A 551155-nucleotide genomic window follows, 5' to 3' on the forward strand; every position below is an offset into this window, starting at 1 on the left:
TCACCAAATGGTGGCAAAGAAGCACATGACAAGATGTTCAATATCATTAGTCATTAGGGAATGCAAATTAAAACTACAATGCAATGTCACTACACACCTATCAGAATGACTAAAATATATAATAATGTCAACACCAGATACCAGTGAGGATGCAGAGAAACTGGATCACACTTAAATTGCTGGCAGGAATATAAAATTATATAGGTATACAGGCTTCCAGGAAGATGGCAGAATAGGATAAGTTGAGTTCACTCCTGCTCTGTAAAACTAAAGAAGTGATAGAAAAATGACTGGGACAGTGGTTCCAGGGTACAAGTGACCAGAAAGGGATTTCTACATTATACAGGAGGACCTAGATGAAAAAGTGGAGTAATTATGACTGAGAGGATAGGGTGAGCATACCAGTTGTGACTACACCTCAGGTGGGAAGTTATGCACTGGCTGGAGTGGGTGCCAAAGGAACAAAACACTCCCACCCTCCCACTTCTGTATCAGCTTGAGAGAACTTCTCAAGTCCACAGCTGGGAGCACCCAGGAGGAACCCAGAAGCCAGTAGACATGGTTTACCTATGCACAGAGACTTGCTGTGGTGCCCAGTGTCCACCTCCCACCCCTGAGATAGACTGCTGTGTGCAGCTGGTTTGGGGCTGAGACTGGGGTGCTTTCACTTGAGAGGAGGAACCCAAAGCTGAGCTGATCTGACAACTGGCTGATGAAAGAGTCATTCTGGGTCCCACTACTTCTATTCTTTCTCCACGGAGGCCTGGAGCGCTCATGGTGTGCATGGGTGGAGAGGCAGAGTGAGGGAGTGTGGCACAGTGCACCACCAGGCACTCCTGGGCTGGTTGTGGACAGAGTTGGTTGAAATACTCAGTCCTACAGCCCAACATCATTCCACCAGGAGCCTGAGGACCGCTAGACTTATCGTGCCTATGAGTGGGTTCTCTGCCGAGGTACATACTGCCCACCCCCTGGTCCCAGGATGGGTGGTTTTTGGCACACCCAGAGAACTATAGTCTGGACTGGATTTTCACCCAACTGGGTTCTGGACCAGCCAGCTGATTTAGTCGGGGTGAAGCAGGCCTGAGGAGAAGGGGTGGCCCAAGACTGCCATCTGCTGGGAAGATGCAGAAAGTGCAGTCTGGCAAACTGCCTTTCTGCCTCGCTTCTTTCTAATAGATCTTCAATTACAGTTCCATCTCCCGCACGAGGTCCTGGCCTTGGTTTGGTACGGAATTACTGACAAACCAAATGCAAAAGGAGATATTCAACGCAAACCCAAGCAACTACATAATCTTAGATGAGCCAGGGAAATCAACATTCAAAATAACCTGATCAAGATAATCAAATACCTCAAATGCAAAAATCACAAAGTATAAGAAGATGTGAGACAATATAGCCTAGCCACTTACTCTTCTATTATTATTATTTTTATTGTGAAATATAACAAATATACAAAAAAATAATAAATTTCCAAGTACATTTTAACAAACAGTTATAGAACAGATTTTAAAGTTTGGTATGGGTTACAGTTCCATGAGTTTTTGTTTTTTCTTCTAGCTGCTCCAAGACACTGGAGACCAACAGAAATATCAATATAGTGATTCAGCAGTCATACCCATTTGTTAAATCCTGTCTTCTCTGTCATACTATATCAAGGACTTTTTTTTTTATCACAATTGACTTTTCTTCCCTTCTTTTTTTTGTGAACAATAACATACATACAACAAAGCCATAAATTTTCAAGCACAGCACCACAATTAGTTGTAGAACATATTTCAGACTTTGACATGGGTTACAACTTCACAATTTTAGGTTTTTACTTCTAGCTGCTCTAAAATACTGGAGACTAAAAGAGATATCAATTTAATAATTCAGCATTCATATTCATTTGTTAAGTCTTATTGTCTATGTATAATTCCACCATCATCTTTGATCTTTCCATACCTTTCACTGGGGTTGTTTGGGCTATGGAAAGTCTAAATTTTTGATATTTTCTAGCCACTTACTCTTGTGATGCTTGAGTAGATAGCAGAAAAGCAGAGCCTACCTATAGATATGCCTAAGAGTTACTTCTAGAGGCTCTCTTTTGTTGCTCAGATGTGGCCTCACCGTCTCTAAGCCCAACTATGCAAGTGAAACCATTGCCCTCCCCCCTACGTGGGACATGACATCCAGGGGTGAAAGTCTCCCTGGTAATGTAGGAGATGACTCCTCCAGCCCTGGCACCATAGGATCAACAATTCCATCCTGACCAAAAGAGGGTGTTCTAGTTTGCTATCTGCCCCAATGCCAGAAACGGAATGGCTTTTTAAAGAGGAGAATTTAATGAGTTGTTAGTTTACAGTTCTACGGCCAAGAAAATGTCCCAATTAAAGCAAGTCTATAGAAATGTCCAATCAAAGACATCTAGGGAAAGATACCTTGGTTCAAGAAGGCTGACAAATTTCAGGGTTTCTCTCTCAAATGAGAAGGCACATGGCAAACACAGTCAGGGCTTCTCTCTCGGCTGGAAGGGCACATGGCAAATATGGCATCATCTACTAGCTTACTCTCCTGGCTTCTGGCTTCTGGCTTCATGAAACTCCCCAGGAGTCGTTTTCCTTCTTCATCTCCAAAGGTTGCTGGCTGGTAGATTCTCTGCTCTGTAGTGTTGCTGTCTCTGAATCTCTCTCTCCAAAATGTTTCCTCTTTTATAGGACTTCAGAAACTAATCAAGACCCACCCAAATGGGTGGAAACATGTCGTCTCTTGATCCAGTTTAACAACCATTCATGACTAAATCACATCAACCAGGGAGATGATCCAATCACAGTTTCAAACATACAGTATTGAATAGAGATTATTCTAACTTTATGAAATGGGATTTATATTAAAACATGGCTTTTCTTAGGGGGCATACTTCCTTTCTAACCAGCACAGAGGGAAAAGAAATTTAGCTAATACAAAGTATCAGTGGCAGAGAGAGTTCAAATAGAGTCTAGAGGTTACTCTGGAGGTTCCTCTTACACAAGCTTCAACTAGACATTGCTACCTATCATAACCTGCCAAACCCCAACCAGGACCATTCTAGTCAATCCTAAAGAACACCTAGTGCAATATATAAGATTCCTAGCATAACTTTCTGGAAACCTACAACCTCCAGATTAGTCCCTGAAACCAGTAAGTTCTGAAACCCAGAGGGCCCAGCCTCTCCAGAACATCGGATAGTTCTATCTTCCTACCCCATATTAGTTACAGACCCTTTCCAACATGAAAAGGTTAGAATGGCCCAAACACCTCTAAAGAGTAGGATAGAAAGATCAAAGGTGATGGTGGAATTATACAGAGAAGATAGGATTTAACAAATGAACATGATTGCTGAATCATTAAATTGATATCTTTTAGTCTCCAGTATCTTAGAGCTGCTAGAAGTAAAAGTCTAAAATTGTGGAATTGTAATCCATACCAAACTCTGAAATCTGTTCTATAACTACTTGTTACAATGTACTTCAAGATGTATTGTTTTTCTAGTATATAAGTTATATTTCACAATAAAAAAAAGTTTTAAAAAAAGTGAGGGAGAGATTAAAATTTTCACAGACAAACAAATGCTGAAAGAATTTCTTAATAAGAGACCAGACCTGTAAGAAATACTAAAGTGAGTTCTGTTGACTGAAAAAAAAACAGACAGGAGAGAGAGGTCTAGAGGAGGGCACAGAATTGAAGATCATTACTAAGGATAAAAAAGAGAGGGGAAAAATATATAGATTTGACAAATAAAAACCAAATGATAAGATGGTAGATTCAAGAACTACTTTCTCAGTAATGACTGAATGTTAACAGACTTAACACAACAATTAAAATATGCCGACTGGCAGAATGGATTAAAAAATATAATCCACCTATATGCTGTTTATAAGAAATGCATATTAGACCCAAGAACACAAATAGATTGAAAGTGAAAGGATGAAAAAAGATGTTCTATGTAAGCTATAACCAAAAAGAAAGCAGGAGTAGCTATTCTAATATCAGATAAAATAGACTTTAAGTGTAAAGATGTCATAAGAGACAAAGAAGGATGCTACATATTAATAAAAGGGACAATTCACCAAGAAGAAATAACAATTTAAAATGTTTATGCTCGCAATCAAGGAGCTCCAAAATACATGAGGCAAACATTGGCAAAACTGAAAGGAACAACAGAGGTTTCAACAATAATAGTGGGAGACTTCAATACATCACTCTCCTCTATAGATAGAACAACCAGATAAAGGATCAAGAAGGAAATAAAGAACCTAAACAATGTGATAAATGAATTGGACCTAACAGACATATACAGATCACTATATCTCAAAACATCAAGATATATATTCTTCTCCAGTGCTCACAGAATGTTCTCCAGGATAGAGCATATGCTAGGGCACAAAACAGGTCTTAATAAATTTTAAAAGACTGAAATTATTCAAAGCACCTTCTCTGACCACAATGGAATGAAGTAGTAATCAATAACTACAAAAGAATCAGAATTTTCACAAATATATGGAGATTAAATAATGCACTCTTAAATGATCAGTGGGGTGAAGAAATTGCAAGAGAAATAAGTAAATATCTGAAGACAAATGAAAATAAGAATACAGCTTATCAGAACTTAGGGATGTAGCAAAGACTGTACTAAGAGGGAAATTTATTGCCCTGAATGATTGTATTTTAAAAAGAAGTGCAAAAATTAAGGACTTAACTGCTCACCTGAAGGAATTAGAGAAAGAACAAAAAAGTAACCTCAGAACAAACAGAAGAAAATAAATAACAAAGATCAAAACAGAAATAAATGAATTGGAGAACAAAAAAAAATAGAATCAATAAAACTAAAGGTGGTTCTTTGAGAAAATCAATAAAATTGATGAACCCTTAGTAAGGTTGACAAAGAAAAAAAGAGAGAAGATACAAATAAATAAAATCAGAACTGAGAGTGGAGTCATTGCCATGGACACTGGAGAAATTTCTTAAAGTCATAAGATGAACAACTACATGCCAACAAACAAGACAACTTACATGAACTAGACAAATTTCTAGAAATTCAGGAACAACCTATCCTGGCTCGAGAAGAAATAGAAGACCTCAACAAATCAATTACAAGTAAAAAGATTCAACCAGTCACAAACATCTTCCTACAAAGAAAAGCCCAGGATCAGATGGTGTCAACGGAGAATTTTACCAAACATTCCAAAAAGAACTAACACCATTTCTGCTCAGACTCTTCCCAAAAAGACTGATGAAAAAGAAACAATACCTAACTCATTTTATAAAGCTAACATCACTCTAATAGCAAAACCAGAAAAAGATACCCCAGGCCAATCTCCCTAATGAATATAGATGAAAAAATTCTCAGAAAGTACTTGCAAATTGAATCCAACAGCGCATTAAAATAGTTGAACACCACAACCAAATGCTGTTTATTCCAGGGATGCAAGGTTGGCTCAACACAAGAAAATAAAACACTGTAACACAACATATTAACAAGTCGAAAGGGAAAAGTCACATAATTATCTCAATTGATGCTTATAGAAGAAAGCATCCAAAAAAATTCAGCATCTTTTTTTGATACAAATGCTTCAAAAGGTAGGAATTGAAGGAAACTTCCTCAATATAATAAAAGGTGTATATGAAAGGGTTCGCGGGTGGTTCAGCAGTAGAGTGCTTGCCTTTCATATGGGAGACCTGGGTTCGATTCCTGGATCATGCACCCCCCACCAAAAAAAAAAAAAAAAAGGCAAATATGAAAAGCCACAGACAGCATCATACTCAACAGTGAGAGACTGTAAGCCTTTCCCCTAAGATTTGGAATGAGACAAGGATGCCCTCTGTCACCACTATTATTATTAACATCATGCTAGGTGTTCTAGCTAGAGCAATCAGGCAAGAAAAAGAAATAAAAGGCATCCAATTTGGAAAGGAAGTAGGAAAACTCCCATTATTTACAGATGACATGACCCTATACTGGAAAATCCTGAGAAACTATGACAAAGCTACATGAACTAGTAAACAAATTCAGAAAAGTGGCAGGATACAAGATTAATGCACAAAAATCAGTAATGCTCCTATACACAAGCATAACCTAACTGAGGAGGCAATTAAGAAAAATATTACATTCACAATAGCAACTAAAAGAATCAAGAATCTAGGAATAAACTTAACCAGGGACATAAAGGACCTGTACCTAGAAAACTATAAAACATTGCTGAAAGAAATCAAAGAAGACCTAAATAGAGAAAAACATTCTGTGTTCATGGATAAGAAGGTTAACTGTCATTAAGATGTATATTCTATCCAAATTGATTTACATATTAAATGCAATACAAGTCAAAATTCCAACAACCTACTTTGAAGATTTGTAAATGCTAATTATCAAATTTATTTGAAAGGGAAAGTGTCCTTGAATAGCCAAAAACTAGCCTCAAAAAGAATGAAGTGGGATTTTAAAGCTTCCTGATTTTAAAGCTTATTATAAATCCACTGTGGTCAAACAGCATGGTACTGGCACAAAGACAGACATATTCTTCAATGGAATTAAACCGAGAGTTTGGAAATAGACCACCAGATCTTCAGTCAATTGATCTTTGACAAGGGCCCCCAAATCCACTGAACTGAACAAAATAGTCTTTTCAATAAATGGGCCTGGGAGAACTGGATATCAATAGCCAAATGAATGAAAGAGGACATCTACCTCACATCCTATACAAAAATGAACTCAAAATGGACCAAAGACCTAAGTTTAAGAGCCAGTACCATAAAACTCCTAAAGGAAAATATAGGGAAATATCTCCAAGACCTAGAAATAGAAGGCTTCTTAGACCTTATACCCAAAGCACAAGCAACAAAAGAAAAAATAGATAAATGGGAACTCCTCAAAATCAAATGCTTCTGTGCCTCAAAGGACTTTGTCAAAAAGGTGAAAAAACTGCCAACTCAATGGGAGAAAATATTTGGAAACCAAATATCTGACAAGGGTTTTACATACAGTATATATTTAAAAATACAACTCAACAACAAAGTAACAAACAACCCAATTATAAAATGGGCAAAAGATATGAATAGACATTTTTCCAAAGAGAAAATATAAATGGTTAAAAAGCACATGAAAAGGTATTCATCATTATTAGCTATAGGGGAAATGTAAATCAAAACCACAATGAGATATCATCTCATATTTACAAAAATGGCTGCCATTAAACAAACAGGAAACTACAAATGTTGGAGAGGATGTGGAGAAATTGGAGCATTTATTCGCTGTTGGTGGGAATGTATAATAGTATATCCGCTGTGGAATACAGTTTGGCAGTTCCTCAGAAAACTAAATATCGCGTTGCCCTATGATCCAGTAATACCACTACTCAGTATATACCCAGAAGAATTGAAAGCGGGGTCATGAACAGGCATTTCCATACCGATGTTCATAGAGGCATTATTCATAATTGCCAAAAGATGGAAACAATCCAAGTGTACATCAAAAGATGAGTGGATGAGTGCGGGCTGCAGTGGCTCAGCAGGCAGAGTTCTCACCTGCCATGCCGGAGACCCGGTTCGATTCCCAGTGCCTGCCCATGCAGATAAAAAAAAAAAGATGAGTGGATGAACAAAATGTGGTATATACATATGATGGAATATTATGCAGGTGTAAGAAGAAATGAGGTCCTGAAGCATATGACAGCATGGATGAACCTTGAGGACATAATGCAGAGTGAAATAAGCCAGGAACAAAAGGATAGATACTATATAATTTCACTATATGAACCCCTTGGAAAATGTAAACTCAGAGTCTTACAATGTATAAATAGGGGACCTAGAGATAGACAGAAGCTAGAGAAGGGGAAATGGTTGCCTAATATGTATAGACTAGTTAATGAGATTGAACTTAAAAGTATGGGAATGCAGATACAACTCAGACTATGATGGGCTGATAAAAGCACTGGAAGAGTACCTTGAGGGTCTGAATAAATATATATATATATGGAACTATTAAACCTTCCCATATGGGAAACCCCAGGTACCTCTCAACTATTGAGGACTCCCAAGAAAATATGCCAAGCTCTTGATTCTGAGGTTTGTCCTTATGGAACTTACTTCTTAGTGGAGAAGCTAAGACTGCCTATAACTAGGCCTAAGAGTTGCTTCCAGGAAATAAATCTCGTTTGTTGCTCAGATTGGCTCTCTCTAAGCCTAACTCTGCAAGGAAAATCATTACCCTCACCCCTGCATAGACATGACATTTGGGGTTGAAGGTCTCCCTGACAATGTGGGACATGACTTCCAGGGATGAGTCTGGTCCTGCAACCATGGGATCAACAACACCTTCCTGATAAAAAGGGGAAAAGAAGTGTAATAAAGAAGGGCATCTGTGGCTAAGAAAGATCAAATAGAGTCAAGAGGCTATTCTAGAGGCTACTCTTAAGCAAGCTTCAGTTAGATAGTTCCAATTGCCATGGTTTACTAAACCCAAATCAACATTACTCCCATTCACTCTTAAGAGTTCTTAAGAACATCCAGGGCTCGAGCTGAAACTCTAAAAAAGTTTCATGCACTAAGTTTCTGTGGTAGTTAGGTTCAGGTGTCCACTTGGCCATGTGGAGGTGCCTAGTTCTGTTGGTATGGACATGAGCCAATGGTACGGGAACCTCATCTGTTGCTGATTACCTCTGCAGTCAGCTAGGAGGCGTGCCTGTTGCAATGAATGATGTTTAATTTAATTGACTGGTGCTTAAATGAGAGAGTTCAATGGAGCACAGCCCAAGCAGCTCAGCATATCTCATCTCAGCACTCACAGCTCAACCCCGGCCTTTGGAGATGCAGAAAGAAATCACCCCAGGGAAAGTTGTTGGAACCCAGAGGCCTGGAGAGAAGGCTAGCAGAGATCACCCTGTGCCTTCCCACATAAGAAAGAATCTCAGTTGAAAGCCACCTTTCCTCTGATGAACTAACGAAATAAATCCCCTTTTATTAAAAACCAATCCATCTCTGGTGTGTTGCATTCTGGTAGCTAGCAAACTAGAAGAGTTTCCTTTCCTGGAACCTATTATTTCCAGAGGACTCCTAAGCCAGATAAATCCTGAAACCAGCCTCTCTAAGATTATCAACTAGTTATATCCCCCATCCTTCAGTGTCAATATGAAAAAGTTAGAACGGGCATTGCCTAAAGAGCCCTGTAGATTGAGAGGATCAAAGGAGAAGGAGGAGTTAGGACAGAGAAAACAGGATTTAATAAATGAGTATGAGTGCTGAATCACTATATTAATATTCTTTCTAGCCTTTAGTGTTTTGGACAGCTAGAAGGAAAAATCTAAAATAGTGGAATGGTAACCCATAACAAACTCTTAAATCTGTTCTATATCTACTTGTTTGTTACAATTTTGAAAATTTGTACAAAGTTGTTACAACTTTGTAACTACTTTGAAAAGTATTGCTTTTTCTTTCTTTTCTTTGTATATATGTTATATTTCACAATAAAAACGTTTTAAAAATGTATCCATTTAAAAATGGATAGAGGTGATGGTAGTTCATCAGTGGGTTTATAAGTAATAGTTCCTTCCATATCGAAGGTTAATATGATTGAAAGGAGTTGTTTAGAGCTATGTACCTCATTCATTAGCCTACAAATATAAATAAATTCTTGCATGAACTACTTCAAAGGTTTAACACTTTTACAAAGAGTTAACAATAGAGGGGTATAAAGGAAAAACTAATTATTGCATGATGTAGTCTATATTTAAAAGGAATGCATTGCTAGTACCAAAACAATACTCGGGGTAAATAATGTATGTGTGGGGGGCAAGAGTTAAATAGAATTTTGGATTTTCTCATTGGTGTTTCTATCTTTTATTTTTCTCTTTGCAGCAATGAAAATTGTCCGAAATTAAGAGTGATGATGATTGTACAACTATTTGAGGATACTGTGAAACACTGATCGTTTATTTTGAATAGAATGTGTGCTATATGCATATATCTCAACAAAATCTGAAGATTCAGAATAAATAAATAAACAGGAAGATTCAAGTGATAGAAAAAATGTAGGGGGAGAGGTATACCTACTCAATGTTGGTAGCGTAGAAGAATGGGGAAACACCTGAAATTGTGGAATTATAACTCATACCATACTTTGAAATTTGTTCAATAACTACTTGTTAAAATGTACTTTAAAATGTATTGCTTTTTTGTATATATGTCATGTTTCACAATAAAAAACTAAAAACAACAAAAGTACATAGCCACTCAAAAAGTTTGGCAATTTCTTTAAAAAACAGAGCATGCACTTCGCATATAACTCAGTCCTGGGCATTTATTCCAGAGAAACAGAAGCTATGCTCATCCCAAAATCTGTACACAGATGTTTACAGTAGCTTTATTCCTAAAAGCCAAATCCAGGTAGTAAAACAAACTCTGGTTTATCCATTATACCATGGAATACCACTTAGCAGTAAAAAGGAGTGGAATATTGATACGCCCAACAACCTGTGTAAATCTCCAAAGACTTATGCTGAGTAGAAAAGGCTGGTTACTGTTACATAGTGTATGTATACCTTTTATATATCCTTCTTGAAATGAAGAAGTTATAATAATGGGGACCAGATTAGTGGTTGCCAGCAATTAAGGAGGGGGTTGAGGCAGAAGGGAGGAGAATGTGACTAAAAGAAGGCAACACGAGGGATGTTTGTGGTGTGGAATGTATCACTGTCCATATCCTAGTTGAGATTTTGCATTATAGTTTTGCAAGATGTTACTATTGAGGGAAACTGGGTAAGAAGTACATGAAATATTATTTATTTATTACAACTGTGTGTGAATCTACAATTACCTCAATATAAAACATTTCATTAAAAAAATGCTCTCTGTGTCTGGGTTGCATCCCATTCCAACTAAATTAGAATATCTGGGGGCGAGAGCCCGGTCTCAGTATTATTTTACAGATCCCCAAGTGATTCCAAAGGGCAGCAAATATGAAAACCACTGAAATAGGCTTCTCAGAAAATTCCAAGAAAGGCTTTAGGAAGAGAAAGGAAAAAGAAAGTTTTCCTAGAGTTGCATCTACAGAGACTTCTCTGCAAAAGGGAATGACATAGAAGCATCCTATTACATTTTGGCCACAACCCCAGTCAATATGAAGTAGAGGCCTTGGCCATTGCTTATTCATCTGTCAAGTCCCTAGCCTTGAAGTTTCACTAATTGAAAGTTTGAGCCTAAAGCCAATAGTATTAACCACTTCATTACTGAATGATTTACCAACATTTTTTAAAAAGTCATTTCATAAATAATGCAATATCTGCCTCTCTGTATCCATTCCAATAATCTGTGTTAGATTTAGCCTGAGAAGGCAAGTTATACAAATGCTACTTGGTGTTCCAGAGTATTCCATAAGGTATTACAGATATGTCATTCTGTTTTAAAACCAACAATCCATCCACACCTGGCTTGCATTTCAGACACTTTAGTATTCACTCCCTTTTTTTTTTTCAAAAAGAATTTTGGAGACACCAGTTAAACTTGCTAGAACAAGCAGCCTCTTAGACTGAACCATAAGGAGAAAGAGGACGAATATTTCCTCTCATTACACCTTTACCCATTTTCATCTTTACAGTGAGCCCTGCTGAGTTTTTTGAGAAGGGTTTTAAAATGTTCCTCAGTTGCATGTTTTCAAGTATTACCATGCCATATTTTTTTTCCCCTAGGACTTCTCCTGGTACTTTTCTTTTAAATTAAAGCGACCATTTAAAATGCATTATCAGTGTAACATTAACATAATGGGAAGAGGTGGCCTTATCAGGTGAGATAATCTGTTTCTGGAGGATGCCATTTTTACTGCATTAAGTGTTTGTTTTCTCGAAGAGATCTGAAGAAAACACATGGAATAACCATGTATATCAAGTGCTCTCTCACACTAAGCCGGTTTTCTGTTTAACTTTTACACTTCAAATATCATAAGTAGTTGTTATATGGGGCCAAACAGAATAGAGAAAAATGAGCCATCTTTAATATATGTTTGTGATTTTCATTTCCATGAAGACTATTTGGGGTAGGATGAAGTTGTTTTCTTTATATGTTAGTGAATGCATGTAAATCCATTTTACCATAAAGAAGAACATAATTCTTTCAGTGCTAAGCAAAATAGAAGGGTAAGGAGTCATTTCGTTCAAGACAGAATCTCTACTGGACTTAAGTGTACACAGACACAGAGCATTAAACTCAGCCAAGAACAACCAATGAAAAAAAAGCTACACACAAAGATTCCCTCCCACCAAATGTAAGGTTTCCACCCAGCAACATCTGGAGATTGTACAGTTCCGATGATTTAAACAGAAGACTGCACTGACAGGAAACCGTACTTGGCCCTGCCTCTCCGTGACTATGGCTTGCTGCTGAACCAAGTCATCTGCTTCTAATTCACAATTCTCCAGCCCCAAGTACCCTCATTTTGCTATCCCAAGGCACAAGGTCATTTTCCCACCTAGGACCTTTGCTCAGGCCATACTTCCTGCCCACAATATGCTTCCCGGGGCTTCTTGCCTGCTGGCTCCCTCTCAGACTTCAGCTTTCAGTTAAAATAATATCCCTCTCCATACTCTTCACTCCAGAGCTATTCTATGGTTTGTCTCCTGTGTCCTAGTCCTCTTTCACTTCCTTTCCTAGCTTTATTCCAGTGCTTGATATCTAATAGATAAATATTTCTGAATTTAATAAATGCTTCTCACTTAAATTTAGAAAGCAGCTATAACACCACTACCTTAACAGAATTTTAGTGACAAATAAAAATCGACTATATTTTTCAGTTGAACAACAGATACATACATACATATGATGACCAAATACTAAGAATTTAAATGCTTAGCTCAAACCATTCAGGATCAGAGGCTGATTTCTAAAGGTGCCCTTCATGCTGCTCACACAGAATTTCGGGCAGCTGGCATGCTGAGCAACCCATGACCCAGACCTGACCACTCTGATTCACAATAACCGCTCCCCATTCTGAATACTTAGAGTATCTATTATCTGTGCCATTCAACCATCCAGGAAGCATCTCTACAGCTTTATGAATCTTACCAACCTCTTCCACCAAATTTTAAGCTCCTGAGGGCAGGGACTATTCTTTTAATAGTAATGGAAAACACTACCGAGGCTTTCCTATATGTTAATCACAGTATCATGTGCTTTCCTGTATGTGCAATTGAATCACGTTTTGGACTCAGACTAACCGTAGAGCCTGCATATGTGCCCCTTTCTTTCTTTTTTTTTTTTGTCATCAAATACTTTGCAGTTTATTTAAGATGTAACTATATGTGTTCTTACCCCTTTCTTAACTTGGATATGAGACATTTAGCTGTTTGCGTGACCTTGGGCAAGTTGCCTCAGTTTCCTCCTCTAGAAGATGGGGATGATAGCAGTACCTACCTCTGAAAGTTCCCGGACAGATTTAGAGTTGATACCTGTAAAATGCTCAGAATGATGCCTGGCACACAGTAGGAAGTCATTAAATGCAAGTTGTTATTCTTATTGCTTATAGGAAGTACCCCCCTCCAGGGAAATCCCTTAGTCCTGGGGTTACAGCAATAGTTCAAAATGGGCTCAAATTCATTTTAACATAAAAGAAGAACGTAATTCTTTCACTGCTAAGGAAAGCATGCAACATTATGATTGGCACATAGGACAGGGAGGGACTCAGCCAATAAGCCTCCAGACCTGGGGCCCTCCTGGTCACTCTCCACTGCTCTGCCACTTTCTCAAGGCCTATCTGAAAATTCTCCCTTTGTCCTAATGGGATTTTTCCCTGCCACAATATTTCACGAAACTGTACTTCTTAGTCAACAGGTTATAGTGCAAATATCAAGTACCCTTTTCCCATAAACATTTTTCTAAGTGTACCTGTTTTCCCCATTTGCTGTTAATTTTTTATTTGACGTTTGGAAATAATTCTGGAAAGGCTCAAACACCTGAATGAAACCAGAGCATTTGGTGCCCCCTGCTGCTTTTTCATAGGAAAGGCAATCGAATGAGAAAAGTTTGATCCACACTGATTGTGAATTTACTTTTGCTTAGAGAGGTCTAAATGAACATTGGAATAAATGCCTTAAATTTGAAATTAGATTCGCGCTTTATCTTTTCTTGAATTCGCCTTTTGATTTTCAGTTATTTGCCTTGTCTTTGCAAAAATGGATTTTTCCTTAATTAAACTTTTCTCATTTACATTCGCTTTCCCTGAATTTGTTTTGTTATTTGAATTTGGGTCTTACTCTCTGCGTTTTCACTTCCGTGAAGCCGCATTTACTTCTAAGCCTGACGCGGGAGAGAGGCAGTGGCTTCAGCTGGCTGACAGTCCGGCCCGAGCTTCTCGCCACCGGATAAGGGTCATGGCCGTCACGCTGACCTCCAGGGTCTTCCCGGGGGTCTTGGCCCCACCGGGTTCTAAGAAGCGGTCAAAGTCCGCCCGGACTGAGGGTACGCGCCAGAGGCCAACGGGACCCAGGCGCAAGGCTTGAGTGACGGGCGAACACAGCCAGTCTGCAAGCGCCTTGGAGACTTGGGTGGCGGCCTGGAGAGTGTCAAGAGCCCCCGGAGCGTACTTTTCCTAGTGGTAGCGCCTAGATGGCTGGTTCGCAAATTGGGACCTAGGCGATCGCAAGGGAAAGATCGCAGCCGCCGAGAACCGACGCGAGGCCAACCCCGAAAGCGGGTCGCATCCAGGAACCAGAACTAACGGCGCCGAGGCCGACCGGGAACAAGAAGGTTGCGGGTAGGTGCTATGGAGACGGTGAGAGTTGTAGGGTCAGCGTTGGTGCTGCTCCAGGGCAACCCGGCGGAGAGGGCGGGTCGCCGGGAGGAAAGCGTGACCTTGGACCCCGGGCTGAGCCGGGTCTGGCTCAGAGCTCTTCCTTTCTCCTCCCTCCTTAACTCCAGCTGAGGACAGACGCGCTGTCTCGGCATCTCTGCACCAGGAAGGCGGAGCTCTTTGAGATCAACATCTGAGTGCAGGGGGAGACAGGGATATCAAAGGGATAGACTATAGCCCTTTGATAAAAGGTTTTGTTTTTAGACAAATTAACTTCCAGTTGTCAGAGTGCCCAGGGCCTACACACTGGTGAGATTGTCTTTGCTTCCCCTCTCCCAGCCTGGGTGCTGTAGTGGTAAGTTTTCTTAGAGTCAAGCTGGAATTGAGGTCTTATTAACGAGGTAGTCTAAGTGTATTAACATCCCTCCTAGGTAGAGTCCTTACGCGCAGCGGTGGTTGGTGGTGTAGGCCTTTGCCACGAAAGCTTTGCCAGGTCCAGCCCTTCCTAAGCTCCTGGCTTTCTTGTAAGACATCTTGTTGCCATGTGTCTTACCCTATCATTTCTGAAAAAAATATTTGTTGGTAGATGTCAGCAAGGAGGACCAGCAAAAATTTTTAATAATGCTATTTTACCAAATTTGTAGAGGTCACTTATGGTATTATAAAAAGAATCCTAACACTGGAAGATCGAGAGGGTTGGGGTCTTTTCTCTTTAAAGATGTAGCCAGTGTGGAGAAGGTAAGGTCCAGCAGGTATTCCTGTGTACAGGATTTGATTTCTAAAACAATGGTTTCCCTAGATCATGATCAAACTGCTACATGTGGTCAAGTACTTTGGGAGAAACAGAGCTTAGGGACTTGTTCCTGTACAGATTAAGTGGGAAAGTAAGAAGTATGGGCTGGAGGGGTCCTGAAAGAAATTAGTGGACATGTATTACCTGTTTATGTACCTTTTCTGGGCACTGTGTTCAATATTTCACATGTGAGGATTAGAAAAGTATCCAAGGATGCTATAAGATAGCTATTGTTTTAGTACCCTTTTACAGAGGAAGAAACTAAGATCCAGAGGAGATAAAGAAACTAGAAGAGATAAGACAGCAGGTAAGGGGTGGAACAATGAGGATTCCAACTCCAGCAGCCCAGCTCCAACCTGTGTTCTTTCTTCTTGCTCCTTTACTTCTGGAGGAGACAAGTCTTAGATAAAGGAGGAAGGGCGCAGAGCTTGAACAAATGTGCTAAGGGGGTGAGGACTGATTTGTATATGTTTGGGTAAACCATCTGGATTTCAGGTTTGGAGAAAATTGGAAAGTCAGCTTAGGCTGTGTTTGGAGGGGGGTGAAAGATTCTATAGATCTGTGGCAGAATCTTGTGGCTCAAAGAGAAAACACTTGCCCTAGATCAGGGTGCTAGGAAATGCCAGTCAGAATTAGAACTAGACTCTCCCTGACTCCCATCTCAGAAGGAATTATCCCAGTTTTAGCACTGAAAGCCCCATTTCCTGGGAAACCCCCAGTCTCAGTTTTAGTTCTGAATATCCCGCTTTCTTGGAAACCCCTAAGTTCTGGTTTTAGCCCTGAAAGTTCCACTTCCTGGAAAACTCTTCCATTTTGGATTTAGCATTAAAAGTCTTGAAATCCTCCAGTGCCAGGCAAACCTGCACTGTTGGCTGGTCTACTCTTCTGCTGGAAATATCTGGGTGGCCTTATCATGAACCCCTAAAAGGCCATAGGTTTGAAGAAAGAGCCTAAGAAAAAAAAAAACTTTGTGGGTAGCCTGAATCCTGAAGTCACGGAATGGAAGATCAAAGAATACTTTGGCAAGTTTGATGTTGGGAAGGTGTGTTATACTCCCCACAAGCAGCTTAAGGCTGCTTTCTTTCTCTCTTTCCTGGCTGATTGGAACTCTTCTCAGCAGGGGCCTTCTTACTGATCCTCTCTGTTTTTTGTGGGCCTCCTCTCCTATGAGTTCCCTTTAGGCTCTGGGGCATGGGAGGCACTACCCTGAGCTTTGCCTGTATTTCCTGGTTGATAACATTGAGCTTCCTATGGATCCAAAGTATAACAAAGAAAAAGGCTCTGTTTTCACCATCTTTAAAGAAGAGGAACCTGTGGGAAATGTCCTGGAGAAGTCCCACACAGCCAGTGGAAGCAAGGTAAGGAGTCCCCAGCCCTGTATGCCTACCTTCCTGCTGCTGGAGAACTTGCCTTTGGTTTTGTGGGGACCTGGTAGCGTGACTGATGATCCCAATTTTAGCACTGAGACTCCCTAGGATATGAAAAGTCCTTGTTTTCAATTATGGGTGTGAAAGTTTGGGGGAACAGTACAAAACCCATACAGTGTCCCCAAAAGGGAGGCTGAACAAAATACTGTCTTTGGTGTCAAATGGATATGGCATAGATTCTGTACCATCTGTAGTTGCCATCACCAATATTTCCCTTGGCTACTGTTATTGGCAACTGTGATTTACAGTTCACAATAATGATTCATCCATTGTTACATCACCCTGAGTGATGTGACTTAAGAGTGCAACATAAGTATGTTGTAATCAATAGCAGTAACAATCTGCTTTTAACTTCACCTGTGGATTAACCCTTGTGCTTTGTTTAAAGTGCTAATTTATGATTGTGCCATGTTTTCTAAGAGATCAGATAAAGAAAATGAGAATGATTATAATACCAATGCCAGCATGACCACATCACCAAAAAAGAAGGCTAAACAACTGTTATTTTGATGACAGATAGAAGAACACATACAGCTGGATTAGGGAGGTAAATACCAAACAAAGCATACTGCACAATATGCAGAACATAATTTGGGATTAAGGATGGTGGAGAAGGGGATGTGAAAGCACCTATGGAGACTGCACCTCACAAGTCCAGGATGAGAAAGACAAATACATCTAAACCAATCAAAAGTTGTTTTGTTTCCCCTGAAGCCAACAATACTCAGTCAAATATAGCATCTCCTGAATTAATTTAGGCATGCCACATGAACAAATGTGTGTCATCATACCATCTCTTACTTGCTCAATGAAACTGAGTATAATTACATTTTCTGACTCAGAGGTTGTAACTAAAATATCCCATGGGTGAACAGAGGGGGAAATTTTGGTAACATATGTGTTGGCTCTTTACAGTATAGCTGATTCTGTCATATGTTACCATCAATCATGGTTTCTACAGTATATCAGCTTCAAGTGATACATCAAATCCTGACAACAAAAGCATGTTCCCTCTAGTTCTTGGGTACTTTGATTTGAAAAATGGAGTGTCAAAATCATCTTCTTGATTTCTATGAAGCTTTTAATGAAATGGCCAAAGTCATAATTTGTTGATATTTTGTCAATACGAACTAGACTTGACTCATCTATCTGTATATTTCTGGAGGGAGGGTGCACCTGTAAATTTTGGCAGAGTCCATGCAGTCTATAAACTTCTTACTAATGAAAATGAAAATATTCTACCTGTTCAGTTTCCTGCACACCTTATATGGAATACTGCTTAAGAGGGGTGTGATTTGTCTAATTGTGATATTGAGACCTTCATAATGAAAATTTTTGGTTATTTTTCAGTTTCCTCAAAATGTATTTCAATACATCTCAGTGAGATTTTTGAGTTTATAGAAATGTAAGAGATAGCCTCGTTAGACATATGCCTACAAGATGTCTGTCATTGCTGCCAGCCATAGAAAAGATGTTAAAATGTTAGACTGCCATAAAATCATATTTTCAAAGTATAGGATAAGAAGAATGTCCTTTTTTGATTTGAAAATGTGTTGTGGATAAGAATGGAGAAAAGTATCTCAAAAGCTGTTTGATGATCTTTGAAAAGGCTATGAACAGTCTAGAAAAGATGAACTGACTGTACCTGAGTTGTTTGATGTTATGTATATGTTGAGTCAAAAACTTTTACAGTGAAAAATTTACTCACTTTTTTGAAATAAGAACACTTCCGGACTGAAAAAATGTCACCAGAGAAGAACAGCCAAATTAAATAGGACTTCCTCAGTTTCTCTACTAAAACTGTAACTTACTTGGAATCCAATTTTGATTTCAGCAGGTCAAATTACCTCTGTGGTTTAAGACCATTTTTCCTGAGGAGATGTTTAACATGATGATATCCAATGTGCTTTGCAGTGTTTTAAAAAAATGGACATTTTAGATATGGAAGGCCTCTATGATGAGTTTACAGTTGTATAAGACCAGCTTGAGAAACAATTATTATGTCAAAGTAAACCTGTAAGTATAAAGTGGGTAGACATTTTTGGAGAACTAGAAACTATTGCCAACAAATCTAAAACCTTCTGTTCCTAGTAAGTAAAATTCTAAGTGTTTCATGTCCAAATACTTTTGCTGAGAGAATATTTAGCTTGATGTCATTGCATTGGACTGACACTAGGAATCAGAGTAATGTTGGCTTGAGAAGAGCAGAACTGCAAGTCAAAGTGAATTTTATATTTGACTCTTCAGTTTCACCATTACATAAAAGAAAAGAAGGATGTCATCAAGGCTGCAGGCAGCTCAGATAAATATTATTTGAAAAGGAAAAAAAATGAGTAAAAATACTTTACTCCATCATGATACAGAAAGAAATGTCACAATTTTTTGTTATATAAAGGAAATATCTGTTTAATTAGTCTTGTTTTATTAGTTATAAATATAATATTTTATATCTTATATATTATAGATCTTATTTTGATTTACCCATTTTTTCATAATATCCATAGCATATTAGTATAGCAATATGTACAAAAATTTAAAAATGAACAATATACATATATTGAAGTGCTTGCTCAAAATTTTTTTATTGATAACCAGAGGCCTAAATAAGTAGCTGTGTGGGATCTGGCAGAAGAGATGCATCACGGCCCTGAATTGGGCTTTTTTTTTTTTAAACCCGTAAGTCCCTTTTGCTTTGGGTTTTTATGGATCAATCTCTCAAAGTCAGGGTGTCCCTGGAAGGACTGATATAAACTGAGTTTCTGAAGATTTACAAATGAGGGCTAGGCACAGGATCTATGGAGCGTTCAACAGAGTATAGAGCAGTTAGTTCTGTTAGGCTGTCTACCTCTTTCCCTCCTTTTCTCTGATTCTACCTAAATACAACGTATGAAAACTCTTATTACTATATATCAGGGTCCTTAATTTCTTATTTGGGGGGGATGGTTCTTAATTTGAGGTCTATAAACCCAGTGATTGTCTGAGGATAGAATTCAGAGGGTCTGAGAACTTGGAGGGAAAAAGAAATTTCTCTTTTCACTAACCTCTAACAAATTTTAGTTTAACATTTCTTTTTTAGTTTAGCATTACTTTCCATTAGAAAGGCAACAGACCACAGGATGATTAGCAGAACCTGTGACTCTTGTCATCACCAAGGATCACAGATGTTACAGATACTTCTGAATATTATTTATGTACATTACTACTTTGAAATTATGGTAATTATCAGACCTATCCCTAGATCATATAACTTAATATGTTAATAAAGAAGTACATCTATTATATCACAGCATTGAATGTTTAATAATTTGGTAACTATTTCAATAAAATTGCCTTCCTTCACAAGCCTTCCTTCACAATCCTGTGTATTTCATTTTATGCATTTCTTCACACTACCAAAGGGGTTGATGGTACATCAAGAGCCTTTCGTGAATAGAACTCTTTGCAAATAGGTAGAGGGGCAAAGGCTTTGCTGCACGCTTGCCACATGCTCCAGCCTTTACAGCAGATGGAGCAAGCAGCATCTTATGATATGAATTGAGTGGAGAATCTCCCTTTACCTAAAAACCCTCTGTGTCCATGTTCTAGTTTACTAGCAGCCGGAATGTGATATACTGGAAACAGAATGGCTTTCAAAAAGGGGCATTTATTAAGTTGCAAGTTTACATGTTCTAAGACTGTGAAAATGTCCCAATTAAAGCAAGACTACAGAAATGTCCAATCTAAGGCATCCAGGGAAAGATACCTTTGGTCCAAGAAGGTTGATGATATTCAGGGTTTCCTCTCAACTGGAAAGTCACATGGCGAACATGGCGACATCTGCTAGCTTACTCTCCAGGCTTCTTGTTTCATAAAGCTCCCCCAGGGCCATTTTCCTTCTTCATCTCCAAAGGTCTCTGGCTACATGGAATCTGTAGCGTTTTCCAAAACGGTTCCCTCTTAAAGGGCTTGAGTAAGTAACCCATGTTGAATGGGTGGAGACACATCTCCATGGAAACCATCTAGTCAAAAGTTACCACTCACAGTTGGGTGGGTCACATCTCCATGGAGACGATCAAAAAAGCTCCCACCCAGGAATACTGAATGAGGATTAAAGAAATTGGGTTGTCTGGAGTTCACAACAGATTCAAACTGGTACATTCCACATGTCCAAGAGTATGGAGTTACCAGAATTTACAAACTTTCTATTTAAATTAGGGAGAAATGCCATGATTGGGAATAAGAATGAAGCTGTTTTCCACTTCTGATACTTCATTGACAGGGGCAGAGAGGATCTGAGAGACCATCTAGTTAGAGACACATACATACAGGCACTGAGGTGTAGGGAGAAGTTACTCAGGGCCAGATCTGTTGAAGACAACGAGGCATTCTGAGAGGGTTTTGGTGTGATTCTGAATAGGGAGAGTATCCTGGGTATCTCGAGGGAGGGAGGGAGGGAGGGAGGGAGGGAGAGAGAGAGAGAGAGAGAGAGAGAGAGAGAGAGAGAGAGAGGGAGGGAGGGAGGGAGGGAGGGAGGGAGGGAGGGAGAGGGAGAGAGGGAGAGAGAGAGAGAGAGAGAGAGAGAGAGAGAGAGAGAGAGGGGAGAGGGAGAGAGGGAGAGGGAGAGAGGGAGAGGGAGAGAGGGAGGGAGGGAGAGGGAGGGAGGGAGAGGGAGAGAGGGAGAGAGAGAGAGAGAGAGAGAGAGAGAGAGAGAGGGAGGGAGGGAGAGAGAGAGAGAGAGAGAGAGAGAGAGAGAGAGAGAGGGAGGGAGGGAGGGAGGGAGAGAGGGAGAGGGAGAGAGAGAGAGAGAGAGAGAGAGAGAGAGAGGGAGAGGGAGGGAGGGAGGGAGAGGGAGAGAGGGAGAGGGAGGGAGAGAGAGAGAGAGAGAGAGAGAGAGAGAGAGAGAGAGAGAGAGAGAGAGAGAGAGGGAGGGAGGGAGGGAGGGAGGGAGGGAGGGAGAGAGGGAGAGGGAGAGAGAGAGAGAGAGAGGGAGAGAGAGAGAGAGAGAGAGAGAGAGAGGGAGGGAGGGAGGGAGGGAGGGAGAGAGGGAGAGGGAGAGAGAGAGAGAGAGAGAGAGAGAGAGAGAGAGAGAGGGAGAGGGAGGGAGGGAGGGAGAGGGAGAGAGGGAGAGAGAGAGAGAGAGAGAGAGAGAGAGAGAGAGAGAGAGAGAGAGAGAGAGAGAGAGAGGAGGCTGGGCTAAGGATGGGCATAGAAGGGAATGGAAAGTAGAGCTGGGAGAACTCAAAGCCAAACTCAAGTTTGAAGTACCACCTCCTCCACTCCACATTCCAGTGGCTTGCCCTTTAACTCTTCCATGAATCTTGAGGAATTTTAACTCCCTAGACTTCTTATAAGGTAGAAACAGTTACAGTAATTTCCTGAAATACCTTTCCCCACTCCACTCCAAAAGCACGTTTAAGCACAAGGAATGGATTTAGTGAACAAAGATTTCACAGGATTTCATGTATATTATTTTTTTTGAGGAATGCTGCTATTATTCCCAGCCACACAGCAGCCTCAGAGCGGCTTAATGAACCCTACATGACAACCTTTTTAAATTTTCTGAAGGGCGGTTATAAGGAAGAGGGTTGGAGTTACTGTGGGTGGCCTAAAAGGCAAAACTGGAGTGTCATTAGTAGACACCTGGAGGCATATTTCCAAGCTTACCTAAGGTTCATTGCTGAGAGTTACATTGGGAGTAGACAAAGTGTAAAGTGCTTTTTAATTCTGGGTTTCTGTAGACGCCTAAATCCAGCAAATCTTCCGCCTGAAATATAAAACCAGTATCTTGATCTCCCAACCACAGCTAGATGTGACCCCACAGATGGGTGTGCTGTAACGAAGGGTGCTTGGGCTTTGCGACTAAGCAAATTTGGATTCTTACTTCTATGCCCCATTTAGGAGCTGAGGCTTTGCAACTTGAGTCCCTCCACTGAAAATAGAAAATGTGTAAATCCATTACCCAAGTCCCGCAAATGTCCCTTATTCACTGTCGGAAAGGATTTGCCTCCTGGGATCCCTGCCACACCCAGCCTCGCCCTCTAAGTATGTGCCAGTCCCGCGCAGTCCACTGGAGGCAGCAGACTCGAACTACTTCCCGGGTCCTGGGACGTCAGGCTGGCGGGGCGGACCTGGGCGGGGCAGGAGCGAAGGAAAGTGTCGCGGAGGCGGGGAGGGCGTGGCGCATGCGCGCCGCTGAGACGACGCGGTCGGGAGGAGCAGCTGCTGCGGAATTGCTAAGCTTAGGAGTCAGTCTCAAGAAGCGGCCGCGGAGCAGAGCTTCCGGGCTACAGGTAAGATGCTTGCCGGCAGCTACCCCCTACTTTCTCTCTTTGCGGCGCGGGAGGTCTCGGGCTGCAGGTGAGCTGTGCATCCCTCACTCGAGACCTCCGGCCATGAATTTTCTTGCATGGGCGCGGAAATAAAAGGGGGCTCTGCTGAGCCGGCGCCTTCAGTCCCACTGCACATCCCTACAGCCAGCAGGTGATTTTGCAGGGGATGGTCCTGCTCTCAGGGATCGCTTCTTTCTTCCTCTCGGGAGTTTCTGTGTTTTTTCCTTCTCGTGGTCCTCAGTATCAAATCTGTCCTCCCTCTTACCTTCCTGGAGCAAGAGAGGGGAGGGAAAGGGAGTGAAGCTCATGCACGGTTACAAAAATACCAGGGTTTTAACCTTTCCAGCACCACCTAGACTTCACTAGAAAATATCTTCCGTGATGCAAGGAGCTCAAAGGTAGATTGTTGATACTTAGCATATGAAAGTGCTTTTTATGTAGTAGTTCACGGAAGATCTCTTAATGAGTTCCCCAAATTTTGAAGAACCTAGGGCTGGGAATAAGGCAGGGCCTTGTCACCTGACTTGGTGCGCAGTGCAGTAAATCGTTTTACTGCATTGCACTCAAGATGCTTTCAAGTTTTTCCAAGTCTGGAGCAACACGTTTATGATGACATTGCTCCCTCCTACTTCCTTGTCAAGGCAAGCAGCCTCTGCTATGAATGCCGCTGTGCAAAAGAAGCAAGAAGAGTACTTGGTCTTTATCTGGTTTTTCACTGTGAGAATAGAAATGCCTTGCGAGGATTGGAATTAGGTTTATTTCACCTCCCTGGGATAACACTCGGTTCACTAAGGAGATTAATGGGCTAGTTGTTTCTTGGCAATGCAGCTGTACTGGAGGATAGAATAATTAAAGAATGTCTTAAGATGGAAGCTGTTCCCTTGGTTTGCTCATTCATTCATCCCTCCAACAAGTATATACTAAGCACCTGCTTTGTGCAGGGCAGTATACTTGGTGCTATGAGGATAACGATCAATTAATCCGGGTTCTAATTAGCTGGGGGGAGAGATAAGCCCAACATAAGTAACTACACTTGGTAGAAGGAAATGGAATACCAAAAGAGGTTGGGAGAAAGAGCTGAGGGTCTTGGAGGAGGGAGAAGAATCAGCACTTCACCCCAGCTGTTGGTTTAAGGAGATTAAATCCCTAAATTACTACCTAAGGATGAATGATCTCTCTCATAAGCTTCGATCTGTACATAAGGGTGTTTCCTGATTGTGTGTTGGGTGTCTCAGACTGAGTATGTTCCAAACAGGTCGCATCATTCCTGCCTCCACCCACACCCCCATTGTGCCAGTGTTTCCTGTCTCAGGGAATAGCACCAGAACTTCCCTGCCCTGGCCAAGTAGTCTAAGCCAGAAGCCTAGAGGTGAGTCATCTCTCACTCATCGCTCTTCCTCCCTCTCCATATCGCGGCCTGTTGAGTCTGACACCTGAACCTTTGTCAGATCCGTCCATGTAACTCCATCCTCACTGCTGTTTCTCCAGGCCAGGCTACCATTATGTCTTGTATAATAAACCACATCGGTTTTCCGGCTTATCTCCCTGCCTCACTTCACTTCAGCCCTCGTTTATGACTGCAGCTAGAAAGTGCTTTCTGAAATTCAAGTTAGGCTGTTATACTCCCTTTATTGATCCCTCATCATTCTTAGGTGGTCTGGCCCTGCCCTTCTCTATTCTTAGGGCTTTTGTTTGCTTCCTTATTGCCTAGCACAAAGAAAGCCCTCAATAAATAGTTATTAAATGGAATTGAGTATGAATATAAGTGACTTTTAATATTATGGTTTGTTTCATTAACTTCCTGAATCGTATATTCTCCTTACTTCAGTTACTTTCTCAGTGTGTTGAAATGGTAATGGTCTTACCCTTATCAGGCTTAAAAATGGGTCTAAGGATGCAAGAGAAGAATAACCATCATTAGTGTAGCAACTCATATTTTTTGAGTGCTTAATATGTGCCAGGCACTGTTCTAAGTGCTTTACAATGTTAACTCACTTAATTTTCACAGCCACTCTATGAGGAAGCTGTTTTTACTATCCCTCTTGTAAAAATGGAAAAAGTTACAGAAAGGTTAAGGAACGTGCCTGATGTTGCATAGCTAGGTTTGAAGCCAAGCCTATATTATGGAATATCATTGGTTCCTTGAAGAAAGGCGGTAAGTAGAGTGAATCTGAGATGCTCATAGGACTCAACATGATAAGTCACTGGATGTAGGTCAGTACCGTGTGGTCACACCATCAGACCAAGCAGAAGTGATTAATCCAGAATTGAAGAACGCTAAAGAACATCAGTTTCATTTGCATGTTAATTTCTTCAGCCAGCTAATTCACTTATCAGAGATAGTATTATGTATAGTGGTGAGGAATGAGGCTTCCCTGACTCTGAAATCTTGGCTCTGCTGTGTGACCTCAGCAGTGTTGCCTGCCTTCTCTGTGCCTCAGGTTCCTTATCTGGAAAATGGGGTTTAATAATGATAATACTTCCTCATGGGGTTGTGATATTGATTTAATGAGTTGATACAGATACATGTAAGGCCAGAAAATGGTGTTAGCTCATGGTAATTCTGAAAAACATTATCATCCTCATTTATTATTATTTGCTTATTCTTCTTTCAGTCAACAAATGGTTTTGAACACAGGTCCTTCCTATATGTTAAATCCCACTGTACCAGTTCTTGGGCACAGATGAGCTCTTTTGTTTTAACTCTTCTTTCTGCAGATGTTGAAGATTTTTCAGTGTTGCCTCCTTTTTGGTGCCATCACCACCTCCTGTGCCTCCAACTCCCTCCCCACAGACCCTTCCTCGCCGAAAGTTCTAGCTTGCACTCTGAAATAAATTCAAAACCCTTTTTCTGTTCTTTGGGATGAATTTGCTACCAATTGTTATAGGGAATAAAAGACTGGTTTAATATAAATGATGGATGACCAGTGAGAAAACTGTAAAAATACACAAGAAATCTCATACATTGTTCCTCATATATGCAAAGATGATTATTTTCCTCATAAAGGAGATACAGATATAAGAATGTTCAGATATAAAAGTACCACCAGGAATCTTAGAATTTAAAAAGCTGTGAGTGGTGGTATGATGGTGGCTTAGTGGCAGAGTTCTCACCTCCCATCCTGGAGACCTGGGTTCGATACATGGTGCCTGTCCATGTAAAAAAAATTATTCTTTTAATTTTTAAAAAATCTGTAAGAAACTTTAGAACTAGTCTCTTCCATTGCCCTCACTTTGGGGCGGGGTGAGATGGGAGGGTAGCCCAAGGACCAACAGACAGCTTAATGACCACTACCCAAATCTGCAGTTGTAGCCAGCACAATTCCTGCTAAATTTTAGAGAATTATGGACAAGATTTTAGTGGGACTTCTTATATCTTGCTATAGTTTTTGACTGTTGCTCTTTTGCACATAGGATTCATTATCATTCAGTTGGCTTTCATGCCAGGGCTTCATTATATTCTTGGTGACTTACCATTGATTAAGCACGAATATCCCTGCCACGACAGAAGAACTGTCTCACCACAAAGCTGGTGACAAAGCACATGTTTAAAGTGAATCTTCGGCTTAACCAAGAAACGATATAACACTATCTTCCTTACCTCTTTTCTGTTCTTTAGTTGGGAGGGAATGAGAGAGATTGGAGGAAATGGGGAGGGGAATATGAAAGAATTATAAGATGAAGTGAAGTTGCAGAAGTCGAGGAATTTAGAAGAGGAAGAAGCAGTTTGCTGCAGACCAGTTCTCTGATGCAGGCTGGAGGGGTTAGGAGATGGGAAGGTGGGTAAGAAGGACAGAAGTCACAGGAGAAGGCTCACTGGGAGTGGGATGTAGTCGGGGTGTGGGGTTGCATAGGTGGAGGAGAAGGAAGACATTCCAGATGGTAGCGTATGGTCTAGTGAGGAGACCCAGCTGACCAGAGCGGAAGTCTTAACCTGGGGAAGTGGAGAGAAATAAACAGCCGAGGGTAAGGCCGGTCTTGGAGACAAAGAAGAATCAACTTGACGTATCCCCCTGTGTGTGCTTGAGGTCGATGAGGATGTGGGGACAGTGGCTGGGTGTTGGGATAGATGAAGATCAAACCTAAGTACTCACCTTTCTTTAGGAGACTTAGAGAAATTACTTTCTGTAATTCTGTGCACTGCATATCGCTTTATGTAAATTTGCTTCCCAAACCTGTTTTATTTTGTCTGATTTGTCTCTTCCCCCTTGCTTTAGAATTGCAAACTTGCCAATGGACCTGCTTGGTTTTGGTTATGCAGCCCTCGTGACATTTGGAAGTATTTTGGGATATAAGCGGAGAGGTAAGCCTGAATCAAATTTTTGAGCAAAAGAACTTGGCAGGGGGTTGGCAGTGGTGCTTGGATCATCTAAAGTCTGTGAATACAACAAGAAGCTAAACATGTCTTTGAGGTAGCTAAGAACTAGTATGGTGAAAGGATACATGGCAGGAAGCAGGCTTTGTAGGGCTGCACACAATGGAGCCTTCCAGTGTGAGGTTTCTGGGCCTCTCCTTGACAATTACATAAATGACTGATTTAATCTCCCCAGGGCCACTTGCTTATTAACAGGTGAGAGGTGCTTGTTTGTTTGTTTAAATAATTTTGGTATTATGTTGATGTTGGGTGCCACAAAGGAAATTTCATGCAATACATGTACTATCATATCTGAAGTCTTTTCATCACTGTCCAAAAGAGCATTAAAAAAAAAATTGATAAAGGGTTTCATGGAGGAAAATGGAAGGTTAAGATTTCATATTTTACTTTTTTTATGGTAGAGCCCTTTATAGTCATGGCGTCTCATGTTCTTGTAGCTTATATTACTGTGTATTTCAGAGAGTGTTATATTGTGACATGGTGAACTTGAGTTTGAGTGGAAAAACCAGGTCTATACAGTTACTTTAGTTTTTTTTTCTTTAAGGGTTGTTAAAAAGTCCAAAGCAAGAAGCACAGTTTTCCTTAGGGGCCAAGAGGCTGAGCAGGTTGGCGGTGAGAATAGATGATGTCCTAAGATTCCTTAGAGCTTGCTGCCATGTAGTTAGATTTTTTTTCTTGGTTTCATTTTCTCTCTCAGCTTGTGTACTGTTGTGGATATGTATTTGATGGGAAAAAATGATGGTTTCAAACCAAGATCTGCAAACAGCTGTTCAAAAGTTGGTGTTTCATAGTCTGCTTTAAAGAAGACTCAGTACCAAATCCTGCTAGGATTGTTAATGAAAAATGCTTTCTCATTGTCAAAGACTTATCTAAAATGACAGAGCAGAAAAAGAATATCTGAACATTTTTGCCTGCCTTTTTTGAGGGGTGGGGAGGAGGGAGTGTGTGTCTGTGCACGTGTGTGCATGTGTGTTTATATGTGTGTCAGAGTGGGTTGGGGCAGGAGGGAGCAGTACAATATATTCCAGCCCAAATTTCTTCCGGTTTTGCCAGCTGGTGGGAACAAATGAAGTTGCATTAGCTATGGGAGCTCTGATTTCAAGGGCTTACTACCCAACTGCATGATCTGGTTCCTTGACCACTGCAAGAGCCCCTCAGTTAGTGATACAAAAACTCCTGGGGATGTTGTGTCTTCACAATGAAGCCCATTTTCTTTCTAGGATAACATGAGTTAAGAGCACAAGTATAAGCATGACTGAGTTCTAATCTTGACACTACCATTCACTAACTAACTTTGGTACTTAGGTGACTTGTTTCAACTTCTTCACTATTCCCCATCTGTTTAGTGGGACTGGTATTATAGTTACCGCCTCACACAGTTGTTAGGATTAAATGAGACTAAGTGTATAACACATGTAGTGCCTGGCATGGAGTAAAGTTTGCTATTCTTATCACTTCTGCTACTGCTCTGCCAGTTCCTAAGTGACAGAATTGAGAGGAGGTCTGTGGGCCAGTGGGCAAAATGCCTTTTTCTAGTTTTGTGCTTGGAATCGTATTCTAGGTTGCTTGTGGCTCCGGTGCCTTAGAACTGTTGTATAAAGTGAGCCAACTCTTTCTGTTTATACTTGGAGCATCCCTAGGCATGAGTCCAGTGCAGCTGGGCCAGGGGACCCATCCAAGGAGCAGTTATTGAGAATAATGTCAGGTATGTTAAAGATGTGCTGTTAAAATGGTGTGTGGTAAGAGGATACAGATAGATCCAAATGCTAAACTAGACCAGCTGCCAGATATAGGTCAACTGATGGGATTTTTCTTGGTATGGGGCTAAAAGAAGGAATATAAAGTGTCCATTGTGGCAGGGCTGGAGATCCAAAGCTGGCACTGAGCCAGCTTTGGCTTCCTTCCCAGATGGGTCTCCAGAGAAGGGTATAAGCAGGAACACACTGTTGATTTTGACGCTTTTTCTGGGCCAGGTAGCATTGAATGGCCAAAGCCAAAGGTGGCCAGAAGGCTTGCCCTGCCTTCTCCTCTACCATTGCTGGGCCTAACCTCACCCCTTCATACTCCAGTTTAGGAAAGAGACACATCAGCCCCTGCAGGGAGAACTAAGGGACAAGAGAGTTCGCAAGGCAGGTTTCCCGTCCTAAGGAGGCCGCAGGAGCACCTAAAGTGGTGCTTTCATGTGCACCTTCCAGCTCATTGGGTAACTCCGCCCACCAAGACTGCGTGCTAACGTGGTGGTTTCCTGAAACATGGCTCACCCAGCTCAGCACCCCAGGAAGGGAAAGGGAGGGGAGGCACTTGGAGGTACCTTGTTCATAGTCCCCACTTTAAGCACTGAGCTTTCCTCAGAATCTTTGCTCCCTTCCATCAGCCGGGACATTCTCATGAGGGAGAGTCCACAGTCCTGGCCCCCCGGTTCTCGTGCACATGCCTGCGGTGAGCCTGCCCTGTCCCTGCAGTTTGCTGTCTGATCTCACTGAAACCCAGGGAGGACATTGCCACTCCCTCTACACTCTCACGAGTCCGTGGAGGGTGGGGGTCCTGGCAGTACAGAAAACTGTGGTGCATACAGATCATAGAAAATCACAGACTACCTAGATTAGAAGACGCCCTAAAGACAACCTAGCAACACGTTTCAGGAAGTGCCTTGGATCTCCTGAACTCTATCCAACTTATCTGTTGTCTCCTGCTGGAGCGTGGCTTATAACCAGGAGCACTCAGTCATGCATTTATTCAGTATTTATCTAGTGCTCACTGTGGACCTGCTGCTGAGCTGGGCCCTGCAAAAATAGCAGTAAAACTCACAAGAGTGGGGGAGACTAACGTGAAATACCTTGGCTGCACATCCAAATTTCTTATGGACATTTAAAAAATAGAGAAACCTTGGCCCTACCCCCAAGGATTTAATTTCGATAGAGTCTAAATAGTAGGATAGGTTCAAGAAGCAAGGATTATGTGGGTCTTGTTCATAGCATCACCAGCATGAAGCCCACTGCCTGGTGCACAGAAAGGGTGTGGCATTTGTCTTAGCGCTCTAGTAGGAGTGTGGATGGCCTGGAGGCTGGAGTGCTCTGGGCGGGGGGAATGGATGATGTGCTGGCTGGGTCAGTGCAGGGGCTCATGAAGCACTTCCCTTTTCTTAGTGTACTCGTCCTTGCTGAGTCCTCATACCTAAGGCTTGAAAGCTTGGTGGTTATTCAGGACAGAACCATCACTTGGTTGTCACTTAGTTTTTGCAGCACCTCTCTCTAAAAAACTAATAATACTTTTGTATCTTATTTTCCATCATTACAACCTCACAGTGAAAAGATGGAGGCGAAGAAAATGGAAAAGAGGCATACAGAAGTCAGACTGGTCACCTAAGATCATGCAAGGACAAACCCACTACAGTGAAGATTTTCTTATCCCCTCAAGCAGTGTTCTAACCCCTGCGTTGCTACTTATTCAGGGTTCCTCTGCCTTATTAGGATTCAGCGTGAAATCATCATTTTTTAATAAACTGTCCATAAATAGGTGTATACTTAATTTGGCTTTGTCCAGTTAAAATGTCCAAGTAGGAATACGTTTGAAGATGCAGCATACTTAAAAGAGATGAAGTAAATTGCTTTCACTTTGGGACTCGCTTTCTGACTTCATCTTGTTTTTTCTTTTTTTCAGGCGGTGTTCCATCTTTGATTGCTGGTCTTTTTGTTGGGTTTTTGGCTGGCTATGGAGCTTACCGTGTCTCCAATGACAGACGAGATATAAAAGTGTCACTGTGTAAGTAATGCATTTTTTACAGTTGTGGAGAATTGAACCTTGGGATAACTTCACTGATAATCTCTACCAAGAATATCAGAAAAATTTAGTCATATGACAAGTGGGCAAATGCAGGTGTTGAGGCTAAACACAGGTCTTGTTCCTTTCTAGGTAGAGCAGATAAAAATGATACTGCTACTAAGCCTTGCAAGTCAGAAGAGTATTCCTGTAAAACTTGTTACTGAAAAAATAAATAAGGAAAAAGCAGTGTATTATTCCAGATTTTCTACTAATTCTCCTAAATGCATATTTAGGATAGTTTTTTGTTGCTTGAAACTACGTTGAAAAAGACAATCTTGCATTATTTTGTTTAATTCGCAAACAGCTTTTAGATCTGGTTCTGCTTTAAGACTTAATCTAGAAAAGCAAAATTCACCCATTTTTAGCTTCTTCCCTTGTTGAGCTTGATAGTGAAATATCCACAGGAAAAAACAAAAAACTGGGTGTATCTAAAGCTCTCAGGACACTCAGCTTTCTTTTGTCTAGCTTGAAATAGGAATACAGTGAAGGTTTAGAAAACAAAGCCAAGAAAATCATCTCTGATTTGATTTTATTCAAAGTGACATTGTGGTATTATGGAAGAAAACACAAATGAATGAAGACAATATTGTCTCAGTTCTATATTTGAGGAAGAAAAAGTGTTCGGTAGTTTTGCTTTACCTATTTTAAATAGGATCTAGAGATATTTTTAATAATGAAATTGCATTAGAAGATAAGAATATATCAGCAAGATACAGAATATTGAGGTTTTAAAATTCATATGCATTTGAATAGTTCATTTCTATTTATTACCAATCATTTTATTTTTCATATTAGTCAGCAGTTTTTCTTTGAAAGCTCTTCTTGAATTGAGACATCAATGCCATAATCTCTTATATAAAACTCTTTTTCTTCATGTTGGTACAGCTCCTAAAAGATTGCCGTAATACTTCCAAATTTAATATCATTACATACTTGTACTTTAGTAAAAACAATCATCCTTCCTCCTTGTATTATTTTATTAATCAGATCTTTTTTAAAATACTGATTCTTTTCCTTACATTCAACTAATTAAACATTTATCACTTGTCTCTTCAAGTTCCAGGTAAACAGTGTAAAGTTGAATAAGACACAGACCTAGTCTTAAAGGAGTCATTTAGATTGACATTTAGATTGGAAAAATGCTTTCTCTTCTGAAGATATCTCAAGAGTGGATTTTAACATGTTCATTTACCCAGAAAGCTCCTTTCTGATGAACTAGTTTATAAACTATTTTAATATAGCACTTTGTTCAAGAGAAGTACAGCTCAGAAGCTATATAAATTATTTGTTATATTCCTTGAAGGAAAAACAGGCTAGGTATGAGAAAGCTGAAATGATATCCGTGCAGTGATTACATGTCTGAAACTCTGGTTTATGACTGGTTTGTTTTTCAGTTGTGGCTTTCTTCCTGGCCACCATTATGGGTGTAAGGTTTAAGAGGTCCAAGAAAATTATGCCAGCTGGGCTAGTTGCAGGTTTAAGGTAAGAAGAGTTATTTTGATCTGTAATTACCTCTGTTATCCTTTTGAAGTACTGAGCTTTTGGCAAAAAAGTTTAAATTTAAAATGTCAAAGTAATTTTTATTTTAGTAAACATTTTTAAACATGACTGTAAAAACCTTGAAACAGCGTGGATTTAGTCAGTCTTTGGTTACATGAACATTTTTATTGGATATGCTTAGTGGTACTATTGTATGTGATCACCTGTACACACACTTTTTGTAATCAAGATCTACCCACCTGGGACAGTAAATGTATTTATTTAAATCTAATAGTCTCTTTTGGAGAGTTGGACAGATTGACAGTCTGCTGCAGTTATTTTGAGTTTTTAAGAGAGAAAAACTTAATATTCCTTAAAAAAATAAATAGAAGGCCTCATATGTCTCTTAATTTGATCTTGCCAGTAATTCTTTCCCTGAGAGTAAGCATATTTTCAAATAAAAATTTAGAGGTAATATTTTTCCATTCCTTGTGGAATTTGCCTTTATATGTTGAAAGCTATTTAAAAAAAGAGTTCATTTTTTGATATATGTTTTCACTTTTGGGAATTTATTCCAAAGAAATAATAAAATGGATACAAAAACTGATATTCATGGCAACTTCATTTCTAATGGAAAAACATAATAAACTGAAAAATTAGAAATAACCTCAAGTTCATCAGGAAGGAAATGTTTCAGTAAGTGTTATACCCATTAATGGGCAGGCATTTCATGCTGTGTTTTCAAAAACTCTTTAGAGACACTGGAAAATCTTAATGACATATTATGAGAGAAAAACAGAATAGAAAATAACCAAATATAATATAATCTCAATTAAAAAAATGTGCGTATAAAAAAGCAAGATAGGAAGGCAATACCTCAAAATGTTCACAGTGTTTATCTCTGGATGATAGGGTAATGAGCAATTTTAATTTTCTTCTTTCTACTTTCATATAGATTTTCTACTATGATGATATAGTGTATTTTTGATTAGGGAAAAAATGCAATTACAAAGAATCACTCTTAGCTACAGATAGCCTAATTCTAAAAATTTGGTGTCGGGAAGCATGAGAAGTGGGATGGGTCACAAGAGGAGAAGAGCCAAGTTAATGAAACGTGGCTGAGATTGTAATAATAACTCCCCCCAAGTGCTCCTAGAGTATTTTTTCAAGCTGCTTTACTTTGCTAGATTTTGAAAGTCTTAGGCTTCTTTCCAAACCTCTCATTCATAAATCCTTATCCCATATTTTCAGAACAGTGAGCTCTGATTTTTATCATACGGTGAGCATTTTTAGGTGGCTAATTCAGTCTTGTTCGGTAAATTGGTATACAGTGACCCTTCCTTTCCTTTTCTTTTCATTTGATCCAGCCTCATGATGATTCTGAGACTTGTCTTATTGCTGATTTGAGAATCCAGAGGAACAAAGAATTGATTTCATGCCATTCCACTGTAGCGGCAGAACATACTCTGTATTTAAAGATAACTTTCAATATGGAATGTCACTTGTTTTATTTTATGTTAGTTACAGAAGTAACACTGATACGTCTAATATGAACACTAGTTTGAGGTGTTGTTTTTTAAACAAAAACTGTTTTCTAATTATCAAGCACTGTTACCATTAGAGGTATTTAATGAGTCATAATATACTGCCTTTCATCTGTGATCTATTTTTATATATGTGACCTTTTTTTTGACAATTCTAAATACTATGTCTCAAGTAAGTTTACACTAAATTACGGTGTATCAGATAATGGAATGCCTTGATGGATATCACAGAATGCTAATTTATGGTATCTATTTGTCATTTGTATTATATTAGAAATTAACTAGAAATCAGATTTTTTTCTATTTTAGTTATTTGTTGCCAGTATTATTTTTTTCCTTTGAAAATTCCATTCTCAGCACACTCTGTGTACTAACAGAATCTTACTTAGTGTTCAAATAAAAGACATTCAGTTTTGAACCTGCTTATTTCATTTTAGTGTCTTTTTTATATATTAAATGATCTTTGACATGTAAATGGTTCAGTTATTGATGAAAGGGGTTGAAAGGGAGAGTTATTTACACCAAAAATCTGTACTTCCTCCAGAGCAGAGGTATTTTTTTTTTCCTCTGAGAAATGGTAATAATCCTGAAACAAAAATGGTTTTGATTCAAAACATCATTTCAGGGCGGGCCACAGTGGTTAAGCAGATAGAGTTCTCGCCTGCTGTGCTGGAGACCCGGGTTCAATTCCCAGTGCCTGCCCAAGCCAAAAAAAAAAAAAAAAAAAAAAAATCACCCTTCTGCAATGAAAAGAAAAAACACATCACTTCATTTTTAGTTATAATCAGTACTTTTGCTATCCTAGGTACTTTTTCTTTCTGTTTTTTTTCTGGCATGGTCCGGCTCCAGGAATTAACCCAGGTCTCTGGCATGGCAGGCAAGAATTCTGCCACTGAGCCACCCTTGCCCACCCTATCCTAGATACTTTTAAGCTGCAGATTGAATGGCAGGAGACCAAAATCCCAGCCCAGTTCTTCCCCTGGCTGGTTGTATAATCTCTGGAGAGTCAGTATTTCTATCTGGGACTCAGATTTTCATCCTTAAGAAGAAATTTGGACTAAATGATCTCCAAGATCCCTTACAACTTTAAAAATGTGCAGTTCTGGTCCTGTTGACTGTGCACAATGGTGTCTCAAACCCTTTCTTCATATGAAATGGTTGTATCAAAAACCGTAGATCACATATATATTGAATATGCAAACCCAGTGGATAAAAGCAGAGTGGATTTGCTTGTGTAAGTCCCCTTATCTTTCCCAACTGACTTTCAAGGAGGTTGCTAAACCGTCAGTGATATATAGTTCATTTTAAGGAATTAAAAATAAAAACCTACCAGTTTAACCAAATAGGAAACCTGTATAGAATCCTATGATATACTTAAAAAATATCTCATTAATCTCAAGTGTGCTAAAGAGGTTGTTACCACAAGCAGGTGTGGGGAAAGCAGTTGCTGGGGTGCTCTGCTTGCCTGCAGGCTGTCAGAGATGATTCAGAAGATCAGATATGGATTGACAAAGCCTTGTACCCAAACTCTGACTATTATAGTAAAGTAGAAACCGCAATGTGAAATTGACCATAGAAACATATACTTTATCTGGTGGTAAAATGTTAATGAATTTAATATATTCATCTGAATATATGTCTACATACATACACACCAAGGGCTGCTATTCACTTAATGATGTTTCTTACATCTGATTATAGTTTAGAATTAATGACATATAGCAATTGATTTTCTTTTGCTAAGTAAAGCTCTCTTGGAGTTTCATGATCCCCATTTTGATTATTGATTGCCACTGCAAAATTCTCTAGTGGTTGAAAGTTTAAGAAACTACTTTGAACCTGGGCTGTGTCCTAGATTTCCCAAAAGGTGGAAGTGGGTTATGGTAATATAAGTGTTTGTTTAAAGAAATCCTTAGTATCCATTTGCTTGCTTATGGTTTTATTCTTTTGCAATGAGTGCAATGCAGAAGAATTCTGATTTGGATGGTTCTGATTAATTGGCATTTCACTGTCTTCAATGAAATGGAAAAGGGTTTCTTTGATTTATAGATGGGTATTAGATAGTTTATTTCCTTCTGCTTTCATTACTTAATTAAAATGACCTTAGTAATATTTGGGGGGGGGCACTGCTACAAATGTAAACTGAAATATTTACTGATTTACTTAGAGCTCTTCACTTGCTAATACTCAGCTACTATAGTGCCCATGTTTTTGAGAAGCATGCCATGTTCAAATCTGAATATGTTTTTCAGAGTCTCAATGGATTCTTCATCCAGTGGGGCTTTCCTCTGGCTCCCAGGCTCGAAGAATTTGTTAATTGTGGAGACGTGGCTGATTCTGGCCTTGAATTCCTAAAATGCAAAAGGGCATTTAACCATGAGGGAACAAACAATATAGCAAATCAAATATAAGTAAAGTATAAATGAGGCACAAGTGTTTATATCCCTACAGCTGGCGGAGGTGGGGAAGGGGCAAAATGGGCTTTTCCAGTGTCGTCGTGGCATTGCTAAGTGATGCTACCCTTGTAGAAAGCAAGTTATCAGTATTTCTCAAGAACCACAAAAGTGTTCAAAGGCTGTAATGAAGTGATCCTGTTTTAAAAATTGTGTCCTAGTGATGTCGTCTTAAATGTGGAAAATCCATGTCCATGAAGGTGCCATTGTAGCATTATTTATAAAAGCAAACACACCAGAGCATCCTGAATGTACAACTACTAAAGGGGATTCCTAATTTTTTCTTAAGTCATAAGCATTTTTCATGTTCTGTCATCCTCAAAAATATAGCAATATATTGAATTATCTGTTCATTCAGATAATCTGAACAGAATTATCTGTTCAAATAAGAAAAGCTTATTTCTTCTGCACCATATGCTCCTTAAGGACATCTTTGTATGCCTAGCATGGGTCTTGGCATAAATAAGTCAATAGGTTCTTAAATGATGATGAGTGATTGAATAGAAAAATAAATGAATGATCCAAATTCATTCTCCCTGCAGTTCCTTGGAGCTATCTGAATAGCATTACCTGTAGCAGAGGGAAGCCTGAGAGGACATTGGATTTGTACTCTTCAGCCATTAAATGACTTCAAAAAGCTGTATTTCAACCCAGCTCAGTTGATTACCCACAAGAAAATCTTGCCCATGGTTTCTTAGTGCCTGTGTGATAGTGGAGAAGGAGAAGGTAGGCATAACCAGCATATAACTTAAAGCCACTATCATTTGGCAGAATGTCATCTAGAAGCTAAAGAACTTGGTTCTGGTCTTGTCTGTACACTGCCTAGTTTTTGAGCTCAAGCAGATCCCATCTTTCTTCTGGAAAGAACCTGGAAGACCTTAAATCCTCCAGATGGATTCTGAATGTAGGAAATGGCCTAATCTCATGTGCTTTTTGTTTCATTTTTCTTTCCCCTCCCAGTGCCTACCCTGTGATCCTCTGTAGAATGATGTCACCTCTACATCCTGGACTTGCTGATCTTCTAGCCGCACATCCACAGTGTCCTTCCTTTCCTCCCACCATCTCGGGTGGGGTCCTTAGCCAAACTGTTCTTATGAAGGTGCTTTGTTTGCAGGGAGAACATCGTTCTCAGAGAGACCCACACCTCCTTTTTGTAAGCGAAGTATCTTCTAACAGGTTTGTCTGTCACTCATCGGTAACTTTGAAAAATATCGATGGATTCACAAAGCGAAAGATCGGAGTAGGAGAACATTAAGGTATGTTCTAGCCCTAAAAATCTCTGTGATTTTATGACACTCAGGCTTGGGCCCAGGAGTCAGAGAGACTTGTGTGTGGGCTCCAGCTTTATTAGTTGTATGCCATTACTTTGCTTTTTTAAGCTCCAGATGCCTCAATGGTATAATGAGGATAGCAGCAGTACCTCTTTCGTGGAATAGCAATGAAGATTAGGTAGAGGTAATGCCCTCAAAGGGATGTTTCATAAGTATCTAATAAAGGATAGTCATTGCTATGATTAGTAGTTGTCACGATATTGCCATGGTTATGATTTCTAACCAGGAGAGGAGTCTGTATACTTCACAGGGTTGAACAACAAAAACTTCTGTCATTGGAAATAGTGGTGTTACACATACATTTCATTGTCAACATTAGGAAGATTGTAAGATAAAAATAACTCATTATATACTGAACACAGATGAATATATTAACAAATACTTTTGAAGGAATTGATATGGAGAAAGCCTGGAGAGTAGAATACTCATGATTCTGAGCCATCTTGGCATAAGGGAACTGAAAACTCATTAAATACAATTTAAGGGAGAAGTACCACCAGGAAGTTAGGGCATTTGTAATCTATGCCAAATACATAAGTAGTAAACAATACGCATCACATGATTAGACTCTAAGATGGTTGATCATAAGTATATTTAAGTGCATGTATTAAATCTTTCACTTATAACCATTGTTTAATTCAGTTTTTACCAAATTCTACAACCTTTTCTTCATCTCTTCCCATGTTTACTGATATTATAATGAATGTACCTGGAGGTCAAAAACACTGACAGCTTAAAAAGGCATCCCACCTTGGTGTCAGGGAGGGATGCCCTAACTATTCACTTATAGCTCATTTTATGCGACATTTTTCAGCTATTAAAAATGCAGAGCCAGAGAAAAATAGTGTTTTATTTAAAAAACAATTTTTTCTTAACTTTTAGAAAATTGCATAGGATTCTGCCAAGCCTTTGTGAACTTCCCTGAGCCCTGGTGCTATCCTGCATTTTCTAGAATCAATATCCATCCTTTTCCTCCAGGCTCACTTATTAGTGTGGGATCCCCTCACCCCACTCCTGTTTATGAGACTGTATTTCACCCCAGACTTAAATCAGGTGACTGAAGTTTTTCTGTCAGCGCCAGAATCACGAGTGCTGCTGAAGTTATGGCATGAAATTTTACAAAAGTAAAATCCAGAAAGATGGTGGAGGAAAGGGTGACAGTGCTTTATAACTGCAACTGAGGGGAGAAATTTGAGCTTTCATAAAGGGTTCTGGGATTCTTCACCCACCACTAAAATTCTCTCTCTATTTTTAATTTATTTTGCTTTTCTCCCCGTTGCTCCAAGTCATAAAACAAGGTCTAAGTTTGTTTTGTACCTTCTCATGGACAGGGAAGAAACTTGTAGTGACTCTTTTTTTTTTTTTTTTTTACATTTTTTTATTAATTAAAAAAAATTAACTAACACAACATTTAGAAATCATTCCATTCTACATATGCAATCAGTAATTCTTAATATCATCACATAGATGTATGATCATCATTTCTTAGTACATGTGCATCGATTTAGAAAAAGAAATATCAAGACAACAGAAAAAGAAATAAAATGATAATATAGAGAAAAAATAAAAATAAAAAATACAAAAATATATAAGAAAAAAATAAATAAAAAACTATAGCTCAGATGCAGCTTCATTCAGTGTTTTAACATAATTACATTACAATTAGGTAGTATTGTGCTGTCCATTTTTTTTTTTTTTAGAAATCATACCATTCTACATATGCAATCAGTAATTCTTAACATCATCACATAGATGCATGATCATCATTTCTTAGTACATTTGCATCGGTTTAGAAGAACTAGCAATACAACCGAAAAAGATATAGAATGTTAATATAGAGAAAAAAAATAAAAGTAATAATAGTAAGAACAAAACAAAACAAAACAAAACAAAAACCTATAGCTCGGATGCAGCTTCATTCAGTGTTTTAACATGATTACTTTACAATTAGGTATTATTGTGCTGCCCATTTTTGAGTTTTTGTATCTAGTCCTGTTGCACAGTCTGTATCCCTTCAGCTCCAATTACCCATTATCTTACCCTGTTTCTAACTTCTGCTGAACTCTGTTACCAATGACATATTCCAAGTTTATTCTCGAGTGTTGATTCACATCATTGGGACCATACAGTATTTGTCTTTTAGTTTTTGGCTTGACTCACTCAGCATAATGTTCTCTAGGTCCATCCATGTTATTACATGCTTCATAAGTTTATCCTGCCTTAAAGCTGCATAATATTCCATCGTATGTATATACCACAGTTTGTTTAGCCACTCGTCTGTTGATGGACATTTTGGCTGTTTCCATCTCTTTGCAATTGTAAATAATGCTGCTATAAACATTAGTGTGCAAATGTCCATTTGAGTTTTTGCCCTTAATTCCTTTGAGTAGATTCCCAGCAATGGTATTGCTGGGTCGTATGGCAATTCTATATTCAGCTTTTTGAGGAACCGCCAAACTGCCTTCCACAGTGGTTGCACCATTTGACATTCCCACCAACAGTGGATAAGTGTGCCTCTTTCACCGCATCCTCTCCAGCACTTGCCATTTTCTGTTTTGTTGATAATGGCCATTCTGGTGGGTGTGAGATGATATCTCATTGTGGTTTTGATTTGCATTTCTCTAATGGCCAGGGACATTGAGCATCTCTTCATGTGCCTTTTGGCCATTTGTATTTCCTCCTCTGAGAGGTGTCTATTCAAGTCTTTTTCCCATTTTGTAATTGGGTTGGCTGTCTTTTTGTTGTTGAGTTGAACAATCTCTTTATAAATTCTGGATACTAGACCTTTATCTGATATGTCGTTTCCAAATATTGATTCCCATTGTGTAGGCTGTCTTTCTACTTTCTTGATGAAGTTCTTTGATGCACAAAAGTGTTTAATTTTGAGGAGTTTCCATTTATTTATTTCCTTCTTCAGTGTTCTTGCTTTAGGTTTAAGGTCCATAAAACTGCCTCCAATTGTAAAATTCATAAGATATCTCCCTACATTTTCCTCTAACTGTTTTATGGTCTTAGACCTAATGTTTAGATCTTTGATCCATTTTGAGTTAACTTTTGTGTAGGGTGTGAGATATGGATCTTCTTTCATTCTTTTGCATATGGATATCCAGTTCTCTAGGCACCATTTATTGAAGAGACTGTTCTGTCCCAGGTGAGTTGGCTTGACTGCTTTATCAAAGATCAAATGTCCATAGATGAGAGGGTCTATATCTGAGCACTCTATTCAATTCCATTGGTCGATATATCTATCTTTATGCCAATACCATGCTGTTTTGACCACTGTGGCTTCATAATATGCCTTAAAGTCAGGCAGTGCAAGACCTCCAGCTTCGTTTTTTTTCCTCAAGATGTTTTTAGCAATTCGGGGCACCCTGCCCTTCCAGATAAATTTGCTTATTGGTTTTTCTATTTCTAAAAAATAAGTTGTGATTGGTATTGCATTGAATCTGTAAATCAATTTAGGTAGGATTGACATCTTAACTATATTTAGTCTTCCAATCCATGAACACGGTATGCCCTTCCATCTATTTAGGTCTTCTGTGATTTCTTTTAGCAGTTTTTTGTAGTTTTCTTTATATAGGTTTTTTGTCTCTTTAGTTAAATTTATTCCTAGGTATTTTATTCTTTTAGTTGCAATTGTAAATGGGATTTGTTTCTTGATTTCCCCCTCCGCTTGCTCATTGCTAGTGTATAGAAATGCTACAGATTTTTGAATGTTGATCTTGTAACCTGCTACTTTGCTGTACACATTTATTAGCTCTAGTAGTTTTGTTGTGGATTTTTCCGGGTTTTCGACGTATAGTATCATATCGTCTGCAAACAGTGATAGTTTTACTTCTTCCTTTCCAATTTTGATGCCTTGTATTTCTTTTTCTTGTCTAATTGCTCTGGCTAGAACCTCCAACACAATATTGAATAATAGTGGTGATAGTGGACATCCTTGTCTTGTTCCTGATCTTAGGGGGAAAGTTTTCAATTTTTCCCCATTGAGGATGATATTAGCTGTGGGTTTTTCATATATTCCCTCTATCATTTTAAGGAAGTTCCCTTGTATTCCTATCCTTTGAAGTGTTTTCAACAGGAAAGGATGTTGAATCTTGTCAAATGCCTTCTCTGCATCATTGAGATGATCATGTGATTTTTCTGCTTTGATTTGTTGATATGGTGTATTACATTAATTGATTTTCTTATGTTGAACCATCCTTGCATACTTGGGATGAATCCTACTTGGTCATGATGTATAATTCTTTTAATGTGTTGTTGGATACGATTTGCTAGAATTTTATTGAGGATTTTTGCATCTATATTCATTAGAGAGATTGGCCTGTAGTTTTCTTTTTTTGTAATATCTTTGCCTGGTTTTGGTATGAGGGTGATGTTGGCTTCATAGAATGAATTAGGTAGTTTTCCCTCCACTTCGATTTTTTTGAAGAGTTTGAGGAGAGTTGGTACTAATTCTTTCTGGAATGTTTGATAGAATTCAGATGTGAAGCCATCTGGTCCTGGACTTTTCTTTTTAGGAAGCTTTTGAATGACTGATTCAATTTCTTTACTTGTGATTGGTTTGTTGAGGTCATCTATGTCTTCTTGAGTCAAAGTTGGTTGTTCATGTCTTTCCAGGAACCCGTCCATTTCCTCTAAATTGTTGTATTTATTAGCATAAAGTTGTTCATAGTATCCTGTTATTACCTCCTTTATTTCTGTGAGGTCAGTAGTTATGTCTCCTCTTCCTGTAGTGACTCTTTTAAGGATATATCCAAGATTCATCTCTCTCTTCCACTTTGGGAGAGTGGAAAGTACATAATCATGTCACTCAGGTCCTTCAAGCCTTCCGCATGCATATCTATCCTAGAGAGAGGCTGATAAGTCAAAAGAGTTTCTGAATAAAGGGAACTATAATTTCTTGGGACTGAGAACCATATTAATCAGTGCCTCAGTTTCACCTGCCTGGTTGTCGGATGTCTCAGTGATCCTTGATTTAACACTAAGTTTTTCTTCCTGCATGTTGTTCCTTTGGAATATTGTGAAAGATCAATCTGGGAGATAAGAAGTTATAGGACCAGATATGAATGATTAGAGGTACCTGCGTATCAACCATGCAAGGCAAATGATTAATTAAAACATGCACAAAGTATTAAAATAATGCTGAAGTGATAAATTGGGTAAAGCTGGTTTTTGGTCATTTAAATGTTGTAATAATAGTGAGACTGTCCATGCCGACACGTGGGGGAAGAGGTTAGCAACGGCCTCTCTACTGCCCAAACTTTCTCCTTCTGGAGTGAAGTTCTCACACGTAGTCAGTGGGCCAACTGGATCCGTTGTAAGTCTACTCCACAAGCTCCCATCGTTGCCGTCCATGTCTCTGTGTCAGATGAACGTAAAGATGGGAACTGTGTTTGACAAGGCCCTGTGGCATAGTGTGAAGACTACTGTTCTGGGAATTGGGAATCCTCAAGTCCTGGTCCAAGGTGAGCCTATTAAGCTTTCTGAACCACAGTTCCTTTAGCTCTAACCTAGGATGGCAGGAGGTGTCTGTGGAAGATTAAAGATGACCTCTCATTCGTTGCTACTCCTCCCATTGAAAATCAGTTTTATTCTCCTGCCCTTGAACCTAGGCAGGCCTTGGGGACTTCTCAGCTAGTAGGATGCAATGGAAGTGATATTTTTGAGACTTCCGAACTGGGACATAAGAAGTCTTATGCTCCCACCTGGGCCTCTAGGGAAGCCAGACACCATGTAAGAAATCCATGGAGAGGACTTGAGGAGAGAGACAGAGGAGGGGAGACGTGTCCAGCCAGGCCCAGCTGGCCCAGCCTTCCAGCCCATATGCCTGGCACATGAATGAAGACCTGCTGGAGAGACTCGGAGAGAGAACACCCCTGCTGAGCCCATCAACTTGTAGAACTGTGAGTTGTAAAGTTCTACAGCAATAGATAACCCAAAGAGTACCCATTCTGATCACTAAGATTGGTGGGGGATCATGTGCTTGGAAGTTTTTAAATGTAAAATTTCTGGTATACACAAAGTTTTATTACAATGATGTACCAATGAAGGCAGCATAAGTAAATTATTCATAAGTGAATCATGAATTCATTTTCAATTTATAAACATTGTGAAAGATCTGTTTAAAAACCATTTTTGCATAAAAAGAACCAGAGCTCCTTGGAGAAAGGCTGACCCCAGGTCTGGGGCAAGTGATGTACAGAATTAGCCTGGATCATCCTGAAACACCAGATAATAAGGAACTTAGAGACCACTTCAGCCAGGCCAGAAGTTCCCAGGAGTTACTTGGCTCCCACTGGGTAAAGGCAGGATGATTTTAGCATTGATAACAATAACTGAAATGAATTGAAACACATCAAAGATGTGTTTAATGTTTAAACACAAATATGCTTAAACTAATGAGTTAATATTGATACAAAAAAGCAGACGCAACTAGTCACTGTTGGAGGATGCAGGTGGAGCTAACTATTTTGAAAATTGATAAACAAAGGCAAAGAATCACATCTATCATGGCTTTCCTATAAATGACCATATCTCTAGGAATTAATTAGTAGATGAGAGGAAGCTCTTCTGTATAGAAAGAAGTATTCCAGATAGTAAATGAGGAAGAAATGACAGAATTATAATATACCCATTTTGCCACCTGTAATGAATTAATGGATCTTGGCACTGGACACCAGTGGCTACTAATATCATAAAGGATAGACAAGCATTTTATGCTTCCTAATGAAGGAATGCACCAGTATCTATCTAGTTTTCAAACTCCTGCAATAATTTACATACTAAGTTGCTGTTTTAAATTTCACATGTAGCTCTACAAGACAAAACTATGTTGCCAGTTTGTAGAAGGGGCTACTAGCTGCAAAAGAACTGGTGTGTGTATGTGAGAATTAACTAATGGTTGGGAGGCTGGATTGGATGCTGGTGTGGCAAAAAACGAATGGGTGGTTTCCATCAGCCAGTTCCAGAATCAGTTTCCCAGGTTAGACTCAGCACACAAGTTCTGAGTCTGGGCTCCTAAGATTTACTCTGTGTGCAGCTCCCATCTAGCGGAGAAAAACACGGATTTGTGAAAAAGTGGTAGATTTCCTTTACTCAAGTGTCTCCTTACCTTATACATGAGAGCTAACTGCTTACACTAAATGTAAAATCAGACAATTGAAGAAACTGAGCAATTGACATGAACTGATCATTTTTACAGCTAAATATTTGCACTTAGGGTTTATTACACTATTGTCTCCTATGGTATGTGTTTATATTTTTTCATAATGAGAAGCTAAAAGAAGAAAAGAATTTTCTGTTAAACTATCAGGAACTATAACTACATATGACTGCTAATCAGCCTAAAATTTAGCTTTTTTAAGTTTTGTTCTAAGCAAGAAGTAATTACTGTACCAAGCTTGTTCCTTCAGGTTCCTTCTACACAAGTTATGTTTTGCAGCTGTGTATCTTAGAATGGCTCTGGTTTCCACCAAATTCATTCCATCAGTTTTACCATAGGCACATGTTTATACATCGGTGTTTCACCTTAAAACGCACAAAGGAAAGTTGGATTATTTACGTCCCTGATAATAATAACTAAGTTTTCTAGGGACTAATCTAAAACAAATATTTCTTCCTTCATTAATACAAAAGTATGTCGAGTACAGGACACAATGCAAGTACTCTGGGACATACAAAGCTTTCCTTCTGACCAAACATGTCCTTTTTGCAATACTTACTTTCTGCTCCTATGGCCACCTTACAAATTTAGAGTCTTATGTCTGAACTACTACAATAATGCCCTGCTAACTGGCCTCCAGAATGGCTCTTCTTATTACCCTGCCTGAATTGTTCTCCCAAAGGAAAACCTTTCCATTGTACCACCACTGCTTAGAAGAGAATAATTTAAGCTCACTGTCCTGGAGTTCAAAGCCATCCTTGAAATTTGCCTCCAGGTACCTTCCCCACATTATCCCTCCCCACCCCCCTACATAACCTTTCCATGCCCTTTCCTGCCCTTTTCTGGCTCTGACTCTCAGGACTCTCACATTTGGGGAACAGCTCTCAGTCTGGGGCTTACTTTTTCAATCTCTCAGGGAATCTTTGCAGAAAAAAAATTTTTTAATGATTTAATTCAAGAGAATGAGTGGATACTTTCCATCTGTCTCTCAATTTCTCTGCCAGTTTTGTCTGTCTCTTTTCTTTGGAAGGGCAACAGTAATGCTAGTCTTGTGCTTTTCCCATTTAATGCTTTCAGTTGAGCCAATTCTCCTCTTCACTGTCTGCCAATTCTCTATATTAACTCCATGCAAGAGCTTCCTGGCTTTTCTGCTTTTGTTACCAGATCTAACTGTAAAGACATTCTCTACTTCATAATTGCATCAGTCAGGGTTTATTTGAGAGACAGAATTATACCCAGTACTTTAGCAAAGAAAATTTAATATAAAAAAATAGTCGATCAGGTCCTGGAGGACTGAGAAGGCAACAAGGAACACTGCAGTATCGTGAAGACAGTAACTTCCAAAAGTGAATATCATCCCTAGAGCTGGAGAAACAGGGCAGATGCTGGAATTACTGCAGTTTAGAAGCTTAGAAGGAGGGCTCCATTTAGTTGCAACTCCAAAAGCTTGTTGAAGATCCAAGCACTACCTTTCCTACATAGAGGTACTGATAGAGAGTGGCTATATAATTGTCTCTGCTCTGATTTAGAATATCTGAGTTTGTGCACCTGTGTGTGACTATGTGTACCTTTAATAGTAATGGGGAGATCATCTCATCTCCTTGGTCCAATGTGACATCAGTAACAAGACTTTTCTCTCACCTTGGATTAACTTCTCAAATTCTTCATGCATTTTAAAAAGTTCTTCTTCAAACTGAAGAACAAAAGAAAGAATATGAGTATGCTGCTATTATCATTTTTATTGTTATTATTATTGTTGATATCATGGAAAAGAGATAGGAAAGGCCTACCACCAATTAAACCAATAATTTATGCAATTATTGAACCCATGCCATCTGTTTCGGGGCCTTATGAAACCAGGGAAGTTTTTATATAAAACTAAAGGAAGGGGTTTATTGAATGTAACTGATTCCATAACATCTCTATTTATTGTGATGCACACACAGCCTGTCGTATGAACTACTTAGACCTCAACCTAGAATGCAAACTACTCCCTTTAATTAGTTCAGACAAGTTACTAACCCAATACTAATTACAGTTTCCTAATCTGAAAGGAAGCTAGTAACTACCCATGGTGGTTAAATGAAATAATGGTAAATAAAGACAAACACTCATGCCTGACTAGATAACATCACTACTGTTGTTTTTTATCAAAACTTTTCACTTGGATGGTGTTCCTTGGTCTTTATTTCCAGTGCTAAAGAACTGAAAATGTTGGATTCCTCATTCCATTATTTATCCTCTTTTTAAACCCAGGAGGCTTAGATAGGGAGAACTTAAATTGCATAAAACCTCTGAAGTTACTTGAAAACAATCTAAGAGTAAATTAACTCAAAAGATCCTTGGTTGCCTATGACTGCCGTGCATGTGGGAAAGCCTTCATTGATTGTTATACCTTCAGATGACATGAGCGAACACACGCTGGAGAGAAACCGTGTGAAAGCCATCTGTGTGGGAAAACCTTTAATAAATGTTATCTTAGACAACATGAGACAATTCACACTGGATAAAGCCTATGAATGTTGCCTGTGGAGAAACCTTCAATCACTATTTTAATCTTAGACCACATGAGAGAACACAAACCTGGAGAGAAACCCACTGAATGCCATACATGTGGCAAGGCCTTTCACTCATTCTTCTACCCTCAGACAATGGGAGAGAACTCAGACTCAAGAGAAATCCATGAATTTCCCTGGTATGCTCAATACCAGGGAAATTACCCGTGATGAATTTTATATCTGTACTCAATATGGGAGTGCCTTAATTTGTAACTTATCCTTTGAATAAAATGAGTGGGTTCCATGAAAAAAAAAAAGAGATCCTTGGTTGCATTATTAAGAAAACATGGATAAAAGTGCCTTTAGTTTTCAGTTTTATTCTTAGATTTTTCTAAGATTTTTCTTCTGGATACTCTTTCTTTAAAATACATCCATAAATTAAACGTGTAAAGTTTGCGCAGTATCTTTTTAATATAAAATTTAAATGCAGTGAGTTTTTCTGTATTATTTTCTAGCATGATTAGAGCTGTAAACACCAGTACATAACTGGAATATATTATTTCCCCCAAAGGGTCTGTGCTACTCACCTTCCAGGAGAAAAAAACAACTGAATAACTAAAATTGTTAAATGTTACAATTTGGAATAATAAAAAAATACCAAGAAAAGATACTTGTACATGATTCCTTGGCCAATCATTCCTGAATATTTAATGTTAAATAGTGTTAAACCGAGGTCAGATCACCATCATTCCAGTGCCTGAAAGACCATCAGCATTAAATCCAACTTCCTCAAATCCAAGAGCAAGAAACATTTCCATCTCCAGGGAATTCTGCCATTTTCATAAGAGGAGGATGATGGATTTTGTAGGAACTTGTAGAAAAACTACTAAATATTGATAAGCTGAAAATATTTTTAAGCTACCCTACCCTTATTGGCCTTTTCTCTAAAACTAAGCAGATACCTAGTAGGCATGTTCTTTTCTTATGATGATGTCTTTTTTTTTTGTAATATTTTTACTGTAAGCCTTAACAAACATACAAACATTTTTGACATACAAACATTTTTGACATACAAGCGTTCTGTACATGGTGTACAATCAATGGCTTAAAGTTCTCGACTGCCATGCCAGAGACCCGGATTCAATTCCTGGTGTCTGCCCATGATAAAAAAAAAAAATCTCTGTGCAGGAGTGTTGGGTGCGAACCATGTCCCCCACAAAAGGTATGTTCAGGTCCCAGCTCCTGGTCCTGTGGGTGCAAACACATTTACAAGCAGGACCTTTAATTAAGTTGTGTCTAAACTAAATGAGCGTGGGCTTCAATCCAACATGGCTGAAGTCCTTAAAAGCAAAGGAAATTGGGCACCCAGACAGAAGCCATGGGGAACAGCCAGGAGCTGGAAATCAGTGGAACCTAGAAGGGAGAGGAGAGGACACTGCCGCGTGCATTGCCGTGTGATGGAAAAGGCAAGGAACCCCAAAGACTGCCACCAGCCAGAAAATACCACACCAGAGGAAGGAATACAAATTATGAGTCAATAATTTGTATTGGTATTTGTTTTAGCAGCTAGAAAACTAAAACAAGGGAGTGGGATTAGGGAGGACAGGGGGTCTTTTTTTTTTCTCCCCCTTGTTCTCTTTTTTTTAATAAAATGAGTTATCTCTGGGTCTGCTTGGCAATGTGGACTACTAATGCTCTCTCTCCGACGCTCCTTACTTCCTGTGTGTTCCAAAACACAAGAAAGTATTATTTCTGTTAGAACCAAGAAAGGTTCACCGAGAAAGTTTCAAATAGAAAGCTAGTATTTTTTTTCCTCTCATATTTTCACCTGCAAAAAATATGCAACAGAGGCAGGCCATGGTGGCTCAGCAGGCAGAGTTCTCGCCTGCCAAGCCAGAGTCCCGGGTTCAATTCCCGGTGACTGCCCATGCAAAAAAAAAAAAAAAAAAAAAAAAAAAAATGCAACAGCCTAATTGTAATAGTGGAACTCCTCTTTTCCAAGTCTTCATTTGATGTTTAAGAAGCCCACAGAGATTAACTAACTTGCTTAAAGTCTCGCAGTCAAACAATGGAAGAGCCGCATTCACTATTTTAGATATCATCTTGGTGAATGTGTAATTTTTATTTAAATAATTATTGTAGGAAGAAATTATATTCCAAAATCAATACCAAATATGAGGAAAGGACTGTATAGGGAGAGTCAAGATATAAAAGAAATTGTTCCAAAAAGCTTTTTTTTTTAAATTTAGAGATGACTTCTGACCTGGGCTGAAGGCAAACATCAATTTATGATTTCAATTTCACTTAGAACTTCTCATGTCAGGAACACCAGGAAAAGATTTATGCCTGGTTTGGCCAGGCTGTAAGGTGGAGCCCTGGGAAGGGCTGGGAAAGAACAGAGCTGTGAGCTCTCAGCAGCAGGCCAGCCCTGCTCCATGCTGAGTGTGAAGCAGCGTGGAACAGCAGGGAACATATCCAATTCCTTAGACTGAAGCAGAAGAAAACAGGACAACGGTGAGTCCTTGGTTTCCTGTTTAACTCTGAAAGAGTTAACCGACAACTGCAAGTCCCTTGTTTCTTATTTAGCTCTAAAGACACCGATGCAAACTGCAAACTTCGTGGGACAAAAATTTCCCCTAAAGCCCCCAAACCTCCCCAAACCAGGGAAACCTCTTAAAACCATAAAACCTTGTACAGTCATGAGCCCAGAGCAAACTTAGTTACTCCTACTGGTCCTCTCGCCTCTAAATTCTTTTAGTTCTGAGACTAGTGAACCTGGCACCATTGCCCTCAGGGCACTGGTTGTAAGACTAGATGGTATATGAGGAATTTTCTAGTAGATTTAGACTGAGCTTCCCCAGATAACACAGAAAGTTTTCCAGAACTTTTTTTTTATTATTTAAATAATGTGCTTTCTTTGATTTTATTTTTTGTTTAAAGTCTTACTCTCTGTGTGAGGTTCTGTGTTTACTACTATGGGGACTCTAAAGGCAACAAAGCACAGCATTTCAGCAAAGTTATATATGGTCGATCATGTTTTTTAACCTTAGAAAATTTGCTAACACTTGTATCATAAAGAAAAATTCGGGAATAGAAATTGACTATGGAGTTTCCTTCTAATTCGATCTATGATCATAAGACACTAAATCAAAAAAAAAAAAAAAAACAAAAAAAACACGAGGAATCAGATGATCCAAGATAGAGCTTCATATGGTTCAGAAGGAGAGAATTTGGTCTTTTATTGTTTGGTAAAAATTCAGTCGTGAGCAGAAGAAATGACAAGTTTTTGTTGTTGTTGCTGTCTTAAATTTTACGCTGAAAACTAATGATCCCTCAAAGAAATTGGAGTGTTTTGTTTTTTTGATAGATATGCTTTGGGATCACATTGTCTCCATTACAGGTTTTATCATTTTTTGTTTGTATCTAACTGTAAAGCAGTAATATATAAAAATTAAGATTTCAGGGGGGCACAAGGGTAGTTCAGTGATAGAATTCTTGCCTGCCATGCAGGAGACCCAGGTTCGATTCCTGGTACGCACTTCCCAAAAACAAACAAGCGAAAAATAAAAAAAAAAAACTAAAATTCAACAAAAGGTGCTGCAATAGCTGGATACTCGCATGGAAAAATAATGAAATATGACCGCGCCATACAGCATACAAAAAAAAGGTTAAGATTTCAAAAATCAATAAAAAAGAATGAACCAGAGTCTATTTCTGTCTTTCTTTGTCTGTGTCTGTGTCTCTCTCTTGTTCTCTCTCTCATCATTATCCATCCCTCATCTAGCAATCTCAACACAGATAAATCTCAAAAATATAATTTTGAATAGAAAGAAGAATATACAAAAGGATAATTTAAGCAAATTATTTCAAATGGCACGTAAGTCAATGCTTTATATTGTTGGATAGACGTTGTTTAAGGGGAGGCAGGGCAGGGTATAGGCAGGGGTATTGGTTCAACTGAATTTTAGCTTTATTAACATTTTATTTTTAGATGAAAATTATATGAATATATCACTTCATATTTTTTAAAAACTAAAGGCAAATACGAAAAAATATTAATATTTGTTAATGCCAGGTGGTAAGAGCATGTTCATTTATTATAATATCCTTTGTATTTTTCTTTACGTATTTTCAAGTTTTTTATTTAAAATAAAAAATAAGGCAAAACAAAGATTTTAGAAAAGGATAATGATGAGCTTTTTTGCATTACTATAGCAGAAGTCCTTAACCTGGGATCCCAAAACAAAGGATATTTTTAAGGAGTTCTAGACCCCTCAAATTACATCTATATATGACTTTTTCTTGAGAACAGTTTTATAGATTTCTTCAGGTTCCCCCAGATTTCTATAAATCTCTGTGCTATCAGATAATATAAAATAGTACATTTCACAGAATAGTTAAATATAAACTGTGTTCTAAGTGGGTGAGAAAAGAGATGAAACAAAATGGAACCACTATGGCTAACAACTGAAAATGGAATCGGGGGTGCATGGGTGGTCCAGTTGTAGAATACTCACCCTCCATGAGGGAGACCCGGATTTGGTTCCTGGACCATGCACCCCACCCCACCCCACCCCCCCACACACACAAAAATGGAATCAGGAGACCATTCCAGAAGTTACTCTTATGCATGTCTCAGCCAGATATCACAAACTGCCAAAATCAAAAGAAATAATTCTGAAGACATCTGGCCACCGTGAAACAACTACAAGATAAAGGTATCAGGAAACTGTCTAACTTGAAATACATTTGAAAAGCCACAAATATGCACTAACATAGTTCTTCACAAGCAATTTCTGTAATCCTCTTTTTCTTTAAAAACACTTGCTTTGAGGCTCCCAAATGGGACACAGTTTGGGTTGCTACCTTAATCTCTACTCCCCAAATTGCCATTCTAAGACCTCATATAAATAGTTGTGTTGCCTTGCAGCTCAGTCTGTAATTTCTTGATTGCTTTCAGATAAGATATTTCATTTCTAGGGACAAATGAACTTGGTGCTTTCTGTCAGGCTTAGAACAGAATATTGGGCATCTTAATGAATACCAAGTCACTGGGAATTTTCATGTAAACCGCAATGTTGCTATCTATAGTTTGAGAAAATTCCCTTTAAGTTTTGGACCTAAGAGATCATTCAGGAGTGATTAAAATTTTTTTGGTATGGGTTATATAACAGATTGCTATATAGTCACACTTAATGTTTATACAGACACAATATCCATTTTTGTAGTATCTTTATAATCTTCAATAACTTAGCTTGTAAATATGTTGAAATCATAATTTTTAAAAAATGAATTTACTGAAGTTTAGTACGGTTATATATTTGGTAGTGAATGATATGTTCTTATGTCAGTACATACCTATTCTACATGTTTAAAGAAAATTATCTGCTCCTTAATATTCTTGAGACAGATATTAAACAAATTTGAGAATAGAATGAAAGGAAGCAGTGTGATCAAATTCCTTCCTTCCTTCCTTCCTTCCTTCCTTCCTTCCTTCCTTCCTTCCTTCCTTCCTTCCTTCCTTCCTCCCTCCCTCCCTCCCTTCCTTCCTTCCTTCCTTCCTTCCTTCCTTCCTTCCTTCCTTCCTTCCTTCCTTCCTTCATCATTGTAGGAAATTATTTGCATCAATTTAGAGAAGCTCAGTATCAACAACCAGTTATCACAGCATTTTGAAACTTACTTAAAAGAACAAAGTAATTCACTCACAGCTCAACTTTAATGGTTAATTTTAATGTCAGTTGTCTAGGCTGTGGTGTCCAGCTGTTTGCTCAAATGCTGGTCTAGATGTTGTGGTGATATTTGTTAATGGGATTAGCATCTGCAATCATTTGACTTTAAGTAAAGGAGATCACCCTCAATAGTATGGATGGGTCTCCTCCAACCAGTTGAAGGTCTTAAAAGCAAGAACTGAGGGGTCCAGGGATCTGAAGAATTCCTGCTTCAAGACTTGACATCACCTTTACCACAATTTCCAGACTGCTTGTTTGCCCTACAAAATTCAGACTTGCCAGACCCCACAATTGCATGGGCCTACTCCTTAGAATGAATCCCTTTACATATATCTAGATTTAGTTATCCTGTTGGATCTGTTTCTCTGGAGAATCCTAACACATCAGCATTTCAGGAGCAGACGGTAAAAATTGCTTTTCTGGTTGGGTATTACGCCAAGAATTTTCTACAGTTGTTCCCTGTGTAAGTGCTCAATGAGCCTAAGACAAAAAATATGAATAAAATCCAGCACTTTACCTGTACTCCAGCTGTGGCTAAGAGCCATGGGATGGTTTCCACTCTGCCTCTTCCACTGAAGTAGCGAAGCTTGGGCTTCCCAGCCATGGTTAAGGATGCCTGAAGAACAAAGATGGCAATCTATCCAGAGGGTGCTTTCGCAATAGTAGAGGCTAAGAGTAAGGAAGGCAGACAGATGCAAGGAGTTCAAGGGTAAGACTCTGACCAGCTTTATCTTATATGTTAGCATTTCCTTTTTCTATACAGACCCTCCTCCCTCCCTTGCCAGGATAAGCCTAGCCTGGAGAAATTGGGTTGGATTAGGTGAGGCTGAAGTTATTTGCTTCCAAATGAATGTAAACATTTTAATCCTGGAAACCTCTGAAACCTAGACACATAATCAAAGAAGATTTTCAATGACATTAGGATTTAAAGCATAATTGCAGAGTTAGCAAAGTGTGTCCTTTCCACATATTCTTTTCCCTTTGAAAATGAAAATATATTTATTAGATACATGATGCATGTTCATTCTGAACAGGTTAAAATATATATATATATATATATATATATAAAATAAAAATAGCCTCCCCCGCACCCCAAGAAAGCCTATGAGGCTTGAAGTATAGGACAGTAGAACTGGGCGGAGTGACAGGCTTTCAACTCTCAAAGGTCTCTTGAGGTAACTGGAGAGGGAATCTCTCTGAAAGTAAGGGCTGCCAAGAGGAGTGGATGGCTTTAAGAGTTGAAGGAATGAGTGTCTTCATGGTGTGAGTGAGAGCTGCTTTATTTTGAGACACATCAAGTCACTTCCTTTCTAAAAAAGCTCTTCTACACATCTGAATGTATAGAAAAAACAAATCTGACAATATAAATGCAGAAAAAAAAAATCGGGAATAGCACCATTTTAGAAACCTGAATGGAAAAAGAAATGATTCGGGGCCAATGGTTTTCAATGCTAAATGCCCATTAGAATAATCTGAGGGGCTTAACACACACTTAACTACCTGAGCCCGGCATCCAGAGATTCTGATTTAGCTGGTCTGGAAGGAATAGGACACTGGCATCAGTGTCTTTTAAAATCTGTCCAGGTTATTCTAATGTGCAGCCAGAGTTGAGAACCGCTGACCTAGGCATGGATTATTAATGACTACTAAAACTATTAAAAGGGAACTCAGTGGATAGAAAGGCTGAAAACTCTAAGCAACTAATATCACCAAAAGTGGGATAAGAAGACACAACGGTCCTTCCTCCTGATGCAATGCAAAAGAGTATAGCACGCTGCCTGTGAAGTAGTCATGCCAAAATAATGGACCAGGATTAAATCAAGCCTTAAAATATTAATTTACAAAAATACAGAAAGCAGAGGAACACTTCAAAGTTGCAATTAGCAAAATCAGCAAAATTTGTCATGTGAAACTCAACAGTCTCACTGTCCAGAAGTCACCCCCAAATCTGCAGCATCAGTATCAGCTGAGAGGTTGTTAAAAATGCAGAATCCCAGGCCCCACTCCAGACCCACTGAATCACAATGTACATTTTAAAAAGATCCTGGAATTTATATGCACACTCAAGTTTGAGAAGCACTCTTCCCCAGGACAAGTGGCTAAAAAATTGCAAAAGGTTCTCTACTTTTATATTTCTATAATAAGGTAAAATTTTAAATTGCATGAAAAACAAAAAGGAAGGGGGAACTGTAGATTAAAGAAATTTAAGAGATACTTCAAATAAATGCAACATATGGACATTTTTTTGGATGCTGATACTAATATGACAACTGTAAATAAATATATATATTTGGGGTAATTTGGACAATGACTGAACATTTAATATTAATGAATTATTGTTCATTTTTTAGGCATTGCAATGGTATTATGGTATTTTTTAAATGCCCTTATCTTTTTAAAACTTTACACTAAAATATTTATGGATGAAATAATATGATGTTGGAATTTGCTTCAAATTAAACCAAGTTATCAGGGGGAGTGGGTGGGATGCAGTACAATTGCTGAGTGACAGGTACATAATATCCATTATATTATTCTCCATACTTTCATAAATATTTGAAATTTCCCAACATTAAAATTATTTTTAGCTGCTCTGCAAAAACTGATACTTATTGTAATGGGTTGAAGTTTCAAGGCTGTGGGGTGGCTTCTGAAACCAGAGGAGATTTGGAACAGTGTTCTTTACAGCTTAAGGGATAGATGCACAGGATGAATGCTCAGCCCAGATGAGCCTCCTGAATTCAGGCTCAAGGATCCCATTTACAGTGGCACATTTCTTTGAGACTAGCCCACCAGCTGGTATAGGGGTGACAACTCCTGCTAATCATGTTTCTGATACATATATCCCCAGCCTACCAACTGATTTGACCAAGTCCATTGAGTCACCTGACTCAAATGAAACCAAGTCTGTCCTCATCCTGAGAATTTAGCATTGGGAACTCTGTATGTGACAGGAACTGAAACATATAAACTCAGGGATTGTGGAACAGCCATATTTTGTCATATGGAATGAGGAAAAGAGAAAGCTAATTGGTTAAAAGCACAAAACAAACCAGTAGATGGAGGACATGAAGAGATTGAAAGAGAGCTCCAAGAACTGTTATTTCAGCATATCATGGTGTCGAACTGGGAAAAGCCTGATGAATCAACTCTTCCTTTGATCAGGGAAGCATGTTATTCATCATGATATCTACCAGGACCTGTACATTCATCAACTGAATGGCTGTGCTACCTTCTCCAAGGTTTACCTACATACCTACATATTTTTTAAACAACAGCAGGTGACGGGGAAACATAGCAAAATAGGGAGCTGCAGAACACACTTCTCCTCCAAAAGCAGCTAGTAGACAGGCATAAACTGTCTGAAACGATGGTTCTGATGCTCCAGAGACCAGGGGAGCATCATAAAGCCTCCAGTAAAGAGGAGAACAGGGAGACAAAGACCCTGAGGCAAAACAAGTGAGTGATTTGCACCATGGCAAGACCAGCACCCATCCCCTGATCAAGAGACAAGCAGCCTTGGGATGGTCTATGGCTGCTGTCCCAGACAGAGAGGGGTCTGGTGGCCTTCCTCTCTGGGAAGGGGGTGAGTGGTGTACAGCTGAGTGCTGTGTGTAACTTCTGATCGGCAAGTTTGCAAAGCTGTGCCCTTTTCATGGGCCTCTGGCCCTGTTTTGAGCATTTAAACACAGGCCTTTCTAAAGCTCTAGAATAAGTTGAAACAGGTGTCAAAGAAGAGTCTTAATTCAAAGCCAAACAATAATAAAACCCTAAGCAAGAGAGAGAAACTGACCATCAGAGTAAACTCATCAAGATAATGAGATGCCTAGACATAAGCAAAAAATTACAAGCCTTACTAAGAAACAGGAAGACATGGCCCAGTCAAAATAACAAAAAGTCAGAGGAGACACAGAATTTGGAACAACTAATAAAAGATGTTGAAACAAATTGCCTAAATTAATTCAAACAAAAAATTCAGCAAATGGTGCTCCAATAAGGGAAACTCACATGGAAAAAGAATGAAATGTGTTCCCTGCCATAGAGCATACAAAAAAATTCTTTTTTATTTAGGGAAAGTTTAAAATATTCACAGATAAGCAAACACTGACAGAGTTCATCAACGAGAGTCCAGCCCTACATGGAATACTAACAGGAGTTTTGCAGGCTAAAGGGAAAAGACAGGAAAGAGAGGTTTGGAGGAGAGAGCAGAAATGAAGATTATAGTAAGTGTAACTAAAAGGGTAAAAAGAGTGAGAAAAATAAGACATAAAAGCCAAGAATAAAATGGATGAGTTAAGTACTGCCTTTACAGTAATAACATTGAATGTTAATAGATTAAATTCCCTTATCAAAATAAACAGATTGGTAGATTGGATTAAAAAATATGATCCATCCATATGCCACCTACAAGAGACTCATCTTAAACCCAAAGACCCAAATAGGTTGAAAGTGAAAGGTTTGAAAAAGTTACTCCATGCAAACAGTAACCAAAAGAACTGTGTAGCTCTATTGTTATAGGGCAAAATAGACTTTAAGTGCAAAGCTCTTTTTTTTTTTTTTTCCGCATGGGCAGGCACCTGGAAACGAAACCGGGTCTCCGGCATGGCAGGCAGGAACTCTGCCTGCTGAGCCACCATGGTCCACCTGCAAAACTCTTTCAAGAGACAAAGGAGGACACTACATATTAATTAAAGGGGCAATCCACCAAAAAGAAATAGCAATCATAAGTATTTTTAGGCACCTAACTTGGGTGTCTAAAAATACATGAGGCAAACTGGCAAAACTGAGGGGAGAAAAAAACATCTCTACAGTAAAGATGGGACTGAGGATGAGTTGGCAGTCTTCTGTGTGGACACGTATCTGTTGCGAACAGTGTCATTCTTCCTGATTCCTTGAGACTCCATAAACGTATGAAATTTAGATGCAATCCTAGAAAAAATATGGTGTATGTGTTGGGGAAGGAAACCAGAAGTGACAGAAACTTAGTCTGAACTCCCTGGGGGAGCGGCACTTCACCATAATTTCTGGGGTTCTGCTGGGTCTCAAAGTTTAGAATCCCAGACAAACAGCCTGGATCGAATTTATTCTGAACACATGAGCAGCAGTGTTTTAATATTTTCTAAAACCAAAAGTATGTTCTGAAAGCAAATGTCTAAATTAGTTGGTCTCAGTTAAATATTTCACATTAGAATGTCTCAACTTTATATTCTATTGGCGGGGTGGGGGGTGGGGCGGGAGGGGGAGTGTTATCTCCTAAAAGTCAGTGAAGCTAGATCATGGCTGAAAAGGTATAATATTCTATAATTCAAAGAATATAAGCTTATATAAAAGTGCAAATCAAAACTAAGATACCCTAATTTATTTGAAATTTGATTTCAAGTATTTCTACTTAACAAAAAAAGACCTATTTATAATTCAAATAAACTTGAAATGAAAGTTTCAGAAATGGAGACCAGGTTGCTGATTTATTTAGACTTACAGTCTTAATAATATGTGCTCATATATCTGTATTTTTTAAATTTTATTTTTTTGCAATCATATATCTGTATTTTTAAAATAAAATTATCCATATTTGTGCCACATAATGATAAATCCCCAGTCTACTCATTCAAATTGTACATGTTATTTGAGATGAGATTATAACAAGTGTCTTTGGCAAATATAACTGAATCAATAAGTTTAATTCATTTTAAAGCATTTGAATTGTGGCTTTGGCTTTCATTAAAGCTATAAACGTATTGTACTCTTTGAAACAATTAGAAATATTTCCAGCATCTGTGACTTAGTATCACACATACAGTTAATACATTCTATAAGAATTGCTGGATTTAAACAACTGACCTTGTTTAAAAGACCCCAAACCCGACTATGAACAATAGGGATTAATAGGATATCATCTTGCAGCAGCTTTTTCCAGCCCTCTCTTTCGTTTCCCAAGTACTTCCAAATGTATATTTTAAGGAAATCATTAAAAGTAGACTTAATAGGCTCCAAGGACACTGATCACAGTTTTCTCCACCTAGGTGCAGAAAAGTAGGGATTAGAGGCAATTACTGGGCATTTATCTCATCCTAGCCAGAAGTACTTAAGCAAAGGCAAAGGGGCTAAGTAGATAATTTCAAAGCGTTTAAGTATGCTTCTGAAGTAAAAAATCAAAGGATATAATCCATTGTTTAAAGTGTATAAGATTAAAAGGAATTAAATATAACTCATACTGCATGCCTTTTAAAACAATATTTATCCTCAGTTTAGGATTCTGGCATCATGCCTCCATGCTACTTTGTCTATTGTAGCTGGATTTTGTAATGTGGATTTTTGCATAATTTTAGAGAAAGAACAAAGACCTAGTAACCTAGCACACAATACATTTTCATGTGTGCTTGAGTATTGAATATGTATTTCCAGGCTTATAGAAAATCTTCCTGTCCTGCTTAGTGCATCAGGTGGGGTTTGCTTCGCTCTCATAAAGATGCCATCATAGGGCATGTTTAGTTGGTCTGATTTGGAAAGGTCTTAGATGAAAGTGTGTCAGCACAGCAGGATTGCCTGGACTAGGGATTATTTCCACTGTTACCTATAGTAAAACTTATACTTTGTGAAACAATCAAATGATAGCTAGATAGATAAACAAGTTAATTTATTTAAACTATATTGGAAAAAAATTAAGCAAAATCAATTCTTTCTTGAAGAAATTCCAGTGACATATTATATATTTATTCAATGTTTCAAAATTATTGAGTAGCATTATTCGCAATAGCCAAAAGGTGAAAGCAACCCAATTGTCTATCGAAAGATGAATAAATAAACAAAATGTGGTATATACATACAATGAAATATTATTCAGTCATGAAAGGAATGAAGTTCTGATACATGCTACAACGTGGATGAACCTGGAAGACGTCATGTTGAGTGAAATAAGCTAGATATAAAAGGGGTAAGGGGGAGGGAATGGGAAGTTAATGCTGCAATTGTATAGTTTCTATTGGGGGAGATAGAAGAGTTTTGGTAATGGAAGGTGGTGTTGATAGTGCAATATTGTGAGTGTAATTAACATCACTGAATTGTACACACAAAAGTGGTTAAAATGGGAAATTTCATGCTGTATATATGCTACCACATAAAACATTTTTTTAGAGTATTTTTTTGGGGTGGAGGTGGGTCCCTCGGCCAGAATCAAGCTCAAGTTTTCCACATGGCAAGTGAGAATTTTACCACTGAACCTGTGCACCCCTTTAATGTGTTGCATTTAATTATTATTGTCTTTTTACTCTTTTTTTTTTTATCACGGGAGAATAGGCACAATGTAAATTTTCCCACCTCTACCACGCCAAGCATATCATTCAATGGGATTAATCACGTTCACAATATTGGAGCACCTTTGCCACCTTCCATTACTGAAACTTTCCCATCTCCCCAAAAAAGAAACCCTAAACACGTTATGAATTAATTACCCATGTTCCCTGTTCCTCACCCCTACCAACTTGTACTCTAATTTCTATCTCTATGAGCTTGCATAGTCTCTGACATTTTCTTTGTAGTTACCAGGGGGCTTAAATTTAACATTCTCGATCTAGAACAACCTCATTTCCTTTGATACCAACTTAACTTTAATAGTATATACTAATTATGTATCTGTAAATCTCCACCCCCCCACCCTTGTGTAGTTCTTGCACAAAGCTGCTTTCCACTTTGAAAAGATTTGGTGAGTTTCTTTACGTAGGAATCTCCCTGAATATTTTTAAGTTGTTCTGTTAAAATGGTTTGGTTGACACTTACTTTCTCAGTGAGCTACACCTGGCAAAGATTAGTCTCAGTTATAGTATTAATTGGCCCCTCTCCTGTATTATGGCAATGTGTTATAATTCGCTTGTTTTACAAATTTTACAGACATACTTGTGCATTAAACTCCAGAAAGATAGTTTAATATAGTTTGGCAAATCCATATGTTATTATTGATTTTCAGGTTTCTCATCAGCCTTTTTCAGTGCAGAAATTAGTTTTTTCTTCAATTCAAGTTATGCTTTCAAATAAATAAAGTGCAAAACTGTATCTTCTAGAATGTTGTGCAAAATCTGTACGGAAGAGTTCTTGGTAGCGGGTGCCTTCGTCTTTGAAGGCCATCAGCTGCTGTTTGGGAGTATGGGGGGTGCGCTTCCCTGAGCTATGATCTCAGTGAGTTCCTAGGTCCCTCTAGTATCTGCCCTTGAGCCATTGAAAGCTAGGAGGAGGTGTTGTGGGGTGCACCAAAAGAGAGACCACACAATTCAAAGAAATCTGCAAGCCAATTTGGAGTCTTTATTAGCCGGCCTGCGACAGCCTCAGAAACCCCCAAGAAGGAAGATTCAGAGAGCAGCCCCGAGAGGTTCTCAAGAGGGGCTTATAAAGGCAAAACCGCAAACCTATCCACAGAAGCAGGAGAGGGGCATTATCTTTTTACAGCCACATCTTGGTTTGCAGCTGTAAGCAAGCAAGCTTATCTACAGAAGCAGGAAAACACCGTTAGCTCTTGTACGGTATATCCCATTCTTTTAGTTTCTTAACAATGATTATTGTTCAATTTTTAACTCTTGGAAACTTTCTGCCCTGGATCTTGTGACTCCGGATAACTTCTTCTTGCTAGGGCCTGATTTATTGCTCCTGACCCCCCACAGAGGGAAAGGTTTCTCAGTGTTGTGAGCCGCTGGTGTGGGTCCCCACCATGCCTTATAGGCATCTTAATCCTACCACCAGCTTATTTCATTAAACTCCTCAGTCACCCTTCCTGAGTAGTCCTTTGACTTCCTGCTAGGACCCTCATTGCTACAATGATCTGTAATTCTTTATTTACATATCTTTTTCTCACTTCAATTATGCATCACTTGAAGATTAGGGTGATAATTTACTCACTTTACATTCCCAGCACCAACCACAATGAGGAAAATCCTACTTATACAGTTCATTTCAGGATAATAAAATATATGTTGTAAAACCGGGAAAGGCTGGGTCTGATGAGGTTGAAAACCTCTGTTCTAGAGCAAGGGAGTAAGAACATATTATTGGAGGGATCTTTAACAGAGATTTCTCTTCCCCATAACTCTTTTGAGTTATCTCAAGCTGAAGAAGAGTCAACAAATGTGTAAAGGGAATTGAGAGCCTCGTGGGAGGTCGTATTGGAGCATCATCTAGGTTGGACTGAGATGACCTAAGACTGAGTCAACTGAATGAGGCTGGCGTCCTATGTATATGCCTGGCCCGGCCCACCCAACCGTGTAGAAGCTCAATCTACAAGAGGGAGCAATCCAGACTAGTGACCCAGGCTTAATTCCACAGAACCTACGTTTCCTGAAGGGCACTAGTATGGGTCCAGTATATGGCTGACACCAGAAATCCCTCCTTCCCAGCCTTTCCAGGACAGAGGCATTCTGCAGTAGAGATTGGAGCAAATGGCTATATTTTCTTATCTGTATTTTAGGATCCTGAGTCTGGGTGATACTAAGAAAGGAAACCTCCTCTTCCTTCCCTCTGCAGTTACAGAGAGTGAGGATACTGCTGCTCAGGGGAACAAGAGGTGGCCTGTGTTTCAACAGAATGTCCTTTGGTCAGAGAGTTTATGGAATAATAGTATCTCCATGTGGCACAAACAGCAGCAAAGAACAGAGATGGCAGCAGAGGACTGATGGGATTTTCTTTTTTTTTTTTTTTCTTTTTGGCATGGGCAGGCACCAGGAACCGAACCCGGTTCCTCGGGCATGGCAGGCAAGCACTCTTACCTGCTGAGCCACCATGGCCCGCCCTGATGGGATTTTCTATTGGTATCAGGGCTACTTGACTCCTTGGGTGGAGTAAGTCCCTAGGGTTGTTTTGATTTAACATGGGAAGGAGACTCCCAAAGCCAAAGAACATTCTTGTTATTCTGAGATGGATGCTTGAGTGCCTTTGTATGAATATTTAAAAGAGATGAGATTTTATTTTTGCTATACCAGGCTAGTGGAGCAGGCTGTAGGGTCACACTTCAAGGGCTCCCTGTTTTCCTCAGGACAAAAGGCAAACTTCTTGCAGTGGCCTCCAAGGTCCATAGAACTTTGAGCCTTGTTCCCTGATCTCACCTCCTTTTTGCTTCTCCCCATCTGATGCCTTAATGCTCCACCCAGACTGCATGATTTCTGTTTCCTTAAACCCACTGTGCTACATCCCTCCCTTATAGGCCTTTGACCTTGCTGACCCCCTGCCTGGACTCTGTCCATCCCCACTCCCACCGCAGTTCCACTCATCTCAATAACCCCAACTCTCTCTTCCCCAGATTTCACCTCAGACCTGACTTCCCTCCCAGGGAAGTTCATTCTGACCGGCAGATTCTGACCAAGTGCCTGATTAGGTAGGTGTCTGGCCAGCACCGTCTCATCCCCTACCATGGCAGGCATGATTTTGGGTTAGAATTACTATTTTTTTGTTTATCTCACTAAAGTAACCACTGTGAGGACTGAGACTGGCTCTTGCTTTCCTACATTATTTCCCAGCCCTGGAAACATTACTCTGTAATCGGCATAAAATAATAATTGGCCCAATAAAAAAATAGAAAAAAGGAATTATCTAAAGGAAAATAGTTTTGTAAGAAAAGGGAAAAAGTTTTATTACTTTTCAGAAAGATACTAAAATACAAAAGGAAAAATTATGTTTGTGTAACTGACAGTGCATATTTCTACTTAACTTTTTTTAGTAAGGTACATGAGATTTTTTTTTAACGGATCAAAGAGCCTTCATAACTTTTTTTTTTAACTTTTATTTTATTTTATTAATTAACAGAAAAAAGAAATTAACCCAACATTTAGAAATCATACCATTCTACATATGCAATCAGTAATTCTTAACATCATCACATAGATGCATGATCATCGTTTCTTAGTACATTTGCATCGGTTTAGAAGAACTAGCAACACAACCGAAAAAGATATAGAATGTCAATACAGAGAGAAAAATAAAAGTAATAATAGTAAAAACAAAACAAAACAAAACAAAACAAAAACCTATAGCTCGGATGCAGCTTCATTCAGTGTTTTAACATGATTACTTTACAATTAGGTATTATTGTGCTGTCCATTTTTGAGTTTTTGTATCTAGTCCTGTTGCACAGTCTGTATCCCTTCAGGTCCAATTACCCATTATCTTACCCTGTTTCTAACTGCTGCTGGACTCTGTTATCAATGACATATTCCAAGTTTATTCTTGAATGTCGATTCACATCATTGGGACCATACAGTATTTGTCTTTTAGTTTTTGGCTAGACTCACTCAGCATAATGTTCTCTAGGTCCATCCATGTTATTACATGCTTCATAAGTTTATCCTGTCTTAAAGCTGCATAATATTCCATCATATGTATATACCACAGTTTGTTTAGCCACTCGTCTGTTGACATAACTTTTTTTTCCTTTTACTATTTTTTTTTTAATCCAAGACACAGCCTGGAGGTGATTGTAATTTTATAATCGATCAAAACCAAAAGGATTGTACTATAACTGAAGCTACACATGGTTGATCTCTAATTAAATTAACACATACGCTTTGGAAAAGTTTGCTCGCTTTACGTTAGCCAGCATCTATGTTTTGATAAGCAATTCACTGCTGAAAAACTACAGAAGATTTGTCATACATATCCTTGTCATGAATTGCTACTTTATTTAAATTTGAAAATCTTCAATATTTCTCCTAAACTTTTCTTATCAATGGGAGGCTTCCTTTGGCTGCCAGGCTGCAGAAACTTCTTCACGGTGGGGAGGTTGCTGATTCGGGTTTTCAGGGCCTGCACACATGAGAAACAGCCTCAGCACAGGGAGCCAGTGAGCCAACCCTTCATGACCACAGCCCAGGAGACCTGAAGCCCTCCAGGCAGAGCCCACCCAACTCCCCTCCCTCTGCACCAGTAAGGAGACTGGGAAATGGATGCCTCATGAAAAATGAAGAAAAAGGAAGGAAATATTGCTCAATAGCGTCTTCCCTGAAGACCCCTTTGTTTAAGACTTCATTTGAATCACACTCTTTCCTATCTTCTTCCTTATGTGTCTTGTACATTCATTACTTTTGTTCAATGCACGGAAGGGTAATGTGTCTGTCTGAAAGTCAGATATCAAGACAGGTTAAAGGTCCAAACAGGAGAAATGGAGAAATCAAGCTGGAACTGAAGGCAGAGAAAATATAAAAGTTAAACTATGGGATATGTTCAAACCAATTTGCTTATTTGTAGAGACTGGGGGATAGGAGAGACTTGAGCAGAGAGATACACAATGACTGAAAGAAGGAGCAGGAAATCAGATGGAAAGAGACCAGCTCAGACAGACTCAAATATGAAAAGAGGACAGACCTGTTATAGAGGGACTCACAGGAAAAATGAGAACAGAAACCAAGGTGGACGAGGGATATGGGGAAATGATGCCCAGTATCTGAGCCTTTTTCATTATAAAATGCATAATATTCTTCTTAGAATACCATCCACTTCAAATTTCTTAGGAATAACAAGGTCTTTCCATGCCTCACAACCAAGGTCTACAAGCATATTTTGGTGCCACAAGGGTGCTGATTGCATGGAGAAGGCTGGGGACTCAGAACACCCCCAGTCCAACAGACCAAATATTAGATTCCAAGAAGGGAAGGCGTGGGGCTGAGAAATAGATCACCTTCAACAAAGGAGAGTTGGTGAGAAAGCTAGCCTCAAGCTCTTCCACATGGTGAAGTTCAACCAGGTGGATGTCAGCCCTGCTCAGCTTGTTGCTAACCAGGTGGTCTTGTCCATGGCTCTTTAACACCTGGTGGTTTGAGGGGATCAGATCATGAACACATGCGTGAGTTCTCTCCCAACTCCCTCAAACCCAACTCTCCTACTTCTGCTGGCCTCTCTGGGGAGTGACAGACCCTCAGCACCTGATACACCATGTTTCTGTCTATCCCAGCCCCTAAATGTGTGCAACCTGAAATTTCAGGCCCTGGCTCTCCACTCTTTCTCTCTTCTCTCTTCCTTGGATAGGATCTCTGTCTCCATGACATCATCATTCGTCACCCCTAAGCAGACTATTTCAGACTCTGCATTTCTCCTCTTGTCTGCTTTCTTCATTTCCTGATCTGAAATAAACCTGTGTCAACTTGAATTCTTCAACTTCCCTGAAACTTTGGCTTTGACTCCAAACTTACCTGTATCTGTCAATTATATTTGATTACATTATAATCTGCAGGCTGAAGTGTTTAAGGGGGAAATGTACTGATGTCTACAAACTACTTTGAAAGTCATCCACAAATAATAGTTTTGATGGACAAAGAGAGGGAAAGATAAAGCAAACAAGATAAAAAGTTAATTTTGTAATCTAGGTGGTGAGTATATATCTATTCATTGTACATTTCCTGCAACATCTCTGTCTGTTTGAAAGTTTTCATAATAAAATGTTGGAGAATGCATGGTTTATTTAAAATAATGCAGCATTTATGGGCATCATAAAAAATAAAGAGAAAAACACACATCAGCCACTCTTGAAGATAAACCCCTGTTAAACATTTGGCAATAATCATTTCGGACTATATATACAGATAAAAGTATATATAGCTATTTTCATTATCCCTCCCCCACCCAGCATGGGACATTCAAGGGTGAAAACAGCATGTGGCATGAATGACTCCTAGAGATGAATCTGGTCCTGGCACCATGGAACTGACAATGCTTTCCAGACCACAGTGGGGGAAGGAAGTAAAATAAGGCATCAGTGAATAAGAGAGATCAGAGTCAAGAGGCTATTCTGGAGGCTACTCTTATGCAAGCTTCAGTTACACAGAACTAATTGCCATGTTTTGCTAAACCCCAACCAACATCATTCTTGTTAACTATTTTTTAAAAAACAATGTTTTTATTATAAACAATGAACAGACATACAGACATTCTTGACATACAGACATTCTTGTCATGGTCCTTTTAAGAACATCTAGGGTTCAAACTGAAGTTCTACATAAGTTTCATACACTGAGTTTGTTTTCCTGGAGCCTATAATTCCCAGAGGGTTCCTACACCAGGTAACCCTGAAACCCAGAGGGACCAGCTTCTCCAGAATTATCAATTAATTACATCCCCCTAACCTTTGGTGTTGACAGTCCTTGTCAAAATGAAAATGCCAGAATGGGCATTGCCCAAAGATGCCTAAAGATTGGGAAAACGATCAAAGGAGAAGGAGGAAGTATTACAGAGAAAACAGGATTTAACAAATGAGTATGGCTGCTGAATCACTATATTAATATTCCTTCTAGCCTCCAGTGTTTTGGAGCAGCTAGAAGGAAAAATCTGAAATAGTGCAATGGTAACCCACAACAAACTCAAAAATCTGTTCTGTAACTACTTGTTGAAGTGTACTTTGAAAATTATTGCTCCTTCTTTGCTTTGTATATATGTTATATTTAATAATAAAAATATTTTAAAGTATATGTAGCTATTTTATCAATAACAGAGTTAATCTCACATGTTATTTTGTAGTATGTCTTTTTCATATATGTTGTCATCAGTTTTTTTCTAATTTCAAATTTTAGGTACACTAAATGTGTAGCAGCCATATAGCTTGAGATCATATGAATGTGCCAAATACTGTCAGTACCACAAGAGATGAGGGTGTATTTCCTTGCTTACTGCTAAATGCATAGCTCCATGAATAGGAATAGGCACACAAGCGATGATGAACATTTGTTGAATAAATAAAAGAATGATACAATTTTTTTTAGATATGACTTTTAAGGTATTAACCCTTTTATTTATACTTTAAGCCCCTAATATCTCATAATCATCTTTTGGTTCATGTTTTCATATTTAGCATGATTTCAGGTGAACTTCAGCTTGGTATGTTCTCCTTTTATATTCAAAGAAAAAATTAAGATATGTACTACATAAATAATGATAAAACTTTATATTCTTAGTTTTAATCTTATATTATTATATTTTATACACATTATATATATCTATATATATTATAATTTAAGTTATGATTCTTGCATGGATTTCCTCAAAAATTTGTGTGGTCTCCAAATCCCGTATAATCTTTTTTTCTTATTATTGTTTGCATCTATTTTGTTCTCTCCACCCTACTCTATTTAGACACTTCTGATCCAAATTCCAGAACACCACAATATTATCTCGATGGACAACTTGCCTCTGGTTTCCCTACACGTGGTGTCAGAATATTCTCTGACATGTTGCTTTTATCATTTTACTTTTTGGATCAAAAGCCCTTGGTGTTCTGAAAGATCTAGTCCAATCTCTAGTGATATCAGGGTGCTATATTAGTAAAAAAGGAAGGCTCATTGGAATTGAAGGTCAGTCCCTAAGGAATATCCAGAAACTGTTTTTCTACTGCCCTCTAAAGTTTTAGTGCCCCTAAACATTGAACTGCTTCCAGTTACCTTTTCAAAGGCAGGAGAATAATAGTTTGTTGTTCCTTCTTTGACCAGAGCCATCTGCTCATCTTTTTGCTCAGGTGTATACACATACAAAGGATCATTTCACTCAAATCTATCCCACCTTTTACATACATATCAATGCTGAAAGACAAAAATGACCCAAACTGTCAAATGCCACCTGCCTTGGATTTTTTTCTCTTAGAGAAGTTGTGGGTTTACAGAACAATCATGCATAAAACACAGGAGTCCTTAGAATGCCCACCTTTCATGCAGGAGACCCGGGTATGATCCCCAGACCATGCACCCCCCCCAAAAACAAACAAACAAACAAAAAACCCCCAAAACACAGGAGTCCTTTATACCACACTATTACTAACGCTTGCATTAGTGTGGATCATTTGTTACAATTGATGACAGCACATTTTTTTATAACTATACTATTAACTGTAGTCCATGGTTTAAAGTTCACTGTTTGTGTAGTGCAGTTCCACGGATTGTTTTTTAAACATTTTGTTTTATAACCATTTATGCAAACCAACATTTCATCTATTAATCACATTCATATGTATTTATATTTCAATGCTTTTAATAATGTTCATATATTGTGCTACCATCACCACTACTCATTACCAAAACATTTCCATCATTCCAAATAGGAACTCTGTACATTTTAAGCCTTAACTTCCCATTCCCTAGCTCCACCCCATCCCCTGGGAACCTAAATTCTAGATTCTGATTCAATGAGTTTGCTTATTCTAATTGTTTCAAATCAGGGAGATCAGACATTTTATGATTAAAATAAGCTTCTGTGTCTGGCTTATTTCACTCAACAGGATATCTTCAAGGTTCAACCCTGTTGTCACATGTGTCAGAACTTCATTCTTTTTTGCAGCTGAACAATATTCTGTGGTGTGTATATACCAAATTTTATTTATCCATCAATCAGTTCATGGACATTTGGATGGCTTCCATCTTTTGGCAATTGCAAATAATGCTGCTATGAACATCAGCATGCAAATATCTGTTCAAGTCTCTGTTTTCAATTCTTTTAGGTGTATGCCTAGTAATAGAATTGCCAGGTCATATGATAGTTCTATACTTAGCTTTTGGAGGAACTGCCAAACTGCCTCCCACAGCTGCTGCACCATTTTACATTGCTACCAGTGTTCCTATTTCTCCACATCCTCTCCAACCATAATACAGCCATTCTAATGTGTGAAATTGTATATCATTGTGGTTTTGCATTTTCCTGATGGCTAATAATATAGAGCATCTTTTCATGTGCTTTGTGGCCATTATCTTCTTTGGCAAGATGCCTATTCAAGTCATTTGTCATCCATTAGCTGCTTTCTTGCAATAACATCCCATTATCAACCTCTATCCTCCAGCAGATGCATTCCTGTAGTAAATTCCCCTAACTCACTATTCGCCCTCTGGCATTTACAACCCTGCATGCCTAAGGCAGTGCTTAAATTTTAATCTTCACCAATGGAAAGCTGCCAACTCCTAATAAACTGCCCCCTGTTTCTGAAAACTAGCCAATAGAGACCTGCTTAAACCTTGCCCTCAACCCCCTAACCCTGAGTCATAAACACCCTATCCCCTGCCACCTCGGTGTGGCTGTTTCTCTCTCTCTTGAAACGCTGCTTTGCCTGAATTTCCTTGTTTCTGGTGAGTTTGCTGAGTTTGCTTTTCAATATATATCTAACATTTTTGTTATACACATGACAAAATATAGGTACAAAGAGCATGGGTAGCCTGAGCTGCCAAAACAGAAACAAATTAATACTGATTCTATACCTAGTATTTATCATCTCTGTTGTAGCTTGTTTGTGCAAGACAGCGTGATTCATGTGGCTGAACAGCTGCACCCAAATAATGTCAACAGAGAGGTTTTGCCTGGTCATTTCCATCATGTCCTTTACCCTCTCTCATCCCATTACATCACCCAGGCCCCCTTGTAGGCCCGATGTTAGTTCTTCCAGTTATTTCCCGTAGAACATGGTTCCAAATCCATCTATGGCTGCCCATTGCATTCCTCAGTATCCAACTAAAAATATCTTCTATATAGGTACAACTGTGTATACAGTTCCAACCAATGCATTTTACAGAGAACACTTTCTTTCTTTTGCTCTGAACTGGGCTTCATGTATGACTTTTTTAATAATAGCTTACTGATATATGACTCACATACCATAATTTTCATCCTTTCAAAAAACACAATTCAATGTTTTTTTATTTTACTCTCATAATTCTGCAAGCATCCCCCTCCTTAATTCCAGAACATTTTCATCACACCAAAAGGAAATGCATCCCCTTGACAGTTAGGTAGTCACCCCCCATTCCTCCATCCTCCCAGCCACTGGCAAATACTAATCTACTTTCTATCTCTGTGGATTTTCTTTGGGGAGTTTGAATAAGTCTGGCTGTGTCATCCTGGTTCAAGATGCCTGAGTCCACCCAGGGCACCAGAGGAGCTGTGGAGCCAGTCCTCTGCTCTATCTTACCTAGTCATCTAGCTGCTCATAAAACTTAAGTTCCTGGTTATCATTCTTATAATTTCTAGAATGTGAGAATCAGATCATTTAGATACTTCTTTCCCCAAAACTTCTCCATAAGACATTTCTCCAATTGACACTCATAAAGGATGAAACACCTGGTACCATGATCACTATCTTCTTGGCTTCCTGTTTCAGCAGTGTTAGGAAATCTCAGTCACTATGCTCTATCCACGGATTGCATCCTCGTATATAATCACACCACCTGAATCAATCCGAAGTTTACAGTTTTCCATTCCTATACGACTTCCATGTACTGGATGGACCTCAGGCCATGGCTCAAGGCCCAGCACACCTGCCATGGTCTTGCTCAGCCTTGGTGCTTCTGCTCCTACTGGCCTCTTTGGCTATAATTCCAGTGTGCCTTGCTCACTCAAGGAAGGACCTAAATTGTTCCTGTGTTATTTGTTGACATAAGTAAAGAAAGCACACTGTACAGGGCTCTCTCCTTTATGTCCTTGCCATAGAGGTTGTATTTGGAGGAGACGTAGTTGAGGATGGCTCTGGTCTGCACCCGCTTCATCCCATCAGTTTCAACCATTGGAACTTCCTGGAACATCAAACTCCCATCTTTGGAAAGAATGAAAAGAAAAAGAAAGTGAAAAGTTTTATGGGCCACACTCTCTCAGTATGAAGAAAGTGTTTGTTGAAGTGACTGAAGACACAAAAACCAATGAAAAATGATAACCTGTTAACTGTTCAAATCACAATAGCATTTTGTTCTTATCTTCCTTATTGTCCCTCTGAGTGCCATTTTCATTTCTAACTTGTTTCTTTTATCTTTTTATTTCCTTCCTAGATCATGGTAGTTCCTTGGTATGTTATGGTTTTGATTTGACCTCATGGATATTGTAGAAAAATTTGAGAGAGGCTGCAACAAGGTTGCCAGCCAAATGTCATTTTAAATGGGCAGTCCCAACAGTAATTCTCACAGTGTTCATACTATTCAAGTTCTTAAGTTCAATTCTGAGAGTGAATCCTATATATGGATTCCATGCTCCCCATATCACACTATGAGGTGGTAAGCACAGAGCGGGCCTGTTTTCCTGACCCCACTCCTGGCAGCCATGCTCTGTTATCTACCTCCTCACCCCCTCACTTACAACTAACTCAACTGCTGGCTTCACTTAAGAGCCTGCAATGTTACTAGGATAATACTTTGTCATAATCTGTAAGAGAAAAGAACTCAAGGTAATGGTTTTAAGTCTTCTCATTCTTTACACCCTAATTGAATGTGTTTGTGTGTTTTCAGCTCATTCATAGTGCAGAAAAGCATGAAAAAGTAAGAAGGCAATATGCACGAGACACTAGGGAATGGTTCTTTAGGATTGACTTCCAGAATTCCAGCCCTTCCTAGCCCTGAAAGAGTTGTCAACCTGCTCAGGGAGCCCTACCCCTTCATTTTAGCCACTTTCCACCCTCTCCTTCAACTCCAGCTTCCACCATACAAACACATATAGGTATTGCCTGATGTTCAAACCTCTGCCCATGATTTCTACTAGATACCCTCATAAGGGGACTTATAGAACGGGTCTTAACATTTCTTAACTTTCCCAAGTGTTCTTGTAGTTTCTATGACTTTTTCTTCAAACTAGAAAGCAGACAGAGAAAAGAGTTCTCATTAGTTCCATCCATGTAATACAACATTCACACTTGAAAGGCCCTGCTGTACCTAACATGGAGAAGGTATTTCTGCACTTGGTAAGGTACACAGAGGAGTCTGATCATGGACATGATTTGGAATCATAAGATAAAGATAAGAGTCTTTATTTTATCTAATGATAAGAGACTTATCTAACGATAAGAAAAAAGGCAAAAGTCACAGCAGCTACTGCTCCTTCTTGTAGGTCTACTTCCCCTCCATCTGTCTCCGCCAATGTGGAAGATTAATTTATGCTTTGGGAGGGGCATGTCATTGAAGGAGAGGATTTTGGAAGTTGTTGTAATCACAAAGCTGTTATATCTCAGGAATAGCCACTCCCTAAAAGTCAGATCAGGATAAGACATTGTCTGTCCCCTGGAATGGGTGTGCTATGGGGGAAGAACCATCAAAGATTTTGCCACCAAGCAGCCTTCACTGTAATTTAATTACCGCATTCCACAGGGACCCCATAAAGAGCAGAAAAAGTCTCACAACTTAGAATTTTCTCTCCTGGAAAATATGGGACACAGTAGATCAATTTCCATTCTGAGGAGAGGAATTAGAGACCCTGGCCTAATTTTATTCTCGTTTTACTTTATTATTATTATTATTTTTGCATATGATTTGACTTCCTGGATTTGAATTTTAGTCGTGTCACTTACAGGCTTTATGACCTGGGATATGTTACTGGAACTCACTGTGCCACAGTATCCTCATCTATAAATGACTGTAATTATAGTACCTGCTCTTTAACTTGTGAGAATTAAATGCCTAAAGCATGTAGAGCATTAGAGCTGTACCATGTTAACATTGTGCTAAAAAAAATGTAATTAGAGTTTTGAAGGGTGACTGTTACTTCATCATGCAAATGCACCATCCATTTTTCCAACATTGCTGAATATTTACATTGTCCTTGATCTATATCCAGTAGGTCAAAACTTGATGTAAATTGCACATCCTCCTGAAACAGGTTCTTTTTGTTGGAACAGCAGGCATTTGAAGCTGTCTCAAGCTGTCCACAGCTCTGAGTGGTTACAGATTTTTAATACAAGTATAAAAACCAATTTTTACTTAATTTTGCCATCGACAAGCAAATATACCAAACTAAAAGTCCAAGGAGAAAGTTGTCAAGAAAATGGATTTGGTATTGCTGTATTTGGCTCTAATCTTGGCTCTGTGTCATAATAACTGTGTGATGTGGACAAAGGCCAACATCTCCAAGGCTTACTTTCCTCATCTGTAAAACGGGGGCAGAACATTCCTTACACACGATATTGCTGTGTGTTTCAATTCAGAGCACAGGACCTGGGCCATAACAAAACAGGTAATAAGCAGTTAGCAGTGACTCTAGTGACTTCTATATTTAAAGGAGTTCTTTCCTTCTGGTTTCATATGAGACCCCAGCCCTCCTCCCTCTATCATTCTCACATTCAGCTTCATTCAGTATACTTACATTACTGTGCTACAATCAGGTGGTGTTGTGCTATCCATTTCTGAATTTTTACGATCAGTCCTGTTGCACAATCTGTATCCCTTCAGCTCCAATTACCCAATGTCTACCCTATTTTTATCTCCTGATATCCTCTGTTCTTAGCTGAAATTCTCCAAGTTCATTCATTAATGTCAGTTCATGTCAGTGAAACCATACAGTATTTTTCCTTTTGTTTATGGCTAATCTCACTCAGCATAATGTCCTTAAGATCCAATCATGTTATTACATGCGTCACGACTTTATTCTGTCTTATAACTGCATAATATTCCATCGTATGTATATACCATAGCTTTCAGCCACTCACCTGTTGATGGACATTTGGGCTGTTTACATCTCTTGCCAATTGCAAATAATGCTGCTATAAACATTGGTGTGCAAATGTCCATTTGTGTCCTTGCCCTCATGTCCTCCAAATAGATACTTAGCAATGGTATTGCTGGATCATATGGCAATTCTATACTTAGTTTCCTGAGAAGCTGCAAAACTGCCTTCCAGTGGTTGTACTATTTTACATTCCCACCAACAGTGGATAAATGTGCCTCTTCTCCACATCCTCTCTAGCACTTGTCATTTCTGGTTTTTTTGTTTGTTTGTTTTTTTGTTGATAATGGCTTTTCTTGTAGGTGTGAGATGATATCTCATTGTAGTTTTGATCTGCATTTCCCTAATAGCCAGGAAAGTTAAGCATGTTTTCATGTGCCTTTTAACAATTTGTATTTCCTTTTCTGAGAAGAGCCTGTTCATGTATTTTGCCCATTTTGTAATTGGGTTGTTTGAATTTTTGTTGTTCAGTTGAACAATCTCTTTATATATTCTGGATACTTGACCCTTACCTCATATGTTGTTTCCAAATACTGACTCCCATTGTAGGCTGCCTTTTCATTTTCTTGACAAAGTTCTTTGATGCACAAAAGTGTTTAATATTGAGGAGTTCCCATTTATCTATTTCTTTCTTCGATGCTCATGCTTTGGGTGTAAGGTCTAGGAAACTGCCTCCTATTACAAGTTTTATAAGACATTTCCCTACATTTTCTTCTAAAAGTTTATGGTCTTAGCTTTAATGTTTAGTTCTTTGATCCATTTTGAGTTAATTTTTGTATAAGGTGTGAGATATAGATCCTCTTTCATTCTTTTGCATATGAATATCCTGTTCTCTAAGCACTATTTATTGAAGAGAATGTTCTGTTCCAGGTTACTACTTGGCTTGACTGTCTTATCAAAGATCAATTGTCTATAGATGGTTTAAGGGATTCTTGATGGTGAAGAAGTTGGGAATTTGGGGTTGTGACTTGCTCAGTGGGACAGAGTTTGCTGTGGTTCTACAGATTGTGAGGAGGTATGTGCAAGCAGTTTATCAAGCCTGCAGTTCAAGACAAACATAAGGGATGGTGGGTGGTCATCAAGAGAGGGTGGTTAACTACGTGGGACATGACTCCCAGGGGTGTGGACCTTCCTGGCAACGTGGGACAGAAATCCTGGAATGAGCTGGGACTCAGCATCAAGGGATTGAGAAAAACTCTAGAATGAGTTAAGACCCAGCATCAAGGGATTCAGAAAACCCTCTCGACCAAAAGGGGGAAGAGTGAAATGAGACAGTGTCAATGGCTGAGAGTTTCCAAACAGAGTCCAGAGGTAATCCTGGAGGTTATTCTTACGCATTAAGTAGATATCACCTTGTTATTCAAGATGTAGTGTAGAGGCTGGAGGAAACTGCCTGAAAATGTAGAGCTGTGTTCCAGTAGCCATGTTTCTTGATGATGATTGCATAATGATATAGCTTTCACAATGTGACTGTGTGATTGTGAAAACCTTGTGTCTGATGCTCCTTTTATCTACTTTGTCAACAGATGAGTAGAACATAAGGAATAAAAATAAATAATAGGGGGAACAAATGTTAAAATAAATTTAATTTGAAATGCTAGTGATCAATCAAAGGGAGGAATAAGGGGTACGGCATATATAATTTTTTTTTCTGTTTTCATTTTATTTTTCTGTTGTCTTTTTATTTCTTTTTCTGAATTGATGCAAATGTTCTAAGAAATTATCATGATGATGAATATGCAACTATGTGATGATATTGTGAATTACTGATTATATATGTAGAATGGAATGATCACATATTAAGAATGTGTTTCTTTTCTGTAATTTTTTTTAAAAAATTAATAAAAAAAAAGTGAGGGTGGTTAAGGGCAGGATGGGGTTGACGAGAGTGTTGTTGATTGTGAAGAGGGGATGGAGAATGTGATGGTCAGCCTTTGGGCACAGAGAACCCAGAAGCCCTGAACAATTAGGCTCGCCCACCCTCCTCTTCAATCATGTGGGAATGGACTGAAGGAAGCCAGGGTTGCTGCAACAGCGCCCCCTACCTCACTCTCCTGTGCTGAACTCAGCCTGCCCAGAGGCTCTGAACTCATACCCTCTTTGAACGGCAAATCTGAAATCTGGACTTTGGTAAAACAGGTTAATTCACTTATACAGAGGAAGCAATCTGGAATGGCATGATTTGGATTTTTTGTTTGCTTGTTTCTTTTCAACATTAAAAAAGGATTTAGCTAAAGTCCCAAACATTCATGCATTCATGGACAATGTGGAATCCCTGGGCTCACACTCTAGAAGACCCCTCCCCCTCTCACCACCTCACCCAGAAGTGAAGTTATTTTTCTGTTCCTATCTGAAGGATAGTATCCTCTGAATCTGACCATGTCTCTCTCCCCAGGAAAACCCTCCCAGAGTTGCTGAGTTCCTTTGATCTGACTAAGAAGTGTATTTCTCAATGACACCTCTTGGGGGCAGCAGACAGCACAGTCATATGGAAACTTGCACCAATTAGTTGTAGAACAGATTTCAGAGTTTGGTATGGGTTACAGTCCCACAATTTTAGATTTTTCCTTCTAGCTGCTCTAAGACACTGGAGACTAAAAGAAATACCAGTATAATGATTCATCAATCTCACATTTTAGCATGTGCAAATTTTTTAGCATGTACAAATACCCCAATCTTTCGGGGTATTTGGGCTGTGCCCATTCTAACTTTTTCTTGTTGGAAAGGGCTGTCAATAATAATATGGAGTTAGGAGATGGAACTAGTTGATGTTCTGGAGACACTGGCCCCTCTGAGTTTCAGAACTTATCTGACCTAGGAACCCATGTGGAGGTTGTAGTTTTCTGGGAAGTAATCATAGTGCATGGAACTTTGTAGAATCTCAGATAAAGCCCTAGGTGTTCTTTAGGGTTGACAGGAATGGTTTTGGTTGGGGTTTGGCAAACCATGATAAGTAGCAATATCTAACTGAAGCTTGTTGCATAAGAGTAGCCTCCAGAGTACCCTCTCAACTCGATTTTTACTCTCTCAGCTACTGATACCCTATTTTGTTACAATTCTCTTCCCCTTTTTAGTCAGGAAGGCATTGTTGATCCCATGGTGCCAGGGCCAGGCTCATCTCTGGAAGTCACATCCCACATTACCAGGGAGACTTTCACTCCTGGATTTCATGTCCCACATAGTGGTGAGGGTAATGGGAGGGGCTGAGGGAGAGAGAGAGAGAGGGAACACTGAAAAACAAAAGAGGGCCTTTGAAGGGGGAAAAATTCAACTTCCCCATTTGCAGAATTCCTGATATTCTCGTAAGCAGTGGAGACAACCAAATCAATACAAATCAATTAGGCTGAGCCCTCGATCTTGGGGTTCGCCCCTATGTAACTTCTCCCTGCAAAAGAGAGGCTAAGCCTACTTGAAATTAGGCCTAAGTGTCACCCCCAGAGAACCTCTTTTGTTGCTCAGATGTGACCTCTCTCTCTAAGCTGATCCAACAAATGAACTCACTGCCCTCCCCCAACCCCCACTACATGGGACATGACTCCCAGGAGTGTAAATTTCCCTGGCAACATGGGACAGAATTCTGGGATGAGCTGGGAAAACCTTCTCGACCAAAAGGGGGAAGAGAGAAATGAGACAAAATAAAGTGTCAGTGACTGAGGGATTTCAAACAGAGTCGAGAGGTTATCCTGGAAGTTATTATTACCCATTATGTAGACATCCCTTTTCAGTCTATGGTATATTGGAGTGGTTAGAGGGAAGAACCTGAAAGTCTAGAGCTGTGTTCCAGTAGCTTTGCTACTTGAAGATGATTGTATAATGATATAGCTTTTACAATGTGATTGTGTGATTGTGAAAACCTTGTGTCTGATGCTCCTTTCATCTACAGTAGGGATAGATGAGTAAAAAACATGGATAACAAATAAACAAATAATAGGGGAAACAAAGGTTTAAAAAAAAGAGGGTCTTTGGAAGTAACTTAGGCATAACTATAAGTAGGCTTAGCCTCTCCGCTACATAAATAAGCTTCACGAGAGGAAGCCTCAAGATCGAGGGCTTGGCCTGTTGACTTGGGTGTCCCTAATATTTGAGACAATGCCAGGGGTTTCCTGGGTATTGTTTGATAGTTCAATAATTTCATATTTTTTCTCCCATTCCTCAAGGGACTTTGCCAATACTTTTTAAATTTTTTGTATGCTGTATGGCAGGGGTCACATTTCATTCTTTTTCCATGTGCGTATCCCCGTATTTTTACCAATACTTTTAAATTATCTGTTCAGCAGATAATTTAACTCTGGGATGTATCTGGGCATTACCTTAAGCTATACAGGATAAAGTCCTTCATTCTTATTCTTCCCTCCCATGTGTTTGGATTGTTAAAAATATCTATTTAGACAGGTTAAGTTAGATTATGTGCTACAGAAAATTTAGGTTGTGGACAAAATAAGCCTCTTTTCCTTTGGTCTCATAGAGTAAGTGAAGTTTTAAAATACAATGTCTTCCTTATCCCTGTACTCTGATTTACCTTAGTCGTGACCTGATCAGCTTGGTTCTTATCTCTACTTCAGGCCTTATCTCTTTTTCAATTTATTTAACAGTTGTATGTGGCAATGTTGACCTTCAGAACTGTAGAACTCCTACCCTGAGTCTTAGGTGTCACACAGATACCCAAAGTTCCAGGGAAATACCCGGTTATACACATGTAAAAACACAACCTCTCAAATTCTAGAAGTAATAATTACAGGTCTGAAGTGCAGCCCCTCTGGAGGGCAGTGTAGCGGTTCCACAGGAGGCTATGGGTGGGGTTGCCATATGATCCTGCAACCCATTGCCAGGTACATACCTGGAAGAACTGATAGCGGGGACACGAATGGACATTTACACACTGGTGTTCATGGCAGCAGTGTTCACCATTCACAACGGATGGAAGTGGCCTAAGGGTACAACGACAGCAGTGAAAGGGGGAATTGTGGTGTTTACATTCAATGGAATACTGAGCTGCTACAAGAAGGAATGAAGTCGTGAGGAATGCAACTAGGTGAATGAACCTTAAGGACTATATGTTGAAGGAAATGTCAGAAACAAAAAAATATTATCATGCCTCACTCATACAGATTAACCATAATATACAAACTCAGAGAATTGAATGCAAGAGCATGAATTATCAGGTTGGGGCCTAATGTAATGGTTCCTAGATTGTAAATTCTTACAGCAGTCACATATGTGTAGGAATTGTAACTGATATTTCTAAATTCTGAGCTATTGAGCTATTTGTATATAACCAAGTCGTTTCCTGAAACTTCAGTTATTTATGTGATACCTGAAACTCAGAGTTAGAGCACTGGAGCTGTGAAAGTCAGCAGTACCCCATTCAGACTTCTTCTAGAGATATGAATGAAGCTGATCTGGATAGGACTAAGATAAGTCAGAATACTGGGTAAAAGATAACATGACCCATATTTTCAAACTTCAAACTCCATGTGTAACTGAAGGGACAGATGTTTATTTGGTGCAAAATTTATATTCTGTGTAGCACATCTAATTTAATTTGCATGGTCAGTGTACTTGAAAACCATAATTACATGGAATCTTGAATAAGACGTGAAATCTTGTTGGTTTGAACAGGTTAGTTTGAAGCCCGGTATATGCCAGAGTAATTTGGGCAGTGAATTCCTCCCCTTGGGGGACTGGAGAGGAAGAAGTAAATATTCAATTCCCCGTCTGGGGAATTCCTGATATTCTCGCAAGCACCAGGGACAACCAATTCAATGGACTGAACCCACAATCTTAGAGTTTGTCCCTATGATGCTTATTCCTGCAAAGCAGACGCTAAGCCTACTGATAATTATGTCGAAAAGTCCCCCCCAGAGACCATCTTTTGTTGCTCAGATGTAGCTTCTGTCTCTAAGCCAATTTGGCAGGTGAGCTCACTGCCCTCTTCCCTACATAAATGTGGCTGAGGGATTTCAAACAGAATCAAGAGGTTATCCTGGAGGTTATTCTTATGCATTATATAGATATCCCTTTTTAGCTTATGGAATGACTGGAGGGAAGTACCTGAAACTGGTGAACTGTGTTCCAGTAGCCTTGATTTTTGAAGAGGACTGTATAATCACATAGTTTTTACAATGTGATTGTGTGATTGTGAAAACCTTGTTTGGTGTTCCTTTTATGTAGAGTATGGACAGATGAGTTTAAAAAAATAAGGAAAATAAATAAGTAAATAATAGGGTGAGATAAAGGGTAAAAATTGGGTAGATTGAAATACTGTGGTTCAATGAGAGGGAGGGCTAAGGTGTCTGGGATGTATGAGTTCCATTTTTTTCTTTCTCTGGAGTGATGCAAATGTCCTAAAAGATAATCATGGTAAAGAATACACAACTATGTGATAATATCATGAGCCACTGCTTGTATAATATAGTTGGACTGTATTTGTGTGGAAATTTTTCATTAAAAATTGAAAAAAAATTACAGCTCTGGACTAAATGTAATCGCTGTAAGAGCTTACAATCTAGCCCCCAATTTTCTTGTAAGTATTTTCTAAATGAGACCATACAGTATTTGCTCTTTTGTTTCTGGCTTATTTTGCATCACATAATGTCCCGTAAGTTCATTCACAATGTTGCATGCCTCTGACTTCATTCCTTTCTGTAGCAGCACAATATTCAACCATGTGTATACGCCACAGTTCACCATTCTACATCTCGGTCAGTGTATCCTTCAGCCAACTCCATCCACTGGACATCACATGTAATGCCCAAAGTCAACAGTCTATCAACACTCAATTTTAGACAATTTTCATTGCTCCCATGAGAAAAATAACTGATAAACACACCTTCACCAAATAGAAAGATCCAAATGTCCCCTTGACTCTTGTCTTCCTCCCTCTCCATTATTTATCCCTAGTACTGCTGTCTAGGGATGTTGATGTCTTCCTGTTAAACATAGCCCATAACATCCAATAGTAGTTTTCCCCTTATACCCTGATATTATAAATTCTTTGTACAAGATTCATATCTTTGAAGTAGTTTATGCAAGAACTTATTTATGTTTGTAGTGTTAATCGGTGGAAAACATGGCTCTATACAACCCTTTTCAATCATGCCCACCTTCAATATAGCAATATTACTTATAGACCCAGTAATGAACTGCCTTTGCTTCTATCCATTCCCTTACATTTAAGTTCAACCTCATTAGCTAACTATTCACCCATCTCTAGCTTCCGTGTATCTCTAGGTTCCTTATATTCTGTATTATAAGCCTCTGAGTTTACCCTAACCATAGTCATAAAAGTGGAATCATACATTATCCATCTTTTTGGCTCTGGCTTATTTCACTCAGCATTATGTCCTCAAGTTTCATCCATCTTGTCGTGTTTCAGGATGTCATTTAGTCTTATTCTGCATAATATTCCATTGTATAAATATATACCACATTTTGTTAATCCCCTCATCTGCTGATGGGCACTCGGATTGATTCCATCTTTTAGTGATTGTGGATAATGCTGCCATGAACAGCAGTGTGCAAATGTCTGTTGGTGTCACAGCTTTCAGCTTTTCTGGGTATAAAGTATGTAATGGCCAGGTTATCTTTCATAGTGGTTGTACCATTATACATTTCCACAGCAGTGCATAAGTATCCCAGTTTCTCCACATCCTCTCCAACATTTATAGTTTTCTGTTCATTTAATAGCAGCCATTCTTATAGGTGTGAGGTGGCATCTCAGTGTAGTCTTGATCTGAGTTTCCCTTACGGTCAATGATAATGAGCATCTCTTGATGTGCTTTTGAGCCATCTGTATTTGCTCTTTGGAAAAATGCCTATTCATATCTTTAACCTATTTTATAATTTGGATCTTAGTTCTTTTGTTGTTGAGTTGTATGATTTCTTTATATTTACAGGATATCAAACCTTTATCCAATAGGTGATTTCCAAATATTTTCTCCCATTGAGTTGCTGCCATTTCACCTTTTTGACAAAGACTTTTGAGGCATAAAAGCATTTGATTTTGATGAGTCCCCATTTTAAAAATGTATCTATTTTTTTTTCATTATTTGTGCTTTGGGTGTGAAGTTTAAGAAGCTACCTCCTATTACTAGTTCGTGAAGATGTTTCCCTCCATTTTCTTCTAGGAATTTTATGGCACTGACACTTACATTTAGGTCTTTGATCCACCTTGAGTTACTTTTTCTATAGGTTGTAAGATAAGGGTCCTCATTCATTCTCTTGTACTGATATCCATTTCTCCCATGCCCATTTATTGAAAAGACTATTTTGTCCCAGTTCAGTGGATTTGGGGGCATGCTGAAGATCAGTTGACCATAGAACACAGTATATGAGCAATGGTCTATTACCACACTCTTGATTCAATTGCATTGGTCAATACTTCCATCCTTGTGCCATTACCATGCTGTTTTGACCACTGTGGCTTTATAATAGGCTTTGAAATCAGGAAGTGTTAATTCTCCCACTTTGCTCTTCTTTTTTAGGTTATTTTTGAGCTATTCAAGGTCTCTTTCCCTTCCAAATGAATTTGGTAATTAGCTTTTCCAAGTCTTCAAGATAGGGTGTTGGAATTTTCATTGGTATTGCATTGAATCTGTCGATCAATTTGGGTAGACTTGACATCTTAACTAACTTTAACCTTCCTATCCATGAGCAGAGAATGTCTTTCTACCTATATAGATCTTCTTTGATTTCTTTTAGCAATGTCATGTAGTTTTCTATATCCAGGTACAAACTATTTTTTTTTTATTAATTAAAAAAAGAATTAACAAAACAATTAGAAATCATTCCAATCTACATGTACAATCAGTAATTCTTAATAACATCACATAGTTGCATATGCATCATTTCTTAGTACATTTGCATCGATTTAGAAAAAGAAATAAAAAGACAACAAAATAAGAATTAAAACAATAATAGAAAGAAAAAAAAAACAAAAAAAAACAAAAACAAAAAACTTATACCTCACATGCAGCTTCATTCACTGTTTTAACATAATTGCATTACAATTGGGTAGTATTGTGCTGTCCATTTCTGAGTTTTTATATCCAGTCCCGTTGTACAGTCTGTATCCCTTCAGCTCCAATTATCCCTTCTCTTTTTTTTTTTTTTAATTAACGGAAAAAAAGAAATTAACCCAACATTTAGAGATCATACCATTCTACATATGCAATCATTAATTCTTAACATCATCACATAGATGCATGATCATCATTTCTTAGTACATTTGCATTGGTTTAGAAGAACTAGCAACATAACCGAAAAAGATATAGAATGTTAATATAGAGAAAAAAATAAAAGTAATAATAGTAAAATCAAAACAAAACAACACAAAACAAAACAAAAACCTATAGCTCAGATGCAGCTTCATTCAGTGTTTTAACATGATTACTTTACAATTAGGTATTATTGTGCTGTCCATTTTTGAGTTTTTGTATCTAGTCCTGTTGCACAGTCTGTATCCCTTCAGCTTCAATTACCCATTGTCTTACCCTGTTTCTAACTCCTGCTGAACTCTGTTACCAATGACATATTTCAAGTTTATTCTCGAATGTCCGTTCACATCAGTGGGACCATACAGTATTTGTCCTTTAGTTTTTGGCTGGATTCACTCAGCATAATATTCTCTAGGTCCATCCATGTTATTACATGGTTCATAAGTTTATCTTGTCTTAAAGCTGCATAATATTCCATCGTATGTATATACCACAGTTTGTTTAGCCACTCTTCTGTTGATGGAGATTTTGGCTGTTTCCATCTCTTTGCAATTGTAAATAATGCTGCTATAAACATTGGTGTGCAAATGTCCGTTTGTGTCTTTGCCCTTAAGTCCTTTGAGTAGATACCTAGCAATGGTATTGCTGGGTCGTATGGCAGTTCTATATTGAGCTTTTTGAGGAACCGCCAAACTGCCTTCCACAGTGGTTGCTGTGGAACCTTTGACATTCCCACCAACAGTGGATAAGTGTGCCTCTTTCTCCGCATCCTCTCCAGCACTTGTCATTTTCTGTTTTGTTGATAATGGCCATTCTGGTGGGTGTGAGATGATATCTCATTGTGGTTTTGATTTGCATTTCTCTAATGGCCAGGGACATTGAGCATCTCTTCATGTGCCTCTTGGCCATCCGTATTTCCTCTTCTGAGAGGTGTCTGTTCAAGTCTTTTTCCCATTTTGTAATTGGGTTGGCTGTCTTTTTGTTGTTGAGATGAACAATCTCTTTATAAATTCTGGATACTAGACCTTTATCTGATATATCATTTCCAAATATTGTCTCCCATTGTGAAGGCTGTCTTTCTACTTTCTTGATGAAGTTCTTTGATGCACAAAAGTGTTTAATTTTGAGGAGTTCCCATTTATTTATTTCCTTCTTCAGTGCTCTTGCTTTAGGTTTAAGGTCCATAAAACCGCCTCCAGTTGTAAGATCCATAAGATATCTCCCAACATTTTCCTCTAACTGTTTTATGGTCTTAGACCTAATGTTTAGATCTTTGATCCATTTTGAGTTAACTTTTGTATAGGGTGTGAGAGATGGGTCTTCTTTCATTCTTTTGCATATGGATATCCAGTTCTCTAGGCACCATTTATTGAAGAGACTGCTCTGTCCCAGGTGAGTTGGCTTGACTGCCTTATCAAAGATCAAATGTCCATAGATGAGAGGGTCTATATCTGAGCACTCTATTCGATTCCATTGGTCGATATATCTATCTTTATGCCAATACCATGCTGTTTTGACCACTGTGGCTTCATAATATGCCTTAAAGTCAGGCAGCGCAAGACCTCCAGCTTCGTTTTTTTTCCTCAAGATGTTTTTAGCAATTCGGGGCACCCTGCCCTTCCAGATAAATTTGCTTATTGGTTTTTCTATTTCTGAAAAATAAGTTGTTGGGATTTTGATTGGTATTGCATTGAATCTGTAAATCAATTTAGGTAGGATTGACATCTTAACTATATTTAGTCTTCCAATCCATGAACACGGTATGCCCTTCCATCTATTTAGGTCTTCTGTGATTTCTTTTAGCAGTTTTTTGTAGTTTTCTTTATATAGGTTTTTTGTCTCTTTAGTTAAATTTATTCCTAGATGGGGGCGGGCCGCGGTGGCTCAGCGGGCAAGAGTGCTTGCCTGCCATGCCGGAGGACCTCGGTTCGATTCCCGGTCCCAGCCCATGTAAAAAACAAACAAACAAACAAAATATAATAAAACAAGAAAATGTTTAAAGATGTTTCCCTTCCTTCCTTCCTTCTCTCTGTCTTTCCTTCCCTTCCTCTCTCTTTAAAAAAAAAAAAAAAAAAAAAAAAAAAAAAAATTTATTCCTAGGTATTTTATTCTTTTAGTTGCAATTGTAAATGGGATTCGTTTCTTGATTTCCCCCTCAGCTTGTTCATTACTAGTGTATAGAAATGCTACAGATTTTTGAATGTTGATCTTGTAATCTGCTACTTTGCTGTACTCATTTATTAGCTCTAGTAGTTTTGTTGTGGATTTTTCCAGGTTTTCGACGTATAGTATCATATCGTCTGCAAACAGTGATAGTTTTACTTCTTCCTTTCCAATTTTGATGCCTTGTATTTCTTTTTCTTGTCTAATTGCTCTGGCTAGAACCTCCAACACAATGTTGAATAATAGTGGTGATAGTGGACATCCTTGTCTTGTTCCTGATCTTAGGGGGAAAGTTTTCAATTTTTCCCCATTGAGGATGATATTAGCTGTGGGTTTTTCATATATTCCCTCTATCATTTTAAGGAAGTTCCCTTGTATTCCTATCTTTTGAAGTGTTTTCAACAGGAAAGGATGTTGAATCTTGTCGAATGCCTTCTCTGCATCAATTGAGATGATCATGTGATTTTTCTGCTTTGATTTGTTGATATGGTGTATTACATTAATTGATTTTCTTATGTTGAACCATCCTTGCATACCTGGGATGAATCCTACTTGGTCATGATGAATAATTCTTTTAATGTGTTGTTGGATACGATTTGCTAGAATTTTATTGAGGATTTTTGCATCTGTATTCATTAGAGAGATTGGTCTGTAGTTTTCTTTTTTTGTAATATCTTTGCCTGGTTTTGGTATGAGGGTGATGTTGGCTTCATAGAATGAATTAGGTAGTTTTCCCTCCACTTCGATTTTTTTGAAGAGTTTGAGGAGAATTGGTACTAATTCTTTCTGGAACGTTTGGTAGAATTCACATGTGAAGCCATCTGGTCCTGGACTTTTCTTTTTAGGAAGCTTTTGAATGACTAATTCAATTTCTTTACTTGTGATTGGTTTGTTGAGGTCATCTATGTCTTCTTGAGTCAAAGTTGGTTGTTCATGTCTTTCCAGGAACCCGTCCATTTCCTCTAAATTGTTGTATTTATTAGCATAAAGTTGTTCATAGTATCCTGTTATTACCTCCTTTATTTCTGTGAGGTCAGTAGTTATGTCTCCTCTTCCATTTCTGATCTTATTTATTTGCATCCTCTCTCTTCTTCTTTTTGTCAATCTTGATAGGGGCCCATCAATCTTATTGATTTTCTCATAGAACCAACTTCTGGTCTTATTGATTTTCTCTACTGTTTTCATATTTTCAATTTCATTTATTTCTGCTCTGATCTTTGTTATTTCTTTCCTTTTGCTTGCTTTGGGATTAGTTTGCTGTTCTTTCTCCAGTTCTTCCAATTGAACAGTTAATTCCTGCATTTTTGCCTTTTCTTCTTTTCTGATATAGGCATTTAGGGCAATAAATTTCCCTCTTAGCACTGCCTTTGCTGCATCCCATAAGTTTTGATATGTTGTGTTTTCATTTTCATTTGCCTCGAGGTATTTACTAATTTCTCTTGCAATTTCTTCTTTGACCCACTCGTTGTTTAAGAGTGTGTTGTTGAGCCTCCAGGTATTTGTGAATTTTCTGGCATTCTGCCTATTATTTTTTTTTTTAATTTTTTTTATTAATTAAAAAAATTAACTAACACAACAATAGAAATCAATCCATTCTACATATGCAATCAGTAATTCTTAATATCATCACATAGGTGTATGGTCATCATTTCTCAGTACATATGCATCGATTTAGAGAAAGAAATAGCACTACAACAGAAAAAGAAATAAAGTGATAACACAGAGAGAAAACACAAATAAAAATAAAAAGTACAAAAATATATAAGAGAAAACAAAACAAAACAAAACAAAACAAAACTATAGATCAGATGCAGCTTCATTCAGCGTTCCAAGATAATTACATTACAATTAGGCAGTATTGTGCTGACCATTTCTTTTTTTTTTTAGACATCATACCATTCTACATATGCAATCAGTAATTCTTAACATCATCACATAGATGCATGATCATCGTTTCTTAGTACATTTGCATCGGTTTAGAAGAACTAGCAGTATAACAGAAAAAGATATAGAATGTTAATATAGAGAAAAAAAATAAAAGTAAAAATAATAAGAACAAAACAAACAAAACAAAACAAAACAAAAACCTATAGCTCGGATGCAGCTTCGTTCAGTATTTTAACATGATTACTTTACAATTAGGTATTATTGTACTGTCCATTTTTGAGTTTTTGTATCTAGTCCTATTGCACCGTCTGTATTCCATCAGCTCTGATTACCCATTATCTTACCCTGTTTCTAACTCCTGCTGAACTCTGTTACCAATGACATATTCCAAGTTTATTCTCGAGTGTCGATTCACATCATTGGGACCATACAGTATTTGTCTTTTAGCTTTTGGCTAGACTCACTCAGCATAATGTTTTCTAGGTCCATCCATGTTATTACATGCTTCATAAGTTTATCCTGTCTTAACGCTGCATAATATTCCATCGTATGTATATACCACAGTTTGTTTAGCCACTCGTCTGTTGATGGACATTTTGGCTGTTTCCATCTCTTTGCAATTGTAAATAACGCTGCTATAAACATTGGTGTGCAAATGTCTGTTTGAGTTTTTGCCCTTAATTCCTTTGAGTAGATTCCCAGCAATGGTATTGCTGGGTCGTATGGCAATTCTATATTCAGCTTTTTGAGGAACCGCCAAACTGCTTTCCACAGTGGTTGCACCATTTGACATTCCCACCAACAGTGGATAAGTGTGCCTCTTTCACCGCATCCTCTCCAGCACTTGTCATTTTCTGTTTTGTTGATAATGGCCATTCTGGTGGGTGTGAGATGATATCTCATTGTGGTTTTGATTTGCATTTCTCTAATGGCCAGGGACATTGAGCATCTCTTCATGTGTCTTTTGGCCATTTGTATTTCCTCCTCTGAGAGGTGTCTATTCAAGTCTTTTTCCCATTTTGTAATTGGGTTGGCTATCTTTTTGTTGTTGAGTTGAACAATCTCATTATAAATTCTGGATACTAGACCTTTATCTGATATGTCGTTTCCAAATATTGATTCCCATTGTGTAGGCTGTCTTTCTACTTTCTTGATGAAGTTCTTTGATGCACAAAAGTGTTTAATTTTGAGGAGTTCCCATTTATTTATTTCCTTCTTCAGTGCTCTTGCTTTAGGTGTAAGGTCCATAAAACCGCCTCCAATTGTAAGATTCATAAGATATCTCCCTACATTTTCCTCTAACTGTTCTATGGTCTTAGACCTAATGTTTAGATCTTTGATCCATTTTGAGTTAACTTTTGTATAGGGTGTGAGAGATGGGTCTTCTTTCATTCTTTTGCATATGGATATCCAGTTCTCTAGGCACCATTTATTGAAGAGACTGCTCTGTCCCAGGTGAGTTGGCTTGACTCCCTTATCAAAGATCAAATGACCATAGATGAGAGGGTCTATATGTGAGCACTCTATTCGATTCCATTGGTCGATATATCTATCTTTATGCCAATACCATGCTGTTTTGACCACTGTGGCTTCATAATATGCCTTAAAGTCTGGCAGCGCAAGACCTCCAGCTTCGTTTTTTTTCCTCAAGATGTTTTTAGCAATTCGGGGCACCCTGCCCTTCCAGATAAATTTGCTTATTGGTTTTTCTATTTCTGAAAAATAAGTTGTTGGGATTTTGATTGGTATTGCATTGAATCTGTAAATCAATTTAGGTAGGATTGACATCTTAACTATATTTAGTCTTCCAATCCATGAACACGGTATGCCCTTCCATCTGTTTAGGTCTTCTGTGATTTCTTTTAGCAGTTTTTTGTACTTTTCTTTGTATAGGTCTTTTGTCTCTTTAGTTAAATTTATTCCTAGGTATTTTATTCTTTTAGTTGCAATTGTAAATGGGATTCGTTTCTTGATTTCCCCCTCCGCTTGTTCATTGCTAGTGTATAGAAATGCTACAGATTTTTGAATGTTGATCTTGTAACCTGCTACTTTGCTGTACTCATTTATTAGCTCTAGTAGTTTTGTTGTGGATTTTTCCGGGTTTTCGACGTATAGTATCATATCGTCTGCAAACAGTGATAGTTTTACTTCTTCCTTTCCAATTTTGATGCCTTGTATTTCTTTTTCTTGTCTAATTGCTCTGGCTAGAACCTCCAACACAATGTTGAATAATAGTGGTGATAGTGGACATCCTTGTCTTGTTCCTGATCTTAGGGGGAACGTTTTCAATTTTTCCCCATTAAGGATGATATTAGCTGTGGGTTTTTCATATATTCCCTCTATCATTTTAAGGAAGTTCCCTTGTATTCCTATCCTTTGAAGTGTTTTCAACAGGAAAGGATGTTGAATCTTGTCAAATGCCTTCTCTGCATCAATTGAGATGATCATGTGATTTTTCTGCTTTAATTTGTTGATATGGTGTATTACATTAATTGATTTTCTTATGTTGAACCATCCTTGCATACCTGGGATGAATCCTACTTGGTCATGATGAATAATTCTTTTAATGTGTTGTTGGATACAATTTGCTAGAATTTTATTGAGGATTTTTGCATCAATATTCATTAGAGAGATCGGCCTGTAGTTTTCTTTTCTTGTAATATCTTTGCCTGGTTTTGGTATGAGGGTAATGTTGGCTTCATAGAATGAGTTAGGTAGTTTTCCCTCCACTTCGATTTTTTTGAAGAGTTTGAGGAGAATTGGTACTAATTCTTTCTGGAATGTTTGATAGAATTCACATGTGAAGCCGTCTGGTCCTGGACTTTTCTTTTTAGGAAGCTTTTGAATGACTGCTTCGATTTCTTTACTTGTGATTGGTTTGTTGAGGTCATCTATGTCTTCTTGAGTCAAAGTTGGTTGTTCATGTCTTTCCAGGAACCCGTCCATTTCCTCTAAATTGTTGTATTTATTAGCGTAAAGTTGTTCATAGTATCCTGTTATTACCTCCTTTATTTCTGTGAGGTCAGTAGTTATGTCTCCTCTTCCATTTCTGATCTTATTTATTTGCATCCTCTCTCTTCTTCTTTTTGTCAATCTTGCTAAGGGCCCATCAATCTTATTGATTTTCTCATAGAACCAACTTCTGGCCTTATTGATTTTCTCTATTGTTTTCATGTTTTCAATTTCATTTATTTGTGCTCTAATCTTTGTTATTTCTTTCCTTTTGCTTGCTTTGGGGTTAGCTTGCTGTTCTTTCTCCAGTTCTTCCAAATGGATAGTTAATTCCTGAATTTTTGCCTTTTCTTCTTTTCTGATATAGGCATTTAGAGCAATAAATTTCCCTCTTAGCACTGCCTTTGCTGCATCCCATAAGTTTTGATATGTTGTGTTTTCATTTTCATTCACCTCGAGGTATTTGCTAATTTCTCTAGCAATTTCTTCTTTGACCCAGTTGTTGTTTAGGAGTGTGTTGTTGAGCCTCCACGTATTTGTGAATTTTCTGGCACTCTGCCTATTATTGATTTCCAACATCATTCCTTTATGGTCCGAGAAAGTGTTGTGTAAGATTTCAATCTTTTTAAATTTGTTAAGACTTGCTTTGTGACCCAGCATATGGTCTATTTTTGAGAATGATCCATGAGCACTTGAGAAAAAGGTGTATCCTGCTGTTGTGGAATGTAATGTCCTATAAATGTCTATTAAGTCTAGTTCATTTATAGTAATATTCAGATTCTCTATTTCTTTGTTGATCTTCTGTCTAGATGTTCTGTCCCTTGATGAGAGTGGTGAGTTGAAGTCTCCAACTATTATAGTATATGAGTCTATTTCCCTTTTCAGTGTTTGCAGTGTATTCCTCACGTATTTTGGGGCATTCTGGTTCGGTTCATAAATATTTATGATTGTTATGTCTTCTTGTTTAATTGTTCCTTTTATTAGTATATAGTGTCCTTCTTTGTCTCTTTTAACTGCTTTACATTTGAAGTCTAACTTGTTGGATATTAGTATAGCCACTCCTGCTCTTTTCTGGTTGTTATTTGCATGAAATATCTTTTCCCAACCTTTCACTTTCAACCTATGTTTATCTTTGGGTCTAAGATGTGTTTCCTGTAGACAGCATATAGAAGGATCCTGTTTTTTAATCCATTCTGCCAATCTATGTCTTTTGATTGGGGAATTCAGTCCATTGACATTTAGTGTTATTACTGTTTGGATAATATTTTCCTCTAACATTTTGCCTTTTGTATTATATATATCATATCTGATTTTCCTTCTTTCTACACTCTTTTCCATATCTCTCTCTTCTGTCTTTTTGTATCTGACTCTAGTGCTCCCTTTAGTATTTCTTGCAGAGCTGGTCTCTTGGTCACAAATTCTCTCAGTGACTTTTTGTCTGAGAATGTTTTAATTTCTCCCTCATTTTTGAAGGATAATTTTGCTGGATATAGGAGTCTTGGTTGGCAGTTTTTCTCTTTTAGTATTTTAAATATATCATCCCACTGTCTTCTAGCCTCCATGGTTTCTGCTGAGAAATCTACACATAGTCTTATTGGGTTTCCCTTGTATGTGATGGATTGTTTTTCTCTTGCTGCTTTCAAGATCCTCTCTTTCTCATTGACCTCTGACATTCTAACTAGTAAGTGTCTTGGAGAACGCCTATTTGGGTCTAATCTCTTTGGGGTGCGCTGCACTTCTTGGATCTGTAATTTTAGGTCTTTCATAAGAGTTGGGAAATTTTCAGTGAAAATTTCTTCCATTAGTTTTTCTCCTCCTTTTCCCTTCTCTTCTCCTTCTGGGACACCCACAACACGTATATTTGTGCGGTTCATATTGTCCTTGAGTTCCCTGATACCCTGTTCAAATTTCTCCATTCTTTTCCCTATAGTTTCTGTTTCTTTTTGGAATTCAGATGTTCCATCCTCCAAATCACTAATTCTATCTTCTGTCTCTTTAAATCTATCATTGTAACTATCCATTATTTTTTCTATGTTTGCTACTTTATCCTTCACTTCCATAAGTTCTGTGATTTGCTTTTTCAGTTTTTCTATTTCTTCTTTATGTTCAGCCCATGTCCTCTTCATGTCCTCCCTCAATTTATTGATTTCATTTTTGAAGAGGTTTTCCATTTCTGTTCGTATATTCAGGATTAGTTGTCTCAGCTCTTGTGTCTCATTTGAGCTATTGGTTTGTTCCTTTGACTGGGCCATATTCTCAATCTTTTGAGCGTGAACAGTTATCTTCTGCTGCTGGCGTCTGGGCATTTATTCAGATTTCTCTGGGTGTTGGACCCAGCAAGGTTGTAAGATTTTTCTGTGAAATCTCTGGGATCTGTTTTTCTTATCTTGCCCAGTACGTGGCGCACGTGGCACACGTTTGTCTCAAGTGTTTGGAATGGGTCTCCCCCAGTCACCGATCTCCGTGGCCTGGGGATTTCAGATCCAAATCTCTCCGTTGGTTCAGGGGCCGCGCGTGGTGGGGGCGTCAGCTGCCGCGGCTTGAGGGGACCCTGTGGCTGGTTGCGGGCCGCAGCGGGCCTGGAGCATTCCCCACCGGACCAGGAAGCCTCCCGTGGGGGGGGGCTTCCGCGGCTTGGATAGCCCTCCTATCTGAGACTCGTATCCGCGGACTCGAAGCAGAGACTCGAAGCCGCCCGCAAAAGAGGGGTGCCACCTGCCTCAGCTTGGGAAACTTGCTTCTCCAATACTCTCAGCCGGCCCGGAAAGGGGGGAGGGAGTAGCTCGGACCACCGCAGCTGCCGCTGATCGGGAAATCGCACGCCGCTCGGGGGTCTCACTGCAGCCGAGTCTCGCAGTCAGTCTAGCCAGCCCAGACTTTGGATAGCCCTCTGATCCGGGACTCGTAGCCGCGGACTTAAAGCCGAGACTCGAAGCCGCCCGCAAAAGAAGGGCGCCGCCTGCCTCGGCTTGGGGAACTTACTTCTCCGATACTCTCAGCCGGCCCGGGAAGGAGGGAGGGATTAGCTCGGACCGCCGCAGCTGCGGCCGCTCGGGGGTCTTGCCGTAGCCAAGTCTCGCAATCAGACTTGCCAGCCCAGACTTTGGATAGCCCTCTGATCCGAGACTTGTAGTCGCGGACTCGAAGCCGCCCGCAAAAGTGTGGCGCCGGCCGCCTTGGCTGGGAAGCTTGTCTCTCCGAGTCTCTCAGCGAGCCCGGGAAGGAGGGAGGAATTAGCTCGGACCGCCGCAGCTGCGGCCGCTTGGGGGTCTCGCCGCAGCCAAGTCTCGCAATCAGACTTGCCAGCCCAGACTTTGGATAGCCCTCTGATCCGAGACTTGTAGTCGCGGACTCGAAGCCGCCCGCAAAAGTGTGGTGCCGGCCGCCTTGGCTGGGAAGCTTGTCTCTCCGAGTCTCTCAGCCAGCCCCGGAAGGAGGGAGGGATTAGCTCGGACCGCCGCAGCTGCGGCCGCTCGGGGGTCTCGCCGCAGCCAAGTCTCGCAATCAGACTTGCCAGCCCAGACTTTGGATAGCCCTCTGATCCGAGACTTATAGTCGCGGACTCGAAGCCGCCCGCAAAAGTGTGGCGCCGGCCGCCTTGGCTGGGAAGCTTGTCTCTCCAAGTCTCTCAGCCAGCCCCGGAAGGAGGGAGGGATTAGCTCAGACCGCCGCAGCTGCGGCTGCTCGGGAAATCGCCCGCCGCTTGGGGATCTCACTCACCGCAGCTGAGTTTCGCAGTCAGACTAGCCAGCCCAGACTTGGTTACACTGTGTGTCCATTCCCTGCTGTAGCCCCGGGAGCTGTTTTGTACTGTCTCTGCCTATTATTGATTTCCAACTTCATTCCTTTATGATCCAAGAAAGTGTTGTGTATGATTTCAATCTTTTTAAATTTGTTAAGACTTGCTTTGTGACCCAGCATATGGTCTATCTTTGAGAATGATCCATGAGCACTTGAGAAAAAGGTGTATCCTGCTGTTGTGGGATGTAATGTCCTATAAATGTCTGTTAAGTCTAGCTCCTTTATAGTAATATTCAGATTCTCTATTTCTTTATTGATCCTCTGTCTAGATGTTCTGTCCATTGATGAGAGTGGGGAATTGAAGTCTCCAACTATTATGGTATTTGTGTCTATTTCCCTTTTCAGTGTTTGCAGTGTATTCCTCGCGTATTTTGGGGCATTCTGGTTCGGTTCATAAATATTTATGATTGTTATGTCTTCTTGTTTAATTGTTCCTTTTATTAGTATATAGTGTCCTTCTTTGTCTCTTTTAACTGTTTTACATTTGAAGTCTAACTTGTTGGATATTAGTATAGCCACTCCTGCTCTTTTCTGGTTGTTATTTGCATGAAATATCTTTTCCCAACCTTTCACTTTCAACCTATGTTTATCTTTGGGTCTAAGATGTGTTTCCTGTAGACAGCATATCGAAGGATCCTGTTTTTTAATCCATTCTGCCAATCTATGTCTTTTGATTGGGGAATTCAGTCCATTAACATTTAGTGTTATTACTGTTTGGATAATATTTTCCTCTGCCATTTTGCCTTTTGTATTATATATATATCATATCTGACTTTCCTTCTTTCTACACTCTTCTCCATACCTCTCTCTTCTGTCTTTTTGTATCTGACTCTAGTGCTCCCTTTAGTATTTCTTGCAGAGCTGGTCTCTTGGTCACAAATTCTCTCAGTGACTTTTTGTCTGAGAATGTTTTAATTTCTCCCTCATTTTTGAAGGACAATTTTGCTGGATATAGGAGTCTTGGTTGGCAGTTTTTCTCTTTTAGTAATTTAAATATATCATCCCACTGTCTTCTAGCCTCCATGGTTTCTGCTGAGAAATCTACACATAGTCTTATTGGGTTTCCCTTGTATGTGATGGATTGTTTTTCTCTTGCTGCTTTCAAGATCCTCTCTTTCTCTTTGACCTCTGACATTCTAACTAGTAAGTGTCTTGGAGAACGCCTATTTGGGTCTAATCTCTTTGGGGTGCGCTGCACTTCTTGGATCTGTAATTTTAGGTCTTTCATAAGAGTTGGGAAATTTTCAGTGAAAATTTCTTCCATTAGTTTTTCTCCTCCTTTTCCCTTCTCTTCTCCTTCTGGGACACCCACAACACGTATATTTGTGCGGTTCATATTGTCCTTGAGTTCCCTGATACCCTGTTCAAATTTTTCCATTCTTTTCCCGATAGTTTCTGTTTCTTTTTGGAATTCAGATGTTCCATCCTCCAAATCACTAATTCTATCTTCTGTCTCTTTGAATCTATCATTGTAGGTATCCATTGTTTTTTCTATCTTTTCTACTTTGTCCTTCACTTCCATAAGTTCTGTGATTTGCTTTTTCAGTTTTTCTATTTCTTCTTTATGTTCAGCCCATGTCCTCTTCATGTCCTCCCTCAATTTATCGATTTCATTTTTGAAGAGGTTTTCCATTTCTGTTCGTATATTTAGCATTAGTTGTCTCAGCTCCTGTATCTCATTTGAACTATTGGTTTGTTCCTTTGACTGGGCCATATTTTCAATTATTTGAGCGTGATCCGTTATCTTCTGTTGGCGTCTGCGCATTTAGACAGATTTCCCTGGGTATTGGATCCAAAAGTTTGGAAGATTTTTCTGTGAAATCTCTGGGTTCTGTTTTTCTTATCCTGCCCAGTAGGTGGCGCTCGTGGCACACGTTTGTCTGCGGGTCCCACCAGTAAAAGGTGCTGTGGGACCTTAAACTTTGGAAAACTCTCGCCGTCCGGGGGGTTCGCTAGCCGAAACGGCTTGAGCCGGCCCGGGGTCCGAACGCAGGGAGGGTTGCTGGTCGCCGCAGCCAGGGAAAGAGCCCGTCCGAATTTCCTAGTCGGCCCTGGGCAACAAGCGTGGCGGGAGGGCGCCAGCGGCAGCGGCCCGCCCGAGAGAGTGCACGTTCCCCGGGAGTCACGGGTTTGGAAGGGGCCTCCCCCACCCGTCACCGTTCTCCGCGGCCTGGGGGTTTCCGATCCAATTCTCTCAGTTGGTCTGGGGGCTGCGCGTGGTGTGGGCGCCAGCCGTCTTTGTTTCAGGGGACCGCCTCTCCAATTCTCCCAGCCGGCCCGGGAAGGGGGAAGGGAGTAACTCCGGCCGCTTGCCACCCCGCCCGGTAAGGCCCGCGCGCCTCGGCGATCTCACCCGAGCTGCTTCTCTCAGCCAGCCAGCCGTTCCAGGATGGGGTACGCTGTCTTTTTTATCTCTGTTGTGGCTTTGGGCGCTTTCTGTATCGTTTCTACTCCCCTAGTAGGTGTCCTGGAGAAGAAACTAAGATCCGCGCGTCTTACTAAGCCGCCATCTTCCAGGAAGTCCCAAACTATTTTTTAAGTATATTTATCTAAATCCAAACTCACATAAGGCCCATACATCATTACTAGTTGATGTTACCAGCTGTTTATTACCTTTCTTTATGGGGATTGTTTTCTTTTGAATGAACAATAATTTATATTTTAATTTTGTCAAACCTGTCAAACTTTTTCTGAATAACTGATGATATTTTAAAGGGGAAACTATTAGCAGGCCATCTAGTGTGGAAGTCTTCTGGCTTATGTGAGAAAAGTGCTTAGATAAAGGATTTTAGATCCACCTTAAGATTATCTAACTCCGAACCTACCTCTACTCCATCTGCAGCCAGGAGCCACTGGGCAGACCCCATTCTGCCTTGTGTTTTGAAGTAGTGAAGCATGGGCTTTTTCCTGTCATGAGAACAGATTTCCTGGCTTTCATGAAACCTAAATGATTGAAAGAACAAATGAATGAGACTACAAAAGCAAGAATGTGTGTGTGTGTGTGTGTTTTAATGTTTGAAAAGGAACAACAAAACAGAAAGGTAGAGTATCTGGCTTCTCCGTGGTAGGGTTGGGAGAATCCCAGGAAGGTCTTTTTGGCTAAAATCTCACCCATTGGTGGCCACTAAATGGTGAAATTGCAACAAACCAGTCTCATCTCCCATTGGTGAAAATGTGGGTATTCTTGGGGGGTCAATAGGTGAGGGTCTGAGGTAAGGATGTATGTGTAGATGCTAGTGGAGGGGGAAAGATCCTAGTGTTCCTTACCCAGTGCTCTTCATACATTACATCTTTAATACCGTAACAGCCTCATGAATTAGTTACTATTATCCTTGTTTTTCTGATGATGGAAATGAAGCTCTGAGAGGTTAAATGACATGTACACAGTCACATACCAGCTAGTGACACATATGGAAATTCACATGTGGGACCAAAAGAGGGCTGGCCTGGATCCCACACAGGTGAAGGCCCTGGGAGCCTATGAAGGGTCATTGTAACCAGAGAAATTCACTGACAGAGACAAAGAGAGGGGTGCAAAATCAGTCTTTAGCTTTTTGGCTATTATGTTGCATTTGATCAAAAGTAGATATCAGGGCTCAGACTTGCTCAAAAGATCCAAATTCTTTCTGCAGACTGAGGATGATAATTCCTTGTTTATTTTGGAATTCTATTTTTTACCTTACAGGGTACATCATATTTTAAATCTATAAAAAGGAAAGTTACTGCATTAATTTTACAGTATATGGAAAAAAGCTAACATTTGTTCAATGTCTCCCACACACTGGGCATTGTCACAAATTTATCTTCATTTAATCCTGCAAAAATCACCTGCAGTGGATTCTGTTATTATCCTCATTTTATACTTGATAATACTGAAGTTTCTAAAGTAACTTGCCCAAAATGGGTGATGGACCTGGGAATCAAGCCCCCTTCTATTTGAGATCAGAGTCTAGGCTTTATATTCTATAGTAGAGGTTTTCAAAATATGCATGGTGACCCTTTAGTGGATTGTGAAATCCATTAATTTTTTAAAATAAAATAGAAGAGAATAGAAAATAAAGAGTGCATTACAAGTAAGAGATTTTCGTTTCAGTAATGTGCATGAATATGTGTACATTATCAGGCGTGTTTAGTGATTACAACTGGTAAGAATTACATTGACTGGTCCAACAAGGTAGCATGGAAGCCCTGCTCTATCCCAGACTGCTTGGGAAGTGGGGACAGAGCAATGAACCACAGGATGCAGCTCAGTAAGTTCTGCATGGGATTTAAGTTTTATTTTGAGTGTGAATAGAAACACCCAGATTCGTTAAAAACAGGAGAGTCATAGGGCCAGGAATAAGGGAGGATCAATAACTTTTTCCTTTCCAAATCCCAGCTCCATTTAGAAAATATTAAGATTATTCCTGAAAAGTGTATGGAGTTTTGGACAAAATATATTTCTCTTGCTCAATGGATATATCTCTGAAAGACTATGTTTAAGAATTTTAGTCTGGAAAATGTTTTAAATAGCCACAGTTTTAAATGTGGAACTGAATATACTAGTATTTAGAAGTAAATAATCTTTTAGAAATGTATTTAATCCACTCACCTGTCTTGGAATTGGGGATTTTGTATATCATGCTTTTTTTTCATGAGAGTTGTAGATGCTAAAATTCAGTTGTACTAAATTGGTAAGAGCATTTCCTTGTTATGGACCAAAGTCCTCAGAGGTAAGTGATAAAAATTATCAAACTAAGTTTACTTAGTCATTGATTGGAATCATATTACAGGGGGCAATGAATTTTTATCCTATGTAATATGTAATGATACTGTTTTCCCTCGTAAACAGCTTTCTTTACATTCAGAATATGCGGTTTTCCAAGGCTGATCAAAACTGGGGCACTGATTATCATAAAACCACGTGCTCTGTCAATAGACACTGAGCACTGGAGTGGGTCAGTGAGCTGCTGGAGCTCACGAATTTGTGTTCCTGATGCACATTCCCTCTCTTAGCCAAGATAACCACCCTCTACGACAACCCTGTGAAACAGCTTCTAATATCCCATTTTAAAAAGGAGGAAACTGAGGTTGATAAAGCAGTGTGCCCACGCTCATTCATTTTGGGAGTGTTGGGCTAGATTAAGCTCCGTCTTCAGATTTCCCATCCAAAATTAAAAAGCTATACCACCTCACACTTAAACAATCTCCCTGCTTTTCTGAAAGCCTTGTTTGTTTTTCCCTTCAGAGTCCATTAGTCAAGTAAAGATTAGAGGGGTCAGGGAGAGAGGGGAACGAGCTCCTTTCCATCAGCAACTTTTGGATGACTTGAATGGGGAAAAAACTAATGAAAGTATGCCTTGCTTTACCTTGATACCCTAAAAAATTGTAAATTCAGTACTAGTATGACCATATGTCAATGCAATAAGAAAGTAGGTTTATTTTGAAAAGGGTGTATCTTATGATATATCTACTAGCAAATTAAAGGAATTAGGTCTCTGGGATGGTCTAATAATAACGCTAATAATAGTGTTTCTTGGCAGAGAGAAGGGAGACTCGGAACAAACGGTCCTGGGTTGGATCTTAATGCCTTCCCTTATGAGGCCCACAAATTTGGGCAGGGTCCTTAATTTCTGAGCCCCAGAGATCGTTTTACCCCCTTTGAGGGCTGCAAAGAAAGTTAAATGAGATAATGTTCATGACATTTATAATAGAGACTCAGAAAACATGAGCTGCCTCCTGCCCCCAGTTCCTAGAAGATGGGAAGTCTGAACACACCGGAGAGTGAAAGGGTCCTCCTGCGTCCATCTGCATTGGCCATGAGCTCTGGGTAAGAATAAAATTTTATATGTCTCTAGAATTTTTTCAGGTAAATCAAATGATTCTTTTTATTTAGCTCCATGGAGAGCTTACTGATGGTCACTAACTAATTAGCCTGGATTCACAAGAGGTTTCAGTGAAGATTCAGGGAGGCCTGGCACATCAGACATAGTCTTAAGTAGCCCCAAGCTTCGGCTGTGGATCTCAGGTTCCTCCCTGGGCAGTACACCTGGACTGCCTTTCTCCTACGCCCCTTCTGTGTACTCTGGAGCACTCCCGTTCCAGGGTCCCTTTGCAGAGATTCCAGCCATGTGTTGGGAGGCCCACTGCTTCTCTCTTAACCTCTCCAAGCTCACAGTGCAAGGGCTAAGTGGTGCTAAGAGCCAACACTTGGTGAAAACAATCCCCCCTCTCCACATTCTGCTTTCTTTCCTGGAAACACAGACACTTCATTGATCCTTTTTTTTTTGCATGGGCAGGCACCAGGAATCGAACTTGGGTCTCTGGCATTTTTCTTTCTTTAATAGTCAATGGAGCATTGCACTTTATTTTACTTTTTAGTTTAGTTTTAAAAAATATATATTTTTATTAATAAAACTCAACACACAAATATACATTCTTAACATACAAACATTCCATACATGGTGTACAATCAATGGCTCACAATATTATCACATAGTTATGTATTCATCACCATGATCATTTTTTTTTTAGCAATTGCATCATTCTAGAAAAAGAAAGAAAAAAGAAAAAGCTCATACATACCAAATTATACATATCAAACCCTTACACAACCTTTACCCCTCTGTCTCATTGATCACTCATATTTCTTTCTACTCAATTTATTTTAACCTTTGTTCCCCCTATTATTTCATTTTTTAATCCATATTTTTAACTCATCTGTACATACCCTAAATAAAAGGAGCATCAGACACAAGGTTTTCACAGCACTGATTCTTCTTTAACACTTTGTTTCTGGTTTACATATAAATGTATGTCCTTCTTTTAAAAAGCCTCATTCTAACTTCCTCAACTAATACTCATTGACCAGTTTCTATGCATCAAGCAATGAGGGCTGTTAGGGAATCCAACTTTGAATCTAATTTGGTCCTTAGATCCAAAGCCCGTAAAGGGGCTTAAATCTAATTGGGAAAATGAGTTGTAGACAGCAGAATGTGTCCAGAGCAGACATTACTTTAATTGGGTGCTGGGAATTCCAACACAAGAGCCATGAAGCTCTTAACCAAGCAGCTAGAGCAAGGCGAGAAGGCTGCCAGGCTCAGAAACCTGTGGCTCCTGCCCCTTCTTGCCCAGGTTGAATTCTGCCTGGCAAGGTTACATCACAGCTCCAGTCTCAGTGGCTTTTTAACCTCTCAGATGTCTGCCTTCTTGTTCTTCAAATTAAGGTCTCACCTCATCCTTGTCTGAGCATTGCTCTCTGTAACATCTTGCAAAGTGCTTTTCTTCATTGCCATTTTAATAGCTTCTCCCACAGGTACTCTGTTTTTTTTCCAGTGGATTCTGTTGTGCACTGGACAGGCCTGACACCAGGCCTTTCATGGATCTCACCCAGCCTCTCAGTTGCTCCTGTACAATAAGGCCTTTCTTTTTTTCTCCACTATAAACATTATGCCAGGGCATTCTTGACTCTCCATAAGTTGCATTCTAAGCTGGACGGTTTTATGTGCTTTATAAAGACTTAATTATAGCTAATTAATTATAACCAGCTATTATCTAGTTCTCCCATCAAGGCTTCCTGAAGTTTTAAGCATGTACGGTCATATGGTCCAGTGGTTGGTTCGTAACCAGGAGAGATTCTGCTCCTTCTCCCCTAGGAGGCAACATCAGGAGACAGTTTTGGTTGTCTCAAACGTGCAGTGGAATGCTATAGCATCAGATAGGTAGAGGCCAAGGATGCATCTAAACATCATCCAATGGTCAGGACAGACCCCACAGCCAGAATTACCCAGCCCAAAATATCAACAGTGCCAAGGTTGAGAAACCCTTCTCCAGCCCATTCTCCAGGTTCGTAATGAATAGACTGAGGCCCAGAGAGAGAATGTGACTTGCCAGCTAACTATTTAAAGGCAAAGAATGAATTAGAATCTAGTTTTCCTGACATCCAAACTCGTTTATTCCATATTATAATAAATCCCAATTTTGAGTTTTCACAGATTTTTATGTACCCCTCAGTGGTCCCACTAAATTGTGAGCTCCCAAAGGGTAGAGAAAAGTGTCTGTCATTTTTTTTTTTGCACAGTTCATTGCCCATAGGAGGTATTAAAATATCAGTAATACTTTGATAAATTGAATTACACTACTAAATACTTTAGTTGTCACACACTTTTCTACAATTTTCTTCTTTGATCCCTCTTGATAAGAATAAATACTATACAGAAATCAAATAATAACATAAAATCATGGTAATGGAACAAGAAATCCTGATTATCAGACCCAACCTTCTGCTTTTTAAACAATTAACAAAGCAATGAGGATATTCCATTGAGCAGATACATAAGGACTAAGCAGATTAAGCAAGAGAAATTTGAAACAAGCAGAGTAAGCAAAAGAAGCTTAATTTGGCAATTCAAAGGATTAGCAAATGATTGGTGAACTGGGAATGTAACAATTCAAGAGAAAAGTATTACTGTCCTTATTTTTGTTCAGTACAGTACATAAATCTAAGTCTCTTACGTTAAAAATGGAAAGGCCTGTATATTTGGATTCACCTGCAATTTCCAGAAAGTTCTTCATAAGAAACTCTCCCTACCTTTTGGGACATAGCAACATTTAAGAAATATTGAAAAGCCAATGACATCGAGATGTGGCAGCAAATCACAAAGTATCTCTTAGCAAGGAAAGAGTTGGTATGTGTTAAGTGCACCACTGAGGAGTAAATTAAGATTGTGTTTGATAGGGGTTGGAAGCTCTTTTTTCTACAGGAAGCAGAGGTTTGAGAGGAAACTGAGGTACGGAAACATCCAGTTGTATGCCCCTTTTGATCTGGTGGGGACCCCAAATGTGTGATCTTGCCAAATTTAGTTCCATGACAATTGTGTTCTGAGTCCTGTCAGCACCAAGTTGCTGCTACTGAGAAAGCAACTTTAGCCTCAGCTGCTATATTCCCTCTGGCACCAGTTTCATTCTCAGCTTGTCTAAAATGGTGCCATCTCTTTTTGCCCCTCATATCATGACATTTTCTCATATCATTATATTCCCATGCCTGAGTTTTCTAAATTCTTCATTTTTACGTTTCCAAGAAGATATATCTAACAACCGCTGAATAAGCAATTCTCCAACAACCTAAGCAAATCACAGAAGTGCAAAATGAATAAGCAACAGAACTTTTGTTATGCTAAAGGCATGTAAAGAGGTATTATTCTAGTGACCAAGATGTGAGGCAATGTATGAAGTTTTGTAAGATCAAGACTAATTTTATTAAAGCCTAGCTCCTATTTGGCTCAGCAACTCAGTACCAATTCTTGATGTTTTTATAGTTGAATGATTCCTGCCCTGTGAAATCATTCACTTAGCTGATTATGATTATGATTTAGCTTACAGTGTTGTGACATTATGCATTTAATATCTGGTTCCCCAGTATTAAGCCCCTTAGGGCAGGGCTTTTGTTTTGTTTGCAGTCAAGTCATCCTAAGTCAGGCATGGCACCTGGCACATAGCAGAAGCTCTACAAATTTATATATATATTTGAAATTTTTAATGGGTCTAGCAGATACAAAAATAGAGAGTAGTATAGCAAACCAAAGTGCCCATCACTCTGCTTCAGCAATTGTCGGTAATCCTTTATCATCTGTGCTCCTTTTACTCCCCCAACCATCAAGCGATTATTTTGAAGTACATCCCAGACAGCATATCACTTCATCCATAAGTAATTTAGTCTGTATTTCTAAAAGAGAAGGACTCTTTCTAAACGTAGCCATACTCTTCAACTCTAACTTAGAATTTTATAATTTTTAATTTCATCAAATAGTCAGTATTTCGGTATCCCCAGTTACCTCACAAAGATTTCTTGATACTTGGTTTATTTGCATTAGAATCCAAGAAGATTCGTGCATTTCATTTGAGTGATATGAATAAATTTTTGATGTAATGGACGAGTGAATACAGACTTCCAGCAGACAAGATTGTGTGGGGTTTTGTAAAGTCATCAAGGTTTGCATGGAGTTGTGAACAGCATCACTGTTTGCTTGTGATGAAGCTCTGGGCCACAGCGGGACCTTGTCCACACATCAGGGACTCACCAAATAGTGGAAAAGACATGCCTCAGCAAAGGAGGCATGTTCAGTGACCTTCAGGTTTTCTGAGAGGTTTGCTGGGTTCTGTGAGAGGGTACAGTGGAGACACCAACTCTCCCTGGGAAGAAACAAGTTAAGAACGAGCTTGCCAGGCAGAGCTAGACCATGTGCCCAGGTAGGAAGGCAAGAGGGCTTGCCATGTTCAGGTTTGATTTGGTTGAAGGCCGCAGTGTGAGGAAGTGTTCCTGTACACAATGGGAGTCACTGAAGGATTTAAAGAAGAATAGCAATATTTATTTTTTCATTCTAGAAAATTCACTGTGGTTATCTGTACAGGCTGTAGTCACTTGGGGCTAGAGGCAGAGAGACCCACTGGGAAATCATTGGGGTGGTGTGAATGGGAAATAATGAGTTCTGACTTCAGGCAGTGGAAAAGGATGGGGTGAGGAGAGATATTTGCAAGGAATTTGGGAGGTAGAGCTGATCGTGGAAGGGCAAGGAAAGAGAGCGCCCAGTATGATTCCGGGTACCAGCTGCCAATACTGCTCTGCTTTGGGTAGGGAACAGAGAGGAGGAAGAACAAGCCCTGGGGCAGGGGGAATCTCATCTCAAGAAGTAGAATTTGAGGGGCCCTGGAGCACCTGGGCTGAGTTAGATTAAGGTGACCTGGGCAGCAAGGAGGAGAAAGATGTAAACCCAGCACGGAGTTGGAGTCAGCTCTGATCTGTAAGAGAGGAAGAGCTCTGGGTTTTCTAGAGGGAGAAAGAAAGAACTGTAACACAGGTCTGTCTCATGCAGGAGGTGGAGAGATTACGTTAACTTCTGCCCCTTGGAACCAGCCCTGAAAACCAGCTAATGCTCTCCAGGGCTACTGACAAGATCAGAGAAGGTGATTTATTCAAAACACTCACCATATAGTATGCACTTACACATATTAGCTCTTTTTCTCCCAAATATACTTCTTAACTAAATAAAACATTTGAATAAGTAGCATTTCAAATATGTATACTGCCGTCCAAAGATCCCCACAGATTGGGAAAAGGGTCAAAGTAGAAGGAGGAGGTATAACACAGAAAATAGGATTTAACAAATGAGTATGACTGCTGAATCATTATATTAATATTCCTTCTAGCCTCCAGTGTTCTGGAGTAGCTAGAAGGAAAAATCTGAGATGGTGGAATAGTAGCCCATGACAAACTCTGCAATCTGTGCTGTAAGTACTTGTTGAAGTGCGCTTTGAAAATGATTGGTTTTTTCTTTCTTTGGTTTGTATTATGTTATATTTTACAATAAAAATGAGAAATAATGAGTTTTATATTTGAATTTTGAAATTTCAAATATAAAAAAATTATATGCTGGCTCATTAAGTGAGTTTCTTAAGGAATATGTGTTTTCATTTATGCATGTTTAGCTATTACCACAAATTCTGGTGCATGATAGGACCTCAGCAAAGATTTGTTGAGTTGATGAGTGAATGGCATGAATTTGCTCAATTGAGTCACACAATAGTCACATGCAACCACGTGGCCAGAGATTAGGCCACAGCCCTGCAGGGGATCAAAGGAAGTCTACACACAGCCCTACCTTCAGGTGCCCGCAGCACCTCTGGAGGAAGAGGCATACATCCTTGAAGAGGGACTGAAGAGGAAGGACTTTTGATTTTTTTATTTTAGCATTTTCAAAACAAAGGTGTATCTTTCAATAGGTGTGTATATTTAAAGTTGCAGGGGTTTTTTTCCACACACATTTATTATTTGCTTTATTATGAATTCAATGATGACTTAGGATCAGGAAGGGCAGTAAGTACTATATAAAGTAAATGTCTCAGGCGACAGGCCAGTGTGAAGTTGGGCGCATTCACTAGCCGATGGCTTGACCTTGGTGATATAGTCTCATTACCCTTTTCAGGAAGCCAGGGTCAAGAATTCAACCCATAGGGTTGTTCAGATTAAAACAAGGTAGACTACCGTGTATGAACATTTTCAGGAGAGGATGTTGTTTTGAATTTGTTGCCAAATTCTGATGGTAGATTATTACCATAACTAAAGTGAAAAAAAAAATCCATGTTAAATGTTGAGATTATCAATATGTATTGAAATATAAGGATATTATCCCTGAAACAGTTTTTACATGTTTCTGGTGAGAAAAGTTTTTTCAGTTCCTAATAAAGAACAGCAGAGGTCTCCCAAATCCATTCCTAGAAGCCAGAAGAATGACTGGAGTGAATAGCTCTAAGGGAAAATAAAATGTGCTTAACTTTATTATAATTTACCTGATGAGCTTATTGATATTTAATTTTTTAATGAGTTAGAGAAGAACTGATTAATGTTTTTCCAGCACCATTCATGACTGAAGATGCTTGACACTCAATGTTTGAAGTCAGTTACCCAATTTATATTGTGGTCCTAAAAGGAAAGAAGGGATCCCTCACTACCTTGCAGTTAAATCCCATTTATGAGTCTGAAGGTCCCTAGGAGTGTTCACACTTTTTGAAAGGAAGCAGATGAAATTACCATACTGAGATTAAGCAAGTCACATTAAATTCTGTCTGCACTTTCCTCAGAAGATACACCCAGAAAAGAAAATATACTTGTAGACCCTCTTGTCTAAAATGTCTCAGGAGATTGTACTGAATTGTTTTCTCTATTTCTACCAGGGATCAAAATTAATTTGTCAATCAGTGTCCTAAATTAGGTGTTATGATAGGATGTCTCCACTGAACCTACCTCTAATGAGGTAGTGGAGGTAGTGAGGTTTGGTGCCTACAAGACTTGTAACCTCTGCCTTGGGATAGTAATTACATTTTTAAAAAAAAAACAGCACTGTTCTTAATGAGTTTAAGTTTTAAGTTTCAAAATAGAAAGCAAGGTGCTAGCTATTTCCTCAAATATTAATACAATTTAAAACAATGGCTTTTTTCCCCATAAAGCCAATGTCTCAGATGGACAGGATGAGACATTTAAACCTGTCTTTTAAGATCACCCTGTATTTATGTGACACCTGAGACTCAGAGTTAAAGCTCTGAAGCTATGAAAGGCAGCATTAACCCCTATAGCAACTGTTTAAAAAGTTGAAAAAATGATCAGACTTCAATTAGAGATAGGGATGAAGCTGATCTGGATAGGATTAAGGTAAACCAGAATACAGGATAAGAGATGATACTGTCCATATTTTAAAACTTCAACTTCTGTGTGAGACCAAGGGAAGAGATCTTTAGTTGGTATAAAACTCATATTTTGTGTAGCACATCATCTAATTTAACTTGTATGGTCAGTTTATTTGAATACCACAATTACATGGAATCTTGAATAAGTGTGAGATGTTGTTGGTTTGTCCAGGTTAATGTGATACCCTGATATATCCCAGAGTAATTTGGGCAGAGATGAAAAATTATTTGCAAAGTCCCCTTGGGGGACTGGGAAGAAAGTAGGAAATATCTAACTTCCTCGTCTGGGGAATTCCTCATATTCTCACAAGCAGTGAGGACAACAATTCAATAGACTGAGCCCTCGATCTTGGGAGTTGTTTCCATGAAATTTATTCCTTCAAAGGAGAAGCTAAGCCTACTTATAATTATGCCTAAGAGTCACCCCCATAGACCGTCTTTTGTTGCTCAAATACGGCCTCTCTTTCTAAGCCAAATTGGCAGGTGAACCGGGACATGACTTCCAGGATGTAAATCTCTCTGGTAATATATGACCTGACTCCCAGGGGTAAGCTGGGACCCAGCATCAAGGGAGTGAGAAAGCCTTCTTGACCAAAAGGGCGAAAGAGAGAAATGAGACAAAATAAAGCTTCTGTGGCTGAGAGATTTCAAACAAAGTCAAGAGGTTAGCCTGGAAATTATTCTTTTGCATTATATAGATTTCCCTTTTTCAGTTTTTGGTGTATTGGAGTGACTGGAGGGAAATACCTGAAACTGTTGATCTATGTTTCAGTAGCCTTGATTCTTAAAGACTATTGCACTGTGACTGTGTGATTGTGAAAACTTGTGTCTGATGTTCCCTTTATCCAGGGTATGGACAGATGAGGAGAAAAAGAAGGACAAAAATAAATAAATAAATAAATAATGGGTGGGGGATAAATGGTAAAAAATAAAGGCTAGATTTAAATACTAGTGGTCAATGAGCAGGAGGGGCAAGGGGTATGGGATGTATGAGTTTTTTCTTTTTCTTATTAGTTCTTTTTCTGTAGTGATGCAAATATTCTAAAAATGATCATGAAGATGAATATACAACTATGTGATAATATTGCAAGCCACTGACTGTATACTTTGATGGACTGTATGTGTGTGAAGATATCTCAATTAAAATATTAAAAATAAAAGACCACCCTGAAGGCTAGTAGTATTGTTGCAGCTTAAAGGACTTCCTGCTTATTCTTCACCCCACGTACCCACCCTGTTTATCAAATCAAATTTCAGGACTTTTTTTTTCTTTTTACAAGAATATAATTCATTTAATCAAATATGTTATAACAAATTATGTTTATTAGGTTATTTCATAGATTAATTGTACAATGGCTACACAACATTTTTAATCAGCTCCTATAAAATTGGTAAAAGTAAATGAATTGGTCATTTTATGGTTGGTCTATGTTGGGGATAAAGGCATGATTACAAATGCGTTGAAACTGTGATTAATTAATATATCTGTAGCTAGAATGTTTTATGGCTAACATTTAGTTCAAATACTTTATAACTGATTTCCATTTTTTAAGGTCAATAAATGAAAATGTTGAAAACATATCTATAACCTTACCATATTAGGATCATACCCCAGAGAAAATAAGTATGGCTTTTCTTGTAAAACTGCTTCCTTCCATTTTTCATCAGATACCAAACCAATGTACCAGTCACTTCCATATTCATCAAAGCAGTTAATCAGTTCTCTCAAGTCTTCTAGTGGACATAAACTTGCTTTATCAGTCATTAGTTTCACAGCATATCTGAATGCTTTCAGTGCCAGCTGACTCAGTTCTGTTTTTACTGTGAGCCAATCCAAAGCAAGAGACCAAGGCAAGACACTATTGTAAACTCTCAACAGAAGACCAGACTAAGAGTCATACCGTCTTTGCCAAATAAACTGAAGTAACAAGTCATTACTATATGGGCATAAAAGTCTTTTAAAACTTTATCATTTGCAATTTCTTCCAGTTCATCTGAGGCCTTTTCTTCTGAATGAAGACATTTCAACCACCTTAAAACAAATTGGTACCAATCTTCTGGAAATAAAGCTCATCTCCTTTATTTTGGAAATAGGCAAACAGTCAGACCTCCACTCTTCAGGTAAGCTTAATAAGCAAGAATGTGAGCAATCAAACTCCATGAGAGGGATGTATACCATGCTTTTTAAAAAAAAAAAACTTTTTTTGTTGTATAGTATAACATATATACAAAGCAAAGAAATAAAAAAGCAATAGTTTTCAAAGCACTCTTCAAAAAGTGGTTACAGGATAGATCCCAGAGTTTGTCATGGGCTACCATACGATCCTCTCGTATTTTTCCTTCTGGCTACTCCAGAATATAGGAGGTTAGAGGGCTTAAATACTTTTTTATCATCACGATCGACTTTTTTCCTTCTTTTTTTGTGAACAATAACATATATACAAAAAGGCTATAAATTTCCAAACACAGCATCACAATTAGTTGTAGAACATATTCCAGACTGACATGGGTTACAATTTCATAATTTTAGGTTTTTACTTCTAGCTGTTCTAAAATACTGGAAACTAAAAGAGATATCAGTTTAATGATTCAGCATTCATATTCATTTGTTAAGTCATATCTTCTATATATAATTCCACCATCACCTTTAATCATTCCATACCACTCATAGGGGTTGTTTGGGCTATGGTAATTCTAAATTTTTTATATTGGAAGGGTCTGTCACTAATATGGGGTAGGAATATGGAACTATCTGATGTTCTGGAGAGGCTGGGCTAGGTGTCAGGACTTATCTGGACCAGGGACCCACCTGGAGGTTGCAGGTTTCTGGAAAGTTACTCTAGTGCCTGGAACCCTTGTGGAATCTTATAAATTGGCCTAGGTGTTCCTTAGGATTGGCCGGAATGGTCTTGGTTGGGGGTTGGCAGGTCATGATAGGTAGCAAGGTCTACCTGAAGCTTGCATAACAGCAACATCCAGAGTAGCCTCTTGACTCTATTTGAACTCTCTCTGCCACAGATACTTTATTAATTACACTTCTTTTCCTCCTTTTGGTCAGGATGTAATTGTTGATCCCATGTTGCCAGGTCTGGATTCATCCCTGGGAGTCATCTCCCACGTCGCCAAGGAGAATTTCACCCCTGGATGTCATGTCCCACTTAGAAGAGAGGGCAATTATTTCACTTGCAGAGTTGGGCTTAGAGAGACTGAGACCCCATCTACGCAACAACAGAGGTCCTCCAGAAGTAACTCTTAGGCATGCCTACAGGTAGTCTAAGCTTCTATGCTACCTACATAAACTTCACAAGAGTAAGCCTCATGATCAAGGGCAATGCCATGCTTTCTTGTTTTCCTTTGTCAACAGCAGGATATCCCAATATAACTGCTTCATAAAGACTATTTTCAGGAACTAGGCTTGTAGAACATTCATCAACCCTCTGAGATTCTACTGATCCTGGAATAGGCAAAAATGTACCTGGGAAAACATCAGTTGATCTTTTTCTTCTTTTCCTTTTTTGATGGTTGGTTCATCATCAAAAATATTATCAACAGACCAATCATCAAAAGTTTCTGAATTTAAACTATCTGTGTCTTCTGGGCATTGGGATTGTGGTGAAGCATTCAAAGCAGGTGGGATTAATAGTGATGTTTTCCCTCTATTTTTAAGTTTCGTGAACATTCTGCTTGCTGGTCCTTTTGGAGCAGTACCAAACAAGTAGCCACACAAGTACTTTCACAAGGTCAACTTTAAATACTTTTAAGTTTTCATGAGACTCAATTATGCCAGACAGTACATTCCTAGCATCAGAATATAGTTTCACAGGCAAAACAGTATAGGATGTTAAGATACTTCCAAAGTGTTTATTAAGGGAACATACTCTTTCATGTGCTTTTTGTTCAAAGGTGCTTTCAAAAACTTCATCAACTCTTCAAGCTTCAGCAGTATGACAGGATGTCTCTTGCAATTCTAACCCCTTGATGTTAAAACAGCAGTAACTGTTTATAGTTACAGCAGTAACTATAGCCTCGTTCTAGAGTGAGTATTCATATTAAACAATCCTGAAAATGGCCCAAGGAATGAGACCCAGATAAGAGGAGACCTAAACTTCCAGCTGTCATTGCAGTTTGCAGTACCACAACCAAACTTGGGACCATTTGGTAGCAGTATACTGTATCTGCACACACAGAGGCTGCTGTGCCTACTACTCCTGGCCAACTCTGAATAGGTCAGGGAAACCCCACCAAGAACACAGGAAGAGTGAAGAGTGTGAATAAGGGAGAAGACAGTAATGCAGAAAAAGCTATAAACAGCAATAAAATGGAGAGAAGACAATGCTGAGTATCCATAAAGTGGTAGTTGATTTTCAATGTTTTTACCCTCTCCATGATGCCCAAAGTACAGTTACAGCAAATTTCAAGTTAGAGGTGAACTGATTCAGACAATCATGCATGATACCAGTCATTGTAAAAGCTCTTGTGACTCTAATGGAGACAGACATGGAGTGGAGCCCTTGTAAGGAACTGTCCAGTGAAAGAAACGCTATCAAAGCAAAAGATGACACTAGAGTTAGCAAAGTCCATTGGATAACACCAATCTTCATGAGTCTTGTTTGCTTCTCTAAGAATACAGCCACAGTTTGAACATCCTTTGGATAGAAAGGGTTGCAGGTATCTCCAAAGATACAGACAATTTGACTTTATCTAAGTATCCACAGTATCATAAATAATACCACCAAAATATAACCAACAATTGCCTATGGACTGCTTTTGGAAATCTTTCAGGACTTTCTTGACCCAAGAGATTTTATAAGAAGAATTTCTCTTTTGAGACTTTCAGTATGCAAATCCAGTTTTCTCAATCTTGTTGCTGATTTCATTGAACTTGCCATCATTGGGTAACTCAGGAAGCCAGGGTAGTTCTTTATGAGTTCTTCTGAGGAACTCTGTGACTAATTTCACTTTGTGTTACTCCTGCAGACCATATTTGCCAAGGTCCTGGCCATCCCCAGACATCTTATAGCCATCCAACAGTGACTGAGCCCCAAACACCTCATAGCTGTTGACCACGTGGACCAGCCTGGAGGGCCTGGGACAAGTGATAGGTCTTATCCAAGTCCTTTGTGAAGACAGCTGCAATGGACTATAATTGTGAGTATGGGCTCTCCTGAGGACTTCTTATATGGTCTTGAATTTCAAGGTCTATGTCATTGGCCCACAGATCTCCTTTGTAATTGCCATGCCATCACATTTGACTCCAAACATGATGGGTGAAATAGCCACAGTTAGTGGCAGCTCTCTCCACCCCCACCAGCACACAACAGCTTTGCCCCCTCTTGCTTTCCACATCCTGCTAAGGTTCTTATTAAATTGAGTTTCACTGCCTGCAGCCCCTATTGGTTCTGGCTGTCAAAACAGTTTCCAACCACTGGAGAGTTGGCCTGGAGGATGCTGTGCTCCACACACCCATATAGGCATCCTCCTGCACAAAGCTCCAGCAGCAGCACTGACCCTGGTGGAAGAACTGGGCAAGATGGGCCTACACTGCAGCTCAGTCTATAGTAGCCTCTGACATAAGATGCTGAGATTTTTCCCCCTGGCTCCAGGGTCACTCTTTTGAGGTTGTGCTCCCTACAATAAGCTGGATGAGGCAGGCAACAAGGGTAGAACCTCGAAATGAGACTTTGTCTACAGCTTTGTGGCACCAGCTGTTGGGCCAAATCCAGGAAAAATAGTGACCACACCAGAAAGTTGGCCTTCTTAATCAATTTAGCCACAAAGAGGGCAGTGATTTGAGTTTGCTCAACCACCTTTGTCACACCCACGTTTCCAGTTGCCAAGTGGCTGGGTCCAGTTTCCATGGTTGCATCAGGAGTGGAAAGTTCCACAAATGATCTGTCCACATACACCCACAGTTCATGGCTCATGAGCTTGACGAAGTCCCCATTGGTTGGAACAGTTTTCCCATGGTGCTGATTGGCCCAGCCTTCATACTACTGAAGACATTTGGAGACCACGTCCAAGTCAGCAGATTGGAGCTGATGTAGAGCTTGCCATTGTCCAAAGTCTCCGAGAAGCTAGGGAGGTGCAGGTCCCTCAGTCAGATCAGCCAGGGCGAGTCCAGCTGCAATGCCAACCAGACAGCCTTCATGGCCTTCTGCATGTCTTCCTTGTCTCCTTCAGCTACCAGACACATGACCTCTCCAGTGGGTGGGTTGACAGTGGAGAATGTTTTCTTGCTGACGGAATCAGGCCATTCATTGTCTATGAAGATCCGGTTGTAGATGAACTCAGGTAATTGGTTGGGGGCCCAAGACTGGCAGTGGCTAGTGAGATGAAAGGCAACATAATGTGGTGGGAGTGCAGTGCAGAGGTAATAGCATTTTAAATTAAAACATGTCAATGTGGGTGGTTTATTTTTCTAAGTTATGGATAGAAGAAACAAATTACCTTGGTCATGCCTTTTTGGTTCTAGGAAAGACCACTAATTTGTTCTATAATAGTTCTCTTTTTCTTAACAATTAATATTTATTTGAAAGAAAACTTTGAATTTCGGGAAGACACAGAAATAACTGATACATACATTAATTTTAAATTTTTCACTAAGCCTTAAGTAGAATATCCCAAATCTTTAGATTTGCCTAAAATTTAATCAGTTCAATTTAACAATCAAGAAATCTAAAGCTACCAATCAGAGCTTATAATTAATGTGAGAGAACTAGGTTAACAAACTTGAAATATGTAATGTGAGTAAAAACAACTTTAAAAAACTTTGTTTAAGTTGTACATTCTAATTGAGGAGATATGTTCAATTTTTTTAGTGTCAACAATAGGTGAATAGGGGATGGTGCAGTGGTGGCTCAGTGGCAGAATTCTCGCCTGTCATCGACCTGAGTTCGATTCCTGGTACCTGCCCATACAAACAAAGGAAAAAAAAATAGGTGAATAGGTATTGTTGCTTTTGCCAGGGAGTTACTGGAAAAAGGCAGTGGATTTTTTTGTGTGATGTGCTCAAAAGACTAATTCCTGAGACTCTGGAGTTTCAAAGAGAGAAAAAGTTTATTACTAGGTATGCAGCAGGAGAGCAGATGGCCTATCAGCATAAAACTCTGTCTCTCTGAACTGCAGTAATTCTGATAGTTCTATAGCACCAAAAGATGGACAGGTTTCAGGATAAGGATCACGGTGACCGCACATAATATAATTAGAGGTAATCTAATTATTGAGTATACTCAGATTGATTACATGCTTAGTCACAGAACATATGTAAGAAAATGGTGGCCTTAGTACGATGATGGGCATGATTTTTAGAATTATAATGAGGTATAGGTGACAGAGGTTAAAGTCCTAAGCTACTGTGTATGTCAAACGAGCCTATCTAGTTTAGATCTAGTCTTTGGTTATCAAGATAAGTTTGGACTTGGGTTGGGTTAGTTCTGTGCTGACCCAGGACCCTTCATTAATAAACATTAGGGGCTGTCTGTAGTGGCTACAAGCTTCTAAAGTTGAAAAACTGGATAAATGAGTACAAGCGAAGGTTAGTCACAAGGTTTTTACAATCACAAGGGCACAAGTTAAAGACTATACAATCATTATCACAGATCACGGGAGCTGAATTACAATCGAAGCTTTCAGGTATTTCCCACTGTGTACTTTAATACACCAGAAAGCAAAAAGGAACATCTATACAAGAATTCAATAATAAAATCATTTCTTAAATCCCAATTCCTCATTTACAACTCCACCCACTCATTTGATAATTATCTACCAATCTTGAGGGATTGCTGAGCAATGGCTCTTCTAACTTCTTCAAGGCTGAAAAAGGGCGTTGTCATTAAGGGCAAGGGGATGAAACTGATTGGTGTCATCTGAAAGACTATTTTTTCTGGGTTTCAAGGCTTATCTGGTATTAGAATAATCCAGAGGATTTAAGCCTCTGAAAAACAAACTTAATATGTAAAATTTTTTGGAGCCCAGGGTAGCTTTCAATGTTTCCAGGAATACAGGTTTACTATACTGTGGCAGTTTGCAATATCACCGCTGAAATTTGCATAATAACCTCTAGTATGACCTCTTGACTTGATTTGTCATCTCTTAGTCATTTAAACTCTATTTCTTTTTGCCCTTTTGGTCAACTAATCCAACAATGCAAGGGCCAGGTTCATCCCTGGGTCTCATATCTCATGTTGCCAGAGCCAGGCTTAACCCTGATTCATGTCCCACAATGCCAAGGCCACGCTCACATCCCTGGATATCATATCCCATGTAGGGGGGAAGGTCAGAGTTTGACTTAGAGACATCACATTTGAGCAACAGCAGAGGTTCTCTGGAGATAACTATTAGACCTTGATTATAAATAGGTTCAGTTTTCTATTACTCAGAAATGAGTTTCATAAGGGCAAAGCTCAAGACTGAGGCCTTGGCTTATTAAATTGGAAGACTCTCTTGCTGAAGAAAATGTCAGAAATTTCCTGGGTGGGGAAGTTTAATAGTTCTATTTTTTTCCTGCCCCTTAAGACTTTTCAAATATTTTTTCATTTTCTGGCCAAAATATGCTGAAATGCATCAGGGTGTAACATTAGCTTGTACATGATATTAAGATTTTGTTCCTTATTCTAGGTTTCATATCAAATAAAGCTGAATTAGGCTGCTTAAATAAACTGACCTAACAGGTTAAATTAGATAGTGTGATACATAAAATTTAAATTTTGGACAAAAATAAACGTTTTTTCCTTGATTTCACACAAAAAGTTAAAGTTTTAAAATATAGCCAATATTTTTTTTACCTTGTATATCGATTTACCTTCGTTTTAACAAGATCAGCATCAGTGACATCTTTAATGGGAGTTTGATCTTTTTAGGGTTTTTTTTTTTTTTTAGCAGGTACTCTACGGACTTATGCTGATTTTCAGAGTTGGAGAACTAAATCTGAGTCTCAGGTGTCACACAGATACTGAAAGTTTCAGGGAACTACTAGGTTACACAAAGAGCACAGCATTTCAAAATTTAAAGGTAATAGTTAAACCTTTAATCTAAGCTCTATCTTTTATAAGAATTTTTAAATAAAGCTACTTTCAGAAGTAAAAACACTAGACAGTTGTTTTACATTAATAAACCATAGCAGAGGTTCTGTTCTGTTTCACTTTTACATATTTACTAGAGTTGTGTTAATTAACAGATACAATAATACATGTGTATTTGTTCTGCTTCTCTTTCAAAGTCATTCCTTGTTACTGATGGAGCTCTGACCTATAGCTGAGCACCTATACTTTTAGAAAAGTATAAGAGCAAAGTAGTGCAGGCACATTTGGCTGTTTCTGTGATCTGTAGTTTTTAAGAATAACTGAAACCATGACCAATAATACTATACCATTATTTATAATCATACAGATTAGTATCAGGATTATAACACGGACAGTGAGAATATTGCCAAATTTTTAGGAATTTTATACAATCTCTAAATATATAAATACAAATACAAAGTTAACTAGCAACAGGATGGAAAATCCCCTTTAAACATTGTAATATTTCCCAAACATCTCCCATGCAATATGTTAAACTATTTTAGCACCATGTGTTTACAAGGTGAAAGAACAAATTCTTTATAACAGTTTTTCCCTTAATAGAGATAAGACTTTTCTGAAATAAAGGATGACAAGGCCAATATAAACATTAACAAGGATATTATTCTGATGTAAAATCTTCGTTTTCTAGATGGAATACTTGGATGATAAAGAAAAAAGCTTAAAAAAAATTTACATTAAGAGAAGGCTAACAATTCACCTTATTTTAACAGGGAAAAAAACCTAAACTTTACTTTAATATGAATACCCAGTTTGACACAAAAGCTTTCCTTTTCTGAAATAAACAGACATTAAATTTTTGGTTAGCATTGACTATGATAGACAGAATTTACTTTTATAAACCTATAACTTTCTATATTCATTCAGGGCTTATAGTCAGTGTACAAACAAAATGTACTTTTAATAAGACAATATGATCATCTTAGTATGGGAAATAATAACTATCTATCCCACCTTTAGTTTTTATTTACCCAGATGGCACATAATGAGAAATAAATCAGATAACAAATTCACAAAGCTTTTTTAGCATGCGTACTTCTTTCCATTAACAGTATTCATGAAGGGGAGAGGAGACAAAGACACTACAAAATAATGGAAGAAGGGAGAAATTTATGCTTGGGTTTAGAACACAACCAGGCATCTATATACTTTATAGTCACATATGAACACAAATGATTACTTTATAATATGCTTAAAATGTTTCAGTCCAATCTATCACTATCTTCAAAGCTCAGAAAGCCCTGAGTTTCAAATATAATATAATATACATATAAGGGGTAAGGTGAGGCGAAGCATGAAGCCTGGCTGGTTGAACTTAGATTTGAAAATTTTAGGCGAGGACAGGGTGGGATCTGAGCGTTCCTATGCCCTTCTTTTAACTATTAAATCTATTTTACTAAAAGGCAATTGGAAAAGTTCTTTGCTTTTTCCAGAGGTAGCGCTTTTGTAACTTTCTGCTGCCTTATGGAAATTCCAGGAGCAGTTTCTTTCTAATGTCCAGGTTTGTTTACAATAATTAAACAAATAAAACTAAGGCTTTTGAATCTTGCTGCCCAGAGAGTTTTGTATTTTTTTTTTACTACAGAAGTACCAATTGATATATTTATATAAAGATGCCTATTTTGGGGAGCGGGGGGTGGGATGGGTGCATGGTCTGGGAACCGAACCTAGGTGTCTTGCATGGAAAGCAAGCATTCTACCACTGAACCACACGTGCACCCCCCAGGATGCCTGTTTTTTAAGCAGTCCAGATAGAGCCCTTTAAGAATTTATTGTTAATTTGCTGTTACCATCCAGAGGTGTGAGAATATACACAGAAAAGGCAGACAGACACAAATAGAAAGCTAGTTATACAGAAACACAAAAATACTTCTGAGAGGGACAAATAAAGGATTGAACATATTATCTGATCCCATCTCTGCCTTTTGCAGAAAAATTTAACTGTAATATGTTTTACTTTAACTGTGGAGGTAATATCCTTCCATAGAGCCTTCTCAGGCCATTTCTCATATTGAGGCTTGATTATATTACAGAAATAAACCCTTTTTCTCAGAGACTTACAATGAAAATCTTCAATTTTCAGTACAGCCCAAAGGTTCCCTTCTTAGAGAATTCCCATACTCAGTAACTAGTTAGAAACATTTGAGCAATACAAATGCAGTAAGACACCAACTAACAAATTTAAACAGACACTTAACACTTATTAGTAACTAGCCCAAAACCACCAACTAACTAAGGCATTAAGCACTTAACACACCGTGTAACAATTGAAAAGCATTAAATATTCAATTAGGCCTTGCATAATTACTATACCTAGGTAACACACCAGCTAACATTTAAAAAGGCTTACTTAAATTCATTGAACACCAACTAATCATTTTCCAGGAGTATATTCAACAGACAAACTCAGATCAGGGCCTCAGACCCATATAGCATGGTGCCCAGAAAACAGGAGGTCAGAGCAAGGGGGATTGTTCTGGAAGCTGACCCAGACCTAGGTCCAGGGGCCTTGAACCTCCCTATTAACTCCCTGGTCCCCTTTCACTCCTCGTTGACTCACTCACCCAGTCAGATGTCTGGACATGGAACTGGAAATAATTTCTCTCTTTGAAGCTTTTTAAGGCACCAAAAGTCTCTGGAGTGCCGGCAGAACAGAGCAGCCCTGGTTGCTGAGCCTCTAGACTAAATACAGTCCAGCAACTGCAAAAGGCTTGGCTACTGCGACTCCGGAGCCTCAGGCATTGACCCTTCATGGTCACCAAATTGTTATCGGACAAAGACTGTGGAGTCTTTTGCCCAGTGCACTCAAATGACCAATTTCTGAGACATAGGGTTTCAAAGAGAAAAAGGGTTTATTGCTAGGTGCGTAACAAGAGATGAGAAGGTCTATCAGCTCAAAATTCTGTGTCTGTGAACTGCAGTAATTCTGATAGTTTTATAGCATCAAAAGATGGATAAGTTTTAGGATAAGAAGCACGATGGCCCCGGGTGTTATAATTAGAGGTGATATAATTACTGAGCGTGTGCAGATTGATTACATGCTTAGTCACAGAACATATGTAAGAAAATGGCAGCCTTAATATGATAATGGGCATGATTTTTAAGGTTATAATGAGGTATAGGTGACTTTTGTGCTAAAGTCCAAACTACTCTGCATGTCAGGCAGGCCCATTTTGGTTAGATCCGGTCTTGGTTATCAAGATGACTTTGGACTTGGGGTGGGTTAGTTCTGGGCTGACCCAAGGCCCTTGATTCATAAACATTAGGGACTGTCTTTAGTGATCACAAGCCTCTAATCTTGAAAAACTGGATAAATGGGTAGAAGTGAAGTTTAGTCACAATGTTTTTACAATCACAAGGGCACGAGATAAAGGCTATGCAATCATTATCAGAGATCAAGACTGTTGGATTACAATTCAAAGTTTTCAGGTTTTCCCTCTGTCTACTTTAATACACCAGAAAAGCAAAAAGAATATGTTGTATAGATATACAATAATTCAGTAATCAAAATCATCCCTTAAGTCCCAGTGTCTTGGTTATGGGGGTTCATTGGCCTCAGGCTGGCAATCACAGGTGTATCTATCAGACACTGTCTATACACACCTCCACAAACGAGTACTAAGGATTAAGTTTAACAGGTAAATAGCATATGGTCCCCAAATATATTCAAAGGAGAAGAAGGCATACTTTTCATGGGCTTCAAGGCAGCAAGGGGCAGAGATACAAATCACTAAACCACGAGGGAGGACCCAACAAGGGTGGACTAGAGATAAGAAGTGCAGAGCCCTGGCCACGCAGAGGGGAGGAGCGTGGAGGCTTCGTGGACTTGCTGGCAGCTGAGCCAGGTCAGGAACTGTGGTTAGGATGCCAGTGGGTGTAGGAAGGCGCCTTCAAGACTGGAGAAAACAGTCAAGCCAAGACACCAAGCCGTAGAAGCAGGGCCCTTTCAGAAAACAACAGAGGGTTTGTTTTGGGTAGAGGGATGTAATCGAATGAGATTGTATAAATCAGAGAACCAAAAGCCTCATCCAACTAGCACCAGGAACAATGCTGTTCTGTATTCCTCAATAGCACTGCAACTGAGAACCTGAGTGTGTATGTGTGTTGGGGGGTAGGGGTGGGGTTAGGAAATTACAAGAGGGTAGGATAGTTTCCAAACCCTGAGGTTTGACATACTTTTTGTGGTGGCTCCATAGCTGAGGGCTGTCCTGCTGCCCAACCCCCAGCCTGGGGCCCCTGTCTACTGGAATCAATACCATCCATTAGCAGGAAACATCTTTTTTTTTTTTTTTTTCTTTTTTTTTTATTAATTAAAAAAAGAATTAACAAAACAATTAGAAATCATTTCAATGTACATGTACAATCAGTAATTCTTAATAACATCACATAGTTGCATATTCATCATTTCTTAGTACATTTGCATCGATTTAGAAAAAGAAATAAAAAGACAACAGAATAAGAATTAAAACAATAATAGAAAGAAAAAAAAACAAAAAAAACAAAAACAAAAAACCTATACCTCACATGCAGCTTCATTCAGTGTTTTAACATAATTGCATTACAATTGGGTAGTATTGTGCTGTCCATTTCTGAGTTTTTATATCCAGTCCCGTTGTACAGTCTGTATCCCTTCATCTCCAATTATCCCTTCTCTCTTTTTTTTTTTTTAATTAACAGAAAAAAAGAAATTAACCCAACATTTAGAGATCATACCATTCTACACATGCAATCATTAATTCTTAACATCATCACATAGCTGCATGATCATCATTTCTTAGTACATTTGCATTAGTTTAGAAGAACTAGCAACATAACCGAAAAAGATATAGAATGTTAATATAGAGAAAAAATAAAAGTAATAATAGTAAAATCAAAACAAAACAACACAAAACAAAACAAAAACCTATAGCTCAGATGCAGCTTCATTCAGTGTTTTAACATGATTACTTTACAATTGGGTATTATTGTGCTGTCCATTTTTGAGTTTTTGTATCTAGTCCTGTTGCACAGTCTGTATCCCTTCAGCTTCAATTACCCATTGTCTTACCCTGTTTCTAACTCCTGCTGAACTCTGTTACCAATGACATATTTCAAGTTTATTCTCGAATGTCCGTTCACATCAGTGGGACCATACAGTATTTGTCCTTTAGTTTTTGGCTGGATTCACTCAGCATAATATTCTCTAGGTCCATCCATGTTATTACATGGTTCATAAGTTTATCTTGTCTTAAAGCTGCATAATATTCCATCGTATGTATATACCACAGTTTGTTTAGCCACTCTTCTGTTGATGGAGATTTTGGCTGTTTCCATCTCTTTGCAATTGTAAATAATGCTGCTATAAACATTGGTGTGCAAATGTCCGTTTGTGTCTTTGCTCTTAAGTCCTTTGAGTAGATACCTAGCAATGGTATTGCTGGGTCGTATGGCAATTCTATATTCAGCTTTTTGAGGAACCGCCAAACTGCCTTCCACAGTGGTTGCACCCTTTGACATTCCCACCAACAGTGGATAAGTGTGCCTCTTTCTCCGCATCCTCTCCAGCACTTGTCATTTTCTGTTTTGTTGATAATGGCCATTCTGGTGGGTGTGAGATGATATCTCATTGTGGTTTTGATTTGCATTTCTCTAATGGCCAGGGACATTGAGCATCTCTTCATGTGCCTCTTGGCCATCCGTATTTCCTCTTCTGAGAGGTGTCTGTTCAAGTCTTTTTCCCATTTTGTAATTGGGTTGGCTGTCTTTTTGTTGTTGAGATGAACAATCTCTTTATAAATTCTGGATACTAGACCTTTATCTGATATATCATTTCCAAATATTGTCTCCCATGGTGAAGGCTGTCTTTCTACTTTCTTGATGAAGTTCTTTGATGCACAAAAGTGTTTAATTTTGAGGAGTTCCCATTTATTTATTTCCTTCTTCAGTGCTCTTGCTTTAGGTTTAAGGTCCATAAAACCGCCTCCAGTTGTAAGATCCATAAGATATCTCCCTACATTTTCCTCTAACTGTTTTATGGTCTTAGACCTAATGTTTAGATCTTTGATCCATTTTGAGTTAACTTTTGTATAGGGTGTGAGGAATGGGTCTTCTTTCATTCTTTTGCATATGGATATCCAGTTCTCTAGGCACCATTTATTGAAGAGACTGTTCTGTCCCAGGTGAGTTGGCTTGACTGCCTTATCAAAGATCAAATGTCCATAGATGAGAGGGTCTATATCTGAGCACTCTATTCGATTCCATTGGTCGATATATCTATCTTTATGCCAATACCATGCTGTTTTGACCACTGTGGCTTCATAATATGCCTTAAAGTCAGGCAGCGCGAGACCTCCAGCTTCGTTTTTTTTCCTCAAGATGTTTTTAGCAATTCGGGGCACCCTGCCCTTCCAGATAAATTTGCTTATTGGTTTTTCTATTTCTGAAAAATAAGTTGTTGGGATTTTGATTGGTATTGCATTGAATCTGTAAATCAATTTAGGTAGGATTGACATCTTAACTATATTTAGTCTTCCAATCCATGAACACGGTATGCCCTTCCATCTATTTAGGTCTTCTGTGATTTCTTTTAGCAGTTTTTTGTAGTTTTCTTTATATAGGTTTTTTGTCTCTTTAGTTAAATTTATTCCTAGGTATTTTATTCTTTTAGTTGCAATTGTGAATGGGATTCGTTTCTTGATTTCCCCCTCAGCTTGTTCCTTACTAGTGTATAGAAATGCTACAGATTTTTGAATGTTGATCTTGTAACCTGCTACTTTGCTGTACTCATTTATTAGCTCTAGTAGTTTTGTTGTGGATTTTTCCGGGTTTTCGACGTATAGTATCATATCGTCTGCAAACAGTGATAGTTTTACTTCTTCCTTTCCAATTTTGATGCCTTGTATTTCTTTTTCTTGTCTAATTGCTCTGGCTAGAACCTCCAACACAATGTTGAATAATAGTGGTGATAGTGGACATCCTTGTCTTGTTCCTGATCTTAGGGGGAAAGTTTTCAATTTTTCCCCATTGAGGATGATATTAGCTGTGGGTTTTTCATATATTCCCTCTATCATTTTAAGGAAGTTCCCTTGTATTCCTATCTTTTGAAGTGTTTTCAACAGGAAAGGATGTTGAATCTTGTCGAATGCCTTCTCTGCATCAATTGAGATGATCATGTGATTTTTCTGCTTTGATTTGTTGATATGGTGTGTTACATTAATTGATTTTCTTATGTTGAACCATCCTTGCATACCTGGGATGAATCCTACTTGGTCATGATGTATAATTCTTTTAATGTGTTGTTGGATACGATTTGCTAGAATTTTATTGAGGATTTTTGCATCTGTATTCATTAGAGAGATTGGTCTGTAGTTTTCTTTTTTTGTAATATCTTTGCCTGGTTTTGGTATGAGGGTGATGTTGGCTTCATAGAATGAATTAGGTAGTTTTCCCTCCACTTCGATTTTTTTGAAGAGTTTGAAGAGAATTGGTACTAATTCTTTCTGGAACGTTTGGTAGAATTCACATGTGAAGCCATCTGGTCCTGGACTTTTCTTTTTAGGAAGCTTTTGAATGACTAATTCAATTTCTTTATTTGTGATTGGTTTGTTGAGGTCATCTATGTCTTCTTGAGTCAAAGTTGGTTGTTCATGTCTTTCCAGGAACCCGTCCATTTCCTCTAAATTGTTGTATTTATTAGCGTAAAGTTGTTCATAGTATCCTGTTATTACCTCCTTTATTTCTGTGAGGTCAGTAGTTATGTCTCCTCTTCCATTTCTGATCTTATTTATTTGCATCCTCTCTCTTCTTCTTTTTGTCAATCTTGCTAAGGGCCCATCAATCTTATTGATTTTCTCATAGAACCAACTTCTGGCCTTATTGATTTTCTCTATTGTTTTCATGTTTTCAATTTCATTTATTTCTGCTCTAATCTTTGTTATTTCTTTCCTTTTGCTTGCTTTGGGGTTAGCTTGCTGTTCTTTCTCCAGTTCTTCCAAATGGATAGTTAATTCCTGAATTTTTGCCTTTTCTTCTTTTCTGATATAGGCATTTAGAGCAATAAATTTCCCTCTTAGCACTGCCTTTGCTGCGTCCCATAAGTTTTGATATGTTGTGTTTTCATTTTCATTCGCCTCGAGGTATTTGCTAATTTCTCTTGCAATTTCTTCTTTGACCCAGTCGTTGTTTAGGAGTGTGTTGTTGAGCCTCCACGTATTTGTGAATTTTCTGGCACTCTGCCTATTATTGATTTCCAACATCATTCCTTTATGGTCCGAGAAAGTGTTGTGTAAGATTTCAATCTTTTTAAATTTGTTAAGACTTGCTTTGTGACCCAGCATATGGTCTATCTTTGAGAATGATCCATGAGCACTTGAGAAAAAGGTGTATCCTGCTGTTGTGGGATGTAATGTCCTATAAATGTCTATTAAGTCTAGTTCATTTATAGTAATATTCAGATTCTCTATTTCTTTGTTGATCCTCTGTCTAGATGTTCTGTCCCTTGATGAGAGTGGTGAGTTGAAGTCTCCAACTATTATGGTATATGAGTCTATTTCCCTTTTCAGTGTTTGCAGTATATTCCTCACGTATTTTGGGGCATTCTGATTCGGTGCGTAAATATTTATGATTGTTATGTCTTCTTGTTTAATTGTTCCTTTTATTAGTATATAGTGTCCTTCTTTGTCTCTTTTAACTGTTTTACATTTGAAGTCTAATTTGTTGGATATTAGTATAGCCACTCCTGCTCTTTTCTGGTTGTTATTTGCATGAAATATCTTTTCCCAACCTTTCACTTTCAACCTGTGTTTATCTTTGGGTCTAAGATGTGTTTCCTGTAGACAGCATATAGAAGGATCCTGTTTTTTAATCCATTCTGCCAATCTATGTCTTTTGATTGGGGAATTCAGTCCATTGACATTTAGTGTTATTACTGTTTGGATAATATTTTCCTCTAACATTTTGCCTTTTGTATTATATATATCACATCTGATTTTCCTTCTTTCTACACTCTTTTCCATATCTCTCTCTTCTGTCTTTTTGTATCTGACTCTAGTGCTCCCTTTAGTATTTCTTGCAGAGCTGGTCTCTTGGTCACAAATTCTTTCAGTGACTTTTTGTCTGAGAATGTTTTAATTTCTCCCTCATTTTTGAAGGATAATTTTGCTGGATATAGGAGTCTTGGTTGGCAGTTTTTCTCTTTTAGTATTTTAAATATATCATCCCACTGTCTTCTAGCTTCCATGGTTTCTGCTGAGAAATCTACACAAAGTCTTATTGGGTTTCCCTTGTATGTAATGGATTGTTTTTCTCTTGCTGCTTTCAAGATCTTCTCTTTCTCTTTGACCTCTGACATTCTAACTAGTAAGTGTCTTGGAGAACGCCTATTTGGGTCTAATCTCTTTGGGGTGCGCTGCACTTCTTGGATCTGTAATTTTAGGTCTTTCATAAGAGTTGGGAAATTTTCAGTGAAAATTTCTTCCATTAGTTTTTCTCCTCCTTTTCCCTTCTCTTCTCCTTCTGGGACACCCACAACACGTATATTTGTGCGGTTCATATTGTCCTTGAGTTCCCTGATACCCTGTTCAAATTTTTCCATTCTTTTCCCAATAGTTTCTGTTTCTTTTTGGGATTCAGATGTTCCATCCTCCAAATCACTAATTCTATCTTCTGTCTCTTTAAATCTATCATTGTAGCTATCCATTATTTTTTCTATGTTTGCTACTTTATCCTTCACTTCCATAAGTTCTGCGATTTGTTTTTTCAGTTTTTCTATTTCTTCTTTATGTTCAGCCCATGTCCTCTTCATGTCCTCCCTCAATTTATCGATTTCATTTTTGAAGAGGTTTTCCATTTCTGTTCGTATATTCAGGATTAGTTGTCTCAGCTCTTGTGTCTCATTTGAGCTATTGGTTTGTTCCTTTGACTGGGCCATATTCTCAATCTTTTGAGCGTGGACAGTTATCTTCTGCTGCTGGCGTCTGGGCATTTATTCAGATTTTTCTTGGTGTTGGACCCAGCAAGGTTGTAATATTTTTCTGTGAAATCTCTGGGTTCTGTTTTTCTTATCCTGCCCAGTAGGTGGCGCTCGTGGCACACGTTTGTCTGCGGGTCCCACCAGTAAAAGGTGCTGTGGGACCTTAAACTTTGGAAAACTCTCGCCGTCCGGGGGGTTCGCTAGCCGAAACGGCTTGAGCCGGCCCGGGGTCCGAACGCAGGGAGGGTTGCTGGTCGCCGCAGCCAGGGAAAGAGCCCGTCCGAATTTCCTAGTCGGCCCTGGGCAACAAGCGTGGCGGGAGGGCGCCAGCGGCAGCGGCCCGCCCGAGATAGTGCACGTTCCCCGGGAGTCACGGGTTTGGAAGGGGCCTCCCCCACCCGTCACCATTCTCCGCGGCCTGGGGGTTTCCGATCCAATTCTCTCAGTTGGTCTGGGGGCTGCGCGTGGTGTGGGCGCCAGCCGTCTTTGTTTCAGGGGACCGCCTCTCCAATTCTCCCAGCCGGCCCGGGAAGGGGGAAGGGAGTAACTCCGGCCGCTTGCCACCCCGCCCGGTAAGGCCCGCGCGCCTCGGCAATCTCACCCGAGCTGCTTCTCTCAGCCAGCCAGCCGTTCCAGGATGGGGTACGCTGTCTTTTTTATCTCTGTTGTGGCTTTGGGCACTTTCTGTATCGTTTCTACTCCCCTAGTAGGTGTCCTGGAGAAGAAACTAAGATCCGCGCGTCTTACTAAGCCGCCATCTTCCAGGAAGTATCGGAAACATCTTTAATGGAAATTGCCTTTGAGAAGTCTGGCTCCTGACCAAAATCCGGTATATGATTCCTCAGGCCCAACCACAGGTGATTACAAAAGCTCCCAGGCAGGCCTCCTGGGGCTGGGGAGGAGCTGCTCTCCCCACGCTGGCCTTGGAGCATAGCCAGTGCATCACAGTCTCTGAAGGAGTTGTAGTCAAGGACTCAGGATGGCCATGCTTTTAGGCATATCTGCATTCCTAGCCCAGTTACTTCCACTCAGAGGTCTCCTTATCAGGGTGCCTTCAGTCAAAGCCTTCCCAGGAGCCTTGACTGAGAACTCTTTGTGGTGGGGGGCAGGGGAAGTCGAAGATATTCTTCCTCATTCTGACTCAGTACTTAGTACTTTCTCACTCCTAGCCCTTCACCTCACCCTCTCCTCTGGATCCATAAAATGGTAGGAGATTTTTATTTGGGGCTCCCTCTGAAGTGAGACAAGCCCCAGTTTTGTGCTGATCCACCTGACCCTTGCCCAGTGCCTTTCCATGGGGAAAAATGGAACACTAGGGCAGCTGGTGTTTTCTCCTGTCTAGCCTCTTGCTTTTACTAACACAGTAAGGGCTGAAAGATTCTGGCTTTATCAGCCACCTCAACATTGGCAGCTGAGCTCTCTCCATTCAGCTCAGTTTTTGACAAACTGGCACAGTAAGTGGGGTGATGGGTTAAATGCAATGCCATTGTGGAAAAACAAAGGCTTAAAATCCTTGGGGCACTTCACCAGTGGGGTGCTAGTGGAGTCTCCAGGGGACTCTCAGATGATGCTAGTGGATGCTTTGCAAGAATCCGAGTGTCCTACTTGGCCAGTGGGTCTTGGGATGTGCTGTTGGAAGCTGTGGAACATTCCTGGAGGATGCTAGCTGGTTATTAACAAAGCTATTTGGCTCTGAGGGGGAGTACTGGTCCTTCTCTTTATCCCCTGACTTTCCAGCCAAGCTCATCCAGTGGATCAGATTAGAGATCGAACAGAGGGGGTCCAAAGAAAGCTGGGGAAACAGTTCCCTATGTAAAAAAAAAAAGTTGCAAAACAAAGGCCCTCAGTATCCAAGCCTGAAAAATTGCTGCAGTTAGCATCCCTTTAGCAGGGCATATGGAACCATGAATCTACCTAGCTATAATTTCAGTGACTCAGAGACTGTGACTAATATACTGGCCTTTTGGTCAGGCCCCTGGCAGGCTTCAGACTGCCATAGAAATCAAGCCTGCTGGTGGGGACAAGACACTCGGATAAAAATCAGTTCTGCTGCTAATAAGCTTATGGTTACCCATCTGGATGCTTACAGAAAGGGCCTCTATGCTGATAAAGTGAAGCAAGCAGATTGCACTTGTAAGCTAAATGTGGAGACTGAGCTATCCTCCTCCCCAAAGCAAGCAGATAGGCAACCAATTACCTCCTGCATCCACAGAAGATGGCCCATGGGCATTCACAACCATCCTAGACTGGGCACATGTCTTCACACACATATCAGTGTCATCAGAAGATGCCAAAACTGCATGGGAAAGCTGTCCCACATGCCAGACCCTGGGCTGGGCTAAAAATACTGTCCAGGGACATATTTCCTTAGCCAACAGGCTTGACTATTACTTTCATTTTGGCTTGTTGTCTCAATTGACTACTTTGACACCTGGTAGCTCAACTCGATTAGCTCAGTCTGTACAGCTTATCCTCCAAAAAAAGCCAAAAAAAAAAAAGCTAAACTAAACTGAACTGACACAACAAAATTAAAAAAAAATATTCTTTTATTGACAAAGCAACATGCAGACACAAACATTTTTGACATACAAACATTCCATACTTGGTGTGCAATCAATGACTCACAACATCATCACATAGTTGTATATCCATCACCATGATCATTTCTTAGAACATTTGTATCACTCCAGAAAAAGGAATTAAAAGAAAAAAGAAAAGACTCATACATACCATATCCCTTATCCCTCCCTCTCATTGACCACTAGTATTTCCATCTACCCTATATGTTTTAACCTTTAACACAACAATTTTAATCTCTCATACGTGCCTGTGCCCTAACTGCCATCCAATGTGAAAACAGGATCCACCATGTAACTTAAACTGATTCGTTAAGCATATCACCTCTTTCACTACTCTCCCTCTCCACCCCAAATTAACCACTGCACAGAATAAATATAGCCCAAATAAAATGATTAACTTAAGGACCCTACTGTAAATCCACTACTCTAACCTAGGGTATTATAATACTCCTACTACCTCTTTATAAATTAGCTTCCTTATGAGAGTTCCAGAAATATTACAAACACTGTTAAATTAGATTCCTCTTCTTGAGATAATTAAAAATTCTACCCTACCACTGAGGGATAATTATAAAAGTTCTACACCCGAATCTTCATCTCCTGGTTCCCAGGCTAGTTTCATTTTCTCCCTCAGATTACAGAAACTAATCTAAAAAACACACAAAGAGATGAAAAGTCATGAAAAGAAAAAAACAGAAAATAAAAGGAGATCTATAAGGGGCATCACACTAACAGGCTGAACTTAGCTAAAGACGAAAAAATGTACTTGGCTTACTAAAGCTATAGGCATTTTAGAAAGTACTAAAAAATTAACAGCTGATAAAAATAGAGTAAAATTTTTAGGTATAAGAATAAAACTAAAATCATCTCATTCCCTACCAAAGAGTTCTTCCAAAATACCATGTCCATAAGAACTCATGCTTTGCCAAACTGTTTAGGTTGAATCAAATGTGAGATAATTTTTAGGTAGATCTACTTGGCTCTTGATCAGGTTTGCTTCATGGGTACAGGGATATTTGCAGATGCAGAGTCCAGGTAGGCCGTGGACTCTTGACGGATGTCAGCAGGTTTTTTGTGCTGCCCATTGATGTCACCCAGCACCTGCTGCCAGTGTCTCTGGTTTGACAAATGTTTTTTGACCAGGGCATCTGTGATGGTTAAGTTTATGTGTCACCTTGGCCAGGTGAAGGTGCCCAGTTGTTGAGTCAAGCAAGCACTGGCTTAACTGTTACTGCAAGGACATTTGATGGACTTAAATCATCAAAGTAAGTTGATTGCAGTACATGACTGATCACCTCTACAATCAACAAAGGAGAGCATCTTCAGCAGAGATATTTAATCCAATCAGTTGAGGGCTGATGACTTCAGCAATCAGAAGAGAGAATTTTCCTCTCTACTTCAGCCAGCTAGCCTCTCCTGGGGAATTCATCTTAAACCTTTGGAAGTTGGCCTTGTGCATCCCCACAGGTGTGTGAGACACTTTTATAAAATCTCATATTTACGGGTATTTCCTGTTGGTTCTGTTTCCCTAGAGAACCCTCATACAACATCTTTCCACTGTGATTCATTTCTTCGTTCAGAAACATCCTTTTTGATAACTTGGTGTGGATTCTGGACAGATAACTAATCATTTTCGTAGGAAACAACATTGTCTTACACTATCCAGTTCGAATTTCCTCCTGATCAGTGCCACAGACATAGTCCTGACTCACCAGAGAAGCAAAACAAACCTCAAAAGATGACTCCAATTTGTTCACCAAAGTACTGCTAGAGAGTCCCGGAGCCCTTGGAGTGGCCAGAAGAGGTGCAGTCTGGCCCGAGAGTCTTGGCAGGTGCACCACAGACCCCAGTGGCTTCTAGAAAACCTGTCTCCCAGTGAAGCTGCCATCTCTGGAATGACTGAGTTGTATTAATTCTTAAGGCAAAGTGAATGCATTGTTCTGGGGCAGTGTGCTCAACGCATTAAGTGGCACCCCTAGTGGGTATTTTGTAAATTCCTGGGGTGCTCTTTTGGATATTATCAAGAACACTACTAGGGGCCATTAAGTGGACAGGGGACAGGGGTGCTGGGTATTCTGTAATTCACAGAACAGTCCTGCTCCTGCAGCCCTCATGTCTTAGAATGACCCAGCAGATGTTCATGTCTATGAAAATTTTGTGTATTATCTGAATCTGGAACCTAATGTCATATTATACATAACTACAAAAGATATTTTAATGATGCCTTTTAGTTTCCTATGGATGGTTTAAAACAGAAATTAACCATCTCACAGTTTTAGAGGCTAGAAGTTTGAAGTCATGGTATCAGCAGGGCCATTCTCCATTTGAAATCTATAGAGGAGAATCCTTCCTTGCCTCTTTTAGCAGCTCACACATGCTGGCAATCCTTGGCCTTGGCTTGTAGCTGCACCACTCCTCCACCTTCACTTGTCTGTCTGCTGTCAAGTCACCCCTTCTAAAAGGACGTTAGTCATGTTCAATGAGGACCCACCCTAATCCAGTTTGGCCTCATTTTAACTACTCACATTGACAAAGACCCTGTAGCAAACTAAAGTCACATTCACTGGACTGGAGACTACAACTTTAACATATCTTTTGAGGGAAACTAATTCAAGTCATGACACATGGCTTTACTAGTCATCAAACATTCCAGGAGTAATTCAACTACAGTGTAAATTAACACAAGACTCTTACTTAGTTTTTTAAAAATGTGTCAAAAGACTTGTTCAACATTTCAGAAAATAATGTCACCAACATCAGCTCCTCTCTTGGGTCCACCATTCCCAATACCATACACCTGTCTTATTTGTAGGAGGGGTAATAAATTAGGATATATAATACATATATACACTTAGTCCTTACTTAAATACTTACTTAGCCCTTATTTCAAAACTTCAAACATTTTCTCTTAAGTCTAAACATATTCATGATAAATAGGGGAATGCATTTGTCTTCTCACTTGTGTTTTCTTCTGTGCCAGATTTTGTGTTTTGATATATATAATTTTGTTATGAATTGAGTTATTTCTCCTATATATTATAGTTAGGGCATTACATTTTTTAAAAAAATTGTAGGTTTAGGTAAGTCATATATATGTATTTTAATTCAGGAAAATAAAAAGGCCTTGTAAAATGTATTGTATAAATTTGGAAAAACTGAGTTTGACGGGGTTTAGAACCATTATTTAGAGAAAGAGTTAAGGGTATAATTTTAGCAAAAGCCCCTCTCTTAAATCTCTTGGAGAGTCTTGAGTTGGAGAGGGAGTAGCACATGTATAAAGGGAATTGAGAACCTCCTGGGAAGACGTCTTAGAACAAACTTTCAATCGTGCTGAGTTGGCTTAACACCAAGGGCACAGAAAGCACAGGAGGCATGAGTTACAGGTCGTTTGCGTGCTCCCTACCCCACCCCATCCAACTGTGGGCAAGCTCACTAAGAGAAGGAGGACTCAATATGCTAAGCCCAGATTGCCTGGGAGGGTGTTTGTTATGCAAGGGCCCAGCATGAGGCTGAAGCTAGCAATCACAACTAACCCAGCCACTCTGGCACAGGGCACAGCAGAGGAAAATGATTATATACACACACACACACACACACACACACGCACACACGCACAGATAGATATATATGTGTATGTGTTTATGTATGTTTCTCTTCATGCATGTACAACTCATATATATAATCCGTATTTTGGAAGCCCAGGTCTAAGTGACACTGAGTGAACTGGGATAAGGCTTGTGCACAGGTCACCAAGGAGAATTAAGCAACAGAAGTGAAGATGGTGCTGAGGTGGCCATGGACTGGGAGGGACAACTGGCTGGCCTGAGGGTTCAGGTTGGGTCCATTTTGTTCTACGTTGTATCCGCAGCTCCTAGAACACTGGCGAGTTCATAGAAAACATAAATAGTTGTTCAAAATTGCATACAAGGGTGGTGCAATGGTGGCTCAGTGGCAGAATTCTCGCCTGCCAAGCCAGAGACCAGAGTTCAATTCCCAGAGCCTGCCCATGCAAAACAAACAAACGAACAAAAAACTGCATACGAAAAGAAGTTTTATTTTCTGAAGGAAGATGGCTGCCCAACAAAAGAGGAACATTCTAAAAACCATTGCCCATATAGGTATTAAAATGCACAAGGAACAATTTTTGTGCAAATAAGTGTGAATGACCAATGTGAATGTCTACACTTGATTCTTTGATAGGCTATATGACAGATATTATGTGATAATTCTTAGAGAAGACCAAAGGAGTGCATAATCTACATTTTCCTGTTTTTAATTTAATTTTTAATTCCAAGAGAGAGACAGGTTAGAAGGAAATTGGAATGTTGATTTCATAACATTCCAAAAAGAAATAAGTTGTAACAAATTCTGTCCAATAGGCGTGTTATTATTTAATTAGCACATATAGTTTTAAATTTAATTAACCCCACAATAACCAGGATCAACATTTTGGTAAACACTTAATTGTTGCAAAATTTCAGATTTATCCTGCATGTGCCTGGCATCCATTCCACTTTACTTCATACTGAAAATCTTCAATATTTCTCCTAAACTTTTCTCATCAATGGGAGGCTTCCTTTGGCTGCCAGGCTGCAGAAACTTCTTCACGGTGGGGAGGTTGCTGATTCGGGTTTTCAGGGCCTGCACACATGAGAAACAGCCTCAGCACAGGGAGCCAGAGGGCCAACCCTTCATGACCACAGCCCAGGAAACCTGAGGCCCTCCAGGCAGAGCCCACCCAACTCCCCTCCCTCTGCCCCAGTAAAGAGGCTGGGAAATGGATGCCTCATGAGAAATGAAGATAAAGGAAGGAAATATTGCTCAATAGCGTCTTCCCTGAAGACCCCTTTGTTTAGACATCATTTGGATCACACTCTTTCCTATTTTCTTCCTTACAGATGTGTCTTGTACATTCATTACTTTTGTTCAATGCAAGGAAGGATAATGCGTTTGTCTGCAAGTCAGATATCAAGACAGATTAAAGGTCCAACAGGAAAAATGGAGATATAGGGAAATTGAGCTGGAACTGAAGGCAGAGAAAATATGAAAGTTAAACTATGGGATCTGTTCAAATCAATTCGCTTATTTATAGAGACTGGAGGAGAGGAGAGACCTGAGTAGAGAGACACACAATGACTGAAGGAAGGAGCAGAAAATCAGATGGAAAGAGACCAGCTCAGACAGACTCAGACGTGAAAAGAGAAGGACGGACATGTTACAGAGGGACTCACAGGGAAAATGAGGACAGAGACCACGGTGGACGAGGGATCTGGGGAAATGATGCCCAGTCCTGGGCCCTTCTCATTACAAAATGCACGATATTCTTCTTAAGATACCATCCACTTCAAATTTCTTAGGCATAACAAGTTCTTTCCATGCCTCAGGACTAAGGACTACAAACATATTTTGTGCCACGAGGGTACTGACGGCATGGAAAAGGCTGGGGACTCAGAACATCTCCAGTCCAACAGACCAAATCTTAGATTCCAAGAAGGGAAGACATGGGGCTGAGAAATAGATCACCTTCAGCAGAGGGAACTTGGCGAGAAGGCTGGCGTCAAGCTCTTCCACATAGTAGAGAAGTTCAACCAGGTGGATGTCAGCCCTGCTCAGCTTGTTGCCAACCAGGTAGTCTTGTCCATGGCTCTTTAACACCTGGTGGTTTGAGGGGATCAGATCATGAACACATGCGTGAGTTCTCTCCCAACTCCACACAGAGCTCCCACCTCTGCTGCCTCACTGGATGGTTGCTACATTTGCAGGCCACCCTCCCCTAGGGCTCAGCCCTATCTCCCCAGCCTCCCCCACTGTTAGTTCTCCACTTTTTGGCTTCCTATGAACCCTGGCTTTCCACCAAGGGTCAGTCTTTCCTCTCCTGACCAGCCAATTCACACCTTTTTTCCATGATCGCTGCCTGATTCAATGAGAGAGAGAAGTGGGTCTCTGCTATTCTTCGCCCACTGCTCAATTAAAGCCCACACTGCCATTGTCTTCTCTCGCCCCCACATCATTGTGGCTTTTACTGCTTCTCCTCCCCCACCTCCTTTACTGCCTCTTCCACATGGGAGAATTTAGCGCCTACCACACCATGTTTCTATTGCTTCAGCCCCTGAATGTGGGCAGCCCTGAAATTTCAAGCTTGGCTCTCTTCTCCTCCCTCCTTTTTCCCTTGAAGGTGGAAGCTCTCATCTTCATGACATCATTCTTCACCCCTAAGCAGAATTTCAAAGTCTACATTTCTCCTCTTTGCTCTCCTCTTTTCCTGCTCTATCTTCTAGAGTCTAAAGTAAGACCGTGTCAACTTGAATTCATTTTCCTTCCCTGCAACATTAGCTATGGCTGTAATACTTATACACTATAGACTGTGTCTGTCTATAGTACTTGATGACATTATAATCTGCACGTTGAAGTGTTTGGGGGATCGCTTCAAATTGTGCATACACAAATCATATGTCTGACAAATGGAGAGAGGGACAGAGAGATGGAGAGATATATGATAAGGCAAACATGATAGAATATTAGCTTTGAAATCTAGGTCATAGGCAGGTGAGTTCATTTATATTTTCTGCCTGTTTGAAAATTTTCACAGTAAAATATTGGGAGAAATGTGTGATTTTATTAAAATATTCAACAATGTACCAATAATAAAGAATAAAGAGAAAAACCCAAATGACCTGACCCTATAAAGATAATCCCCCTGTTAATATTTTGGCAAATATATTTTCAGACTATATATGGATATAGAAGTAAATATGATCATTGTATACAAAAATAAAATAAAACATCAAAATCTATATTGTAGAGGGCTTGTAATTCTGTACAGCTTAATGTGACACCTGGATACATCTCAGAGCATGTTGGGCAGAATTGGCATGTTTAACAGGAAAACATCAACAGTAGCACAGCAACGCCAAGGGTAAATAATGAGGGGAGGGATAAGAGTTAAGGGGAGGTTTAGACTTTATTTGGTGAGGTGTGTTTATTGGTTATCTTTCTCTTGGGAACAATGAAATTATCTAAAATTGAGAGTGTTGATGGACTGTTGACTTTTGGGCATTATACATGAACCTAATGAATGGAGGTGCTGAAGGATACACTGACTGAGAAGTAGATTGGTGAATGATGGTATATACATATGATAGAATATTGTGCTACTACAAAAAGGAAGGAAGCTGTGAGGCATGCAACATTGTGAATGAACCTGTGGGACATTTGGTTAGGTAAAATAAGACAGACACAAAAGAGCAATTATTGTATGGTCTCATTTAGAAAATGCTTATAAGAAAACAGAGGTCTAAATTGTAAGCTGATATAGCCATTACATTTAGTCTGGAGTAGTAACTATTATTTCTGGATTTTGGGATTTTGAGAAACTGTTTTATATATGTATAACCTGGTATTTAGAGATAAGAACAAAGCTGATAAGACTGGGAATAAGGTAATTCAGAACACAGGGGTAAGGAAAACATTGTCTATATTTTAGAACCTCATTTACTCTTTGAGACCAAAGGAAGAATGATTTATTTTGTCCAGAACCTAAATTTTATCTAGCATATAATTGAACTCTCTGTCTGGATAGATCATTTAAAGAATCCAAACACAGAGATCCCAGAATAATAATGAGGGCCTTTAATCTTGTATAGCTTAATATAATGTCTGGATACATTCCAGAGTACATTAAGCTGATAATCAAAAAGTATTGGCAAAGTCCCTTGAGAGATGGGAGAAAAAATATGGAACTATTAAACTTTACCACTGGGGAACCCCCTGAAACTGTGTCAAACATTAGGGACACCCAAGTTAATAGGCCAAGCCCTTGATGTTGAGGTCTACTCTTGTGAAGTTTATTTATGTAGCAGAGAAGCTTAGCCTACCTATAGGAATGCCTAAGAGTTACTTCTGGAGGACCTCTTTTGCTACTCAGACATGGCTTCTCTAAGCCCAACTCTGCAAGTGAAATAATTGCCCTCCCCCCTATGTGGGATATGATGTCCAGGAGCGAAAGTCTCCTTGGCAACATGGGAGATGACTCCCAAGGACGAGTTTGGTGCTGGCACTGTGAGAGCAACAATTCCATCCTGATCAAGAGAGGGAGAAGAAGTGTAACAAATAAGGTATTAGTGAATGAGAGAGTTCAAATAAACTCAAGAGGCTACTCTGGAAGTCACTCTTACACAAGCTTCAGTTTGACATTGTTCCCTATCACAATTTGCCAAAACCCAATAAAAACCAATTCTGCCAACCCTAAAGAATGTCTAAGAGTCTACAAAGGTTCCAAGCACCAGAGTAACTTTTCAGAGACCTACAACCTCCAGATGGATCCCTGGACAAGATAAGTCCTGAAATGCAGAGGGACCAGCCTCTCCAGAACATCAACTAGTTCCATTCCCCATCCCATATTATTGACAGTCCCTTCCAACATGAAAAAGTTAGAATGAGTATAGCCCAAATACCACTAATGAGTGGGAGCCAAATCAAAGGTGATAGTGGAATCTATGGTCAACTGATTTTTGACAAGGCCTCCAAATCCTCTGAAGTGGGACAAAAATAGGCTTTTCAATAATTGGGCATGGAAGAACTAGGTATCAATAGCCAGAAGAATGAAAGAGGATGCTTACATTACACCCTATACAAAAATTAGCTCAAAGTGGATCAAACACCTAAATATAAGAACTAGCACCATAAAGCTTCTAGGAAAATGTAGGAGAACATCTTCAAGACCTAGTAATAAGAGGTAGCTTCCTAAACTTTATAACCAAGCACAAGCAACAAAAGAAAAAATAGATAAATGAGAACTCCTCAAAGTCAAATGCTTCTGCACCTCAAAAGACTTTGTCAAAAATGTGAAGAGGCAGCCAACTCAATGGGAAAAAATATTTGGAAATCACAAATCGGACAAAGGTTTGATTTCCTGTATATACAAAGAAATCATACAACTCAACAACAAAAGAACAAACAACGCAATTATAAAATGGGTTAGAGATATGAATAGGCATTTTTCTGAAAAGCAAATACAGATGGCTCAAAAGCACATGAAGAGATGCTCATTTTCATTGGCTATAAGGGAAATGCAGATCGAGACTACATTGAGGTACCACCTCACACCTATAAGAATGGCTGCTATTAAACAAACAGGAAACTATAAATTTTAGGGAGGATGTGGAGAAACTGGGACATTTATGCACTCCTGGTGGGAATGTATAATGGTGCAGCCACTATGGAAGACTGTTTGGCGGTTACTTAGGAAACTAAATATTGAGTTGCTCTATGACCCAACAATAGCACTACTTGGTATATACCCAGAAGAGCTGAAAGCAGTGACACAAGCAGACATTTGCACACTGATATTCATAGCAATATTATTCACAATCGCCAAACATGGAAACAAACCAAATGCCCTTCAACAGATGAGTGGATCAACAAAATATGGTATATACATATGATGGAATATTATGCAGCAGTAAGACAAAATGAAGTCCTTAAGCACATGACAAGATGGATGAGCCTTGAGGACATAATGCTGAGTAAAATAAGCCAAACACAAAAAGATAGATATGATATGATTCCACTTTTATGACCAGCATAAAGGTATAATCAAAGGCTTATGATACAGAATATAGGGGACTTAGAAATACATAGATGCTAGAGATGCGTGAACCATTAGCTAATGAGGTTGAACTCCAATATAAGGGAATAGATAGAAGTGAAAGTGGTTCTCTAGTGGGTCTGTAAGTAATATTAACATATTGAAGATGAACAAGATTGAAAGGGGTTGTATAGACCTAAGTGTCATACTAGAAATATGAATTAGTTCTTGTAAGAATTACTTCAAAGATATGATTCGTGTGCAAAGAGTGCAAAAAGTCAAGGGTACAGGGGGAAAACTGCTATTACATGCTATGGGATATGTTCAAAAGGAAACTGTGCTGGTTTGAAAGGATGGCTTTCCCCTAGAAAAGCCATGTTTTAATCCTAATCCCATTTTGTAAAGGCAACCATTTCTTCTAATCCCTATTCAGCATTGTATGTTTAAAACTGTAATTTCATCTCCCTGGCGATGTGATGTAATTGAGAGTGGTTGTTAAACTGGATTAGGTGACAACATGTCTCCACCCATTCAGGTGGGTCTTGATTAGTTTCTGAATCCTATAAAAGAGGAAACATTTTGGAGAATAAGTGATTCAGAGAGAGCAGAGAAGAATGACATAGCCACGAGAATCAGAGAGCCCACGAGCCAGCGGTCTTTGGATATGAAGAAGGAAAACACCTCCCGAGGAGCTTCATGAAACAGGAAGCCAGGAGAGAAAGCTGGCAGATGATGCCTTGCTTGCCATGTGCCCTTCCAGCCAAGAGAGAAACCCTGAACTTCATCGGCCTTCTTGAACCAAGGTATCTTTCCCTGGATGCCTTTGATTGGACATTTCTATAGGCATGTTTTGATTGGGACATATTCTCAGCCTTAGAACTGTAGACTAGCAACTCATTAAATTCCCCTTTTTAAAAGCCATTCCATTTCTGGTATATTGCATTCTGGCAGCTAGTAAACTAGAACAGAAACCATCGGCACTACCACAGCAATAGCAGAGGTAAATAATGGGGTGAGGGACAAGACTTAAGAGGAGGTTTAGATTTCCTATCTGGCAAGAGTGTGTTTATTGGTTTTCTTTCTCTTGGGAACAATGAAATTATCTAAAATTGAGAATATTGATGGACCGTGAACTTTGGGCACTATAAATGATGATTGATGAATGCAGGTGGCTGAAGGATGCATTGACTGTGAAGTAGATTGGTGAACGATGGTGTATACTTATGAGCAAAGGTTCTGCTGCTACAAAAAGGGACAAAGTCATGCAGTGTCATGGTTAGGGACAGGTGTCAACTTGGCCAAGTTGTGGTACCTGTTCATCTGATTGGGCAAGCGCTGGCCTGTCTGTTGCAATGAGGACATTTCATAGGATTAGGTCATGATCAAGTCAGCTACATCCACAGCTGATTCCATTTGTAATCAGCCAAAGGGGAGTGTCTTCTGCAATTAGTGATGCTAAATCCAATCATGGGAAGCCTTTTAAGGAGGACTCAGAGGAGACAGGTCGCATTCCTGCTTTGGCTGGTGAACCTCTCCTGTAGAGTTCATCCAGTCCATTGGAGTCGTCGGCTTCGCAGCCTGCCCTGTGGATTTTGGACTCTGCGTTCCTACGGTCACGTGAGACACTTTCATAAATTTTATATTTGCAAGTGTTCCCTGTTGATTCTGTTTCTCTAGAGAACCCTAACTAATACATCTTGGTACCGGGAGTGGTTCTTAAGGAACAGAATCTTAAAAATGGGTTTTTATGAATGGTTTTCTACTCTGACTGGGCTCAGAGACACTAAGGACTCTGATTCCCGTAATCAGAATGACACTCCCAATCCATGGACTGAGTTGGCAAAGGAGATAGTCAAAATATCATCATTCGATTCTCCTAATGCTTCGCTTGTACGAAGCCAGACTCTGGGGGATAATGTTTTTGACACCTTTACAGAGTTTTGTAGGAATAAGAGTTATAGAGATGTTGGTTGGTTGTTGTTAGATACACTGTCTACATTAAAGGGTGAAAGGGATGGGCTTAAGGCTTCAAACAAGAAGCTTAAATGCCGTCTGAAAGATGTAGAGGTTTCTATGAGTATCCTGAAGGAAAATTTTATTTCCTGTAGCCATAGACTTGAGATCTCTGAAAATCAGACTCAGAATCTTATTGTTAGAGTAGCAACTTTACAACGTAAACTGAAATCTCAGTCTTGCATGGTGTCTGCCGTTAAAGTGAGGGCATTGATTGGAAAGGAGTGGGACCCTGAAAAATGGGATGGTGACATATGGATTGATAATGATGTTGGGGGTGAGGTTGAAACCCTAGACCATGCTGAGCCTTCTTTAGATAACCCTGTAATAGTCTGCCCTGAGGACATAGCCGCCCCACCTCCAGCCTGCCTTGAGGAATTGGCCACCCAACCTCCTCCTGAAGGGATTAGCCCTAGAGTTATTAATCCTGTTTCACCAGATGAAACTGCAAATGAAAGCCCTGAAGCAAATGGCTTGGAAGATATTTCTAATTCTTTTCATGACCCACCCCCACCACCCCTCATTTCTTCTAGACCTATAACTAGACTAAAGTCCCAACAGGCCCCTAAAGGTGAGGTACAAAGTATCACACATGAGGAGGTACATTATACTCCAAAAGAACTGTGTGAGTTTTCCAATTTATATAGACAGAAATCAGGGGAATATGTGTGGCAATGGATTTTAAGAGTGTGGGATAATGGTGGGAGGAATATAAGGCTGGATCAGGCTGAATTTATTGATATGGGCCCACTAAGCAGAGATTCTGCATTCAATGTTATAGCTAGAGCAGTTAGAAAAGGTGTTAACAGCTTGTTTGGGTGGTTGGTTGAAACATGGATCAAAAGGTGGCCAACATTACCTGAGGTTGAAATGCCAGAACTGCCTTGGTATAATGTAGATGAGGGGATCCAGAGGCTTAGAGAGATTGGGATGTTAGAGTGGATTTATCATGCAAAGCCTGCTCTTACACCCCAGGAATGTCCAGAGGATGCACCTTTTACCAGAACAGTGAGAAATAAATTTGTGAGACTAGCACCATCATCCCTCAAGAGCTCTGTGGTTGCACTTCTCTGTAGGTCAGATATTACTGTAGGAACTGCTGTCACTGAGCTGGAATCCTTAAACACAATGGGGATGACAGGATCCCGAGTTGGCAGAAGCCAGGTGGCAGCACTTAATCACCAAAGACAGGGTAGACGTGGCTATTATAATAGACAACAAACTCAAAGGAGGCATCAAAATTATATGACACGCAGAGATTTGTGGCATTGGCTAGTAAATCATGGGGTGCCTAGAAATACAATGGAAGGGCAATCTACTAAATTCTTGTTGGAGCTGTATAAACAAAAGAGTTCTAGGTCAAGGGAACAGAAGTCTAACCTGAATTACAAAAACACAGAGTCACGGCCCCTTAACCAATTTCCAGACTTGAAACAGTTTACAGACCCTGAGCCCCTTGAATGAAGGGGAGGCCAGGTCCCTATGGGGGAGAAACCTGTTACACTGCCACAAATTTATACTGTTAACATTCCTCTAAGTCTTCCCCAGGGAGACTGACGGCCTTTTACCAGGGTAACTGTGCATTGGGGAAAAGGAAATGATCAGATATTTCGGGGATTATTAGACACTGGTTCAGAAGTGACATTAATTCCAGGGGACCCAAAACGTCACTCTGGACCACCAGTCAGAGTGGGGGCCTATGGAGGCCAGGTTATCAATGGAGTTTTAGCTCAGGTCCGTCTCACAGTGGGTCCAGTGGGCCCCCGGACCCATCCTGTAGTTATTTCCCCAGTTCCGGAATGTATAATTGGCATAGACATACTGAGCAACTGGCTCCCTACATTGGCTCTCTAACTCGTGCAGTGAGGGCTATTATGGTGGGAAAGCCCAAGTGGAAGCCACTAGAACTGCTCCTACCAAGCAAAATAGTAAATCAAAAGCAATACCATATTCCTAGAGGGATTGCAGAGATTACTGCCACTCTTAAGGACTTGAAAGATGCAGGGGTGGTGATTCCCACCACATCCCCTTTCAACTCTCCTATTTGGCCTGTGCAGAAAACAGATGGGTCTTGGAGAATGACAGTGGATTATCGTAAACTCAACCAGGTGGTAACTCCAATTGCAGCTGCTGTTCCAGATGTAGTATCATTGCTTGAGCAAATCAATACATCCCCTGGTACCTGGTATGCAGCTATTGATCTGGCAAATGCTTTTTTCTCAATAGCTATTAGTAAGGACCACCAGAAACAGTTTGCTTTCAGCTGGCAAGGTCAGCAATATACTTTCACTGTCCTACCTCAGGGGTATATCAACTCTCCAGCCCTATGTCACAATCTTGTTCGCAGAGACCTTGATCATTTCTGCCTCCCACAAGACACTACCCCGGTCCATTATATTGATGATATCATGTTGATTGGACCTAGTGAGCAAGAAGTAGCAACTACTCTAGATTTACTGGTAAGGCATTTGTGTGTCAGAGGATGGGAGATAAATCCAACAAAAATACAGGGGCCTTCCACCTCAGTAAAATTTTTAGGTGTCCAGTGGTGTGGGGCATGTCGAGATATCCCTTCTAAGGTGAAGGATAAATTGCTGCATCTGGCCCCTCCCACATCCAAAAAAGAGGCACAACGCCTAGTTGGCCTTTTTGGATTTTGGCGACAACATATTCCTCATTTGTGTGTGCTACTCCGGCCCATTTATCGAGTGACCAGAAAAGCTGCTAATTTTGAGTGGGGACCTGAACAAGAGGAGGCTCTGCGACAGGTCCAGGCTGCTGTGCAAGCTGCTCTGCCACTTGGGCCATATGATCCAGCAGATCCAATGGTGCTGGAAGTGTCAGTGGCAAATAGAGATGCTGTCTGGAGCCTTTGGCAGGCCCCTATAGGAGAATCACAACGCAGCCCCTTAGGATTTTGGAGCAAAGCCTTACCATCTGCTGCAGATAACTACTCTCCTTTTGAGAAACAGCTTTTGGCCTGCTACTGGGCCTTAGTAGAGACTGAAAACTTAACCATGGGCCACCAAGTTACCATGAGACCTGAGTTGCCTATCATGAGTTGGGTGTTGTCTGACCCACCAAGCCATAAAGTTGGGCGTGCACAGCAGCACTCTATTGTAAAGTGGAAATGGTATATACGAGATAGAGCCAGAGCAGGTCCTGAAGGCACAAGTAAGTTACATGAAGAAGTGGCACAAATGCCCATGGTTTCCACTCCTGCTGCCACATTACCTTCTCTTTCCCAGACCAGAGCTATGGCCTCTTGGGGAGTTCCTTACAGTGAATTGACTGAGGAAGAGAAAACTCGGGCCTGGTTTACAGATGGTTCAGCACGATATGCAGGTACCACCCGAAAGTGGACAGCTGCAGCATTACAACCCCTTTCTGGGGTGTCCTTGAAGGACAGTGGTGAGGGGAAATCCTCCCAGTGGGCAGAACTTCGAGCAGTGCACCTGGTTGTTCATTTTGCTTGGAAGGAAAACTGGCCAGAGGTGCATTTGTATACTGACTCATGGGCTGTTGCTAATGGTTTGGCTGGATGGTCAGGGACTTGGAAAGACCATAATTGGAAAATTGGTGACAAAGAGGTCTGGGGAAGAAGTATGTGGATAGACCTTTCTGAGTGGGCTAAAAACATGAAGATATTTGTGTCCCATGTGAATGCACACCAGAGGGTGACTTCAGCAGAGGAAGATTTTAATAATCAAGTGGATAAGATGACCCGTTCTATGGATACCAGTCAGCCTCCTTCCCCAGCAACTCCTATTATTGCCCAATGGGCTCATGAACAAAGTGGTCATGGTGGTAGGGATGGAGGTTATGCATGGGCTCAGCAACATGGGCTTCCACTCACCAAGGCTGACCTGGCTACAGCCACTGCTGAGTGCCCAATCTGCCAGCAGCAGAGACCCACACTCAGCCCCCGATATGGCACCATTCCCCGAGGTGACCAGCCAGCTACATGGTGGCAGGTTGATTACATTGGACCACTCCCTTCATGGAAGGGGCAGCGATTTGTTCTAACTGGAATAGACACATACTCTGGATATGGGTTTGCTTTCCCTGCACGCAATGCTTCTGCCAAAACTACTATCCGTGGGCTTACAGAATGCCTTATCCATCGTCATGGTATTCCACATAGCATTGCTTCGGATCAAGGAATACACTTCACAGCAAATGAAGTGCGGGAATGGGCACATGCTCATGGAATTCTCTGGTCTTACCATGTTCCCCATCATCCAGAAGCAGCTGGATTGATAGAACGGTGGAATGGCCTTTTGAAAACTCAATTACGGTGCCAACTAGGTGGCAAAAACTTGAAAGGCTGGGGTAATGTTCTCCAGGAAGCTGTGTATGCTCTGAATCAGCATCCGCTGTATGGTGCTGTTTCTCCCATAGCCAGGATCCATGGGTCCAGGAACCAAGGGGTGGAAATGGGTGTGGTGCCACTCACTATTACTCCTAGTGATCCACTAGGAAAATTTTTGCTTTCTGTCCCTGCTACCCTGAGTTCTGCTGGTCTACAGGTTTTAGTTCCAAAACGGGGTGTGCTTTCCCCAGGAGAAACAACAGTGATACCACTGAACTGGAAGTTAAGATTGCCACCTGGCCACTTTGGGCTACTTATGCCTCTGGATCAACACACCAAGAAGGGGATTATATTATTGTCTGGGGTAATTGACCCTGACTATCAGAAGGAAGTAGGACTGCAACTACATAATGGAGGTAAAGAAGAGTTTTCTTGGAATATAGGAGATCCCCTGGGGCGTCTATAAGTACTGCCATGCCCTGTGATTAAAATCAATGGAAAATTGCAACAACACAATCCAGGCAGGACCACTAATGGCTCTGAGACTTCAGGAATGAAGGTTTGGGTCACCCCACCAGGCAAAGAACCACGGCCAGCTGAAGTGCTTGCTGAGGGGAAAGGGAACATGGAATGGGTAGTGGAAGAAGGTAGTGATAAATATGAACTTCGACCACGTGATCAGTTACAGAAACGAGGACTGTAATGCTGTTTTGTTTGTGTTATACTATTTAAGTTGTAAGATATCAAGTTTAAGAATGAATGTTGCCCAAGGATTTGCACCCTATTCTGGAGAGATTTAATGTGTTTCCAGTTATATGCTGGACAGTTGAGTATTGTCAGGTAAAAGAAAAAATGTGTGCTTATTTGTTTTCATTTGGAAATTAAGTATGGTCTAAGGTGATACATATATATATATATATATGCCAAGTTGACAAGGGGTGGACTGTCATGGTTAGGGACAGGTGTCAACTTGGCCAAGTTGTGGTACCTGTTCATCTGATTGGGCAAGCGCTGGCCTGTCTGTTGCAATGAGGACATTTCATAGGATTAGGTCATGATCAAGTCAGCTACATCCACAGCTGATTCCATTTGTAATCAGCCAAAGGGGAGTGTCTTCTGCAATTAGTGATGCTAAATCCAATCATGGGAAGCCTTTTAAGGAGGACTCAGAGGAGACAGGTCGCATTCCTGCTTTGGCTGGTGAGCCTCTCCTGTGGAGTTCATCCAGTCCATTGGAGTCGTCGGCTTCGCAGCCTGCCCTGTGGATTTTGGACTCTGCATTCCTACGGTCACGTGAGACACTTTCATAAATTTTATATTTGCAAGTGTTCCCTGTTGATTCTGTTTCTCTAGAGAACCCTAATACATGCGGCGTGCAATGATGTGAATAAACTGATGGTTTCTAATGCTTTAATTTTCCCCTTTGCCTGCCATTATTTACTGTTTCTTTGTACACTTTGTAACCTTTTATCGAAATCTGGAAATTTTGAATTTTAATGTGTTATCTCTGGATGTCCAGGTACTATTTTTCTATTGCTCTCTAAACTCTTAATACCCCTAAATACTGAATAACTTTCACTAACCTTTTCAAAGGCAGGAAGATAACGGTTTGTGATTTTCTCTTTGATCGAGGCAATCTTTTCAGCTTTTTGCTCAGGTGGACACACTGGCAAAAGAAGGATCATTTCACCACAATCTGCCACACCTTCTATATACATATCAATCCTGAAAGACAAAAATTACCAAAACTGTCAAATGCCACCTGCCTTGAATTTTACAGTTTGAAAAGAGGTTCATCATCATTAAGTGTTTATTGTATGCAGTCAATATGCTATGATTTTTACTTGCATTTTTCAAATTCAATTCTTAGAACAACCTTTTGTGGTAGATACGGATATATAAAATGATTGTTATACATATGACCAAACCCGGGTACAGAGAACATGTGTGACCTGCCTAAGGCCACAGTAAAAACAGAAACTGGTTAAATCCTACTGCAAATAACCACCTATAGTATACCCAGGATGTGTCATCTCTGTTGTGGTTTGTTTGTGCATAGATTTAGTGTGAGTTACATGGCTGAATACCTGCATCAAAGTAATCTCAAGAGAAAGACCCTTGCCTGGCCATCTCATTCATGTCCTACTCCCCTTTCATTCCATGACACTACCCATTTGTAGGCCCAGGGTTAGAAGTTCTTCCAATTATTTCCCATAGAAGATGGTTCCACAACCCTTTCCATATACTGCTGCCCAATTCTGGCCATGACTGCATTTTTCATTACCCCAATTAAAATATTCTCTTAATTAGGAACAATTTATACTGTTTCAACCAGTGCATAGTTTTTTTTGTTTGTTTGTTTGTTTTGTCCAACTGAGCTTCATATGTGAGTTTTATTTAAAATAACAGCTCTACTGAGATATAATTTGGATAACCTAATATCACCCTTCTAAAGTGAGAAATTCAATGGTTTTAGTAATCATAGAATTCTCAAAACATTATCGCTTTCTAATTCCAGAGCATTTTTATCACCCAGAGAGAGATCTCATATGTACTGGCAATCACTTATTCCTCTATCCCTCCACCCGCTGGCAACACCAAATCTACGTTCTGTCTCTGTGAATTTATCTATTCTGGATATTTCATACAAATAGAATCATACAATATGTGGCCTTTTTTGTGTGGCTTCATTCGTTTAGCATAATGTTCTCAAGGCTCATATGTGTTGAAACATGTAACAGCACTTCATTCCCTTATATGGCCAGAAAGAATTCACGTGTATAAATATACCACATTATTATTATTTTTTTTACCTATTCATCAGTTCATAGACATGCGGGTTGTTTCTACTTTTTGACCATCACCAATAATTCTGCCATGATTAATTTGTGTACAAATTGTATTGTTGAAGTTTTTTTACTACCTTTATTTTTTTATCATCTTGTGTATGTAATGTGGAGTAGAATTGCTGTCATATAGTAACCTTATGTTTAACTTTTTGAGGGACTGCAAACTGTTTCATATCAGGTCATATTTTCAATCATGTAGTCTTATTACAACAAGGAGGAATCCCACCAACCTTGAGGGTAAGAATCAATCTGGCTGCTTCAGTTCTATATTGAGATGTATCTTAGGTCCCAGCCTCTGCCAACCCTTGCCAAGTTGTCTGTTAATTAACTTATAACTAAGGAGCTTGATCCTTGTTCTTCTAATTCTAGAATGTGAAAATCAGCAGCGGTGGTTTCTTCTCCTCCCCAGCCTTCTCCTCTTGACACTCAGGCGCTTTGTTCCTTGTCTATAGCTATGGGCTAGGTCCAGCTCTCTTTAAAGGCCGGAGAAATTGGTCCCATGGTACCATGATACCACCATCCTCAGGCCTCTTGTTCCACTGATATTAGAAACCTCAGTCATTGTGCTCTATCTGTGGATTGAATATAATCATACTACCTGAATCCACCCCAATTTACCATTCCCATTCTCCATGGGACGCTGTTGTTTTGGACCTCATTCCATGGCTCAAGGCCCAGCAATCCTGCCATGGTCCCATTCACTCTTGGTGTTTCCACTCTTACTGGCCTCTTTGGCTACAAACCCAATGTGCCTTACTGACTCAAGGAAGGACCTAAATTGTTCCAGTGTTGATTGTTGATGTAAGAAAAGAAAATATACCGTACAGGGCTCTCTCCTTTATGTCCTTGCCATAGAGGTTGTATTTGGAGGAGATGTAGTTGAGGATGGCTCTGGTCTGCACCAGCTTCATCCCATCAATCTCAACCATTGGGACTTGCTGGAACATCAAACTCCCATCTTTGGAATGAAATAAAAGGAAAAAATGAGCATGAAAAGTTTTATGGATCACATTCTTTAAGTATAAAAATGTTTGTTGAAATGACTGAAGACACAAAAATAAATGAAAAATTATAACCTGTCAACTGTTTAAACCACAATAGCATTTTGTTCCTACCTTCCCTGTAGTCCTTCTTGTTTCTATCAATCTCCTTTGCATTTTTAACCCATTGTTTCATTTATCTTATGTGATAGGTTCATGTGTTGACTTGGTTATGTTATGGTGACCAATTGCCTGGTCAAGCAAGCACTGGCCTATTACTACAAGGACCTCTCATGAATTTAAATCATGGGTAAGTTGATTGCATCTATATCTGATTACATCTACAATCAACTGAGGAGATTGCCTTCAGCAATCTGAGACATTTCATCCAATCAGTTGAAGGCTTTAAAAGGAGAAGTGATGATTTCAGCAGTGAGAAGAGAGAATTTTTATCTCTTCTTAGGCAAATCAGCTTCTCCTGGGGAATTCATTGAAAACCTTCATTGGAGTTGCCAGCTTTCAACCTGCCCTATGGATTTAGACTCGTGCATCTCCACAGTTGCATGAGACATTTTTATAAAAATCTCATATTTACAGATATCTGCCAGATGTTCTGTTTCCCTAGAGAAACCTGACTAATATATCTCATCATTTCCTTCCTAGATCATGGTAATTCCTTTGTATTTTATGGTTTTGGTTTAACTTCATGGATATTATAGAAAGAAATTGGGAGTGGCTTTTGCCAGCCAATTTTTATTTTAAACAGGAGGGTCCCACAGTAATTCTCATGGTGTTAATGCGATTTAAGCCCAATTATGAGAGTGCACCCTATATATAGGCCTTCCTTCCATGCTCCCCCATCACGCCATGAGGTTGTGTGCACATATGGGACCAGTTTTCCTGGCTCCACTCCTGCCAGGCTTGCTCTGTATCTACCGCCTCATCCTTTCACCTTCTCACAACTAACTCAACTGTGGCCTCTTAGCCTCACTTTAGAGTCTGCGATATTACTAAGTGATACCTTGTCATAATCTGTAAGGGAAAAAACTTGAGGACTGCCTTACCTCTTTCTACTATTTTCACCCTAATGTGTTTGTGTGTCTTCTGCTGGGGAGGGCAGCATGGGATCTAGAACTAGTTGCAGGTCACTCATAGTACAGAAAAGCATGACAAAGTGACAAGATGATATTCATGAGACACTGGGGAATGGTTCCTTAGGATCGACTCCTAGAATTCTAGCCCTTGAGTTGCCAGACCTGCACTGAGAGTCTTACCCCTTCATTTTAACCACTTTTTTCTCTCTCCTCCAATGCCAACTACCACCATACAAACAACAAACACATAGGCATCGCCTGGTATTCAAACAACCACCCATGACTTCTACTAGACACCCTTATAAATGGCCTTAGAAAATGGGTCTTACCATTTCTTAATTTTGCCAAGTCTTCTGGAGTTTGTAGGAATTTTTCTTCAAACTGGAAAGCAGAAAAAGAAAAAAGTTCTTCCTAGTTCCATCTATGTGACAGAAGTTTCACACTTGAAATACCCCTGTTGGTACCTAACATGGGGAAGGGAATATTTCTGTACTTGGTAAGGTACATACAGGAGTCTGACCATGGATATGATTTGGAATCATAAGATAAGACAAAGACAAGAGTCTTTATCTTATCTAATGATAAGAGACTTAACTAATAATAAGAAAAAAGGCAAAAGTCACAGCTACTGCTCCTTCTTGTACGTTCATTTCCTCTCCACTCCACCCCAACGTGGAGGACTGAGTTATGCTTTGGGAGCGGTGTGTCACTGAAGAGGAGGACTTTGAACATTTTCATAATTACAGAGCTTTTATATCTCAGGAATAGCCTCTCCCTAAACGTCAGATCAGGATAGGACATTGCCTGGCCTCTGGAATGGGTGTGCCATGGGCCGAGAACCATTAGATATTTTGCCACCAAGCAGTCTCTACTGTAATTTAATTACCGCATTCCGTAGTAACCCCACCAAGGGCAGAATTTAAGTCTTGCAACTTAGAATTTCCTCTCCCGGAAAATATGGGACACACTAGAGAACAATTCCCATTCTCAGGAGAGGTATTGGAGCCCCTGGCCTAGATTTGTTTTTTCAAAAAAAATTTTGGCATCTGATTTGACTTCCTGGATTTGAATCTCAGTTCTTTTACTTACTGGTTTTGTGGCTTTGGATTTGTTACTGAAACTCACTGTGCCACAGTATCCTCATCTATATAGGGTTGTAATTATGGAACCTGTGCTTTAATTTGTGAGGATTAAATGCCTAAAGCACGCAGAGCATTGGAGCTGTACCAGGTGCACATTGTGTTAAAAAAATGTAGTTAGAGTTTTGGCAGGTGGCTGCTACTTCATCATGCAGCTGCACCATCTATTTTCCTAAGATTGTAAAAAATTTATATTGTCCTTAGTCTATATGCAGAAGATTAAAACTTGGTGTAAATTGCACATCCTCCTGAAACAAGTTCTTTTCATTGGAACAGCAGGCATGCGAAGCCATCTCAGGCTGTCCACAGCTCCGAGTGGCTACAGATTTTTAATGTACATATAAAAATCAATTTTTACTAATTTTGCAATTAACAAGCAAATCTACCAAACTGAAGTCCAAGGAGAAAAGTTGTCAAGAAAATGGATTTGGTATTGCTATATTTGGCTCTAATCTTGGCTCTGCGTCATAATAACTGTGTGATGTGGGTGGACAAAGGCCAACATCTCCAAGGCTTACTTTCCTCATCTGTAAAATGGGAGCAGAACATTCCTTACACAGGGATATTGTCAGGTGTTTCAATGCAGAGCCCGAGACCTGGCCCATAACAAAACAGGGAACAAGCAGTAGTAGTGCCGATAGTGACTTTTATAGTTAAGGGGTTCTTGGTGGTGGAAAGGTTGGAATTTGAGGTTGTAACTTGCTCAGTGGGACAGAGTTTGCTGTGGATCTACAGATTGTGAGGAGGTGTGTGCAAGCAACTTATCAAGCCTGCAGTTCAAGACAAAAATAAGGGATGGAGGTGGTCATCAAGTGAGGGTGGTTAAGGGCAGGATGGAGTTGACGAGAGTGTTGTTGATTGTGAAGAGGAGGAGGGGATGGGGAATGTGACAGTCATGGACACAAGGAAGCCAGGGGTGCCGCAACAGCACCCCCTACCTCACTCTCCTGTGCTGAACTCAGCCTGCCCAGAGGCTCTGAACACACACCCTCTCTGAACCGCAAACCTGAAATCTGAACTTCGGTAAAACAGGTTATTCATTTATACAAAGAAAACAACCTGGAATGGCACGATTTGGACTTTTTGTTTGCATGTTTCTTTATAACATTCAAAAAGGATTTGGCTAAAGTCCCAAACATTCATGAATTCATGGACAATGTGAAATCCCAGGGCTCACACTCTAGAAGTTTCCTCCCCCCGTCACCACCTCCCCCCAGAAATGAAGTTATTTTCTTGCTCCTATCTGCGGGACAGCATCTCCTGAATTTGACCATGTCTCACTCGCCAGGAAAACCCTTCCAGAGTTGCTGGGTGCCTCTGATCTGACTGAGGAGTATGTTTCTCCGTGATGCCTCTTGGGGGCAGCACACAGCACAGTCACAAGGAAACCTTGTGTTACAACATTTCTTGTAACAATAGGAAGTTGGGCGTTCCAATGAGTGCTGTTTGAGTGTCTGCCTAGGGGGTGCCCCTCCTTATTTTAATCTCTTAGTTACTTGTCTGCATCCTCCTTACAGTGGAAACTGCCTGAGGGGAGGCAACATATCTTGTTCATCCTTGTACACAAAGGGCTTAGCACACAACTTGCACTTATAAAATGCTGAATAAATTATTAAGTATTTAAATATTTAACATGTATTTTGTTACCCATTTTTTATTTATATTTAATTTTGGGGGGGGGGGGCGTTGCATAGTCCAGGAATCGAACCCGGGTCTCCCACACGGAAGGCAAGTATTCTACACTGAACCAACCGTGCACCCCATATATTTAATTTTATGCTATATATTTTAATCTTTTTATTATGGAAATGTCTAGCACGTGTAAAAATAAACAGAGGAGTATAATTATCCTCCTTGTATCCCTCATTCAGTTTCAATAATTATCAACTTGAAGCTCATCTCATTTCTCTATACCGCCACCCAAATCTCAGATATCATATCATTTCACCTTAGATACTTTAACATGTATCTCTAAAAGATAAAGCTATTTTAAAAATAACCACAATACATTATCACAATTAAAATATTAATAGTAATTCTTAAATATCATCAATCAATCAGGGCTCTTGTATCTAACTGCTGTAGTGTCATAAATTGTGTTTTACAGTCTGTTAAATACAAATACAAATAAGGTCTAAACATTGTGATTAGTTTATATATTTCTTAAATTTCTTTTAATTGGTTATGCTCTCTTTGGTGGGCAGAAATTTTAAATTTTAATTGGAAAATTCTGTCTATCTCTTTCTTAATAACTGATGATTTTTTTTTTTAAGGTACAACTATTGACAGGTCATCTAGTATGGAAGTTTTCTGGCTCATGTGAAAAAATTTTAGATCCACCTCCAGATGACCTCACTCAGAACCCACCTCTACTCCAGCTGCAGCCAAAAGCCACCGGGTGGACTCCATTCTGCCTCGTCCATTGAAGTAGTGAAGTATGGGCTTCCCTGCCATGATAGCAGACCTCTTGGTTTTCTTGAAACCTGAATGATTGAATAAATGAAAGAATTAATGGTACCACAGAAGTAAAAATGAGTATTATTTTGTGCATATGAGCAGGACCAACAATACAGAAGGGTGAGGGTGGAGTATCTGGCTTCTCCATGTCAGGGTTAGAGGAGTCCCAGGAAGGCCTTCCTTGGCCCAAATTCTTACCCATCAGTGACCACCATCGTGAATTTGCACCAAACCAGTCTCTTGTTGCCATGTGTCCTCATTTTGAGGACATAAAGTGAGTAGCCTGGATCCTGCACAAAGGGTCCTGGAGACTTTCAGTGGCCCTTAAAATTGGAAATCATTTCTGACAAGGAGGAGGCTGAAGGGGGTAAAGCCAATCTTCAGCCATTTGGCTATTAAGTTACATTTGTTCAAAAGTAGAATCTAGAACTTACTCTTGCCCTGCCTGTAGTCCAAACCTTGTAAATTCTCCCACCTAAGAGAATGGTGGATTCCTTGTTTCTATTGTAATTCTACACATAACCACTGCTGGGTTTTTATTGTGCTGTTAATCCATAAAAGTGATATTGCTATAATAAGTTAATAACATATGGAAAGGAACTAATGTGGTTTAATGCCTACTTCATAATGGGCATTTTCACATATTTATTCTCATTTAATCTTCATAAAAATGATTTGTGGTAGACACTGTTTTCATTCTCATTTTATCTATAGTTGGGAAAATTGACATCTCTAGAGGTTAAGTAGGCACCCTAAAATAAGTGGTGTACCTGACATTCAAGCACACTTTTATTCAACACTAAAGTCTTGCCATATCACTATGCCAAGTTTTTTGCAAACTAGAGCTTGTGACCTATTAGTCGATTATGAGATCAATACAGTAAGTTCTGACTAGCATTTAAAAATAACAATATAATAGAAAATACCAATGTACGACATGTAGTAAGAGTACTTTTCCTGTAAAACTTTAATTTTGGTAACATTTATGTTGTGTGTATGGGTGTGCGTATGTGACCACGTTTCTGGGGTGTTGTAGTATGTAAGAATTGCCTCTGACTGGGGTCAATCATAGAAGTTTGGCAGATGTTGCTTTATTCCAGGATTTCACTGTACACTTGACATTTGGGTCTAGATAATTTTTGTTGTGTCCTATGCATTGTAGGATATGTAGCAGCATCCCTAGCCTCTACCCACTAAATGCCAATAGCTCCTTCTCAGTTATGTCAGCTAAAAATGTGTCCAAACACTGCCAAAAGTCCTCGGGAGGACAAAGTTGCCCCTGGTTCGGATCTATTTCAATCTGCTTAGGAGAGCAGTGCATAGATGGAAGCCGAACACTACATCTCACAGAGGGACTAGGTGAGTTCAGCAAAGGTCTTGAGCAAGTTTTGTCAATGGTATGAGTAGAAAAGCAGAGGATTCATTAAAAAGCAGTTATTCATTTCCCAAGACTTAGGGAGGGACAATTTCAGTTTCTTCTTTAGTCACCAGGCCCCAGGTTCTACTCAGAAAAAATGACAATATTTTTATGCAAGATTTTGTGGGGCTGAATTGCTGTGTGCCCCAGAAAAGCCATGTTCTTTAATCCTCATTCAATATTGCTGGGTGGCATCTTTATGATTAAGTTATTTCCATGGAGATGTGACTCACCCAATTGTGGGTGGAACCTTTTGATTAGGTGGTTTCAAAATGGAAATGTGTTTCCACCCATTCCAGGTGGGGCTGCTTACTGGAGTCGTTTAAGAGGGAACCATTTTGGAAAGGGCTTCGGAACCCACACAGCCAGAGACCTTTGGAGATGAAGGAAAGCACCCCCAGGGAATCCTTATGAAAGGAGAAGCCAGGAGAAAAAGCTAGCAGACTTCACCATGTGCCTTCCCAGCTAACAGAGGTTCTGGACAGCATCAGCCTTTCTTGAGTGAAGGTAACCTCTTGTTGGTGTCTTAATTTGGACATTTTCATAGCCTTTGAACTGTAAACTTGCAGCTTACTAAATTCCCTTTTAAAAGTTGCTCTATTTCCGCTATATTGTATTTCAGCAGCTTTAGCAAATTAAAACAAGGCCAAATATATTTCTCTTTACACAATAGTCATATTTCCAAAAAGATATGAGAATTGGATGTCATAATGTTTTAAATGTTCCAGGAGAGTTGTTGTTTTTTTCCCCCAAAGCTAATTTAATATTGTAATCGTGAGAAATTAATTCTCTTTTGGTAACATACTTAATAGACTCTTCTATTGTAATTGGGATTTTCTGTCTGCAATTGGGATTTTGTCCATAAAAAATAGTAAAAGATTGATTTAGCAGAATGAAAAGGAGACTAAAAGCTGGTACTAACTCAACAAGAGTGTTTAGTTCCTATGGACTGGAGCTCACAAAGCTTGGGGATAGAAATCCTCACACTAAGCTCCCTTAGTTATCAAATGAGGCACTTTACAAAAAGGAAAACATTTTGTCTTTGGTAAAATTAACAATGATTCCATAGCAAAGATGAACAAACTAAAGTTCAAGGGGATTAAACAATTTGCCACGGTCACACATTATGTTTGTTGGGTTAGATTGAATTCAGTCTTCTGATTTAAAGTCCAGGGTTTATTTGCTCCACTATGTAATGCCTATGCAATCTCTATGCTTCCTTGGAAACTTTTTGTTTTGTTTTTTTTCCCATTCAGAGTCCATTGGCCAATTAAAGGTTAGAGGGGTAAGGAGAGAAGGGAACAGCTAATCAAGAGCTCCTCTGTGTCAGCAACTTTTTAGTGGCTTAATTGGAAGAAAAATTAGCATAATAAAATAGCATATCTTGCTTTATCTTGACATCCTAAAAATGTGCTGGTTTTTTAAAAACTAGTATATTTATATTTTAAGTCATCAGGAGGTAGGCTTGCCCTGAAAGGAATTATTACTGTGATGAATCCGTTGGTTAGTTAAAAGTGCAATGTCTCTTGGGTGATCCTAACTGTTTGACTTTTCTCTATCTAACCCTCTTCTCTAAAGGGCTTGAATCATTTTGTGGATCTCTAAGTAAACTGTAAAATAATAATAATTGATAATTCTAGTCCCTCACTTTTAATACTTAAGAAGCTTTTTTTTTGTCTTACAATTCTACACACTCATATAGAGTCATCTTTCTATTCCCTACCACAACAGTGTCCTAAAGAACAAAATTCAAGTGATAAAATAGATACAGATTGGTTTATTATAAGAATATTTGTGATAGAAAATAATGTGGACTTAGGGTACACATTCATGGGTTGGATCCTAATGCCCACCCTTATGAGGTCCATAAACTTGAGTAGGTTCCTTAATCTCTGATCCCCAGTTCCGTCTTCTGAAAAGGGAGATAGTTAGATTTACCTCTGAGGGCTGTTAGAATGTTGGCGATAATGTACATAACACTCGTGGCAGGGATTTGGCAAATGCGCGCTGCCTCCTGCCCCCACTACCTGGGATTTAAGAAGTTGAACACACTGGGGAACAGAAATGTCCTCTTGCATCCATCCACATTTATCTAATTTGGAAGACGATTTTATATGTATGTGTGGCATACATGTGTGTGTATATATAGCATATGCATACACACATACATATATTATATATACAGATTTTTTGCAGGTAAGCCAAATAAGGCCTCTTTTTATTTAACTCTTGTGCAGAGGTTAATGATGGTCACTAATTAATTAACCTGGATTCACAAGCTTCAGTGAAGATTCAGGGAGGCCTGGCGCATCACACACAGCCTTAAACAATCCCAGAGCTCTGCTGTGGCTCTCAGGTTCCTCCCTGGGCAGTACACCCAGCCCTGCCTTTCTGCTCACACCCCTTCTGTGTACTCTGGCACACTGCTGTTTGCAGAGGTTGCAGCCATGGGTTGAGAGGCCCGCCGCTTCTCTCTCAATCTCTTCAGGCACAAAGTGCAAGGGCTGAGTGGTGTCAAGAGCCAACACTTGATGAAAATAACCCCCTCTCTCCACATTCTGCTTCCTTTCCTGAAAACGCAGACATTTCACTGATCCTTCTTTAACACCTTGTTTCTGGTTTACATGTAAATATGTCCTTCTTTTAAAAAGTTTCATTCGATGATACGGTGAGCCATTGATTGTATAATTTGGGTGGACTGTTTGGCGTGTGAATATATCAATAAAATTAATTTTAAAATGATACTCTTTCAGGGCAGTGTGACAGTGGCTCAGTGGTAGAATTCTCACCTGCCATGTCAGAGACCCGGGTTCAATTCCCGATGTCTGCCCATGCAAAAAAAAAAAAACTCTTTAAAAAAATTTAGAAGGTGCTAGAAACCCAATTTGTTATTTTGAAAACCAAAAAATGAAGGGAAAGAATAAAAATAATTCCTGAGGTGGCATGTTGAAAGTGGGGGGAGAAAAGACTGTCCTTGAGTCAATAATTTTTGAAACTGGATGATGGATAAATGGGGTTTATTATGTTATTCTCTTATACTGCACACTGTATGTGTTTTGAAATCTTCCATGGTAAAAAGCTTTAAACTTGAAAAAATAAAATTAAAAGTAAGAAATTTTTCTTTCAAACTTCAGCTAATACTCATTTACCAGTTTCTGTTCATCAAGCAACAATAAGGGTTTTTTAGAGATCCATCTTTGAATCTCATTTGGACCTTGCCCAAAAGATGGCAAATCTCATCAGAAAAAAAAAAAATGGTGGTAAACAAATAACACAGCACAAAGTTTCCAGAACTGACATCACTTTAATTGGGCCCTGGGAATTCCAACCCAGGAGTCATGATTCTCTTAACCAAGCAGCTCAGAACAAAGTGAGATGGTGGCAGGCTGCGCAAACTGGATCTGCCACTTCTGTCCAGTTGGATCCTGCCATTGCCATATTCAGACTCAATGATTTTTCTACTCCACCCCCCCGCAGGCCTGCCTCCCACCAGATGTTTACCTTCCCACCTTTAGATTAGGACTGGTCTTTGTGTTTGTCTAAATATGTTTGTCACATATTTTAAAGTTCTTATTTTTCATTGCTATTTCAGTACCCTTTTTTCCCTGTGAATTCTGTTATGCCTGTGTGGCTTTTCATAGGGTCTCACTGAGATTCCTGGGCTTTCCTGTTTAAGACCTCTGTTTTATTCTTTCTACGTTGGCAATTATTCCAGGCACTACTGACTCTCGAGTATGTTGCTCTGTGACTCCAAATGCTGCTCAGTGACTTCACATGCTATAAAAAGGTCCCAGAAAGCAGAGAAGTATCCATATTCCTTTAGCACCGTGCATTGCTCAGTCTACCCTTTACTGGATGTTCACAGTACCCAACATCTATATTACCATTAGGTATCTCAAGAGTCACACTTGTTTAGCATTTTCTTCATGGGGGTTACCATTTTCAAATACAGTACTATGAGTAATTAAATAAAAATCTGGTTACATAATATTAAAGCAAATAATCCTGATTATGAAACCCAAACTTATGCTATTTATTCAGCATTATTAAAGCATTAGGACTATATTACAACATAGGAATGCAATGACTATGCAAAAAAAATGTGAATGTATTTTGGCAGGGTAGCCCAGGTGGATATTAAACTTGGCAAATAGAATTTGCAAATACTTTATTGGACTGAAAACAGGATCATTCAAGAGAAGAGCATTGTTGTTCTTGAGTTGGCCTAAGAAGTACATTCAGATCTACCTAATTTATTATTCTAAAAGTCCCACATATTTAGCGTCATCTGCAATTGTGAGATTTTTCTGCATAAGAAATCCTGCCCACCTTTGGAGGAAGGAGGGGAAGGGGGGAGGAGAGGGACTGGGAGAGGGAGGAAGAGAAGGAGGAGGGGGAAGAGTGGGGGCGGTGGAGAACTGGCAAAAAAAAAAAGTTTAAAAAAAGAAATAGCATGCTACCTGTGACCAATCACAAATTATCTCATCAACAATAAGCGAAAGACTGTGAAATCTGCTATGGAGGTACAAGGTCTGATTCCTGTTGGCAAGCACTGATGATCGGTTTCCCAAAGGGGGTAACAGTTTGAGAGGCACATAACTAACTGCCCAGCTACATTCTCTTGGCATGGCTCAGGGGGGTCAGTAGAATATGTGATCCTGTTGAATTTAAATCCAGTACAAACGTGTCTTGATTCCTATGTGAGTCTCACCAATATACTCAAGTCATTTCTACTGAGAAAGCAAGCGCCTACACACCCCCGGCCCAGGTCATGGCTGTATCTTCAGGTTACCCAAGATGACACCACTCGTACTTTTTTCAAATCATCAAATTCTCTGCTTGATCTATAATCAAGTTTTCTGAATTCTTGATTACTCATTTTCTTTAAAGATGTGCCCTTCAAAATGGAACTGAGAAATCAGGATGTAAGGGCTGATTTTGATTACTGAATCATTATATAGATATTCCTTTTGCTTTCTGGATATTGGAGTAGACAGAGGGAATACCTGAAAGCCCTGAACTTTAACTAAGCTGCCCTGATATCTGAAATGATTGAAAAATCCCTTACCTTGTGGCTTTGTGATGGTAAGAGCTGCTACGCCCTGCATCTGGCCGTTTTCTTGTAGAGCAAAGGTCCTAATGCTGATGAAGTCAGCCATTAACTAGCCTCACCCCAGACATTTGTAAATCAGATCTGCTATTGAAAATAACTTGTCTTCCTTCTTTTTTTTTTGGCATGTTCTGGCTCCAGGAACTGAACCCTGTGCTCCCTCCCGCATGTCAGGAGAGAATTTTACCACTGAACTATCCTTGCAGCGCCAGCTGTCTTCCTTCCTTTTGATTTACACCTTTAGTACTGAAGTGTTAGCTCTACCTCCCCTCCTTTCAACTTCTGTTCTCTTACTGAAATGATAATGATAGCACTGTCTCCTTTTCTGCTTTGCAGCTGGTATTCAAAATAACCTCATCTCCCCTTGCTAAAATCCTTAAAAACCTTAAACCCCCTAAACTTGAGGAGACAGACTTTGGGCGGCTAGGCCATCTGCTCTCCTACTACGCACCTAGTAATAAACTCTTTCTCTTTTTGTAACGCCGGGGTCTCAAGGATTGGTTAATGAGTCCATCCGGCAGAAAAATCCACGGTCTTTGTCCAGTAGCAAGAACAGAATAAACAATGCTTGACTTGTCTCCAGAACACACACAAAGAAGGCACAATCTGAATATAAAGTACCCACATAAAGTAACTTAGTCTTGTGCTAAGGATATATCTCAAAAATACTTTCCTAGAGAAACAGACAGGAGAAAATTCATGCACAGTTATAAAGTCAGTACTAACCTAGTTCAAGTTCAAGCTGCGGCTCACACTGCCACTCAGCCCAGTGTCTCAGCGCCAATTCCTGATATGTTTGTCAGCTGCTTTAATATTGCAACAGAACTTTCTCTCCTCGTAGGGTGGGTCCAATAGCAAATAGCCACTCCTACAGCTTTCAGGGCTCCATGGAGTTTCACACTAGATTAGAAAAGAAAACGGCAAATCAGCAATGTTCTGTTTCAAGGTTGTCCATAAATACACAAAGAAAGAATTTGGGGTATATTTGGCTGCCCCAGCAGGTCATTAGGGACCAACCAGCAAGTAAACATAGCTTGTGGCAATTTCAAGAAGTTGGTTTCAAGGTTTTTGGCAGATGAAAGAACCTTGTGGAGGAGCAGCAAGTGTCGTAGGAGAGTGGCGTCAGAATATAATAGAAAGAATAGGAAAGGAGAGAGCAATCTAAATTTGTAAAAAGGACTAAATTATGAATACTGGTGCAACACATATTCTATAGGCCCAAAGAATCTGGCTGAGTCGGTCTCGCTCTGAGTGGGAAGACCTTACCACATTACCTGGTGTCGACTGCAAATCCTTCTCTTCCAGACTGCACCTAAGCCTTTCCCTCTAATCCCAAGACCCTTGCACACACTGTTTCTTCTGTTTGGAACACTCTCCCCTCCCCTTCCCCCAAGCATCCTCCCATTTCCCCTATTATGTCATGAATTTGACATTATGTATTTAATATCTGCTTCTTCCTACTGACTATGAATGACTTGAGGTGAGGGCTGTCAAGTACCCATGGGCAACCACTGCACAGTCCCCAGCACATGGAAAGGACTAAATAAATGTATTATCATTTTCTAACAATATAAATGAAGAAAGAATGGTATAATGAGCTATGTATCCATCACCTTGATTTAGCTAGTCATCTGTATATATATATATTTTTATATGTATATGTGTATATATATATATATGTATGTATATATTTTAATCAAAATATACCTCTTTAGATTTATTCTATTACTCTTTTATTTTATTGTGGTAACATAAATATATATAACATGAAATTTGTCATTTTAGCCTTTTTTAACTGAACACTTCAGTGGTGTAAAGTACTTTCACAATGTTGGGCTCCACTGTGTGAATGCACTGTAGTTAATGGGCATTTAAATTATTTCCAATATTTTGGAATTACAAACAATATTCTGATGAATAATGTTGTGCATGTGCACTCTCCTGTTGTTGGAGGTGAAATATATTGTTTCTTTAAAATGTAAGTAGTGTCTTTCTAAGCATAGCCACAGCATTCCACCACACTAAAAATTTATAATTCCTTAATTTTTTCAAATATCTAGCATCCAAATGTCTTCAGTTGTCTCACAGAGATTTCTTCACAGTTGATTTACTTGCATCAGAATCCAAGCAAGGTCTTTATACTGCATTTGAGTGTTGTGATTAAATGTGTTTTTGAGGTAATGGATGAATGAATTCAGACTTCTGGCAGATGAGATTGTGTGGGGATTTCTAAGCCCATGCTCTTACCCTTAGGTCATCAAGGTTTGCATGGGGTTGTGCATGGTGTCATTATCTGCTTGAGATGAAGCTCTGGGACACAACAGGGCCATTCCACACACCAGGGACTCACTGAATAGTGGACAAGACATGTTCACTGGCCTTCAGGTTTTCTTAGAGGATCGTTGGGTTCTGTGGAGATTTCTGAGGTTCTCTGGAAAGGTACAGAGGAAAGAATGACTCTCCCTGGAAAAAACAACATAGGGAGTTAAGTCTGACCTAGTGAGGAGCTTGTTTGGCAGGGCTAACAAATGCACCCAGGTATGAAGGTAAGAGGACTTGCCATATTCAGGTGTTTCATTTGGCTTGAGATCAGGGTGGGAAGAGGGGTATGAGGAGGCAGAAAGGGAAAGAAATTTAGATGCAATGAGAAGTTTCTAAGGAATTTAAAGAAGAGTAGCAATATTCAGATTTCATGTTGGTTGTAAGTAGAGAGTAGAATAGAAACAAGTGAAGCTGGAGGAGGAAGGCCATTGGGGTGGTAGGGATGAAAAGTAAAGAGCTTCTAGGTGCATGGGTGGTTCAGTGATAGAATCCTTGCCTTCCATGTGAGAGACCCCATTCAATTTCAGGACCATGCCCCATCAAAAAAAAAAATCTGGAGAAAGTAATGAGGTTCTGACTTCAGGGAGTGGAAGACGATGGGATGAGGAAAGAGATTTGCAAGGTATTTAGAGGGTGGTGGAGTTGACAGTGGGACAGCAAAGAGGCAGAGTCAGTAATGTCCTGGTAGCTGGTTTGGACCCCAGGCAGTCAATACTACCCTGCTCCAGATAAGAAACAGAGGAAAAGGAGTGAACACAGAGTTTGGTATCCAAGAGACTGAGTTTGAGGGGCCTGAGGAAGAGTGAGGTGGAGGTGAGCTGCGGAGGGCAGAGGCAGAAACTTGGAATGAGATAACCTGGGCAGAATAGAGGAGAAATAGGACCAGGCAGGTGTGCCCAGAACTGAGCTGGTTTCTCTTGCCCAGATCTGTGAGAGAGGAAGAACTCTTAGTTTCCTGGAGGGAGAAGGGAAGATGGGTAGCAGATCTACCTCATGCATGAGATAAGGCAAGATAGTATTAACTTCCTCTCTCTGGAACCAGTCCCGGAGGGAGTTCTTCGTGCCCTTTTTCCCTGGGGCATCAACCCCACCCACTCCTCCCTATAGAGAACTGGCAGGGTAAGTATAGTTTGGGCCATCTCCCTTGCGGTGGGGGTGGGGATGGAGGAGAAGTTTAGTGAAATTAGCACCTCAGTTCCTGGGACAGGTTTCCAGGAAGAGCTAGCTCTCAGCTCAGCCCTCTCTTTGTGTACATATGCCTCCTGGGCAACTCAAACTGACCACATTCCAAAATGAGCATGGCTCTCAGAGGTTGTTGCTCCTGACCCACACAGTCGTTGGGACTGGAAAGACTGGAAGTCTTTGCTGACACCTCCCTCTCCCTGCAAATCTCGACATTTCTTCCTAACTCTTTCTCCAGTCCAAATGCTTCTCTCCGCATCCCGCCACCACATATTGGCCAGATTTCCCCAGTGCCCTCCTCACTGGATGCTCTGTATCATCATATCATCTCTATAATCCTTAATTCTATTCTCCATATAGCATAGGGGACTAAGAAGCAAAATTGTTCCTTTCACTTTTTGGTTTAAAAAACCTTCAAGGAGCCATTTTTGCCTTCAGGTTAAATTACAAACATTCACAGAGTATATAAAACTCCTCTTGACTTATCCAGTTCTTTTTCACCTCTCTTCTCTCCCTTACCCTGAAATTCCAACTTTTAGGGTAGGAACTTTTTCCCCATCATCTGTCCCTTCCTGCATTTGCACAGCCAATTCAATCTTGGAATGCCTTCCGTTTGCCTTCCTCCTTCCCTCTTCTCCTTGCTACCACCTACAGGTGAAATGTCAATGCCTACTGGAAGCTTTCCCTGATGCACTTAAACAGAACAGGCTTAGATTAAAGGCCTGACTTTGTGTCAGTGTGGCTGTTATGAACACAGCTTTTAGAGCCAGATTGCCTGGGTTCAAATTATGGCACTGATCCTTGATACATGTAAATTATGGTGAATTATTTCCTCTCTTTGTGCTTCAGTTTTCCCATCTGTATTAGTTTGGGTTCTCTAGAGAAACAGAATCAACAGGAAATGCTTGTAAATTTTTATGAAATTTATAAAAGTGTCTTACATAACCATGGGAACGTAGAGTCCAAAATCTGTAGGACAGGCTATGAAGCTGACAATTCTGATGGAGGGTCTGGATGAACTCCACAGGAGAGGCTTGTTGGTTGAAGCAGGAAGAGAACTTGTCTCTTCTGAATCCTCCTTAAAAGGCTTCCAGTGATTAGATTAAGCACCACTCCCCTTGGCTGATTACAAATGGAATCAGCTGTGGATGTAGCCGACATGATCATGATTTAATTCTATGAAATGTCCTCATAGCAAAAGACAGGCCAGCACTTGCCAAACCAGACAAACAGGTACCACCACCTGATCAAGTTGACACATGAACCTGACCATGACAGTCCACCCCTTGTCAACTTGGCAGCTATACTCATCACCTTAAACCATGCCTAATTTCTAAATAGAAAACAACAATGGACATTTTTTTTCTCACCTAACAATACTCAACTGTCCTGCATATAACTGGAAACATATTAAATCTCTCCAGAATAGGGTGCAAGTCCTGGGGTAATACTCATACTTAAACTTGATATCTCACAACTTAAGTAGTGCAACATGAACAAACAGCAATACAGTCCTCATTTCTATAACTGATCATGTGGTTGTAGTTCATATTTATCACTACCTTCTTCCACTACCCATTCCATGTTCCCTTTCCCCTCAGCAAGCACTTCAGCTGGCCATGGTTCTTTGCCTGGTGGGATGACCCAAACCTTCTGTTCTAGTTTGCTAGCTGCTGGAATGCAATATACCAGAAATGGAATGGCTTCTAAAAAGGGGAATTTAATAAGTTGCTAGTTTACAGTTCTAAGACCAAGAAAATGTTCCTCTTACAACAAGTCTACAGAAATGTCCAATCAAAGGCATCCAGGGAAAGAGACTTTCATTCAAGAAGGCCGATGAAGTTCAGGATCTCTCTCTCAGCTGGAAGGGCACATGGTGAACATGGCAGCATCTGCTAGCTTTCTCGTGGCTCTATCAAAAAGGGACTCTCTCCAAAATGTTTCCTTTTTTAAAGGATTGCAGTAAGCAACTCCACCTTCAGTGGGTGGAGACACACCTCCATGGAAATCATCTAATCAAAAGTTACCACCCACAATTGGGTGGGTCACATCTTCATGGAAACAATCAAAATGCTCCCACCCAGCAATTTTGAATGAGGATCAAAGGGCATGGATTTTCCGGGGTCCACCACAGATTCAAACCAGCACACCTTCATTCCTGAAGTTGCAGACCCATTGGTAGTCCTCTCAGGATTGGGTTGTTGCAGTTTTCCATTGATTTTAATCACAGGGTATGGTAGTACTAAAAGACACCCTAGGGGATCCCCTATATTCCAGAAAAACTCTTCTTTACCTCCATTGTATAGTTGCAGTCCTTTTTCCCCCTGATAGTCAGGGTCAAACACCCCAGCCAGTAATTTAATCCCCTTCTTGTTGATCCAGGGGTATGAGTAGCCCAAAGTGACCAGGTGGCAGTCTTAGATTCCAGTTCAATGGAAACATTTTTTTTTCTCCTGGTGGAAGCATTACCCCTTTTGGAACTAAAACCCATAGACCAGCAGAGCTCAGGGTCACAGGGACAGGAAGCAAAAATTTTCCTAGTGGATCACTAGGGGTAACAGTGAGTGGTGCCACTCCCATTTCCACCCCTTGGTTCCTGGACCCATGGATCCTGGCTATGGGAGAAACAACACTCAGAGCATACACAGCTTCCTGGAGAACATTACCCCAGCCCTTTAAGGAATTGCCATCTAGTTTGCACTGTAATTGAGTTTTCAAAAGGCCATTCCACCGTTTCATCAATCCAGCTGCTTCTGGATGACGGGGAACATGGTAAGACCATGAGCATGTGCCCATTCCCACACTTCATTTGCTGTGAAGTGTGTTCCCTGATTAGAAGCAATGCTGTGTGGAATACCATGACAATGGGTAAGGCATTCTGTAAGCCCACAGATGGTAGTTTTGGCAGAAGCATCGCGTGCAGGGGAAGCAAACCCATATCTAGAGTATGTGTCTATTCCAGTTAGAACAGATTGCTGCCCCTTCCATGAAGGCAGTGGTTCAATGTAATCAACCTGCCACCACACAGCTGGCTGGTCACCTCCAGAAATGGTGTCATATTGGGGGCTGAGTGTGGGTCTTTGCTGCTGGCAGATTGGGCACTCAGCAGTGGCTGTAGCCAGGTCAGCCTTGGTGAGTGGAAGTCCATGTTGCTGAGCCCATGCATAACCTCCATCCCTACCACCATGGCCACTTTGCTCATGAGCCCATTGGGCAATGACAGGAGTTGCCGGGGAAAGAGGCTGACTGGTATCCACAGAACAGGTCATCCTATCCACTTGATTATTATAACCTTCCTCTGCTGAAGTCAGCTTCTGGTGTGCATTCACATGGGACACAAATATGCTCATGTTTTTAGCCCATTCAGAAAGGTGTATCCACATACCTCTTCCCCAAACCTCTTTGTCACCAATTTTCCAGTTATGGTCTTTCCAAGTCCCTGACCATCCAGCCAAACCATTAGCAACAGCCCAGGAGTCAGTATACAAACACACCTCTGGTCAGTTCTCCTTCCAAGCAAAATGAACAACCAGGTACCGGCTCAAAGTTCTGCCCACTGGGAGGATTTCCCCTCACGACTGTCCTTCAAGGACACCCCAGAAAGGGGTGGAAGTGCTGCAGCTGTCCACTTCCAGGTGGTACATGCATATCATGCTGAACCAGGCCAGAATTTTCTCTTCCCCAGTCAATTCACTGTAAGGAACTCCCCAAGAGGCCATAGCTCTGGTCTGGGAAAGAAAAGGTAATATGGCAGGAATGGAGACCATGGGCATTTGTGCCACTTCCTCGTGTAACTTACTTGTGCCTTCAGGACCTGCTCTGGCCCTATCTTGTATATACCATTTCCATTTTACAATAGAGTGCCACTGCAAATGCCCAATTTTATGGCTTAGTGGGTCAGACAACAGCCAACTCATGATAGGCAACTCAGATCTCATGGCAACTTGGGGGCCCATGGCTAAGCGTTCAGTCTCTACTAAGGCCCAGTAGCAGGCCAAAAGCTGTTTCTCAAAAGGAGAGTAGTTATCTGCAGCAGATGGTAAGGCTTTGCTCCAAAATCCTAAGGGTCTGCGTTGTGATTCTCCTATAGGGGCCTGCCAAAGTCTCCAGACAGCATCTCTATTTGCCACTGACACTTCCAACACCATTGGATCTGCTGGATCATACGGCCCAAGTGGCAGAGCAGCTTGTACAGCAGTCTGAACCTGTCACAGAGCCTCCTCTTGTTCAGGTCCCCACTCAAAATTAGCAGCTTTTCTGGTCACTCAATAAATGGGCCAGAGTAGCACACCTAAATGAGGGATATGTTGTCGCCAAAATCCAAAAAGACCAACTAGGCATTGTGCCTCTTTTTTGGTTGTAGGAGGAGCCAGATGCAGCAACTTATCCTTCATCTTAGAAGGGATATCTCGACATGCCCCACACTACTGGCCACCTAGAAATTTTACTGAGGTGGAAGGCCCCTGTATTTTTGTTGGATTTATCTCCCATCCTCTGGCATGCAAATCCCTTACCAGTAAATCTAGAGTAGTTGCTACTTCTTGCTCACTAGGTCCAATCAACATGATATCATCAATATAATGGACCGGGGTAGTGTCTTGTGGGAGGCAGAAATGATCAAGGTCTCTGCGAACAAGATTATGACATAGGGCTGGAGAGTTGATATACCCCTGAGGTAGGACAGTGAAAATATATTGCTGACCTTGCCAGCTGACAGCAAACTGTTTCTGGTGGTCCTTACTAACAGCTATTGAGAAAAAAAGCATTTGCCAGATCAATAGCTGCATACCAGGGACCAGGGGATGTATTTATTTGCTCAAGCAATGATACTACATCTGGAACAGCAGCTGCAATTGGAGTTACCACCTGGTTGAGCTTACGATAATCCACTGTCATTCTCCAAGACCCATCTGTTTTCTGCACAGGCCAAATAGGAGAGTTGAATGGGGATATGGTGGGAATCCTCACTTCTGCATCCTTCAAGTCCTTAAGAGTGGCAGTAATCTCTGCAATCCCTCCAGGAATCTGGTAATGCTTCTAATTTACTATGTTGCTAGGTAGGGGCAGTTCTAGTGGCTTCCACTTGGCCTTTCCCACCATAATAGCCCTCACTGCACGAGTTAGAGAGCCAATGTAGGGAGCCAGTTGCTCAGTATGTCTATGCCAATTATACATTCCGGAACTGGGGAAATAACTACAGGATGGGTCCGGGGTCCCACTGAACCCACTGTGAGATGGACCTGAGCTAAAACTCCATTGATCACCTGGCCTCCATAAGCCCCCACTCTGACCAGTGGTCCAGAGTGATGTTTTGGGTCCCCTGGAATTAATGTCACTTCTGAACCAGTGTCTAATAATCCCCGAAATATCTGATCATTTCCTTTTCCCCAGTGCACAGTTACCCTGGTAAAAGGCCGTCAGTCTCCTTGGGGAAGACTTAGAGGAAGGTTAACAGTATAAATTTGTGGCAGTGTAACAGGTTTCTCCCCCAAAGGGACCTGGCCTCCCCTTCATTCAAGGGGCTCTGGGTCTATAAACTGTCTCAAGTCTGGAAATTGATTAAGGGGCTGTGACTCTGTGTTTTTGTAATTCAGGTTAGACTTCTGTTCACTTGACCTAGAACTCTTTTGTTTATACAGCTCCAACAAGAGTTTAGTAGACTGCCCTTCTATTGTATTTCTAGGTACCCCATGATTTACTAGCCAATGCCACATATCTCTGTGTGTCATATAATTTTGACGCCTCCTTTGAGTTTGCTGTCTATTATAATAGCCACGTCTACCCTGTCTTTGGTGATTAAGTGCTGCCACCTGGCTTCTGCCAACTCGGGATCCTGTCATCCCCATTGTGTTTAAGGATTCCAGCTCAGTGACAGCAGTTCATACAGTAATGTCTGACCTACAGAGAAGTGCAATCACAGAGCTCTTGAGGGATGATGGTGCTAGTCTCACAAACTTATTTCTCACTGTTCTGGTAAAAGGTGCATCCTCTGGACATTCCTGGGGTGTAAGAGCAGGCTTTGCATGATAAATCCACTCTAACATTCCAATCTCTCTAAGCCTCTGGATCCCCTCATCTACATTATACCAAGGCAGTTCTGGCATTTCAACCTCAGGTAATGTTGGCCACCTTTTGATCCATGTTTCAACCAACCACCCAAACAAGCTGTTAACACCTTTTCTAACCACTCAAGCTATAACATTGAATGCAGAATCTCTGCTTAGTGGGCCCATATCAATAAATTCAGCCTGATCCAGCCTTATATTCCTCCCACCATTATCCCACATTCTTAAAATCCATTGCCACACATATTCCCCTGATTTCTGTCCATATAAATTAGAAAACTCACACAGTTCTTTTGGAGTATAACGTACCTCCTCATGTGTGATACTTTGAACCTCACCTTTAGGGGCCTGTTGGGACTTTAGTCTAGTTATAGGTCTGGAAGAAATGAGGGATGGTGGGGGTGGGTCATGAAAAGAATTAGAAATATCTTCCAAGCCATTTGCTTCAGGGCCTTCATTTGCAGTTTCATCTGGTGAAACAGGATTAATCACTCTGTGGCTAATCCCTTCAAGAGGAGGTTGGGTGGCCAATTCCTCAAGGCAGACTGGAGGTGGGGTGGCTATGTCCTCAGGGCAAACTATTACAGAGTTATCTAGAGAAGACTCAGCATGGCTTAGGGTTTCAACCTTGCCCCAACATCATTATCAATCCATATGTCACCATCCCATTTTTCAGGGTCCCACCCCTTTCCAATCAATGCCCTCACTTTAACAGCAGACACCATGCAATGTAGAAGCCAAGAGTTTAAAGCAAGACCTACAGAATTTGTTGCAAGCTGCTGGCCTTGGGATTGCAGCGGTAAACTGTGGAGATTGTTATGTAGAGCAGTCTGGGAGGAAGAGAATGTTTACCCAAAACAGTTATGTTAAGTATGAAGAACACTGTGAGATAAGAATCTTGCTCCCTCAGGAAATGCCTGCATATCTATTGACATCCTGTGGTATATAACTAAGATCTGGTTGAGAATAAAGTTGTCTGAAGTCTGTCTGAAGTAAACTCAAGCTTCAGACCCCCTGAGCCCGTCTGTGTCTTTCTCTCTTTCTTCCTTTCTTTTTTTCTCATCATTCCTTAATATCCTTCGAGCTCCGTTTCAATAGGAAGCAACATTTGGCGCCCAACGTGGGGCTCAAAGAAGAAGACTCCAAATCAATACTAAGGAACCAAGGAAAAGTCTCATTAGAGGCACGTGTGTCCAGCCGATAGAAGAGGACTCGAGTCATATTGGTAAAGTAAGCATTTTCCTTGGATCATCAGGGTAACGGGTAATCATAATAGGTGGCTGGAGAAGTATGGAGTATGTATGTATGTATGTTTGTATGTTTATGTGTTGAAAACATCATCAGGGTGTCATTACTAAAATAAGGTTCTAATAAAGTTTGAGTTATTTTGTATTTTAAAGGAAAAAAGACTTTGTCGATAAAGCAGAGAAGAGTCTAAAGCAGACTCCCCATAGTGAGATGGGAGACATTGAGGGAAAAGGAGTGAAGAAAGTTCTGAATTGAAAACAGTTTTCCATGAAAATACAGTGAGGCCACATGGGGCAATAACAGAAGGGAGTTTTGGAAAAATAAAGAAACTGTGTTCTTGTTGTTAGGAAGATAATAGTAAAGGGAAATAGTTAATAGCATAAAGATGACACAGCCAGAAAATAATAGCCAGGGACAAGGTAACTCTAATCGGGAAAAAGGTTAAAAAAGCTTCTTCAAGAAAGAAGCTATTTCTTAAAAAAAAAAAACAAAACTTCAAAATAGAAACACAGAAGTGTAAACCTGAGGTAAGGGAAAAGGAAAGCAAATAAATAACTTAAGATGGGATGCATAATTATAAAAATTTTACATCAATATGAGCTACTTTTATATAAAAATTCATATACACCTGAGTCAGAAAATATTCAATAGGAACAATGCCATGCCGAACAAAAGTCAGTACTAATTAATGGTTCCTGTAGAATTATAACAGATCGGTCCCCTAAGGGGTGTGCAATTCAGGATTGTAGTTCTGACTCAAAGTGTTCTGTTAAGTTACCTTGGGTTAATCTAAATAATTATTCTACTGAATTTATGCCTATGCTACAGATAAAACCTTGTGACCAAGAATGGGAGTAGTAACCCCATCTCCTTTTACAAACAGCAACTTGGAACCTGGCCATGAGTTTAGCTCCTACTCATATTTTAAGAAGAAATATATTTTAAGAACTTTAAAATGAAAAATTCTTGTTAAAAACTATATATTGATAGTTAATGCATATTTGAAACATTAATTAAAGTATTTTAAGTATTTAACATTATTCTAACAAATTTAATTTTGATGGTAATTATATGTGGTAAAATATTTGTTCAAAGTAATGATTTAAGTATGAAAAATATGAAAGATGTATTTTTATTAATAGGAAAACAGAATAGTTTTATCCTAAAATGAATAACTGTTACTAAATGACAAGCCTAAACTAATATAATAAGTGCTGAGGGTTTGTAAAAATAGAAATTTTGGTTAAAATCAAGAAAGATTTAATGAGTCTAAAATGACAATGTTTTCTTGTACTCTTAGCCTGTTCTAATGAAAAGATAAAAAAAAAATTTTTAAGTAATTAGTTAAAAAGCAAAGAGTCTGTGTTTTATCAAAATAACTTATGTTAACTTTTATCCTGTTGTTATCTGTATAAAAAATACTGATTTTCTCCTGGGTATCATTATACTGGCAAAAACTGCTTCTTTTCTTGCCCTAAACCAGGTGGCTTAATCTATTAATCTAAATACTATTACTATAAATGAATCTATTACTGGATAAATCTTATTCAAATCATATAAATACTATATTCCTTTAAGCCAAAATATCTTAAAGCTTTGTCCAGTCTTTATATAAACTACATATGTATAAACTAAATTTATCCTAAAATAACCATGGCTTATTTTGGGAGCTGATCAGATTTGAGGGCTGAATGCAAGGAAAAAATATACTTGTGGAGTCTTTTTTTCACCTGATATTGCCATTACATGCAACTGATGTTGCTATCACATGACCTTGGTAAGGAATAATTAAAATGTACATTCTAGCTGGGAGGACTGGCTATCCCCCCAGAAGGAGGTGTACTTTAATAAAGATATCTAAGTCCCAGGAAGCTCCTCTTGGTCCCTAGCCAGTTCCCAGAGGACCCAACTGGGCCCGTTCATGTAAGCAAATCAAAATTTGGTCACTATTGTGAGAAAATACCATAAAAGCTGCATGCAATAAATTTAAAATTAGAAAAAATGCACAACCAATTACAAAGAATCCACATTCCTGCATTCCTTTTGAATCAATCCAATGAATTCAATTTAAAAAAATCTGGTCATTTGCTATGGGTACACATCACTATTGGCACTCTGCATTCATTTTTGCTACCTGCCACTTTAGGGATTCCTAATTATATGTTACAAAACTTGTTTGATATTTTACAAGGAGATTCTGATTTATTAAGCAAAAGGCAGTTAACAGCTGCAGCTGAATGAGAGTTACAATTAATTGAACAATGCATTCAAAAAGGACAGCTTGTTCAAATAGATCTTAAAAAGCCTGTTGATTTTATTATTTTCTTTACCTTGCAATCTCCCACAGGCCTATTTTTAGCAAGACAGCGTTTTAAAATGGATTTTTTTATGGATGTTACTCATATTTCACATTTTAGTAAAATGCAATATGTACATGTTATCATAGACACTTGTTCTCATTTCATCTGGGCTACCGCACAATCTGGAGATCGTTTTTGCCATGTTCAATCACATTTACTTAATGTTTTTGCTGTTATGGGATGCCCTCAATCTATTAAAATGGACAATGGTCCTGTTTATACAGGAAAACAATTTCATAAATTTTGTACTACTTTTAATATTACTCATATTACAGGAATTCCACACAATCCCTCAGGGCAAGGAATTATTGAACGAGCAAACCGGATGCTAAAGTCTATGCTTTTAAAACAAAAAGGGGGAGACAATGATCAGGAGGATGATGTTATGAAAATAAGTACTCCTAAAGATCAATTAGCAAAGGCATTGCTTACTCTAAATTTTTAAACATTTATGATAATTCATCACAGACTCCAGCAGAACAACATTTTAGCAATTTGGAAAAGAAAAATGATACAACCCAAACAGAACTGCAGCTGTAGCCAATCTATTGGAAAGATGTTAAAGATGATTTATGGAAACCAGGAATGGTAAAGGTGTGGGGTAGGGGAGTTGCTCTTGTCATTGCAGATGACGGAACTTCAGTTTGGATTCCCTCAAAGAGAATAAAACCCAGACATATCGACCTGGACAAAAAATAACTAAATGGGTAATGTATACTATAGGACATACAATTTTGATTGCTGAAGGACAGGGACATATTTATACTTACTGGGATTATCTGTGAGCCCTAACATGGGCCAATCCAACTTTACAAAAATAACCTAAATACAAGTTTAGGATTCCCAGGTCCAGTAAGAAGTAAACTGGTGTCAAATTTAATTCCATTTTTAGAAAGACCTATATGCTTAACTCTGGATACAAAGGATACTTGCCTGTTAGGTGGGAAAGAAAGTTGGAATGGATGGCAGTCATGTCATATGGATCGAGCAGTTATCATAATTAATGATTCCTATGGAATTGTAAGACTCCCCTGTGGGGTTGAAGATAACTGAGACTATATGGATAGGCAAGCTAAACCAGTTATTACATAGAGGATGATTTGTGCCATGATTTGGGATGATAAATACATTATTCAGAGAAATTTATGGGGAATTTTCCTAGGACTGGGACCAATTTTCATAGTGAATTCTAGTAACTGTAACTCCTCTTTAGCAGCCATAAACACTATATACAAATATGTATTAGAGATCCATATATACTTGTTAAAGTTCATATGCATATAAGAAATCAAACTTCTAATTGTGAAAATTATTCTCTATTCACTTGTCCCCAAGCATTTATGTTGCAGGAAAATGAGACGCTTATAGCAGCAAGGAGAAGAGGTATTTGGCTGCCAGTGCAGATGTCAAGATCTTTGCAATCCTCTCCAGAAAAACATATACTGATCCATTTGGCAAAAGAACATCTAAAAAGGACTAATAGACTAATTGGATTCATTATTGCATCTGTCATTGGAATCATTGGAAGCATCACAGTGGCTGCAGTCGCTGAAACCACATTGCAACAAACTATACAGATGCAGCATTGTTAGAAAAACACCAATGAACTGTGGCATAGACAATCTCATTGATGATCAAACTAATAATGGACTAAATAATATAGAAATGACATTGGTTCATATTGGAGATCAAATGTATAATTTAAATTTTTTACAAAGTTTAAAGTGTAAAAGGAATAAGAGCAGTTTTTGTATTACCCTCTTTTAACATATGGCTTGTTTGAAATAGAATGGAAAAAGGGAATAGGCATCTTTTAAGGCTTTCAGATAGTTTAAGTCCTGATATCTTAGAATTACAAAAAAGGGGTATTAGAATGTAAATTAGAATAATCTACATATAGCCTATGAAAGTAATGTTACACAATCACTTACCCAAGAGCTAAAAAATCTTAGGTTTGAGGCTGTTTATACTTCGCTTCCTCCTCAGCTGTGTTTAACAACAAAGAAAAAGGTGATTCTTGCAAAAACTCGTTGGCTCCCTCCTGAATCAAAGTCAGAGAGCTTGACTGGCAGCCAATGACGGGTAAGACCCTTCAGAGCCTAAGGGCAACCTAAGACAGGTGCGGTCACCTCTGCTTATAGTCACCCTAAAAAGGTGATTCTTGTTTTCCTCAGCTTATAAAATAAAAAGGGGGAAATGTAGAAGCCAAGAGTTTAAAGCAAGACCTACAGAATTTGTTGCAAGCTGCTGGCCTTGGGATGGCAGCGGTAAACTGTGGAGATTGTTATGTAGAGCAGTCTGGGAGGAAGAGAATGTTTACCCAAAACAGTTATGTTAAGTATGAAGAACACTGTGAGATAAGAATCTTGCTCCCTCAGGAAATGCCTGCATATCTATTGACCTCCTGTGGTATATAACTAAGATCTGGTTGAGAATAAAGTTGTCTGAAGTCTGTCTGAAGTAAACTCAAGCTTCAGACCCCCTGAGCCCGTCTGTGTCTTTCTCTCTTTCTTCCTTTCTTTTTTTCTCATCATTCCTTAATATCCTTCGAGCTCCGTTTCAATAGGAAGCAACAATGCAAGACTGAGATCTCAGTTTACGTTGTAAAGTTGCTACTCTAACAGTAAGATTCTGAGTCTGATTTTCAGAGATCTCAAGTCTATGGCTACAGGAAATAAGATTTTCCTTCAGAATACTCATAGAAACGTCTAGATCTTTCAGACGGTGCTTAAGCTTCTCGTTTGAAGCCTTAAGCCCATCCCTTTCACCCCTTAATGTAGCCAGTGTATCTAACAACAACCAACCAACATCTCTATAATTCTTATTTCTACAAAACTTTGTAAACGTGTCAAAAACATTATCCCCCAGCGTCTGGCTTTGTACAAGTGAAGCATTAGGAGAATCGAATGATGATATTTTGACTATCTCCTTTGCCAACTCACTCCACGGATTGGGAGTGTCATTCTGATTATGGGAATCAGAGTCCTTAGTGTCTCTGAGTCCAGTCAGAGTAGAAAACCATTCATAAAAACCCATTTTTAAGATTCTGTTTCTTAAGAACCACTTCTGGTACCAAGATGTATTAGGGTTCTCCAGAGAAACAGAATCAACAGGGAACACTTGCAAATATAAAATTTATTAAAGTGTCCCACGCGACCACAGGAACGCAGAGTCCAATATCCACAGGGCAGGCTGTGAAGCCGACGACTCCGATGGATGGTCTGGACGAACTCCACAGGAGAGGCTCACCAGCCGAAGCAGGAATAGGACCTGTCTCCTCTGAATCCTCCTTAAAAGGCTTCCCGTGATTAGATTTAGCATCACTAATTGTAGAAGACACTCCCCTTTGGCTGATTACAAATGTAACCAGTTGTGGATGCAGCTGACGTGATCATGACCTAATCCTATGAAATGTCCTCATTGCAACAGACAGGCCAGCACTTGCCCAATCAGACAAACAGGTACCACAACTTGGCCAAGTTGACACATGTCCCTAACCATGATAAACTTGCTATTTGAAATCATAATGACCTCATCCCCCCTTGTTAGAATCCATAAACTCTTGAAACTCCTAAACTTGGGGAGACAGATTTTGGGGCCACTAGGCTGTCTGTTCTCCTGCTACACACCTAGTAATCAACCTTTTCTTTCTGTGAAACTCTGGTGTCTCAAGAATTGATCATTAATTTCACTGGGCGAAAGAATCCACTGCCTTTGTCTGTTGAGCTACATAGCTGTTTTACTTTATTTATGCTGCCAGAATGCAATATATTAGAAATGGGTTGACTTTAATAAAGGAGATTTATGAATTTGCACATTTACAGTTCTAAGGCCATAAAAATGTCCAAACTAAAGCATTCCGAGAAAGATACCATGACTCAAGAAAGAGCAATGGTGTCTGGGACACCTCTGTCAGCTGGGAAGGCACATGGCTAATGTCTGAGGTCCTTGCTCATGGTTCATTGCTTTGTGCCTCTGATTCCAGTGGCTTCCTCTCTAAGCATCTGTGGGCTCTGACTTGGCTCCTCTGGGGCAAAACTGGGTTTCATCACTTAACTTAGCATCTCATTGAAGGCACATGGTAACATCTGTTGGGCTCTGGTTCCTGTCTAGCTTCTGTTGCTTTTCTCATCTCTTGGCATCTCCTGGGACTTCTGCATTTCCAAATGTCTGTGTCTAAGCTTTCTCCTAAATGTTTCCCTGTGTTGGCTCTCTTAAGGACTACGGTAAACTAATCAACACTCACCTTGACTGGGCAGAGTCACATCTTCATCTAATCAAAAGGTCACACTTACAATTGGGTGTGTCACATCTCCAAGGAGGTAGTCTAATCAAAAGATCACACCCCCAATTGAGTGGGTCAATCTCCATGGAAACAGTCTAATCAAAGCTTTCCACCCTAAACAATAGGTCTGCCCCCATAAGATCGGATTAAGAAAAACATGGCTTTTCTGGGGTACATAACATTTTCAAACTAGCACAATAACATCGTATTTTAATAGTACATGAATTCACATGGCATAGTCTAGGACAGTCTAGCATAACCTAGTTTTGATTGTCTGTATTAGCTTAGTTTATGCCTGCACCTCATCACTTATGGTAATTACACAATTATACATTTCGTGAAGAATGTAGTCTTGAGAGTTCTCCATTCAAAACCCAGCTCAGCCATGTGATAACCATCTAAGCAAGCTTGGGAGAGTTGCTTAATATCTCTGAGCCTAATTCTTATCTATGAAACAGAGATGGTAATATCTATCTCACTAAGTTACTATTAGATTTAAATTAGAAAATATGTATAAAATTGTACATAATTAGTCAAAATGGTCACTACCATCATCACCACCATCATCACAGAGTATGCACAGGTTTGTATGAATCAAAAGCAAGTGTATGTGCAAGCCTGGCTCCAACTGCAAAAATCTCAGCCTCTGGGGCTGAAGTGGTTGATTATGGTAGGGGTTGGGGATAGCCTGAACTGCTGGGAGAGGCTTCCTGAGGAGTCTGCTCCTTGCCAAAAAACTATGTGGTTTTCCAGGCCCAAACATAGACCACTACAAAGCTTTGTCTGACAGGCCTCATGAATGGGGTGGGGGTGGGGGAGGTAGGGGATGAGGGAAGGCTGCCCTCACCAAACTTGGTATGCAGACAGTGCATTGCTGTTTCTGAAGGAAATTGGGGTCAAGGATTCAGATATCTCCTCCTCCCATCTGGTCATGCTCTAGTACATATCTGCATTCCTACCCCAGGCACCCTTATCAGGAACTAAACCACATTCTTAAAATGCCTTTATCAGTGGGGGTGAGGAAGGAGAGACCTGGAAGCCCTTTTCTTTGCTGATGCTTTTCCATTTCTAGCTCTTCTTCCTCGGCTCCCCCCCCCCCCTCCCCATTCCCATAAAAGAGCAGAGTCTTTTGTTCAGGGCTTTCTCAGCAATGGGATATCCCCCACATCTGTGCTGATCCATTTTTCATGCTTCTCAGGTGGAATTTCACAAAAAGAGGGTCTGGGCCAAGATAAAGACTTAGTTTTTGAAAATGCTATACAAAGCAAGGGCTAGGCCAAAGAAAAAACAAATACGCACAAAATTAGAGATCATTTTGGCAGATAAATAAAAAGGTCCAACTGCAGAGAGGTTTGTGCAATAAAATTAAAGATTAACAGGCAGAGGCCTTAAAGGAATAGGCTGCTTCCAGACACCTAAGCACTGGCTCAACACATAAGTGGAATTCCAGGTTTTTATGATAATGTAGTTCTAAAGACTATGTTCCAAAGAAGGTTTAATAAACTAGAACATATTTCCTGCTAAAATAAATAAAACAAAAGAGAGTTTCTATGGCTGAGATTTCAAATGGACTTGGGAGATCACCCTGGAGATTACTCATTCATACTTTTCATACTTTAGTCAAAGATCACAAACTTTCACATTATACAAAGCCTCTCTAAGGACATATGACATCATCAGCAAACCACAAGATAAAAAATTCAGTTAACCAATCTAATCTGAAAGACAATTGGAGTACCCCAAATAACCACCAACCATAAACATCTTGTGTGATCTTTTTTTCCCTTAAAAACCCTTGTCTGGAAATGACATGATTTGGGTTGCTACTTAAATCTGAGCTTCCCAAACTTTTACTGAGAAGTTAGAATTTAAGGGATAACTATGATTACTGAGATATTATATAGATATTCCTTTTTTTCTTTCTGGTACATTAGAGTAGGCAGAGGGAAGTACCTGAACTCTCTGAACATAATTCAGCTGCCTTGATCTCTGTTAATGATTGTATAACCTTTATCTTGTGTCCTTGTGATTGTGAAAACTTTGTACCCATTTTATCTGTTTTTTTTTTTTTTTTTACTTTGGAATCTTATGATCACTAAAGCAGCCCCTAATGTCTATTAATCAAAGGCCTTGGGCCAGCCCAGAACAAATCTACCCTAATTCCAAAGTTCTCTTGATGACCCAAACCGAATCTAACCAAATTGGGCCCTACCACCATAGTAGCTTAGACTTTAACTTATAAGTTGCCTTTGCCTCATTAAAATACCAAAAATCATGCCCATCGTCATATTAAGGCTGCTATTTTCTTACATACTTTTTGTGACTAAACATGTAATCAATTTGCGCATGCTCAATAATTAGATCACCTCTAATTAAGTTATCTGTAGCCATTGTGCTTATGCCAAAATCTGCCCATCTTTTGATATGATAAACTTTCAGAATTACTGCAGTTCAGGGAGACAGATTTTTGGGCTGATAAGCCATCTGATCTCCTGCTTTCCACCTAAAAATAAAGTTTTTCTCTCTTTGAAACCCTGGTATCTCAGGAATTGGTCATTGAGCACATCTGGCAGAGAACTCACTCTCTTTGTCCAGTAACAAAATTGCAATTTTATGACCCCAAATAAATACTTTTATTGTCTTGCAGCTTAGTTCATTATTTTGACATTCCCCATAGGAACTGTATTATATTTATAGGATCTATTCCTGACCAAGGACTCAGCATCAAATAATGCTTAGATATGGCCACACACACACCCACAAAAAAAAGGAAAAAGACCTAATTAAGCAGTGATGAACCTTCAAAAACATTTATTGTGCTTTTATTTATATAAAATGGATCATACAAGTTTTATGTAAGCTACTAATACACTGGGAGATATAAATCTCATACAATCATAACACTAGTTAATCAAATCACAATTTAGATCAAATCATAGTTACTTAGGCCCAGATGAAGATGGCAGAATGAGATGCTTCAAGGCTCCACCCCCCTACAGAAGCTTTGAAAAACCAGAAAGAACTGGCAAAAAAAACCCCACATTTTTCTAAAGCTCCAGAAAATGGTTATAGGATCACAGTAACAGGATGAGTGCTGAATCAAGAAAAATGCCTCTTAAAAGCAGTAGGTGCCAGTGACATTCTTGCTGGTTCCTCCCACAACCCTCACTGGCTTGACATAGATCCACCTATGCTCCCAGTGTGCACCCCTGGTCCTGATTCTAGAGGGAGCAGAGTAAACTTTGGCTCATAGTGGAAGCATCTATATTTAGCCCAATCTCCAGTGGTGGCTTGAGGGACTAGCTACCCAGAACTTGCCCTGCATGAAGAAGGCAATTACAGTGTTCTCCTACAGAATCCTGTGATAGAGAAATCAATTTGTGCTGCCTGGGGCAAGGGCTGATGGCTGTAGAACATACTGTGCTATGTCTGGGACTCTGAGGAAAGAGGGGATGTTCATATCTGTGTAATCAGAAAAATTCCTAGGGTCACTAGCTCTTGTCAAAGATAAGAGGCATGCACAGAGAGGATCTACGAGCCCCGTATGCTTTGACCTCCAAATTCTTTGTATGGATAAGTCCTGAAGGAAAGCACATGCACAATTTCAAAGACTGGGAAAAATATTTTTCTTTCTTTCATTCATTCTTTCCTTCCTTCCTTTCTCTTTTTCCTTCATTTCTTCCTTTCTCTCTCTCTTTCTTTCTTTTCTTCTTTTCCTTCCATGCCTTTCCTCCTTTCCCTTCCCTGCCTTTCCTCCTTTCCCTTCCCTGCCTTTCCTCTTTTCCCTTTCCTGCCTTCTTTTCTTCCTTTTCATCTTCTTCTTCCTCCTTCCCTTCATCATTAGCTCTTGACATTCAATGTCAAGGAAATCTCTATCATAACACTAGCTGGGTATAAGCTTAAGGAATAGATGCTTCAGAGTCTAAATTCCAGTGATAACACACTAAAATATCAAAATTTCCAGCTTTCAAGAAAAGATTACAAAACATACAGAGAAACAGGAAGTACGGCTTTGGTAAAGAAGACTGAAGGATTAGAATCCATCAATGATGAGGAACAGACCTAGGGCATTCCAGACAAAGTTTTAAATACTGGTCCTAAATATGCTCACAGAGCTAAAAGAAAAACATGGGCAAACTACTAAAGGGTATCAGGAAAATGACATGAACACAAACTGAATATTAATAGAAGAATGGAAATTATGAAAAGGAACTAAACAGAGCTGAAGACCATATTAACAGGAATTAAAAATTCTCTAGAGAGGCTCAGCTGCAGACTGAAGCTGGCAGAAGAAAGAGTCAGTGAACTTGAAGATAAGCCTAATGAAATCATTTAGTCTGAGGAGCAGAAAGAAGAAAGAATGAAGAAAAGTGAACAGAGCCTGAGGAATCTGTGGGACACCATTAAGCATACCTATAAACATATTATAGGAGTCCCAGAAAGAAAAGAGAGAATGGGGAAGAGAGAATGGTCAAAGAAGTAAGGGCAGAAAAGTTCCCAAATTTAATGAACGACATGAATATATACATCCAAGATGCTCAATGAACACCAGATAAGATAAACCCAAATAGACCCACACCACACTATGTTATAATCAAACCATCAACTGCCAAAGCTATATTTAAAAAGATCTCAGGAGGGTCACAGTGACTCAGCAGGCAGAGTTCTGGCCTGCCATGCTGGAGATGGGTCGGATTCCTGGTGCCTGCCCATGTGAAAAAAAAAAAAAATCTCAATAAGCTAAACTCCTACTATAGAAAGTAGAAAAAAATGGGCAAACTAGCAGAAAAAAAGGAAATAATAAAAACTAAAATAAAGGTAAATTAATAGGAAATAGAAAAACAATAGAGATAATAAATTTTAAGTTGATTTTGAAAATATCCACAAAATTGACAAAAGAAGAAGTAAAACTAATCTTTCACAAACTTGTCTAAGAAACAGAAGAGGATGGTTTCACCTTGACACCAAAACTAGACAAAGTATCACAAGGAAACAAATTACCAACCAATATCTTTTAGGATTATAGATGCAAAGATTTTCAACAAAATATTAGCAAAATGAATTCAGCAACATATAGAAAGGTTTATATACCATGGCCAAATGAGAATTATCCTTGGAATATGTTTGATTTAACATATAAAAGTCGATCAATGTAATTCACTTTATCAATAGAATAAAGGACAAAACTCACATGATTATCTCAACAGATGCAGAAAAAACATTTGACAAAATCTAAGACCATTTCATACCAGAAACACTCTACCAACTAGGAGTAGACTATAACTCTTTCAAACTGATGAAAACTCCACAGCTAACATCAGACTTAATGGTGAAAGATTGAAAGCTTTCCTCTCAAGAGGTAGATCAAGACAAGGATGTCCTATTAATCATTTCTATTCTGCAATATAGTGGATGTTCTAACCAGGACAATTAGGCAAGAACAAGAAATAAAAGGTTTGAAAGGAAGAAGTAAACTATGTCTCTTTGTAGATGGCATGATCTCATATATAGTATATCTTAAGGAATCCATGATTAAACCAGGCTAAACAAGAGTTCAGCAAGTTTGCAGGATACAAATCAATATACACAAATAAATTGTATTTCTCTATACTAGCAATGAATGATCCAAAAGTGAAGTTAAAAAAACAATTCCATTTACAAAAGCATCAAAGAAATACTTAAGTATTTAGTATTTAAATACATAGGAATATATTTAACAAAAGAAGTGCCAGGCTCATATCCCAAAAACTACAAAGCATTTTTTTTAAAGAAATTAAAGAGGACTAAATGGAACAACATCCATCTTCATGAGTTGCAAGCCTTAATATTGTAAAGAACACAATACTCCCTGACTGATCTACCCATTCAATGTGATGCTTATCAAAACTCCAGCTGGCTTTTTGGCAGAAATTGCAAAGCTGAACCTAGAATTCAAATGCAAATTCAAGGGATTCAGAATAGCAAAACACTCTCAGGAAGAAAGAATAAGGATGAAAGACTCACATATACCATTTTTAAAACTTGCTGCAAAACTAAAATAACAAAGACAATGTGGTACTGGCATAAGGAGAGACATATGATCAATGGAATAAAATTGAATCCAGAAATAAACCCATATACTTATGAAAATTGACTTTCAACAATGGTGCTAAAACAATTCAATGGGGAAAGAACAGTCTTTTCAACAAATGGTACTGGGACAACTGGATAATCACATGCAAAAGCAAAAATGTGGACCGCTATTCACATCATATACAAAATTAACCAAAATGGCTCAAAAACTTCCATATAGGAGCCAAAACTAAAAACCCTTAAAAGAAAACAGGTTTAAATATTTGTGACCTTGAAATAGGCAATTTCTTAGATATGACACCAAAAGTACAAGAGCCAAATGCTTTCATTAAAAAAGACTTCACAAGAAGTCTTGGGCCAGGAGAGCAGACCCACAAGAAAGCATGTGGAAAGGCTGAGTTTGCCCCAAAAACAGAGGATGGGCCTTCCACCTTGAAGAGTTGTGTCACCTTAGGCCTTGGAGAAGGTGGAGCATGTTCCTTGGGGACTGGGGAGAGATTGACTGCCACCACATGGAGGGGTTGAGCATGTGACCTGGAGATGGCAGAGAGCCTTGGTGCAGCCCTGATTCTTGAAGAAGATAGAACCAAGAAAAAGGTGGTCTCCCCAGTGTCCCCAAAGGTTGTATTTGGAGAGTGGTGGGCCACTATGTAGGCTCTTAGAAAGGGTGGGACAGCGCTTTCTAAAGCCCTGAAGATAAATGATTTACAGACTTTGAAATCTAATAGAGTTTGCCCTGCAGATTTCATAAACTGCTTGGGTCCAGTGACCCCTGTGTTCCTTCCAATTTCTCCCTTTGGAAATGGGATATTTACCCTATGACTGTCCCTCCTTTGTATGTTGGCAGCAAATAACTTGTTCTGAATTTTTAGAATTCCAAAGCCAGAGGAGGATTTTTAGAATTGACCATACCTGTAACAGACTAGGATGAAACTTTGTTCTAGTTTTAACCTTGTATTGCATTTGTCTTGTTAATGAAATTGTTTAAGGTTTTTGTGATATTGCGATGGAGTGGATGTATTTTGTACATAGGAAAAACATGTATTTTTTAGGATCCAGAGGGTGGAATGTGTCAGTTCGAAAGGATAATTTCCCTGTAAAAGCCATGTTTTTATCCTCATCCATCTTGTGGAGGCAGCCTTTTCTTTCAACCCCTATTTGGCACTATAGGCTGAAAACTTGATCAGATTATCTCCATAGAATTGTGACACACCCAATTGTGGGTATTAACCTTTGATTAGAGGGAGATGTAACTCCCTCTAATTCCAGGTGGGTCTTGATTAGTTTTCTGGAATCCTTTAAAAAAGGAAACATTTTGGAAAGAGCTATGAGCCATGAGAACCACAAGAGCCCATGCAGCCAGAGACCTTTGGAGATGAAGAAGGAAAATGCCCCTGGGGGAGCTTCATGAAACAAGAAGCCTGGAGAGAAAGCTAGCAGATGTCACCATGTTTGCCATGTGCCTCTCCACTTGAGAGAGAAACCCTGAACATCATCAGCCTTCAGGAACCAAGGTATCTTCCCCTGAATGCCTTAGATTGGCCATTTCTATAGTTTGCTTTAACTGGGACATTTTCATGGCCTTAGAACTGTAAACTTACATCTTAATAAATTCCCCCTTTATAAAGCCAAAAATAAAATAAAGAAAAAGAAGATGTCAAACCACCACCTAACCTCACACCCAAAGGAACTAGAACAAGAAAAGAAAGCAAAACACAAGGTGAGTGAGCAGAAGAAAGGAAAGAATAAAGATTAGAGCAGAGATAAATGAAATAGAGAACAGAAAAGCCATGAAGAGAATCAATGAAACCAGAGTTGGTTTTTTGAAAATATCAATAAGATAAACCTTTAGCTAGACTGACAAAGACAAAAAGACAGAGGATACAAATAAGCAAAATCAGAAATGAAAGTGGGGACATTACTACCGACCTTGCAGAATTAAAAAGGATTTTTAAGGGTATTCTATGAACAATTGAATGTCAACAAATTAGACAACCTAGATGAAATGGACAGAAATATACAAATTACCTAAAGTGAGTCAAAAAGAAATAGAAAGTCTCACAGACTAATAACAGGTAGAGTTTGAATCAGTAATCAAGAACCTCCCAACGAAGAAAAGCTTAAGACCAAATGGCTTCACAGGTGAATTTTACCAAATGCTCAAAGAAGAATGGATACCAATCCTTCTCAAACCCTAATTTAATTAGAGTTTAATTTTAAAAATTAAAGAGGGAACATTTCCGTGCCAGTTTGAAGCTATTGTGCACCCCCAGAAAAATCATATTTAATCTTCATTCAATATTGCTGATGGGATCCTTTTTATTGTGTCCATGGAGATGTGACCCACCCAATTGTGGGTGGTTACTTTTGATTAAGGGCTTCCATGGAGCTGTTACTCCACTCATTCAAGGTGGGATTGCTTACCAGAGTACTTTAAGAGGGAACCATTTTGGAGAAAAGTTACAGTTGACAGAACCCACACAGCCAGAGATCTCTGGAGATACAGAAAGAAAAAGCCCCCAGGGAAGCCTTATGAAATGAGGAGAGAAAGCTAGCAGATGTTGCTGTGTACCTTCCCAGGTGACAGAGGTGTTCTGGATGGTATCAGCGTTTCTTGAGTGAAGGTAACTTCTTATTGGTGCCTTAATTTGGACATTTTCACGGACTTAGAACTGTAAACTTGCAACTTAATAAATTCCCTTTCGAAAAGCTGGTCCGTTTCTGGTATCACATTCTGGCCACTTTAGCAAACCAAGACAACTTCTTAGCTCAGTCTATAAGGCCAGCATTATCACAATAAAATAAAGCCATAGAAAGACATTCATCAATATCCCTATGAATATAGTGGCAAAAATCCTCAACAAACTACTAGCAAGCCAAATCCAACAGCACACAAAAAGGATTACGCATCATGACAAAGTGGGATTTAACCCAGCAATGAAAGAGTGGTTCAATATAAGAAAATCAGTCAATTAATACACCACATTAATAGATGAAGGGGGGTGGGGAACTCAGGTTCATCACCACAGGCCTTGCCAGCTCTGGAGACAGTGGCTCTGAAGAGGACCAATTGGGGCATGAGCCCACTAACTGGAGATATTTTGGCCTTGCCTTAGAGGTAGGAAAATAGGGAAGGAAACAAGGCAAAGGTGGAGGGAAAGAAAAACCTGAGGATGAAGGTACGTCTTTCCCCAGCCCCCCAGGTGTGCATCCCCCAGCTGATTACCTGCAGAACAACCAAGGTATTATTGCTGATGGAGAATCACCCTTATGGATAAATTTCCAGGTACCTCAGGGCCTGTAAGTGAAGCTCCACATGCAGTTTAAAGCATCATTAGAAAGACAAAATAACCAGAGAGCCAGTGTGGTATGGGACTGACACCCCATGATTACTGCCACAGTCCTAGACTTCTTTTCCTCAAGACGGAAGTTTTCTGATTAGAAAGGTCACAAAGATCAAGGTTACTGGGCTTTCTTTTCCATTCCTTTAGTCTGAGGCACAGAGGCAGGGAGCCTTGGCCAGCCCTTTTCTCACCTGGGCCTGAAGAAGGCTTTCCTTCTCTAGCCAAGGCAGGGTCAGCAGGGCAAGGTTGCTGCCATGAACCAGAAGAGCTTTGAGTTTCTTCTTCCCTTTCAGGCTTCAGACTCTATCCGTTGGGGAAGTACTGGTGGCAGGTTCCTGAGAATGTTCACTGCTTGGGCCTCTCTGAAACATGTCTTCCAGAGGTGACACTAGTAATTCCATGATCCCTTCCTGGACCCTTGTGCTTTTCTTCCTTGGTTGCTTGCTTTTGTTTTGTGTGGGGATGCTTGGGGGATATGCCTAGTCACTCTCCTCCATAGTGCTGGGGAAGGTCCCCACTCCGATCTTAGGCACACCCACCTCTGGCCTTTCTTCTTGCTTACCTCTGGCTCACAACTCCCGTTCTGATATACACACATGGCTTCTTCCCTTGAATCTAAATTTTCAGACTGGGAATTCTTCTTTTTCTTTTTCCTTTTCTCTTTGGAATACTGTCTTCACTTTCTTATTCTGCAGTAAGAAAGAATTTGTTTTCTTTCACTTTTTTCGAGATGGTTTTCTTGAAAAACTTATTTCCTGTTTTCTTCTGCCTTCTCTGACTGATGGTGTGGTCATCTTCATTGGCAGAAATGTCCTCAGCAAAGCTGAGCTGTGGTATGCTGCCTGCTTCAGAAAGATCTTGGGATTTGTTTTTATTAGTTTTGAGAGATGCTTTCAATTGAAGGGCAAGGTGCTTTTTCCTGTTGGTTATTTCCTGGAGTAGATGAGCTACAGCCTTACAGTCAAACTGGAGAAGTGACCCAGTGTTTTCAAAGGTGCCACAATCTGCTTTCTCACCCTCGGCACTGATTCTGTCTTTTCTTGAGTGATACTGCCCAGTGCTGTCTTCTTTTTATGGATTGTTTTCCTCCATGTCATCTTGTTTTCAGATATCTCAACTCCAGAGAGGTCACTGTCACACTCGCTTGAATTTTCTGTTCTTCTACAATCTCTTCAGGTACAAAAGGAGACTGATTTAACTGTTTCAAGAACACCTGTAGCTGTAGTCTGCACCAATGTATAACCTAACCTTAGTCTTGGTAGCAATTTTGCAGAATGGATCAATAAACTTGAGATTCTGGTCTGCCCAAAGCTCTATTCCTCTCACTTTGGATATTTGTCCAACTAGATGTCAATGAAGTGGAATTTCACTCCATCAGGAGATGGACTCTCAGATTGCAGGAGCGCCTTCATTAAGATGTCTAGAAAAAAGCTTGATTCCGTTTTCTTCCCAGTCATTTTGCTTCAGAACGTCAAAGGACTGTCTCAGAAACAGGTGGATCAGCATATAGTTCTTATCCAGGTGAAGCCTGTCTAATCCTTTCCATTCTCAATTCATGGTTTGCCAAAAAGTCTGAATGAACAGGTTTTGAGCCTCTGAGTTGTCCGATGACATAGATAAGTTGGGAAATCATCTTCACTAGCTCCTCCTGGAGAAGATGCTCATATTGCACCCACATACAATATAAGAGCCCTTTCATATCTTTAAAAGTTCTTCTTGACTGAAATTTCCCATCTGCCTCTGAGTCTTCATGCTGATGTACTGGTGCAGCTTCTTCACCGTCTGGTCCCAGAGCCCTTTCTCATTGGATGCCAGCCTCTACACGAACTGCATCTCTGCCAGATGCATGGCAGGGGCCATAGCACGAGCTGGAGCATTCGGGAGCCATGCAGCCAATGATCTCCTCAGCTTCCCACCGCCACCACCTCCTTGCCTGGTAGGGCCATGCCTTTACAGAAGGTGGCTAATTTTAATAGGAAGAAAGTTAGGAGGGAGAGCTAGTTGGATGGGAATAAAGGCTTTGTGGGGGTTAAGATTTGGCCATATGCTCTACCTGAGATCCTACAAAAGTAGCATTCACTAAGCTTACTTTTCAGAAACCTAAAACCTTCAGATGGTTCCTAGGCCAGATAAGACCTGAAACCCAGAGGTACCATTCTCTCTAAGAGCATCAACCAATTCCATCCCTCTGTCCCTTAGTGTTGACACCCCTTTACCACATGAAAAAAAGTTAGAATGGGCATAACCCAAATATCCCTAAAGATTGAGAGAAGGATCAAAGGAGAAGGAAAAGTTATAACAGATTTAACAAATGAGTGTGATTGCTGAATCATTATATTGATATTTCCTTTTAGTCTCCAGTGTCTTGGAGCAGCTAGAAGGAAAAACCTGAAACTGTAACCCATACCAAACTTTGAAATCTGTTCTATAACTACTTGTTAAAATGTGCTTTGAAATTTATTGCTTTTTTTGTATATACATTATATTTTATAATTTAAAATATATAAAATATACATATTTGGCCATATGGAGTTTAGGTGATGGCAGGACTCTGCTGATAGGATGGGGTGCTGGAGTTTAACTTGGGGACCAAGAAGTTACAATGATAGTATAGTCCTCATGTAAAGGAGATGACATCAAACATTAGAAAAGGCCTGTTAATATTCATTTAAAAACATGAATATATGTAGAGAAAACAGGGGCATAGGGCTTAGCTTATAAGCCACTACTGCCTAGTGTTCCTTGCCCAGGTTAGGAATACCATAGGAACTATTCTGTCTCTGTCATCATACTTATCACATACTGTTAGTATTATCGTTGTTGTTGATAATGACTTTGCTATCTTCCCTTTTAGGCTATAAGCAACATGAGGACAAGGGCCATATCTACTTGGGTGAGCACTGTACCCCAGTCCATCACCTAGCACAGTGGAAGGCATTTAAGAACTCTTTCTTAACTGCACAAATAAAAAAAATGTTGAAAAAACTAAAGATTTATTAAGAAATGACTTTGTAGTAGGTCCCATGCTAATTGCTTTTCCATGCATGACCTCAGTTAATCCCACAATCCTCCTTGATACTGATACCATTGCCATCCTCATTCTACAGAAGAGAAAACTTGGGTTTAGAAAGTTAAAACCATCTGTTCAAAGTCAGAGATAGACTTTGAATCTCCTTTCTTGAACACATTGTACTGCCTCCAGATTTTAGTCAAAAGAAGACAAAATATTAGTTCTAACTAGTGATCTATAAGCCTATATCTGGTCCACAGTCTTTTTGTATTATTTTTTAATGTTTTTATTGTATAACACAACATGCATACAAAATAAAGAAAGAAAAAAGCAATAACTTTCAAAGCATACAAGTTACAGAACAGATTCCAGAGTTTGTCATGAGCTACCATTCCATCATTTCAGATTTTCCCTTCTCTTCTAACTTCTAACATAAGAGCAAACCTCAAAATCCAGGGCTTGACCTATTTTCTTGCGAGACCCCAGTGGTTGGAAGGGTACCTGTGGTTTTTCAGATGGGGGAGTTTAATAGTTCAATATGCACATTTTTTTCCCCCTTCGGATCCTTAAGGGACTCTACCAATATTTTTTAATTATCAGCCCACCATAGTCTGAGATATATCCTGGCACTATACCAAGCTATAGAGAATTAAAAGGCCTCATTCCAATCTGGACTCCAGGAGGCCAGGCTGTCTAACTGAGCTATCCAGGCAGGCTGATTCGGACTATGTGTAACAGAAAATTTAGATTCTAGACATAACAAACCTCTGTGCCTTTGATCTCATACAGCAGCTGAAGGTCTAGAGTACATATACTATCATCCTTTATCCTGCATTCTAATTTACCTTAGACCCAGCCAGACTGGCTTTGTTTTAACCAATCTGTTTAACCATTTTAAACCAATTTTGTTTAACCATTTAATTGAGGCCTGATCTCTTTCTTAGTTACTTCAAATGTTATTCTAAATAGCTATGTTAACTTTCAGGTCTGCAGCACTACATTTCTGGAACCCAGGTGTCACAGAGCTACTCAAAGTTCCAGGGAAATACCAGCTGTCCACATATACCTCTTTGTCTCAGAATCCAGAAATATATTCACAGATTCAGACCAAATGTGGCTACGATAAGGGCCCACAATCCAGGCTCTGATTTTCTTTTAAATATTTTCTGAGAGACCTTAGCATATTTGTTCATTTGTTTCTGGCCTATTCTGCACAGCCCATTGTCCCCCAGGTCTATTCAGTTTATCATGTGTCTCTTGACATCCCTCCTTTTTGTAGCTGCACCATGTTCCATCATATAGATGTAACACCATTTGCCATTGTACTTCTCAGTTACAGTATACCCTTCAGCTCTCTCCATCTATTGGACATCACGGATAATGTCCAAAATAAGCAAACCACGTCTTACCAAATCTTTGGTTGTACAATCAGCAGCACCCTCAATTTTAGACAATTTTCACTGGTCAACAACGACGAAAAACCGGCAAACATAACATCATCAACTATCAAATCAAACCTACCCCTTATCACTTGTCCCTCCCACCTTCCCCCAGTTAGTTGTCCCTGGTAGTGCTGTGGTACTGTTGATGTTTTCCTGTTAACTATTGGCCACAGAATGTGTTTTCAGTTTTCTCCCTATGTCCCTCTACTATTGACTCTTTGTCCACTATTGAACCATTGAAATACTGCACGTGAGAACTTATTTATAATCATAAATTTAATCATTGGGATACATGGCACTATACATCCCCTTTCAATCATATTCACCTTTAATATGTCAATGTTACTTTATACCTACTAATTAGTTAACATCATTTCTAGCCTTTCCTTTGCATTAAGATTTAACCTCTTTGGTTAGCCTTTCCTCGCTCTGTAGCATTTGTGTACCTCTAGATCTGCTATATTCCACTTCTGAGATGACCTTTACCAGAGTCATAATAATGGAATCATATGGTATCTGTGCTTTCGTGACTGACTCATTTCACTCAGCATTATGTCCTCCAGGTTCATTCACGTTGTCATGTTTCAGGACATCATTTCGTCTTACTGCTGCATAATATTACATTGTATGTTGGCTGCCACTTCACCTTTTAAACAAAGTTCTTTGAGGCACAGAAGCTCTTAATCTTAAGGTGTTTCCATCTGTTGATTTTTTCTTTCACTGCTTGTGCTTTAGGTGTAAATTTTAAGAAGCTCCTATTAACTGTTTGAAAAGTTGAAAAAGTTATCAGACATCACGTAGAGATATGAATGAAGCTGATCTGGATAGGACTAAGATACATCAGAAGACTGGGTGAAGGATAATATCGCCCATATCTTAAAACTTCAATGTGTGTTGAGACTAAAGGGAGAAATATTTATTCAGTGCAAAATTTATATTTTGGGTAGTGCATTTCCTAACTTAGCTTGTATGGTCAGTTTAGTTGAACATCGTAAGTACAGGGAATCTTGAACAGGGCATGAGGATTTTATTGGGTTATCCAGGTTATTGTGATGCCCTGATAAATCCCAGAGTGATTTGGGCAGTGAATAAAGAAGTATTTGCTGAGTCCCCTTAGAGGAATGGGAAGAAAGGGGGAAAGATTCAGCTTCCGCATTTGGAGAATTTCTGATACTCTCACAAGTAGTGGGGACAACCACATCAATAGACCAAGCCCCTGATCTTGGGGTTCGCCTCTATGAAACTTATTCCAGCAAAGGATAGGCTAACACCTACTTAACACATACTTAAAATTAGGCCTAAGAGTTACCTCCAGAGAACCCCTTTTATCACTCAAATGGGGCCTCTCTCTCTAAGCCAATTCAGCAGGTGAACCCACTGTCTGCTCCCCACCCTCCACCATGTGGGACATGACTCCCAGGGGTATAAATCTCCCTGGCAATGTGGGGCAGAAATCTTGGAATGAACTGGGACCCTGCATCAAGGAATTGAGAAAATCTTCTTGACCAAAAGGGCTAAGAAAGAAATGAGAAAAAATAAAGGGTCAGTGGCTGAAAGATTTCATACAGAATTGAGAGGTTATCCTGGAGATTATTCTTACACATTATATAGATATCCCTTTTCAGTTTATGGTGTATTGAAATAGCTAAAGGGAAGTACCTGAAACTGTAGAGCTGTGTTCCAGTAGCCTTGTTTCTTAAAGATGATCGTATAATGATATAGCTTTTACAATATGACTGTGTGATTGTGAAAACCATGTGACTGATGTTCTTTATATCCAGGGTAAGGACAGATGAGTAAAAATATGGATAAAAAAATAAACAAAAGGGGGAACAAAGGTTAAAATTGGATAGATGGAAATATTAGTGGTCAATGAGAGGGAGGGGTAAGGGGTATGGTATATATGAGGTTTTTTTTACTTCTTTTTCTGGAGTGATGCAAATGTTCTGAAAAATGATCATGATGATGAATACACAACTATGTGATGATATTGGCAGCTATTGATTGTATGCCATGAATGGAATGCTTGTATGTTAAGAATGTTTGTGTTTGTATGTTGTTTTATCAGTAAAAAGATTAAAAAAAAAAAAAAAGAAGCTCCTATTATTAGATCTTGAAGATGTTTCCCTGCATTTTCTTCTAGAAGTTTTATGGTACCTGATTTTACATTTAGGTCTTTAATCCATTTTGAGCTACATTATTTTGTATGTTTTTTAGTTAAATTTTGTATAGGGTATAAGGTGGGGGTCCTCTTTCATTCTTTTGGCTGTTGATATCCAATTCTCCCATGCCCATTTATTGAAAAGACTATTCTGTCCCAGTTCAGTGAATCTGGAGGGCCTTGCTGAAGATCAAATGTCCATAAATTTGGTGGTCTATCTCTGCACTCTCAATTCTATTCCTATTGGTCAATACTTCTATCTTTGGATCAATAGTCTTTTATTTAACTTGTACAATATTTTTAAAACATTGCAGCCAACAAGGAAAATGGGGAGATTTCACATAAATGTCCAGGTCTGTTGGGTTCCTTATGTAAACTATTCTTCAGGAAAACTGGGGAAATTTAGCCTGCTGTGTGTTAGTCAAACCACTCAAGCCACTGCTCACTTCAGTCATTCAAATACTTGCCTGAACCCTGCAGGCATTTGAGTTTGCAATCCTGGATCTACCAGAGAGCTCTTATAGTTCTTCTATTATCATTACCAATCTAACTGTCCTTTTTCCTCAGAAGCAGAGTAGCCAATCATTTTCCTTCCATCTCTTCTTAGGTGTTTTTTTTGTTTCAAGGGTCCCACCTATTAATCTTCCCTCTTGTGTTTTCAAGTGAATTAGAACCCTAAAGTAATGAGATTGAGTCCAAATTACTTTCTGGGAGACATCTACCTTATTACTCTGTAATCATACTTCATTTCTCACCAGCAGCATGGTCAGTTCTTCCTCCGAGGAAGTGGGAGCAACCTCCTATGTTCCTGCCTGAGGCAAACCGTCCCCCTTTTTCTCCTTTGGTCTCCTGGTGGGGAGTGCTTCTCAACGTACTTTTCCAACTTGGAGGTACAAAAGAATCACCTGGAAAGATTGTAAACACACTGATTCCTGGGCCTCTACAACCAAGAGAGTTAATCTGAGATTCTGATTTAATCTTCTCAAGCGGGACCCAAGAATTTTAACTTCCCACCAAGTCCCTGGGAATGTTGATGCTGCTGGTCCCTGAACCCACACTGACTAGCACTGCATTAGAGAGCTCCAGCAACCAAAAGAGTATTGACAATGTAGACAAAGAGTGAGCAAAGAGTGAAGCAGCATCCAAGTCACAGAGGCGTGCATTCCTAGGATTGTTCCAGTTGGAGACCTTGGTTTTACTCTTGACTTTATTACTGGGTGTTATGGTTTGGAACCTAGAAAAACATGTTCTTAAATCTGACCCATTCCTGTGGGTATGAACCCATTGTAAGTAGGACTTTCGAAGAGGTAACTTCAGTTAAGGTATATCTCACCTCAATCAGGATGGACCTTAATCCTATTACTGGAGTGTCCTATAGAAACTGAATGAATATATATGGAGAGAGAGAGAGAGAGAGAAAGTCTCAGAAGCAAGAAGCTGAAATCAATGAAACCTATAAGAGAAGGGAGAGACCAGCAGACACCACCATGTGTCTTGCCATATGGCAGAGGAGCTGGTCCTCTGTGGCAACCAGTCTTCTGGACATGTGACAACCAGTCTTCTGGAAGAAAGCATCGCCTTGATGATGCCTTAATTTGGACTTTTCCCTGGCCTCAATTAAAACTGTGAGTGAATAAATTCCCATTGTTTCATTAAACTTATTTCATGGCTTTTGCCTTAAAAAGCTTAGGACACTAAAACACTGGGTAACTGGCATACTCAATTGGGCAGACGTTTAACCTCCCTGAATCTTCATTTTCACATCCATAAAGTGAGCATTTGGACCAGGTGAACTTAAGTTTCCTTTGAGCTTTGGTGCATGCATAATTTGAATCTGAAAGTGATTCCAAGAGAGAGCTAATGACTGTGCAGCATGATGCCACGCGGGTCTAAGACAGCCCGGATGTTTCCAGCCCCCATGGGGAAATGAGATTCTTTCTAGGCAGTTCTGCAGGTCTTGGATTGGTGTTTAGCAGGCCTAAAATCTGACAAGTGATCATTTAAATCTCTGATTCAATGTTCAATAGTTTCCAGAAATGTAGGTGTCCAGAGGAGAAGGAAAGCTATAAAATTACCATGAAGGAGACTTCTTGCCAACATTTTGAGAGACAGATGCCAAAACAAAGCCAAAGAATGTCTTAGTTTGATAACTTCTGCCCATGTTAAAAACCCAACTTGTTTTCTCATACTACAACTGGTATATAAAAATTCCAAATTCAGTTTAGCAAAGAATTCCAAAGAGAGCATTGGTCTCAATATATCACCCTCCTGCTATGGGGTTCTATTTTGGAAACAAATCATTCACACTCTTCAATATTAAATTAGCATCTCTATTAAGGTCAGTCCCCATCCGGCTTTGTGTTGTGATTAACGTCTGATTTCTCCCAGACTGTGTCTGAAACACTGTGCAGTAATCTGTCTCTCCTTAGAAAATGATGCTTAGAACTACCCTGTGAGTTGAAGAGGCCTACTAGCATAAAAGGAATGAGTCGATAAAGACTGGGACTGCAACCCCATGAATAGAAATATGTGCTAACAAAAATAGAGAAAGCTGAAACCCAAAATGTGTCTTGGCTAAAGAAGAGCAAGCAGATGTACTTTTTAAATCCAAACTCCACTCTTTTATTTTGAAATATTATTTCCTCAGCTGGAACACTTATCCCTAAACTGCCTGTGCAACATTAGCGCCTGGTTCTGGGACTTGCTGCTAATTTGATTTTAATACATAATGAAATTTCAGAAATAACGCACTTCATAAAACTGACATTAACTTTTTGATTATTCAGCTATTATCAAATATTCCACATATGCAAGAATGTAGTAAAAAAAAGTAAAGTGTAAATCAATTTCAGCATTTTTTTCCCATTTGGATAAAATAATAGAGAAAAATTAAACTTCCTTCCCACTCAGGCACTAACAGGCAAAAATCATTTGACTAGAATGTGCCTCCTTGCCTCTGCTGACCCCTAGTGGTGCTAGCAATGGTGGTTAAAAGGATCAAAGAAAGGTGGAAATGCAAGAGGCTGCTGGTATATGCTCTTTGTATAATGTATGAAGTTTATAGTACCCAAAATATGTTTTAATTAAAAATGATTTTTCAAACCACCAACTCTAAAATTTACTGATTGGTGATTATTAAACCCTGTTTCCTTTCAGACAAAAAGTTGCTGGGATTGCAAACATAACCTTATAATTATAAAATTTTACTTGGAAGCAACTTCAGTCAAGTATCTCATCCTAAATTTGCGAACCAGGAACTGCCTAATTCAGAGTTGAAGTCATAGCAGACCATGAATAGGTAGTTTGGGAGGAAGGCATTGGTTCGCCTCAGAAATGCTGTTTCATACCAGATCCTCTGGAGCCAGGACTGGAGAAGTTTGTGGATCCAAGGACAACCAGGCCTGCCAGGGCTGCCAAGGCCACGGTTATCAAGAGGTAACCGAAGGGTGAGATAGTGGATGAGTTATATGCCAGGCACTATCTATGCTAAGGGCTTGTATACAAATATCTATAAAATGAAGGATAAAGAAATCTCCTTAGTCATCCAGCTAATAAATACCAGAACCAGATCCCAGAACTTTCTGATGTTAAGGTCCCTGCTATTTTCACTTCACGTACCTGGCAAGCAAAGTGGAAGGAAGGAAGCAAACCACAGTCTGGGGCTTGAAGAGGAGATGAAGCAAAACCATCATCACTGGAAGCAAGTGAGGGTCTTACATACACATAGACGGGCAGAATCAGGAAGGGGTCTTGTTGGACAGGGCAGCCCAGGACTTTGACTCCCTAAGAGGATTGCCTGATAAGATACAGGATCCATGCAATATTTGTGTCATGTTTATATATTTTAAATGATTGACTGCTTATCCAAAATTCAACTTTCACTGAGAATCTTGTGGGGTTTTTTGTTTGTTTGTTTTGGGAAGTGCATGGGCCAGGAATCAAGCCCTGGTCTCCTACATGGCAGGTGGGAATTCTACCACTGAACTATCCTTGCACCCCCAGAATCTTGCATTTTATTTGCTAACTCGGGCAGCCCTACTCACTTCCAAGTCCTTTTCCCATCTGGCTTGTTTGAGATGGAGGTGGCAGCCTACAGTGGAGCCGTCCTTAATATCTATTATGGTACGGACAACAAGTAGAGGATGGAAGGAAAAAGAAGAGTCTCCCACCTGGGGAGGATAGCATTCTGTTTGGAGAGCCCTGGCTACATTTGTTTGGAAAGATGAGTAACAAGACTAGGCAGTGTAAAACAGTGTTGTGCAAACTTTAATGTGTATATGAGTCACCTGCAGGTCTTGTTAGAATGCAGATTCAAACCTGGGTGGGGGGCAGAAGGCACTGGGTAGACAGCAGCTGGGGGAATCAAGTATCAGTGCTTCAGACATAACAGTCTGGGAAATGTCTCTTATTATCTGCTGCTGTTATGGTCCAGCTGTGGGTCTTGAGTCTTTATTTTTGGCAAAAGACGCCCAAGGACATGATTTGGCCAGAATTGTTGACCTGGGGGTGTTGTTTCTTTTCTATCAGCAGATATGTTTCTTAATTTATCCAGTGTTTGGACTGGCCATCAGGCTGCAGTATGTTTATTTTCTTGTAGATGTTCATGTTGAAGGATGGAAGAATCTCACTCTCCCTTAACCTTCTCCAGAGTAAAGGAACCTTTCCCCACCATCCCACTTTTTAAAGCTTCATTGTTTTCTAATTATAATGAGCAGGCGACATTGTAGGGGCAGGCACAGAGAGGCTGGTACAGTGCAAACCCCAACTGCTGCAGGGCAAGGCGTTTGGGAGCATGGAGGGTCCCTAACCTAGGACTGGCAATGAGGCCTCCGTGGAATTCCTGTTCCCAAATGAAGGCTTTTCACCTTGTGTTCGGTGGACTTGCGGGGAGACACACCGTGAGGCTCATCAGCAAAATAATCTCCACTTCTACTTAGACAGAAAGAGGTAAACTTTGGCTTATTGAAAGTCTGCTCTGTGCCAAGCATTGTACCTAAATCCATCATTTGAATCATGCACATGCTCATGTTGAAATAAAAGCAGAAAGTAGGCTCTGATTTTTTTTTTCCATTGGGTTCATTTAATCTGTAGGGGGAAAAAACATCTGTTTATTCACGGTGTTTGTTTTTCTTGGTGTGAACACCTTGATAAGGCAAAATGATGTTGGAAGTTGCTCACAAAGTATATAATCAAGAAAAAGATCAGAAGGGATAAGTTGCTCTTATCCATTTAGCTGCCCCTGCACATGATTGTTCTGTGATTACTCAGCAATTCCATTCCCCAGAAGAGACTGTGGCAGCCCCTCCCCTTTGGGGGACCTGTCTCTGGGGGTTTCATCCGGTTCACTTACCTCTGGTATCTCTTCCAAACCAGTGACTCTTCTGTATGCTTGTTTCATACTTGACAGGATGCTTCATTACTACATCATTCTATTGTCTGGGATGTCTTCTGGGAATAATAAATGCAACTAAATTATAGTTTTACAACTGACCACAAAAACCTGAAAAGAAAAAAGCGAATTAACTAGATTATTGTGTTATTTAGCAATTGTGAAGGAATAATGGGGGCATTTAGACTACTGGGAACTAGCAGGTACTTTTAAGTGTACATTACAGTCCTGAGAACACATAATGCTGCTTAAAGTAAACTTGAGAATTCACCACACCCCTTTTTCCAGTGTATTGATTTCCTTGTTAAGCACAATGAAGTAACAATGACGGTCCTTCCTTCCCTTGACCTGAGCCTCTGCTATAGTGATTAACAAGGACTCTGGTACCAGGCAGATCTGAGCTCAAATGTCCTTTCAACCACTTACTAGCTCTATGATGTTGGAAAATTACTTAACTTCTCTGCAACATGTCTTATGAGGTGACCGCGACAATTAGATAAGAGGTAGAAACAACCTTGCACAAAGGTAGGCACAGAGCAGGCACTCAAAAATATCAGCTGTTAAATTTGCATTCTCATTAGAAACAGGAGATAAATTTATTTTATCATTAGAAATAGGAGAGGTTGTCCCAAAAGAACTGAACACAGAGACTCAAACAGATATTTTTACACCAATGTTCATAGCAGCATTATTTACAATAGCCAAATGGTGGAAACAACTCTAGAGTCCATCAACCAATGAATGGATAGGCAAAATATGATATATCTGTACAATGAGAATTTAACCAGTCATAAAAAGGAATGAAGTTCTCATACGTGTTACAACATGAGTGAACCTTGAAGACATGCTAAGTGAAATAGAAAGATACAAAAAGACATATATATGAGTCCACTTACATGAAATTTGTAGAACAGGCAAATTCATAGGGACAGATTGTCAGATAGAAGTTGCCAGGGGCTAGGGTGAAGAGGGAAGGGAGAGTTATTGATTAATGGGTACAGAGTTCCTATTTGGATTTCTGAAATGTGTTGGGAATAGATAGTGGTGATGGTTGTACAATATTGGGAAGGTACTTAATGCCACTGAGCTGTAGTCTTAAAAATAATGTAAATGAATGCAAAAGTTTTTTTAAAAAATAGTAGAAGAGGTTGTGGAAAGAGACTTGAAGAATACTGAAGAGTGAAAGGAGAAAGTGTGGATGGCATGTCAGTCACTTCCACACTCCCTGGAATGGCTACTGTCTTAGGTGGCTGGAAGTCTAATCTAGCCTAGCCTACCTGAGCTTACCCAAGCAGATCCTGGGAATCCTATGAGGGGGAATGGGGCCACTCCACCCACCATCTAAGGATGCCTACAGTTACCCGCCACCACTACCAGGAAAGTGAACTGCTCTCTTGGTTCCTTTCTGGGCTGCTCACCTGATGGACCTGGCTTGTTAGAATGCTCTCACCTGGAGGCCAGGCTGAGCAGGGAGGACTCGGGAGGATTGAAGTTGCTTAATGCCATCAGAGGCCAAGCTGAGAAACCTGATGGAATAATCTCCTCCCACGCTGTCTGGATCTTTTTGAAGCCTTGTGTTTGACAAGTATTTGGCTCTTAATTCTGGAAAGGATGGCGCCTTGGGCCTGGCTTAAGCAGGCCCCACTTCTGACCCCATCCTGGTCAGTTCTCTGGGAAGCTAGGTCCTCCGATTTCTCAGGGCCTCAATTTCCTGATCTGTGCAAACGTGAATGATCGTATGTCTCTTGGAGGGCCATTGAAAGGATTAACTCATATTATGGACGTTGAGCACCTGGAAGAGTGCCTGGACTGTAGAATGTGTGCAATAAATTACTTTTTTCTCACGACCCTTGTCCAAAGCAATCTCTCATGACGTAGTTTCAGAATGAAGGGCCCTTGATCTCTGAGATGTCCTTATCTATTTCTTGATGCCTGAAGTTCCTTTTAGAAAGGACAAACCTTTTCATTACAATTAAATTTAAGCTCTAAAGTACAAATTATGCAGAGAGAGGTTACATAAATCTGAGAACTAAATTGTGAAGGGAAAGAGTATTGCAGTAAGGAAGGCCAGAAAAATCAGGGTCCCAGTTGGCTTCTCAGACAAACATAGCAGTATTTGCTTGGGTTATCACATCCCAGAGTCTGCATGTCAGCTTTGCAGATCCTGAACATAATTGTGTAAGGTAAGTATGGAAGTAACACAACAGACTTTTTAAAAAATAACTACTTGTTTATATTTTTAAAATATTTTTATTGTAAACCTTAACAAACAAACATACAGACATTCATTACATGGTGTACAATCAATGACTTACAATATAATCAGAGAGTTGCATATTCATCACCATGATCATTTTTTTTAGAACATTTGCATCTCTCCAACAAAAGAAATTAAAAAGAAAAAATAAAAAACTCATACATGCCATATCCCTTACCCCTCCCTCACCTTGACCACTAGTCAGATATATCATTTTTTCAATCTACTCAATTTATTTTTACCTTTGTTCTCCTATTATTTGTTTTTTATCCATATTTTTACTTATCTGCCATATTCTGGGTAAAAGGGGCACACAAGGTTTTCATAATCACAAAACACAACAGACTTTTGCTGAAAGCCCAAGATTGGTATGTACAAATCCGAGACCTCACTCTGTTGTTTTATAAGAAGAACACAATTGCCAAGAGGATCAAAATGCTCCTGATGGCTGGCCAACACACCCTTAATCCTGGAGAAAAATCTACAAAGAGAAGTTGTGGTAAGCACAGAATCCAATCTAAGAAAGTTGGGCAGTTTGTTAGCTGGCATTATCATGCACCTGTGAGAGCAGGCTCCACCTTTAACACCTCTTAGAGAAATCTACCACCTTTTTCACAGAGATGCACAGAGAAGAAATGGTAAGCCCTGAGGGTAAGCCACTGGACTGTTCTGACTGCCCCTGAGGTTGAGTTCATCAATATCTTGAACCACTGCAACTCATCCAGGACACACCAATTGGAAAGCTCTATGCCAAGGGGCCAAAATATTCATGCTCAGGTGCTAGAATAGTCTGCAAATTTTTGTCCTTTGACTACCTTTTCTTTGCACATGACTGTACAAGACAGCTGAGTTAAAGCTTACTTTTACATTAAATCCTATTTTCTTGTGATTATACCCTGAGGACTTCAATCGAATTAGGGGGCTTCTGAAATATTCTCATGTGACAGTGATGAACGTCCTCTTTGGCTGGGCCATGGCTATAATGTCTTATTCTGTTCATTTTTGAGAGATGGAGCCACAGACTCAGGCCAACATCTTACTTTGTAGTGAAATTCTGCTGGATCTTCCTTCAGGAAGAGAAAGCTACAAGAAGATGACCTGGGATTATTGTCTTGGCATTGTGGTTCCAGCCAGGATTTTTTTGACAAAATAAAATACACTGCAACAGAAAGCAGACCAGTTGCCTGGGGCTGAGGGTGGGATAGGGAGTGACTGGAATGAGGAAATGTTTTGGGGTGACGGGAATATTCTAAAACTGGGCTGGGGTGATGGTTGCATAACGGTATAAAATTACTAAAAAACATTAAATATTTTGTGATATGCATATTATACTCCAATAATGCTGTTTAAAAAAGTATGTGATATTTGCTTTAAAAAAGAAAGAAAAGAAAAGCACTGAGCTGTAGAATTTAAGATTAGTCCACTGTGCTATACGTTTTGGTGTCTATAAAAAAGTTTACCCAAAAAAGTATCAAGTTCCTATTTCTTGAAAGGTCTGGGGGAGGTCCAGTTGATACCAGATGGGAAAGAACTCGGGGAAGATCAAAAAACAGAAAAATACAAATTCATAGCATATGGCTGCTAAGGGCTATGAGTAGAATCATAGAATCACCATACCCAGTTCTGCCAACCCTTAGCAAACATGCCTTATTTCCTAGCCATCTTCAATCTCCCAAACAGAGTACTAGGCTACTGCCAGATTTATTAACAAGACCCCAGTCCTGGACTACTGGGTTCAGATCTTGGTTCAGCCACTCTTCAGCTGCATAATCTTAGACAAAGTCATGTCCTCTCTCTAAGGCTAATTTTTCCCACCTATAAAACCAGGATGCAATTCCTGCTATCAATACGGTACAGTAGCAGGGCTTGGTCCTTGGGTAAGGGACATAGACTCGCTTTCCTGGAGAGGCAATAGACCTGTGCAGTTCAGTCTGCCCAGTATTTCTCCCTTCTTCTCTTGGAAATACCAACCTCATTCCTTTGAGGAACTTCCAGCCCCTGCATGCGGTTCCACTTTGGTACATCAGTATCTCAGCTCCTAGTCCCGGGAGCTCACAGGATGAGATTGAGCCAATCACGGAGCCCTGGAAAAAACCCGTGGCCAGCACAGATGTCAGAACAAGATATAAACATCCTGACACTCTTTTTGTCCCTGAATTCATACTGTTCTTTCAATCGCATAGTGTCCTAGTTTCATAGTGCTGCTGTAATAAAGTACCACAAACTTGGTGACTTAAAACAGCAGAAATGTATTACCTCAGAGTTCTGAAATCTCTAGGGGAGAATCCTCCTTGCCCCCTCTTACCTTCTGATTGTTTGCTGGCAATCCATGGATTTCAGTCTCTACCTCACTTGCCGTATGGCATTTTCCCCAGGTCTGTTTCTCTATGTGCAATTTTCTACTTCTTATAAGACATCAGTAATATTGGATTAAGGGCCCACCCTGCTCCAGTGTGACCTCATTTTAACTTGCTTAATTGCATCTGTAACAACCGTATTTCCAAATAAGGTCACAATGTAATATATTAGGGGCTAGAGCTTCAACATATCTTTTTGGGGAGCACAATTCAAATCATAACACATAGGTTAATAAATTCCATGCTTTTGCTTTTAAAAAGCAATGACTACAATCAAAAAAAAAATCAAGACCAAATACCCAAACCCCTTTCTCTCCATTTTGCTTAGGGCTGGCAAGCAGCCATCTCTGATTTAAGTTTTTTTTTCCCACTTACCTGTGCTGAGAAACTCCTTAGTAATTACAAGGTTTAAATCTAAAGGGAGTGTTAATTACCAGCATCAAGTCCCCCCAGTTGTTAGGCAGGCCACTACCCATGTTTTAATTCTTTGTATGCTGAGTTCCAAACCAAAAGAATTGAGCTTTAACCGAAACAAAGTAATAGACACCAAGAAAAGAAATTCTTTCTTGCAAGACAGCTACACTTCTGACACGGGGTCCCCTATTCCTGATTCTTCTGGGAAAAAGAGCAGCGTTCATTCTGGAAGTCTTGTGGGGGGAGGAGGCTGTGTCCAAGGACCTGTCAGGGCCTCCCCCTCCATTTCTGTGGGGGATGTTGGGTCTGTGCCCTTCACTCGCCCTTCTTCCTCTGTCCAAAACCTAGGCTCAGGGAGGAGGGAGAAGGTAGGAGAGTAGGAGCTGAGCCTTGAATGCTACTGGATGCTTTGGGGGTTTCTGAGACTCACATAGCCTTGATTACCCATAGCTACCTCTACGAGTTGGGTAACACCCCACCCAAGAACCTGGAGAGTGGACCTAAAGAGAACCATGTAAGGAAGAACTATGAGAATACATGCTATTACAAGAAAGATATCAAGTTGTACTTAATGGGGATTATTGGACTATGAAACATGTCCCCGGCTTTGGGCAGCTGGGGTGTATCTGCTGTCAGGTACTATTAGGGGTGTACCTTGAGAATGTGCCAGGCTGGGGTCAGGCCTAGGGCTTGTTTCCAAAACCTATGAAACAGAACGTGTGCAAAACTGGCATGGGATTTTGGGAACTGGATCACAGAGCATTTGGCTTCTCAATAGAGGTGCCGAGGCAAGGAGCGAGGGCCAGGAAGTAGCTGTTTTTAAAAACAACTTGAGGGAGGAAGATGATAGCTGTAACTGTTTAGTCTTCTAAACTGCTTGTTTATCAAGACTATGTAGCAGAATTTCAACAAGAAAAAATTGGTTACAGTTTTGAATCATTAAAAAATAATTTTTTCTACTTTATTTCTACTCAGGATAGACCCTTTACTTTGGTAGAGGTCAAAGGAAACAGTCATCTCACACAATGGGGCACAGGGTCTCCTCTGAGGAGCGCTTTCCCCTTTCTGTGTTACTTTCTGTCTTTTTCATCATCCAGCAGCTGGTAATGGCTTTCTCAGAGGTGGGAATGAGATGGCTGGGTTAGCTGACTGGTCCCACTGGAGCCGGATTTGACCTTAGACCCCACAAAGAGCTAGGGAGCTTTTGCTGAATGGCCCAGTTTACTCCAACTCTGCTGGTCAATCCATCATCTGAAGAAGGGAGGGAAAAATGAATGGGGCAGGGTCTGATGCAGGAATGGTCAGGCCCCATGGTGCCACTGAGGAAATGGGGTGAAGTTTGGAGCATCACTAAGTTATTTCACAAGTAAGGCCATGTCCATGGATACACATGCAGCAATTGATGAGGCCTGCAGTCTGAGATGGCACATCCCAGCAGAAGTGTGAAACTGGTAGAATCATATACCCCAAGCCATTGGCAGGAATCCTGCTCTAGACCTGAGGCCACCAGGAACTCAACTGTGCCTCCAACACCACCCTGAATAGATACTCCATCACCAAGTCAGACCCTGTGTCCCCTTCCTGATGTGGAGCTGAACTCCAAATTATGCAACTTGGGATATAAGCATTACCCTCTAAAGAGTATATCAAGCCTGGGAAATTTTTGATCAATATGTCTAATAAAATATAATTGGTTATATCTTAACCAATCTCAGTATTATTTGGAATTGTTTTACAAAAGCAAAACACAATCTCTGGCTACAATAGATGGAAGAGGGTCATCTAATTGTCCACATTTGCTTAGGTTTTCAAAATGATATTTTTTGACATAATGTGGTACATACACACAATGAAATATTATGCAGAAATAAGAAAGAATGAGGAAATGAAGCACATGACAACATGGATGAACTTTGAGGACATAATGCTGAGTGAAATAAGTCAGACACAAAAGGACAGATGTTGTATGATTTCACTAATATGAACTAACTACTATATGCAAAATCAGCCTTAAAACATAGAATATAGGGTGCCTAAAGATAGACGGCAGCTAGAGAAGGAAAAGTGGATACCTAATATTTATAGAATTTTTCACAAGGTTCAACTTAAATGTTTGGAAATGGATAGAGGTGAGGGTAGCTTGTTATCAGGATTATAAATTATGGTGCTGAATTGTAGGTGAATTTGGTTGAAAATGGTTGTTTAGAGTCATGTATATAACTGATTAACACTACAAATGAAATATATGGTATGTAACCATATCTCAATAAATTCTGCAGATTAAAAAAGAGTATTCTCTGAACATCCCCTGCCTCCTCATCCCTGCCCCTAGGATTTTCTGGCATCTGTGCTCCTCTTACTTCCAATTCGTCACTTGCCACTTTTTTTCTATCACAGGTACTCAGCATCAGGGTAAGTATTGGAGAGATTCTTTCTTCCAAATCTCTGGTCATTCTTATCCCAAGTATGCTGATCTTAATGCAGACAGCAAGAACAGGGCTCTCTGTTAATATACAACCTGGTCTTTCCCAGAAATTTCAGGTATTTCAGCCTGAGTGTCAGGCTCTGATGAGACAGAGGTCACATGCTTGCTGCAGTTATATAGCAAAGCTGTCTCTGTGGGAACAGGCACCTGATGTCCTGAAAAGATTAAAGTGTTGCAAAGCTGCTTAAGTCTGGGGCAGAAGGATGCTTTGGGAAACATATGTAACTTTTGACTCATCCAGGCATAGGAAAGCAGATGGTTCAGCCCCTGCTTCCTCCTTCCCCGGATTTTACACTTTTGTTACTTTCGTACCTCACAGCCCCATAAAATAAATGGTGCTGAACTTGTTGGGGTCTTTGAGTCTTCATCAGAGCTCAGAGTCCCACCTGGTCCCAGCTTTAACTATATCTTTGTCTCTTGTCTTTCTTTATTAATTCCCTGTCACCTCCCTTCAATCCTGACACTGAGCCATGCTGGTCACGGCAGCTGAGTCTCAGAGCTCTGAAGCTATGAAAATCAGCAGTACTGCATACAGAAATGTTTAAAAAGTTGAAAAAGTGGTCAGACATCGAGAAGAGATATGAAATTGATCTGGACAGGACTAAGATATATCAGAAGACTGGGTGAAGGATGATACTGTCCATATTGTAAAACTTCAACTTTTATGTGAGACTAAAGGGAAAAATGTTTATTTGGTGCAAAATTTGTATTTTGGGTAGTACATTTCCCAATTTAACTTGTATGGTCAGTTTAGTTGAACACCATAAGTACAAGGAATCTTGAATAGGACATGAAATTTTGTTGGTTTGTTTAGGTCAGTGTGATGGCCCAATAAATCTCAGAGTTATTTGGGCAGTGAATAAGTAAGTATTTACAAAGTTCCCTTGGGAGAATGGGGAGAAAGAGAGAAATATTCAACTTCTCCAACTGGAGAGTTTCTCATATTCTTGCTAGTAGTGGGGACAACCAAATCAATAGGCTAATCCCTTGATCTTGGGATTTGCCCTGATGAAATTTATTCCTGCAAAGGATAAGCTAAGCCTACTTAAAATTAAGCCTAAGAGTTACCCTCAGAGAACCTCTTTTGTTGCTCAGATGTGTCCTCTCTAAGCCAACTCAGCAGATGAACTCACTGCCCTCCCTCTTATGTGGGACATGCCTCCCTGGGGTGTAAATCTCCAAGACAACATGGGACAGAAAGCTTAGGATAAGCCAGGACCCAGCATCACAAGATTGAGAAAGCTTCTTGACCAAAAGGAGGAAGAGAGAAATGAGGCAAAATAAAGTTTCAGTGGCAGAGATTTCAAACAGAGTCAAGAGGTTATCCTCATACATTATATAGAGATCCCTTTTTAATTTATGCTGTATTGGAGTGGCTAGAGGGAAGTACCTGAAACTGTTGAGCTGTGTTTCAGTAGCCTAGATTCTTGAAGACGATTGTATAAAGATATAACATTCACATTACGATGTGATTGTGTGATTGTGAAAACCTTGTGTCTGATACTCTTTATATCTAGGATATGGACAGATGAGTAAAAACTATGGATTAAAAAATAAATAAGTAATGGAGGGACAAAGGGTAAAATAAATTGAGTTGATGGAAATACTAATGGCCAATGAGAGGGAGGGATAAGGTGTACGGTATAGATGAGTTTTTTCTTTTTATTTATTTTTCTGGAGTGATGCAAATGTTCTAAAAAATGATCACATAGCTGTGATGATATTGTGAGTCATTATTGTACACCATATATAGAATCCATGTGTGTGAAGATTTTTCAATTAAAAAAAGGAACAGGGCTCTGTGTAAGCCACTGTCCTAAGTACAGCTGCCTCCTATTTATTTACACACAACACTGATTTCATAAAAGTTGTGGACCATCATCCCAAATTGACATACTGAAAAAAAAAGTCACACATGAAGGATGACTTTATATTGCATTTAATTGGCATTTGTCATTGATGGCAGTCAGCTTTTTTTTTTTTTCAGACATTCTACCCCTAGGATCTACTGTTGGCTCTGGTTATCCACCACAGCGTGTGCTGACGGTGCAACGGAATCATCCCTGTTGGCACCCTAAGATCTGCTGGTCATTAGAACTGCAAAGTGTTCCTGACAACCTCAACATAATGGCTGTCTGGGGGTGGCTTTCTCTGGCTTCCAGGCTGCAGAAACTTCTTAATTGTAGGGATGTTGCTGATTTTTGCTTTAAATGCCTAAAAAGAGAAATGGTAAAATCAGGTCTCAACAACAGTCACAACCTCTAAAAAAAGAATGAGAATTTTGTCATGAAAGGAGGAAGCTTAGACCTTGAGCTTTGGATATCAGTGTGCTGAATCTGAGCTCATCTCTCAAAACATATTAACTGAATGTCTCCTGGGAATGCCATACATTGGCTGGAGTGTTTTGCAGGTTTAATTATCGTATTTAAAAATCATTGTTGTTAGAAAAGGACAACACACCAACGGATGAAATGAAAAAACAAAATGTGCTGTATCCATACAATGGAATATTACTCAACTGTAAAAAAGAATGAAATGTCAATACATACCACAATATGGATGAACCCTAAAAAGTGTATGCTAAGTGAAGGGAGTCAGACACAAAGTCATATATCGTATGACTTCATTTATATGAAATGTCCGAAATAGGCAAATGCATAGAGACAGAAAGCAGATTAGCAGTTGCTGGGGTTGGGGGGAGGGGAGATATAGGGAGTGGCTGCTTCATGAGTGTGGGTTTTCATTTGGGGGTGATGAAAATGTTTTGGAAGTAGATAGAGGTGATGGTTGCCCAACATTGTGAATGTACTAAACGCACTGAATTGTATATTTGAAAGTGGTTGATTTTATGAGAATTTTATCTCAATAAAAAAATCATTGTCATGAACAACAGTGCATGTTAAAAGTCTGAGTATTCATATTCTTTGACCTATCACTTCCTGTTTTATAAATTTATTATAAGAGAAGAACTATGGGTATGAGCAAAGAAATAGCTATAAGAATGTAAAAGTGAAAATTGACAATAACCTATGTTCCAGAAAAAGAAAACTGATTACATAAATTATGGAATATCCCTATAAGGAATATAATCCACTAATTTACAATGGTATTACCCATAAACAGGCATGAAGAAGGTCTCTCTACTGACAAGGAAAGATCTCCACAAATGCATTGTTAAATTAAAAATCCTGGTGCAAAACAGGCTGTATACTATTTTATCTTTTGCGTAAGGGGGAGGCAATTAGTTAAGATATGAAAAAGAAAAATATTCATATTTTCTTATATCTGCATGAATAGGAACATTAGAAGGATACACAAGAAACCAAAACAAAGTGATTATGGGGGTGGGAAGGCGGGAGAACAGTGGTGGAAATGCGACTTCTTAATTTATACCTTTTTTTAAAAAAACGTATGATTTTATTTCCCAGTAAAAATAAAATAAAATTATATTGCAGAATATTTATTGACATGTAAAAACATCCAAGATAAGTGAAAAAAAATTAAATTGCTGGCCACAATATTTCGTGTGATCCTATTTTGAGGAAAAATGCAAAATAATAGGTCAGGAAGTCTAAAGCATTAATGTTTTGCTAGTAGGATTATAGGGTGGGTTTTTTTTCCTTTCTTTTCTTCTCATGGCTTATAACCATGTTTAATGTAGCTACCATCCACTTGCATTTCTTCTGTTTTAAGAACAAGCTATTCTTAAACTATAAAACTCACGATCACCTATTAGATGAAAGGTTTCTAAGGAATTGGAACAGAGGCCAGGTAAATTTGGCAGTGACAGAGGAAGGGGCAAGGGTCTGAGTTGAGGCAATGCAACAGGAGACAGGCAGAGGCAGCCCAGCAGAAGCTCTGAATAAATGAGGGACTGCAGGAGGGTTAAAAAAGATGCAGAGTTGTTTGGAGGGCTGGGGAGAGAAGCCACAGAGGCAGGCTTGACAATCTTGCTTTGCCTTGGAAAAACACTTGAAGTACCAATAAAGAAGATAGCCCTAAATGTTTACACTAGAAAGAAAAACCTATTCTTTCTCCCTCCATAAGGTTTTATTTCCTAAAATATCATACAGTTGTAAGCAGAAGAAGATAGTCAAAAGGAATAAGGTAATGATTTTTCAAATGTCCTTCTTAAGTTTCTTTTGATATTGACCTGGAGACACATTTTTTGATTCAGACGTTTGTCTCCGTTCATTTCGTCCTGGGGTTTTTGTGGATGTTAATACGTTACCTGTAGCCGAGGGAAGGCAGAAAGAACAGAAGCATCGAGTTCTTCCATCATCAGAATAGCTTCTATCAGTTGTATGTCTGCCCAGCTGAATTTGTTGCCAACAAGAAAATCCTCTCCATGGCCTTTCAGAATCTACAGAAAGAAAATAACAAAGAATGTCAAATAAAAGTAAAAGATGACTTTGCCTGGCTAACCACCTAGAAAAGCACGTAATCCATTGTATAGATGGATCTTTTTTCTTGATAATCTCTGAGACTGTCAAAGATATGATGAAACCAGCACTCTTATACATTGCTGTAAATTGGCAAAATCCTTTCAGAAATTAATTTTTCAGTGATTTTCAAAGCCATTAAGTGGTGAAGTGTTGAAGCCAGGCTCCCTGTAACAAGCCTGGAGTTGATTAAGTAAAACTTTACCCACCAGTACAGAGAAACACAAAGGCCACAATTAGCTGGAGTCAGGATGCTATACCAAAAGCAGAACGAAGACACCAATGCAGAAACTCAAATCTGAGCCACATGAAAGCTAAATTTTCACTGTCCAGTGAAAACTGCATATAAAAATTCCTCAGGTGCAGCTTTTACAGACAATGGAAAAGATGTGGATTTACCCTGTGAGTAAGGAACAAAGACAAATTCAGGTACCACATCTCTTCTTGACTATCAGTTGGAGTGAAGGGGTCAAATGAGCCATGTCTCTCTCACCACCCATCCTGCACTTGCCCTCATGGCAGCTAGGCAGAGCTCTAAGAGAGAGAGTAGAAGCACACAAGACCTGCTAAATTCTAGACTCAGAACTGGTACCGCATCGATTCCACCACGTTCTGTTGATCAAAGCAAGTCACAAGTCAGCTGGACTCCATCTTTTGATACCAAGAAAGTTTGTAGCCATTTTCTTTTTTTGGAGTCTATACACTGCAAGTATTTATATGCTATGCACTGTATTAGACCTGGCTTAGCATGGTTTGCTTTTACTCCTGGGAATAGTAAGAATAAAATTGTGTTAGTTGCAAAGAAAAAAATGTCCAAAATCAGTGACTCTTAAAAGTGTCTCAGTCAAGGTAAAATGAAAATACCCTTATAGGCACACATGATAAAGGACATATATGAAAAACCCATGGTTAACATCACATTCAATGGTGAGAGACTGAAAGCTTTCCCTCTAAGGTCAGGAACAAGGCAAGGATACCTACTGTCACCACTGCTATTCAACATTGTACTAGAAGTTCAAACTACAGCGGTTAGGTGATAAAAAGAAATAAAAGGCATCCAAATTGGAAAGAAAGAACTGAAACTTCCACTATTTGTAGATGACATGATCGTTTATACAGAAAATCCTAAAAAAAAAATCCACAACAAAGTTCCTAGAGCTAATAAATGAATTCAGCAAAGTGGCAGGGAACAAGATCAACACCCCAAAATCAGTTGCATGATAAAGAGCATTTAATGCTATGACTCAAATAATTAAGTTTGCTTGTTTTAATTTGTAAGGTATTTCAACAACAATGCATGTTGTCTCTGGATAAATAGGAGTTTACTTGTCTAGTCCTGATGGAGTTCTTCATTAAAGCCAGTTAATAGTAACTCATTACTTCTTAAGGATAAAACTGAGGATAAAGATCACAGAATTATTTAGCCCAGCCAACCTTGTATTTGTGGAACTCTGTGCTAACAAGCCTTCCTATTATACTGCAGGCTGGCCTCTAGGTTTGGAACCTTCCAGATGAATTGTGAGTGCATTGCTACTTACTCCAAAACAACTTCAGAAATGTTGTAACTTGGGGAGAATTTGTATTTTGATTAAGGCATTATCAGCCTCCAATGCTAAACCTGAAGAAAAACCTACATGGTGAACAGAGGTGGTGATGCTTTGAGCTTATGGCTTCTTTGTAAAATCAGACCAGAAAAGCACTATACTTTCATTCCAATTGGTTCATTCCAATTCTGCTTTGTTGAAGGCTCTGCCATTTTACCTGTTATTTATTCTGGAATCCTTATTAACGTTTTGGTCCAAAAGCAGTAAAGCGCTAACATAGCATCTGTTTTTTTCAAATATTCACACTTTCATCATTCTTACTGGCGAAAGGAAATGCAAAAGCCCAGGGTCCCAGCCACTTACCTTTTCAAAGACGGGGAAGTAGCGGTTTTTAGCATTCTTCATGATTAAAGCAACACTCTCCTCTTTTTCCTCAGGTGGCTTGAATGCAACCAGTGCGACCATCATCATCAGGTCCAGTGTGCCATCAGCATACATATTGATCCTGACAAAATACCAGCTGACTTTCACTCACCGAAGCCTTAGAGTAAAGGTTCTCCTCTCCAACACAACTGCGGTGTAACTAGATATTGGGACAAACTATTTTTCCATTGCCCCTTTAAGCATCCACTCTTGGGAATGATTTCTGAGACCAGAATCAGCCAAGTGACTAAGGCATAGTTAATGCTTTGGAAATGTTTATTGAATAAATGGACATAAGAAGGAATTAATGAATACCTCCAAGTTGAAAGCTACCATAAACAAACAACTGGATTATTATAGTTTTAAAAATGGAACTCAGTGACATTTACTACAAGTGCAAAACCATAAGTCCCAGAACCTGTTCACTTTTTTAGAGATGATAGGCAATTTTGCAGATCTCTTGGTGATCTGGCAACTGAGAAAGAAAGGTTTACCTTCCTAGTCAGGTCAGTCAAAAAGCTCTATTTCATTCCCTTTAAAATTTCCTTTCATTTGCAAATACTAAATATGAACAAGATTACTTTTTAAAAAAACAACTAAGATTAATTATTGGCCTTTGGTGCAAACATGCTGTGCTAGCTCTCTCTACAACTAGTTTGCAACCTTTTAAGGGTTGTGTGTCTTTGTATCTCCACTATGTGCTAATTTTCCAACAAATTTTATTTAATAATCTTCTGTAGTCTTTGCCTTTCTTTTTAATGGTATTTAGAAGAATAATTTGCATTCATTGTCCCATCTTAATCATAAATCAGTTGTCACATATTCACTTGCTTAGATCTGTTTCAGTTTATAGACCGAGAAAAAAATATTAATGACTCTACCTATAGTTTCAGGACACATTTCTTGAGAAAAACATGGAGATTTAAAAAAATAAATAAAAACATGCATAATAACAATGAAAAATAGAATGCTTTTACTTATTAGAACTCATTTACATTGTCATAAAAGGGTTCCATTCACACACTGCTTGAAATTGCCCCCTTTCTCACCCTAAACCTCTGGGACTGCAGATTGGAATGACTGGGTCTGTTTTAAAGACGGAGCTATGAGAAAGTTGGAATGGGCTGCTCCTTGCTATGGACTTTGCTTATTCTTATACTATACTTTCTCTTTTTCTCCTTTTTTTCTGAATAATTAGCCTGGGGCTTTCTTCCATCATGTTTGGTATGTATGCTGACCATCCCACTATGACCAAGCTATGGAGATAAGATTTTAGGGACCATTGAAAATGCTTCTTGACCTGAATCTTAATAAAATATTATAGTTGCAAGTCTTTGTTTTGCCTTGTCTACTCATTTCCTGCTAAATAAACTATTCCCAGGAGTAAAACCAAACCATGCTAAGCCAGGTCTAATGCAGTGCATAACATATAAATGCTTGCAGTATATAGACTGCAAAAAAAGAAAATGGCTACAAACTTTCTTGGTATCAAAAAAGCTGACCTTGTGCCTTGCTTTGATCAACAGAATGTGGTAGAATCAATGAGGTACCAGTTCTGAGTCTAGAATTTAAGAGGTCTTGTGTGCATCTACTCTTTCTCTCTTAGAACTCTGCCTAGCTGCCATGAGAGCAAGTGCAGGATGGGCGGTGAGAGAGACATGGCCCATTTGACCCCTTCACTCCAACTGATAGTCAGCCAAACCCAAAATCTGAACTTCCAAGCAGACCAAGTTCATGACTGCAGGCATGAGTGAGTGCAGCTGAGTTAAGTTGAACCTGGCCCAAGATCAGCAAACCCACACAGCTGACCCATAGACTGGTAAGTAATGCAAATGCTTATTAAGTCACTGCTTTGAGGTCATTTGTTATAAAGCATTATTTGTGGCAATAGATCATTTGCTGTAATGGTCAATATATGCTTGCTGAGCTAGTCATTTCCACCTTCATGGTGGAAATGGGCAAATTTCCATTTTCTGAGGCAAATATTTTTAGGAGTAAGAAGAGACTATGAAAATGCTGAATGCACAACACTACGAGTAGCACACAAAAAGAGGAGGTCTAGGATATCTATTCAGAGTTCTGCCCAGGACATGCCCAGTATAGCAGGAGCCTCTCCTTTTTTTTCACCCTTGCCTTCTCCTCTCAGCCCAGGCTAAAAGGCTTTACCTGGACCAGGTCTCAATTGATCCAGAGCCCCTGAAGTTTGGCCAAGCATCAAGCACATACTTGAATCCTATATATGGTACCTGGCTGTCTCCTTCAGGTCCTTTCCGTACAAGTTATACTTGGCAGCAAGGTAGCTGAGGATGGCTCTAGTCTGTGTCAGCCTCATTCCATCCATTTCAACCAAAGGTACTTGGTCAAAAAGCAGGCGTCCCTCTGTGGTTGAAGCAAAGAAAGTTAAAGATATTCTCCTACCATGGTTATAGTGAGCCTGAGGGAGAATCCAGTTCTAATATTGTGAGAGTGATTTTTAATTTTCATCCTAATTGGTGAGTTAAAGTCCCCAGGTGTTCAGGAAATGCCTACCATGTAAAATTTTGGTTTCACTCATTTTTGTGTTTACTACATTTACTATAACTGTGTCATAGTATAACTTGTTCTGGTTTTCAAAGTTTAGAGTATATGAGTAACAACTTCCTTTACCCATTCCTTTGGGGTGCACGGGTGGTACAGTGGTGGAAAGCTCGCCTTCTATGCAGGAGACCCGGGTTCAATTCCTGGACCATGCACCCCAAAAGATAAATTAAGAAAAAAAAAAAGAAAACCCACCCCACAGTATGTGAATGTAGTTAACAGCATTGAATTATATATTTGAATATGTAGTAAAGGGGAAATCTTAGGCTGGAAATATGTTATTAGAATAAAAAAAAATTTTAAATACATGGAACTGCACAACACAAACAGTAAAGCCTAAGTCAAACTATGAACTGGAGTTAATAGCACAATTACAAAAAGGTTTTCATCAGTTGTAACAAATGTATCATACCAAGGAGGGTGTTCATAAAAGGGGAGTATTTGGGAATCCTGTATTTTATGCATGTTTTTTTGGTAAACCCACAATTTCTCTAATTAAAAAAAAATACCCACCCAACTTCCCAGATATTCTGGTCAGGGGTGACATCTAGGAGTCTGCGTCCTTTAAAAGCACATCAGGTGTCATTTTAGGTCTACCTGGCTACGGGATGGGTATAGCAGCCCTTGGAATAGAGCTGGCACTGTAGCAACCATCAGAATAGAGATGGCAGTGGGTTTTAACGGCAGCTTTAGTACTTGCCAGCCATGCGGCTTTGAGCAAATTTCTTATCTGAGCTTCAGCTTCCTTTTTGCTAAAATAATAAAATGGGATTTTAAAGGATGAAATGAAATGACGTAAGTAAAACAATGCATGCTATCAATGACCAATGCACAGTAAAATCAAGTTCTCTTTTTTAAGTGGCTGCTTATAAAAATAATGCATTTAAAGATAGAACTACAAATGGTGCTGTTTTCCTGAGGGCTTGAATAAATGGGTAAATTTAAAATTTCCATTAATGCCTGCACATTATTGAGAATAAGGAATAACTAACTTTACCCAGAATAGGAACAAGTCTTCAATAGCGCATTGACAAAGGCCATAATCAATTTCTGCAAGTTCCAATATTGTTGCCACTTGACTGAATGAGACACAGTAGAAGATGGTGGAGAGAACCTCACCCCGGAGACAGTGACAGTTTTCCAGACAAGCCAGTGTTCCTGTCTAGTTGTATGCCTTTAGGGTAATCTTTGACTTGGCTGAGCCTATTTTCCGATCTGAAGCAGTATCTGTCCTGCCCACGTTTCTATAGTATTTTTGGGTAAGAACATGTTTAAGGCCATGCTTTGGAAATATCAGTACTATTATTTATGCAGAGGCTGTAAAATCTCCATTTATTAAAGTTGTTTCTACATTTGTTCAATATCAAATGAGCATCTGCAGGCCCTGCACCATGTCAGTGCTTTTTAATAATACAAATGCCAGTTAGAAATGGTACCTGCCTCCAGACGATAGCAATCTTTTTCAAAGGGATTAAAAAAAAATCTCAGATCACTATCGCAAGAAAGGATCTTTGAGATCCTTTAGTTTAATCCCCTTATGCTTTAGATGAAGGCACTGTGGAAGGCAAGGAAGATGAACATAACTAGCCTAAACATACAGCCAGGGGACAACTAAGCCAACAGAAGTGGCTTCCCGACTCCTGGTGCAATGCTCTCTCAGATGCTGCAGGGGAGGACACTTCCTGCCAGAATCACCAGGGAGGAGTTTATGGAGGTGCATTCATTTACTCAATAAATATGTGCTGAACCCCTACTATGTATCAGTGATTGTCCTCATTTGGGGTGGAGTGGGGTATTAATGGGAAGAGGGACCTCAGGGGGATTCCAGATAATAAAGATCCTGGAAAAGATCTGAGTTGGGGAAACCAGGTCTTTTCCATTCGATAACATCTGCTTGTACATTACAATCTGTGACAGTAAAGATTTTTATCTTTTGATAAGGAGACAGGGATGCAGAGTCATTAAGGGCATTGCCCAAAGACATAAAAATTTGTACGTGGCAGATCTGCAGATTATCAGTCGAACGCCCTTCTTAAAAAATAATTTATGTTAGTTTCATGTTTGTTTATCTGCAGCAGTGGAGCCTGCCCAGTTTCCTTAGATAAGGAAATAACATTACGTATGTTAGAAATACAAGTACTATGAAAGTACTGGTCTTCTTTCTCAGTGTGGGAAATTTTTCTGGAGACATGTAAGGGCCTCTTCTTGGATCAACTTAATCAAATTTGGAGCTTTCCCATAGCCTCAATTCTATAATTGTGGCCTGATAAAATGGTTTTTGCTAATCTACAAAACCTCTACAGGAAAGTAGCTATGATCCATGAGAACTAGAAAATGTCCTAGATCAGATCCACTCTCCCACTTCTCCCCCACCCGACTCCCACCCACCAGTTCAGCATTTTAAAATTCTTTGGTAGGAGTGGGAGTGTTGCCAATTCTCACAACTAAGGTATCTAATTGAGGTCCTAACAGCTTAAGAAATGTTTGAGAAGGCTAAGGAGACAGTGCACATACAAACTTAGCTTTGTGCCAAGAATGCAGTGAACAAGTAATGTGAGCAGTCACACCCTATGACTGCCTTTGCTAATATTTTTTACGCTGTTTTGTATCGAAATGAATATGCCCAGAAACAAATTGCTGTTTCCAGTAAGATAACATTGAATAAAACGAGACTCACCCTTCTTCAATTTTTCATATTGTCCTCTTGTTTCAATAAATTCTTCTTCAAACTAGAAGGACAGCATTGTTAAATGTTGAGGTCTCCAAAAAGAAATGCTAGCATGATAACATGCCCAAAGGCTTCCAGGATGAAAATTTAAAATGAAACCACTGAGCTATCAATGACCACGTAGTTGAAAATTCTGACAGGGCGCGGGTGTAGATTAGTTTAGACTGGCATGGAACTGCCATCCCTTTAAGATACCCAACACTCTATTCATATTTTTCTTTTTCTTCATCTGGGCTCTTCCCCCTCCCGAAACTCCTGTGTCTTTCTCCAACCTCCCCAATGATGTTTCCTCTTCCTCTTCATTTTTTCTTTTTCATCTTCTGTGCTGTTCTCGCTCTGTATCAGGATGAATTAAATCTCCTTTGGATATTCATCTGTTCAGTGAAGGGAATCTAAAGGGCACTATTCAAGTGACGTTGTCGTAATCTATTCAGGAGTGTTTAAAACTTCCGTGGGAAGTAGAAATATTTTTGCCCCCTCCCAAATCTTGAGATGGGAGTTGGGGGTAAGGTGATCAGTGTTAGGGGAAAAGTCCCTAAAGGAAGAGAATTTCCAGGACCTTAGGGATTCTTCCCCTCAGGAAAGGAAGGCAGCAGCACCTTCCCCTCAACACAATTGAAATGATTCAATCAATTTCTAAACAAAGAGAAATGAAGGCAGTTAAAGCCTCCTTGTTCTACAGAAAAAAAAAATATTCAAATAGGGGAAAAGGAAGACTACGCCTTCATGAAGTGTAGTATTTCCAAGTCTTCGGTGAAAATCAATGGGAAAGTCTTTGGGGCAGGAATTCAGAGTCAAGGAATGATTCTTGTGGGGTGGACCGTTGAGGGGAGGGTTTAAGAGGATATCAGATGTGCTTTTGAAATTTACTGCTTTTTTTGTATATATGCTATTTTTCACAAAAAAGAAAAAAAGAATTCGACTGTGATAATAAATGCCCAGCTATATGATGATACCGTGAATCATTGATTGTACACTTTGGATGATTACATGGTATGGGAATATATAATATATTGTAATAAAAAATAAAAGATTTAAAAAAAAAAGAGGACATCAGACTGAGCTGGGCCTAAGGTTCGGGTTGGCAACCGTGAGTAAAGCATGACCTAGGTGCCAAGGCAGAGCTGAAAAGCCCCTGAAAATCAGCCAGAACCTGTGTGAGAAAATGATTCAGAGGTGGGTCTTCTCTCTTTCCTTTGCCTTGTCATCCAACAAGATTTTTTCAGCCTCGATGAAGCTTCTAGAACATCCTCCCTCTACTTCCAAGTCAAACACAGGATTATGATTTGGAAAGGGAAGGAATGGCTATCACTGGCGGCAGCTGTCCTGAATTCTGAGAGGGGAAAGGTCCAATGCAATCCCTCCAGAGTTCCCCTCCTTCCTTTTCCAAATCGGAAACCAACCTCCACTCCAGCGGCAGCCAGCAGCCAGCGGATCGACTCCATCCTGCCCCTGCCACGAAAGTAGTAGAGCTTGGGTCTGGCTGCCATGACTTCTCGTTCAGCGTTTTCTGAAAGGTAAGTAAGAAAATATATTTACAGAACACACTAATACTTACAGTATAGTATGCTTCTATTTATAACAATTCCAAAACTGACAAAAATAAGCTAATGTTTAGAGATATGATCCAGATACATATGAGATAACATATGAAGAAAAGTAACAAAATGACTGCAGAAGCAGAACAGTAGTTACCTCTCCTGAGCAAGGAGAATGGGGTTGTGATTGGGGGTGGGTGGGTATTAGGGGACTTTCTAGGATCCAACCATGTTCTACTTCTTGAGCAGAGTTAATAATTAATCTTTAAATTGTATGTAAATGTTCTGTACATTTTGTATGTATGTTCTATGTCACAATAAAAATAAAGAAACAATACACATGAAGCTGTTAAGGTATCCTATAGATTTGAGAGGCTGCTTCCGGCACTTTGAGAAAGGAATGAGGTCATGTAATGGTTTCTTGAATTACCCTGCAAAAAAAAACCCTTTCCGAAAAGCAGCAAGGAGGTGACCTGCTTGGACAGATATGTTTGGTGGCGATTGGGGCACTCTTTCATCTCTGTCACAAGTTTGTCCTGAGTTCTGGAACAATCACGGATGCAGACCTAGACAGGACCGGAATTTCAGTCCTTATCTGAGACCAAGGAGCTGGGTAAGCTTAGACCCCACTCACTAAACCTCTGCATGCCTTCGTTTCCTCATCTGCAATTGGGAAGAGTTCCACGGGGTAATTTCTGTCTTCTTAAGTGAGAGTATAGTGATAAAGCAAACCTACCCAGTGACACTTCCTACTTCATTGCTGCAAGAATTACAAATGCAGTTCTGTTAGTGACTCCAGTTTATCTCACAGTATCATTCAGATGATCAAATGAGATAAAATAAAGGTGAAGTGTTTTGAAAATACTAAAGCCCTGTACCAAGTTTGCCAATAGTTGGGTCTTTTCTCACATTTGAAGCTCCCCCCCCAAATGCAACAATGCAAGCTTCACAAAACAACAAAAATACCAGCTGCTGGCATCGTGTTTACGCTGCTGTGGGATAGGATACTCAGCATGGGTCTGGCACACTGAGGGAGAGGGTGTTTTGACGTCAGCGTCAAAAGGCAGCAATTCCCCAGGGTTCAGCTGGAGGATGGCTGCCTATACTAGCAAAACTCACAAGAAAGCAAGCAACAACACAGCATATCTGTAATGAATGATGAATGGATTTAGTGTTTTCCTAGAGTTTCTTATGCTAAGATTGGCTTGCCTACTCATTGTGTATGTAATTATACATGTTTGTTGCTAATGTACCTGGTATTTTGTAAAAGAGAGCTAAACCTTTTGTAAACTGACTCAAAATTGCAGTATGAGGTACTGAAAGTATAAAACAACATGGCTTGGCATTTGCCTCTATTTTGGGATTAGGAGAGTAAATGTGGCATTGTCATGGTTTGTTATTTGATAGGAATATATTTGGAATTTTGGAATTTTATGTGGTACCTTTTTGCCAGCAGTTTCCCCTCTTCACTTATGACTGTCATTCCACATTCTCAAGGCAGGAGAGGGAGATTCTTCTGTCCCCTATTAAACCAACTCAGTGTTTTCCTGGACACATAGTGACTGTTCAATGTATACTATTGATACCTCAGATTGCCACTTTTAGATACCAGTTTCTAAACTTGATAAGATTCCTGTGTTTGGACCTTTGTTCTCTCTCTCTTTTTTTTTTTTAACATTCAATATTTATTGTGCTCCTACTATGGATAAAGCTCTGGATTAGGTGCTCTAGGTTTGCAAAAATAAGATGTAGTTCTTCCATCAAAAAAATCTTTCAAATCTTTGATCTATTGATGGAAATTTCCAGACTTCTGTGATGTACATTAGAAAGATATATGTTTAATAAAGTGCAATACAGCATCACAGGAACTTAACAGGTCTTACAGAATGATTATATGGAAATATAAACTCATTTGGCCCTCATCCCCATCCCATGGCATTAGAGATTAAGAACCTAAGCCAAGTCCTCTAATTCTTTTTCCTTTATCTCTCTGATGAATTGCAGCAAAGCTTGGGATAAACCACAGGTAACACAGAAGGCCAACTTTTTTACACTTCAAAAATGAAACCCAAGTATTCATATTGTTGAAAAGTACATTGTTAAAACTTAAGAGAGCAGGTGCAAATCCGCCATGGGAAATGAGGCAGGGAACAAAGGAACAGTGCGCTCTGGAGTTCACAAAACGCCAGCACTCTGAGAGCGCTAGCTGCTACTGTAAGATTCAAAAGCAGAGGGCTCAACTTGAGTATAAAGTCATGCCCATCTCTTTAACTCTGTTTTTTCTGCCACTGATGTTAGTCAATAGGTGTGTCACAAACAAATCTGAGTTCCCAAGGAGGCTCCTGGCGGGAGTCTTACAGCACCCACCTCTCAGGGCTCTCAAATGTCCTCTGAGTGCAGCATCTCCTGAGATAAGCAGTGGGCATGCACTAGAGCCCCAGCTTATTCATGTCTCAGGTGGCATGAATAGAAAGCAATGATGAAGACAGGATGCTTTGGAAAGTCAGAGGATGGTCCCTGAGGAAAAAAAAGATGTCCAAAATCCTTTTAGAAAACGTGGAAGGACATGTACCTGAGTTAGATTCTGGGTACTGAACAAAACGAAGATCTGTGTTCAAATTTCATATTACCTCTCACTTAAACAAGTTTTGTGGCCTCTCTGAGCCTCAGTTTTCATTGGTGAGTTATGAAGTTGAATAAGATACCATACACAAACTGGTGTATATTATCTTATTCAACTTTGTAAGATAATACACCCCCAAAATGCCACATACATACACATATAGTTATCCAGATTGCCACAATATTCATATACAGGAATAGAAGTCAAGCTTGCTTCTGGAATAGAAGTGGAAGGCTTTCCCCACAAGTGTGGTTTGGGAACAGGAGCTTCGCCTAGGAGCCTGCTAGAAAGGTATAATCTCAGTCCTGCAATAGACCTACTGAATTTGCATTGTTGCACACACATGCATATTTAAATGATGTTTGAGAAGTGGGTCTGGAATGAAAACCCAGTTAAACTGTACTTGGTTTTACTTCCAAAGGACTGCAGGGCAGGCAGCACTGAAGGATGTAATGTTTAAAACTTATATTAAAAGTAATGAGTAAGTATCAAAGAACAGAAAACCACAAATATTGGAGAGGATGTGGAGAAATAGGAACCCTTATTCGCTACTGGTGGGAATATAGAATGGTGCAGCAGCTCTGGAAGGCAGTTTGGCAGTTCTTCAGGAAGTTAAATATAGAACTACCATATGATCTGGCAATCCGATTACCAGGTATACACTCAGAAAAACTGAAAGCAAGGACTTGAACAGACATTTGCACACCGACGTTCATAGCAGCTTTTGACAAAAAATGGAAACAGCTCAAGCGTCCATCAAAGGATGAGGGGATAAATAAACTGTGGTGTATACACATGCGATGGAATATTATGGAGTTGTAAGAAGGAATGAAGTCCTGATGCATGCAACAACATGAATGGACTCTGTGGATGTTATGTTGAGTGAAATAGGACAGAAACAAAAGGACACTAATAAGAACTAATTATAATGAGCAAAATCTGGGAGTTAAAATCTAAAGTATAGGTTATCAGGAGCTCAAAAGAGGGTAGAGAATAGGCAGATGATATTTAAAACTTACAGAATTTTTAATAAAGTTGAAAGTAAATGTTTGGAAATGGATAGAAGTGATGGTAGTGCAACACCACCAGTGTAATAACAGTGCTGTGTATGAGTATAGTTGAAGGGGAAGTATAGGGTCATTCACATTACTAGAAGAAAAGCTAGAGGATATAACATGGAACTGTATAACATAGAGAAAACTGTTGTGGACAGTGACTGTGGTTAGTTGTACATATAAAAAAAGTTCTTACACAAACTAGAACAAATGTACATCACTATTACAATGTGTTAATAGGGTGGTATATGAGGGGCAGTACAATTAACACAAATTAAGGACAAAAGTTAACAGTGATATTGTAATATTCATTCATCAATTGTAACAAAGGTACTACACCAAAACTAAGTATCAACAATATGGGGGGGGGAGGGACAGAATCCCTTACACCCCTATCTGCACGGATATTTGTTTTTGGAGTAATGAGAATGTTCACAAATTGATTGTGGTGGTGAATGCATAACTCTGTAATTATACAAGAGCCATTGATTGGCATACTTAAAAAAGAGGAGGGGGCAAGAAAATGGTCAAGTGCTGAGTTGCAGATGGCTGTGGTTAGAGAAAGGTCAGAGGAGAAGGAAATTTGAGAATTGTTAAGTAAATTTCCCATCCTTTAGATCATTTTTGTTGACCCTGTTTCAAAAAGGAATTGGAGATCATTCCCAGGATTGGAGGTCCCCTTCAAGTCCCAAGTTTAACAAAGTAATAAATGTGTAGATGCTGGCCCTGGAACAAGATCTGAAAGAGATGTCAGTTTCCTGAACTATAAAATGAGGAGTTGGTTTGGAATTAAGACAATTTCCTTAGTTTGTTCTGGTTTTAACAGTATTTCCGACCTTGCTTCTCTTCCCATGTCTTCAGCCTTTGCCCTCCCTGCTTGCTGAATACACACCTTGGAAGGCAACAGATGTTTTGGGCTGAAATTCTACTGACAATGTTAACAGTCGTTCTGAATAATTGATGCAAAACAACACATGTTTTTCTGAATTATTTGAAGAGTTAGCAAAAGCAGGTTTTTATTGGATTTTCTGGATAATAAAAATTGTAAGATGCTAATCTAAGAGATTACCAGTTTTAGCAGATGTTCTGAGGAGGAATATGAGATGTCAATTCTAGCTCTTTTATCAATAGAAAACACTACTTCGGCTTCTCTAATGGATCAGAATGTCCTATCTTTGTTGCAACTAGCAGGTAAGAGTTTGTCACTGCAGCTAAAACTCTCCCAGATAACTCTGTATTCCCCACAGAATTTAATTTACAAAGATGCAGCATTATTTTAGCATTAAATATGTAATGCTTCAGGGAAAAAAAAAACATTTTGAAGTTGGAAGGTAGCAATTTAACAGCACAACCAATGACTTAGAGTACAGCTAAGCTGTACTCTAAGCTTCAGCATAGCTTTGGTTACAGTCCATTTTTAATTGATTATTAGTTATTTCTCTTCTATTTTTCAAATCTATGATATGTTAGCAAAATATTTAATTAATTGGACTTGACATGTTACCAGCTGAAGGGGAGGTCTCCTACATGGAACCAACTCTTTCAAAAGAGATCTCAAGTGTTTATAGGACATTTTTACTGCACAGATGACAATATGATTAAGCAGGTAGGCCTATTTCAAGCTCATTTAATAAGCATCTCCTCTAGAGAAACCTATATTTCTATTTCAGTAGCTAACTTTCCTTTCAGTTAAGTTCTAATGGATGGACTCATGATCCTAAAGCTCACAAGAGATTGGCTTACACCCCCAATTCTTACAAACTTACCTGAAATGATAAATGCACCTGATGTATCCAATGGAGAGGGTAAAACTGTGATCAGGGGGGACACCAGCCACAATTAAGGGAGGGATATCATATTGAAACAACAATGAAACACCTAAACCAGGAAAGAGATTTTTATCTACTCAGGTCACTAAAGCTGCTTGGAGGATAAAGTGACCACAACATGTCCTGTCCTGTTGTTTAAAGATTGGGACAAATCCTAGAAAAATTTGTCTCCATCAGGGCTTAACTAAGAGACCCTTCTCCCCTGGCATCTTAAGTTGTCACAGTTCCAGGGAGGACCCTGGAGTTAGATGCCAGCATCAGATGATTTTGATTACATCTTCTATGCATACATGGAGTAAATACTTAGATGCAAGAAGAATTTGTTTATTCTTTAGGGCCCATGGCTTGGTACGGCCAGTGCCTAAGTCCATTTCAACTGTGTACAAGAATATGTGAGATTTGCCTGAGGAGGAAAAGATGTTTTGGTTCGAAAACTCATAAAGGTTTGAATTCTAGTAAGCACATATGTCAAATAATCAGCTGAAACACACTTTAACTCTTACAAAGGTTTTTTTTTTTTTTCTGCTTTCACACAGTCATATTGTAAAAGCTATATAGCTATACAATCATCTTCAAGAATCAAGGCTACTGGCTGAAACTGTAGAGCTGTGTTCCAAAAGCCATGTTTCTTGAAGATGATTGTATAATGATATAGCTTTTGCAATGCTACTATGTGACTGTGAAAACCTTGTGTCTGATGATCTTTATGGCTATGATATGCACAGATGAGTAAGAAATATGGATTAAAGATAAATAAATAATAGGGGGAACAAATGTTAAAATGAATTGAATAGATTGAAATACTAGTGAACAATGAAAGGGAGTGGTAAGGGGTATAGAAAAAAAATAGGGGGAACAAAGTTTAAAATATATTGAGTAGATGGAAATACTAATGGTCAATGAGAGGGAGGGGTAAGGGGTATGGTAAGAGTTTTTTTCTTTTTATTTCTTTTTCTGGAGTGATGCAAATGTTCTAAAAAATGATCATGGTGATGAATATACTACTATGTGATGACACTGTGAGCCGTTGATTGTACACCATGCACGGAATGTTTGAATGTTAAGAATGTTCATGATGTATGCTGTTTTGGTTTGATAAAAATAAATTTAAAAAAAAAAAGACTCAAGACTACTGGAACACAGCTCAACAGTTTCAGGTACTTCCCTCTAGCCACAGGGAAATTATACCTATTGTTTGGTGTGAGTGTCTTTTAATAAGTTTGATATCATGCATAGGCAATGAAAATCTTAAAAAACCTATCTAAGCCCAAACACCCCTAAAGAGAGGGATAGAAACATCAAAGGCGATGGTGGAGTTATACACAGAAGATAAGATTTAACAACTGAATACGAATGCTGAATCATTACATTGATATCTCTTTTAGTCTCCAGTATCTTAGAGCAGCTAGAAGTTAAAACCTAAAACTGTGGAATTTTAACCCATACCAAACTCTGAAAACTGTTCTACAACTAATTGTTACATTGTGCTTTGAAATGTATCGCTTTTTTTGTATAAATGTTATTTTTTCACAAAAAAAGAAAAGAAAAGACGATTGTGATGATAAAAAAATATTTAAGCCCTCTAGCCTCCTATATTCTGGAGCAGCTAGAAGGAAAAATCTGAGAGGATTGTATTGTAGCCCATGACAAACTCTGGAATCTGTCCTGTAACTACTTGTTGAAAGTGCTTTGAAAACCATTGCTTTTTTAGTTCTTTGCTTTGTAGATATGTTTTATTATACAACAAAAAAGTAAAAAAAAAAAAAAAAGGCCTCTCTAGATGTACTTTATATACCTTTTTTATAGTTAGAGAAGTGTAGATTCAAATTTTAAAAATGCATAAATTACAGAGTTCCCATGTACACCCCCCCCCCAGACACAATTTTCCCTATTATCAACACTTTGCATTTGTGTGGTAGCTTTGTCAGAATTGATGAAACAGTAACATTATTATAAGTTTGTGTTGTATAGTCTTATGCTTTTTTGTTTTGTTTTTTTAATTTTTTTATTCTAATAACATATACACACCCTAAAATTTCCCCTTTTAACCACATTCAAATGTATACTTCAGTGTCAATTATATTCACGTTGTGCTCCCATTACCACGATCCGTTACCAAAACTTTTCCATCACCCCAAACAGGAACTCTGTACCGATTAACCGTTACCTTTCCTTTCCCTATTCCCACCACGGGCTCTGGTAACCGATAGTCTAGTTTCCATGAGTTTGTTTATTCTAATTCTTTCCTATCGGTGAGCTCATATAATATTGTCTATTGTGTGCCTAGATAAACTTTTGCTATCTCCTCTTCATTTATATATCTATTCTGCAGGAAAAAAAAAATATCTGTTCCATTTTTTTGGTACGGGCAAGCTTAAAGATAATAGATTTCAAATTCACCAAAAGTTAAAACAATCGCTGACTATAAGCTGCAAGTTCAGCAACAATACAAGCATCTAAGGGCAAGCACTTCATCACTAACCTTATCTCTTCCAGGCTCTTCTTATCTCCAAAGTGTTGAGAAGGATGAAATGAAGGTTTATAACTTTCTCCTTTACTATTGAAAACTCCACCCACCCAGGGGATTAGCCAATGAGTGTTCCAGTTTGCACACACCCCTCTGAGGCCTCGCTTTACACCCATTGTTAGTATATTTGCTATCAAGTTACCAAAGAAGAAAGTAAGATTCCACTCCATTTGACAAACATTTGCTGAATGCAGCTCTGAGCCAGGTCTGTTTTAGCCCCAAAACTACAATGGTGAACATATCCAATTCCTGCATCTATGGGAATTAAAGTCCAGTTAGGGAAGACAGGCAATGTACATGTATAAGCAAATAAGAATGCCAGACGGTGCCAAGTGCTACCAAGAGAATAAAATAGGATGATGAGAAAGAAGGACCTGGTGAATGGCAAATGCTCTAGAGTTCATGGTCAGAAAAGGCTTCTCTCAGGAAGGGATGTTTGAGCTGAGAATATAAGAAGGACCCCATCATGCAAAGTCCAGGGTTGATCACTTGGGTAAAAGGAATAAACACCACACTGATGAAATACCAAAATAGTAAGGTAAAAAAATACCAAAGCCCATGCTGACTTTGTCTGTTTGCAGACCCCTGCCCCCTGGGAATCACTTTCTGCTCTTCTCTGTCCCACAGGATGCTGTCCAGGCAGAGAACAGAGGACAGAGGACAGGAAGAGAGGGGTCAGGCATTTCTTCCATTTATTACTGGACAAAGGCCATGGATTCCTTTGCCTGATGCGCTCAATAACCAATTCCTGAGACACCGGGGTTTCAAAGGGAGAAAGAGTTTATTACAAGGTGTGCAGTAGGAGAGCACATGGCCTATCAGCCCAAAATCTGCCACCCGGAACTAAAGTAATTCTGATAGTTTTATTAGAGAAAAAGATGGTCAGGGTTTAGGACAATGAGCACTGTGGCCCCAGATGACGTAATTAGAGGTGATTATTGTGCATGCATAGATGGATTACATGCCTAGTCACAGGTAAGGAAATAGCAGAGTGAAGCATAGGTGACTTGCAGGTCAAAGTCCACCACACATGTCAGGTAGGTCTCCCCCAGCTAGAAACGCTCTCAGCCATCAGGACAGCCTTGGACTTGGGCTGACCCAAGACCCCTTCATTAATAAACATTAGGGTCTGTTTTTAGTGATTACAAGACTCTAAAGTTGAAAAACTGGATAACCGGGTCCAAATGAAGGTCACAGGGTTTTTACAATCACAGGGGCAGAAAATGAGGGCTATATAATCATTCTCAGAGATCAAGGCGGCTGGAATACAATTTAGATATTTCAAGAATTTCCCTCTCTCTACTCCAAGGTACCAGAAAGCAAAAACGAGTATCTATATCATGATTCAGTAACCAAAATCATCCCTTAAATCCTGATTTCTCAGTGACACATTCAGTATCCCTGTCTGGGGCTGCATCTGGGGCAGTAACTGTATGCAGAGGTATGCCCTCTCCTCCCCCGCTCCTGATGATACTATCTCATCTCTTTGCTTCCTCAGGTCTCTGTTACTTGCTGGTCTTTGGCTACCTCAACAACTCCCACTGCTTCACCTGCTTATACCATTGTAAATAGTCCCATCATTACAGCATCTTGAACCTAAATGCAAACTCCCCAGGAATGAAGCAGGAGGAGGAGTTCAGCCAAAGGCTTTACTTCAGGGAGAAACAGAGCCACCTGGGCAGCACTTCAAGAGAGAAATGGCTGCCCTGAAGTGGCAGGGGATAGGGTTTTTATGGCTTAACTTTGGGGTTGGGGGCAAGAGTTAGGTAAGTTTCTATTGTCTAGCTTTCAGAATTAGGGGTTAAGTTAGGAGTTGGCAGTGCTTCACTAGTAAAGTTAAATTTTAAGCACTGCCTGAAGCATGCAAGGTTGTAATTGTCTTCTGCCAGTGGGTAGAGGTTGAGTAATGGGGGTTATTATAAGAAGGCAGCTGCTGGAGCATGAAAAGGTGCAGGCTAGGGTGGGAGAGCTGTTGAAATAGTTGCCAGAGGTAGATCACTTCATGGAGGGAAGGCCTAACATTCTCCAGGCCTGACATTCTGGTCTTTTTGGTAATAAGGGGAATGGAGGTGATGGTTCATTTTCTCTAACTGCTTCCAGCTGAAATAGGGCATAGTCTCAAGGTGGTGGTGGTGGGGGGTTGACCAGAGGAGTCATGGGACAGGACTGGAGGAGTCATAGGATAGGAGTAGAAGCTGTCTTTGCTCTTTGTCATATGAGAGATGTCATGTGTGTGTGTGTTCTTGAGTTATTGTCCAGATAGCTCAGTGTATGAATTGCAAGAGGAGCTGTAAGAGACAAATGCCAAAGAAAAGAACTAAAAGCAATATTAGGAGTGGGCCACAGTGACTCTGCAGGCAGAGTTCTCGCCTGCCATGCTGGAGACCTGGGTTTGATTCCCAGTGCCTGCCTATGCAAAAAAACCAAACAATATTAGTAATGGTGTTATTAGGGAAGGAAGCATTGATTTTAGAGATGAAGTAAAGTAGAAGAAGAATGAAGGCAGTCATGATTGGCTTCCATAGTTATTATCTTGGGCTTTTTGAATAATTTCTTTGTTTTCTTTTAAAATTTTAAGGTTTTCTTCTACTTATCCAGTTTTGTTAATATAAAACAAAACAACAGGCTTCATTTATGGTTGCACAGGTGCCTCCTGTGACAGCAGTGAGAACATCTAATGCTCTCCTGCTTTGTCTAACAACTGAAGCTAGGCTATTTATTTCTTGTTTTGATTAGTAATAGCTTATTTAGTTGCATTCCAGGATAATTGTAATGAGAGAGAAATGTTTAAAATTGATCATTCTAGGAGTGGAATTCCTACAAACCAAAACAGGCTGCAGAAGATGTTTGTGGGCAATACCTCCTATGGCAGTTATTCTTTGTCCTGCAAAGAATTGGCGTAAGAAGGGAAAACCTTTGGCAGAAAAGTCAGAAAGCAAAGAAATCTCTGTCCCAAGAGAAGGCCAGAGCCTCGAGTTTATTTTCTGCTAATGATGTATCAGGTAAAGGGGCCATTTGGAGTTAAGCTAGCCATTGAACACCAGGGGAGGTTCCTGTTTGCCTTGAGCAGGTATCTTTAATTTTAAGAACAAAGCAGGAGTTTTCCCATGAGTAGGAGACTATGTTCCAGATAACCCAATGCCACAGATAAGCAAAGCAGATGGATAGGCAAATGACACAACAAAGCAGACAGACATCTTGAGCTGTTTTCAGCTCTTAGGCTGCTTTTGACAAACAAACCAGCGCAGTGGTTTTCCACTGCTTGAGGACATGCAAACAGAGAGCAAGCTTACAAATGCTTTAACCATATCCTCCCCCTCAGATGGTGTATCTTTTTCTAGAATAGGATTATAATGAGCATGAAATCCAAACTCCTGATCTTCTAAGAACTGACTGTTTTTCCATTTTTGAGGTTGAAATGAGGTTTCGAGAAAGAAACCTAGATTACGTGTTTGTCCAGAAGAAGCCTTTCTTAGGGTGTTAAGATAATGGCATTAAGTATGATAGGTATAATAATACAGGATCCTGTCCATACCTGAGGAAATATTAAATATATAGTGTTACTACATAGAAAATAAAAAACAATACCTGCAAACATTAGGGCTGTTGAAGGTCCAGAGGGGATAAAATATAGATGCAGGTGGGAAGAAAGGTTGAATGCTTGGGTTCCATCATAAACTATATTTACATATAGAGGAGAGTAGTGAGGGTCAGAGATGTTTGTAAGTAAGTTTTGTTTGATAGAGAAGATTACAAAAAAGGAAAGTGAAAAAATTTCCAGGTTTTTCTTGGGCTTTGGTTTGGTTAAGTTAAATGTTGGTTCGGACAGGGTTCTTAGACTAAATAGTTCAGTTTGTTTATAAGAGCTGTTAAAATACAGGATATTTTTTCACTGCAATTTTTACTAATTACGTGCATAGGGAGGGTTTTGTTAATGCCTGAATTGTTCCAAATAAGGGCTGAGTTGAAAGGTTTTTCTGGTATGTGTTGATTTGAATGCCACTGTAAGGTGGTTGTGTTTGGAAATGACCAGGTTTCCCACAGTGATAACACCCTGCTGAGCTCCGTGCCCTTCTTCTCTTTTATCCCCTTTGGCCCAGACTCCTTATCTCACCTCTGCCTTTCCTCTTCCCTTCTCATAAACACTTTCTGCGACTCTCTTAATAACTTCCAGTGGTTTATCCACCCCCCCAACTATTTTCTGGATCTTTTTCTGAACGTTAGGCTAAGACCCCTTTATGTAGCTGACTTAGGGTATTTCTTGGGCCGCAGGACTGTCAGGGTCCATTCCTGAGTATTTCCTCACCTGGTCCTTCAACCTTTGCAGGTAAGCAGAGGGAGTTTTGCTTCCCTTGAGCCACCTTAGAGGTTTTATTTAAGTTCTGAGACTTGGGTACAGCTAATTTCATCCCTTGTATAAGGAAGTCTCTAAAATCCCTTGTTTGTGCCCTGTCTTCTGTGTGTTGGTGGAGAAGTGTTTTTAACTGGAGAGCGTGGGAAAGTAATCCTCCATGGGGCATTCGGGGGAGGTAAGTTGCTTAAGAGGAAAGGATGTTCGTACATAGGCTCGAGTGGGCTGAGAAAGGAGAGTTGTTAGGACGGTCTGGGGCTACGAGAGCTAGGAGGAGGAAGAGATGGCTGGTGGCTGGGTGTGTGATGGGAGCACGTTGATGGTGGCACGTAGGGTGGTGAGACTATCTCTGCCAAGTAGGTGTGTAGTGCACTGTGGTATGACTTGAAAAAAGCGTGTGAAGAGGTGGCCTTCGAACTGGCAAGCTAGGGGTGGGGTGTACCTAGGTTCCTTCTCCTCTGTGACCTAAATGGCTGCTATATCAGTTTGGCTGGAATAAGCATTGAGAGCTGAATATGTGGCCCCCGCGTCCAATAGAAAGGTAGCAGGCTTCCCTTTGAGGAGAAGAGTTATCCGAGGTTCCTAGTTGTCAATGGTGATGGGGCCAGTGAAGGCCTCAGGCTGGTCAGTCCATGTTGAGGATGCCCAGGAGGTCAGCAGCAGCTGCAGCTTGGGAGAATGTCTGTGAACGTGGAGGGGCTCGGGGACAGGCCATTTTCCAATCATCTGCTTGACCGCATAGTGGCCAAGGCTTGGTGGGTGGTTTGGGACTGGGGCGGTGCTTTGCCCAGTGTCCCACAGTGTTGCATTTGAAGCACAGGCCAGAGGGGAGACAGGTGGCCTGTTTGGCTAAATTGTTTGCTTGCTGGTAGCCTGAAAAGGCCGTAGCTATCATTTGAAGGTTAGCTTTCTTTTCTTCTTTTATAGTTTCTGCCCAGTTTTTTAAAAACCTTAAAGGTGGCAGCCATCAGAACCTGTTGTGGGGTGAGGGGAGCCTCTTCAAACTCTTAAAGTTTGTGCCTTACATCTGAGGTGGCTTGGGAAATGAATCAGGAATTTAACCACAGGCTCTTCTTGGGGCTTTCTGAGGTAAGACGCATGTGCCAGCTAAGCTTCAGTGAGCCTGGCCATACACTGGGCTGGGTTTTCATCAGGCCCTTGAAAGACTAAAGTGTGTCAAAATTAATCATTTTTAGGGAGGCTCTCTCAAAAATGCAGGTTTGGAAGTGATTATGTTTCTGTATGCCAGGGTGATTGATTTGGTGTTGCCAGTTGGGGTCTACACGGGTCACTGCTTGTTCCCTGGGGAGTCTGTGCTGTTTGTGGTATTAAGGTGTCTTCATGTTGTCCTGCTGCCTGCCGGACTCTTTCCCTCTCCTCTGGAAGTGGAAGGAAGAATCATGTAGAGATCTTACCAGTAAGATTATAAGACTATAAAAGGAAGGTAAATTCTTTAATATATTGAGCAGGGTTGGTGGAAAACGGACCTAGTTTTTTCTCTGTTTGGGCCATGTGCATGGATTAGGCTTTCAGGACTGGCTACTTTCCATAGCGGTAGGAGGGGTTGGGAGGGTTAGGCAGTAATGACCGTGATGTGCAAGGGAGCAGGTTTCAGAGGGATTCAAAGAGGGCGGGGGTTGAAAGCGGGTCTCAGAGGGAGTTGGGGAGGAGTTTGAAAGGGTTTTGGATGTAAGAGGAGAAATTGGTAAGAGGAACAGGATTGGCAAAGAGAGGGACGGTTATGAAGGTAAACGAAAACTTGAATGTAAGGAATTTCAGGTCACCTGCCGCTGTGCTGAATGAAGTTCTTTAAGTTTTGGAGAGCTTGAAAATTGAAAATGCCATTTTCTGGTCATTATTTTTCATTATCCAATTTGTACTGATGCCATACAGAAGTTGAACAGAAAACGAGATTTTTGGGTCTGATATCTCCCCCTAGGTACGGAGTTTTAAGGTTATGGAGGATACAACTTAAAGCTGTGTGTGTGTGTGTGTGTGAGTGTGTGTGTGTGTGTGATTTTTGGTGGGGCTGAAATTGAGTTCCCCGTTTTAGGTGGCACGGGTGAAACTAAGGAATTTAAAGGGGACCGGAATTTTTCCCACAGAGACGCGGTCATCTCGCCTGCCGTGGCCCTCAGGGATGGTGAGGATCACTGACCAAACGCTAAGATTTTTGGCAGGTTGTCCTGGACAAAGGAGAAAGGAGAGAGGAGAGAGGAGAGAGAGAGACACCAAGACCCAGACCCTCCCGTGTGTGGGGTGTTGGATGGGTGTTTCGCAGCGGCAGGGTGGAGATGTGGGGGGAGGCAGGCTACGAGGATGTGATAGGTTGAGCATGAAATGCAGAGAGAGAGAAACAAGAGCAAAAGGAAAAGGAGACCTGAACATATGGAACTTCACTCTATTTTCCAGTCCAATAAATAAAATTGGCAAGATCATGGAGTGCTTTATAACCAAAAGGCCCATTCTCTGATCACTGTGAATTGTTGTCTAGTTTATATTGTGTTGAGACTGTGTTAAAGTAGAATATGAGATACTTAGGTTGAATTTGGTCTCCATAATCTATGATTTTATATTGTTTAAGTAGGCCCCCCAGGGGGGTGGTGTAGAGGGAAAGGAGTAACCTGTGTCCATGTCACCAATGTAAGAGAAGAAAAGATTTCCTTAGAGTTGGGCATTTCCCAACCTATAAGGAATCAGGCAAAGGTCTCCCCTAGAGCTGAGCAGCCCCAAACTCAAGAGGAACTGGACAGATGAGAGTGGTCTCCTAGAGAGAAGCCAGCATCCTGGAGTCAATCTAGAGACAGGTACACCTTTGTCTGAAGGGATTGCCAGAGCTGTGTCGGAGCCCAGTATCAGGGCTTTCATGAAAAAACGAGAATCTGACGAGCCGGATTGGGACTGGATGGCCATAAGGGTAGGTGGGTGGACTTACAGTTTTGGTTCTGGCAGTAGGTGAGCTGGGGTGGGTGAATTTCCAGTTCTGCTATGGGTGGCATGACCGTTTTCAGAGGTAGAGTTTGCAGGGTGTGTCCAGAAGATTCCTTTGGGCCTTTGTTTCTGCCCAGACTGTCAGGATTAGGAAGGAAGCCCAGGACTAGCCCACCACTGCCTGTTGCTTCCCCAGTTGCAAAGTAGAGTGGGTCCAGGAGTCCCTTGCTTCATGGACTGCCGGGAGAGCCTCAGAGAAGGACTGCACCCAGGACCCACCCACCAGGATCTGGGAGTAAGCCTGGGATGAGCTGCCGCTGCCTGCTGCTTCCCTGGTTGCAAGGCCGGGGGGGTTGGGGTTGCCTTGCTCTGAGCCCCAGGTTTCCGCACCAGATGAAAGACAAAAACTCAGCAAACTCACCAGGAATGAGAGGGGCTGAGGAAGTCAGGCAAAGGCTTTATTTCAGGAGAAACAGAGCCACCTGGGCATCGTTTCAAGAGAGAAACGGGTGTCCTGAAGTTGCAGGGGATAGGGGTTTTATGGCTTAAGGTTGGGCGTGGGGGGCAAGGGTTAGGTAAGTTTCTATTGTCTAGCTTTCAGAATTAGGGGGTTAAGTTAGGAGTTGGCAGTGCTTCACGGGTAAAGTTGAAATTTAAGTGCTGCCTGAAGCATGCAGAGTTGTAACTGTCTTCCAGTGGGTGGAAGTCGAGTAATGGGAGTTATTATAAGAGGGAAGCTGCTGGAGCATGAAAAGGTGCAGGCTAGGGTGGGAGGCTGCTTGACATAGTTCCCAGAGGTAGGTCACATCATGGCGGGGAAGTGGTCCTGTTCTCCAGGCCTAACAGAACCTTCTGAGTTGGATTCTGTTTCCTGCTGGGATTCTGAAAGAGTAGGCTCTAAAACAGAGGGAAGGGGGTGGGGTGGGGGTGGGAGTGCTATGCCCAGATTACCATTCTCTGTGTGTCCTAAAACATAAGTCAATTGTGATTGGAAATAGGAACCAATCCTTCTTTATCATTGACCTTTCATATCAGAGGCCTGGAGATGCTATGAATACAACTTTTGGTTGTGCAACAATGCTTCTGATCTGTGTCTGAATTTCAGTCATAGCTCTTCTGCAGCTAGTAGATAAGGAAGCTTGTTATTATAAGAATCTCCCTGGTTCTTTGATTGTGTTCTGAGCCAAAAATTTAAAATTCAAAACATTTTCTTTTCTATTTCCCTTAAGCCTCCACTGCAGTCAGAAATAACCAACTTACCCTCTTATCTTTGCATTCCTTATTCCCTCCGTAATGGTTTATCTCAGTAGCCACCACTGTCAAAGCCTTGCCTTCAATAGGTATTTCAGTGCAGGCAACCACAGGTGATCATTTAGGGAATGATTTTACCACTGACTGGCAAAATCAACCAGTTTCCTTTTATTCCAAGTGCTAATGAGATTGCTACTACCTTTGAATCGAACAAGATCACCTCACCAATCCCAGTTTCCCATCTTTGAGATGTTGTTGCCTGCAACCTCTTCTGGCACTAAATAACATATCTGGAGGTTCAGGACAGGAAATAAGAACCACACTAGTTATGGCAGGCAGAAATTAATTTATCATAGGGAAATACATGTTTATAGAAATCACTGGAGGGTCTGGAGGAGGGAGAATTAGGAGGTCGCTGCTGGAGCTATTGTGTTCACAGCACATCACTGTATGGCCCTCCAGAGACCAAGCAGCCACTGGCATCATTGCCTCTGCTGCAACTGACATTTAATGCTTGAAGCTGATAACTTGACTGTGGCATGCTGAGTCCACCTACCACAACTGCCCTACAGTTTCTAGGTGCCCACAAAGCTGGCCATTAGATACTGGCAAGCTGGCTCCCCCTGACACTCCTGTCTTCATGACTTTGCTCACCAATATCAAAAACAGTAGGGAGATTGTGTTCTAGTTTCCTAGCTGCTGGATGCAATATACCAGAAATGGAATGGCTTTCAAAAGGGGAATTTAATAAGTTGCTAGTTTACAGTTCTAAGGCTGAGAAAATGTCCCAATTAAAGTAAGTCTATAGAAATATCCAATCTAAGGCATCCAGGGAAAGATACCTTGGTTCAAGAAGGCCGATGATGGTCAACATTTCTCTCTCAGCTGGAGGGGCACACGGCAAACATGGCAGCATCTGCCGGCTTTCTCATGGCTCTGCAAAAGGGACTCTCTCCAAAATGTTTCCTCTTTTAAGGGATTCCATGGAAGCTATCTGATCAAAAGTTACCACTCACAATTGAGTGGGTCACATCTCCATGGGAACAATCAAAATGCTCCTAGCCAGCAATATTGAATGAGGATTAAAGGACCGGGCTTTTCTGGTGTACACCACAGATTCAAACCGGCACAGATGGCCTCTAACCTAGGTCCATTTTTCAAACCATAGATGGATGCTACAAAGGAATATGGGAAATGTGAATTTTAGTTTTCCTTTCTTGTAGAATAGAAAGGTGTCCTAGAAGGTGGTGGGTAGGGGGGTGGTGGGATGAAGTTGAGAAAGTCAAAACACAGTTTCTGCCATACTAGGGCATAGTGTGCTGGTTTGAAAGGATGTATGTCCCCTAGAAAAGCCATGTTTTAATCCTAAATCCATTTTGTAAAGGCAGCTGTTTCTTCTAATCCCTATTCAGCACTGCATGTTTGAAACTGTAATTAGATCATCTCCCTGGAGATGTGATGTAATCAAGAGTGGTTGTTAAACTGGATTAGGTGACGACATGTCTCCACCCATTTGGGTGGGTCTTGATTAATTTTTGAAATCCTATAAAAGAGGAAACATTTTGGAGATTGGAGATTCGGAGAGAGCAGAGAATGCTGCAGCACCACGAAGCAGAGTTCATGAGCCAGTGACCTTTGGAGATAAAAAAGGAAAATGCCTCCCCGGAGCTTCATGAAACAGGAAGCCAGGAGAGAAAGCTAGCAGATGACGCCGTGTTCGCCATGTGCCCTTACAGCTGAGAGAGAAGCCCTGACTGTGTTCGCCATGTGCTGTCTCACTTGAGAGAGAAACCCTGAACTTCATCGGCCTTCTTGAACCAAGGTATGTTTTCCTGGATGCATGCCTTTGATTGGATATTTCTATAGACTTGTTTTAATTGGGACATTTTCTTGGCCTTAGAAGTGTAAACTAGCAACTTACTAAATTTCCCTTTTAAAAAACCATTCTGTTTCTGGTGTTTTGCATTCTGACAGCTAGCAAACTAGAACACATAGTGTTATATACATTTTCTATTCTATCAGAAATTGTCAAAATTTTTCCCAAAGTAATTGTACCAATTTGCACCCTCACCAGCAGTGTATTAGAATTCTGATTATGCTACTTCTTTGTCAACACTTGATATTTCAAATATATAGGGGTTTTCAAGTTGTCTTGTTATTAGTTTGTAACCTAAATGTGATCAGAGAAGGATGTCTCTATTGTAACAATCCTTTAAAAATTTGTTGAGACTTGCTCTGTAGCTCAGTGATCAGTTTTTACAAATGAAAAAATGCATCTTCTCCAGTTTTTATTGCAATGTTATGTCTAGGTACATTAGATCAAACTTGTTAATTGTGTCCTTCAAATCCTCTATATCCTTAGACATTTTTTTGTCAAATACGAAGAAAAATGTTAAAATGTCCCATTATGACTGTGGATTTCTCTGTTTTTCCTTGTATTTATGTCCATTTTTGCTTTGTATAATTTGAGGCACTGTTACTAGGCCCCCACAAGTTCAGAAGTATTGTTATATATATATATTCTTGGTGAGGTGTTCCTTTTTATATTTAGAGATGCATTGTTATTTAAAATCTAGTGTGACTCATATTAAAACATCTTCACTAGCTTCTTTTTGGTTGGTGTTTGCTTGAAACCTTTTACCATATCTCTTTATTTTTATCTTTCTATTTCTTTCTGTTTCAGATGTATATGTTTAAAACAGAATATAGCTGCTGTGGTAGTTTGAATCCGTGTTCTTTTAATCCATTCCTGTGTGTGCAGACCTACAGTTGGTGGGACCTTTTGATGAGGTTATTTCAATTGGGATGTGACCCACCCCATTCAAGGTGGGTGTTAATCCCCTTACTGGAGTCCTGTATAAGAGGCTAAAACACATACAGAAAAGGAGAGATGAAATTAAGAGAATCTGATAGAGAAAAGCCCCAAAGAAACTAAAAGAGGACCCACAGAAGCTCAGAGAGGAGGCCACTGGATCCAAAAGCTGAAAGCAATGAAATTCCGCAGACACCAGCCATGTCCCTTCCGATGTGACAAAAGTGTCCCAGATGCCAGCAGCCTGTTTTAACAGTCAGGTATCATCTCGATGCCTTGAGTGGGACATTTTCACGGCCTAAGAACTGTAAATTCTAAATTAATAAATCCTTACTACTTGTATTCTTTTCCAAATTTCCTTGGTCTTTTTTTTTTTAAAAAAGTTTCTAGCTCTTTACTCTGATTTTCAAATCTCTCCTTTATTTAAGCACATTTACTTCCTATTTGTGTCTGATAACTCTAGGTTTTGAAGCCCTCATTGGTCTGATCCAGCTGGCTTTTACTCATGCTGCCTTGTATCCTTGTGTTTTGTGATTTTTGACTCTGTGCCCATATTTCTTGGAACCTTAAATTGGAAATATTTTAAACCTAGACTGAGGATTGAGTACCCCAAGAAAGAATTTGTTCTTTCATCAGACCCCAAGCTGGAACCACTATATATTAAGTTCCCAGGTTAAAATTTTCTGGACTCCCTATTTTTCTTTTTTCTTTGGTATGCTGTATGGTGGGGTCACATTTCATTATTTCTTCCATGTGAGTATCCTTTTATTGCAGCACCATTTGTTGAATGTTTGTCCTCTAGATAGGAGGGTGCAATAGGAATACTTTTAAATATTTAAAAATATATTTTTTTACTGAGAAATCTCCACATGCATACAATCCAACTATATTATACAATAAATGGCTCACAATATCATCACATGGTTGGATTCCTTATTGAGTGTAAATTTGGATTACAAACTTGGATGAGAGCAGCTTCTCAAGGGAATTCTTGTTTTCCCTCTACCCAAGGCTAGGATATGAGATGGGAAATTTTCCTTCCATGTCTTCCCTAAATGAATGAGTTTACTTTCAGTTTACTCTGCAGGTATTGACTTTTTAGCTCTCACATCTATCTGTGAGTCCTCTCCTAACACACTCTCCCAGCTTGGGCAGCTCTAGATTTTTTCTCCTGTGCACTCACGGTAAATAAACTGAAGCTCAAGGTCTCCAAAGATTTGCAAATGCCTTCTGGGCAAAAAGCCATTTTCAGTGCCAAAATTACCTGAGTTCCTGCTTACACCTAGTTTTTGGTACCTCAGGAAACCTCGGGATTTCCTACTGTTCTTTATAAAAATGTTCTTATGGTGACATATATAATTATATATATATACATAAAACATAAAATTTTTCATTTTAACCATTTTAGGTGTACAATTTAGTGGTATTAATGACATTTACAATGTTGTGCAACTCCACTACTATCGATTACCAAAATGTTTTCATGACCTCAAAGAGAAACTCCGTACATATTGAACAATAACTCCCCATTCCCCACCGCTTTCCAGCTCCTGGTAATCTCTAATTTTCTTTCTGTCTCTATGAAATTGTTTGTTCTAGATATTACAAATAAGTAGAATCCTACAATATTAGGCCTTTTGTATCTGGCTAATTTCACTTAGCATGTTTCCAGTTCCATCCATGCTGTAGCATGTATCAGTACTTCATTCCTTTTTATGTCAGAATAATATCCCATTGTATGTATATACCACATTCTCTATTTCTGTCAATCCATTGATGGGCAGTTGGGTTGTTTCTACCTTTTGACTGTTATGAACGATACTGTTATGAACACTGGTGTACAGATATCAGTTTGGGATGCTGTTTTCAATTATTTTGGGTATTATACCTAGAAGTGGAATTTTTGCTGATGTGATAATGCTGTTTAACTTTCTAAGGAACTACCAAACTCTTTTCCACAGCAGTTCTACCATTTTACCTTTCTACCAGCAAAGTATGAGGGTTCTGATTTCTCTCTCTCTTTGCCCACATTTGTTATTTTCCATTTTTAAAATAATAGCTACCCTAGTGGGTATGAAGCGACATCTCATTGTGGTTCTGATTTGCATTTCCCTAATGACTAATGATGTTGAGCATCTTTTCATGTGCTGATTGGACATTCATATTTCTTCTTTGAAGAAATGTCTCTTTAATTCCTATGTCCATTTTTAAATTAGGTTTTGTCTTTTCTGTTGGTGATCCTACTTTTATTATTAACTCATTAATAGCTTTAAAATCTTTTCATATTTTGTCCAGCATTGTTAGTTGTTTTTGGTGGGAGTGTGGTTTATGGTATCCAATCTATCATGTGATCAGCAACAGAAAGCCTTTAGCCTTTCTTCAGAATCACAGAATGTAGAACTGGAAAGTTTGTTTCCCTTCTCACCCCCTCATTGAAATGAGAGCATTGGGGCTGCCTCCTGGAGCCACTGCCCCAAAGACAAGTGCTCCAGTACACCAATCTCTTCTTGTTCTCTTTGGAATCATTCTAAGGCTGGGGACTCAGCCTGGCATGCACCTCTTTTGAGAGTGTAGCTTTATGCTGGGTCCCTAGCTCATTAAGTGCCATGCTCCTCCTTCTGTACACAGCCACTAATGCCCCACACCTCCCAGCTTTCCTCTTTTGTTCCAGTCACTGGAGCTCTGCAACTGCCCCATTTATGCGTGGTTGTACACTTTAACCCTCTTGGTTCACCTGTTGTGCCTTTTGGCTGGGGAACCTCATGTCTTCATCCCACTGCTGCTCCCTGTCTCAGGTAGGAAGCAATGTATTTGGGTTCAGCCCTGAACACTCTAGGACACTGATATTTCTGAGGACAAATGATCCAGTTACGACATCTTACTCTATGATCTGAGTTTGGTGACGCATGAAAATAGAGGGTGGGAGAGTAAAATTTTGAGACTAAAAGTTTGGACCAAAAAAGGTTTGGACCAAAAAAAGGAATAGAAGAAATGGAAAATGCTACAGGAGACCAGATGGGGGAGGATGGAGCCTTTTCCAATATGGGAATAGTACAATTTAAAGACATGTAACAGCAAAAAAGCTATGGAATCTCCCTTCGTTGGAGACAGCCTAGCCTCTGGTATTTATTGTCTTTAATCCTCTGATTCAAAATATAATACCTAAACTCTCAGGAGGGCCACTAACCCTCCACCTGGACAAGGTTTTCTCAAAGAGCCAGTGCTGAGAGAGCCCCCTTGTGTCAGAAAAAATTAAAACCCGAACAGCAACGTTAGAAAAATGCTTTAAGGCCTACATAGCTGACACTCAACACGATCAGACAATGACCCTGCATAGTAACAACAGGCCAAGATGACACTATAAAATAGCCCAAATTTGCTGCCACCCCAGAGACCTCAATAATACAGACACCAGCTTGTTATCAGGTCAATGTCTGATTCCCAAGTGTAAATTAATCTTCAAATGGATGTAAAACGTTTCTCTCCTCCATTTTCTTCTTTTTTGTTGGTTCTTGCCCTTGGGGCACGGTCAGGATCTGGGCCTCTCAGCAGCAGAAGCCTAGGTCACCATAGTTCCCAGCAACTGCCGAGAAGCTGCCCCTGCCCCTGCCATTTTGCTTTTCAGGTACTGGAAATATCAGAGTGAGGCCAGAGTGCTCTACATTGTACAAATGGAAGCCAGATCATGAGCTTGAAGTTTGGACTTGATTTTCCTCTAATAAAAACACTGAACTTGAACAGATATTTGCATACTGATGTTGATAGTAGCATTATTCACAATAGCCGAAAGGTGGAAGCAACTCACACGTCCATCAACAGATGAAGCGATAAACAAAATGTGGCGCATCCATACAATGGAATACTATTCCGCCATAAAAAGGAATAAAGTTCTGAAACATGCAACAACATGAATGGGCCTTGAAGACATTATGTTGAGCAAAATAAGCTAGACACAAAAGGGCAAATATTGTATGATCTCACTTATATGAAATATCTAGAATAAGCAAATTCATAGAAACAGAAGGTATATTAGTGGTTACCAGGGGCTGGGAAGCAGGGGAATTGGGAATTATTGCCTAATGGGTACAGAGTTTCTGTTTGATACCACAAAAAAGTTTTGGTAACGGATGGTGGTGATGGGAGCATGATGTAAATATAATTAATACCATACTGCATCCACTTAAAAAAAATGGCAAATTGTAGGTCATATGTATGTTACCACAATACAATTAAAAAAATAAATTGACAGTGCCTACAACATGGATAAACCTTGAAAATACTATGCTAAGTGAAGCCAGTCACAAAAGGTTACATAGTTCATGCTTCTATTTATATGAAATATATTTTTAAAAAGACAGATCTGTAGAAACAAAGTAGATTAGTTTTCAGGGGCTAAGAGTGTTGGGGGAAAACGAATATGGGGTTCCTTTTGGGGTGATGGAAATGTTCCAAAATAGATTGTGGCAATAGTTTCACAACTCTATACACTAAAAACCTATTGATCTGTAACATTTAAATGGGTGAATTGTAGGGTATGTGAATTACAGCTCAATATAACTGTTATTTTAAAAAACCACTGAGGCACTTACATTATTGTGAGAGGTATTAACGGCCTTCCACAATTTTTTTTTGTTTATTGGCCTCTGAGCAAAACATCCCTCCTGGAATAAAAGATGAGTCTCTCTCCTTTTCAGGTGCCCCTCATCAAAATTTGCCTTTCCTCAGTTTCCTTGGTTTTCAAACTCCTGAATATTAGATACTCCAAAAGCAGCAATTCTTCCTTTCCAAAATTACTGCTGCCAGGGTCAGTTTACACGTGTATATCCCGGGTCCTGTGGTGAACGTTTCCAGAGCAGGGGCTCTTTTCTAGGATTCTGCCTCTGGTATGTAGTAAGTGCTCAATTAGGATTCAGGGCATAAGTCAACACATGTTCAGAAGCAGTATTAAGAGACCTATACTTTTAGTTTTGAAATGCAAAAAATTAGAAGCCTAATGAGAACCATTTGAAAAATACGAGGACAAATATAATATACATTCATGTTAGTCAGGGTTCTCTAGAGAAACAAACAGGAGAGATCTGTAAATATGAGATTCATAAAGGTGTCTCATGCAACCGTGGGGATGGAAGAGTCCAAAATCCGTAGGGCAGGCTATGAAGCTGGTGGCTCTGAAGAAGGGTCTGGACAAACAGGAGAGAAGTGAAAGAGTCTCTCCTCTTCCTTAAAAGCTTTCAACTGATTGGACTATTTGGCTGTGGGAGACACGCCTTCGTTGATATTAAATTGCACAGATACAAGCAACTAACTGACTGATGACATAATCAACCAGTCACGAAATATCCTTGCAGCAATGGTCAGGCCAGTGCTTGCCTGACCAAACAACCAGGCATAATCATTTGACCAAGTTGACACCAGAACCTAACCATCACAATATTCATATTTTCTTACATATATGTGTCATATAGCTTGAAGAATATACAAATAATAATTCTGTTTGCCTGCAGGAAGCAGAACTGGGTGGCTGGAGACAGGGCCAAAAAGAAGATTTCAACTATATACCATTTTAGACATTTTTGATTTTTGGATGATGTGAAGGTATTATATATGCAAATAATTTTAATTAAAACATTCTAGCAACAGGGTAATGACTCACAATTCTTTATTTCAGTTAAAGTCAACTGTACTCATTACAACCATGTAATTTATCATAGCTCAGAGAGTCATCCACTAGACATTCTGTTGTCATTAGACACTAAAAATGAGGAAGAGACCAGAGGTGTTTAGAATGGGCTAAGAGGAGGAGAAAAGGCTCTCAGGCAGAACACGAGGCCCTGCCCATCCAATTACAGGAAATGAGTAACCAGATCAGATCTCACTTAAACATCAGCCTCCCCAAAGGTTTTCAGAAAAAGGCCCCATAACAATTATTCACTGGACAAAAAAACTGTCGTTCTTTCTAGAAGAGATCTCCTTGACACGAAAGACCCTATTTAGGGAGCAGCTATACATAGCACCATGACAGAGCTGGGATCACTACCACCCGGCAACAATTAACATGTTACTGAGGACAAAGCAATCTCTAGGGCAAGCTCTTGTTCACAGACGTGTGTTGTTTTATGGCGCAAAAATGGTAAAGACAGTTCTCACGTACATGGCATCGGGGGGTGGCTTCTTCTTGCTGCCCGGTGCGAGGAATTTCTTAATTGTAGGGACATTACTTACTTTCACGGTGAACTCCTAAAAAAAAGGAAAGCATGCAAGTTCAAGATGAACACAAAGGTAAATGAAAATATGAGAATAAGCTTATGTAAGATGGCCCATCAAAATACGTTCAATAGCCAGACAGAAAAGGACAAACATTGTACGGTCTCACTCATATGAACTAACTATAATGAGCAAACTTATAGAGTTAAAGTCTAGAGTAAAGGTCACCAGGAGATCAAATGAGGAGGCCAGAGAATGGAGAGAGCAGATGCTTAATATGTGCAGAATGTTCAATAAGGTTGATTGTAAATGTCTGAAAATGGATAGAGGTGACGGTAGCACATTACTATGAGTGTAATTAACAACACTGAATTATGGGTGTGGTTTTGTTTGAAAGGGGAAGTTTAGGGTCTTGTATACCACCAGAAAGAAAGCTAGAAGATAAAACATTGAACTGTATAACATTGTGAACTCTGCTGTAGATGATGACTGTGGTTGTAGTACATATATAAGATTATTCTTCCATGAACTAGAACAAATGTATATCACTATTACAAGGTATAAATAATAGGGTGGTATTTGGGAAAAAATACAAGTAATGCAAACTATGGACAACAGTCAACAGCAACACTGCAATATTCTTTCATCAATTACTACAAGGTACCACATCAATGCTAAGTGTCGATAATAGGGGGATATCAGGGGTATGGGATTTTTCTTTTTGGAGCAATGCAAATGTCCTTAAATTGATTGTGGTACTGAATGCACAACTCTGAGATTTTACTAAGAGCCACTGAATGTACACTTTGGATGGATCGTATGATGCATGAATAAAACTGTTTTAAATACACACACACAGACATACACATTTAGTAAATGTTTGTTGAAGTGATCCAATTAAACTGCAATCCACACCTGTTTAAAGTCTGATCTCTTGGTATTATTTTTTACAATTTCTGCCACCAACTAATGGAATGCAGAACATGGTTTTTGCAAAGCTCACTGTTCACACAAAGATGTGCTCTCTTTTCAGAGACAGCAAAATAAAAAACATACTTAGAATAAGATTATATGGGCTTAAAGAAAAAAAGGAAAAAAAATCATGGGATGTACTCAATTGTATTAATTTGCTCAGAAAGTACATGAGCCATTTAAATAAAAAATGCTAAAAAGTAGTCATCAGATTATAAATTTACATTTTAAAATTCAGGTTCCTCAGGTTTTTCACTTCAATTACAAATGAATCCTCTTTCTTCTCCATGAGTGGGAGAGGACCAGTTGCATTTTTCAAAGCCCCTGGTTGGGAGGCCAGATATTTATGTAAGGTGGAACGGCAGAAAAAATATTTTTCATTCACAGTCACATCTTACCAATTCTCAGTAATTGAGAAGAAAGGTTCATCTGACCTAATGAAAAATTTGAACTACATAAGGAAATTTATAGCTATCATATATTATTATTATTATAAAGTTTTTCAAAATAAAAAGGTCATTTATAATTAAAATAGCTACTATTTATTAAATTTCTATTATGAGCAAAGCACAATCTTAATTAAGTATGCACACGAACAGAAGTAAAGACATAATACATATATCATTAACAGTAACAAAAACCCTGATAATTACGGAAACCCATTATATATAAATATGACAGTCTTCCCTTTTCATTAAATTCTACTTGCATTATCTAATTTTTAATATTACAAGCTTGTTCCAAAGGAGCTAACATTTCAAGATTCGTGGGATGTTCATACTTGCCATGCATAATAAAACTTCTGTTACATTTTTTGACCCTTTAATCAACATAGGAATAACCCTTTAATTCACTCAGGTCTGGTATCAGATTCTGATGCACTTTAAATACTGATGATGCTCAATGTGATCAGAGATTGAAATTGTATTTAGGTTACATTACAGATGTAATGTACAGATGTGCCCTGAGGTTGAAAAACTAATCATTAGCATTGTGAATGGGAAATGCCACTAGGTCCCAGGGTTCCAGTTTACCAAAAGAGCTGCTATCTACTGTTGATCTTAGATTTCGTAGCTCTTTCCATGTTTATTCAATGAAAAGCATTTACCCAGGGGGTGTAAATGTATGGGTATACACACATGTGTACATACACGCCTGGAAAGATTTTAGATTTGATAAGATTAGAAAATAAACCTTGAGTTCTCTGTATTCCCACTTACGTCTGGGTTCAACATCTCTCCTCTTCAGGGCCAAAGATACGTATATGTATTTATAAATACTGCACTTTTAGGAAGCTCCACAAACAAGGGGAACGAGCACAGGTTTAATCCCAGACTGCTCGGCAACCCCCAAATGGTCACCCCTCACTCATGCGATCTCATACAGGTTGTGTAATATTCTGAGCCTGCTGTTTACATTTGTAAAATGAAGATGGTAAAGGCTATTTCTAAGGTTATCAGAGCAGAGGCTCAATGGGAAAATCCATGTAAATGCCTAACTGATGGACTGGCACAAACGGGCACTCAATAATTACCAGACCTCTTCCCCCTTTTCTCTCCTTCTCTGCCAAGCAAATAATTATTTTTAATAGCGAAAAGAACCTTTCAGGTCAAAAGTATCCCAAATTCTGAATAACTAAAGTCAGATTAAAGAAAGCTCATCTCTGTGTTTTTCAGAAGAAATGATGAACCGATAGCTAAACTATATAATGACTTATTTGCCTTGTTGAAGATTTCTATTCTTATTCTCCAGGTGTATTTATTTAACTTGTGATAGTTGTTCTCATTAGTACATCAAAATGATGTGTACTGGATTTGGACAATTTGCATAGGCAGGCACTGGCAATCAAATCCGGTTCTCCAGCATGGCAGGTGAGAACTCTGCATGCTAAGCCACCGTGGCCTTCCCTGGACAATTATTAAATTTTAAGTACACATGTTACTGTTTGGAGATTTGATGTGTGTCTCTCTTGGCTTTTGATAAAAGACATGTCAAATTGGTCTATATAGGGGGTCAGCAACCTTTTTTTGTAAAGGGCCAGAGAGTAAATATTTCAGGCTTTGCAGGTCACATGGTCTCTATCAGAACTACTTAACTCTGTTGTTGTAGCTTAAAAACAACCATAGACAATACAGAAATGAATGGGTGGGGCTGTGTTCCAATAAAACTTATTTATGGACACTGAAATTTGAACTTCATATAATTTCATGCGTCAGGAAATATAATTCTACTTTTGAATAATATTTTTCAACCATTTAAAAATGTAAAACCCATTTTTAGCTCATGGGTCCTGTAAAAACAAGCAGTAGGCCAGATTTGGCCCAGGGGCCATGGTTTGCCAAACCCCAGTAGCTAGAAAAAAGTTCTCTGGACTTGGAGATAAAAGATTAGTGTTCTAAATAAAACTCAGCCACTCAAGGTAAAGCCATCTTGGCTGCTGACATCTGTATGCTGATATATTTACCTTCAAACGCATTTTGAAGGCACTGAATGAAATTATTATCATTATTTTTTTGGGTGCATGGTCCAGGAATCAAACCTGGGTCTCCCGTGTGGAAAGTAAGCATTCTACCACGGAACCACCTGTGCATGCCAGAAATTATTATTTTTTTAAGTCCTTTTGTGCTTTAAAGTTCTACAATCCATCCTGGTGGAGTGACACTGGGGAATAAGCTGAGCCACACAGGAGTGTTTCCTTGAAATTTCTGGGAAGGAAAGAAGTGGGAACCCTTTGGACTAACACTTAGGGCACCTCTTATTATCTCTACGAACTTAGGCTTGGGAGTTTCCATTTGAGACCACATAATCCAAAGGGGGAGCCAGGCCCCAATGGTGATGTTATTTTTGATGCTGATTTTGCCTGGTCTCCCATCTGAACTATAGCACATGCAGGCACGCAGCATTTCATCCCTAAGATCATCTCTAAACCTTGTGTCTGATGCTCTTTATCTCCAGGGTATGGAGAGATGAGTAAAAAATATGGGAAAAATAAAATAAACAAATAATAGGGGGCAAAGGTTAAAATCAATTGGGTAGATTGAAATACTAGTGGTCAATAAGAGGGAGGGGTAAGGGGTATGGGATGTATGAGTTTTTTCGTTTTTCATTTTATTTCTTTTTCTGGAGTAATGCAAATGTCCTAAAAAAATTATCACGGTGATGAATACGCAACTATGTGATGATATTGTGAGACACTGATTATGCACCATGTATTGAAAGTATGTGTGTGAAGATTTTTCTCAATTAAAAAAAAAATCATCTCTATGGAAAACTCTGCACGTAGAGTTTTTTCCGGGAAAGCAGTTGTGACACAAAAAAACTAAGATGAAAACTTCATGCTTTCACATACAATGATCTTTCAACTCTAAGGATTTAGGACCAGAAAAGCAATTTCAAGTCTGCACCTTCATTTCATTTTACAAACTAGTATCTGAAAACACACATACACACACCCATACACATAAAGCAACCAATCAACAGACACTGAAGGAAGACCTCAAGAGTTCTGGGCCAATCTTCTATTAGAGAGCTTTAGTTACCTGGAGGTGAGGAAATGCAGAGAGGATATTAGGAACTTTCTCTTCTAGAGCCAAGATGGTTTGGAGTAGAATCACATCTGCAAGGCTCAGCTGGTTACCAACAAGAAAGGTTTGTCCATGATCCTTTAAAATCTGTAGGATATAAGTGTTTGGCATTGTTGAGTATTCTCTACCTGGAGAAACTGATGATGCTACAAAATCAGTGTGGTATCTGAGAAGGGGGAGAACTAGTATCTTGTCCTTTCACTCTTTTACAAATAACATCAACTGAGAGGAAGCTAACTCTGTGCATCAAAGGGTGATAGTGGGGGCAAGGGACGGGGAGAGGGAATATGTGTGCAGGGAGTAAAAATGAAAGCATCACTAAATAGCTGCTATATCAGAACAAGGCACTGAAAAGGGGAAGAAAATGTTGATTAGCTAGATTTTGCATTCAGTACTTTCAAAGGATACATCTGTTCCACAAATTTATCCATAAAAATGAATTAACCCTGACAAATTCAGGAGAATCAGGAGAAAATGATATAAGAAGTATATAACTTCTCCAGGAAGTTCTCTATTTCTCAATTCTGTATTTCCATGAACATCAGATTTACAACCATAAACCAGACTTGACTATAGAAGAAGGAGAATTCCTCTAAGACCTTCCAAGAAAAGAGAATTAAAAGCAGGAGGGTTCGATGTTCTGGAGCAGCTAGAAGGAAAAATCTGAGAGGATGGTATGGTAGCCCATGACAGACTCTGGGATCTTTCCAGTAACTACTTGCTGAAGGGTGCTTTGAAAACTACTGCTTTTTTCTTTCTTTGCTTTGCATATGTTATATTATACAATAAAGAAAGTTAAAAAAAAAAAACAAGCAAACAAACAAAAAAGCAGGGTTCATCTTGAATCACATACAGGTGTAGGGATTTATAGGAATAGATTATGATCAGGGAAGGGACTGGAACAGTGGTAGCAAAGAGGATATTCCTTGCCGTGAACTCTTTGTTGCTCACAAGTGTTTTCCTTCCTTTGAGGAGTCTCCCAAGCTCCTTCCTATTCTCCTCCTTTTAGACTGAATTTCATGAGATAGCCAGAAGAGCTTTGCCAAGTAGGCTTTTCCATACTTTATATTCTCTTCCTTTCTCTTTGATTAATCCCTCCTAGTTCAGGAAAAGAAGAGTTTTGAAGGCTGGAAAAGCTATTATCGTAACAAGAAGAGGAAAATAAAATAAAGAACAAGAAGAGCAAAGAGAAACCAAACTGAATTGATTCTTCTTTTCATACCTAATTATCAATTAGGATGTCACATACATAAGAGCTGTGCAACAAGTGTGTTGAATAAATGAATGGGATAGCTTCTGGGCTTTACTGAATCTTACCTAGGTGGGCACTTTGGTGAATGCAATCGATGATAATGTACAATGTGGTGACCCATCCTTTCTCCAGACTTCTAAACACTGTGTCCTAGTGGTGTCTGAGGGGCTCTGAGCCTTCCTAGCCAATATTAGCTCTTAAAATTCCAGCAAGGTTAGTCCAACTGGGCTCAGCTTTACACTGCACTGAGTGGAAAAAGGTATCTGTGTCAGGTCCCTTGTAGTTTGGTTATGCTGCTTGCATGGATTTCTCCGCACTTACCTTTTCAAACACAGGAAAGTACCTAATGACAGCCTTCTGGGTCATGCTGACCACTTCCTTTTGTTGATCGTCTGGTTTTAAGAAAGGATGCATGATAATCAGTTCCAGCAGATCGAGCGTCCCCTCTACATACATGTCAATCCTTAAAACAAAAGAGCATTTTTCTCAGTTTTGCTTCTTTGTGAACTCATTGGCTCCTACAACTAAGCATTCACAGCGCTTTCCCCGAAGTCTCTGGCAACAGTAAATGCCAAGAGGCATTTGCTTACATCTGCCTCTTAAGAGCAAAGATGCTAAGTCAATGCTAGGTATAATCTGGAGAAAGCCTCCAGAAAACTCTGTCACAGATCAGAAAGCATGACTGTCCTCAATGTCCTCCTACCCTACTCCTCCCCCCTCACTCCAGCACCCTCGCTCAGGTCCCTCAGTATTGGTGAATTTTACATTTATAAAAAAAAGGTGAATATCATAGATTGACTATTTAGCGTGCACCAGACAGAATGCAAAATCCTCCATATTTACTGCCTCATTGTATACCACAATGCTATGAGGATTGTGTTATTACTGTCCCTATTGTACAGGAAATTCGTCAAGAAAAGTTAACTCTTTGCCCAGTGTCATGCATGCATCTAGGAGATGGAGAGTCCAGGCTTTAAGCTCAACCTAAAAGTGTCACAGGCCTTGAACGTCACAGCAGCTTCCCACTCCGCCTGCTCAGTGATAATCAATTTACAAGTAAATAAAAAGCAGTATCAAAGCATTTAAAGATGCTGAAACCTGAAACAATGACACCCTGAATACAGGACTCAACATCTAAATTCAATTTTTTTCCTGTCATTTTACTCATATTCTTCATACTGAATTTCCGAGTGGTTTTTATGACCTTTCTGGATTTTTGTTCCTTGTTTACACTAATGGTAGAAGAAATAGAGTAGATGAAGTTGTACTGCAGAGAACTGCAAATCAGCTAACGCATCTGCAAGCCGACAAGCAAGAACATTAGAGAGTGGTTACAGTACAAGGTTTTCTCCTTGAGGTCCTTGCCAAAGAGATGGTGCTTCTCTGCTATATAGTGGAGGATGCTTCGCGTCTGCACCAACTTCATCCCATCAATTTCAACCATGGGCACTTGTTGGAACAGCAGGTGGTTACCTGGGAACGGAAGCACAGAGTTACGAGTGGTCTCTTTCCTGCATCCCACCACCACAAATGCAGTGTTGCATACAAATTTGACAGACAACCTCAAATTTATTCAGGGAACCAGGAACAGTTCTAGCCATAAAAAGCTGTAGACCAGCACTGTTCTAAAACTTCCCTTTTTATTTTCACTCTTGGAAAAAAAAACACACTGATGGGGATGGGGGGAATGTGGTGGAGATATTTTTTAGAGCTGCACTCGCCAATATGACAGCGACTAGCCACATGTGGCTATTTAAATAAAAACTAAAAATTAAAAATGCAATTCCTCCATCAGACTAGACACATATCAAGCACTCAATATTCACTTATGGCTAGCGGCTTACCATTACCATACTGGATGGTGCAAAATAGAACATTTCCATCACTGCAGAACATCCTATTAGGCAGTGCTGCTTTAGGGAATCTGATGATGAAACCTGAGTTGCCAGCTGATATTCACATATACCCTGTTGGTTTCTCTCTGTTCCACAGCCACCGATCATGTACTACTCAAGTTCTGTCACTAGCCAAAAAGTGGCCTGTTATCTTTCTGAACAAATCTCTATCAAACACATTCCATATACCAAGCCCTGGGTAGAGATGCAGCATAGGATACAGCCCAGCCCCCGAGGAGCTCATGAATTGGGGGCTGTGGGGGAAGAGGAAGATGAGGACTCAGCTCACGTCTAGTGGTTGCAGGCCAGTGTCACGGCCACCAGGCCAGTATCCGAAGAGCTGGTCACTACTAAGGGAGCCTTGGGTTGGGCCTGGAGATCCTCCAGATGGCTCAGGAGTAAGGCTGCTTAAAGGGATGCTCAGCATTCCTTGGACCTCTTGGTGGTCCCTGACATGTAGGATGGGAGTGGAGGGGCAGGGCTGACCAGGAGTTAATGTAGGACATTGCACCGAAGTCACTTCTGTTTGGGATCTACTTCAGAAGCACAGATCAGAATAAAAAGGGATAGTTATCGGCATCCTTCAAGAAAATGATGAGGACTCAGCATGGAAGAGGCAGAGAAGGGAGGGGGAGGGTGGAGGAGGGGAAGATGAGGAGACATGGAGGTGCAAGGAAGAAGAAGAAAGAATGAAAAAGAAGTGGGAGGGAGGGAGGAGAATAAAGGGAGGCAGAAGGAATTGCTTCCTCTCTAGCTTGCTTTTTCACAATTACTGATAAGAAACAAGTTATTGAAAAACAAGCTTTTTCACAATTACTGATAAGAAACAACAATTACACCCTATTGTTCTTCTGGTTTCTGGACATAGTTCTGTGTCATCGGCACCTCTGCCCTTCCAAAAAAGGTCACTTCTTTAAAAGAAAAAACTAGGATTAATGGTAGTTGTTTCATTTTCATACTCACCATTCTGCAACTTCAGCAACTGTTCTTTTGTTTCTAAAAATTCTTCATCAAACTGCAATTTAAAAAAAGACACCCCCCCGCCCCCCCCAAAAAGGTAAATTTCATTACAGATTTAGGACTGAGAACAACAAAATCAACTGCCTCAAGAAGCAGAAAGAGTCCACTTAGCATTCACATCTTGGTTTCTAAATATCATTGCCCACTAAAAGGAACCAAGACTCTTATGAGAAAAAGTTGATTCTGTCATGACAGAAAGCAAGAAGTACTTAAAGGAACCTCTTTTGTTGCTTAGATGTGGCCTCTTTCTCCAGCCAACACAACAAACAAACTCACCGCCCTCCCCCGTCTACGTGGGACATGACTCCCAGGGGTGTGGACCTTCCTGGCAACATGGGACAGAACTCTTAGAATGAGCTGGAACACAGAATCAAGGGATTGAGAAAACCTTCTCAACCAAAAGGGGGAAGAGCAAAATGAGACAACATGAAGTGTCAATGGCTGAGAGATTTCAAAGTTGAGAGGTTATCCTGGAGGTTATTCTCATGCATTAAATAGATATCACCTTGTCAGTCAAGAGGTAATGGAGAAGCTGGAGGGAACTGCCTGAAAATGTAGAGCTGTGTTCCAGTAGCCATGTTTCTTGGAGATGATTGTGTAATGACATAACTTTCGTGATGTGACTGTGTGATTGTGAAAACCTTGTGCATGATGCTTTCATCGACCTTATCAACAGAAGAGTAAAACATATGGCGTAAAAATAAATAACGGGGGACCAAATGTTAAAATAGATTTAGTTGATTGAAACGCTAGTGATCAATAAAATGGAGGGATAAGGGGTATGGTATGCATGAATTTTTTTCTGTTGTCTTCTTATTTCTTTTTCTGAATCGGTGCAAATGTTCTAAGAAATGATCATGATGATGAAAATGCAACTATGTGATGATATTGTGAATTACTGAATGTATATGTAGAACAAAATGATCATATGTTAAGAATGTTTGTGTCTGTTTGTTGTTATATTTTTTTAAAAATTAAAAAGTTAATTAAAAATAAGTGCTCAAAGACTAACTGGATGTGTTAAAGGCTATTTAGGATTCTGTTTGAAGGGACTTCCCTGTTCCAATGTGGGAAAATGTGAGCATCATAAATGTCAGTTATGGATTATAACACACAACAATGAAAAATTCATTGATGATAAAAAAGGGAGGGGAAGAAAAAGTTCTTTACAAAAGAATCATCACTAATTAATGCAGAATTATTGCAGATTAATGATAAGATTAGAAAGTCATCAACTTGCAAACTGTAATGTAATAGGTGATTCTCATAAGGACCACAAGTGGATGCTAAAATCACTGGGCTGGGAAAGGCAGGGGGACAGCATATTCAAACAGTCTCAAGTATCACTCCACAAGTTACTTTATGATGGCAAAGGAAAAACCTATCTTTGCAATGGCAAGATCTAGACATCTCACCACCTGCCTATTCAAGTGATCAAATTTAGCATCCCCCCAGGGGATGACCCTACCTGTAAAAAAACTATTGCTAAAAGTGTTAAACCCAAATCTAATTGAGAAGTAAAAATCGGGCACATTTAGAATGTGGAACACACACAAACGCACATACATACAAACACACACACATTTTGAGGACAACTGGTGAAATTTTGAATATGGATGATACATTAGACTTTGTAAAGTTATTACTAATTATCCTAACTGTGACAATGGTATTATAGTTATTAGGCCAATTATTTATTCTTTCTTAAGAGGGAGATATGGCCAATGTCTGCAACTTACTTTCAGATGGGGGGGGGGGGAGAGAGTGAGAGCAGGAAGCAGGAGAGGGAGGGAGAGAGAGAGAGAGAGGGAGAGAGAGCGCAAATGCAGCAACATGTTACCAGTGAATTTAGTTGAAAGGTATCCAGGTGTCCATTGTATTATTACAGCTTTTCAGTAGGGTTGGGACTTTTCAAATTAAAAAACTGGGGGAAAGAAAGTCAGAGAGCGAAAACAAGTTCGTCCTCCTGTGACCTAAAACTCGTACTGAGATGTTCTGCACTGACACAGTTCATATCAGGAGGAGGCCTCTTCCCACCCAAGTTCAAGGATAGTTCATGGCCTTGACCCAGGTCTCAAACATTAGCCGGGGGAGGGGAATGGGGAGAGTGCTGACGAGGGTAGAATCACCACTCAGCCCTGCCTGGGTCTGAAGGAGCCGATGGAGGAGGGAAAAGGAGCAAAACAGGACACAGTCCCCACTTCTGCTCCCCACCAGTGTCCCCTGGGGGAGCTCTGTCCTATGACTGGCTTCCCACACACCCAGCAGGAACCTTAGGGCAACAGTCTTCAGGGCATTTGTCCAAACACGACAGGGCCAGATGTGGTGCAGACCATGCTGCATGCATGCTACTGCTTCTCAGGCCTTTATGCTCAAGATCCTTAAAAACACATGGGGTGGGCAATGGTGGTGAAGTGGCAGAGTGCTTGCCTGCCATGCTGGAGACCTGGATTTGGTTTCCGGTGCCTGCTCATGCCAAAAATATATATATATATATATATATACATGGGAAAGTGGGAATGGCATGTGCATTCAGCACCCTCAGAGATTCACATTCAGGGGCTCGGGGCGGGGGGGGCGGGCGGGGGGAGGCGACAATGTGCATTTTTTAAACAATGCCCAGCAAATGATTCTGATTCTGATTTTGAGTCTAAAATTTGTGGATCCCATAAGCAAAATGCACCCCTCCCGAGAGAACGCTGCTGCATTCTATAGCTAATGGGCAGTAAGAAGAAAGGGGGCCAGCCTGGGGGATGAGAGGAAGGAACTGTTCCAGCTCCCAGCAGCATCTTGGTTTCTGTCTGCACCGTCCGTGGTCTGAATCTTTGTGTTCCCCAACCTGGCGTACTGCTCCTCCCATAGTGCCCACACCAAAGTACCCTCTTTTTTCAACTCTTTCAGTTCTTCCAAGTAAACTGCTGAGGAGTCTGTGGCCTGTAAGCCTTCACTTGTGCGCACGCTAACCTCCCTCTGAGCAGGGTTTCTGCGGGGGATTCAGGTAAATGAAGCCCAAGCAGCCAAGAAGCAAATGCCCCACCGAGAAAAATGTCAGGATAACTCCAACCAAATGATAGAGATGAGGATGCTGACTCCCTGAATGAGAGCCGGCTGCTGCTCAGCGGGTTTTAGTCACTCAGTTACACCAAGTGTTCTGAACCCACGACTGTGACACCGGGGATCATGAACTCATCCAGGGGCCGCCAGTCCTTCCCTCTGGCTGTTTCAGGTCTATGCGGGCACACATTTAGCAAAGAGATACAGAGGGATGCCCTCTTACCCAACACTGCCTTTTGGGAATTGCTTCTTTAAACCAAGCCTCTGGTCCTAAAGAGGGAGACCAGCTGAGCTCCTTCCACCCAGTTTATGGTCTAATTGTTCTACCCATCTGCTTGGCCACTGTGGTTGTTTTGGGGTGGGTAGGCCATAGGACCTGTGTTCTATTTTGTTTAACTTATGTAGGGTTGGATTTATGTTTACAGTGAGAGGGAGGGGCAGAGTAGGATGAGGATGGAGAAGAAAGAGGATTTTAGACAAAGATTATACCACAGAAGACGTCCATTGTAAAACCTAGTAAATAAACCAAGAACTGCAAATTCAGAAGCCTGGAGTTTAAACGGGTGACAGTAAGAAGCTAGTTCAACCAGGCTCAGGTCTTGGGACCAAGAAGTTTTTCATGCTCCTCTTACAGTTAGAAAAGACACTGAGGCAAGAGGGAAGGGTGGGGACCAAACTAGAGAGGCCCAAGGGAGGACTATAGCAGCAGTCTCCTTACTCAGACCCAGCAACTGCTGCCCTGTGCAAATGAGGACCCAGTGTTATTAAGGTCTTCCAATTTCTCGAGAAGTCAAAAACCTGAATATCTATGCAAAAACGACGTAATTCCAAAAAACTGTACCGTGTGGCACATTATCATGATATGCAAAAAACACTGCCAAAACTAAAAAACAACCCTCGTTTGTCATCTTTTGAGGCTGCTTGAGCAACAACTTCTTATTCTGAAAATTGATTGAGACAGAAACAAATATTTATCTTGCTTTTTCTATAAGGACTGTATTTCAAGGTAATTAATGAATGAAAATTATTCTTCAGAGGAGAATCACAGTTAATCAGTTCAGGAAATAGCATAGAAATATAAAAAATAAAACCAGACCCAGGTTTGATTCCTGGACCATGCACCCCCCCAAAATAAATAAATAAATAAAATAAAGTCACCATTTTGAAATCTCTAACAACAAGGATGATCAATAGCAGCTACAACCATTAATTAAAAGGGTGATGGGGGAAAACTCTGTAATGAGTAGATCAGGCTGATGTCACCGATCAAGCTAGGTATCACTGAAAATGAGACAATCAGATATTATGCACCCCCTAACGGATGAGTCTGGAAGAAAAAAAAATAGCTAGAAAGAAAAAAAACAGCCTGGATTGATCATACCTCTGGGTCCAAGTATCAGTTTACAGGAAATACAGAGAACACAGGGAAGACAGGTTAAAATGACACCCCGGGGTAAATAAGCCAAATCTAGAATTGGGGGGGGGGAGGGAGTCTACATGGCAAATAACCCAGTTTCTTCCATAAATAAAGGGCACTAGGAAACAAATGCAGTACTCAAATCTTGGTTGCAAAACCATATTTCTAATGTAAGGGACCAGTGCTCCTGGGGGAAATGTATTCTAGGACTAGGGCAGGGAAAACATGAGATAAGCCTGGAGATTCTTATAGTAGGAAAAAATAAGGAAGTACTGAGCTAAAAAGACAAACAAAAAAAGGAGCATGAAGGTTTGTCAAAGGAACCATGAGCCAACCTGAAAAATCTCCCAAAGGCTGAAGCTGGACAATTTAAGCAGCAGAATAATTATTGGATTATAACTCAAAGCATAAAATAAATATATAAATCCATACTGTTATAAATAAGTCAATGAATAAATAAATAAATGGGGGAAAGAGACAAATCTTTCTTGTAAAAAAATTTCAAGTCAGATACACAGATACTGCCCCCTTCCAGGAAGTGGAGCTTAATTCCCCTCCCCTTGAGTGTGAGCTGGACATAATGATTTGCTTCCAAATAAGAGACGGAAAAAGAGTAACTCTGGATAAATTTGGCAGACACAAATTTAACCAGGTGAACAAAGTTAATATTGCCAGTGATAAATCATGTTGGGAATGTCATGTTTAAAAGCGCTTCCCCCAAACCCATAACCCCAGTCTAATCACAAGAAAAAAATCAGACAAACCCAACTAAAGAGGATTCTACAAAATACTTGACCAGTAATTTTCAAAACTGTCAAGGTCATGAAATGAAACAAAGCATGAGAAGCTGCCACAGACTGAAAGAGACTAAGGAAACATGTTGGCTAAATACAATGTGGTACCCCTGATTGTATCCTGGAACAGTTTCTACTGAGTGGGAAAATAGTGAAATTTGAATAAAATATGTAGTTTAAGTAATAGCCATGCACCAAGATTAACTTCTTAGTTTTGACAAATGTGCCACAATTATGTGAGATTACCATCTCTAGGGTGGCTGAGTTGAGATCATATGGGAACTCGCCCTACTATCTCTGCAACTCTTCTGTCAATCTAAACTTATTCCAAATTCTAAAGCTTATTTTTAAAACCGCAGAGGGAATTGTTACAGACTTTAAAAAGTCTTAAAGAAACATATCAACCAAATGCAATGTGGGCTTTGTTTAGATTCAGACTAGAATGAAATACCATAAAAATAAGTGTATGTGATTTGAAATGATCAGACAGTGTTATTAAATAGTAAAAGGGAATTGCTGTTCATTTTGCTGGGTGTGATAATGGTACTTTGGCTATGTATTAAAATCCTCATTTGTTAGAAATAAAAATGAAGTATTCCCATATAAAGCAATGTGTTTGGGTTTTGCTTTAATATACATCCACACAAAAGTTATCTGGCTGGAGGTATGCTGGTGTTCTCTGTATGGGGGGGGTGTTGTATTATTTTTGCAACTGTCCTGTAATTTTGAAATTATTTCAAAATAAAAAGTTAAAAAAATACAACTACAAAAATAAAGTACAGGGGAGGAGACAAATAAGAGTAGCATAAAGCAGATGATCATTGAAGCTAGGAGATGGGTACATGGAATTCCTGGCAATGTTTTTCCTACTGCTGTTTGTATTAGAAACATTCCATAATAAGAATTTAAAAGAAAACAAAAATAAAAACACTGAGTGGGCCAAAGCATACACAAACGCAGGCAAGATACATAGTGAAGGCTGCTAGTCTGAAGCCTTTGAAGTAACGGAAAATTTACCAAAGGATGGTCCAGCTAACAAAAATTATGGGTTTAATGTGCAAATTTCAGGTTCCCTTTCTCCTTATTAATAGTCACCGATGGTAGATCAGAAGCCAGCGATTAAGTAAAAGTCAAAAGTAAAATAGAATCCCATCGACTACATTTCATTTATAAAGAAAAACCCCTTGAAAGCAAAGAACCTTCTAACTCAACGAAGCATGCCTGTAATATTAGTGGAAAGAGGACCAACGGGAGAACCGGGCTCTGAAACTTATTTTTCCCTCAAAGGTCACAGAGCTGTATGACAAACATGTCACGACACAACGCATAGGGTACCTCGACTCCAGCGGCAGCTAAAGCCCATCTGACGGATTCCATCCGGCCTCTTCCGTTGGGATAGTGGAGCTTGGGCTTCGCTGCCATGACCGCTTTTCAGGCTTTCTGAAAAACAAATGCAGCAGCTCCTCCACATGAACAGTCTCGTGTCCGGTCCTCAACCCAGTGCTCAGGGGCTAAATGAATATTCAGGAATTTTGGCACAGGAATATTCAAGGATTTGCGCACAGGAAACCGGTTTTTGTTGCTGCGTTTTCCCCTCACTCAATAAAAGCTTACCACCATTTTAAAACATTTAAAACAAAACAAAACAAAACCAGCCAGTTTTCATGGCGTTTCTGTTTATGATTTCTTATTCTGGATTTTGAGAAGTGGGACCCATTTGTTATAAGCCATTTGTGACATCAGTCACTTAGATTCTGAACATCATATACACATCATATACTTTGACCTTGAAAAATGTTCTTAGATTTTCAAAGCTAAGGCCGGAGAGGAAAGACGCGGAGGGAAGAGAATGATACGCCCAATTGTAATCTCTGCTAGTATTCCTACTTTCACGTGCATCATCTCTTCTGATTATCAGAAGCAACTCGGAGGCTAACAGGCCAAGCTCTGCTACGGTCCGCAAGATACGCGTTCTTCCTCACGCCATCCGGCGCTGCTCCGGGTCACGCACGCCGCCCCTCCCCACCCCAATAGGAGATGAGCCCCCGGGCGCGCAAAATGCGCCCAAGCCACAGACTCGGCCATCGAAGATAGACTCCCGGGGTAACTCCACGTCCCCACTCAGCCTACGCAGGGCCACAGCACGGCCAGGTCCAGCGAGGATGAGTGAATCTTCCACCAATGGAGTCAAGACTCCGCAGAGGTGGGGGGAAGGGGGGGGAAATGAGCATCCTGAGCCAAGAGTGATTCCAACCCCAGCCAAGGGCCCATGTTGGGGGCGGGGGGCAAAGCACAAGAGGAAGACCTCCCAGCCACTGTAGGGAGAGAGAAAGAGAAGGACTGAATGGAAGAGGAATGCATGGGAGAGTGAGAGGCTTGGCGCGGGGAGGCTCAGATGGTAAAGGGTGGGTGGGAGCTGCAGGAGGGAGACTGACCTGGAGTTCGCTCGCAAAGCCCAGAGCTACACAAAGCGCACCGCCTGCACTCTGCAGCCAGCCGCGAGCAAGGGGCGGCTAGAAGGCGCTAGAGGTAGGCGAGGCTCCGGGGAAATTTCACCAATAGAGACGGCAATATTTAGCATGCTCCACCCATCTGCAGGGCATTCTGGATAATGTGAAAATAGCTCAAATTAAAGTCAGTTTCAACTTTAATCTTAGGTTTTGAGGTATAAAATTAACCTTTACTGAGTTATTTTGTTTTGAGCAGTAGTCAAAATTGCCTGGCAGGGATGCAGCAAGGACGAGCAACTCGACCCATGTGTAAAGTAACCGGAATCCCTGAGCTTATAAGGCTTGCACGTTCCCAGAGTTTCCTGGATGTGAGGGCGATCTGGCTGCGACATCTGTCACCCCATTGATCGCCAGGGTTGATTCGGCTGATCTGGCTGGCTAGGCGGGTGTCCCCTTCCTCCCTCACCGCTCCATGTGCGTCCCTCCCGAAGCTGCGCGCTCGGTCGAAGAGGACGACCTTCCCTGCTAGAGGAAGACCGTTCTTCGGTCAAGGGTATACGAGTAGCTGCGCTCCCCTGCTAGAACCTCCAAACAAGCTCTCAAGGTCCATTTGTAGGAGAACGTAGGGTAGTCAAGCTTCCAAGACTCCAGACACATCCAAATGAGGCGCTGCATGTGGCAGTTTGCCTTCCTTTTGACTTTCTGAAAACGTCATAATAAACCTTTCACTTATTTTCGATTCCTTCCTTATGTTCCTTCCAATAACCGCCTCAATACAGCACCTTCCTAGGGAGGGTTAGGCAGTATGGGAAGATATAAAAAAGTGATTTGGGATTTGATATCCAGGATATATAAAGAAATCCTACAACTCAACAATAAAAAGACAAACAACCCAATTAAAATACAGGCAAGACATGAACAGCCATTTTACAGATGGCTGAAAAGCACATGAAAAGATACTCAGCTTCTCTGGCTATTACAGAAATGCACATGAAAACTACAACGAGGTATCATCTCACAGTTACTAGAATGACTGTTTTTAAACAAACAGGAAACTACAAATGTTGGAGATGAAGTAGAGAAATTGGACCACTTACTGCTGTGAGAATGTAAAACGCGGTTCCTCAGGCAGCTAAGTATAGAGCTGTTTTATGACCCAGCAATCCTTCTACTTGGGATACGCCCAGAAGATCTGAAAACAAGGATGTGAAGAGACACCTGTACAACAATGTCCATAGCGGCATTATTCACAATCACCAAAGATGGAAGCAACCCAAGTGTCCATCCACAGATCCATGGATAAACAAAATGTGGTGTATACAGACAGTGGAATATTATTCAGCAGTGAGAAGGCATGAAGTCCTGAAGCATGCGACAACATGGATGAATCCTGAGACATTATGTTAAGTGAAATTAGGAACAAAAGGACAAATATTGTATGAGCTCGCTGATATTAACTAATTATAATATGTAAACTCATAGACATAAAATATAAAATATAGGTTACCAGGATATAGAACGAGGCTAAAGAATAGGGATTGCTGAATATGAATATGCAGAACGTTCAGGTTGAATTTAAACGTTTGGAAATGATAGAAGCACTTTATTAAGTGCTTCTTAATATTCTCACTAATTAAGTGAGAATAATTAGTAGTATGTATAGTGTGTGAATGTGGTGAAAAGGGGAAGTTTTGAGTCGTGTATGTCACCAGAAGGAAAATTGGAGGCTAAACATGGAAATGTATAACACAGTGAATCTTGTGGTGGACAATGTCCATGTACAAATATAAAAGTTCTTTCAAGAACTAGAACAAATGTATGACATGATTACAAGGAGTTAATAATAGAGGGGTAAGTGGGGAAAATGTACCTATTGCAAACTATGGACTATAGTTAACAGCAATATTTTAATAATCTTTCATCAACAGGAACAAATGTACTATACCAGTACTATGAGTCAATAATGGGAGGTATTAGGGGTATGGGAGGATTTGAGTTTTCTTTCTATTTCTTTTCTGGAATAATGAAAATGTTCTAAAATTGATCACGGGATTGTATGCACAACTGTATGATGATACTGTGAGCCAGTGATTGTATACTTTGGACAGTGTCTATGCTATGTAAATATATCTCAAAACAACATAAAAAAAGTGATTTGGCTGGTAAATAGGTTGAAACTTTAAAATTACATTAAAACAAACAATCAAGGTTATATTATGGATAGAGCACAAAATTCACATGGATTGTAAGGTTAAAAATATGTGCCTTCAAAATGAGTTCAGTGGGGACAACCAAATCAATAGGCTGAGCCTTCAATATTGGGGTTCGCCCCTATGAAACTTTTTCCTGTATAGGATAGGCTAAGCCAACTCAAAATTATACCCTAAGAGTCACCACTAGAGAACCTCTTTAGTTGCTCAGATGTGGCCTCTCTAAATCAATTTGGTAGGTGAACTAACTGCCCTCTCCCCCTAGATGGAACATGACTCCCAGGGGTGTAAATCTCCCTGGCAATGTGGGACAGAACTCCAGGATTAGCCGGGATCCAGCATTGTGAAATTAAGAAAGCCTTCTTGACCAAAAGGGGGAAGAGAGAAATGAAACAAAATGAAGTTTCAGTGGCTGAGAGATTTCAAACCAGAGTTGACAGGTTATCCTGGAGGTTATTCTTATGTGTTATATAGGTATCTCTCTTTAGTTAATGATGGTATATTGGAGGGACTAGAGGGAAGTACCTGAAACTGTCGAGCTGTATTCCAATAGCCTTGATTCTTAAAGACAATAAAGTTATAACTTTTACAATGTGACTGTGTGACTGTGAAAACAATGTGTCTGATGCTCCTTTTATGTAGGGTATGGAAAGATAAGTGAAAAAGTATAGATTAAAAAATAAATAAATAATGGGGGGATAAAGGGTAAAATTAATTGCGTAGATTGAAATACTGGTGGTCAATGAGAGGGAGGGTTAAGGCGTATGGAATGTATGAGTTTTTTCTTTTTTTTATTTCTTTTTTTTGGTGTGATTCAAATGTTCCAAAAATGATCATGTGAATATACAACCATGTGATGATATTGTGAGCCACTGATTATATACCATGTGTGGACTGTGTATGAAGATTTCCCAATAAAAATAAATTAAGAAAAAAAGATAAATCCCCCCAAATAAATAAATAATAGAGGGGATAAGGAGTAAAATAAAGCGTGTAGATGGAAATACTAGTGGTCAATGAGAGGGAGGGGTAAAGGGTATGGGATGTATGAGTTTTTTCTTTATTTTTATTTCTTTTTCTGGAGTGATGCAGACGTTCTAAAAAATGATTATCATGATGAATACACAACTATGTGATGATATTGTGAGCCATTGATGTAAACCACGTATGGACTGTATATGTGTGAAGATTTGTCAATAAAAATATGTTTTTTTAAAAAAAGGACTTCAGAAATACTTCTTGTTCCAGAGGCAGCTTCTGGCTATTCCTCAGACTATAGGTGTTGGTGATCATTGTCTTTGTGGTGTCTGAGGGGCTCTTGAGACTACCTTGCTTGAGAAGCCTGTGGTGCTTCTCAACACACACACATACACGCACACTTCCTATTCCTCCTTGCTTTTTTCCATAAAATTGTCATAAATATTATCCATGATTAAGATAATCAGATTTCACTTCTTGTTTTATTTTTTTCAATAGATTTCTCTGGCAGAAATGTGGACAACGAACTGGAAAAGTAAGAGTCAAGAAAGTGCTCTGGTAGGTGTCCTTGTGAATTAAAGTGGCACATCAGTTTGGAGAAAATGGGTAAGAAAAGGCAAGACAAAAAGGAGGTGGAGGGTAAAGTTTTTACTAATCAGGTCCCAGAGAGTAGGGAAAAGAGAGAGGGTGGGGAGTGGGAAGGAGGGAAGGAGGTAAAGGAAAGTTTAGAATGATGTCAACCCTTCCCCCAGCACACACACAAACACATACATACTTCCTATTCCTCCTTGCTTTTTTTCCCATAATATTTATTGTTAGCTAACATACTATATATTTTATTTATTTTATTATCTGTCTGTAGATTTTCCAGGATGTAAACCCAGGAGGTTAGAGACTTTGCCTTTTTTTAAAATAATTTTTTACACCTTGCACTTAGAATAATGCCTAACACAAACTAAGATTCAGAAAACACTTGCTGAATGAACGTATGAGGACTAGGTTTCTAGCTCCATAAAGGCTGGAGGAAAAAGGGGGAGAGGAGGAGAGGAGAAGGAGGACAAGTTTGGGAGAAATAATGAGTAAATTTTTTGTTCTTATGAGCCATCCAATTGGTAATGACCACTGGACAGTTTAGCAGTTGCATAAGCCAGTGAATGGTTGAGAAGAGAGGACTGGGATGCATCAACTCAGCAGTAAAAGGATGAGCTCATCTAGGAAAAGTATGTAGCGTAAGAAGACAACAAGACAAAGACAGCTGAGCATGCTGAGTAAGACAAGACACTTCTGAATAAGACTATACAGTATATGTTTGATTTCATATTTCTAATCTGACCTAATACAGAGATTATTCAGTTCCACATGCATAGGAAATTTCACTTCCTGCTGAAAGCAATGGCTCTTTATTCATTTTTTCCCCAACAAATCTCTGTACAGGAATTCACTTTCACTACCTAGAGCAAGTATTATTCAACTTTGTTTAACCTAGAAAAATGGCAATTTCATATATGTATAATCTAATAAAATAAGAGTAACATCATCCTAGCAACCTTATTTACAGGGGAGAGAAACTAAGGCACTATCTTTTTTTTTTTTTTAACTTTTGATCATTCTGTTCTACATATGGAATAAGTAATTAGTAATCTATAATATCATCACATAGTTGCCTGTTCATCATCATGATCATTTCTTGGAACATTTGCATCTATTCAGAAAAAGAAATAAAAAGAAAACAGAAAAAAATTCATACATACCATACCCCCCACCCCTCCCCCTCACCGATCACCAGCATTTCACTCTAAATTTATTTTAATATTTGTTCCCGCTATCATTCATCTTTATTCTATATGTTTTACTCATCTGTTGACAAGGTAGATTAAAGGAGCATCACACACAAGGTTTTCACAATCACACAGTCACATTGTGAAAGCTGTACCATTATACAATCATCATCAAGAAACATGGCTACTGGAACACAGCTTCACATTTTCAGGCAGTTCCCTCCAGCCTCTCCACTATATCTTGACGAACAAGGTAATACCTCTTTAATGTGTAAGAATAACCTCCAGGATAACCTCTCGACTCTGGAATCTCTCAGCCATTGACACTTAAGTTTGTCTCATTTCACTCTTCCCCCTTTTGGTTGAGGTTTTCTCAATCCCCTAATGCTGAGTCTCAGCTCATTCTAGGGGCTTTCTCAATCCCTTGATTCTGAGTCTCAGCTCATTCCAGGATTTCTGTCCCACGTTGCCAGGAAGGTCCACACCCCTGGGACTCATGTCCCACGTAGACAGGGGAAGGGTGGTGAGTTTGCTTGTTGTGTTGGCTGGAGAGGCCACATCTGAGCAACAAAAGAGGTTCTCTTGGGGGTGACTCTTAGGCCTCATTTTAAGTAGGCTTGACCTATCCTTTGCGGGGTTAAGCTTCATATGAACAAACCCTAAGATTGGGGGCTCAGCTTATAGCTTTGATTGTCTGCACTGCTTATAAGAATATCAAGAATTCAACTTAGGGAAGTTGAATTTTTCCCCCTTTCTCACCATTCCCCAAAGGGGACTTTGCAAATACTTTTTTATTCACTGTTCAAATCACTCTGGGATTTATCAGGGCATCACTCTGGGCAAACCAACAAAATTTCATGTCCTCCTCAAGGTTCCATGTACTTATGGTGTTCAGTTAAGCTGTCTACATAAGTTATACTAGGAAAAGCACTATTCAAAATATAAATTTTGTACCAAATAAACATTTTTTGCTTTAGTCTCACACAGAAGGTAAAATTTTAAAATATTAATTACATCTATTTTCAGCACCTTGCAATAATGACATTCCTTTGTTCTTCCTCATGCAAAAACATTTTTAAAATTTGTACATTTAGTCACTATCATTATGCGTGCTAGGCATTCCTAGATTATACCATCTCAGTCTTTATTGTCTATATTTCTTTCTGATTTCATTTGTGCCCCCAGCCCTCCTCCCTCTATCATTCTCACATTCAGCTTCCTTCAGTGTTTTAACATAATTGTATTACAATTAGGTAGTATTGTGCTGTTCATTTTTGAGCTTTTACATTCAGTCCTGTTGCATAATCCGTATCCCTTCAGCTCCCATTACCTAATATCTTACCCTATTTCTATCTTCTGATGGTCTCTGTTACCAATGAAATTCTCCAAGTTTATTCACTAATGTCAGTTCATATCAATGAGACCATACAGTATTTGTCCTTTTGTTTCTGGCTAATCTCACTCAGCATAATGTCTTTAAGGTCCATCCATGTTGTTACATGCTTCATAAATTGATTCTGTCTTACGGCTGCATAATATTCAATCATATGTATATACCACAGTTTGTTTAGCCACTCGTCTCTTGATGGACATTTTGGCTGTTTCCATCTCTTCGCAATCGTAAATAATGCTGCTATAAACATTGGTGTGCAAATGTCCGTTTGGGTCCTTGCCCTCATGTCCTCTGAGTAGATACCTAACAATGGTATTACCGGGTCATATGGCAATTCTATATTTAGCTTTTTGGGGAACCGCCAAACTGCCTTCCACAGCGGTTGGTTGCACCATTTGACATTCCCACCAACAGTGGATAAGTGTGCCTCTTTTTCCACATTAAGCCACTATCTTAAGGCTCTATTATTACAGACTTGTGGAGAAATGAAAAGCCCTCATAACAATTCTGCCATTCTATGGTGGATACCCTATGGTCATTTTATTCTTTGGAATAAAATCCAAGCTGGAAATCATCCTATTATTGGAGACCATTGGAGTCCACTCTAAGGTAGGGCAGTCTTAATTGTGTCTAACTATCTATCTGATATACTTACTAGAGACCCTGGGAAGTCTTTTCTGCTTTCATCACCCACATGGTAGTGGGTAGACTGCTTGAATGAAAATAGAGCTTTAAACACCTGTTTGGTACTATAAATACTTTAAATAGCTTTAAAACAGAGCTTTAAAAATCTGTTTGGTACTAGAGCCCATTGTAATAGAAGGTTTTCATAGCAGGAAGGATGGTTGAGAGCTTGAAACTGCAGAGCTTCCCAAGGAGCGAGCTGGGTGTGAACACAATGTGGAAAGGATAGACAGTGCCCATGGTTCCAAGGTAAGATCAGCGGTGGTCTGTGATGGTAAGGGTGCAATTAGGGATCAAGCAATACAACTTTCATTAGTAGATCATGTTCCTACAAAAGTCTTTCAACAAGTCCCAGAATGTTTGGAAAACGATTTCCCCTGTGCATAGTTGATGAAGCTATAGATTTTCTTTTAAAGGCATATGTTACGTATGTGAATGTGTTGTGAAAAGCGAAAATGCAGGAGGTACGTTCTTGATATTAATCATGACAAAATCGCAACAAAAAACTGTTTTAACCGTTTTTGTTTTGTTTTGCTATTTTACCCCTTAGTCAACAAACTTGCTAACAGCTGAATTTAGAAACCTCCACATTGCAAGATAACTCTTCATATTGCTGCTTTAACTGTGTTTCCAATTTCCTGGTAGTAACACTGAAATAAGCATTAAGGAGACGTTGTGTCAAAATTCCAAGTGAATTATTACATGGAAATTAGGAAATATTAACATTAAATTTTGTTGGAAGAAGAAGAACAACAAAAAAACAAAACAGAATACCCAATCCAATTTTTCTGAAACTGTCACTTTATTCGGGGCAGGAGAATTTTTCTTACATAAATTCAATTCATGTTTTTAAACACCTTAAGATGCAATATTCAAAAAGCAACATATTTTTCCAGAAGGGTCTTACTTAAGTGGTTTTCTGCCCTTCTATTTCTAGTTATCATGAATATTTGCTTTATAAATAAATATATTCTTAGTTACGCCCTGGAAATCAAATCAGGTGACTAAACTGCAATCCATACTAAAATAGCTAAGATCAGAAGACTTTGTTTAGGTCATTTTAAATTCCTAATAGCAGAGTGTCTATAAGAAACTGAAAATACAGATTAATCTGATATTTGCCTCTGGCTTTGTCTTCTCAATGGTTTCCATAAGAAGGTTCTCACAATAAATTATATAAAAGTACAGTACATTTGGTTGAATATTGTAAAAATCATTCTAAAAGTTAACATATATTAAACAAACAAGTTGCTACAGTTTGCTTTAAATGATATAAAATATTAGTATGTCAAACATTTTCTTATATCCATATTGCTTTTGGTCATACACTGAGCTGTAACAAATAACGTGCATTCATTGTTGTTGTTGTTTTTTAATTCTTCTCCTAAATGGCACAAAGCAATGGCTTAAAAGGTAGGGAAATGCTACTATTAAGAAAACATGGTGCACATTAACTCCAACGTCACTTGTATTTGCATTTTTATATGTTCCCTTGATAGTATGCACTTTTGCTAACATAGTGCAAGCTTTATTAGACTGTATATAGTCCTTTGGGCAAGAACAGTGCCTAAAAAAATTCCTTCCAATGTAAAAATCCTATCCTATAGGAGTGAGGGAGGGCTTGGTACTTAATGGAATTTCATTGTAAAATGAATATGTGTAGAAATAGCTTTGATGCTGACATAGCTTTCCCTGCTGAGCCTGCTCTTTGTGAGGCACACCTGAACTCCACACCTGAACTCCATCCTCAGCACACCAATGCCACTAAACCCGTGGGCACAGAATGAGAGCCAAGCCTGTGTACCATTTCCTGTGTCCTGGAAAGCTTTCTGATTGCAAATGAGGTATAGTGATAGACAGGTACAGTTAAACTCATCGTTGCTGTTGGTGTCTTGCTTTACAAATAAATGTAATTTATAGTCGCTAAAATTATATGCAGCACATAGCATTTTATTCCCACTTATTAGAAAGTGCTCACTATTCCCTTGTGTGGTAATAACTGGCATACACTATTTGTCCTTTATCCATTCGTGGGGTAAAAAGAGCACTTTACAAGATCTTGCTAAGTCCTTAGGATTTAGCTTTTTTTTATTGTTTTGTTTTTTATCATCAGGTTTTCTCAACTGCATATCCACCTCTTCATTTTCATATGAATAAAAATGTTTGGCTGCTGGTAAACAAAGGAAAAGATGGAAGAAGAAAGTAAAATATTTTATGAAGTTGGCTCTACAAACTTTCTACTAGTAGAAAGTATTAGAAAAACAATTTTGTAGTGTATATAACCACGTAACTAGGCTTTTCAATTTAAAAAGTTGTGGTGATCTCCACATAAGCTAGAGTGCCAAGACTATGGTATTCAGGTATTTACAATTTAAAACCTTCTTTCCAGGAAGCCAAGTAAGGTTTCAGATAAACTTACTTTTTATACATAATACAAAAGGGAAAATAAATATTAACCTCATAGTAAAGGGCTCATCCCTGAAAACACATTTTCTGTTGCTTTAGGTAATGAGTTGATAATATAATACATGAATGAATTCAGTTTCAAGTTGTGCTTGCATATACATATTTATTTTTTTAAGCTTTGCCGCCAGTTTGTTAACAAGAAATTATTACTTATCAAATCCATATCCTTTATGTGCTTTTCTCATGCCCCCAGAGATCACAGCTGATCGAACAAGTATATTTTTGAGCCAGATTCTCCAAAGCATAAATTGTTCCCTGAATTTGGAATAGGGCCTTTTGGAAGCGAGGCTAATTAATTCAGACCACGATATATTATTAATACACCAAAGTAATAACTTACCAACTTATTAGGTTGAACCATACAAAAGTGCCAGTATTCAAACATTTTTTAAACCTATAAAATAGTAAGATGATATGGTTCAAATGGCTGTGTCCTGGAACCCGGCGGCCCAAAAGAGAGTAGTAGCTTAGGGCTTAGGCCTGGGAGAGGGTGAGTCAATATACTGTTGAAATTATATTGCATTCACTGGTGGGAATCTTTCTTTTTGCCTTAAAAGGCAAAAAATAGAAGCAAATAAGCTCTACAGAGATGGATGATGGTGAACCTTTTGGCTGTTTCTGTCTCCAAACTGGCTTTGTCATTTTAGAAATTGCTGTAAACATTCCTCTCAACGGAACCACCTCTGCCCAGTCAACAGCATTCTTCTTCTCAGTGTTGAAAGAAATGGCAAAAGGGTTGAGTCCAAATGTGGCAAGCTCTGGACACTAGCCTTGGGGTAACTGTGATTTCCAGATAAGTGGAACCTCTGCCATAAATCTTTTCTGCTTCTTAGATCGCCCTGAGAATTTAACTAGGACAGAAGTTTATTCGTTGTCTGCCCCTACCAGGACTGAGTGCAAAATTCAACTGAACTGAATGCAAAATTCCATCAGATAGCGTCATAAAGAAATCTGCTGTTTTAAAGCTCTTTGGTCATGCATCCTGGCAGGGAAAGGAGCTTGAATGTGTTAACCTTTATGTTGAGAAGATTTTGACTTGAAAAGCTTTCTTTTTTGCATGTACTTCTACAATCTGATTTCAAAAATGGAAGAAAATAGGATGTGATGGCACAGTATGATTAATCTTGGTTTCATTTGGATCATCTCTTACCATCTTAAATGGTGTGTAAAAATTTCAAAAAGTATTTACTTAAGAGTTCCTTCATCTGGGGAAAAAAAAACCTAAAGCATGTTACATAATAGCTAGAACTTTCAGAACAGCACAGAGGTGTCAAAAAATCAAACCAATGATGTGATATTGAGAAAAACAGATCACTTCTAGTGCTAAGAATGCCTGAAGTACCGAATGCGCCACATTTACAATTTAACCCCTTCACAAATATCCACGCACATTGAGTATTTTAACTCTTTATCACATAACCCTAAATTGCACCCCTGTTGCAATACTGCATGAATTTCATTACATTTTAAAAATCTGTATAAAATATTATCTGGAACCCCAAAAGAAAATCAATTAATTTTTAAAAAGCTCATTACAAAGTTGACTGTATAAAATGCTAAAACATAATCCATATATACAAAATGTTGCCATTTAAGAAAATAATGGGACCCAGTTTTAGAATAAAATAATTTTGTACAAAAAAAGGGTATTGCATTCAAATCAATATTTAAAAAAACAAAACCTTAAAAAAGAATATTGAAATGTCTTGGTTCACAAGATAACTATAAAGCGTGTATTGTTACACTATCCTCCTGTTTCTTGCAGGGAGCACACTGCATCAGCCGAGGGAAAGTGTCCTGCTTCCCCTGCAAAGGGCCTCACAGCAGTCATCGCCGAGAGGCGTACTTGGAAGCCCAGTCCGTCCTTCCGTGCACTGGCTGGGCAGCCGGGGGCCGTGGCATCAATCCAGGAGTGCTTCTAGGCTGGGTGTGGAAGAAAGGTCGCCCAGGATGTGGTCTCACAGTCTTCAGGGAAGAATAACCTGTCCATGCGAGAGAATGGCTGACCTGATTGATTTGGTCCCACACACGTCAACTGCAGAAATTGCATCATGGTGACAAAAATGCCAGACTATAACTTCAAGAGACATGCTTGGACTCCAACCTAAAGTCTCATGGTAGCTAGTATTTGTCAGTATGCTATTGCTTTTATATCAATAATAAAAACAACTATTGTTTATTAAACAGCTATTGTGTATCCTGGATTGTATACTATTTTCTAATCTTCACAAAACCTCGCGAGGTAGACATTAAACCACTTCCCAGATGAGGGAACAGAGGCCCAGGGAGACGGGTTGTGCAATTTGGCTTAAGGTCACCCAGCTTATATAAGTGTCAGAATTTGTCAATACAAAGAGGAATATTATTCCTGCAAATGGGAGATCAGGGGGAAGAATTAGGAAGGCAATTTCCAGTGAAAAGGAATTTCATCGATCTATCAGTGAGGAAGTTGAATATCTCCCATGGTTTATGGTTTGATCCCCAAAATGCTCAGCTTTGCCATTAGTGAATCGGGAGGACAGCTTTCTTTTTGATTGTGCTATGGATTTTAGCAACACCCCTGAGAAGTTTCTCCTTGTCAGAGCTCTTTATACAGGTTCCTGGATCTTGATAAAAATCTTTTTCCACTCACCCTGTATCTTCTTCATCTCACCTTCAGAACTGGTGAGGAAAATTTAGGACATGTTTTCATTCAGAATGAGGGCTTTTAACTCCATTCTAACGGAGCCATAGGAATTTGCCTAAGTGGATGGTTTTGGTCTTCAGGTTTTTATTTTGACTGATACGTAAACAGTTCAGAGTGAAGAAGGTGATATCAAGCTATCAGGCCTGCAGCATCCTCAGCCAGTTGCCAGGCAACTGTGAACTGTGACAGATCACGGTTCTAGGCCCCTTCTGCCTCCCTTTCATGCCTTTCTTTAACTCTGATCACCAGTTTAGATTGACTGGTAGCCTGATGTCATTGCTATTCTCTCTCATACAACAATCATTTGGTGGGGCTGAAGCATCATCATCTTGACTCATGAATAGGGGCTTGAATCTAGGTGTGCCTGAACTAAAAACCATTCTCTTCCCATTTCAATCCTCCACTTTCCCAAGCAGGACGTTTATCTTTAAAATCTCTGCCTGGACTAGTGGTTTGTCTAGATGTAGCGAGGTCAAAAGGTATCTGGAGAGAGTGATGCTTTCTAGTTAGTTTCTGGTGTGGTTCTCTGACATCATCTTGTGTCACCTCCAGTGGAACCAGCACTACTTCCCCTTGCTAAAGACTTCAAGAAAGGCAGGAGAGGTGACCCAAACTCACCTCTCAGAAATTTAGCTGTCCACTTACAATTATCAGTACTTTTGAAATCGAGATTCCTCTGCCCTCCCCTCCAAGTCACTCCTTGCTTTGTGTGGTCCCTGGGTGGGGTTGGGGAGAGTGCAGGAGAAATGGCAAAGGTGAATCCCAGTGAAGTCTATCCACTGATTCTACCACACCATACAGAGAAGGAAATGGGGCACAGGACTTCTGACTGTGGTTAAATATGAAATTAAACCTTCCAAGCAGCAATGTGCACAGGGCACTAAATGCAGAGTCTGGCACGTGGTAGGTGCCAATAACTACGAGGTGCAATTAGGACTGTTGTCAATATTTTCATGTGTTGAGTAAATAAATAACCTATTTGCTATGTCATTAATGAAAAACCTCCCCTGGCAGAGTCAAATGTGTTCCTGGCAAGCTCCAACCCTCTGTCCCCACAATATGCATAACTGTGCACCCGTCTTTGGCTTGGGCCCTCAGGGCCTAATCTGATCATGTCTTTTATCTCTATCACTGCAAAAGGCCCAGGCCTCCTAGGTTACTCCTCATCCTCTTCTATCCCTTTTTATGACCCTCTTTCCCAGCCCTCTCCCCATCTCTTGAAAATCCTTCCATGTGTCCCTGAAACTCGTGGCCAGTTTCAGCAAAATCACCCTCATCCTCAACCTCTTGTCTTGCTCTGATTGAAACCTGACACTCTTTTGAGACATGCACCCTCTCCAGCCCTCTCCAGGGGTGACTGCTTTCTCTTCCAAGCCCTTCAATTCCAGTATGGGGAGGTGGTAGAGTTGGTGCTCTCCCTGCTCCTCACTGTTGCTTCCAGACACTGCTTCCTCCCTCCTAAAACCCCTGAACTTTGACCTCATGTCATTGGATATACCACCCAGGTCCTCTCCTTATTGCAGATAATGACTGATCTCTGGATCACCCCCTTCATTCCTCGAGTAAAGATTTTAGCTCCTTGCTCATGCTCATAATTCTGATGACTTCAATATCCCCATATCTGGTCTTCCTAAAACTCTGGTCTCTTAGCTCTGTGACTACACTTACTCCAATGACCCTGTCCATGCCTCTTTATCTACCACTCATTCCAGGGATCATACCCTGGATCTTGTCATTGCCTATAAATGTACTTCCTGTGGAGTCCCACTACCATGCAGCCCCCTTTCTGACCATGGCATCCTGTCCTCCCAGCTCACTTCCTCTAGCACCCAAACTTCAACCACAATTTGTTGGTGCTTTCACTCTGGTCCCTCACCCCTTCATGGTCTCTCTTTCCTCCTTACCTAGGGTCCAGCATTATAATCACTCCCTTACATATACTCTCAACTTCCTTACTCTTCTCTCGGACTTCAGCAAACTCACTTGGATGAACCACAGTTCCAATTAAATCCAACTCTCTATTTGCTCCTGCCTGCACCTGTATAGCTGAACACAGCTGGAGAAAAACACACAGCCTTGCTGATGGGTCTCCCTTTGAGTTCATGATCACTAAGTGGGCCTATGGGAAGTGGGCCTTCAATTCTGCCTGGCAATCAGACTCACCTCCATAGATTATTCACTCCCTCTTTCCCAAATGACTATTTCATAATTTCCCTCTTTTCTTAACACCTCCAAAACCTATTCTACCCTCTTCACACTCAGCCTGCAGCTGTGCTTCCCACCTCACTGAGCAAACAGAAGAAATGAGAAAAGTTACACATGCTTTCATCACCACATCTTCCTACCTGTCTGCATCTCTGACCAGGTGCTCTTCCATCTTTCCTATGTCCAAGGAGGAACTGACTCCGATCCTGGCAAAGGAGGGTCCTTCTGTTTGGGCACAGAGCCACACCTTCCTTTGCTGGCTCCTTCTTGTCACCCCAGACTCTTAACATTCTGGTGCCCCCTTTTCTCTTCTATACCCACACTCACTTCCTTGGTGCTTTCATCCAATCTCCTGGCTCTATCTCCTGTCTATATTCTAATGACTCCCTCATTCATATCTATCCAGTCCAGACTGTTCCTCGGAGATCATGAATCACAAATTCAAGTGCTTATCCAACATTTCCACTTAGATGTCTAACAGGCATCTCAAACCAGACAAGTCCAAAACCAAGCTCCTGACCTTCCTCCCACAGCAGGCTTCTCCTATAGTCTTCCTAATTGCAGTTAAGGATAACTCCATTCTATAGTTTTTAGGTCAAAAGTATTGGTGTCATTCTTTTTCTCATTCCTAATAATAATCATTGGCACATCCAATTGGTTCTACCTTCAAAATATACCCAGAAGCAAACAACTTTTTACCACTTCAACTATTACTACCCTGGCCCAAGTCAGTATTAGTTTTTGCCTGGATAATTACAACAGCCTGGTAGTTGGTTTCCAATCTTGCTCTCCTTCAGTCTAGTGACAACCAGCTGCTTGAGTGAGCCTGTTAAGATGGAAGTCAGATCACTTTACTCCTCTACTTAGAAACCTCCAGTGGCTCCCATGTCATCCAGAGTAAATGACAAAGCATCCATGCTGCCTGGCAGGCTGCACACCACTGGGCTTGTTATTACTTCTCTGATTGCCTCTTCCCACTCCTCTTTTTCTCACTCAGGCTACTCTTGCATTCTGGCCTCCTTGCTATTCCTGGAATCATGATTAATCCAAAATAGAACTTACCAGAGAAGGATCTAGAATAGGTGCCTGTCCTACCTCAAAGCCATGCACTTAAGATTCTGGAAAACTCTTACCCACATTGTATAGCTCACTCATCCACCACCCACAGACCTTTTCACTCGATGTCCTTTGCAGTAAAGCCTTCTTTGGCTACTCTATGTAGATGTGGAAACTGCACTTCACACTTCAACCTCCACTTTCTCCACTGCCTGCCTGCTTATATTTTCCCCTTTGCACCTGTGACCATCTGACATAATACATATTATACTAATGCAGCTTCCTCTCTGCCTGTTATCCTATGCATAATTAGATTCCAAGAGCCACAGGGCAGGGATTTTTGTATCATCCATCAATGTAACCCCAGGCCTACAACATAGCAGGCATAGAGCAGCTGTTTATAACTATTTGCTGAATGAATCATGAATAATCTGAAATAGAACTTACCAGGGGAAGGATCTGGAATAGGTGCCAAGTGTACCCTCTGCACAGCAGAACCAATTTCTTTTTTCAGAAAGGAAGGGATATAGTTTCCAGTCAGTCCACTAGAGCTTGTAGAGCCGGAGCCAACTGATTTTCAAAACCAAAAGCTTATTATTACAAAGACATGTACACACACGACACAAATTAGGGTTAAAGGAGAGCAGTGCAGTGCAATAAAGAATTAGGTTTTTCCATTTCAGATAGAAAAAAAAAACTGTGATGAAAACAGTAGCGAATTCTGAGCAAAGCATTCCACCATGCCACACTGTCAGAAAGACTAGGGGTCCAAAAACAGCACTACTCCTGCAGAAAACAATCAAACGGAGGTTAGTTGGTTGATTAAATAAAAGAGATTTGATGTATTCTTAAATTTTTTATAAAAATAAGTGTACCCTGTTCTGAAATTTGATTTTTTTCCACTCTATAATATAGCACATATCATCCTTCCATATCAGTATTTACTAATTCCAGAGTATGGCTACACCACAATTTATTTAACCATTCCCCGATTCATCAGCACACAGATTATCTTAATTATTTAGCTATTACAAACAACTCTACACTAAATATTCTTGTCTATAACCAAGAAATCATGATTAAAATATATTCAATAAATTCATTTTTATGCTGTTTACATATCAAGAGTGTTTTAAGGGAAAGAACAGTATACTACTCAGCTTTTGAATTCTGGAAGATTAATGGAATGTCTGACATATAGTAGGTAATCAAAAAATATTGGCTGGATGAATGAATATCGATAACCTTAATTATTAAGGCTTAAAGGTGCACATAGAATAATGATGAATATAATTAATGGCCATAAGACAAATGAAAGTTATAGCTGTTAGGAAAAGAGTTATTAAATATGAATAGAATTGTTCTATGTCTTCATAATTCAGAGTGTTCTTGGTAATTGCTTAAAGCACATGGGAAAAATGGTCCGGGAATGCATGTGTGAAGAGCTATGTTGTCAGCTAGGGTACATTTTGCCTTTTTGTGGAATAAAAAGATATGAAGCAAAATGGGCAGAGAATTGGAACATAAGCCACAGAAGGAAAGACACTTATAATCAATAAACACAAGAAAAGACACTCAACCTCATTAGTAAACAGGACATGCAAGTTTACACCACAATAAGATACCGTTTTATACCCATTAGATCAGCACAAATTTTATAATCTTGACAGTACCGAGTGGCATCAAGAAGGGAGTGCAGTTCCCATACCCTGCTGGAGAGCAATTTGGAATTATCTGTAAGTTGGAGATGAGCATACTCTTCAACCTAAAATGTTTACTCCTAGTCATTCATACCCAGAGAAACTGTCACACATGTGAACAATAGAGGTACAACAATGTTCATTTCAGCACATTTTATATCAGCAAAAATTGTAAACAATGTACTTGTTCATTAAGAAGAGAGGGTTAAGTTATGGCATAGCATAAATAATACAACATGGCATGGTATAGTCATATATATGTGTATACCTACATATATGTATATATGTGTGCGCTGTATATTTCTATTTATACATAGATAGGAATAAAATTGCTACACACACATATGTATTTATTAAAATGGGTAAACTGGAGATATAGGATTATACATATATAAACTTTAAAACATGTAAAACCATATTACGTATTTCGTGTAGAGTAAAAACAAACAAACAAACAAACATGAATGGGGATAATAAACACCCAAATCAGGCTTCATGTATATTTGCAAAGTTCAGTTTCTTAAGCTGGGTGGTGGTGGGTGTTGATATGAATGGGTGTTGATACATTATCTCTTTCTTTTTTGTATTCCTTAAAATAAATAAGCACACAATGGATAAGAGCAGGGAGAAGTGAAGGCCAGATGTTCACTTGGCAATGTGGAAGAGGAAGCAGCACATAGTGGGGACTACAAGAGGCAAAAATGATGTGATCTACCGAGACAGGGGTTAGTCAGCCTGGAGGTCTAGGAAATTCATTTACCCATTTGGGAGAAAAAGGCAGGCCCTCATCAGGCACCAGTCAGTACCTAGCTGACTCATCAAAGGACCACAGACTCACAAGCCCAGCCAAGATCAGACCAAAAGAACCATCCAGCAGAATCATGAACTAAATAAACCAGGTTTTCGTTTTGTTTTGTTTTTTAAAGGGGTGGAGGGGGACAATTTTAAGCTGTCTACCTTCCAAGTGGAAGGATTTCAGTGCTCATGTCATCAGAAGGAGGGGAAGAGGCAGAACAAGGCAGCTGGTGCCAAACTCGATTTCCACTTCAGCAGGTGGCCAGCTACTGCAAACCAGCAGGCCAGACTTCGTGCGATTTTGTTTTTGCTTTGAGCAAGAGAAGACCATGCTCTTCTCCCCAGCGACTGGGGGCAGACCTCAGTGGGAGCTGGCTGAGCCCCCAGGGCCTGCTGCCAAGAAAGAGAGCCAGAAAGGAGGCCTGGGTTTTCAGACCAGAAAGGCCCTCGTGCTTCTTTCTACAGCTTGCCCCATGTCTCTCCGTATCCATCACATCACATCTAGAGAATTTGCTTTTTGCCTTTTAAGAGGTAACACTCATTACTCACCTGAATTTATTTTGCTGATTACTGACACTGTCCCTGAAGATTTTCCAGACAAACCAGAACTAGACCATGGATTAGATGGGAGAAAATCCTTGCCTGGATTCGGGAGTATACCATTTCGTATATTTATTCCTAAGGGGAACAAATGATTTTAAAATGCAAAATAAATACTTACTTTTGCACCAATCTTCAGAGATGAAATTAATATAGAGTTCAATTTGTCAAAAACTTCCTGTTGTGTAACACTGTAGATAAAAACTGACCGGGATGGTGTAGTAGTTAGGTTCAAGGGTCAACTTGGCCAGGTGATGGTGCCCAGTTGTTCTAATTGCTGTGGACTTAGATCACCAGCATGTGAAATTCATCTATGGCTGATTACATATGGGGTTGGCCAAGGGGAGTGCCTTCTGCAATGAGTAACGTTTAATTTAATTAGCTGGAACCTTAAAAGAAGAGCTCTGTAGAGCTCAGCAGCTCAGCACAGCCCAGCTCAGAACCAACACAGACCTGGAAGTTTGGAGATGTGGAAAGAATCATCTGGAGAAAGCTGTTGAACCCAGAAGCTGGGAGGGAAGGCCAGCAGACATTGCTGTGTGCCTTTCCATGTGACGGAATAACGCTGATGAAAGATAGTGAGGAACCATAATTCTGTAATTAAATAAATCTCCTTAATAGAAGCAAGTCCATTTCTGGTGTATTGCATTCCAGTAGCTTTAGTAAACTGAAACAGATGGTGTCATGTGATAGATGTCAGAGAAAAGATACTGTCTTGGGCAGTGGGAAGGATGGAGTTTAGCATAATGTCTCACTCATGGTGGCTGAGGAGGTCTTTAAGCTTCTACTAATGGGTCTGTCCTATGTCTTGGCACCCTTCAGTATTGCCATGGGCATCATGCTCCTGAGCATTCCTCGCATTCTCTTTGCAGACCACTTCCCTTTGTGGACCTACCCCCTTTCCCAGTTCTCTGTCACCCACTTTCAACCCATAGCTCTGTTCTTCTCTCTACAGCATGTCCCCAAGAGCCCATCCTCTCTCCTGACTTGGACCATCTTTGCCATCAGATGCTGATGACTCCAGCCTGCACCAATCACCCTCACCAACCCTGGTTCCTTACGTCCAAGGTCCCCTCTGTAGAAGGGGCTGCCTTGTTGATGCACCATCATCTCAACTACAAGTCTAACTTGAACACTACATTTTCCCTCAGAGCTTGCTCACTTCCCCACTATCATCAGGTATTGCTGTTGTTTTTCAGAACAGAAAGTCTTAATTCATCTTTTATCCTTTTCTTTCCTCCCTTAAAGCTTATCAGAAGCAACTCCCAGGTTTACTCTCTTCTCCCTCATGCCTTTGGTCTCTGCACTCTTGAGTCTCTACCACTCCTACCTGAATCCCTGCTGAGCCCTGTCAACTGGGTCACCCTGAGAATAACAGCCAGGCTAATGTTAAGACCCAGTGTCAGTCCTGACAAAGTCCAGCAGTAGGTAGGAGTATTATTCCCATCCAGAGGGCAAGGAATTCAATCCCCCAGCAGGGCCTCCAATCCCACCTCTTACCTTTCCCCTTGACTTCCCTCCAGCCCAATCTACCACTCCCTGTCACCTGGATACCCTCTGTAGCTTGCTGGCTCCTCGCCCGTTCCATACACAGATGTTATAGATGATAAAGCACATCACTCCCCTAATTAAAATCCATCAAGAAACTACTGAGCTGTATTCCAGTAGCCTTAGATGATTATATAAAAACCTAACTTTTTTTTCTGATGTTCCTTTTATCCAGTACGGACAGATGAGTAAAAAAAAAAAAGTGAGTAAAAAATATATAAATAATAGGAGGATAAGGGGTAAAATAAATTGGGTAGATTGAAATATTAGTGATCAATGAGAGGGAGGGGTAAGGTATATAGTATGTATGAGTTTTTTCTTTTCTCTATTTATTTCTTTTTCTGGAGTGATGCATATGTTCTAAAAAATGATCACGGTGATGAATATACAACTATGTGATGATATTGTGAGACACTGATTGTATCTCATGTATGGAATGTATGTTTGTGATTTCTCAATAAAAATATTGAAAAAAAAGAGGGGTGCAGGGGTAGTTCAATGGTTAGAATGCCCACCTTCCATGTAGGAGACCCAGGTTTGATTCTCAAACCATGCACCCCCCCCACCAAAAAAAAAGAAGAAAAAAAAATCCTTCAAGAGCTTCTCATTGCTTCTGAAAAAGAAATCCAAAATGTTTATAGACCCCAAACAATGCAGCTCCTGCCCATCTCTCCATGCTCATCTTATACTATATCTCCCTCCTCTTATTATCTTTGGGTCACACTGGTCTCTCTGCTTCTCTGCTCATGATCCAAACCCTTTCCCACCTTTGCACTTGCCACTTCCTCTACCCAGTGTGCTCTTCCCACAGCTCTCTGCACATTTGGCTGCTTCTCATTCTTTGGGGTGCAGCTGAGAGTCACTTATTCAGAGAGGCCTTTCCTGACCATTTAATCTAGAGCAGAACCTCCTCCCTCATTATAACACCCCTTTTACTACTTATCACCCAATCTGTAATAACTGTCTATTTGTTTTCCTACTGCTAGAATATAAGCTGCATGATGGCGAGGTCAGGTAGCTATATAAAGACTTGGCACAGACTATGACATGAATGGAGCCCCCTGGAGTTGTGCGACTTGGTGGCCCTGCTTGGCTGTTTAGTTCCCCACAACATTCTCAGCACAGGGAGATGCTCAATTGAGCAAATAAATTTGTGAATGAATGATTAGCTAATGCTGTAAACTTGGAATACAAAGAATCTGGAGAGAGGCATGGGCACCCACCAAGCTATAGTTTCTATACTTAACCCCTGTCATACTGCCCAGATGATAACTCAGCTTCTGTCCCAGTTTCCTGACACTACACAGGACCGGCAATTTCTTCTGAACCTTGGTTCGTTGGGGTGGCCTCAGTCACATTGCCTGGTTTTTGCCAGTTCTTGCTTCTCTGGGAGCTGGACCTTTGTTTCCTACACCAAATTTCTTATCTCCAACTATATGAGAGAAAATGCAAGGCCTGGCTTCAGCAAACACATCCTTGAATCCCTATCAGTTCTGATAAGATGTCACCAAATACTTGCCTTAGAATCTTTTGTGATTCCTAAATGTGAATCCAAGGAAACAAATTACTGTCAACAATCAAAGGAAGGGCAAGTCATTAATATTACCAGGCAAGTATCGAGAGTGCTTCAAGTAGTGCTGCTTGGCTGCGGACCTCAAGGTTGGCGTGTCTCGCCTCTGATGTGCAGTCTGGGTGGGTGCGCTAGTTCCTGCACCCACATGCTCAGAGGGCTTCAGGTCCAAAATGCTCTCAAATCTGAATCAAGAAGACATATTTTAGGGCAATGTGGGAGGGTAACCATTACCAGATATGTAAAAATAAAGTCATAAATCCTAGATTCAGTCTGTTTACAGATAGAAGAAAACACTTGCCTGCAGAGAGTTTCATCGCTCTGTCTTTTCTTGTTTTTCAGGTCAATCCTGGTGAGGGATGGACTGAAATCCAAGTCATCCAACTCAGCCCAATCATCAGAATCCTTTGTTGACCTGGAAACAAGACCCCACCTTCTCCTACTCTTTGGCTTGATCTCACCATTTTTGTGCTCCAAGCCAGCTAGGATTTTCTGTGTATACAAAGTAAAGGGAAAAGAAAGTAATACTTGGCTTTAATGGAGCTCACTCAAGAGAAGTCCCTATTCTGAGCTTCCTGCTACAAAAAGGAGGATACTAGCCATCTCAATACCCAGTATGCACTGCTCATCTGAAAGGAGAATCTTGAAAAACACATCCCCAGACCTTTCGTCTCCCTCCTAGCCTACACAGGTTACAGTGATTTTTATCCAATGCGGGCACTGAGTTGTATAAGACAAGGATTTTTTTTTTTTTTGTATGCTATATGGCAGTTTTTTCCATATGAGTATCCCCGTACTGCAGTAACATTTGTTGAAGTTTTGTTCGTTTGTTTTGCTTGTTTGGGAAGTGCATGGGCCAGGAATTGGACACAGGTAAGACAAGGATTTTAAAAAAGAAATTTAAGATACTTCTCATATACTGTGAAGATGCCTGGATTCTTACTCAGGGCTCATCCCTGAGGCATTAATGTGATCTATTCTGTCATAGAGAGGTAAGAGAATGTGGCTAATATGTTACTCATAGCAGCATTATTCACAAAAACCAAAAGGTAGAAACATCACACATGACCATCAACAAAGAATGGATAAACAAAATACATACAGTGGAATGTTATTTAGCCATAAAAAGGAGTGAAGTTCTGATACATGCAACAGCATAGATGAACCTTGAAAACATTATGCTAAGCAAAATAAGATGCAAAGGACAAATATTGTATGATTTCATTTATAGGAAATATGTAGAATATGCAAATTCATCAAGACAGAAAGTAGATTAGAGGTTACCAGGGGCTTGGTATAGGGGGAATGAGGAGTTAATGCTTAATGGGTACAGAGTTTCTATTTTGAGTGATAAAAAAGTTCAGGTAATGGACCGTGGTGATAGTTGCACAGCATTGTAAATGTAATTAATGCCACTGAATAGTATACTTAAAAAATGGTTAAAATGGCAAATTTTATGCTATTTATATATATGTTACCATAATAAAAAAAATAGGAACAGCATTAAGATGAACAACATTCTACAAATATCTGTATGGCACTTTATGATTTTCAAAACAGCTTTGTAAGTATTATGACTTTTAACCCTGTCTTCCAAGTAAAATATGCATCTGATCTTCCTTTTACAGATAAGGAAACCGAGTCTATAGGGATTGATAATAATGACTAACACTTAAAATTGCGGGCTAACTAGGTACCTGGTGCTATTCTAAATTCTTTTCAAGTATCATCTATTTAAATTTTCAAAACAATTGTGTGAGGCAGTTACTCTTCTTATTCCTAATTTCCAGATGAGCAGAAGAGAGACCAAGTAACTTGCACAGGGTTATCAAGCTGTTAGACAGTGGAGTCGGGACTAACCGTTTTTAAGAGGCAGAGGCAGATTTGGAATTTAGATTCCTTGATATTTAGATTCTGTGGAATTTCACAATTCCATGTTAATGCAAAGAAAATTCTATTTGAATCAGTCCTTACATACAGGGGGGAAAAAATGTTTCCTGCACTAAGTGGGCACAGAAGAGGAATAAGCGGGATGTAGTGGTGGATCTCCGAGGCTTACCGACTGAGGATTCTTGTTGTGGAGGGAAGGGAAAAGCAACAAGCTTGGCTTGTCCTCCTGAAGGTGGCCCATGTGATCTGTCCTGGAGGCCTCTGCTTTGTAGGGGTACACGAGGTGCTGAGGGGGCTGGCTGGCTTGATGCTGTCGCGAGGAAATGCGTGTGTGCGGCTTGGCTGGGGGCTGGGCAGGAGGGACTGGCTTTATGTGGGGAGGTAGGCCTGCCTTTTCCAGAACATCTTTCTGTGGTTTTCCTGAATCCTGAAGGCTCTGGGCAGTGCTACCCAGTGGGTGTCCAACCTGGAAATAAGGATATCGAAGCGCCTGGAATGACAAAAAAGTCGGTTGTAGGAGAAAAGTCTGACCAGGAAGGTTAACATGGCCAGGATCATTGGGTAGAGTCCCTGAGACCAGTTTCTGCAGTTCCTTAGTTTCAGACAAGTTTAAAACAGCATCCTGAATCTGTAAGACCCCCTGTGATTTTCCCTGTCTAGATATGGTAAACTGTATGTATTGGCTACAGCACTTTAAATTGTTTGGATGAGGTAGCCAGCTCTGCTGCTATTACCTTTGCTACTCCCAGAATGCACTCTGACTCCATACAGACTCCGGTTTTATAACTTCTTTGCTAGGAATATTAAATATGATATTTTATTTTCTAAGCCCATTTCCTCATTTTATAGAAAGAGAAAAAATTAATACAAAACTGAGAGAGCCAAGCATAATGATCCTGGAGGACTCTGAAGTTATCAAGTGCAAAATAAGCAGGAGCAGATGCCTTTACTCATTAATGCCAAGAGGTTAATGCACGATACAGTTAAACCTTGCCTATCTTTGACCTTCCAAGTGTGAGTTGTTCTGGATATTTAAGTTTTCTGATAGCCAAGGCATACATTTTATAACCTTTCTGAAATAGTCCCAGTATGCCCTACTTCTTTTGAATGCAGTCAGTGAACATAATTTAACCTCCAGTAACTCTGGGACATATATATATAAATGTCTGTGATGATATAAATATCTGTGATGATTTATATCTATGATGATCTGTAATGTGATGATAAATGTAGACACAGAGGCAAAAAATGTGGATATTCTGACAGAGGACTTGGAAAGAGGAATTTAAATTAAAAGTCTTCTCTGTGGTTCCAGGCATTTTTGCAAGTCTCAACTGATTTGGGAGTATTTTTAGCTTTTCTGAAACTATTCTTAAAAGTATGCATTCCTCTTTTGGTTCCTTGTTACAGGATCTTTTTCTTTCCATCTCTTGTGCATATCCTTTAAAAACTGGGTTCATTAGAAAGCTTCCCTCCTGATCTGATGCTATTTGTGAATTTCAACAGAAGGGCATTTCAGAGCACTTTCCAACCCTCTTGAGTCAACCAAAGTTTAGAGGCACCAAATTATGGCTCTTTCTTCTTTGAGACCTTAGAAAGCTGCTTTTATATACTTCTGGGTTCATTTCTAACTCTCCAACTATCATCTCTCCACTATCACAAATTCTAACATCCTACACGCACTTCACTTTCATTTAGCCAAATCATCTTCTGTGATTATTCTGAGCAATGTAACTGTCATGAGGAAGTTAAGAAGTCAGATAGACTAATGTAAAAGGAGGCTTCCAGAAGGCATGTGAATGGTTGAAGACCACATCACTACCACGCCTCTCCTTCACACATTTTTAAATCTGTCACAGTGTCCCAGGGGAGGGTGGGTTGAGAAAACATGAGCTATGAAGTCAGAAGACCTGTCATTTCCATGATTGAATTGCAGTTGATTGCACTCTGTACTAGTTTTACTAGACATGTGACCAGGGAAAATTGCTTAAACTTTCTCAGAGTGAAAATAGTAACACTTAACTCATGGAGTCTTTGTGGGGTTAAAATCACATAAAAGCATTCTGCAAATGGCAAAGTGTTATACAAATGTTAACTACTGTGACCCTAGCTCTATCGTATCTGTCAATCTATGCCATCTGTAAAATGAGGAGTTCGATTTTACCTAGTGATCTTTCAACACAACAGTTTAAAATTCTTAACCAGTACTGGCTTATAAACATACTAGAATGTGCTGTATAAGCTTAACTCTCATATATTTGATAAATGTGAAAACATTCTCCAAAGATAGATCCATCTGTTTGTTTATTTCCATGTGTCTGGTTTTACTATGTTGTTTAAATCTTAATGGCTTTAGCTAATATACTATAAGTTTCAAACTACTTTAAGTTTGTATATCTTACATTGCATACCGGTGCTTACATAGCACCACCAGTGGTTTTCAAAGCTACTTTTTATCCCTAACACCAAATAAAATACTTCCCATGAGATTAATAGACATTATTTAGAGTTAGATACAAACGTCATAAGAAAATGGAAGAAAACCTGACTAGCAGTTGGTCGTTTCTTGGGATCCCACTGGAGCATGTCTCTCATGAGCTGAATTGCTTCGCTGCCAGCATTTGGAATCAGAGACTTCAAATTATTGGGAACGCACTGGGGCCAACGGAAGTTCATAGCACTTGAAAGTTGGTAACCCTCAGGCCAGTCAGTCTGAAAGAGGGAAAAGATAGAAAATCTTGCTCAGCTGATCACTATGACAGGAGTTTACATTCTAGCTTTTGTGTCCATAATGGAAAGGCAACCATTTCATTAGCACACCCTTATTCACTACCACGGCACTGAGTGAGCTAAAGCAAAGGGGTATAGGAATGAAGAGACCGAAAAGAACATGAGGTTCAGGAAACACAGTGGAAAAGACACTGGATTGCCACCAGTTTGCTTTATGACCTTTACGTAAAATAGTCCATCTCTTGGGGGAAAATCGGTATTTCCCTGTGTTCCATGGGACATAAGTTTTAAGAAACTGTTAATAGATATTTCTTGAGGAAAACAGATTGTAAAAACCCACCTTGTTCCTGGTCAACTAGATTTGCAAAAAACTTACATACTAATATATACCTTTTTGGATGATTCAAAATATATTTTGCTTCCCTTTTTTAGGGTGCATGGGTGGTGCAGTGGTAGAATGCTCGCCTTTCATGCGGGAGACCCGGGTTTGATTCCTGGACCATGCACCCCAAAATACAAAAACAAATGAAAAAATATTTATACAAACATTGCTTCCCTTTTTTAAAAGTAAAGTAGCTAAGTGGGATTGTACAGCAATCCCACTTAGATCGTTAGTTTACTTAGATATTTACTGATTGCTTGCTATGTTCTTAGTGTTTTCAGGTATCCAAAAAGAATCTGATTTAAATCCTGCTCTTAAGAATATTATTGTCCAAAAGATAAAATAAAACATTAAAAAAATAGCCATAATCAGAGTGAAAAGTGACAAAGACCACAAGAGAGGTATAGGTATTCAGGACAGGGAGAGATTCTAGCGATAGACTCTGGAAATCTTGAAGAGGCGGCATTAGTGATTCATTTAAACAATTACAAAAAAAAAAAAAATGAGGTTTTGCTTTGTGCCGGCAATGGTGCTAAAATTTGGGAAAGCAGACATAAATGAAACCACAGGACAAATCCTTGTCCTGAATGAGCTTATGGTTCAGGAAGCAGTCATATACACAGATTATTATACAAATGACACAGAACACAGCATGCACAGTCTAACATGAGAGTCTAGAAGAGGAGCTTCCAGGATCCCAAGAGGCTCAGGGACAGCTTTCTGAAGGTAATAAATGAGCTGAGTTGTGGCAAGTGAGGAAGCCTTCAGGGAGACCAAAGTGGACAGATAGTTCAGGCAAAGGGAAGAGCACATGCAAAGGTACAGAGGTACATAAGACACAGTGAGCTTAAACAGCAGGGGAAGGGGCAGGTGATGAGGATGGAAAGACAGGCAGGGCCAGGCTACAGAGGCCTTGCAGGCCATGGTAAGGGCTTGGATTTCAGATGGTGACACAAACAGGTTTGCATTTTATCCATTTATTTTTATTTATTTATTTTTTTGCATTGGCAGGCACCAGGAATCGAAGCCGGGTCTCTGGCATGGCAGGTGAGAACTCTGCCACTGAGCCACCATTGCCTGCCCTATCCATTTATTCTTAAAACAAATATTTATTGAAGACTTACATGTGCCGGAAATTGTTCTAGGTATGGGGGATAAATGATGAGTGGAGCAGAATCCTGCCTTCATGGAGTATCTATTCTCCGGAGGCAGACAACCATCAAGTAAGTTAATCTATAATAAGATGTCAACAGTGATAACAAAATATGAAAGAGAGTATAATATGGTAGGAAGAGAGGCTCCTTCTGAGGCTACATGGAGGATGGACTGGCAAGTGTGAGGGCTGCAGGAAGAGCAGTGAGGAGGGTGAAGATGGAGAGAAGGAGAGAGAGAGAAACATGGAGAAGAAAAACTATTGAGGAGCCCAAAGAAGAGCAGGATTTGGTCACATGAAAGACATTCACTTCAGACAGAGGGTGTCTATGCAGAGCACAGAAGCAGGGAGGGTCCAGGGCACCTAGCCAGGAGGTGGAATGGGGGCCGGGTAATGGGGAGCTGATCAATATTTTTAAGAGGGAAGGACAGTACCAGAACTGTTCTTTCAGAGGATGAATCTAGTTTTTGACTGAAAGACAAACTGTAGGGAAAAGACTACCAAAGGCAGAAAGACTGAGAAGATTGTCCAGACACAGCAGGGTGTCCATGGTCCAGTCTGTGGTGGCAGCAGTGGGACTCAAATGAATGAAACCCACGTGAGAGATACCACATAGGGATATGCAACAGGATGTACTGACTGAGCGTTTGGATAAGGGAGAAAGGGAAGTAAGAGAAAGAGAGAAGGCAAAACCGATCAGTCACAAGGCTGGGGGGCTGGGATCATGATGGGACCACGGATAGAATAAACAAAAGTGGTGCTTCAAGATGTGTCAAGTCTGAGGTGATGGGGAGAGTCAGGGGGAAATCCCGCAGATGGTTTGCCAATATGCAGACAGAGTTATAAAGGAGGGGAAAGAGGGCAACAATTACATTTAAGAGGCTTTGGAATAAATGCAAGAGATGTAGCCCTAAGCACAGAGAAGCTCTGCAAGGGAGGTACGATGAAGAAGAGAGAAAAGCAGAGGGAGCCATGACAAATATAATTAAGAGTAGAAGGAAGAAGAGAAGCCGAAGTAGAGGACATGGGCAATGGAGAATTACCAAGGCCAAGAGCAAGCTTCCAAAACGAGTGGTGATCAACAGTGCCAGTCAGCACTGCAGAGAAGTCGAGTGTGCTGGCTTTGGCCCACAGGTCTTTGTTTTGCCTCATTACCTTTTTTGGCGTCCCCAGCACTTGGCAGATTTTGAATATCGTGTCAATTTCACTGGCTCCAGGGAAGAGTGGCCTTAGAGTGTACACTTCAGCCATGATGCAGCCCACGGCCCAGATGTCAATGGGCGAGCTGTAGTTGGTAGACCTGAGGAGGACTTCTGGAGCCCTGTACCTGGGGAGACAGAGGCTCATGGGTTAGCGATTGCTTCCATTACTCAGAAATAAAATAAAATAATATAATCGTTTCTCAGCAAGGGTGTTCATAGTGTCTATTTTCTATGTAGTTTGATGTGGTTCAGACTTTAAGGACCTGGTTATTGCAGCGGCTTTCACAAAGCAGTACTTCTCTAGTTCACAGTATTTTCTATTGAGCATTTCTCTACAAGACTCTCCAGCTGTCTTATAACATCTTTGAGAAAAAGAGAGAGACAGAGAGAGAGAGAGAGAACATAAAACTGGCTGGCTGTAGGCTACTTCTTAGTGATGGTAAAATACTTAAACTCCTAGGATCTAAAAGTTTTAACAATAGCAATTAACTGGCTATTCAGACAGGTCTATGGAAAATGTAACTTTTTACACAACTCTTTGGGGGAACTATTCTCAGGAAGGCTTATACTGATCATTTTATTTATATTATGAAAAAGCACAATAAATTTTCTGCTAAAATTATTTACAATACAAAGTTAACTTCATACAGTGTCAACATGCCTACAAATGGTATTTCAGCCACACTGATTCTTTTAGTGAAAAGTTAATGTTTGTGACTTTAATATTCTCCTCAATACAGTGACATATTTTTAAAGAAGTATAATTAGATAATTTTATGGAAAACGGTATTCACCATCTGGTAGATACATAGTCTGTGTATGGAGGTCTAGATCGGATTTCTCGGGCCAATCCAAAGTCTGCAATTTTCACAAGTTCTGGTCCCATGCAGAGGAGGTTCTCAGGTTTTAAGTCCCTATGGAAGAAGCCTGCAGAGACAGTGAGGAAAAGGATCTAAATACATGTTTTGCTTTTGCAACACTATTTGCAATGCTATCACTCTTTTCATGCCAACTTGTAATTTAAAAAGCAGTCTGGCATGATACAGAAGTCTCCATGCATTTATCCTGCTGATAATGTAGAGTCCAGGGGCCTTCTCTCAAGATTCCATCTGTTTCCCTTTAATGAACTGAAAAAGCAAAATCATTCAAAAGTTGAACTTCATAATTTTTTTTCCAAGAAAGAAGACTTCTCTTAAAATATCAAAGCAGTTACAGCCTGAAATAACTGCAAAAATAAATTGTTCAAGGGAAAAAATATCATTGCTAGCCTGCCCACATCAGTCAGAATGATCATAAGATTAAAATCATTTCAAAGACATGTCTTATGGCTACTGAGAGTTTATACCAAATTATAATTTTTGTTTAGAAAATAAAGGATTTATGAATGTGACTTGTTTATATCTGAGAATCTGGCACTTGCTACAACTGATGTTTAAATATTAATATTTACTACTCAGCCTAATGAAGACATACAAAGATACATCTGTAGCTCACATCATGAAGGCAAAGATAACTCATCAAATTGGGATGTTTGTCTCAGCTACAGCATAACCCTGGGTGACAAAGGAGATAGTCAACATGGAGATACTCAAAGTGCACGCGAACACCCACTGACCAGCAATACATCTTCTGAAAACTCAGAACCTTCCGCTTCTTGAGACTATCACTGGCAGAAACATCATTCTGCATGTCTCTCAATCTCCACTGGATGCCAATACTAGAAATATAACTCAATTAAGGCTGCTGATGTTGTCATATTGTATGTGCTATCATTATCAATCTTGTGCAAATTGGATTCTAATCAGCATATTATGGGAGAAATTATTACCCATTATTGACGATCTACACCATTCCCTGACAACCTCTATGCTAATAATGCTCAAATCTGCATTAAGGTATCTTCCCCATGCTTCTTTAGACCTATGTCTCTAATCCATTCTGCCATTCTATGTCTTTTGATTGGGGAATTCAGTCCATTAACATTTAGTATTATTATTGTTTGGATAATATTTTCCTCTACCATTTTGCCTTTTGTATTATATATATCATATCTGACTTTCCTTCTTTCTACACTCTTCTCCATACCTCTCTCTTCTGTCTTTTCGATTCTGACTCTAGTGCTCCCTTTAGTATTTCTTGCAGAGCTGGTCTCTTCGTCACAAATTCTCTCAGTGACTTTTTGTCTGAGAATGTTTTAATTTCTCCCTCATTTTTGAAGGACAATTTTGCTGGATATAGGAGTCTTGGTTGGCAGTTTTTCTCTTTTAGTAATTTAAATATATCATCCCACTGTCTTCTAGCCTCCATGGTTTCTGCTGAGAAATCTACACATAGTCTTATTGGGTTTCCCTTGTATGGATTGTGATGGATTGTTTTTCTCTTGCTGCTTTCAAGATCCTCTCTTTCTCTTTGACCTCTGACATTCTAACTAGTAAGTGTCTTGGAGAACGCCTATTTGGGTCTAATCTCTTTGGGGTGCGCTGCACTTCTTGGATCTGTAATTTTAGGTCTTTCATAAGAGTTGGGAAATTTTCAGTGAAAATTTCTTCCATTAGTTTTTCTCCTCCTTTTCCCTTCTCTTCTCCTTCTGGGACACCCACAACACGTATATTTGTGCGGTTCATATTGTCCTTGAGTTCCCTGATACCCTGTTCAAATTTTTCCATTCTTTTCCCGATAGTTTCTGTTTCTTTTTGGAATTCAGATGTTCCATCCTCCAAATCACTAATTCTATCTTCTGTCTCTTTGAATCTATCATTGTAGGTATCCATTGTTTTTTCTATCTTTTCTACTTTGTCCTTCACTTCCATAAGTTCTGTGATTTGTTTTTTCAGTTTTTCTATTTCTTCTTTATGTTCAGCCCATGTATTCTTCATGTCCTCCCTCAATTTATCGATTTCGTTTTTGAAGAAGTTTTCCATTTCTGTTCGTATATTCAGCATTAGTTGTCTCAGCTCCTGTATCTCATTTGAACTATTGGTTTGTTCCTTTGACTGGGCCATATTTTCAATTATTTGAGCGTGATCCGTTATCTTCTGTTGGCGTCTGCGCATTTAGACAGATTTCCCTGGGTATTGGATCCAAAAGTTAGGAAGATTTTTCTGTGAAATCTCTGGGTTCTGTTTTTCTTATCCTGCCCAGTAGGTGGCACTCGTGGCACACGTTTGTCTGCGGGTCCCACCAGTAAAAGGTGCTGTGGGACCTTTAACTTTGGAAAACTCTCGCTGTCCGGGAGGTTCGCTAGCCGAAGCGGCTTGGAAGAGTTCTAGCCGGCCCGGGGACCGAATGCAGGGAGGGTTGCTGGCCGCCGCAGCCCGGGAAAGCGCCCGTCCGAATTTCCTAGTCGGCCCGGGCGACAAGCGTGGCGGAGGGCGCCAGCGGCAGCGGCACGCCCGGGAGAGTGCACGTTCCCGGGGAGTCACGGGTTTGGAAGGGGCCTCCCCCACCCGTCACCGTTCTCCGCGGCCTGGGGATTTCCGATCCAATTCTCTCAGTTGGTCCGGGGGGCCGCGCGTGGTGTGGCCACCAGCCGCCGCGGTTTCAGGGGACCGCCTCTCCAATTCTCCCAGCCGGCCCGGGAAGGGGGAAGGGAGTTACTCCAGCCCGGGAAGGGGGAAGGGAGCGCCACCCGCGCGCCTCGGCGATCTCACCCAAGCGGCTTCTCTCAGCCAGCCAGCTGTTCCAGGATGGGGTACGCTGTCTTTTTTTATCTCTGTTGTGGCTTTGGGCGCTTTCTGTATCATTTCTACTCCCCTAGTAGCTGTCCTGGGGAAGAAACTAAGATCCGCGGGTCTTACTAAGCCGCCATCTTCTCCCAGACCTATGTCTCTAAATGGGCTGAGTTAGATGTCATGGTCATCCCTAAATCAACCTGTCCTAAATCATTTTTCTTCTCTTCCAAATCCTTTCTCCTTCCTGAATCTTTGCTTTGTTATCCAGGTACCTTTAGCTCTGTTGGATCTATCCTTCTTTAACACAGCCATGAATTGCATTGCATGTCCCATCAAAATATCTTACATCTGTCCCTTTCTGCCCTTTCTCATTTCTTCCTCCTGCTTCTTGGCTCAATGCCTATACTATTATGTACCCTAGAAAAGCCATGTCCTTCAATCCTCATTCAACATTGCTGGGTGGGAGCTTTTCTAGTGTTTCCATGGAGATGTGACCCACCCAACTGTGAGTAGTAACTTCTGATTACTCTATGGAAGTAACAGCTTCCATGGAGATGTGTCTACACCCATTCAAGGTGGGGTTGCTTACTGGAACCTTTAAGAGGGAACCACTGTGAAAAAAGCTAAGAATCGACAGAGCCCACATAACCAGAGACTTTTGGAGATGCATAAAGAAAACACCCTGGGGAAGCCACTGAAGAAGTCTGGAGAGAAAGTTAGCAAACATCGGCATGTGTCTTTCCAGCTGAAAGAGAAACCCTGAATGTCATCAGCCATCTTGAGCCAAAGTATCTTTCCCTGGATGCCTTAGTTTGGACATTTTTATAGCCTTGCCTTAATCTGGACATCTTCACAGCCTTAGAACTGTAAACATGGAACTTAATAAATTCCCTTTCTAAAGCTGTTCTGTTTCTGGCATATTGCATTCCAGCAGATTTTATAAACTAAAACAATACCTATCCCTGCACCACCACTTTCTAGTAGGCCTTCTTGGCTCCAGCTTCTCTTGATTCTTACACATCCTAGTAACTTGAATATTATCATTCCCTAATCACTCTCCTAGTCACACAAAAAAACCTTCAATGGCTCCTTTTAAAATTTTTTAACAATTTTAGAATGAACTTCTTTCATTTGACCTGAAGTGATTTTTAAATGTTATCAATATGTATAAATTGTGTCCCAATCAGGTAAAAGTTCCCATTTCCTCTATGTTCACTGTATTTACTCCTATTTATAATGTTGCACCCTCGTTCTTTTCTGTCTACATGAATCCCAATCTTTGCCATCCTTTGAACCTGTTTTGAGTTTCCCCTCCTCCAGGAACCCATTCTAAAGTGGTAGCTTTTTTTATTCATTCATTCTACCAACATATATTCCCTGAGGGGCCACTGTAGGCCTAGCACTGGGTCAGGCTCTGTGGATTCAGAAGCAACCCAAATGGACATAGTTCTTACCTTCCTGGGCATTATGGACCCTTCCCTTTGAACTTAAGAAGAGCGCTATCATTTCTATGTGTGTTGACCTGCTCTCACTAATTAGACAGAAGCCCGTGAAGGGTAGAGGCTGTGTCTCTCTTTCTTCTGAATGCCTAGTATGGTGGCAGGAGCATGGAGTCTCGCAATATACTCTTATTGATTGAACAAAGGACATGGGATGGGTTTGTAGGAAATACAAAGGAGCTTAATGGTTACAAGTAGGCAGGGGCAGCAGAGAAGCACCAGAGCTGCTGGGAAGATGGGAGGGAGGAGGCCCCACAAGGCAGCAACTGAGAACTGAGAGAAAAGAGTAATGATCTTGAAGGAGTTGGGGGTAGGGAAAGAATTAGGGCTCAGAGCTGGAAGTCCTCGTTACAGAGGGAGTTCCAGCAGGACTCAATTTATTAATTGAAATTATTTTCCAGTCTGTCTCTGCTCTAGGGAGGGAGGTAAGGGTGACTTTGATGTGGTTATATGTGAAAATTCACTAAATGTTGTTTATCATGGGAAAAAAATAGTGTTTTACTAAAAGAACAGTCTTCCTGTTCATTTTCCTGAAGATGCCAGGGCTGGCTTAGTACTAGGTTAAGTTCCAAATGCGCTAAGTATCCAAAGTGAGATAATGATGGGTCTGCAAGGTAATGACTGGCTAAGAAGGACAAAGTAAATGCAATTATAGATCCTGGAACCTAGTGTTCTTAGAAGGGGCTGAGGTACAGTGTGATTATATACATTCAAAAGAGCCACAAAGAAGAGGAAGTGCTTTCCCACTGATAGGACTGCTTCTATTTTCCTTAACCAAGGCACTGATGACATCAAAGGAGTCAGAGGTAGGTTATACCAGTGACAGGCATAGTTATTTTGCTAGTTTATAGTATACACTTATATGTATATGTATAAATTTTCATACGCATACATATATGCATATGTTTTTGTGAAAAAAATATATTTCATTGCTTCAATCTTTACTCTACCATTGTACCAATGTACAGTTAATGGCCCTCCACACACCAATTCCCTGAAGTATCCTAAACCAAATAAATTTGTAAACACAAATTACAATAAGAATCAAACTTAAGATTGTCAATGTAACAAATTCAAACAGTAATTCACTATTAGTCAAGAATGGCCTTTCCAACGAAAGGGGACAATTTCTGATGCAGACAAATTTGGATGGCTTTTTAGCAGTCTAATTAAATAAGGATTATCAGTGCCCACCAGAATGGGCCATATTTGTTCCAAAACTCTGTAAAACTGAATCACTGGACCCCTGTTCTTCAGAGGTCCTCCAACCCACACAAGGCCTGACTGTACGACCCCATCTTGCAATTGGCTTAAGAATGTGTAAAGACACAAGTTAGAGTGACCTTTTGTCAGTGCATCCAGGAAATCTCCCACAGTCCCTGAAATACATGATTGGTGAGGCCATGATCTCTCTTCTTAGAAACTCAAAGTACTAAGAACACTCTACTGAAAAAAGAAAGGGTAGACATCATTACCCTACTGAACAGAACTGAGTCATGGGATGGGGGTTGGGAGGGAAATGAATTATTCATAACCCTACCAAGAAATGTGTCATAGCTATTCTACTGCCCCCTTTCAACACATATAACTTAACCTTAAAAAAAATTTTTAAACAGTTTTATTCACACACTACACAATCCATCAAAGTATACAATCAGTGGCTCGCAGTATGATCATAGGGTTGTGTGCATTCATCACCATAATCAATTAGAGAACATTTGCATTGCTCCAGAAAGAAAAACCCCATAGCCCCTTAGCCCCCTATTATTGTCACTTAGCACTGGTGTGATGCTTTTGTTACAACTGATGAGAGAATATTACTATATAACTATTATAATTAACTACAGTCCATAGTTTGAATTAGGTACATTTTTCCCCCATATACCACCCTATTATTAAGACTGTGTAATAGTGACATAAGTTTGTTCTAGGTCACAGAACATTCTTATATTTGTACTCTTAACCAAAGTCATCGTCCACAACAAGGCTTACTATGTATAACTCTATCTCAATTTGTGGTTTGGGTCCCCTCAAGTCCAGATTAATGCTGCTTCTCCTCTTGACTCCCTTTCTTGCCTCTAGTTGGACTAAATTATTATTTCCAAAGTTATGTGGTACTTCCTTTATAATAAGACAGCTGTCCTCCAGGCCCCAGCCCCCATTGCAAGTCCTTCTCCCACCATCTACAATATCCACTTCAACAAACTCGAGTCTTCTCCTTGTTCAGTTCAGGCCACCCCAACAATCTATAGTTAGAAACAAAGCATTATCTTGCACTCCAAACTCATACCTGCTTCTACCCTGGACCATGCCCCTATAAACTACCTCCTCTGCTGTCAAGTTTTATCCTGCTTCTCACAGTGAACATGTCTTAAATTCTACTTCTACAAGGAACATGTACACTGATGAAATGAAAATGAGGATTCTAGTTCTCTGTATTCCTTTAGGCAGCTTTCCTTTTCTACAGAAGAAAGAAAAAGTCCCAAAAGAAGAAAAAAATTAACTGCATGCAGACTTAAAAATTACTGTCAGTTGACCTGTCCTGTATCGATTATATTATCTTCAACAATAAGCCTTTAAAAGTGGGAAGCATTAGTGAATATGTCTGTGAACCATCTTATACTCTGTTCTTTTCATTACTGAATAATGGTAATTAGCTATTAATAGCCTTAAACCCATGAGCTCTATTCCTTGGTAATTAGAAGGATGTAATGTACGTTTACCCCCATCTCTATTTTAACAAAACATTATTATTTCTACATGAGAGGCAATACATCATAGTGGGTAAGTGTGCAGACCAGCCAGGATGTCTGATTTCAAATCCCAGTTCTGTTCAGTGGTAGAATTCTCACCTGCCATGTGAAGACCCAGGGTCAATTCCAACCCACGCACTCTCCCCACTCCCCTCTAAAAAAGAAATGTTTCAACAAATAGTGCTGCAATAATGGGATACTCACATGGAAAAAAGAATGGAATGTGACCCCCACCATACAGCATACAGAAAAAAAAATCCCAATTCTGTTTTTCCCTGATTGGCAAATCCATGCCTCAGTTTCCTTGTATGCAAAATAGGTTTTTCTTTTTTTTTCAGGATTACATGTGTTAATTTGTAAAGCTTTTAGAGCAGCACTGGGCACATTGGTACCCTGCAAGAGGTAGTCATGATTAGTTGTAGGAATCTTCTCACTTTAACCTTTCAAATGGCCTGACGAAGTGGGCAGGCAGACATGGCTCTATTTTTTGCAGATAAGAATTAAGGTTCAGAGGTTAGTACCTGCCTCACCTGTGAGAAGGTGGCATTAGAACTCTGATCTGATTCCTAGATGAGTATTCTGCTTATCTGAGCATTGCAGCCCATAACAATGAGCCAACTTCTTCCTTTGGACTTCTGATTCACAAAAGACACTCTAATGGCTGTGTCATTCAGAGACAGGCAACAGCAAAGTGCTGTTATGATAAGAGCCTTCCTGCTCAAAACTGGCTTCTAGAAGACAGGGACAGACCTTACATTCAATTTCAGGATACAGGCATGCAAATAACAGGGAAGCTTGCTCTTTCATCCTGGCAGAAAATTTATTGTGCTTACTTTTCATTAATAACCCTTGGACTAGGAAACTATCAAGTCACAAAGAAAGCTTTCTTCCCTCTGCTGCATTCTGTTAATGATAAACCTGCTATGAATACATGGAAACAACCAGAGAAAATTTAAACACCATATATTTATGCAGCACAGCTTTCAGCTCTGGAAGTTATACTTTCACAGATATTACTGAATTTAAACATGTAATGTTTTCATCAATAAGACCACAGGTGCAGTCTCCGGGTTAAAAATGAAGACAGCAATGTACAGAGAAGCAAAGGTTGTCTCAAGGTCATAGATCCCAAGTCAGTGATGAAAGACAAGGAATAGAGAACAACCTCTTGGGAAAGATATTGTCCTCCAAGCCATCTAATGCATTTCCTATTACCTGCACGGAGAAGTGTGACCTGGATAGTTGTAAGGGTGGGTCAAGAAAACAGTATGCAGTTTGCATTAATTAATTCCTGCAGAGAGTACATATGCATTGGTACTGCTCAACTGGTGCCAAGTAGAGCTGTGTTTTCATTCCCTGTTGGCAGAGTACTCAGTGACATGAACCATGGCCATAGCAACAACCTGTAGTGCTATTCTGCCCTCTCAGAGGAGTCCATTCCCAAGGGCCAGAACGCACCTTCTCACAGTGAATACAAGCTATCAGGGAAGAGCCTGAAACTCACAAGACAAATCTGTGAAATGCTTTAGATTACTTTTTCCACTAGTGGGAAGAAGGAATAATATGGTGCTGCATGTTTCTTTAACCAAAGTCAATGTCAGAGAAAAAAATACGAAAAAAAGGTTCCAAAAGTTATTTTTTTCAAAGAAAATGTGATAGGATATGCAAAATGAGTATTCCTCCCACTGGCAATTATTATTGCCATGTTCTTCACCTCTTATTCTCTTGCTTTTATTGAGAACAGATAGGTTTTTCTAGTAAGTGTGGAAAAATGGGCACAGAATATGAGTAATCTTCACTTTTCCCCTTTTATTGTGGTGCGACTTTGGCAGGTCTTTAAACCTCTCTGAACCTCAGTTTTCTCTTTTTTGAAATGAATACATACCATTTGTCCTTTCTACCCAAGAAGCTAGCAAAGGTATAATAAGATGAAATGTTATTAAGTTCAAACTAGAAGCAGGAATTTAATAGCTGGGGAAAAGTATAAACAAGAATCTCTTGTTTGTAATGGTAGTGGTGCTGGGAAAATGTGGGTTATAAAAGCAGAGATGGCCTGAACTTCTCTAGAAACTGAGCTTTCCCTCTGTTTCCATACACAATCTGAATGTCGGGGGAAACTGACAGTTCAGAGTTACAAAGATATGTGGACACATATGAACACAATAGTACATGAATGCTAAATTACTGGCTACAAATATCTGTGCATGTATGTGTGTATCTGAATAATATGTATGCCTATGGTTGAATGTATATGTACACGTCTGCACATGTAAGCACATACGTGTAACATTTATATGTATTTGGGGGTATCTCTATGTGTGTGCCTGTGTATATACATTTGGTGGGATGAGGTAGAGGCCTGGATAAAAGATGACAATTTATTTCTGGAAAAAAAAAAACTGTGTTTCATGAAAAGCACACAAAAAAAAAAAATGGAAAAAAGAGAGCGTCAAAGAATATTAACTTCTTTTAGGCCCATCACTAGGTTTCTAGGACTGAACAAAATGGCCAAATAAGTGAGATACTGTGGTTGGTCCCTATTCAAAAATGTGTTGGTTGACCTTTTTCTTTTCAGAATCCCTTTGATTTTTCATCACTTATTTTTCCAAAGCTCTTAAGTAAGTGACTCTTCTCTGATTTGTTCCTAAGAAACCATACCATAAGTTTTTAGTGTTTGGCAATTCACACTCTCCCTGCGAACTCATGTGAATAAAAGCTAAAGTGCTAATTCTATTACTGTCAACAGGGAGCAGCTATTTTTTTTTTACTGGAAACTTTTTACTAAAATTGGTTCACAATTTGATTTGGTCTCTCTCTTTTTTTTTTTTTTCATCCCTCTTGTCTTATAATTTATTCTTTTGGTACATCAATCCAGGAGGTATTTGCTATTTAAAAAACTTTTAAAAATATTTTTATTAAGAAATCTTCACACACATACAGTCCATCCACAGTATGCAATCAATGGCTCACAATATCATCACATAGTTGTATATTCATCACCATGATCATTTTTAGAACATTTGGATCACTCCAGAAAAAGAAATAAAAAGAAAGAAGAAAAACTCATGCAGTCCATACCCCTTATCTCTCCCTCTCATAGACTGGTAGTATTTCAATGTACCCGACTTATTTTACCCCTTTCTCCCCTATTATTTATTTATTTATTAATCCTAATTTTTTTACTCATCTGTCCATACCCTGGATAAAAGGAGCATCAGACACAGGTTTTCACAATCACACAGTCACATTGTAAAAGTTATATATATTTTAATCATCTCTAAGAATCAAGGCTACTGGAACACACAGTTCAACAGCTTCAGGTACTTCCCTCCAGCCACTCCAATACACCATAAACTAAAAAGGAATATCTATAGCATGCATAAGAATAACCTCCAGGATAACCTATCAACTCTATTTAAAATCTCTCAGCCATAGAAATTTTATTTCATCTCATTTCTCTCTCCCCCCTTTTGGTCAAGAAGGCTTTCTCAATCCCATGGTGTTGGGTCCTAGCTTATCCCCGGAAGTCAGGTCCCATGTAACCAGGGAGATTCACATTCTTGGAAGTCATATCCCAGTTCACCTCCTAAGTTAGCTTAGAAAGAGAGGCCATATCTGAGCAACAAAAGAGGGCCTATAGGGATGACTCATAGGCATAATCATAAGTAGGCTTAGCTTCTTCTTTGCAGGAATAAGTTTCATGGGGCGAACCCCAAGATCGACTTAGTCTTGTATTGCATGTGCTTGAGGCTGACAATCCTTTGCACTGAGAGCCCATGTTGTCTGTATTTTATTTAGTCTCTAACTGTGAGGGGTTACCTAGGGTTTAAAGAACAGGCTGGTAATGATTCTGGATGTGCATGCCATCTGTTGCAGTGACCTGCTTTCCAGCACAAGGTCTTTTCTTGTCATTGTCAATTTGTGTCAAATCAGAACTGACTGTACTGACAAAAGACTTTTACCTGGCCTCTTACTGGGTGATAAAAATCCCTTGTTGGTGCAATATCTTCAGTGGTAATGACATCCTTAGACTGGGGTTGAATGAATTTCTGCCTATACAAAATCAACCACCCTTCACTGACTGTTGAAGCAAACTCAAATGATCCAACCTGAGGGCGGGTGATGAAATTAGCCTATGCTGAGGGATATGACATGAAACTGGCCTATGTAACTGGTCACTGTTTTTACTATGAAGACACACCACACACTGTCCCCTCGAAGGATCCATGGGAGAAACCTCTCTGTGGTCTTGGTACCAAGGAGAATTCTGCATCTCTTGAGAAACTGATCTGTTTTCTCCTTAGGGAAACGGTGTATGCGATAACTGATCATGTTTCACAGTTTGAATTGCCTGACAGAATCAAATTTGTGGCCAGCTTCTTGCTTGTCCTTGAGTAAACCTTTTGGCATGCATCCCCGGCTATATCTTCCCCTGTTTTTTTCCTTTATCTCTGTTTTCCCCTTCTACCAATTTTAATTTATTTGTGTTATATAAATCTTGACAAATCACTTTTAACAAATTGAAGTATAAATATATGAAGAAAATGAGATGCTACAGTGAAGAGGTGTTATTCAGTTGTTTAAACAACACACCTGAAACTTCTTGGAATGCTAATCTTAGGTTTCTGATTAATATGCCATTTAATGGTTCAGGAATAATTCTTAGATCTATAACCAACAACTTAAATGATAAAGCCTAAAGAATAAAGACATTCAGACATGCTAAATAATGAGGGTTTCAGAAATCAAGTGACAGAAGATGACACGCTGAATTCCATGGTCAGTCTCTCAACAATTCAACCTTTTTTAGAGTCAGTTATAATGTTTTATTGGTTCTGCCTACATCTTCTACCCTGAAGGTAACACTTTACTGCTGTTCAAAAGAACATTCCAAATCACCTACCGTGTTTATGAATAAATGCCAGTCCTTGCAATATCTGATACATGATATTCCTTATAGCAGACTCTGGAAACAATTTATTTCTGTGTGGGATGAAGGGAAAAGAAAGTTATAAATCTGGATTTACATTTCAAGATGAATCCCCTTCTTTTATGTTCTTTTGATTACATAGATTAAAAAATTAAGAAAACATGTCCATGCTTGCTAATCTTTGACCAGATCTTTTGGTAATAAAGACCAAAGAAAAACAATCATTAATCCCACAGGAGAGCTACTTCATAAACACCAAATACATTCAGTTATGCTACAAAGAAGAAAAGCTTATACACTATAAAGTAAACCAAAACAGAAAAAAAAATCTGTTTGACATATCTAAAATGCACTTCAAAATCTCCTTTCCCCATAACATAAAGTAAAACCTTTGAAAAATTTTTACGGGGGAAATGTTGAAGTCTTCTGGATGAAGCTGTGCTGGTTTGAAATGATGTATGTACCTTAGAAAAGCCACATTTTAAACCTCATCCTATTTTATAAAGGCAATCATTTCTTCTATCCCTATTCAGTACTGTATGTTTGAAACTTTAATTAGATCACCCCCCTGGAGATGTGATTTAATCAAGAGTGGTTGTTAAGCTGGATTAGGTAGAGGCATGTCTCCACCCATTTGGGGGGGTCTTGATTAGTTTACTGGAATCCTATAAAAGAGGAAACACTCTGGGGACTAAGGGAGATTCTGAGAGAGCAGAGAATGACATAGCCATGAGAAGCAGAGTCCACCAGCCAGCAACCTTTGGAAATGAAGAAGGAAAACACCTCCTGGGGAGCTTCATGAAAGGAAGCCAGGAGAGAAAGCTAGCAGATGATGCTGTGTTCGCCATGTACCTTTCCAGATGAGAAAGAAACCCTGACTGTGTTCGCCATGTGCCTCCTCACTTGAGTGAGAAACCCTGAATTTCATCGGCCTTCTTGAACCAAGGTATCTTTCCCTGGATACCTAAGATTAGACATTTCTGTGTACTTGTTTCAACTGGGACGTTTCCATGGCCTAAAAACTGTTAACTTGCAACTTATTAAATTCCCCTTTTTAAAAGCCATTCCATTTCTGGTATATTGCATTCCGGCAGCTAGCAAACTAGAACAGAAGTCCTATGAGATAGAGTGGATGGCAACATTTTGCCCATTTGGGCAAAGCATACAGAATGACTGCTTTCATTGACAACGAAGACAATACCTGTTCACTCAAATCACTCAGAGAGATGCTATGTACATTCATTGTACTACCAAGAAAATGTGTCTAAGTAGCTTTAAAAGTTCAATACTAGCATAGCAGGAACATTTCTTATTAGTCTTTTTCCCAACAGGTAAGCCTCTAAGCACTGTAGCAAGAGAAGAACTGAAACAAACTTGTACGTTTTCAATGGAGTCTCATAATAAATATAGCTGCGCAAGCCCCTGACTTGCCGTTCTGTCCATACGTCATTGTGTGAATGGAGGAGCTGTGCTTCCCTGTGTGCCTATCCCATTAAAACATGAAAATGGATACAGTGAAAGTAGCATCTATAAAGATTACATAAGATCTGGATAGTAGGAATATGTTCTAAGCCCCTCACCTAACGGGCAACTTGAAATGACAAAGCTTAAATAGCACAACTGTGGATTACAGAAAGACTTGGGAGACTGCAATAAGCAAAAGCAGAAACAAATACATCCTCTTTGCAATATTTACTTCTAAAATCATAACTAAAATGTACCTTTCTTTGATGAGTTGGTAAAGGTTTTCCTTCATGTATTCGAAGATAAAATAAAGATGATCGTTTTCCCTGATAACTTCTTTTAATTTTACTACATTGGCATGGTTGAGCTTCTTTAAAGACTGAAAGATGAGGAAGCAAGACACACAATTAGAGAAAATCTGCTATTGAAAAAGAAAAGTAATCCCAGACATACATTAGAAAGGTTATTTACTTATATCATGATTAATATTACATCAAAAATTTAATAAAAATTATCTTTATGAAATTGAGAGTGTTAAAATAAAATAGTAGATAAGATATCATTCATGGGAGTTTATTTGAGCAGTTAATATTCATGAATTGGGCAGCATCCAAACCAAACATAGAAAGGAGCCCCTGCAAGGGAGTAGATTGGGAAAGCTTATAGAGGGCAAATGTAGAAGCAAGCAAAGAAATGTTCTGATTGGCTGATGTTAAGTTTCCATTTTATAAGGGAGATCTTACAAAGCCGGGAGATACATAAATAAGTATGGTTTTCCATTCTAGTAAGCTCTCTCTCCTGTACCGAACTGGTTTCTCAGTAGGTATTGCTCCTCTGCAATTCTTCTGGGTATGACCCATTGTTCCATTTTTTCAGAAAGCCCCCTGCAGGTTAATTGTTTTTGTCCTCTGGAAAATCCTTTCTCAGAAAGGGGTCCTTCCCTGACCATCTTATTTTACTTAATAGTAATAACTATGTAGAAAACTATTTTGATCAACTGACTAGAAGGTACTTGATAATTAATTGGTATTTCCTATCTGTCCTAGCCCCAGATAATGCACCAGCCAGCTATTTTAGACCTTACCCCTTCCAGAGAATGGAAGTGGAAATGGCCTGAATGGAACCAACAAAGGAAGCTGAGGCTCTGATTTTCCTAGTATTGGAGAAGGCAGCACTTTGGGCTGAGATCACCAGCTAACAGCCTGCAGGCACTATGAACAGGAAATCGTTCAAATCGGCTGAGGCTGATGGTCTGGTTCTCTCAAATTTCATGACTCATGTCTATGTGTCTATGTGTGTCTATGATAAGTGCTTCACAATATGAATTTTAATTATAAAGCAAGTATTCAAGGAGCAGACATCTCACTGGAAGACCCTAAAGTGAGATGAGAGAAATCCCTCTGCTTCTAAGAACGCAAAGGCAAGACAGTCAAGCAGGGAATGAGGAAGAAGTGGGTAGCTCAGAAAAACGGTGCATGATCTTCTGATGACTCATCTATCACTTCTTACACATTCAGTTTCCACCTTCTTGGAACACACATGTGAGTGTAGTCATGTGTACGTTATTTTGTTTGTCTCATTAGTTCTATTGATGGCAAACACACACACTTTGGTATTGGGAAACAGCCACCTCGTTCAGGTTCAACAGCCAGAGACAGCCAACTGTTGATCACTTGCCAGATAAATTATTTGATGGTCAGAATTTGATAGACTATCTCCTTCAAGGAACCTCAAAGGGTCACTTTGGCCACTGAGGTGGCCCTTTAACTTAAGAAGCCTTTTCATCACAGAGAAGTAAGTCGATAATCAAGTATAAAACCCTCTCTTTGAATTTCATTAAAAATTACACCCCCTTTAAAAAACAATGTTTTCAGATGAAAATGTTTAAATGAATATCCAAATCTGGAAGGACACTTAGTATTAAGGTACCCCAGGGATCAGGGCTTGGGAATGTGTAATATGATCCAGTTACTTCAAGCAGCTGGGAAGAGAGAAGGGATAAGGTCAGTGAATGAGCACAAAATAAGGCTCCTCTGAAGCTACCTCCCTGAAATACAAGCTCCTGCCAAGAAGCTTCTCTGGCAGGGAATTCTCAGCTGTTTTGTCCATCTGGCCAGATCCTTCTAGAATGACCCAGTCAGGCTGATTTCTTCTGTTAGTTGGGTTGGATTTCTGGTTCCAGAAATGAGTGACCAACACAAACAGTGGTTAACTTTTTTTTTTAACCATTTTTTATTGTGAAATATAGCATATAAAAAAGCAATAAATTTCAAAGTACATTTTAAGAAGCAGTTTTAGAACAAATTTTGAAGTACGGTATGGTTACAGTTCCACCATTTCAGGCATTTCCTTCTAGCTGTTCTAAGACACTGAATGAAGACTAAAAAGAAATGCCAGTATAATGATTCAGTAGTCTACTCATTTGTTAAATCCTATCTTCTCTGATATAACTCCTTCTCCATCGATCCTTCTCCCACTCTCTAGGGATATTTGGGCAATGGCCATTCTAACTTCATGTTGAAAAGGGATATCAACATTATGGGGTAGGGGGATGTAACTGGTTGATACTCTTGGAGAGACTGGTAACTCAGGGTTTCAGGACTTATCAGGCCTAGGAATCATCTGGAGGTTATAGGTTTCTGAAAAGTAAAGTTACTGTGTGAAACTTTTATATAGTCTCAAATAGAGCTCTGGGTATTCTTTAGAATTTATAGGAATACTTTTGGTTGGGGCTTGGCATACCATGGCAATTAGCAATATCTAGCTGCAGCTTGCATAAGAGTAACCTCCAGAATAGCCTCTTGACTCTATTTGCAATCTCTTAGCCACTGATACCTTATTTTGTTACATTTATTTTCCCCCTTTTGATCAGGTAGGCATTGTTGCTACCATGGTGCCAGGGCCAGGCTCATCCCTGGGAATTATATCTCTTCCATGTTGCCAGGGAGACTTACATCCCTGGATGTAACGGGGTGAATAATGATTTTACTGACAGAGCTGGGCTTAGAGAGAGGAGCCACATCTGAGTAACAAAAGAGGTCCTCTGGAAGTAACTCTTAGGCATTATTATAGATTGGCTTAGCGTCTCCATTTCAGAAATAAGTTTCATTAGAGACAGCCTCAAGATCAAGGGCTTGGCCTATTAACCTGGGAGTCCTTAATGTTTGAGTATCAGGTATTTCCCAAGTGGGAAAGCTTAATAGTTTCATATTTTTTCTCCAGACCTTCAAGGGACTTTGTCTATACTTTTAAATTATCTGTCCAACATAACACTGAAATGTATCTGGTTATTACATTAAACTATTCAGAATTACAAGACCTCATTTGCAATTCTAGGCTCCATGTGTTTAAGCTGTTTAACTGAACTAGCCAGACAGGTTAAAATAGATTGTGTGCTGCAGAAAATTTAGGTTTTGGATAAAATAAACCTCTCTTCCTTTGGTCTCATACAGTAGTGAAGTTCCTTTGCCCTGTATTCTGATTTACCTTAGTCCCAACCAAATTGGCTTCATTCTTATCTCTAATTGAAGTCTCTTTTTCATTTTCTTTAACAGTTGCTGAATGTAGGGCGGCTAACTTTTTTTGCAGCTTTTTTTTTAATTCAACATAACAATATACAAACACAAACATTGTTACCATATGATCATTCCCTTCTTGATATATAATCAATTGCTCAAATATCACCACATAGTTGTATATTCATCATCATGATCATTTCTTAGAACATTTGCATCAATTCAGAAAAAGAAATAAAAAGAAAACAGAAAAAAAATCATACATACCACACCCCTTACCCCTCCCTTTCATTGATCACTAGCATTGCAATCTACTAAATTTATTTTAACATTTGTTCCCCCTATTATTTATTTATTTTTAATCCATATGTTTTACTCATCTGTCAATAAGGTAGTTAAAAGGAGCATCAGACATAAGGTTTTCACAATCACACAGTCACACTGTGAAAGTTCTATCATTATACAATCATCTTCAAGAAACATGGCTACTGGAACACAGCTCTACATTTTCAGGCAGTTCCCTCCAGCCTCTCCATTATGCCTTAACTAAAAAGGTGATATCTATATTATGCATAAGAATAACCTCCAGGATAACCTCTGACTCTGTTTGGAATCTCTCAGCCATTGATACTTTATTTTGTCTCATTTCATCTTTCCCCTTTTGGTTAAGAAGGTTTTCTCAATCTCTTGTTGCTGAGTGTCAGCTCATTCTAGGATTTCTGTTCCACATTGCCAGGAAGGTCCAGACCCCTGGGAGTCATGTCCCAGGTAGTGAAGGGGAGGGCAGTGAGTTTGCTTGTCATATTAGCTGAGAGAGAGGGAGGCCACATCTGAGCAACAAAAGAGGTTCTCTTGGGGGTGACTCTTTAGGCCTAATTTTAAGTAGGCTTATGTAGGCTGGCTAACTTTTAAGTATTCACTGGACTCTCACTGATTGCAGCCATCTTGTTTGCCTATTTGCTAACATTATATCACAGTAATGGCTGAAGCATCCTGCCTGAGGGGCCTGGGGAAAATCCATTCAGAGTAAAATGAAGTAGGTTCTAAGTCCTTTGAAGAAGAAAATTCTAGGAAGGAGTGGAGTACCCTGAGCTCCTGGCCTGTAATGTATTCTGAGCATGCGTTACTATTCTTGGCCACAGTCTTACAGAGTGGGCCCCTGCACTACTTCCAAGCCAGGCTCATGAGCAAGATAAATACAAGAGGGATTAAGTGTGTGTGTGTGTGTGGGGGGGGTGACACTTCATTTGAGCTACTTTACAGAGATATATTTTCAGAAAGAGTCTTATTTTAACTCAGGAAAGCTTTCCGGAGGAGAGGTAAAACCTGAGCCAAAAATACAAATAGATTCTGCCCACCTCAGAAAATGATCATTATTTCCTTAACCATTAACAAAACTACAATGTCCTGGGCCCCAAGGATACACTGGGGCATGAGACATTGCCACTGCCCTCAAAAACCAAACAACTTAATTGGGAAGACAGGACATGAATACAAAATGCATATAACAGAATAAGGACTATCATATTAAGTGTCAAAGGAATGATGGAGATAAAGAACATGAGAGACATTTCAATAAGGAGCAATCAGAAAACCCTGAGTGGTCAGTAAGGGTATTGTATTAGTTAGATTCAGTTGTCAACTTGGCCAGGTGAGCATACCTAGTCTTGTTGCTGTGGACATAAGCCAATGGTACGTGAACCTCATCAGTTGCTAATTACTTCTGCAGTCGTCTAGGAGGCGTGTCTGCTGCAATGAGTGACTGGTTTGACTTAATTGGCTGGTGCTTAAATGAGAGAACGCAACGTATTCCTCATCTCAGCACTAGCAGCTCAGCCCAGGCCTTTGGAGATGCAGGAAGAAGTCACCCCGGGGAAAGTTGTTGGATCCCAGGGGCCTGGAGAGAAGACCAGCAGAGACCATCTTGTGCCTTCCACGTAAGAAAGAACCTCAGTGGAAAGTTAGCTGCCTTTCCTCTGAAGAACCAACAAAATAAATCCCCTTTTATTAAAAGCCAATCCATCTCTGGCATGTTCCATTCCGGCAGCTAGCAAACTAGAACAGGTATCATCGAGATGTGACTTGAAGGAAGAGTAACACTTAGACAAGCTCATCAGGAGAGAAAGGGTCTTTTAGGAGGAAGCTCATCTCAGGTAAGGGCATGGAAATGAGGCATGAACTCAGTGTCTCAGGAATGAGAATCACCCCAGTTTGATTCCAATGGAGGCTCCTGTGGGAAGACTTTAGCTGAAGAGGTAGGCAAGGTGCTTGGGTGCCAGGTATACACCCACTCGAGTCTTCTAGCACACCAGGGTTTGAAACCAAGCTCTGCTGCTTAGAGCTGTGTTTATCTCAAGGAAGGCATTGAGTCTCTGGGCCTCATCCGTTCTCATTAGTAAACTCATGATACTAACACTTCTCCCTAAAACAATTGTGGGGACATGCCGTGTAATGTACAGCATCTAATGTGCTGCCTGGCTCACAGTAAGCTCAGTAAACAGCAGGGAGTGTTTGCAAAGGTGAGTGTGAGGGAGATCGTGCTGGTGGCAGCTCTCAGGATGATGAGATGTGCGGGAAGTCGGGTCACAAGAAGGCCACCTGCAGTGAGCCTGCAGTTTCTAGTCTGGGTGACTGGGTAAATAATGATGGCATTAACAGAAAGGGGGACAGAATTTGAGTGTTGGGGGAGAGAGACTTTCTGAAAACTCAGGCACTGATGTATAGTAAGCAGTTGCATATATGGGTCTAAAGTAAGGGTTGGCAAAAATTTTTTTGTAAAGGGCCAGATAGTAAATATTTTAGGCCTTCCATGTCATGTGGGTCTCTGCTGCAACTACTAACTGTCATTGTAGCAAGAAAACAGTCATAGACAATATGTAAGCAAATGGACATGGCCGTGTTCCAATAAAACTTTATTTATAAAAACAGGTGGCAGACCAATGTCTGGTCTGAAGCACAAGAAAGATAACAGATTAAATGAGACTTCAGAAGCAAGAGGAAAGAATGAAATCACCTAGGAAGAGAAGCCAGGGCAAAAATAAATAATAATATTAAAACTACAAGCAAGAATCCAAGAAGTCATTAATATTTAGAAATGAACTACAGAAATATTGGTGAAAAACAAATAAGAGGTAGGATGGTTTGGAAAAAGCAAAGTGACACAGCCTGGGAGAGGAGAAGAAGAAGTGGTCAACAGCACCCAACATTGCAGAAAAGGGAAATGCCTGAGAAAATATTCCTGGACTTGGTAACTCATGACTGAAGTAGGGCTACTTCAGTTGAGTTGCATGAGGGAGATGCCTGATTTGATTAAGTTGGAAAAGTTTTGTAGGGAAGGTAAGAAAAGGAATAGGGCAGAAGCTCGAGGGGAGGGAGGACTAAGACTTTTCTGAGTGAGGGAGAATGATGAGCACATTTATAGACAGACAGGAAAGAGCCAGGGCAGAGGAAGAGTTTCAAGATACATGGGGGTAGGGAGAGATTGATGGAGTCAGGATTTAAAGACAGTAGAGGAATAAAGTAGACAGGATTCAGGCAGCCTACTCCCAAGAATGGTTATCTATAGCACTGAGAATCTAAGTGGCATATATAATAATGTTGCAAAGAAAAATGCTACCAGGTCTCATTCCTCCCATGATATCCAGGTGGCCTGGGGGGCAGGATCTCTGGGGAAAGACACAAGGATACGTGGGCAGGGGGCACTGGGGAAGGAGGGACGGTGACATAATAAGTCCTTTGGTGACCTTCCTTTCCCTTCCTTTTCTGACTCAGTAGGCAGAAAAGAGGGATTTCAGCAAGGAGGTAGGGATGAGGAACCTTGGAAAGGTGCTTGCTTTCTAACTCCTTCTTTCCCTCCCCTCCATTTTTAGGGATTGGCCGTGGCCCAGTGCTGATAAGCTTGTGTAAGGATCTGCAAGGGCAGGCAGGGGTGAGGGAGAAGGGAAGGGTGGCCCCAGTTAGCAGCAGACAGCATCTGTGCAGGTAGGGAAAAGAGTGGGAAATTTCTGGTGTCATTAGCAAGAGGGGCAGCTACTTTACCCATCGTATTGGGACATTTACTTGCTATCTAAGAACCTCTGTGGCTATAGTTTTTCTAAGCTTTGTGCACAAGTAGCTGTCTTCTGCATTAGGAGTAATGCACAGATAGTTGTAAACAAATGGTTTAAAATCGAAGCCTTCATGTCTGAAAAAAATCAGATTAAAAAAAAAAGTTATCTCAGTGTACTCCCTCTTTCTGACATTTTTGGATCTCCCAGAGTTTTTATTCTCTAGCCAGGAGTCAGCAAATTTGACCCATGGGTGAAATCTAATCTACCCCTTGTTTTTGCACGGCCCATGAGCTAAAAATAGTTTCTACAGATGAATATTTGCAATCAGTTTGCTGATAGGGAAAACTAACTTTGAAACCCAGCTAAACTAAATGTTATGCCCTCCAAAAGAGAAATTCCTTTTTTCTGACTGGTAGATCTGTAGAGCAAAAAATGATAATTATTATTTTATTTTAACTTTCAGAATAAAAATATTATGAAAATGTGTTTCTTCTCTTGTTAGATATGTACCTACAGAATAGCCTCAGCGTTGCCTCTTGGCCCATAAATCATAAAAGATTTACTATCTGACCCTTACAGAAAAAGTTTGCTGAGTCCTGTTCTGGACTTGGAAGCCCTCCCCATGTACAGGACTCCCCTGGAGGAAGAAGAAGGAATTAGGTTACAATATTCTTTTAAGTATCACAAATAGGACCATATGAAGACACAGAGTGGATGAAGCACCCCTCCAGGGCATGAGGGAGAGAATGACATGGCTAAAACTCACAGCAGTCAATCTGCTCAGAGACAAAGTAGAGAACTGAAACACTCAGAATCAAGAGAAGAGAGGGGAAGGGGGAAATAAAGGGAAAGGTGAATCCAGATAGAAGGCTGAATAAGAGAAAAAATAAAAATGAAGATGTGTGCTAGGCAATGCTTGACACAGCTTTACCTTGATGAAGGAATTCCATCACAGAGAACAGAGGGCAAATTATCAAGCAAGATGCTGAAATAAGTATTAACTATTATGTTTAGGAAAACAACCCAGCAAATAGATTTTCGTTTATTTTAATAATTAGGATGACTGCTTTTAGACTCAGCAATAATTCACTAAATCAACACATTCCTCTTATTCATATCAAAATATATTCACATAAAAGATCCACTAAATATATAGGTTTCCTAATAAAAGCACATTCACTAATATAACAGTATAGTAATCTCCTTTCAGCTATTAACGGCAAAATATTATCTTTTGACCCCCCTTTGGTGTTAATCAACAAATCCAGATGGCATAAATATAGAAGCCATAAATCTAAGCATGTTTAAAGCTATTTTAATCAACCATATATAAATTATTCCCTGGTGTACTAATAAATACCTTAACCTCCCGAAGGTTCATGCATTCCTCCCAGGAATAAAACTTTCTTTTCATTCTAAAAGAGAAGAAAGAAACAAATAGCATGCTCATTTCCAATAACAAGTTAAACATCATTATTTTTTTTTAATGCTTTAATTGTAAACCTAATGAACAGTGCTTAGAACTGGTTTTGATTTCTACCTTATATTATACTGTCCAAAATGACATTTCTCTAAAAACCTATCAGTGCTGAGTGCATGGCTGGTTCAATGGTAGAATGCTTGCCTTCTATGCAGGAGACCTGGGTTTGAATCCCGGACCATGCACCCCCCCCCCAAAAAAAAAACAATCAGTGCAGTTAATCTGAAAGTACAAGATTCCCCTGCAGAGGTGGTGTGGGGTGGTGTAGCAGCTTGACTGCTACCCCTGCTCTGCCATTAATTACTGCCTGACCTTGAAGGGGCCACTTAATCTCTCTGGCCTTAAGTGTCCACATCTGCATGATAAAGGGACAGCTCTGGATGATATGTAATGTCCCATGTATTTTTGCAATGTTTATTGTCCTGTAAGACGCAAATCACACTACGATTGTAATAAAGAATTTATTCTTCTTCAAACTGGGTTGGTGTTCTCATGCCAGGTTTGTGAGGCATTGGGGGACAGTGATTAGAGAAAGGTGGGATTTAGTTTCCTTCAAAAAAGTAAACAGGAACATTAAGATGAGAAATCTTTTCACTAAACCTTAGCTTAAGCTGACATGAGCAGGGTAATACAAAACTCTAAAAAGGCACTGTATATATAAAATCAAAATATACCGAGGTGGATAATACAAAATAAAACTCAAAGAATTAAATTGGATTTTAGAGTATAGCCTGATAACATGAAAATCTTTAAAAGGACATTTCTCCCTAACTAACCAAGGGCAGGGTGGTGTGGATAAGCTAGGGGGGGTGTGAGGGGACGAGTTCACTGAGTGACAGAATTAATGAGGATGGTTTCCATGTCTTTATGTAAAATTGTTTGTGTATTTGGAGTATTCATTTATAAAGGGTCGGCTTCTTAATTACAAGAGTCACTTTGTTGGAAAAAAGAAGTTCTAATTTTAGGAACTAACTTTCCTAGCTTAATTCAGAAACACAACGACAAATGAGGAGAAAAATATGACCTTTTGGCATAAACTACTGATTCCTTTCTGACAAGTCCTCAGTCTGCATGGGGAAGGTAGAAGTTCCATGACTCAAAATAATTCTTATTGTTCTGCTTTTGCACAACCAAAAACATGACCTTCATCCTCTCTATGCTCCAGATCAAATGAACAACACGAATTGAGTAAATATGTGCACAGTTTATATGGAGCTGGAGGAGACTAGGGAAGAGGCAAAAGCAGGCTGATGCAATACCTCCCCACCTTGAATCTGCAGAATGAAAACTATGAAAGCAGATTACCAAACCCTGAGGCTCTGATGTCCGTTTTACAGGATTGTTCTAATGTTACCTCTGTGGAAACTAATAATAGCAGCAAGTATTCTTAAATTCAATATCAGTAAGAATTTCTTGTATACAAAATGAAATGTACCTAATAGCATTACTGCTAGCTTTGGGAAAATATATTTCATAAGAATAGCCAAGATTTACTAGGACCAGGTATGTGTACCAGTTTCTGGACTAAGCTCTCCGCATGCACATTGCATCTGTTCCACAGCCCTGTGAGACAGGCACCATTACTATCCCATTTCATAGATGAGAAAACTGCCTATGGTCGTGCAGTTCAAACCCAACAGTGGCTGACACCAACTACAGGCTCTTAACCATTAGGCGCTCTTCCCAGCCAACTCATTCCTGATGGAAGAGCCCTCACAGGTGGATGGTGGTGTTCTGGAATGACTTTTATTTTCTTCTTTATTTTTTTCTTCCCTCCATAATGCAAGGAAGTTTTACCCAGTGAGATCACAGTGGTGAGGTGATCAGTGCATGGCTGATGCTGACCAGGGTATCAGTTAAGGAAATAAGACCACTGTGCCAGGAGCTGGAGGGTGAGTCCCATGTAGGTTTTCCAGGAGCCCTAAGACTGATAGAAAAGGCAGAGACAAAAAATGGGAGGTTTATATCCAAGTCAAAGTCCTAAGTGGTTTAAGAGGAGAAACAAGCATGGTTAGTCTAATTTTCTGATTGGGAGAGAAAATCTGAGAGCTCTACTGAAGGCTTCTCTCTCTAGTCCTGCTTTTATTGAACTTCCCACTTCCGAATAATTAAAATATTGGACCTGGGGTCAAAAAACCTAGATCGGAGGTTCTGGGTCAAGATGGCGGCTTAACAACGTGCGCGTTTTAGTTCGTCCTCCAGAACAACTGCTAAATAACCAGAAACAGTACAGAACAGCTCCTGGGGCCACGTCAGTGACCAGACACACAGCGTACCCCAGTCTGGACCAGCTGGACCGGCTGCGAGCACCCCCCAAAACCGTGAGTTCCCAAAGCTGCGGTCGCCAGTGCCCCTCCCCCACAGGCTGCTTCCCAGAAGGGAAAGGAAAGGACTTTACCAGCAGCAGTGACTGGGCACAATCAAACGCCAATTGTGGAACTGATTAACAAATTCTGACTACTAAAAATAGGCCCCTAGCTTAGGTGAACCCAATCAAAGCGGAGGTTGCTCATTTTTGCCCCGGCACCAAGGGGGCAGGACTGACAGAAAAAGGGGGAAAAAAAAGAAGGAAACAGGTTTTTGTGGCTGTGTATCTACAAAGGCTTGACTGCCTCTGCATACAGCGGCAGGACTTCTCAGGCTGCAACTGCCCCAGGCACAGGCAGAAGTGAGCTCTTTTGGGGGCTTATCTGGAGCCTGTGCCTTCCCCAGGGGAGGGGTGAAGGCCCACCCAGGTGGAATCCCTCCATCAATGAATTCAGACACCAGTGCTTGGTAATTTGAAGCCATTAAAACCAGCCTACAACCTCTCCTCTGTCTCCAACAAACCCCCAGCCAAAGTTAAAGGTACCGCATCATCTTATGCTAGTGGGACCTGCAGTCAGACAAGCGCCACATACGGGGAAGGATAAGAAAAACAGAGTCCAGAGACTTCACAGGAAAGTCTTTCAACCTGCTGGGTCTCATGCTCAGGGAAAACCGATGCAGGTGACTCTTTCCTCCTGATAGGAGGCCAGTTTGGTCTGGGAAAATCTGGCTGGGGTCTATAATATATAAGCAGACCCTCCTAAGTGTGTGTGGGGGAAAGGTACCACACAAGCAGGGCAAAAAACAAGAAAACAAGAACTGAAAAATTCTCCTCTGTTAAACAAAACTTAAGCTAAAGGTTCAGATAAAGCTGAACAGAATGTCAAAGAACAGATAGACAACAAATTCATCCAGCAAGAAAACCCTAGATAAAAGAAGTGAAAGCAATCTCCAGAATAAACTAATTAAAGTAATTAAATGCCTAGACACCAGCAAAAAATAACAAATCACACTAAGGAAATTGAAGATATGGCCCAATCAAAGGAACAAACCAACAATTCAAATGACATACAGGAGCTGAAACAACTAATTCAGAATATACAAACAGACATGGAAAACCTCATCAAAAACCAAATCAATGAACTGAGGGAGGATATAAAAAAGGCAAGGAAGGAACAAAAAGAAGAAACTGAAAGTCTGAAAAAACAAATCACAGAACTTATGGGAATGAAAGACACAGTAGAAGAGATGAAAAAAACAATGGAAACCTACAATGGTAGATTTCGAGAGGCAGAACATAGGATTAATGAACCGGAGGACAGAACATCTGAAATCCAACAAGAAACAGAAACTATAGGAAAAAAAATGGAAAAATATGAGCAGGGACTCAGGGAATTGAAAGACAATATGAACCGCATGAATATACGTGTTGTGGGTGTCCCAGAAGGAGAAGAGAATGGAAAAGGAGGAGAAAAACTAATGGAGGAAATTATCACTGAAAATTTCCCAACTCTTATGAAAGACTTAAAATTACAGATCCAAGAAGTGCAGCGTACCCCAAAGAGAACAGATCCAAATAGACATACTCCAAGACATTTAATAATCAGAATGTCCAAGGTCAAAGAGAAAGAGAGGATCTTGAAAGCAGCAAGAGAAAAGCAATCCATCACATACAAGGGAAGCCCAATAAGACTATGTGCAGATCTCTCAGCAGAAACCATGGAGGCGAGAAGACAGTGGGATAATATATTTAAATTATTAAAAGAGAAAAACTGCCAACCAAGAATTCTATATCCAGCAAAATTGTCCTTCAAAAATGAGGGAGAAATTAAAACATTTTCAGACAAAAAATCACTGAGAGAATTTGTGACCAAGAGACCAGCTCTGCAAGAAATACTAAAGGGAACACTGGAGACAGATACGAAGACAGAAGAGAGAGGTGTGGAGAAGAGTGTAGAAAGGAAGACTATGAGTAAAGGTAAAAGGAAGGAAAATTAGATATGACATATAAAATCCAGAAGGCAAAATAGTAGAAGAAAGTACTACCCATACAGTAATAACACTGAATGTTAATGGATTAAACTCTCCAATCAAAAGACATAGTCTGGCAGAATGGTTTAAAAAACAGGACCCAAGTATATGCTGTCTCTACTCAAAGGTCATGAGGCCAAGGACACAAATGGACATTTACATGTTTATAGCAGCATTATTAACAATTACCAAGTGATGGAAACAGCCAAAATGTCCATCAACAGACAGCTGACTAAACAAACTGTGACATTTACATAAGATGCAATATTATGCAGCTGTAAGACAGAATAAAGTTATGAAGTATGTAACAACATGAATGGACCTTAAGGACATTATGCTGAGTGTGATTAGCCAGAAACAAAAGGACAAATACTGTATGGTCTCATTGACATGAACTGATGTTAGTGAATAAACTTAGAATATTTCCTTGGTAACAGAGACCATCAGGAGATAGAAATAGGGTGAGATATTGGGTGATTGGAGCTGAAGGGATACAGATTGTGCAACAGGACTGAATATAAAATCTCAGATATGGACAGCACAATACTACCAAACAGTAATGTAATTATGTTAAAACACTGAATGAACCTGCATGTGAGAATGATAGAGGGAGGAGGACTGGGGACATAAATGAAATCAGAAAGAAAGATAGATGGTAAAGATTGAGATGGTATAATCTAGGAATGCCTAGAGTGTATAATAATAGTGAAATGTACAATGTACAAATTTAAGAAATGTTTTTGCCTGAGGAAGAACACAGGAATGTCATTATTGCAGGGTGTTGAAAATAGATGATAATTAATACTTTAAAATGTCACCTTATATGTGAGACTAAAGCAAAAAATGTTTATTTGTTACAAAATTTATATTTTGACTAGAGCATTTCCTAATATAACTCATGTAGATAGTTTGATTGAATGTCATAAGTACTTGGAATCTCAGGTAGCACATGAGATTTTGTTGGTTTGTCCAGAGTGATGCCCCAATGAATCCCAGAGTGATTTGATCAGTGACTGGAAAAGTATTTGCAAGCCCCCTTCGGGGAATGGTGAGAGTGGGGAGAAATTCAACTTCCCCAAGTTGAATTCTTGATATTCTCACAAGCAGTGTGGACAACCAAAGTTATAGGCTGAGCCTACAGGCTTGGGGTTTGTTCACATGAAACTTAACCCCACAAAGGATAGGTCAAGTCTACTTAAAATTTAGGCCTAAGAGTCACCCCCAAGAGAGCCTCTTTTGTTGCTCAGATGTGGCCTCTCTCTCCAGCCAACACGAGGAGCAGTCTCACCACCCTTTCCCTCTCTGTGTGGGACATGACTCCCAGGGGTGTGGACCTTCCTGGCAACATGCGACAGAGATCCTGGAATGAGCTGAGACTCAGCATCAAGGGACTGAGAAAAACCCTAGAATGAGCTGAGAATTAACATCAGGGGATTGAGAGAACCTTCTCGACCAAAGGGGGAAGAGTGAAATGAGACTAAGTGTCAATGGCTGAGAGATTCCAAACAGAGTTGAGAGGTTATCCTGGAGGTTATTCTTATGCATTAAGTAGATATCACCTTGTTGTTCGAGATGTAGTGGAGAGGCTGGAGGGAACGGCCTGAAAATGTAGAGCTGCGTTCCAGTAGCCATGTTTCTTGATGATGATTGAACAATGATATAGCTTTTACAATGAGACTCTGTGAATGTGAAAACCTTATGTCTGATGCTCCTTTTATCTACTATATCAACAGAAGAGTAGAACATATGGAATAAAAATAAATAATAGGGGGAACAAATGTTAAAATAAATTTAGTTTGAAATGCTAGTGGTAAATGAAAGTGAGGGGTAAGGGGTATGGTATGTATAATCTTTTTTTCTCTGTTATCATTTTATTTCTTTTTCTAAATTGATGCAAATGTTCTAAGAAATGATGAATATGCAACTATGTGATGATATTAAGAATTACCGATTGTATATGTAGAATGGAATGATCTCTTAATGTTTTGTTTGTTAATTTTTTTAATTAATAAAAAAAGTTAAAAAAACAAACAAACAAAAAAAAACCTAGATCGAAGTAAGAAGGGGTTGCAAGGGAGGAAAAAGATAAAAGAAAGATGTGCCAAGTGTTATTGCAGGCTTCACCTCCAACAATTTGGTCTTGTCCCATGAAATGCTAAGGAATGGGTATCTAAGGTGAACTCATCCAGGGGCAGTGTCTTCAAAGCAGAAATTGGGAGGTGAAGGATGGGCCTATAGACTATGTGGGAAAAATCAACCTTTCCTTCAAACCCCTTTTGTTACTTTGGGAAGAAGGTAGATTACAGATTCCCCAAAGTCTTTTGTGAACTATGAGCTAACCCAAGTTTGATATTGACTCTAATTCTTCTACTCTGCCAGCTAGCAGGACCTCCCACTGCCTAGAGTGATTCAAGGGCCTCTCTAGGGATCCTTGGAATTCAGGGGCATCTTAAGAAATCCTAGATCAAACCAATTCTTCCCAAATCTCATGAAGCACAAGAATTCTACATAATAGAGATAACCTTGCCCTGTAGGAAAAATCCATCAGGTTTATTCTAATTAGATTAGAGTTACCTAATAGATCTTTCTGTAATGATGGAAATGTTCTACACTTTTTGGTACAATAGCTGCTAACCACATATGGCTAGTGAGCAATTAGAATGTGGCTGATGCAACTTAGGAACTGAATTTTTAATTAAATTAAATTAAATTTAAATTTAAATAGACACATAGTTATCGGCTATCGTCAGTACAGTTCTAGACCTTCCAGGAAAAGGGGTTGCAAACTATGGTCCAGGGGCAAATTTACCCTGCCATTTGTTTTATTTTTGGTTTTTCTTCCTGCCATTTGTTTTTGTATAGCCTATAAGCTAAGAATGATTTTTTCTAACTTTTAAATGGTTAAAAAATTCTGGAAAAAAAATCAAAAGAAGAATAATATTTTGTGACATGTGAAAATTATATGAAATTAGAATTTCGGTGTCTATAAATGATGTTTTATTGGCGTGCAGCCCATGCTTATTCATTTACATATTGTCTGTGACTGCTTCTGTGCTAAAACAGTAGAGTTGAGCTGTTACAAAAGAGACTATATGGCCTGCAAAAACTAAAATATTTACTCTCTTATCCCTTACAGAAAGTTTTCTAACCCATGGTCGAGAGCCTGATAAGAAAGAAAGAGAGCCATATCAGTCAACCACATTTTGAAGTTATATTTCAATACAATTCAACTACATTATTTCACTGGAGCCTTTAAACAGTCCTGTGAGATAGATGGGACAAAGTGAGGAAACTAAGATAAGGAGAAGTTGCATAACGTTCCCAAGGTCTCACTGCTGGCTGATAACAGACAAACTTCCACCTCTACTGTCTGTCCATGAGCTCACTTTGCCTCCAAGTTGAGTGACCAATTCATTTATTCATGTTCAGAATATAATTTAGTCCTTTGTAGTTGTAGGCCCTTTTGCTAGGCACTAGAGATATACTGATGAGAGCTGGAATCTTTACAGGAGGGCAGAAATGAACTAATTTTCCATGCTAAGTACAAAAAAGGAAAGGTCTAGAACACTATAAGAGGCAGAGTTCAAAACTACTTAATCTAGTCTGGGACATTAGGGAAAGCTCCTCCAAGAAAGTGACAATTCAATGGAGACATAAAGGATGAGTAAAACTTGGCCAGGTAGGAAGCATGGAGGTCAGAACAACACATTAAGGATCTGGGAGGGAAGGTATTTGGTGCGTATAAGAAGCTACAAAGCCAGTGTGGTTGGTACAAAGTAAGCAAGGGGGACAATGAAAGGAAGGAGATAAGGCTGAAGAAAATAGGCAAGGACCAAGTGATACAGCAATTTGTATATCATGTTATAGTTTTGGGACTTGATCCTAAAACTGAAAGAAAGACATTGGATACCGTCTTAGTTTGGGATCTCCAAAAAAGCAGAGCCTGAGGCATGGACTTGGGTGCAGGCAATTTATTTGGGAGGTGATTCCTGGAAGCCAAGGCAAAGAACAGTGAAAATGGAAATGGATAGGTAGGAAAACCAATGAAGGATTTCATTGGAAGCTAGGAAACTGAGCACCTTTTAAGGAGCCGTATAGAATGCACCTTGGTTGAGAGTTTCCCATGTACACTTGTGGTGGGATGCTGGCAGCAGGCATAGAACTGTACCACACAGCTGCACTGAAATCAGGTGAGACAAGGAGGTATGATGGGGCACGAGGGACATAAAGAACATTTGGCACAAATGGTTTCAGACAATCATATGAGTGTGTTTAAAACAATCTCTTCAGACTAAAATGAATAGGGGCAAGAATGGAAACCAGGAATCCTACAGAGAAAATTAATGTAGTGGTTGAGGTGGTGAATGATAATGGGTTGAATGGGAGGTAGCAGTAGGGATACAGAGAAGTAGGTAGATCAGAAAAATGTTTAGTGATTAGAATCTATAGGACTAGACGACTGCAGGTAGGGCGCAAGGGGAAGAGAAGTTAGGTTCTGGAGGAGGGACAGTAGTGCCACTTATTGAGATAGGGAATACTGAAGGTAAAACAGGTCTGGAGCAAGAGAGGAGAATATTTTGAATAGGAGTTTAGTTTGGGGTATGATGAGTTGGAAGAGTCCACAGGCCATCCAAATGGAGATGTTAAAAAGGCAACTGAATATAAATGCATGTGGCAGGCAGATTCTAAGATGGCCTCAGAGATCCCACCTGGTAGTCATAGCCTTGTATAATTCCTTTTCCTTCAATGACTTGTTTCAAGCCAAAAACTATAGCAATGTTGCAAGGATGTTACTTCTGTGATCAGTTTACAGAAGACTGTGACTTTCTTCTCCTTAGAAGAGTCTTTCACTGCCTTCTTGGATCACTTGTCTTGATGATGCAAGGAGCCAAGTTTGAGCTCTCTTTGGAGAGGCCCACATGGGGAGGAACGGAATGCTGCGCATAACCATGTGAGTGAGCATGGAAACAGATCCCTCTTCAGTCCAGCCCTCAGATGAGACCCAGCCCTGGCAGACACCTTGGTTGCCTCCTAGTGAGAGATCCTGAAGCAAAGAACCTAGCTTAGCCATGCCCAGACTCCTGACCCACAAAAGACATGAGATAATAAACATGTTGTTTTAAGCCACTAATTTTCAGCTTACACTGTTACACAGCAATGATTACTAAGACAATAGGTATGGACCTGGATTGCAAAGGCCAAGTGGGGCAAGGGGAACCTGTCAGCAGTCACCACGCCACCGTGTATGCACGACCCAGGGTAAGCCACTCAAGTTCTCAGAGCCTCAGTTTACTCTCCCGTAAATTGAGGTCATTGCCCAGCCCTTTATAACTTCACAAGATGAAAAATCACTTTGAAAAAGTATACAGTGCTAGGAGGGCAATGGTGCCTCAGTGGCAGAGTTCGTGACTGCCACGCCGGAGACCCAGGTTCAATTCCTGGTGCCTGTCTGTGCAAAAAAATAAAAAAAACAGTATACAGTGCTATATGCAAAGTAGCCAACCTAAAGCAGGAATGTTTTTAAGACCTCTAACATCATCCTTCCAGTCAACAATCATCTAACTTACAGAAATCAGCATCTAAGTGTCTTCTGCCTCCCAACCATTCTACTTAAGAAATTTTTCAAAGACAGGAAATAGAAAGAGTAGAGTTAAAATTATGCTGACATTGTGTAGTTCAGGATCAGTTTATGAGCACAATGGATAAAACTTACTTTTTAATAGCAATCAGTTCCCCAGACTCAATGCTCCTTCCCAGCAGGACAGAACCATAGGTTCCATCCCCAAGCTGCTTGATTGTTGTGTATCTATTCATGGTGTGCCCGCTCAGGCAGGACACTCATCTCAGGGCCGAGGCGGTTCAGTCCTGCAGTGGTAGCAGGCCTCCCCAGAGTGTAACCAGATTTTTCGATGGCAGCACCAGCACAAGGTATTCAGTACAACGTGACGATCTCCCAAATACATATTTTCAAAGATCAGTCTTCTGCCTGTAGAGAAAAATGACAAAAATAAATGTTAATGAACATTTTGAGTTGTGGGTTACATGTATTTTTATAGTCTAAATCATGGGTGAACAAACTACTACCATGGGCCAAACCCAGCCCACTGCCTGTTTTTATAAAGTCTTATTGGAACACAGTCATGCCACACATTTGCATATTGTCTATAGCTGCTTTCACCCTACAACAACAAACTTGAGTAGGTGGGATAAAGACTGGATGGCTCACAAAGCCTAAATTATTTATCTGGTCCCTACAGAAAAAGTTTAAAAATCCCTGGTCTAAATAATGCTCTTTTGTATTTTTTTATAAAATTAAAGATACCATGGTTGGAATGTGCATTTGTCACACACAGAAATGAATCAGCTCCAATTCAATACTTTTCTGCTGACTAATCCTCATAACTATGCTCAAAGAAAATTGCTGAGCTCAGAGAATTCATGCTAAATATAGTTTATTCTGTGCAATTTAGCAACAATTAGCTATGTAAACCATCAAAAGCTAAGGAAAGCTAAAATTAAAGATCCTCTAATAAAGAACTAATATGTGCCCCATAAACTATTTGTGGCAAGGCATCAACATTATTTTTACTACTGGACATCAGAAGCTAAGCAATGAGCTAGCAATTCAACTTCCATGTGTAAGGTGTGACTTTTGAACTCAGTTGTTTTTGGTTTTGTTTTTAGTAATAAGTCACTGATGTTTCATATATAAATTAAGAGAATTGTTCAGCTTGCCTATTAAAAAGACAAGGTAGAAATAACTTTTTAAAGTGACTGTAATATCTGGAGGCAAACGTTAATAAAATGCAAATACTTAAGAATAAGGACTTGTTTTTAAAAATTATTACTGTCTAATAATTCCAAGAATGAAAAAATCAGAAATAATGCTTGAAGCATGTGACATTCTGCATCTAAATCTACTCTGTACAGCTTTTCTGTGCAGAAGAATTCCAGTCAATAAACATAGAAACAGAAAAATAAAAATTCCTATTAGGCAAATGCTACAGCAGTAACTGCTATAACAAGTTGCTTGATGGATACTACAATTAGTGGGTAAAAGTTTGAGGAGATATTTGCATAGTCGCAAATTATCTCCAGGATATTTATTAACTTCAAAGGGAAAGAAGATAAATTTACAGGGGAGAAATCCAGCAGAAGTCACCTTAGCCAGGTGACCACTTTCAGTATTCCCAGTAATAATACATATCAATATCATGACTTCCTGAAGGGATGTACAGAAGGGCCCAGCATCACTTTTCTGGCATTCTTTCAAAAAATGTAGAATTTCAATCAAATCATGAGAAAACATCAGAGAAACCCAAAATGAGAGATACTCTACAAAAATTGACCAGAACTCTTCAAAATTGTCAAGGTCATGAAAGACAAGGACAGACCAAGGAATTCTCAAACTGGAGAAGACTAAGGAGACATAACAACTAAATATAATGTAGGATCCTGGAACTGAAAAGGGGCATTAGTAGGAAAATTGGTGAAATTTGAAGATGGTCTAGACTTTAGTTAATAGTATTATACCAATGTTAATTTCCTAGTTTTGATCATTGTTCTATGGTTATGTAAGATGTTACCATTTGGGTTATGTAAGATGTTACCATTGGGTGAAAAGTTTCTAGAATTCTGTTACTATGTTTGCAACTTATCTGAAGTCTAAAATTAGTTCAGAATAAAAAGCAAAAAAAAAATTTTTTTTAACCCATTTATGTTCTTGAGAAGGCTTTACATGAACTTGAACCTTGAGAAAAATGAAAACTTAACACCTGATTTCACCACATTCTACCATGTAACTAGAAGAGCTTTTAGAGATTGCTCAGCTTTTAGGGATCACTCTCCTCCTCCATCTCAGGCCCCGGGGTGGGGGGCGTTTTCCTTCCTCTTAAAGCATTTCAGGGTAAGAGTCCCTGCAACTTCCTTCAGCAACTCTTTACAGTGACAGAGTCAATTGTTGATTCAAAAATATTATAAGTAGCCCCTGGACACCAGACCCTAGGCTCAGATCTAGGGGTACACAGACTAATAAAATGTAGACCCTATTTTCAAAGAACCTAAAGATATGGACTCATGAATATGTGATAAGATATTTCAGGTATGTTTAGGGTACAGAATGTAGGGAGAGGTTAAGAAGAAAGCTCTCTGGCTTCCTCTTAGATCGATTCCACCTGGGCTCAGGAGGGCACTAAGAAGAGTGTGAAAAGAGGTGACCCCAGCTGAATTGAAAGGAAAAAAAATGATGTGTGTCAGGTAAATAAGGGTCTAGGACTCCAAACAGCAGAAACAAAGGCACTGCAGCTTGAATTTGAGCATTAAACGTGGGGAGTTTGGAACTGGAAAAAGGTAGTCCTAGAGTTTTGTTTGTGTCATTCTTTAAAAGCATAGACTTTGACTGGATCCTAAAGATTCATAAAGAGAAAGAGAGTGAATAAGCACAATCAAACGGGCTAAAATATTAACAAGTGAAGCCAAATAAAGAGTATATATGTATACTTTGTTGTCTGAGATCAAAGGAAGAGATGTTTATTTGGTACAAAATTTACATTTTTGGTAGCATACGATCTAATTTAATTTGTATGATTAGTTTATTTGAATATCATAATTACATGGAATCTTGAATAGGAGTGAGATCTTGTTGGTTTGCACAGGTTAGTGTGATGCCCTATACACCCCAGAGTAATTTTGGCAGACAATAAAAAATATTTGTAAAATTCCCTTTAGGGATTCGGGAAAAAGGAGGAAATATTAAACTTCCTCACCTGGGGCTCAATCTTGGGGCTCAGCCTATGAAACATTCCTGCAAAGAAGAAGAAAAGCCTACTTATAATTATGTCTAAGAGTCACCCCCAAAGAACCTCTTTTGTTGCTCAGATATGGCCTCTCTCTCCAAGCCAACCTGGCAGGTGAACTCACTACCCTCTCCCACTATGTGGGCCATAACTCCCAGGGGTATAAATCTCCCTGGCAACATGTGACCTGACTCTTGGGATGAGCCAGGACTTGGCATCATGGGATTGAGAAAGTCTTCTTGACCAAAAGGGGAGAGAGAGAAATAAGACCAAATAAAGCTTCAGTAGCTGAGAAATTTCAGAGTTGAGAAGTTATCCTGGAGGTTATTTCCTTATACATTATATAGGTATCCCTTTTAGGTTTTCAGTGTAATAGAATAGCTAAAAGGAAATACCTGAAACTGTTGAACTGTATTCCAGTAGCCTTGATTCCTGAAGACAACTGTATAAGCATATAGCTTTTACAGTGTGACCATGTAATTCTGAAAACCTTGTGTCTGACACTCCCTTTATCCAGGGTATGGACAGGTGAGCCAAAATAAATAAATAAATAATGGGTGATGGAATAAGGGGTTAAAAAAAATTGGGTAGATTGCAATAATAGTGGTCAGTGAGAAGGAGAGGTAAGGGGTATAGGATGTATGGGGTTTTCTTTTTTCTTTTTATTCCTTTTTCTGGAGTGATGCAAATGTTCTAAAAATAATCATGGTGATGAATACACAACTACGTGATGCTATTGTGAGCCACTGATTGTATACTTTGGATGGACTGTATGGTGCATGAAGATATCTCAATGAAAATATTTTAAAAATTAAAAAAAAAGAAAAGAAAAATAAAAGAGTATATAGGCATACTCTGAACTAGTCTTTTAACTTTCCTATTAGTTCGAAATTATTTCCAAATGAAATTTTGAAAATTCCCCTCAAAATGTTGAAGGATTCATTTCCCGGTGCCTGCTCATGCAAAAAAAAAGGATCTAACATATTAAAGGAAGGGAGTCATTTTAAAAAAAAAGATAGGTATATTTTTAAATCCTCTTTTTGGCTTAAAACATAGCAATGCAGATTTATTTACTAGAACACCTTCATACAATAGGATGCCCCCACTTTATGATGATTGTATTGTGGATTGCTGTCACTTTAGGCTATGACTCAACATAGCACAAAAACAGCATTCTGGCCACAGCATGAGCAGCTCTGGATTTGTTTTCCTCTCTTTTTCTTCTTCATATTTATCTGGTTTTGATATGGCATAAATGATTCATGCGGCATGTATAATTTCATTCTCCAACAAATTGCAACTCTCAAACCACCGTTCATGTCACCTTCCTGAAAAATCACTGGAACCTTGACTTATCAATTACATACTCATAAATTACATCCTTTATTTTAAAAAAAAGGAAAAGAAAGAGGTGGGGAGGGGGAAGAGAAGGAGGTGGTGATGAAAGAGGAAAAGAAGGCTTTGACGGACAGGCAATAAAATTAAAGTTTTTTAAATATGGGAAATAACATGATCAGATTTCCATTTTGTAATCCAGGTTTACAATATTTTTCTTCAAGTACAACCAAAGCTTGACTATTTTGATTTAAGCTAATTTCTTTGTGCTTAATTCTTAGTGGATGTAAAGAAACCATCTCATAAAAATATGTATGTATGTGAAAGTAGTAATCAAGTGTGTGGTTCAGCCTTCTCCTATCTCAATTACACAACGTTTCCTCATAGGACCTATTTTCCACTCCTTTAATTATCTTTGGCATTCATCCTTGGCATTTCTCCATCTCCTTGATGAATTGTGGTGATTAAAACTTGAATATGGAATTCATGTGACAGTCCTTTAATATATTCCAGTAGCATGTTGTCCCTTAATTTTTTAAAAAATGGTATTGCACTACTGATTCATATCCATCAATTATTAATTCTAAAGTCTTTCTTTGATAGTTTATGCCTAACTACTTCCTCACCCACTGAATTGTATAGCTGGGACAATGCTTTCCTAGATTATTACTGAGAAAGCTATTGTGAAAGAATTAAAAGTTTCATTGAAATCAAGATTAATTGGGTCATTCATTCAACACACAATCACTCTAACAATTCTTCCTTGATGCAGTTTGTCATATTACCACAGAACAAAATTCAATTATTCTGGCAGGGTTTGACTTTCCACCATACCAAATAGTTGCTTCTAGTATCTTATGTTATTCTGAGTAATCACTTAACAATTATACAAAGGATCAGCCAAATGTCTCTTCAAGCAATGATGGCAGGTTGACCAGTGTGTAATTTCATTCAACCTTTACTGAGGTGAGCATTATGCAAGGCTTTAGGGGTACACTATGCTTAAAGTAAGGGTCCCAGAGTGATTTGAAGAGTGAATAAAGAAGTATTTGTAAAGTCCACTTGGGGGAATGGGAAGAAAGGGGGAAAAATTTAACTTACCCATTTGGAGAATTCCTGATATTCTAGTAGGCAGTGGGGACAACCAAATCCCTAGGCAGAGCCCTCAATCTTGAGGTTTGCCCCTATGAAACTTATCCCTGCAAAGAATAGGCTAAGCCTACTTAAAATTAGGCCTAAGAGTCACTCACAGAGAACCTCTTTTGTTGCTCAGATGTGGCCTCTCTCTCTCTCTAAGCTGACATGGCAAGTGAACTCATTGCCCTCCTCCCTCTACATGGGATATGACTCCCAGGCGTGTAAACCTCCCTGGCAATGCTGGACAGAAATTCTGGGATGAGCTGGGACTCAACATCAAGGGATTGAGAAAACCTTCTCAACCAAAAGGGGGAGGAGAGAAATGAGACAAAATAAAGTGTCAGTGGCTGACAGATTTCAAACAGAGTTGAGAGGTATTCCTGGAGGTTATTCTTATATATTATACAGATATCCCCTTTTTAGTTTATGGTGCATTAGAGTGGCTAGAGGTGAGTACCTGAAACTGTAGAGCTGTGTTCCAGTAGCCATATTTCTTGAAGATGAATGTATAATGTTACAGCTTTTACAGTGTGATGTATGATTGTGAAAACCTCGTGTTTGATGCTCCTTTTATCTACAATATGGACAGATGGGTAAAAAAATATGGATAAAAATAAACAAATAAAAGGGAGAACAAATGTTAAATTGAGTAGATTGAAATACTAGTGGCCAATGAGAGGGAGGAGTAAGGGGTGTGGTATATATGAGTTTTTTCTTTTTTCTTTTTTATTCGTTTTGCTGAAGAGATATAAATGTTCAAAAAAAAATGATCTGCAGACGATATGATACTATACATCGAAAACCCAGAAAAATCCACAACAAAACTACTAGAGCTAATAAATGAGTACAGCAAAGTGGCAGGTTACAAGATTAACATTCAAAAATCTGTAGTGTTTCTATACACTAGCAATGAACAAGCTGAGGGGGAATCAAGAAACGAATTCCATTCACAATTGCAACTAAAAGAATAAAATACTTAGGAATAAATTTAACAAAAGAGACAAAAGACCTATACAAAGAAAACTACAAAAAACTGTTAAAAGAAATCACAGAAGACCTAAATAGATGGAAGGGCATACCGTGTTCATGGATTGGAAGACTAAATATAGTTAAGATGTCAATCCTACCTAAATTGATTTACAGATTCAATGCAATACCAATCAAAATCCCAACAACTTATTTTTCAGAAATAGAAAAACCAATAAGTAAATTTATCTGGAAGGGCAGGGTGCCCCGAATTGCTAAAAGTATCTTGAGGAAAAAAAACGAAGCTGGAGGTCTCACGCTGCCAGACTTTAAGGCATATTATGAAGCCACAGTGGTCAAAACAGCATGGTACTGGCATAAAGATAGATATATTGACCAATGGAATCGAATAGAGTGCTCAGATATAGACCCTCTCATCTATGGACATTTGATCTGTGATAAAGCAGTCAAGCCAACTCACCTGGGACAGAACAGTCTCTTCAATAAATGGTGCCTAGAGAACTGGATATCCATATGCAAAAGAATGAAAGAGGACCTGTATCTCACACCCTATACAAAAGTTAACTCAAAATGGATCAAAGATCTAAACATTAGGTCTAAGACCATAAAACAGTTAGAGGAAAATGTAGGGAGATATCTTATGAATCTTACAATTGGAGGCGGTTTTATGGACCTTAAACCTAAAGCAAGAGCACTGAAGAAAGAAAGAAATAAATGGGAGCTCCTCAAAATTAAACACTTTCGTGCATCAAAGAACTTCATCAAGAAAGTAGAAAGACAGCCTACACAATGGGAGACAATATTTGGAAATGACATATCAGATAAAGGTCTAGTATCCAGAATTTATAAAGAGATTGTTCAACTCAACAACAAAAAGACAGCCAACCCAATTACAAAATGGGAAAAAGACTTGAACAGACACCTCTCAGAAGAGGAAATACAAATGGCCAAAAGGCACATGAAGAGATGCTCAATGTCCCTGGCCATTAGAGAAATGCAAATCAAAACCACAATGAGATATCATCTCACACCCACCAGAATGGCCATTATCAACAAAACAAAAAATGACAAGTGCTGGAGAGGATGCGGAGAAAGAGGCACACTTATCCACTGCTGGTGGGAATGTCAAATGGTGCAACCACTGTGAAAGGCAGTTTGGCGGTTCCTCAAAAAACTGAATATAGAATTGCCATACGACCCAGCAATACCATTGCTAGGTATCTACTCAAAGGACTTAAGGGCAAAGACACAAACGGACATTTGCACACCAGTGTTTATAGCAGCATTATTTACAATTGCAAAGAGATGGAAACAGCCAAAATGTCCATCAACAGACGAGTGGCTAAACAAACTGTGGTATATACATACGATGGAATACTATGCAGCTTTAAGACAGGATAAACTTATGAAGCATGTAATAACATGGATGGACCTAGAGAACATTATGCTGAGTGAGACTAGCCAAAAACTAAAGGACAAATACTGTATGGTCCCACTGATGTGAACCGACATTAGAGAATAAACTTGGAATATGTCATTGGTAACAGAGACCATCAGGAGTTAGAAATAGGGTAAGATAATGGGTAATTGGAGCTGAAGGGATATAGACTGTGCAACAGGACTGAATACAAAAACTCAGAAGACAGCACAATAATACCTAATTGTAATGTAATTATGTTAAAACACTGAATGAAGCTGCATCTGAGCTATAGTTTTTTTTTGTTTGTTTTGTTTTTTTACATATTTTTTGTATTTTTTATTTTTATTTTTTTCTCTATATTATCATTTTATTTCTTTTTCTGTTGTCTTGCTATTTCTTTTTCTAAACCGATGAAAATGTACTAAGAAATGATGATCATGCATCTATGTGATGATATTAAGAATCACTGATTGCATATGTAGAATGGAATGATTTCCAAATGTTGTGTTAGTTAATTTTTTTAATAAATAAAAATCATTTCCTAAAATTAAAATTAAAAACTCATTAATTTACGTATATATATATATGGAGAGAGCTACTGGCATGGTCACATAGGGAAATAAGAAACTGACTTTAAAATTCATTTTGACTTCATATCCTTTGTGTGACATATCCCAAGGTTTGTTAATATGAAACCTAACCCCACAAAGGATAGGTCAAGTCTACTTAAAATTTAGGCCTAAGAGTCACCCCCAAGAGAGCCTCTTTTGTTGCTCAGATGTGGCCTCTCTCTCCAGCCAACACGAGGAGCAGTCTCACCACCCTTTCCCTCTCTGCGTGGGACATGACTCCCAGGGGTGTGGACCTTCCTGGCAACATGCGACAGAGATCCTGGAATGAGCTGAGACTCAGCATCAAGGGACTGAGAAAAACCCTAGAATGAGCTGAGAATTAATATCAAGGGATTGAGAGAACCTTCTCGACCAAAAGGGGGAAGAGTGAAATGAGACAATGTGTCAATGGCTGAGAGATTCCAAACAGAGTGGAGAGGTTATCCTGGAGGTTATTCTTACGCATTAAGTAGATATCATCTTGTTGTTCAAGATGTAATGGAGAGGCTGGAGGGAACTGCCTGAAAATGTAGAGCTGTGTTCCAGTAGCCATGTTTCTTGATGATGATTGAACAATGATATAGCTTTCACAGAGAGACTGTGTGATTGTGAAAACCTTATGTCTGATGCTCCTTTTATCTACTATATCAACAGAAGAGTAGAACATATGGAATAAAAATAAAAAAATAAGGGGAACAAATGTTAAAATAAATTTAGTTTGAAATGCTAGTGGTAAATGAAAGCGAGAGGTAAGGGGTATGGTATGTATAATCTTTTTTTTCTCTGTTATCGTTTTATTTCTTTTTCTGTTGTCTTTTTATTTCTTTTTCTAAATCAATGCAAATGTTCTAAGAAATGATGAATATGCAACTATGTGATGATTTTAAGAATTACTGATTGTATATGTAGAATGGAATGATCTCTTAATGTTTTGTTTGTTAATTTTTTTAAATTAATAAAAAAATGCTAAAAAAAAAATAATGACCACGGTGATGAATACACAACTATGTTATGATATTGTGAGCCACTGATTGTACACCATATATAGATGTTTGTATGTCAAGAATGTTTGTATGTTTGTTTGTTGTTTACAATAAGAATATTTTAAAAAAAGGTAAGGGTCCTTCCTTTAAACAGCTCAAAATTAAAATGCATATGAAAAACATACAAGTGCTATAAGAACATGGTACAAAGAGGAACCAACTCTTGGGGAGAGGGGAGAAAGATGGCCAAGCCTAAGAAGGGGCAATACTGAAGTACTGAAGAAAGAGCAAGGTTTTATTATATAAAGAAAGGAGAGGGAAGAAATTATAAGCAGAAGAAATTGTGTACAAAGCTGGCAGGAACAAGAGGTTGGCATGGTCACCAGGTGGTGAAAGCCTAGCGGTTCTTACCCTGGCTAAACACTAGAATCATCTGGGGTCTGTGCCTGGGCCAACACAAAACTAGTTCTGGCTACAGACTGAGCTTTTAGATTTTGAAAGCTCTCCAGGTGATTCCAATGTGCAACCACATTATCAAGTACGGAGCCAGAGCATAAAACCCATGAAGGGGCAGTGGTGAAATGGCAGGAAATGGTTAGAAACTTAGAGTAAGGCCTGATTATGAAGGGCAGAATGCAGGAGTTTGGTCTTTATCCTGTATAGGATAAAGTATTTTTAAGCAGGCAAATGGCATAAAGAAGATCCCTCTGGAAACTAATAAAAGTTAAAATATAGATACTACAGACAGAAAGACTGGTTAGGAGGCTAGTGCAATACGATAAAGGCCTGAACTAAGGCACTGCATTGGGTAAATCTCTGTTAGGGGGAGACCCAGAGCTGGGATGGGGAATGTATTTGGAGAATGTGAGAAACAATTGGTTCTGTTTTCTGGGGTGCTTGAGATATGTATAAAATCCCCCATTGTAGATACTCAGTAGGCAACTGCAAATAGGTCTAAGGTTGTTCTATCCTCCCTCCCCCTGAAAGATAAGTGCATTGTTGGAGTTCTTATTAGGAGCCTGGTGTTCAGACAATGCTGACTCACTGCACAATCCAGGCAACTCCAGTCATATAGAACACAACGTGAATAGTGCCCATTCAAATTATGCAACATGGCAGCCCTGGGTCCAGAACAAGGAAGGTGATAGTTCTACCATACTCCTAAATAACCTTTCAATTCTGGATGTCAGACTATAAGAGAGAGAGTGAAGAACATAGAAGCCAACATGACAGCACAAGGAGAGTGGAAGTGAAGACACATGGAATGCTCCAAGCAAAGGAAATTTGGGAAGCCATGATAATTGTTGCAAGTGTACAAAGGGTATCAGGAAGAGAATTAGTTGCACTATATATGGATCCAGAGAACAGAGCCATGACCATCCCTGTCTCAGCTTTCTACTCTCTACTCTAGTGAATTATTACCCACACACACAAAAAAAAAGAAAGGAAAAATGAAGTGGGTATTAAGCAAATTAACATTAGACATGAAGCACAGTCACTTCTGAGCATATCTGCCAAGAAGTAGTTAAAGTGGTTAAGAACAGTATTATTCAGTTATTCATCACTTTTGTAGTGACCCAAATATGATGACTCATAATATGAATTATTGAAAATAAAAAAGAACATTTCCCTGCGGCTCTGGAACAACAGGGTGATGAAGCATGCACTAGAAAAAAGAAGGGCAGTATGCAGACACCCTTGCTGGTCCAACAAAAAGCAATGCTCCCCTTTTCTCCTTAAATCACAGACCCCCGATTTTATGCCAAATCCAGCATACTAAGGCATGGCAGGCACCTACCTAGCCCCTGGGCATGAACTATAACCAGTTTAAACCACGCAAAGTAATTCTTCTTCCCACAATAAAACTAGTTTAGGAGTGGGACTGTGGCACTGGCTTATGACATGGAAAAAAGGTGTGTTGGGGAGGAAAGAGGAAGACTTCGAGAAGGAATCTAATCCCTATCAAGACAGAGGGCAAAGAGGCCACTTCTTTTTTCTACCTTGAACATGATTATTGAAAGCTGTGACTTTAGGGTTGACATGGCTTTCCTGTGACTATGAGAAGTCAACAGTAAAGATGAGAACTCCACCTGCTAAGAATGTAAGAAAAGAAAGTGAAGGAAGGAGGGAGGAAAGGGGCTAGTTCTTCTGCTGCATGATCCCTGAAAATATCTGTCTTAGATTTCTTGTTACATGACCTAATTAAAGGTCTTTGTTGCTGAAACCACTATTATTTTATTAAATGCAGCTGAAAGCTTTCCTGATAGTGAAAAAAAAAAAAGGCTGCTCTGATTTAAAGGATGAAAAAAAAATTCTCTACAGGAAGTGATAGGTAGATAGGCTTTTTCTAGTTAGGCATAGTTTTTAAGACTGAAAAAGATGTAGGGCTGGAGACAAATTAGAAGTAATTCTCTATTATCTTGTTGGTTTGTATAGGTTAGTGTGGTGCCCCAATATATCCCAGAGTAATCTGGGTAAGAATAAAAAAGTATTTGCAAAATCCCCTTGGAGGACTGGGGAGAAAGGAGGAAATACACAACTTTCCCATCAGGGAAATTCCTGATATTCTCACAAGCAGGGGGGACAACCAATTCAATAGGCTCGGCCCTCAATCTTGTGGGTCAACCTTATGAGACTTATTCCTGCAAAGGAAAAGCTAAGCCTACTATAATTATGCCTAAGAGTCACTCCCATAGAACCTCTTTTGTTGTTCAGATGTGGCCACTCTTGCTAAACCAACTGAGCAGTTGAACTCACTTTCCAGGACCTCTGGGGATGAGTCTGGACCCAACATCATGGAATTGAGAAAGCCTTCCTGACCAAAAGGAGGAAGGGAAAAATGAGACAAAATAAAGTGTCAGTGGCTGAGAGATTTCAAACAGAGTCAAGTGGTTATTCTGGTGCTTACTCTTACGCATTATATAGATATCCCGTTTTAGTCTGTGGTGTATTGGAATGACCAGAGGAAGTACCTGTGTGGCAGTAGCCTTGATTCTTGAAGAAGACTATATAACTATGTGTTAGTTAGATTCAGTTGTCAACTTGGCCAGGTGAGCATACCTAGTCTTGTTGCTGTGGACATAAGCCAATGGTATGTGAACCTCATCTGTTGCTAATTACATCTGCAGTCAGCTAGGAGGCGTGTCTGCTGCAATGAGTGACATTTGACTTAATTGGCTGGTGCTTAAATGAGAGAATGCAATGTTGCACAGCCTAGCAGCTCGGCATTCCTCATCTCAGCACTAGCAGCTCAGCCCAGGCCTTTGGAGATGCAGAAAGAAGTCACCCTGGGGAAAGTTGTTGGAACCCAGGGGCCCGGAGAGAAGACCAGCAGAGACCATCCTGTGCCTTCCACGTAAGAAAGAACCTCTGTGGAAAGTTAGTTGCCTTTCCTCTGAAGAACCAACAAAATAAATCCCCTTTTATTAAAAGCCAATCCATCTCTGGTGTGTTGCATTCCAGCAGCTAGCAAACTAGAACAAATTATATAGCTTTTTACAGTGTGACTGTGTGATTGTGAAAACCTTGTTTTTGATGCTCCTTTTATCTAGGGTATGGACAGATGAGAAAAAAATAAGGAAAAATAGATAGATAGACAGATATTAGACAGATGTCATGGTCAGGTTCATGTGTCAACTTGGCCAGGTAGTGGTACCTGTTTGTCTGGTTGGGCAAGTGCTGGCCTGTCTTTTGCTATGAGGACATTTCATAGAATTAAATCATGATCACATTGGCTGCATCCACAGCTGATTCCATGTGTAATCAGCCAAGGGGGGGTGTCTTTTCAATGAGTGATGCTTAATCTAATCATGGGAAGCCTTTTAAGGAGGGTTCAAAAGAGACAGGCTCTCTTCCTCCTTCGGCTGGCAAGCTTCTCCTGTGGAGTTCGCCCAGACCCTCCATCGGAGTCATCAGCTTCACAGCCTGCCCTACAGGTTTTGGACTCTACATTCCCATGGTTACATGAGACACTTTTATAAATTTTATATCTACAGATATTTCCTGCTAATTCTGTTTCTCTAGAGAATTCTAACTAATATAACAGATAAATAATGGGGAGGGATAAGGGGTAAAAAAATTTGGGTAAATTGAAATACTAGTGGTCAATGTGAGGGAGGAGTAAGGAGTATGGGATGTATGAGTTTCACTTTTTAAATTTTTATTTCTTTTTCTAGAGTGGTACAAGTGTTCTAAAAATGATCATGGTGATGAATATAAAAGTATGTGATGATATTGTGAGCCACTGACTGTACCCTGTGGATGGACTGTATGTATGTGAAGATTTCTCAATAAAAGACATTAAAAAAAAGAAGTAACTTTCTATCAGCCTAAGGTTCATTTACAATCCACCATTATCTGCTTCCATTTTGGAAGAGCATATAACTACAAATCTGTTGTGGCATAAAAGGAAAATTGTCTGAAAATGGCCGTGGGTAAAACGGGTTTGCCTGAACAACTTAACAGCTGGGAAGGGACCGTCCCTCTTCTCAGGGTGTATGCAAACTCAAATCTCTTTGGGCCTTGAAGGTTCCCACATGCAGAGCAGATGACATTCCCAGACAACTACTATCTATAGGTGGTACCTAAAGTCAGACTCCGCACATAGTCTAATTATGCCCCCACAGACAAGATTGTTCTCACACCCACATTGCATGTTCAACAGAGCAATGTGTGGTCCCAGCACAGCTCTCCATGGAGATGTGAGATTGAGACATTTATGCCTCTCTTTTCTTGCTATCTCTCCATTTGGAAGTCTCCCTAGTAGAGCCTATTCCTTAAACAATGCCATGTAACCTTGTGGCCATGGCAGGTAGTGATCATGAAGGAATCCCAATGTGGGGCCCCCTCTGTATGCAACCAAATAGGTGACACTTATCACATGTAGCAGTAGAGCTTAAGTCACAGGCAACCAAGGAGATCATATAACTCTCAACTAGAGTTTTAACAGGAAAAAAATGTCAGCACACATAACTATTTTTCTTGTACAGGACATCTCTTTGTTACTTTGTGGGAAACATCTATGTCTACAGAGTCAGTTCTTCTGAAAAAGAAGTAGAAAAATTTCAAAGATGTTAAGTGCATATGTGAAATAGCTATTCTTTTAAGGAAGTTAAGTACTTCAATATATTTTACTTACTCAGTTTTGGGATGCTCATTTAGAACAATGGCCACTGAGCTACCCTATGTCTTTGATCATAGCTAACTCCGTCTCACCTCAGTGTAAAAACAAATCAACACCATCACATCATTCTGTTTCCTCTGAAGCACACTGTGCCTGCTTCTCACCATGTTTTACCTGCAAATCTCTCCATTGAGACCTCAGTCCATAAGAAGAAGACAGTTTCTACTGTCGGGTTCTTTACAGTTTCGCATAAAGGCCAACTATTATCATTTCTAGGGCTATGTGGTATGGTGGTTTGAAGCTCTATGTACTCCCAGAAAAACATCTTAAAGCTAATCCATTCCTGTCAGTGCGAACCCATTGTAATTAGGGCCTTTTGATGAGGCTACTTCAAACAAGGTGTGACCCACCTCATTCAGGATGGGTCTTAATCCTCTTACTGGAATTCTTTGTAAACAGAACGAATATAGAAAGAGAGAAAATCATGGAAGCAAGAAGCTGAAATCAATGAAATCTGGAAGAGACGGGAGAGACCAGCAGACATCACCCATGTGCCTTGCCACATGACAAAGGAGCCAAGGATCACCAGCAGCCAATCTTCAGGAAGAAAGTGTTGCCTTGATGATGTCTTGATTTGGACATTTTCCTAGACTCAAACCATGAGTGAATACATTTCCATTGTTTAACCAACGATTTCATAATATTTGCTTTGAGCAGCCTAGGAAAACTAAAACATGGTTTACCCACATTATGTTGCACAATATAGAGACATGAAATATATGTATGTATTTCATGCAGGTATATAAGTATGTGTTTCAAATATACAGGAATATCTGAAATATGCTGAAGAAGTTAAAACATCAACCAAGTATCACTCAAGTGAAAACTTATGCACAAGACACTAAGCTCAGTATGGACATATAACATTCAAAGAGATGTAGGTGGTGGTTGTCGTGTCTAGGAACTTTCCATTTAGCAGGAGAGGTGAAACATATACAAATGAACAGGAGTCAGGGGAGTTGGGGTAAGTTCCTGGGATGGGTGGGGACAATGAGAGTGCTACAATAGCACAGGGAAAAAGCCATTGTGCAGATCTCTGACTAAGAATTTCAAGGAAGGCTTTCAGCCACTAATCTCGAAATAACAGTTAATTTCTCATGTTAAGCAGATGTTACTTATCCATATTCTGATCCATTTATCACTGACCAAAAAAAAAAAAAGCAAAATGTTTTCCTTACCAGCTGTATTAGTTTCCTATGGCTGCTGTAACAAATTATCACAAGCTTGGTGCTTGAAAAACAGAAAGTTATTCTGCCACAGTTCTAGAGGCGAAGTCTGAAACCAGTATTGGAGGGCCAAAAAATCAAGATGTAGCAGGGGCTGCACTCCCTCCAGAGGCTCTCGGGGGAATTGTTTCTTGTCTCTTCCCGCTTCTGGTGGCTGTCAGCATTCCTTGGCTTGTGCTGTAAACATAGCTTATGCTGAAAACACAGTTTGTGCCACTGTGACATTGTCTTCTCCTGTCTGTCTTCACATCTCCCTGTGCCTCGCCCTTATAAAGACACCTGTTTGCATTTAGAGCCCAGGCAGATAATACAGGATAATCTCCCTCATCCCAATATCCTCAATTTAATCACATCTGCAAAATCTATGTTGCCATATAAAGTAGCATTCACAGATTCAAGAGATTAGGACCTGGTATCTTTGCAGGTCATTATTTACCTAGTATACCAACTAATGAAACATTGTAAAAAGTCTCCTGCAGTATCTGATTACAGCGGCAGTGGTTTGCATTCATACAAAATGGCACATTTTAGGAATGGAATTGGAAATCTACGCTTACTTGCCCAATGAACAAATGCATTCCATTTTAAATACAGAGAGTACAACCCTTTAATTTCATACAATGGACAAGACTTCACAATTCTGGCTGAAATTTCTGAGTACTTGATATTAGCATATGAAAGTTGTACAATGTAGCGCAGAGGCCTTAAACTGGCAATGTGGGGGCTAAATATAGAGGGATGCTTTGAGTCTATATTTAAAAATTGATTTCATATAAAAATCCAGAAACCCTGGGGGCTTCTCTGGAAAACTGGATTCTTAACCCCCATGGTAATAAAAAGCTAGAGAAAGCTCATCACTACCCCTTACACCAGGCATTGCTCTGCAGCTCATCCCAGTCCCCACCCCTGCTGCCCTCAAGACAGACGATATGTCAGCTGCCATTTATTTTATGACTTCATGGCTACTTGTTTTAATGGAAGAAAAATATTTCTCTTTTTCCTTTGTTTCTATCCAAAGTGACAAAGCAAAGACAGCCTGAAGAAACCTCATGTTTAATGAAAAATTGGAGAAACTTTTTTAGTAGAGAAGAGCAATTACTTACTGTTTAGCAAGCACACACCAGCCTCCTTTAGTCTTTTACATTTCCTGCTCTGCCCCCAACAGGATTTGAATTCACAACTCCTGGTACAGTCAACACGACCGAGAAGTGAGTGTTCCATGCTAGACCATTGTTAACTCAAGAATTAGCATGTTAGAACTAGCAGAACTTCTACATATTGCTCTCATTTCAAGAATTCACTTGGATAAACGTATCATTAGAGCTAATCCACTCTTAGCTTTGGGTATTGGATTGGATGGCCTGAGGTGATTTCTTCCTCTAATGCTCTGTGAGTCTGTGACCCTCTGTGTCAAGAGTCAACCTAGCAGGGCGGGCCACAGTGGTTCAGCAGGCAAGGACGCTTGCATGCCATGCCAGAGGACCCAGGTTCAATTCCTGGTGCCTGCCCATGTAAATAAAAAATAAAAAAAATTTTAAAAACTGAAAAAAAGAGTCAACCTAGCAATTGTCTCAGGAAAAAAAATGAATAAATGCCCAACCACACAAGTGCTTTTTCTTAGAGCAACTGTCATACTCCAGTATGTAGCAGCAATGCTTACTGGATAATCTTACATTTCATCACTCAGAATATTAAAGAGATACTTATTAGATAGATGAGATTTAACAAAATTACAAGACAATTACTAAAATGCTGCATACTTCATCCAGGAAGAAAAAAAGAATAAATGTTTCCACTTTTCCCCTTGTAGGCAAACAAGCCACCCAACAGAAGATTAGTTCCCCAGAGGGACCCTGTATGCAATACAACATTCTCTTTCCAGAGAGGAATAAGAATGCTGGTCCCAAAGTTAAGAATCAACACCTTCTCTTCCCTCAAAGTCCAGCTCGAACATCACTGCTTCAGAGTCTCCTGCCACCCATCTGCACAGACAGATACAGCTATAACACCGTGGCGCCATAATGCCCCGTCTTCACCTAACTGCCAAACCCCTCAACCAAGGGGAGCTGTCTCCTGCATCAGCTGGGATGCTCGCAACGCTTTCCTCACCTTTGTATCCTCACACCTCACGCTCTGCTTGCACACGGCAGATCTTCCAAGATTGCTTGACTGGTCAAAATTTGAATTTTGGTCTTCCTATTTATTTTCTGTGCCATATAAGGTAAATATGTCAAACTCTCAGTACTTCTGTTTCCTCATGTGCAAAGGAAAGATAATCACATTGTTTGACCTGACCAGGAATGCTGTGACATTCTAAAATGAAAGAATAGTAAATACTTCCGGCCATATGGGCCCTCCCATAACAATACCAGAATTACTGAGTCTCAGAGAATCACAGTAAGTCCCTCTCAAGTTACCCAATCGCGCCTTTGCGTAAGGCTGTACCCAAGCAGAAGAGAAAAACAGCTTTATCTCCCTCTTACAGAGATTTCCAGCAAATCTTTTAAATAAATGTTATGATTTTTCTAACTAAGTGACTAGGGAAAACCTTCCTGTGCTCTGTCCCAATTCCCTCCCCTCAGTTCAATCCTCTGTGGAGGCAAAGAACATCTGCTCATGGCCAGCAGCCCACACTGGGGTCCCTGCTCATTCACAGCCTGGAAAAGAGAGACTGGGAGCAGGGACAGAGGTTGTAGTTAGTTCTGTACTTTGAAACACTGATAGTCATTGAAGTAAACACAACAATCACTCATTTTTAAGTTAGAAGATAAAGCATTGTATGCAAACTTGTAACACTCCAGCAGTTGTGGTTAACCAGCCGTGTTTACCATTCAGACCTTTGATAGAAAATTTTCTTCCTTAGCTTTAATCTTTTTAGTCTGAAAAGAGGCCGTTACTTACATCTACCTTCAGAGGAAAACTGGCTTATGAGCAAATCATCGTTAATGGCCCTTTTCCTGGCATTTGAGTTCCATTTACCTTTACTGGCATGTAATTACACATTGTATCAAGCATGTCATAACTTATAAGAATACGTTAATATGTTGATTTCTATAAGAATGGTAGAAAAATTGTACATCTGTGTTTATATTTTTCTCTCTGGGGCCTAATTATTCTGCACATGAACATTTTAGTAAAAAAAAAAAAAAAATTGAACATTTTGCCTCTTAGGCAACTGCTTTTTTTCAGGAGACAGCAGCTATAAGGCCAAAATGACCTCCTTTATATAGAACTTGCTTTACCTTTACCTTACAAAGAAGTACATTAAAGATATTTTCAGCTACTTGCGTCAACTGGAATGAAGGGAGAAGAAACCACTGATCTGGCCTGCCTCTTCTACTGGCCAGAGTCTGTTTTGTGCCTTACCTTCCTCTCCTCCTTCAATCCAGCTTCTGAGAATAAATATGCACCAGGACCCTTAACCTCATGAGAAAGGTCCACAACTTCCTGTTGCTTCATCCTGTTGCTTCCCTACAACATCAAAGGGGCTCATGCCCTGAACCTTAAAAACAAAAATTCTTCAATAACATGCAGACTATTTTAAAATTAGGACACATCACTATATGTGGCTTTTGTGGACTGTGAAGTACTACAGGAAGAGTGAAATGTTAAAGATCTAGATGAAGACAAACTTGGCCCCAACTTGTGTGAAACTGTGGATGAGCTAGAGAGTCTCTCGCCTTAATGGAGATGGTCAAGGGTGGCACTTGCCCTGACCCCATTGCCTGCCCATGTTTTGGGGTGGGCAAGGAAGCATGCTGAAGAATAAGGACATACAGATTCAAGCTTTATAAATAATACGGCACATTTGATTCATCAGCTGATTACACTCCATGTAAAATGATTCACTATCATATACAACAACAAACAAATCAATAAAATGTATTAAGAAGGTAAAGGCTCAATATAAAAGTATAATAGAGTAGGGGTCGGCAAACTTTTCTGTAGAAGGCCGGATAGGAAATATTTTTGGCTTTGCAGGGCATATGGCATCTGTAGCAATGCCTCAACTCTGCCATCATAGCACAAAAGCAGCCATAGACAATACCTAAACAAATGGGCAGGGCTGTGACCCAATGAACTTTATTTGCAAAAACAGGCAACATGCAGGATTTGACTTATGGGCTATAATTAGCCAAACCCTGAAACAGAGGAAACCCTGCCAGCAAGCAGAAACACTTCAGCACTCTCCACATACCCCTTTTACTTCCACCTAGTTTACAGGGTTATATACACAAAGCTATATTTAGCCCTAAAATAGATGTTATTTTGGGATCAGGAATTCTGTTTTGTTCAAAATGTATTCCCAGCACCTTGGAAGGTAACTGGCATACAGTTGGCACAAACAGGTGCTCACAATAAAAACTCGTTGAATGAATGAGCAACTTAAGGGAACTGTCCAGGGTAACTGGCTGTATGTAATTTTCCTGTACCACCAACCCCATCCCCACTGCCACTTCAGTCCCTCACTTGCCACTTCCTTTATTATTTTATTTTTTTGGTGCATGGGCCAGGAATCGAATTTATGTCTCTCACATGGCAGGCAAGCATTCTACCACTGAACCACCCAAGCACCCTACTTCTTTGCTAAATTGGACAGCAAAAATGATAAACCCTACTATTTTAAAATAAAGTTCCATTAATTTAGAAATACATTTCCTTTGTTTTTCCTAGAGAAGTTGTAGATTTTACATTTGCTTTTTTAACAGTCATGATAACATAGGCATGCCTATCTTACCTTTCTCTCACGCAGATCAAGTAAAATCTCTAATAAATTTGCTTTCAAAGCAAAGGCAGTGCCCAAGAGGACAAAAGCATTAATCATTATCTTCAGGAGCTACAAGTTCATGCAGATAACAGCTTTCGGATACTGTTAAAAATGTGGTTGGACCTTACACCATAACACTATCTTTCTGGTGCTGGGCCATTTACTTTTACAGTAACCATGATGGCATTCACATGTTCTCGGCACTTTATCACAGGTCATACTATACCTATAGAAAGGTTAAATAATGACTCACACTTATCTTTCCTCAAAAATATGTGACTGTCATAAGCGCTCCACCATCCATGAACAGTTATCAAATGGTTACTAAGAGCCTCCAACACTGTGGGGAAAGTACCAAATGAAATGTGAGGCACTCTTGTAGCCCTTCCAATTTTCAAAAATTGAGCTAGGATGGCAAACCTAAAATCTAAGAAAATTGTAAAGTAAGACAGTATATAACCACATGCTAATCAGTGTGGATTTGAATGCATAGTTCAATATGGGCACAGAATTATGTTGAGGAAACGTCCTAGACTGCACAATTAGAATTTTCTTCTCTGTAAGTGGCTTTAACGATCATCCAACACCATCAATTTACAGATGAAGGAGCTGAGATCCAGAGACCCAATTGATAGGAAAAGAATCCCTGTCTACTGTTTTTTTGTGTGTGTATGAACATAACAAAAGTTTTATCGGCTTATTAAAACTGTCTCAAATGCACCTCACTTTCACTTTAAGAAAAGGCATATGAATATGTTATTAATCCTGAACCAACATATTTAGTTTTTTTTTAAAAGCAGATCTTCAAAGACATGTTTTCTTCAAACTCCAAGACACCTTCATAGGTCAACATACATAGGATTTGATTCCAGCTTGCATACGTGAATCCTATCACAGACACTCTTTCTACGAAGGTTTTGACAGTGGGTGGCACTTATTGTGCAAGGACATTTCAGTTTCCTTGGAAGGAAATCAGGAATGGAAGTTTTTTGCTTATATTGAATATTTCCCTAAGATTTGTTGAGTAATACTATTTTCCTAGCATCAGCTAGCAGCTCAGTAGGAGCAAAGAGATTAATAGTGAATGTCTACATTAATTAACATCAGTTATCATCTCCAGATGAACCTGTGCTGTTTCTTTTACTTCTTTGGCTGCTAGTAGAGACATCCCTGACTTTTTTTTTTTCCTGTCACAACGCTTCCTTAGCATTTTAATGAAATTTGTCCCAGAAAATGATTTGCTTTGCCAAATTTCTATTATAAGGAAATTTTCTAGAAAACATGCATTTTGACAAGGAAGTTAAAACTGTGTTTCAAAGTAAGCACAACTGCTACCTGGGACAGGGTTACATTGTAATCCCAAGCAGCAGGTCTGTAAATCATCAGGCACACCTTTGTTTGCACGCTCACTCATACATATGAAATTACTGCTACTCAACCCACAGACTCTTCTCGGAAGCCAGTGATTAGTGCTGATGAAAGAATCAACAGTTAAGGAAGAAGCTTAGAGGGCAACATATACAGAGAGGTCATTGTACCCACAAATCTGCCAAGAAACCACTACAAAAATTAGTCCTGCCGTCAATATCCACACTCACATAATACCTGATAAGCATAAAAATGCAACTTATAAGGGCATACATCAAGGATTAGGTACAACCCCAATTCAGCAAGATCTTGCAAAATGAAATGGAGGAACTTGTCGCAATAGCAGTGAAAAGAAAAAAAAAAACATATTAGAAAAGCAGTGGTGTTCCTGGCAAGATTCAGATGGAAAAACAGCAACAGATCCCAGAAGCAGACCTGTAGCCAGGAATAACCTAAGCTCAAGCCATTTTAAGAAAGGGTAGGATAACATTTCCCAAGGATTCACTTCATGGTTGCCGGGTCCTCTGGACCTCCAGGCTGAGCCAATACATGTCGTCTACTATAAGTCAGTCCACAAACATTTACCAAACCTATGCTGTGTGCTCAGGACTCTGCTAGTCATTGTCGAAGGATGAGCATATCTTTGTAAAGCATATACCAGGCACCGTGTAGGCACTGTAGATCAGCTTCACACCACAACTTGCTGGGAAGGCATTGCCCACTTCCTAGTGTCACTCTGACACTAGGAGAATTCCACAAAGCCAGACAACTAATAAGTGCAAGCAGGCCCTGACTCCAATTCTGTCTAACTCCAAAGCCCACAATACCATGTCACCATGCATAAAATATGGTTCCTGTGCCGAAGAGGCTTAAAACGAACTAAACCAACTAAAGCTCAATGCAGCCAATATAATGAAGGGCTACAAACAAGTATCTTGGGAATTTAAAGAAAGAGAATAGCAATGAGTGGTTAGAGAAGATATCATCAAAGAAGTAGGTTCTGAGGGGATGGGTAGGATTTGGATAAAAGAGTAGAGAAGGGAGGGAGTTTCTAGGGGGAGCAATTTGAGCAGTGACATTGCAGTGGGAATGAGCCTGGACCCTTAACAGGATCCAAGAAGAACAAACTATATACAGTGCAAGGATATGTGCTATACTGAAAATAGGATTTATGTAGGAAGGGTGAGGCCCAATTATGAAAGGCTTTGAGAAATCAAGCAAATTATTTTAGACTCGCCATAGCAGACAATGGAGAGGAACTGAAGGGTGAACGGAAAGGAGAGACACGATGAAGTGATCATTAAAAAAGAGTAGATGGGCAACAACTATGCTGAATAGACCTAGAGAGGGGAGCTTCTCAACCACTCATTCATTCATTCATTCATTCAGCAAACATTTAATGAGGACTTACTAAGAGCCCGGCTTGGGAGGCCAGCTGAGAGGCTGCTCCAGTACCGTAGGAAAGAAAGGGTAAGGTTCTGGACAGAGGGAGTGATCTATATAAATAAAACACATTAATATAAAGATAAAGGAGATAAAGGAAAAGATGATTAAAGAAATTCCATTCAAGATTGATATAATTTTCACCTTTACCTGGTACCTCAAAAAGCAATAAGAGAAAAGAAATAAAAAGATTAAAAAAAAACAAAAACAAAGACAAAAAGCAATGAGATTAAAATAAACAATGAAGGAGTAAAAAGGGCTTTAATGATGTTGAACAGTCAATAATTAAATCCCCCAACGGTCCCTTCCTTTTGCACACAGTCTGCATGTAAAAGTCCTCAATGAGAGAAAACACTTCTTTGTGACTAAATGCTGAGTTCCTGGGTAAGGATGAGTAGGCTCTGCCTACTCAGACCAGCTCCATCAACCCTCCAACACACCCCTCCACCATCTGAAACCAGCCCACTCTCATTAAGAAACATGGCCGCTCCACTCCTGCCGAGCCTCTAGTTTTTACTTTGGAGAAGGGGACAAGGCAATGTGGGAAGAGTCACTGCAGAGAGCTGGACTTCAGAGAGAGAGGAGGAGTACGGAATATCATTTTAAATAAAGAAGCCCAGCACTGCTCTCATTTCTAGACCCACTTCCTAGTTTTCTACAAGTGCCGGTTCTCAAACAGATAGGAAGACCTTCAAAATTCTTCACCAAATTGTAGCGCTTTGTTCAGAAACTATTTCAAATGTGCATATTTATGCATACATTAACTCCTAGCTCAGTAAGCATATGGTTGAGACACAAATTCTTCTTAATAAATTATATATTGACTGCATACATTTAAAGCTTGTTTCTATGTTCAGCAATTGTTCAGTTCACTATTGGGGCACACCCTGAAAGCCCACTCACTGGAAAATGTGAGAAATGAAAATCGTAACTATCAAACTTCTCCATCACTACAAAGAGTGCGCCAGGCAAAATAAAGAACACCTTAGAGAAATCCAGCCCTGCATGCAAAATTCAAGGTGGTATTCTCTCAACATAATCCAGCTTGGCAAAAGCAGATTTTTCTTTACTTATAAGTGGAAGTGAATGCTCTTTTCTGCAGAACGATGCAAATAAACTACTTTATATTTAAGCGGCTTATGTTAAAGTGTCAAAGTCAAACTTTAAGCAGTACCGTAAAAGACAAGGTTGTTCTGAAAAATTCTTCACCATTCCTCTCCTAACATCTACTCAGATTAGTGAGAAAGAAATCAGAGCACCATCTGTAGATTCAGTGAAAAATGGTTGCACTTAATGTGTGAGGATTCTTGCTCAGACCCTTGTGGGACCGCCAAGGGCCTAGTCGGGAAAATTCCAAGAGCAACTCCTCAACATCTCCTCAAAAGGGGCTTCAAATCGGGCAGGGATCTTCCCCCTCTTTAAGGCCAAAAGGTAAACACCCATCAAAATCTTCCAGACTCCCAGGAAACGGGAGTTTTCCTGTCAGAAGGGATAGAGCCACAAGATCGCGAAAAGAAACTACAGCCCATTAACCTCTTCCTCCCTCTCCGGTCCCTCTCGGGGCCACCGGACAGGGGTCCTAAGGCAGTTCCAGTCCACCACTCTGAGTGACAGGCTGCCGGGTAGAAGCCCCCAAATCCTTGACCCCCACTTACTGGCGCCGCGAGCTCAGGCGGGGGCCCGCCCCTGCGGTGAGCGCAGCTCCTCGGCGAGTGGGGCGCAGTAGCCGGCTCCGGAACTGGAAACCCGGGTGATGCCTGCTAAGAGAGGCCGAGAGGTCCATGCAGGGACCCCCTGGAGGTCCGGAGAATCGCACGGGCCGTGCGGCGCATGGTGGTGCAGCAGGAACCCGGCTGCTTTCCAGCCTCCGGCAGGAAAACAAACAAAAGGCTGGGTGGCTTCTAGTGGGGACGACCGACTGCTTTCCCTGGGAAAAGTTACCCTGCAGCTCCCCTCTCTGGCTCTGCGCGTCCTTGCATCGCGTCCAGGCCGCCCAGAGGGCGCCGAGCCGCTCCGCTCCTCTCTCTGCAAAGGGCTAGACCCCACCCGGGATCCCCGCTGCGAGCGGATCACGAATGCCACCTCCCACTCCAAATGCCACCCTTGCTGCAGTCGGTTGCATCAAATAGCAGGGTTTAGAAATGGAGGCTGTTGATGCATGTTCTGAGAACATTGAACTGAAGGTAATCAAGGTGAAAACGTTTTCCTGATTTTAAAAAAGGCAACCGATTAGCTGGTAGCAGCATTCATTTGCACTTTTAAGAGCTTTTATATTGTTAGCAATTTGGGATTGAAAGAATTGGAAGACTGGATTGTTAACCAGGTGAGAAACTAAGTATCCTCTACACAACAATTTTCTTTCAGTGTGTATCTAGGTATCAGAAATGTAACACCATCTACTTTTTAAACACTTTCCTTTATGTCATCAAGACATGCTAGACATTACCTTAAATCATCCATGTAAGGATTGCCTGGAAAAAAACTGCTTTGAGGTCTGAGATTTAAATTTACATAATTGTCCTAAACCAGTGGTTCTCAAAATCTAGCAGAAGGCAACCCAATCACCTGGATAGCTTGTTAGAGCTTGGATTCCTGGGCCCCACCCTTAGAGTTTCCCCGTACAGATACTGCTGGTCAGGGAAATACAGGTTGGGAACCACTGCCACAAGCAACACAATTTTAATTAACAAGGTAGCAATCCTCTGCCACATTGTGGCTCTTTCTGTAAGTTTAACTTCCCAATACATCACAATATCAATTTTCTCATTATTTTTGCTTTGGAATTTTAACTGGAGACTCTCCCCCTCCCCAGGGAGAATCTAAATCCCTCTTTCTCCTTGGTCCTGTTGAAGAAACCTACAAGATATGGGACAATCACACTTCTTTCTTTCTTTTTTAACTGATATATTTTGTATATTCACATACCATGTATCATCCAAAGCGTACAATGAATGGTTCACAATATCATATTGCTGTGCATTTATCATCAAAATTGACTTATTTTTTTCTTCTTTGTGTAAAGCAACTGTTCTAGTTTGCTAGCTTCTGGAATGCAATGAAAGACTGGTTTTCAATAAAAGGGATTTATTTTGTTAATGTATAGTTCTTCAGAGGAAAGGCAGCTTTCAACTGAGGTTCTTTCTTACATGGGAAGGCACAGGGCAATCTCTGCTGGCCTTCTCTCCAGGCCTCTGGATTCCAACAACTTTCCCTGGAGTGAATCCTTTCTGCATCTAAAAAGGCTTGGCTGTGAGCTGTGAGTGCTGAGATGAGGTATGCTGAGCTGCTTTGGCTGTGCTATTGACCTCTCTCATTTAAGCTTCCAGCCAATTAAATCAAACATCATTCATTACAGCAGACAAGCCTCCTAGCTGACTGCAGATGTAATCAGCAACAGATGAGGTTCACATGCCATTGGCTCATGTCCACAGCAACAGAACTAGGTAGCTTCCTTCATCTGGCCAATTTGATACCTGAACCTAACTACCACAGCAACATTTATACAAAAAATCAATAGATTTCAAAGCATATCACAACAATCAGTCACAGAACAGATTTCAGAGTCTGGCATGGTCACAACTCCACAATTTTAGGTCTTAACTTCTAGCTGCTCCAAGATACCAGAAACCAAAAGAAACATCAATACAATGATTCAGCAATCAACTCATCTGCCAAACCCCACCATCCCTGTACAACCCCACCATCATTCTTGATCCCTCTCCCACTCCCCTGGGTATCAGGGCTATGCCCATTCTACCCCGCCCCACCCCTCCCCTCACACACACACATGGTGGATGGGGCTGTTGATAATATGGGATAGGAGGATGGAACTAGTTGATGTTGTAGAGAGGCTGGTCCCTCTGCATTATCTGGCCCAGGGTCTCATCTGGAGGTTGCAGATTTCTGGAAAGCTACCCGAGTGCTTGGAACCAGTATAGAATCTTATATAATGCCATAGGTGTTCTTTAGGATTGGCAGGAATGGTTTTGGTTAGGGTTTGGCAAGCTATGATAGGTAGCAATGTTTAACTGAAGCCTATGCAAGAGTGACTTCTAGAGGAGCCCCTCGACTCCACCCAAACTCCCTGAGCCACTGATACTCTATCGGCCACACTCCCTCGGCCCCTACCTGGCCAGGACGGCACCACTGATCCCATGGTGCCAGGGCCAGGCCCATCCCCAAGAGAAACCCCCATGCCACCAGGGAGACCCTCACTCCCAGATGCCATGCCCCATGTAGGGGGAAGCACAATAAACTCACCTACAGAGTTGGGCCCCGAAACAGAGAGGCCACACCTGAGCAACAAAACTTGGGTCCTCCAGAAGCAACTCCCAGTTATACCCATAGGTAGGTCAAGCTTCTCTGCCACATACACAAGCTTCTGAAGAGCAAGCTTCAAGATCAAGGTCCTGGCCCATTGACCTGGGTGTCCCCAATGTTTGACACAGCAACAGCAGCTTCCCTGGTGGTAAAGCCCAATAGCTCCATATTTTTTTCTCCCATCCCTCCAAGGGATTCCACCAACACTTCTCGACCATTACAATCACACTTCTTCAGACATTCTTTCCCAAATATGAAAGGGTCATCTAGCCCCTTAGCAAATATAGAACATCTATCTACTAGTTTACCTATAAAACATCCTTGCCATAAATTGAAAATCATTAATAATTTAAAGGCAGGGAGACAAGAGGAAGCCTAAGAAATCATCCCCAAATTCTTAAGGTATATGTCTAATAATACTCTCACGAAAGGAGATTTTTAAAGTAACTAAAATCCTCAGTTTTACTTAGTGACATTAAGATGTCCAAGCAACAGAAGGACCATCATGGTCTACTTTTAGCAAGGATCCCCTGACATAGTACGTGGCTTAGGACAGAAGTTCTAGACTCAGGAAAATTAAAACTGTAAATATATATGATGACATAATATAACCCTATAAAGAGGTCCAGTGGATACAAGAACTGATCTAAATTACAAAATTAGTAGCTGTGAAGCATAACAGCTATTGAATAAAATATTTGTTCACCTTATCTTTACAACTATTAATTATTTTATTAAGCATTATTTAATTGCTTTCTAGGATAATAAAAATCATCCATGCTAACTGACCAGGATATCTTAAGGTAATATTCAACAGATTTAACGAAATAGACTAGTTCTGAAAATATTTCAATACTTCATTCTTCATGTGCAAAACTGACCTTTCCAATATGTCACATTTTTTTATTTTCTTCTGTTATAAATCCTTATATCAAACCCTTTTCTTCAATTTAAATGTCATTATCCAATTTTAAAGAAATCATTGGGAGGAATGTCAGTTTTAAGAATCCTCAGCTCTGGAGTGTCCTTTAAAACTAAAATCTATTAAGTTTTTGGCCTCGATTAAACGTAAAGATACTTTTTATAGATGTACAGTGTAAATAAAAACTCACCCATCCGAAGGGTGGATCCTAACATTAAGACACGGCACTTATGTCTTCCTTATTTTAGTTCAGTATTCTCCTCTCAACTTTTTTTTGCCTCCATTTCTTCGCAAAGGGATTAGTAATTTTAAACGCTATGAGTTCCTTCAATGTCTTGGAATCTTGATAACTATTAGCCCCAGGCATCGAGGAGAAATTTTAAAAACTCGGTGTTTGCTGGATGTAAGTAAAAACTATAAAGACTATGGGTTTTCATAGAACACACTCAAACTTTACGTTAATTTTTTTAAACTTTTAATAAAACATGGTCTGAAAAATAAAATGAAGTCTGACAAATATAGCCTTAAATCAGGAGTTTGCACTTTAAGAGGTGGAGCGAGGACATTGCGTGAGCTCCCGCGCGCATCGCAGACAAGGAGACTACAAATCCCTGAATGCCACGCGGACGAAGTCACCGCAGGATTCCACTGTCAGGGCCTGGGAACTGTACCGTCCCCCCACCGTTGCACGATGGGATTTGTAGTGAGACAATCTTCGTGTTGAACTGAGTTGTCCATTGCCTCTGCTCGCTCCTCTCCTAAGCTCATCTTTTCCTCAACCTCCAGACCTATGTGTGCTCTTTAAAAGTTTGTTTATAACAGTTTGCCACTATTGCGAAGTCTCACTGTTTCGCGGCATTTCTGGCGCTGGACTTTAGCCAGATTTCCCGAGGACTGTGTGGTGACCGTCCGAAGCACCCACTTCGATGCCCTTTAGTGCAGTTGACAGCCGGCTGGGTCTCAGCCCAAAATTTGGGTTACAATATTTTAGAGATAATGCCTGTTCAAGTCTGTATGCGTGCCCACTGAACCAAATGCGTGGACTGAGGTTGGGCTAATTTGTGCCCTCGCCCGAGGACTGGCTTGCGCACACAGTAGACCCATCCGCAAACCTCCAGGCGGCGCAGTGGCGCACTCAGGGCCAAGCATCCCGGCCGAGCTCGCCGGACCAGCGGCGACGGCGGCATTGCGCATGCTCACTGCTCCAGTGCAGGTTTCCGCAGCCTAGGGGGCAACTCCGCGGCGGTGTCCGGGGTCTCCAGCGGGGCGGACGCGCCAGTGCTCGCACAGTCCTCCGCTTCGGCTGGCAGCTGGCGCACCTCTGCTCCTCCAGCCCCCGGCCGCCGTCGCCGCTTCAGCGTGCCCCGATCTGGCCCCCTGCCCCGCGAAGATGGCTGCCGTACGCCGGGCCCGCAGTTACTGCCGCTGCCTGGTGCGCTTCTCCGACCGAGAACTCTGCTAAGCCCTGCTGCAGCAAACAGGCAGAAGTAGACATCTAGCACCCCTCCCCAGGGGGTGTGGTGCAGAGGGGGGCGCACAGAGCCTCTGGACCGCGGCCGTCTGCGCACGCCAGCATGGTAAACTGGGGAACGGGCTCGGGGACCCATTGGGTGCGGTGTGTGTGCGTGTGTGGGTGGGTGGGGGGGGTGATGGTTGTGCGAGAGGCCAGGCCAGGGGGAGTCCCTAGGGAGGATGAAGGGACTACTGGGAGGAGTGGGAGCTGCACGACGGCCTCCCAGTGCAATGATCTCTGACCCTAGAGGCGGTGCACAGCTCTGTCGACTCCCCTAGGTTCATTCTTGCTGAACCCTTCAGCCGGGACTCAATGTGAGGGGAGGGGGGTAGCGGGGCAAAACAGCTAAGAAATATGCCTCTTCTCGGTACACTGAGGGCATTGAACCACCCTCGTCCTGTCAAGGGATTTTATCAAGAGCAGTGAGCCAAGATTAAGGTCAGCCGTCGCAGCATCTAAAATCGGGAAAGAATCTTGGCTAGCAGAGACACTTGTTGATTGCCCCCCCCCCCCCCCCCGGAAAGTCATACCCACAGAGGGTGTAGGGCTCTGTAAGGATTCCTGCGTTTAGGACGCACCTGCCCTGTGAGGCGTCATTGCCGTGGCGGGGAGGTGTTGGCAGGCAGTCCTGGCAGCTTGGAGTTGAAGGAACCTTCTCCAACAGCCGTGAGGGCCAGAGCAGCGTCAGCGCCGTCCAATTGAAGATACTGAGCTAATCTCCGGAGTTTGACAGAGCAAATTCCACGAGACTGTTGCATGCTGGAATATGTAGTCGCTGCCCTATGCAGCCGTATTTGTGCAAGTGAAAGCCTCGCATTGGTTTCCAATAAATTGTCCACCCGAGAAACTAATCTTTGGCCAAGTTTGAGTATTAAGGATGAGATGATGCCCAACTACTTAGTTCATAGTAGATACTCAAGTAATTATTGAATAAATGAATAGTTGACTGAGGGTTTGTTGTTATTATTAAATTAACCTGGAGAATAGCAGAAAAAGCACTCATTAGTCTTGCCCCTAAACTTTCAGAAGTAGTTCACTTTCAGAAGAGCTTCTGTTCACCAGAATTAAGCACTCTTATTCTTTATATCACAATAATCTTATCTGTGGAACAGGAGTAAACAAACTGATGAATACATGAGTTACTCAAAAGAACATGAGCTACTCAAGTGAGATGTGTTTAGTTCAAACTTGATAATGAAAAATAAAGTAAAAATCTCTGGGTCGCCACTGAAGACCTACTTACTTCAAGTGGTATTTGATTTGACAAAATCTAAAAATCCTCAAGTTTGATAGTTTCTTGGTGTTTTTGTGATAATATTTAAATGGCTAGGATAAAAGTAAAAGTAGTAACGGATTAGAATTCTGACACAGAAACTCGGGGGAAGAACGATGCTACCTATATTATAGACTTCCTTCTTCATTTCATACATCTATGAGACATGCATTGTATTCATATAGCATTTTATTTGTTTCTTCAACCAGATTTTTTTTTATCCCTATAGCTTGGTACAGTACTAGACCCTGGTATGGTACTCAGTCTTCAATATAATCGAAATCTGTAAAATGATTTGTGGTAAACTTTAGAATATCACATATGAGAAGAGATCTCGGAGATCACCAAATCCAAATTCTCTTTACAGGTGAGACAACTGAGGCCTAGTCAGGCATTTACTGTGAACCAAGCAGTGTGTTTGGCTCTCCAGTTACAAAATGAATAAGTCCTGATCTCTGCTCTTGGTACAGTAACTCTCACAGAGGAGACAAAATTAATCTTAGTACAGTCATAAATGTTGTGATACAAAGTAAGACCAAGTGTTAGGGGAACACAAAAGAAGCAATTTGGAGGATTAGAAAATGCTTCCTACTGGATGATTCCTGACCTGAGCTAAATCTTGAAGGATGAATAGATGCAACCAAATGAGAGGAGGGATAAGGCATTCTGGATGGAGAGAGCAACCCATGCAAGAGCCCACAATGTGGAGAGCATGGGAAGCTCTTCAAACTAAGGCGCTTTAGTATGACTGCTGGGCAAAGAGTTAGGAAAAGCTCTAAGAGCCTTGAAAGTTATCGTAGGAAATTCAGGTCTTCTCCCATTAGCTGTACTTATAAATAACAGTAAATAAAGTTGTTGTTTTTTTTTTTTTTTGAGAAGAGAAATATACTTGTCAATGGGCTCCATAAGTTCTTTATTATGTTTTTACTACCAGTAATATTCTTTATTTTTTTCTTTGTAAAAGTTCCCTGCTTAAAGAGCCTCAGGAAAAAAAAATGTATTTGACTGTATTTTAAGTGTTTAAATGTTCTGTTCAGCTCAGTTTCCTGAAAGTTTCTTGGTGATTCATTTATTTATTCACCAGTTTAACCTTGATAGTGTGCCAAGCACTGTACACTAGTTATGGTAACTATTTCAAGTCTTGCAGGTACCGCCTCTGTTTTAAGTCTGGTAGCCAGAGATAAGATAGGAATCAAGGCTTATTTATGCTGAGTTGTAGAGTAGTACAAGTATATGTGGTTGCGTGTTAAAAAATTTGCACTAATGTGAACATTTTTGCCCAGGAAATAACTCAAACTGAAATTTGCAATAGTAATACTTAGCGTCTTTGAAACTGGTAAAGTTAAATAGGTTTTATTATTGTATTTATGACTGTCTTTAAAGTAATTTCCTTAATTGCACATTTCTACACAGGACTGAACATGGTAAGTGTTGAGCAAGTTCTATTTGTTAATAGTCTATTAGCTAACAGACTGAGGCAACTTTTTATTTTCACTGGCTTGTAGGATTCAATTTAATTCAGCAAATCTTTATTGAAAATAAAGGATAAAACGAAAGCAATCTGACTGTGACTTCTGAGCCCTAAGTCATACATTGTAATGCCGGTCCAGCTTTATTCCACTTTTAAGACATTCCAGTATATACAAATCTGGATTTATAAGGCAGATAAAATGGAAGGGACTTGTTTACTTTACCAAAGCATTCTCTGTTACATAAGATTTCCTGGTACATTTTAAATATTAATAAATAGACAAAAGTCATATATTTGCTTAGAATGTTTAATTCCATTTTGTATTTAAAGGAGGCATCTATGTATGGATCATGGTCTTTAAGTCATCTGCGAAACAAAAACTGTTTGCTGAATTCTGTATCACAATAAGTGTTTTTTTTTCTAAAGCAAAGTCGTTGGGTTTTTTTGTGTGTGCTGTATGATGGGGTCACATTTCATTATTTTTCCATGTGACCATCCTGTTATCGCAGCACCATTTGTTCAACTTTTGTTTGTTTTGTTGTATTTTGTTTGTTTTGCTTGTTTGCTTGTTCTGGGGGAGGTATACAGACAGGGAATCCAACCCAGGCCTCCCACATGGCAGGCGAGAGTTCTACCACTGAACTATCCTTCTACCCCGCCCTAAGCACTGTTGATTTTTAACCTCCTACAGAAACATTTTAAACTGGAGCACAGTGTATCAAATTTTACCCAAAAGGATATGTCCAGAAGTTACTATATGTTTCATTGGTCTGAAATGTTACAGTATTTTCTGTTTTGGTAATTGCTGAAAGTTACAGATACTAAACTTGTTTGGGTTTAGTTTTTTACTTTATTTGGACTCAAACAATTATGTTTGTAACATCTGCCCTAGCATTTTGTCACCCACATCACAAAACATTCCTTCCTGATGGAAAACATCACCTATGAGGTATTTTTGCCAGAACAAAACAAAATAATTACCTAAATTTAATCAATCATTTATAGATCCAGCTAAAATTTATAGGAAATAAGAGGACACAGGAACATATTTACCAACACCTCTAAAAAAATCCAGACAGATGGAGACTCTATAGAAAAAACTGACATGGTTTTGTCCAATAAATTGCAAGAAAAAAGAGTGAGAGGAGAGGAAACTTTTAGACGACAAGAGAGTTAAGAGATATCAACCAATCAACAATATATGGACCTTAATTGAATCTTGATTTCCACAAACTAAAAATGTATATTTTACATATCTGACATTTTGAGAAATTGGTAATAAACTTTCTGATAATGAGGAATTATTTTTACATGATAAATTATTGAAGTTGGTTCCTGGGCATTTGGGTGTTATTTTATTTATTTATTTATTTTGTGCATGGACTGGGAGCCTGTCTTTGCTTTTGAATATGTTTAAATGTTTTTCTTGTAAAAAGTTTAAAATACATATATTTCCTTATTTTGTTTTAAAATTAAAAAGAAAACCATAGGCTTTCTATTTTATCTTTTTTGCTGCATTTTGATGTTGAGAAAAAATACACTTTTAAACAGTTGACAGTGGATTTTCACTTTCTTAGAGATTTACTTTGATAATACATTTCACTGTTCTAGTCAATCAAAAATGCATTAAATTAAGAAAAATGAATTTTTATTGTAGATTATCAGTGAATAGTTATATGAAGTAGTTGGCCTCGTTTGCCCAATTACATTGATCATATATCGAATGATTTATAATTAATAATGGGCTTGGATTGTCATTTTATATATAATTAGATTCCTTTGGGGATAAATGATATTGATGTTAAAATTTGTGATGTGAAAGTTTTTTTTTTCTTCTATATTTTTATTGACAAATCTTCACACACATGCAATCCATACATGGTATACAATCAGTGACTCACAGTATCATCACATAGTTGTGTATACATCACCATCATCACTTTTAGAACATTTGTATCACTCCAGAAAAAGAAATAAAAAGAAAAAAAAGAAAAAACTCATACATCCCATACCCCTTACCCCTCTCTCTTATTGACCACTAGTATTTCCATCTACCCAGTTTATTTTAACCCTTATCCCTCCTATCATTTATTTTTTAATCCATATTTTTTACTCATCTATCCATACCCTGGATAAAAGGAGCATCAGACACAAAGTTTTCACGATCACACAGTCACACTGTAAAAGTTGTATATTTATACAATCGTCTAGATGAGGGATGTTAAGAGTCATGTAATATTGATATGTGGTTTCAAGGAAAGGGAATGCTTGCCAAACTTAGAAATAAATAAATAGTAAGGTTCTGAATCTTATCCTAGCACCTTTCTACTTAACGTGGGGTCTGCACACTGTTGACATTATGGTACTAAATATCAAGTAACTGAACCTGAGATACAGATTACAAGGGGACATTGGTGTTTGCATATTCTTGATCATTATTTTGTCTCCCCCACCTCAGGCAGAAGCTGAGGAAGACTGTCATTCTGATACTGTCAGAGCAGAAGATGATGATGAAAATGAAAGCCCCGCTGAAACAGATCTGCAGGCATGTTTCTTAAATTGTATAATTTTTATTCCTTCTCTATACAGAAGCAGAAAATTGTCATAATTATGAAGATTTGGGGGTTCTTGTTTGCCTAGAAGTTAACTGTGTTTTCATACTGATTTATAGAGGACTTAAATTACAGCTTGTTTTAGATTTCTTTTTCCGTAAAAACAAATATCAATCTTTGCTGCTATGAAGCTTGCTGTATGGATTTAGAGTATTCAAATCAGGAATTAAATGTAACTCAAAACCCATACATACATAGCCTTAAAGGAAAAGATTGACAGATTTGACCACCTAAAAGTTTAAAACTTTAATAAAAAGGACACAAAATTAAAAGCTGTGAATAGGGGGTGCACGGGTAGTTCAGTGGTTAGAATGCACGGCTTTCATGCGCGAGACCCAGGTTCGATTCCTAGACCATGCACTCAAAAAAAAAAAGCTATAAATGAACAATTCACAGAAAAAGTAATGTTAATGGCTGTAAAACAATTGAGATAATTGACTTCATGAATAATTTAAAAATATGACTTAAATCTACAATGAGATGCATTTTTTAAAAATCCGTCAATTTGGTGAATAATGCCCATTGTTGTCCGGGTTTTGAGGCCATTCCTGCAGTGTATGTGAAAGTGTAAACTGCTACGACTCTTCTGGAAGACAGACTGCCAATATGTATCGAAATGAAAAGCATGCATTCCCTTTGATGCAGCAATTCCACTTCCAGGAATTTATCCCTAAACACATAAAGGGGAAAGTAAATTAATATTTACTTTTGAAGATATTCACTGTAACATATTTTATATAGGATAAATGGAATACAATCAAAATATCTATCACTGGTGTTAGGTAATGATCATATGTCCTTTTAAATGCTATTATATAAAAGGATGAGGTAAAGCTTTTGTGCTGAAATAGAAAAATATTCACTGTAATTACTTGAGTGCATCTCACTGACCTCATAAGCTTTCTAGCATCTGTTTGAGCTGCATCTCTAGTAGACACTGAGTGCTTCTAAAGATTCTGTAGGTCAGGGATGTGTTTGCTCTGTGTTAGAAGGAGGAGGGTGGACTATGGAGACAAGTTATTTTTAAAACTTATTTATTTTATATGCCCAATTTTTTTTAAAAGCCAGTAATGCTTTACACAGCCCTGTTAGCAGTAGTCCTCGATAAGAGGAAGGGAATCCTGGATTGGCTTCCCCAGGAAGCAGACTCTGAGGTGGAGATTGCCAAGCAGGAGGTTTATTCAGGAGCTCCTGGGGTCCACACCTGTGGAAGGAAGGGAGGGGAGCCGGTGCAGACAGAAGAAAAGGTGGCGCTGCAGTAGAGTCTCAATGGAACGCTTCAGCCAGTCCTCGGAGGAGTTCTGAAGATGGAATAACCTTTCAGGGTTGGCCTGAGAGGCAGCGAGAGGGCTGAATTTTTATACCATCTCATTGATCAGTCATTAAATGCCGATGGCTTGAGAAGATTGTGGGGTGTTGCTGAAGGAGTGCTCTCAGGCCGAGGTAATGACCCAGAAGGGCCTCCGTGAGGGCTGTTCTTTGGTAACATTCCCAGCAGGTGGGGTAATAAATTCTTTATTCCTAAGGGGGTTTGGCCTGCACATTAGAGTCTACCACTCGGAAACTTCACTTTCTCTGTATTTTAATTTTTAAAAATATTACATATTAAAAAACTATTTCCTTTTTTGAAAAAAAAAAGGAATATTTCTTAAAAAGAAAGGCTTTGAGCTCACAGGATTTTTAGCATCACTCTTAATGTCTACCAGATGGGCATTCCAGATAAGCAAAGACTAGAAAGGTTACAAATTTGGTCTGTAAATGATTGCTTGTATTTTCAATTCCAGTTAAAATTTGGTTCTCTAATCCCCTTAATCTTTTGAGGTATAGACTAACTCATTTTGGGCTCTAACTCATTTGAAGTGTATCCTAACTCATGTTAGGCTCTAGCTTTTAGCTAATTTTCATAATTTCTTTAGTTTTAATTAGAAAATTATTTTAAAAGATAATAAGTAATTAGTAAGTTTTAGCTGAATAATTTATAAAGACAGTATTTTCTGGTCTTAGAATAATAAGTATATAAGTGGAAATAGATGTTAGATATATTGATAAATTGTTCCAGAGTTGAGTTACTCTTCTTTGATGACTCCTAAATTACTCTTCTCCCCTTAGGCACAACTCCAGATGTTCCGAGCTCAGTGGATGTTTGAACTTGCCCCAGGTGTAGGCTCTAGCAATTTAGAGAGTCGGCCTTGCAGAGGATCAACAAGAAGCTCTTTACTGAAAGCAGTAGATACCAAAGGCAAGCAAGAACTGGCAAAAGAGGAAAAGTTAAGTATAACAAACATAACTCCCAGAAAAGCGTGCCTATTGAAAGTGACAGCTGGTGCTGGTTTGCACTGCTTCACTAGTTTTAGGATCTTCAGGTAGCCTGTGTAACTGTAGCCCCCCCATATAATAAATTAACTTTTTTTATTTGCACATTAAAATGTTCATCGACATAAGTAAGTAACCATTATCGTCCAACTCTGGTAACATAAGTACGTAACCTGTAAAGTAAAACAAAAACTTTTCTCTTTACGGAAAGACCTTGACAGTTATTATACTTGTTTGAGTATCCCTTGCTACTGCTTCCAGCCACTTGAGAGAGTGCCACCACTGTGTGGGATTCTTTCCTGTGGGTACTCCATCTTCCATCTCTTCATAGAACTGTCTTTTGTTAATTTAAAGATCTCTAAGATTCACCAGGTCTCTAAGAGATTGTTGCCTCAGCGTTTATTAATGGAAGCTCAAAAGGGGAACAAACCTTGTTCAAATATTAATGCCTTTTCCAAAGGTCTTCATTTAATGAAATATTTTGTTATATTTTCAGTCTAACAAATTTACAGTGATGCATTAATCTGTTCCATTTCTTTATTTTGGAGAATTTTGAAAATACACATACTGAAAATATTTTGAATGCTGTCATCTTGTCATCTCTTTCCCATTGTTCACAGCACACCATTTCACTTCTCGTTATTCTGTTCCGTAGAAGCTGTCATCTTCACATCATCCAATCCAAATTTTTGTTTACAATTTGCCGTTAATTAATTAGCATTACTATGATGATTCAAAACTTCCATACTCTCTTTTTTAAAAAGAAAATGACCAAAAAAGTTCATACTTTCTATTTTGCAGTGATTGCAGGTACAGATTGGTCACGGACACCTTCACGCCATCTCCCCCAATAGTCACATCTTGCTTTATTGTAGTACAGTATCAAAATCAGGAAGTAGACATTAATTTAATCCAGAGTTTATTCCAATTTCCCCAGTTTCACAGTGACGTGTGTGTGTGTGTCTGACTGTTTCATGCAATTAATCATTTGTGTAGCCTCATGTAAACACTGCCACAATCAAAATACAAAACTGGGGTGTATGGGTGATTCAGTGATGGGATACTCACCTGCCATGTGGGAGACTCGGGTTCGATTCCTAGCCCTTGCACCCAAATAAAAAAAAAGATTAAAAATCCTTTAATTAAAAAAAAGAACGAAAAAAAAATATGAAACTGTTCTGTCACCATAAGGCTCCCTTGTGCTGCCTCTTTATAGTTTTACTCACATCCTTCGCCTTACCTGCCAGTTCCTAACCCCTGGCAGCCTCTAATCTGTTCTCTATCTCTATATTTTTGATACTGTAAGAATGTAGTATGTAATCTTTTGAGATTCGCTATTTTCACACAGCATAATTCCTTGAGATCTATCCAACTTTTTGCATGTGTCAGTAGTGTGCAATCCTTTCTGATTGCTGGGTAGTATTCCATAGCATGGTTGTACCCATTTATTTAACCACTCACCCATTGATTATATCCAGTTTTTGGCTGTTACCAATAGGGCTTCCAAGAACATTTGTATACAGGTCTTTTGTGATAAATGACCAAGTGTACAATTGCTGAGTTGTATGGTAAGTGCATGCTTGGTTTTTAGAGAAAACAAGTGTGATGGGTTTTTTTTTTTTACCTTTCTAAGAGCAGAGATTTATTATTTTTGCCTCTGGTTATCTAGTTGTTCCAGCACAATTTGTTGAAAAGACTATGCTCTGCTATCTTTGCTTGTTTTTAATACAGATTTTCAAAAATTGCCCTTCCCTGTTCATCTTTATAGGCTCGAGAACTCTTCCTAAAAGCAGTAGAAGAAGAACAAAATGGAGCTCTCTATGAAGGTAAAAACTCAGCGCCCAGGGTCGTATTGTTATGATGTTTCTTAATAACAACTCTTTATTACTGAACATTTTTTCTAACTAGAATGCATTTGGTATATGGTGTCAGTTTACCTATATTTGAAATTGCTCATTGAAATAGTATTTCTGTATAATCTGTTTCTTTCCAAAACATAATGCTGGGAAACATCATCACATTGGTAGGGCGAGTGAAAGAACTTTTTTTCTAGGTTTTACTTTTTAGTAAATGTTCATTAATAAAGCCTTTAAAACATCGGTACTCATTTTTAAATAGGATATGCCCCTTTTATAGGTGAAAATTACTTCAGAAGAGGGGAGTATAAAAAAATAGGTTGAGAAACATGTAAATGGATGTTTTTTTAAAGTTCTGATTTACTTTTTCCCAGAAGGAATACCTTTCATCTTTAATTGTTTCTTTTATTAGCCAAGCAGAAATGAGTTAGTTAACAGTTTTGGGGCCATTTACTGTTTTAGGTTTGTAATTACATTTTCATTTGTGATAAAGTTAAGAATGCTTATGAAATCATTTGAAAATGCCCTGAGACTAGTGTTATTTAGAATTACTCCATTAACATGCAACTTTCATTTAGTGATATTTTTTACTCAGCTTTTAAAAGGTCCCAATTGATGAAGTCCTTCTGCAGTCTCCGTTAACTTGTGAGATTCACATTTCCACTTAATGTACCATAATTCACCTAGAGTAATAGAACATTTTATTGAATTAATTAGACTTCTTCCAAGTGAAAAAGAATTGGTCGGCTTCAATAGTCCCAAATTCTATTGGTATATCTCTGCAGGAATGATTAAATATTAAATAAAATCTGGCCAGAAAATTTTTTAAAAAACAGGTTCTAAAAGGGAGGTAAATAAGAGGTAGCTGGGCTAAAGGGAGTTGAATTTGAAGGATAAACTCCCCAAAATTATTTTCTTATCCTACCCAGTAGGAAGCATTTGATTTTCCTAAAGTCTCCATCCTAGAGAGAAAAGCGTGCTTAGGATTGTTTTTGTTGGAGCTGTAGCATTTATATTTTCAGAGCCTGAAGAAAGACATCCACGTAAGATCGCTTCTGAAATATATAAAAGAATGAGGAAAAAGATGGGGAGGGCTAAAAGATAAGAGTAAAAGACAAAATCTTAAGTTTCTATAACATGTTAGCTTTGGAAAAAAGTTTATTTTTGAGCAGTGAAGTTTGGAAATAAGTTTGTTCGCTAACCTACTGTTGCATATAGAAAAAGGGAAATTTGGCTGTTTGTAAAGAAAGTTACCAATTTAAACCACAGTTGAAGGTAAACAAAGGAAATGTCAAAATGTGTGGTCATAGCTAATTCAGCTTTATTTCTTCTTTTAGCCATCAAGTTTTATCGTAGGGCTATGCAGCTTGTACCTGATATAGAATTCAAGATTACGTATACCAGGTCTCCAGATGGTGATGGCGTTGGAAACAGCTAGTGCGTATATAATCTGATAGACAGAAAATGCATAGACTTTTTTTAAAAGTTAAGCATATTTGCCCTGTTGACTCCTAACATAGTAATAAGATGGTGCTGATTTTAACTTTAGTATATCATTATACCTAAAGTAGTAGAAAAATTTTAATCAGGGAAATTTTAAGATTAAAATATGGGAATATACATTTTAAGCAGATATAGTGAAAAATAAGGTGATGAAGGAGTTTTTTTTTAAACAGTGATTATTAGGAGTAGATTAAAGGACACTTACCAACTTTCTGAGGCCTATTTGAAATAAAAGTATTGAAATGGATTTAGGTCGAAGTTAACAAAATTTAATGATGGTTGAAATTGAGTGATGGGTACATGAGGTTTCATTAGAGTCTCTCTCCTTTTTTATATGTTTGAAACTTTACATTAAAAAGCAGACTTTTAATTTCGTTAGGAAATGCTTGATTATGTCAAGACTATTTTTCTCTTAAAGTAGTAGAACATTATTAAAACAATAACATTCTTTGAAAGCACAGGTACAAGATATAAACATTCCTAAAAGAGATCACTTTCATTGTCTAGTGCCACTTGCATCAAACCCATCAAGTAATAGTGATGATTTTATATTTACAGAGGTCAGGAGAACATATTTTTAAGCCAAGACTTTTGAAGCTATTTGCAAGATATGTTAAATTGTTTTGGTGTAATTCCTGTATCCCTAAAAACCCAATTTTTAACGCTGGAGTGTTAGAAGGGAAGGGAGTCTGTACCCATGGGGAAATGACAGGTTTTAAATGAGCAATACATAGAAAAAAGAGTTTGGGTAATGAGATAGTATATTAGCCTATTGAATTATTATGTTACCTTAGTCATAAAATAATTAATTTAAAAGTTATCTTTTTTGATAACCTATACTTATTGTCAATATTTTTTCACTGCTTATGGTATTAACACTTAAGTTTTAAATAAGCCATATTTTAAGTCACCATTTATTGCCTGTTTTAACTTTTCAACTAACGATATTGTTCACTCAATTAGATTTAACACAATGAGCGATTTCATACTGAAAATAAATCATTTGAGTTTTCTCTAAATGTTTTAAACTTTGGGTAGGGTCATTTAGAGCCTGCTCTTCTCCAATTTTATAAATAGATGCCAGGTGCTGTTAAGGAAAGCTGTACTAAAACATTAACATCTTTTTTCTACCATCTCTGATATGCAAACCGAAATGTTCTGAATCTTCTTTAAGGGTACAATAATTTTTTTATCAGATCTGGTAAACCCTGAAAGTTTCTTTGCTGTTTTCAGGCTTCTGTAAAATGTTTTTAGAATAACCATTGAACTCATCTAGTGCTCAGTGCAACTTGTCCTTTGTTGTATTATGAACAGTCCTTCCTGGTTCTGTTACCTTCATCCAAGTCTTTTGTAAGTGTGATCATCTTTAAGATTAACTCCAGCAAAATTAGAAACCTAAATTTTTTTCTAGAACTCTTAACTACACATTTGTTTATATTGGTGGATGACTTATGGACCTTGCTAAAATTTTTCAAATTATATATTTTCCTTTTTAACGTAGGTGTGTAAATTAAGGCACATCTGTTAGAAACCCTTATTTCTCAAATGACACATATATATTTGATATGTGTCCAATTAAAATGGATTAGGTTCACTTAAAAATTTTATTCACATAAGATTTTTAAAATCTTTTAAAACTGCCCTTTTCACTAACTTGTGAAATCTCTTCTTTATAAAAATTATTAATTAAATCACAACATATGTCCCAAAAGTCTCATTCTCCCTGGGTACTAATTAAAATTGCTGAAGTTTTTTCTTCAAAAATTTTGGTCTCCTTTACAAGACAGAATAAGTTGTTAGCACATCAACAATATATTTGTAAAGTAGTGCGTTTGTTTTTAGATGACTCTTTAAGCAGATTTGAAAGTGCTAATGAAAAATCAGTTTCTAAGCTGTATGTTTGTAGCTTAGGCACTTAATTTATTTACGTCTCTTCTTTTTTCAGTATTGAAGATAATGATGATGATAGCAAGATGGCAGATCTCTTGTCTTACTTCCAGCAGCAACTCACATTTCAGGAGTCTGTGCTCAAACTGTGTCAGCCTGAACTTGAGAGCAGTCAGACTCACATCTCAGGTTTGAGTTCTTGGTTGTTATAACTCAGTGAGAAATACTTTAACTTTAGATTTGAATTTTACAGATTTATCAAGCAAGGAAATTGTTGCTCTAGTTCAAAATATAGTGAGAGATCTAATTATAATTACTGTTTTTATATACTAATAAGCTTTTTAAGATCTGAAATAGAGCAGTTTTTAGTGCAGTTGTTCAAGGATGTCATATTTTTTCAGTGAGGATTTAAAAGGGTGAGTCTGAGTTGTTGAAGTAGACCTGAGAAAATGGGAGAAATACTGAGAGCAGTTGGCATTTCACCCAAGTTGGACAATAGACCTGAGATAGACTGAATATTTAAAGATGGATACATTTTCTTCTCATATGTTAAATATTCTTTAATTTTTCAGAACTGGAAGGAAATTAAAAATATTTGAGGAGATGAAACTAAATTTCTGTTGTTGACAAATGTTGTATGGATTACATACACACATATAAAATAGAGTATTTTCTAACTAACTTATTTTAATATATTCTCAATGGTAAAATGATCTTCATTTAGAACCATCTTTGCTACTGAGTAGTTAAATGCACTCATGCTGTAGCACTGAGCAATATTTTGAGGGTTATGATTTATGCATTTCTAGGTTTGCATAGAGATATCTATACTGAGAGCGTGGCTGTGACAGATATTGCTATGTGGGAGAGTTGTTGAAAGGATAATTTTCTTCTGCAGTGCTGCCAATGGAGGTCCTGATGTACATCTTCCGGTGGGTGGTGTCTAGTGAACTGGACCTCAGATCATTGGAGCAGTTGTCACTGGTGTGCAGAGGATTCTATATCTGTGCCAGGTACTTTTTTTAAAAAACAACTCAGGCATTGGCAAAGAGAAGGATTGTGGTCTTTTGCCATCAGTTCATTTTCATAAAAGAACTTGATTGATATTCTTGGTAAAAGCTTTTGCTAGGCCGAACTTAAGTGATTTTTCTCAAATGTTTTCGCATTAATAGAATAGAATGCACAAGGTTCCCAGGTTATAGAATAAAAGGAACTTAAATGATTTTTATCTAGAACAGATGTAGTCATATTTAGTAGGGCATCCTATTTAGTAGGGTAGTTTGCATAATAAATTTGGTCAGTTGGAAAAAGAATTATATTAGAAAAATATACTCAGGTCGGCAATTTCTACAATAACTAAACCCATCAAGTGGTAATGATTTACAGTTAGGTTGTACTAGAATTTTCTTTTGGTCCATTAACTTTTAATGGACCTTATACTTTTAAAATCCTGCTTTTGAGATAATCATAGTATAGAATACAGTTAATCGAAACTGGCAGTGCTTCATAAGTATCTTATCAGCAAATATGTACTTAGCCCTTAGCAGCTAGAATTTTTGTATACCTTTACTTCTTAAGAATAAACTACATTATTTTTAGATAATCTAGTCTCATTTGGAGTCTTGTATTTTGTGTAAAATATTTGAATTGCTATAGGCTGAAGCTTTAGTGATTTTATGTGCTGTTCTGTTTAACAAATACTTGCTAAGCACCTAGGGGATTGCCACCAACCTTTTGAAATAGAGTACACTTGCACTGTTATTCTTTTAACTGTTCTTTTTATTATGTATGAAAAAGTATGATAAGGAAGCAATTGATTAAGAAAGCAAATTTGGAGGAATAAGCCTTGAATATACATTCCAGTATAAATTTGGCAAAGGGGTAGGATTATTATTATTTTTTTTGCAGCCTGGCACTCAGTATATTTTTGCCACATTTGCTGTATCATTCTGTTTAGCTATCTGTCTGCCTATTTATCAATCTGCTTTCTCAGCACTTGAGTGTAGGTTGTGTACATCATGCTCCTTGAACACTTATTACTGCCATGTACATTTCCTAAGAACAAGAATATTCATTTAGTTTAATCCTTGTAAGTGCAGTTATCAAGTTCAAGAAATAAAACATTGATATAAAGCTTACAGTCTGTTTCAATTTTTTTCATATTACCCAGTAATATCCCTCTGGGCCTTATACTCTGTATTCCAGTTTTTTCACCTGTCCCAAGAATGTCCTTCTGAGCCTTTTCTCCTCCATTATAAGAGCTGAGCCAGGGTCGTGTATTGCATTTAATTATCATTCTCTTTAGTTGCTTTTTCTTTTTCTTTTTTCTGATTGTGGGAAGATTTATGTAACATAAACTTTCCCATTTCACCAACTCCTAAGCATACCATTCAGTGGGATTAATCACATTTGCAATATTGTGGTACTCTCACCACTTCCATTATGAAAACTTTCCCATCTCCCCAAACAGAAACCCTTACCCATAATGCAGTAACGGTGCCCCTCCCTGACAACCTCTGTTCTAATTTATCTCTGTGAGCTTGCATATTCTCTGATCTTTTCTTTGTAGTTACCATGAGTCTTAATATTAACAACCTAAATCTACACTGCTCTCAACTGCTTTGGTACCAACTTAATTTCAATGGTAGACACAAACTGTATTCTATATCCCTCTATTCTAGTTTGCTAGCTGCCATAATGCGATATACCAGAAACAGAATGGCTTTTAAAAAGGGAAATTTATTACATTGCAAGTTTACAGTTCTAAGGCCATGAAAATGTCCAGTATTAAAGCTCTTGCTTTATAGAAATGTCCAATCTAAGGCATCCAGAGAAAGATACCTTTGTTCAAGAAGGCCAGTGATGTTCAGGGTTTCTCTGTCAACTGAAAAGGTACATGACAAACATGGTGACGCCTGCTAGCTTTCTCTTCAGCCTTCTTGTTTAATGACGCTCTCCAGGGGGTGACCTACCTGGAATGGATGGAGTCACATTTCCTTCTAATCAAAAGTTAATACCCACAATGGGCATGCCACATGTCTGTGGAGATAATCAGGTTTCCAACCTACAGTATTGAATAGGATTAACAGAAACTCTGTGTCCACAAGATGGATCAGGATTAAAACATGGTTTTTCTAGGGTACATAATCCTTTCAAACTGGCACACCCTGTATACCAGTTTGGGGCACACCCCACCTTATATAGGTTTTTGTCACAGACTACATGTTTATAGATTATGAGTCCAAAACCAGTGACTTATTGAATTTCATACTTTTGCCTTGTAGAATATTGTAGGAAATAAGGAAGTGGAATTAGAAACTAAAATTCAATAGTACTGGCATTACCCATGTCGTTGACCTTCACTGGAAATCTTTATTGGTTCACGTGGCTTTGATCTGTTGTCTGTTCTTTCCTTTCAACCTGCAGAGCCCTTTTTAGCATCTCTTGTAGGATTGGTCTAGTGCTGACTAACTCTTTTGGCTTTTGTTTATCTTGGAATCTCTTAATAGCCCCTCATTTTTAAAAGACACTTCAGCTGAATATAAGATTCTTGATTGGCAGGGTTTTTTGCCGTCAGCACTTTAAATATGGTATCCAACCACCTTGCCTCCATGGTTTCTGATGAGAAATTGGCACTTAATCTTCTTCAGACTCCCTTGATTGTGACGTGTTGTTTCTCTTTATCTTTTACATTCAACGGTGCTATGGTATGAATCTATTTGGGTTTATTCTGTTTACAGTTCTTTGACTGCCTTGGACGTGTATGTTTGTGTCTGTCATTAAATTTTGGAAGTCTTCAACCTTTATTTCTTTGGATATTCTCTCTGTCACTCTCTCTTTGTATTTCTCCAAATATACAGAATGTGTGTATTTGGAACTTGGTCGTGTCCTACATGTTCCTTAGACTCTGCTCACTTTCTTCATCTTTCTCCTCCGCAGACTGTATGATTTCACATTTCTTATTTTCACATTCGCTTATTCTTTCTTCCACCAGCTCCCATCTGCTATTGAACCCCTCTAAGGAATTTTTAATTTGTTGCTGTTGTCTTCAGCTCTGTTTTATTTTTTTATAAATTCCATCTCTATTGGTATTCTCTCGATGGTCATCTGTCATTTTCCTGATTTCCTTCAGTTCTTTGAGCAGATTTAGGACCTTTTTTTTGTATGCTATATGACAGGGGTCACATTACAATTTTTCTACATGAGTATCCCCTTATTCTAGTACCATTTTGTTGGGATTTTGTTTGGCTGTTTTTTTGTTTATTTATTTGTTTGTTGCTTGTTTGTTTGGAAAGTGTATCCACTGGGAATTGAACCAAGGTCCCCCATGTAGCAGGTGAGAATTCTACCACTGAGCTACCCTTGCACCCCAGATTTAGGACCATTTATAAATGTTTTTGTCTGTAAGGTCCCAGGTCTGATCCTCCACCCTGATGGTTTGTAAGGCTTTAATCATCATCGCTTCCTGTTTCTTTTATATGTTTTGTAACCCTTTGTTGAGACCCAGTCATTTTGATATTTTAATGTGTTATCCCTAGAATTTAGTCTCTGGGGCATCTGTTCCTTAAACTTTATATCCAGCTGGTATTATGACAGAGCTTTTCCTTAAATGCGGGAAGCCAACCAAAAAAAAAAAAGAAGAAGAGGGGGAGGAGGAGGAAGAGGTTCATTTACCTAGTTGCAGGCCTCACAGCTTCATTCTTTTTTGCACCCACTCAGTAGTCCACTGTATGTATACACTACAGTTCTCCCTTCCATTCCTCAGCTGATGTACCCTTAGGCCACCTCTATCCATTGTGACTGCCGCCATCAGCACCAGTGTGCAAATGTCCATTCCTCCACACTGCCCTCCAGAGGGCCACTTGACTTCCCTGCCAACAGTGCCTAGGTACATCTCTTTCTCCACATTTTCTCCAGCACTTGTGTCTCTCAGTTCATTTTTTTTCTGTCATAGAACCAATTATTTAATTAAAGCTATAAGAAAGGCAATATAACTGATAAAATAATTAGGAAAGAATATTTAGCATGGTTCAAAAGATTTAAAATAGGAGGATGACACTTTAAAAAAGGTTGTGTGGGAAATAAAATTCTGAAACCGTAAGTAGAAATGTAACATTACAGAGTTTCTTATAAAATACTGAGATGGAAATATAAAAGAAATATTTTCACTCTGTCTGAAAACTATTAATAATGACAAAATATTTAAGGTTTAAATTTACAGTTCCTGGGTATGAGACTCCTATTACTAAACACATCTTCCAAGCCAGTGGGCAATATTTTGCAGTTAACCATGAGTGGTATCGTCTTTTACGAGGTCTTTGGCCATCTCTGCTGTGATCGCATTAATATGACTCACCTTATTTCTGAACTGTACACCATAGAATTTGTCAGCTGACTCAAGCAATTCAGGCCTACAAGTAGTTGTAGTAAATTGAGCATGTCCAGCAAGTTCCGTAATCATATCTGACACAGTCTTTCTATGCTGAGCATCCAGAACCTGGTTCGTTTCATCAAACAAGTGAGAAAGAGCTGGGTCACATTTCTGAATTGTAAAAATCAAAGCAAGACCTACCAAGGATTTCTGTCAACCTGAGAGCTGTTGAATTTGTCATTTCACCTTGTTTTCCTATAAATGACACCCTAATTCCAACTCCAGTGAGCTGGTCAACTGATGGGACACTGCTTTGTGACCCAGAACCCCTTCACTTTCACCACTCCCTTCTCCTTCACCCTAACATTTACTGTGCTCCACATTTCCTTTCTTCATTACCAAAGTAGCTTTGCCACCAGGTACCAACTTCTGGAGTACTTCACTGAAGTTCTTGGGTGCCTGTTTGAAAATGAACTGAATAGCCTTGTTCTGGTTTGCTAGCTGCCAGAATGCAACACACCAGAGACGGATTGGCTTTTAATAAATGGGGATTTATTTTGTTGGTTCTTCAGAGGAAAGGCAGCTAACTTTCCACTGAGGTTCTTTCTTACGTGGAAGGCACAGGATGGTCTCTGCTGGTCTTCTCTCCAGGCCCCTGGGTTCCAACAACTTTCCCCGGGGTGACTACTTTCTGCATCTCCAAGGGCCTGGGCTGAGCTGCAAGTGCCGAGATGAGGAATGCCAAGCTGCTTAGCAGTGCTACATTGCAATCTCTCATTTAAGCACCAGCCAATTAAGTCAAACATCACTCATTGCAGCAGACACGCCTCCTAGCTGACTGCAGATGTAATTGGCAACAGATGAGGTTCACACACCATTGGCTTATGTCCTCAGCAACAAGACTAGGTATGCTCACCTGGCCAAGTTGACAACTGAATCTAACACAAGCCTCATATTTTCAGAGTTCAAGTACATTCATCCATGCCATGATTGATTTGTACCCCCTGCCCAATTCTTCTTGTTGCTTTATTACCTTTTCTTTCTGCTCAGAAAAATTTACAAACTGATCTAAAGCTTTTTTTTGTTAACACAGCTGTATTTCTTCAATTATTTGTTGCATTGTTTAAGTTTTCAAAATGACTGTTTGAGGTTCAGTGTCCAGTATTTTTTAATTGTTCCTGAGGAATTGATCCAAGTTCTCGAATTTTCTTCAGTTTTTCTTCAGTAGCATGGTTTGTCGATTTGTCATCTTTTCCAGTTCTTTAGTATCATGATTTATAACATTCATGTGCTCTTTTTCCATATTTTTTCAGCATTCCATATTCTTCTGAAGCTCCTTAATTCCAGCTTCTGTTTTATCAACGGAATTGCTCAGATCTTCTGATTGTGCTATAATATCTTTTACTCTTTGATTGATGACTTCAAGTTCTGATGTGGCAGTGAGAGCAGTATCCTCTTCCATTTCTCTCAGCTCATTTAAGTTCTGTTCTATGTGGTCCAAATGTTTTCTCAAGTCTCTACTTGAGTAATAATACTTTCTAATTTAATTCTTTCGTTCAGTAACTGTTTTCTTGCTGAAGTTGATGAATTTCATCATTTAGTGCATCTGCTCTTCTTCTGGTCTTCCAGACTAAGTTGAGAAAGCAAGTCAGTTTCCAGTTCTGCTTCAGTGATTCTCTGGTGGATTCCATGGCATGCAAACTTGCCTCCAAACTTTGTAAGCTACATTGCTTAGGCATAAAGGTTTTCTCTGAGTGCTGCCTCTTCTCTTTTAGCATTTTCATTTCTGATAATATGCTGTCTTGGGATGCTTTAAATTTCCTTTACTGGGTCTCTGTCTGTTGCATTTGGTTCATCAACTGGTCAATTTCATTATTAATCCTTTCAATATTTCTGCACAGGTTTTCATTGAGCTTTGCTTCAAGCTCAGCTAATTCTTCTGCTTTTCTAGCATCTTTTTGTAATTTGAGTCTAGATTCCCTGTCATAATAACCACCCTACTGACTAACTTGGTCACCTTCCAAAGTAATGCAGTCCATAGTGAAAGCATGAGTCAGCTGGGTTGAAACTTTCATGCTATGACAAATAAGTGTTTTTTCAAACACATGCTTGAAAGCTTTATGAAATTTGGGATTGTGCCTCAGTTTACTGATCATAGGAATAGCATCATTGGTTTTAGAATAGATGGTATCCCTGACATCCAACTTAAAGAGACAAAAAAGTTATTTCTCCAGAAAGATACATTTTATTAAACTCCATTAAAATTTTTGTGCTGACTTCATCTAAATCAACAATGTGATAACCTGTTTCCAGCAGTGCCTTCCAAGCATGTTTAAAAAGCTAGCTCACATTCATAGTTATTCATCACAGTTCCTTGATAGCCATTTTGAATATGTTGGTTTATTCCTTTTTGACGAAAGTGTTCTAGTACTTTGTTTATGCTATCTATACCATTTAAAATGGCCTTTCTGACTGCTAATCTTCTTTTCAAGATCTCTTAGCAGCAAGTGCTTGCTGTTCTGCATTTTCCTCCCTTTCTTTCACTTTGTAATTTCTTTCTTTAATTTTGTAATTCATCTTTCTTATTTTTTTCATAATATTTTCTATCCAGCTCTTCTGCTTGAGCTTTGAGTTTATTAAGATCCTAACCCAGTTTATTATACTGCTCCAGATTTTTCTCTTTACTTGCCTCAGTGTCCTCCACATCTTTTTTAAAAATATTTTTATTGATAAAACAACATACAAACATACAAATATTCTGGGTAGAACATATGGAATAAAAATAAATAATAGGAGCAACAAATGTTAAAATGAAAAAAAAATACAAAAATTCTTAAAAAACAAATATTCCATACATGGTGTACAATCAATGGCTCACAATCTCATCACATAGTTGTGTATTCATCACCATGATCATTTTTTTGAACATTTGCATCATTCCAAAATGAGAAAGAAAAAAGAAAAACTCATACATACCATAACCCTTGCTGCCCCCATCATTGACCATTAGTATTTCCATCTACCCAATTTATTTTAACCTTTATTCCCCCATTATTTATTTCGTATCCATATTCTTTACTCATCTGTCCATATCCTAGATGAAAGGAACATCAGACACAACATTTTCACAATCACAAGGTCGCATTGTAAAAGCTATATCATTATACAGTCACCTTTAAGAAACAAGTCTATTGGAACATAGGGATTAAAAATAAATAAATAATGGGAACGAATGTTAAAATAAATTTAGTAAGTTGAAATGCTAGTGATCAATGAAAGGAAGTGATGAGGGGTATAGAAAAAAAATAGGGGAAACAAAGGTTAAAAATATATTAGGTAGATGGAAATACTAGCAGTCAATGAGAGGGAGGGGTAAGGGGAATGGTATGTATGAGTTTTTTTCTTTTTTTTCATTTCTTTTTCTGAATTGATGCAAGTGTTCTAAGATGATCATGGTGATGAATATACAGCTATGCGATGATATTGTGAGTTCTTATTTATATACCAGAAATGGATGTCATATGATAAGAATGCTGATTTTTGTATGTTGTTGTGTTTAAAAAAAGAAAGAAGGCTACTGGAACACAGCTCTACAGTTTTAGGCACTTCCTCTAGTCACTCCAAAACACCATAAACTGAAAAGGGAATATCTATATAATACATAAGAATAACTTCAAAATAACCTCGTGACTCTGAGATCTCTCAGCCACTGACACTTTATTTGTCCTCATTTCTCTCTTCCCCCTTTTGGTCGAGAAGCTTTTTTCAGTCCCTTAATGCTGGGTCCCATCTCATCCCGGGATTTCTGTCCTATTTTGCTAGGGAGTTTTACACCCCTAGGAGTCATGTCCCACAGAGAGGGGGAGGGCAGTGAGTTTATTTGCTGTGTCAGTTTAGAGAGAGAGGCCACATCTGAGCAATAAATAAGGCTCTTTGTGGGTGACTCTTGGGCCTAATTTTTTTTTTTTTTTTTTTTTTTTTTTTTTTTTTTTAAAGGAAAGACAGAGAGAAGGAAGGAAGGATAGAAGGAAGGAAGGAAGGAAGAAAGGGAAACATTTTTAAACATTTTCTTGTTTTATTGTATTCTGTTTCTCCGTTTTTGTTACATGGGCTGGGGCCGGGAATCGAACCGAGGTCCTCCGGCATAGCAGGCAAGCACTTTGCCCGCTGAGCCACCGCGGCCCGCCCATTGGGCCTAATTTTAAGTAGGTTTAGCCTATCCTTTGCAGAGATATGTTTCATAGGCATAACCAAGATTGAGGGTTTGGCTTATTGATTTGGTTGTCCCCACTGCTTGCTAGAATATCAGAAATTCTCCACATGAGGGAGTTGAATATTTCTCCTTTTTTTCCCATTCCCCCAGGGGACTTTGCAAATACTTTTTTATTCACTGTCCCAGTCACCCTGGGATTTATCAGGGCATCACACTAACCTGGACAAACCAACAGAATTTCATGGAAACATTGAAGTTTCCATGTACATACCTCCAAATCTTTATGTATAGCAGCAATCTGTCTTTTCTTGTCATTAATAGCTTCATCTAAAGACTTGAGTTCTTTTTAAATCCACTTATCCCTTTCTTCTTTTGTTGTAAACTGGCTTCTTTGACCCTGCTTTGCACAGAGAGCCTTTCTTTCCTGAGTAGTTTGGGCCCAACTTAGCAATTCCTCATTCTTTTTCTTTTATGCTGTTGAATTTAGATTCTGTTTCTGCCAGTTCTTTCTGCTTTTCTTTTTTCAAGAAGCTTCTGCCTCTCTTTCAATAAGTGTTTCCTTTGTTCACTATTGCCTGCCAATTCATCTTGTAAATACTTGGCTTTAAGTTCCAACTTAATCCTCTGCTTAGTCTGTTCTTGTCTTTCAACGCTGAGCTGTACTTTTTTTTCTTATAACTACCTTTTTTTTCAGTTCTTGAATGCAGTATCCTCCATTTTATCTCTGGCATCCTGCTGGGCATCTATTGATTGTCTGAATTTTTCTCCACTGGTCTCTCCTTGGCAGAAAGCTCATCAAGTTTAGTGTGGGTCTTGTTAAGTTCCTGATTGTAAATGGTAAATTCCGGGGCTCATCTCATTTTATCCCACTTCTGATACTGAGCTAGTTCTTCTTTTTCTTCCTCCAAGGTATTTAATCTTTCATCAGTATATTTTAATAACTCATTGATTTTTTTTTCCCCAGTTCCCCTCTGTTTCTTTCATTAAGAAGATGCTTTCTTCTTTCCATTCATCATATACTCTAGTACCAGCTACTTCTCTTAATAGTTTTAGTCTCTGAGAATCTGGTGCTGTTGCCATCTACTTGATCTTTCCTTGTTTAACAATAAAATAAGGATTACTTCAAGAAAAACCAGCACTTTCAAGAAGATTCATCACATCATTTTTCGTGACCATTTTCTTGTCTAAGAAATACTGATGTTTTTTAGCACCAATAACTCTTTGAAGTGGAACCTTCTCTTTATCACTTGGTAACCAGTTGTCCGAATTGTCAAACATAATCTCCACAAAAGCAGAATTTACACAAGGACCAGTACCCTCATGCAACAAAGCCGATCACAGTTCCAGACAAAGGTGACTAAACTCATCACTGAGAACAAACTGAATTGCATTAAAAAAGTTATTTTTTCCAGATCCTTTTCTGCCCACAATAACAATGTGTTTTGAACTGAAGGGATCTATAATTGTTTGATTTCTATAACTTCAAAAACCCTGGATAATAATCTTATGGCCAGCCCAAAACAGTAACTGTTCCACAAAAGGTAGCCTCAGAGTCCAACATATCCAATAAGAAAACTTCTCCAAAACAATATGAATGGGCTCATTTTTGTGGTGAACTCTTGGTGTGGGAAGACCATTTTGACAGCAGTAAACTACTGAATGAGGAAGCACTACATTCTGCCAGAAGGAGGGTTCCCTTGTACATCTCTCTTAAATCGAAGAAAGGAGAGACCCCTGAATTATAGCTGACACCCTCCCTGCACCCTGGAGGGCACCCCCTGGCCGGGGACACAGACTCCATATAAAAACCTCTCTGTTCATTTTTAAAGTTTTATTCGCACATCATACAATCCAACCTAAGTAAAAAATCAGTGCTTCCCCTATAATCACATAGCCATGTCTTCACTGCCACAGTCTATATGAGGACATTTCCTTTTCTTCCACAAAGAGTCCCATACCCCTATCCATATCCTCTGCTTATTGACATTTAGTTTTGGCTTATTGCATTTGTTATATTCAATAGAAACATATTACGATATTATTCTTAACTATAGACCCTAGTTTGCGTTGATTGCATTTTTTTCCTGTGTACCATTCCATTTTGAATACCTTGCAATGTTGGCATTCATTTGTCCTCCCTCGTTTCAAGAGCATTCTTATATATGTATATTTAATCACCATCATTGTCCACTCTAGGCATTGCTAAGTTATACCATCTCAATCTTTTTTTTTTTTTTTTTACACAGGCAGGCACTGGGAATCGGAACCGGGTCCTCTGGCATGGCAGGCAAGATGGCAGGCAAGCATTCTTGCCTGCTGAGCCACCGTGGCCTGCCCTACCATCTCAATCTTTATCCTCTCTTTTTCCTTCTGAGGTCATACATGCCTGCAGACCTCCTCCTGCAACCATACCCATACTCAGCTTTGTTCAGTGTACTTATGTTATTGTGTTACCATCAGATAGCATTGTTATCCATTTCTGGACCTTTACTATCAGTCCTGTTGAACATTCTGTACTCCTTCAGTATCAAATGTCCAATCTCTGCACACTTGCTGTCTCTTGATAACCTGTGTTTTTTACTTTATCAGTGTTTACTTATTAATGTTAGTTCATATTAGTGAGAATGTACAGTATTTGTCCTTTTGCTTCTGGCTGATTTCATTCAGCATAATGCCCTCAAGGTTCATCCTTGTTGTTACATGCCTCATAACTTTATTCTGTCTTATAGCTGCATAACATTCTATCGTGTGTATATGTCACAGCTTGTTTAGCCACTAGTCCGTTGATGAGCATTTGGACTGTTTCCATCTGTTGGCAATAGTGAATAATGCTGCAGTAAACATTGATGAGAAAATGTCCATTTGTGTCCTTGCCTTCAGTCCCCCCAAATATATACCTAGTAATGAGGTTGCTGGATCATATGGCAATTCTATATTTAGCTTCTTAGGAATCGCCAAACTGCCTTCCAGAGTGGTTGTGCCATTCTGCATACCCACCAACAGTGAATAAATGTGCCTCTTCAAATCCTCTCTAACACTTGTAATTTTCTGGGTGTTTTTTTTGCTTGTTTTTGTTTTTTTAATTTTATAATGACCTTTCTAGTAGGTGTGAGATGATGTCTCATTGTGGTTTTGATTTACATTTCCCTAATAGCCGTGAAGTTGAGCATCTTTTCATGTGCCTTTTAGCTATTCGTACTTCCTCTTTGGAAAATTGTCTGTCCATGTTTTTGCCCATCTTTTAATTGGGTTCTTTGCCTTTTTGTTGAGTTTTAGAATCTCTTTATATATTCTGGATATTAAACCTTTATCTCATAGATGGTTTCCAAATATTGTCTCCCATTGCATAGGCTGCCTTTTTACTTTCCCGACAAAAGTCCTTTGATGTACAAAAGTGTTTAATTTTGAGGTGATCCCACTTTTCTATTTCTTTTCTTGTTGCTTGCACTTTGGATGTAAGGTCTAGGAAACTACTACCTGTCACAGGATTTATAAGATATTTCCCTACATTTTCTTCTAAAAGTTTTGTGGTCTTATTTCTACTGTTTAGGTCTTTGATCTGTTTTGAATTGATTTTTGGATAGGGTGTGAGATATGGGTCCTCTTTCCTTCTTTTGCATATGGATATCCAGTTCTCCAAACACAAGTCCCAGTTAGGTAGACTTGATCTCCTTATCAAAGATCAATTGTCTGTAGATGAGCGTGTCTATTTCTAAATACACAATTCAATTCCATTGGTCAGTATATCTATCTATGCCAGTACCATGCTGTTTTGACCACTGCATTTGGTAGTATGCTTTAAAGTCAGGTAGTGCGAGACCTCCCACTTCATTTTTCTTTCTCAAGATATTTTTAGCTATTTGGGGCACCCTGCCCTTCCGAATAAATTTGGTTATTGGTTTTTCTATTTTTGCAAAGTAAGGTGTTGGGATTTTAATTTATATTGCATTGAGTCTGTAAATCAGTTTGGGTAGAATTGACATCTTAACTATATGTAGTCTTATAATTCATGAACATGGTATGCCCTACCATCTATTTAGGTCTTCCATAATTTCTTTTAACAGTTTCTTATAGTTTTCTTATATAAGTCTTTTGTGTCCTTATGTACATTTATTCCTAAATATTGATTCTTTTGGTTGCTATTGAAAATGGATTTTTTTTTCTTGATCTCCTCAGTTTGCTTATTACTAGTATATAGAACTGCTACTGATTTGGGAGGGTTGATCTTGTACCCTGCCATTTTGCTGTACTCATTTATTGGCTTTAGTAACCACGCTGTAGGTATTTGGGGGATTTTCAACTTACAGAATTGTGTCAGCTACAAACAGTGAGCGTTTTACTCCTTCCTTTCCGATTTGGATGCCTTTTATTTCTTTTCTTATCTAACTGCTCTGACTAGTCCTTCCAGCACAAAGTTGAATAACAGTGGTGACAGTGGGCTGCCATGTCTCATTCCTGATCTTAAAGCTTTCAGTCTTTTCCCATTGAGTGTAATGTTAGCAGTAGGTTTTCCATATATTCCCTTTATCATGTTGAGGAAGTTCCCTTCTGTCCCTATCCTTTGAAGTGTTTTAGTCAAGAAAGAATATTGAATTTTGTCAAATGCCTTTTCTGCATCAACTGAGATAAGCATGTGTTTTCCACTTTCATTTATTGATGTGGTATATTATACTAATAATAATATGCCAGCCTTGCATACCTAGAATAAATCTCACTTGGTCATGGTCTATAATTCTTTTAATGTGCTGTTAGATTTGATTTGCAAGTATTTTGTTGAAGATTTTTACATCTGCATTCATTTAAAAGATTGGCTTGTAATTTTCTTTTCTTGTAGTATCTTGTCTGGCTTTGGTATGAGGGTGATGTTGGCTTCATAGAATGAGTTAGGTAGCGTTCCCTTCTCTTCAAAATTTTTGAAGAGTTTGAGCAGGATTGGTACTAATTCTTTCTTGAATGCTTGGTAGAATTCATGGGTAAAGCCACCTGGACCTGGACTTTTCTTTTGGGGAAATGTCTTATGATTGATTCGGTCTCTTTACTTGTGTTTGAATTATTGAGTTGTCAGTTTCTTTTCTAGTCAATCTCAGTTGTAAATGCTTTTCTAAGAAGTTTTGCTTTTCCTCTGCTTTGTCTAGTTTGTTAGCATATAGTTGTTCATAGTGTCCTCATTATCTTTTTTATTTCTGTGGATTTGTTAGTTATGTCCCCTCTCCCATTTCTGATTTTATTTATTTGCATCTTCTCTCTCTCTGAGTCTTTTTTTTTTTTTGTCAGCCTAGCTAGGGGCTATTGATTTTCTCAAAAACTAATTTCTGATGGACAGCACGATACTACCTAACTGTAATACAATTATGTTAAATCACTGAATGAAGCTGCATGTGAGAATGATAGAGGGAGGAGGGCTGGGGGCATAAATGAAATCACAAAGAAAGTTAGACATTAAAGATTGAGATGGTATAAGCTAGGAATGCCTAGAGTGTATAATAATAGTGACTAAATGCACAAATTTTAAAAATGTTTGTGCACGAGGAAGAACAAAGGAATGTCATTTCATCAGGGTGCTGAAAATAGATGGTAATTAATATTTTCACCTTATGTGTGAGACTAAAGCAAAAAATTTTCGTTTGGTAACAAAATTTATATTTTGACTAGTGCATTTCCTAATAAAACTTATGTAGATAGCTTGATTGTACACCATAAGTACTCGAAATCTTGGGTAGGACATGAGATTTTGTTGGTTTGTCCAGAGTGATGCCCCAATGAATCCCAGAGTCATTTGATCAGTGAGTGGAAAAATATTTGCAAAGTCCCCTTCAGGAATGGTGAGAACAGGGAGAAATTCAACTTCCCCAAGTTGAATTCTTGATATTCTCACAAGCAGTGTGGACCACCAAAGCTATAGGTTGAGCCCCCAGTCTTGGGGTTTGTTCATATGAAACTTAACCCCACAAAGGATAGGTCAAGTCTACTTAAAATTTAGGCCTAAGAGTCACCCCCAAGAGAGCCTCTTTTGTTGCTCAGATGTGGCCTCTCTCTCCAGCCAGCACAACAAGCAAACTCACCACCCTCCCCCTGTCTATGTGGGACATGATTTCCAGGGGTGTGCACCTTCCTGGCAACGTGGAACAGAAATCCTGGAATGAGCTGAGACTCAGCATCAAGGGATTGAGAAAAACCCTAGGGTGAGCTGAGACTCAGCATCAAGGGAGTGAAAAAACCTTCTCGACCGAAAGGGGGAAGAGTGAAATGAGACAAAGTGTTAATGGCTGAGAGATTCCAAACAGAGTTGAGAGGTTATCCTGGAGTTATTCTTATGCATTAAGTAGATATCACCTTGTTATTCAAGATGTAGTGGAGAAGCTGGAGGAAACCACCTGAAAATGTAGAGCTGTGTTCCAATAGCCATGTTTCTTGATGATGATTGAATAATGATATAGCTTTCACAATGTGACTGTGTGATTGTGAAAACCTTGTGTCTGATGCTCCTTTTATCTACAATGTAAACAAACGAGTAGAACATATGAAATAAAAATAAATAATAGGGGGAACAAATGTTAAAATAAATTTCATTTGAAATGTTAGTGATAAATGAAAGCGAGGGGTAAGGGGTATGGTATGTATAAATCTTTCTTTTTTCTCTGTTATCGTTTTATTTCTTTTTCTGTTGTCTTTTATTTCTTTTTCTGAATTGATGCAAATGTCCTAAGAAATGGTGAATATGCAACTATGTGATGATATTGAGAATTACTGATTATATATGTAGAATGGAATACGTTAATGGTTTTGTTTGTTCTTAATTTTTTAAATTAATAAATACATAAACTTAAAAAAAAAAACATAAACCCAGAATGGTGTAATGGTGGCTCAGTGGCAGAATTCTCGCCTGCCATTTGAGAGACCCAGGTTTTATTTCCAGAAGACAGCCCATGCCAAAAAACCCCCACAAAAATAAAAAACAAAAACAAAAAACTAATTTCTGGTTTGATTGATCTGTATTTTCATATCCTCAGTTTCACTTATTTTTGCTCTAATCTTCATGATTTGCTTTGGGTTTAGTTTGCTGTTCTTTCTCTAGTCCTTCCAGGTGAACAGCTAATTCCTCATTTTTTTTTTTTTCACATGGCAGGCACCGGTAATAGAACCCAGGTCTCCAGCATGGCAGGCAAGAACTCTGCTTGCTGAGCCTCTGTGGCCCACCCCTTGCTTCTTTTTTAATATGAGCATTTAGGGCAATAGATTTCTCTCTCAGATATACCTTTGCTGTATCCCAAAAGTTTTGATATGTTATGTTTTCATTTTCATTTGCCTTGAGATATTTACTGATTTCTCTTATAATTTCTTCCTTGACCCACTGGTTGTTTAAGTATGTTGTTTAACCTCCATGTATTTGTGAATTATCTGCCCTCCGCCTGTTATTGTATTCGACTCTATTCCATTATGATTTGAGAAAGAGTTTTGTGTAATTTCCATCTTTTTAAAATTTATTCAGGACTTGCTTTGTGTCCCAACGTGTGCTGTATCCTTGAAAATGATCCATGAGCACTTTAGAAAAATGTATATCCTGCTGTTGTGGGTTGTAATGTTCTGTAAATGGCCATTAATTTTAGTTTATTTTTTGTATTATTCAAAATCTGTTTTCTTATTTCAGTGTTCTATCAGTGGATAGAACAGTGGTCTAGATGTTCTATCCATTGATCAGAGCGGTAGCTTTAAGTCTCCAACTATTGTTGTAGAGTTGTCTGCATCTCTCTTTAGTGTTGCCAGTGTTTGCCTCATGTATTTTGCCACTCACTGTGGCTAAGTACATAAATATTTATGATTGTTGTGTCTTCTTGATGAATCGTTCCTTTTTTTAATACATAGTGTCCCTCTTTGTCTCTTTTAATTATTTTACATTTGAAGTCTAATTTGTCAGACATTAGTATAACTACCCCCACTCTTTTCTAGCTGTTGTTTGTGTGAAATATCTTTTTCCAACCTTTCACTTTCAATCTTTTTGTGCTTGTGTCTAAAGTGAGTCTTTTATAGACAGCATGTAGATGGGTCCTATTTTTTAATCCATTATGCCTTTTGATTGGGAAGTTTAATCCATTAACATTTAATGTTATTACTATAAAGGTAGTACTTTCTTCTACCATTTTGTCTTTTGGATTTTATATATCTTATCTTATTTTTTTTCTCTCTTTTTACATTTAGTGATAGTCTTCATCTCTACACTCTTCTCCAGACTGCTCTCCTGTCTTTTCCTATCAGCCTGTAGTGCTCACTTAAGTATTTCTTGTAGAACCAGTTTCTTACTCACAAATTCTCTCAGTGACTGTTTGTCTGAAAATATTTTAAATTCCCACTCGTTTTTGAAGGACAGTTTTTCCAGGTATAGGATTCTTGGTTGGCAGTTTTTCTCTTTCAAAATCCTAAATATATCATACCACTGCCTTTTCACCTCCATGGTTTCTGCTGAGAAATCCACATTTAGTCTTACTGAGCTTCCCTTGTATGTGAAGAATTGCTTTTCTCTTGCTGTTTTCAGAATTCTTTCTTTGCCTTTGATATTTGACAGTCTGATTAGTAAGTGTCTTGGAGTAGGTCAGTTTGAATCTGTTCTGTTTGGGGTATGCTGTGCTTCTTGGATCTGTAATTTTATGTCTTAAATAAGAGATGGGAAAATTTTCAGTGATTTTTTTTCCTCCATGAGTTTTTCTGTTTCTTTTCTGTTTTCTTCTGGGACACCCATGGCACATATATTTGTGTGCTTCATGTTGTTGTTCATTTCCCTGAGACCCTGCTCATATTTTTCCATTCTTTTCCCTATGTTCTTTTGTGTGTAGGATTTCAGATTTCCTTTCCTCTAGTTCACTAACCCATTCTTCTCTCTATTCAGATCTGCTATTGTACATCTCTGTTTTTTTTCATCTCTTCTGTTGTGCTTTCATTCCCATAAGTTCTCCTGTTCGTTTTTTCAGACTTTCAAGTTCTTCTTTATGTTTGCCATTGTCTTCTTTATATCCTTCATCTCTTGTTGTATCTTCCCTGCACTTGTTGATTTAATTTTTATGTGATTTTGCATGTCTGTTTGAACATCCTTAGTTGTTTCAACTCCTGTATCTCATTTGAATTGTTGGTATGTTCCTTAGAGACATATCTTTGTTTTTCCTAGTATGACTTTATTTTTTGTTGATGTCTAGACATCTGATTTCCTTGATTAGTTTATTCTGGAGGTCATTTTCACTTTTACTTAAGATTTTCTTGTTGGTTGGCTTTGTCTCTATCTGTTCTTTGGCATTCAGTTCAACTTATTCAAGACTTCTAGCATAGGCTTCTGTTTAAATGATCAGAATTTTTCAACCTTCTTTTTCTGGTTCTTGCCCTGTCTCTATGGAAACTTTTTTTGAGGAGGGTCTCTTCAGATGTGATCGACCCCTGTCGGATTTTGCCAAGCCAGGCAGTCCAATATCTCAAGAGAAGGGTGAAATCAGTATCAAGTTTCCCTGAGGGTAAGACCCAGTAGGTTGTCAGACTTTGCTGTGAAAGCTTCTAGACCCTGTGCTTTTCCTATCCTGCCCAACAGGTGGTGCTTGTCAGCCTGCACCTTCCTCCCAGTGTAAAGTAACGCAGTGCCTTTAATTCTCAGCAAACCCTGTCCCTGCCAGGCAGATGGTTGAGACAGAGCTGATGAGAAGGCAGGCTTAAGATGTTTCTGTTTTCTAGCCCCTGGTACCTGAATTCCCTGAAGCAGGGCTGCCACTTGAGCTGGGCCCTGGCTACCTTTTCTTGGGGAAGATACAGCCTTTAGGGAATTAGTTCTCCTGCTTGACTCATTTGTTTGTCTTAATGAGTCAAGCAGGAGAGATTACTCAGCTCTTGCCTGGGTCTCACTGACTATTGAGAGTGCCTAGGGTTTTCTCTAATGAGCTACTTGAAATAGTTTAAAATAAAATAGAAAAGAATGAAAGAAATCCCTTTTCACAGTCCGTCCCCAATACCCAAGGTTCCAGTATTCTGAGCTCAACTGACTTCAGAATTCTCCGCCTTTATTCTATTTCACTTTTTTTTTTCTTTTCTGTCAGCTGTGCCTCCTCTCTGCCAGGATTAAAACCACAATTGGAGTTTGGCTGAGCTACCTTCCATTGCTCCCAGTAGAAACTACCTAAAGATACATCTTTTAGGGAATTATCCACATTCACCTAACTAGTTATTTTGTCTCAGACTTGCCTTAATTCCAGCCCTTTCTTGGGATAGTGCTGAAGCTTGAAAATGCCTGCAGTTCTACCTAATGAATGTTAAGAAGTACAAAAAGAGAGAATATAAAAATAAAAAGCCTTTTCAGAGCTGGACCCCAACCTCCTAGGTTTGCCAATCAAGGACCAAAATTGATACATGGATCTATGTGCCCCCTTTTCCAGTATTTTGTTCTCATCCAACTCAGAAAGCCTCTATTGTTGTTGTTGTTGTCAGCCCTACCCCCTCTCTGAGGGGTGAAAACTCCCACCCCTCGTGTTTACTCGAGGTTTATTTGTACCTGGGGCTTGTTTTCAGCTGTCTGAATTTGTTAATTTTTCTGCAGTTGCAGCATGTTTGAGCTACTTGCCTTGCTCCTAGTAGAGTCTACTTCTTTTTCCCTCAGGGAACTAGCCTGCCATGCCCGTGGGGAGGGGCACCAGCCCCCGTGGTTTGGGAGATTTACAATTCTGTGTAGGGATCTGAGCCATTCCCACAATTCCAGACTGCTGTATAGTGTGTGTCCAGTCACTGAAGTCCCCCAAACAATTGTTCCATATAGTTCCTGGCTATATATTAGCTGCCTTAGAGGACAAATTAAATTCCACCCCTCATTATGCTGCTTTCTTGCCCTGCCCCCCTCCCCCCAAGTGGTGTTTTAAAAGCATAAATCAGTTTATATCACTTCCATGCTCAAAACCCTCAGATGGCATCCATTCCACTTAAAGTAATAGCTACTCTCATCAGTAACCTGCAAGATGCCACCTCATCTGCCCCTTACTACCTCTCAGATGCCATTATTTGCTCTTCGGTTTGCTCTCATTGAAGCAACCACGAGATCTTTCTTGCTCATTGTTGAGCACACTGGCCACACTCCCACCTATCGGCCTTGCAGTTGCAAGGTTTCTGCCCAGGATACTATTCTTCATCATTGTCTTCTCTGAAATGGTCTCTATTTCCCTCCCACCATCATCGCTCTCCACTTACACTGCTTTGTTTTTGCATTCAGCACACTACCTGAAACTTTACCTTTGTTTGATTGTTTTACTTTTCTTCCCCACCAATGAAAGAGCAAGGCCTTTGTCTTGTTTAATCGGTATATCCCCTGTGCTCAGAACAGTACATGGCATGGGTTTGACTAATATATGCTGAATAAAAGATGACGGATAGCAAAAATATTTCTTATGTTTGTGTGTTGGCACTTAGCCTTTTACATATATTGAATTGTGCCCTTATTACTAGAGATCCTGAAATATGGCGTTTGGCCTGCTTGAAAGTTTGGGGCAGAAGCTGTATAAAACTTGTTCCATACACATCCTGGAGAGAGATGTTTTTAGAAAGGCCTCGTGTTCGTTTTGATGGTAAGTTGAACCCTTTAGAAGTCAGGAGAATACTGCTTTATAATGCTAATTTTGATAAATGAACTTTTTTTCTGTAACTGACTTAAGTAATTTGAACATATTTAAAGGAAACCCCAATAAAAATAAAGCTGGAAATGTCATACAGCTTTTTGTTGAGTTTTTTAATTTATTACAATCTCACTTTTTAAAAATCCTTTTTTCATAGGAGTGTACATCAGCAAAACTACATATATTCGTCAAGGGGAGCAGTCTCTTGATGGTTTCTATAGAGCCTGGCACCAAGTGGAATATTACAGGTACAACTGTTGTAAACTGAGTGAGTGAAAAATTCTCTCTCTCCAAGTATTAATTAGTTATTTGGACATTTGTTTTTTGTCCCTTTTGCATTCATATACAAGCGGCCCTCATTTTTATCCAGTATTATAGCTTAGGAATTGCACTCAAAGAACTAATATGTTAATATAGATTAATTTTCCGTAGCCCCTAGATCTGAGAAATAGTTTACATTTAAAGCCTTTCTTGTCTTTTACCTTTAGTGTACTCATCTGCCTTTTCAAATAGTTTGTGCCTTTATTCAGCTTTATTGCTTGCTAAATACTACTATCATTGAGAGATAAGTAGACTTGTTTTCACCACTCGGTATTATCATCGGATCTCACATTTTAAAATGTTAATTTAATACATTATGAAAAACACTGGAACAGGACAATATTTAACTTATTTTTATTTAGTGAGTGAAACTAAAAGTTCAACTGTTCCCACTAAGGAAGATAATAAAATGTCTTCATTTCTTTGTTGTCAACTTCACAGGTTATCAGTCAGGTTTATTTTAATGACGTTTTACCAGTTCTTTGACCCACGATATTTCAGTTTCAGTTTTATAGCTACAGATAGGTTTAGGTATTGATAAATAAGGACACAATGGTTTGAACTTTGTGTTTGTGGTGGTTTTTTTTGTTGTTGTTCTTTTTCTTTTTACACAGATATATAAGATTCTTTCCTGATGGTCATGTAATGATGTTGACAACCCCTGAAGAGCCTCAGTCCATCGTTCCTCGTTTAAGAACTAGGAATACCAGGTGGTATTTTTCTACAGCTTTATATTCAGTCCACATTTTATACCTGCAAGCTAATGTAATCCTGTGTTTTCCTGGTTTAATGCTGGATGATTTAAAAAGCACAAGGGGCACTTGTTAAAAATACAGATTCCTGGGCCTCTTCCCAGAGAGTCTAAGTCAATTTGTCTTTGGGACCTTGGAACCTATACTGTTTACTCAGAGCCTAGCTGATTCCTGCCAGACGAGTTGAGTAAATGCTGTTAAAACCCATTACTTAAGTACATTAATAGTAGCTTAGAAGACTTAGACTAAAGTATGTTTTTTTTCTTTTTCAGGACTGATGCAATTCTACTGGGTCATTATCGCCTGTCACAAGATACGGACAATCAGACCAAAGTATTTGCTGTGATGACTAAGAAAAAAGAAGAAGTGAGTATGCAGTTTTCTTATTTCAGTACACTATTCCTTCAGATGTTCTTGGTTAGAAATACTAAAACAAATGCTGTTTCATTAATTGTACTATTGTAAAATGTATGGTAACATATCTCAGTAGAGAGTTGGAGGGTTTGTATCAGTTTGTCTCCAAATGGTTTCCTTTTCCGGTCAAGTGTTTTTTACACATGAAAATGTAAAGCCGAAATTTCCTGTCAAGTAACTAGTAGAATTATACCTGAATATATTTTTTTTTTTTTTTTTTACATTGTATTCATTTTTTTTTTATTAATTAAAAAAAGAATTAACAAAACAATTAGAAATCATTCCAACCTACATGTACAATCAGTAATTCTTAATAACATCACATAGTTGCATATTCATCATTTCTTAGTACATTTGCATCAATTTAGAAAAAGAAATAAAAAGACAACAGAATAAGAATTAAAACAATAATAGAAAGAAAAAAAAACAAAAAAAACAAAAACAAAAAACCTATACCTCACATGCAGCTTCATTCAGTGTTTTAACATAATTGCATTACAATTGGGTAGTATTGTGCTGTCCATTTCTGAGTTTTTATATCCAGTCCCGTTGTACAGTCTGTATCCCTTCATCTCCAATTATCCCTTCTCTTTTTTTTTTTTTTTTTAATTAACGGAAAAAAAGAAATTAACCCAACATTTAGAGATCATACCATTCTACACATGCAATCATTAATTCTTAACATCATCACATAGATGCATGATCATCATTTCTTAGTACATTTGCATTGGTTTAGAAGAACTAGCAACATAACCGAAAAAGATATAGAATGTTAATATAGAGAAAAAAATAAAAGTAATAATAGTAAAATCAAAACAAAACAAAACAAAACAAAACAAAAACCTATAGCTCAGATGCAGCTTCATTCAGTGTTTTAACATGATTACTTTACAATTAGGTATTATTGTGCTGTCCATTTTTGAGTTTTTGTATCTAGTCCTGTTGCACAGTCTGTATCCCTTCAGCTTCAATTACCCATTGTCTTACCCTGTTTCTAACTCCTGCTGAACTCTGTTACCAATGACATATTTCAAGTTTATTCTCGAATGTCCATTCACATCAGTGGGACCATACAGTATTTGTCCTTTAGTTTTTGGCTGGATTCACTCAGCATAATATTCTCTAGGTCCATCCATGTTATTACATGGTTCATAAGTTTATCTTGTCTTAAAGCTGCATAATATTCCATCGTATGTATATACCACAGTTTGTTTAGCCACTCTTCTGTTGATGGAGATTTTGGCTGTTTCCATCTCTTTGCAATTGTAAATAATGCTGCTATAAACATTGGTGTGCAAATGTCCGTTTGTGTCTTTGCCCTTAGGTCCTTTGAGTAGATACATAGCAATGGTATTGCTGGGTCGTATGGCAATTCTATATTCAGCTTTTTGAGGAACCGCCAAACTGCCTTCCACAGTGGTTGCACCCTTTGACATTCCCACCAACAGTGGATAAGTGTGCCTCTTTCTCCGCATCCTCTCCAGCACTTGTCATTTTCTGTTTTGTTGATAATGGCCATTCTGGTGGGTGTGAGATGATATCTCATTGTGGTTTTGATTTGCATTTCTCTAATGGCCAGGGACATTGAGCATCTCTTCATGTGCCTCTTGGCCATCCGTATTTCCTCTTCTGAGAGGTGTCTGTTCAAGTCTTTTTCCCATTTTGTAATTGGGTTGGCTGTCTTTTTGTTGTTGAGATGAACAATCTCTTTATAAATTCTGGATACTAGACCTTTATCTGATATATCATTTCCAAATATTGTCTCCCATTGTGAAGGCTGTCTTTCTACTTTCTTGATGAAGTTCTTTGATGCACAAAAGTGTTTAATTTTGAGGAGTTCCCATTTATTTATTTCCTTCTTCAGTGCTCTTGCTTTAGGTTTAAGGTCCATAAAACCGCCTCCAGTTGTAAGATCCATAAGATATCTCCCAACATTTTCCTCTAACTGTTTTATGGTCTTAGACCTAATGTTTAGATCTTTGATCCATTTTGAGTTAACTTTTGTATAGGGTGTGAGAGATGGGTCTTCTTTCATTCTTTTGCATATGGATATCCAGTTCTCTAGGCACCATTTATTGAAGAGACTGCTCTGTCCCAGGTGAGTTGGCTTGACTGCCTTATCAAAGATCAAATGTCCATAGATGAGAGGGTCTATATCTGAGCACTCTATTCGATTCCATTGGTCGATATATCTATCTTTATGCCAATACCATGCTGTTTTGACCACTGTGGCTTCATAATATGCCTTAAAGTCAGGCAGCGCGAGACCTCCAGCTTCGTTTTTTTTCCTCAAGATGTTTTTAGCAATTCGGGGCACCCTGCCCTTCCAGATAAATTTGCTTATTGGTTTTTCTATTTCTGAAAAATAAGTTGTTGGGATTTTGATTGGTATTGCATTGAATCTGTAAATCAATTTAGGTAGGATTGACATCTTAACTATATTTAGTCTTCCAATCCATGAACACGGTATGCCCTTCCATCTATTTAGGTCTTCTGTGATTTCTTTTAGCAGTTTTTTGTAGTTTTCTTTGTATAGGTTTTTTGTCTCTTTAGTTAAATTTATTCCTAGGTATTTTATTCTTTTAGTTGCAATTGTAAATGGGATTCGTTTCTTGATTTCCCCCTCAGCTTGTTCATTACTAGTGTATAGAAATGCTACAGATTTTTGAATGTTGATCTTGTAACCTGCTACTTTGCTGTATTCATTTATTAGCTCTAGTAGTTTTGTTGTGGATTTTTCCGGGTTTTTGACGTATAGTATCATATCGTCTGCAAACAGTGATAGTTTTACTTCTTCCTTTCCAATTTTGATGCCTTGTATTTCTTTTTCTTGTCTAATTGCTCTGGCTAGAACCTCCAACACAATGTTGAATAATAGTGGTGATAGTGGACATCCTTGTCTTGTTCCTGATCTTAGGGGGAAAGTTTTCAATTTTTCCCCATTGAGGATGATATTAGCTGTGGGTTTTTCATATATTCCCTCTATCATTTTAAGGAAGTTCCCTTGTATTCCTATCTTTTGAAGTGTTTTCAACAGGAAAGGATGTTGAATCTTGTCGAATGCCTTCTCTGCATCAATTGAGATGATCATGTGATTTTTCTGCTTTGATTTGTTGATATGGTGTATTACATTAATTGATTTTCTTATGTTGAACCAGCCTTGCATACCTGGGATGAATCCTACTTGGTCATGATGTATAATTCTTTTAATGTGTTGTTGGATACGATTTGCTAGAATTTTATTGAGGATTTTTGCATCTGTATTCATTAGAGAGATTGGTCTGTAGTTTTCTTTTTTTGTAATATCTTTGCCTGGTTTTGGTATGAGGGTGATGTTGGCTTCATAGAATGAATTAGGTAGTTTTCCCTCCACTTCGATTTTTTGGAAGAGTTTGAAGAGAATTGGTACTAATTCTTTCTGGAACGTTTGGTAGAATTCACATGTGAAGCCATCTGGTCCTGGACTTTTCTTTTTAGGAAGCTTTTGAATGACTAATTCAATTTCTTTACTTGTGATTGGTTTGTTGAGGTCATCTATGTCTTCTTGAGTCAAAGTTGGTTGTTCATGTCTTTCCAGGAACCCGTCCATTTCCTCTAAATTGTTGTATTTATTAGCGTAAAGTTGTTCATAGTATCCTGTTATTACCTCCTTTATTTCTGTGAGGTCAGTAGTTATGTCTCCTCTTCCATTTCTGATCTTATTTATTTGCATCCTCTCTCTTCTTCTTTTTGTCAATCTTGCTAAGGGCCCATCAATCTTATTGATTTTCTCATAGAACCAACTTCTGGCCTTATTGATTTTCTCTATTGTTTTCATGTTTTCAATTTCATTTATTTGTGCTCTAATCTTTGTTATTTCTTTCCTTTTGCTTGCTTTGGGGTTAGCTTGCTGTTCTTTCTCCAGTTCTTCCAAATGGATAGTTAATTCCTGAATTTTTGCCTTTTCTTCTTTTCTGATATAGGCATTTAGAGCAATAAATTTCCCTCTTAGCACTGCCTTTGCTGCGTCCCATAAGTTTTGATATGTTGTGTTTTCATTTTCATTCGCCTCGAGGTATTTGCTAATTTCTCTTGCAATTTCTTCTTTGACCCAGTCGTTGTTTAGGAGTGTGTCGTTGAGCCTCCACGTATTTGTGAATTTTCTGGCACTCTGCCTATTATTGATTTCCAACATCATTCCTTTATGGTCCGAGAAAGTGTTGTGTAAGATTTCAATCTTTTTAAATTTGTTAAGACTTGCTTTGTGACCCAGCATATGGTCTATCTTTGAGAATGATCCATGAGCACTTGAGAAAAAGGTGTATCCTGCTGTTGTGGGATGTAATGTCCTATAAATGTCTATTAAGTCTAGTTCATTTATAGTAATATTCAGATTCTCTATTTCTTTGTTGATCCTCTGTCTAGATGTTCTGTCCCTTGATGAGAGTGGTGAGTTGAAGTCTCCAACTATTATGGTATATGAGTCTATTTCCCTTTTCAGTGTTTGCAGTATATTCCTCACGTATTTTGGGGCATTCTGATTCGGTGCGTAAATATTTATGATTGTTATGTCTTCTTGTTTAATTGTTCCTTTTATTAGTATATAGTGTCCTTCTTTGTCTCTTTTAACTGTTTTACATTTGAAGTCTAATTTGTTGGATATTAGTATAGCCACTCCTGCTCTTTTCTGGTTGTTATTTGCATGAAATATCTTTTCCCAACCTTTCACTTTCAACCTATGTTTATCTTTGGGTCTAAGATGTGTTTCCTGTAGACAGCGTATCGAAGGATCCTGTTTTTTAATCCATTCTGCCAATCTATGTCTTTTGATTGGGGAATTCAGTCCATTGACATTTAGTGTTATTACTGTTTGGATAATATTTTCCTCTAACATTTTGCCTTTTGTATTATATATATCATATCTGATTTTCCTTCTTTCTACACTCTTTTCCATATCTCTCTCTTCTGTCTTTTTGTATCTGACTCTAGTGCTCCCTTTAGTATTTCTTGCAGAGCTGGTCTCTTGGTCACAAATTCTTTCAGTGACTTTTTGTCTGAGAATGTTTTAATTTCTCCCTCATTTTCGAAGGATAATTTTGCTGGATATAGGAGTCTTGGTTGGCAGTTTTTCTCTTTTAGTATTTTAAATATATCATCCCACTGTCTTCTAGCTTCCATGGTTTCTGCTGAGAAATCTACACAAAGTCTTATTGGGTTTCCCTTGTATGTAATGGATTGTTTTTCTCTTGCTGCTTTCAAGATCCTCTCTTTCTCATTGACCTCTCACATTCTAACTAGTAAGTGTCTTGGAGAACGCCTATTTGGGTCTAATCTCTTTGGGGTGCGCTGCACTTCTTGGATCTGTAATTTTAGGTCTTTCATAAGAGTTGGGAAATTTTCAGTGATAATTTCTTCCATTAGTTTTTCTCCTCCTTTTCCCTTCTCTTCTCCTTCTGGGACACCCACAACACGTATATTTGTGCGGTTCATATTGTCCTTGAGTTCCCTGATACCCTGTTCAAATTTTTCCATTCTTTTCCCTATAGTTTCTGTTTCTTTTTGGAATTCAGATGTTCCATCCTCCAAATCACTAATTCTATCTTCTGTCTCTTTAAATCTATCATTGTAGCTATCCATTATTTTTTCTATGTTTGCTACTTTATCCTTCACTTCCATAAGCTCTGCGATTTGTTTTTTCAGTTTTTCTATTTCTTCTTTATGTTCAGCCCATGTCCTCTTCATGTCCTCCCTCAATTTATCGATTTTGTTTTTGAAGAGGTTTTCCATTTCTGTTCGTATATTCAGCATTAGTTGTCTCAGCTCTTGTGTCTCATTTGAGCTATTGGTTTGTTCCTTTGACTGAGCCATATTCTCAATCTTTTGAGCGTGGACAGTTATCTTCTGCTGCTGGCGTCTGGGCATTTATTCAGATTTCTCTTGGTGTTGGACCCAGCAAGGTTGTAATATTTTTCTGTGAAATCTCTGGGTTCTGTTTTTCTTATCCTGCCCAGTAGGTGGCGCTCGTGGCACACGTTTGTCTGCGAGTCCCACCAGTAAAAGGTGCTGTGGGACCTTAAACTTTGGAAAACTCTCGCCGTCCTGGGGGTTCGCTAGCCGAAGCGACTTGAGCCGGCCCGGGGTCCGAACGCAGGGAGGGTTGCTGGTCGCCGCAGCCAGGGAAAGAGCCCGTCCGAATTTCCTAGTCGGCCCTGGGCAACAAGCGTGGCGGGAGGGCGCCAGCGGCAGCGGCCCACCCGAGAGAGTGCACGTTCCCCGAGAGTCACGGGGTCACCGTTCTCCGCGGCCTGGGGGTTTCCAATCCAATTCTCTCAGTTGGTCCGGGGGCTGCGCGTGGTGTGGGCGCCAGTCGCCTTGGTTTCAGGGGACCACCTCTCCAATTCTCCCAGCCGGCCCAGGAAGGGGGAAGGGAGTAACTCCGGCCGCTTGCCACCCCGCCCGGTAAGGCCCGCGCGCCTCGGCGATCTCACCCGAGCTGCTTCTCTCAGCCAGCCAGCCGTTCCAGGATGGGGTACGCTGTCTTTTTTATCTCTGTTGTGGCTTTGGGCGCTTTCTGTATCGTTTCTACTCCCCTAGTAGGTGTCCTGGAGAAGAAACTAAGATCCGCGCGTCTTACTAAGCCGCCATCTTCCAGGAAGTCTCTCCCTGAATATATTTTTATTGCTCTTCTTGTTTTGAATCATAAGGGGTTTTCTTCCTAAATTATCTTATATAGATAATTCATTCACAAGATAATTCTTATATATAGTAATTCTTATAGAAGACTTGAATTTCTACTGTAATAAGCTAACGAAAGGTTATTTCTTTCTGTGTCCTTGCAAGAGGAAAAACATGCCAAGCTAATATGATTACTGATATTATTCATACTAGAGTGCTTTGAACTCTCAATACATTGAGAGTCTGATTTTATTCTGCACTCTTTCTCCATGTGTACTTTTTCAATTCTGGTTAAACCCAAGAAGTCAGTTATAAGCTAGTTGGAATAAAAACTTGACTTAAAATTGCCTTTATAGTAATAACGTTTTTAAAAGACATTTCCCTAGCAGGGTGCAAGAGTAACTCAATGGTAGAATTCTCGCTTGCTATGTAGGAGACCCAGGTTCAATTCCTGGCCCATGCAGCTCCCCCACCCCCGCCAAATTCTCCCTTGTTGCTTAGATGTGGCCTCTCAGTAAGCCCACTCAACAGGTGAACTCACTGCCCTCCCCTGCTGTGTGAGACATGACTCCCGGGGTGTAAATCTCCCCAGAAAGGTGGGAAAGAACTCCCAGGATGAGCTGGAACTGGCATCAAGGGATTGAGAAAGCCTTCTTGGCCAAAAGGGGGAAGAGAGAAATAAGACAAAATAAAAGACATTTCCCTTAGGCAACATCCTCCCTTTTCCCTAGCGTCTGTATCAAGCTGGTTAGATCAGGGTTGCATCTATGAGTCATATCCTCCGTAGCCAGCTGCTGCTGGCCTTGCCTCCCTCTGATAGCCTCCTGGAGTCTGAGTGGCAGAGGTGGTTGCTGTGGCTATGAGCGTGACTATGTGTTTCCTGAGGTCAGGACTGGGGCGCTGTGAGGCCCTGATTGTTTAGGTTTTATCTAATAAAAGAGTTTAGGAACTCCCATGTACAGTACCAGTTTTCTCTTCGGAATAAGATACAGTGAAACTTCATACTATTTACGTTTTTGTATTTTTAGTAGCAGCATTTGTCTATCTTAGAGATAGACAGAAATTTTGTTTCCTATCTCTTCTCCTCACTGCTTTGTTTTGGTCCCACTCTTTTGACCCCTCTGGGTCTTCATTTCTTCAGCTATTAAATGGAAATAATGCAGTCATATTTAACACAGGGGGTGGATGTGATGATTAGCTGACATAATAATGATGGAAAAATTTTTGTAGAGAACTTGACATTTTTCAAGGCACGTGCATACAGTCTCATCTGATATCAATGACAACTCTTTATGGTGGGCAGATATATTACTATTAGTATCGCTCTGCAAATGTATTCCTGTAAACATTTATATATAAACATAAACATAGTGAAGTTTCATGATAACTCATGAACCTTTTCTTTTACAGAAACCGCTTGACTACAAATACAGATATTTTCGTCGTGTCCCTGTACAAGAAGCAGATCAGAGTTTTCATGTGGGGCTCCAGCTATGTTCCAGTGGTCACCAGAGATTCAACAAACTCATCTGGATACATCATTCTTGTCACATTACGTACAAGTAAGTGAATAAATTAAAAATACCAAGGTTACAGAAAAAAAGTGTACTTCATTATTAGGCTTAGAAACTCACAGATATTTTTGAATTCCTCAGAGCTCACATTGCATTACAAAGCAAAACCAAAGTGTGACATTACTGCATACCAAGAAAATGGCCAAAGTAAAAAAGACTAAACATGGAAGAGGCAGTGGAGCACTGGGGGCTCTCACATAGAGCCAGAGGGAATATGAATCGGTACAACCCACACTTTGGAAATGAAAGTAGTACTCCATGGGTAAAATGGTACTCAGTCAACTCTGAAGTTGTCCATGTATTACTTATTCATTGACCTATTCAAGCAATGTAAAAATACTACACCATCTTTCAGTTTTACCATCATTTTTAATTTTGTTTCTATTTGTTTTTTTCCTCAGAGATTGTGCGCTTAGTTAGGAAAGTAAGTCTGCTAAAGATTTAATCTCGTATATTTCAAAGCCAAATATATTAGGTGGTTCCTATTTAAAGCTCTTCAGTCTGTATGGATTAATTAATGAACAGAAGGGGGTGTTTGAGAAAGGACCAGACCAAAAATAAGTAAAATAAAGGACTTAGGGAAATGAAACATCAATTAGTGTGAATATACAAGGTGGCTGTTTTTAGGTTGAAAGAATATTGGTACTTTACTGTGTGCCCTCTGTTCCGGTTGAATCCAAAATTTCTGAGAGTAGTTTTCAAGCCATCTTCCAATTACCTGCTTTGCAACCTTGGACAAATGGTTGAAACTTTCTTGGTCACATTTCCAACTTACAAATAACTTTTTTCAAGCATGCAGGTGGTACAGACAACTAAGAAGAAACTTTCTTTTCTTCTTTTCTTCAGAGCATTACCTTCCATCCAATTATCACTTTTTGTTTCTCTCTGGTATCTGGTACAGTAGAATTTTGTTTCTCTTTTCACCCAAAGAAACCAGTTCCAAATGTAGAACCAAGCATATGAGTGGTAGCTTGAGTTCCTGCTTGACCCATTAGAAAAGCATTGTGGTTTTTTTGAAGAAAAAAGGACATTATGATGGGTGCCATTTGTAGCTGCTAGTGATCACGTTGACTCCCTTGTAATATTTATAAAGTCACTTGAGTTTTCTGCTTTTGGGACCAAGTCAAAGGCTGTGATAATATAATATGTCACCTCCTACTAATTATAATTCTGCAATTGATTATATGTAAGTATTAAATCATTAAGCTTATTCTAGGAATATAATTAGTGTAGTCTTTCTGAAATGCAGTTTGACTGGAATCTTAAAAACGTCTATATCCTTTGACTTAAAAATTCCATTTAGGAATCTGTTTGAAGGACATAATCAAAAATACCACAGCATGGTTTTTAATTGCCAAATATTGGAAACAACCTAAATCTCTAACAAAAAAGATTTTTTGGAGCTCCAGTTCCACACACACACACACACACACACACACACACAATTAATTGAATTGTACATTAAGTACTATTATTTACTTTAAATTAAGTAAATTGCGGTAGAAACAGACAGTGAAATATTAAGCAGACACCAAAAATCATTTCTGAAGAATATTTAATGATACCAGGAAATGCATATCATAATGTTAAATGAAAAGCTGCAGGAAATGAAACATCAATTAGTGTGGATATACTAATAAAGTATGGTCTCAATATTAAAACTTGATAGAGAGATTGAGGTATCTGGAAGAAACACCAGAAGAAAGTATTTCATAATGCGCTGCCTAGATAGTGGAATTATGAGTGATTTTTCTTTAGTTTTTTCTAAGTTTTCCAAAATTGTGTACAATATTCCTATAATATTTAGAATTTACTGACAAATGAAAAATTTAAAAAGACTAAAGCATAAAATACCCATCCCAGGGCGGGCCACGGTGGCTCAGCAGGCAAAAATGCTCGCCTACCATGCCAGAGGACCCGGGTTCAATTCCGGGTGCCTGCCCATGTAAAAAAAAAAAAAAGAAAATACCCATCTCACCCCCAACATGCAAGAATTTTAAATAAGTTGAATTTTCCTTGTAACGAGTACCTTTTGTGTGCCCCCAGATCGACTGGTGAGACTGCAGTCACAGCCTTTGAGATTGACAAGATGTATACCCCCCTGTTCTTCGCCAGAGTGAGGAGCTACACTGCTTTCTCAGAAAAGCCTCTATAGAGTCTCCGTCCAGTCCTCTGTTACTGTTGCATGAATCAAAGTATATAGAGCAAAAGAGCACCTAAGTTATAATTGCGCGCACACACACACACACACACACACATATATATATATATATGGAATTGGAACTTATTTTAAATTGTTGGGGTTCTTTCAAGAAGAGTATAAATTGATTATTTTTTTTATTTAAAGAGAGTTGATTCTTGGGTGTTTTGTTTTGAAATTAATATTATAAGTTGTGTAAGCAATTTTATGTTATGAAAAACCTTCACGTAAGGTTTAAATCATGTCATTTTTTAAGCAGATTTATGAGCAGATTTCTATCAAGTAAGTCTTTTTTTTCCTTTCTGCCTGTTCATCCTAATACTTAAATGCATCAGGGAAGAGCTTTGCTGGAAAAGCATTTATTTCACGCATGACATCCTGTCTCTGTACTAAAAGCTCAAACTATGAAGACCTGTTCTATGTTTGTTTGAAACTGTTTGACCAGTAAAGATCATAAATAAATGTTTTCTTTAAAGAAAATTTATTTGGGTAGCCTTATTGAATGCAGAATATTTCATAGATATAGTCACAGAGTAACCAGGCTTAATAATATTGACCTCTTTTCATCATTGGTCTTTCTTTGTAGGCAGCCACAGTCCATGGATATCTCCGTCCATCCTCATCTAAGTATCTTGCAGATCTGTGGCATTATGTGGAAAAGTGACTGCCTGAAGCCTGGCACCCCTCCAGCATCTTTGTAGAACCACAGAGATTCATGTAAATCCAGGCCTAGGTCTTCTAGAATGAAAACTGGAAGAGAGCCACCCCCATAGTAAATAGCATGTTATCTTTTCACTTAAAGGAGGCCCACCTCTTAGTAACAACACTATTAAGGTTTAATTTCAGAGTCTGCATCTGGCAGACCTCTGTCAGATTCAGATTTATTTATGTGTTTTTAATATTTTTATTGAGATATCTTCATGCACTATCCAAAATATACAATCAGTTGTTTACAATATCATCACATAGTTGTATATTCATCACCATGCTCATTTCCAGAATATTTGCATCACTCCAGAAAAAGAAATAAAAAGAAAAAACACATATCTCTTACGCCTCCCTCTCATTGACCACTAGTATTGCAATCTACTCAAATTTTTTACCCCTTATCCCCACCGCCATTATTTATTTATTTTTTTATTTGTCCTTATTTTTTTACTCACCTGTCTGTACCCTTGATAAAGGGAAAGTCAGCCTCAGGGTTTTCACAATCACACAGTCACATTGGAAAAGCTATTATAGTTATACCATCATCTTCAAGAATCAAGGCTACTGGAACACAGTTCAACAGTTTCAGTTACTTCCTTCTACCTGCTCCTACACCATAAGCTAAAAAGGGGTATCTGTAAAATGCATAAGAATAACCTCTCCACTCTGAAATCTCTCAGCTGCTGAAACTTTATTTTGTCTCATTTTTCTCTGCCCCCTTTTGGTCAAGAGGGCTTTCTCAATCCTATGATGCCAGGTCCCAGCTCATCATCAGGACTCAGGTCCCATGTAGTGGGGGGAGGGCAGATGTATTTTTGATGGTTCAAAGACAGTTGAATACTCGTACTTTACAAAAATCATTATCTGCAGCCACTGTTGCTTTCAAGTTTAGACTGACATTAAAAACATTTCATAGGTCCTCACAGTTCACTGTGAACAATCCTTTTAAAAAATTAACCCATATTATTGTGTCAAAAATGAGAACCACACATCCAGGGTGTGCACAAAAAAAGAAGTCTACTTAGGTTGAAATTTGCAGTAATCTGAGAAAAATGTTTCTCAAGTTGGGATAGAAGCAACATGCCTAAGATAATGCAGTTCTTTATGGTATGGCTTTATTATTTTTGAAATATAAATTATTAGAGGTGTAGCTAGAAAAATATATTCTTTAGGAAAGTAGGATTTGGGTGTCTGTTTCACTCATCTCTGGATTAAATGATCTATTGCAGATAGCCAGTGAAAAACCAAGTTCAACCTTAGTGATTCCTTTGGGACCACTACGGCGACTTACACTTTTGTTCTTAAATTTACCTTAGAAGTAGAAATAGTAATTTTTTTCAGATTACATTTTCTGTATATTTTTAAATACCATGTTTGTAAAAGTACAAAGGCAATATACAATTTAATTTTTAAAAGCTAGAATATTCAGATAAAAAATTAATAAATTAAATTATCCTAATACCCAAAATAACTATGCAGAGGAATTATTGCTGTCTAACCATTTTTCCCTACAGTTCTTTGTAAACCCTGCCACAGAAGCTTTTTTAACTACAGAATGTCTCTCTCTTGCTTTTTCCATGTTATATAAGTCAGTACTGTAGAAAGCTGACACAGCAATATCTAGGCTAACTCTTAAAAATAGACCAAAAAATTTCCAGAAATTGCATCCCTATAAAGTGCTTGACACATTCCATGGCCTCTCAATGCAAGCTTTATAGAAAGAAATGAAAGAAAGCATGCTTTTGCCACTAGATGACACTCTCAACCAGGCTTTTTTATTTTTGCTTTTATTCTTTGTTGTGGTCAGTGCTAGGGGAAGTTGGTTTTTTTCTTTCCCGAAAAAATAGAAGCACCCCAAATCTTTCTGTTAAGCCTTCAAAGCTGCATATGATAGGATTTAAGAATAAAGGTGTGTGCCCAAAATGAAGTGCCTTCTTGATGCCAGCACTCTTAATTCTTCTGCCATACTGAGCTCTATAACTAGTCAAGAAATCCCAATTTTCTTTGCCAGTTTTTACCTGGCCAGTTTGCCTTGTCAGTTTAGAGAAATTGAATATACTCTGGTTTGGAATAATGGGGTATCCTGGGGTGAGTAATCTGGGGAGTGGGAGGTTGGGAGAGGGTCAGAAGAGAGGGACCATCCTGACCCCATCTGACACACAAATGGAGCAGTTTGTAGCTACTTTATACGTGGGAGACTCCAAGCCCTTCTTCCCTTAGTCTTCCCAGTGCAGAGATTCTGGGGCACCACTATTGAATCCACTCAAAGCTTCCATATTTACACTTTCTTCCTGGGAATCCAGTAGACATTTGGCAGTGGAATTGAGATTCAGGAAAACATGTAAGACTGTTCTAAAAATGCTGATTCCCGGACACTGAGTAGTTTATATGTCAGGGGATAGTGTAGTGTGGAAATCTCATCACAACACAACTTCTTTCTGGCAAAAATGACTTTTCTGTGCAGACTAACTCTTCATTGAACATTGGAAGTAATATCCAGTTCAACTTATTGTAGATAAGCCAAAGGAGAAGTAAATTGAAACTCCTATGTAAGCAAGGTGACCATAGTCAATCCACTCTCAAAATCGGGACGCTTTTGGTGGAAAGGAGTGTTTTTTATACTCTCACTAGAACGAGCATGAGCCAAGACTATTCTGGGCAAATTGGAAGGAACAGTCACTCTATAGACAAGTTGTTGCCAATGCCCTACGGCCAGCTTTTTGTCAGTTGTAACTTGAGATGAATGTTTTTTCTTCTTCTCTGGCTTTATTCCTTCCAACAAAAGGGAAGAAATTGCCTATGGTGTTTCCTAGGGTATGAAGAATAGAATGACTGCTGTTGATACAGCTGATTTCCATACTTTCACTTTGAAGTCACTTTGCAAGTTCCAACATACCCATTATCCTGCAGTAGATTCTGGCAGACTTCAAAATACTCACCAACTTCTGCATTTGGCTAATGGAAGCTTTGATGCCAGAAATCATCAAGAGCTTGAAAAAATGCTGAATATGTAAGTTGGTTTCTAATTTTCTCATCTGCCCCCAATTTTAGCCTGATTTCTTTAAGCCTGACTAATTTCTTCCAGGCCTACACTGTAACGCCAAGGTAAAGCAGGCAATTGCTCGAAAAAAATTTTCCCTCTACTTATGACTCACATACCTTTGAATCATACAGCTAAGAGCAACATTTCTCTTCCTGATTTATTTCTTCCTCATCTCCCCTTGTGATGCACCTGCATGATTACCTAGAGGGGTGGATTTATTTGGAGCATTGTGATGTAAGGAGCTAGCTCCATGGTGTGGTGAAAAGACCATAAATTGGATTTGAAGGACATGAGCTCAAAGCATCTAGCACAGAGACTGACACATAGTAGGTACTCGGTACATTTGAGCTGATTCCCAATCTGACCACCATTGTTAATTCTTACAGTGGAGGGGTGGGCTCTGTGGCCTTCACTTCACTGATGTATCTTTGGTTGGATGCCCCCGAGTCAAGCATACAGCAACGGATGCTGGTACCATTTGGAGCAGGTGATAGCTAAAACAATGGGACTTCTATAGAGTAAGGGTCTTTGAGCTGTGCTGTCTTCAGACCTTTAAACATGATTACTTTGAGTGCCTAAGGACCTGAATGGGAAAGAATCTTGCTCCTCCAGATATGAAGGAATTAGACCTTCCCCTGAGAACTTGAAAGGAGACGTAAGGAAGTAGCATAAAACAGTAGAAAAACCCCAGACTTTGGTGTTAGATAACCCTGAGTTTGAACTCCCACTGTTTCTGGCACTATCTTAAGCAGAGTCACCACCTGGAGCATCATTGGTAAAAGAGGGAATATGATGACTACCCACAGGGTCACTGTGACAATAAAATATTATGATGTTAAATTCCAACGCATAATAGGCCTTCTATATGTGGAAGCTATTATCAGAGAGAATTACCTAAAAAACTAGTAATATTTAGAGTCGGTGCAGAAGATAGCTCCATACTGAAGAGGGACCAATTAGGAGAAGTCCCCAGAAAGATTATAAAATTATACATTGAAAAAATGTGAAGACTATACATGTGACCAACCTCAGCTGGGTTGCCTATACCAAAATCCCCCTGTACTACATCAGGTAAGCTTTAACTCTCGTAAAATCAGTGACTGAATTTGTCAAGTTAATGATGGTTTGCCTGAAGTGCTGGTTGAGAAGGATTCTGATGCTGTCTGGGTTGAGTAGGGAACCACACCAAGACTAATTAGCAATGCCCGCTCTGGGCACAGGATTGGGGGGCAGTGGCATGTATAACACATATTTTTCCTCTCCTCCTCAGGACCAATGGATGAGACTGCCCTCAATACAGGCAAGAACCTGGATGTATAAAGTTGCATACAGGCTTTGGTTAGCTTAGGGGAAATAAATGGAAGGCAATGATACTCCAGAAACCGATGCAGAAGGCAAGTGTGGATGATCGTGGGAAATCCTAGATGATACACAGGGGAAATTTCAACAATTTCCCAACTCTACCCAGAAGCAGCCCAGGAGGGGTGGCCTGGAGTTGTCAGGTGAAAATTGGAAATAATGGGAAATCCACAGAGCCTGAGTTGATGTCTCAATAGGTTGATTCTGGAACTCTAATCTTAAGAAGAACTGAGTTTAAAAAGTACAGCCTGGTTCTTCCTTAATGATAGAGAACAGATGACCTTTATAAGGATCATGATGATTATGAATAACAAATCCCTGCCCCTGTCCTTGCCCTGCTCAAAAAACACAAGAAATAGTAGTACTTGAGGTATAAATAATAGTCTCATAATAGACTCTCTGAGTTAGAAAGCATTACTTTGAGAAACTTGAAGAGTCAGGAAAATGTTAAAGATTTTGAATCTTAAAGTTTGTTTTAAGAAATAACAAGTTTTGGGACAGGTTTTTCTTCTCCCACTGAGATTATCATTAAGCAAGATTCCCTGACAGGACAGTTACAACCTGGCCGCCATGTTGCTTATACCCTTGAAGGTCAGCCATCATGGAGGGAACATTAGTACAGTTGTTTCAGTCCTCTGGAAACTGGAAAGGGTAAGGAAATGAATTCTCCCCTAGAGCCTCTAGAAGGAATGCAGCACTGCTGACACCTTGTTGTTAGCCCACTGAGACCCATTTTGGACTTCTGATCTCCAAAACTATGAAAGGATAAATTTGCATTGATTTAAACCACCAAGTTTGCCGTAATTAATTACAGCAAAAATAGAAATGAGTTCCGGTCGGCGTGATCTGTCCGAGGCCCGCGGCTTGTGAATCTTCTCCGTAAAACATGGCTAAAAGCTTACGAAGTAAGTGGAAAAGGAAAATGCGTGCTGAAAAGAGAAAGAAGAATGCACCAAAGGAGCTGAGCAGACTTAAAAATATTCTCAAAGTAGGGTGGGCCATGGTGGCTCAGCAGGTAAGAATGCTTGCCTGTCATGGCCGAGGACCCAGGTTCGATTCCCGGTGCCTGCCCATGTTAAAAAAAAAAAAAATAATAATAATAATAATTCTCAAAGTAGATAGTGATGTTCTAATGAAAGATGTTCAAGAGATAGCAACTGTGTTGGTACCTAAAAATTACCCAGAGAAAATGCAATGTGCGGTGGAAGATGAAAAAGATAACATGAAGATGGAGACCGATACTAAGAGAAACAAAAAGAGTCTACTAGACCAGTATGGACAGTACCCAGTATGGATGAACCAGAGGCAAAGAAAAAGACTGAAGGCAAAGCGAGAGAAAGGAAAGGGGAAAAGCAAAGCGAAAGCAGTAAAGGGTTTGGCCTGGTACACTCATAAAGTCTAATTTTATGAAAAATGATACCTGGAACCAATGTTTGATTAGAATGTATACATTAATTTCATTCTTTCTATTGTTTTCCTATGTGTTTCCATATTTCAGCTTAGCCCCTTTCTTCAGTTCATACCCAGTATATATAACTGCTTAATTTATTTTGGAAACTTACATAAAATATTTCCTTTGGTGAATGAAAGCTATATTTTAATTAGATGCTGTTCAGTATCCAGGTGTTACCACGTATCAAAATTCTTTCAAGTATTAATATGGTTGTAATTATGTATTCTTACAACTTGATAATTATAGTCAGTAAAGATAAAAAAGATGACAGTGACAAATTTGATGAGCTAACTCAGATTTAAAGAAAGTTATTATGTAATCATCACTTTGAAATACAATGTCACTGGGCTTTATACGTACTACATTTTTAGAGTTCTGATTTTTTTATAATTCAGAATAATGGATATTTTGTGTGTAGATTGTGAAGGTTAACCTTTTATGTTATAAATCCTTGAGAAAATAGTTTTCTGGTGGTAGAGAAGACAGTCTTCAGAGTTTTTTTTTTTTTTTTTTTTGGCATGGGCAGACTCCAAGAGTCGAGCCTGAGTCTCAGGCATGGCAGGCAAGAACTCTGCCACTGAGCCATGGTTGCCTGCCCTTCAGTTTAATCTTTAAAGTTTTAATTCTTAAATAGATATCAACATGTACAAATAGGTATGCTCCAAATTTTTTAGGAGTTTAGAACATCTCACATTTTTTCTGGGAACTAGTTTAATGTTCTTCAGTTTTTTCCTTATGTAGCCTAATATAGCATACTGCAGCATTTCCAAGAATATGTGCCCCTGGATGCTTGGTAAAAAAATTACATGGTCACATCAGTTTGATAAACACCACATACTTGAAGATTCACCATAAGTATTACAGTAGTCTTATAGAGATCTAGCAGTAAAGAAACTTGTTAACTTTGACTCTTTGAAACTCATATTCTGAGGAATAGAATGTGCTATTGGAAATGCTGGTATAATAAACTGATTTTTAATTAAAAAAAAAAAGAAATGAATATAATGGCTGAGAATGGATACTTCAAGGAGACAAAGACTAGCTATGAACAGGACCTTTGGTGTACAGGCCAAATCCAAACTCATGAGGTTTGCATCCTAGAACCGGAATGATTTGACGCTGATCCACCTTTCCAAACAGTCTCACTTCTTAATTCTCCTGCTAGCAGTTCTCTGCAGACACCTGCACTTCCCTGCTCCTGCATGTTTGCTCTCGAATATCTTTACTCTCATCTCTCTGACCTTCCAGCTCTGCCTCACAGAGTTCTACTTCTTCCTCCTTGAGACCTTCCCCGATTTACCTCCAATCAATGAGTAATTAAATAACCACATGCAATCTTCTCCCCTGGGGCCTCCATTCACTCTCAAAAGGCTATATTTCACCTCTGTTGTACTTCCTGCCATATCCTGGCATGCATCACATGCCAGAAGTCTTCAGAGAAGAGCTGTGAATGGCTGAATTGAGATTTTTGCTTCTCCCCTACTAAATTCTAAGTAACTCATGTACAGAGCCCCCCCCCCCCCCCCCCCCCCCCCCAGTCTCACATCTCACTCCACCACTGAGTCCAGGGCGGTGACTTATAGGTGCTGGATAGAAGTCAAGGCTTTTTAAAAGCTTTGCCTTTAAGTGGCTAAACTGAGTTTACCTGTCAGCCTGACCTCAAAATTCTAAGACTGTGACCTATTAACTCATAGGGTTTAAACTGAATCTTTGGACCTGCCACAAGCAGAACAAGACTCCCCACTTTTTCTGCAGCCCCTCTGCCATGCTTCCCTCTGTCCACGGGCAGTCAGTGTCTCCTGGCTGCATTCTTTGTACCTGCAGGTCTCGGGCCCTAGGAGCTGAATGAACAAAGTCCCTCAAAATCATACCAGTTATGGTTCTGTCACCCTTGGCCTCACCCACCCTGGAGGAATGGGCCCAGTTTCTGCTGACTGGATGCCACCATCTCCCAGGGACAGGAAGAGAGGCCCTAAAGGATTGGGGCCTGGATTTGGCTAATTCAAATCAGTAAAATGCAAGAGCCAAGGCTTTGACTAAGAAGGCAGCATAACATGTTTCAGGGTTCTGTTCCACAGAATCTTTGACCAACTGCGTGCTAGTTTGAATCTGTTATGTACCACAGGAAAGCCTGTGTTCTTTTAATCCAATGTTGTAGGGACCTATTGTTGGCTGGGACCTTTTGTTTAGATTGTTTCCGTGGAGATGTGATCCTGCCCATGCAAGGTGGGTCTTAATCTGCTTGCTGGAGAGACATTTTTGGAGAGAGCTCAGAGCCAAGAGAGCTAAGAGAAAAAAATGCTTTCAGAGACATTCTGGAGAGAAGAACCAGTAGACTTCGCCATGTGTCTTCCCATATGACAGAGAAACTCCAGATGCCAGCAGCCTGTCCTCTGAGAGGGTATCCCTTGTTGATGCCTTAATTTGGGGATTTTCCCACTTTGGAATTTCAACTTGTAACTTAATAAATCCCCTTTGTGAAAGCCAATCCATTTCTGGTATATTGCCTTTTGTCAACTTTAGCAAACTGAAACAAACTAGCAAAATCTGACAGCACCATTTTCCTCAAAACTCTAGAAGACAGTTAAAGGACTGTAGTAACTGGATGAGCGCTGAATAATAAATCAAAATTTTAAAAAAGGTAGGAAAACTCATGGGACCCTTGCTGGGCAAAGTGATTTTCAAACTTTCTTCAAGCCCTTGGATCCATTCGTTATAGATATATAGTTGGTTGTTATACTTGAGCAACGTAGAGGTTAAGATATAGTAAATCCTGGAGATCTTAGAGTGGGGATGTGTTTCATCACACATAACTTACTAAAAGAATTATGAGCCAAAAATATTTAGGAAGCAGAGAGACCCACCTCAGAGTACAGGGGTATGGCATTTGGAGTGAGAATAAATAGATTTAATACAACTAACATTAATAGATTTAATTACAGTGAAATACAACAACATAATGACTCTTGTGAACACATATTGAGTAGACATTATTGAAAACATTGAGTAAGATAGGAAATAATTTAACTAGATGGTGATTAGACTGGTGTGTTCTTGTGACAATTTATTGAGCTGTATAATACTCTATGACTTTGTGTACGCTTCTATATGTATATTATATTTCAATAACTTTTTAAAATATAGCATACAATTCTATTTGTTAAGTTCCTCCAAAAAGGCAAATGCAAACCCTTGTTTAGGAATGCATGCAAAGTGGTAAAAATAAAAAGGCATGGAAATATTCCCATAAAAGCCAGCATAGTGGCCACCTTTGTGATGTAGGAAATGTGATTAGGAGGGATGGGATTGGGGCTGCAATCATCCATGCTCTTAAGTGCCAGTAATCCTATTTCTCAGCCTGGATGGTGCCTAGACACGTGTTTGCTTTATAGTAATGCTTTGCTAAACTAAATATATAAGTTTTATGCACTTAGACAAATTTAGTAGATTTAAACCAATCTAAGTGTCTATCAGTAGGGGCCTATGTCAATAAATAATAATGCAGACATGTGATGGTGATACACTATTAAAAACGAGACAGCTCTCACTGATATGAACTAACATTAATGAATAAATTAGGAGAATTTCTGTTAAGAACAGAGGCTATCAGGAGATAGAAATAGGGCAGATGCTGGATAATTGGAGCTGAGGGGATACAGATCATGCAACAGGACTGATTGTAAAAATTCAGAAATGGATAGCACAATACTATCTGATTGTAGCACAATAATGTTAGTTCACTGAATGAAGCTAAATGTGAGAATGATAGCGGGAGGAGAGCTGGGGGCACATATGATACCAAAAGAAAAGATAGATGATGCAAATCGAATTGATGCAAATGTTCTAAGAAATGATCATGGTGATGAATATACAACTATGTGATGATATGTGAGTTATTGATTATATGCCAAGAATGGAATGATCATATGGTAAGAATGTTTGTGTTTGTATGTTGTTATATTTAAAAAAAAATTTTTAAATAAAGTTCCCTTGGGGGAATGGCGAGAAAGTGGGAAAATTCAGCATCCCCATTTGGAGAATGCCTGATATTCTTGCAAGCAGTGAGGACAACCAAATCAATAAGCTGAGCCATCATTCTTGGGGGTTGTTCATATAAAACTTATTCCCACAAAGGATACGCTAAGCCTACTTAAAATTAGGCCTAAGAGTCACCCCCAGAGAATCTCTTTTGTTGCTCAGATGTGGCCTCTCTCTCAGCCAACACAGCAAGCAAACTCAATGCCATCCCCTCTCTACGAGGTGTAAACCTCCCTAGCAACATGGGACAGAAACCCCAGAATGAGCTGGGACTCAACATCAAAGGATTGAGAAAACCTTCTTGATCAAAAGGGGGAAGAGAAAAATGAGACAAAATAAAGTGTCAGTGGCTGAGAGATTTCAAACAGAGTTGAGAGGTTATCCTGGAGGTTATTCTTACACATTATATAGATATGACCTTTTTATTTTAAGGTGTATTAGAGAGGCTAGAGGGAAGTGCCTGAAACTGTAGAGCTGTTGTTTCTTGAAGATAACTGTATAATGATATAGCTTTTGCAATGTGACTGTGTGATTGTGAAGCCTTGTGTCTGATACTCCTTTTATCTACGGTATGGACAGATGAGTGGAAAATGTGGATTAAAAATAAAGAAATAATAGGGGGAACAAATGTTAAAATAAATTGGGTAGAGGGAAATACTAGTGGCCTAATGTGACAGAGAGATAAAAGGTATGATGTATATGAGTTTCTTCTTTTTTCTTTTTATTTCTTTTTCTGGAGTGATGCAAATGTTCTAAGAAATGATCATGGTCATGAATATATAACTATGCAATGATACTGTGAGCCACTGATTGCACACCAAGGATGGAATGTTTATGTGTTAAGAATGTTTGTGTTTGTGTGTTTCATCAGCAAAAATTAAAAAAAAAAAAATGAGGCAGCTGTAGTCATATAGGCTTATATGGACCTGATGTCCAAACTGTGTCCTTTTATGATAAAAGCCATCCCAGAAATTAATCTGACATAATGCCACTTGTTTTAAATATGCATATTTATATATATGCAGAGAATACCTCTAATGTTCAGAAGAGTACACACAAAACTAGTCAAAGCGGTGCCTCAGGGAGACCACAAATATAAGATCTCTTACTGATTTTTGAATTTTGTATCATAGGCATTTGTTACCATTCAAATAGGAAAAAAAAATCAGTTACTTTTGAAAATAATTATTTATTGCATATTTTCCTCCAGAGTTTATGTCTAGGTTCACCTTTAATGTAAAGTACTTCAAGAAAGAAGAGGAACTAGCATTCAAAATATGGTTGGCTGTCCATGGTCATGTTACTTACACAAAGATGTTTTTACACAAACATTTCTCGAACTCATATTATGAGTCTGACACTGAGTTAGTTGCTATAAAAATCAAGGTGACCTGGGCAAAATTTCCACCCTTGTGGAAGGGAAAGACAGGGAGGAAAGGAAAGAAAACAAGGAGAGAGGAGATCATTTGCCATCACTGTAATTTCTCTTCATGTGACTGCAACATTTTGTTGTTCTTTGTTCTTAATGAATGGAGTTGGGTCATATTCTTTGTTTGACAAGTCTTAGAAATAAATTGGAAAACATATTTTCTAAACTAATCCCATGAGTAGACAATGTATTCAGGACTTCAGTGGTATAATCTTCAGTTCTTCAACTCCACAACTCTTCTACCTTCTTTCTCTGTTCTCTGTTCTCACAGTTCCCAAAAAGGTGTAGATGTGATCCTAAGTAGGTGGCCTTCTCCCATTTCTGCTCTGCTTATACGTATCAAGGACCATGAAAAGCCAGCAGATAGTGCAGTTGAAGTGTGAGCGTCCCAAACAATATGACAAAAAGAGAGCATTTCATGGTGCAGATTGGACAAGTTTCCATTCCCTGCTAAGAATGAGAGTATGAGAGTGAGGTAGCAAAATCGAAAAAATTATGTGAAGAAAAAAGTCTGACCTTCACTTCGTCATGATTCCAATTTAGCTGTGGTTATTTTTTGAAAGAAAGACTTTCAGTCATTCCCTCTAAACAGCTTTTTTAGGTGGTTGTGGAAGATTTGGGCCATCTTAAAGGACAGAGGTTTAGAAGTGTTTCATTGTTGCAGTGATTCAAACCCACATACCTCATTTCTTCATCAAAATCCCATTTACTTGGCAGTGAATATTGATGATGAGGGTGAGGGGTGTAGGTGAGAACGGGTTCCTCCTGGGGTGCGTGGTATGTTGTGGAAGGGAAGTAGCTAAGATCCACATGCGTCTTCCTTTCATAATGACCACCTCCAGGATTTGGCTGTAATGGGTGACAGCTGTTTTTGGCTGCTGGCGGTTCCACCAGAATCTGCTGGAAGAATGGTTCTGAAGAGTTTGGAGAAGAGGAGGAGTCATAAGGCCAACTGGCCAGAGGAAAAGGATAATTGGGACAATGCCTGTCATTGAGAGGATTTCTCCCCAAAGCAGCATTTTTATTCCATGTTTGCAGATCATTGCTATCCGAGTAGACTCCAGGGACTGAAGGCTGAAGTAGGTCTCCACTATTACAGATCATACTATTGAACAATTTGCATTTCTCATAGAGCTTAGTGGGACCCAAGGTGGAAGTGAGGTCTGCCAGATCAGTGGTTCCCTCAAAACCACAACCCTTGGAGAAGGATAAACAATCATTCAATGACTTCTGCGGGGAAGTGTTAGCTATTAAATGTCCACTGTAACTACCAGGCAATTGGACACCTTTCTGGAAAGACCAAGTTAAAGGCAAACTTTCCCAAGTTTGTGTTTCACCTGAAAGACACTGGAAAGAAAAATGAAATGTTCATGTTAATAAGTTAAATAAATTGACACAACTACCACAGGCACTCACGAGTTAGTCTGTACAAATAAACACTTTGTCCGATTTTCCTCATTCCTTACATATTTGAAGCACAAACACGGCCGCTTTCTTACAGCCACTCAAGATGCAAAAGAAGCAAAGGCTGCTTCCATTTCAATTTTAAAACTACTAATCCTAAGAGCTGAATATTCCTTTACTCTGAGGAGCTATGAGTATGTTAAGATGCTTCACCCTCAAACACAAATCGAATATCCTGTCTTTGTGAGGAACAGAGGTGTTAAAGAAAAATCAAGCAGCAACTTCAAAGATTATATTATACTCAGTCTGACTCCCGGGAGTTTTCCACCATTTTTTTTTTTTTTTAAATAATTTCCCTCCTTGACCTTTCTATTTTTTAGTGCTTGCTGTAGTCTGAGAGACAAGGGTTGTAGTTTTTCTCTCAGGAGGCTCCTCTCAGGGCTCAAGGGAATTTGGTTGAATCAAAAATAAAGCATCTAGAGTATTTATTTTTATAAATGTTGGAAGCATATTGTCCTCCAGCTAATCATAGGAATAGAATCTGGTTGGGAATTCAGTTACGTTCATGTTTCTGTAAAATGATCAAACTAACAAGAGGATGGGTCTGGGGTGGTAAGAAAGCAGCAGAGAGATGGGAGGAAGTGACTTTTGACTTGTCTCATGGCTGGGAGAGGGGAGGAAGAACCAGCCATCTGGGTTTAGGAGCGCATGTTTCTCTGCAACAGACTCAAGTAATAATTTTTTTCTATGTAAGGTCCATTTAGAGCTTCCAGGGATAGTCCAACTCCATCTCTCTTCTCTAGAAAAGAAATGTGGTGCACTGAGCAGTAGAAAAGTGTAGGACTTACTATCACTGTTATACAGATGAACCCCAACCCTGTGATATGACTCCCACAGAACAGTGAATTTCACATCACAGTTGATCTGCAGAGAGTTGCCTCCCCTGGCCCCCCTGCTCTGCCAGCACCGTCATTTTCAGAAACTGCCTGGTTACTTCATAGTGGTGGAGTGGACTTAGGAAATAATTTCCTTTGGGGTGGATGGGTAGGGTGGAGAATGGAGATTTTTGAGAGGAACTAAAAGGCATGAGGCTTCTAGAGCAGCTAGAAGGAAAAATCTGATATGATGGTATGGTAGCCCATGACAAACTCTGGGAACTGTCCTGTAACTATTTGTTCAAGAGTGCTTTGAAAACTTGTTTTTTTCTTTCCTTGCTTGATATATATGTTATACTATACAATAAAAAAAATTTTCAAAAAGAAATAGGAAAAATAAAAAAGCATGAGGCTAGATAGTTTATAGAGATCATTTTAGTCCACTTGGCCTCAACCAGAAACAAAATATAGGGTAGCAGATATAGGTCAATTACCAATTCAAGTTTCTTTTTAAAATTATAGTAGGGAAGATAGTTCTAAAATTATATGGAATTTATGGTTGGGAACAGGCTACAAAGATGATAGAAATAAAGAATAAAACTTCACTCAATTGCTCTGCAGATGCTTGCTTATAGACACGCCTGTTAGTACCCGGGTTTGGCTGTCATTGGAGGGAAGGGACCAGGGCAGTCTGTGGCCCCCACCACAGGAATGACTAGTTGCCATATGTTTTGAGCAGACATGAGGAAAGGTTACCTTTGATTCTAGGCTGCTCCTCAGCTTTAGAGAGACAGAGGAGGATACTGAGTGCACTTTCCTCATTGTTCTTCTTGCCTCTGCTTCTACTTTGGTTTCTGGTTTCGGATGATCATGCTCTCCCTTTGACTTAAAGGAGACAATGAAATAAAAAGAAAATAATAAAATAAATAACTAGGTTGTACTTCATAGGGTGTACATTTTTTTTACTATAGGTCCTGCTGGGTCCTGTAATTGACTGTGGTAACAAGATTGGATAAAAGTTTGAGGCACTGCTCAAGCCTGCATGCTCTTTCTTGCCTCCCAGGTTTTGCTTAGGATGGCCCCTCTTCCAGTGATGCCTCTGACCCACCTGACAAAGTCAGATTTGCAATTTCCATAAGTAAAATTTATTAACTGCCTTCTACCCTAAATGCAAGATGCATTAATAAACACCCAATGTGCTTTATCGTGGAATCTTCAATACAACCTATAAGGTAGGTACCATGAGTATCACCCACAGGTCGCAGAAGAACAAACTGAGGCATGGAGAGAGTCATGTGGCTAAGTGGTGGAATTAGGATCTAAAGTGTGCTGGAGCCAGCCAGCTGAGAGCCAACAGTTCAATCTTCAGTCTTGTGAGCTGGTTGTTAAAAAACTGCTGGTAGGCTTGAAATCAGCTGTGGTGGAAATTCTTATATTTCAGAGATCATCAAATGGTACAAATCAGAAGTTGTTTGTTTATTTTCCCAGAGAGCTGGCTAACCAGTACACCACTGACCAGAGTCCACTCTCTTCACCCCTTTCTCTAACACCACCTCCATCAGTAATTCCGAATATCCACATTTCACATGAAGCTGAGATTTAGGGGAGTAACGTAACTGGCTCTGGTTTACAGAGCTAGTTAAAAGCCAGAGCTGGCACTCCCTGAACTCAGTAAAGGTTTGTTGAATCAAAGAGAAACTGAATCGCATGATTAGCTCAAACCCAACCTGGAAAAATATGAAGCGTCCATCATGCCTCCAGAAGTTGGTGACGGGGAAGCCCCCGTGGCCTCGGCAAGGAATTAGCTTCAGGGGCCCGTTGCAGTTGGGACAGTATTTCTCTACAAAAGAGCAGATGGGGTGGGGGGCATGCCCAGCTGAGTATGTCAGTCAACTCCTGAGTCCCTGCTGTCCTTCCCACTTTAGCCTTGACTCTGGGGCGGCAGAGAATAAACCTGTCCTGTGGGTTTACCACTGGGTATTACCCCCTGACCGTAGGAGCCCTGGCCACCATCCTAGCCTAGGTCAGTCTCACAAACAGAGAAGCAGCAGCTGCCTACCAAGTAGGGTGTTTCACAGGTCAAGGAAGAGCTCTTCTGAGCAGAAAATCCCTCCCCACTCATTTACTGATACTTGAAATTCTTTGTAGAGGAGAGTATAAAATTCTTTCATTTCACAGTTAGTACTAAGGGGCAAGGGTCAAAACTACATGGGAGAGAGAACAGAGCTACTTAAATTTTCACTATGGTATAAATGGCAGACCCCAGTTTCTGCCTGGAGAGCCAGTCTTGAAGACAAATTACAAGGAAAAACATGAAGTAAATTGAGGTCTGAAGTGGGCAAGGCACAGAGATGGGCACAGACTGTATCCACCTCACAATTTGGCAAATATGATTAAAAAAACTAAAAAAACCAAATGAATAAATATCTCAACTTCCAAATATGACCCACAAACCTAAATAGCATGGAATTCAGTCTAACCTCCAATTTAGTCCCACCTGTCATCAAAACACTCATTGAGATCACTCAGGGACCATTTCCCAAGATGTCAGGGTGACAAATCTGATAAACGACTTCTTTTAAGCTTTCCATTGGTGCACTGATGAATTAATGTTGCTCCTCTACTTGACACATCTTCCTTTCAATGGGGGCCTTGAGACACATGTCTTAACCCAAGAGACCAGTTTTACTGGTGGCAGATCTGGGCACGGCAGATCAGTGGGGCATCCCCGGGGGGTAGAGGGGCTGGTCTGGCTCCCTCATGGCCCACAGAGGAACAGCCTTAGCCCCAGCCACACTCGGAATGGAGGTTGGGTCCTGGGGCCGGGATGTGGCATCCCACCCTGGCAGATGCCTCTGAATCAATGTCAGCTTCCTTGCCCGTCCCACCGAGCCCCACTCACTCTGCTGCCTCTGCCGGGCTTTGTCGCAGATGGCAGGTCGCAGGTAGATCTTCTGCCCGTCCTGGGTGGAGCAGTCACGGCTGCACACCACCACGCCCAGGCAGGACTTCTTGAGGATGCGCGAGTTGTGGTTGTTGGTGTTGCGCATGGCCCAGCTGCTGAGGTGCTTCTGGGCGCTCCTGTCCTCCGAGCTGTAGATGTGCTTCACGTAGGAGTCCGGCCATTCCTCGAAGCAGTCCGCTCTCTTCACATTCTAACAGAGGCACAGGAATAGTGGTAGTATATTTTCAGGAAGAAAATACAACTGTCATTCTCTGTGGAGTCAGTAAGCAGGGAAGAAGTTTGGGCAACTCAAGCTGACCAAGAGACCTCTGGAAAGGACCTCCCTGGAGTAACTCTGACTGTGGGCTCTGAAGGCTCAGCTTTGCTGCACTGATGGGGCTTTCTTTCCACCACTGAACCAAAATGAGCTTTCATTCAGCTCCTCTGAGTGCTACCGACTGATGGCTCTCTCTAGCCCTTGTGACAAGGTTCCAGGCATTTCTTACTAGGCATCCATGAGGGTGCTCTTACACATGATTGTGCTCTTACACAATAACTGGGGGAAAATTGTGGCTGGATACTGTGTGCTTCTGTCTCATCCCACACTGTAGTTACCTTCTTGGGAATCCTATGGGTGATGCAAAGGCAGCAGGGATAAGCAGCAGGAAGAGTTCAGAGCAGTGGTTATGCAGGGTCCTGCGAACACTACCTCCCTAAAGGAGATTTTCTTCCTTTACTTTATAGAGTCCTCAACATGGCAGAGGAGTAGTGAAGGGATTGTTTTGACCAGAAGCTCCTAATGCTCTTGCCCAGGAATGAGATGATTCCCTGTGCACAAACAGCTGACTGACCTCTTCAGGAAACACGGGACACTCAATCCTGATAGTATAAGTTAGTTGGTTTCTGTGCCTCTGTTTCATCTGCAAAATGGGAATAATGAGACCTGCCACCTCACAGTTGCTCTGAGGACTAAAATGCGATCACATAAATAAGCCCTCAGTGAGTACTGGTTAGCTGTGAAGTCACTGATGTGGCAGGGCATTTTCCTTGGCCCTACATTGGTGCACAGGTGCCTTTGGGAAATGCTAGTCAGTTCTTAGAGTGAGGATCATTGAACAGTCTCAGCAGTCAAACTCAGGCTGTGCCCACCCCACAGCGTCCAGAGACCTGTCCTAGGTTGAGGACATTTTTCATTTAGAAGATTCTGGAAGGTTAGAAAGGAGACTACCCCCCAGCCACCTCTCTCTTCTTCCCCCAAAACAAAGTATAGCTTAGAACATGGGGAAGAAAAGACAAGAGAGTATAGAAGGAATAAAGCAAACATTGAAGTCAAGGTAGATGGACAGCGTGGGTGTCCGAGTTAGACTTCAAGTTTAAAATGTGCTAATGCTCTTTGCAACATGATGCCCTGAGAAAGTGACTTTGTCTCTGAAGCCTCATTTTCCTTTTCCATTAAATGGGGGCATTAATTAAACCTGCCTCACGAGAGTGACAGGAAGTACAGATTTGTGTAAGCTGTAAATCCTCTGTAATGGTAGTTGTATGAATTTCTGGGGGAATTGAGTGGGTCTGAGGAAATATAAATGCAAGATTTTCTGTACATGAGGGATAGTACTATTTAGTGGTTAAGAGCAGGGGTTTGCTTGTCCAGAGTGATGCCCAGATAAATCCCAGAGTGATTTGAACAGTGATTAGGGAAGTATTTGCAAAGTCCCCTAGGGGGAATGGTGAGAAAGGGGGAAAATTCGACTTCCCCAAGCGGAGAATTCTTGATATTCTCACAGGCAGTGGAAACAGCCAAAGCAATAGGCCAAGCCTCCAATCTTGGGGTTTGTTCATATGAAACTTTATCCCACAAAAGATAGGCTAAGCCTACTTAAAATTAGGCATAAGAGAAACCCCCAAGAGAACCTCTTCTGTTGCTCAGATGTGGCCTCTCTCTCTCGGCTGACACAGCAAGCAAACTCACTGCCGTCCCCCTCTCTGCGTGGAGCATGACTCCCAGGGATGTGGACCTTCCTGGCAACGTGGGACAAAAATCCTAGAATGAGCTAGAACTGAGCATCAAAGGATTGAGGAAATCTTCTCGACCAAAACGGGGAAGAGCGAAATGAGACAAAATAAAATGTCAGTGGCTGAGAGATTCCAGAGTCAAGAGGTTTTCCTAGAGGTTATTCTTACGCATTAAATAGGTATCACCTGTTTAATTAAGATGTAATGGAGAGGTTGGAAAGAACTGCCCAAAAATGTGGAGCTGTGCTCCGGTGGTCATGTTTCTTGAAGATAATTGTATGATGATATGGCTGTCACAGTGTGACTGTGTGGTTGTGAGAGCCTTGTGTCTGATGCTCCTTTTGTGTACCTTAGTGACAGACAAGTAAAACATATGGATTAAAAATAAATAAATAATAGGGGGAACAAATGTCAAAATAAATTTAGTAGATTGAAATACTGGTGATCGGTGAAGGGGAGGGGTAAGGGGTATGGTATGCATGAATTTTTTTCTGTTTGCTTTTTATTGCTTTTCCTGAATTGATGCAGATGTTGTAAGAAATGATCATGATGAACATACAACTATGTGATGATAGTGTGAGTTATTGATTATGTAACAAGAACAGAATGAGCATATGATAGGAATGTTTGTGTTTGTGTGCAGATATGTATCATAAATAATAAATTAATTAATTAAAAAAAAAGAGCAGGGGTTTGCAAACCAGGTCATGCAGGCCAAATCCAGCCTACTACCCGCCAATAAAGTTTTATCAGAACACAGCCACATTTGTGCATTGAAGTGTAGTTTCTGGCTACTTTTGCACCGTACCAGCAAAGTTGAGTAGTTGTGGAGGAGATACTGGCTGACCCAAGAAGCTTAAAATATTTACTTTCTGTCCCTGTACAGACAGTTTGCCGACACCTAAGAGCATGGAGGCCAATTGCCTGGATGTGAATCTTAAGGAATTTCCTTGACCTTTCAGTGTCTTCATTTCCTGCTCTGAAAAATGAGGGTGAGCAGTGTAACCACCTCATAAGGAAGTTGTGTGGATTGAATGAGTTAATATATGCCACGCCTGACACAGAATAGTTTCGTCTAAGTGTTAGCTGTTATGAGACTGGATCTGGGGCCCCCTGTACTGGCTTTCTGGAGAGAAGACACACAGAGAGGTCACTGCATGCTCCAAACCTCTATGTACTAAGCCAACTGCAAGACAGGAGCCTGTGCCCCGATGAAATAAAAGCTTAATCGGCGCCTCTCTCGTTCCACCACCTTCTGACCAGGACTGGCCCTTCCTGTGCCACTGTAACGCCTATGGCATGAGAAGGGAAAGGAGGACAGTAAGAGGAGGGGCAAGGGCATGAGTCAGAGGAGTGTGGCGGCTGGGGAAGTCCCCTCCGGTCATGAGGAGTTTGCGGGAAGGAGGCCCAGACCCTGATGGAACTGTCTTCTTTTTTCAGGTCTTTCTTCCTTCCCCATTTTCCCCAGTAGAAAGCACCCCAGGCCTCTCCGTCTTCTGCTTTCTCCACCCACCTTTTCTACTTTCCCTCCTGTTCTGACCTACAGACCCTTTGTTTTCTGTTACAGAAGTGCCATCAAAGCCACAATAGAGTTTTTTATCTTTCAAAATAATAAAAATGCAGCTAAAACATTAAAATGGGCACTTTGCCCTAACAATTCGGGACTGAAAAAAATCTACTTGGAGGATTTGAATTTTGCAAACGTAAAGCCCAGTTGTGAGGATGGCAGAGGCGAAGGCAAGGTGCATTTGAAGTAAGGTGAACAGCTTCACGTTTTAAAGGTGAGACTTCCCCTCAGGCAGGCCAGTGCCCCAAATCCTGTGAACCACAGGAGGGGGGAATATTTAAGAGAGCTTTTCAGTTCCTTTCTAAAGCAACAACTGGGGAGGAAGAAATGGTTTGTACTGTCTTTTAAGCTATTTCTTAAACAAATAGCCAAGAGAATAACTTGATGCAAACGCAATTATTCCCAATAATTTTCTCAGTCCATGGTTATCAAAATGATTTCTGCATTGTGAATGGCACTGGGTAAATGGGGTGGCCAGGTGGAGGAGTTGTTTATGTCCAGTTTTTTTATTTTTAATTACAAATTGTTTTTTTATTTCTTGTTTAATGATATGTATGAGTCAATTAGAATGACAGCAACAAAAATAACATTATGCAAGCAGAATCCAAAGAAGAAAAATTAAATTTCCGTGATACAACATTAAATGCTATTTATATTTCTTTAACTGAAACCACAAAACTCATTTGGGCATTAATTCCAAATTAATCAACAAACAACTAAGACTAATTTGGATAAAAATAAAACTTTGGCAAGCGTTTACTGCAAAACTGAGACTCATATATTTCTAAAATGATTTTTATAATCTTGATCACTGATACATATCTGTATTAGCCAGATTTTCTGCTGAAGTGGGTAGAAGAGATTGAAGTTGGGAACTTGGCTAGTAATATTTTTATTACAATAAACATACTTACTGGAATTGAACCGTTTCTGTATAATTTTAATTCCAGTCCCTATTGCAGGGCAGAAACACACAGGCAGTCAATAACTTTTTCCTGAGTAAATGAACTGTGCTGCCAAGCGTTCAGAATTAAACAATTTACAGCCTAGTATTTAAAAATAGCTTGTCACCACTCTAGGTAATCTTACCGATTGTCCTTCGATTTATATTCAAATATGCCAAGGCCAAGGGAAAAAAACTGTGTTCACATTTAATCCCATAAACATTTTATGGTATTTTTAATATGGACACAAGCACAAATGGGTGTTAAGTGTCTGCTCTTAGTTTTATTTTTTTCTCTGCAGTTCTGCCCTGTGCTTCCTGTTGGTCTAAGGCTGTGACTGCAGCAGGATATTGCAGGCCTGGAGGCTTGAGGCTGCTAAGCTGGAGCAGGCACCTTCTCTGCGCTGTGACAGGTCTATTTAACTAGCACAGCTGTTGTAGCTGCTGTTCGCAGTACAAAATAGTAGAGCTGTCCGGAAAAGGCATGGCTCATAAAATTATGTCCAGTCTTTTGACTGAATGTTTAGTGGGATTTTTGACATCTTTTTATGTTAACATTGATGGAAAACCCAGACCCCACTAATGGAAAGGAACCCAAGTATCAAATGGTTGATGGCAATTTCTGAAAACCTTTGAAATTTAAAGACATCAAAGAGGTAACCTTTTAAGAGAGAGCGTAATCATTTTTAACTCTTGTTTAGATTTAAAGAAAATATTTTCTCCTTTTTAGAACCTTTGTTTATTTTAATTTCTAACTTTGCATGAGTAACTCTTTGTTTTTCCTCTTGGTTAAGAAGTTTATAATTTAAAGGGAATATTCCTGAGGTTTCCAACATGCAAATCTAACTAATTTCTTTTATAACATCATGGATAGTACATCACTGAGGATTTAATTAAGATTTCTGTGACTGCTGTATGTGATTTTTTTTCATTAATCTAACTTAAAATCTTTGAATTCTATACAGTCATAGAGAATTCATCATCCTCCTATCATTTTAATTTACCTTAATTACATGAAATTTTAATAGGCACCTTAAGAATCAAGTATATACTATTATTATTTGAAGTAAAAAATTAAAATCAAATTTCTAAAATCAGCTGTCAAAATATCTACATTATCGTGTTACTATATAAAAATTGGCTTTCAAATAGGCTGAATCCCCAGTCTTGGGGTTTGTTCATATGAAGCTTAACCCTGCAAAGGATAGGCTAAGCCTACTTAAAATTAGGCCTAAGAGTCACTCCCAAGAGAACCTCTTCTGTTGCTCAGATGTGGTCTCTCTTTCTCAGCCAACACAACAAGCAAACTCACTGCCCTCCCCATCACTATATGGGACATGACTCCCAGGGGTGTGAAACTTCCTGGCCATGTGGGACGGAAATCCTATAATGAGCTGGACTCAGCATCAAGGGATTGAGAAAACCTTCTCGACCAAAAGGGGGAAGAGCAAAGTGAGACAAAGTGTCAATGGCTGAGAGATTCCAAACAGAGTCGAGAGGTTATCCTGGAGGTTATTCTTACACATAATGTAGATATCACCTTTTTAGTTAAGGTGTAATGGAGACACTGGAGAGAACTGCCTGAAAATGTAGAGCTGTGTTCCAGTAGCCATGTTTCTTGAAGATGATTGTATAATGATATAGCTTTCACAATGTGACTGTGTGATTGTGAGATCCTTTTGTCTGATGCCTCTTTTGTCTACCTTATGGACAGATGAGTGAAACATATGGATTAAAAATAAATAAATAATAGGGGGGAAATGTCAAAATAAATTTAGTAGCTTGAAATGCTAGTGATCAATGAATGGGAGGGGTAAAGGGTATGGTATGTATGATTTTTTTTTCTGTTTTCTTTTTATTTTTTTTCTGAATTAATGTAAGTGTTCTAAGAAATGATCATGATGATGAATATACAATTATGTGATAAAAAAAGAATGTTCAGATTGTATGTTGATTGATTTTATTAATAAAAATTTAAATTAAAAACTTTTAAAAACTTGTAAATAAATAAATAATAGGGGAACAAATGTTAAAATAAATTTAGCAGATTGAAAAAAAATTGGCTTTCATTTGGAATATAGTCCACTTTTATATAAATCAGCTATCTATCAAGTTTTCTTAGTTATAAGATTTTCTTATTAATTCTGTTTAAATGAATATTTCCAAATAAAACAGGAATTGCAAACATTTACTTTGCTGGTTTGAAGCTGTTATGAACCCCAGAAAAGCCACAGTCTTCTAACCCAATCTTGTGGGGGCAGAATTATTGTTTCAGGTAGGACCTTTTGATTAGATTGTTTCTGTGGAGATGTGACCCACCCAGTTGTGGTTGGGCCCTTTTGTTAATTATTTTCATGGAGATGTGACCTGTCCATTCACGGTAGGTTATAATCCATTTACTGGAGTCCTTTAGGAGAGTTCACTCATGGCCGAGAGGATGCAGACAGAAATGCTCTAAGCGCTAAGCAAGAACTCACAGAAATAGGCAGGACCTGAAGAGAGCCGATACAAAGAGCAGAGAGATGAAACCAAGAGACACAGATGTTTGGAGATGCTAAGCTAAGAGATGAAACCCTGAGTTTGCCCTGGAGAAGCTAAGTGAGGCCACCAGATGCTTGGAGGGCCACTGGAATCAGAAGCTTAGAGCAATGGAACCCAGGAACAAAGGACCAGCAGATGTTGACCACATGCCTTCCCAACTGATAGAGGTGTCACAGATGCCTGCTGCCTTTCCTCCGAGAAGGTATCCTCTTATTGGTGCCTCAATTTGGACATTTTCATGGCTTTTGAATTGTAGCTTGTATGTTAATAAATTCCTGTTATAAAAGCCAATCCATTTCTGGTATATAGCATTCCAACAGCATTAGCAAATTAAAATATGTGCCTTTAATCAAATCGGATAGAGAAAAAACATTAGAAAAAAATATTCAGCCAGCTTTTGGACTTACACACAACTTTTCAGGAACAATTCTGGGCCAACAGGAAACCAAACTCAAACTGTTATCAAATATAGAAATCAGCTCAATAAATTGCTTTTGCTTAAGTGCAAGAATTACTCCTTAAGCTAATTCTGAATTTCTTACCTTGGGATAAGGAGTCAAAGCCCCTTATTTGCTCACTAAGCCAAGCCAGAGTACCCCAGCTTCCAAATTCTCTCCATCACCTAACTCACTCCTCTTCTCTCTTGCCTCTCCAACTCCACCCGAGTAAGCAAGGACCTGATGGTGGGCGCCCAGAAAAGAGTTTCAGCTCCCTCAGGTGCAGTAATGCTTCCATTCCCATTATGCCAGAGGCACAGTGTGGCAGAAGAATGCTTGCTGCAAAACGGGGGTCCCCAGTGATCAGGGGAGTCAACAAGGGTGGTGCCATCCTAGTGACGTTGAAATGACTGTGAGGCCAAGTGGAATGCTGAAAAAGAGGGCCAAGTCATGGGTATCCCTGTCATACCAAAGACAATACGACCTGATTGCACAGTCAGACAACCATTGACAAGAAATCCACAATCTGCTTTACCTGTTGGCTCCATAGCATTGAGAGATACATCCAATTACTACAACTGGCTTATGCTTATTACATTTGAGCCACATGAATTCATAGAAAGAGCTCAAATAATTACCTTTGCTCACAATTTTGAGCTCAACCCATGCAGATGCAAAGAAAATTTTGCTGGCTAATATCATAGTCCAGGAATTAACTAATCAGAGATGGGTCCCCTTTGGAGCTTAATTTACCAGATTTTTGGTTGGCCTATAGCTATGTTTAGCTATATGGATATTTTTATATTTTCTCTATGAAGAATATACTCAGACCTTGAAAATTTGAAATGGCTTGGCATGGATTTGGCCATGGGTTTAATCTAAAAATTGTTTGATACTTAGGAACAGAATGTTTTGGAGTGTTTATCTACTGTGGTGTTATTGGAACAACCTGTACTTAAATGTTCTGCTTAGGAAACTGGCGGGTGTTAGGAACAGAGTGGAGACTCTCCTCTCCCTGGTGAAATGGGCACTATTTAAGAGAAAAAAAAAACTGGGCTTTCTTCCCAATTTCAAAAGGAAAAAATAAATTTGTTAAGGATTCAGATTTCTTATCAGTTATTACAATCAATTGTTAATGATTGTGTGCAACAGTACACATTTTTTAAAAAAAAATGGTTTTGCTAATATTCCCCTTTCGTCCCTCCCCCACACCTCCCATTCCCCAGTAACCTCGAATCTGCTTTCTATCTCTGCAGATTTGCTTTTTCTAGACACCTCTTAAAGTGATATCATACAAATGGCTGTCCTTGTGTGCCTTATTTTTTTTTCCTAAAATGTCACATTTTATTCTTTTGAACTGCTACTTACAACATAATCTAAGTCAATCACTAGAATTATAAATCATGTAACAGTGCTCATGATTCAAAGGCAAGATACAGCCAAGATACCACATGTGCAAGTATTCCATAAATACAAAAATATATGTTTATAAGTATAAGAAACTGTAGTAACATATCTTTGATAATAGCTCTTAGTTCTTTAGAGAAGTATGCCTGGAATTCCGACACTGAAGTCATTGATTATATTCATAACCAGCTTAATGATGATGTTGCCCATTGCCTAACATCTGTAGGACAGTTGGGGTATTTTTGTAGAACATTCATAATTTGAATGTTATCCAAAAGGAGTTTCAACAGCTGATACTCTCTCTGTGCATTTACTGATATTATTTCCATAGGCTTTATTAAATTCTAGCTGTTGTAAATGTTCAAAAGCCTTCATGACATCAGGTTTCTCAAAATTATACACAGAATGGGCTTTTCTTTGAACAAACTTCTGAAACTCATTATAGGCCATTTGAAAATTAAAGGGCTCGTCTTCACAGATGTCATTTAAATGTTTCATAGCTATTATAAGACATATTTCCAAGACAGACAGACCATGTACAATATTTGCTTTAGAGTCCATGCTACACAACCGGTTTGTTTTCATGAGATCTGCTGCAGTCATAAATGGGTATGACATTGTCACATGATTTAAAGCAAGCATCAACATGTGTAATGACTGCAGGTTTTTGCTGACATTGAAATGCTTCTGTAGTACTTCTCGTACACTTCTATCTTCTGAGAGATACTGAATATTCTCATTCCGTTACTCAGCAAAAAGCTTGTCTGGAAATTCTGGAGGTAAAGATAATTGTTCTTTAAATATTTTAAGCTATTTTGGAAAACCAAATGAATTTATTAAATGTATTTGCTGGTGGGAAAATCGTGACTTCACTCTTTTTTCTAGGAGTTCCAAAATATCCAATCTACACGTAAGACCAATAACTGCTATTGGAGTGTGTGCAGACTGAGAAATGTCAAAGATTATAGAGGAGAGTTTGGTTTTTATGATGAGCAGAAAGATCAAATTCATCTAATACGAAGATCACTGGGCAGCTGCTAGTCCAGTCACCCTTTTTTAATGCTTCCAGAAAAAAATGGAAGTTTTCAGCAAAGCTTCCAAAAACTTTATCTCCAACTATATTTTCTAGATTTAACTGCCTTGTGATTTCCTTTAGGAAAATTTTATCATTGATCTGCAGCAGTCCATTCCGGTGAACTTGTAATACATTTTCACTCACTTCTATTTCCATGAGTTCCTTCAAAGCATGATTTACTACCATGGTCTTTCCTGATCCTTGGGGTCCAACAATGAGCACAGAGTTACTTTATCCCTGGATAGCAGTTCTTTTTAGCAGCTCAATTAAGTGTTTGTATTGTACCTGAATTCCAAATAGGTTACTATGTGGACTTTGATGGCAAAATCTTTCACAAAAAAATTCTTTGCAGCTGTGAAAGGCACGCTGTATGTATTAAGGTGTTATTCTTTGATTTACGACTGCTCATTTCAACAAACTCAAATCCTTTCTGTCATCCTCCACAGCTCCAGGGAAGGCACTCAAAAATGGGGGGCAGGAAAGGTAAGTGTGTCTTTGGGGCTTCATTGCCTTTTTCTGGCTCTGACTTTCACTCTGGGGCAGCAGTAGCACCAAACCGTATAGGCAGTGGAGCCTGGGGGTGAGGGTTGTATGCCTTATTTATTTCACTGAGCATGTTTTCAAGGTTCTTCTTGATGCAGCCTGTCTCATAACTTCATTCTTTCTTATGGCCAATTAATATTCCATTGTGTGGGTACTACATTAGTGTATCCGTTCATTTGTTGATAGACACCTAAGTTATTTCCACCTTTTGGCTATTGTGACTAATGTTGCTATAAATATTGCTGTACAAGTATCTGTTTGAAACTCTGTCTTCACTCTCTTTGGGTATATAGCTAGATCATATGGTAGATAATTCTTGGTTAAACTTTTTGAGGTACTGTCACATTGCTTTCCACAGTGTGTGCACCATTATATATTCCCACAAGCAATGGACTGGAGTTCCAATTTCTCCCCTTCTTCTCCAACACGTTATTTTCTTCTTCTTTTTTTAAAATAGCCATCTTTGTGTATAGGGATATCCAGTTTTAACAGCACCATTTGTTGAAAACACCATTCTTTCCCCAAATTAATGTACTGCACTCTTGTCAAAAATCAGTTGGCTATGGGTATGGGGCATTATTTGTGGACTCTCAGTTCTTTTCTATTGGCCTATGCAGTACCGCCCTGCTTTGATGACTGTGGCTTTGTAATAAGGTTTTTTTTTTGCATGGGCAGGCTCTGGGAATCAAACACAGGTCTCCAGCATGGCAGGCGAGAATTCTGCCAATGAGTCACAATTGCTCGCCCTGTAATAAATTTTGAAATGGGTATGAGGCCTCTAACTTTGTTCTCCCTTTGCAATTGTTATTGGGTAATTTGGGGTCCCTTGCAATTCCATATGAATTTAAGGATCAGCTTTTCCATTTCTGCAATAAGAGCTGCTGGGATTTTGGTAGGTATTGCATTGAATCTATACATTGTTTTGGATATTTTAATAATGAATCTTCCTATCCATGAAATAGGCACTGATTTTGTTCCATTAGATCAGAGGATCATGAGTACTTCCATGGAAGTTAACACAGCTAAATGGATGGACCCTGTGTCCCTACACCTGCTATTATGTCTGGAATGTTGCTTCTACTCAAAAATGTTCAATGTCTGTTTTAGTTTCCCATAACTAAAACAAATGCTAAAACAAATGCCATAAGGTGGGTTGTCTTAACAAAAGGAATTTACTGACTCCTGGTTTCAGAGGCTTGAAGGTTTGCTTCCTCCCAGACTCAGTATCTTCTGGAAGCTTGGCTCCAGGGTTCTTTGGCTTTTCTGTCACAGGGCAATGCACATGTCAGTGTCTTCTCATTTCTCTTCCAAGTATCATTGACTTCCACCTTCTGACTGCTCTCTGTGTCTTCTTTTTCTGTGTCCAATTTCCTTTGATTGTAAGGACTTCAGGCCTATTGGATTAAGGCCCACCTTCATTCAGAGTGGGCACACCTTAACTAATACCATCTTCAAAAGTCCTATTTGCAAATGAGTTCCCACTCATAGGACCAGCAGTTGGGACCTGAACATACCTTTTATGGGGAGATCAATCTCCAATAATATCTTAATGAGGGTTGTATTCACTGTTGTCAATGACTAATCTACTAATTTTGACATAGCTGACGTGTAAAAAGAAGATGCAACTTGTGTTTGGATGACTGAATTGAAGCCTAAAGTATGTAAGAGGACTAAAAGAAGAATCTGCCTGTGTGTTGCAGAAATGCTGATCCTGCCCAGAAAATAAAATTATGAAAAATAAGCTACAAAGTCTTTATATAAGTGGAACAGAGAATGAAAGTAGGGAAACATAATAATAAGCCACTGCATTTGATCCTTTAAACTAGATGTCTTTTTTCCAAACAGGTGATCTGAAGAACATTAAACACCTGAGGAGCTCTATGAAAGAAGGGCTCCATGAGAAAACAGTATGGCAGTTCCTTAGAAAGTTAAGTACAGAATTACCATATGACCCATGTTTTAGTTTGCTAAAGCTGGGAAATGCAATATACCATAAATGGATTGACTTTTACAATGGGGATTTATTAAGTTACAAGTTAAAATTCTAAGGCAATGAAAATGTCCACGTTAAGGTATAACAAGAGGATAACTTCACCCAAGAAAGTCCAATGGAATCCAGGATTTCTCTGTCACATGGGAAAACACGTTATGTCTGCTGTCCTTTCCTCTGGGCTTCTGGATTCAAATGGCTTTCTCAGCATCTCTGAGTGTCTGTGTCTAATCTTTATCCAAAATGTTCCCCCTCTTAAAGGACTCCAGAAAGCTAATTAAGAATGGTCAGGGTCACACCTTCATAGAAACAACCTGATAAAAAGGTCCAGCCCACAATTGGGTGGGTTATATCTCCACAGAAACAACTTAGTCAAAAGGTCTCACCAAACAACAGGTCTGCCCCCACAAGATTGAATTAAAAAAACATGGCTTTTCTGGGGTACATAACAGTTTCAAACCGGTACAACCCAGCAATCCCACCAGTAGTTATATAATAAAAGGAATTGAAAGCAGAGACTCAAACAGATATTGGAACACCAATGTTCACAGTAGCATTAATCATAACTGCCAAAAGGTGGAAGCAGCCCAAGTGTTCATCAATAGTGAACAGACAAATAAAATATCATTTATACATACAGTGGAATATTATTCTACCATAAAAAGGCATGAAATTCTGATTCATGCTACAACATAAATGAACTTTAGTAACATCATGTTGATTGAATTAAGCAGGACAGATATTGTTTGATTTCACTTATATGAAATAATTAGAATAAGCAAATTCATAGAGATAGAAAGTAGATTACAGGTTATCAGGGTTGGGGAGGGCTAGGGCGGAAAGAATGCAGAGTTATTGCTTGATGGGTTCAAAGTTTCTATTCAGGGTGATGGAAAGTTTTGGTAATGGATGATGTTGATATTAGTACATTTTGAATGTAATTATTATCACTAAACTATATACTTAAAAGTGGTTAAAATGGGAAAAACTGGGTGGGCCATGGTGACTCAGCAAGCAAAGTTCTCACCTTTGCCATGCCAGAGACCTTGTTCGATTCCTGGTGCCTGTCCATGTGAAAAAAAAAAAGGGAAAAATTATATTGCATATTGTGCTGGTTTGAAACCATTATGTACCCAGAAAAGCCATGTTCTTTTAATCCTAATTCAGTCTTATGAGGGCAGACCTATTGTTTGGGTGGGACCTTTTGATTAAGTTGTTTCCGTGGAGATGCATCCATCCCATTGTGGGTGGGACCTATTGATTAGATGGAGATGTGACCCTGCCCATTCAAGGTGGGTCTTGGATAGTTTACTGGAGTCCTTAAAAGGACTCATAGAGAGAAAGAGAGCTCAGTGCTGATACGGAGATTAAATGCCTAAACACAGACATTTGGAGATGCAGAACTGCCCCAGGAGATGCGAGAAGGCCCACAGGAGCTGAGAGAGGCAACTTAAACCACAAGCCAGGAGGGAAGGACAACAGATGTTGTCAAGTGCCTTCTCATGTGACAGAGAAACTCTGGACACAACTGGCCTTTCTTGAGTAAGGTATTCTCTTGTTGATGCTTAATTTGGACATATTTGTGGCCTTAGAACTATAAACTTGTAACTTAATAAATCCCCTTTGTAAAAGTCAATCCATACATGGTATATTGCATTCTGGCAGCATTAGCAAACTAAAACAGATTCTGGTACCAGAGAAGTAGGGTACTACAGTTTGCAAATATTAAACCTGTTAGAATGGTTTTTACATGGATAAGGGGAAGATTCTGAAAGAATTGTGAGGAGGTGAATAGGAAAGGTCTGGAATGCTATGAAAAGACTGTTGGTAGAAATATGGGCACTAAAGTTTCTTCCAATAAGACCTTAGACAAAAATGATGAATGTGCTGTTGCAAACTAAAGAAAAGCTATCCTTTTTTAAAGTGGCAGAGAATTTGGCAAAATTGAGTGTTGATTGGAAGGTAAAATTTGAAGGCAATGAGCTTGGATATTAGCTGAGAAAATGCATCCTGGCTTCTTCTTGCAGCTTAGAGTAAAATGCAACAGAAAAGGGATAAGCTGAGAACTGAACTCTTTCATGCAAAAAACAAAACAAATCAGAAATTGATGGTCTGGAAAATTCTGGACTTCTAGAAAGTGATACCCCAGAGGCTAGTGTCCCATGTGAAGACTTATCTAAACATGAGTTCAGTCAACCATGTCAGGCCAAGCCAGGATTGGAGATGGAGTTATCCAAAAAGAATTTGTGGAAAGCCCTATTGTCTGATGGTTGTGATCCCTATGTGCTGAGTGGAAAACCAACAAGTTTTTTCCAAGATTTGTATGAACAGAAACACTGCCAGTCTGAACTGAAAGGGACAGAAAAGGGACAAGTAGAAGGAAAAATTACTTGAAAGGCAGAATCATGGAAGCAAAAGTCTGGAGCCAGGAAATCTTGGGCTAGGAGAGGGTATCCACCATGCATGTAGAGAAGGTGAGTTTGCCCTGGAAGCAGAAGGTGGGCCTTCTGCTTTGTTGTTCAGGAAGAATGGTGGTGCCCCAGGCCTTGGAGAGGATGCAGCATATTTCCTGTGGTCTGGGGGAGCATGGCGGCCACCTCATTATTCAAAAAAGGTTGAATGTGTGCCCTGGAGATGGCAGAGAGTCCAAGTGCTACTGCCTCAAGGTTTGGAGACGATGAAGCTGAGAATAAGCTAGTCTCCCCAATGCTTGGATATGTTAAAACCTTCACCCCAGAGTTTGAAGAGAGAAGGGATGCTGGGTAAACCCTTGGAAAGGTTGGGACTGCCACTCTCTCAAGTCTCTAGGATAAACCATCATTCTATAAACGATTCTCAGAAATTAAACTCTAATGGAGTTTGCCCAGCTGGTTTTGGAACTGTTTGGGTCTAGTGATCCTTGTTTTACTTTCAATTTCTCCCTATGGCAATGAGAATGTTCATCCTATGACTATCCCTTCTTTATATATTGGCAGACGATAACTTGTTTTAACTTCATAGGCCTACAGCCAGAGGAGAATTTTTGCCTTAAGACAGGACAAATCATGCCTGGAACTGATTTGATGAGATTTGCACAGTGTTTTTTTTTTACTTGGTATTATATTGGAATTGTTATCAAAATGGTTTAAGGCTTTTGTATATTATGATGCAATGAATGTATTTTGTATATGGAAAGAACATGTCTTTTTGGGGTCCAAAGGTTTGAAACTGTTATGTACTCCAGAGAAGCCATGTTATTTTAATCCTAATTCAATCTTGTGGGCCACACTTATTGGTTGGGTGGGACCTTTTGATTAGCTTGTTTCTATGGAGATACAGCCCACTCAATTGTGGGTGGGAGACGTGACCCTGCCTATTCAAAGTGGGTCTTGGTTAGTTTGCTAGATCCTTAAAGAGCTCACAGAGGAAGCTACAAATGTTGGAGAGGATGCAAAAAAATTGAAACACTTATGCACTGCTGATGGGATTATATAATGCTATAGCCACTATGGAAGACAGTTGGTGATTCCTTAGAAAACTAAATATCAAGTTGCCCTATGACCCAGCAATACCACTACTCAGTATATACCCAGAAGAACTAAAAGCACTGACACAAACAGACATTTTTACACTGATGTTCATAGTAGCATTATTCACAATTGCCAAAAGATGGAAACAGTCCAAGAGCCCTTCAACAGAGAAGTGGATAAACAAAATGTCGTATGTACATATGATGGAATATTATGCAGCAGTAAGATGAAATGATGTCCTGAAGCATATGACAACATGGATAAACCTTGAGGACATAATACTGACTGAAATAAGCCAGTTATGAAAGGATAGATGTATGATTTAACTTTTATGAACTTGGTAAAGGTAAACTCAGAGGTTTATAATACAGAATATAAGGGACCCAGAGATACATGGAAACTAGAGATAGGCAAATAGCTAGCTAATGAAATTGAACTTAAATGTACAAGAATGGATAGAAGTGAAAGCAGTTCATTATGGGATCTATAAGTAATATTGCCATACTGAAGGTGAACATGATTGAAAGGGGTTGTATAGAGCTAAGTACCCTACTGATTAACACTACAAATATAAATAAGTTCTTGTATGAACTACTTTAAAGATATGAATCTTGTACAAAGAGTAAATAATATCAAGGTATGGGAGAAAACTACTATTGCATGCTATGGACTATGTTTAACAGGAAGATATCAACTGTTCCACAGCAATACCAGGAGTAAATAATTGGGGAGGGGGGAGGAGGACAAGAGTTAAGGGGAAGATTGGATTTTCTATTTTGTGAGGGTGTGTTTATTGGTTATTTTTCTCTTGGGAGCAATGAAAATTGTCTAAAATTGAGAGTGTTGATGATTATACTACTAAGTGAGGATGATGTGAGACATGGACTGTTGACTTTAAACATTGTACATAATGCCCAATGGATGGAAGTGGCTGAAGGATACACTGACTGAGAAGTAGGATTGTGAACAGTGGTGTATATATATCATCAAATATCGTGTTGCTGCAGAAAAGAATGAAGTCGTGAGGCATGCAATATGTGAATGAACCTGAGGTCATTATGTGATGAAATAAAAGCCTGAAACTAAAAAGCAAATGTTGTATGGTCAACATTTATAAAACACTTTTAAGAAAACTGAGGCCTAGATTGTAAGCTCTTATAGCAGTCACATTCATTCTGGAGCTGCAATTGTCATTTCTAGATTTTGAGAGGATGTGCTATAATGTATAACCTAGTATTTTCCTGGAATTTTGGGTATCTGTGTGACACCTAAAACTCAGGGTAGGAGTTCTGCAGCTCTGAACTTCAACATTGCCACATACAACTATTAAAGAAACTGAAAAAGAGATCAGATTTCAATTGAGACAAGAATGAAGCTGTTTGGGTCAGGACTAAAGTAAATCAGAATATAAGAGTTAGGAGGACAGTGTCTGTATTTCAGAACTTCACCTACTCTAGGAAGAGAGGTTTAATTTATCCAAAATCTAAAGTTTCTGTAGCATATAATTTAACTCAACCTGTCTAGATAGATCATTTAAACAACCCAAACACATGGAGTCCAGAATGGGAATGAGGGCTTGTAATTCTGTATAGCTTAATGTAATGCTTAGATACATCCCAGAGTATGTGGAGCAGATAATTACCAAGTGTTGGCAGAGTCCCTTGAGGAACAGCAGAGAAAAATATGGAACTATTAACTTTACCACCAAGGAAACTCCTGATACTATTGCAGATATTAAGGACTCCCATGTCAATAGGCCAAGCCCTTGATCTTGAGGCTTGTTCTTGTGAAGTTTATGTATGTAATGGAGAAGTTAAGCCTACCTAAAGTTATGCCTAAAAGTTACTTCTAAAGGAACTCTTTTGTTGCTCAGTTGTGACCTCTCTCTCTCTCTAAGCCCAGCTCTGCAAGCGAAATCATTACCCTCCCCCTTACATGGGACATGATAGCCAAAGGTGAAAGTCTCTCTGGCAACATGGAATGTGACTCCCAGGGATAAGCCTAGCTTTGGCACTGTGGGAGTGACATTGCCTTCCTGACCAAAAGGGGGGAAAATTATAGCAAATAAGGTATCAGTAGCAGAGAGTTCAAACAGATTCAAGAGGATACTCTTATACAAACTTCAGTTAGATATTGCTGTTTTGTTTTATGGTTTGCCAAACCCCAACCAAAACCATTCCTGCCAATCCTAAAGAATACCTAGGGCTCTATCAGAGATTCTGCAAAGATTCTGTGCACTGTGATTACTTTCCAGAAACCTACATGCTCCAGATGGGTTCCTAGGCCAGATAAGTCCTGACACTCAGAGGTGTCAGCTTCTCCAGAACATCAACTAGATCCATCCCCCATCCCATATTATTGACAGCCCTTTTCAACAAGGAAAAGTCAGAATGGGCATAGCCCAAATACCCCTAAGATTGGAAGAAAGATCAAAGGAGAAGGTGGAGTTATAACAGAGAAGATAGGCTTTAACAAATGAGTATAGCTGTTGCATCATTAAAATGCTATTTCTTTCAGTCTCCAGTGTCTTGGTGCAGCAAGAAGGTAAAACGTAAAGTTGTAGAACTGTAACCCATACCAAATTCTGAAATCTGTTCTATAACTAAAGTGTTGTGGTGTGCTTTGAAATGTATTGCTTTTTTGTTTATATGTTATTTTTCACAATAAAAAAAAAGAGGTCGGAGAAAGAGCTCAGAGCCAATACGAAGAGCAGATTAATAGAAACGGACATTTGGAGAGCCAGAAGGAAATTGCCCGAGGAAATACCAGAAGGCCCAGAGGTGCTGAGAGAGCTGTTTGAAACCAGAAGCCAGGAGAGAAGGACAGCAGACATTGCCATGTGCTTCCCATGTGCTACAGGAACCTCCGACATGATCAGCCTTTCTTGATTGATGTATCCTTTTGTTAATGCCTTAATTTGTACATATTCATGGCCTTAGAACTGTAAACTTGTAGCTTAATAAATACCCTTTGTAAAAGCCAATCCATTTCTGGTATATTGCATTCTGACAACATTAGCAAACTGAAAAACTTATGATAACACAACACAAATTTGTAAAAATAAATTTAAGGGGGATGTGGGAGAAGGGACTCCATTGTAAAAAATAAACTAGAGAAACACTGCCTAACTCAGACACTTCTTGGGACAGCCACCAGTGCAGATGGGTGTGAGAAAAGCTCCAAGTCTACAGTAAAAAAATCTTTTTAACTTTGTTAAACCCCACTGCTTCCCTTCCTTTTCCACAATACTATTAGAATTCCTACAGAGCACTTTCTAGGAGATGCTGCTCTGAAGCAGCTTAGACATTTAGGCAGGATATGTAAGACTGGTATTTTCTTTTACAGAAGATGTAGCTAAGATTTAAGAAAATCAGTTTATCCAGAGTCACACATATTGTAAGCAATGGAGCCTGTACATTAATTCTTTCCATCTTTGCCATTTGATGTTTAATACATGCCAGGCACTATGTTAGGAATCATGCTAACATTTCTAGAATGCAGGGCTTCCAAATCTCAGGTCACAGACTCCCCAACTATTAGAACTAATACATCTATAAGAGATCATTTCATGCAAATCCCTCATTTACTGAAGAGGAAGAGAAGCAGAAGTAGGATTCGAACACAGGGCTTTTGCCTCCCAGTCCTGTGCTTTTCACGGTATATCACTCTGTTTCCAGATATATGTATAGCATATAAAAATCTAATGCTTAGAAATTGTCCCAAGACTTTATTTTTCATCTCTGTTGGTTCTTGATCCAATTCCAGGCCAAAATAAGCCCAGATGAGTCGGGTATTGTTTCTGCTCAGAAAATGTTAAGAAACACTTGCATTTTAAATAATTTCTCTGGCATATTTAACAAATTAAAGGTTGTTAAGCTATTTCCATCAATAATCTCAGTACCTCTCTTCTACGAACTGTTAAATGATGCATTTCCAAAACCAAATGTGAATTTCTGTCATACATTTCTCAGTTTAATGTCCTGGGCAGTTGCAAATTCTTTCATTTTTGGAAATTCTTGTTGGAATGTAAACTTTTTTGAGCACTGGGTTTTCTTCCATGGAAGTGATTTTTCCTCTCTCTTGTGTACAGATCACATGTTGATATAGCTACTCTGCCCCAGAAAAAGCACATGCATATTACATAGCATGGTCCACTTATTTCAGGGGGTTCCTAGACCACATTAAAACCCCTGCTCTAGTATGTGACATCTCAAAGTCTTAATGTACCTGCTGACTTCAACTCTTGATTTTGTGCTTCTATTTGGGGGCTGCAACCATGAAATTAGGACTAAGTGGAAATATGGGTCTCTGAGCCAGAAATAAAGTTTACCTTACAATTTTCTCTAAAACTTCTGCATTAATTTCAGTACAAATTAGGAACAACTACAAGCCCAAATCCTTAAAATGAAAGATTGCATGATTTAGCTGTAATTTATTTAATATCCTTAAATGAAAAATGAGGCATACATTTTGTCCTCCATCTCTCCCAAGATCAACCAAGAGAGCATGTAGGGTAGATTTAAGGAGAAACCTAAAGAAAATAAAACTAATAAAGTCTTCATTAGACTGAAAACTTGAATGGTTTATAAATCAAGACTGTGGAACTTCCATCTTCTTCTCGCTGCATGGAATAATTCAAATCCCTTGCTCCTTGGAATTAGGCTGACTAGAGTCACCTTTTCTTTACTTGGTGCTGATGGTCTCCTGTGTTAGCCTTCCTGGTCACCTTCTCAAACAACTCCCTGTGCAACATGCTTCAAATGCCAGGAAAGGAGGTCAAGGAAACCAGGAAAATCAGTTTTAAACAACTAAGGTTTTCACCAATTGACTGTGGGAAAAGTTCGTTTCCAAAAATGAAGGCCAAGAAAGCATGAAGTGAAAATCACACTCTAGAGAGAAAGCAAACCAGTATGTGTGTCTGTGGATAATGACAGAAGTTTGAGAAGACCATCCATATGCCACAATGCACTCCTGCTTGGATAGTCCAAGACAGGCCAGTTATAGATTAAGTTTCAAACGATTATAATAGCAAATAAGATGTGTCAGGACACCTGCAAAATGAAAAGTCAATCTTTGGGCAAATAAATGAAAACAGATTGTATTATACCAGTTAGCCAGGGTGAGTGCCACCTTGGTCAAGTCAACATTGGAAGAGAAGGGAAGTAGTACTTTCTTTGCCTGAGACTATCACTGGGCAAATTTGATAGGTACAAACCTGCACAAATCATAGATCTTGGCTTCTACACTTAAAGTTACTCAGTCCATGCCTGGCAAAGCTGAATAGGAGTTGACCCAGCTAGTACCCTCTCCAATTTCCTTCAAGGTCTTAGCAGATTAACAGTCAAGATTTCATAGCCAAATGCTAAAGGCAAATTCTTATTCCATGAACTTACCTGTGGCAGTTTCATGTCATTAATATCCCAGTTTAATATCTGCTTGGTCTCAGAATCAAAGTCATCTGGTTCCATGATAAAGTCAGGTCAGCCACAGCTCACTGTTTAGTCAATTCCCGTTTGATGTGTTTGAGAACTTTGGTCTCAAAAGCTTTTTAACACAGATGAGATTAGCCCACTCCAGTAGCTTAGAATGGGTGAATATTTTCTGATGCTAAAAAAGAAATGATAAATAAATAAATAAATAATAGCAATGCCGACCATTAAAGAGATAAAAATCAGTACTTGCTTGCCAGAAAAACCTGTTTCATTGACATTTTTGCAAGCACCAACATACAATGAAAAACAAAACATAAAGGCCAGTTAACACTTGTTGAAATAAAGCTTGACCATCAGGAATCAGGAACACAGTGACCACTATTTTGACCCTCAGGTTGGGATTCCTTCCTTATTGCTAATTCCTGTTGATAAGGCCTCAGTAGGGACTACAGTCACCTCTGGCCACTGGTGAAGACTTTTCTTCTCTATCCCTGTGTTGGGATGGGAGGGAGAGCTGGTTTGGAGTTGTTTTCAAGGAAATGCCCTCATGAATGAACCAATGTGTGGTTGAATTTGCAAGAGGGAAACAGCACAACCAGATGCATCTAAAAGTAATTTTAAAATCCAAATTGCTATAGAGATTAACTTCGATGTGCACAATAAATCCTGTATGCCTTTAAATATTATTATTCAACTGACATCTTCCTATCAGATCCCTCTAAAACAGGTTTTCTCAAACTCAGCATTATAGGCACTTGTGTGGATAGTTCTTGTTGGGAGGTGGGGGTGTCCTGTGGATATTGGGACGTTTAACATCCTCCCCGGCCTCTAGATGCCAGTAGCACACCACCCACTCCCAGCTCCCCAGACATTGCCAAATGTCCCCTGGGGGGCAAAATTGCCGCTGTTTGAGGACGACTGCTCTAATAGTGTTTCTTAACGTTTGTGTAACCAAGAGCATGCTCTAAGACTTTCGGACTTTATCTTCAGCAAATCCCACCCTTTCCTGCCCCCACCCCAAGATTTCATCTCACTTTACTTTCATTAAGTTACATTTATTATGTAAATGATGGATACTAAAAAATGTTTGCTCAGATTGCATTTCTTCCCAATGAGAAATATTGCTCTAATTTCTAACTATAATTTGTTAAAGGGGATTTTATAGCGAAAGAGAGAGGGGGAGAGAGAGAGAGAGAGAGAGAGAAAGAGAGAGAGAGGGAGAGAGAGAGAGAGAGAGAGAGAGAGAGAGAGAGAGAAGGAAGTGATGGAGGGAGGGAAGAAGAAGGGGAAAAGAAGGAAGAAAGAAATTTGAAATGTTCTACTTTGAGGGAAAGAATCATTTTGCAAATGAAATGCGCTCATTAGCAGGATACAAAGTTAATCATGTATGGCGGTGCAACAGTGGCTCAGTGGCAAAATTCTTGTCTTCCATGCCAGAGACCAGGGTTTGATATCTGGGGCTTGCCCATGCAGGAAAAAAAAAAAAAGTTAATCAAGTATTTACTTGTACAGCATATCCATTTGCTGGTGCTCTTATAAAAACAAGGGACATGATGATGCTATGTATAGCTACTTAACAGTAAACACAAATTGTAAGTCAGATTAATAGCCTAAACTCCTAGGAAACCCCATGAACTCTGTTACTTAGTTATTTATCTTTATATAACCCTAATATTGTTAATCAATATTGAGATCTGCTTATGAAAAGTATATGTATAGAGAAAAGATTGTTGATCTGAACATGTAAATGAATTTATTGGCATTAAATAACAAACTAAATTGAGTTTCTTCTTTCTTTATTCCACCTATCCACACTTAGTTATGGCCTATTGGTCATAAACTCAAAGAGCCTGAAAGTTCTGCTTCTTAATTCAAACATTGAAGGTCAAAATTAAATTCCTATGAGTTTTAAATAAAATTCTATGTTTGGGAAATAAGTATCGCATTACTGAAAAAATTATGCCAGATTGATTTAAATTCTGAGGACTTAAATAACAGGCATAGAAGACACAAATGTCCAGTGTAAATGTGATAGCAATTTTATGTACTTGCCTCTTTGAACAGTAACAACCGTAACTCAGATGTCCTAAAATTTGTTATAGTTAATTGAAATAGATGTTTTTTAAAATCCTTGAATAAAAAGATTCCTGTTTCTGAAAATCATAAATATTATTTTAAGCCTAAGCAATTAGACATAAATCTTTTGTTTTGTTCTGTTTTTGAATTTAGAGAAAAGAGATCTAAAATCTTACTGCAAAAAAATTACACTGCTTTTCATTTTTTTTCTGATATAGGCCTTTGCCAAACAAGTAAGCATCAATTTAAAATTTTCCTGAAAGTTAAAAAAAAAAGAGTAGGAAAGAAGACTGTTTCACAGTATTTAAAACATAACAAGTAAACTCAATTTTCCTCCAGGATTAAGCACTAAATTTGTCAATGCTTTCTTTTTTAAAGCAACGTACACCAAAGTGTACTCAATTTTTCATCATTTCTGCAGACCATGAACTAGAACAAACAACACCATGGAGAAAGGAGGTGGCTATCACCGCATCCCTTACATTTGCCTCCCTTGAGGTTTCTGGCTTCCTTACCTTCCAACTTCTAATGTAGGTGCAGACAATACGGTGTCATAAAATCTCCCCTCTTGTTCGGGTCTCAGCAGGCTCTGGTCACTTGCTAAGCAGAGGTTGCTGTTCCCTCTTCCAGGTCAGGGTACACTATGCTAATGAGCTCTGGAAACAGGCCAATCAAAATCTAGATGCTCTCAGCTCTGGATAGGTGAGCGTGATCTAGGGAGTCACTCAACCAGCCTGATTCTTCTCAGAATGCCAGCAATGTGATGAATATTCTGTATGTGCTTCTGAACTTCCCTAACCCTTATGTTGAGGACGTTTTAAATGGACGCGAAAAGGAAGTTCCTGATGTTGATGTGCAAATGTTTTCTTCTTGTAATTTCAAAGGTTGGACTCAAAGCAGACTGATTCACAATAGATTCCAACTCTCCCACTATCCACAGTGCCTGTGTGCAAGTGAAAGAGACAGAAAGAGGTAGAGAGATATGATGATGGAATTTATTGGACTAGATATTGGATGGCCTCCTAAACCAGAAAATACCTCCTAAACCAGAAAACACCAAAATGCTACTGTACCCCTAACAACGATGCTTCACATATTCTGAGTGTTCTGATACCTACAAATAATGCAATTCTTCCTTCTAGAGAAGTCCAGCACAACCCCAGTCAGTTCTGTTCATCTGCTAAGTTCCAAGCATTCTGCTAGACTCTGGAAATATAAGGAAGAAGTACAAGCTTTATGAAGCTCAGTCTAGTAGAAAAGATGAACTAAATAAGCCCAATATAATTTGATACTTAGAGGCAACGTGTACACTGTCTGAAAGTAATACAGAGGGAGCTAGTAAATCTGCTAAACCTGGGGGGAGGAAAATCAAGGGAGAGGTAGTTCACCAAAATAATACCTGATCAGCCTTTTGAAGGACAAATACTTATCATAGAGTCAAGAAATGGAGGAGGGTGTTTCAGGCAGTGTCAATAACATGGACAAAGGTAGAGAGATGTGAAGAGTGCAGGGTGTTCATTGTTACTAGGTCAGTACCTTTCAGGGATGTCCCAACCATCAGCGATGCGGCTGGGGCAGAAGAAATGAGAAAACCAGAAGGTAAAATGCTTGGAGAGCCTCATAGGCTGGGTGGGGAAGCCTTTTAGAGACCTTTGGCAATGCTCAGAAGGCTTGTTACAGAATTGCTCTTCTGCCTGGAGCTTAAGACGCTGAATAATTTTCTTGTACTTTATCTGACCAACTTCCTAAACTACTCTAGAAAACATGATTTCGCATTTCTCTGATATTCCAGAACTCTTAATCACTTAAAATTAGCATTTTTCCTCATTACAAAATAAATGCATGATCTTTAAAAAAAAATAAATCTAAAATCTCATCTCCCAGAAATTGCCATTGTTCACATTTTGCCTCATGTTCTTTCAGGCTTCCGTTTTCACCTGCGTGCATAGACAAATGCAGATATTACTGTGCATAATTGGAATCTACTGCACATGCTATTCCTTTTACTTGTCTGTAACTGTTAGTCCTTGGTCCTCCCCCTGAGGCTGCTCGTTTCTTCACGGCAGACTTGATATTTTCCTCTTTCATTTTTCTACTCACAGCAGGTCTTGCTGGATACCTTAGCAGCAGCAGTAGCTTTATCCTTCTTCTGAGTTCCAATCCTTCTCTGGCATGGAGGGAACAGAGGAGCTGTGTCCCCACATTCTGATTGGGTCGTAATTCTATGTACCAGATATGGCAATGGTATTTTCTTAAGGCCAAGGCCCAAATTTCATATCCAAACTGTCCCAACTGGATTTCTGTCACTTTTAATAACAGCAATATTCATAACAGCTTCCTTTAACTGGGCATTTATAATGTGTCAGTTGTCATGCTGAGTACCTCCCTGTATTACGAGATTTGATCTTTACAACATTCTTTTGAGGAAGACAGTACTATGTCCATTTTGACTAGATGAGAAAATCAAGGCTCAGAGAAATATCACCCTAGCATTTAAGTGGCTGAGCTGTGGAGGGGACTCAGCCTGTTGACCACTGCACTACACGAATGGCCCAATGTTATTTAATGTCTAGAGTCTTTGTCTCAGCTCCTCCATACTCAGAGTTCCACCACGCTCTTTCTAGGCCTATCCAGAACTGGAATCTAGCCTTAAAAGTCAGGCAACTACCCCTAGAGAACCTCTTTTGTTGCTCAGATGTGGCCTCTCTTGCTAAACCTACATGGCAAGTGAACTCACTGCCCTGTCACCTGCCCCCATCACATGGAACATGACTCCAAGGGGAGTAAATCTTCCTGGCAATGTGGGACAGAACTCCTAGGATGAGCTTGGACTCAGCATCAAGGGATTGAGAAAATCTTCTTAATCAAAAGGGGGAAGAGAGAAATGAGGCAAAATAAAGTGTTAGTTCAAAGGAGGGAAAGAAGTCTAACAAAGTATCAGTGGCTGAGAGAGTCAAGAGGATACTCTGAAGGTCTCTTACGCAAACTTCAGTTAGACATTGCTACTATCATAACTTGCCAAACCCCAACAAAAACCATTTTTGCCAATCCTAACAAACACCTATGGCAATATATAAGATTCTACAAAGTTTCCATGCACTAGGGTAACTTTCCAGAAACCTACCATGTCCAGATGGGTCCCTGGACAAGATAAGTCCTGAAACCTAAAGGGCCCAGCCTCTCCAGAACATCAGTTAGTTTCATCTCCTTACCCCATATTATTGACAGCCTCTTCCAACATGAAAAAGTTAGAATGGCCATGGTCTAAATATCCCTAAAGAGTGGGATAGCAAGATCAAAGGTGACGGTGGAGTTATACAGAGAAGGTAGAGTTTAACCTGATTGCTGAATCATTATATTGATATTTCTTTTACTCACCAGTATCTTAGAGCAGCTAGAAGTAAAAACCTAAAATTTTAACCCATTCCAAATTCTGAAATCTGTTCTACAGCTAATTGTTGTGCTTGCTTTGAAATTTATTGTTTTTTTGTATATATGTTATTTTTCACACACACAAAAAAGTTGATTGTAATGATGAAAAATATTTATTCTTTATAGCCTCCTATAATCTGGAGCAACTAGAAGAAAAAATCTGAGATGATGTTATGGTAGCCCATGACAAACTCTGGGATCTGTCCTGTAACTACTTGTTGAAAAGTGCTTTGAAAACTATTGCTTTTTTCTTTCTTTGCTCTGTATATATGTTATATTATGCAATAAAAAAGTTAAAAAAATAAAATAAAATGTCAATGGCTGAGAGACTTCTAATAAAGTCGAGAAGTTATCCTGGATGTTATTCATGTACATGATATAGATATCCCCTTTTTAGTTTATGGTGTATTGGGATGGGTGGAGGGAAGTACCTGAAACTGTAGAGCTGTGTTCCAGTAGCCATGTTTCTTGAAGATGATTGTATAATAATATTGCTCTTTCAATGTGCTGTGTGATTGTGAAAACTTTGTGTCTGATGCTCCTTTTGTCTCGGGTATGGACTGATGGGTAAAAAATATGAATTAAAAAATTAAATAAGGGGGGCAGGCCACGGTGGCTCAGCAGGTAAGAATGCTTGCCTGCCATGTCCAAGGACCCGGGTTCGTTCCCTGGTGCCTGCCCATGTAAAAAAAAAAAAAAAAAGAAATTAAATAAGGGGGGAACAAAGGTTAAATAAATTGAGTAGATTGAAATACTAGTGGTCAGCAATAGCAGAGGAAATAATGGGGTGAGGGACAAGAGTTAAGAGGCGGTTTAGATCTCCTATTTGGTGAGGGTATGTTTATTGGTTTTCTGTCTCTTGGGAACAATGAAATTAGCTAAAATTGAGCATGTTGATGGATTGTGGACTTTGGGCCCTCTACATGATGCCTGATGAATGCAGGTGGCTGAAGGATGCACTGACAGAGAAATAGAATGGCAAATGATGAACGAAGCTTGTGCTGCTACAAAAAGGAACATTGTCATGCAATGAAGTGAATGAGACAAAATAAGCCAGAAACAAAAAAACAACAATGGTATGATCATCTTTAGAAAATGCTTATAAGGAAACAGGGGCCTAAATTGTAAGTTGTTAGAGAAGACACATTAAGTCTGGAGTGGTGATTATTATTTCTGGATTCTGAGGGGCTGTTTTATATATATAACCTGATATTTAGAGATAAGAACGAAGCCGATGAGCCCCAAGTCTTTCTTTTTCTTTTATTAATTAAAAAAAATTAACAACAAACAAAACAATAAGATATCATTCCATTTTACATATATAATCAGTAATTCTTAATATCATCACATAGTTGCATATTCGTCATTTCTTACAACATTTGCATTGATTTAGAAAAAGAAATAAAGACAACAGAAAAAGAAATAAAACTATAATAGAGAAAAAAAGTTATACATACTATACCCCTGACCCCTCGCTTTCATTTACCCCTAGCATTTCAAACTAAATTTATTTTAACATTTGTTCCCCCTCTTATTTATTTTTATTCCATATGTTCTACTCTTTTGTTGATATGGTAGATAAAAAGAGCATCAGACACAAGGTTTTCACATTAACAGAGTCATATTGTGAAAGCTATATCATTATACAATCATCATCAAGAAACATGGCTACTGGAACACAGCTCTACATTTTCAGGCAGTTCCCTCCAGCCTCTCCACTACAGCTTGAATAACAAGGTGATATCTACGTAATGCATAAGAATAATCTCCAAGATAACCTCTCGACTCTGGAATCTCTCAGCCATTGACACTGAGTCTCATTTCACTCTTTGGTGACCCTTTCACTCTTCTCGACCCTTTTTGGTCGAGAAGGTTCTCTTAATCCCTTGATGTTAATTCTCAGCTCATTCTAGGGTATTTCTCAGTCCCTTGATGCTGAGTCTCAGCTCATTCCAGGATCTCTGGCCCATGTTGCCAGGAAGGTCCACACCCCTGGGAGTCATGTTCCACGCAGAGAGGGGGAGGGTGGTGAGACTGCTCATCATGTTGGCTGGAGGGAGAGGCCACATCTGAGCAACAAAAGAGGCCCTCTTGGGGGTGACTCTTAGGCCTAAATTTTAAGTAGACTTGACCTATCCTTTGTGGGCTTAAGTTTCATATTAACAAACCCCAAGACTGGGAGAGCCCCCAGTCTTGAGGTAGGTTCATATGAAACTTAAGACTGGGGGCTCTCCCAGTCTTGGGGTTTGTTAATATGAAACTTAAGCCCACAAAGAATAGGTCAAGTCTACTTAAAATTTAGGCCTAAGAGTCACCCCCAAGAGAGCCTCTTTTGTTGCTCAGATGTGGCCTCTCCCTCCAGCCAACATGACGAGCAGTCTCACCACCCTCCCCTTGTCTACGTGGAACATGACTCCCAGGGGTGTGGACCTTCCTGGTAACATGGGCCAGAGATCCTGGAATGAGCTGAGACTCAGCATCAAGGGACTGAGAAAAACCCTAGAATGAGCTGAGAATTAACATCAAGGGATTAAGAGAACCTTCTCGACCAAAAGGCGGGGAAGAGTGAAATGAGACAAAGTGTCAATGGCTGAGAGAGTCCAAAGGGTCAAGAGGTTATCCTGGAGGTTATACTTATGCATTAAGTAGATATCACCTTGTCCTTCAAGATGTCGTGGAGAGGCTGGAGGGAACTGCCTGAAAATGTAGAGCTGTGTTCCAGTAGCCATGTTTCTTGATGATGATTGTATAATGATATAGCTTTCACAATGTGACTGTGTGATTGTGAAAACCTTGTGTCTGATGTTCCTTTTATCTATGTTGTTAACAGACGAGTAGAACAAATGGAATAAAAATAAATAATAAGGGGAACAAATGTTAAAATAAATTTAAATTGAAATGCTAGTGATCAGCGAAAGCAAGGGGTAAGGGATATGGTATGTATAATCTTTTTTTTTCTGTTTTCGTTTTATTTCTTTTTCTGAATAGAAGCAAATGTTTCAAGAAATGATCATGATGTTGAATATGCAACTATGTGATGATATTGTAAATTACTGATTATATATGTAGAACAGAATGATCAAAATAGGAATGTTTGAGTTTATTTGGTGTGGTTTTGGTATTTAAAAAAATAAAATAAAGTAAAACTATTGGGTAGATGGAAATACTAGTGGTCAATGAGAAGGAGGGGTAAGGGAAATGTTATGTATGAGCTTTTCTTTTTTATTTTTATTTCTTTTTCTAGAGTGATGGAAATGTTCTTAAAAATGATCATTGGTGATGAATATGCAACTATGTGATGATATTATAAGCCATTGATTGTACACCATGTATAGAATCTTTATATGTCAAGAAAGTTTGCATGTTTGTTAAAGTTTACAATAAAAATATTTTCAAAAAAAAAAAAAAGAACGAAGCTGAACAGGTTGGGGTTAAAATAACTCAGAATATAAGGGTAAGGAAGACAGTGTCTATATTTTAGAACCATACATACTCTTTGAGACCAATAGAAGAAAGATTTATTTGATCTGCAACTGAAATTTTCTGCAGTGCATAATCTAATTCAACCTATCTGTATAGTTCATTTGAATAAAACTGAAACACAGAAAGCACAGAATGAGAAAGAGGTCCTTTAATCCTGTATAGATTATTGTAATGCCTGGAAAAAATAAAATAAAATGTCAGTGGCTGAGAGATTTCCAACAGAGTTGAGAAGGTATCCTGGAGGTTATTCATGTGCATTGTATAGCTATCCCCTAGAATATATTAACCAGATAATCAAGAAAGTCCCCTGATGGAGGGGAGAAAGACTATGGAATATTAAACCTTACCATCAAGAAATCCCCTGATACTGTGTCAAACTTTAAGGACACCCAAATCAATAGGCCATGCCCTCGATCAGGAGGCTTACTCTTATGAAGCTTATGTAGGCAGCATAGAAGCTTAGACTACCTATAGGCATGCCTAAGAGTTACTTCTGGAGGGCCTCTGCTGTTGCTCAGATGTGGCATCAGTCTCTCCAAGCTCAACTCTGCAAGTGAAATCATTGCCCTCTCTGCTATGTGGGACATGACATCCCGGGGTGAAAGTCTCCCTGGCAATGTGGAAGAGGACTCCCAGGGATGAATCCAGACCCAGCACCATGGGATCATCAATTCCATCCTGACCAAATGGGGGAAAAGAAGTGTAATTAATAAATTATCAGTGGCAGAGAGAGTTCAAATAGAGTTGAGAGGCTACTTGGAGGTTGCTCTTTTGTAAGCTTCAGGTAGACCTTTCTACCTATCATTACCTGCCAACCCTCAAACAGGAACATTCCACCAATCCTAAAGAATACCTAGGGCAATTTATAAGATTCCACAAGGGTTCCAGGCACTAGAGTAATCTTCCAGAAACCTACAACCTCCAGATGGGTCCCTGGTCCAGATAAGCCCTGAAACCTAGCCCAACCTCTGCAGAACATCAGATAGTTCCATCTCCCTACCCCATATTAGTGACAGATCCTTTCAATATCAAAAATTTAGAATTACCATAGCCCAAGCAACCCTCATGAGAGGTATGGAAAGATCAAAGGTGATGGTGGAACTATACATAGAAGATAGGACTTAACAAATGAATATGAATGCTGAATCATTAAAATGATATCTCTTTTAGTCTCCAGTATTTTAGAGCAGCTAGAAGTAAAACCTAAAATTGTGAAATTCTAACCCATGTCAAAGTCTGAAATATGTTCCACAGCTAATTGTGGTGCTGTGCTTGGAAATTTATAGTTTTTTGTATATATGTTATTGTCCACAAAAAAAAAAAGGAAAAAAAAGTCAATTGTGGTGATAAAAAAGTATTTAAGCCTGCTAGCCTCCTATATTCTGGAGCAGCTAGAATGAAAAATATGAGAGGATCATATGGTAGCCCATGACAAACTCTGGCATCTGTCCTGTAGCCAGTTTTCGAAGAGTACTTTGAAAACTATTGCTTTTTTATTTCTTTGCTTTGTATATATGTTATACCATACAATAAAAAAAGTTTAAAAAAATACTAGTGGTTGATGAGAGGGAGGGGTAAGGGGTATGGTATGTATGAGTTTTTCTTTTTTCTTTTTTCTTTCTTTGCTGGAGAGATGTAAATGTTCAAGAAATGATCATGGTGATGAATGCACAACTATGTGATGATATTGTAAGTCATTGATTGTACACCATGTATAGACTGTTTGTATGTCAAGAATGTTTGTATGTTGGTTTATTAAGGATTGACAATTAAAAAAAAAGTCAGGTAAGTAGAGGTCCTACTTCTTGGTGACTGACCTTAAAGACTGATGCTTGGATTTCTCAGTATCTGCTCCTACCTTCCCTGTCACTCTGGGACCTTCTTATTGAGACCATCCTGGTTTCTTTCATCAGTTGTGGAGCTTTGGGCACAATAATTCTTTGTGCAGAACAGTTCCATGCACTGCATCCCCAGGCACCAATGCCAGTAACACACCCCACTGACAGTGTCAACCATAACCCTCACTTCCACATTTCCATATGATCAGAGGGGGTAAGAGACAGTGGCATGAGAACCACTTTGCCAGACCCTCAAGGCTAACAGGTTTGTCTAGACAGCCACATGTGGTTTCCAATTGATGGCCTTCAGACACCATGCTTATCCTGATGGATGAACTTCTCCAGCACATACAGCTTGGTCTGTCCTCCCAGTATCTACCTCATTTCAATGGTGTACCAAGCTCTAGCCCCACCCATTTGCCCATCCTTCTACTGTGGACTAAGCCATTTATTTAACACTTATTGTGTGTCAAGCATTATTCCCAACATTTAATCCTTACAACTGCCTATGAAATACAGTATTATTAAGCTCTTCTTATAGGTGGAGAAACTGAGACACAAAGGTTAAGTAACTCAATCTTTACTAGATCACTGAGTATCCAATCCTTTGGCATCAGAAAACATATTTGGCGTCAAAGAAGAAATATCAACTAGCAATGAATGTTGTTAAAAGACACTACCTTCATGGTAGCGTATCTATATAGTATCCAATCCTTTCTGGTATGAAAATTTCCCTTCCTCCTTTCTTTACCATTTCTTTAGGAAATTGCCTCTCCCACCAAGGCTGCCCATAAGAAGTTTCTGTCCCTTTGTAGGTCCTAGCCTGACCTACAAAAATGTTTCCCTGGAACTTTCTAAATTAGCAGTGGAGGGATTTCTCTTTCATGTCAGATGCAAATATAAGCTGGACCCCGAACTGTTGATGTTCAACTCCAAGGGAGGTCATTCTCTGAGCATGAAGTCAACATGGGAGCAGAAGCAAAAGTGTGAGATGGGCAAAGGGAGAGGGAGGAGAGAGACCTGAAGACAAGGTTTTAGCTCCTGGATACCGTCAAATCTGAGGTCAGTTCCAATCCTTTTCTGTCCGAGCATGTTACCCAATAAATACCTTTCATGCTTTAGCTCATCTGAGTCAAATTTCTTTGGCTTGTACCTAGTGGAGATCTACTAACACAGCTCCTATCCTAATCCTCTAGGTAAGCCTGAATTGAGCCCAGACTTCAAAATAAAGCACTCTCCTTTTCATTTGTGCTTCTAAAGAGGGAAATCCAAAGTGACTCATCTGATACCCCTTAAAATCGGAAAAGTTCTTCATAATGCCTCACCTGAATCAATGTGCTAGGCAGAGAAAACACTTGTAGCCAGCACCATTAGACACTTACCCAGCACGTACAGTTCTTAAAACGGGTAGTTAAGGGCCTCTCAGTGATCGCTTTTCTTGCTGTGTAAAACTGATCTTCAAATTTTTTCTTTAGATTTCTCAAATTTTAAGCCATTTGTGGCTTAGACTCATCCAGAGTTTCTCCAAGTTCCATATAATATACAAATCCGGTTTGCTGCTGAGATCCTTATTTGGTTTTTCAGGTGGGGAAGCCCTTGCTGTCATGGTGCTTTTGGGAAAATATTGTGAAATTTAAAAGTATTTAATTCTAAGACTTGAGAACTACTTTACCAATAGAATCTATGACTAACGTATGTGTATACAATACCAAAAATCAAAACCATGGTTCTGAGTGTCAACCCCCCAAAAAAGAAGAAGAAAAAAAAGCTCTCAAATTCACAGTGGTGCATTTTTACCAATTTCCCATGAATACTTTGCTTTCCTTTTGTTTCATGCTAAAGGCAAGAAATAGGATTCCTATCAGTTAATGAAAAATATGAGTAAAATTGAAATTAAGAAAACTATTCAGTATCTTCAGTAATTTTAGAAATTTGGAAATCAACACTAATTTCTAAAATAGAATTTCAGAATCATGGATCAAACAAAGCAGGAATATGCTATCCCATGATTTACACGAAGGTGTGAGGTACCCAGGCCTGGTCCAATAACAATGCTGGTCATCAGCTGGGAGGGCTGCTTCTGAGCACAAGATGATATTCAATACTCAGATTTGTAAGGAACCCCACCTCTAACCCTTCATGGACTCCTATCTAAGGACTAGAAAGACAGCAGGAATCAAAGAGGAGAGGGTGATAAGGAAGAAGAGGAAAGGTGCTTTCACTATAAGTGCACACTATCAATGGCCGAATGACAAAATATCACTCAAGGGCTTTTGGCAATACTCAGATTGCAGCAGACCCAGCAGCCAGCGCTTCAGTGGCCCAACAGCGTCAGTCTACCAGGAGTAGAGGCTGCCCAGCAAAAGATGAGATGCTCAGCAGAGCCCATCAGGAGATGGCACCATCACAGGCAACCAAGGCATCCTTGGTTTAAAAACAGGCGATTGAGAACTCAGCAGCCAACATCACTAAAGAGGGCTACACCAGGAGGGGAGGAAAATGTCAGATGAGATGCAGTAACTGAGAAGGCTCGTGGGTGAGCACACAAGACACCTCCTGGAGACAGATCCAGAAATAACTGGGGTGAGGCTGAAGTCCTGCAGGTATATCCAAGGGCCAACAAAATATAGTTCAAAACTCCTAATGTGACCCCAATTTAAACTTGGAAGCCTGGAGAAATCACAGGTTAGATATTTTATTATTTTATAAGAATATTGAGAAAAATACATTTAAAATGGTGAACATTTTTTTTGTATGTTATGGGATTGCTGCTGATGTCTATTTCCTTCTTTATATTTGCATATAATTTTCTAAAGTTTCTATCAAAAACAGGCATCCTTTTTATCATTCTTCTTTCACCTGATACTTTTTTTTAAGTCATTGAACTAAAGTAAAAGTAAAAGTAACTACTATTTTTTATAATATTTCATAGCAGCAGTTCTCAAATTCTTTGGTCCCAGGAGCAGTTTATGCTTTTAAAAACTAATAAGGTTTGTAAACCTACAATTGTTTCAGTAAAAAAATGTAAAAATAAAAATTCCACATAAGGGGCAAAAAAAGAATGAGGACCTCAAGGAGCTTGTTTATATGGTTGTAACTTTCAGTATTTACAATATTAGAAACTAAAACTGAAAATTTTGTGAAATATTTATTCATTTAACTAAAACAGCAATAGCCATAATCATATTATCATAGGAAACATTTTTTATAAAATATAACTATGTTCAAAACAAAAAATTAATAAGAATGACATTGTCTAACTTTTTGCAAATTTCTTTGACATCTAACCTAAATTTCTTTGACATCTGACCACTGGGTATCTCCTACCTGCTTTGGCATTCAATCTGCAATGATATCATGTATCATATGACCTCTAGAAAACTCCCCGGTATAAATAAATAAACCATTATTTATTCTCAAATCTCAATTTGATTCTCACAAAAACACTTTGAGTTGGACTTTTTTCTTTTCTTTTCTTTTTTTTTAACAGAGGAAGAACCTGCGATTCAGAGAGGTTAACCAGTTGCCCAAGTTCACACCCGGATTCCTGTCTTTTGACTCTGAATCCAGGAACGGATTCTAGATAACCACCACAGGTCCCTGAAGTTTTCTGATTACCTACCTTTTACCCAATAAGCAGCAGTCTGGGACACTCAAAAAAGTTTTTACACAATAATAACAGTGGCTGATATTTTCATTCCAGAAAGTGATAGAAATACTCAGAGATAGAGATGTTATGTTAAAGAGAGAATAATGTTGGTGGGGGAAGGGACTGAGGAGTTATTGTTTAATGCACAAAAGTTTCTGTTTGGAGTTTTGACAACATGCAGCTAACATGGTGGTGATGGTAGCACAAGATTGTGAATCTCACTAATATCACTGAATTGTACAGATGAAAGTGGTTAAAATGGAAAAATTCTATCTTATATACGTTACCATAATAAAATTTTTTTCAAAAGGGCAGAAATGGCAGAAAGCAAAGTTTGTGACCATATTTCATTATAACAGTAGTTATAGCAAAGATAGGTGGACCAAATGCTTCAATTAAAATAAAATAGTCACGGGTAGGCCGTGGTGGCTCAGCAGGCAGCATTCTCGCCTGCCATGCCATAGACCTGGGTTCGATTCCTGGTGCCTGCCCATGAAAAAAATTAAAAAATTAAAAATAATAATAAAATAGTCACATGGATAAAATGAGAGAGTAAAGATCTAAAATTGTCTATGAGAGACACAGCAAGAACTTGATGATACAGATACAATGAAAGAAAATATGGAAAAAGAAGTCATGCAATTTATAATCACAAGAAACTGGTATAGCTATATTAATATCTGAAATTCAAAATGGTAAATAAATTGGATTGTGTCACAATGATAAAAAAATTTTATTCCTAAAAAAAGATATATCCTATCCATGTCACTCAGTATTATGGCTTTCTAATAAAAATTACTATTTAAAAAAAAAAAAGGTGAGAGAGCATGACAGAGCAGAAACCAACATAGGTCCTGGGAGGTTGACTGAGCTCCTCCATTTACTGTGTGAATTAAGACAAGGTTCTTACCTCTGTGGACACCAACCAGCATTGCCTTATCTGCCTAGTAGGGTAGATGATATCTTACCTGCCTGAAGGCTTGGGCTAGACCAGGTGATTACCCAAGATTCCTGTTGTTAACGGGCTATGATTTACCAGTCACTTCAAAAGGTAGGAATACAACCCAACTGAAAAGGACTCTTCTTTTAAAACTTTGTATCATTCTTAATTTTTCTCTAATACTATATTTGGAACTTGCTATTTACTAAATCCTGTTCTAATCATCTTTCCTATAATTTTTTCAACCTCTGTCAAGAACAATAGGCAAAATCACTTGGAAAGTTGATATGTGAAAAGCCAATGCAATTCAACAAGTCCACCAAGTGTATTGAACCCTTGTGCAGCAAATATTTAAGACTAGAGAAACATACATAGCTGATCTTATTTCTGGGTGTGTCACTGAATTTAAGCACTGTATATTTAAGCTGACTGAGCCTGCATTTGAAGGCTGGAGCAATGCCAGGATATCGTTGGAAGCAAGACCTAGTATGATATGCTTTAAATTGAGAAAGAAAAAAAAGGCAGAACATAGCAAATGGAAGTAAGCATGTATATGGGAAGCATGCACTGAATTGTTTCAGGTTTGAGAAACACTCCAACGTCTTAAATACGAAGCCAGACTTTTTGTTTTGTTTTGTTTTTGTTGTTTTCCCCTCTTCTCCAAACAGATGTTACTAAATTGTAAGTTTCGTAAGTTTAGACACTACTACATTTACCCTCACATTCCACAAAGCACTAGCAAAGTTTCTGGTACATTCCATTAATTTATCTTTGAATGCACCGGTGTAATGCACAATTAATAAAATATTTCCATCCAAAGTATCTCATTTTGTTTTTCAAAACCTCAGAAGATGGGGAGGACGTGTGTTTGTGCAACTTCACAGATAAAGAAGCTGAAGATCTCAGCCAGTCATTAATTCATTACCAGGCAGATGGCGTCACTGCAGCTCTGCCCTGCTGTCCCCACTGCCTCTCAGTAGTTAAAATGAGTAGTAAGATACAGAAATACAAATGATGAAACAGCTCAAGTTCCTTCTAATCTTATGCTTTTTATGTGATGGTTTCCCAGAAGATAGCAAATATCTCTTTTTGAATATAAAAGTGTTTGTGTCTATATGACATCAGGACTGCTGACTTGAAGATATATTTAAAGATAGTGAAATGATCCCAAGCTCTGTCAGGGACCCTGCAATTGTGAGAGAAAAAGAAACAAAAAATGACAGGAGGAGGGAAGGGTGGTACAAGTTGGATAAGAAGAGTATTGCTCTTTGATCCTTGTGCTTAGTCTAGAAAAAATAGGCATTAAATTATATGTATGATGGCTGGCCCAGGCTGTAAAGCAGCCACATTTTTTTTTAATCTTCTCTTGAGTCTTCTGGTTATCTTTCTTCGGACCTTTGGATCAAACCCTTCTTAACCCTGCCTATGGGCTCAATATTCTCAAGCTATTTGCATACACCAAAGCCTAAAGTCAATCATTTGAGCCTCTTTCCCAGACGAGACCTCTACTCTGCAGCTTTTCCTGTCTCCTCAAGAAAACTTGCCCGTTTAGAATTCATTAAGAATGGCAGATTGACAGCACACATTTATTTCTTCTTCTTCCCCAAAGCCTGCTAGAGTATCTGTAAAGGAATTTAAAATAGCATTAGGACAAGGAATGAGAGAAGTGAGGAAGCCTTTGTGGAAGAGAGATTTCAATGACTTTTTGGAAGAAAAGCAGGTATCATGGGAATTTATTTATCAAGGGAGAAAATTACAACCTTAGTGGAAGTGGGCTATGGAGGGAGAGAAGAAAACCAATTGGTTTACAGGGTTAGTGTCTGAAGACTGCAGGTATTGGGGAAAGTTAGATTTGAGTGAAGCAAAACATTGGCTGAATGTCTGAATAAGTTAGAGCAGTTGGCTCATCCTCCCTCAACTGCACGTCTGACAATAACCCTCATTAACTCACAGGAGATCTTGATTTGTTTTCATAGGAACCTGAACAACCAAAGTTTCATATATGGAGAAGTTTGGAGTTGAGGAACATAAAGAATGAGGGGAAGAGTGATTCGATCAGTGAGTAGAAAAAGTGTTTGCAAAGTCCCCTTCAAGGAATGGTGAGAACGGGGAGAAATTCAACTTCCCCAAGTTGAATTCTTGATATTTTCACAAGCAGTGTGGACAACCAAAGCTATAGGCTCAGACCCCAGTCTTGGAGTTTATTCATATGAAACTTAACCTCACAAAGGATAGGTCAAGCTTACTTAAAATTAGGCCTAAGAGTCACCCCCAAGAGAACCTCTTGTTGTTCAGATGTGGCTTCTCTCTTCAGCCAACACAACAAGCAAACTTACCACCCTCCCCCTGTCTACGTGGGACATGACTCCCAGGGGTGTGGACCTTCCTGGCAACGTGGGACACAAATCCTAGAATGAGCTGAGACTCAGCATCAAGGGACTGAGAAAAACCCTAGAATGAGCTGAGAATTAACATCAAGGGATTGAGAGAACCTTCTCGACCAAAAAGGGGAAGAGTGAAATGAGACTCAGTGTCAATGGCTGAGAGATTCCAGAGTCGAGAGGTTATCTTGGAGATTATTCTTACGCATTAAGTAGACATCACCTTGTTATTCAAGATGTAATGGAGAGGCTGGAGGGAACTGCCTGAAAATGTAGAGCTGTGTTCCAGTAGCCATGTTTCTTAAAGATGATTGTATAATGATATAGCTTTCACAATGTGACTGTGTGATTGTGAAAACCTTGTGTCTGATGCTCCTTTTATCTACCATATCAACAGAAGAGTAGAACATATGGAATAAAAATAAATAATAGGGGGAACAAATGTTGAAATAAATTTAGTTTGAAATGCTAGTGGTAAATGAAAGCAAAAGGTAAGGGGTATAGTATGTATCATCTTTTTTTTCTCTGTTATTGTTTTATTTCTTTTTCTGTTGTCTTTTTATTTCTTTTTCTAAATCGATACAACTGTTCTAAGAAATGATGGATCTGCAACTATGTGATGATATTGTGAATTACTGATTATGTATGTAGAACAGAATGATTATATGTGAATGTTTTTGTTCGTTTGTTGTTATTTTTTTTTAATTAATAAATTATAAAAAAAGAGAATGAGGGGAGACTGGGTTGAGTTCTAGGTTGAAATTACTGCAATTCAGTAAAAGTCTACAAATGTAATTTATGGGACTCTTAGCCCCTTTCTCTACCCTAATTTCAGAAAATTGGGAGTAAGGCCTGTGCAGAGACACCACTGCTGGTTGTAGGAAATGAGTGATTCTTTTTTGGAGAAATTAAATAGCCTTAGAAGAAAGAAGTACAAGTAGGCAGTTAAGAGGCCCTTCCTCTTGCCTCAATGGAAACACTAACTCACTGTCCGATCCCCTAAAAGTCACCAGTCAGCAAGGCCAAGCTCACTCTTACAAATATGAGCAGAGAGTCACAGATGACTACACGTTTGGAAAAGTCTCCAAGGTGAAAGCGAAAGAAATTTAAAATCAGCTAACCAACTAACAAAACCTTGGAGGAAAGAAAGACGGTGTTGGAAGGTACTACAATTATGCTATTAAAATTATTGTAAATAAAGCAATGAGTATACGACAGAAAAAAGAAAAACTCAAAACCAGGGAAGAGCTCTGAGAAATTATAAATATGACAGCCAAAATGAAAAATTTCATAAACATTAGCCAAGCAAAATCAGGGAAAACCAACCAGAAAATTGAACCAAAAGTCAAAGAGAAGGAAAATAGGGAATAAAATTAGAAGATCAGACTAGGAAGTCCACCTAAATAAAATGAAAAGTTTCTAGGAAAAGAGAATATTAAAAGTGGAAATTAATAAAGCTATAAAACAAATTTTCCCCAAACTGAAGTACCTGAGATTTCGGTTGAGAGTTCTACCGCGTGCCCTGCATAATAAGTGAAAAAAGGCCTGGCATCACTGTTAAAGTTCAGGACACTGGAGATCTCCAAAAAAGAAAAAAAATGTTAATGTCCAGTGAGAAAAAAGAAAGTATTCAAAAGATGGTAAATCAGAATTTTACTGGATTGTTCAAAACCACCAACTCTGGAAAACCAGAAGATACTGGAGTAGTGCTTTAAAAAAAAAAAACCTGCAATTAGCTGCTCTGTCTCTTCTTATTGTCCAGCCCTGCACCCATGAAAACCACTCTGATCCCTTCTGGCAGTTCCTGTAGCATTTCTCTCCATGTTAGTTATCTCCATGTCATTCTTAGTAAACCTCCAACTTAGAATTCTATAGTGAACCGTATCAGTCAAGTTTGAGGGAAGAATAAAAACATTCTTAAACATAGCAAGGACTTTAAAAATTCATTTTTTGTAGACTGGAAGCTATTGAAGAACATGTTCTACCAAGATTGTTTGAATGACGAAAAAGAGGGCTCCAGGAGAGCAGTCTGGGAAAATCCCAGGAGGATGGTGCAGGGAATGTCTAGCACAGCAGGCACTCAGCCGGACATATTTGTGAGCAAAGGAGTCTGGGAGAAGGACTGACAGAAAAAAATTAAAAGCAGTGTTTTTGTGAATATGGGAATATTATTGATCGGCATGTGGCAGACATTCAGGAAAGTGAATTGATTGGTACAGAGAGAACTAGTAAATGAAAAAAAAAGAAATGAAGCAATTCTTAATTCCAGGAAAAACCAGGGTTTATAGCTCAGCAAAAAACAATATTTGCTTAATTAAAACAATGCAAATCCTGGCCATTAATAGAAAATCTTTATATGATTATCTTGAGGAAATGAATAGGTTATTTCTAAAACCAATGAATGGAGAAACACAATATGTTTTTTAGAATCAAGGTTATAAATGCAAACAGGAACAGCCAGAAGGGATTAGGGTGGTTTTCATGGGTGCAGCGCTGGAAGGTAGGAAGAGACAGAGCAGCTAATTGCAGCTTTTCATCATAAGCCATTTTTACTATTTGACTTCATAGGCAGCTATTACTTTGACAAAAATAAAAAATAGCTGAGAAATACTTGCCCCCTTTGCAACGCCATCACTTTTGGGCCCTGCTGCCAAGTATCTAATCTGATATATTAATAAAATAAAGCCTGCCATGTTACCTAATCCTATCAAATAATTTAATTTTAGAAATGTTTCAATAACTACTAAAACACAGAAAATAGGTGTGAACAGTGGGGGATATTCAAGGTTTCTTAAACCAAACCACGAGATAATGACTACATTATTTGGGGCCCAGGGGAGCATGGAGTCTTAGTAAACATCTAATATGAATTATGCCAGAAATGCACAAAACTCATGCCCAGGATTACCGAGTGCGGCTCCCCACCCATGTAATAGGATAAGAGGGGCACAGTGTAGATGTTGGCACCTAAACTAATTCCTTCATGGGTTCTCCATAGAAGCTGGAAATTCAATCGCTATTTCATTTCTTTAGCTCTTGAAAGCTTTTTGATATTCTGAGCTGTCTGCTCAAATGGAACTCTTCCCAGGAGAGGTGCAGCCCTTAGTAGGGATCAGTTCCTTTGCAACTGAGACTGAGGCTAGAAAAGTGAGGCGGGAAAGGGCCGAGGTGGCAGCTACACACAACTAGCCTTTTGTAGGTCCGGGTTTTACCAATCACCAGCCCAGGGCAATGCGCAAAGCCCAGTAGTGCCTGTGGGCCGGACATCTTTGCACTAGCACACTGCCAGGGAGGTGGCAGCCGGGTCTCATCTGGCATCTTGTCGTGGTTCCTTCCAGGGCCTTGGGGAGGTAGTGCAGAAGCAAGGAGCGCTCCCTGCGTCGCAGCAGATGCGTGGCAATGCTGGGGCTGAAAAGTAGTTTTATCACGCTGCTGCCGTGATTAGAGTGAGCACTCGGTAAAATACTTGTGTGAAGGTTCTATGGTCAGTCACTAAGACCACTGCCTTGCACGCACTCCCAACACCTTTGAGCAAACCACAATCCTGAGTCATTCCAACTCTGCTTACACATCTTCTGCCCACCCAGCAGTAAATGTAGCTGGACAAAGCACACCACCAGGCTGTCTGCTCCCACGTTAAATCCATGGTCAGGAGCACCAGAGAGGCCCTTAACCATCCTGTATTTCCCCAGTCCGTTCACTATCACACCGTCCTAGACAACTAACTACTGAACTTTCAACTCACTCTGCATATCTTCAGAGACTCACTCTGCTGATGACCTTGCTTCCCACTTCCTGGAGAAAGTGAAAGTTGCCAAACTAGAGCTTCCACAGGCCACCACACTATCCACCCTCTAGCCAACATCTGCACCCGCCTCGCCTGATGTGTTTGCAGATGAACCGACCTGGTTCCTCAAGGCATCCCTTCCCGTGCCCCAGTCCCCTCTCATCTATTTGGGAACATGACTCCACCATAGCCCTCCTTTTCCCCCTTTCTGTACTGGATAACTGCCATGAGCACACACAGGGTTAAAAGGAGATAATGTCTGAAAAACAGTCTTTCCTATGACTTGACATATAATAGAAGGTAAATTATGTTTTTAATTTTACTGAGAGGATTTTCTCCTAGATTTTAGGATTTCCACCAATTTTTACAAGGATTTTCTTTCTTTCTTTTGTTATAAATTATGAAGCAATGTTTCTAAAAATTGGATCCACCCCCAAAATTGGATCCCCCTACAAAGTGACCACGCCCCATCCCTTTCTCTATCTGTAACAAGAACAATCACTACCCCTCAAAGTTAGTTACTATCTCATTTAATCTTAGCCAAAATTAGACTAATTATTCAGATGAGGAAATGAGGCTCCGGGATGCTAATTAACTTGCTCAAGATCACATATCTGATTAAGTAGCCAAAGCTAGGCCTAGGAGATGTCAAAGCTTTTCTCCTTCACTGCTCTGCACTCATTTTATTCACTCAACAAATAGTTATTGATCTCCTGTCTATGTGAGAACTCTGCTAGGAACCGAGGACGCACTGTGTACAAGACCACTTCTCTGTCCTCAGGTCCCTAAAGTTAGGTTGGACGTTTTAAGAGGCATCTTCTCCCTTCCTATATGCTTTACTCTCCCCTCCAGGCCCTCATAAGGGTCTCTGTAGATGGTGTCAGTTTACTGCTTCCGTTAATCCCTTGCTGCTTCTCCTCTACTGAGTCTGCAGCATTTTCCTGAGCTTACTATTCCTTAGAATTATGCAAATAACCTAATCATTTTCCATTTCTGATGGGATCTCAAGATCCTATTTTTTCTTAAGATGTGGCCACATATCTTAGCCAACATCTTACAGAACAGACTGTATTTTGAAAATGTGAATACTCTAAATTCCCTCCAAGTCCGTCTTTGACTTCCCGTTTGTTTCAAAATCCCAGTTGATTGGGGAAGGACGGTGGTGTGTGCATGTGTCACAAGTACAGAGCCATCAATAAACAAAGCATGTTTGCTGGCACTTTCCCTCTTCTGAGGAGCCTGAGCATATATCCCACTAGGTGCTAAGCCAGACCCAGATCTCGCTGACAATTTCCTACCCTACCCCTTACTTAGGCCAAGCACCAAACGCATGTTTCCAATGCATGTTTAAAGGACTCAACCTCCCTCTTTTTATTCAGTCTGATTTTACTCTCTTGCTTGAGAAAACAGAAAACCAAAAAAAGTTAAGTATTTTCTAAATCATTTCCTTTTTAAAAAGAAATTTAGTCAGAAGATTATGAAGACCTAAAAAAAATAAATGCAGCTTACCCAACCCCAGTTTATATGACATCATAGCATACAGTAAAACAATAGTATAGTTAATGATCCAATTCCTGTGACTAAGTTTATATAAGCAATAAAACCAAGAACCATCCACTTGGAATGTCTTCCTTTTTTCTTTGGAATAAAAAGGCTCTGGGACTAAAATGCAAACAAGTTTCAAATATTGAAACACGTTTGATATTCAGATATGCTAAGTGGGCTAGGGGGTGGGTATGCTGATTTAATTGATTTTGCTAATTTGCTTCACCTTGAGGGCAGAAGATCTATTGAACTTGTGGGCCTACATTTCTTAGCCTGAATAATTCAAGGACCTCAATGAGGCGCTCTAAATGGACTTCCAAGCTCCTGCAGATTCCTTTTGTTAACCTAGACTGGAACTCTGACTATAACCTTTATGTTCCTACACAGCGCTGGGCACATGGTAAACACAATTATTTCAGTTGTTTCATGGCACCATCAGTATCATATTGGTGTATGTGATCCCTCCGAACGCTCAGTTCTTTGAATTCTTTACCTCTAGTGATCCTTCCTCCACCCAATGTCACCCGCTCACACCATGGCTAAATCCTAAATCTTGTCATGTATGACCAGTAATTGCAACTCCTTATAATCTCAATGTCAAGCATCTCCCATCTTTCCAGCTCGCCCTCTCCATCAATCTTTCCTGCACTAGAACCTTCAATTCTGTGTTTCTCTAACTTGCAATCCTTCCTCACTAGCCTCATGTTATCTCTCTCTCTAATCAACACAGATTCCATGGTTAATCATTTAGTGTTGCCAGATAAAAACGCGGTTAAAAATTATTGGTCGTTTATCTAAAATTCTCCTTTAACTGGGTGTCCTGCATTTTCATTTGCTAAATCTGACAGCCCTACAATCCCAAATCATGCTTGCATAAACCCTCAACTTCCTTGTCCTCTTTTGAGAGCCGCAGCTAAGGTTAAAACCCAACTTTCTGACAACACCCTCTCTCCAACCAAGCAGCTGATTTTGACTTAAGGAAAAACACCCAACCCCACTGAATGGGTCTTGTTTTAAAGTCACACCCATGAACCTTGGGCCCTAATGGTGCCTGCTGAATCGTTTTTCATACATTACATCTTCGTCAATCCATCCTATATTTCATGCCATTAATTCTCTCTTGGGATTGTCTATACATCCTCCCTCATCCTCAGTCTCGAGGTCCTGGTACACTGAGAAAATCAAAGTACCCAAAAGAGAACTTTCAGATTCCCCTCACCACCCCTCATGAGCTAACTTGCACCCATCCACGTTAACTTCTCATCTGTTACATGGGTGGGGGCAACTGGAACCCGCAGGCCAAGTCCCACCCATACTTGTTTCTGCTAAGGATGGTTTTTGTATTTTTAAATCTTTAGGGAAAACAATCAAAAGTATACAGTTCATGGCTCATGAAAATTATATGAACTTCAAATTTCAGAGTTCCTAAAACAAAGTTTTATTGCAACAAAACCACCCATTAATTTATGTATTGTCTATGGCCGCTTCTGTGCTGCAGGGGCAGAGTAGTTTGTGACAGAGACTGCAGGGCCTGCAAATGCTAGAATACTATCTGATCCTTTACAGAAAAAGTTTGCTGACCCCTGCCATTGACTATCTGTGCTTCTATCCAAAGCCACTAAATCTCATCACCACCCACACTACCGATTCTCACCTATTCGGCATCATCAAAATTTCATTGTCTACTGAATAACTCCTATTAGCATACCAAAAAACTGTTGTTTCTCCAGTCTTTTCAAAAAGCTCTTTCCTGACTTTCCCCTCACCCTATAACTTCCACTTGCAGCAAAAATCCCCCAAGAGATATTTGGACCTGAGGTCCACAATTCTCCCTCCAATCTCTCTGAATTCATTCCAGTTAGGAGTGTGCCCACCATTACCCTACAGCAGCTACCCACATCAGAGTCACCGAGGGATTCACACGTATAGCGCGCACGCGTGCAAACACACACGCACACATCCCACATTGCTAAACCCAGTGGCCAAATCTGTTCTCAACTTACCTGATTGACCAGCAACATTTGACGGGGTGAATCACTCTCTCTGCCTCAAAGCACTTTTTTTCACTTGGCTTCCCAGACACCACACTCTCTTGAGTCTTCTACCTGCTAGATGCTTCCTTGCAGTCTCCTTTCCTGTTCCTTTTTTTCTCCTCTTATCACTGGAGGGCCCCAGGATCCCTTCTCTTCTCTTCCTGCTCTCTCCTTTGGAGACTCTTTCAGACTCATAGCTTTAAGCCCATCCCTCATGCTATTAACTCTCGAACATACATCCTCAGCCTGGACCCTTAAAGATAACCCAAATGCCTCCCTCGGATCACCATAGGCGTGTCTAGAATATCTCAGAATTAACATGCCCAGTACTCAAGTTCTAGTTCCTCCCCTTTAACTTGCCTTTCCTCCCTCGGTTACCAGCCATCCCATCCTCCTCTCAGGCCCCAATCCTTATAGTCAACCGTGATCATTCTCTCTCTCATACTACACCTATAATTTGTCAGGAAATTCTCTGGGCTCTACCTTCGTAATTTATCCAGTAACTGACCTCTTCTCACCACCATCATCTCTCACCTGAATTACTGCCAAAACTTCCTAACAGTTCTCCTTGCTTCCACCTTTGTCTGATATTTTCCTTTCTATACTACAGCTAGAAAAATCCTTTTAGAAGGAAATCAGACCAGAACCTCCATTGCCTCCCCTTTTCACTCAAAAAGCAATAAACCGAAGTCCCAGATGAGTAAAAAAAAATTATGGGCAAAAAACAAATAAATAAACAGTAGGGGGCTAAGATAAGGGGTAAAAAAAAAATTGGGTGGATTGCAATACTTGTGGTCAATGAGAGGGAGGGATTAAGGGGTATGGGATGTACGGCTTTTTTCTTTATATTTCTTTTTCTGGAGTGGTACAAATGTTCCAAAAATGATCATGGTGATAGATACACACTATGTAAGGGTATTGTGAGCCCCTGATTGTATACTTTGGCTGGACTGTATGGTGTGAAGATACCTTGATTAAAATATATTTAAAAAATAAATTTAGTTTGAAATGCTAGTGATCAATGAGAGGGAGGGGTAAGGGGTATGGTATATATAATTTTTTTTTCTGTTTTCATTTTATTTCTTTTTCTGTTGTCTATTTCTTTTTCTGAATTGATGCAAATGTTCTAAGAAATGATCATGATGATGAATATGCAACTATGTGATGATATTGTGAATTACTGATTATATATGTAGAATGAAATGATCATATGTTAAAAATATATATATATTTATTTAAAAAAAAAAAAGCAAAACTCCCTACAGAACCCTACTTCATCTCCCTTGCTGTCCTATCCATACCCTCACCTCTCTGGACCTATCTTCTTTCACATTTGAACTTGCTACAACTCACTGGCCTCCTTACTGCTTCTGGAAAAAGACAGGCATGCTCCCAATTTAGGGCCTTTGTACTGGCTGTTCCCTCGGCCAGGGTTGTTTTCCCATAGATAAGTTGCATACCTGACCTCTTTGTCTCCTTGAAGTCTGTTCAAATGTTACTTTCTCACCATGATTGACCGTGCCCTCCTTATCCCCTGTGCCCTGTTCTAGAGTGTAATATACCATTGGCACCTTCTGATGCATACAGTGCATTTGCTTATTATGTTGTTTCATGGTTTAACTCCAAGAGACAATATGTTTTTGTCTGTTTTGTTCACTTTGATTATTTATCTCCAGGTGCTTGAAACTAAAAAGTGCCCCATAAATATTTGCTGAATGAACGAATTGAATGTCTACTTGCTAGTCTATTTCACCTTTGTTTTTTCATTTACTTTTTAAAATAATTTTAGGAGTTATGTGATATCATCTCCATTACCTATAAGGACATAAAGCCTTAAAAAGTTTAAGTAATTTGCACAAACCACAAGTTACTAAGTTGGAAAGTGGAACTGGGGACCTCAGTCTTTTTTAAATGTTTAGTTTTGTTTGTTTGTTTGTTTGTTTTTAAGGTGTATGGTCCAGGAGTCAAACCTAGGTCTCCTACATGGAAAGCGAGCATTCTACCACTGAACCACCCATGCATCAGATAACTACTGTTGTAACTATTGTTGTTTCCAACTCTCTACATGGCTGCCTCCCATGTTTGTGATTGGGAGGATCAAGGAAGTACAAATTCTCTCTTGGAATCCATGAGTACAGCAAATTTCCATAAATCAAAGCAGAATGTCCCAAGATAATGGCAAAGGAAAAGTTAGAGGGTGGGTGTTCATTCATAATTGTAACTACATTTGTCCCTAAAATAATCCACATGTTTATATATTGTAAACTTAAAATTATTTTAATAGAAATCTTTTTTAAAAATAAGAAAAAGTATGCATATAAGGAGTCACTTTTATCACAGGCGGTTTCCTTGAAGAAGTTATGGTTGGAGAGAATCATGATAAACTTGATGGGACCTAATCAGAGGTTTAGGGCAAGGGAAGGTGGTGGATAATAAAAGAGAGTGAAGAAAGATGGAAAAATGTTACCTAAATGATTTGAACAGATGATATTCGCTAGACTGCCAGAGGCTGATAATCTCATAGCATCTTCCTTCGCTTTAAAAAAATCTATTTAGCATGTGCTGTCTTCTCCCTTCAAGAGAACCAAAGGCTATAAATTCCAGATCAGGATGATCTTTACCTAGAAGAGAAAATCAGGACAAGACCAGTAGAAAAATTGCTAACCTTACATCCCAGAGTTCAAGCTCCTCCCACTTCCACTGCAGCTGGGAAGCCCCTAGATTTGCATCAGAAGCTTTGATGGAGCAATGCTGGGGAACCTGATAAGTCAAAAACTGATCTGTGCCCAAGGGTATACTTACCTCTCTAATATGCACTATTGCTGCAACTGGCCCCAAGATTTGGGGATTGGAGGCAGGCAGTTGTATATGTCACCATTATTTCCCACTTTAAAAATGATGTAAAAACTGCAGAATATCCACTTGTTAATAATTAAACAGAAGAAGCATCAATCTAGAGATGTTGACATTGTGCATTTTTTAAATCACATGCTGCAGATAACTGTAAGTAAACATTGTCATTGTGCTAATAATTCAATCTATAAGATCAATAGGATACTACTGGACCCAGAGAGCCCGTACTTGGTCTCTTTCCCATTTCTCCCAAACCTACTTGGTGCAATAGAAACAAGAGACAGCCAAATGATGGAATAAGGAGGATCTGTCAGGGCCTTTCAGTCAGAACTACTCCACTTACCTAAGATAATTGCACTTGAAGGACTCTTGGGGTATTATTAAAAACAGAAATTTTGAAAACAAATTTTAGTAATTTCCAACCTAGGGCCCAGATTGGTTCCCAAGTAGTCTTACTCAGAGAAATGAGCTTGAGACTATTATTAACAATGTTTAACTCACTAGTTCCTGCTCAGGAACTGGCCGTGGAAGAGATGTCATGCAACTCCTCCACCAAAGTGAAGCTCTACCAATGAACCAACAGTATCAATAGCCAGAATCTTGATGCGTCTGATATCTATTTAAATATATATATGTCACTTGGGGTTAGAGCCTCATCTCCTACTGCTCCTATGGGAAACACAGTTAAGGAAAATTTTCACTGATAATAAATAAGTAGGAATCTAAGAACTGGGTTCTGGCTTAATCTTACTTGATATGAAAGATGTCACATTGAAACAGATCCTTAGCAAGCATCTTAATATTGATCTACAGTGGATTGATAGAATTTTTTAAAAGCCTGTTCAGTTTTTTAATATAATTCAACTTTGTAAGACAACTAGATCCAAAATATAATTCTCTTGACAGTCATCATCATATCTGATAAATTAAATCATTTTCACTCAGAAATCTGAGTCCAGTTGAGAACAAATAATTCAAAAGATAATGGCAACAACCACAAAAACCTCTACTTGCAAGGTAGAAGAGGCTGTAACAGATTATATAAATAAACAGCATAGTTGCTTGGCTGCCCTTACTCTAGCCATGGGATCAGGGTACCTGGAATTTAAATCTTGGTTTCCTTCCTTACTAGTTATTGACCCTGGGCAAGTCACTTTTCAGTTTTCATCTGTAGAAATGGAAATCATAATACATCCTTGTCTCTTTGGCCAGTTGTGAGGATGAAATAAGCTGATGTAGGTGAAACAGTACAATGACTCTAAAGCTCTGCACAAATGCTAGTTACTTTTAACATTGACTACTATAATGGCTAAAACAGCCTATAACTGCCGAAAGCTGCCCAAGATTCTCCTTAATTCACCCCAGATCACTTTGTGCATTATTATATTTTATATATTCCCAGGAGACAGGTGATAAAACAAATTCACTAATGTCTTTCCATTTCTAGTTATGGCCCTCCAGAGAAAACAATGTACGTAGTCTAAGGTCTTCATAAGAAGTACGTGTGAGAACAAAAGCTTAGAATCAACCTAATTTTCTGTCACAGGGACTGGTAAAATAAATTACGTTTCGTCCAGCCTATAGAATACTATTTAGCAGTAAAAAAGACTACACGGAAGCTCTTCGGGTGTAATCTTAGAAAGACCCCAATATTATATTGTTAAGTGAAAAAACAAAAAAGCTAAGTACAGTCCTGTGTTTGTGGTGGGCTATTATTTAGATTTTAAAGGGGGAGAGGGAGGGGTAACAAGTGGCTTCTAAAATTTACTTGGAAATGCAAAGGGAAAAGAATAGCCAAAGTAATCCTGAAATAGAAGAACAAAGCTGAAGGATTTAACTACCATATATGACCATATGAAGCTCTAGAAATTAAATCAGTGGGGTACTGGTATACAAAAGGCAGAGACCAATAAAATATAGTAGAGCCCAGAAACACACATGGACAACTGATTTATAATAAAGATAATACTGTAGAGCAGGGGGAGGGGAGATGGACACTTCAACAAATGATGCTAGGACATCTGGATATTCATATGGAAAAAAATTAAATCTTGATCCCTAGCTCAAACCGCACACAAAAATCAATTGTGGATAGTTTGGAGGTCTTAAAATATTAAACAATCAAGCCACTACAAGAAGAAACATAAAAGAATATCTTCATGAACTATGAGGAGGCAATGGTTTCTTAAAGAGGAAACAAAATGTGCTAACCATAAAATAATAAAATTTATATCCTGATGGTATTAAAACTAAGGATCTCTAAACAGATGACACCATTAAGAGGGTAGAAAGGAGGCCACAGGAGGAGAAGCAATTTACAATACATATGATAAACAAAGGAATCATCCAGAATATGCAAATAACTACTAGGCAGTTAAAAAACAAGTAGACAACTCACTTTGCCTGAATTGGTATTCAGAAAAGAAGCTATCTAAATGACCAATAACGATATGAAAAGTTGTACAGCTCTGTTGCTCTTTAGGAAAACATATTTTTTGTTCTTTTTTCCTTTTTAAAGAGCAGTTTTATTGAGATAGTCACATATCATACAATCTATCCAAAGTGTACAATCCATGGTGCATTCATCACTACAATCAATTCTACAACATTTTCGTTACTCCGAAAAGAAAAACCCCATACCTCCTAGCAGTCACCTCTCAATCAGTCCATCTTCCTTTAGCTCTACAAAACTACTAATCTATTTCTGTCTATATAGATTTATTTATATTTATATTTTTATAAAAATGGAACCACACAATATGTTGTACCTTGTGTCTGGTTTCTTTCACGTAGCATAATGATTTTGCTTTTTGTTTTAATTCTTTTTTTTTTAATTTGAGAAGTTTACAGAAAAGTCCTGTAAAAAAATAGTGTGCTTATATACTCCCCTATTATTGACACTTTGCATTAGTGTGGTACCTTTGTTACAATTGATTAAAGAACATTAAAATAATACTATCAATTATACTCCATAGTTTATATTAGGTATATTTTCCCCCATATACCATCCTACTATTGTATTAGCATCGTACAGTTGTTATAGTTCAAGAAAGAACATTCTTGTACTGTTATCCCCAGTCCATTGTCTACAACAGGGTTGACTATCTTATAAAGTCCCATGTTTTATTTTAGAAACTTCATTCCAGTAACTAACTTTTATTCTGGTTACATTTGGGTCTATTAACATGACCCAGTGCTATTAATACATTCACCATAATGCGCTACTATCACCACCATCCATTTCCAAACCTTTACAATCAACCTAAAAAGAAATTTGTACTCTTACAAATCGAGTATCAACTCCCCATTCTCTACTCCAATCTATCCCCTGGTAATCTAGATTTCAGATTCTAATTCTGTAAATTTGCTTATTATGATTAGTTCATATCAGTAATATCATACAATATTTGTCCTTTTGTATCTGGCTTACTTCCCTCAGCATCATGTCCCCAAGGTTCATCCATGTTGTCACATGTACCAGGACTTCATTCTTTTTTACAGCCAAATAATATTCCATTGCATATATAGACCACATTTTGTTTATCTGCTCATTGATTGATGGACCCTTGCTTTACTTCCATTTTTTGGTGATTGTGAATAATGCCCCTATGAGCATCAATGTGCAAATAACTGTTTGAGTTCCTACTTTTCAATCTTCTGGGCATATATGTAGTAGTGGGATTGCCAGGTAATATGGTAATTCTATAACTTCCTGAGGAAATGTCTTTCATGTGGCTGTACCATTTTACATTCCCACCAGCAATGAATGAATAGTCATATTTCTCTACATCCTCTTCAACACTTGTACTTTCTGTTTTTTGTTTGTTTTTTAACAGTAGCCATTCTAATGGGTATGACCTGGTATCTCACTATGGTTTTAATTTGCCTTTCCCTAATGGCTAGTGATGCTGAGCACTTACCTTTTCATGCGCTTTTTAGCCATTTTTATATCCTCTTTGGGGAAATGTGCATTCAAGTCTTTTTTTTTTGTATGCTGTATGGCAGGGGTTACATTTCATTCTTTTCCCATCTGAGTATCCCATTATTGCAGCACCATTTGTTGAATTTTTATTCATTTGTTTGTTTGGTTGTTTTTTATTTGTTTGCTTTGTTTTTGGGAAGTACATGGGCTGGAAATCAAACCTGTGTCTCCTGCATGGCAGGTGAGAATTCTACCACTGAACTACCCTTGCACCTGTATTCAAGTCTTTAGCCCATTTTTAATTGGGTTATTTGTCTTTTTATTGTTGAGTTGTTGGATTTCTTTATGTATTATGGATATTGAACCTGTATTGGATATGTGGTTTCCAAATACATAAAAGTTTTTGTTTTTGAGGTGGTCCTATTTATCTATTCTTTCTTTTCCTTGCTTGTGCTTTGGATGTAAAGTTTAAGAAACAATTGCCTACTACAAGATCTTGAAGATGTTTCCCTATATTTTCTTCTAGGAATTTTAGAACCCTGATTCTTATATTTAGGTCTTTGATCCATTTTGAGTTAAATTTTGTATATGGTGTGAAATAGGGTTCCTCTTTAATTTTTGTATATAGATATCCAGTTCTCCCAGAATCCTTTATTGAAGAGACTTTTCTTTCCCAGTTAAGTGGACTTGGCAGCCTTGCCACAAATCAATTGACTATAGATGTGAGAGTCTATTTCTGAGCTACAAATGATTGCATTTGTAAATATATCTATCCTTCTACCAGTACCATGCTGTTTCAACCACCGCAGCTTTGTTATATGCTTTCAAGTTAAGAATTGTGAGTCCTCTAACTTGTTCTTCTTTTTCAAGATGTTTCTGGCTATTCAGTGACACTTAGCCTTCCATTAAATTTGCTAATTGGCTTTTCCATTTATGCAAAATGGGCTGTTAGAGTTTTGATTGGGATTGTGTTAATTCTATAAATTAAGTTGCTTAGATTTGACCAATATTTTGCTTTCCATCCACAAACAAAGAATGTCCTCCCATTTATTAGGTCTTCATTGATTTCTTTTAGCAGCATTTTGTAGTTTTCTATGCATAAGTCTTAGATATTTGATTCTTTTAGTGGCTATAATAAATGGAGTTTCTTCCCTCTGATATCCTCCTCAAATTGCTCATTACTGGTGTATAGAAACACTATTGATTTTTGTGTGCTGATCTTGTATTCTACCACAGGAGAATGTATATTAAAACCACTCAGGTCAAAATGGTGAGCCAGCCTGCTGTTGCAGTATCAGGCCGGTGACTGGATGGTATTTGAAAATGATATTACAATACTCAGGGTTCAATAAGCTGAGGTTAATGTGAGATGATAGACTAGCCAAGGATGAAGATATAAAAGAACTCATAAAAAAGCTTCCTGAAAACCTTCATAAGACAGGGTGCTTTGCATTAAGTGAGCACTGGACTTGACCATGAGACAGCAAATCTTGCCTTAAGAGCAGTGAACAAAATATGAAGAGTATCAATTCTGTCTTGAAGCATATCAGAAAGAATTTATTCGGGAAAGAAAAGAGAGAGAGAAGAGTGGGCAAAGAAATTGAAATGATTCAGCTGTCCCCAAGTACGTTTATGAAGTTGGTAAAACCTAAAATATACAATACAAGGACTATTGGGGTTACAAATGCATTAGTTTAAACAAATATCATTTGTAATCATTGTTGGGGTTTTAGAATTTTAAGCCTTATAAAAATCTTTACTGATTTAAAAAAATAAAAACACTCGGAAGAATGGCTAAAACAATAATGGTATTAGAAGTTAGGATTGGCAGGGGTGAGGCGTGAGCCAGGGACCTGATCAATGACTGGATTTGGGCTTTGAGATTCCGGTAAAATTTTCTTTCTTGATTTAGGATTACATGAGCATGCTCACTTTGAGAAAAATTATTGATCTGATTACTCATGATTAGTAATTTTTTCTCTAGGCATATATATTCAATAAATGATTTACATTAAAAAGTGGGAGAAATAAATATTCATGCTTAAATATGCATTAAAATCTCTGGGAGGATGAAGGAAGTTTGTTTTGGGGAGGGGAGGCTAAGCAGACAAGGGACAACTGTGGAAGGGAAACTTTTCACTCTGTAACTTTTTCCTATTTTTTTAGCCATTGGAATGGATTACCCATTATCTGTAAAAATATTTGGTCATCATCATTGTTACCAATAGTCAACTCTGTATTTATCGTATTGGCTGCCACTTGCTCAAACATTTGCATATCTCATAATCGGTTCATGTTCAGGAATTGGTACCCACATACAGTTGGTTTTCTCCAATTCATTAATGTTTTTAAAAAATATGAAACAGAAACAACACTTTTCAAAAATTCCTTTTGATGAGCAGTGTGGACAACCCAAAGCTATAGGCTGAGCCCCCAGTCTTGGGGTTTGTTCATATGAAACTTAACCCCACAAAGGACAGGTCAAGCCTACTTAAAATTAGGCCTAAGAGTCACCCCCAAGAGAGTTTCTTTTGTTGCTCAGATGTGGCCTCTCTCTCCAGCCAACACAACAAGCAAACTCTCCACCCTCCCCCTGTCTACATGGGACATGACTCCCAGGGGTGTGGACCTTCCTGGCAATGTGGGACAGAAATCCTAGAATGAGCTGAGACTCAGCATCAAGGGATTGAGAAAACCTTCTTGACCAAAAGGCGGGGAAGAGTGAAATGAGACAAAGTGTCAATGGCTGAGAGATTCCAAACAGAGTTGAGAGGTTATCCTGGAGGTTATTCTTATACATTAAGTGGATATCACCTTGTTATTCAAGATGTAATAGAGAGGCTGGAGGGTACTGCCTGAAATTGTAGAGCTGTGTTCCAGTAGCCATGTTTCTTGATGATGATTGTATAATGATATAGCTTTCACAATGTGACTGTGTGATTGTGAAAACCTTGTGTCTGATGCTCCTTTTATCTACCTTGTCAACAGAAGAGTAGAACATATGGAATAAAAATAAATAATAGGGGGAACAAATGTTAAAATTTTGTTTGAAATGCTAGTGATCAATGAAAGGAGTATGGTATGCATGAAATTTTTTTTCTGTTTTCGTTTTATTTCTTTTTCTGAATAGATGCAAATGTCCCAAGAAATGATCATGATGATGAATATTCAACTATGTGATGACATTGTGAATTACTGATTATATTTACAGAACGGAATGATCAAAATAGGAATGTTTGCATTTGTTATGTGTTTTTTGGTATTTAAAAAAATAAAAAAAAATTTACTTTTGATGGCCACCAAAATTCTTGCTACAGGAGGTAATAAATACTCCATCAATAAACGAACAACTCCTTTGGGAACTGCAGGTGTACATGGGTAGGTAAGACGATTTACTATTTTGTTAATCAATCAACTTTAACAAATGTACTTTGATCTCATGAAAATGACAACAGAGCACTTAAAACGATAACTCAGGATGAAATAAATAGATTGTGATTAGCCAACTCACCTTGTAGGAGAGCTATCCCAAGAGGGCCAGAGGTTCCAGATTAATGAAATAGGAGACACATTTGTCAAAATGGAAGTCTGTAAAGAATTCTCCACTGGTGTGGAAGAATGTTGGCAAGGGGGCCCCATGGTTTTCTATATGGCTGTTTATGGATGCTTTTCCTTAATTCTTAGCCAGATTGCTGGCTATAAAAATACTTGCATATTGATTTGTTTATTTAGATCAATGCAGTCAGATTCTTTACCAAAAATCTTTTAGTTATTGCTTGTTCCATTTCCAGAGTGGCTGTTCTGGTTAAATCAAGGTGAGGGCAAATGCTTCAGACTCAGCTTTGAGGGAGTCATCACCAAGTTGATAAGAAAAGGCCACTCTCATCAGAGAGAACGTGGGCAACAGCTGAGAAAGAGGGTACTGCACTGAGTGCAAAGAGAAAACAATTGGAAAAGGAGAAGCAGAATTCATCTTTTTGTTTGTTTTTCCTGAGGCTGTGGAAGTAGACACAGTGCAGGAGAGGCTGCAGAGATGGCCTCTGTGCTTGCATGCGCCCATGTTCACAGAGTGTTTATCTCCATGCTCCAAGACTGATTTGCAGATTAATTCCTTCCCTTCCACCTTCCTTTATTCCTTTCCTCTTTTTCTTCCTTAGCTGTTGGCTTCATTTTATTTTATGTTTGTTTGCTTTTAAAGTCAGGCTTATTAAAGAACAATTTACATAGAGTAAAATTCAACCTTTTAGGTGTACAATTCCATGAATTTTGACACAATCAAGGTGCAGAACCTTCCATCACCTCAGAAAGTTTCCCTGTGTTTCTTCATAGTCAATCCCCTCCTGCAAAAGCCCCTGGCAACCACCAATCAATTTTTTCTCTCTCTATTTCTGCGTTTTCCAGAATGTCATATAAATGGAATCATCTTCTGAATGTGGGTTCTTTCATGCAGCATAATGGCTTTTGAATTTCATCCATATTGTTGCATGTATCCGGAGTTTATTTCTTTTTACTGCTGAGTTGTATTACATTATATGGCTGCAACAGTTGGTTTATAGACTTGCCTGTTAACCAGCATTTGGGTTTTTTCTAGTTTTGAGCAATTATGACTATTATGGATGTTATAAAATTTGCAAACAACTTACATGTACTTCTTAGTTTGTTATTATGAAAAATTTAAAACATGCATAAAAGTGGAAAGAGACTAGTACAGCAAAACCTCACATACTGGTCGCTGAAATCCAACATTATCTAAATCATGCCTTTTTTTTTCTAAAATATTTTAAAGAAAATGCTTGAAAGCAATCAACTCATCCCTATACACTTCAACACAGATCTCTAAAACATGACATTTCCTACATACCACAACAGCACTATCACACCTAACTAAATTACAACATTTTCTTGATATTATCTACTATATAACCCGTAATCAGACAACCTGGATTATCTCAAAAACGTCTATTTACAGTTGGTTTCTTTGAATCAAAACTGGCATCATACAAGGTTATAATGCCCCATTAATGTTTTAATTTAGAGTAGACCACTGTCTCTTTTGCCCCATGTGACTGACTTCTTGCAGAAGTCAGTTTTGTTTTCCCATGGAATATTTCCACATTCTGGATCGGCCTTCATGCTTCTTTGTGATAGCACTTAACTTTTCCCTCTAATCCCCGTGTTTCTTATAAATTAGCTCTAAGCGCTCTGGGAGGGGTGGGGTGGAGGGAGAATCCTTCAGAAGTTGAGCAATGGGTTTCACATTGCATCCTACCAGGAGCCCACAGCTGACAGTTCCTCTTGGAGCGATGCTAAGTTTGATGAGTGTCAGAAGACATGTGGCAAGTCAGGCATGAAACAGACCCTCAAGCCATCTTTGAAAGTCACACTGTTCCCTTTGCTTAACCATCTCCATTTCCTTCTATCTCACAGGCATGGAAGCCTGGGCTCTCTGCAACTTGTTCCTGCCCACATATCCCTAATCAGAATGGAAACTTCTCCTAAAACCTTTATTTGGGTCTTATGGCAACCTGCTTGGCTTACTGTTTGTGTTTGTGCCTCCCCCTTTAGGGTGCCAGATTTTGAAGGGTATATGTCTCTTCTTCCTTTTCCATCTGTATGGCATATGTGCTGGGAGCTCCGGTTACTGAAGAAGACTGCCTCTGTTCGAAATCCTCTTTACTGCTTATTGACTAGGTGCTTGTCTAGTAAAATGGCTTGTCTCCTCTGTGCCTCAGTTTCTACATCATTGAGAGGGGAGAGTAGCAGAATTTACCTCATGTGCTTGTGAAGAGTAAATAATCTGTAAAAATTATTGGTCATCATCATTGTTACCAATAGTCAACTCTGTATTTATCATATTGGCTGCCACTTGCTCAAACATTTGCATATCTCATAATTGGTTCATGTTCAGGAATTAGGTACCCACATACAGTTGGTTTTCTCCAATTCATAGGATTCTATGAATGCTGAGGCTGGGTACAAGAGATTATCGGGCCCAGTTCCCTGCCATCCATGCAGGGATAAGATATTGCCATCTTATCTTGCAGAGGAGCTAACTATGGCCCTCAGGGGCTAATGCATTCAAATAAAGGGGAGAAAATTGAAGACTTAAAGAGAAATGAGAAATGGCAAGCAATGAGATGAATTACTGTCCATAACAATAAGGTTAAGAAGGATTGAATGAGAATCAGAATTCAGATGCCTTTCTTATCATGCTCACTCCCATTCAAATGTGGTCTGTTGTCCCTGTCCTTATTAAGGGCATGTCCCTCTCGCAGACATCAGGCAAGTCCATGTCGTCATCTTGCAGGAGTGCTGGGAGAAGGCCTGGGGGGATAAAGAGTAAGAAGGAAGGGGAGACAGGAACTAAAATTAAATGTTTAATGGAAGGAAGCTCAGCACTCATAAGGCCTTAGAGTTTGACCTGCTGAATACACATCCTCACTCAACCACAAACCAGCTGTGGGACCTTGGACAAGTTACTTAAAAAAAAAAATTTTCCATGGCTCAATTTCTTTATCTGTAAAGAAGGTAAATTTATAGTTAACTACGTAGTGGGGTTTCTGTGACAATTATATGAGATAATATAAGTAAAATGCTCAGCAATGTAACTGGCATGTAGTCCTCAATAAATATATGATATTAGTATTAATATGTCCATCCTCATGATAGCTTCTAGTCCAGTGGGCAAGATTCCTTCTCCCTGGGATGGCACTTAGGTGGATGCTGCTGATTTGGGTATCCAAGACTGCTTTTAAAAAGTTGAGATATAATATATGGGCCCTTGGCAAATTATGGCCTCTAGGCCAAATCTGGCTCCATGTTTGTTTTTATAAACTCTCAAGTTGAGAATAGTTGTTTACATTTTTAAATGGTTTTTGGGGAAAAAATCAAAAGAAGAAAATGTCAGGACACATGAAATGTATATGAAATTCAAATTTCAATGTTCGTAAATAAAGTTGTATGATCACAGTCATGGTTTTTGTGTTGTCTACAGCTGCTTTCATGCTACAATGGTAGAGTAGAGAAGTTTTGACAGAGACCAACCGGCCTGCAAAACTTAAAATATTTACTATCAGGACAAATTTACCAACTTTTGTGTAACTTCATAATTATGGGGGCGGGTTTTGTAGGCAACTGAGTTACTTGGAGCCTGAATTTCCTTCTAAGCAAATGGGCATAATAACAACTTGTTGTGTTTTTTTTTTCCTTCTTTTTTAAAAAATGTGGAATGTTTATGAATTTGCATCTCATCCTTGCACAGGGGCCATGCTAATCTTCTCTGTATCATTCCAATTTTTCGTATATGTGCTGCCAAGTGAGCACTGTGTGTGTTTCAAATTTACCATCAAATGATCACAAATTGAAAGCAGAGTCAGCATAACTATAGCTTGGATGCTCAAGGCAATTTATTTGCTTGCTTAACTGCAAGATGCCAACACAACCAATGCACAATAACCAGGTCAAGGGCACATGACACCTTTAAAGGTGGAGAATACCAGAGTCCCCAAGGTCCATTGGCCTGAGGGTTGGCGCCGTTAGCCAGAGGCCTCTGGAATTGGTCTCATGTGGCACCTTGGGAGGGTCCGAAGCCGTTGGTGGGAGGCAGGGGCTGTGATGCTGTGGGGAGTGCAGCACCAGGCCTGCAGCTCAGCACGGGCACTGGAGCCAGGGGTCAGAGACGGGTCAGCCCACCGCTTCCTGACATTCACCAGAATGGCATCTGAGCTGGGCTCTAAGCCTCAGAGGTCTCCTGGCCCATGTCCTTATCAAGGGCGCGTCCCTCTGGCAGACGTCAAGCAAGACCACGTCACAATCTCGCAGGAGTGCTGGTTATGGCTTGTCACAAAAACACGTTTTTCTCAATCTGTTTACAATTCTGAATTGTGTTAGACAAGTCTGCAATATTCTGAGGATTCAGGATTATTGATATTATTAAAATACACAGCACAACTCCTTTTTCAGGTTGCTGGGAAAATTAGAAGAAAAAGGTATTCTCACCATTTGTCCCATTTTCTGAGCTCAACAAACGCACACTTTGTTTTGATGGTGAAGACGGTGTTGATGGCGATAATGCTTTTCTAACCGGCAGCCCACTCTCTGGTTGGCAGTGTTCCTTCTTAAATATGTTTTAATACGTTTTCCATGGAAACAATCTTTCCAGCCTACAAGCCAGTCTTTCTTTTTCAGCTCACTTTGCACATCTGTACGCATACCAGTAGTGAAACTGCATTAGCGCAATCTTTTTCTTTCATTTCCTAAGTTCTTAGAGGATTTCCCTCCTAAGCCTCCAGGATTTTTAAAAGTCTGTTGCACCTGAGCACCCTAACTCCCCTCTCCTATCCATGCCATGGTTAGCAAAAGTTAGCAGGTATTTTTAAGATTTTTAAAACTTGTAAAAAATTGTATGATATATAATACAAAGCAAAGAAAGAAAAAAGCAATAGTTTTGTGTTTTTTTTAATACAGTTTTATTGAGATACACTCACACACCATACAGACCATCTGAAGTATACAATCACTGGTTCACAGTATAATTGTGTAGTTGTGCATTCATCACCATGATCAATTTTGGGACATTTTCATTACTCCAGAAAGGAAATAAAAATAAAAGAATAAAACCCAAATCCTCCCATATCCCTTAACCATTGGTGTTTGTTAACTGTTAATGAAAGAATATTAAAATATTACTGTTAACCATAGCCCATAGTTAAAAAAATAGTTTTCATAGCACTCTTCAACAAGTAGTTATAGGACAGATCCCAGAGTTTATCACAGGCTACCATACGATCCTCTCAGATGCTTCCTTCTAGCTGTGCCAGAATATTGGAGGCTAAAAGGAATAAATATGTTTTTATCATCACAACTGACTTTTTTTTTGTTTTTTGTGAAAAATAACATATATACAACAAAACAATAAATTTCAAAGGACAACACAACAATTCGTTGTAGAACAGATTTCAGAAGTTTGGTATGGGTTACAATTCCACAATTTTAGTCTTTTACTTCTAGCTGCTCCAAGATACTGTAGTGCAAAGGAAATAGAGCAGGTTTTTTTAAATAATACTTTAATGGAACATTTCATCAGTATATTTTATTTTTTGGAATAGATTGGTTCTGATCTATTTAGATGACTCTGATTTTTTTAAATGTTGTCCAGAGAAATGCTAATAATATGTATTATCATAGGTTAAATGTTCTCCCAAAATCACTGACTTAAAACAGAAATTATTTGTGGTTGGTTTCGGTTGGAAAAAGAATGTGATCTCTACCGTATTCAAATAGGCAAAAAAAAGTAACTATAATATAGCAAAATTAAAATCACCTTTTCATTTTAACAATAATTAAAATTATTTGTTGGAATGATGACTTTCAGTTAGTGGATTAAAACATTGTCATTACTGCATTCATCTGTTCAGGATCTAATTTACTTCAGGAACTGTTCTTATCATTGGGGATGTGTGCTGACTAAAAAAAAAAAAAAATCCATCAGCCACAAATCTTGCCTTCAAGGAGTTTGCATTCTTGTGACTCAAAGGTAGATATAATTCACATGAACTTGGCCTCAGGAGGGATTTCCTAATAGAGAAGTATTAGGACACCACTTGGATAAGATTCAAGGATGATGGGCTCAGTAGTTTAAAAAAATCAGGTTTTCCGACATGGGCAGAAATTACCAGACAGTGTTTTTCGGGGGAAGCCCTTTTGGTAGGCTGGGCCAGCTTCCTGGGCCTGCCATTGCTGGTCACCCAGGGCCACAGGCTTAGAGGGGCCCTGTCCCTTGTTTTAATGCTCTGCTGTTACTATCTTGAAATTCTTAATAATTTTTGAACAAGATGCCCTGTGTTATAGACTGAGTTGTGTCCCCCAAATAGAGGGTGAAGTTCTAATCCCTAGCAGCTCAGAACGTGGCGGTATCTGGGAAGATTGTTATAGATGGAATTAGGCAAGTTAAAATGAAGTCATATTGGCTTAAGGTGGACCCTTAATCCAATATGATTCATGTCTTTATAAGAAGAAGAAATCTGGACACCGACAGAGGGAAGGATGTCACGTGGTGACTGAGGCAGAAAATGCAATGTACTCCTGGCAAGCCACAGCTAGAGGCCAGGAGAGAGACATGGAACAGATTCTTCCCTACAGATTCCAGAGTGAGTGTGGCTCTGCCAACACAGATTTTAAGTCCCCAGAACAGTGAGACAATAAATTTTTGTTGCTTCGAGCTACCCGATTTGTGGTATTTTGCTGCAGCAGCCCTAGCAAACCAAGACACCTTGCATTTTCATTTTTGTATTGAGTTCTGCAAATTACAAAGCTGGTCCTGAGTGTAGGTTAGCACTAAGGCAGACATTTTATGCTATTTTAGGGCTCTTGAGCAGATTAAAGAAGCTAATATAAACATTTTGACAGTTATACTCAAGAATGGTGCTACCCAGGGTGGATGGGTAGATAAGTTAAGCATTTCTTGGCACTGCCGTCTACTTGGGCTTTCTTAGAAGAAATAGCCTTATTTTCACAATTAAAAGAAAACGAAATGGTTAAAAATATATAGATACTTCTGAAAACTCAAGTACAGAGATGCTAAAATAAAACATACCAGATGCATTTCTTCATGGCAGAAGATACAGAAAGTATGTGATCCCTGGGTGGTTAACAGGAGACATGGTATTGAAGAGGACACAGATTTCAAAGGCTTGGGGCTCTGTTTCATCCTTTTGTCTCCAAAGAACTAAATCAGGCTAACTACATTATGTTGTTCTCTTTACCCTAAGTGTGTTTTCCCATTATCCGGATAACATTTTATCCTTTCTCTAGCCACTAAGCCAGTATTTTTTACTGCTTAGGCACTGCCCTAAGCTAGGCAAAACAGTTGTGAAGCTAAATAGACACTATTTCTGCCCTCATTTGTGACTGTAATCAATAGCATTGAAATAAAGAGGTGAACGTGATTAAAAGGGGAAACTTTAGGTTGTATATTTTATAAAATGAAAAAATTTCTCAAACAAGCTAGGCCTCTGCTTCTATGCCAATGAGGCCCTGCCTCTGTCTGGAAAGCAACTTTGCTAGCCAGGCCTTCTCTCTCCATCCTCCGCAGGAAAGGACCTTAGAATGAAGGGAGATGGTAGACAGTCTCTGTGCTAATAACCAGTTCCATTTATCGCACACTTCCTGTGTGTTCCAGTATTCTATTTTAACACAACTCCATGAGGAAAGAGGCATTATGTACATTTCATGGATGTGGAAACTGAGGCACAAAAAGTTTAAGAACCTTGCCCAAATTTACACTGCTAGCAAGTGACGGTGCTGGGAGTGTGTCCCTTTGAAGAGAGAAGGGATTCCCCTCAGAAGTGCTCCAAATGTTCAGTAAGAAAGTCCAGAATTCTTAGAGTGGAGGACGCACTCATTCTTCCAGATAAGGAAGAACTTTTAAAAAGTGGATAGCAGAGAGATGAGCAAGTCCTTGAAATTCTCTTGTCTTGCTTGACACAAATGGCCTTTTCTGAAATGATACATCTATTTATCAATGGAAATTAGGCATTTATAAATAGCACATGTTTTGTATGTGGCATTGAGCATAGATCCCTTCATTATGACTCAGAAGACAAATTCTCCTTCCAAGAGAATTCTGAGCTGGAACTGCAACAAATCACTTTACTATTAAAATTCACAGCCCTCCATTTCTGTCTCCTTCACTGGAGCGAGGCTAATTCAAGGCCAGGGAATGTTCTGGTTTTCTGTGTATCTCTAGCATCTAGTATAGGGCCCCCAAATGTTTTGAGGAGAGAAAAATAAGGGAAAGAAGAGAAGGAAGAAGGAAGGAATCTGTCATGTAACACAGGTCATGGTGTTAACAATGTGGATTAAAACAATTTGCAGGGTTGGTTGAAAGGCACAAGATTAATCTGGGTGACAAGCTTTTCAGGAGGAAATGGGATCTGTCGCAAGCACCTCTTTTGCATAAATGGCACAGAAAATGGAACTGCTGTGAACACGTAATCGAATGCCTTGGCAATCGTCCCTTTCCCCCTAGTTCTTCCTAAAGCAGCTGATACCACAAAGGTATCAAAGAGCCCGGGCGAGAGGGAGGCTGCCAATGATGGCTCTACCGGCTGCTTCCTTGTCAGTTATTTTGTGCACAGCACCAAGAAAGCAAAAGTAGGAGGTACCCCTAACACAGTATGGAAGCACAGCTTAATTATGTGCCGCGAAGCTCACCTGATACGCACTCTGTGGTGTCCTCAATTCGTTTTACCTTTGCAGAGCTGACTCCCATTTTAGGATAGTGCCAGGATTTAAAGTGGGAACGTCAGCCACAGAGGGCAAAAGAGTCACGCTAATAAGCTCACTGGTTCTGCTTCTTGCAGACTGCTTCATTTTTGAAGGAGAAGGTATTATTTTTAGAATTCCTTCTTACCTTCACTCTGTATCCTGAATGATGAACTCCTGCTGCCTCCTTTAAGTTTAACCCATCTTTCCCTCCAAGGTAAAAGATGGGGAAATGAGTGCACCTTCAACTCAGAGATCAGATTTAAAAAAATCATTTTCAATCTGCCTCCCTCCTTCACCCCTTTTATTAAAATCATCTCCATTTGGTCCCAAACAATGGCTTGTTTGGGAAGTGATTGTGTTAGTGAGATAGACCTTAAATAATGTTTAAAGCCCAGGTTAACTCTTCGTGTTGTCTATAAAAAGTGACTTCATTAGATCTTCAAATTGATGATTTAACATTATTGGTCTTCAGTCAGTATTGTCATTAAAATATAGAGATCAAGGGAAAAGGGATAAGGGAGGCACATACTCAGTATTTGGGGAGTTTATTTAAAGCTCCCATGGTCTTTCATAGAGCAGGCAGATGAAGTCACTGCTGACTTATAAATCCAAAAAAATACTTCAGAAATGGAACTTCATTCCATATGTTTTATGTGAGTAGTTTCTAATGCTGTCATGTCTATATATCTGATGAAATATATCCTATCTTTTCTTTTTTTTTTTTTTAAGATGTGACTATGGTGAACAGTAAAAGAAACAAAAGGAGAAGTTTGAGATTAAATGCAGAATCTTAAGAAAATTTGAACTTGCAGTGAAAAAAGGATGCTTTTGGTGACATTGTCAAAATGGGTCATGTGTTTATGCTGAATCGGGTTACAGTAGCTCCTGGGATGGCAATGACTAAAATTTTAAACAAGTATATTTATCCTTTAGTCCTCTAAAGCAGGTTTTAAATTAAACCTGAATCAGGTTAATAAAGAAATTTCTCAGATTCTTTAGTACAGCTCATGCCAATAAAAACTGGTATCTACGAGCTAAAGAGCATTGAAATACAAATGACTTCAGGCAGAATCATAGATAGCTGAGGAGAGCGCATGCAAAAGAAAAGGTTACTTTCCTGCCAACACATTTACCCCCAAACATACCTTGTGTGATTTCTCTTCAACTCACATGTTGATATTATGGTTGTTAAGAACTTGATGTAAAATATTTTGAGGAAGCCAATGTGAAATATATTAAAACGTTAGTGGTGAGATCTTGAGACATCTAAAGGTCATAAAGCTTGGCATCTCTTTATTTGTTCTCTCTTCCACCAAACGATATCTCTGCTCATATGTTAAAGAAGAAGGAAATCCTTGTTGAGAATATGTTTTCCTAATGTGCTATGGAGTGAAAAGAGTGTTGCAATGGTGTATAACAGAATGTACTGGTTCTATCAGTCTTAGATACTTTGTATATGGCTTGTCTAAACAAGATAAAAACGCTCTCACACAAACCAATCAGCCTTCCCACTCCTCCAATAAATCCCAAATAATTCGATCTGCTGGAAATAGTTCAATAGCTCCCTGCTGCTCTCAGGATTTAGTCCGATCTGGGAAGGCGGCTGACCCTGCCCTACCTGCTGCCTCCCATGTCCTCACCTCCTTGCTCCCACCTGAGTTTTCTGCCATATTGACTTCTGTCCTTCACTCCGTGCTAGCGCCTCATACCTGCTTGCCTTTGCTTTTTGTGTTCCCTTTACCTCCAAGTTTTCCAAACACCAACCTGTCCTTCTGTAGCTGGCTCAGATACCATCTCCTCTTGGAAGACTTCCTGGACTTGCAGAAATCAGGCTTTATATCTCATCAGTTTCTTCCCACTTCATGCTATCTATGCCACTGCTGCAGAGTTACCCTGAATCAAAAACATTTATCTTTTAGTCTGTTCACTGTTTCTTTTATCACTAGAATCTAGTACAAAACTTGGCACGTAGTAAGGGTTCAATGAATGTTTGATGAATGAATTGCTTAAACAGAGTTTGTTTCTAATCTTGTTTCTAGCCCATGTTGGCTTACTCACTTGTGTGTCAAAGTGGATAAGGACAAAAAATCTTAAACGGTTTGCTTAACTAAGAACATATTTCTAATAGTAACTTGGCAAACTGAACATTAGTGGGAAAGTAACGGTAGTTACTGAACAGACTGCCAATTCTGATTCTGATTATCTTCTATGAATCATTTATTTAACTTGTGAATGCTTTAAATTATTTTTTGGGGGGTGGGATAACAATAATGTGGCTAATGAAAAATAGTGCAACCACATTTATTATGCACATATACTAGACTAGCTTCTTTTTGGTTTCAAGTGCTATTACCATAACACCAAAGTTCATCTCCTGGAGCCACTTACCAGGTTTTGTCTTTATTAGAGTCACTTAAGACAAATTTCATCACATTTCTTTTTTTTTAATTAATTTTTAAATTAAAAAAATAGCAACAAACAAACACAAACATTCTTAACATATGACCATTCAGTTCTATATATATAAACAGTAATTCACAATATCATCACATAGTTGCATATTCATCAACATGATCACTTCTTTCGTTTTTTTTAATTTTTTATTAATTAAAAAAAATTACAAGAAGCACAAACATTCTCAACACATACACTCAGCAATTCACAATATCATCACATAGTTTCATATTCATCATCATGATCATTTCCCACACATTTGCATCAATTCAGAAAAAGACATAAAAAGACAACAGAAAAATAAAGCAAAAACAGGAAAAAAAAATTTTTTACATACCTTACCCCTTAACCCTCACTTTCATTTATCACTAGCTTTTCAAACTAAATTTATTTTAACATTTGTTCCCCCTCTTATTTATTTTTATTCCATATATTCTACTCATCTGTTGACAAGGTAGATAAAAGGAGCATCAGACACAAGGTTTTCACAATCACACAGTCACATTGTGAAAGCTATATCATTGTACAATCATCATCAAGAAACATGGCTACTGGAACACAGCTCTACATTTTCAGGCAGTTCCCTTCAGCCTCTCCATTACATCTTGAATAACAAGATGGTATCTGCTTGATGCATAAGAATAACCTCCAGGATAACCTCTCAACTCTGTTTGGAATCTCTCAGCCATTGACACTTTGTCTCATTTTCCTCTTCCCCCTTTTCGTCCAGAAGGTTTTCTCAATCCCTTGATGCTAAGCTTCAGCTCATTCTAGCGTTTTTTTTATTGCCTTGATGCTGAGTCTCCACTTCTTCCAAGATCTCTGTCCCACGTTGCCAGGAAGGTCCACACCCCTGGGAGTCATGTCCCACGTAGAGAGGGGGAGGGTGGTGAGACTGCTCGTTGTGTTGGCTGGAGAGAGGGGCCATATCTGAGCAACAAAAGAGGCTCTCTTGGGGGTGACTCTTAGGCCTAAATTTTAAGTACACTTGACCTATCCTTTGTGGGGTTAAGTTTCATATGAACAAACCCCAAGACTAGGGGCTCTGCATATAGCTTTGGTTGTCCACACTGTTTGTGAGAATATCAAGAATTCAACTTGGGGAAGTTGAATTTCTCCCCATTCTCACCACTCCCCGAAGGGGGCTTTGCAGATACTTTTCCGCTCACTGATCGAATCACTCTGGGATTCTTTGGGGCATCACTCTGGAAAACCCAACAAAATCTCATGTCCTACCTGAGATTCCAAGTACTTATGGCGTTCAATCAAACTATCTACATAAGTTATATTAGGAAATGCACTAGTCAAAATACTAATTTTGTAGCAGATAAACATTTTTTGCTTTTGTCTCACACAGAAGGTGACATTTTAAAATATTAATTACCATCTATTTTCAGTACCCTGCAATAATGACATTCCTTTGCTCTTCCTCATGCAAAACATTTTTAAAATTGTACCTTGTACATTTCACTATTATACACTCTAGGCATTCCTAGATTATACCATCTCAATCTTTAACATCTTTCTTTCTGATTTCATTTATGTTCTCAGCCCTCCTCCCTCTATCATTCTCACATGCAGCTTCACTCAGTGTTTTAACATAATTATATTACAGTTAGGTAGTACTGCGCTGTCCATTTCTGAGTTTTTGTATCCAGTACTGTTGCATAATCTGTATCTCTTCAGCTCCAATTACCCACTACCTTACCCTATTTCTATCTCCTGATGGTCTCTGTTACGAACAAAATATTCCAAGTTTATTCACTAATGTCAGTTCATATCAATGGGACCATACAGTATTTGTCCTTTAGTTTTTGGCTAGTCTCACTCAGCATAATGTTCTCAAGGTCCATCCATGTTGTTATATACTTCATAAGTTGATTCTGTCTTAAAGCTGCATAATATTCCATCATACGTATATACCACAGTTTGTTTAGCCACTCGTCTGTTGATGGACATTTTGGCTGTTTTCATCTCCTTGCAATTGTAAATAACGCTGCTATAAACATTGGTGTGCAAGTGTCCATTTGTGTCTTTGCCCTTATGTCCTCTGAGTAGATACCTAGCAATGGTATTGCTGGGTCATATGGCAATTCTATATTCAGCTTTTTGAGGAACCGCCAAACTGCCTTCCACAGTGGTTGCACCATTTGACATTCCCACCAACAGTGGATAAGTGTGCCTCTTTCTCCACATCTTCTCCAGCACTTGTCATTTTCTGTTTTGTTGATAATGGCCATTCTGGTGGGTGTGAGATGATATCTCATTGTGGTTTTGATTTGCATTTCTCTAATGGCCAGAGACGTTGAGCATGTCTTCATATGCCTTTTGGCCATTTCTATTTCCTCTTCTGAGAAGTGTCTATAATTTTTCCCATTTTGTAATTGGATTGGCTGTCCTTTTGTTGTTGAGTTGAACAATCTCTTTATAAATTCTGGATACTAGACCTTTATCTGATATGTCATTTCCAAATATTGTCTCCCATTGTGTAGGCTGTCTTTTTACTTTCTTGTTGAAGTTCTTTGATGCACAAAAGTGTTTAATTTTGAGGAGCTCCCATTTCTTTCTTTCTTTCTTCAGTGCTCTTGCTTTAGGTGTAAGGGCTATAAAACTGCCTCAAATTATAAGATTCATAAGATATCTCCCTACATTTTCCTCTAACTGTTTTGTGATCTAAGACCTGATGTTTAGATCTTTGATCCATTTTGAGATAACTTTTGTATAGGGTGTGAGATATGGGTCCTCTTTCATTCTTTTGCATATGGATATCCAGTTCTCTAGGCACCGTTTATTGAAGAAACTGTTCTGTCCCAGGTGAGTTGGCTTGACTGCCTTATCAAAGGTCAAATGTCCATAGATGAGAGGGTCTATATCTGAGCACTCTATACAATTCCATTGGTCGATATATCTATCTTTATGCCAGTACCATGCTGTTTTGACCACTGTGGCTTTATAATATGCCTTAAAGTCAGGCAGCGTGAGACCTCCAGCTTCGTTTTTTTTTTTTTTTTCCTCAAGATAGTTTTAGCAATTCGGGGCACCCTGCCCTTCCAGATAAATTTGCTTATTGGTTTTTCTATTCTGAAAAGTAAGTTGTTGGGATTTTGATTGGTATTGCGTTGAATCTGTAAATCACCCTAGGTAGAATTGACATCTTAACTATATTTAGTCTTCCAATCCATGAACACGGTATGCCCTTCCATCGATTTAGGTCTTCTGTGATTTCTTTTAACAGTTTCTTGTAGTTTTCTTTGTATAGGTCTTTTGTCCCTTTAGTTAAATTTATTCCTACATATTTTATTTTTTTAGCTGCAATTGTAAATGGAATTTGTTTCTTGATTTCCCCCTCAGCTTGTTCATTACTAGTGTATAGAAACATACAGATTTTTGAATGTTTATCTTGTACACTGCCACTTTGCTGTACTGTTTATTAGCTCTAGTAGTTTTGCTGTGGATTTTTCAGGGTTTTTTATGTATAGTATCATATCATCTGCAAACAGTGATAGTTTTACTTCTTCTTTTCCAGTTTTTATGCCTTGTATTTCTTTTTTTGTCTAATTGCTCAGACTAGAACCTCCAACTAGAACCTTGAATAACAGTGGTGATGGTGGACATCCTTGTCTTGTTCCTGATCTTAGGGCGAAAGTTTTCAGTTTTTCCCCATTGAGGACGATATTAGGTGTGGGTTTTTCATATATTCCCTCTATTATTTTAAGGAGGTTCCCTTGTATTCCTATCCTTTGAAGTGTTTTCAACAGGAAAGGATGTTGAATCTTGTCAAATGCCTTTTCTGCATCAATTGAGATGATCATGTGATTTTTCTGCTTTGATTTGTTGATATGGTGTATTACATTAATTGATTTTCTTATGTTGAACCAGCCTTGCATACCTGGGATGAATCCTACTTGGTCATGATGTATAATTCTTTTAATGTGTTGCTGGATTCGATTTGCTAGAATTTTGTTGAGGATTTTTGCATCTATATTTATTAGAGAGATTGGTCTGTAGTTTTCTTTTTTTGTAATATCTTGCCTGGTATGGTATGAGGGTGATGTTGGCTTCACAGAATGAATTAGGTACCTTTCCCTCCACTTCAGTTTTTTTGAAGAGTTTGAGCAGGGTTGGTACTAATTCTTTCTGGAATGTTTGGTAGAATTCACATGTGAAGCCATCTGGTCCTGGACTTTTCTTTTTGGGAAGCTTTTGAATGACTGATTCAATATCTTTACTTGTGATTGATTTGTTGAGGTCGTCTATTTCTTCTTGAGTCAAAGTTGGTTGTTCATGCCTTTCTAGGAACTTGTCCATTTCATCTACATTGTTGTATTTATTGGCATAAAGTTGTTCATAGTATCCTGTTATTACCTCCTTTATTTCTGTGGGGTCAGTGGTTATGTCTCCTCTTCCATTTCTGATCTTATTTATTTGCATCCTCTCTCTTCTTCTTTTTGTCAATCTTGCTAAGGGCCCATCAATCCTGTTGATTTTCTCATAGAACCAACTTCTGGTCTTATTGATTTTCTCTATTGTTTTCATGTTCTCAATTTCATTTATTTCTGCTCTAATCTTTGTTATTTCTTTCCTTTTGCTTGCTTTGGTGTTAGTTTGCTGTTCTTTCTCCAGTTCTTCCAAGTGGACAGTTAATTCCCGAATTTTTGCCCTTTCTTCTTTTTTGATATAGGCATTTAGGGCAATAAATTTCCCTCTTAGCATTGCCTTTGCTGCATCCCATAGGTTTTGATATGTTGTGTTTTCATTTTCATTCGCCTCGAGATATTTACTAATTTCTCTTGTAATTTCTTCCTTGATGCACTCATTGTTTAAGAGTGTGTTGTTGAGCCTCCACGTATTTGTGAATTTTCTGGCACTCTGCCTATTGTTGATTTCCAACTTCATTCCTTTATGATCTGAGAAAGTGTTGTGTATGAATTCAATCTTTTTAAATTTGTTGAGACTTGCTTTGTGACCCAGCATATGGTCTATCTTTGAGAATGATCCATGAGCACTTGAGAAAAAGGTATATCCTGCTGTTGTGGGGTGTAATGTCCTATAAATGTATGTTAAGTCCAGCTCATTTATTGTAATATTCAAATTCTGTTTCTTTATTGATCTTCTGTCTAGATGTTCTGTTCATTGATGAGAGTGGGGAATTGAAGTCTCCAACTATTATGGTAGATGTGTCTATTTCCCTTTTCAGTGTTTGCAGTGTTTGCTGTGTTTGCCTCACGTATTTTGGGGCATTCTGGTTCGGTGCATTAATGTTTATGATTGTTATGTCTTCATCTTGAATTGTTCCTTTTATTAGTACATAGTATCCTTCTTTGTCTCTTTTAACTGTTTTCCATTTGAAGTCTAATTTGTTGGATATTAGTATAGCTACTCCTGCTCTTTTCTGGTTGTTATTTGCATGAAATATCTTTTCCCAACCTTTCGCTTTCAACCTATGTTTATCTTTGTGGCTAAGATGTGTTTCCTGTAGACAGCATATAGAAGGATCCTGTTTTTTAATCCATTCTGTCAGTCTATTTCTTTTGATTGGGCAGTTCAATCCATTAACATTTAGTGTTATTACTGTTTGGGTAATACTTTCCTCTACCATTTTGCCTTTTGTATTATATATATCGTATCTAATTTTCCTTCTTTCTACACTCTTCTCCACACCTCTCTCTTCTGTCTTTTCGTATCTGTCTCTAGTGCTCCCTTTAGTATTTCTTGCAGAGCTGGTCTCTTGGTCACAAATCCTCTCAGTGATTTTTTCTCTGAAAATGTTTTAATTTCTCCCTCATTTTTGAAGGACAGTTTTGTTGGGTATAGGATTCTTGGTTGGCTGTTTTTCTCTTTTAGTAATTTAAATATATCTTTCCAGTGTCTTCTTGCCTCCATGGTTTCTGCTGAGAAATCTACACATAGTCTTATTGGGTTTCCCTTGTATTTGATGGATTGCTTTTCTCTTGCTGCTTTCAAGATCCTCTCTTTCTCTTTTACCTCTGACATTCTGACTAGTAAGTGTCCTGGAGAACGTCTATTTGGATCTATTCTCTTTGGGATGTGCTGCACTTCTTGGATCTGTAATTTTAGGTCTTTCATAAGAGTTGGGAAATTTTCAGTGATAATTTCTTCCATTAGTTTTTCTCCTCCTTTTCCCTTCTTGTCTCCTTCTGGGACCCCCACAGCACGTATATTTGTGCACTTCATATTATCACTCAGTTCCCTGAGTCCCTGCTCATATTTTCCCTATAGTTTCTGTATCTTGTTGGATTTCAGATGTTCCATCCTCCAGTTCACTAATCCTAACCTCTGTCTCTTGAATTCTACCATTGTAGGTTTCCATTGTTTTTTCCATCTTTTCTACTTTGTCCTTCAATCCCATAAGTTCTGTGATTTGTTTTTTCAGACTTTCTATTTCTTCTTCTTGTTCATTCCTTGCCTTCTTCATATCCTCCCTCAATTCATTGATTTGGTTTTTGATGAGGTTTTCCATGTCTGTTCATATATTCTGAATTAGTTGTTTCAGCTCTTCTATCTCGTTTGAACTATTGGTTTGTTCCTTTGACTGGGCCATATCTTCAATTTTCCGGGTGTGATTTGTTATTTTTTGTTGGCATCTAGGCATTTAATTACCTTAATTAGTTTATTTCGGTGATTGCTTTCACTTCTCTTACCTAGGGTTTTCTGGCTAGATGAATTTGTTGTCTATCTGTTCTTTGACCTTCAGTTCAGCTTTTTCTGGACCTCTAACTTAGGTTTTGTTTAACAGAGGATAATTTTTCAGTTCTTGTTTTCTTGTTTCTTGCCCTGCTTGTATGGTGCCTTTTCCTTCCCCACCCTTAGGAGGGTCTACGTAGGTATTATAGACTCAAGCCAGGTTTTCCCGGACTAAACTGGCCTCCTATCAGGGGCAAGGAGTCACCTGCATCAGTTTTCCCTGAGGGTGAGACCCAGCAGGTTCAAAGACTTTCCTGTGAAGTCTCTGGGCTCTGTTTCTTCTTATCCTGCCCAGTATGTGGTGCGTCTGCCTGCAGGTCGCACCAGCAAAAGATATTGCGGCACTTTTAACTTTGGAAGACTCTCTCTGCTGGGGGCATGGTGGAGACAGAGGAGAGGTTGTAGGCTGGTTTTAATGGCTTCAAATTGCCAAGCCCTGGGGTCTGAGTCTTTGATGGAGGGATTCCACCTTAGTTGGGCTTCACCCCTCTCCTGGGGAAGGCACAGGTGGGAGACAGCCCTGAAAGCAGCCTGTTTCTGCCTATGCCTGGGGCAGTTGCAGCCTGAGAAGTCCCGCCACTGAATCCAGAGGCTGCCAAGTCTCCATAGAGACACAGCCACTAAAGCCTCCATTTCCTCCCCCTTACTCTTTTTCCATGAGCCCAATGTTCGACCTCTGCCTTGACCAGGTTTAGGGTCTCTTTCCTTTCCCTCTGGGAAGCCACCTGTGGGGGAGGGGAACTCTCAGTTTTGGGGAGCCTTGCAGCCGGTCCAGCTGGTCCTGACTGGGGTACACTGTGTGTCCGGTCACTGATGTGGCTCCGGGAGCTGTTTGGTACTGTTTCTGGTTATTTAGTAGTTGCTCTGGAGGATGAACTAAAACGCGCACATTGCTAAGCCGCCATCTTGGCCCCTCCAACATGATCACTTCTTAGAACATTTGCATCAATTCAGAAAAAGAAAAAATAAAACAGAAAAAAATTCATACATACCATACCCCTTACCCCTTCCTTTCATTGATCACTAGCATTTCAAGCTAAATCTATTTTAACATTTGTTCCCCCTATTATTTATTTTTATTCCATATGTTCTACTCTTCTGTTGACAAGGTAGATAAAAGGAGCATCAAACACAAGGTTTTCACAATCACACAGTCACATTGTGAAAGCTATATCATTATACAATCATCATCAAGAAACATGGCTACTGGAACACAGCTCTACATTTTCAGGCAGTTCCCTCCAGCCTCTCCATTACATCTTGATTAGCAAGGTCATATCTATTTAGTGTGTAAGAATAACCTCAAGGATAACTTCTCGACTCTGTTTGGGATCTCTCAGCCATTGACACTTTATTTTGTCTCATTTCACTCTTTCCCCTTTTGGTTGAGAAGGTTTTCTCAATCCCTTGATGCTGAGTCTCAGCTCATTCTAGGATTTCTATCTCACATTGCTAGAAGGTCCATATCCATGGGAGTCATGTCCCATGTAGATAGGGGGAGGATGGTGAGTTTGCTTGTTTGTGTTGGCTGTAGAGAGAGGCCACATCTGAGCAACAAAAGAAGCTCTCTTGGGGGTGACTCTTAGGCCTAATTTTAAGTAGGCTTGACTTATCCTTTGTGGGGTTGAGTTTCATATGAACAAACCCCAAGGTTGGGGACTTAGCCTATTGCTTTGATTGTCCCCACTGCTTGTGAGAATATCAAGAATTCTCCACTTGGGGAAGTTGAATTTTCCCCCTTTCTCACCATCCCCGCAAGGGGACTTTGCAAAAACTTTTTTACTCACTGTTCAAATCACTCTGGGATTTATTGGGGCATTGCTCTGGACAAACCTACAAAATCTTATGCCCTAGTCAAGATTTCATGTACTTATAGTATTCAATTAAGCTGTCCACATAAGTTATATTAGGAACTGCACTAGTCAAAATATAAATTTTGTACCAAAGGAACATTTTTTGCTTTAGTCACACACATAAGTTAAAATCTTAAAATATTAATCTTTTCAACACCCTGCATTAATGACATTCCTTTGTTCTTCTTCATGCAAAAACATTTAAAAATTTGTACTTTAGTCACTATCATTATATCCTCTAGGCATTCCTAGATTATACCATCTCAGTATTTATCATCTATTTTTCTTTCTGATTTCATTTGTGCCCCAGCCCTCTTGCCTGTATCATTCTCACATTCAGCTTCATTCAGTGTTCTAACATAATTATATTACAGTTAGAAAGTATTGTGCTGTCCATTTCTGAGTTTTTACAACCAGTCCTGTTGCACAATTTGTATCCCTTCAGCTCCAATTACCCAATATCTTACCTTATTTCTATCTCCTGATGGTCTCTGTTACCAATGAAATTCTCCAACTTTATTCATCATCACATTTCTTAAGTTATAATGGATCTCAGAAGGGAAAGGTATAGATAATGATGATAATGAGACCTACTTAGCATACAAGTCTCCCTTTTTACTTCTTTAAATAAGCCAGGAAATAAAAGGGAAAAATCACCTAAGAAGGCAAAGCTGCTGGCATACTTTCCCAACAACATTAAATCCATCATACCCAGTCATATAGAGCTGTGTCAAATACAAGGTCAGTTCTGTGAGTCAGCTGGTAGAGGGAAAAGAGTTATTTTAGAAAAGATATTCTCAGGAAGCTTATTATACTCCCTTTGAAGTAATGAGTTCAGTGAACCCTTGAACTGGAGAGCTGAAGTGCATAATTTCTATTGTAACTTGAAAAGGAACTCTTCTTGATAATATTATATGTAATTTATTGGACAGTGAGAAGCATGGCTCAAAATATTACTAGCTGGACTCTTAGCCTGTTTTGGTAAATATTAGATAAAAAATTTAAGGGGGAAGTTAAAATCCAATTAACAAACAGTAAAAATAAATGTATCAATATTAAGCATAATTAGTATTTTCAAACAAACATGAAGGGCTGTCAGAACATCTTACTTAAAGCAATTTTATGCGTTAAAAAGATGAGGTTATACATCTGGCTTGGAATGTAAAGTCTCTTTCTCCACAAAGGTGTCATGAGAAGAGCATTGAACCAAGAGTCTTTAGACTCAGTTTTAAGGACCAGTTTGCCTCTAACTTGAGATGTAGCCCTTTGCAAGTCACTTCAACACAATTGGTTTTCTACATCTCCCCACAAAAGTGTGGGTTTTTAGTCCCCTCACTCCTCTGGCATTCTGGATTGGATTATTCCATTTCTAGAGAAAAGAAGCCAAATGTTTTTGATGGCATCGACTACCATTTCAGCAGCTCATGAGAGGACATTGTACACATCTCCTTCTGCCTTCCCACCAAAGAGAATGCAGATGAATTCCAGTCAGCCGCTACCAGCTAACTGACTTGTCCAAAGCCTTTGCAGGGTCCACTGGCTGGGAGGCTTTTGGAGGCAGCTGGGTCAGAGTACAGACTCAAATGAGCAAAACAGAAGAGCAGTTAGATGTTACATAACTCACCCTCAGGAGGGAGAATAAGGTGAGTGGACAATGGCTCTACAGAGGTCTCATCCAGGTTATTTGTTCCATGGGCAGACAGCAATGAGTGACCTACACTTCAACTTGAACTCAACTGCTCTTGCCTCTGTCTTTCTTCTGCTTTTCCCACACCTTCTCTGGGTCTTTATTTCCCTTCTTATTAACACAGCTGTTAGGAGCCAACTAGCTCCCTGTTGGCTCACATAGAATATAGTGTACCTAAAAGTCTTTCACCACTACCCCAAACCTTCCACCACTGTGTGCACACATGCTTACATCTACCTTACTTTCAGAACCCAGATTTTGTTCAAAGGTGCCCCTACCTCCAGGTGTCTAAATGAAGCAGTCCTCAGCCTCAACTCCAGAGGAAAACCCTGATTGGTCTAGGCTAATCACTGTGGTCCCATCATCCCATTCTGCTCATCAATGATGGTTTAGGTAGAGCATGTCCTACAATTCTGGTCAATAAAGGAAAGTCAGTTGAGATGCTTCTGGGAAAACACATTTGTCCTGTCTGCATGAAGTGCTTAGAATGCAGTGGGCATATTTTGAAAATGAAGGAGATAAAATGATACTCTTGGTGAGGCTGGATGATTAAAGAAATGGAGAGAACCATCTGGATCTTTGATAATACAATTGAGTGGCTTAGTTCACCAACTCTGGAAACCCTCTGCCTCCAGAATACTTATGTGAGATAACATTTTTTTTCTTACTCTTTGAGTCAGAAGCTAAAAGTATCTTCATGCTAGTGCATTGCAGAAGTAAAGTAGAAACTCTATGGGCTTTAGAATGATATAGACCTGGTTTCAGATCTCAGTTCCTCTACCTGTAAGTTGCTACTGAGTAATAAATTACATCCCAGTTTGATGGATTAATGTAACAATAAGCATTTATTATATCTCACAGTTTCCTTGGGTTGTGAACTTGGGAGTGACTTGGATGGACAGTTCTGGTTTAGAATTTCTCATAAGATTGCAAAAAGGTATTAGCTGAGGGCTACAGTCATCTGAAGGCTTAACTGGAGCTAGTGGATCTGCTTCCAAGGTGGCTTACTCATTATGGTTGGAAGTTTGATTTCAGCTGTGGTGGGAGGTCTACCATTTCTCTTATGGGCTTCTCCACAGAGCTGCTTGAGTGTCCTCTCAACATGGTGGCTGGCTTTCCCCAGAGTGAGCATGTAAGAGAGTAAGGCAGATGTTGCAGTGCCCTTTATTATCTTGATTGGGAAGTCATATACCATCATCTCTGCCATACTCTACAGGGACCAACCCTAATTCAGTGTAGAAGGTGTCTACACAAGAGCACAAATAACCAAGATAAGAGGATCATTGGGGGCCATCTTGGAGGCTGGCTACCACACAGTAGATAAGTTACTCAGTAATTGTTGAATAACGCAAGGAAGAATGTTAAAGAGTGGGTTTGAAGATCTCAACTTGAGGATATTGCATCTTGCACCTGGAAATCTCCTCATAAGATTTCTAAACACACTGATCATTTCTAATCACATCCTTCACAAATTCTTAAATTGCTGGAATTTATAAGAATTCTTATCTATACTCTGACACAGTGGTGACAAGAGTAGGAGGCAGGGGGACAGTATGGGATAAACTAAGAAAAGCTAAAATGAAAGCTGCAACCTAGCCTTGATGTCCTGGCATGAACCTGACTATCATGCTCTCTATGTGGTAATGTCTCCCATTTATGTCATTATTACCTTTGTTTGTATCTCAGTTTGAATTGCCAAGGTGTTGCAATTCTAAGGAGCCTGTGCTTTGTTAGCTGTGGGCATAAGCCTTGCTATTCAACTCAATTATTTAATTCAAAGTGTATGACCTCCTTGGGTTTGAAATCATTGAAATTGACATGTTTAACTTAGGTCTCTAGTTTTTAAACTTTAGTGTACTCAGAATCACTATGAGGGCTTTCTAAAACAGATTTTTGGGTCCCACCCCCAGATAAAGTCTCTAATTATAGGTCTGAGGTGGGGCCTGAGAATGTGCATTTCTAATAATTTCCCAGGTGGTGTGGATGCACTAGACTGGGGACCACAGTTTGAGAACTGCCGACTGGGGTAATTTGATTCTGTTGCTGGTCTGCTTCTTAAATTTCTTCTACCCTACCCAATGATTGTCTTTCACAAAAAAAGCCAAGACAACAGCCACAGAGAAAATTATATGATAATTGAAAATTAGAAAATTAGAAAGATGTTTGGCTACATGTAATAGAAAATTGACTACAGGAGTTTAACCAAATTGTTTATTTTTCTTACATTCTCAAGAAGACAAGTAGCTGTGCAAGTCTGGTAGCCACGACCAGCACAGCCCAGTGTCGGGACTGAAGGGAGGCGATGGGGAATTAATTAAAAAAAACAAAAACAAAAACAAGAGAAAATGATTAAGTTAAAGCTGGGACCAGGTGGGACTCTGAGCTCTGATGGAGACTCAAAGACCCCCAAGAGGTTCAGCACTGTTTATTTTATAAGGCTGCAGGTAAAGAAAGTAACAAAAGTGTAACTAAAAAAAGGGGAAGGAGGAAGCACTGGCTGAACCATCTGCTTCCCTGTGCCCAGATGAGTCAAAGTTACACATTTCCCAAGGCCTCATTCCTTCCTACTCAAGCAGCTTTGCAACACTTTAGTCTTTTCAGGACATCAGGTGTCTATTCCCAAAGAGACATCTCTGCTATATCTCTGCGGTGAGCATGTGACCGCTGTCTCGTCCACACCTGACAGTTGGTGAGATGGTTCTACCTCATTAGGGACCCAGGCTCTTGCCAACTTTCTGCCCTGCCATCCTTGGCTTTTGTCCTCCTGGCCACAAAATGGCTGCTGCACTTTGGGGTACTGACATTGCATCCTAGGCAGGAAGAGGATGAACGATGAATGCCAACTTTTCTGGAAGCCCTCTCATCAGACTTTTGCTTCAAATTAATTGAACAGAATTATGTTGCATAGCCACATGGAGCTTCAGAGGAGCCTGCAAGTTCAAGTAGTTGTAGCTGGGTAGATTGTGGACCCAAATGAAATGGTGTCCTGTGAATGAGGAAAAAGATGAGAATGATTGGGAACCAGGAGGGTCCCTCTCAGCACTCACTTGCTTGACTCGTAAAGGATTCCACACAGCATCCCCAGGCTAAAGTCTACCCCAATGTTAACTCAACCACACAAGTGAAAGTTCAAAGAAAAGACCTGGAGAGACTGTTTAGACTACGATTTCTTCTTGCATGGTAATGGGTATTAGAAAAAGGCAAACTTGGGTTTAGTGCTTGCTTCTTTACCATAGAACTGAGAAGTTTAGTATTCTATGTATGTAGTGACTCTCCAAGACAGGGATAAACATTTTCCAAGCTTGTTTGTTCACAGAGGCTTTTATAAAAATTTTCTGAGGGCAGTGCGATGGTGGCTCAGTGGCAGAATTCTCGCCTGCCATACCAGAGATCTGGGTTCTATTCCCAGTGCCTGCCCATGCAAAAATAAACAAACAAATAATTTTTTTTCTGGAGCATCTCCCTGAACTATGTTCCATGGGACTTTTGCCAGGAAACCTTATTTACACAGGGTCAAATATTGGTATGTTTTCAGAGCCCCCCATATGAGGGAAAAACAAGTATGCTTTTCTCAAATCAATTCTTACAATGAGATAGTCACATTCTTTTATAAGCAGAGAAGAAAATAAGTAAAAAATAGGAGTAGCTGGTGAGTCAGAACAAGTTGCAGTATCCAGTCTGCTGTCTGTAACTGCATGAATTTGACCAGCCACTTGCCCTCTCTGGATACACTTATTTGCAAAATAAGATCTGTGGGAAAAAAGATGCATCCCAACAAACTAAAATTCTGTGACTTTAAAACTCATAGAAAATCAAGACAGGATATCTGGCAGATAGAGGAAACAAAGTAAAAGGTTTAAGATAAAAGAACATTATCAATAAGGTCTTTTGGAAATTAAGAGTAGATTCAAAGGAGAAAATACCTTAATTAATACAGCTAATTTCCTATTGCTGTTGTAACAAGTTACCACAAACTCAGTGGCTTAAAACTATGCACACTTGTTATCATACAGTTATGTAGATCAGAATTCCAGCATGGATCTCACTGGGCTAAAACCAAGGTGTCAGCAGGGCTGCTTTCCTTTCTGGAGGCACCAGAGTAGACTCTGTTTTCTTGTCTTTTCCAGCTTCTAGAGGTTGCCTGCATTCCTTGGCTCCCGCCTGCCTTGTCGACCTCAAAGCCAGCAGCATTTCATCTCTTTGATTACTCTTCTGTTGTCACGTCTCCTTTTTTTTTTATTAATTAAAAAAAAATTAACTAACAACATTTAGAAATCATTCCATTCTACATACACAATCAGTAATTCTTAATATCATCACATAGATGTATGATCATCATTTCTTAGTACATTTGCATCGATTTAGAAAAAGAAATAGCAAGACAACAGGAAAATAAATAAAATGATAATAGAGAGAAAAAAATTAAAAAAAAAATATATAAAAAAGCTATAGCTCAGATGCAGCTTCATTCAGTGTTTTAACATAATTACTTTACAATTAGGTAGTATTGTGCTGTCCATTTTTGAGTTTTTGTATCTAGTCCTGTTGCACAGTCTGTATCCCTTCAGCTCCAATTACCCATTATCTTACCCTATTTCTATCTCCTGATGGTCTCTGTTACCAATGACATATTCCAAACTTATTCACTAATGTCAGTTCATATCAGTGAGACAATACAGTATTTGTCCTTTAGTTTTTGGCTAGACTCACTCAGCATAATGTTCTCTAGGTCCGTCACGTCTCCTTTTGATTGGACCCTCCGAGATAATCCAGGATCATCTCCCCATTTCAAGTTCCTTAACTTAATCACATCTGCAAAGTCCCCCTTTGTCATTTAAGGGTAACATACTCAGAGGTTCTCAGGGTTGGGATATGGTCACCTTTGGTGGTGGCGGGAAGTTATTCTGCCTACCACAAGGATGAAACCTATTGTCCAAAGAAGTAAAGAATGCATACAAACAGTACAAGACGGTAGAGAGGGGTATTGTAAAAAAGAAATTCAAGAACGGAGATAACATGAAAATAGAATAACACTAGTCAGTGGTGCTAGAAGCATCTTAATCCTTTGTGAAAGAAAAAGAGCAAACTGCAGAGGTATAATACAGGAGTGTTTGGTTTTTTTTTTTTCCTTTTGTATATTAAGCTTCCACAGAACAGAACTAAAAATCACACTATTTATAAAGCAAAAGTTACTAGCATGGATTAGGTTGGACTTGCAGAGCCTTTCTCGACTTGCAGGAATGGAAAGTGGTGCAAGGAGCCCCATGAGCAGCTTGAAATCGTAACAGCTTCAGACAGTGTTTCAAAGAATTCATAGGCCCCTGGTCAGGGGAGGGCAGGCTTGCATTTGCTTAGCGGTTTTGGGATGTGGAACAAAAGGGAAATGATGCTGTCTTCGTTTACCAGAGCTGCTATAGCAAAGTACCACAGACTAATTGCTCAAAAACAGAAATTCATCATCTCACAATTCCGGACACTACAAATCTGAGGTTAGGGTGTCAGCAATGTCCTGCTTCCTCTTAAAGGGGAGAATCCATTCCATGCCTCTCCCCTGGCTTCCATGGCCTTCCTCGGTTTTTGGCAGCATAAGTCAATCTCTGCCTCTGTCCCATCGTTGTCTCTCTTTCTCTCTCTCTGTTTCTCTTTTCCTGTGTACAAATTTCCTTCTTCTTACCAGGACACTGGTCATACTGGATTAAGTGTTCACCCTAATCCATTTTGGCCTCATCTTATCTAATAATATCTTTAAAGATCCTATTTCCAAATAGGGTCCCATTCCTGGGACTGGGTGAGGGCTTGGACATATCTTTTCGGGGGGACACAATTCAATCTATACTGGATGTCTACACTTGGGGTAACAGTAGGCTTGGGGTCAGTGAAATAGCCTGAAACATCAGTCCAAGGGCAAAACAGGAGGGGAAAACTCAGATCCAAGTGAAGGAATTTAAGTGACGCTTGTACATCAAAAAGGCAATTCACCTGGGCAGATGATATGCTTGTTTGCAGTAGAAAGCTTAGAACTTACTGCTGTTTCACTTCATCTAGGTGAGCTGCCTGTCTTCCTGACCCCTCATGTATAGTGGGGGAGGAAAAAAGACTATGGAGAGACTCAGATGCATCTAGGGCTACCTCAAGCTTATACAGATGTTTTTATGCAAGTTACAAAAGGTGCCTCCATGAATGGCTGTGTTAGAAAAGGGTACCCTGTCTGGAGAGGTTGGGAGATGGCACTTGCCCTCAGCCCTGGCTGGGGACCCAAAGCCAGGCTGCAGATCAGCACGGCTCAGCCTGGCGTCCTCTGGGAGCAGACCATGGTAATGCACAGAACATCTTACAGTGGTGGGGTGGCCTGGGGTCCCCGTCATGTGAACTTACACATGGTGCACCCCTTGGGAAGCAGGCACAACGTGGAGGAGCCTCCGGCTGTGAGAGGTACTGAGGTTTCTTAAAAGTCAAATTTGAATTTTAATACAACATGTGGTCAGAAACGAATGCAACAGAATCAGTAGGAATTAGTGGAAGGAATAGTCTTAGGGAAGAAATTAGGGGAGGCTGGACCGAGTGGTTTCTTTGCATCTGTCTGGAAGAGCCTATTCGTTCATAAATCTAGGACATACATGATGAGGGGGACACAGATAAATAAGACATTTTGCAAATGAGGGTAAACCTCTAAAAGCTCTTCTAAGTTTTGAACACTGATGGCTTGAGGCTGTTAAACACCTCTAGTTCAGGAGGCATTGTTCCACAAAGTTAATTGTGATCTGCTGTGAGACTGTGAATCTCTGTACTGTGCACTGGCTGTTGTAGAAGTGCCTGTATTGTTCTTTGAGGGCCAGAAATGTTAATCCTTCTACATGGGCTGAGGGACAGAGAAAAAGCTCCTAAATCAAGAAAACTATCAATAAATGCATATGTTTCTCCATATTATAGTGTAGAATGCAAAGTCAGAGTCAGGTCAGCTCCCAACTTTGCAGGGTTTGGAGTCAGGGTACAAATGGAGGCCCCTGCATCATATGTCTAATATTGAAACACAATTTGTTCCATCCTCTTACTTTGGCAAATATACTTTCAAAGTAACAAAACTGGGGGGAAAGAAAGTGAAAATTTATGGTTTTTATGTAACTGAAAGTTGACAAAAAAATGTTTAAATGACTGGATTTCATTATTATGCACATGTGTAGGTGTTTGTTAATGAATCAGTATGTTTGAATGAGTAATACAATATAGACATATATTTTAATGTTTCTTGCTTTCATTTCTACAAAATCTCTAATTGTTATAATCAATATTTTCAAGTAATTTGTATTCTGTTGACAGTAGTGACAAACTAGATTGTCTTTCTTAAATCTTAATTCTTTTCTTTAAATTTCAGTTTGGAGAAACTTTGCTCTCCTGAGGTGGTAGTGATGAAAATTGACAATAAAATTCTCAAAGCAATATTTCAATTTGGAAATGAGTCATGAATTTTATATATCATACATTGTAATTTGGTAACATATCTATTATGTTATTGCATACACTATCATAAAATATTTTCATTTCACTCTATAAATTACTCTCATTTATATCAAGATCTTCAAAATCTCTTGTTGTTATTTGCATGAAATATCTTTTCCCAACCTTTCACTTTCAACCTATATTTATCTTTGGGTCTAAGATGTGTTTCCTGTAGACAGCATATAGAAGGATCCTGTTTTTTAATCCATTCTGCCAGTCTATGTCTTTTGATTGGGGAATTCAGTCCATTAACATTTAGTGTTATTACTGTTTGGATAATATTTTCCTCTACCATTTTGTCTTTTGTATTATGTACATCATATCTGATTTTCCTTCTTTCTACACTCTTCTCCATACCTCTCTCTTCTGTCTTTTCGTATCTGACTCTAGTGCTCCCTTTAGTATTTCTTGCAGAGCTGGTCTCTTGGTCACAAATTCTCTCAGTGACTTTTTGTCTGAGAATGTTTAATTTCTCCCTCATTTTTGAAGGACAATTTTGCTGGATATAGAAGTCTTGGTTGGCAGTTTTTCTCTTTTAGTAATTTAAATATATCATCCCACTGTCTTCTAGCTTCCATGGTTTCTGCTGAGAAATCTACACATAGTCTTATTGGGTTTCCCTTGTATGTGATGGATTGCTTTTCTCTTGCTGCTTTCAAGATCCTCTCTTTCTCTTTGAACTCTGACATTCTAACTATAAGTGTCTTGGAGAACGCCTATTTGGGTCTATTCTCTTTGGGGTGCGCTGCACTTCTTGGATCTGTAATTTTAGGTCTTTCATAAGATTTGGGAAATTTTCAGTGATAATTTCTTCCATTAGTTTTTCTCCTCCTTTTCCCTTCTCTTCTCCTTCTGGGACACCCACAACACGTATATTTGTGCGCTTCATATTGTCCTTCAGTTCCCTGATACCCTGTTCAAATTTTTCCATTCTTTTCCCGATAGTTTCTGTTTCTTGTTGGAATTTAGATGCTCCATCCTCCAAATCACTAATTCTATCTTCTGTCTCTTTAAATCTATCATTGTAGGTATCCATTGTTTTTTCCATCTTTTCTACTTTGTCCTTCACTTCCATAAGTTCTGTGATTTGTTTTTTCAGTTTTTCTATTTCTTCTTTTTGTTCAGCCCATGTCTTCTTCATGTCCTCCCTCAATTTATCAATTTCGTTTTTGAAGAGGTTTTCCATTTCTGTTTGTATATTCAGCATTAGTTGTCTCAGCTCCTGTATCTCATTTGAACTATTGGTTTGTTCCTTTGACTGGGCCACATTTTCAATTTTCTGAGTGTGATCCATTATCTTCTGCTGGCGTCTGGGCATTTAGTCAGATTTCCCTGGGTGTTGGACCCAACAGGTTGAAAGATTTTTCTGTAAAATCTCTGGGTTCTGTTTTTCTTATCCTGCCCAGTAGGTGGCACTCGTGGCACTCGTTTGTCTGCAGGTCTCACCAGTAAAAGGTGCTGTTGGTCCTTTAACTTTGGAAAACTCTCGCCGTGGGGGAGGTTTGCCAGCCGAAGCGGCTTGGAAGAGTGCCAGCCGGCCCGGGGATCCAAACGCGGGGAGGGTCGCTGGCCGCCGCAGCCCGGGAGAGCACCCATCCAATACTCCTAGTCGGCCCAGGGTGCCAAGCATGGCGGGAGGGCGCCAGCTGCCACGGCCCGGGAGAGTGCACCGTTCCCAGCCGAACCAGGAAGCCACATGTTTGGAAGGGACCCCGGTCACCGTTCTCCGCGGCCTGGGGATCTCCGATCCAATTCTCCCAGTTGGTTCGGGGGGCCGTGCGTGTGGGAGGTGCCAGCTGCCGCGGTTTGAGGGGACCGCCTGTCCAATTCTCCCAGCTGGCCCGGGAAGGAGGAAGGGAGGGACTCCGGCCGCTTGCCGCCCCGGCCCGGGGAAGCCCGCGCCTCTCGGCGATATCACTGGAGTGGGTTCTCTCAGCCAGCCAGCCATTCCAGGATGGGGTATGCTGTCTTCTTGATCTCTGTCATGGCTCCAGGAGCTGTTCTGTATCGTTTCTATTCCCCTAGTAGCTGTTCTGGAGGAGGAACTAAGACCTGCGCGTCTTACTAAGCCGCCATCTTCTCCGGAAGTTGTTTATCTCTTCAAAATCTCTTAAAAATATATTTAAAAATCTAGATCCATGCAGAATTTTGGAGTTGGTATTAAATTTCATGCATATTATGTGTAGGCCTACATTTATATACATTTATGAGTAACACGTGCAGTTGTAAATATCGTGCTAATTCATGAGTAACTCCAGAACCATACACTGGCATGTGAAAAGAAGAACCAATTACATTCAGGCCTCCAGAGTGGAAGGTTTTGGCGAGCTAACTAACTTGTCTTTTTTTTTTCACTCAGGAGCTTCTGCAGCAGCAGTCTTCCTCCTCTCCAAGGCAGGGACCATCTCCAGTGTCAGCTGTAACACAGCCCACAAGCCTTCTCAGATTTGAGTGCAGTTACCTTCTGTTTCAGGAACACAGGACCAGAAATGTCGAGGCTTCCTGGGGCCTGAGCAGTGCTAGTCATGAGAGCAGATGTTTAGGGCTGCAGGTTACACTGAGTCAGGGCTGTGTGCCAGGTGACAGAGGCCCTTCTAAAGCAAGGGGCTCCACCTTCTCCCTGGACTTAAAGTCAGCGCTACACATCTTGCCACATAACCACACAAATATTGCTGTAATGGGCTGGAGAGGGGTCCTTTAAAAAATATATCTATATCCTAACTGCTAGAACCTTTAAATGTAACCTCACTTGGAAATTCAAGAATTAATTTGTAAGGTATTATGTTTCACATCTCTCTTCAAATTTATCTTAAGTTAACAAGCTTCTATGTTTGAAGATTGCTTACAAAGGAATGCGAAAAAATATATAAGTGACCTCATTTGGGAAAAGGGTATTGGCAGTTGTGATTAAGAAAGGATCTCAAGATGAGATCATCCTGGATTATCTGAGCAGACACTAAATCCAATGTCAAGTGTCCTTAGGACAGAAACATAGAGGAAAAACAGAGGGAGAAGAGGAGAAATCCATGTGGGCACAGAGGCAGAGATGGAAAATGTGGCCACAAGCTAAGGAATGCTGACAGCTGCCAAGAGCTGGAAGAGGCAAGAAAGAAGTCTCCCTCAGAGCCTTCACAGGGCGTGTGGCCCTGCCAACACTGTGATTTTTGGCATTCAGAAACAAGAGAGAACTAGGGCCTATGGTTTTAAACCACCCAGTTTGTAACAGTTTGCTATGGCAGCAATGGGAAACTAGTACAGTTGCTAATAACAGTGAGCATTTACTGAGTGTGACAATGCACCAGGCACTCTAAGCCCTTTTCACTAGCATCATCTCATTTAATCTTCAAAACAGCCTCTTGAGAAAAGGGCTATTATTATCCCTTTTTGGCAGATGAGGCAATTGAAGTTCAAAGAAGCCAAGTTTGTTCAAGGCCATACAACAAGTAAGTGGCAGGTTTGTCTGACTTCAAAGAGCTATGTTATCCAGGCCCCCTGCCTCATCCGATATTCACAGAGACAGAGCCCAGGCTTGGTGGTTGCTTTTTGAGTGTTTCGTGTTTCATGTCTCCCTACTTAAAAGAGGCCCAATTTTTTATAGCATTCTCTCCCCCAACCCTGAACTCTTTATCGTTATCATGGGTTATTCTTTTAACTTAGGAAATCATGGGAAACTGTTTCCTTGTTATAAAGAAACACTTTAGGCATACACAGTGACATACAGTTCTTTGCATCTATTTAGCCTCTGGGTCATTCATGTTTATTTGCAGATGTTGCCGAGATGAGTCAGAACTCTGGGGAGACTGTCCTTGGAGGATGACAGCAGTCAGGACAGTCTGTTAGTTTCCTTTTGCTGATTTTGAATTTGTGCAAAGGCTATCCCCCTGTCCCAGCAGAAGTATTGAGAAAGAAAGGTTTGTTTTTTTAAAACTTAAATATATGTTCTCTGAGCTCATTTGAACTCATCAGATACCAACACTGGACTGTGGCAAAGGCATAATTTAGAATGTAGGCATTTTGGCATAATTTTAAAACTAGAAAGCGTTTCTTTCCCTTTCTAGTTTTTGTCCTGTCTTTTGGGGACCAGAAGAGATTGTCCTCTGTCTGCTAACAAGTTACTTTAATTTTGTGATTCTTTATTTCTTTTCTTTCTAGCAATGTCCAAAATCTAAACCCCATTATACAGATCAAAATGTCGAATCTTGATGAATCTAAAGGATTTTCTCCAAGATGATCAACTGGACAGACCACTTAGAAAGTCCATGCTTGTCCTCTCAAGAAACCATTCCATTTAGTGAAAACTCGAGCTGTTATACAATGTGTTTGGAGGCTAATTTTAAAGCTAGTCATGTGTCCCTCCCTTTGCTCTGACCCAAATATAAGACAAGGATTTGAAGTTGCACACCAAGAAAACCAAAATCAATCAGGAGGCTCTATGTGAGCTATCTTGGTCGATTACGGAAACCTAAGCCATGTTTTCCGGCCACTGTGAGCTTCACCACTTGGGATTGAGTAAGTGCTGCTGTCAGCTGCTGACCAAAGACAGTGGGGAGGGAGGCTTTGCTCCACAGCAGAGCACAGCAGGAACTGACCTTGGGTCACTTGGTCTCTCCGTATCCTGGTTTCCAGAGCATAAAGAGACTCTAGTCTACCCACTCTGACAAGATGGCCTTGTACCGTGCTAATCGATGACTGCAGATGGAAGTTTGAAGCTACAACCAAGACTGTCTTTGACCGGCTGATGGTCAAGGGAAAGGTTGGAGAGGGGGCTGCTGATAATTCTTAAGGCAGCCCAGGGCGAGAACTGTTAGTACATACAGAAGGCATCAGCCTAAATGAAATGGAAGTTTATCCCAAATTTCACATTTCTGACCCCCTTCTTCTATTCCAAGGCTACTTTAAAAAATCAAGGGACCCCAGTGAGCTTTCTACCTCACTCAGTTTTGCAAATCAAAACTCATTCCCAGGAAGAAATCGGATCTATCAAGGAGAATAGACAAATGCTATCTTCTAGGAGCATTCAACTTTTGAAGCCTTAATGCAAAAGTAATGAGTTTCTGTGCAATTTCATGAATCAGAGAAGATGGCTAGAAGGGTGGAGCCTGCTCTGGGGGGAGGTGTATATTGGGTCAAGGGTGGGAAAATCAGGATTGAAACAGAATGGGCATTTTCAGAAAGGCAGAATTGGTAGGAAGGTGGCTGATGAAGAAGGTGAGTAGGTACAAACTATGCATATGCAAAGGATGGAAAACTCTCAACCAAAAATTCAGTTTGGAAGTTATCTGATTTTTCCCTCGAGGAAAACATTTGAAAATCAAAGATTCAAGAAAAGCAAATATGTTTGTAAAAACTAATTTATTGATGCTTTCATTCCTTCCTTTCTTTACGTGAAATTGTGTTGCTACATGCCAGATGTGAGAGAGATACCTGGGAACAAAATGGGTAAGGTCACCACTCACACGGAGTTTTCTGTTGGGCTAGCAGGTGAGGCTAACAATAAAAAATAGATGTCATTTCATCTGGTTGTGTGTGCTTTAAAGAAAGATAAGACAGGGTAAGGAGATGAGAGCAACAGAGCTGAACAGTTGTTTGGGAGTGGGTATGAGGTCCATGGATGAACTGGTTAGGAAGGGCTTCCAAGGTAAAGTGCCAGATGTAGTAATTAAAAATTCGGGACAACAACAGATGAGTAGAACATATGAAATAAAAATGAATAATGGGTGAACAAATGTTAAAATAAATTTAGTTTGAAATGCTAGTGATCAATGAAACGGAGGGGTAAGAGGTATGATATATATAAGTTTTTTTCTTTTATTTCTTTTTCTGAATAGACACAAATGTTCCAGGAAATGATCATGATGTTGAATATGCAACTATGTGATATTGTGGATTACTGATTATATATGTAGAACGGAGCAATTAAAAGTTAAGAATGTTTGTGTTTGTTTGGTGTTTTTTTTGGTATTTTAAAAAAAAATTTTAAAAATTAAAAAAAAATACTGGACACCCAGTTAAGTTTGAACATGGACAATGAATACTTTTTCAATATTTAGGACATATGTGTACTGAAAATCATTCATCATTTATCCGAAATTCAGATGTAACTAGGTGTCCTGTAATTCATCTGGCAAATACCCTCTACAAATGAGGTGAGAGAGTATTCCAGGAGAGAAAACAGTAAGTGCAAAACTTCCCAAGCAGGAATGAACTCGCTTGTTTAAGAAGCAGCCCTGTGTGTTAATCTAGGGAAAAGAGCCAACAGGAGATATATGTATATATATATAATGGAAATATAAAGAGATTAGAGGAGTTGGCTCATGAGTGGGTGATTGGCAAGTCTAAATTATATAGGGCAGGCTGCATGTTAGAAATTCTGACGAAGGTGAAGATGAATTCTCCAGCAGAAGCTGGCTAAAGTAGAGGCAAGAATTCTTCCTTCTGACTCCTGAAATCCTCAGTTCTGGCTTTAAGACCTCAAACTAATTGAATGAGGAGACTCCTCTCATTGCTGAGGGCAATCTCCTTTGTTGATAGTAGATTCAATCAGTTGAAGATTCAATCAACTGACTACAGATGCAAATTCATCTATGAAATATGCTCAGAGTAACAATCAGGCTAGAGCTTGCTTAACCAAACTACTGGACACTATAACCTAGCCAAGTTAAGTGTCATGCCCTGTGTGGATGAAATGCTAGAGATGACACAGTAGACAGGAATAGAGGCCAGATCATATGGGACCCCGGGCCAGAGTGTAGTTTGTATTTTTTTCCAATCTCTAGAGTTAAAAGAAAGCTTGCAACACCTCAAATTGTTCATTTCCATCAGTAGTGTGTTTAGTGTGTTTCCCAAAGCAGGCTCTACTGACATTGCTTCAATACCAGACTATAGGATGGGAGAGAATACTCTCCCTTTCCCTGAGAAAAAGCGAGTGGCTTCTCCCCTAAATTCACTTGACCCCCCCCCTTCTTTCCACCCCATTCACTATTATCTTCAACTTGCCTAACAGAATGTTTCACTTGACCATGTGAAATGAGGTTAAAATGCTAAGGTGGAGTTCCGGGAAGGTGGCTGAATGGGGAGCATTGAGTTTGGCCCTGCTCTGGCAAGTGGTTGGAGGGTTGGGGGTGGGGGGACTGGGATAGCGATTCTTGAGTGTGGCTGACCTGGGAGGGTCTTCTGTGCTGCATGGGGTAGCCCTGGTTGCAGGGGCTGGGGACTTGAGAGGCAGAGAGCTGGAGCCTGGCGTGGAGGGATGGAGCCCACAGGGGGGTGCTGATGGGGAGGGAGGTACTGGGAAGTGGATGCATTCCTTGGGCACGCTGCCCTCTCTGGTGCAGCCTGGCAACCGATGATTTACCCATACCAATGCACCTGGGCCCCCTCGCTCGCCCCCTCCCTGTGTTCCAGGAGCCCCCACCATGCCAGTCCCTCGTGCACATGCCCCATGCACCCCCACCTCAGGTATGTCCCTGCTAACCTCTCCTGTGCCCCTCTAGGGCACTGCTTTCCATCCCTGCTCTCTGCGGGCTGTCACCAGTGCATGGAGGCTGTGGGCACTTTCCTACATGCCCTAGCAGCACCTCCTTCCACCCCGCTTCACTCCATATAGTGACATCAGTTTGTGGTACTCTCAGACCCACATAAGTACATGGCCCCCAGTCACATCCCCTAGCTCTGGAAAGCATTGACCTGCTCAGCTGGGTCACATCCACCCTCAGCCCATACAGGCATAACACTGACCCACTGTCATAGATCTTTGCATGTGCACAAAGGGCCCCATGTCCTAGATGAGCACACACTAGGCCCACGGCCCTCATATCTGTGCATCCTCACAGCCATATTACTGGCTGCTGGGCACCTATGTTCCCCAATGTGTGCCTATACCTGTGCTTCAATGTATCACTGCATTGTTGTGCCTCACCCAGTGCCCTACATCCTGCTACATATCCATCCTGCAAACACAAGGCTTTAGAATACTGAAGGAAATCAAATTCTCCACCCCCAAAATCAATTAAGGTATTTACATTTGGTGAAAACGACAGAAGATCACGAAGCATATCACAATGCAGACAGATATAGCCCAGCCTAATGGCCAAATTAAAACACCAGAGGAGACACAGACATTGGAACAACAAAACAAAAGTTCATATAACTCTACTAAATAAAATAAGTGGAATGGCTAATGACATAAAGGAGATCAAGAAGACAGTGGAACTGCATAAAGAGAAATTTGAAAGAATAAATAGAAAAATAACAGATCTCACAGAGATTAAAAATGTTGTAGACCAAATAAAAAACTAGAGAGGCACAACAGGAGAGTTGAAGAGACAGAAGAAAGAATAAGCAAACTAGAGGTCAGGATAACTAATTTTGAACACTCAGAACAGCAAATGTCAAAAAAGATGGAAAAATTTGAATTGGATCTCAGAGAAATGATAGACAAAACAAAGTCCACAAATATAAGAACCATTGGTGTTCCAGAAGAAGAAGAGAGGAGTAAAGGGCTAATAAGAGTAGTTGAAGTTATAATGGGGGAAAATTTTCCAACCCTCATAAAGGACATAAATATACAAGTCAAGGAAGCTCAATGAAATCCAAATAGAATAAATCCAGATAGGCCTTCCCCAAGACACATGCTAATCAGTCTGTCAAGGTGGAAGAGAAGCAGAAAGTTCTAAAAGCAGCAAGAGAAAAACAATTTACTGCATACAAGGGAAACCACAAAAGACAGTTCAGACTACTCACTGGCAGCATGGAGGTGAGAAGGCAGTAATTTATCTATCTGGAGATGAACAAAAGTGAGAATACAACAAATCAGAACTCATGGGATGTGGTAAAGGCTGTACTGAGAGGGAAATTTACCACCCTAAAAGCCTCTGCTTAAAAAACAAGAAAGAGCAAAAATTGAGGACTTAACTGCTCACCTGGAGGAACTTGAGAAAGAACAGCAAACTAACACCAAAGCAAATAGAAGAAGAGAAATAACAAAGATTAAAGCAGAGTTAAATGAATGGGAGAACAAAAGAACTATAGAAAGAATCAATAAAACCAAAAAGTTGGTTCTTTGAGAAAAATCAATAAAATTTATGGGCCACTAGCAAGACTGACAAAGAAAAAAAGAAAGAGGATGCAAATAACCAAAATCAGAAATGAGAAAGGGTGTATTACCACAGACCCTGAAGAAATAAATCATAAGAGGATACTATGAACAACTATATGCCAACAAACTAGACAACTTAGATGAAATGGACAAATTCCTGGAAACACACAAACAAAGTACACTGACTCAGGAAGGAATAGAACATCTCAACAAACCAATCACAAGTAAAGAAATTCAATCATTCATCAAAAATCTCCTCCAAAGAAAAGTACAGAGCCAGATGGCTTCACAGGAGAATTTAATCAAATATTTCAAAAAGAGCTAACACCAATCCTGCTCAAACTTTTCCAAAACTTGAGGAAAAAGGAGCTCTACCTAATTCATTTTATGAAGTTAATACTATTTTAATACCAAAACTGGGTAAAGATGCTATAAGAAAGGAAAACTACAGGCCAATCTCCCTAATGAACATAGATGCAAAAATTCTCAATAAAATATTAGCAAATCAAATCCAACAACACATTAAAAGAATTATACATCATGACCAAGTGGGGTTTATACTAGGAATGCAAGGATGGTTCAACAAAAGAAAATCAATTAGTGTAATATAGCACATTAACAAATTGAAAGGGAAAAATCACATGATCATTTCGACTGATGCTGAAAAAGCATTCGACAAAATTCAACATCCTTTTCTCATAAGAACACTTCAAAAGATAGGAATCAAAGGTAATTTCCTCAATATGATAAAGGGCATATATGAAAAACTGATACCCAGCATCATACTCAATGAAGAGACTGAAAGCTTTTCCCCTAAGATCAGGAATGAGACGAGTGTGCCCACTGTCACCACTATTATTCAATACTATACTACAAGTTCTAGCTAGAGCAATTGGGCAGGATAAAGAAATAAAAGGTATCCAAATTGGAAAGGAAAAAATAAAACTTTCATTATTTGCAGATGATATGATACTATACTTGGAAAGTCTTGAGAAATCTACAGCAAAGTTATTTGAGCTAATAAACAAATTCAGCAAGGTAGCAGAATATAAAATTAACATGCAAAAATCAGTAACATTTCTATATACAAGCAATGACCTAACTGAGGAGTCAGTTAAGGAAAAAAATTTCATTCAAAATAGCAACTGAAAGAATCAAGTACTTAGAAATGAACTTAACTGGGGATATAAAGGACTTGTATACAGAAAACTACGTAACATTGCTAAAAGAAACCAAAGAAGATCTAAATAGATGGAAAGATATTCCCTGCTCATGGACAGGAAGGCTAAATATAGTTAAGATGTCAATTCTACTCAAATTGATCTAAATGTTCAACATAGTACCAATCAAAATTCCAACAACCAACTTTGAAGACTTGGAAAAGCTAGTTACCAAATTCATCTGGAAGGGAAAGAGACCCCAAATAGCTAAAAGCATCCTAAAAAAGAAAACCAAAGTGGGAGGACTAACACTCCCCGACTTTAAAATCTATTCTAAAGTTACAGTGGTCAAAACAGCATGGTACTGTCACAAACATAGAAGTATTGACCAATGGAACAGAATCAAGAGTGCAGAAATAGACCACCAAATCTATGGTCAACTGATTTTTTTTTTTTTTAACTTTTAAGAAGGGGAATTTATTAAATTGCAAGTTTACAGTTCTAAGGCTGTGAAAATGTTCACATTAAGGCATGACTATAAAAATGTCCAAATTAAGGCATCCAGGAAAAGACACCTTGGTTCAAGAAGGCCAGTGATGTTTGGGGTTTCCCTCTCAGCTGGGAAGGCACATGGTGACATCTGCTTTCTTTCTTTCTAGGCTTCTTCAACAGCTTTCCTGGGGATATTTTCTTTCTTCATCTCTGAAGGTCTCTGACTATTCGTGGACTCTGTTGGATCTGGTGGCTTTGCGCTTTCTGAAATGGTTCCCTCTTTTTTTTTTTTTTTCTTTTTTCTTTTTTTTTATTAATTAAAAAAATTAACTAACACAACATTAGAAATCAATCCATTCTACATATGCAATGAGTAATTCTTAATATCATCACATAGGTGTATGGTCATCATTTCTCAGTACATATGCATCGATTTAGAGAAAGAAATAGCACGACAACAGAAAAAGAAATAAAGTGATAACACAGAGAGAAAACACAAATAAAAATAAAAAGTACAAAAATATATAAGAGAAAAACAAAACAAAACAAAACTATAGATCAGATGCAGCTTCATTCAGCGTTCCAACATAATTACATTACAATTAGGCAGTATTGTGCTGACCTTTTTTTTTTTTTTAGACATCATACCATTCTACATATGCAATCAGTAATTCTTAACATCATCACATAGATGCATGATCATCGTTTCTTAGTACATTTGCATCGGTTTAGAAGAACTAGCAGTATAACAAAAAAAGATATAGAATGTTAATATAGAGAAAAAAAATAAAAGTAATAATAATAAGAACAAAACAAAACAAAACAAAAACCTATAGCTCGGATGCAGCTTCGTTCAGTATTTTAACATGATTACTTTACAATTAGGTATTATTGTGCTGTCCATTTTTGAGTTTTTGTATCTAGTCCTATTGCACCGTCTGTATTCCATCAGCTCCGATTACCCATTATCTTACCCTGTTTCTAACTCCTGCTGAACTCTGTTACCAATGACATATTCCAAGTTTATTCTCGAGTGTCGATTCACATCATTGGGACCATACAGTATTTGTCTTTTAGCTTTTGGCTAGACTCACTCAGCATAATGTTTTCTAGGTCCATCCATGTTATTACATGCTTCATAAGTTTATCCTGTCTTAACGCTGCATAATATTCCATCGTATGTATATACCACAGTTTGTTTAGCCACTCGTCTGTTGATGGACATTTTGGCTGTTTCCATCTCTTTGCAATTGTAAATAACGCTGCTATAAACATTGGTGTGCAAATGTCTGTTTGAGTTTTTGCCCTTAATTCCTTTGAGTAGATTCCCAGCAATGGTATTGCTGGGTCGTATGGCAATTCTATATTCAGCTTTTTGAGGAACCGCCAAACTGCCTTCCACAGTGGTTGCACCATTTGACATTCCCACCAACAGTGGATAAGTGTGCCTCTTTCACCGCATCCTCTCCAGCACTTGTCATTTTCTGTTTTGTTGATAATGGCCATTCTGGTGGGTGTGAGATGATATCTCATTGTGGTTTTGATTTGCATTTCTCTAATGGCCAGGGACATTGAGCATCTCTTCATGTGTCTTTTGGCCATTTGTATTTCCTCCTCTGAGAGGTGTCTGTTCAAGTCTTTTTCCCATTTTGTAATTGGGTTGGCTATCTTTTTGTTGTTGAGTTGAACAATCTCATTATAAATTCTGGATACTAGACCTTTATCTGATATGTCGTTTCCAAATATTGATTCCCATTGTGTAGGCTGTCTTTCTACTTTCTTGATGAAGTTCTTTGATGCACAAAAGTGTTTAATTTTGAGGAGTTCCCATTTATTTATTTCCTTCTTCAGTGCTCTTGCTTTAGGTGTAAGGTCCATAAAACCGCCTCCAATTGTAAGATTCATAAGATATCTCCCTACATATTCCTCTAACTGTTCTATGGTCTTAGACCTAATGTTTAGATCTTTGATCCATTTTGAGTTAACTTTTGTATAGGGTGTGAGATATGGGTCTTCTTTCATTCTTTTGCATATGGATATCCAGTTCTCTAGGCACCGTTTATTGAAGAAACTGTTCTGTCCCAGGTGAGTTGGCTTGACTCCCTTATCAAAGATCAAATGTCCATAGATGAGAGGGTCTATATCTGAGCACTCTATTCGATTCCATTGGTCGATATATCTATCTTTATGCCAATACCATGCTGTTTTGACCACTGTGGCTTCATAATATGCCTTAAAGTCTGGCAGCGCAAGACCTCCAGCTTCGTTTTTTTTCCTCAAGATATTTTTAGCAATTCGGGGCACCCTGCCCTTCCAGATAAATTTGCTTATTGGTTTTTCTATTTCTGAAAAATAAGTTGTTGGGATTTTGATTGGTATTGCATTGAATCTGTAAATCAATTTAGGTAGGATTGACATCTTAACTATATTTAGTCTTCCAATCCATGAACACGGTATGCCCTTCCATCTGTTTAGGTCTTCTGTGATTCCTTTTAGCAGTTTTTTGTAGTTTTCTTTGTATAGGTCTTTTGTCTCTTTAGTTAAATTTATTCCTAGGTATTTTATTCTTTTAGTTGCAATTGTAAATGGGATTCGTTTCTTGATTTCCCCCTCCGCTTGTTCATTGCTAGTGTATAGAAATGCTACAGATTTTTGAATGTTGATCTTGTAACCTGCTACTTTGCTGTACTCATTTATTAGCTCTAGTAGTTTTGTTGTGGATTTTTCCGGGTTTTCGATGTATAGTATCATATCGTCTGCAAACAGTGATAGTTTTACTTCTTCTTTTCCAATTTTGATGCCTTGTATTTCTTTTTCTTGTCTAATTGCTCTGGCTAGAACCTCCAACACAATGTTGAATAATAGTGGTGATAGTGGACATCCTTGTCTTGTTCCTGATCTTAGGGGGAACGTTTTCAATTTTTCCCCATTAAGGATGATATTAGCTGTGGGTTTTTCATATATTCCCTCTATCATTTTAAGGAAGTTCCCTTGTATTCCTATTCTATGAAGTGTTTTCAACAGGAAAGGATGTTGAATCTTGTCAAATGCCTTCTCTGCATCAATTGAGATGATCATGTGATTTTTCTGCTTTAATTTGTTGATATGGTGTATTACATTAATTGATTTTCTTATGTTGAACCATCCTTGCATACCTGGGATGAATCCTACTTGGTCATGATGAATAATTCTTTTAATGTGTTGTTGGATACGATTTGCTAGAATTTTATTGAGGATTTTTGCATCTATATTCATTAGAGAGATCGGCCTGTAGTTTTCTTTTCTTGTAATATCTTTGCCTGGTTTTGGTATGAGGGTAATGTTGGCTTCATAGAATGAGTTAGGTAGTTTTCCCTCCACTTCGATTTTTTTGAAGAGTTTGAGGAGAGTTGGTACTAATTCTTTCTGGAATGTTTGATAGAATTCACATGTGAAGCCGTCTGGTCCTGGACTTTTCTTTTTAGGAAGCTTTTGAATGACTGCTTCGATTTCTTTACTTGTGATTGGTTTGTTGAGATCATCTATCTCTTCTTGAGTCAAAGTTGGTTGTTCATGTCTTTCCAGGAACCCGTCCATTTCCTCTAAATTGTTGTATTTATTAGCGTAAAGTTGTTCATAGTATCCTGTTATTACCTCCTTTATTTCTGTGAGGTCAGTAGTTATGTCTCCTCTTCCATTTCTGATCTTATTTATTTGCATCCTCTCTCTTCTTCTTTTTGTCAATCTTGCTAAGGGCCCATCAATCTTATTGATTTTCTCATAGAACCAACTTCTGGCCTTATTGATTTTCTCTATTGTTTTCATGTTTTCAATTTCATTTATTTGTGCTCTAATCTTTGTTATTTCTTTCCTTTTGCTTGCTTTGGGGTTAGCTTGCTGTTCTTTCTCCAGTTCTTCCAAATGGATAGTTAATTCCTGAATTTTTGCCTTTTCTTCTTTTCTGATATAGGCATTTAGAGCAATAAATTTCCCTCTTAGCACTGCCTTTGCTGCGTCCCATAAGTTTTGATATGTTGTGTTTTCATTTTCATTCGCCTCGAGGTATTTGCAAATTTCTCTTGCAATTTCTTCTTTGACCCACTCGTTGTTTAGGAGTGTGTTGTTGAGCCTCCACGTATTTGTGAATTTTCTGGCACTCTGCCTATTATTGATTTCCAACATCATTCCTTTATGGTCCGAGAAAGTGTTGTGTAAGATTTCAATCTTTTTAAATTTGTTAAGACTTGCTTTGTGACCCAGCATATGGTCTATTTTTGAGAATGATCCATGAGCACTTGAGAAAAAGGTGTATCCTGTTGTTGTGGGATAAAATGTCCTATAAATGTCTATTAAGTCTAGTTCATTTATAGTAATATTCAGATTCTCTATTTCTTTGTTGATCCTCTGTCTAGATGTTCTGTCCCTTGATGAGAGTGGTGAGTTGAAGTCTCCAACTATTATGGTATATGAGTCTATTTCCCTTTTCAGTGTTTGCAGTGTATTCCTCACGTATTTTGGGGCATTCTGATTCGGTGCGTAAATATTTATGATTGTTATGTCTTCTTGTTTAATTGTTCCTTTTATTAGTATGTAGTGTCCTTCTTTGTCTCTTTTAACTGTTTTACATTTGAAGTCTAATTTGTTGGATATTAGTATAGCCACTCCTGCTCTTTTCTGGTTGTTATTTGCATGAAATAACTTTTCCCAACCTTTCACTTTCAACCTATGTTTATCTTTGGGTCTAAGATCTGTTTCCTGTAGACAGCATATAGAAGGATCCTGTTTTTTAATCCATTCTGCCAATCTATGTCTTTTGATTGGGGAATTCAGTCCATTGACATTTAGTGTTATTACTGTTTGGATAATATTTTCCTCTAACATTTTGCCTTTTGTATTATATATATCATATCTGATTTTCCTTCTTTCTACACTCTTTTCCATATCTCTCTCTTCTGTCTTTTTGTATCTGACTCTAGTGCTCCCTTTAGTATTTCTTGCAGAGCTGGTCTCTTGATCACAAATTCTTTCAGTGACTTTTTGTCTGAGAATGTTTTAATTTCTCCCTCATTTTTGAAGGATAATTTTGCTGGATATAGGAGTCTTGGTTGGCAGTTTTTCTCTTTTAGTATTTTAAATATATCATCCCACTGTCTTCTAGCTTCCATGGTTTCTGCTGAGAAATCTACACATAGTCTTATTGGGTTTCCCTTGTATGTAATGGATTGTTTTTCTCTTGCTGCTTTCAAGATCTTCTCTTTCTCTTTGACCTCTGACATTCTAACTAGTAAGTGTCTTGGAGAACGCCTATTTGGGTCTAATCTCTTTGGGGTGCGCTGCACTTCTTGGATCTGTAATTTTAGGTCTTTCATAAGAGTTGGGAAATTTTCAGTGAAAATTTCTTCCATTAGTTTTTCTCCTCCTTTTCCCTTCTCTTCTCCTTCTGGGACACCCACAACACGTATATTTGTGCGGTTCATATTGTCCTTGAGTTCCCTGATACCCTGTTCAAATTTCTCCATTCTTTTCCCTATAGTTTCTGTTTCTTTTTGGAATTCAGATATTCCATCCTCCAAATCACTAATTCTATCTTCTGTCTCTTTAAATCTATCATTGTAGCTATCCATTATTTTTTCTATGTTTGCTACTTTATCCTTCACTTCCATAAGTTCTGCGATTTGTTTTTTCAGTTTTTCTATTTCTTTTTTATGTTCAGCCCATGTCCTCTTCATGTCCTCCCTCAATTTATCGATTTCATTTTTGAAGGGGTTTTCCATTTCTGTTCGTATATTCAGGATTAGTTGTCTCAGCTCTTGTATCTCATTTGAGCTATTGGTTTGTTCCTTTGACTGGGCCATATTCTCAATCTTTTGAGCGTGGACAGTTATCTTCTGCTGCTGGCGTCTGGGCATTTATTCAGATTTCTCTGGGTGTTGGACCCAGCAAGGTTGTAAGATTTTTCTGTGAAATCTCTGGGATCTGTTTTTCTTATCTTGCCCAGTACGTGGCGCACGTGGCCCACGTTTGTCTCAAGTGTTTGGAATGGGTCTCCCCAAGTCACCGATCTCTGTGGCCTGGGGATTTCAGATCCAAATCTCTCCGTTGGTTCAGGGGCCGCGCGTGGTGGGGGTGTCAGCTGCCGCGGCTTGAGGGGACACTGTGGCTGGTTGCGGGCTGCAGCAGGCCTGGGGGATTCCCCACTGGACCAGGAAGCCTCCTGTTGGGGGGGGGCTTCCGCGGCTTGGATAGCTCTCCTATCTGAGACTCGTATCCGCGGACTCGAAGCAGAGACTCGAAGCCGCCCGCAAAAGAGGGGTGCCACCTGCCTCGGCTTGGGAAACTTGCTTCTCCAATACTCTCAGCCGGCCTGGAAAGGGGAGAGGGAGTAGCTCGGACCACCGCAGCTGCCGCTGATCGGGAAATCGCACGCCGCTCGGGGGTCTCACTGCAGCCGAGTCTCGCAGTCAGTCTAGCCAGCCCAGACTTTGGATAGCCCTCTGATCTGGGACTCGTAGCCGCGGATTCAAAGCCGAGACTCGAAGCCACCCGCAAAAGAAGGGCGCCGCCTGCCTCGGCTTGGGGAACTTGCTTCTCCGATACTCTCAGCCGGCCCGGGAAGGAGGGAGGGATTAGCTCGGACCGCCGCAGCTGCGGCCGCTCGGTGGTCTCGCCGCAGCCAAGTCTAGCAGTCAGACTTGCCAGCCCAGACTTTGGATAGCCCTCTGATCCGAGACTCGTAGTTGCAGACTCGAAGCCGAGACTCGCAGCCGCCCGCAAAAGTGTGGCGCCGGCCGCCTTGGCTGGGAAGCTTGTCTCTCCGAGTCTCTCAGCCAGCCCGGGAAGGAGGGAGGGATTAGCTCGGACCTCCGCAGCTGCAGCCGCTCGGGGGTCTCGCCGCAGCCAAGTCTCGCAATCAGACTTGCCAGCCCAGACTTTGGATAGCCCTCTGATCCGAGACTTGTGGTCACGGACTCGAAGCCGAGACTCGCAGCCGCCCACAAAAGTGTGGCGCCGGCCGCCTTGGCTGGGAAGCTTGTCTCTCCGAGTCTCTCAGCCAGCCCGGGAAGGAGGGAGGGATTAGCTCGGACCGCCGCAACTGCGGCTGCTCGGGAAATCGCCCGCCGCTCGGGGATCTCACTCACCGCAGCCGAGTTTCGCAGTCAGACTAGCCAGCCCAGACTTGGTTGCGCTGTGTGTCCATTCCCTGCTGTAGCCCCGGGAGCTGTTTTGTACTGTTTCTGTTCACCTATTAGTTGATTTGGAGTCGGAGGAACTAAGACGCATGTACCTTACTAAGACGCCATCTTGGATCCCTGGTCAACTGATTTTTGACAAGGCCTCCAAATCCACTGGACTGGGACAAAATAGTCTTTTCAATAAGTGGGCATGGAAGAACTGGATATCAGTAGTCAAAAGAATGTAAGAGGACCCCTACCTTACACCCGATACAAAACTTAACTCAAAGTGGATCAAATGCTTAAATATAAAAACTAGCACCATAAGGCTTCTCGAATAAAATGTAAGGAAACATCTTCAAGACCTAGTAATAAGAGGTAGTTTCCTAAACTTTATACCCAAAACACAAGCAACAAAAGAAAAAAAAGATAAATGGGAACTCCTCAAAATCAAATGCCTTTCAAAAGATTTTGTCAAAAAAGTGAAGAGGCAGCCAACTCAGTGGGAGAAAATATTTAGAAATCACACAGTGGACAAAAGATTTGATATCCTGTATACATAAAGAAATCATACAACTCAGCAACAAAAGAACAAACAATCCAATTGTAAAATGGGCTAAAGATATAAAAAAAGCATTTTTCTGAAGAGCAAATACAGATGGCTCAAAAGCACATGAAGTGTTGTTCATTTTCATAGGCTATAAGGGAAATGCAGATCAAGACCACAATGAGATACCACCTCACACCTATTAAACAAACAGGAAACTATAAATGTTGGAGAGGATGTGGAGAAACTGGGACACTTACACTCTGCTGGTGGAAATGTATAATGGTGCAGCCACTATGGAAGATTATTTGGCAGTTCCTTAGGAAACTAAATATCAGGTTGCCCTATGATCCAGCAATAATACTACTTGGTATAAACCCAGAAGAGCTGAAAGCAATGACACAAACAGACATTTTCCCACTGATGTTCATAGCAGCATTATTCACAATCACCAAAAGATGGAAACAAACCAAATGCCCATCAACAGCCAAGTGGATTACCAAAATATGGTATATACATACTATGGAATATCATGCAGCAGTAAGACAAAATGACATCCTGAAGCACATGACAAGATGGATGGACCTTGAGGGCATAATGCTGATTGAAATAAGTCAGACACAAAAGGATAGATACTAGGTGGGCCACAGTGGCTCAGTGGCAGAGTTCTCGCCTGCCATGCTGGAGACCCAGGTTCACTTCCTGGTGCCTGCCCATGCAAATTAAAAAAAAAAAGGATAGATACTGTATGTTCTAGTTTGCTAGCCACCAGAATGCAACACACCAGAGACGGATTGGCCTTTAATAAAAGGGGATTTATTTCGTTAGTTCTTCAGAGGAAAGGCAGCTAACTTTCAACTGAGGTTCCTTCTTACGTGGGAAGGCACAGGGTGATCTCTGCTGGCCTTCTCTCCAGGCCTCTGGGTTCCAACAACTTTTCCCAAAGTGATTTCTTTCTGCATCTTCAACGGCCTAGGCCTAGGCCGAGTTGCGAGTGCTGAGATGAGGTATGCTGAGCTGCTTGGGCTGTGCTACATTGAACTCTCTCATTTAAGCACCAGCCAATTAAATCAAACATCATTCATTGCAGCACACACGCCTCCTAGCTGACTGCAGATGTAATGAGCAACAGATGACGTTCACATGCCATTGGCTCATGTACACAGCAATAGATCTAGGCACCTTCACCTGGCCAAGTTGACAATTGAATCTAACTACTACACTGAATGATTCTACTTTTATGACCATGGTAAAGGTAAAATCAGAGGCTTATAATACAGAATATAGGGGACTTAGAGATACAAAGAAGCTAAAAATGGGTGAATAAGTTTAGCTAATAGGATTGAACTCTAATATAAGGGAATAGATAGACATGAAGGCAATTCTCTAATGGGTCTATAAGTAATATTACCATATTGAAGATGAACAAGATTGAAAGGGGTTGTGTAGACCTATGTGTCCCACCGATTAATACTAGAAATATGAATTAGTTTTTGCAAGAAATACTTCAAAGGTATGATTTATGTACAAAGAGTGTTTAAGTCCAGGGTACAGGGGGAGCTATGGGCTATGTTTAAGAGGAAACCATCACCGCTACTACAGCAACAGCAGAGGTAAATAACGGGAGGAGGGAAAAAAGTTAGAGGAAGTTTAGATTTCCTATTTGGTGAGGGTGTGTTTATTGGTTATCTTTCTCTTGGAAACAGTGCAATTATCTAAAATTGAGAGTATTGATGGACTGTGTACTGTGGGCATTATACATGATGCCTGATGAATGCAGGTGGCTGAAGGATATACTGACTGCGAAGTAGATTGGCGAATGACGGCATATACTTATGATCGAATGTCTTGTCCCTACAAAAAGGAACGAAGTCGTGAGGCATGCAATGATGTGAACGAACGTGTCAGCATTTGGTGAGGCAAAATAAGCCAGAAACAAAAGAACGATTATGGTATGGTCTCCTTTAGAAAATGCTTATAAGAAAACAGGGGCCTAGATTGTAAGCTCCTATAGCAGACATGATTAGTCTGGAGTGGTAATTATTATTTCTGGATTTTGAGAGGCTTATATATATATATATATATATGTAAATTTACAATTATATATATGCATGTATATAAAACCTAGTATTTAAAGATAAGGACAAAGCGGATCAGGTCAGGGTTAAAGTGATTCAGAACACTGGAGGAAGAAGACATTGTCTATATTTTAGAACCACATATATTCTTTGAGGAAGAAAGGTTTATTTGGTCTGGAACCTAAATTTTCTGTAGCACATAATCTAACTCAACCTGTCTGCATAGCTCATTTGAACAATTGGAAACACAGGGAGCCCAGAATAAGAAAGAGGTCCTTTAATTCTATATAGCTTAATCTAGTGCCTGGATACATCCTAGAGTATATTAAGCAGATAATAAAAAAGTATTGGCAAAATCCCTTGAGGGATGGGAGAAAAAATATGAAACTATGAAACTTTATTATCAGGGAATCCCCTGATACTTTGTCAAACTTTAGGAACACACATCAAGAGGCCAAGCCCTTAACCTCAAGGCTTATTCTTGTGAAGCTTATGTAGGTAGTGGAGAAGCTTGGCCTACCTATAGGTATGCCTAAGAGTTACTTTTGAAGGACCTCCATGGTTGCTCAGATGTGACCTCACTCTCTCTAAGCCCAGCTCTGCAAGTGAAACCATTGCCATTACCCACTTTGTGGACATGACTTCCAGGGTGAAAGTCACCCAGGCAGCATGAGAGATGACTCCTAGGGATGAGTCCAGTCCGGGTACCATGGGATCAACAATTCCATCATGACCAAAAGGGGGAAAAGAAGTGTAAACAATGAAGTATCAGTGGCAGACAGGGTTCAAATAGAGTCAAGAGGCTACTCTGGAGGTTGCTCTTACACAAGCTCCAGTTAGACATTGCTACCTATTATAACTTGCCAAACCCCAACCAGGACCATTTCAGCCAATCCTAAAGAATGCCTAGGGCAATGTATAAAATTCCACAAGAGTTCCATGCACTAGAGTAACTTTCTAGAAACCTACAGCCTCCAGATGAGTCCCTGGATCAGATAAGTCCTGAAACCTAGAGGGTCCAGCCTCTCCAGAATATCAGATAGTTCCATCTCCCTATCCCACATTATTGACAGACCCTTCCAAAATGAAAAAGCTAGAATGACCATAGCCCAAGCATGCCTAAAGAGAGGTCTAGAAAGATCAAAGGTGATGGTGGAGTTATACAGAGAAGATAGGATTAACAAATGAATATTAATGCTGAACCATTAAATTGATATCTTTTTAGTCTCCAGTACCTTAGAGCAGTTAGAGGTAAAAACGTAAAATTGTGGAATTGTAACCCATGCCAAACTCTAAAATATGTTGTACAACTAATTGTGGGGCTGTGCTGTGAAATTTATTGCTTTTTTATATATACGTTATTTTTCACAGAAAAGAAAAAGAAAGTCGATTGTGTTGATAAAAAAATATTTATGCCTTCTAGCCTCTTATATTCTGGAGCAGCTAGAAGAAAAAAATCTGAGAGGATTGTATGGTAGCCCATGACAAACTCTAGGATCTGTCCTGTAAAGTCTTGTTGAAGAGTGCTTTGAAAACTATTGCTTTTTTCTTTCTTTGTTTTGTATGTATGTTATATTATACAATAGAAAAGTTAAAAAAAAAAAAGTCTCTAGGGGCTAAACTCATCTCCCAGAGTTTTACACATGACCATGACAATTTATTTTCCTTAAGAAAAACAGAAATATGGCATGACACATGAATCTAGGCTTTCTGTGGATCAACTAAAAACCAATGATAGGTTTTCCATTTCAAAAATAAACAAAAAAAATGTCACGGGGTGTGAGGTGAGGGAAAGAGATATAGGGATGGATTTTAAAGTTATTCTTATTAGTGGGTAGATGATTCCTAGAAAATGTTTTGAAATGAAGAAGTATGCAGTATAGGTCAAGGAAGAATGAGAAAATGACAAAAAGGGTGCTGATGTGGAGTGCTGGCATCTTTCTCCGTTTGCCTGGCTGTGACCCTGAAGTTTAGCATGTTTGCTAAGTAGAACTGAAATACAATTCCCCTCTTTCTTTGTGTGTAGATGGCTAAGGAGCTCCCCAAAGAGAGATCAAACCCAGGTTGGCTGAGAACTGATACAGCCAGATGGCAGCACAGTCAAAATATTTAGCTGTAAAGCCTACTCTGTGTTTTGGAGAAGGCTGAACTTGCATCCCTGCCATCAACCGTGGTGGGCTCCAGTCTGATAACATTTCCTGCCACTCTTCCTTTTGTCTCAGTCAAGCAGGGCACTCTAGTCTCTGGCAGCAACCTCTATGCAGGATTTTATCTTTCTGAACCAGCCTCCTCTCTGGCCTTTGAAGAAAAGCAAAAAATGAGTCTTCTCTGTATTTCAGTGAGAATGGCCTCAGCTTACCTTCCATACAATTTTGGAGTTTTGGGACCTAATGATTGTCTTGTGAGGTATACAAACAAGAGATGATGGTTTCCAGTTAGATGGGGAATATAATGGAATGAACTGACTTGCCATAGGTTTCCTAGTGGTAAGTAGCACAGCATGAATTTAGACCTCTGACTGGTGTGTTACCTAAAACCCTAGAGGATTTCCTAAAGGGTTAATTAAATAACCCTCTAGGGTTATTTAATTACTTGTGTAAGATCACATAGCTATTTGCCTCTCTATAAAATCAGTGTTCTTTTTTCATATAGCCATGATTTAGAAACCAAAAGTTGTATTTACAAGTGGAACGAGCATTTCTCCCACTTTTTATAAAACACTCATTTCAGATAGGTTGAAGCTCTAGGTGATGGGCTGATTCTTTAAAAAAAATTATTAGCCCTCCCATTATACAGATAATAAATGTTTACTGCAGAACTTCTGGAAAAGTTAGAAAAACACAGAGAAGAAGAATAATGATCACCTGAAATCCTCCCACCCATCTATAACTGCTGTTGAAATTTTGATGTGTATCTTTCCTGTCTTTTTTTCATACACATATAACCATATTTTAACAAATTGGAAACATGTGGGACAAATTGTTTGATAACTTGCTTTTTCATTTAATGACATTTCCATGACCATTTTCTCACATCATTAAATTTGCTTCCAAAGCATGTTTGGCCCACAGCATTTTGTCCTATGGATGATGTACCACAATTTACTTACCCTATTGGGTCTATTAGGGTATCAATTATTTAATGATTATAAACAACATTACAATGGACATCCTTGGTCCTATCAAAATTTAGCTATGTTTCCAGTTTAGTCTGAGTTCTGGTTTGAGAAGGTTAAACAATGTTGCCAGAAACATAGAAAGTTAATAAACATTAGCTCAATTTGTTTGTATGTCCATTGGAGAAGGGAGAGAGGCAAGGTCACCGATTTCAAGTGCCTCCCCTGGAAAGGTCATTTCCTCCCCAGTACTCTTTATTCTATTTCCTCTAACTTGGCTCTCATACATTTGTCATCCTGTCTTCTCTGCAGCTTCTTTCACTTCTCTCCACCCTGCCTGATCTTGCCACTGGCTGATAAATGTTTTCTGTGTCTTTACCCAGTGCCTGAAAATTTATTTCTAAGAGCTGCAAATGAAGGATACTTGTCACAGTCTTTGAGGTCATATCCATAAAGCTCTCTGGTAAATCACTGCACCCTTTTCCCCATGGCCACAGCCTCACAACTCAGCTATAACTGACCACGGGAAGTGGTAATAAGTTTGAAGATTAATAATTGTGTGACCCATGGATTCTTTAATTTCTTCACTGGACAGAGCTACTATGGCTCCCATCTTAACCTTTACTCCTGATGAGCTATCAGAAAATTTGGGGTACTCATTATTCCTATTATAGTGAGAAATAGATAAGAGAGGTCAGGAGATCAAAAAAGGTCCAACTGAGTGCCTTAAAAAATACACTCCATTTGTTACTACATTCTAAAAATAGTTCTCAATGCTGTCCTTTACCTTCACAATTATTTTCTTCTTCAATTCTATATAAACACAGAGACTCATTTATTTAGAAAACGAAAACATACAAACATACTTACTTTATTAGGGTTCTCTAGTGAAACAGAACCAATAGGTGAAACCTGTAAATATTGTGATATTTTTATAAATATTGTCTCACATGACTCTGGGAAGCAAAAGTCCAAATTCTGTAGGGCAGAACACAAGCTGGGAACTCTAATGAAGAGTTTTTCGATAAATCTCCCAGGAGAAGGTGGCTGGATGAAGTAGAGATGGAAATTTTCTCTTCTGACTGTGAAATCATACTTTTCTTTTTAAAGCCGTTAACCTGATTGAAGGAGGCTTCTCACACTGTTGAAGACTTCTTAAATCTACGATCAACTAAGGGGAGCGTCTTCTGCCATGAGAGGCATTTAATCCAATCATCTGGTGGCTTTTAAGGGAGAAGTGATGAATTCAGCAATCAGAATACAGAACTTTTTTTTTTCTGCTTCAGCCCGCCAGCCTCACATGAGGAATTCAACAAAGACCTTCATTGGAGCTGCCAGCTTGTGGCCTGCCATATACAATTTGGACTCATGCATCCCCACAGCTGTGTGAGACATTTTTGTAAAATCTCATATTTACAAATATCTCCTGTTGGTTCTGTTTCCCTAGAGAACCCTGCCTAACACAGCTTTGGTCCAGGAGTGGGTTCTTGAGAGACAGAATCTTAAAAATGGGTTTTTTACAATTGGTTTTCTACTCTGATTCTATTCAAAGGCACTAATGACTATTTCCAGCAATCAAGATGGCACTGACTGTCCGTGGCATGAATTGGCAATAGAGATATGCAAAATATCATCATTTAGTTCTGCTAATCATATACTTATGTGAGGCAAGGCTCTGGATGACAGTATTTTTTTACATCTTAATGGAGTTTTGTGGAGTTCAAAGATATGATGTTGGCTCGTTGTTCTTAGATATGCTGGGCACAGATACAAAAGAAAGGGATGAGCTGAAGTCTTCAAATTTGCAACTTAAGCACCTTATGAAAGATGTAAAAGTCTCTACATATGCCCTGAAAGAAAGTCTTATTTCCAGTGGTTGCAGACTTGAGACATCTGAAAACCAGACCCAGAGTTCCATTGTGAGTAGAAGATTTAAAATGTCAGCTAAATTCTCAACCTTGCAGGGTGTCTTTGGTTAAAGTGAGGGCACTGATTGGAAAGGAATGGGATCTTGAAAATCGGGATGGGGATATATGGGTTGATAATGATGACAGAGGGGACATAGAAATCCTGGATTCTGCTGAATCTTCACTAGATAAGACTACAATGATTTGCCTGAGGAGACAACCACCCCACCTCCAGCCTGACCTGAGGAAACAGCCACCAAATCTCCAGCCTGCCCTAAAGAGACCACTACCTGACCTCCAGCTTACATCAAGGGAGCAGAGTCAAGAAGTTATCCTGGAGGTCAGTCTTATGCACTATATAGATATTCCTTTTTGGTGCATGCTGTATTGGAGCGGCTAGAGGGAAATATTGATACTATTGAACTGTTTTCAGTTTATGATATATTTGAGTGGCTAAAGTACTTGAAACTGTAGAGATGTGTCCCAGTAGCCTTGTTTCTTGAAGATATTGTATGAAGATACAACGTTTACAATGTGACTGTGATTGTGAAAACCTTGTCTCTGATGTTCCCTTTATCTAGAGTATGGACAGATGAGTAAAAATTATGGATAAAACAATAAACAATAGGGGGAACAAAGGTTAAAATATATTAGGTAGATGGAAATATTAGTGGTCAGTGAGAGGGAGGGATAAGGGGTATGGGTTTTTCTTTTTATTTCTTTTTCTGGAGTGATGCAAATGTTCTAAAAAAAAAGATCATGGTGATGAATATACAATTATGTGATGATATTGTGAGCCATTGACTGTATACCATGTATAGAATGTTTATATATTAAGAATGTTTGTGTTTGTTAATAAAAAATATTAAAAAACAAAATAAAAAACCAAAAACTCTTTAAAAAATTGTGAGCCATTGATGGCATATGTGGTTGAACTGTATGTGTGTGGATTTTTTTTGCCAATAAAAATATTTTTATAAAATAGGTGGCAGGCATTACCTGAGGTCAAAATGCTAGAACTGCCCTAATAATAATGTAGATGAGGATATTCAAAGGCTTAGAGAGATTGGAATGTTAGAGTGCATTTGTCATTGAAGACCTGCTCATCCACCCCCGGAATGTCCAGAGAACATAACTTCCATGAGGATAGTGAGGAATAAATTTGTTAGACTAACTCCATCATCTCTGAAGAGCTCTGTAGGCACCCTTCTCTGTAGGTCAGATATTGCTTGGGAACTGCTGTCACTGAGCTGGAATACTTAAACACAATGGAAATGATCATATCTCTGAGTTGGCAGAAGCCAAGTAGCAGCACTTAATTACCAAAGACAAGGTGGGAGTGGCTACCATAATGGACAGCACATTCAAAGAAGCAATCAAAATACTCAGACTCACAGAAACCCTTGGCATTGGCAAGTAAATCATGAGGTATCTAGAAGTAAAACAGATGTGCAGTCTACTACATTCTTGTTTGATCTGAATAAGCAGAAGAGTTCCAGGTCAAGTGAACAAAAGTCTAACATGAATTTTAAAAAAACAGAGTCATGGCTCCTTAAACTTTCCTAGACTTGATACAGTTTGCAGACCCAGAGCCCTTTGAATGTGGGGAAGGTCAGGTACCTTTGGGGAAGGACATTGTCACACTGCCAAAAATTTTCCACTGTTAATCTTTCTCTCAGCCTTCCACAAACAGACTTATGGCCTTTTACCAGGGTAACCATGCACTGGGGAAAGGGAAATGGTCAGATATTTGGGGGATTATTAGACACTGGCTCAGAAGTGACATTAATTCCAAGAGACCCAAAACATCATTCTGGTCCACCAGTCAGATTGGGGTTTATGGAGGTCAGGTGATCAGGAAGTTTTAACTCAGCTCTATCTCACGGTGGGTCCAGTGTGTCCCCAGATCTCTTCTGTAGTTATTTCCCAGGTCCAGAATGCATAATTGGTATAGACATACTCAACAACTGGCAGGATACCCACATTTGTTCCCTGACTTGTGGAGTAAAGGCTATTATGGTAGGAAAGGCCAAGTGGAACCCACTAGAACTGCTCTTACCTGGAAAAATAGTACATCAGAAGCAATACCAGATTCCTGGAATCATTTCAGAGATTAGAGCCATTCTTAAGGATGTGAAGGATGCAGGGGTTGTGATTCCCACCCCACCCTCATTCAACTCTCCTATTTGGCCTGTGCAGAAAACAGATGGCTTTTAGAGGGTGACAGTGGATTTTTGTAAACTTAACCAAATAGTGACTCCAACTACAGCTCCTGTTACAGATGCGGCATCATTGCTTGAGCTATTATATATATATATACAGTATGCAGCTATTGATCTGGCAAATGCTTTTTTCTCAATAGCTCATTGAGAAAAAAAAATACTTTTTTCCTCAGTAAGGACCACCAGAAACAGTTTGCTTTCAGCTGGCAAGGCCAGAAATACACCTTCACTGTCCTGCTTCAACTCTCCATAATCTTGCAGGTACCTTGATCTTCTCTTCCTCCCCCAAGATATCAAACTGGTCTATTGATTGGATCTAGTGAGCAAGAGGTAGTAAATACTCTAAACTGATTGGTAAGGCATTTGTGTGCCAGGGGATGGGAGATTAATCCAATAACAATAAGGAGATCTTCTACCTCAGTGAAATTTCTAGGTGTCCAGTGGTGTGGGGCATGTTGAGTCATCCCTTCTAAGGTGAAGGATAATCCATTGCATCTTGCACCTCCTGTGCTGATTTGAAAGGATGTATGTACCCTTGAAAAGCTATATTTTAATCAAAATCCCATTTTGTAAAGGCAGAATAATCCCTATTCAATGCTATATGTAATTAGATCATCTCCCTGGAGATGTTACCCAATCAAGAGTGGTTGTTAAGCTGGTGTACAGGAGGCACGTCTCCACCCATTTGGGTGGGTCTTGATTGGTTAATTGGAGTCCTATAAAAGAGGAAACATTTTGGAGAATGAGAGATTCAGGAAGAACAGAGAACAACACAGCCACGAGAAGCAGAGTCCACCAGCCAGTGACCTTTGGAGATGAAGAAGGGAAAAAACCTCCCGGGGAGCTTCATGAAACTGGAAGCCAGGAGAAGAAGCTAGTAAATGATGCTGTGTTTGCCATGTGCCCTTCCAGATAAGAGAGGAAAACCTGACCGTGTTCACCAAGTGCCTTTCCAGATGAGAGAGAAACTCTGTGTTTGCCATGTGCCCTTTCAACTTGAGAGAGAAACCCTGAACTTCATTGGCCTTCTTGAACCAAGGTATCTTTTCCTGGATGCCTTAGACTGCACATTTCTACAGACTTGTTTTAATTGGGACATTTCTTGGCCTTAGAACTGTAAACTAGCAACTTATTAAATTCCCCTTTTAAAAGCCATTCTGCTTCTGGTATATTGCATTCTGGCAGCTAGAAAACTAGAACACCTCCTATGCCCAAAAAAGAGGCCCAATGTCTAGTTAGCAATTTTGGATTTTGGAGATAACAGATTACTCATCTGGTTATGCTGTGCTGGCCCATTTACTGAGTGATCCAAAAAGCTGCTAGTTTTGAGTGGGGGCGGGAACAAAAGGTGGCTTTGTGACATGTCCAGGCTGCTATCAAGGTGCTCTGCCATTTGGGCTATATGATCCAGTAGATCCAATAGTGCTGGAAGTATCAGAGGCAAATAGAAATGCTGTCTGGAGGCTTTGGCAGGCCCCTATAATCACAACAGGGAGGGGCCAAGATGGCAGCTTAGTAAGGTGTGCACGTCTTAGTTCCTCCTCCAGAACAACTACTAAATAACCAGAAACAGTACAGAACAGCTCCTGGAGCCACGACAGAGCCCAGACACACAGCGTACCCCAGTCTGGACTGGCTGGACCGATCGCGAGACTCCACTGCAGTGAGATCCCCAAGTGGCACGCCCTTCCCTGGGCAACAGCGGCTGGTGGCCGGCGCCCCTCCCTCCCTCCTTCCCGGGCCGGCTGAGAGTCTCGGAGAGGCAAGTTCCCCAAGCCGTGGCGGCCGGCACCCCTCCCTCGCGGGCGGCTTCCCGACCGGCTACGAGTCTCGGATCAGTGAGATCCCCAAGCCGCGGCGGATGGTGGCCAGTGCCCCTCCCCCACAGGTGGCTACCCAGAGGGAAAGGAAAGAGTCTCCAACAGTAGCAGAGACTGAGTCCAACCAAACACCAATAGTGGCATTAATAAACAAATTCTGACTACTAAAAATAGGCCCCCAGCTCAGGCGAAACTGATCAAGGCAGAAGTCACCTATTGGGCTAACTGAAAAAGAGGAAAGGGGGCAAAACAGAGCCTTCTGTGGCTGTTTCTATGGAGACTTGGTGCCTCTGGGCTCAGCGCCGGGATTACACAGGTTGCAACTGCCCCAAACGCAGAAACAGGCTGCTTTCAGGGCTCTCTACCATCTGAACCTTCCCCACAGGAGGGGTGAAACGCATCTCAGGTGGAATTCCTCTCTCAAGGAATTCAGATCCCAGGACTTCACAATTTGAAGCCATTAAAACCAGCCTACAACCTTTCCTCTGTCTCCACCATGCCCCCAGCAGGGAGAGCCTTCCAAAGTTAAAGGAGCCACAACATCTTTTGCTGGTGGGACCCGCAGACAGACAAGCACCACATACTGGACAGGATAAGAAAAACAGAGCCCAGAGACTTCACAGGAAAGTCTTTCAACCTGCTGGGTCTCACACTCAGGGAAATCCGATTAAATGTCCAGATGTCAGCAAAAAATAACAAATCACACCAGGAAAATTGAAGATACGGCCCAGTCAAAGGAACAAACCAATAGCTCAAATGAGATACAGGAGCTGAGACAACTAATTCTGAATATACAAACAGAAATGGAAAACCTCTTCAAAAACCAAATCAATAAATTGAGGGAGGACATGAAGAAGGCATGAGATGAACAAAAAGAAGAAATGGAAAGTCTGAAAAAACAAATAACAGAACTTATGGGAATGAAAGATACAGTAGAAGAAATGAAAAAACAATGGAAACCTACAATGGTAGATTTCAAGAGACAGAGGTTAGAATTAGTGAACTGGAGGATGGAACATCTGAAATCCAAAAAGAAACAGAAACTATAGGGAAAAGAATGGAAAAATTTGAGCAGGGGCTCAGGGAATTGACTGATAATATGAAGCGCACAAATATATGTGTTGTGGGTGTCCCAGAAGGAGAAGAGAAGGGAAAAGGAGAAGAAAAACTAGTGGAAGAAATTATCACTGAAAATTTCCCAACTCTTATGAAAGACCTAAAATTACAGATCCAAGAAGTGCAGCACACCCCAAAGAGAATAGATCCAAATAGGCATTCTCCAAGACACTTACTAGTCAGAATGTCAGAGGTCAAAGAGAAAGAGAGGATCTTGAAAGCGGCAAAAGAAAAACAATCCATCACATACAAGGGAAACCCAATAAGACTATGTGTAGATTTCTCAGCAGAAACCATGGAGGCAAGAAGACAGTGGGATGATATATTTAAATTACTAAAAGAGAAAAACTGCCAACCAAGAATTCTATATCCAGCAAAATTGTCCTTCAAAAATGAGGGAGAAATTAAAACATTCTCAGACAAAAAGTCACTGAGAGAATTTGTGACCAAGAGACCAGCTCTGCAAGAAATACTAAAGGGAGCACTAGAGTCAGATACGAAAAGACAGAAGAGAGAGGTGTGGAGAAGAGTGTAGAAAGAAGGAAAATTATATATGATATATATAATACAAAAGGCAAAATGGTAGAGGAAAGTATTACCCAAACAGTAATAACACCAAATGTTAATGGATTGAACTGCCCAATCAAAAGACATAGACTGGCAGAATGGATTAAAAAACAGGATCCTTCTATATGCTGTCTACAGGAAACACATCTTAGACCCAAAGATAAACATAGGTTGAAAGTGAAAGGTTGGGAAAAGATATTTCATGCAAATAACAACCAGAAAAGAGCAGGAGTAGCTATACTAATATCCAACAAATTAGACTTCAAATGTAAAACTGCGGTTTGGCCCAACCGCTAAACTATCGGGGACCCTCTACTCCTCAGCTTCTCACTGCTTGCTAGACGACACTGCCGCACGCAGAAAAGGGGCTCGAGCCGGGGGTCTGGGTCCAAGGGGCGCGTGCAGGAGACCTCGCTGTGGGTCTAAAGGACTGGAGGCCGAGCCAATTAAGGCATGAAGCGAGGTAGCTTTATTGTTGGTAGACGCTTATGCCAGGGCCGCCAGTAGCTAAAGACCACGAGGCTCGGCGAGCCCTGGATTATATACAGTTACAGGAGAGGCGGAGTTAGGGCGTGGACTCCAGGGGAGGGTAGCCAATCACACAGAGAGAACGAATGAGTGACTGTGGCACCATAGAGATGCTGTTCCTGCGTGTACCTGTAGCAGAGGATGTTGGGTAGGTGGAGGACTAAGGAGAAGGCCAATAGGGTTAGAGAGATAAGGCTGCATCATCACTAGTCACCGGTGAGGCTTGTAATTCAGAGGTCTAGAAGAACCGGACGTGCCAAAATGGCGAGGGAGGGAGAGAAAGAGACTAAGCCACCAGGCCAAGAATAAAATTATGCCACAATTCCTCTCTTTTTCTTTTTTTAAAGAACACACGTGTGTGACAAGTGGCGGGCTTGAACCTTTGCTGGGAGGGGCAGTGATAAGATTCCCCTTGTGTGCAAGGCTCAGGGTTTCAGGGGAAGGGTATGTGCTGAGCCGACCCTTATGCAAATCTCACGTGCCCCAGAAGAGCCAGAGGAGGTCTGTTAGAGTGACCCTCTTCTGCGACTACTTTGTGTCGCACCCAGCGGTGCCCATCTGGTGGACCCAGATGCACGTACTCTGGTAACATGCAGCCCCCGTGGGGGAGTGTGAGGAATGTGGGCAGGCGATGACTGTTATAGCCTATGGGAAGCAGGAGAGACTAGTCCTCCACTGTCCCCGACCCGAGGGTGATCAGTCCTCAGGAGAGGCTAGGCATGCGAGTCAAACCTGGGCTTGTCTGCGTTCTTCCACAGAACAGTCCGGGCGAGTAGGCTGAACATAACAGCAGCCAAAACTTGGGCCTTAGCTCGAGACCGGCAACAGAGAATGAGCAGCCTAGAAACGAGAAATGTTGAGGAGCAATAATGAGAATTTTATAGGAAAGGTAGTGCTATAAGTTGCGAGGGCGAGCAACGCTAGCTAACTATACCTGTGCTTGCTGCCGGTTGTCTGCATAAGAGAAAGAGTTTAGAGTTGCTAGAGCAAGAAGTTTTTAGGTATGCGGTGAAGAGTTAGTCTCGCAAGGTGAGACGGGGCATAGAATGGTTAGCCGGGATAGGAGTAACACAGATTTTAGTGAAGGGGTACCGTCCATTGCAAACAGAGGAGGCAAGTTTACAAGCAGCTTTTACATTTAGAACAATTAAGTCTCTTTGCTGTTGTAAATTGAACACAGCGCTATGCATCAGATGGTTGATATTTTCTTGCATCTCCAAAGCTTGAGAGGTTGTTTGGGTCACGTTGAGGAGAGTCTCCACAGTGACAGAGGCTTGAGTGAAGGTCACGGCAGCAACAGTACCAGCTGCCGGCGGCGATGGGCTACGCGTCGCGCTGGGCAAGTTGTTACTGGATTCCTAGAAACAAGACTTAAAAGGAGAACTTATTTTATGCAATCACGGGGGGCTCAAACGAGTTCCCTTTTTAAACGCATGTAATGAATGTGAGCAATCTCCGTATCCACTCTGTGTATCTGCTGCTTCATAAATTCCATTACTCTTGATAAAATGCATGGCCCAAAGGTTAATACCAACAAAAGCACCAGCAAAGGCCCTGCTATAGTAGAGATTAAGGTGGTTAGCCATGGCGACTGGGCAAACAAATTTTCAAACCAGCTTTGGTGTTCTCTTAATCTTTTTTCCCTAGCTTCTAATCTCTCTCCTAATTTCCTCATGGAATCTCTGACTACCCCTGTGTGATCTGCATAAAAACAGCACTCTTCCTTTAAGGCTGCACACAGCCCTCCTTCCTTTAAAAACAACAAGTCAAGGCCCCTTCTATTTTGAAGCACAACTTCTGACAAGGATGTTAAAGATTTTTCCAGAGCTTCCATGGCTTGCTTTATAGATGCTAGGTCCTCATTAACAGCAGACTCTAAAAGAGCCATCTGTTGATTCCCCTGAACTATGGCTGCAGTGCCTGTGCCCACCCCGGCCATCACTCCGGCAGCTAGCAGCATTGCCAAGGTTACAGAGACCACTGCTCTTTTGTGTCGGTACTTCATTTCCATGGCTTCCTCAAAATCATTGGCTGACTGGTAGATAACTCTCGGCAAAACCTGTACTAGGATGCAAAACTGTGAGTTGTTGAAAACATTAGTACTGACACAGGGTGTTAGACCCATGCTACATGCCCATTTAAGTCCTGGCGAAGGAATTAGGTAAGTGTTTCCTGAGGAATTGAACTCATTGGATGCATTTCTACTACAAAGTCCCTGGAAGCCTGCCGGTGGCGTGCCAATGCAAGTGCCCCTACCCGATACTTCAGGGAGGGTAAGTCCTAGGCCACTATGCCAATCACAAGAATTTGAGGACTTGCTAACATTAAAGGTACCATTGACAGCGATCCCCTCATAATATGGAGGACTAGACTGCAAGCATAACCAACATTCTTTAGTACAATTTGGATTGGTGTTGTTCAATGCTTCATAACTTCCCAGAATTAAGTTAAACATTCTGTTGTCTAAGGGGGTTCTGGTACCAGTGGGAGGAGAAGCACTAGAACTCAAGGATAAAGTAAAGATATGGGATGCCACAGTAGGCTGGGCTGGTACAGCAGTGGTATAGACCGCTGGGTCGAAGTACCGACCGCTCCCAAGGAAAGACTCGAGAGGGATGCCGAGGCCCGGGGGCCCTCCTGGGTAATCTATTTGTCGAGCAGCTCGCTTGGCCTCTGAGTTGAAGTGCGCCTTCCAATCAACATACTGGCCTGGGGTGAGAATAGCTCTGGCTAGAGTTGTCCAGTCATGAGGTGTGTTAAGCTGCGTGGACATTTCCTCTAGCAGGTGGGTCGCGTATGGACTCGCAAACCCATCTTCCTTGACCGCTTTGCGCAGTTGCTTGATTGCCTCTGCACTGTGAGGATACCAAGCAAGTGGGCGCTGCTGCGTCGGCTGGAGATTCATAGGGAAGCATCCAACCACGGGCGGCGGGAGGGGCCGCTGGGGCTCAGTAGGCCATGCCGCTGGAGCGGACTGAACAGGTGGGCTACCAGGCCAGACTGGGCCGGCGGTCGTGGCCCCGGAGTCACAAAATGGTGGATGGGTCTCACAAAATGGCGGATTAGGCTCCTCCCCCTTAGAAAATGGCAGAGGAGGGGCATAAGATGGCGGACCAGGCTCCTCCCCTGTGAGAGGAGGGGCCGAGGAAGTGTCGTTCCGCTTTTCTAACTCTGGAGGAGGCGGAAGTGGGTTGGGAGGGAGTGAGTTACAAGATGGCTCCTGGCCACTCCCTTTCGGGAGGGCGGGGTAGAGGTTCTTCCTGTGGCTTTGTTCTTTACTCGAGGAAGAAGCCGGAAGGCCGCCATTTGTATCCCTCGGAGGATCTACCTCTAGCCGATTATTAAGCTGATCGAGCAGCGACTCGGCGACCGAGTCTGACTCAGAATCGGAGCTGTCAGTCTCCGCGGCCCTCACTCGGGCCGGGCGGCTGTCTGTCGGCGGCGAGGAGCCCTGAAGGCAGGAGCGAATGGCAAGGAGAGTGGGGAGCAACCCCGGAGGGAAACGCTTACCCTCGTGCTCCATTTTGTCCATTACTCTCGCAATTAGCTGATCGTAAGTGTCTATACTCCACAGGTGGCAAGTCACTAGCCACGGGTTAAAAGGAAGCAGGAGATCCCAATAAACCTGCAGCTGCTTAACAGAGACTTTACAATTATGAGCGTCTAAAAGCGCCGCTAGGGCACGGAACTGTGGTGCCTGCTGCTGAGTAATTCTGCTACCCATGTTAACCAAAATTTAGGGAGACAACTAGCCACTCCGGTTAGGGCCTAGGACTTCCTTTGGAGTTTATTTGGGTGGCTAGTGCCGAGGGCGCTTACCTTGGACGAGGTCCTAGGGTGCCGTGGGACTTCGCCGGGTGAGGAGAGAGGGGTCCCTGTTCGGGCGCCACTTGCGGTTTGGCCCAACCGCTAAAAACTATCGGGGACCCTCTACTCCTCAGCCTCTCACTGCTTGTTAGACGACACTGCCGCACGCAGAAAAGGGGCTCGAGCCGGGTGTCTGGGTCCAAGGGGCACGCGCAGGAGACCTCGCTGCGGGTCTAAAGGACTGGAGGCCAAGTCAATTAAGGCATGAAGCGAGGTAGCTTTATTGTTGGTAGACGCTTATGCCAGGGCCGCCAGTAGCTAAAGACCACGAGGCTTGGCGAGCCCTGGATTATATACAGTTACAGGAGAGGCAGAGTTAGGGCGTGGACTCCAGGGGAGGGTAGTCAATCACACAGGGAGGACGGATGAGTGACTGTGACCATAGAGATGCTGTTCCTGCGTGTACCCGTAGCAGAGGATGTTGGGCAGGTGGAGGACTAAGGAGAAGGCCAATAGGGTTAAAGAGACAAGACTGTATCATCACTAGTCGCCGGTGAGGCTTATAATTCAGAGGTTTAGAAGAACTGGATGTGCCAAAATGGCGAGGGAGGGAGAGAAAGAGACTAAGCCACCAGGCCAAGAATAAAATTATGCCACATAAAACAGTTAAAAGAGACAAGGATACTATCTACTAATAAAAGGAACAATTAAACAAGAAGACATAACAATCATAAATATTTACGCACTGAATCAGAATGCCCCAAAATACGTGAGGCAAACACTGCAAATACTGAAAAGGGAAATAGACACATCTACCATAATAGTTGGAGACTTCAATTCCCCACTCTCATCAATGGAGAGAACATCTAGACAGAAGATCAATAAAGAAACAGAGAATTTGAATATTACAATAAATGAGCTAGACTTAACAGACATTTATAGGACATTACACCCCACAACAGCAGGATACACCTTTTTCTCAAGTGCTCATGGATCATTCTCAAAGATAGAACACATGCTGGGTCACAAAGCAAGTCTCAACAAATTTAAAAAGATTGAATTCATACACAACACTTTCTCAGATCATAAAGGAATGAAGTTGGAAATCAACAATAGGTAGAGTGCCAGAAAATTCACAAATACGTGGAGGCTCAACAACACACTCTTAAACAATGAGTGCATCAAGGAAGAAATTACAAGAGAAATTAGTAAATATCTCGAGGCGAATGAAAATGAAAACACAACATATCAAAACCTATGGGATGCAGCAAAGGCAATGCTAAGAGGGAAATTTATTGCCCTAAATGCCTATATCAAAAAAGAAGAAAGGGCAAAAATTCGGGAATTAACTGTCCACTTGGAAGAACTGGAGAAAGAACAGCAAACTAACACCAAAGCAAGCAAAAGGAAAGAAATAACAAAGATTAGAGCAGAAATAAATGAAATTGAGAACATGAAAACAATAGAGAAAATCAATAAGACCAGAAGTTGGTTCTATGAGAAAATCAACAGGATTGATGGGCCCTTAGCAAGATTGACAAAAAGAAGAAGAGAGAGGATGCAAATAAATAAGATCAGAAATGGAAGAGGAGACATAACCACTGACCCCACAGAAATAAAGGAGGTAATAACAGGATACTATGAACAACTTTATGCCAATAAATACAACAATGTAGATGAAATGGACAAGTTCCTAGAAAGGCATGAACAACCAACTTTGACTCAAGAAGAAATAGACGACCTCAACAAATCAATCACAAGTAAAGATATTGAATCAGTCATTCAAAAGCTTCCCAAAAAGAAAAGTCCAGGACCAGATGGCTTCACATGTGAATTCTACCAAACATTCCAGAAAGAAATAGTACCAACCCTGCTCAAACTCTTCAAAAAAACTGAAGTGGAGGGAAAGGTACCTAATTCATTCTGTGAAGCCAACATCACCCTCATACCAAAACCAGGCAAAGATATTACAAAAAAAGAAAACTACAGACCAATCTCTCTAATAAATATAGATGCAAAAATCCTCAACAAAATTCTAGCAAATCGAATCCAGCAACACATTAAAAGAATTATACATCATGACCAAGTAGGATTCATCCCAGGTATGCAAGGCTGGTTCAACATAAGAAAATCAATTAATGTAATACACCATATCAACAAATCAAAGCAGAAAAATCACATGATCATCTCAATTGATGCAGAAAAGGCATTTGACAAGATTCAACATCCTTTCCTGTTGAAAACACTTCAAAGGATAGGAATACAAGGGAACCTCCTTAAAATAATAGAGGGAATATATGAAAAACCCACACCTAATATCGTCCTCAATGGGGAAAAACTGAAAACTTTCGCCCTAAGATCAGGAACAAGACAAGGATGTCCACCATCACCACTGTTATTCAAGGTTCTAGTTGGAGGTTCTAGTCTGAGCAATTAGACAAAAAAAGAAATACAAGGCATAAAAACTGGAAAAGAAGAAGTAAAACTATCACTGTTTGCAGATGATATGATACTATACATAAAAAACCCTGAAAAATCCACAGCAAAACTACTAGAGCTAATAAACAGTACAGCAAAGTGGCAGGGTACAAGATAAACATTCAAAAATCTGTATGTTTCTATACACTAGTAATGAACAAGCTGAGGGGGAAATCAAGAAACAAATTCCATTTACAATTGCAACTAAAAAAATAAAATATGTAGGAATAAATTTAACTAAAGGGACAAAAGACCTATACAAAGAAAACTACAAGAAACTGTTAAAAGAAATCACAGAAGACCTAAATCGATGGAAGGGCATACCATGTTCATGGATTGGAAGACTAAATATAGTTAAGATGTCAATTCTACCTAAAGTGATTTACAGATTCAACGCAATACCAATCAAAATCCCAACAACTTACTTTTCAGAATAGAAAAACCAATAAGCAAATTTATCTGGAAGGGCAGGGTGCCCCGAATTGCTAAAACTATCTTGAGGAAAAAAAAAAAAAAAAACGAAGCTGGAGGTCTCACGCTGCCTGACTTTAAGGCATATTATGAAGCCACAGTGGTCAAAACAGCATGGTACTGGCATAAAGATAGATATATCGACCAATGGAATTGACTAGAGTGCTCAGATATAGACCCTCTCATCTATGGACATTTGATCTTTGATAACGCAGTCAAACCAACTCACCTGGGACAGAACAGTCTCTTCAATAAATGGTGCCTGGAGAACTGGATATCCATATGCAAAAGAATGAAAGAGGACCCGTATCTCACACCCTATACAAAAGTTAACTCAAAATGGATCAAAGATCTAAACATTAGGTCTAAGACCACAAAACAGTTAGAGGAAAATGCAGGGAGATATCTTATGAATCTTACAATTGGAGGCGGTTTTATGGACCTTAAACCTAAAGCAAGAGCACTGAAGAAAGAAAGAAAGAAATGGGAGCTCCTCAAAATTAAACACTTTTGTGCATCAAAGAACTTCATCAAGAAAGTAGAAAGACAGCCTACACAATGGGAGACAATATTTGGAAATGACATATCAAATAAAGGTCTAGTATCCAGAATTTATAAAGAGATTGTTCAACTCAACAACAAAAAGACAGCCAATCCAATTACAAAATGGGAAAAAGACTTGAACAGACACCTCTCAGAAGAGGAAATACGGATGGCCAAAAGGCACATGAAGAGATGCTCAATGTCCCTGGCTATTAGAGAAATGCAAATCAAAACCACAATGAGATATCATCTCACACCCACCAGAATGGCCATTATCAACAAAACAGAAAATGACAAGTGCTGGAGAGGATGTGGAGAAAGAGGCACACTTATCCACTGTTGGTGGGAATGTCAAATGGTGCAACCACTATGGAAGGCAGTTTGGCGGTTCCTCAAAAAGCTGAATATAGAATTGCCATACGACCCAGCAATACCATTGCTAGGTATCTACTCAGAGGACTTAAGGGCAAAGACACAAACGGACATTTGCACACCAATGTTTATAGCAGCATTATTTACAATTGCAAAGAGATGGAAACAGCCAAAATGTCCATCATCAGACGAGTGGCTAAACAAACTGTGGTATATACATACGATGGAATATTATGCAGCTTTAAGACAAAATAAACTTATGAAGCATGTAATAACATGGATGGACCTAGAGAACATCATGCTGACTGAGACTAGCCAAAAACTAAAGGACAAATACTGTATGGTCCCACTGATGTGAACCGACAATGGAGAATAATCTTGGGATATGTCATTGGTAACAGAGACCATCAGGAGATAGAAATAGGGTAAGATAATGGGTAATTGAAGCTGAAGGGATACAGACTGTGCAACAGGACTAGATACAAAAACTCAGAAATGGACAGCACAATAATACCTAATTGTAATGTAATTATGTTAAAACACTGAATGAAGCTGCATCTGAGGTATAGTTTTTATTTTATTTTATTTTATTTTTTTATTTTTATTTTTTCTCTCTATTATTGTTTTATTTTTTTCTGTTGTCTTTCTATTTCTTTTTCTGAATCGATGCAAATGTACTAAGAAATGATGAATATGCATCTATGTGATGATATTAAAAATTACTGATTGTATATGTAGAATGGAATGATTTCTAAATGTTGTGTTAGTTAATTTTTTTATCTTGTCCAATTTCTTTTTTTTTTTTTTAACATGGGCAGGCACCGGGAATCGAACCCGGGTCCTCTGGCATGGCAGGCAAGCATTCTTGCCTGCTGAACCACTGTGGCCTTCCCAGTTAATTTTTTTAATTAATAATAATAAAAAAAGAGAATCACAACAATAGGCCCTTGAGATTTTGGAGTAAAGCTTTGCCATTCTCTGCAGATTACTCTTCTTTTGAAAAACAGCTTTTGACCTGCTAGTGGGCCTTAGCGGACTAAACACTTAAGCATTGGCCACCAAATTACCAAGAAACCTGAGTTGCCTATCAAGAGCTAGCTGTTGTCTGAACCACCAAGCTATAAAGGTGGGCATGCACAGCAGCACTCCATCATAAAATGGAAATGGTATACATGAGATAGGGCCTAAGTGGGTCCTGAAGGCACAAGTAAGTTGCTTGAGGAAGTGGTCCAAATGTCGATGGCCCCCACTCCTGCCATATTATCTTCTCTTTCTCAGTCCTCAGCCATGGTCTCTTGGGGAGTTCTATGTAGTCAGTTGACTGAGAGAGAGAAAATTTAGACCTGGTTTACAAATGGTTCTGCCTAATATGTGGTACCACATGAAGCTGTAGCTGGGATACTCCTGAAGGAGAGTAGTAAGAGGAAATCCTCCCAGTGGGTAGACCTTTGAGCAATGCAACTGGTTGTTTATTTTGCTTGGAAGAATTGGCTTGCTTGGAAGAAAATACGTTTGTATACTGATTCAGGGGATATTGCTAATTGTTTGGCTGGATGGTCAGGGATTTGGAGAGAATATGATTGGAAAACTGGTGGTCAAAAAATATGCATGTGTGTGGAAGAGGTATGTGGATAGATCTAAGTGGGCAAAAAACAGGAAGATACTTGTGTCTTATGTGAATACTCACCAGAGGGTGACTTCAGCAGAGGAAGATTTTAATAATCAAGTGGATAAGATGTTCCATTCTGTGGATACCAGTCAGTTTCTTGCCACAGCCATTTGTTTTGCTCAATAGGCTCATGAACAAAGTGGCCATGGAGGTTATGCATGGAGGGATGGAGGTTATGCATGGGCTCAGCAACATAGACTCCACTAACCAAGGCCAACTGGCTACCGCCACTGCTGAGTGCCCAATCTGCCAGCAGCAGAGACCCACAATGAGTCCCCAGTATGATGTCATTCTCCAAGGTGATCAACCTGCTACCTGGCGGCATGTTGATTACATTGGATCACTTCCGTCATGGAAGGGGCAGTAATTTGTTCTAATAGGAATAGACACATACTCTAGATATGTGTTTGCTTTCCCTGCAAATAATGCTTCTGCCCAGACTACCATCCATGGACTTAAACAATGCCTTATGTACCATTATGGAATTCCACACAGCATCACTTCTGATCAATGAACCCACTTCAAAGCAAATGGAGTGTGGAAATAGGTACATTTTCATGGAATTTTCTGGTCTTATGTTCCCTATTTTCTTGAAGCAGCTGGATTGATAACAGTGGAAGGGTATTTTGAAGAGTCAATTATGGTGCCAGCTAGGTGGCAATACCTTGCAGGGCTGAGGCAGTGTTCTCCAGGAGGCTGTATATGCCCTGGATTAGCATCCACTCTATAATACTGTTTCCCCATAGCCAGGACCCACAGGTACAGGTATCAAGGGGTGGAAATGGGAGTGGCACCCTCACTGTTACCCTTAGTGATCCATTACAAAAAGTTTTGCTTCTTGTCCCTGCAACCTTGAGCTCTGCTGGTCTAAGGGTTTTAGTTCCAAAAGGAGGAGTGCTTCCACCAGGAGACACAACAATTATTCCACTGAACTCGAAATTAAGACTGCCACCTGGCCACTTTGGGCTTCTCATGCCTCTGAATCAACAGGCAAAGAAGGAGATTACTGCACTGGCTGGGGTGACTGATCTTGACTATCAAGGGAAAAAAAGGACTGCAACTACACAATGGAGCTAAAGAAGAGTTTTCCTGGAATACAGATTCCCTAGAGTGTCTTTTAGTACAACTACCCTGTGATTAGAGTCAATGGAAAACTGCAATAACCCAATCCAGGCAGGACTACCAGGAACTTCAGGAATGAAGATTTGGGTCATTCCACCAGCAAAGAACCACAGCCAGCTGAGATGCTTGCTGAGTGTAAAGGGAATATGGAATGGGTAGTGAGAAAAGGTAGTGATAAATAGGAACTCTGACCACGTGACCAGCCACAAAAATGAGAACTATAGTGGTTATGAGTATTCCTTCCTTGTTTTGTTATATTTGTGTATTGACCTAAAGCAAATATCTTTGCTTTCTTCCCTATTTCATGCCCTTATCATACGACATAAGTTGCACTGACTTCATATCAGAGTATTTAAATATATTGATAAGAGTGACTATTACCCAAGAACTTGTACTCTATTCTGGAGAGATTTAGTGCATTTCCGGTTGTATGCCAGACAACTGAATACCGTAAAGTGAAAAAAAAAGTGTCTTTGTTTTCTATTTAGAGATTAAGTATGGTTTAAGTTGATATGTATAGCTGCCAAGTTGACAAAGGGGGGACTGTGATGGTTGGGTTAATTTTCAACTTGGCCAGGTGACTGGGGTGCCCAGTTCTCTGGTGAAGCAAGCCTTGGCCTAACCGCTAATGCAAAGACATTTCATGTACTTAAATCATCAGCCAGTTGATTGCATCTGTGGTTGATTACATCTGTGATCAACTAATGGTATGTCTTCTGCCTTGAGAGATATTTAATCTAACCAGTTGATGGCTTTTAAGGGAGAGGTGATGAATTCAGCAGCCAGAAGAGAGAACTTTTGTCTTTACTTCAGCCAGCCAGTCTCTTCTGTGGAAATCATCAAAGACCTTCATCAGAGTTGCTGGCTTGCAGCCTGCCCTATGGATTTGGACTCATGCATCCCCACAGTTGTGTGAGACACTATTATAAAATCTCATATTTACAGATATCTCCTCTTGTTTCTGTTTTCCTAGAGAACCCTAATATACCCCTACTCTGACGGATCACAGTGACGATTTGGGTCTCCTGGAACTAATGTCATTTTCTTTTCCCCAAAGCACAGTTACCCTGGTCTCTTTGGGGAAGACTACAAGTTTAACAGTATATATGTTTGGCAGTGTAACAAGGTCCTTACCCCAAGGGATGCAGACTTCTTTTCATTCAAGGGGCTCTGGATAGAAACTGCCTCAAGTCTGGGAATTGTTTAAAGGGCCGCAACTCTGTTTTCTTTTTTAATTCAAGTTAGACTTTTGTTTACTTGACCTAGAACTCTTCATCTTATACAGGTTAAACATGAATTTAGTAGACTGCACTACTTTACTTCTAGGTACCCCCCTGATCGACTGACCAACACCACAGGTCTTTGCAAATCAGAGTATTTTGACTGGTGCTTTGAGTCTGTTGTCCATCATGGTAGCCACACCAACATCTACCACTTTTGGTGATTAAATGCTGCCACTTGGCTTCTGCTAACTTGGGAGACAATCATCTCTATTGTGTTTCAGGATTAAGGTCAGTGACAGCAGTTATATCTGACCTACAAAGAGCAAGCACAGAGCTCTTTGAGGAAGATGAAGTTAGTTTCAGCAATGTCCTAGTGATAGGTGCGTCCTCTGTACATTTCTGGGGTGAATGAGCAGGTCTCAATAATAAATCCACTCTAACATTCCAATCTTTGGATCCCCTCATCTACATTATAACAAATAAGTTCTGGCATTTGATCTCAGCAAAAGGGGCACCTCTTGGTCCATGTTTCAGACAACCACTCGAACAAACTTTTAGAGCTCTTTTTAACTCCTCAAACTACAACAACATTGAACACAGAATCTCTGGTGAGTGAACCCATATCAATAAATTCAGCCTGACCCAACTTTATATTCCCTCCATCATTATCCCATACCCTTAATATACATTTCTATACTTAGTTCCCTGATATCTGGTAATATAAATTGGAAAAATCATGCATTTTTCTTGGAATATAGCACACCTTGTCATAGGTCACACTTTGTACCTCACCTTTTGGGCCAGTTGGGACTTCAGCCTAGTTTTAGGTCTGGAAGGGGTGGGGGTGAGGCTGAGTCATGAAAAGAATTAGAAGTATTTTGCAAGCCAACTACCTCAGGGCATTACATTAGTTTTATCTGGTGAAACAGGATTAATCTTTTCACAGGGTTTATTTGGGAGGCACAGCAGGGTTAATCTCTTTAGGTGAAGGTTGGATGGAGCTCCTGTAGGCAGACCGGAAGTCGAATGGTTGGCTCCTTAGGGAAGACCATTAAATGTTTATCTGGCTATGACTCAGTAGAATCTAAGGTTTCAAAGTCTCAACCACCATCATTTATCAACTCATGTCTTTGTTTCAAGCTTCAGGATCCTATTTCTTTCCAGTTAATGCCCTCGCTTTAATAGCAGAAACCCTGCAAAGTTGGGAATTGAGTTTATGTGTAATTCTGCCACTTCCACAATGAGACTCTGAGTCTGGTTTTCAGAAATCTTAAGTTGGCAGCTACACAAATTAACATTGTCTTTCAGGGCACAGATAGAACTTTCACATTCTTCATGCAGTGCTCAAGTTGCAAATTTGAAGCCTTGAGCGCAACGCTTTCTTTCATAACTGAATCCAGCATATTTAGGAACAACCAGCTAACATCATTATGTTTTTAACTCCACAAAACTCTGTTAACATGTTAAAATCACTCTTATGCAGAGTCCTGCCTGTTATAAGAATTTTTTTTTTGGGGGGGGGGTGCATGGGTTGGGAATCAAACCTACTGCATGGCAGGCAAGCATTCTACCACTGAACTACCTGTACATCTCTTATAAATATTTGACTAGCTATATTTTGCATATCTCTATTGCCAACTCATGCCATGGACTATTAACGACATCTTGACTATTAAAAATAGAGTCATTAGTGCCTTTGAATCTAATCAGATTAGGGAATCAATTCCTCACTCCCCGCAAAACAAAAACTAGAACTGATTCAGAAATCTCATACTTAAGATACTGTTTCTTTTCTTTTTATTTATTTATTTAATTTTTTATTAATTAATGGAAAAAAAGAAATTAACCCAACATTTAGAAATCATACCATTAAGATACCACTCCGTGTACCAAAGCTGTATTAGACAGTGTTCTCTAGGTAAACAGAACTGACAGGCAATATCTTTAAATATTATCAGATTTTTATAAAAACTGTCTCATGTAACTATGGGGATACATAAGTCCATATTCTGTAGGGCAGGCCACCTGGTGAAGGTTTTTGTAAATTCCTCAGGAGAAGGTGGCTGGATGAAGTAGAGATGGAAATTCTCTCATTTGACTGTTGAACATCACTTCTTTTAAAGCTTTCAAATGATTGAACGAAACTTCTCTCATTAAATTGTTAAAGGCAATTCCTCAGTTAATTGTAGATGTAATCAGCCATTGATGCAAACAACTGACTGATGATACAATTCCATGAACTATTTTCACAGCAACAATCGGGCCATTGCTTACTTGACTAAACAACTGGACCCCATAATCTAGCCAAACTGACACATGTACTTAGCCATCATACATACCTTTGTTTTTGTGGAGAAAGTTAATTAATTCTTAACATTGATGGGATTGGACTTTTGACCATGCTTCATTCTGTAATATATTTGGGTCCATTTTTTGAAGATAATTAAGATGTGTCACTAATAACCACCAGACTGTTAATAACTGGTGCCTTTCTGAAATGGGGATTTGTCTTATTCTTATTGGATAAACTTCCAGGTGCCAGGAAGGGTGTGACCCAGCTATCATTGTCTGTGCAGGTGCCATTGCCAAGAATGAAAGGTATTCAGTCACCCATTTGTCTTCCATTGACATTGGTACTACTATACACAGCTGGATTTCACTTTAATCTGGATCAGTAACTGATACTTCAAAAAAAATAAAAAAGATCACACAATGATGCAGGGCTGAAATGAAAAGTTATCATAGGAGAAGACTGGCCATCACATACCAGCAATGCAATTTCTGCAATTGTCAGGTATGAGCGCTCACAGAACTTTCACAGCCAAGTGCACAACTGATTCATGCTTGGTGAAGGAATACTGTCAAGGTGGAGAACAAGTAACTCTATAAAAAGCTTTCAGGTGACTTTGTAGAAATATGAAACTTCCAGGTACATGTTATTCAGTTAAGGAAAATGGAAACTATCAGTTTAACTAAAAAGATTAAACCCCAGTATCCTTCAATATGCCTCATTATATCAGTGGTGAAAGTACCCAAGATACTGTTTCCAATATAAGTATCTTGTTTGTTTCCTTCAGAGCAGTTATCATAATTGGTAATTATTTTGTTTGCTTGTCTTTGTCTTTCTCCCAGAATGAGGTTATCTTTTCACTGCTGTTTCCCTAGCAACTGGCAGGGTGCCTAGATCACAGC

The 551155-nt window shown here is 39.5% G+C and overlaps 8 protein-coding genes, 2 long non-coding RNA genes, 2 other non-coding genes and 9 pseudogenes across 21 annotated transcripts; 6 read left to right on the top strand and 15 right to left on the bottom strand.

Annotated features, from left to right (window-relative positions):
- Positions 1 to 23169: 23169 nt before the first annotated feature.
- TMEM14A (transmembrane protein 14A) lies at positions 23170 to 39667 on the top strand. Of its 3 annotated transcripts, none has more exons than XM_077162065.1 (6): positions 23170 to 23280; positions 24575 to 24688; positions 27537 to 27622; positions 31355 to 31456; positions 32911 to 32998; positions 37953 to 39667. In XM_077162065.1, the coding sequence occupies exons 3-6, from the start codon at positions 27553 to 27555 to the stop codon at positions 38245 to 38247; spliced, it is 555 nt and encodes a 184-aa protein (XP_077018180.1). In that variant the 5' UTR covers positions 23170 to 23280; positions 24575 to 24688; positions 27537 to 27552; the 3' UTR covers positions 38248 to 39667. The 3 variants fall into 3 exon arrangements, with proteins under 3 accessions (XP_077018180.1, XP_077018182.1, XP_077018181.1); XM_077162067.1 differs by lacking the exon at positions 37953 to 39667 and adding an exon at positions 34363 to 37023; XM_077162066.1 differs by lacking the exon at positions 24575 to 24688 and having other exon boundaries at positions 23181 to 23280.
- Positions 39668 to 65367: 25700 nt separating this feature from the next.
- Positions 65368 to 102409, bottom strand: LOC143682279 (glutathione S-transferase A1-like; annotated as a pseudogene).
- A 248-nt stretch (positions 102410 to 102657) lies between these two features.
- On the bottom strand, positions 102658 to 113251 carry LOC143682283 (pecanex-like protein 4; annotated as a pseudogene).
- A 29-nt stretch (positions 113252 to 113280) lies between these two features.
- LOC143682284 (aldehyde dehydrogenase, mitochondrial pseudogene) lies at positions 113281 to 117191 on the bottom strand (annotated as a pseudogene).
- A 16810-nt stretch (positions 117192 to 134001) lies between these two features.
- LOC143684783 (glutathione S-transferase A1) lies at positions 134002 to 161780 on the bottom strand. The gene is made up of 7 exons (XM_077162068.1): positions 161651 to 161780; positions 154308 to 154423; positions 151131 to 151182; positions 149553 to 149685; positions 147462 to 147603; positions 135491 to 135622; positions 134002 to 134608 (listed from the first exon to the last, which is right to left on the bottom strand). Exons 2-7 carry the CDS (start codon positions 154392 to 154394, stop codon positions 134483 to 134485), a joined length of 672 nt encoding a protein of 223 aa, XP_077018183.1. The 5' UTR covers positions 154395 to 154423; positions 161651 to 161780; the 3' UTR covers positions 134002 to 134482.
- Positions 161781 to 188098: 26318 nt separating this feature from the next.
- Positions 188099 to 189662, bottom strand: LOC143683287 (ribosomal RNA processing protein 1 homolog B pseudogene; annotated as a pseudogene).
- Positions 189663 to 209230: 19568 nt separating this feature from the next.
- On the bottom strand, positions 209231 to 228663 carry LOC143684784 (glutathione S-transferase A4-like). 2 transcript variants are annotated; one of them, XM_077162070.1, is made up of 8 exons: positions 228559 to 228610; positions 222937 to 223086; positions 220435 to 220541; positions 218981 to 219032; positions 215973 to 216105; positions 213667 to 213808; positions 211549 to 211680; positions 209231 to 209531 (listed from the first exon to the last, which is right to left on the bottom strand). In XM_077162070.1, the coding sequence occupies exons 3-8, from the start codon at positions 220519 to 220521 to the stop codon at positions 209409 to 209411; spliced, it is 669 nt and encodes a 222-aa protein (XP_077018185.1). In that variant the 5' UTR covers positions 220522 to 220541; positions 222937 to 223086; positions 228559 to 228610; the 3' UTR covers positions 209231 to 209408. The 2 variants fall into 2 exon arrangements, with proteins under 2 accessions (XP_077018185.1, XP_077018184.1); XM_077162069.1 differs by lacking the exon at positions 222937 to 223086 and having other exon boundaries at positions 228559 to 228663.
- Positions 228664 to 232708: 4045 nt separating this feature from the next.
- On the top strand, positions 232709 to 240312 carry LOC143684785 (uncharacterized). Its single transcript, XR_013176165.1, has 3 exons — positions 232709 to 232930; positions 238689 to 238958; positions 239820 to 240312. It is a non-coding gene; the product is annotated as an uncharacterized LOC143684785 (long non-coding RNA).
- Positions 240313 to 245590: 5278 nt separating this feature from the next.
- On the bottom strand, positions 245591 to 262705 carry GSTA4 (glutathione S-transferase alpha 4). 2 transcript variants are annotated; one of them, XM_077162071.1, is made up of 7 exons: positions 262576 to 262705; positions 261476 to 261580; positions 254819 to 254870; positions 253301 to 253433; positions 252282 to 252423; positions 250664 to 250795; positions 245591 to 246185 (listed from the first exon to the last, which is right to left on the bottom strand). In XM_077162071.1, exons 2-7 carry the CDS (start codon positions 261560 to 261562, stop codon positions 246063 to 246065), a joined length of 669 nt encoding a protein of 222 aa, XP_077018186.1. In that variant the 5' UTR covers positions 261563 to 261580; positions 262576 to 262705; the 3' UTR covers positions 245591 to 246062. The 2 variants fall into 2 exon arrangements, with proteins under 2 accessions (XP_077018186.1, XP_077018187.1); XM_077162072.1 differs by having other exon boundaries at positions 261476 to 261651; positions 262576 to 262673.
- On the top strand, positions 261926 to 269879 carry LOC143684787 (uncharacterized). The gene is made up of 3 exons (XR_013176167.1): positions 261926 to 262343; positions 266277 to 266336; positions 269783 to 269879. It is a non-coding gene; the product is annotated as an uncharacterized LOC143684787 (long non-coding RNA).
- Positions 269880 to 270416: 537 nt separating this feature from the next.
- On the bottom strand, positions 270417 to 325134 carry CILK1 (ciliogenesis associated kinase 1). Its single transcript, XM_077162073.1, has 13 exons — positions 325029 to 325134; positions 314858 to 314912; positions 306191 to 306312; positions 304443 to 304522; positions 292411 to 292543; positions 291570 to 291741; positions 288694 to 288861; positions 286319 to 286639; positions 284561 to 284751; positions 284296 to 284444; positions 281091 to 281219; positions 278494 to 278616; positions 270417 to 274081 (listed from the first exon to the last, which is right to left on the bottom strand). Exons 1-13 carry the CDS (start codon positions 325127 to 325129, stop codon positions 273927 to 273929), a joined length of 1899 nt encoding a protein of 632 aa, XP_077018188.1. The 5' UTR covers positions 325130 to 325134; the 3' UTR covers positions 270417 to 273926.
- TRNAR-UCU (transfer RNA arginine (anticodon UCU)) lies at positions 315092 to 315162 on the top strand. Its single transcript has one exon. It is a non-coding gene; the product is annotated as a tRNA-Arg (tRNA).
- Positions 325135 to 325158: 24 nt separating the features above from the next.
- LOC143684790 (uncharacterized) lies at positions 325159 to 356071 on the bottom strand. 6 transcript variants are annotated; one of them, XM_077162080.1, is made up of 3 exons: positions 350226 to 350489; positions 328081 to 328118; positions 325159 to 325301 (listed from the first exon to the last, which is right to left on the bottom strand). In XM_077162080.1, the coding sequence occupies exon 3, from the start codon at positions 325276 to 325278 to the stop codon at positions 325159 to 325161; it is 120 nt and encodes a 39-aa protein (XP_077018195.1). In that variant the 5' UTR covers positions 325279 to 325301; positions 328081 to 328118; positions 350226 to 350489. The 6 variants fall into 6 exon arrangements, with proteins under 6 accessions (XP_077018195.1, XP_077018193.1, XP_077018194.1 ...); XM_077162078.1 differs by lacking the exons at positions 328081 to 328118; positions 350226 to 350489 and adding an exon at positions 355904 to 356045; XM_077162079.1 differs by lacking the exon at positions 328081 to 328118 and having other exon boundaries at positions 350226 to 350481.
- FBXO9 (F-box protein 9) lies at positions 354994 to 401848 on the top strand. Its single transcript, XM_077162074.1, has 13 exons — positions 354994 to 355389; positions 360528 to 360614; positions 362791 to 362947; positions 364761 to 364820; positions 366188 to 366287; positions 368299 to 368429; positions 369139 to 369253; positions 389285 to 389403; positions 389609 to 389699; positions 390387 to 390482; positions 390797 to 390890; positions 399003 to 399154; positions 401213 to 401848. The coding sequence occupies exons 1-13, from the start codon at positions 355387 to 355389 to the stop codon at positions 401319 to 401321; spliced, it is 1314 nt and encodes a 437-aa protein (XP_077018189.1). The 5' UTR covers positions 354994 to 355386; the 3' UTR covers positions 401322 to 401848.
- Positions 373525 to 374565, bottom strand: LOC143682286 (structural maintenance of chromosomes protein 3 pseudogene; annotated as a pseudogene).
- On the bottom strand, positions 374570 to 375991 carry LOC143682289 (structural maintenance of chromosomes protein 3 pseudogene; annotated as a pseudogene).
- On the bottom strand, positions 376773 to 381050 carry LOC143682297 (structural maintenance of chromosomes protein 3 pseudogene; annotated as a pseudogene).
- An 11357-nt stretch (positions 401849 to 413205) lies between the features above and the next one.
- On the bottom strand, positions 413206 to 440242 carry GCM1 (glial cells missing transcription factor 1). Its single transcript, XM_077159232.1, has 5 exons — positions 440038 to 440242; positions 418578 to 418830; positions 417403 to 417515; positions 416432 to 416560; positions 413206 to 414743 (listed from the first exon to the last, which is right to left on the bottom strand). The coding sequence occupies exons 1-5, from the start codon at positions 440110 to 440112 to the stop codon at positions 413994 to 413996; spliced, it is 1320 nt and encodes a 439-aa protein (XP_077015347.1). The 5' UTR covers positions 440113 to 440242; the 3' UTR covers positions 413206 to 413993.
- On the bottom strand, positions 427707 to 429109 carry LOC143682689 (origin recognition complex subunit 4 pseudogene; annotated as a pseudogene).
- Positions 440243 to 473282: 33040 nt separating the features above from the next.
- Positions 473283 to 473619, top strand: LOC143683288 (cytochrome b-c1 complex subunit 7 pseudogene; annotated as a pseudogene).
- Positions 473620 to 479232: 5613 nt separating this feature from the next.
- Positions 479233 to 479338, bottom strand: LOC143685333 (U6 spliceosomal RNA). The gene has a single exon (XR_013176579.1). It is a non-coding gene; the product is annotated as a U6 spliceosomal RNA (small nuclear RNA).
- Positions 479339 to 551155: the final 71817 nt, after the last annotated feature.

This window comes from Tamandua tetradactyla, chromosome 5 (assembly GCF_023851605.1).
Source record: "Tamandua tetradactyla isolate mTamTet1 chromosome 5, mTamTet1.pri, whole genome shotgun sequence".
Taxonomy (NCBI): domain Eukaryota; kingdom Metazoa; phylum Chordata; class Mammalia; order Pilosa; family Myrmecophagidae; genus Tamandua; species Tamandua tetradactyla.

Coding starts and splice junctions, on each gene's coding strand:
- TMEM14A (XM_077162065.1), top strand. CDS start 27,553: ATGGACCTGCTTGGTTTTGGTTATGCAGCCCTCGTGACATTTGGAAGT. Junction 27,623..31,354: donor TTTGGGATATAAGCGGAGAG/GTAAGCCTGAAT, acceptor TCTTTTTTTCAG/GCGGTGTTCCATCTTTGATT. Junction 32,999..37,952: donor GGGCTAGTTGCAGGTTTAAG/GTAAGAAGAGTT, acceptor TTCCCCTCCCAG/TGCCTACCCTGTGATCCTCT.
- LOC143684783 (XM_077162068.1), bottom strand. CDS start 154,394: ATGGCAGGGAAGCCCATACTTCACTACTTCAATGGACGAGGCAGAATG. Junction 147,604..149,552: donor GACATAAAGGAGAGAGCCCT/GTACGGTATATT, acceptor TTTGTCTTTCAG/GATTGATATGTATATAGAAG. Junction 134,609..135,490: donor CCAAGTTCCCTCTGCTGAAG/GTGATCTATTTC, acceptor TCATGTGTGCAG/GCCCTGAAAACCCGAATCAG.
- LOC143684784 (XM_077162069.1), bottom strand. CDS start 220,521: ATGGCAGCCAGACCCAAGCTCTACTACTTTCGTGGCAGGGGCAGGATG. Junction 219,033..220,434: donor TGGCTGCCGCTGGAGTGGAG/GTTGGTTTCCGA, acceptor CTGTCCTTCTAG/TTTGAAGAAGAATTTATTGA. Junction 211,681..213,666: donor ACTTCCCCGTCTTTGAAAAG/GTAAGTGGCTGG, acceptor TTCTTTCTGTAG/ATTCTGAAAGGCCATGGAGA.
- GSTA4 (XM_077162071.1), bottom strand. CDS start 261,562: ATGGCAGCGAAGCCCAAGCTCCACTATCCCAACGGAAGAGGCCGGATG. Junction 254,871..261,475: donor TAGCTGCCGCTGGAGTCGAG/GTACCCTATGCG, acceptor TTTAAATTGCAG/TTTGATGAAGAATTTTTAGA. Junction 252,424..253,300: donor GACCTCAAGGAGAAAACCTT/GTACTGTAACCA, acceptor TTTTGTTTTAAG/GATTGACATGTATGTAGAGG.
- CILK1 (XM_077162073.1), bottom strand. CDS start 325,129: ATGAATAGATACACAACAATCAAGCAGCTTGGGGATGGAACCTATGGT. Junction 288,862..291,569: donor TGCTGGGGACGCCAAAAAAG/GTAATGAGGCAA, acceptor TCCCTCTTTCAG/ACTGACTGGCCTGAGGGTTA. Junction 281,220..284,295: donor GCACTCTCGATACTTGCCTG/GTAATATTAATG, acceptor TGTTCCCCTTAG/GAATAAATATACGAAATGGT.
- FBXO9 (XM_077162074.1), top strand. Junction 390,483..390,796: donor TTAAGAACTAGGAATACCAG/GTGGTATTTTTC, acceptor TTTCTTTTTCAG/GACTGATGCAATTCTACTGG. Junction 390,891..399,002: donor TGACTAAGAAAAAAGAAGAA/GTGAGTATGCAG, acceptor TTTCTTTTACAG/AAACCGCTTGACTACAAATA.
- LOC143684790 (XM_077162075.1), bottom strand. CDS start 355,419: ATGGGTCCCCGAGCCCGTTCCCCAGTTTACCATGCTGGCGTGCGCAGA.
- GCM1 (XM_077159232.1), bottom strand. CDS start 440,112: ATGGAACCAGATGACTTTGATTCTGAGACCAAGCAGATATTAAACTGG. Junction 418,831..440,037: donor ATGACATGAAACTGCCACAG/GTAAGTTCATGG, acceptor TGCCTCTGTTAG/AATGTGAAGAGAGCGGACTG. Junction 414,744..416,431: donor GGAGCAGCCTAGAATCAAAG/GTAACCTTTCCT, acceptor TTTTCTTTCCAG/TGTCTTTCAGGTGAAACACA.